The sequence below is a fragment of the Ctenopharyngodon idella genome, chromosome 1 (genome assembly GCF_019924925.1).
Source record: "Ctenopharyngodon idella isolate HZGC_01 chromosome 1, HZGC01, whole genome shotgun sequence".
NCBI classification, from domain to species: Eukaryota; Metazoa; Chordata; class Actinopteri; order Cypriniformes; family Xenocyprididae; genus Ctenopharyngodon; species Ctenopharyngodon idella.
The window spans coordinates 36580450-37026421 of NC_067220.1; the positions used below are offsets into that span (position 1 = coordinate 36580450).

The 445972-nt window shown below is 36.6% G+C and overlaps 7 protein-coding genes, 1 long non-coding RNA gene and 1 other non-coding gene across 21 annotated transcripts; 1 reads left to right on the plus strand and 8 right to left on the minus strand.

The window, feature by feature from the left end:
- Positions 1–52692: 52692 nt before the first annotated feature.
- Positions 52693–179694, minus strand: cfap58 (cilia and flagella associated protein 58). Its single transcript, XM_051894694.1, has 18 exons — positions 179537–179694; positions 177572–177832; positions 177278–177426; positions 176845–177001; positions 174324–174518; positions 173793–173930; positions 169701–169860; positions 161768–161850; positions 156700–156891; positions 146828–146989; positions 145759–145905; positions 111328–111468; positions 107341–107564; positions 93611–93722; positions 93410–93514; positions 77392–77511; positions 71416–71549; positions 52693–53017 (listed from the first exon to the last, which is right to left on the minus strand). The coding sequence occupies exons 1-18, from the start codon at positions 179543–179545 to the stop codon at positions 52876–52878; spliced, it is 2631 nt and encodes an 876-aa protein (XP_051750654.1). The 5' UTR covers positions 179546–179694; the 3' UTR covers positions 52693–52875.
- Positions 179695–182863: 3169 nt separating this feature from the next.
- On the plus strand, positions 182864–268281 carry neurl1aa (neuralized E3 ubiquitin protein ligase 1Aa). Of its 2 annotated transcripts, none has more exons than XM_051901848.1 (6): positions 182864–183384; positions 237592–237833; positions 240082–240403; positions 257007–257702; positions 263035–263184; positions 263487–268281. In XM_051901848.1, exons 1-6 carry the CDS (start codon positions 183303–183305, stop codon positions 263726–263728), a joined length of 1734 nt encoding a protein of 577 aa, XP_051757808.1. In that variant the 5' UTR covers positions 182864–183302; the 3' UTR covers positions 263729–268281. The 2 variants fall into 2 exon arrangements, with proteins under 2 accessions (XP_051757808.1, XP_051757819.1); XM_051901859.1 differs by lacking the exon at positions 182864–183384 and adding an exon at positions 222549–222815.
- Positions 268282–270129: 1848 nt separating this feature from the next.
- Positions 270130–394099, minus strand: sh3pxd2aa (SH3 and PX domains 2Aa). 10 transcript variants are annotated; one of them, XM_051893098.1, is made up of 16 exons: positions 393201–394096; positions 374047–374127; positions 348740–348815; positions 346905–346981; positions 344273–344364; positions 320551–320576; positions 306608–306655; positions 302226–302354; positions 289603–289716; positions 287580–287663; positions 281959–282076; positions 280549–280928; positions 280262–280276; positions 279368–279417; positions 279150–279269; positions 270130–278957 (listed from the first exon to the last, which is right to left on the minus strand). In XM_051893098.1, exons 1-16 carry the CDS (start codon positions 393270–393272, stop codon positions 277017–277019), a joined length of 3423 nt encoding a protein of 1140 aa, XP_051749058.1. In that variant the 5' UTR covers positions 393273–394096; the 3' UTR covers positions 270130–277016. The 10 variants fall into 10 exon arrangements, with proteins under 10 accessions (XP_051749058.1, XP_051752342.1, XP_051750726.1 ...); XM_051896382.1 differs by lacking the exon at positions 287580–287663 and having other exon boundaries at positions 393201–394099; XM_051894766.1 differs by lacking the exon at positions 306608–306655 and having other exon boundaries at positions 393201–394094.
- Positions 394100–394561: 462 nt separating this feature from the next.
- stn1 (STN1 subunit of CST complex) lies at positions 394562–402516 on the minus strand. Of its 2 annotated transcripts, XM_051901719.1 has the most exons (9): positions 402177–402515; positions 401805–401900; positions 401452–401529; positions 400488–400655; positions 400223–400343; positions 398029–398179; positions 397336–397461; positions 396251–396323; positions 394562–394845 (listed from the first exon to the last, which is right to left on the minus strand). In XM_051901719.1, the coding sequence occupies exons 1-9, from the start codon at positions 402310–402312 to the stop codon at positions 394688–394690; spliced, it is 1107 nt and encodes a 368-aa protein (XP_051757679.1). In that variant the 5' UTR covers positions 402313–402515; the 3' UTR covers positions 394562–394687. The 2 variants fall into 2 exon arrangements, with proteins under 2 accessions (XP_051757679.1, XP_051758501.1); XM_051902541.1 differs by lacking the exon at positions 396251–396323 and having other exon boundaries at positions 402177–402516.
- Positions 402517–403021: 505 nt separating this feature from the next.
- Positions 403022–403093, minus strand: trnae-cuc (transfer RNA glutamic acid (anticodon CUC)). The gene has a single exon. It is a non-coding gene; the product is annotated as a tRNA-Glu (tRNA).
- A 1414-nt stretch (positions 403094–404507) lies between these two features.
- Positions 404508–410400, minus strand: lrrc58a (leucine rich repeat containing 58a). Its single transcript, XM_051903832.1, has 4 exons — positions 409803–410400; positions 408098–408226; positions 407725–408002; positions 404508–405534 (listed from the first exon to the last, which is right to left on the minus strand). The coding sequence occupies exons 1-4, from the start codon at positions 410255–410257 to the stop codon at positions 405338–405340; spliced, it is 1059 nt and encodes a 352-aa protein (XP_051759792.1). The 5' UTR covers positions 410258–410400; the 3' UTR covers positions 404508–405337.
- Positions 410401–412067: 1667 nt separating this feature from the next.
- fstl1a (follistatin-like 1a) lies at positions 412068–427275 on the minus strand. Its single transcript, XM_051905023.1, has 11 exons — positions 427165–427275; positions 427020–427076; positions 418798–418899; positions 417513–417642; positions 417105–417137; positions 416665–416795; positions 416461–416582; positions 413211–413323; positions 412990–413100; positions 412754–412854; positions 412068–412549 (listed from the first exon to the last, which is right to left on the minus strand). The coding sequence occupies exons 1-11, from the start codon at positions 427165–427167 to the stop codon at positions 412508–412510; spliced, it is 945 nt and encodes a 314-aa protein (XP_051760983.1). The 5' UTR covers positions 427168–427275; the 3' UTR covers positions 412068–412507.
- Positions 427276–428207: 932 nt separating this feature from the next.
- On the minus strand, positions 428208–430180 carry LOC127513455 (uncharacterized). The gene is made up of 5 exons (XR_007930407.1): positions 430062–430180; positions 429869–429935; positions 429542–429672; positions 429392–429421; positions 428208–429281 (listed from the first exon to the last, which is right to left on the minus strand). It is a non-coding gene; the product is annotated as an uncharacterized LOC127513455 (long non-coding RNA).
- A 1969-nt stretch (positions 430181–432149) lies between these two features.
- Positions 432150–444694, minus strand: gja8b (gap junction protein alpha 8 paralog b). 2 transcript variants are annotated; one of them, XM_051909346.1, is made up of 3 exons: positions 443783–444694; positions 441541–441738; positions 432150–435913 (listed from the first exon to the last, which is right to left on the minus strand). In XM_051909346.1, exon 3 carries the CDS (start codon positions 435896–435898, stop codon positions 434720–434722), a length of 1179 nt encoding a protein of 392 aa, XP_051765306.1. In that variant the 5' UTR covers positions 435899–435913; positions 441541–441738; positions 443783–444694; the 3' UTR covers positions 432150–434719. The 2 variants fall into 2 exon arrangements, with proteins under 2 accessions (XP_051765306.1, XP_051765314.1); XM_051909354.1 differs by lacking the exon at positions 443783–444694 and having other exon boundaries at positions 441541–442183.
- Between the last annotated feature and the right edge of the window lie 1278 nt (positions 444695–445972).

Sequence of the window (445972 nt, forward strand, 5' to 3'; positions counted from 1 at the left end):
TGAACTCTTGAGGACTAATGAGTTGTTTGTTGAAACTGCACTTTTAGAACTGATAGGAGACTAGTTTCACATAGTTCTTTTTTTTTTTTTTTTTTTTAAAGTTAGTGGTTCTCAGTTGGCCAGTCACGAGTTATGACCCAAAACTGCATCACAGCTCCAGACAGCAGAGCAAAACATAAAGGCTCGGTTTAACAGACAGGGCTTAGATTAGTTTAATTAGGACATTTAAATAGATTTTATAAATGTGCCTTAGAAAATACATTACTGGTGTACATCTTGAGAAAAAAAAAAAAAAAAACATTTTTAAGATATGTCAGTGCAAGCTGCAAGCTTTCAGTTAAGACAGCTTAATCATGCATTTTAGTCTAGGACTACACTTAAAGGGTTAGGTCACCCAAAAATGAAAATTATGTAATTAATTAGTCACCCTCATGTCCTTCCACATCCGTAAGACCTTCGTTCATCTTCAGAACACAGATTAAGATATTTTTGATGAAATCCGAGGGGTATATGTGGAATATGAATAAAGTCGTTATTTTTGTTTTTGAAAAAGTATTCTCGTCATTTCATAAAATTAAGGTTGAATCACTGCAGTCACGTTGACTGTTTTAACAATGTCTTTAGTACCTTTCCGGACCTTGAAAGTGTTGATTATATTGCTGTCTATGGATAAGTCATATACCTCTCGGATTTAATTCAAAAATATCTTAATTTGTGTTCTGAAGATGAACGAAGGTCTTGCGGATGTGGAACGACATGAGGGTGAGTAATTAATGACAGAATTTTTATTTTTGGGTGCATTTACCCTAAAACTAAGTCTTTTTTGTGAAACTGGGCAAAAATGTATCTAATCTAACTTAGCAAAATAATAGGCTAATCAGTTTATAAAAGGAGGAAACATTTTCCATATCTTTTGTTGCCAAAGGCAATTTGTCCAATCAAACTATAGGGTTCTCTGGCACAAATTCATCCACTTGGTGCCAGTAGAATGTGGTAGATGACAACATGAACAGGTCACGTGTCGCACATCCTGATTTCACAACAACATTCCTCTCTGAAAATGTAGTTCTACCCCTACCCCTAAACCTAACCCTACCCATAACTGATCCCTAAAATCAGTGGGAAATGATAGGTGAATAACACTGATGTAGAAGCACCTAACGCTGGTTGTAAGCCCAAACTTGACATAAACAGTAAACTTGTCCCTCAAATCTGATTGGATGAATGTAATGCTGTTCCAGGATCAACATCTTTGTACTTGTGAAATCAGGTTCAGGAAATCAGGCGAGAAAAAAAAAAAAAAAAACACTTCTCATTGTTTGGTCAAAGACACTTTTGAAAAATAAACAAGTAAATAAATAGGCTAACACTAACATTAAGTTAACATTAAGCTCAACATTAACATTGAGCTTAAACACAACATTGAAAAAAAAAAAGGTTTGTTGTATTGCAACAGACTTTTCTATAATCATCAACTAAGTGATTTCCTAAAATGATCCTCAAAAAGAAATATTTCGACTCCCTCTGCAATAGTTTTCAAAAGAAGCACCATTTTATTTAATTGTAAAGAACACGCCTTTAAATCAATGTATATCTAAGCTCTGTTTGCCTGAGGGACACAGCTGGTGGGCTCCCTGGGGTTGCATTTCACCAGGGCCATTTTGAAAGCATTGGTATGTCAAAATGTATCTCCATCCAGTCAATGTAGCCTGAGGGAACAAAGCCTGATCGAGAGCTCTGATCAGAACACAGCTGGAGAAAAAGAATAACAAATTGGAGACTTTTCTTTCAAAAAAACCATCCTGGGTAAGAACAAGAGGGTAAGAATTACAGAAAGTAGTAAACAAGATCAAAATCAAAGCCTGACTCTGTGAAAAAAAGAGTTTTGAAGGAATTTCTGGAGAGAGAATAAAAGATTGCAACAAACGTAGCTTTGACATGTTGATGGTATGGATGTATTTAGCACTTCATTTTTCAAAAGTCAAGGAGAACACTCACAGTCGGCTGAAACTGGATAAGAAACTTGCAGACAAAGCTCTGATGACTTTCATTTGGGGATTACATATCATGCAGTTAAGATTTTACTTTCATAATAATACCTTACCTTGAGTAATATGTAAATAAATAAACATACTTAAGGGAAACTTATATGTTGTAATATTTTATTTATTTCCTTATGCTTACCAAGGCTGCATTTATTTGATAAAAAATACAGCAAATAAATTATTAAAATATTACTGCAATTGTAAATAACTGTTTTTAATGTACTTTAAATTGTAATTTATTCCTCTGATGGTTAAGCTGAATTTTCAGCGTCATTACTCCAGTCTTCAGTGTCACATGATCCTTCAGAAATCATTCTAATATGATGATTTGATGCTCAGGAAACATTTCTTATTATTAATGTTGAAAACACTTGTGCTTCTCAATATTTTTGTGGAAACAGTGATACATTGTTTTCAGGATTCTTTGGTGAATAGAAACATTTATTTAAAACAGAAATCATTTGTATAATTTATCACTTGTTTATCAATTGAATGCCTGCTGAATAAATAAATAAATAAAAACATAATATCATTACACATTGTTTTTAACATTCAACATTTCAATATTAAACTGATGACAAGTTTCTGAAGTCCAGTTATTGTCAAAATAAATCAGAGATTAAAAAAAAAAAAAAAAAAATACATAAATTGTTAAAGGTTTTTCCTTCATTCCAAGCCATTTTTGAAAACTTCACTTGTATAGAGCTGTTAGTTGAGCTGTCAATACAAATCTACAACTGCCCATTTGCTTGTTAATGGAATCGACAGCTCAATCAAGGCATTATTGGGCATTGCCAACCCAACCTTGACAGGGAACGTCTCTCATTTTCAGTTAAGTAGGCCTTAAATGGGGAAAGATTCTAAATGTTCAAATGTGCTTTACAAACACCCAGGCAGAAGTCTCTTTGCTCTAATCTTCGACCAGACGTCCTTCTAACACAATTCTAACTTTAACGATCGTAAAGTAAACCGTGTAACTGCCCTTAAATCAGCACTATAGGCTAACTCCTAACTACAGCTTTTACCCGAGCTTTCTTCCTCTGTTTGGAAAGTTATTCCATTACTTTGTGGATTTGGAGGATGCTTTCTACCCTCTGGCGAGGTTGTGTGGGTTGTTTGAGTCCCTGTCTTAATTTCCCTCTGCGTTTGAAAGAAGAGTTTCGTACTTGACGTATCTGACTCCACTGTGAGTATCTTCTGTTGGTTAGGAAATGCTGTTTTACTCACATTTGTTCTCGGAGGAAAAACAGAATATTAAATAAAAATTTTTTTAGACAATCTTTGGGGTGTCTGTAGGGCATGTTTCACTGAAAACCAAGTACACATTACTTAACTGAGAGAGTGAATCACTAGTTAGGCCTATTTACAAAATCCTTGAGGCTAAAATAAGATTATCTGACTGAATACTCCTTGATTTCATTGACAGGCAGGGTGTTGTCATATACATTAATAAACTTTTATTCTCTGAACACCCAAAAGAAGGTCACGATTTCCAGATTCTCAGAATCAGTAGCTCATGAATGAAATCCTGCAGATTTGCACTGAAAAGCCATTCTCATCAATGTCGCAGAGGTGTTTTGTCATTTTATTTAATGGCTTTGTTGTTGTTGTTGTTGTTGTTGTTTAAACAATGATTTCCCTTTCTAACCCTTGTGCCAGCGTTCACAAACACATATGTGGTCAGTTATAAACATCAGTGTAAGTAATAACAGTAATAGTCAATACAACTGCTATTCACACCTTTTTAGCGGCATGCTAGTTCTCATTAAAATCTCATAAAAATCTATCAAAATGACATTATGATTACACAGCAACATGGACAAGGGGAAAAAGCCAATGATTACTACATTATTTCTTGGTTTTGGCTAGATCCTTTGTCGTGTGACTCAGCATTGCTGTGTTGCTAACAGGCTTATTTGCTAGTAGCAAGCTGGGGAATACACATTCTGAAAAGGATATCCCCCAACATCCCCCTAGGGCCCTCTCGATGTAATGCGGAACTTATTTGATCAGCCTGTCTGAATCTGGATGAGCCATTCTGCAGTAGCATTTAGCTTCATGTGAAGCATTCCCTTAATACACAGAAATGGCGCTAAAATAGACCCGCAGAGGTGGAAAATAGCCCCCATTACACTTATGATGTGGAGCCAACCCAATTCACAGAACCCAAGATACACCTTGACGTCACTGATAACATTCTTGCAATCTGTTTTCAGAGAAAAGTTTGGTTTCAACTGAAAGGATGGCAAGCAAATTCAGCCTCGCACAATTAATTTTTAATTGAGCAGCGACCATATTTCAGTTTGCTAAAGGCCCTAACATGAATATTGAAAGCAATACTAGCATTGTACTACTGTAGTATTTCTCAAAAAGGCATTTTTATTATAAAATTATGTCATGCGTTTGAATGAGGTTGAGAAGATGTTCACATTCTAACCTAAATGTCATATACCAAATGTCAAACCATGTAATAATATTAAAAATTGTATCAGATGCTCTTTTGCTAATCTTTTATCTAGAATTCAGCCGGTTGACTGTAGCTATTTATATACTTAAAGGATTGGTTCACTTTAAAATGAAAATTACCCCAAGCTTTACTCACCCTCAAGTCATCCTAGGTGTATATGACTTTCTTCTTTCAGATGAACACAATCGGAGTTATATTAATAAATATCCTGACGCATCTGAGCTTCATAATGGCGGTGAACGGGACCAACGAGTATGAAGCTCAAGAAAGTGCATCCATCCATCATAAATGTGTACTCCACATGGCTCCAGGGGTTTAATAAAGTACTTCTAAAGTGAAGCGATGCATTTGTGTAAGTAAAATATCCATATTTAACAAGATATTAAGTAAAATATGTAGCTTTCGCCAGAATGCCTTCCGTTTTCAACTTAAGAAGAAAGTGTACCGCCTCTCACAGTTCAAAACGCTTAGGCGACGTTCTACGCCTTCCGTATTCAAATTATGAAACGTTAGTTACGCTTTTTCCGCAAGTTGAATACGGAAGGTGGTCTGGCGGAAGCTAGATATTTTACTTTATAACTTTATATCGCTTCACTTAAGAAGGCATTTATAAACCCCTGGAGCCGTGTGGAGTACATTTATGATGGATGGATGCCCTTTCTTGAGCTTCATACCCGTTGGTCCTGTTCACTGCCATTATTAAGCTTGGATGTGTCAGGATATTTATCAATATAACTCAGATTGTGTTCATCAGAAAGAAGAATTGGCATGAGTAAAGCTTTGGGTGATTTTCATTTTAAAGTGAACTAATCCTTTAACTGGCAAGTTTCAAATTCGTGTCACTGATTTTATTGAAAGTTCAAATTCTGGAAACATTAGCTATGCTTGCATCCACCTATTTTTATGCAAATTTTGGGATATCGCATAAAAAAATACTGCATGGAAACACCAAGATGTGCATAAATTCTAAAAATGTGCACAATGCTTTCAGCTGAGGTGGATAAATTTGGTTAAAAAAAAAAAAAAAAAAATGGAATTTGCCTCCACAGTGGATGTTATTGGACAGCTGAACTAACCAGCATCTCAAATGTTTTGGTCATTTTGAAATGTCTGAGCCAAAGTCTATCATCAGAATGATTTGGTATAATTATCTCTGAGAACTGTCTCACATAATTGCATTCCCTAACAACAGGCATCAGTGGCTTCCTCGATTGCAGAACTTCAATTTTTATCAAAAATAAGACAAAAATGATAATTATCTTTCTTGGATAAAATATACCTTAAACTCAATTAAACACATTATGTATTCATGGTCTCTGTGAACATATTTCAGTAAAAGTACATTTTGTTCAGCGTTTTATTTTTGCCTCATATTATTGAAAAATGACTTGCCGTCATTAGCATAACTTTACAGCACCATAAATCAAACTTATTGGCCTAAAACTAGAGCATCCCAGTCTATATTTTTCATCACAATGTGGAAGATACACGAAACAAAGTAACATCTAACAGGTGTCCGACAATATCCTCTACAATGGTAATTGCATATGGATGTCACTATAAAAAGCATCCACAGAAAACTTAACCATTAAAAATGGTTGATGACAACTGACTGGTAAAAGAAAGAATAACACTGTAAAAGGCATTCATGTCCATGAGCATCTGACCATCCTTGTCTCTAATTGCAGAAATATCAGAACTTGATTCATCATACTTCAATCACAGAGCCTTTCCTTGCCTTTCTCTATCACATAATAATGCCACCCAGTACTGTGCAAAATAAATGCAACTCTAGACGTCGAGAGGGAATGCTATTTGTCTTTCAATGCAATAAGCAAGGTAGCTATTTCCTCTGAGAGATCAACAATGCGCCTGCTATATTCAAGTGACTTTATTTTACTCTCAAGATCAGAGTCTCTTATTCTTTGTGATATAGAGAGATGGAACAAAATGCAATACAGTTCACCCTAATAAAGCACTTTGCAGTTTCCCATAATGCTTCTAGGCATTATGATCTCCATGCAGTTCTAAGTATTCATTGTCTTCTTGGAGAGCAAAGGAGTGTTAAACTTGTACCTAACAGTCTGGTGGATGTCATTAAGACATATAGGCCCTAGGTAGAAAAAAATGAGAAACTAATTGAAATGAAAGTTAAGATGGGCATAATCTCTGCCTGAACACTAGTGTGTAGTAGGATGGGTGATAGAAATATGTAATCAATCCTGGATTGAGATTTATGATGAGCAGGATAAAAGCTGTACCGCCTGACACTGAGGCTTTAGCACAAGCGTAAGTCTCTTATGTTCAAGTCATTAATAAAAGACATCAGCAAGTCAAGTGAGTCCTTAGAATCATCTCAGATTGTGTTACTGAATTTGTCCATTGCTACATGAAACTCAGTGATTTCTACTTAATTCACCAGTGACAGTGATTTTTGATCATGTGCCACTTAGAGGTGCAATAGATGATTCTCTACAGAAACGTTTTGTTATGCTGGTTAAAAGTCTCCTCATATCCCGATAGCAATCACTAAGTTAAGTGTTGTGCAGACAGAGCGAGAATGGCAGGCAAAACAGCAATAACCTAATTTTCCTTCTGAACCGACAACAAGTGGCACTGGCAAAGGATCTACAAAAAGAAAGACAGTTTTAGAAAAGGCTACGACGAAAAAATGTCTGGTTCAGAAAAGAGTTAAAACCAGAATTTACATCGGTATTGCTTTTCCACACTGGAGACAAATGTGGGAGTCAAAGAGTCTGAAAGATGATGCCATGGTTGCAGGTTTTGTTTTTTGTTTTTGGACAGCTAGGTACAGTATATGGTATGATTCTATTTTGATGTGTTACACATAATGTAGCTTATTTACGAATTAGCTCAACAACAGCAGCACTTAGCGTCTAATCGGAAACTATTTTTATGTTTTCAAAGTTACTCACTGTATACTGTAAAGTTTTCTCACCAGCGAATGACACATGATGTAATCCAATAACATTACATTGTCGCTTCTGGTCTATGCGCGTTCACATGTTTTGGAGGAGGCATGGCTTTGGATGGCGATTTGCAGGGAGAGGGGTATCGTACGCTTTCAATTCTAGCAGGCTAAAGTTAGCATTTCCCAGATCACCTGCTGCACCTTTAAGATGTGGTTATGAGTCTATCAGATGACCCCTACCCCCTTTGCAATACGGGGCACCAGTTAAGAAAACTATCAGAGCTGTTCGATAATTTTAAATTCATGTTAACTAGAGGGAGTCTGTCAACTGATTTATCTGAAAGATTTGTGACAGTCTGGCCAACTGGTAGAGTCTTTGATCATCAATACGAGGAATACACAGTTCAAAATTCATATTTATTAAAATTCATGAAATTTATTAACAATAGACATGCAAGAGTAAATACCACAATGATTAATAATGCTAATAATGCATATATACTGCTAAAAGATAATAAGCTAATAACCAAAAGGAAAAGACTGAATTAGATCATAGAAACAAATAAATGAAGTGAACACAGAATGGGTAAATGCAATGCTGTTGAATTGAATGTAGAATGGAAGAGAGTTGTATGGGAATGCTTCTTATGGGAAACCACCTAATGGCTCTGGTAAAATGATGATAAGTAATTGTAACAAACTGACCCCAAGTAACTCTTATATAAGCAGAGAAAACATATGTTGTAGGTATAAACTAATGCCAGGGTCTCTAGAAAGAGGTTTGGTAAGTTTATATTTACGTTCCACACAGTCGGGTTATCAGTCCAGCAGTTGAGGCTTCCACTGGCGATGGGGATAACGTGCAGAGGGAAGGGAGCAGAGTTGCGATCCAGTAGTCGTTGCCAAGCTGGGCTGGAGGATGCTGAACTTCAGTGAACTTTCTTAAAGGATGGATTGGGCAGCTGGGTCAGATGAAACTTCACAGCTTCCTTTGCAGGCTGGCAGCATTGCTGAGGAGCTGTGTATTACAGGCAATGTCTGCCAATGCAGAGGTCTTTGTGGACTGGGCTACGCTGCTGGGGGAGCCGTAGGGGTCAGACGAAGTCCCTCACTGCTGGGGCCCTTTTGCAGCTAGAGTGCAGCTGAAAGAAACATAAAAGGTTTTTCTTGCAAAAACTTGATCTTAACTGTCTTGTAGTCTCTTTCCTCATCAGGTCAGAAACTCAAGACGTGGTGTGTCTGTTAATGTCTCCGGGGGACATATTTATCCATTTCTGACGAGGAGGAGATTGAAATCTGGTGCCTTTCTGATCCTGGAGTGTGATTTGCCATTGGTGTCAGAAGTAGCCACGGTGTTGCGCACCCTAGTGTGGAACTCATTTACATAGCATAAAGTACAGTGTTAAAACAGTGTCTTTAATATTTTACCCAACCATTATTTCTCAATTAAAGGCATTGTATGGAGCAGACCAAACATGATAAGAAACGGCTAAGTCATCGTCCATGCATTTGTTTATCTGTTAATAGGTCTCTCCTGTTAACTGTTTTGTTAACAGTCAATAATCATTAACATAAACTGTGTTTTGCATGAAGATGAAGTAGATGTGTTTACTGTAAAACATTTCCAGCTTGTTAAACTTAGAAATGAAAGTTCACCTGCTGAATACAAATGACATTGTATTGCGTGAAGCTGCCTCCTTGTCATTTCTGACTTATAACAAAAAACAGAACAATGCCTTAAAGCTGCTGTGTGACAAGGTGTACAGCAAGTTTTTATAAGCTACTGAACCGTAAAAGCCAGCCTTTAAGGAGACAAAAGTGGATACAGGCAATAAGACGTGAAGCATCAGCAGGAAGAATGGGTAAATTTTGGGATCCTGACACTCAGTATGCCTCAGTAAGCCTACGTGTGCAGTAAACATTTTGTTAAGTCAAATATCCAAATGTCAGTTTTATATATTATATTTCCTGTCGCTGATTACGTTACCCTCCAGTGGGCATAGTCCTCATAGTAATATGACATGTCGCGCTCTGTCTCAATCGCCTGTATCCACGTTTTAGATGCGACATATTGAACGGTCCCTAAAAGAGTTCAATTGGTTCAACGCACCAAATGCGAGTAGAATCAGCGCTGAAACGTGTTACTCGCTCTGTAACTTTTTTATGAATGGTGGTGAGAATTTAATATAAAATTCACAACGGCTGTGATGTAGCCTAATTATATAAATAATAGTCTGACGCGATGCAGGCTTGCTGTAACAGTGCTGTTTTCATTTTCGATTCACTGAAAATGCTACTTTGTTTGTGACGTTTAAATTTGCATTTGGGAACATTCGTCATTAGAATCAATTCTGTTGTTGTTTACAAAGAGAAGTCTGTGTCACATGATTCTTCAGAAATGCTGATTTGCTGCTCAAGAAACATTCACTATTTATATTAACATTTTTGTGGAAACAATGATACAATTCAAACATTTGTGGTATGATTTAAAAAAGAGAAAAATTCATACTTTAATTCGTCATACATTAAAGTGATGAAAAGTGAGTGAAGAGTGAAGACATTTAAAATGTTACAAAATATTTCTGTTTAATAAATGCTTTATAAATGTAATATATTTGATAAATACATGTAATATAATTTCAAATAAATGCTGTTCATTTTTCACAACTTTCTATTTTTCAAAGCCATTTCCACATAAATATGAAGCAGCACAACTGTTTTCAACATTGATAATAATCAGAAATGTTTCTTGACCATCAAATCAAATTGTAATGATTTCTGAAGGATCATGTGACACTGAAGACTGGAGTAATGATTTGCAGTCAGCTTTGCATCACAGAAATAAATTACATTTTATAATATATTAAAATAGAAAACTTTTTTTTTTATTTGTAAGAATATTTCACAATGTTGCTGTTCTTACTGTATTTTTGATAAAAATAAATGCAGCCCTGGTGAGCAGAAGAGATTTATCTTAAAATCATTAATAATTGTTTCCAAACTTTTCGCAGGTACTTTAATAATAACAATTCTATTAATACATGTAATATATTATATATATTAATTATTATCATGATTATTAAATGCTGCTTTTTATTTTTACAGAACAATAGTATGTATTATTACAATATAAGACATATCTTTTAATGTGATAAAATAAAAAAAAATAAAAAAGAAGTGCCGGGGGCGTGGCTTGGGTGTGCGGTCAGATTTTCCTGCTTTTTTATCTCTAGCTGATCACATGCCTGATATATATATATATATATATGTGTGTGTGTGTGTGTGTGTGTGTGTATATGTATATATGTGTATGTGTGTGTGTGTATTTCCATCATAGGTTTGGTCTTAAATTTCATGTAAAGTGGTATTAAAAAGGTCTTAAAAAGTCTTAAATTTAACTTGTTCATATCTGTAGACACCCTGTTCCCTGGAAGAGGTGTCTGGCAGTTGTTTTAGCATCTTATCTGATGTTGCTGAACATTTGTTTATGTTCATTCACCAAGAATCCAATCACAGTGTGGCACATCTTCCACACCGACAGCTGGAATTATGTTCACCACAAAATTCAAATCAAGATACAAGGGTGTAAAGTTTTGGATTAAGTTTTGTGCCATAGATTATATATAAAAAACAGGTTATCATTAATTATGCTATTCAGATCTTTCAACAGAAATAAAACATCTAGCATATAATGAAATACTACTTTCTTTTTTTCCAAAATGCCATTTTTTCTTTAATACATGTTTTATCTGCACTCTTCATATGCCTCATGTTGAGAAAAAGGGGGGAAAAAAAGAAATGAAGAAAAAAAAAAAAAAACGAAGACTACTGATTTATCATATGTTATTGCATTTTTGTGTTAATAGCGTCACACCATATGACTCGGGATGCTTCAGAGGCACTTAGCGCATGGAAGTTTGTTTCCATCAGTGTTTAAATTACAGTGGCTGTTACTTTTTCATTCCTGAGATTTTAACTTAGAGAACCCCATTTGGCAGAGTGAATGTCAAGCTACTGCTTTTACTGTCTTATAAAAACAAGTACCAAACTGTCATCAGAACACATGATGTGCACCCGCGTTCACAAGCACTTAAAGGCAACTTCTTTATCGCTCTGAAAGAAATATTCATCATCGCAGCCTTTCATTCTTCATTTGTCTTAGTTTTACTTACAAGCACAAGCAAAAGAAAGGAGAGGGAGTGTTATTTTGCTATTTTGAATTATTTATTGCACGTTTTCCTTTGTCTCTGAGAGAGCGGCAATGACAGAGTGCTTCTTTTTGCTTAACAAGGAAAAGATGCTTCTTAAAAACCTGCCCTCTTCTCCATCCAAACACATCTACTGAAGCTAAAGGAATGCACAAACAACATTTATCAGACACCCCACAGCTTCCCCACCATCTTCATCCCCAAGGTCCCTAACAGATGCTTCAGGAAATAATACCAAAACTAAAACCAATCCAACTGTGCTACAGATGTCTTTTTCACAGCTTTCAAAAAGACAGCACTACCTAAACCCAGACAGCTCTGGAAGCTAAATCTCCCTTAATACAGTATGTGATACTCTATATACACAAGTCCACAAGCTTGCTGATCCAAAGTAGAAGAGCCTTGTAATATTTATGAGGTTTGTGACTAATGGCCCATTCACATCAAGAACGATAATTATAACGATAACTATATTAGCATCAACACCAGCGGACAATAAGTGCACGCTTATGCACATTTAAATGCTCTAGCTCTTTAAAGTCAAAGTGGAGAGGGTTCTGATTGGCTTTCAACGTTTTTATTGGTCATCGGCTGAAAAAAAATCATTCTGAAAGTGATTTAATCAATATTGTTTCTCTGTGTTGTTATCATTATAGCTGTGACGTGCACTTCCCTATTCTTAGAAGTAAGGTCCTTCACACTAATAGTGCGTTCAGTTTGTCCTTGGAAGTGGAAACGTCCTAGTTCCTAGTAGGAACTTTTAACTGGAACGACCCCTCAAGTGAGAGTTGTGACTGGAAATCTCAGAATCCTTCAAAATCCAATATGGCTGCTCAGGGCATCAACCATAGTGAAACTGTAGTGATGTATTGTTTGTTAGCACTTCTGTTTGTCTGTGTCTCAAACTCATGATGCTTGTTGACATTATACTTCTGCATTATCTGTGCAAAATACCACTTTTGTATGTGTTTTTATTCCAAAAGAGTAAGCTCAACAAAGGTTTACCTGGACGCGTCCATCTTAGTTTTCTGACCTGTGTACTAAAACGCAGTTAACTCGTCATTCCCAGCTACGACATCACTCCTCCGAGGTAAATGGAACGGAGCATAATGATAACTTGAGCCTTAAAATAACTATAATGATAACAAAGCCACTTTAAGGCAAGCTTCCAAGGTTCCACTTAATGAATTGACAGCCTATCGGCTAATCTTCAACATGTTTGACTTTAAACATTTGTTTTGGATTGATTTATTTTTAGAGTTTACACGGTAAAATGGCTGTTTTATAAGAGAAGTCACATACAATTTTGCAACAGGTAGTATTTAGTTTGCGCCACTACTGAATTTCTACGGTATCCGCAAAAAGAAATTGAATGTCACACAACTCTGACAGAATTTCAATGACGTCAAGGCATAATGTGATTCGTCATCAAGTCCCATCCATGTGGTCCAAGTTGGTATCTCCCAATAATAAGACATTAAAGTTGAGTGAATTTTGATTGGCTGTCAATGTTTTTACCGTTTATCAGCTCAAAAAAAAAAAAAAATTCTAAAAGTGAAATAATGATTATTAAAGGATTCAGCCAAAAAAAAGAAAATTATCCCATGATTTACTTAGCCTCAAGCCATCCTTGGTGTATCTTCTTTCAGACGAACATGATCGGAGATATATTTAAAAAAAACATACTGGCTCTTCCAAACTTTATAATGGTAGTGAAGGGGGGCGTGATTTTGAAGCCCAAAAAAAAAATACATCCATCCATCATAAAAATAATCCATACGGCTCCAGGGGGTTAATAAAGGCCTTCTGAAGTGAAACGATGGGTTTTTGCAAGAAACGTTTCCATATTTAAAACTTATATATAACTAGCTTCCAGCAGTCGACCGTACGCATACTGAGCAAGTCGACTTGCGCCACAAGAGTAATCCTCTGACGCGGTGTATGACGCAGGATGTAGGAGTAGCGTAAGCTTAGACACCTCTCATGGTTCAAACAAATTGGGCTGTGCAACAAACTCAAGCTCCTCTTCTCTTACATTTCGCTTTAAAATTTCTTCTTTTAGACTTCTAATTCATGACTGGTGTTTTGTTTTGCTCTATCCTCTGTGCTTCCACGTTGGTCATTACGTCATGCATCGGGTCAGGGGTTGCTCTTCCGTCGCAAATCATTGCGTACGGCCGTCTGTCGGAAGCTAGATATTATAGGTAATAAAGTTTTAAATATGGATATTTTCCTTATGAAACCCCATTGCTTTGCTTCAGAAGGCCTTTATTAACCCCCTTGAAGCCGTATGGATTATTTTTATGATGGATGGATGCATTTTTTGGGGCTTCAAAATTACGCCCCCCATTCGCTACCATTATAAAGCTTGGAAGAGCCAGGATATTTTTTAAATATATCTCCAATTGTGTTCGTCTGAAAGTCATATACACCTAGGATGGCTTGAGGGTAAGTAAATCATGGGATAATTTTAATTTTTGGGTGAACTATCCCTTTAAAGCTTTAGTGTCATTACAGTTATCGTCCTTGGTGTGAACGTGCTTTAAGAATATTCATGCATGACAAAATACATCATTACTTTTAGGTAGAAAGATTTAAACTGTGGTGTTACTAGCATAGCGTCCTGGGGTGGGCATTTTGGAGGGAGAAGAGAACCAGAATTGAGCATTTATGAAATTCACTGATATTCCAGCATAAATATTAATGTCACTGTATATGCAGGACTGCTTTGAATCTGAACTGTTTTCATTGACCTCTGCCTCATGCCTTAAATTATACTTTCATTTCCTGCTTATTTCAAGCAGAAACCTAATCAATGAAAACGGGTTTAGAAAAAATGTCCACATGTCTCTGAAACCATATATTCCCTCTGGCACTATTCAGATCTAGTGTTCTGGAATAAGTGGCGTGCCAAGTGCATTTGTAATTATTCAATCCCACCTTTGACACTATATATTTAATTCCAGTTTAAACATTCTAACAAGTAATTTGCTTAACCTTACAGTATTAGCTTACACTAAGTGACCAAGCTGACTTAACTGAGCAGTTGTTTGAGAAGACTTAATGTATGGTTACTTACAGCACTAGCACATCCTCAAGGTTTGCTTAATTTGATTCATTATAGTAACTTTCACATAAACAAACAAACACTGACACTGAAGATATAATAAACTGAGGAAATAAGCATTTCTTTTCTTATCTGTGATAGGCAATTCACTACTGTGGTATCAGGCTTCCTTTAAGCAATTCTCTGGTGTCTTTTAGCCTTTGTGACCATGTGGAGTCTCTATTTGTTATTTCCACGCCAAGTTCTAAGCTTTTGTCAGTGTGATAGATCCATTCGTGTTGTTTGGGGAAGTGTGGCACGTCTGAACCCAAGCTACTTTAAATTCATCACCGTTTTGACCAGCGGGAGAAATGCACTCAAATCATGTCTCAAGAATGCACTCTCAGCCACTCTAGGCATGTTTGCAGGGGAAAGGAATATCAGAAAAGTGCCTTAAACCTGTCTGCAAAGTAAGCTTACAATATTGAGGAAATTGTTTTTCCAGATCTGTGTTTGTCATGAAATTCTATCTTTATAGAAACAGCATCACAGATCATTCACTGAAAATACTGTTGTGTAATATGCATATGAATACAATTGATGTATTGGCAATGATGTAAATGTTACATAGGTATTTTATTTATAATACAATTAAAGGGTTAGTTCACCCAAAAATGAAATTTCTGTCGTTAATTACTCATTAGCTTCTGACTGAATACACAGCATTGTCATAACAAATTTCAAGGCCCAAAAAAGGTAGTAAGACATCATTAAAATAGTCCATGTGACTACAGTGGTTCAACCTTGATGTTATGAAGTGACGAGAACTTTTTGTGCGCACGACATTGCTGTGTAGTGAGGTCAGGAGCTCTCAGATTTCATTTAAAATATCTTAATTTTTGTTCCAAAGATGGACGAAGGTCTTATGGGTGTGGAACGACATGAGGGTGAGTAATTAATAACAGAATTTTCATTTTTGGGTCACTTTACAGATGACTTATTCATGCTCAAAGTAGAGAAGAAAACATGTATTAGAGCAACTTTATAAGTAGAATGCAGGAAGTATGTTGCCTTGAATGAAAAGAGATGCCATCAAGAGGAACTCAACAAATGCAGAGAAGAACAAATATGGCAGGCCTTTTCACGTTCCCAGTCTGGATGACCTCATTTGGAGAGGTCACTAATTTATCTTTAAATATAAATTAGTGAAGATGACAGTGACATCAGATGCTGCTTCATGACCACCTGAAGAGCTTCTCTGGCACCAGAACAATCGCTGATATTGCCTTGATTGAAAAACTTACTTTAACTTAGTTGTAGAATACTCATACTTCTAGAGAGACTAATTGTAATCAATAAATGGACTTCTATTTTTAGAACAAAGTCTGCCTCCGGGGCACTGATTAATGACGCTGAGCCAGAACAGAACATGGAGAAGTCTTCTGACCGATTGTAAGTATTTTAAAGTGGTTATAATTTAGGTCAGATTCTACTTACTTACCCTGAGGATAATAAAAATAAGGTAGAGTCAAGTTACACACTGTAAAACAATACTAACAGCTGCACAGATTGACAACAAAAAAGACAAGAATTTAACTCTAAACAAATATAAAGTCAAGCTATATTTACAGTAAGTCAAGATAAAATTACTTACAATAATTATAAATTTAATAAATTCAAAATTATGTGATTTTATGCTTGAAACAAGAAAAAATATCTGCCAATTAGATAAGAAAAATAAACGTATTATTTTTGGTTTTTTTTTTTTTTTTTTAACTTGTTTCAAACCAAGTGCTTTTATTTAGCTAAATTCAGGAACAAAACATTTATATTGCTTTCATTTTGCTAAGTTTAGATATTTATACAAGACAAAAATTCTGAGTTTAAAAAAAAAAACATCATTAAATTCCGAAGTATTGTTTTTTGTTAGTTCAGTATTTAATCTTAACTAATGTTAACAAACAAAATCGGTAACACTTAATAAAAAGTATACAGTATAATATATTAAGTAATTTGCAAACTACTGGTTTATAGTTAATTCATAGTTTATATAGTAGTTTCTGTTTTGTTAATACAGTATATTAATAGGCTATATACAAATAGTGAGTTCTTCATTCATTGTCACTGTAATTAACTAAAAGATTATTGTTTATTTAGCTCATAGACAATGTTTTTTATGCTTTGTTAACAGCTTATTAACCGCATAATTGATGTAGAATATTTTAAACCAGTAGTAAAAGAGTTGTTAATGGTTATTTTGAGTAAATAGTTCTCATTTAGATTATAAGCATAACCAATTCTTTAAAAAAAAAATGTAATAATATGTCAAAATTGACTGTCAGTATGTCAAATGTCAGTAAATATATGTGTATACAAAAACATACATACAAATACTCATGGAATCACATTGTTAAAATACATCAGTTAGTGTTAGGATACAAAACATTATCTAACTCTTTACATGTGATATTATTAAACAATAATTACAGTGAAAATGAATAATGAAGAACTTAATAGTACTGTACATAGGCTATTAATATATTAACAATGTAGAGACTACAGTATATAAACTATGAATTAACTATAAACTAATAGTTTGCAAATGATTTGTGAGTTTTATTACTGTATACTTATAAAGTGTTACCATGAAATCTTACCAAATAATCAAGTGCTTCTACTTGAAATGTCAATGGTATTAGAATTATACCTCAAATATCTCCATTATTCTTTGACTTCAACATTTATAATTTAATTATTAATAATTCAGAATGATCAAGTACAGAATTGTGGCTATGGAGAATACCCATAAGCCCCTGAATAATTTATATATTCTTAGTCAAAGCATGGGAATTTATGGGGATATTTGATAGATATTCTTAATGTTTGAGCTCTTCTGAGTAAAACCAATACTTATACTACCAAAAACAAATACTGACTAGTTAACTTATCTGCAGATAAATGATTAAGCTAGAGTACATTAGGTAAACAGGATAACAGAAGTCTATGGAGAAAGACATGCAATTCCTAACCTACTTAGCTGAGTATAATTGCATTAGTTAGCATCCTTTGCGTAAAATCAATCATGTTTCACAGTGCATTTTCCAGTGAATGTTCAGTTAAAATTAATTTCTACAAAAATACGTATTTACTGTGTTCGTGTTGGTCTAATAAATTACTGAATAATTGTGTAATTTAACTAAAAACAGCTAGTTTCATGACTGCCAATTAAATATGTCCCTTTATCCACAAAATAACAATGGCTGTTTCAGCACCTGGTAAATTACACATTTGAATCTTTACTTAACCGCAAACAGATTAAAAACAGAAGCTGAAAAACCTAATCGGGGAATAATAAACAGCATGACAATAATAAATGGAGGTTAATGGCTATATTTGTTGGCTAATGAGACTTTTTACAATCACTTAGAAATGGGCTTGTAAGGCAGCATAAGCTGTTCTTCTCTTCTTCTGCAGATATTTCACTCCAGAACTGTCTCCTTAAAAGAGATTCATTTTGACCAGCAGGCACAAAATTAGGCTGGAACTGTCCAAGGTGCTGGCCTTTCATCTGCAGTCCTCACCTCATCTGTCTCAAGACACCCAATTTAAAGAGAATAATTTGGAGGAAAAAATAGGATCATGGAGCACTTTTGTTAAGGTGAGTCTCTTCAGGCAGAAATTCTTAATTTGTAGCCAAAAAATGATGCAGTGAGATCAATTAGCATGTGGGAGTATGGGTCCATATAATGTAAAGAGCAGAATAGCCAGAATACAAAATAAACTACTATGAAAAAATGGTATCAACATGCTTTTAAATCTGCATTTGCTTGAGAAACATTTTTTTAATTTAATTTTAATATTTAAAATATGTAAAATGCACTGTGACCACAGCATTTTAAGAATTATACATATAAAAAACAAACACATTCACTCCTTGCATGATGCATCTTTTCTTATTAAGACTGGGGGGGGAGTGCAGATCCGAGACAAATTACTTAGACAAAATGCTGATCAAGGCATTATAGGACTTTGCATTGGATATAGCTGGAAGCACAGTGAAATACATCATTAACAAGTACAGAAAGTGAGGAACAACTATAAATCTGTCTGTAATCAAAAACTGGGTGTCAATGGCAGCCTATTACACCTCATCTGAAGTAGCTGAAGAATATCTTTAGACATTTAGAAGAGTGATTGTATAGTTTGGTGAAACCAAAACTGAACTTTGGGCTTTACTGGTGATCTTGGTGGTAATCGCATCAGGTTTGGGCATATTTCTTTGTAACGGAGTGGAAAACTCAAACACAGATGGTTAGAAACACAGATTCAGCTACTGTACAAAACAAGTACAGCAGAAGAGACCTGGAACAATTATAATCACTTTTTGTTTAAATGACACATAAAAAAAAAGTTTCATAAAGGTGACAACTATCCATTAATATTTAAAAAGGCTTTTAAAGAGATATAATTGTTACTTGATGTGGGCGTTTTGAGATACAGCAGAATTTGCATTAAATTTACTTTTATGATCAAATCTTTGCCAAGGTAAATATTTGAATGACTATTACCATTTGCATATGCAACTCACTACATTTTACAGTGCATCATTATTTCTAAGATGGCATATTTGTAAGAGTTATGAAGGAAAACTGCTAAAAAAAAAAAAAAAAGAGGTCTAAGGCATCTAAGGCTGCATTTACATGGCAGGTCTTGATGCCCAGTTAAAAGTGACCCACATCCAATATCTGCATTTACACTAGACACTTGGAGAAACAACCTAAAGTAGATATACTGATCCGGAAAAGCTTAGGCTGAAAAGGAAGTAAAAACAGTGTGATTTGCAATGGAAGCAGATTAAATGACAATACAAGGTCAGCATAATGGCTTGAGCCTTTGTCCTCCATTGCGTCATTGAAAAGAGTCATGTGATCACAGTTTGTGTCCACCTGACTTGATGTCATTCACCACTGACGCTTTTTCTATGACGTACGACTCACATTGCCAGGAGAATAGCCGATCTGTCCTCTTAAACAAAAGACGCAAATGCACGTATCTGATTCATATCAGATTTATTTCCACATATTAATGAGGCCTGCAACTGATCTGAGAATATCAGAATCCATGTGCCTTTTTCCTACTTCCTACTTCCTAAAATCAGAATTGGGTCACTTGAACCATGTAATGTAAATGCGGCCTAATATTCTCACATATAATCATGACTCTATGCCAGTGGTATTCAAATTGCGGACCTCCATCTGGTTCCGGTCCCCAGCTTGGTTCTTTCCAGACATGGGACGTAATTGCGCCATTTTACAATTTCTACAGTATAAAGTGAGCAGCGCGTCAAACTAACAGAGCGGTTCACACCACAAGCGCTCAGGGTCATTTACGGTAATGATCTGTAGGTGCTACATCCTCTAATATTAGTATCTAGAGCCAAATGCGCTTCATTCAAGCCCTTTCCGTTCCATGCACATTGACTCTCTCTCGCTAAAGACGCCACATTAAGAGCTGCAGAAATCGAGAATGCAACAAATACAATTATTACGGCTGCCCCAATGAAAATGTATAACTGTTCCAAAAAAGTATTGTCTGGACCTCTGCTGAGAAGGAAATATAGAGACTGGACCTTCAATTGAATATCCCTGCTCTACGCTGTAATACATCATAAAGTCAAAGAGTCAAAGAGATGGAGAACATGTTTTCCCGGCCCTAGATACAGGAAATGGTTACATGAAATTATTTACTTGTCAAACAATGTCAATGTTTATAGTGGCCTCTATTAAACAGAAACCATAGACCAGGGGTGTCAAACTGGAGGGCCAAAGCCTTAATTAAATGCACCTGATCCAGCTAAACAAGTCCTTTAGGCTTATTTGAAAACTGCAGTGTGTGTTGGAACAGTTGGAGTTAAACTCTTGGAGCCGAGTTTAACATCTCTGCCTCAGGGGCCGTTTACACAACACATAAACTTTTTATGCGTTTTGGACATTAATTTACACAACAACTGCGTTTTGGGGTCCTGAAAACGCAAACGGTCTATAGGCGCGTTTTTGCGGATCTGTGTGAACAGGGATCGTTTTAGCGAAGTTGTCATCTGTACGTGAAAAACACAAAGGAAAAACCTTTTAGTATATTGTTGTCGTGTAAACATACCCTTAGAGTCTTGAAAACCAGAGGAGTTTAAGCTATCACAAAGTATAATGTCTACACCAAAAATATTAAATAAAAAAAAAAAATAAAGAAAAATGATTGTCTCCTGACAAGTTTCCCAAACAGCGTCATTGGTCAGGCAAGCAGATAGTCATGCCTAGAAGTCTCATCATTGATTGGCCTGGTTGGAGAGCTTACTGGCAACAACCTACTAATGGCTTACTTATAGTTGTCTCTGCATATTAAGCTGTACTTTAAACATCGATAATAATTACACACTTCCACTTTAAAGTGCATTTAACTTTTTTAAATGGATTTGATAGCGCTCTAGAAAAGAGCAAACTATTACATAAGTAGCTGCATTTCCTGTTCTTTAGACATGGAACTTTTGACCTTTTTATTTCTTGGATATAATTAGGCTAACCTTTTGCATACTATATTTGGACCCCAACAGACTTATTAACTCCCCAGTATCGGACTGGAGACTTTCTCTCTCCTGCTCTCTCACAGATCTGGGCCGAGTAGCCAATCTCCCGTCCAGTCAAGGAATTCATTACAGGTCAAAACAACCTAGCGCTTTTTGAAGCAGTGCCCATTACTCTTTGCTAGACATTTTAGGAGGTCTTACTTGCATGAAAGAACACAACCGCTCTTGGGAATCTCGGCAGATCTAGGTCCAGTAGAGTGGGCTTTGCCCCTTTGAACCGCCGCCGAACCAGATTCCCTTACCCAATATTTCATGTTAACCACATAAATAGAAACAGTCAAACTGAACTGGGGTCCGGTGATAAATTCTCAAAGACCTACTTGTCTAAATCCAGTTGTTGGCACTTGGTCAGACGTAGGCGTTAAAACAAGACTTTACAAATATCTTTGTTTGATTCGAGAGCCAAATATGCTAATGGTTTGGGGCGTCTAAAAATAGACCATTCAACTTCAGTCTCTGCATATTCACAGTTTAGATACTGAATATAGAAGAGCACTTATTTTGCACTCGTTACATCTCTTAAGCTAAACAGCTTTTGACTGCCATTTATATTCTGACTCAGCTTGTTCCAATTGTTCACGAAAGGCTCTCTCAAAACAATGAAACCCAAAGCTAAAGTTAGCTAAGCAAACAAGCCAACCAACCAGTGAGACCTAATTTCTATTCTAATACGGGTAAGAGATTATCAAGGTCGCACAAGCTAAGCGAAAAGCTTCCTGCTCTCCCACACGCTGGCGTTTAACCATATGTAGTGAGTCATAGGTGTCCAATCTCACAGTACTCCGAAGCACAGCCCGTTTGTGTTGGTGTGCAGCCAGCCATTCTTGTTTTTTGATAACCCTTTCAAACGGATAGCGTCGTATTAATAGGCACCCAGCAGTGTGGCAGCTCTGGCGTTTATATATTTATATCTGCGCACAAAAGCAAGCCACCGTCTGTCCCTATTGATTTATAGCATTATGGGCAAAAATTGCTTTGTTTGAACCTTTTCTGACCTCATGGCCATTCTGTGATGCATCTTTAAACGCTCGCTTCCTCTGTTCACGACCTGCCGCTTATACGTTCCGCTGTCAAATCACAGTTGTTTAGCTTATCTCAACCCCTCTCCGGTAAGAGGGGCCCGTTTGGAAATAAACCGAGACTTTGTGGCTACAATAACACAAAAGAGTACACGACTGCAATGCTAATGCAGCGATAAGAGGGGATGTTCAGATTTACAGAGGAGGGACAGATGCTGAATTTGGATGTCCTTGCATATCAATGGAAATGCTGCGAGCGAAGCGTTTAAAATATGCCATAATGGCAGTCCTCCAATTAGGTATCAAGCCCAAAATCAATGGCACTGGATTGAGATAATTACAAAAAGTATGCAAATACCAACGCTATAGATCGAGGATCCTGTGGGAATCGGTCATCCTCGCCAGTCTGGATGGGAAACAGTCTGTGTTCATTATGATTAACCTTTTAGGGTCATTCCATGTTAAAAGCGCAGTCAGTTATGGCCTGTCTGATGTAAGGTAACAGGGCAGATGTACAACAACCTCCATTATCATTGAAAAGGCTGTTCTATATTTAAGCAGTAATGTATTTAAGCAGTAACAGCATAGCCATGAGGGCCTTATTGCTTTCATAAAAAGGATTGTGTGCGTGTGTGTGTGAGAGAGAGAGAGAGTGAGTGAATGATATATAATAAACTTATTCACCCAAAAACAAAAAATCTATTATTTACTCACTCTTATGTCATTCCAAAAATCTGTATGACTTTGTTTTGCCTATGAAAATATAGAGTGCAGGCCAAAACTCTGAGACCTCTAACAATATATTTATTTTGAAGTTATACTATAACGTCATATAATTTGATTGAAAAGTTTAGTATGTCCTTCTTTTGTTTTACTGTCAGCTGCATTCAAGCTGCACAAAGTCCACAACTGCAAAACTTCCATAAATTCCAAAGAGCAAGAACATCTGACATTTTGTACAAAGTATTTCACTTGATCAGATGTCACAGCTTACCTAAAAATATTGCATATTTTACATCTTAACTTATTCTTGTCTTAGTCAAATTCATATTATTATTAAATTTTCAGTGTGGTTTCAAATTTTTGGGTCCCACTACACTGTAGCTAGATGTTGTTTCACATCAAAGATGTTACTTTGTGTATTTTATCACATCTGGAATGTAATATTGAACAATCCGCATCCATGAGCTATAATCATATTAATTTAATTAACCATAATTCAAATACTCTTAAATCATTACCATTGATATAGGGGGTAAGTCATTAAGAATTAATTTTTTTCGCACTGATAACAGTTTAGCAACCAATTCATTAAAGCAATTATGCAAATCAGGTAACAGTGCAAACATTCCCATAAAATCTATGCTCTATGTAATCTCGATCCTCTAGAGTGTTAAGTTCTGGATGATGGCATAGACAACTATGATTTGGCATACTGTACTATGACTGTATGTAACTCCTCCTGTTCGAACCGCCCGCTCTAAGTGGGACTCGAACCCGGGTCCACGGGCATGGGAGGCGGGCACTCTAACAAGGAGGCTAAAGACCACAGTCTCTAGCATCAGTCGCTAGAGCGCCTCTTGATATCAGGGGAGTGAGATTTACACGCACAGCTCTTACCAGCCTACATCTGTTACACTCACCTCCCTAAACCTCACTCCCATCCAGGTCACGGCACCAATGTAACCCCTTCTGTTCGAACCGCCTGCTCTAAGTGGGACTCAAATCCGAGTCCACCGGCATGGGAGGCGGGCACTCTAACAATAAGGCTTAAGACCGTAGTCTGTAGCATCAGTCACTAGAGCGCCTCTTGAGATCAGGGGAGTGAGGTTTACACACACAGCTCTTACCAGCCTACGTCTGTTACATGTATTTGGATATATAACACATTTCATGATCAATAAAAAATATGCATATCACTTAAATAAAATTCCTTTCACCACCTGCTTTCCACGGATGGTAATAGCATTAACTGCACCAGGCAAAAGGGCTCTTTTACAAAGGAGTTCATGAATAAGGCTCAAACTATAAGTCCAATTTAAAGGAGGCGTGTTAGTGCTGAAGTGAAAAACTGTAAATATGGGTGGATAGTCAAAATGTAGGCTCATGCCAAAATTACTCTGTTAAATTGCACCAAAAACCCAGTTTTCAAAATGTTTATTATACATGTGGCATTTGTAATGCCAGGTGGAACGTAAAAGGACCATTATCATCTCCACAAACACGAGTGAAATGTCTTTTCAGGCGAGCCACTCAACCAGAGGAGGGAAATAATTTGACTTTGAATGTGGATGTGATTCAGCAGTGAGTCAGTAACATGCAAACACAAACCAAAGCTAATCCCCAGTTAGACCTATTTTAAGTGATATCTGTGAGAGACACAAGTCTCCTCCTTAATGATGTGGTTTTGAGCAGAAGAGGCCTTTGGAGTCATGCAACATACCAAAGAACCAACATCTGATCAGCGTTAATTTAGCCAATGAAATTGCTTGTGAAAATGTTCGTCGATGAAGGATTTCTTGATTGTCGACAAGGCGAAAAATATATTGATAAAAAACATACTGTTGAAGAACAGTAACAGTGCACTAACAATGTTTTAGAACAAGAGAAATATAGTAATAATTAACCTAATCCTATCATAGTACAATGTTCTATATTGGCATCAATGGTTCCATGAAGAAACTTTAACATCCATGGAACCTTTCCACTAAAGACACGAGTACATGAGTACATAAAAAAAAAAAAAAAAAATTACCACTTTATTTACAAAATATTTATCTCCAACACGCATTCACGAGAGCACCACGATGCATGCGTGTTGTGTTGATGCAAGAGCAGACAATGCTGCACGAACGCGCATCAATTATTGTTGTAAATAATGTATACACCATTTTTAAAATGTTACAGTTTGACACATTTTCAATATTTTTGTATTATCTTCTATTTCTGTTTTACTAAAACTGTCATTTCAGATAGAGTACCATCAACAAAAAGAATAACGACATGAGAAAGTATTGAACGTTCATCAAAAGACAAAAACTGTAAAATTTCTTGACTGAATGAAAAATGACTGTCAAAAATTAAAACAGCATCTGTTGCTATGCAGGCTGATCTTTGTTGGTTAAATAACATGATCATAGTTTCTCACATCTGTGATATCAAATACTCTGCAATATAGTTTATTTCATTTGTGATTTATGTGCAGTATGACTCTGAGAATGTTGTGACATTTGAAGCAGTGCATCTGTTGTAATTTCCTCCCTCACTCGGCAGCGTTTATAAGGGCCCAGCCCAGTAATTTAACCTCAGGAAGTTAACTTACGGGAGCTTAGAGAGGTGTTTTTAACTTCACTCACACAATCTTTTAATGCCTCTAAAATCACCTAGTGACTTCCTGTTAGCGGTCAGAGGAAGAGAAACACTCACCAACCACTGCAGCATAAACAACACAAATGTGCACCAAGCGTATGCTTTAAGAACTGCAGATTTATCTAGGTATTTGACAGATACTATAAATCTGCAGAACTGAACTCATTTATCTAAACATGCCAAAGAGGAAATGGACTGATACCGATCAGCAAGCATCAAGTGTAGTATTGCTTCGCTTACTAAGCCAAATAATTACCAAATGCCATGATGTTGTCAGCTTTTCTTTTCTTTTTTTTTTTCTTTTTTTTCTTTTTGCTTCAAACATCACACAGCATGATAATTTTTAATATTTATAGTAAGAAATTAAAATTAAATTAGTAAATGAATCAAAAAATTAAAATTAAAGCAATGTAAAAATATAATATAAAATAATATAATAAGGTCTCATTTGTTAACAATGAACTCAATATTTTAAGGCAACCAACTTACTTTTTTAAGTTAAACCAACAATTCTTTATTACAGTGTGCTAACACATTAAACCTTATTGTAAAGTGTTACCATAATGCTTATAATGCCAAGAAGTCAGATAAGAGTTAAAAAAAAAAAAAAATAGAAATTAGTAACTATCAGACAAAAAAAGGAAAATCAATTTAGAGGCGGACACTGATAAATGATTTTGATAAATCAAGCACATTAAGTCCAAGAAAAGGCATTAAGAAAGAAAGTATGCCAATTTTGAGCACCATATTGACTTTAAGCATTCATTATCTTTATGCAAATTGCATTATCTTTATGCAAATTTCAAGTTCTTAGTTTCAACTAGATTTACATTTGCTTTTACAGAAGAATACTTTTGTACAAGGCAGCAAAAGAACAGGTGTTAAAGTTTTGGCAAGCTTGTTTTAGATTATGGTTCTGCATAAATGAAATGCTGCATCTGAGCCTCAAACGCTGCTGTTGTCATGACAGTCAGTGTGCATTTTGTTTTCTGTCAGAGCTCAAAAATCAACAGCTTCTGTGCTGCCTGTGCAGAAGACCAGATCTATCACAGTTCAGTATGCAAACGAATGCAAGAAGGAAGGCCAATCACAAACTGAGTATGCAGATGTTATGGTTTTAAATGCCAAGTCAAAGGGAGACTTATCTTAAATTTCTTAAAAAAGCATGACGATTACCAAAACCAACACGGGCAGCATACCCAAGACTGAAGTTATTTACTGTTTTAAAGGAGCTTTATTATGTAGAATTCAGAAACCCTTGATATTAGCGACACCGGTGGTTGTTAAGAGAACTGCAGTAAGTAACTTTTTGCTAGTGCTTGTGCACACTAGTGATGGGAATCATTTCGGATCATTTTACTGAATTGGATCTTTGAGTCTCGTTCAGCAAAATGTAGGAATCATTTTTCAAGTCATTTCGTTCACTTCAGTAGAATGTAATTGAAATGCTACAGGTTAATTGGCAAATTCCCTGGCACATCAGCTTATGTAAATGCTGATCATGTTTAGAATAAAAAAATTATAATGCAGCCAAGGCCAAATTATGGGAAACAGAAATGATTAATGCTTAGCTGGGTCTTCAAGCTATGCAGTCTGTTCACCTCACCTCCTGATCCGAGTTGTTTGTTCCTTTGTCACATCAAATCCCCATAGGCTGAAGCTATACAGTCTGTACCGGAAACAGAAATGATTAGTTCACCTCCCGAGTCTTCGGGTCTGAGTGGTTCGTTCATCATGAGTTATGGAAAAGAACCATCATGACAGAAATTCACAAATTTATAAATTGTAAGAAATCTCACAGCAATTCGTACGTATTTTACAAGGCGGCTAATTCATAATTTCTTTTGTTAAATTGTACGTATTTTACGAGTTGCCAAATTCGTATGAATTCGTATGAATGACCTACCCCTAACCCCGCCCCTAAACCTACCCTTCACTGGGGTTTAGACAAATCATATGAATTCGTACGAGTGACATCGTATGAATTCATACAAATTAGCCACCTTGTAAAATACATACGAATTGGTCGTGAGATAGTGTTGGAAATTTTACACATCACGTAACTGTAAGAGTAAAAAAAAAACTAACTATGCGCTTGTTTGTAAGGAAGGTTGGGAATTAATTAAATTCTGTATCCAATATGGCCGTCTTGTCACGTGACAAAAGAACGAACAACTCGGACCCAAAAACTCGGGAGGTGAAATAATAATTTCTCATTGTTCCCGAGTCATATTAAAGATTAATTCAAAATGAACAAATCGTTCATGATCGACCCATCACAAAACGCACAAGAGACTGAACGTGATTCAATGCCTCTATAAACTCATGGCGAAGTTCTTTTTCGTTCAAGAAGTTAGAAATAAATACCTTTGCAGCGATATACTGTTAACGAACATCCCACCGGTGTCCACGCTGCTGACAGCAACGTTTAGATGTAAATAGAATATGTAAATATGTGCTGTGCGCTTTCCTCTCAATAACAAAACACAAAAAAAATGAAAGCAGTGAGAAAGCATATGATCATAGCGATATTGTTTGCACCAGCTCTACAATTCACCTGCATCATGTTGACAGATGAGGTGATTAAAATTACACTGTTATGATAGTTTGATTATAAAGCATATTCGAGACTATAGACTATATAGATGTGGCTATGTGAGACTATAGTTTGAATTAATCCATTTTCTTTGCATGACACATTGACATACAGTACAGAATGGCTCTTTCGGTATTATCCTGAACATTGTATAAGCATTTGTTTAATGTGTCATAAAACAGAAGCTCTCAGGAGTAAACATCACATCCATTTGATGTTACCGACAAAAAATGTCCCAAATCCTTCACATAAAAAAAAAATAATAAATAAAAAAAATCAGTCTTTCATAGACAACCTAAGGAGTCGGGGAAGGTCTCATTTTTTAAGTTTCGTTACAAGCTGTTCACAGATTTTCAATAATAATATAAAAAAATTAGTATGAAAGTGATTAGTATGAATATTCTTACATATAGCCCCTTTAAAGAGGACATTTCTTTAGTGTGTAATGTTGCTGTTTAAAGGGTAAGTTCACCCAAAAATGAAAGTTATGTCATTTATTACTCACCCTCATGTCATTCTACACCCGTAAGACCTTCGTTCATCTTCAGTGAGGCCTCCATTGCCAGCAATGACACTGAAGTGATGGGCGATTTCAAAACACTGCTTCATGAAGCTTCGAAGCTTTACGAATCTTTTGTTTCGAATCAGTGGTTCGGATCACATAAACGAAACCTTGTTTACTGAAATCACGTGATTTTGGCGCTCGGAACCACTGATTCGAAACAAAAGATTTGTTAAGCTTCGAAGCAGTGTTTTGAAATCACCCATCACTAGATATTGTTGAAAAGTCGTTATTTTGTTTTTTTGGCACACAAAAAGTATTCTTGTCGCTTTATAATATTAAGATTGAACCACTGTAGTCACATGAACTGTTTTAAATACGTCTTTAGTAGCTTTCTGGGCATTAAAAGTGTTAATTATCTTGCTGGCAATAGAGGTCTCACTGAGCCATCGAATTTTATCAAAAATATCTTAATTTGTGTTCTGAAGATGAACGAAGGTCTTATGGGTGTGGAACGACATGAGGGTGAGTAATTAATGATATTATTTTCATTTTTGGGTGAACTAACCCTTTAAGCATGAAAAAGTTCTGCAAAGTTACAAAGCACAAAGTCACTCCAAAGGGAGTCATTCTCTATATAACGGTTCTCTTCCCAGAATGAACACGTCATCAGAGCGTTACTATCAGACTGGGAAGAAAGGAGCAGCAACAATGTAAAATGTGTGGAAAAATAATATTTTTTTTTTGAATAGCATGAATACCTATTTTAGTAGACCTCAAAAACAAAATCAAGGTTTTATAAAAAGACATAATATGATCTCTTTAAACTTCAGTTCCTACAATGAATAAACATTGTGAATGGTATTTGGCGAAGTGCTTAGAGCTTTCAGCAAGGGTCATGAGTGACACCAATGCCACAATAAATATACAAAGAGCTACATTACCTACAACAAGTTTGAATGGAGTCTGTATAAAAGGTTCAAGCTGAATGCATTTTAAAAATGAGGGGAAGAAAGAGAAAATGATTATAATACAACAAACTGTGATAAACATGAAATGTCACTAACAAATGCTAGTGAGTAAGCAAGGTTGACTGTCACAATTAACATCACATTTAACACGTCATGTGTCCACAGCATGTTGACAAAGAGGAGATGAACATCAAGAACATATACGTTCAGGTCCATCTCAGAACCTTCAGTGTTGTCTTCACATAAAAAAAAAAAAAAAAAAAAAAAAAAAAACAGTGAGTCAATGGCTTCTGAAAAAGCCGTTTAGAAGCTAATTGAAACAATTTTCCTTTGCTGCAAGGGAGGCCAAATTGCATCTTCTTTGAACTGCAAGGCTGGGAAAAGGAAATTCTTTGAGTGAACTTAGTGCAATTGCTCAGAGACTGCGAGAGAAAAGGCAATTGTGAAAGCGACAGTTGTAAAGCAAATGGCCATTTCTCTGTCATTATTGTGCTGTACATTACACTTTCATCATATATAACACCATGCCTACTGCTGCCTTTTGCATATCTCAGATGAAACAAGAACAATAGCAACAACATAAAATAAATATTGAACTGCAAAGAGAAGTCATACAGTGACTCCATGTAGCTATGTAAAGTGATATTAGTGGAATTCAATTGGGGCACAGGGCATCACGTAGACAAGGTACACATCCCATTAACAATGCTGAAGGCTACTCAAAAGTTAATGGGGATACGAAGGTACTGACTGGACAGAGAACGAGGGAAGACATTTGCATTTAAATTGGAACAACTTCCAAAATCCTATCGACCCACAGGAGTCGAGTGGTGGAGAGGATGGAGTGATTGTAGAGACACCATCAATGTGAATCCACTCTGAGGCAGGAAAGAAAGACATTCATCCATAGATCCTCTCTGGAGAGCAACGGATATACTAAAGACTCAGAATTCATGTCCACTTGTGTACTACTTAAATTACACATTATTTCACCATCATGGCCCCGCTGTTGTCCCTATAGTCACAGACACTTATTATGCTATTTTTCTTGAGAATGATTTAGGTAATATTTTGAAAATTATGAGCTAACATTTATCATATATAAAAATAATACATAATATTCAAAATATTATTTGAAATATATTGACTGAAACAGTAAATATATTTTTGCTATAATAATTTGACTTCAAAATAAATGATAAAATATATTATATACAAAAGTTATAAAAAGCAAAATATTATATTAAATATTTGGGCTGGAACAGTAAATCAATTGAAAAACAGTATTGCATTGCTGTCCCTAGCAGACATCTAAAATCAAATTATGTTATAAAGATGTAATACTGATAAATATTTAAAAAATTCAAATTACTATCTATAATATTATATATAAAAACAATTTAATATAAAGTAACTGTATATTAAAATAATAAATAGGAAAAATCTGGACTGGGACAGTAAATTGTCTTTGAAAACCAGTAAAATATTTTGTAAAATAAAAAAAAAATAATATTTTTTTTTAATATTAAGAATTCAAATTATATTATAAAATGTACTATTGATATTTTATTGATAAATATAAATGAATAATTGTTAATTAAATAAATAAAATTATCAATATAAACAAAATATAGTACAATAAGTGCAATTTTTTTTTTTAATCTAAGTTTTGGAATTGAGAATACATTATTGATCTGTTGATTCTGATTTGTATACTTCTTTTTATTTATGATATTGTATTTGCAACTATATATATATATATATATATATATACATATATAAATATATATATATATATATATATATATAGTGAATAAGTCACGGCTGAAGGGCGTTGTCAGGCACGACACGAAGCAGAGCGCCTGCAACCCCTTCAGCCGTGACTCATTCACAATACAGCACCAGCCTCGAGTACCTTATTTCTTTTATAAAATGGTTACCACACAACACAAATATTAAAGACAGAAATATGTATCAATGCAACTTGCATGAAGTAAACTTTTTCTAAAAGCCTTCCTTCCGCCGGAAAAAATAGTCCCTGACCGTGAACAGCAACAGAAGTTACATTATTACGCCATTAGATGGCGGCAAAGACTGTCTTTATGAGTGTGTCAGTCAGTAGCAAAGACTTTTTTATTGAAAAGACTGAATTGTTTTGAAAACGAAACAAGACGCAACTGACAAATGCTTTGACTCGCACTGTCAGTCACGGGAAAACCCCTTAAAAGTTAAAAGGATAAGATGATACATCTGACATTTTAACAGATTTTTTATTATGAACATAGGACTGACCTGAAGGAAAATGCTAAATCTTAATGCAGGTAATAAACTCACTCACTCAACCTCTTTATCACAATACTCTTCTATATAATACAGTAAGCTTCAGGCCCCGTCCACACGGAGACGAGTTTAGCTGTATATGCAAAAATTTTGTATCGTATAGGCGTTTCGTCCAGACGGATCCAGCGTTTTCAGAAGGTGAAACCGCTATTTTTTGAAACCGGGTCCCAGAGTGGATAAATCTGAAAATGACAATAGCATACTACATGCTTGTGTTCTTGCTGCAGAAGCTACCGAGCCTAAAGCTTTATTAAAATAAAGCTTTATTTCTAAGCTTTACTAAAGTTTGTATACAGCACGCAAGGTTTATGCGCATGCTCCAAGTCTTATTCTTTGTTTTTAGTGTATCTCTATTGCAGAATTATAGCGCCACATACTGATCTGGCATGTATACTACATTGTTTTGAGTCGTTTTAGTGGTTTCATGAGTAAGCAGATATTTCTTGAGACGAGGAAAATATATAGATATATATATATAGATAGATTAATTTGTTTATTTGAACATACAGTGTTTGGGTTAATTATATATTTGGTGAGATATGTTCTCTTTATTTCATCTAAACTTTCTCTCTTGTGCATATCCTGTACCACGTAATCAGGTGATTGTCACATGACTAATTAATTACTGTTTAAAAGAACCTTGATTGTGTTTGTTGCTCACATCCTGATGAAGACTAATTAGCCGCAACGCGTCGGTGTGCGTTTACATGTCATCTGTTTTTAAATGCCTAAGCCATAATTAAATAAAGGCTTTTTATATTTTCCCTAAATACTTGAGTGCCTTGGATTGATATTTATTATGAGTTGAACTATCTCTATACCGTTTAGTTACCAACATTTTTCAAAATATTCATACAGGTTTGGAATGACTTGAGGGTGAGTAAATGATGACAGAATTTTCATTTTCCCTTTAATATTGGCTAACACTTTATTTTGATGCTCCCCAACAGACATTCTACTGACTATAAATACCTTTGCAACTACATGTCAACTTATTCTACTAACCCTAACAGTCTACTAATACTCTAATGAGAGTTAGAAAGTGAAAGTCCTGCCTCTTGCCACATATTGACCTTTTCTGGCCAGGCTTGGTGTCTTCCTCCTTGGAAAAGAATCCACTAGTTTGTCAAAATCTATCTGTCTGACAAGGTCTGATTCTATCGACATATACATAAAAAATGTGCATGGAGGCCCCTGGCAGTCCAAGGCCTCGGAGCACTAGCACCAATGGCCCCCAAAAATCCATCCCCTATTCTTCCTTCACCCTAGACAACTTTTTTTTTCTTTATTCAGCCTTCCTTCTTTCCTTTTTTATATCTGAAGTCTTCCAAGCCACTTTTTTCTCCCTCAAGTTGCTTTCATATCTAATTCACTGGAAGGCACAATCATATAGACCTGCAGATGGTGTGCTAAAGAGCAGCAGTGGTTTCTCTTATCTCTATCACTCCTGCAGTTTTGCAGGGACGCCCGTCGCCAATGAGACAGTCGGCCGCTTTGACCCAACTTTATCTTGCCCCCACTGGACCCTTCTCACCATAGCAGGCTGTTTGCTATTCTCTCTTGAAGGCAAATAGTGGCTTCCTGCTTAGAAATGGACAGAAATGCCGCAGAAGCCCGTCTGTATTGAAGGGCAGGCTGAGAGAACCAGATGATTTGATGTGTGAGATGTCCATTAGCATATGGTAATGAAGTGAGCTGCACTTATGACAGATTATTGTAATGTGGGGGAAAATACATTGCTGTGTACTGCTCTGGGACGTTAATCAGATTTAGATTAAAAGAATATTTCACACTCATGTCATTCAAAGCATTTGTTACTTTCTTATAGGACAAAAAGCATCAGCATCATTTACTTTCTATAGCATGTGGACAGTCCAGTTTTCTTTAGAAAGGTGCACCATTTCAAGGCAGGATGGATGCAGACAAACCGAGAGCAGAGTGACCCAGAGAAAAATAGACAAATAATTTCTCCGTTGCTGTCTGCTGATGCTTTTCTGTAAGTGCCTCCATCTCCATCTATCTGTCTATGGGCTGGTCAGCTTTCTCTCCTTCTTGTTTTCTGTCTCCCACTCTTTCAGTCCGGTCAAACCTGCTGAATGCCTGATGAGCCCTTACAGACAAAAGTCAGGCTCAATAAACACTGCGGACTGCACATTCAACAGACAGGATTATTGAATTACAGCAAACTTTAGGGTATATATATATGTAATTTTAATAGATGGAAAAAAGATGGAACTGCAACCATCTCACAGAGACGTCCAGTTTGCCCACGAAAATTAACACCTCGACAGGAGTGTCTTCTGATGAGAAGGGTTGAAGAAAATCAGCATGCAAGTTCACCGCAGTTATCTAAAGAAGTAGAAAGCCAAACTGGGTTGACTATTTCCTGTGACACAATACGGTGTACACTGCAGAGGAATGGCATGCATGGGTGCCGTCCACGAAAGAAGCCTCTCCTAAAGCCCAGGCACAAAAAAGCCCGCCTAGAGTTCGCCAGGGCCCATGCTGACAAAGAGGAAGACTACTGGGACTCTATACTCTGGAGTGATGAGACCAAGATAAATGTTTTTGGAACTGATGGCTTCAAAACTGTATGGCGTCGCAAAGGTGAGGAATACAAATAAAAATGTATGGTGCCTACAGTGAAACATGGTGTCCACATGGCATCTACGCTAATATTAGTCTTTCTGTTTATCCCGAGGTTCACCGTAGTCAACCGGATCCGGGCCGTATCCAGGTGAGACCAAGGACCTGCACCTTGACACGACCACAACGCAGCCCTGAAGTATCAGCAGAGATTGAGTCAACTAGATCATCCCCTGTGAAGGCCTCATCGACACGACAGCCACGACACAGTTCCTCAACAACCGTCCATACCGGCGTGATGAATACGATCCTCAATTGGATGGAACTGAAATAAATACTTTTAATGTTGCGATCCTATTGGACTTATGATAGCAACCTGAATTGTAACAAAGCACTGTTGGCCAGAGGAGAACTGGCACCCCGACTAAGCCTGGTTTCTCCCAAGGTTTTTTTCTCCATTTTAACACCAATTTGCCACTTGTCCGCCACCTGATGTCACCTGATGGAGTTTGGGTTCCTTGCCGCTGTCGCCTCTGGCTTGCTTAGTTGGGGACACTTGACTTGACATTTGATATTCAACAGTGCTTTGATCTGCCTGCATTGACACTATTCTTTAAGAGCTGCTGTGCAGCCAAACAATGTACCAGTTATCAATGTAAAGCTGCTTTGACACAATCTACATTGTAAAAAGCGCTATATAAATAAAGGTGACTTGACTTGACTTGACTCCTCATGTGGGGCTGCATGAGTGCTGCTGGTGTCAGGGGAGCTGCATTTCATTGATGGCATCATGAATTCACAGATGTACTGCTCTATACTGAAAGAGAAGATGCTACCATCACTCCGTGCCCTTGGTGGTCGTGCACTTTTCCAACATGACAATGATCCTAAACACACATCTAAGGCCACTGTTGGATTTCTGAAGAAGAACAGAGTGAAAGTGATTCAGTGGCTCCTGATCTGAACCCAATTGAACACCTAAGGGGAATTCTGAAGAGACAAGTTGAGCATCACTCTCCATCCAGCATCCAGTCTCTAAAAGAGGTCATTCTTGAAGAATGGAAAAAGATAGATGTTGCAAAATGTCGCCAACTTGTTCATTCCATGCCTAGAAGACTTGGTGCTGTCATTAAAAATCATGGAGGCCATACAAAGTACTAGATATAGTAGTTTTTGATGTGGGGTGTACTCATTTTTGCATCACCATAATTTGAGTAAAACTGAAAAATGTGTAATCTAAGTTATATTATTAACCTTACTTTCATGTTATAAGTTAAACAGATGTTATATTAAACTTCGTCTTGTCAACATTTTGGAAATTGTTTTTGTGTTCATTGAGATATTGTTTAAAATGTTACTTTTCAAAGGGGGTGTACTCATTTACACTGAGCACTGTATATATATATATATATATATATATATATATATAATCTTGTGCCCGTCACATGTCTCTTGTATGATCTATAACCAGGGATACATCTGATTGCTATTGACCCATACAGTATTTTATGTGTTCAAATGCAGCAGTCCTCTGGGGTCTAGTTTCAAATCACAAACATTTGACGTCAACACTTTTGGACAGATGTCATTTTCACTTGAGATAGGACATGACACTCCTGTCCAAAGAAACCAGTTTGGTCCAGCGCACCACAGCCTCAAAATTACATCTGGGAGGGAAATCATTACACAAGTAGATGGACGATCGAATCTTCCGGGGCCTTCTTCCCCTCCCAGAGTCCCAGTTGAAATTTGTTTATTTGTATTCTAATGGCCAGCCTGTCACATGCTATCTATGCTATTTCACTGGTTCCCATTTGTGTCTATCTGATGCCACTCAGTATTTAAACAGCATTAGAGGAGGTGCAGAAAACTCCCATGTGCTGGTGTTACGACCCTTCTGCTCACTACCACACACGACATAAGACCCGCTGATAGCTGACAGATGTGTGTACTGCTCTGATGCCCTTGTGGAGTTGTAATGAGGCACAATCTTTTTTTTCCCCTATCAAAATGGTCGTGATAGGATTTCATGAAGGAAGATATTCCTATGTAAATTACTGGAAAAGCCAGATGTCTCAGTAATGTTGCAACATGTTTTGCAATAGTGATAACATACAAACGAAAAGGCCATTGACATATCATTCAGTAACAAATTGTTCATGTACTAAATTCTGATTGGATGCACCACATTCTAAGCCGTTGTAAAATATCTGATATAGCATGAATTAAATTGCCTATGATTGGAAAACAGATCTGACTAATGAACTAGATTACCTGAACAAATAATGATCTGTTGTGATTTTATTCGTCAGGAATGCTCAAGTACCCTTCATCAGCATCAGCACTACACTCAGAGGGAAAAAAAAGGGACAAATGCTGTCACTGGGGAAGTACCCTTTCAGAACGTATTATCATGTGCCATTTAATTGCCATCAATAGGTAATATACAGTGCTGCTTCTGAAAAGCATTGTAATCCTATGTTGATCGTAGAGATCATTGGTGGCAATTGTTCTACGATCAAGTTAGGCTTACGATGATTTTGGGAAACTCAGCCCAAATAAATAAGGTACAAAAGTGTACCTTTTACAAAGGTACCACTCCAGCTACTGTACTTTTCTTTCTGAGAGTGTAGATATGTGTGCCTTTTAATACATTACATTATACTGGGTATCATTCAGCAGCATTATTATTCCAAAGGGTGAAAAACGACTTAAGGCGCTTCATCTCCCTATAATAAAACACTTGAGCTTGTTTGTCTATAATCACATGCTTTGACAATTCTGAGTGCAATCATAGGGAAAGCTAACCTTGAGAAAGCAGATTTAATAATAATTGAAATCCAGATGGAAGGCGTTTACCAAAGTAAAAAAGTAATTTGAAGCTCAACAATTGTGAAATATCACCCACAGGTCGATACACAGGTCGAATACAATACCCATCCATACAAATGAACATGCTCAGCTTATTTTGTTGTCTTTCTTTAAAAATAAAGAGAGAAAAGTCATATTAATTGTTACTAAATGTGTTACTTTAACCTCAAATTGTAGTTGTAATTAAGATGTACATTCTTAAAAACAAAATTAAGGTTCTTTAATGGCATTGATGGGGCCATGAAGAACCTGTAACATCCATGGAACAGTTCAATTGCACAAAAGGTTCTTTATAGTGGAAAAAGGTTCTTCAGATTATTAAAATGTTCTTCACACTAAGAAAAAATTGTTCTTTTAATAACTTTTCACTTCGGGGAACTGAAAACGCCTCACTATGGAAGCTTGTTTCCGCCACTAAATAAAAAAATTAAAAAAGGTAATTGCGACTTTTTATCTCAGAATTCTCACTTTTTTTTCTCAGATTTGTGAGATTTAAGCTCGTAATTGCAAGTTATAAAGTCAAAATTGTGAGTTATAAAGTCAGAATTGAGAGATATAAGTCAGAATCGCGAGATATAAAGTCAGAATTGAGTGATATAAAGTCAGAATTGCGAGATATAAAGTCAGAATTGCGCAAACAAGCTTTCATACCTCACTTTGAAAACCTCTAGTATAGGTTTAATAAGAGTGTAGGTTTAATAAAGTAAAAACAATAGCAAAATTCGGAATAGCATACTAACATTAGGCCTACGATTTCTGCTAGATCTATATAGGGGCTCCATACATTCCAAAGTCTTACTGTATTTTGCTGCATGTTATTTGCACCTGACACACTTCACCCCACAACTATCATTTTGGGAAAATGTATAATTTTTCAGAAAAATACCATATAGAAAATGTGCTTTTACAAGAATAAAAGTTTTAGCATCTTTTTTATTTTTCATGTGGTTCTCTCATTCACAGATGGTGTGATATCCAAATCTAGTCACGACAAAAACTATGCACAGTTTTCCAGATTAAGGGAGCGGCATAACTTATTCACAACACATCTTACCACATCTCACCATTCCCTGCAGTCTACTTTTTCAGTATTTTAATCCATTCAACAGATGATTTGCCCATTAAACCAGTACAGAAAATGCAAAACAAGGATTCCATTCCTGCTTATTACTTATTTAAATGAAAGTTAGTAGGGATACTTGTACTCGTACTCGTAAAAATACCCCCGATACCAAAGACCGATACCTCGCGTGACATAACTGACAGAATTTTCCGTGCACACAAACACCGGCGGCAGCAGCAGAAACAATGTCAGCCTCAGGTGTGTGGAAATACTTCAAAATTAATGATGACAACCCACACATTGCGAACTACATGCTTTCAATCACAATTCGTTATCGATTAGTGAAGGCGGGATAGGCGGAATATCGTGCTGAATGACACAGACCAGAAGCGCTCCCTCTCGCGCGCTCTCTTTTTCTTGCGCGCGATCAGTTCTCCTCGTGCCTGAATGGTCAAATGCACACATAGTTGTCAAAATGTCCATCGTGTGGAGTATCTCACGTAAATACAGTCGGATATGTGTAAGTATCCATGGATTCGGTCTTAAAGGGACCGGAGCCTATATTTGCCATTAATGTTAATAAAACAACAAAAGATGTTAAATAAATGTATACATGGTAAATAAACCTACTGTATCTGGAAAACAAGTTTATTTACTTTGTATCTCTATAGTATTTGTTGTATTGTTTGTAATTTGTTAACAACAATTATATATATTGGTATGCCCTTTGAAGGTTATTGGACACTGTGAAATTTTTGTTCTTTAAGTTTGTGACAAGCACATAAAAATTATTACTTTTTTCATTAGAGTAATAATAAAGAAGCTGTCCTACATTCATTAGTCTCACTGTGTTGTGCTAGGAAAACTGCCACATCACCAAAAAAAAAAAAAAAAAAAGGGAAAGGGAGAGAGAAATGAATAAATGTATAGGCATCTGTATCGGTATCTGTATCGGCGAGTACCAGAAAAAAAGTATCGGTACTCGTACTCTGTCCTTAAAAAATGGTATTGGTGCATCTCTAAAAGTTAGTTCTTAACACATTCTTCATGTTAAGAATTAACAGTAATATTCACAGAAGCACATTCTCCTATCAAAGAGAATACACTATGGAAGAAGCAGCATTATGCATTCGCTTGCAGTTATGGTGTGTGTGTGTGTGTGTGTGTGTGTGTGTGTGTGTGTGTGTGTGTGTGTGTGTGTGTGTGTGTGTGTGTGTGTGTGTGTGTTTGCATCTGGCCTCAAGTCAATCTGTGCATTGATTGCGGTTCTTGATGAGATGAGGTCTTTCGGGAGGTCTTTTAACTGGCTCACTGCTGTTTGCTCTATCATTGGTGCATGTTTGCATCCATGCATATATGCTTATTTACCACACCTATTCACTCTGTAACCACTCATCCTTTCTCTTCTCCCTCATTCCCTTGTTCCTCTCTCTCGCTTTCTCATTATCATTCCAGCCGCTCCACAGCAGGAGTAATTGGTCCGATCAAACTTTCTCCCAATAACGCAAACAGAATCATTACCCCTAATGAAGTGAACACTTAAAAAAAAAAAAAAAAAAGGCTAGAGAACGCTTTCCTCCGACTTCATTTTTGAGAAATAAAGTGCTCTTGATACAAATGCTGCGTTTTTCCTTCTGATGAGAACACAACTGGACTGAAGCTCCTAATCTGACGACTTTAGAGACACAGAACCTGCTGTGCTGAAATGTGTCTGAGTCAACCAGAGCCCTGCATGTCCCATAAATGCACACACACCTCCATTTGTACAATACACTGTCTGTGAGCACAGCTTGTTAACTTCACTTCACTGAGCACCCTGTAGAGACAGCATGAGAGGGTGGAAGGGAGAGAGAAAGAGAGAGAGAGAAAAGAATACAGCAGCAGCAGCAGCACCAGTTGCATTTAACGACCCTCTCAGCAGACAGAGGCAGCCAGCATGGGACAGTTCCATTTCACTGGCAGCTCATTGTCATTAGAATGCCTCTCTTCCACCATCATCCTAGGCCTGTTTTGTGCTCTTCTTTGATTCGGCTTTGCGAGCAGGTTCTATAAGCAGCGCAGTACAAAGGCTTCTTAAAGCTGCTGGAATAGTTAGGAGTTATCTATCAAAGTTTTCTTTGAAGGAAGTAGTCAAGTCTACAGCATCACAACGCTTACTGATTATCTATATGAGCAATATCACACGAGTAGCCGTGCGATATGGCTGTGTATTAACATGGCTGTGATTCAATCATAGCGTGCTGATATACAGCCATATCGCATGGCTACGTGTGTAATGTAACTTCAGTAATGTAACTTTCACTGAAGTCGCAATCACTAATGGACTCTTTCTCAATACCAAAAAATATGCCATGTTATTTATATAAAATAGTATTTATTGAACAATACTATTTAAATTAACAACAAATGCCATTATAACAGTGTAAGAAGTAAAATAGGAAATAAACACAAGCAAACAGTTCAGTCAAATGTACAAAAGCAGCGCTCTAGTTAGTACAGGATTTAATTTCAATGTAAATATAAAGTTATGAAACTTAATATAGCCCTTAATCCAAATCTATTAGCTCTGGAACAAGTAATAGATTAATAAGACCAAAGATTGCCTGTTTGATATACCCAAAACGAATTCTACCTCATGTTTAAACACTATCTACATAAGAGCCAGCAGCAAATTCCTGAAGGACTGGCCGAGATGAAGGTGTTCTCTGTGGGTACACGAGCGCTGAACGGTCGCTGATGGCCTTGCGTCTCCGAAAGCATCTAAACAAATTTACAAATAGGCCTCATGTTTACATATAAATCGCATTTCTGGGGTCTAAACAACTATATTTGCACCTAAAAACTCTTAAAAGTACATCCCGTTACAAAATAACAGTAGTATCTATAAAAAAATATGGTGGGTTTGCTCATCCACCATGACACTCTGTGAGAATGCTGACAGCGGAGTGATTCAAACAGTGAAGTGGTTTCCGTGGCAATATTGGAAAGACCTCTCAGCCAATCAGATTCGAGAACCAGAAAGAACTGTTGTATAAATATATATACAGTGCTGGGTAGATAACTTACAAATTGTAGTCCAAAATACATACAAAAATCATAGTTAGTAACGTAATCTATTACATTGCTTTTAGAATATTTTTGACCTAACTTGTTTATCATATATTGACTTGAATAGGATAATCTTGTACCATATTTATACAACAATACAAAGAGAAAGAAAATATATTCCATTCTTTGTTATCAACAACATGAAGTGCATTAAATATTACATTACATCAGGGTTTTCCAGACTGGGGTTTGTGATGGAATTCGCAAGTTTAATGAAAAGCTGATTAATTAAAAATTTAAAGTTAAAAATAATATTTTTTAAATAAAAACACTTACTAAAAAAGATAAAAATAAAACAATTCATAAAATTAAATATATAAAAATGCTTAAACAATATTATAGTTTAAAACAAATATAAATGCTGGGTTAAAAACAACCAAAGTTGGACTGAAAATGGACAGACCCAGCGGTTGGGTTAAATGTTTGCACAATGTGCATTTAACCCAACTATTGTTTAAAAATGACTACGGCTTAAAATGAACCCAAAAGAGGTTGGAAATTAAAAATCAGACGCATAATTACTAGAGGCAACAATAATAAACAAAAAGTGAACATGTATTAATAAGCAATTTAATAAATGTTTATTGTTTAATTATTATTTATTAAACATATTAATAAATGTTAATTTCCAACATACTTTGGGTTCATTTTAAGCAAGCAATGCAGTAATTTTTAAACAATAGTTGAGTTAAATAAAACTACCTAGCAGGTAGCAGTCCAGCACACAGTGATAGAAATATTTTACAATTTTTTGCTTTAGAACAGATTTCATACAATCCTACCACTAAGAGTTTTTAACGAGAGCCAAAACATCCTGCATCAACAGAAAAACAAATTACAGCAGCTGTCAATTGAATTCTACCCGACATGCGACAATCACCTTGGTGAACGGAAAAGCTGCACCAAAGTTTCACAGTGTGCTGTAAAACTGAGTGATTAGAGCAAGTTTTAAATGATGTTGTTCAAGCTGTGATCCTGAAACAAACAACAGAAAGAGAGAGACTTTCTCTAAAGTTCCTTTCTCATGAGTAAAGGTTTCTCTCTCAGCATCAAAGATAAACTATGTTTTGAATGCAAAGTGAATGGGGTTATAGACACTACAATGATTAGTTCCTTGGTCCTGTGACTTCTACTACACTGAGAAAGTACTAGAGTCAGTATATTCTGACAGCACTGCAGGTATAGAAGATAAATGTAGACATTGTAGAAAACCATGTACAGTAAATATCTTAATCATTCCTAAAGAGTAGGTGTACAGAAACATTGATTTATCACTAGATACTGTGCAGCTAAGATTGTCAAGACAAACTCTGGATGCTTTCCGAAAAGCTTAAAATCTAAAGGATATATAAGCCTTACCCTATCATTCGGAAGTTTGGGGTCAGTAGATTTAATTATTATTTTTATTCAACAAAGATGCATTAAATTGATCAAACAGTTCGTATGAACTTTCTATTCATCAAAGCATCCTGAGAAAAAGCATAATGGTTTACACAAAAATATTAAGTAGTACAACTGTTTTCAACACTGATAATAATCAGAAATGTTTCTTGAACAGCAAATCATCATATTATAATGATTTCTGAAGGATCATGTGACACTAAAGACTGGAGTAATGATGCTGAAAATTCAGCTTTGATCACAGGAATTAAATTCATTTTAAAATGTATTAAAATAGGAAACCAGTTGTATTGTATTGCAGTTGTATTATACAAATAAATGCAGCCTTGGTGAGCATAAGAGACTTCTTTCAAAAACATTTAAAAATTTTACAAACCCCAAATTTTTTTTGGAAGTGTATGGAGTTTAAAACTTGTACAGTAATAGCACAGCGAGGGATTCCAAATTTGAATACATGCACAGTTAGAAAAGGTTGAAAGACATAGTTGCTACAGGGCATTACTATTAGGTTGTTGCTAAGATGTTCTGGGTGGTTTCAGGGGTTTTCAGAAAATGTCAATGGAAATGGATTTTTGGGGGATTTTGATCTTTTGTTTTCTATGGGAGAAAGTGTATGGTGAAATTTTACCCATTTACAAGGTGAATGGATTGAACATTATTCAGAAATAGTCAAAAACAACTACAACAAGCGATGCCCTTCAGCACTTCATCAGGGTAAAAATAAGTGCTTCATAATCACTAGTCTAATCGGTTAAAACAAGACATGGCAATCCAAATTAGAACAGGTTGAAGGTCTATGCCAAATTTGGTGGAAGAGTTACAACTTCATTGAGATCTACATTATTTATACCAAATAACTTATCCATACTGTATGCTGCTAACATATTGTCCTAAGTCTCCAAATCCACAGCGACCTCACACTGAATGGTTGCCATCTTTTGATCTAAAAAGTAATATGCACCAAGGTTTTTGACTATGCCACAATTGACAGGATCTCTCCAGTGAAAAATGACATTTTTATCACAATACCAAAACACATAGTAGGAGCAAAAGCCTTCTTGTATATGGGTCCACAAGGTCAGAAAAGCATTCCTATCGGTGCTAAGCACTCGACATACCCTCCCAAGTCTAAACTAAAGACCTACCTGCTCAATCAAGCATGCAATGATCCATCATGCAGTGCCTTCATTCTCCTCTGCAGTCCTCTACATCTTTCCATAAGAGGTCTGAATAGCCATCTTTTGCACTGTAAATCTCTCTTTTGCAATTTTTGTAATCATTTGTTGTCAATGTTTACTGACTACCTTCAAATCTTCGTATACTTTCAGTAATTTGATTTGGACAAGGACAGGATAAGATTGTATAGGAACATATCGGAGCTACAGATTGAAAGATCAAAGCAATGGTGGGTTAAATGAATTCAAAACAATGGCGGGCCCCTGAGAAATTATAATGGAAAACGAACAAAAGATAGAGAGAAGACCACAAATATAATTCAACTCCCTAGAGAGAAGAGGATCATTATTCACAGAGCATACAAACAAACTAAAAATGGTGTCAAAGAGATAAAACATCCATTATAACGGGCACAGGGAAACTCAGCATCTATTAAAACTTGTCCTGTTCACCTCTATTTGTCTCAATATTATTGTGTAAAATGGTTTGCTATCATTTTAAAACTATTAGAGTGGACGTACTGTACTGACGGACTGTAAATATTAAGAATGTATGTTATAGACTAGAGTGTGTTTGTTTTAAGGGAAGGAGAGAGAAGGACAGCGAGAGAACACAAGTGGTTTTCCCATAGCAGACAATCAAAATGCCCCCAAAATCCAGTTCTATTGTCATTTCCTGACAACCCCCTAGCAATGCCCTAGAAACCACCAAGAACATCTTAGCAACTGCCTAGCAACCACTTAGAACATCTTTGCATCATATATATTTATTAGGGGTGTAACGGTACATGTGTTCATCCTGAATCATAAGGGTACAGATGTCACGCTTCAGTCAGACGACGAATATAGTCATTTAGTGTCCACAGCATGTTAGTTCACTAGAGAAATGAACTCTAGAGGGGAGCATTTCATTAAATATATGCACTATATTAGCATAAATATTCATTATATTTACTTTACCTGTTAGTAATGTCTTAATTATTTAATAAATGTTTAAATAAATTTGTCATTAAAACAAGTTGTGACAGAAACTGTGTAAATTATTATATTTAAAAAATGATTTGAAGTAAAAAAAATAATAATTTGAGTGCAATTTACTTTTTTTGAGTGTTGATGATTATATCTAAAAAATAAATTAGCAACTGAATTTAATAATTTGGGCTTTGTTGTTAATTGTAACAATTTAATATTAGTAATGTGCAAGAAAGGGCTCCCTGTATATAGTTTACAACATTTTCTGAGATAGATTTTTTTATCCTTAAGAAAATGTCCAATTTGTCCAATAAACCATTGTATAATAAAAAAGAAGCAAAAAGAAGCAAATTTATGCTTAGCTTTTAGTTTATAAAGTTGTAATTTTATGTTTCTCCCCCTGCTGTAATGACTTCAAAACCTACAGTAAGTACCGAACTGCCACGTTTGTGTTGTTGTTATTACATATGTTTTATATATGATCATGAAAATGTGGTACAATATGACAACTAAATCAAGTCATTGACTAAACGTCCTGTCTTGTCACAAGTAGTTAGGAAAAAGTAGGACTTAAGTTAGGAATTAAATGTTACAAATGGCTTTTACAAACACAAACACAGCGGTTTTGGGAGCAAACACTATGGGCCTCATTTATAAAGCGTGTGTACGCACAGATTTGATCTTAGAGTGTGCATACGCTTAAATCCACACCAACGCTTATATTTATAAAAACAGTCTTTGACGTGGAAAAGTGCTTAGCCTCACGTCAGGGTCTGAGCAGACGTACACACTTTTCCTGGTCAGATTACTGCAGGTTTTTGGAAATCTAAGCTATTCTTGCTGTTCGCCAAGAATTTGGACAATGACTGTTGATCTTTTATATGTAAATGACATTAATTAGGTGTCGTTTAAAACACGGAGAACTGAAAGCATTCAGCTGCGTGCAAGTTCAAGATTATTTGCGATTTATAGATTTCACATCTGAAAGAGAGGCGTACGCTCGTTTTGTGTGTACGTTCATTCTATGAATCATCTGAGAAATGATTGTAAGATCAAATTTAGGATGGTTTCTGCGCAACATTTTATAAATGAGGCCCAAAGTTTCTCGAGGGAATGCAAAAGTTTTGTGAGAGAACACAAAATCATTGACATTTTTTCCTCTCATATTTTTTCCATCAAGATGTTCCTTTAAGATTTCTTTATTTTTACTGCTTAAGGCACCATTTAGTGCGTTTTTGTTTTAAAACAGTGTTTTAACACTGGCATTTCCACGGCGTTTCAGAAACGATCTCCGTCTACACTACACGGCCGAAAAAACACATCACATGACCATTCATGGGGTCATGTACGCTCACTGGGCATGCGCGTACAAGTGTAAACAGTTGCCTCTTGTGCATGTAGGTAGCTGCAGTATTAAAAAAACGCAGAGTTTAACTGTACAATGGCTGCCAAAAATGACAACAAAGCCAGCAAATATTGCAGTTCAGTCTCCATGTTTTTGTTTACACGGTCGTCAAGGATACACAGAGCAAACGTCAGGGTTGATAGGTCTTCTCAACAAAACCTGCCCAATTGCTACTAGCCCAATCACATTTCAGGGGGGTACCCCAGTAAAAATTGTGTTCTGGGGGGTAAAATCCACGTTTCTGGTGGGGTTGCCTTGGTAAAATTTGCATTCCAGAGGCTAAATATCATGTAATTTGGGGTCACTTCAACCCGCGGACATGAAAAACAACCCGCGGCAACAGTGTTAAAGTAGCCCAGTTCCGTGGACTTGGCAACACTAGCAAACGTGGGCAGCCATGCCATCGTTTTCAAAAGTCTCCGTTTTGGTTCGTTTACACTGAAACACAACCCCAGCGTTTTCAAACTAAAACGGGGTCCGCAGATTTTCGAAAGTCCCCATTTTCGAGGTTCAAAAACGCCGGTGTAGTGTAAACAACAGGCGTAACTGTAGCAAAACTTATGCGTTTTAAAACGAAAACATACTAGTGTAAACGGGGGCTAAGAAACTGTCAAAAGTAATTCTGTATTTATAACATATATTTACGCATATCATAATAACCATTAAAACAACTCCAAATCCCTTTAGTAGTTAAAGTTCTGGGCTAGAAATCAAAGGTTGAAGGTTCAAAGCCAGCAAAGGCCGATTCTTCAGCTAGCCCGGCCTTGATCAAACCACTTAACCTCAGGCTACTCCAGGGGGATCGTCCTTGTCTCATAACATGACATTGCTGTATTGCGATGCTGCCTGGAAGAACATGAAGTGAGTTCCACTGGCCCCAGTTGTGTGGTGATAAATAATGAGTCTCAATTTTATTCCCCTGGGCTCCAGAGCGGCTTTAAGGTTCCTTTCTCTCCCGGCTATCCTACACATCACAAAGCCCAAAACAGATCTAGGCAAAACAGTCATAATGAAGCACAAAGAGATGAATGCTGCAATCGTCAGCCACTGATAGATGAAGGGCATTGAGCCTACTTTAGATGGCAGCCACTGTGCATTAACAAAATATAACATTTGATATAGACTTGGCAATAGCAGTAACTGTTTTATGGCACATCTAGTCTCTTTAAAAGGTTTCAACACTTCAAAAGCGATTCCGGCTTCAACTGAGAAGAAATTTCAAATCTTCCCTCAGTAAAAATGCTAATACATCACAACATTAAAATACATTTGAAGACAGCTATTTAGACTGAAGCACTCTATAATAATGCTTTTTAAGCCAAAAAACAGCAGGAATGAGAGAATTGGATGTTCTATGCTTTCCCTCCATCAACTTGCTTATGTTACATCAGTCATTAATAAACATCTACAATAAAAGCAGGATTAGTTTTATCTGATCTTTCAGTCATGCAATGCATATTAAAACCTGAAACTCTCAAATAACACACTTGACATTTCATACTGTTCAAATGACTCATCAGTCTGTAATCTCCAAGACAGAATTGAGCAGCCTGTCAACATTGGCTCTTTTTTCAAAACCTAGTGAGCTATTTATGTAGGCAGCCTTTTAAGGCTTCAAAGGTGCGCTTCCAAAACGAAGAAGGTTCAAAAGGTAGGCAGCATGATTGTGTTTCTTTCTGTAACAAAAGCTCAGGCAGAGTAATGTTAAAGAACCCAAGTGCAAGTGTTTGAAATGAACAGTACAAAGCAAAAAAAGTAAAAAAAAAAAAAAAAAAAATCAAACAACAAACAAGCAACCAGAATAACCCAAAGAATACACAATGATTCACCAAAGGGCCTACACTACAAGCACGTACTTGAACATGTAAGTACAACACTAGACAAAGAGCAGTGGTGACAAACAGGAGATGATAGATAGATAGATAGATAGATAGATAGATAGATAGATAGATAGATAGATAGATAGATGATAGATAGATAGATAGATAGATAGATAGATAGATAGATAGATAGATAGATAGATAGATAGATAGATAGATGGATGCAGAGAGAGGCAATATAGAGGCTACACACACACACGGAGGTCTGTATTACCTGGACACAGCTATCCTTTAGTATTCCCATTTGTCTCAACGGTAGATCTTCAACTAATAGATGCCATCTCTGACGCACATGGCATTCATGCTTCCATCTTTGTTCACAGGCACTCTGTTACTCCAGAAACATCATGTGACTAATTATTTTGGAGGAGGAAAATGACATCATGACAACGCTGATTGGCTGATGATACCACAGGAACATGAAAAGGCCTTCACTAGCATCAATTAAAAATCTATTTAATGCATCTAAGGATCCATAATGATATGGGTATGAGTAAAATGTCTACTTTGATATAATGAAATGCTGAAATTTATATGCTTGCAGAACAACTTATTTTGGCAGAACAGACCGCTACTTTTGAATGGCCAGCACAAAAACATGATTTTGGCAGCATAATGCTACAGTAGTTCACAGCATTTACCTGCAGCTGCTAAATGCCAATATTAAACTTCCAACCCTAAAGTGATGGTAGATATAAACATGAGCAAACAAGAAACAGGTGTAAACAAAGAGGACTAGGCCAGGAACGAAAGCTGCTTTCCAGTTCATTTTTTATGCCCTTCCCTCGCTAACTTCCCTCAGTCTCGTTGACTCGGATGTACGTCATTGCTTAAGTTGCACGAGTGCACACTACTGCTGGAAAGCATTGGGCTAAATTGGAACGTTCTAACTTGATCACTTGGAATCTGCTATGGAGTTAGTATTTACATTTTTTCCCCTTATGAAACTGTTTAATGCAGCATTCTATATGTATATAGGTGTGTTTGGGTTGTTTTAAATAATATTTATATATATATATCAGAGTTGTTTGTGGTGGGGTAAATTAAACGCGATACGCAGTGACGTCACAATCGTGTTGCATTGTGGTATATGCAGCTGCCTGAAGTGTACATATGAAGTAGACTCAAAATCGAGGGAGTGAGGCTCTGTCCATATAAACTTCCCTCATCCACCTCACGAAGTGGAACGCACTTCAAAATGGTGTGGCAGGGATTCCTCAGAGGGAAAGTGCTTAGGGCAGTTAGCGAGCGCATGTCTAAAAGTGGAGTGGAACGCAGCCAAGGTCACACAACAACACACTTTCAAAATAAGAGCATGCAGTAGAGAACATAAAACACTAGGAGAACTAGCGACCCCTACTGTCTGCTTCAGAAAGGCCTCTTAAGACATTATTAATAACATGCTTTAAAAAACAGTATGGTGGATAAAACTAGTGATGGTAGAAACAAAGCTTTTCGAAGCTTCGAATCAATTGAACCAACTGCTTTGCCAAATGATTTACTGTTTCGAAGCGTTTGAAACGCCACAAGCCAGTCAAAATAGTGTAAATGCAACAAAAACTCAGGCCAAACACGCATAAAACAGCTTTAAAAAACCCATTTCAAGTGTTTTATTGAAAGTATAATCTATCAAATACAATTAACTAATCATCTAATATCATTAAATATAAAAAGTCTGTGTAATATGTGTTCTATTATCAATTTTCAGGGCTTGTTTTGTTTGTTCTATGGATGGCTCAGCTAAACAGGCCAGTAAGAGACTATTAACTACTACTGTTCCTTTTAATTATACAAATGTCTCATTAAAATGTCTATAAGTGCATAAAATTGATCAGAGATCAGGTAAAAGCCATAGACACTTGTTCAAGGGTTCACCGCTGGGGGGCGAATCTCAGTGAATGCGCATGATTCATGGGTTCACAGAGATCGCCCCCAGTGGAGAACCACTGAAATTTCGAAATGATTCTATGACCAATGACCAATCAATAGATAAAACAAGGGGCTATGACGAAGACTATATAAATACTGAAATATATCAATAAAAATAATTCAGTTTAAATTAAAAAGGGTTGTTTATCCAAGATTTGTGTTTTTAAAGCTTAGCAACATGCTAATGCTAAACTTGATTGAAAACAAAAGCTGCGTCCAAAATCGCGTAGTGTTGAGTAGGTACTACATTTGAATTAAATTTTTTTATTTAAATTCACTTTTTAAACTTTTTAAACATGACTGTTTAAAAAGTACGTTCTATATAGTACGAATGTGTGTAGTATGAATGAATTCAGACGTACTACATCTGCCATGCTGTTACTGTCACATGACCTACCAGTCAGTTACGTAAGTCCATTCATAAATCCTCTCCCGTGGCCTCATGGGATAGTAAAGTTTCCATCGTATGCACACTTCAGAATCTTGCCGGAAGTAGTAGGTCTTACTATTAAGTAGTAAGTATTAGTAGTAATACTTTTCGCCTACTGTTTTTTCGAATACTATGAATTCGGACATACTACTCTGTTCGCGTACTGTTTTTCGCATACTATATAGTAGAGATGCACAGATATCATTTTTTAAGGACCGAGTACGAGTATCGATAGGCTACTTTTTTTCTAGTACTCGCCGATTTTTTATTTTTTAGGTGATGTTACAGTTTTCTAAGCACAATTTTCCACAGTTTTCCAAGCACAAGTGAGACTAATGAATGTAAGACAGCTTCTTTACTATTACACTAATGAAAAAAAGTAATAATTTTTATGTGCTTGTCACAAACTTAAAGATCAAAACACATATGACTTATATATGACACATATGACACATATCCTGTTTTCACCCAAATGTTTACGTCCACTTAAGCCATAACCGACTGTATTTACGTGAGATACTCCACACGATGGACAACTATGTGTGCATTTGACCATTCAGGCGCAAGGAGAACCGATCGCGCTCAAGAAAGAGAGAGAGAGAGAGCGCGCAAGAGAGAGCGCTTCTGGTCTGTGTCATTCAGCGCGATTCCGCCTATCTCGTCTTCACTAATCGATAACGAATTGTGATTGAAAGCATGCAGTTCGCATTGTGTGTGTGTTGTCATCATTAATTTGAAGTATTTCCACTCCCATGAGACATTGTTTCTGCTGCTGCCGCCGGTGTCTGTGTGCACGGAAAATCCTGTCTGTTACGTCACGTGAGGTATCGGTCTTTGGTATCGGGGGTATTTTTACGAGTACGAGTACAAGTACACGAGCATCCCTACTATATAGTAGAGAAGTGTTCGATTTCGGACGCAGAAGGATCCATCTGTTGTATCCTGTATTGCCTGGGAAACGAAGGACGCATTTCGAGGCCACATCTGAAGGAGCCTTTGAATACAGCCTTCAAAGGAAACAGATATATAATGTTTCTTCCCATCTCATATTTATCACCATGTCCCTTTTAGGGCTCTGTAGTATACCCAATATTTGTGTGCGCTGTGTATTTTTTACACCTATTACAACATACTGTCATTAGCTTAGCAACATGCTAATGATAAACTCAAAAACAAAACAAAAAAACAAAAAAACCACTATGTACCCAATATTTGTGTTCGCTGTGTATTTTTATGCTTATTAGAACATCCTGTCATTAGCTTACCAACATGCAACCTGCACATTATGTGAGGATGTGAAGAGTACTATTTAAATGATGCAAAGAGCTGCTGCTTATGCAGAGCGTTCCAAATCGGTTACTGAGGTTTCGTTTCAGTAAGAATGCTGCTTATGTAGGAAACTGACAGCAAGTCAGCTCACTAGGTTTTGGAATAGAGCCAATGTGGTTGTATGTCAAAAATGGCTTAGAAACAATTACAGTATCATAGACCCACCAGAATAAAATTCATTGCACATACTCACAAATCCACAAAAAGCCACATTCCTAAAAAAAAACATGTAACAGGGTGTTGAGGACAGCGACAAGTACTAAGTCATATTATACACAGCAGCCAACAGCACCTGCAAACTAGAAAACAAGAGAGCACTACATCTGAGAGCGACAGAGGACTAGAGAGACAAATAGAGATTGTGTGTGTGGATTTGTGCGAGTGTTTAATGCAGAATGAAACAGAAACTTTTCAGTGAAAATAACAGGCTTTATTTGATTCCAGACGTGAAAGAACTGACTTTAGCGCATTGCTTACAGCAGCTGACTGAGAAGCTGGCCAGCACCAATAGAGCTGAATAAATACAAGAAAATACGGTCTATCAAGAGGCGATGATGGGTGAAGAGGGTCCTCTGAGGATTCTGGTGGGCATCAGGACTGCTGTTCCAGGGCTTGAAGTGTCATCCTGTTGTGCTGCTTAAAACTGAAGCCCCCTCCAGTGAATCTGGGGCCGTCCGGACGCTGAGGCTGAATCACAGGCTGTCCAGCAGCGGCGAGACTTCGCTCCTTCTCCCTGCAGAGATGACAGAGAGCAAGACACACAGTTGGGGGTCATACAGGAAGTGTTCTTGAGTTCTGTCTGAATTTATCCATTTACACATGCATCAGATGGTCATCAGCGTCTCGCTCAGTTAGGGTCGCATTTTAACACTAGCTATGCATAGCTAAAATGTAAAACATTTATTTTGAAATAACATACATTTAGATAAATACGTAAGTAAATAAATAAGTATTTTTTTCAGTGCTTCAATGTTCGTTTTAAATCATGAATGAACCAATCAAAAGAAGCAAGCGGTGGAACAAGCATCCTGAGTGTAAAAGGCATTTACAGAAGCTGCTATAACATTAATGTCTTAATTATGGATAACTAGTGACAAGTTGTTAAAACGTGTCTCGAGACCTTGAGACGTTCCATTCCACTGCACTCCATCTAACTGCAGTTAAACGCAAGAAAGCATCCTGAGCGTACGACCCCTTAAAGTGCAGAAAGATGCACGGCTGGTTACGTTTTTATATTACGATCCCGCAGATAAACATCCACTGAGAGGTGAAGTAGCACACATCTAAACAAATCACAAATATATCAAGCAACACACACAAACTCACATTTAGGCACACTTTCTCTGTCCTTTTCTAGCTTACGCTCCTGTCTAACACCTACACACCAGACGAAAAGATCCACACACTCTTACTATTTCCCAGGAGAGAACATCTGTTACTATCCAGCTCACTTTCAACTGTGCTCCAGTGATCATGGATCTCTCGTTCAAATAACTGTTATTCCAGGACCTCTCAAACACACACACACACACACACACACGCAGAGAGAGAGAGAGAGACATCACTCAATTACTTTGTTTGTCCTATACCAAATGCCATCAATTAATATTCACTGACTGTGTAATGCAATTTCACAGTGGGGCCGATGAAGAAATTTGGCAACAAGCTTTAAACACGAGCAAACACACAGCTCGTCCAACATTTGGTAAACAAAAAGAGCAAAATGAATGTTGCGACTAAGATGAAATATGTTGATTCTTGGATGTGGCTCTCGACATCTGCGAACGAGCTTTGACTGAAACTCTGTGGTTGACAAGTAGTGTCATTGTCATCTGGAACAAACGGCTTCTGACAACCCGAGGATCGCCATGATGATTAACTACCCAGATCCCCGACCAGTATGAGGGAAGGGATTTGCTCTGTGAAGTCATTATGATATAAAAAATTCCAGGTTTTATTTGAATAAAACATTGCTCTGAATCATTCTGGCCCAATGAATTGCCATATATATATATATATATACTGTATATATAGAGAGAGAGAGAGAGAGAGAGAGACAAACTTTGCCTTTAAATGGTGTCTAATAGCAGTTTGTTGATAAAGAACTGGTTTTTATCTTGCTGAAACCCTGCTTTTATCGATGATCTTCATCTTTTACATTACAAGCAGACTTCTTGACAGATGCTTGAGCTCACACGTCTTCCTCGGTGTCAGAGCTGCACACTGACTCAACAATATTTCTAGTTCTGAGTGTGGCGTACTTGAACTAGTTGCTGATATCAGAGCGTCACAGCTGTGCAGCAGGTTAACCGTACGTGTCCACTGGTGCGGAGTCGAGCGTGCGTTTCCAATGCATTCTCTATTGGAGCTGACTCACGCAGGGGATTATGGGATCGACAGCGGGGAAAGAGGTGAGGATGTTAGAAAGTTGAGAAATGCTAGATGGTGGGTATCAGCCAATTGCTGTGAGATGAAGGCTGTGAATTCTGTCATAAGCATTTAAAAATCAGTCTGGAGTTTCTTGAGAGTTGAAAGCTTAAATCATATGGAAACAATATTGCACTATACCTGTTGGTAAGCTTTTTTGATAACACTTTTTTAAGTGTTTTAAGGTTCCAATTTTTTAACATAATTAAATATGAAAAAAATGAAAAATTCTAAAGCATGTCTTAATCATGGTTAATATTAATCTTAGCATTTACCAATACATTATTAAAATCAAAAGTTGAGCTAACATGAACTAACAACAGTTGTATCTTATTAATTAACATTAAGACAGATTTATATATTATTATTGCAATATTAACAGTCTAAGTGCCATTAACTAACAAGAAACTCTGATTAATGAATTATCAATCGTGCTTATTCGAATGCAGTAGTTCACTATTAGCTAATCAATAACTACTTTTTTTTCATACCTTCCAGAGAACTACTAAGAAATACTATATACAGGTTCATAATTAACATAAATAATGCATAATGTATACTTAATTCTAAAGTGAAGATAATGGCAACCCACTACTAATAACTCAATCCTTCAGAATGATTTACTAATTATTTGGATCAGTATTCTAAAGTGAAAAGCATGATAATTATCTAGTAATGACTGAAGTTATTGTAAGCCTTTGTGTCTTTGTAAGGTTTTCGATAGTTATGACTCAAGTGTTAAAATACATCCTTCATTTGGATCAGTATTCTAAAATGAAAAGCATGATAAGCTTTTGAGGTTTTTGTAAGGTTTTGGATAGTAATTCCTTACGATGGATTTGGTACCACTTGAGGCATTACTAGTGGGTTACCATGATCTTCACTTTAGAATACTAAATGTGTTATTACAGTCTTTCAGTGTTACATGATCCTTCAGAAATCATTCTAATATGCTGATTTGCTGTTCAAGAAACATTTATTATTATTATCAATGTTGAAGACAGTTGTGCTGCTTAATATTTGTGTGGAAATTGTCACATTTTTTCAGGATTCTTTGATGAAAAGAAAGTTTCAGAGAACAGCTTTTTTAATAGACATATTTTGTTAACATTATAAATGTCTCAACTGTCACTTTTGATGAATTTAATGCACCCTTGCTGAATAAAAGTATTAATTTCTTATATATATATATTTATTTATGAATTATTGACCTTACATTGAATTACATTAATGAAGCCGACTAAAGACAACCAAACTGCTGAACATTTCACAGAAAGTACCCTCAAACTGGCAGATCTTTGGCGTTTTGAGTGAATTTCTTGCATGGCTGTGAGTGGGGGGTATGAGCCAAGTGTTTTTCCAGTACAGGAGGAAACTGAGGAAGAACCACAGGTTCTCTTCTTGTCTTCTAAACCCTTGCCATTATCACCAGTGACAGAAAAGTTTCTAACTGTGCTTCCAAGGGTATGTTTCCCATTCAACAACATAACTCACTGCTTCACCACCATATGATGCAGAAGAAACTAACCAGCTACTCATAACTGTTTCCCAAAAACGCAGTAACTTTGTCGCACATCCGTCAATATAATGACGTCACACAAGTAGTGGAGTAATAACGTCTACTAATTAATATGTTCCAGATTTAATTAATGTTAGATTACTGCTGTATATAACAAACATGGCATCTGAAGACTATTTGCTATTTTTGTTCTCCGCTGTTTTGCTTTATTTCCAGATGTTTCATTCAAACAGGGGTTCAATCAAGATTTTGGTGGGAACCCTAAAATCTAGTGTTGATTAGTGATCCTTATTGCCAAAAAAGCTTAATGATTATTTGTGTGTTTTCTGACAGTATATACAAAGATAAGCTAAAAAATCTAATCAAATCTTAAGATATTCAAATATATATTCAACACATACAAAACAACATCTTATTTTTAAAGGTACAAGTGTGGTAAATTGGTCTACAGTATACAGGAAATTGAAAAGAACTGACACAAACAGCCAGTATTTTATCTGTTTTGAATAAAACACTGCTTTGAATCATTCTGGCCCAATTTAACACCTGTTTATTTGTTTATATTGGGGGGAAAAAAGGTATACTGCAGTGTTCCCACTCTCCCTGGTCTCTAATAACACGATGGCCCTCCATCAAATTACATTCATCTATTGTTTATTAAACGCATGATTAATTCATTGGCGCAAATAAATCAATCAGCATGTTTAGCAGAGCTGTAATAATAGTCTATGGAAGTTTAAAATCAGTGAGTTAGGAATCAGGACATGACCATATTATATGGAATTATGCAGAAAGCAGTTACATTACGTGCAGAGTTTATTCAATACGTCCCCATGCCGGCAGGAATAATAAAGGTGGAAGATATGATTATTTGCCTGTCTTTCAAATCAGTCAGCTCACTCCATCTGGCTGATTATACGTCCCCTCTACCACAGTAATTCAATTATGATCTATAGTTCCACGTAGGCAGGTGGAAAGAGAGAAACAGAGAATAAAGTAAAGAGAAGGAGGGAGGGAAGAATGGCCGCTCTAGAGATTATAAATCAATAACAGATGGTGATTTGTGTGTGGTTAGAATGTGAAGGTTTCATATCTTAAGGAGTACAGCAGTGAATATTCCCTCACACTTTTTACATTTCTTTTCATCAGAAGAATTATATCTTCTACCGAAAACTATTCTTTCTCCATACAGCTCAACCTGTTCATGCCCTTTCACTCACAATATTCTGTTAAATATTTAAAGACTATGAAAAGACAGGAGCACTTAAATTGTTAGCGCATATTATAGTCTTTTCACACCTACATTCAATGATTAATGAATTAATTAAAACATTTCTAAAATAGCTCTCAAAATTTTTGTTCTGCAGAAAAACACATTCCCCCGGTTTCACAAACAAGGCTTAAGCTAGTCCTAGACTAAGAGGTATTTGAGCTGTTTTAACTTAAAGCAACTTGCACTGATATATCTTAAAATATGTCAGTGCCATTGTTTTGCCTCAATATGCACACGAGTAATGTTTTTTTCTTGTGAACGTTTATAAAAAGGATTTAAATGCCTTCATTGAACTAAGGCCTTAGACTAAGCCCTGTCTGTGAAACCGGGCCATTAAATACTTTTAGAAACTGGTAATGCTGGTAATTTTGAGTCATCTAAAGACAAATCAACAGAACTTGTGTAGTTAGGATGGACTGAGTACCATTTATGCTACTGTATTTAACATTTATGCGTAAAAATAAATAATAAAAAAAGATTAACTTTAAATAAAATTAAATGAATACGCACTTCTTCAGTCGCACCATCCATATTTTTATGAAAGCATGTCAATTTAGAAATACTTTGTAACACTTAACTAATGTTAACAAATGGAACGTTATAGTAAACATAAACAAACAATGAAAAATACTTCTAAAGCATGTACACTCTAAAAAATGCTGGGTTAAATGTTTGCCCAACCTGCTGGGCAGTTTTATTTAACCCAACTATTGTTTAAAAATTACTATATGACTGGCTTAAAATGACCCTATAGGTCGTTTTCAAGCACCTTATTACGACCTATATTTACATTTTAAAGTCACGCGCCCTCTAGCTGGTGTAAAAATAATGACAATGTCGTGTTACGTCTGTCGTCATGAAATGATGTATGACCGTCATTACCAATCAAAATGCGTGTTCATTTAAATGCAACGTGTGGACTTTTTACACGGTCCCTTACCCGCCATTTGTCCTATTTCCATTTAGCAAAACTCAATTTTTTATTAACGACTACACTACCCCAATCCTACCCTTAGTGATTTATAGTGCATATACACTTTACGAGCACATGCATTCCCTGGGATCGAACCCACGATCACATGATCACATATTGTTTTATATTGCAATGCTCCACCAATTGAGCTATGTGAAACCCAAAACATGATGCGGATAAAAGGGTACAATGCATTAAAATGAAAGTGTCCTGTTGTTGATAGGGGTGCAACTTTAGTAAACACTCCTATGGGTCGTATTTCAGGGAAGTGACAAACGACCTATATGGGCGTATTGGTTGGAAGACATGTTGACCCAACAGGTTGGGCAAACATTTATCTAACTGCTGAGTCAAAACAACCCATTCGCTGGGTTTGTCCATTTTCAACCCAACTTGGGTTGTTTTTAACCTAACATTTTTTAGATTGTATATATTAATTTCAACATTTTACTAATATATTATTAAAATCAAAAGTTGTATATGTTAATATTTAATGTAATATTTAATGGATCTAAGCTAAAATGAACTAACAATGAACAATTGTATTTTTTTATTAACTAACTTAAAAAAATATATATATAAAAAAAAAAAAATACTATAACAAATGCATTGGTCATTGTTATTGTTAGTTATTGCATTAACTAGCATTAACTAATGGAAACTTATTACAGAGTGTTCCCAAATAGTTTAAACAATAGCAATCAGACTACAAGGTACCACCACTCAATTCCATTTTAATCACAATTCTGTGTGTGTTTTTCTGATAACACCGTTGACTTTGCTGGCTCTTTTGCTAAGACAATACAAACCTGTCATCAAGAAACTCTGCGAGCCTCCTCCCAAAACTCCTTCTCATAGCAAAGAAGCAACCACTCCTTTATCAAGGACGTGTCCTATTCTGTATGAGGTCAGAACAAGACCTCTCATACCTGAGAGCAATTACACAGCTCTCCACATAGCAGAGGGCTTCAATCCAGCAGACATCACAATGTGTGCCTACTTCAGGAGAGACATTTTAATATAGGTTATAGTTTTTCTGCCTCCAGAGGTCTACAACCTTCACATAGTCCAATGCGGGTGGCAGTTTAATGTAGTATAGAGAGTGTTCATGTGAGCAATCTAACCTTGCACATGATTAAGCTAGGCTCAAATAATTTTCTGGCATTTGAATCAAGTCTGCTACAATCCAACTTATTTTTTCTTCTCAACTAATTTCATGTCTTTGTGTGTGTCAATGTAAGAAAATCTCCCTTTACAAACAAAATATTTGAAACTGATCCCACTTTAAATGAACTTCACAGAGACGTCAAACAAACCTCTAAAGTCCAGGCAAACAGCCAAACAAATGATTCCTCTTTGAACATCATTGGGCACGTTTCCATCTACTATCAACTGAATACTAATGCAATCAATGTCAATGTCAGATAGACATTGAAAGCTGCCGTCTGTGGAAGGCAATTTCTCCACACTGCTCAACAGAGGATCATTTGCATTATGTTTTGGCACAAAAACACAGACTTAACTGGAGGTTGTTCTAGACAGACAAAAACCATCTCGCCATCTTTCACTTAATCTCACTCAGCTTATTTTCCCCTACATCTCTCCCATGAGACCATGATCTTTATTGTAATGGTGTAAAAGTGGCTACAGCCACATCCATGACTCAGCAAATCGCTAGAGCAGGGTTTAAATAAACTACTCCTTAACCACAAGACTTGGCTAAATACCAAGGTTCCCTCCCTAATTAAAGTGCAATATGCTGCTTTTCAATCTAGAGACAGTATAGTGTCTGTATGGTTAGATACAGTATGACTCACTTTAATGTCATAGGAGGACAGATTCCCCCAGCTGAGCCTGGTTCCTCTCAAGGTTTTCCCGTCCATTACCTAAACACCTTATGGATTTTTTCTTTATGACATTCGCCACAGTCACTGGAGGCTTTAGGACATTAAGGCATGGTTTTCTGCTTTCAAACAACATGGACTGTGAAAATGTGCTATACAAACACACATGAATTGACCTGACCTTAATGCTAGTCCAAAAAAAAAAAAAAAAAACCAATAAAGACCCAATCCTGCCACCCCAAATGACCGTAAACCTTTAGGAAATCTACAAACACAAAATGCTCATGCCTATGGAATGGCTTCATGAGTTTTATTATCTGTTTTGCCATTTTTCCTGAAAAAGAATGTTTGAGGACTACACTAGCAAAGATGACATCAACGCTAACAGATTACACCATCTCATGTGCCATGTAGAAAGAATAAAAAAAAAAATTAAAAAAAAGGCTGGTTAGCATAAGCCGCATTTCCACCGCAGGAACTTTGGTGTGGTATTCATGTGTTTCAACCGCAGGAACCAGGGTCTAAATGAAGTTCTGGGTAAAAAATTCCCCCTCTGAAAAGTACCTGCTCGTGAGGTAGCACTTTTTCAAAGTTCTGGAACTTTCCGAGGTGAGACTTGCGCGCTGAACACATTGATTGGTTTTGAGTTCATGCAGCATTTTGATTGGTTGACTCCTACTTTTGACAATTCTACTTGCAAGTGTCATTATAAAATTAACATTTTACCTAAATCAAGCTCAAATTGAGTTACATTATGTTTGACCAACAGTTTGAGGATCCAATGGGGTTATGAGGTTTAGTTACAAGCTCTTTTTAATATTTTTTTATTGGTTAGATATTGGCAAAACCCACAGATAGACATAAAGGATGACCAATAGTAATGATATATAAAAAAAAAAAATGATGATGATGAAATATAGATATACGAGGTTTCCGCCTGACAGCGTCGATATTTAAGCAATCAACATATTAAAATGCTAAGTTGATTTACACATGAACAGTCCTGTAACAATGTTGTCATGGCATTATTAAGAGACCTGCTTGCCTATCACTCTTTTTATAAATATAAAAAGAGATTTTTATAAACATGAAATTAAATATTTATGGCTGCTGACAGCTGAATTAATCACAGAAGTCCATCCAAAGAAGTCTAAAGAAATGACTATGTTAAAATTGTGAAATCAATGTGAAATCCAAAAAAGTAATAAAAAAGGCTCCAGTACAGAAACTAAACAAAAACAATGCACTTGCATACTGAAAACTAACAAAACTGTGGCAGCTTGAAGTTTTACAAGGAAGAAATTCTCATTCAAAACCTCTGACTTTGCTCTCAACCAAACCTCCACAAGATATTTCCAGTCAGTAAGCGCTCACTCAACTATGAGCCAAGAAGTTATTCCTGAAGGGGTGTATTTGCGTATTTGCTTATATGCACGCTGAGTGTTTCTGCACCTTGTCACGCTTGATCAACTCTCATTACTGCCTCTTGTTTGCATCACACCTCATAAACATGGCTACCGATGCCGCCCGTCTCACTCGCTACACAGAATGCAATAATCCACATGTCCTCATTTGCATGCAATTTATTGTGAACTTGTCAGCATTGTGGTTGCCTCCTGTCTATTCTCTCATTTCAAATGAAGGCATCAAGACACCATCGCTCATCACACGTCATCTGAAACAGAGAATTTACAAGCCAAGCCAGCTGTGATTACATTTCTCTTGGTTCCGTACAGCAAGAAAGGGGGGAAAAGTCTAAAAATGAATGATCTGATGACAGGCAGCATTAAAGACCCCGTCAGAAAGTTGAAGATGGTTAAAATGATTTGTTTGCTTTGCAGTGGTTAGCGAAATATTGATGGCTTGTAATAAAATGCTGTCTAGGGACATACAGCCATTAATTGACACTGCCAGTTTAGTTCTTCAAGTCAATTTTAGCACTTCTGTGCTCTAATTTAAAAGAAATCTTTTGGTATCATTATCTCACTGTCCCAAAACCCCAAAATACAAAACAAAAAAACATCATATAACATTTAGAACATCAAACAGTGCCATTAAAATATTCTTAATTGCTATCGATTTCTTGTTTTTGTAGTTCTGACATTTAGTTTAAACGGCCTTCGTTTCTATGTTAGAGAGAGGGGAAAAAAAGCATTGACTTTTTCAATGTGTGGTCTGTTAGGTTTTAATCAATCAATACATTGAAAAAATGCTTGAAGCTTATTACGCGCTTTCCCTAGGAGAGAGGAAGGAAGCAAACAGTGTTTATTTGCTTTGCTCTCAAACATGTTCTTTACGGTTCTATAAATGTAGTAAAAAATAACATTCGGTTGACTATTAATCCTGTGTGTGGTACCGCAGTTCAATAATGAAACTTATATGAAATGAAGGCTTAGTCACTCACTCCCCTTCTGAAAATGATTAGTTATTGCAATATTTCATTTGCACATAAATATCCAATCTAATGAGGAAAGGAAATCTGTGGTCTTCTCTGGGGGGGAAAAATTGATGGAAGTGTATGAAATAGTAGCACTAAACAGCATTATTCTAGTCTTCTATGTAGTTGTTGTTGTTGTTGTTTTTATTTAAAATTTATTTAATTTTTAGTAACTCAAATTCTGCTGTAAAGCAGCTGTAGCAAGATAATAGTTAGCTCTAGAGTTGTCAAAAGTACCGACTTCGTTACCTAGTCGGTACTGAAATTTTAAAAATGTGACGCTTTGAGCGCTGTTGAGTGGATTCGTAAACACCTCTGATTGGCCTTTGTGTTCACGGCTCATCAGATATGTCTGTGATTGGCTTCAATGATCAACGCTGTAAAAACGTTGTAAATAGTCATCAATGACACTCTTCAGTGAGTGCTTACACAGATACACACGGAAGCATTTGAAAGCGTCTATCGCATATCAGTCCGCTGATAGATGGCTGCTTTCAAACACTCCCGCTCCCGCTTTCAAATTCAAACACTTCCATGTCCTTTCAAACGCTGCTGTGCGTTGATCATTGTAACCAATCACAGACATATCTGATGAGCGCGTGAACACAATGGCCAATCAGATGTGTTTACGAATCTGCTCAACAGCGCTCAAAGCATCACATTTTTAAAATTTCAGTACTGAAAGGTACCGAAGTCGGTACTTTTGACAACTCTAGTTAGCTCAATTCAGTTCAGCCTTGACTCAATTCAGTTCAATAACTGTGTAAAGCATTCATTATGAAGTCCAATTCAGATATAAGCAGCTCTACTGAAGACAATAGTGTCGTTATTCAGCTTGAGTCAGTTCAATGTTGATTAAATTCTGTTCAATAACAGTGCTGATGTTGCAAACTTCATCAGTTTTGAAAAAAAAAAAAAAAAAAGATTCAGCTATAAGGCAGAAGACAATAGTGTCATTATTTAGCTCAATTCAGTTCAAGTTTTGTTCTCATCCGATAGTGTTAGTTCAGTCAAATCAATCATTTTGCTGAATATTAAGTGTCCCCAACTAAGCAAGCCAAAGGCGACAGTGGCAAGTTGACAGAAATGGAGAGAATAACCTTGGGAGAAACCAGGCTTTGTTGGGGGACTCTCCTCTGGACTACTGTAGATGACCTACATTGGTCCACTGTGAAGGCATCAATTTGATAAAGTGAAAAAGATGCCTGTACATCAGATGCTAAAACCTTATTCAAAATACAGACAAATGGATATCAGAACCAAAAAAAAAAAAAAAAACACCCAAGGATGCCATAAGAGTAGGTTTGTATATCATTCATGTCTGTGGGTTGCTAGATTAGTCCTGACATGGCACAAGCTCACCAAGCCTTCATGTTTACACTTTATGCACGAAGCCAAGATGTATAAAAAACACTACTATTGTGTGGTTAAAGCAGTTAATCCAAATGTCCTGAGTGAGCCAAAATGGCTTCCGGAGTTTTGGAGCAGATGGAGCCAGTTACCACACCTCAGTGGAGCTGAACCACACAAGCAGAGAGAACAGAAAGGGTTGGTCGAGATTAAGTTTTAAATGGTCTGTGAGCACATCTGAAAAGCGAAGGAGAGAAAATGAAAAAAAGAGGGAGACAAAAGAAATTTAATGGAAAACAATAGCATGAAGCATAAAAGCCTTTAAGTGAAAGATGGAGAATAAAACCCAACAGGACAAGAAAGAATACAGAGCAGTAAACACACTTGAACCTATCAAAACAAAAACATAGAAGATTTAACTTCTGCTCTATGCTGACAGATTATTTGATAGTGTGGAAAAGGCTGAGGAAACTATTTTTAATCTAAAATTAATTAGGAGAATTTCATTTGCTCTTGAAAGCAACCATGCAGTCATTAACATTAGGGGCAAAATTACACAGCGCCAGGCTTTTGATCAGCAAGAGACTGCTATTAGGAACAAAGGGAGTGCGATTCATTTACTTCATAATGCCAGTGTTGATTCTTTGAAATGTCATTCACAACATATGCTCTGGAGTTTAAATCTTTTTACATTCACCAAACTCCCCGAAACCTAAACATATAAATGTGTAAATGCATAATTCAGAGGAAATTGTTCCAATGCAACAGCATTGATGTCCTTATGGCATTGAACAGAACTTTACTCCACCACATACACTCAATAAAGGTTCCAAAAAAGGGGTTTTACCATAGAAGAACGATTTTTGGTTCCCCAAAGAACCTTTCAAAGAACCTTTAAGTGCAAAGAGCAATAGATGCTATTTACACTAAGTGACAATAGCAGCATTTTCTTAGCGATATGCTATTATACTAGGTGAACAAAGTGATACATTCATATTTACACCATTTAAAAATATCCATTCTTTGCAATAAGTGTAAATAGTAATTAGATGCTATCTATACTTTATATTGGCAGATATTATTTGGACCTCAGTATTTTTGTACATTAACAGGATGCAATAATATCAGAGTGTAAATTATTACATTTATTAAAATAACTTAATGGATGCTGCCTTATTGGGAGAATAAAAACCCTCCCTACACCTTCCCCTAACCCTACCCAATAAACACTTTTAATATTATTAAACACTCATTTGCAGTTTACTTCCACTTTTAGATCATTATTTCCATTTTTACTGAAAATAAACGTGAGCTCGGCAAAAGGCGGATTCGAACCTGCGTCAATCGCATCAAAAGCCAGGTCTGCGAGCCTTAAGGAGATGATACACGGGGCAACTTTTTGAGCAATGGTGCTGGGCAATGTTGCCATCAACGGGAAACCTGGTGAGACACAGGGCAACTAATTAGAGCAACAGACAGTTGGAAGCAACTAATCAGAGAGGAACAAATCTATTGCCAACCCAATAAATACTTTATTATAAACACTTGTTAGGCACTTTATTTCAACATTTCAAATATTTTCTTCTTTTTATTAAATATAAATGCCTTTCCGATCTGATTTGGGATAGGAAAAGTTTGGGAAAAGGCGGATTTGAACCCACGTCGACCGTGTTAAAAGCTACTTTCGTGTGCCATACGCCCTGCAGCATACGCCACTACAGATGTTAAAAAGAATGCTTCTTTTTAGTATTTAACTGAAAACATTTGATGGCTAAATGACAGCATACGCACATTAAATTGGACACCTGTTGGTATTTTAAGCATTCAATGAGGTAAATTCCCTGTTTTGGGTTGACACATGACAACTTACCAGTGTAAAAAGATATAAGTTCATGCTCCTTTTCTTCGCTCCACTGCCGCTGAGAGCCCGCCATCTTGTTTGAATTTTTTTCTGAAATCTCCAAGCTGATCACGTGATCAGCTGCTAGCAATCTGATTGGAGGATCTCAAAAAATTGCCCACAACCGATCTAAAGTATCCAGATAGGAATTTGTTGCTCATTCTCAATGTGAAAGTGCCCAAGTAACATTGCTCAAAAAGTTGCCCCGTGTATCATCACCTTTACTCACTACTGCTGTGCCACTGAAGAAGTTTAATTTAGGCATCTTTTTTAAAACTTGAGTGGCCCAACCAGGCATTGGTGGGTGGAGCTAGTGTAAATAGCGTTTTCCAACAAGGGACGCTATTTGCACTTATTGTAAATAGACACTTTTTTTTTTGGTGTAAAACCAAAGGACCATTTTTTATTCTAAAGAACGTTTTGTGCAATATAAATGGTTCAATGGATGCTAAAGGTTCTTCATGGAACCATCAATGCCAGAACCTTTATTTTTAAGAGTGTATACAAATATTCTATACACAGTCGGTTCTGAAGTCTTGAATTTGGGATTCAAAATACAATTTAAATGTAAATAAAAAGAAAGTTTTAAGATTCTGTCAAGTTTGAAAGTAATGTTATGATGTCAAAGGAAAAAGATATATTCAAGATTCTGCTCTATGTCTAGGTCACTACTAGTCAGATAAGTACATTTATACATGTCAGCTGAAGTGCTGCGCTGTTAAAGCAAAACGAGGACATACTGTACCAAATACTAAGAAAATCATGTTCATTTTTTAGTTTAACTCAGCACTCTGTTTTTATGCTGAAAATATTATTTGCTAGGTGGTAAATTTTTTCGCTAACAGTCTCAGGCTTTTGAACCCCACTCTATTAGGCTTATAATGGCAATAAACTGGTCAGTTACACTTGCACACCAAGGTCCTGCATTATTTAGTCAACCTTTTAACCATCTAAATCCATCCACTGACTCATTTTGACCCATCTAAATCTATTCATTGATGTTGCTATAATTGCTACTTTAAGCATGAAAGATTTTCTGCCCATTACGAATGTAGACAGGATGGGCTGCAACATATGCTAACCAGAAAGGTTAAAACAAGCTAGGCAAGCAGATTTCCACCCCCTTGATGCTGTGCATACGTGTTCCTCTAATTTCCTGCCTTATTTAAAAAAACTTGACCATCTCAGCCTCGTCCAATATGCTGAAAATGCAGGTCTGAAAAAAAGTGTTGCCAACCTACTCATTATTTAAAGTAGTTAAACTACAGTTGGGTTATTCTTGAAAAAAGTAGCTAGCTAAAAGATACTAACAAAAAGTAGATAAATACATTAAAGCTACAATCACTCCATAACACATTGTGCTGTGAAGTGCATACAGTGTTTTTAACTACAGTTTTTAACTAGTGACTTTGCTTAAACCTTAAAATCAATCAATCAATCAATCAAAAAAACAATCAATAACCACAAATAAATTTAGCCAAGATTCAGTTACATATCAAGGTGCTAGTCTTTCATAACAGAGTGGTTTCAATTCAGCTGTCTTGTCTCAGATGGACTGCAAATCACTTAGCGCTTTCCTTAAATATCTCTGTCCTTCAGCTAAATGCCTTCATCATTCTGCTGGTGTGAGGAAAACAAGACCTTCTCCATTACTTATGAGCAACTTGTTTTACTTGGTGTGAAAACACTGATGTGGGATTTGTGTAGAATTAAGCCATTGGTCTGAGCTCACGAGATGTCAGAGGGAAAAAAGGAAATCAATATACTGCCCATCAGCAAGGCTTAAGTGCAATGTTTAAACGTGCAGCCAGGAGAATTCAAAAGAGAGTAGGAAGTGATGTCTGCGGTTGGCCCAGACAAAAGGTTTAAAGCTGTATATGTTACAAACAAGACAAAAGATATGACTTTAGAAAAGGATTTTTGCAGCGTAGTCTACTTAGTAAATATTGTTAGACGCTTTTATGAGAAACAGATCCCAAGAAAATTATATTAACTATATGACACCTTGGTAAAACGGACATGGTAATCGCATTTCATTACCTTATATGAATGTTATATCTGATAAATATGCAAACAATTTTCCTGGATAGGATAGCAGGAGACTTCTGCAATATGAGCCAAATCTCATGGCAAGTTTATGAAGCCAAAAAGGTATCAGGTTTATTTTATTTCTAAAAACACAATCTAAGTCTTCTGTTTAGATTTCCCAGACCTCCTATTTTCTATTTCAAATAAATGCTGTTCTTTTGAACTTATATCACTGTTTTCACAAAAACTATGTTGATAATAATAAGAAAAGTTTTTTGAGCAGCAAATCAGCATATTAGAATGATTTCTGAAGGATCATGTGACTGAAGATTGGAGTAAGGATGCTAAAAATTCAGCTTTGCATCACAGAAATAAATTATATTTTAAAATATATTAAAATAGAAAACAGTTATTTTAAATTGTAATAATATTTCACAATATTACATTTTTACTGTATTTTGACCAAATAAATGCAGCCTGGGTGAGATTAAGAAACTTATTTTAAAAACATTAAAACATCTTTCCGACCCCAACATTTTTTTCAGTGGTAGTGTAGCTAGTTCTACTTCATTACTTTGATTAATAGACAGATCAAACACATTGAATAAATCTACTGTGAGGACTGATAGAACTTTTATCCAAGAAAAGTAAATCATTAAACTCAGCTTATATATCTCTATTAGAAATCAAGTCATTCTCTGGGATACAGTTATGAAATTGTAGACACCAGAGATGATGGATGCTATTTAATTTTTCTCTTATTAAGACACCACGAAAAGGCAAGCTAAGACTCCTACTGGCCCACCAACAAGTTGTTAAAACACAGTGCAACATTCTGCGATGAGACAAGAAGTAAGGCAGTTGTGCTTCTAAACCAGGTGGCAGATACTGGCCAATCAGATTCATGCAATCTGTATCTGTTGTCATGGATGTGTCAATCTAAACAGAGAAATGTCAGCTCACTGATTCTTGAGATAAGGGAATTATTAAACAAATATAACCAATGTTCTTAGGTAAATCAGACATGCTATCATGTAGCTCAGTTGATGTTTTAATATATATACACAATGAACTGAAAAAAAGAATAAGACATTTCTTTCAAAATTAACAAATACCTTCATCTGACAGTGTTAAATACTGACGGAGTTGACTGATGATGTTGACAAAGGTCCAGCTGGGGCCAAATATACAGTATATGTAAATAGAATCATGAAACAACATTAGAAGATTTCCCCATATGCAAAAAACATATTAAATCACATTATATAGACTTTTGAAAGCACTTCTCAACCATCAGACATAAAACCTGACGGAGTTGACACAATTGAATTTTTTTCCACCTTAACCACGTGTTGTACAGTGGAGCAATTTTGTTTTCTTTCTCAATTGTAGCTGCCTTAATAAACATATCAAAATGCCAAGATTTATCCCACAACTATTTACAGAAACTATTACACCGGGATGACGGAGTTGACATGTTAAAGCTGTGACTCCAGAGAACATTGTTTGTACAAAATATATATATAAAAAAATACATATATATAAAACTTCTAGGACTATGTGTCCTACTGTGAGGTCCACAATGAGCTGGAAATAGTAAGTGCTCCTCAGAATTAAAGAGACCATGACATTGCCTGATTTATTCACAATTATAGAAAATTCTGACGGAGTTGACGCAAAGTGAGGACACTTTGATAGGCTTTTTTTTTTTAAGGAAAATATAATTCAAGACTTACTTTTTGTATTGTTTGATACATTACAGATCTCTGGCTTTCAATTTAAATGTATATTATTGAATTTGTTGCATTTTTAAACACTTTGTTTGGCAATTTTACATTGTGACCTCATGCTGAGGACAGGTTAAATTACATCTATTTTCCAAGTAATAATACTAACAAAATTATTTAAAAATAAAAGCAATGACTGTCCTGAGTATTCAGATTTCCTTTAGATGTAACTTTTCAAGTATTTTTATTTTGATGAATTTATTTATTTTTTTTTAAATAAAGAGGGCTTTTAGTGTGAAGGACATGTTTTGTCGCTTATCTCAAGAATATGTTAGATGCGTCTCATTTCGAAAGCTGCATTCTCTTTAGGTCACAGTTTGTAGACTATCATAGACGCTGCCTCATTTCAGTAAAGTAACCGTTACATTCCAAAGTCATCAGGAAATTGCAACAATTTACACTTCACAAGGACCATAATTTTATTATGGTTACATACATCCTTGATGACGTATGTGGCCAACAAATGCAACGCAGCCGTCAAAATGAGACGCAGCTATCATGTCCTCTGTTATTTTGTTTGGTAACAGGCAAATTTCTCTTTATTATGCAATAATGAGATTTTCTGTTGTTTTTTTGTTTTAATTATGTCTGAGGCAGAAACGTGCATTTATTAATGAAATGTGCAGAACTAATTTGTGTTTAAATCAAAGTTCAATTCAATGGTCCATTTACAGAAGAATGGCTTTACAATGTCTATTCGTGTTTCACAAATAAGGCCCTATGTGTGTGTTCTGAAAGGATGTGTGTGTGCAGGAACTGAAAAAGTTCTGGATGTGACTGAGTAGTTGTGATAAGTGTGTATTTTGGTAAGCGAAGTGGTTAGCAGATTGCATACATACAAATCAATGTTCTCTCAAGCAAGTGCTTTAGAAAATAAGACTCTCCAGGTTAAAAAACAGACATGCTTCCAAAATAACACATGATTAGTCATAATTTCATTAGATCGAAGGCCAATAGCAGTGGAACTTGGCAGGATCCTACTAATCAACGTTTTTCTCTGAGTAAAACAGACCGGCTTTGCATCACTCTATAATTTTGGGTGTCACGATTTGCTCCCAAGAACACAGAGACAAAATGAGAGAAATCTTTCCAATTCACTGGCTCATTGATTTCTCTGCAGCTCCAAATGCCTTTTTCCTTTCTCGCCGTTATTTGAGGTATCATTTTCATCCGTGTCAGAGGCTGCCGTTCATGTCTGCTTGTTGGCAATACTGAAGGTCATTTTCTGTCAGGACCATGAAATATACGGATACACAGACACCACGCACATACAAACACTATGAGCGCTTCCTGCCGGTCTGACTTATAGCATGAATATAGTGTTACATTTTATGTTGATCTGGGATTAACGTCTTCCACCTGAATTCACATGCACACACACTCAAATACTGACACATGGCTATTTTTAAATGCTTAGTTTAGCCAAATATGAAAATTCTGTCATTATTTATTCATCCTCATTAATTGTTCCTGAAGCTTTAAAAAGTTGTTTTTCTGTGTCATACAGTCAACAAAGTCATACATGTTTAGAAGAACATGAGTAAATGTAAATGACAGGATTGTAATTTTTGGGTTAACTCCTTTCTTTCTCACCTGTACTCCTGGTCTTTCCGTTTCTGTGCGAGGTATTTTTTCTTGACTTCCTGGAGTTCATGTGCCAGACGTTCGATTTCATACTTATAGTCTTCTGACTGGGACTCGTGCATGTTGAGCTCAGCTGTTAGGGCCTGTGGAAGAAATAAAAAAGGTTAGAGATCAACTTAAAACATGTTCTGTACAGTAAAACTAATTTTGTTAGTGCAATCAAAAATCTGATTGGACAAGCTATATGTTTGAAACCATTAAAATATGTGCACGTCTGTGTAAATTCTCTAATAATGCACTTGGTTGCTGCAAACTTGCTTGGCAACCATAACCAGGTGAACTGCATGAAAAGTTCATTATTATATACAATGGTACAGTACAATTACTTTGTTGTACTGAAGTTAGTGTGGGCATAATTTAATTAAAAAAAAAAAAAAAAAAATTATATCTGGACAATGAGATTTTTTTAAAGAGAAAAACAGAATGAGAAATTAGTAGGGAAATGTGCTTAATTTAAGAAAAAATCTTGTAATGTGTTAAATGTACTTAAAATTAGGCTTTATTTTCATTAAGAAAAATAATTTCTTAGTTTAATTCAGAGGTAAAAAAAAAAAATGATAGAGCTTTAGTTGGCATCTGCAGATGGTATGGCGGATTTTATTTACCGACAGTGGTAGGAAGTATTGGAAGTATTCCTGGGCCTATTTAGTAATGTCATGTAAGAACATTAATCAATCATGCCCATGAGTGATGCAGTGTCGTCTGAGGGCCCGAAGACCACAGGCATCCAATAAAGGTCTTCGGCCTTGTCCCTTACGCACAGAGATTTCTCCAGTTTCTCTGAATCTTTTGATGATGTTATGCACTGTAGATGATGAGATTTGCAAAGCCTTTGCAATTTGACATTGAGGAACATTGTTTTCCACAATCTTTTTATGCACTCTTTCCCGAGCCTATGCCCATCTTTATTTCTGAGAGACTCTACCTCTCTAAGACATCCCTTTTAAGACCTGATATCAATTAACTTAATTAGTTGCTACATGTTCTCCCAGCTGAATCTTTTCAAAATTTCTTGCTTTTTCAGCCATTTGTTGCCCCCGTGCCAACTTTTTTGAGACCTGTAGCAGGCATCAAATTTGAAAAGAGCTCATTTAGTGGATAAAAGTGTAAAATTTCTCAGTTTAAACATTTGTTATGTTATCTATGTTTTATTGTGAATAAAATATTGGCTCATGTGATTTGAAAGTATTTTTATTGCCATTTTATTATTTTATTATTTATTGAACATTACTCTTATTTTAATTAAAGTATCATTTTATAAAAGCAATAAATTCCCACAGTGATTCACCATGATTAAGTGCTCCACATAATTCCTAACAACACCAGTTTTGGGTGTAAGGCATTACTAAGTCATTAATTACTGTCATTTTATTACTTTTCTCTTGAAAAAGTAAAGTAAGTGATTACTATTATTTTTTTCTATAATTTAATTATAGTTACTTCTGATGTAATTGCATTAAATACTGTATAAACTATAAAACAATCCTATATAAAACAATAGTGGATTTAACATTAAAATTTAACGTCTAAAGCCTTGTACACACTGGGGCGATTATCACGCGCACTTATCGCCAGCGTTTTTCGAGATGTTTTTCGACGCATCTTTGTGTTCATACTCAGGCGATGCTCCGAGTGAACGTGCAAATTCACTCCCTGACAGTATATGTCGCTTGTGCTTAGTGCAAGTGAATGGTAGTGCAAATAAACATATTTACATATATTTACATTATTTCTTGAAAAATACAGATATAAAATGGCATATATGGCATATACATGACATAAGGAGATGGTAGTCAAAAACAGTAGTGCAAATAAGTCACAATGACAGTAGTGCAAGTGAACGGTAGTGCAAATAAACATATTTATGAAATAGACATTCTCAACTATATTTCTTGAATGTAAAAAAAAACAATAAAAATACAGAAATAAAATAGCATATAATACACATCCATTGGTGTGGCCAAGAATCCATTGGTGTGTATGTTTTTAATGTCACCTTCTCCCTTTAAATATTTTGGTCAGTTCAAGAATAATTTATGCAATTTCATATTATTTATTTGAAAGAATTAAAAGAGCAGTTTCATGTCTAACCATGTATTGTTCAACTGGTTGAGGTTGATATGGGATTTGCAAAGTAATTAGTAGTAAGTAATGCAATACATTTTAGAGGGAGTAATTAGTACAGTAATCTAAGTACACCTTTGAAAATGTAATTAGTAGTAATTAATTACATTTAATATAATTGGGTAAGAGTAACTTACCCAAAACTGAACAACACCCCATAACCTTGATAAAACACTAAAAGTAGCTTATAACGTTTATATCCACTGCTTTGGTGCTTTCAGTTATGCTGCACACCATCTAAATATTGCAAAGCATCTAAGAGCCCATTCGTCAATTACTTTAAAATGTTTCCCAAAGCCGCGCTCACCCTTCAGTAGGCACCTCTTTTGCTATAAATGTGTCCTAGTTGTACAGTTGTGATCTATCACTGAGGATGTGTTCGGCTTAACACGCGGTCACCTCATCTCTCCCTCCAAGCAAGGAATGGAGTGATTTCCTCTGCGGCATCTCATTGATCTCTGTCAATCTTTGCACATATCAGTCAAGCTCTAATTGTCATTCATCCAATGTGCTTGAAACCACCCACATAGTGCAGGTGACCCAACAGCCCAGAGCTCAGTAATCAAAGGAACAGCGAGAAGAGAGATGCTAAAGAGAAGGAGGAAGATGGACAGAAAGTGAGAGAGGAAAGAGAGTAATAAATGAAGAAATCCTGTATGTGCTGGGCTGCAGAGCTGGTTTTGAATTGAACAATTTAGGAAGAATTTCGCATTCATAAAGTTTCTGTTCAATTAATTTTTTCGCTTTAAATATTTTCCATCCACAATATTGAATCAAAATAATTTGATAAAACAAAACACTTCAATAAATTAACTCCAGGTCTGCCTCGAATTAGCTTTTAGTTTTGTTTTCACTGTAAAAAATGATCATGATTTTAATGGTTAAAAAACTGTAAAAATGCTATGGTAAAAAAACTGTTAATTGGTTAACAAAAAGTTTCTGTACTATATACAGTGAATTACTGTACTAGATCTAACTGTACATTTAACGTAATATTACTGTAAAATATAGTTTTGGGAAGTGAAAAAGAACGTCATTATATAATTTACAGTGAAAAAACGTAAATCGACATTCCCAGAATTACCTGTGTCACACTTAACATTTGATGTATTTTCATTTAAATAACTGTTTCTTCTTGGTTTTTCTTAGTTTTTTCTAATCAGTTATGTTAATTAGGGTTTTATGTTGCATCTAACGTTGTCAAATTAATGTTTATTGCATTTTTTAATGTCATGTGTGTTACCATGATGGTGTTTAGTATTTGTGTGAATGACACGGTGTGCACCTTCCATACACCGATCAGGCATAACATTATGGCCACCTTCCTAATATTGTATTGGTCCACCTTTTGCGGCTAAAACAGCCCTGACCCATCGAAGTATGGACTCCACTAGACCACTGAAGGTGTGCTGTGGTATCTGACACCAAGATGTTAGCAGCAGATCCTTTAAATCCTGTAAGTTGCGAGGTGGGGCCTCCATGGATCGGACTTGTTTGTTCAGCACATCCCACAGATGCTCCATTGGATTGAGATCTGGGGAATTTGAAGGCCAAGTCAATACCTCAAACTCGTTGTTGTGCTCCTCAAACCATTCCTGAACCATTTTTGCTTTGTGGCAGGGCGCATTATCCTGCTGAAAGAGGCCACAGTCACCAGAGAATACCGTTTCCATAAAGGGTTTACATGGTCTGCAACAATGCTTAGGTATTTGGTATGTGTCAAAGTAACATCCACATGGATGGCAGGAACCAAGGTTTCCCAGCAGAACATTGCCCAAAGCATGACACTGCCTCCGCCGGCTTGCCTTCTTCCCATAGTGCATCCTGGTGCCACGTGTTCCCCATGTAAGTGACGCACACACACCCAGCTATCCACGTGATGTAAAAGAAAGCGTGATTCATCAGACGAGGCCACCTTCTTCCATTGCTCCGTGGTCCAGTTCTGATGCTCACGTGCCCACTGTTGGCGCTTTTGGCAGTGGAGAGGGGTCAGCATGGGCACCCTGACTGGTCTGCGGCTATGCAGCCCCATACACAACAAACTGCGATGCACTGTGTATTCTGACACCTTTCTGTCAGAACCAGCATAAACTTCTTGAGCAATTTGAGCTACAGTAGCTCGTCTGTTGGATTGGACCACACGGGCCAGCCTTCGCTCCCCACGAGCATCAATGAGCCTTGGCCGCCCATGACTCTGTCGCCGGTTCACCACTGTTCCTTCCTTGGACCACTTTTAAAAGATACTGACCACTGCAGAACGGGAACACCCCACAAGAGCTGCAATTTTGGAGATGCTTTGACCCAGTCTTCTAGCCATTTGGCCCTTATCAAACTCACTCAAATGCTTAAAATCTGTAAAACCTAAAATGTTGCTACCATGTTTTTTATGGTAAATTTCTAGCAACCTCAGCCGCCAGTTGTTTACTGTAAATTTAAACAATTTAAATTAAATTAAATTTAACGATTAATTTTTTTTTTTTTACAGTGTTGTTTTTTTTTCTGCAACAGCTGAAACATGTTTGATGGAAATTCAGATTCAGGTGGTGAACTGGGCCAAAATTTGCATTGTATAACCAACTTTCAAGCAAAAACTGCACTTCTGGCACACATAACACTTTTAATGAACAAAATACTTCATCAGCTGTGAGGTTTTCATAAAGCGTATAATAATATTCTGCCTCACATGGGTATTTTATAAAGACAAAACTCTGAAAACATTTTCCAAACAAGCATGGAGAGTCAAAAGACCGGTGTTAATTAATGTTAATTTCCTAAAGGGGGGCTGGAGCGGGAGGACATGCTTCAATCAAAACAAAGAATGGGATGATTTTTCTGTTTGGCTCATTAGTAAGGCTTCTGTTCTAATGTTAATTACGCTGAGCTTTGTTTATTTAAAGCTTTGCCAGTGATGCCTGCAGTGCGTAACTCATTTTAGGCTTGGCAATAAATTATCAGAAAGCCAAACCCCCCCATGCCTACCTTCGGGCCTTTATTTTTAAGTTCAAGGGCGCCAGAGAGTTTTATACTCCACACTGCAGATATTCTAATAGATCAACTCTGAATTTCTGCCGAGCTAGGGAGTTTTGAGTCTTTAACGTCTGTTACATCCATTTTTTAAAAGAATGGCGAATGTAACGGAGCACCATCTATTGTCTCGATTGCAGAGGATGGTTTGCCTCATTTTCAGATCCCAGGTCAGTTTCCTGGATCCTAATGTTAGCCATTATATGGCAAAAACCTGATCAAAACGCAGCTTAAAGATCAACGTATATCAAGGCCATATGGATATTATAAGGTCACCTAAGTCTCAGCAGAGGCTCATAACTTTTTAACTGCTTTCATCTCTGCTTCTTGCCTTTTTAATAGGACAGTACGAGGCAGCTTAAACCGAACTGACTCATTAAAAATGACATTACTGGTTGCTGTCTCCAGATGGACCTGAACTCTTAATTAAGTGGTGAAGTAACTAATTATTCATTTTGTGTGATGGTGAGAGGGAGAGGGAGAATAAGGAGATGAGGATGATGGGAGAGGAGTGAGAGGAGGAATGATTTATGTGAGAAAACCCTTTAGTGAGTGGGAAGGGAGATCCAGATAAAATGGGGAAAAAATATCCTAAATAAATTCATTTAATTAGAAAATTAACTTAATTTAATTTAAACAATAGCATTAAATTTAATTATAATTTGCTAAAATTACTTTTTTTATTATTATATTATTATACACTATTATTATGTTACTTTATCTCAGAGTAGAAGAAAGAATAGAAGAGACAAGAAAAGATGATATTTCTTAGAGGACCTTCAGTTGTTTGGTCTTCTCCCGGAGAGTTCGCTGATAAACCTGCAGTTTTTCTGCTGCCTCCGGACCGGGCTGCCGAGCAAGGATGTGTTTCAGCTCAACATAAAGTTTCTCTTTTTCCTGCAACCACAAAATGCACACACACCATATAGTTTAACACTAAGTAAAACAAATCAAATGCATTTTAAAGTGCCCCTATTATATTATAATATAGCTGTCCATGAATATAAAAGGACTTCAAAGTTTCAAATATCAAAATTATTGTCTCCCAAAAGAAAGAACCGATTCTGAACTCCCTGCAATGAGTTATCAGTAATTCCAGTCTTACTTCCTGCTCAAACCTACGTAGGTTTGTAAAATATTTGCAAAATGCCAGTCTATGGTCTTCATTGGCTGCCTGTGAACAATGTCTACTTTGACCCTCAAACACTGTAGTTGTAGCTGAGGCCTGGAAGTGTTTGGTTTGTGAGGTTGACATATCGAGAAAACACTGTTCTCTGCTCTGTAAAAGCAAATCCACTTTGCATGCACTTCCAATGGATGAGGACTCGGACTTGAATTGATACGATAAAACCGAAGCCATCATTACTGTTCATATCACTGTGTATACAAGTGCTGAGGAAGATCCAGAACTGAGATTCAGATATGGTAATGGCCATTTTGTTTCCGACATGCAGTGTAAGCGATAGACCAATCATAACAGACTGGACCATCTGAAAAATCAGAGCAGAGTAGGCTCTAAGAAAGGAGGAGTTTATAGAGACCGAATCCTTGATCGAACAGTTTCAGATGCAGCAATGTATATTATGAGAAAATTACAGTGTTTTTGACCTTGGATGCAAGTAAATCTATTGTAGGAGACCACCAAAACAAAATTAGGAACCATCAATATAGCAAAATAGGGGCACTTTAAATGTGAAGTACCGCCAAATTCATTTCATTTAAACAAATGGTACTTAACATTTTCACTGTTATTTAATTTTTTATACAAACAGTGAACAATTCCAGTGCTGTTCTTTTAAATATTCTAAATGAAACATATCCACTAAAACAATGTGAAAGTTCTTTGATAGATTAAAAGTCTATCACTAAATAGAAGCATTTTTTCCCCTTGAAAAGACTGAAAAAGATATTTGATAGTTCATTGTGAGTTCAGAGCATTATGGAGAAATCTCTTGTTTATCGTTAGTTATATGATCAAAAGCAATAAAGCTATTTTTCAGTGTCACATCACAGGAAAAAGATACAGCTGGATTCAGGGGACTGACAGCTAATTCATTTTGTAAGCTAGTCTTAATTATCCAAGCGTGTGGAGGGAAAAAAGATGTATAACTAAGACTCCATCGCAGCGCTGACCAAGTAATGACACACAACACAAACACACACACACATACAGATCATCAATGTTGCTAATTAGAGAGGCAATACAGACCAGTTTTAACTCATCAATGCCAATAAATGCAGCCTGTTTAATGTCTAAAATGATCACTAATATAAAGGCTCTGAATTTTCCATGGAATGATGTGCCACAGGAGAAATCATGAATTCAGGGGGTTTAGGGCGTCTGAAAGAAGATCGCTCATGATCAAAAGGACCAGCATTCAAAATGAAGACACACTCATGGCCTCAACAACCATTAAACAGTTCTTTGTCTCAAACACGTTACTCAGATGGACACACACACACACACACACACACACACACACACACACACACACACACACTATAGATTTATTGCAGAGCCGAAAGCTTAACACATTATTCCTCTGGAAGCTTCCAGCATTTTTCTCAAGATATTTTCTGTCCTTTTTCTTTTTGGCGTTTCTTCACAGCCACGGTGGCCGTCTCTTCATAATTTCATCAATAGTGAAGTGAGCGTGTGTGATAGAGAGCGAGTCAGTGAATGAATGATTTATGACTGAGAGGCGTCTGGACTTTAATACACTGACTTTTATAGGATCACAACAAGGCCGGGATCAAACCCAGTCTCAGACTCCACCTTTCACCAACTCTCTGTCTCACGCAAACATCTGAATTCATAGCGCTTTATCAAAGAATACATCACTTCAGCATCCGAAAACATTTTCATGGCCCTACGTGGGCTGAGCTTTGAAAATGCTAACGCAGTTACATGTGTGCTCGACAGAAATCCAACAACCTTTCTGTTTATTTCAGTCTCTCTCTTTCATTCTGCCTGTCTTACTATATTTATCATAAATATAACACCAAGAATGACAAACATTTTGGGGCTTTATTTCTCAGAGGAAATGTTTTATTGCTCTGAGGTTAGTCTTTCACATTGCCTCTTGCATACAGATCTTAAATGGATTGTTTCAGGCTCAACATAAGTTAAGCTCTTTTGAATTACTTTTCTCTGACTCTTGATCACAGACCTTCCTATCTGGGCAAATCTAAGCACAGTTTGTGACATTGTTGAGATCTCTTTCAAGCTTTATAAAAGACAAATGTTCAATTACTAGTCTGTCTGCTTCTCTAGAGAAAATAACTGGATTTCATTTACATATTTTAATGCTAATGTTTTTAATATTGCATTAAAAATGCAGGATAGAAACATCAAAATGCAAATAAAATTCCCCAAATGAACATAAAAACATACAAGCTATTTTAAAGTGGATTAACCTTTTATTTTCTATGAAGATACACTAACGTTTAAAAGTTTGTAAGATGTTTTTTTTTTAAGAAATTAATTCTTTTATTCAGCAAGGATGCATTAAATTCATCAAAAAATTACATTAAAGGCATTTGTAGTGTTACAAAAGGTTTCTATTTCGAATAAAGTGAAAATAGCAATATATTCTATTTACACTAAGTGACAATAGCAGCATTTTCTTAGCGATATGCTATTTACACTAGGTGAAAAAAGTGATAGATTCTATTTACACCTTGTAAAAGTATCAGTTCTTTGCAGTAAGAGTAAATAGTAATTAGATGCTATATATTGGCAGATACTATTTGTACCTCAATATTTTTGTACATTAACAGGATACAATAATATCATAGCGTGTAAATGATTATATTTATTAAAATTATTAAATGGATGCTGCCTTATTGGGAGAATGAAAACCCTCCTTACACCTTCCCCTAACCCTACCCAATAAACACTTTTTATTAAACACTTATTCGCAGTTTATTTCCACTTTTAGATCATTATTTTCTTTTCTTTTTTTAAATAAATGCGAGCTTGGCAAAAGGCGGATTCGAACCTGCGTCGATCGCGTTAAAAGTCAGGTCTGTGACCCTTACTCGCTACTGCTGCACAACTAAAGAAGTTGAATTTTGCACATCTTTTTTAAAACTTGAGTGGCGGTGCCTGAAATTCGTAGTACCCTGTGTTTTGCAAACACCTCTATTTTTAGACATTGGTAAAACGTATAGATCAAATGATCTAATCATTTGATTTGATCTGATAAAATCCAACGTCACCTGCTTCCACATAATGCTAGTTATTAAAATGTGCTTTTGCCTGCTGAATAAAAAAGCATCATCTATAAATACTATGATCTGATTTTCTCCATCCTCCCCGATTCAAAGGAAATGACAAAGAATAGCTGCCTCTCATCCAGTCACCACATCATGGGTCCATCAAATCGTCATCTCTCGATATTCTCACTCACTTTCTTTCTCTTTCACTCCATTTCCATCTCTCTCTCACCCAATCTCATTTTTAACAGCATGTCTACAGTCACCCTCTTACATAAGAAGTATTTTTACATATTGCTAACAAACAACATGGAACAAACAGGAAGTTGTTACTTAGCTTCATTCTGACTTCATTTCCTCTATATCAGACTGAATAATCAGAGAGGCCCATGTGACATGGAGAACACCTGAAGCTTCAGCGTGATCGGGACGATGAGCACAATTTAAAAGCAAACAGATGTTCTGTGTGTCACTCCATTCAGAGATGAAGGCATGCTGTGACTGACAGTGACGGGAACATGCGCTCAATTTTCACACCCCCGCAACAGTTTTCTCTGCCAAAGATTTCGGACGACAACTGCACGTTTACCGGCTTCCGACCTGTCGTGTGTTACGGCAGAGACATCCTCCTTTGACAGCTAAAGAAGATTTTGACAATCACAATGGTTTTATTTTGTTGTTGTTGCTGTCATGGCAAAAGTTTTGTCACAAAGGAGTGGAGGCAAGTCTTTGTGACTTTGAGTGGGTCTCAATTGGTGGGTCACAGGTCTGATAAGGTCAAAAAAAGCAAAAAAAAAAAAAAAACACTAAATCAAGTCTTAAAGTAATACATTTAACAAGATGCTAACACTTAAATGGGTTAAAAGTCAACATTATTTATATGGCAATCAAGAGAAGGCCACATACTATATGTGACTGACAATTCTGACTATACTATATCAATAAAACTTAAGTTTATTTCTCAGAATTCCGAGTTTTAAAGTCAGAATTGTGTGATATAAAGTCAAAATTGCATAATATAAAGTCAGAATCGTGATATATATAGTAGCAATTCTGACTTTTCTTTTAGCAATTTCAAGTTATCATGCAATTCTGACTTTATATCTCACAATTCTGACTTTTTTCTCAGAACTGCGATATAAACTCTCAATTGCAAGTTATGAACTCAGAATTGCATGATATAAACTTGCAATCACATCTTATAAAGTCAGAATTGCATGATATAAACTTGCAATCACATCTTATAAAGTCAGAATTGCATGATATAAACTTGCAATTCTGACTTTTTTTCTCAGAATTGTGAGTTTATATTTCGCAATTCTGACTTCATAACATGCAATTGCGAGTTATAGTCAGAATAGTGTATAGTCAGAATATCACACAATTCTGACTTTATATCACACAATTCTGACTTTATAACTCACAATTCTGACTTTATATCATGCAATTCTGACTTTATAACTCACAATTCTGAGTTTATATCACACAATTCTGACTTTATATCATGCAATTCTGACTTTATAACTCACAATTCTGACTTTATATCATGCAATTCTGACTTTATAACTCACAATTCTGACTTTATATCACACAATTCTGACTTTATATCATGCAATTCTGACTTTATAACTCACAATTCTGACTTTATATCACACAATTCTGACTTTATATCATGCAATTCTGACTTTATAACTCACAATTCTGACTTTATATCATGCAATTCTGACTTTATAACTCACAATTCTGACTTTATATCACACAATTCTGACTTTATATCATGCAATTCTGACTTTATAACTCACAATTCTGACTTTATATCACACAATTCTGACTTTATATCACGCAATTCTGACTTTATATCACACAATTCTGACTTTATAACTCACAATTCTGACTTTATATCACACAATTCTGACTTTATATCACGCAATTCTGACTTTATAACTCACAATTCTGACTTTATATCACACAATTCTGACTTTATATCATGCAATTCTGACTTTATATCACGCAATTCTGACTTTATATCACGCAATTCTGACTATATATCACACAATTCTGACTTTATATCACACAATTCTGACTTTATATCACGCAATTCTGACTATATATCACACAATTCTGACTTTATATCACACAATTCTGACTTTATATCACACAATTCTGACTTTATATCACGCAATTCTGACTTTATAACTCACAATTCTGACTTTATAACTCGCAATTCTGACTTTATATCAAGCAATTCTGACTTTATATCTCACATTTCTGACTTTTTTCTCAGAACTGCGATATAAACTCACAATTGCAAGTTATGAAGTCAGAATTGCATGATATAAACTCGCAATTCTGACTTTTTTTCTCAGAATTGTGAGTTTATATCTCGCAATTCTGACTTCATAACATGCAATTGCGAGTTATAGTCAGAATAGTGTATAGTCAGAATATCACACAATTCTGAGTTTATATCTCGCAATTCTGACTTTATAACTCACAATTCTGACTTTATAACACACAATTCTGACTTTATATCACACAATTCTGACTTTATATCACGAAATTCTGACTTTATAACTCACAATTCTGACTTTATATCACGCAATTCTGACTTTATATCATGCAATTCTGACTTTATAACTCACAATTCTGACTTTATATCACGCAATTCTGACTTTATATCATGCAATTCTGACTTTATAACTCACAATTCTGACTTTATATCACACAATTCTGACTTTATATCATGCAATTCTGACTTTATATCTCACAATTCTGACTTTTTTCTCAGAACTGCGATATAAACTCACAATTGCAAGTTATGAAGTCAGAATTGCATGATATAAACTCGCAATTCTGACTTTTTTTCTCAGAATTGTGAGTTTATATCTCGCAATTCTGACTTCATTACATGCAATTGCGAGTTATAGTCAGAATAGTGTATAGTCAGAATATCACACAATTCTGAGTTTATATCTCGCAATTCTGACTTTATAACTCACAATTCTTACTTTATAACACAATTCTGACTTTATAACTCACAATTCTGACTTTATATCACGCAATTCTGACTTTATAACTCACAATTCTGACTTTATAACACACAATTCTGACTTTATATCACACAATTCTGACTTTATATCACGAAATTCTGACTTTATAACTCACAATTCTGACTTTATATCACGCAATTCTGACTTTATATCATGCAATTCTGACTTTATAACTCACAATTCTGACTTTATATCACGCAATTCTGACTTTATATCATGCAATTCTGACTTTATAACTCACAATTCTGACTTTATATCACACAATTCTGACTTTATATCATGCAATTCTGACTTTATATCTCACAATTCTGACTTTATATCATGCGATTCTGACTTTATATCTCACAATTCTGACTTTATATCACACAATTCTGACTTTATATCATGCAATTCTGACTTTATAACTCACAATTCTGACTTTATATCACACAATTCAGACTTTATATCATGCAATTCTGACTTTATAACTCACAATTCTGACTTTATATCACACAATTCTGACTTTATATCATGCAATTCTGACTTTATATCACACAATTCTGACTTTATAACTCACAATTCTGACTTTATATCACACAATTCTGACTTTATATCACGCAATTCTGACTATATATCACACAATTCTGACTTTATATCACGCAATTCTGACTTTATATCATGCAATTCTGACTTTATATCACGCAATTCTGACTTTATAACTCACAATTCTGACTTTATATCACACAATTCTGACTTTATATCACGCAATTCTGACTTTATATCACGCAATTCTGACTTTATAACTCGCAATTCTGACTTTATATCAAGCAATTCTGACTTTATATCTCACATTTCTGACTTTTTTCTCAGAACTGCGATATAAACTCACAATTGCAAGTTATGAAGTCAGAATTGCATGATATAAACTCGCAATTCTGACTTTTTTTCTCAGAATTGTGAGTTTATATCTCGCAATTCTGACTTCATAACATGCAATTGCGAGTTATAGTCAGAATAGTGTATAGTCAGAATATCACACAATTCTGAGTTTATATCTCGCAATTCTGACTTTATAACTCACAATTCTTACTTTATAACACAATTCTGACTTTATAACTCACAATTCTGACTTTATATCACGCAATTCTGACTTTATAACTCACAATTCTGACTTTATAACACACAATTCTGACTTTATATCACACAATTCTGACTTTATATCACGAAATTCTGACTTTATAACTCACAATTCTGACTTTATATCACGCAATTCTGACTTTATATCATGCAATTCTGACTTTATAACTCACAATTCTGACTTTATATCACGCAATTCTGACTTTATATCATGCAATTCTGACTTTATAACTCACAATTCTGACTTTATATCACACAATTCTGACTTTATATCATGCAATTCTGACTTTATATCTCACAATTCTGACTTTTTTCTCAGAACTGCGATATAAACTCACAATTGCAAGTTATGAAGTCAGAATTGCATGATATAAACTCGCAATCATATCTTATAAAGTCAGAATTGCATGATATAAACTCGCAATTCTGACTTTTTTTCTCAGAATTGTGAGTTTATATCTCGCAATTCTGACTTCATAACATGCAATTGCGAGTTATAGTCAGAATAGTGTATAGTCAATATCACACAATTCTGAGTTTATATCTCGCAATTCTGACTTTATAACTCACAATTCTTACTTTATAACACAATTCTGACTTTATAACTCACAATTCTGACTTTATATCACGAAATTCTGACTTTATAACTCACAATTCTGACTTTATATCACGCAATTCTGACTTTATATCATGCAATTCTGACTTTATAACTCACAATTCTGACTTTATATCACGCAATTCTGACTTTATATCATGCAATTCTGACTTTATAACTCACAATTCTGACTTTATATCACACAATTCTGACTTTATATCATGCAATTCTGACTTTATATCTCACAATTCTGACTTTATATCACGAAATTCTGACTTTATTACTCACAATTCTGACTTTATTTCACACAATTCTGACTTTATATCATGCAATTCTGACTTTATAACTCACAATTCTGACTTTATATCACACAATTCTGACTTTATATCATGCAATTCTGACTTTATATCTCACAATTCTGACTTTATATCACGAAATTCTGACTTTATTACTCACAATTCTGACTTTATTTCACACAATTCTGACTTTATATCATGCAATTCTGACTTTATAACTCACAATTCTGACTTTATATCACGCAATTCTGACTTTATATCACACAATTCTGACTTTTTTCTCAGAACTGCGATATAAACTCACAATTGCAAGTTATGAAGTCAGAATTGCATGATATAAACTCGCAATCATATCTTATAAAGTCAGAATTGCATGATATAAACTCCCAATTCTGACTTTTTTTCTCAGAATTGTGCGTTTATATCTCGCAATTCTGACTTCATAACATGCAATTGCGAGTTATAGTCAGAATAGTGTATAGTCAGAATATCACACAATTCTGAGTTTATATCTCGCAATTCGGACTTTATATCACACAATTCTGACTTTTATAACTCACAATTCTGACTTTATAACTCACAATTCTGACTTTACAACTCACAATTCTGACTTTATATCACACAATTCTGACTTTATATCATGCAATTCTGACTTTATAACTCACAATTCTGACTTTATATCACGCAATTCTGACTTTATATCACACAATTCTGACTGTATGTCATGCAATTCTGACTTTATAACTCACAATTCTGACTTTATATCACACAATTCTGACTTTATATCACGCAATTCTGACTTTATATCACACAATTCTGACTTTATAACTCACAATTCTGACTTTATATCATGCAATTCTGACTTTATAACTCACAATTCTGACTTTATATCACGCAATTCTGACTTTATATCACACAATTCTGACTTTATGTCATGCAATTCTGACTTTATAACTCACAATTCTGACTTTATATCACACAATTCTGACTTTATATCACGCAATTCTGACTTTATATCACACAATTCTGACTTTATAACTCACAATTCTGACTTTATAACTCACAATTCTGACTTTATATCACGCAATTCTGACTTTATATCACGCAATTCTGACTTTATATCACACAATTCTGACTTTATAACTCACAATTCTGACTTTATATCACGCAATTCTGACTACGTTGGTCTAATTACATAAAATTTTGACACAATACCCATAAGTGTAATACTTCTGTACTTACTATACCCCCATGTCAACTGTCCTTGACTTTGAATAAAAATAATAACCTTGAAGAAACTAGCTCTTTATTATTTTTAAGGGATGCCCACTAAATACCAGACATTCTTGATGTAGTTCATAGGATTGTGCACCAAACAGGTTAGTCTGTTTAAGCAGCGCAAGAGTTTGAAGCTGGACTAAGGTGCTTGAAAGGCAGCGGCGTTAAAGGAAGTGCTCACGAAATGAGCTTTGGAAATTAGAGGTCATGACCTTGTTCTGAGTGCTGGACCTCCTGCAATACAAAATAACGCCTTCCTTTCTGTAGTACCCAAATGAAAAGTCAGAATTGCATGATATAAACTCCCAATTCTGACTTTTTTTCTCAGAATTGTGCGTTTATATCTCGCAATTCTGACTTCATAACATGCAATTGCGAGTTATAGTCAGAATAGTGTATAGTCAGAATATCACACAATTCTGAGTTTATATCTCGCAATTCGGACTTTATATCACACAATTCTGACTTTTATAACTCACAATTCTGACTTTATAACTCACAATTCTGACTTTACAACTCACAATTCTGACTTTATATCACACAATTCTGACTTTATATCATGCAATTCTGACTTTATAACTCACAATTCTGACTTTATATCACGCAATTCTGACTTTATATCACGCAATTCTGACTTTATATCGCACAATTCTGACTTTATAACTCACAATTCTGACTTTATATCATGCAATTCTGACTTTATATCACGCAATTCTGACTTTATATCACACAATTCTGACTTTATGTCATGCAATTCTGACTTTATAACTCACAATTCTGACTTTATATCACACAATTCTGACTTTATATCACGCAATTCTGACTTTATATCACACAATTCTGACTTTATAACTCACAATTCTGACTTTATAACTCACAATTCTGACTTTATATCACGCAATTCTGACTTTATATCACACAATTCTGACTTTATATCACGCAATTCTGACTTTATATCACACAATTCTGACTTTATAACTCACAATTCTGACTTTATATCACGCAATTCTGACTACGTTGGTCTAATTACATAAAATTTTGACACAATACCCATAAGTGTAATACTTCTGTACTTACTATACCCCCATGTCAACTGTCCTTGACTTTGAATAAAAATAATAACCTTGAAGAAACTAGCTCTTTATTATTTTTAAGGGATGCCCACTAAATACCAGACATTCTTGATGTAGTTCATAGGATTGTGCACCAAACAGGTTAGTCTGTTTAAGCAGCGCAAGAGTTCGAAGCTGGACTAAGGTGCTTGAAAGGCAGCGGCGTTAAAGGAAGTGCTCACGAAATGAGCTTTGGAAATTAGAGGTCATGACCTTGTTCTGAGTGCTGGACCTCCTGCAATACAAAATAACGCCTTCCTTTCTGTAGTACCCAAATGAAAGCTTCAGCTCAGAAAACTCAATCTAACTCTGCGGCACCTGATTCGAAAGTTTCGCTGACCTTACGACTCATATGATGTATATAGTGTTATATCACATTATCTGTAGGGCATAATAAACCCACTGTTGGGGTAAAAACAGCCCTTCCTGTTGTACCTCAGCTGTTAATACAGTGAATCATTGGGCCATATCTTGCAGCCACTATGCATGAACAAATAGCTGACCGCTAATCACCTGTCCAGATTTGCCTGCACGAATATTAACTGACATGATATGCTCTGTGCCTCTTTTATTATCGCACTGCCTCAATGCAAATAATGCGACAATTAGAGTCTGTATCTGTGTGAAAAACAGCGCCTGGTCTTTGTTTGCCGTAAAGTGGTGCATTGTGAATACTTCAAGATCTATAATGGGTATTATATTCAAAATGGAGCCTGTCTCGCATCCTTTTTAAATCACCACTGTCCTCAGTCTACAGAAGTGCAGCATTGTCTTGACTGCAATGGCTTTTTGCTATTGTGTCCTAAACGGTGCTATATTATACACGCTGTCACAATTTTCACTGCAAACAGCTACAAAACAATACAACAATGCCCTGCTGTCTAACGGCTGTGGTGGGGCTGTTTTAAAAGGCATCAAATGCAGCTCAAGAATCACACACAGCACTCAAGCTGATACACAGTGCTGTGCTGAGCGATTTCATAATTACACAATGAGTTATTGGGTTGTTGTTAGGCAGTCAGCTTTAACCTAATTAGCACTGAACCCCAATGTTCCCTCGTAGCTGCATGCATACACTTCCACGCAGACAATGTGTGCATAAAAAGCTTGAATCAGAGTTGATTTCAATTAGAGTCCATTGACAGAATGCAACTGAAGTTGTGAGAAATCGTGCTTAGAAATACGCAATGCTGATTAACTTATGCATCCTAAAAGTTGTTCATAGTGGCACCAAACAGAATTGAAAAAAATAATAATACAAAGATAATAAATACTTCAAAACATACAGAAGCACACAGAGACTAATACAACATATTAAAGACTTATCTTGCATGTATACTATATGACACAACAGGCATCTCTCAATTATCATTGATTTGCAATGAATAATGAATTGCATATATGAGCCATAAAAGCCTGATGTGTATGTGTATGAAATATGATACTCAACAAAAAACACATGCAAATTGAGGACAGAAGGCATAAAGTACAATGTGTACAACAGGTTTTTCAGCAAAATGGTCATATTGATAATTTATAGGCCCTAAAAATTTGTGAAATTAAATATCATACAGTAGGCTAATATATCCATAAACAGCAATTATACTTATTGTTCAACAGAATTTTAAAAATAATGTTTACTTTAAGTTATGAGAGAATAAACGTTTTACAAATTTGGCTAAAATGTTGCCAAACAAGCATTCTTTTTTCAATAAATTTATACACCCAAAGGGGTGATGTATCCTGGGGATACAAACATTAAAATCAAAAATAAAAGTCATGTTTAAAAAAATAAAAATAAAATAAAACAAAACATGAAATTGTATTATTTGTGTCCTATAGAAGATGCAAAATCGTCATAAATTAATTTTCTGATTTCTCTTTATGGTCTTGCCTTTTTAGGGTTAAAAAAAGAGAATAGTTATTTTAAATTGCAATAATATTTCACATATTTCACTGTTTTTACTGTATGTTTAAACAAATAAATGCATAAGAACTCCAAACTTTTGAATGGTGGTGTTATTTATCATGAAAAAACAAAACAAAACAAAACAAAAAAATCTTAACAAAACAATCTTGAAATCTTGAGTTATTTTCAGTTTACCCAGAAAACATAGGGTTTACCTGGCAATTTTCAGATTTTTTTCTCCCATTATAAAATTATATTGTAAGTAATAAAAACAATTTAAATTAAAACTGCAAATTGTATAAAACACTGAAAAAACAAAACAATTGGCAACAATGCAAAAAGCAAAGATGCGCTTCTTATTGTGTATCTTTATTGTATTAAATGAGACAACATGGCTCTAGTACAGACAGCCAAAATGGCCTTCCCGTTGAATTTAAGTGGTACATTGCTACAGTGCAAATATAGTGGGTTTTGAATTGAGTTTATAGGAAGAAAAAGTGAACACATGATTTGATATGATCTGATACCTAAAAAGCTTAGATTGTGAACCAGTCTGTTAAGCTTCATTTGATACAGACAGTGAAAGGAACCTTTTTAAACTGGCTGTCTGTCTGATGTTAATGGCATTTTGAAAGCCCATTTTATCATTTCCACTGCATCTGAGCTCAAGATCCGAAGTGAGAAAAAACTCTTAACACCATCAAACTGAACATTACAGTCCATGTCTACCCGTCTCGTAATGGTGAAAGTAAAGTGGACAGCTACTCCTAGAACATTTTGTCTATCTCTTTCAGACGAACTGAGAACTTTTCGTCTTATTTATTTCCTTTCTCAGTTCTATAACGTGTCTGATTAGTTGCTTTGGCGCCAACATTATAGTACTCAAACAAACCAACCCAATTAAAAATCCCACATACAAAAGCAAGAAAGCATAAAAAGTTACCCTAGTCGTGCCGACAGCACCTCTCTCCATCTCTCCATTCATAACCTAATCAGAGATTCCAAGTGCATTTATGTAAACAAATGTTGTTCCCTCAAGAAGCTCTACTTGAGCACCTGCTACATCTGAGCAATCACATTTGTTTCTAGTCTGAGCAATGAACAGCACGGATCACTTCATTACAGATAATGGAGGGCTCTCTGAATACTAGACACCATACACAAGGACAAAGAGAGGAAAATGACTGTGCTTCATGGTTCTAGACTGTAATGTAAGTACAGCTAAACATATAAATAATAGACTCTGCTTTTTATGTATTATTGAATTAAATGGAAGAAAGGTCACTGATGATGATCACATACATTAAAAAATGTGTCTCTCTCTCAGTTCACAGTACTTTAAATATGTGCGGCAGTCAAAATGACTCATTATCAGCCCAGACAGAATATGCAGACTTTTTCATATTTTTCTGAGCTAGTTTTGGGGGAAATCTGCAGAATTCCGTGAAATGGATTTTAATATGGTAAAAGTAGAGAGTGCTTTACTGTTATTTAGAGCTGAAAGCATAATAAAATTAGTCCAAATATGTAATAATGGAACAAGCAAGGCGCAGAGGAACTAATGGTGGACATTCTGATTATGTGGATATCTGTGGAGCTATCTGCTATCTGCAAAAGTCCTACAGGCACAGAAAAAAAAAAAAAAAAAAGTTAATAATAAAATACTTTTATAGTGGGAAAAAAAATTGTATTAACTTAGAAAAATGCCAGATAAACCCCATGTCTTCTAGGTAACTTGAGAATAACTCAAAGTTGATTTATCAAGATTCTTTTTCCATTATGATTACAATAAATAAGCGAAATACACTACCATTCAAAAGTTTGGGTTTGTAAGAAGGGTCGGTTTAATGTCTTTTTATTTGATCAAACATACAAAACAATAATATTGTGAAATATTATTATTATATAAGTGGGTCATTGACGAATAAGGTTTTTAAAAGTGTAAAAAAAAAACAACGGAGATATAATTAATTTTATATAAGTTTTATTAAGTGGAAGTTTTATTAAGTGTTAATGAGATTATGTGGTTTTTATAATCAATTAACACTGCTTTTGTCATTTTTTACAAGATGGACAAAATTTGTCACTAAAAAAGTCATTCGGTTTAACCAAAATTTTGGTTTTACCGAATGACACTTTTGGTTACACCAAATGACAATATTTTCAAACAATGCAAACAGGCTGATATCTAGCTAGCTAGCTAGCTAGAGGACAATCAAATATTTTATATTTAGTACAACTTTTTAAAATATTACAACATTTTCCACGTTTTATTGCGATTGTACCGAATGACCTGCATATGAGCAAGTGAAAACATGAATTTTTCAAATAGTTAGGAGAGAGTTAGTTGCTTTGCTTCATGACCATGTGGTCCTTTGCAGGTGTCTGAATGATGTCACATCCTGTCACATGATACTGACCGCATGACTCGATCCAAAATGGTCCCTTTATATTGGTTACTCCAAATGACATCAATGAAATTAATTTTTCTGGACATTCTTTCTCATAACAAAGCAATGACTTCTACACATAATTTTAATACCATTTTGCACTATGTTGATATATGATGTTATAAAATCATGCAGAATAAAAAAATATATATAATTTTAAGGTATATTAATCAGAAATGAAATGGCTGTATTGACCTTTGGACGGTTAAACCGAATGACCTTTGATGCTTCAAAATCTTTAAAATACCTTTATATGTAGCAAAATATAATTAAAACCTTCTGGATTCAATAGAAGATATCTAGTTGTACTACCTTACATACTTTGGATGACATATCTTTGTTTTTTATTATTATTAAGGCCTTTGGACAAAAAAAATGACCTGTCACATCATTGACCCACGTATGTATTATATATTATTATAAAAGAGTATAGCAAATGCTGATTAGATGCTCAAGAAACAATTCTTATTATAATCAATGTTGAAAACAGTTGTGCTGACTAATTTGTGGAAACTACAATTTTTTCAGAATTCTTTGATGAATAGAATGTTCAGCAGTGTTTATTTAAAATATTTTTATTGACTTTTGATTAATTCAATATATTCTTGATAAATGAAAGTATTAATTTCTTTAAAAAGAAATAAATTAATCTAACATATCAACTAATGGTGTGATTCTGAGATGGGACAATCTGTTTGTCTGAACAATGACAGGCGAGGCAGAAGGGGCACTATTGTTCTATGACTAGTACCATTGAGAGAATCTTTTTACCTGTAGCTGAAGCTCTTTCTCCACAACCTCCTGAGTCTTAGCTATCAGCCTCCGTTGCAGAGAATGAATCTTCTGTATCAATTCGAAGGTGCTTGGATCAGTTGACTAGACAGAAAGAGAAATTCTAAATAACAAAATCTGTTTTGGAAGACTTTATTGTTTATATGACTGTTTCGGCAACAAGCCAATGTAAGCTCATACCTCTAGTTTTCTCCAGCGGTGTACATTCAAGGGATTGTTGAGCTCATCTTCTAGAGCACGACATCTTGTCCTCTCTTTCTGCAGCTCCCTCTGCATATGTAACACTTCCTGTCTGCCATCAGAACAAAAGCACACCAGTAAAGTAACTCTGGCTCTGGTTTTCAGACCATAATAAAAGCAACAATAACCTACTAATTTATAGTCAGTCATTTAAAGTCCCTTGCGTTCTGGCAGGACGTAACAGCACTTTGAAAATGAATTTGCACGACAGGATCTAAAAGCCTGCACTTCACTTATTTACTTATGCATCACAACCGGCACAAACAGGGAAATGCAAACAAGAGGGTGAATGGGAGTGAGTGGGAGAAACAAATCTCTTGGATCTCATATCGACAGGTTATGGCTCACAACATAATCCTAGCTGACCTTTTCATCTCTGCACCAAGCTTGTTTGAAAAGACACTTGTCGACATTCATGCTTTTCAACAGACGTACAGGATACATTCTAGCATTCTGAGCTGCTTTATGGTTTATGTGCACATTCACTGTGTAATCTCACTGTTTTTTGGTTAAAGCTGACATGAAATGGAAGTTGCGGTAGTCTTTTTTCCCCCTTTAGTGACATATATCCGAGTGAAACGGCTCTTCAAACAAGAAAAAAAATGTAGTGTGGGACTTGATTTTGTCCATCAGGAATTGATTGGATTGTTGTCGCTTGCTATTTCTGTGATCTCGTGAGTGACAGGTAAAAAACAAAAGAATTATCCATTTCGATTTTGAGGTGACTTTGATAGTTATAAGATACATCAATTTTGTTTTCAAAACTAGTTTTTTATGTTTCGAAGAAAATCTGAGCAGTGTTTTCCCGTGCAAACTTCAAACATGTTGTGGAATGTAGCCAGGGCTTTGCTACGCAGTTGCTAAGATGTTTTGAGAGGTTGCTAAGTGGTTGCTTATAATATTCGTCTCAAGATATGGCATGGGTCCCTTCCTCAATACAAGATGACTCTATCATCTTTTTTTATCATCTGCCAGTAAAATATACGTCTGATCATGAAGAAAAGTAATAACAAACTTCACCTTAGCTGGTGCTACTATTAAAGTGAGTCAAGTGAAGTATGTGGCCAAGTATGGAGTCCCATACTCAGAATTTGTGCTCTGAATTTAACCCATCCAAGTGCACACACAGTAGTGAACACACACCCGCCGGTGAACACACACCCGGAGCATTGGGCAGCCATTTTTGCTGCAGCGCCCGGGGAGCGATTGCCTTGTTCAAAGACACCTAAGTTGTGGGTAATGATAGTGGAAGAGAGTGCTGTTCATTTACTCCCCCCACCTACATTTCCCGCCAGTACTGAGACTTGAACAAGCGAACTTTGGGTTGTTCATTGCATGAATTGCGCAAGGTGAATCTTGAATTTCACTAATGAAGGGGAATGTAAAGCATTAGCATCAACCAATGATCAACCAGTTCTCTAAAATAGCTCAGAGATGCATGTCATGAATCTTCATTTGGAAAGCATATATAGACAGAGCACAACACAGAGTTACAGTTTCTTATAATGGAAGAACAACAAGGAAACAATCAGGGTCAACAGCCGGAAAGAAGAGGAGGAGTAAGAATGTCTGGAAAAGTAGATAAGGCGAAGGACACAGGCACGTTTCTGATGAAACAAGGAGCACTACTGTGGACCATGTTCTCAATCATGACCTTACAATAGCTGAGATGGGTCAAAAGGTGCAGCCGAATGCGATATATAGAAGAAAAAGACAAGATTATATACACTGTATATATGTATACATGTAAATTGTACTGTAATTTTTTGACAGACCAACAGTAAAAGTCTTCTGCAATCAATATCCTATATACAGTAATGTGTCAATTTGTACTGTTAAAATTGATATATGCATGAAAATGCATGATTCGAGAAATGTACCAAAGTGAATGAGAAAAACTGTAAAACAAATCCAGCCACAGCCAGTGTGTTCACTGGGTGCTACAGTGATTCAACTCTGCAAATAAACAACTTGAAAGCTCCATCAGCAAACCTATTAGCACTAGTGGCTTGCCAGAGTCTGGGAAAACCAAATTACACTATTTCAGCCACAATAGAAAAGCCTCTTGAAATACATTGAAAATAAATAAATGACAAAATCATCTCTAAAGAGACACACACACACACACACACACACACACACACACACACACACAGACACACAAACATCTTCCTGGCAGAAAAAAATGGCAGAAAACTGAATGAAAGGGGGATAAAATAAGAAAGATTTGACAAAATGTAAGGTCATTCTATCTAATATTTTGTGATGTGTGTGTGTTCATGTGCCTTCATAATCTTTAAACAAAGTAACTTCCCCTCCCTTTTGCAGCGACATCTCTTCTCTGATGATGCGTTTACTGGCACGAGGGTGGGGCAACTTGTCACTCACATGACATCACAGCAATAGCAAACCAAAACCATTAAACCAATTCCCAATGGACAAAATCAAGCCCCACCCTACATTTTTTCTTGTTCGAGAAACCATTTCACTCGGATATATGTCACAATTGGGTAGAAAACTGTATTACAACCTTTGTTTCATGTCAAATTTAAAAACAAACACTATGTTCAAAAAAACAACCACTAAATAAAAAATAATATATATTTTTTTTTTGATGCTATAGCAACTTTAAATAAGAATATATATATATATATATATATATAAAACCACAAAATTCCTTTAAAGTTTCTTTAAGGTGTATGTATTCTAGGATCCTAGAGGTGACAGAGATTTAACCAAATGAGTGCTAACCCGAAATGATACAATACTCTAAACAGTCTGATACGATACTTTAAACAGTAGGTCCTAGAACTTTTTTCTCTGGAGCAATGGAGAGAGATGGATGATGATATCGCACAGCTCATTTACCTGAGTGCAATGCAGGTTGAGTTTATGAGGGTGTTAGCGATTAGCATCAGTAAGTCATTTCCTTTGGGGGGAAAAATACGCTATTACCAAAATCTTCAGTGTAGTGTCATTTGTCTAGCAATGCAAGTAAACTGGAGATGTTTGTGCAAATGTTGTTGTGCTATGAAGACAGAAAGATTGTTTCTAAATACATGGATTGATTTCTCAAGACCTAAAAGGTCTTTTTTTGTCATTGATGATTCAGACAAAATCAATGTTGTTTGTGTTAGCAATGATTGAGCGAGAAAAATTGCCATTGCCAGTTTGCTTGCTTGTCATCTTTAATGTTTATAACTGTCACAGTGACTCTATTAGGTTCCAAAACCTACTGAACTACCTACGGAGACAGTATTTTAAGGTGGCATAGATGTGCTCCTTACACAAAGCCCATTTTAGACTGTAAGAAACTTAATTTTGCTGTGCATGAACAAACAAGCTCAGTGAAAAAGTAAGTGCGAGATGACGGATGAGTTAACAGAAATGCTTATTATGTGTACATTTCATTAAACATTAAACTTTTTTACCTTAAATTTGTGGGCTATTTTTTAATACTTAACAACAATGTCAAATTCAATTATGAGTCGACTTGTCCACGTGGTGCGTGGATGTAGAGTGGAAGCTATTACATATCTTGTGTTCATATTTAGGGCCTGAGTCTTTAATAAGTGTCTTCACTGATTAAAACTGATGGCAAGGCAAATAAACAAGACTTCAGGTGCTTTGATGTGAAGCGGAATCCTCTTGTACACTTGTTGCATCATTTGTCAGACAATGATGTACACAGACAAAACACACACACCACTTTTCTAAAACAGTTCAATAAATAAGACATTAATATCAACTTACATTTTAAACACAATATTTCCAGTTTCATTGCCTGTTTTTGTTCCGCCAGTGAAAAAGTTCCAAACAAATCCACAAAAGAACCGCTAGGTGCCTTCGAGCACCACACACAGTCGGTGGTGTTTTGTTCATTAATGAATCAAGTTTTTGAATGAATCAGTTAAATGACTCACTCATAATAAGAGTCAATTGTTTCATTCCTGAATGAATCATCTTTATTGAATGAATCGGTTGACAGAATAATTCAAATGCTGCATCCCAATTTGCCTACTTATACTACGCCCTAAAAGTACTCTTTCTGTGAAGAAAAAGTACATACTTTTGAGTGTGTAGCAAGAGAGTAGATAAGCTTTGGGACATACTATCACGTCATTAAATTGTGCCTTTAACGAACGCTCTGTTGCATTGTTACACTCAGCTGTCACCATAAACTGGCCAGCTTGTCAATCATCTTGTCACAGTTAAAAACCTCCACATTTCATTTAATTTAATTTCCAACCTTATTGGAGAAAAAAGAATTGATCTGTCAGTCGTGAGTCTTTCATGTGGAGAACTCTCCTCATGTGTTTGCATAATAATGCATTTGAAAGTTAACGGCCTAACAGATCTTTATAAAAGTCCACATTGTTGTTGCAGATAAAATATAACATGGATAACATTAAATAAATATTTTTTATCAGGTTAAATATTGATTATTATTCACTCAAACCCCTTTATCTCTAAATTTCAACCGTCAGTCGCACACATCCGCCATGTTTGTATTTTTTAACACTTTTTACTCGTGTTTGTAGTTCTGAACCGAATCCTCCTTCAAAGCGCAATGCGTTTTGAGCAATATTAGAAATTACAGTGTGCACGGATCCACGCTTTGAAATAGTAGACCATCTGGGGACTTTTGCCATACTCTTACACACTTATTGTAATCTTACATACTATTTAGGATGGATAGTAGGGCTGGAACAATACATCGATTCTAGATCTATACAATGAATCTGGATCGATCCTGATATTTTCTCTCCTGAATCAGTTCTGAGCTTAGTTTTAACAGCAGATGGCGCTCTAGGCTAGTTTTTAACCACACACTCTCAAACGCTCACGAAGAAGACTGCTGGACAGCGCTCGTGCGTTCGCTGAGTCATGTTAGTGGTTAAATATACTTGCACCTCGGCTCAGAATGCTTTTATGATGCGAGATTTGTAATTCGCTTTAACCTTTTCAAACTTTATGAATGATTATTTTAGGTTTTAAGTGGTGTGTGTAAAGGAACCGGCAGCAGGCAGTGTACGAGCAGTGTTTCTAAAGCACGTATAGTAGTGCCATCTGCTGTTGAAAAACTAAGCTCAGAATCTATTCGAGACAGAATCGCGATACATCGGAAAAAATCAGAATCACTCCAGATTTTTCGTATCATGAATCGAGATTCGATGTATTGTCCTAGCCCTAATGGATAGTATGCACATTGGGACACAGGGAGTGATTAATTTTGTTACCGAATTAATTAGCATTTTTTAATGAATAATTTGAATAAATGATTCTGTGATTCATCCATTAAAGACAGTCGTATGTCGCCACCTACTGGCATACTGATGTATTGCTCAGAAAGGGTCACTGGAAATTCCCACTCATGCACAGATGGACCATCTGTCTGGACTGCGGAAACAAAATGTATACATATTTTAACGTACATAAATTCAGTCTAACATTTCTGTGTTACTAAGGCCAACTGAATCAAGAAAACTGCTTTTAATAAGGCCTATGCTGTATGTCCTTCAAAACAGAAATCTTTTATTGGAATGCAAATTGTAAGCCACAATTGCCAGCACTACTTCCAAACATTTATCAGGTGAGCAGGAGTACTTTTTCACGGATAACTGATCACTCTGCTCAAGACAGGTCTAATCCGACCCTGAAACACTAAGACTTTTTTTCATGTTGCACATTGATTACTCTAGTGCTTGATGTAAGTTTCTATCTGGGAAATCCAGCATTTCTGTAAGCCATCACCTTTTCCTGGAGCTTTAATATAATACTTTTAGTGGCACTCAGTTTGATCTGTTCTTAACAAAAGCTTCTTAGCATTGGGTGCATACAAATACATGGCATGTTTTTCTACACTCAAAGGATATACTACATATAAGAAAAAGAATAACATAAAATGTGACACAGTAATTACTGACATCAGTGCTCATATTAATCTTAGTCAATGGTCATTTTACTGCACCTTACAAAGAACAATAGAGCCCTGAAAGGATTTCCTGTCCAGATTGGGGAAAATAAAAGCAGCCTTTCCATTTGCTTGCCTTTTGCTGGCTTTGGCCTTAATTTATGCATTTTAATTGTGTTTTTGGCAAAGCTTTTGTTTTTCTGTTCTCACCATTCTCTCTTCTCAATTGTATTTTGCATAAATACATCACTGTCCACTAAAAGAAAGCAAGCCATCCATCTTTCACCGTCAACAAATTAATTCTGCTGTGACAAATAAATAACTGATTTAGAATGGAAAAAAGGAACCAACATGCTTTTTTTCAATATGGTTCTCTTAGTGTTTTAGTTTGTATTCCTTTCTAGGCATCTTTGCTGTTGTTTCAACTGAGATCTGCATGAAGACATGGAAGGCAGGAAAAGGAGTGGGTTGGGGTATATAGATTGATTTATTCAGGAAGGCAGGGTTGATATCAGGGACTTAAACTTTAATCAACACGCTTATAGAGTTCAGGACTCTCACCCACACACACATTTCCCCTGTGTTGCGGAACGAGTTCTTTCCAGTGGCACCACACACATATTTGCATGCAATAGCAGAAAAATGGTATAAAACAAAAGGCAATGATGTCAAGAACTGGCTGTGTTACTGTGTACAGGACAAATTGTCATCAGCACCATTAACATCAGCATCCTCCTACTAACTCACCAGTCACAAACATTAAAGCGTACTTTGTACACGCAAGTCGCACATGCACATTGAATTTGTTTTGCACTAATTAGTTGTTCCACAAGGTGGAAATGAAACGAAACGAAACTAAAGAGACGGAACAACAACAACAAAACACCGGAGACTGCAACAACTACAGTCACCTGCATTGACAAGCGTTTGTTTTGAGATAGCCGCAGCTTTAGTTTAAAAAAAATACAAAATTTATGTCGCTTATAACTTCTGAAGAAAAATAACGCAGACACTGGACAAAGATGAAACTTTCTAGAGTGCATGTGTCAACCGCCTGCGTTCATGCATGCTATCAAATAGAGTAAACTTTGAAAAGTACAATACGCTACCGTACGCACACAAAAAAAAAAAAAAAAAATACTTTGGGCTTAACAATCAAAACTTACGGACTGCAGCTTTAATATAACTCTGATTGTGTTCATCAGAAAGAAAAAAGTCTTGAGGGTGAGTAAAGCTTGGGCTAATTTTCTTTATAAAGTGAACTAATCCTTTAAACAGTGGAGGATGGTGGGAGTGTTTGGGAAACCTGTTTGGAAACAATTGGAAAGAGCTAATTTAGTGTGTGTTCACACTTGGCAGGTTTGGTTAGATTTGGTTAGTTTAAAATAAACTCTGTAGCAATTACTCTGTTAGTGCGGTTCATTTGAATAAGTGTGACAGCTGCCATCCAATCCCTGGTGTGCACCAAACAAGTGGACCGAGACCCACCTCTTTGGTGTGGTTCGACTGAAATATGGACACAATACTCAAGCCTGGTTCTTCTACTATGTACACATACACAACAAGCACTTTAGCCCAGCATTGTTTTGGATGTTCAGTAAGTTCTCTTGTAAAATATACGTCATAAAAGCTGTTTTTCTCTGTTTTGTATCTTTAGGTTCAGTGTTAAAAACGACTTGAGTGTAGACGCTAAGTGAACCAGGATTAAAATCATTTTCTTTTTCTGGAATACTTGATTTTGATAGGGCAAATGACAACTTTTTGGGAAAGTAATTCTGCAACAAGTTGGATAATCTGCAGTCAGCTGGTCATTACTGCAAAAAAAAAAAAATTCTGGATGATGCAAGACCCCTCTGCTTCAGTATTTATTTTGCAATAATGACTGGCTGACTGCATATTATGCCTTGCTTAGACTTTTTTTTTTTTTTTTTTAGCAAGATGGCATTTTTCTGTCCCTCATTTGAATCAGAGTTTTACCAGCTTTCACCTACCATGTGTAAAGACTGCTTGCATAAAGCCTCTCTTATCTACAGGATTGAATCTTTGGTTTGATCGAACAAAGCAGCCTATTATGGCATGTTACAAGTAAGGCTCAAGGTAGCTCAGCTAGCAGTTAGCCAATGCTTAAAGAACGTTTATTTAATGCTCATGAAATATTCATGCTGATCTGAATGGAAGCGGATTACTGGTAATTCGTCTGTTAGGATGCCACTCAGCAGCTTTTTAAGTTGCCATCTAATGCACCAGAGGATGAGAGGAAGACATGTCCTGTTCTGTATGCTTCACCTAGTACAACCAGATGTGGATAAAAGAAAGAGTAACCACACATAACCACACATCCATTTTTTTAAAAGCCCACGAAGTGAAATAATACCAATAGGCAATACCATTTTTCAATATTGGCACTTACATTGATTTATCTAAAAAATTAAACTTTTGTAGTTTTTCCACACTAATCACAGCAGAAGAACATTGTTGCCCGAGTCAGGTACCAAAATTTGCTAATAAATAAATAAAAAAATAAATATTATATTATATTATATTACTTTTTTAGCACCATGCCATGCAACCCTAGTGTGCAATGCAGAGTAAATGTACTTTATAATATAACAGAGTATGATCTAACGTACTTCAACACAGTTCACATTTGCCATGTTGCCACGTAATTTTCTCCTTTTTTAATTCATAGAAAATGACACATTTCAATGATATACTGGCTTCTGAACTAGAAATGTTCACGGTTAAAAGAGGAAATAGAGTAATAAAGGTAGAAAGGATGGAGGACAAGTGCTACTGGGCACTGGTGTGAGACAGATATGGAGGAAGAAAGAAAGAAAGAAAGAAAGAAAGAGAGCAGTTACAGAAATGTGCCTACAGCAGTACACATATAAAACAATGAGCTGTGATAGAGTCCAAGGCCTCTGTCCGGAAAATGTGCACCAGTGAGCTAAAATGTCAAAGGTAAGGTCTATCTGTAAGGTCTATCTGTAAGGTCCACACCCCACCCCCCACCTCTCTCGTTCTGTTTTTCTTTGTATTCCTGTCCATTTTTCAGAAAAGCAATTATATAATGTTCCTCTAATGCAATAAAAAACAGGGGGAATGGAGGGGAGGGGGAAAAGTTCGAGAGCAGTAGAACATGTACTAATGCTCGTGAAAGAGATGTTTTAATTGACGTGAAGTGCACGTAAGGTTAACCATGTGATTCAGGCAGAGTTAGCCAAACATAATTTATTTTGGAGTATGGGCTCTTTGAAATCATTTGAAATGGAAAGACCTCCTCATTACAGTAGACAAACACCCAACGCAACAATTTGCTTCAAATCTGGATCAAAGAAAAAACTCATACACACATAAACACCATCATTGGTCCGTTCTCTGTATTGTTCATTCCACTCTGTGATTTTAATCTTCTAATGAATATTCCAGGCAAAATTCAACAGAATTTAGTTCATTATAGCATAAATTATCATGGTCTCATTTACTGAAAAAAAATTAGTACCATGCAGTTCATGTAAGAACACAAGCACTGTCTGGGAAGCTACTTCCCAAGCTGCAATTTCTACTGCAGTCAATCTGCCCTGTCAAAAAAGTAGATAGTTACACCACAAACTATTAATACTTTTAACCCCGGGTTATCGTCACTCTAAACACCGCTTTTAACCCCCGGGTACAGGAGCGTTTCTCACTTGTAATTTAGAAGCGGGGTTAGCACCGCTTTTTACCTGGGGTTATGAAACCCTGCTCCGTTTTTTTGGACAACCAATCACGTACTCATATTTGCCTGCTTTGGGCAGTCACAGAAACACTGCGCATTAAATATAAACAGTAAATTTGGCATTTGAGAGGGAAAATGTCAAATGCTGACAGAAAACGTGACAATTTGAGTGAAGAACCTTTATAGTCCGAAATGTCCATTCAGTATAAACTTGATAGTACAGTCGGGAATACGAAGATGCACAATCCAAGAGCTATGTAAACAGGTTGCATGCTGAGTTCATCCAGTCAATCACACTGACACCGCAAATATGCAAATAAGAAGGTTAACCCAGGATTTAGGAATGTACAATGTGAAACATCAGCTTATGAATACCCAGGATTAATTGTTAACCCCGGGTAAATTAAGAGCAGTGTGAAACATGAAGCAAGATAACCCAGAATTTTTTTTTTTTTTTTTTTTTAAGTACCCCTCAGAGCAGCATGTGAGAAGTGCCGTACACAAGAAAAAGTGAGGGTACCCTCCAGATTAAAATATAGAAGTACCGGTGCCCAATTCCAGCATTGATGACACATGATGACCTGGTGGGTAGAGTGAAAAGTCTGAGCATGTATCTATGTTTGATTTAAAATTGCATACATTATCATTATGTACATGAGCCTTGATTGCAATCTCTTTTGAGAAGCAGAGTTCATTTGACTGTCATTATTAAGAAAATGGTTGCATTTACATTCCAATCATTCTCTCTCTCTACTGAGTGGATGTTGAGACGAGTAAGTTTCCTTGGTACATTTGAGTACAGTTCTTATGGACCAGAGGAATTTTCATCCATCTTTTATACAGCTTTGTGGTTCTGTATAGCACAATTTAATTGCTAAGTTGCACAGAGGCAGGGAATTATTTGTGACAGAATCACAAGCTTGCTGATAAGAGTTCAGGGGCCCATGACTTGACGAACTAACACAGCGGCATCAAGTCAAAACTGTCACCCTGGCACCTTCCGCTTCAGTAGGTGACAACAGCAGTACAGCAACTCTCCTTAGGTCACTCTACAGGAATAGATGAACTCCCATCTGAACTCTTTTTAATCTTTTTAGAGCTTCATTAATACAGACTATTCTGAAATGTTACATGAATCTCTTCCTGAATATCTCTCTATGAAGTGGAATTGATTCCTTTAACGCTACAAAGTAAACTCAGAAGTACACTATTGTATCATAAGTGTTTTTTGTTCCGTTATCCTGAGAAGCATGCATTTTGTAAGCTAACTGCTTGCAAATAGATCTAGCACTTTTATTTCTGCATTTTTGCAACCGCATGCTGACAATTACTGTTTTTTCGTTTGTTTGTTTTACTGTTTTTTTTTATAAAATAAATACAGCCTTGTTGAGCATAACCAACTTCTTTTCAAAAAATCGTAAGCAATCCTGAACAATTTTTGGAACTTTGTATTGTAGCACTTCTCATATTACTGGAAGAAACTCGGATGTTGTCGCATTCTTTATTTGTAAGTCGCTTTGGATGAAAGCGCCTGCTAAATGTATAAATGTAAACACAGAAGGATGTCAGTTCCTCATGAGACTTTCCTTTCATAGACTTGTCCCAGAAACCCTAAAGCCTAAAGGAAATATTTCTTCACACCAGGCACCGATATGCTACAGTCAGCGTCTTTGAGGGAACTACATTGCACTGATGACAGCAATAATGACTAAAATTTGCCACCTGTTTACCAGGGAGGCTTGTATATCTGCAGAGTTCTTGGCATCCAAACTCGGCATCAAGTCAACCCATCTGGCACAGCGGCTGCTGACTAGTCTCTCTGAAACCTTACCACCAGCTTACTGATTCTCACATATGTTTCAGAATATAGGAATAACATGTCTATGTTTTCCGTTAAGAGTTAAAGGTGCTACAGGGCATGGCTGGTTTGGAGAGAGATGTGACTGCTCACTTTTTAGCAGATAGATGCATTTAACATTTATAGTCTTTTTGAAGGGGGAAAAAAAGCTCTTTAAAATGAGACTGCCAATCCAACTGCAGCCGACTAGCAAGAAAATTATGGTTCATGGATGGGCTGATAAAAAAGAACTAGCCCTTCCGTTATCTCAGAGAAACACACAGTAGTTTCGTTCTTGAATGAATCCCCACTTTGAACTATTAATTTGAGTAAATGATTTGTGTGAATCATTTAAAATCACTCATTACGACAGTCACTTGTTTCATTCAATAGGCTTGTTCAAGATGCATCGGCAAAGTACAGCGAGAGCAATTGGAGATCATACGACTCCTTTCGCTTTTGAATCGCTCTTGCGGTACTTTGACGTCATACACCGCTCGGTCTGCGCAGCGCTAATGCATCTCAAACAAGTCTATTGATGAATTAGAGCTGTGAACGAATTGAGTGAATGATTCAATGACTCACTCATAAAAACAGTCGCTTATTTTATTCTTGAATAAATTAGTGTTGTGAACGAATCATTTAAGTGAATGATTCATTGGCTCATTCATAAATATAATACAATAATACAATATAATACATAATACAATTCACCCTTCGCTGGGAGTTTTATTGACAGGCAATATGACCAATCATAGCAATTTTGTCTGACAAACAAACCAGACAGGAGAGTTAGTAGATTAACATTGGTGGACTTGAACTTGAAAAATGGTGTATACTGACGTCTTTCCATGGTTGAAACAACATAACTTCTGATGTACATTCAAGTTTATGTCGTGCTAAGAAACACTAAGAAGAGATGATTGGTTTATGTGTCGCCTGAACTGAGGCACTACAGCGATCTGTCATGACACATTAAAGAGGCACAAAACAGTATTTATTGTTTGAATTTCCTTAAAGAAATGACAAAATTTGAAAGCTAAGACTTTGTTTCATACCAAATGTAACCTTCTCTGTCTTGTCTGTCGGTGAGTTGTCAGTGTCCTCTTTGCTCCGTGACGTATTTTTCACCGCGTAAGAACATGAAGTGTGGCGTGAGAGCGCCATGGCTTGTCGGACATAGCAAAAGTAACTAAGGGGGGCGGGTCTTTGCGAAGGATCAGTTGGTTTGTCCATGCTTGTCACATTTGAAAGAAGAAGAAAAAAGAAGAAGATGGAGAAGGTCTCTTTCAGTGTCTCTCTTATTCTCTGAAGAAAACATTTGGTTAAATTAATTGGAAATGCAAATGGAACCAGTGGAAATTTCTGTACAAAATTTAGGCTCACTGAATATTTAGCAACTTTGCAATGGCCTGAGAGATAGAAGAGAAACCGCATGTGATGTCATCACCACCTCACGTTACTAAAATAACCAGCAGAGGGTTAGTAAAGCCTTCTATTATAGATCTGACTTTAGATGTGAGACCTGCCAGTGCTTTACACAGTGAGCAGTTGCTGCCTCCTTTTTACTCAGCCAAGAACTCCATTAAAAGTGATGTTTATCGCATGTCTTTTGTGACAAAAAAGTGACTGTTATTGAGAGTGGTGAATTGTGGCTTTTGAAAATATCAATAAACTGCTCACTGGGACGATACTGACAAGAGAATTATCTGACAAGCCCCCAGTTAGTTTCATCTCTCTGTGCCGTATGTACCTTTGATTGAGGCATAATCGTTATGTCATTATACCTCTAAAGAGTACATGAGTATTGCAGAAAAGCAATCAAACACTTGTGTCTATAATGTTTTAGAGTGTTAGATGTAAAAATTATTGACTATAGCTTTTGAATGCAGTACATCTGTGCCATCAAAGTATGACCGTGAATCATAAAATGGTTCAAAAGTGCATCAAGTGTTTCACTTATTCAATATTATGCCAGATTACTTGCCATACTGCAGTCTACATGAACCGTTAACAGCTTTCACACAAACCAAGTGAATCGATCTCTGACGTCAAACATGCTTTAGTGTGAAATCGCCCTAAGCCAAGTCTTAGTGTGCCAGTGCAACGTGAAACAGAAACATATGTCCATATGTCCATATGTGGACAAATACATTGAAAAGAAATGACATACTGTAGAAACTACACCCCCCTGTAGTTACCTGAGGTCCTCCACATTTGAGACGGTCTTGTTGAGGACGGTCTTTTCTCGTTTTTGCTTCTTGATCTCTAGCTTCAGGAGTCTGATATCCTCCACTCTTTCGTTGTAATGAAGATCACCCTTGTTCATGATGGACTGTTGAATTCTGATCTTTTCGTATAGTAGTTTCAGCGCATCGTTTCTCTTCACCAACTGCGTCCCCAGGAGGTCACGCTCACTTATCACCTTGATAACAAAGACATAAATGCATGTACAATAAATAAATAAATGGAGATAAAAGGCAACATACTAAAAAATTAGTAGTAGTCATGTAGTCAATACCAAAACCAGTAATACTTCACTATCTTGTCAGTTCATTAATATATTGATTAAATATAAAAACTGATATTATTACATTCCTTTTATTTTAGTATCAACTTGGTACCAAAGTTCTGGAACTTTTTGACACCTCTACACTCTTAAAAATAAAGTTTCCAAAAGGAGGTTTTCGCAGTGATGTTATAGAAGGACCATTTGGGGTTCCCCAAAGAAACTTTTAGTGATCAGTTCTTAAAAGAACCATTTTTTTCTTAGTGTAAAGAACATTTTAATAACATTTGTTCACTATAAAGACTCTAAAGTTGACTTTAAAGAACCTTTTGTGGAATGAAAAGGTTCCATGGATGTTAAAGGCATAGATATGTATCCATAGATGCTACATTCGACCGCTCCAGACACGTCGGCGTGCCCATCACCTTGGAACGGTCAACGTGTCATCACTCACAGTAAGAATCATTGAGCAGCTTCTGGTTGTGAAACCGGCGAGATTTATATTCCTGAAGAAATGGTATAACCACTTACAGTTGATAATGTGTTGGTTTGAGTTTTTATATGTATTAACTCAATATTATGTTTTTAAACTATGATAACCTTTTAATGTAGTGTTAGCTAATGCCTTCGTCTTGTTGTATTGTGTTAGTGTAGCAAAATCATCTCAGCAGTTTATTGATATTTTCAAAAGCCACAATTCACCACTCTCAATAACAGTCACTTTTTTGCCACAAAAGACATGTGATAAACATCACTTTTAATGGAGTTCTTGGCTGAGTCTATTGCAGATATACACTATATTGCCAAAAGTTTTGGGACACCTGCCTTTACGTGCACATGAACTTTAATGACATCCCATTTTTAATCCGTAGGGTTTAATATGGAGTTGGCCCTCCCTTTGCAGCTATAACATCTTCAAATCTTCTGGAAAGGCTTTCCACAAAGTTTAGGAGTGTGTTTATAGGAATTTTTGACCATTCTTCTAGAAGCGCATTTGTGAGGTCAGGCAGTGATGTTGGCGAGAAGGCCTGGCTCGCAGTCTCCGCTCTAATTCATCCCAGAGGTGTTCTATCAGGTTGAAGTCAGGACTCTGTGCAGGCCAGTCAAGTTTCTTCACACCAAACTCGCTCATCCATGTCTTTATGGACCTTGCTTTGTGCACTGGTGTGCAGTCATGTTGGAACAGGAAGGGGCCATCCCCAAACTGTTCCCACAAAGTTGGGAGCATGAAAGTATGAAGCATGAAGAGTTCCTTTCACTGGAACTAAGGGGCCAAGCCCAACCCCTGAAAAACAACCCCACACCATAACCCCACCCCCTCCACCAAACTTTACACTTGGCACAATGCAGTCAGGCAAGTACTGTTCTCCTGGCAACAGCCAAACCCAGACTCGTCCATTGAATTGCCAGACAGAGAAGCGTGATTTGTCACTCCAGAGAACACGTCTCCACTGCTCTAGAGTCCAGTGGCGACGTGCTTTACACCAATGCATCCAACGCTTTGCATTGCACTTAGTGATGTAAGGCTTGGATGCAGCTGCTCGGCCATAGAAACCCATTCAATGAAGCTCTCTATGCACTGTTCTTGAGCTAATCTGAAGGCCACACAAAGTTTGGAGGTCTGTAGCTATTGACTCTGCAGAAAGTTGGCAACTTCTGCGCATTGTGCGCCTCAGCATGCGCTGACTCCGCTCTGTGATTTTACGTGGCCTAACACTTTTCGTGGCTGAGTTGCTGTTGTTCCCAATTGCTTCCACTTTGTTATGATACCACTAACAGTTGACTGTGGAATATTTAGTAGTGAGGAAATTTCACAAATGGACTTATTGCACAGGTGGCAACCTATCACAGTACCATGCTTGAATTTACTGAGCTCCTGAGAGCGACCAATTCTTTCACAAATGTTTGCAGAAGCAGTCTGCATGCCTAGGTGCTAGACTGTATACACCTGTGGTCATGGAAGTGATTGGAACACCTGAATTCAATGATTTGGAGGGGTGTCCCAATACTTTTGGCAATATAGTGTAGATAATCATACATGCATCTAACTATGGTTGCAGATGCTCAGTCAATTTGCTCTGTTCACGGACCGGCTTTGACCGTTCCAAAATGGTGGATGGCTTACATATATATATATATATATATATATATATATATATATATGGATAAAGGTTCTTCATATAACCATACATGGCAATAAAGAATCTTTATTTAGAGTGTACAAGCATCTGTGAGAAAACTATTAGAAGTACTTTCACCTCTGACTGAGGTAAGATGATATATTATAGAAAAAAAGGCAAGCCAGTGTTTATGTGTTCTCTGCAAAGATTTGATGACTCAGCAGGGCTGGATAAGGATAATAGCCAAAAACTTCATGCAACATAACAAATGTGTTGACGGTTTGGGAAAATGTCTTATAAAGAAGTTTTAGAGTCTTTTACTTGTAGGCGTTTGTTTCCTCAGTGGTTTTAATAAAAAGACAGGGAGAAAATGTATGGAAGGCCATGTGCAATAAATAAATGTAACATTCCCTCATCTAAATAAATTATGTGTTACTGTACACACCATATATACTGAAAGGATATTATTAAAATGGCATATTGACTTTCTTTCTGAACTTTCACCAAGCTACACTGTATGGATACAATTCTGCATGCCAAATGCAGAACAGCTATATGTATCTTGAATGATGTACATCATTCAATTTGGTTTAGAGAGATCAGGGATGTACAAACGATGAAGCTTTATGAATATGAGTATGAATAGCCAGAGGAATGTGAAAACTGGTGTCAGCAGAGGCAATTTGGACAGATTGCCCTTTGAATTAGCTAACCTTTACTAAAGAACCAATGTCAGCAATGTACAGCAGCAGATATTAACATTACATTCACTTTATGATCTTTATAGTGGCCCAATTGACTTACTGTACCAAAGAAGGAATACTGTATAAAAAAAAAAAAAAAAAAATGATGTTACGGATTGTGTTAAAATGTATTTATGAATACATTTTTTTTTTTTTTCAACTAATATTCAAGGGATAATTCACTGAATGCATTTATCTGACAGCCTAAAGTAATCTAAGGGCAAACTCTGAAACTCTTCTGACTTTGATACATAAATATAAGGTATTAATATTTTAAAACATCATTCTGCTTCACTGCTTTAAAAAAAATAAATAAATAATAAAAGATTGTGCCGAAATACTTTTTTTTTCTTTAAGGTATTTCAGCTTTTCAGTGAGGCTTTTTAATGGCTTTTTTATGGCTTAGACATTTTAAACTTGAAGCCCCTAAAGAATATAAGAATGAATTTTTAAACTGAAAATATGTTCATCAAAAGATGCATAAGAGCATCACATCAGTGCCTGCTATTTGAATTTTTTGTCTGGTCAGCTGGTTAATCAGGTTCGACTGCTGACTTACTGAGATCAGAGACTCTAAATGTTTCAAAACGCCAAGACCAATTTAGGCTTCCCCAGTGAGTCAATTTTCTCTTGCTATTTTAAAGAGAGGTTGACCCAGGTCCCGCTGGACATTCTCAGAAGTGAGACTCCAGATCTAATGACTTTTGAGTGAACCTAGATTACTCTCTTTCATCCTTAGCGTAAACATTCTAGTGAAGAAGAAACACAAGGACACGCAGACACAAGGACTCACAGAAACCTTCCACCTGTCTGTACCTGATCGAGCTCTCTTTTCTGCCGGATCCTCTCAGCATCAGCCTCTGTTATGATCTTCAGCAGCTTGCATTCCTCTGCCTCCTGTTTCTCAATGAACTGTTTTGTCTCTTGAGCCTGTTGCCTCATCTTCTGTAGCTCAACCTGTAGGAACAAGGTGATCGGTGCAAAAGAGAACAGAATAAAAGTTAAAAACAAAACTGGGGAATTATCTTTCTATTAACTAGTGTTCATTTGTATACACATTTTTATTTATTTTTTTATTTTTTTATCATGCAATAATCACAAATTTTAGCCCATTTAAATTTATTTCAACAATTATTTAAAAATTCATTTTAGCCAACAAAAACATTTTGGTTGACTTCAATGTGCAAAGTCCTTTTTTTCTTTTTTAAATATAATTAAAATCAGTTCATTATAATTATGCATATATTTTGGTCTCATATTGATTATTGTTGACAAAGTCAAAAAAACATTTGGGAATTAAAATTTTTAGTAACTATAAGTAGTCTCAGCCTCAGATGTCACGCCCATGGACCGTTGGCTGAACATCACAAAACTGGAAACACTTTTTTGTAGAACAGTTTTTGAATTCTACCGGATTTCTGGGAGACGTGTGTGTCGCATTCTTTAACCCCCTCATGGAAGAAGAAACCATCATGTTTACAACTATGACAATTAGTGCTTATCAGGATCAACTAAATGCTGGATTTTCAAAAGTATGTGAAGTACAGCATGTGTAGTTCACAGCATAGTCATAGACATGACGCAGACCTAACTGTGATTGGTTGCTTTACATGTCAGTCAGATGGTCTCTGGATGGTCCTTAGCCAATGGAAGCTATCACTTTAGTTTACGGTCCAATTCTCACTACTAACTAGTTGCTTATTAACATACATATTACTAGGATACTGGCTGCTTATTAGTACTTATAAAGCACATATTAATTATTCTGCATGATCATATTCTACATCCCTTATTCCTACCTAATACCTAAACTTAAAGGGTTAGTTTACCCAAAAATGAAAATAATGTCATTTATTACTCACCCTCATGTCGTTCTACACCTGTAAGAAATTTCATTCATCTTCGAAACACGAATTAAAATATTTTGATTAAATCCGATGGCTCAGTGAGGCCTTTATAGACAGCAATGCCAGTGAAAATCTCAAGATCCATAAAGGCACTAAAAACATATTTAAAACAGTTCATGTGAGTTCAGTGGTTCTACTTTAATATTATAAAGCGACGAGAATACTTTCTGGGCACCAAAAAAACAAAATAACGACTTTTCAACAATATAACGATGGGCCGATTTCAAAACACTGCTTCGGAGCACCAATGTCACGTGATTTCAGCAGTTTAGCCGTTTGATAGAAGATCCGAATCACTGATTTGATTCGTAAAGCTCCGAAGCAGTGTTTTGAAATCAGCCCACACTAATTTGTGTCCTGAAGATGAACGAAGGTCTTATGGGTGTAGACGACATGAGGGTGAGTAATAAATTACATTATTTTCATTTTTGGGTGAACTAACCCTTTAACAACTAACTTACTAACTATTAATAAGCAGTAATTAGGAGTTTATTGAGGCAAAAGTCATAGCTAATAGTTAATAGTAAGAATTAGACCCTAATCTAGAGTGTGACCGAAGCTACTTTGGAGTCCAGACCTTCTGTTGTCAGTCTTAAAGTATTAGTAGACTGTCGGCTTAATATCTGCTAACACTTTATTTTGATGCTCCCGCAACAGACATTCTATGCAACTACATGTCAACATGATCTACTAACACTAACCCTTACCTAACAGTCTACTGCACTAACACTCTAATGAGTTAGTTGAAATTTAGGTTCAAATTAATGAACGTTAGTTTACATGCAGTTGTAGTCTAAAGTGGACTATCAAAATAAAGTGTAAGCAAATTTTCAGCAGTAATTTTGTTGACATATTTAAAGACCCCCTGTGGTGAAAATTAAGTTTTTAATGTTGTTTATATATCTGTGGTGTTTTTAATATGCTTTATCAGTCAACACCATTGCTGAGTATTTTCTCCTTAAAACTGAAGTGAAAAAAAGACAGTCTCAAACTCGCGGTTTGAAATCGCTGGTGTTTGTGACATCACAAAGTACCTTGTAACCAATCATGTCAATGTGCTGGCGGGCTTTAGCATATCATTAACACCAAACTAGCAGAGGAGTCTCGAGAGAAGCCAGGTTATCCCGATATATTTTTCTGTTGATATGAAAAATCATGTAGATTTAGCAAGATGGCGTTTGTATGATGTATATTACGATGTTATGATGAACTATATGCCTTTTTCCACTGACGCTCTGAGTTGTTCAAAGTGTTTGTAAGGATACTGATTGTTAGAAGGCAGCTGTCCAACTCTGAGGTGGCGAACGGAAACAGGGTTTGTGTAACATTAGCAACATATTATTAGCTGTTTGATAACATAGTCAAGCAAAAGGCTAATCATAATAAATCGAGCATTCTGCGTTAGTTCAGGCAGGCCTCGTAGTCAAGCTCTGCTATCAGCTCATTCGCAAATTCCAACCCCACCCATATCAGTTGATCCGATTCCTATGGACTCAATTGGCAACTCTCAAATAGGGCGCATTACTTAAAGGGATAGTTCACCGAAAAATGAAAATTCTATCATCATTTACTAACCCTCAGGTTCTTCCAAACCTGAATAAATTTCTTTGTTCTGTTGAACATAAAGGAATATATTTTGAAAAATGTGGGAAACTGAACAATTCTGGGGCACCATTGACTTCCATAGTATTTTTTTTTCCTACTATGGAAGTCAATGGTGCCCCAAAGCGGCCTGGTTACAAACTTCCTTCAAAATATCTTCCTTCGTGTTCAGCAGAACATAGACATTTATACAGGTTTGGAACAACGTGAGAGCGAGTGAATGATGACAGAATTTTCATTTTTCGGTGAACTATCCCTTTAAATGCAGCTTCCGTCTGTCTGCTTACTTGGATGCTTCCAATCAAGATAAGTGAAACGGTCTTTTTATGCTATGTCACTATCATTTTTGTGTGGTCTTCTTTATCAGTTCATTATGAAATAACAATACACAAGGTTTAATTCACGTGTCAGTGAACAGTCTGTTTAATACTACATATAAGAAGCTAGCCAATATGAGATTTGCATTTATTCAGAGACGAGCTTTGCTAAACTCTATAAGGGAAAGACGTTTTTCGCTTTGTATTCGCATATCAAACGAAGCTACAGCAATCATAGATTTTGTACAGCAGAATGTATAACAAATTCAGACTGCATATTAGCAAATATCACCAGCAATAGATCGCTAGCAGATTTTGCAGTTAAGTAGATGCTGTGTTTGCTTATTATTTGCACCTTAAGATAAATGCAAACAATGTATTCATCTATTTACATAGGAAGTATGCAAGCAGCTGCATTTCAGCGAATATATCTGGGCATATACTATTTCATGACTATGGGATGACAGTCATTTATGATAATGTAGGATTCATCAGCATATTGGTAGACTTCACTGCTGTCACGTAAAAATTATATATTATATATTGCTAATGCACATTAAGTCAAGTCACCTTTATTTATATAGAGCTTTTTACCATGCAGATTGTGTCAAAACAGTGTTAACAGGAAAACATTAGCTACACAGCAGCTCTAGAATAAATTCATGTCATTTAAGTAAGTTCAGGTCCAGCTAAGTAAGTTCACTATGTTGAAAGCTTTGAGTTAAGAAGCATTTTTCGGCATTTTTGATGAAAGCCTCAAACGCTTCAGAAAGCCTTGGTTCCCATCACTAATTTTAAAAGCTTATTGATGCAGCTGCACTTCCTTAGACTGCTCGGGCTAAGATTGAGTGGAGGGGTCTTTGCACGCTCTCGCTGCCATATGTAATTCATGAAATAAAGTGTTCATACTGCTGTGAGGACCGACAGTCAGTTGCACGCTGCTGGGTTTTGGAAGTGACACCTAGTGTACATATACGTGCACTGTTAGACCTTGCCAGGCTTTTTTACAGTAAAATACTGGCAACACTGTAAACTACAGTAAGTTACTGTAAAGATAACCATTCACTAAATTAAAACTCGAGTTACCTCATTTCATTTGCAGAAACAGACTGTCTTTAATTGTCTGACTGCCATTTAAATTTATAAATTAATATTTATATAATGGTAATAATGTGAGCATAATATTATTTTAAACTTATTTCATTAGAGTTCACTAGAAATATTTTAAATAAAGAGATTATCACTGAAACAGCAACTACACAGTCACTATCTGTTAAATAAAGCAACAAACAGCATATCATCAACAGCTCTTGATCTTCTCCTGAACTTAAGCACAAGCTCTATTCTTCAGCACTATGGTGACCCACAAGACTCATCAGTGTTGCCAGTATATAACTGTTTTTTTAACTTACAGTTTGTTACTATTAAAATATATTTTCTGGGTGTGTCTTTTTATCTTACACCTTTAACCCTTTCAACCCCACAGGAACATCCTCTAGTGTCGACACTGCAGTGAGATAATTAAGTGAATGTGTAAGTGATGATCAAGCATTAATGATGAACACCTGCTGTTAACAAGCAGAATCACTAAAGAGAAGAGGAACAACAAGAACAAAAAAAAAAGAGATGAGCAGAAACACAAGAACTACAACTGTCTTAAAGCCATTACACATTATTACACGTATTACTAACCAGTTTTACTTTATTTCTACAGAAGATCTTATTGAGAATTAACAGAAGTTTAACAGAAGTTGATGTTTAATTGAAAATGTTTGGTTTGATGTCACCATTAAGGAGATCAGCGTTTACTTTAGTTGAGATCTTGACCCTTGACCTTTTAACATCAGTTTCTTGGCTGTTTTAACTGTTTTTACAAACCACATTTGTTATGGCAGAAATGAATGTAGAGGGGGAAAAAAAAATGGTCATTGAGTGCTGATAGTTATTTATTGATGAAAATGTGTAGTTATTGATGAAAATGTGTAACTATAGTCTCTTGATTCACTGTGTTTAATTCCTTGTGTTACATTATTAACAGACTAAAGTTTTACATTACCACCACTGTGAAACCACAGCAAGAGTTCAAACAACAATCCATTACAATGAAGAACTTTTTTAAACACCATGCACACAAAAAAAAAAAAAAAAAAAAAAAAAAAACAGCTGCAGCAACATGTAGACACACACAGATATCAAAAATCAGCACATCAATCTCAACAATGGTGGCAATAAAAAGGACCATTCAGCTGCATAATTTATTCATGCTACAGTGCATGCTGGGAGTTTTGTACTATGCTGGCACCCAGCATGCATTACGACATTTAAATTTTTAAATGTCACCATTGTTGAGATTCATATGCTGATTGTTGATGTCTTATGCACTACATAACTTCAATATTCTTCTAAATAACTAAAACATTGCTGGATCTCATGCTTTTAAATCACTGACATAGTATAAATATAAAATACCTATGAAATCAAAGATTAAACACAGAAAGAGATCAGTGAATTAGACAAGTCCAAGATGATTACAGCATCACAACAGCCAAAAACACCAGATCAACTTTCTGTTGGCTTTTTCTTGCCATAACAAACGTTTTATAATCACTCAGTTACAGCAGCCAAAGAAAACTAATGATAAAGAGTCAAGAGCCCAACTAAAGTAAACACTGGTCACCACGATGGTGACTACAAACTTTACAACTACAAGCTCTACAAACTTTTTCTGCTTATCTTCTCTTTTTTCTGTTCTTGTTTCTCTGTCCTTCAGTGATTCTGCTTCAGGTGTTCATCAGTGTCTGAATTCACTCTCTTTTCATTCACTCTGTCAAGTGGACTAAATTAGTGAACTAATTTAGCGAACAGTGAATGAGGGTATATGGTGTGATTTGGAACACAGCCTCTGAGTGTCGACTTTGAGCGATGTTAACTCAGTATATTCCTGTAGGCTATTTCTCAAAAATGACAAATATTACCCAGAATGCATTGTTTCCTAGAGTATATTTCTGTTTTAATGGAAAATGGTTTGTTACTGTCAGAATTTGGTCATATTTTTACAGCAAGGTTTAACAGTGTGGGATTCACTATCAAAATGCATGGATTGACATAACATTGCAAGGGACAGAGATATGCCAAGTACTAATGCATTAATGTTAACTCGGACTAATAGTATAATAGAATATTAGTTTCAGAAGCTGTTGCTTGCTCAATTGTATCTGCATTAGAGCACCCTAACTAAATTCTGGAAAACTTCTGGGTTCCAGAACGGGGCTTGGCATTCCTGTCTAAACCTTTTCTTTTAATCTACGAATCATCAAACAAGCCTTATTTGTTTTAGAAGGGTGTTTACTTTTTTGCATAGATGTAGGAGTAAAATACAAGCATATAACAGTAGTGCTACGTATCAAGTTTATACAGCAGCAGCAAGCCATTTACGTAAAATTACTGCAACAGCATAGTGGACATGAGAGGATGTTCAGTAATGGGCTCTCTCATGTATAGACATTTACTGGGGCTCATTTACCCATGTGTTTTGGGCTTGTTTCAGCTGAATGTGTGTTAGACGCATGCTATCATCTGCTGTCCAAATGACCTCACATTTACAAATAGGAGTATAGAGGGTTTTGTTGTGATTTTGTGTTTTAATGGTCAGTGGTTTGCTAGTGTATGGCAATGAGCTGCTATCTGTGCCTGCTAACACTTTGTCAACCGCTCTGTTGTAATTGAATCCTATTGGAATAGCTGTATTCTGTGGGGTAACACTAGTCTAGAAACATTTTTCTTTGAGGAAACCGTTCATATCATTAATAAGCGACTCTCTTTAGTCCTGATTACAAACAGATTTGAAGTTGCCTTATTGGTTCAGTCATGATTAAATTCGTATTTCAAACTGCTCACATTCAATGCTTAAACAACCAAATTGCTGATTCTCTTCACGGTTTGAATTTCAGAAATTCCACCTTCTGTGTCCAGAGGCACTAGACTAGATATGACCCTTCAATATTATTTGCACTCTGCAACTCACTACATACGTAGTCATCTAGCCAAATCTACATTTAAAAAATGTACGTCTGCTTGGTCTCACTTCAGTTCTTCTGTGCCACCTTCTCCATAGCTGTACTGCCTTCAACCAAAAGTATGGTCACTGGCATCCAATTCTATCTGCGCTGCCTGGATTCATCCACCATCAGCGTACTAGAAAACCCATCTATTTGTTTCCTGCTAACGGGCTTTAAAAAAAAAAAAAAACCTCATGTCAATGATCAGCTTTTCCCTTTTGCTCACTGTTTTCTCAGAGGTGGTGAGTTTTCCACATGCACAGATTCTTTTAATCTGTCACATGACCTCACAATTTCTGATGTATTAATTTATTCGCACCACTTCATCATATTTCAGCACTCTAAAACTGATAGGAACAAGAAAGGTATAGTCGTTTTTATCTCTGAATCTAACTCTGCTTTTATCCTCTGTCATCTATGTTGGGCTACCTGGGGAGCCGCCCACAAGCTGGTCAGCAGGACACACTATTTCCCACGTAGGAGGGAAAGCCCATGTCCAGGGCCTCCCATATTGAATATCTATTTTTATCGTTAGCTCTAACTACATTTCTCATACTAGCTTCACATAACTTGATTTGTTCTTTTACAATTAAATTGTTGCATTGGCTTCCTAAAATGCTCATCTGGATCCTTTGCTGACTCTTCGACTTGGCAGGAAGAGCCAGGGAGGATTGCCTGGTGTGGTCTGTTTGGGGGGGATTTTGTGCTTCTCTCCCAGTTAAAAAATGGGAGGTTGTCCCCAGAAGCTGTTGCTGTTCCTGGTCTTTCATGGAGCTCATGAAAAGGACCTGGAATTTAGAACAGAGCCATACTGCCAAATGTAACTTCAGCAAAATATGCCAATAAAAAATGGACTAAAAAGTGGTAATTAGTAATTTTATGACTTAAGTGGTCCTGCCTGAATTACCATTATGTGTCCGATGTTGTAAAGAGCGATACCATTGTGCAGCATTTACCTCAGTAAGTTAAGTGAGTTCATCTATGAGTGGAAGCGAGGCTAATTTGCATATTCATTTATCTGCATATACTAAATGAGGCAAAGGTGTAAGCTATTTTAAGGCATGAAGAAAGTTCTTTCACAGGAAAAAACGTTTAAATATGTAATTTTGGTAAAAGGGATAAAATTATTGACTGCAGGGGGACTTTAACACTGCTATTAATATCCTTCTTAAAATTTAAAATTCAAATGCGCTTTACTGACATGATAAACATATTTACATTGACAAATCATTAGTAAACATTACACATACACGCACAATAGATGATCTTTGTAGTGGTTTGCATAAGGAGGATCGAATATGTCCCTGATTTATGTGTAGAGTGTGAGGTTCAAAAATACAATTGTGTTTCCTTCTCATTTTGTGTGCAGTTGGAGCACAGTATGTCCTCCTTCAGCAGCGAGGTCTGTCTGTGTCTGGCTTCTTTTGTGTCTGTTTGCTGAGTCTGTAAACATTCAGGAGTTTAAGTTCAGGGTTGGTCACAGTAGTCAGGTATGCTGACAATAGTTCATGGTATTTTCTATTACAATGTCCCTCCTTTTGTTGTAATTTCCTCCTGGAGTACAAAAGAAAACACAAAATAAAAATGGACTCTAATTACTCTACTAATAATTGCCCCTGGTTTTATTATGTGCAATTCATCAGTGCATGTTATTCTAGAGAAAACAATGTTTGTTTTTATAGTCATTCATCAAAATGTAATCATTTTCTCTGCCTCTTAAAAAGCTTTTGTTTTTTGCTGATGTATCCAAGGCAAAGCAGGCAGGGGAATAACTTTAACCAGTAATATTAAAGCCTTCACTCGTTCTTTTATTTTTTTCTCACCCTATAGTATTTCCTGATGAATACAATATTATGAACAAATTGTATCAGCTTTAAGTAGTTTTTGTTTAGTTTCATTATAATCTAATTTTGCTTGATAAAGTTTTTGTCCTGAGATCTTGGTTTGGTTTGGTTTGATAATTAATTAATAATTTTTTTTTTTTTTTTTTTTTTTTGAGAATATGTAGCTCTATCTCAGGTTGGTATGAGGCCATTTTAGAGGCCACAGCCATAATTGTATCCTTCAAGAGGCCATATTATGTCCTTTTACAAAGTCTTGATTTTGTTTTTGTGGTCTACTAAAATTCTAGTAGTGGCAAAGCGATGGTATGCAAGGGGTGCTTGTACACCCGAAATCCCATCATTTGCGAGTGTACAGCTCTTCATAGTGGTTATAAATATTATAAATATTAATATATGGCATATATAAAGATTATGCATGCAATAAGGTGAGCTACATGACTTCTCCTCCACTTTCTCTCACGCACAAATTCATAAGCCTACCTTTTAGAAGCGTGTATAAGGCTTTAAAACTTGTTATTCATCACCAGCAGTAAAGGTCGTCATCTTTTGTATTCATGTCTGGATAGTTTTATTCGTTTTGACATTTTTGTATGTACATAATGATGTTTTACATGTAGGCCGATGCCGCTCTAAGAGTGAGGTGTGTGGCACTACTAAGTTAATTTACATTTAGAATAACTACTGGGGTGGTAACTTGTTGATATAAGTGCAATATTTCCAAACGAATGTCCAAAAAAATAAATCAAATATTAAATCTCTCTCTTGGCACCCTGACTGTGCTGCCACCCTAGGCGGCTACCTAGTTTGCCTATAGGCCCGCGCATGCCCTGCTTGGGTGGGAATTATTTAAATGAAGAATAGTGTGACGTGTACATTCCTGGAAGAAAACTAAGCAATTCAGGTGTTTTAGGGAGTTCAGAAACAGTGCGCACTGATATAGATAATAACTCCCTTTGGAGTGATTTTGTGCTTTGTAACTTTTTCACCTTTTTCATGCTCAAATAGCAACATTACACACTAAAGAAAGTTAAAAATGTAAAAAAGGGTATTATCTGGTGTTCTATGCTGCATTCTTGCAGAATTCTGCCTGTGTTTTTGTCCCATTTAGTATATTCTTCTTTGTGTGCAGACTTCACATGAAGAGAGAGCAATATGCTCTATTACAGATTCAGTTAATTTAGTCTGATTCTGATTGGGATGTCAGTTTTGATATTCCTTTTGTTGGCAAACAAGGCTCTTTGTGCCTTTTCCCTCATGTCATTCAACGAATGATGTTTCAACCAAGTTCAATGTAGGTTTGTGCATGATTGACAAGATAACGGCATATCAGAAATCAATAATTTAAAGGGGACATCGGATGCAAAATTCACTTTTACATGGTGTTTGGACATAAATGTGTGTTGGCAGTGTGTCTGCACAACCACCCTATAATGATAAAAATCCACCCAGTGCTTTTTTTTTAATCCCCACAAATCATAAGCACTTTGTCATATCAAGCCGTTCACAGATTCTTGGCAAAGTAAAGTAAATTTGCACAGGCCCCTCCCAAGACTCTTGACAGACACTGCCATTTTAGCATAGACCCGCCCTGAGTGAGCTGTAAACAGTTGCCATTGTTTCGACGCCGCGCAGGTGTAGACAAGAATGTCTCCAAAGCAACTGAAGCGTTTTGTTATTGGATATAAGAATGAACATAGCAGTCGTCCTTTACTCTTGGCGGATCTACCTATATGCGTTTATGTCTGCGCTAAAAAGTTTGTTTTGCTAAAAAGTTCCTGAAGGATGAATCAGTACCTCCAGAAGACGTGAGTAACGTTATAGGTTTTTTTTATGAATCTTTGCAAATTGCCTTTCTTAATAATGTGCTAGTTAGCAAGTTCCACGACGAATGCGGCTAAAGTTAATACTTTTTACAGAAAATTTACTGTATTTTTTATACAGTATTTTTTGTTTTCTTAAATTACAAACAAATGTATGTAAAATTACAAAAATAATAAGTAATTAAACAGTAACAAAACAGTTAAATGATCAAACGGTCATATGAATGGCAGCCAAAAAAGAAAAAGAAAAAACGTAAAATTAAAGTAAAATACCCTAATTTAATAAACTGAAAAACACTGTTATTTTACAGGTAATTTCTGAATTATTACAAATTAAATATCTTCACTTTAAAAAATATCATTAAAAAAACATCAATGACTGGCAGCAGCGGCTGCCAAACAAAAAACATTAAAGTAAAATATCCTAATTTAAATAAAGTGCAAAAAACTTTAACATAAATTTTCTTTAAATGTTAAAAAACACTTATTTTACAGGTATTTCCTGATTTAATTCAAATGTCTGGCAGCAACAGAACATTAAACTCTAACAGATCTCTAAAGGTCTCTGCATCTTCAATTATCACAAACCAGACTTTATTTATTTCATCCTAAACTTCTTAATGAGAATTAACAAAGATTTAGATGCTGATGTCTTATTGAAAAAAAAAAAAAAGTTTGATGTCACCATTATGGAGGAGAGCGTTTGCTTTAGTTGGGCTCTTGACCCTTGACTTTTTCACATTAGTTTTTCTCTGACTGCTTTAATTGTGTGTTTCTAATGCATGTTTGTTATAACAAAAAAAATGCAGGAAAAACTCTGATCAGATGATTTTGGTTGCTTATTGAATCAAATTTTCTCAAAGTATCTTAACTGTTAATTTCATATTATTTACTATAACCTTGTGATTTCTGATTTTTAAGTCAATACGCAGAAAATGTTTACAGGCTTTTTTTTTTTTTTTTTCTTTTTTTTTTTTTTTTAGAGCAGAGACATCAATAATTAACATATGAATCTCAACAATTGTGACTTTAGTAGCTTGTTTTGTGACGTTCAGAGTTGATCTGAATTTTTTTTTTTTTTACTGTCACCATCATTGAGATTCATACGCTGATTCTTGATGTCTGTGTGAGTCTACATGACCTTGATAAAGCATTTTCTGTATGATGATTTAATAAAACTGTTTATAGTGTCACAGCACTGCAATAGCTTTGGCATGTGAAATTACAGCAAATATTAAACAATTTAGTCAGAGACCACATTCTGACATATCAGACCATTTTATGATAGCTATATCACCAATTAAAAAGTGACCAACATCATCTGATCAGAATTTCTCTTGCCTTTTTTTTTTTTTTTTTTTGTTATAACAAACATGTATCAAAAACACAAAGCAGCCAGAAAATTACTAATGTTAAAGAGTAAAGGGTCAAGTTCAACTAAAGTAAGTGCTGACCACCAGAATGGTGACTTCAAACTTTATTATTTTATTCAATAAAACATCAACATCTAAACCTCTGTTAATAGGAACTTTAGTATGAAATAAATACAGTCTGGACTGTAATAAGTGAAGATGCAGAGATCTTGAGATATCTGTTAGTGTTTAATGTTCTGTTGGGATTTAAAGAGTTTCTGTATCGTGTATTTTGTGGGTCACCATTGTGCTGAAGAGTAGAGCCTGTGCTTCAGTCCAGGATGAGCCAGAAAACGTTGGTGTTGTGCTGCATGTTGGTTTATTTCAGAGGCAGTGACATACAGTTACATTAATTCATTTATGTGTGCTATTTCTGATTAAATGCAAGAGATTCATATGTTACAGTGAATGTGTTTTGTTAGTAATTATTCAGGATATACCTATAAAAGAACAGTGTTTTTTTTTTTTTTTTTTCTGTAAAAGTGTTTTGCACTTTATTTAAATTAGGATATTATACATTTATTTTACAGACTTTGTTTGGGAGCTGTTGCTGAAAGTCATTTGACCGTTTTTTTGTTTTTTTTAAGATTATGTTTTGCAGTGAAGGTGCTTTATTGTAATAATTCAGGGGAAAATGAATATCTTGAAGAAATTATTAAAAAGTGTAATAAAATGAATAAACAAGTAGTCAAAAAACTACTTAAATTATTTGCATATTATTGGCACTGCATGACTCTTGGATTCAATGCACTCTGACTTTAAGAAGCAGGAGGCCTGTAATTTAAATTAGCTTTACAGTTATTTCATTTAGACTTAAGCATGTTTTCATGTACGGTTTTAAATGGCTTATTAAAATGACTAAATTAATATTAATGACATAATAGATGCTGACAGATTAGGCAGATGCCTTTTTTTCTTGCCAGTTCATATTCACGAGACATAACCTGCTGTGTTTACACTGATAACTCGACAAGACAAGTATTTTGACCTAGAAGATAGGATGTATGTCAGTCAGAAGTTGTGCAAGAGCTTAAAATGTTGCAGTGAGTTTTCCTTGGTGGGAGAATGTAGTATTCCATAAAGACATCTGACTTCAAAATCAATCTCTGTCTCTCACCCCTCTTTGACACGTATTTGGTCGCCTGCGGCAAATGCAGTGGGGTAAACATATAGGTTTGCCAAGAAGGTAGAAAACAGATCCAAAAAAAGTGGATGGGAAAGATAAAAAAAGAGACAGAGGGAGGATAGGCGTGAGTGCTTTACACTTCATTTGATACCAGTCTTAACCTTTATCCCCTGAGAGAGAGGAGGAGAAAGCAAGAAAGGCAGAGTCAGGCTGTAGGAGCAGCAGGCTGGTTCTCTTAAAGACCAAAGATCCTGTTCAACACCCAGCTCAGGTGCACTCCAAAAGCCCACGTCCCAAACACTACATAGGCTCATGTTGATATGCACAGTGAGTGCTGAAAGTTGCTTTTAAAATTATTTTTTTTTGCATATCTGCCTCTTTTTCTGAGTTTATTTAGCATTTATTTGACCAAAAATACAGTAAAAGTTTTCAAACTAACATTTTCTTGAAATACAGTAAAATTAACATTAAAACTGTCTTGGATACTTTTTTCATGCTTTCCCCATTTCTATTGGCTACGTTTAGCCCTGTATTTACATTGTTTTACCCAGAAATAAATTTTTACCTAAAGATATTATCATCCATTATGAAAAAAAAAAAAAAAAAAAAACTAAACAAATAAGTAATCATAATATATATATTGTGTCTGAAATTTTCACCACAATTTTTTTCAAAAGTGTACTTGGTAATCAAGGAGCCTGAGATGAAATATTTGATATGAGGTTTAAAAATAAAAGGAAGTTTAAAAAAAAAAAAAAAAATGTTTTTGTGCATCAATCAAGCTGTAATTTTGTAAAAAAAAAAAAAAAAAAAGTATGGAAATGTCTTTTCATTGTGTGCTTTTAGAATACATAAAATGCTAGCTATTAATAAGCCATAGCATAATAAGGTCACTGTGATTGACTCCTGGAACAACATTTCTGTCCGAAAATTTAGTCCTAACCATATCCCTACCCCTAAACCTAACCCTACCCATAACTTATCCCTAAAATCAGTGGGAAATGATAGATGAATAACACTGATGTAGAAGCACCTAACCCTGGTTGTAAGCCTAAACTTGACATAAACTCTAAACTTGTCTGCGGCGAGAAGCAAACGGGGCAAAGAGCCATGGGAACGGAGCAAGGCCAGTGGCGTGAGTGTTAATGAACATCACCTGCGTGCCATACCGGTCTTGAGGAGCTCTGGAAGCATAAAAGGAGGAGTGGCGACCGTGAAGGATGAGAGAGGACCAGGCCTGAGATATTTATGTTGTTGTTTAGTTTCGTTTATGCAGCAGTCATCCGTGAGGGGATGCCGCTTTACTTTAGTTTTGTTGTTTATGTTTCTTTTATTATTAAAGTTATGTTCATTGTTTGCCGGTTCCCGCCTCCTTCTTCCCTGGGCCTTTAAATTTCTTACATTGTCCCTCAAATCTGATTGGTTGATTGGAATGTTGTTCCAGGATCAACAAAGATGTTGATCCAAAAACATGTTGCACTTGTTGAAATCACGTTTAGCATAATACATCATTGGAGACTTTCAGGAAAAATGCCAGACTTCAACTGTGAGCCATGTATGTTCACTGTTGGATATTGCTGGCAGACAAATTAAATAAGTGTTTTAAGAGACTTCAGAGGGCATTTTCTTATTCTGGAGCATTGATGAAGGGTTCTGACAGCATAAAAATAGGACAACAGTGTGCATATAAGATGGCAAGACCTTTGACTTGGTCTAAAATCTGGCTTGTTAACATTGAACCGAGACCAGCTGCAAGAGGTCCTTTTAAAGGTCGTTCACCACAGCTACCATTTACCATGAAACGCAGATGAAATTTCAAAAAGCGGAGCACATCGTTTAGAACCCGGCTGCATTCTTTACACATCATCACATCCTTTTTACGACATTAAATTCTGAAACTTTCTCCCCTCCTCTCTCGGTTCAGTGCTAAACATTTGCAGACAGTGTCTGGAGCATGTAATAAGATTTCTCCGAGATCGATGTCGCCTCTCGGCATGCATAACAACCAGCTGGACGGGGCTGGTGCTGAGAGCAACCTCTCCCCTCATTACCCCCTGCCGTAGCCTCTCGTGATGAGAAAGTGCAGCCCATTCATTAACATGCTAATCAATTCTTATGAAGTGGCCTAATTGTTTTTTCATGGGGTGAGGGTTAGCCAGTAGACAGTCTCCGTGATGGCCAGCTTCAAAGAACACGAGCTTCTTTCTTGGTACATTTGTCAAGGCTTGAGGTAATAAACAACAACAGGAAGAGCTGAAAGGTCAATGTCTTGGCACAATAGACTTGGTGTGTGGAGACAAGAGACCAGCAGGACAAAAGGGCATTGCTTCCTATGAAGCCATCTGTAAGGGACCCCATCTTATAAAGACTTGAAAATGCCCTTTAAAGGGATAGTTCACCAAAACATGAAAATTCGTCATCATTACTCACCCTCATGTTGTTCCAAACCTGTATGACTTTCTTTCTTCTGCAGAATACAAAAGGCGATATTTTGAAGAATGCTGAGGGAACGCAGAAGATAGAAAAAAAGTCATACAGGTTTGGAATGAAATAAGAATGAGTAATGATGACGAAATATTAATTTTGGGGTGAATTATCCTTTTAAATGGCATTTCCAAGTGTTTATAAGATGGATTAAATAATTTTTGGGTAAACTACCATGTTAGGGCTGCACGATTAATCGGATGATCAGAAAAAAAAAAACATTGAAATCGCGCTTAAACGTAAAGCTGCGATTATTTTTTTATGCGCAGCTTGTCAATGAACTATGGCTCCAAATGCTGAAAGCATGAAAGCAGAATCTGAAAGCACTGTGAATTATGTTTAATCAATCAAAACGTTTCAATCTTCTGTTTATTCCGGGTCCATGTATCTTTTGGTCATTCGTTTTCTGATTTAATATTGAAATCGTAAAATGAAAAAACGGCACCTTTTTCGTTTTTCATTTTTTTCAAACAAAACGAAAAACAAGATTTCGGCTTGATTTTTCGTTTTTCGTTCAGGGGTGGAAAATAAATAAACAACTTGAGTATTTGATCTCTGCATGTGGGCGGGAATGAAACACCCCTTTCCGCTGATTGGTCAACCAAATATTAAACGGTGCCGTCATCAGTTCTTCCCCAGTTCAGCGTAGCAGAATAATAGTCCTTCACTGCGATGGATTCTTAACGCGTTTATTGCAACTAACAGTTACATTTAATCTCTTTCTCATCAAACAGCCAGACTAACGAATGGCTTGAGACACAAATTGAGGCAGAGCCTAGACAAGGCTTTCTTCTGTGTGTCCATAAATTTGGCAACTTGCACGTGTTTATCTCAGAAATATTATCATTATACTAGTTTAGCTCAGATATAATAATTTACTAAGCACCTGCACTCACAACTACCTAATAGCCAACACCTTTGGAACATTGTCTGTTTTATTATTGCTGACCACCTATCAAAATCTGTGTGGCAACGCTGCACGACTTACGGGACAGACAGAGATATAGTGAAGCCCAGACCAGTATCAATTTAAGTCATCATACACAGGTGTCATAACTTTTTTAAGGCAATACTCTGAGATTTGGACAATAGAGGAACTTGAAATAATATGACAAATATGAAAAGAAATGACATCGTATCGTAGTTAATGTTCACAGCACATCTATTATAGTCACATTATGACTTTTATTCATACAACAGATGGATATCATAATGCCGTTATCTCACAGAATGGTTGTTTCAGTGATTGACTTTAGTGAAATATGAATTTGACATAATGATTTAAGGTGAACTTGTTTGAGTTATATGAATAAAACCCTGAAACAACACTAAACAATAAACCAGAGATGAAGGGTTTTCATATTTAATGCCATCTACCAGTGTCAGAAATTAACTTTCCCATATGGGAAAAATGATTGTCAGGGGTATTTTTTTTTTTACCTTTATATAGAATTTCTTTCCTAATCTTATTAAATATGTGTGCTATCTATAATCTTAAATTCTTAAATTTACTCAAATAAATTAGAATAATATGACATATAGGCTGTTATCAATCAGTATCATCCAACTGCATGATGCTTTTAGATGTAGCTACTTACAGTAAATACATTTACACATTAATTACAACTGTATAATATAATGAGATTAATATTTTAAACAACATTTTTATTCAGAAATATGAAATGACAAAATGAAATGATACTTGGATTATGAAAGTAATATCGCCACTAGGTGGCGGTAAGTCATTGTGTTAACGAAGGAGTCATTTATTCATTTGTCGATTCGTTCAAAACACTGATTCATTCAGGAATGAAATCAAGAGGTTGTCTATATTAATTGGTCATTGAATCATCTATATTAATGGGTTGTTCAAAGACTCATTCATTCAGGAATGAAACAACTCTGTTGCCTTACTGCGAGTCAGTCACACAACGGTTCTGTGACTTTATTTGCTTTTGAAGTTTAGTTGGCAGAGAAAATAACCGTTCTGTATGCCATCAGTTAGCCGGCCAATACTTAATATTAATTAAATAATCTCAGCGTATTGCTTAAAACAAAAGTTATGACATCTGTGTATGATGACTTAAATTGATACTGGTCTGGGCTTCACTATCATATCTCTGTGCTGTGCCATGAGTCGCGCAGCATTGCCACACAGATTTTGATAGGTGGTCAGCAATAATAAAACAGGCAGTGTGCCAAAAGTGTTGGCTATTAGGTAGTTGTGAGTGCAGGTGCTAAGTAAATTGTTATTTCTGAGATAAACTAGTATAATGATAATAATATTTCTGAGCTAAACATGCGTAAGTTGCCGAATTTATGGACACACAGAAAAAAGCCTCTAGGCTCTGCTTCGATATGGTAGCCTATGTGTCAAGTCATTCGTTAGTCTGGCTGTTTGATGAGAAAGAGATAGAGATTAAGATTAAATGTAAATTTAAAAGAGATTATATGTAGTTGCAATTAACGTTGCAATCCATCGCAGTGAAGGACTATTATTATGCTGCGCTGAACTGCGGAAGAACTGATGACAGCACCGTTTAATGTTTGGTTGACCAATCAGAGGAAAGGGGTGTTTCATTCCCGCCCACATGCAGAGATCAAATATTCAAGTTGTTTATTCATTTTCTACCCCTGAACGAAAAACGAAAAATCAAGCCGAATTCTTGTTTTTTGTTTTGTTTGAAAAAAATGAAAAACGAAAAAGGTGCCGTTTTTTCATTTTCCGATTTCAATATTAAATCAAAAAACGAATGACCAAAAGATACACGGACCATTCCGCTACAGTGACAGTATGGGATTTTCTGGAATGACGTGTGTTCTACTTAGGCAGCAGGGCATATTTGCAGTTTCTGCGCGAGAGCGCCCTCAGGCTTTCAGATGGAGAAGCATTTACTACTGATCACAGAGCCGTACAGCTCTGACAAGCTGCGCATAAAATAATCGCAGCCTTTGCCAAATCGCGTGCGATAAATCGTGCAGCCCTATATCATGTTATAATTACACTGGAAAAAAAAGGTGTAGGATTTACTTATCAAACATTTTCACAAATAATTACAAAGAAACACCAAGTAACGCAGTGAATTAAACCTGAAATTTTGAAGTAGAAAGACTGAAATAGTATTGGAGTAAAACACACTCCAATAATCTGTTTTTTGTTCTATATATATCATATTAATTTGCTTTAGTCCTTTTTTCTACTTAATTTCAGTCTAGGAAAACCATTTTAGTTCCAGGTAATGAAAAATAACCAAAATGTGTATCAAATAAACAGTTGAAACTTTAACCAAATTTGAAAGCATAAAAAAAAAAAAAAAAAAAAAAAAACATTTATAAACATTTAAACATGTATCAAGTATTCAATACACATTCATTTTCTCTGATTTCAGAATGATTTCAAAGCAGATACTTTAGAGCCCAGCTCTAAACCGCATGCATTTTGTGGAAGAACATTTTGTTGTTATTGTTGTGCTTCAGCACTGAGTGACTGTGTGGATAAATATGGTCATCCTATTGCTCATAAAACATTCACTACTAGGCTGAAGAGATATAACCAGTTTAAATGGAAGCAGACTAGCTGAAGATGTTACTGTAGCTATACCCATTAATAGACACGGTATTTCCTTTAAAACAAATTCTAAACCCTTCACAACAGATAATGCTTTACATATGGCAAAATGAGCTACATATGGCAATTTATCTGTTTATCTTATCAAAAAAAAAAAAAAAAAACTACCTTACTAAAAATCTCATCTCCATGTCGTTTTTACAACATTTCAAATCCCTCAGTTCTCGCCATCTCTGAAAAGCCAAACCAATGTTGATTCTGGTTTTATTACGAGCTCTTTCACTTTCTCTTTTTGCCAGCAGACTCTCCTCTGTTTGGCTTTTTTTTTTTTTTTACAGGAGATTCTCGGAGGTTCAAGATTTTGCTCGTTGTGACAATTAACCTATGCCACTCCCACACTGTACATGTGCCAAAGTAGCCGTTGCAACTTTTCTCTATGACAAGACGTACACAATTTTCAGTGAAAACCATTTTAAACTATGTTAAAATATAAATACTTATAATAGGCTTAACACAGTGAACTCATTATTTAAATTTTGTTCATTTTAAACAAAAAAATTGCATAGTGTACCTTTACAAAGAACTACCATCAACTACCGTCAACCTGCCATTTTATATGACTTCAGCGATGTTGAAAGTATATGCTAAGTTCACAAATAAAGACAAAGATTAACTTCATTGGTGAATGAATACACCTGTCTCTCCAAGGCCATTACATTTTGTGGGTAACATAAACACTTTCCTACACTTTACATGAAATCATTACTGGTGTAGCAATGACCCCCATTCCCTGCAAGGGTTATGCCTTGACATTGACGCATCTTGACAGGATTAGCGGAAATGGGGAGGTAAAATGTGAAGCAGAGAATGAGTGCTATGACAGCTGCTCCATGGAATTGTAATGAACCCAGGTTTGTCACCAATTACCAAAAGGTGATATTGACTTTCTGTCATAGGCGTAATATTGCTGACAATTGTTAGATATGTGGGTTGGCTGACAAAGTGTATCTGACAAATTAATACCAAAGGTGACAATGACGGAGGTGCAAATCACATTTTTTACCAGTCAGCCTGATGAAGTGAAAGAAGCGTGGCCAAAGAGTTGTGTGTAACGCAAAACACTCAGATGTGTTCCAAGCATGTCTTCCGAGTTTTTTTTTCCATCATGAGTTCCTTGACATGCCAACGGTGAGGTTCCATGTTACGTTAAAGAGAAGCATTCTCACTATAGTGATTTCAAACTTTTGACCCTACAATATGTATATATTTCTGTCATGACAACTCTCTGGCATGATTATTGCTGCTGCAGAACAAGTACAGGACTTGCTACTGGCAATACAAACACGACACACTGCTGTGAGCAAGTAACTCATGCTGCTGCTATACAAAGCATAGATTAATTACCAGTAGCAGATCTATACAGGTAGAGGAGGTGGAGGGTTTGCAAATGTTGGCCAAGTATTTGAAAGTTGAGCAGCAAGCAAACCAATCAGCTGTGCTCTATAGGGAACAATATGTTTGCAAGCAGATTGAGTTAATCAGCCTGTGCCATCTAGAGTTTCATGAGAGAACTTTGTCTGTTCATTCCAGACTTTCTTAGTAAGTCTTTCTTGTTTTCAAGGGGATAGTTCACACAAAAATGGAGCTTCACATATTTATTCAGTATGATTCAGTATGGTATATCAAATTTGTGTAGAGATTATCTATACATTTCTGATTTTATGTTCCACAGAACTGTCCCTTAAATAACAACATATATTTAAGCTGGCATATAGACTTATTTGTGCAAAACCTGATGATCCATATCCTCCAGCATGATTTGAGAATGTTCCAAAGAGCATCTTGTGCTTCAGTGGAAAGCAAGAAAAACTGACCTTTTGTACAAAGGAGATCACATGATCAATGTCACAAATTTGCTTAGTGAGGCAAGGTTTTGCTTAGATATTTACTTAAAAATTCCCCCTAATTCTAGTTGTAAATCTAGTTCAAGTTCATTTCCAGGTTCAAATAAAAATAAAACTTAGATTTTCAATGTTTTTTTTGTTTTGTTTTTTCAGAATTTTCTCAGAATTATATATCAAATTCCAGTCGTGAGAACTTCAATCAGTCAATCACAAAATCTGCCCCAAACTTGTCAAACAGAACATTTCCTTACTTTCCATGTCCTCCTTCACAATTCATTATGGACACAAACCCAAGACTAACCAAGAGACATCCCGTGAGAATAATAAATGAGATATATTAAGGTTTTATGAGAAAATGGGCAAATGGCATGTTCTCCTGCCTCCTTCCATCTGCATGTGGCCGAGAACTTTATTGAATAATGAATCTCTCACATTCTATGGCCTTCCATCTGAAGCCAGGGGAAAATGACACATCAATAAATAGCATCATGAAGTAAAGACTAAAAATAGAAATGACTCTTAACGATATGCTAAAAGGCTTCCAACCACTTAAAGCTCAATTATATATTCCTCAAAGCATAGAGGGTGAAACAGACTGGTGACACTTGAAAAATGAAACATATGACTTCCTATGTTAGTACTGTTTTGAAACTGTAGCATCCCAAACTACTCACAAAGTAGATAAATTACAGTAAAGCTACTCTTTAGAAAGTAGACTCAGATAAAGAAAGTTTGCTAACTGCACAGTGGGTAATACGTTTATTTTATTTATTGATTAGATCATTTATATTTATTATTATATTTATATAAATAATATTTACAATCAGAGTGGTATTTATCTGGCAAAGCAAAGGTCATTTTAATTAAGATGACAGCATTCAACTTTTTGTACCGAATACATTTACATTTAACTGAATACAGCTAATAAACTGAAATACACTGCCTTTCAAAAGTTTCTAATTTGCAAATTAGGTGCTTAAGAAACATTTATATATATATGTGGAAACTGATACTTTTTTTTCAGGACTCTTTGATGAACAGAAAGTTCAAAAGAACAGCATTTATTTGAAATAGAAACTTATTATATATGTCTTTACTGTGACTTTTGATCAATTGATGCATCCTTGCTGAATAAAAGTATTCATTTGTTTTGAACAAAAGTGTATGTGTATGTACAACAGCATTTAGTTAAATATTTGTAAAATATTGCATGGACTTCTACACAGGACCTCAATTTAAAGGTCCAGTGTGTAATATTTAGGAGGATCTATTGACAGAAATGCAATATAATATGCATAACTATGTTTTAGTGGTGTATAAAGACCTTACATAATGAACCATTATGTTTGTATTACATTAGAATGAGCCCTATCTATCTACATACACCGCGGGTCCCCAATTACATGTTAAATTACATGTTAAGTCAAGTCAATTACATGTTAAGTCGCCATTTTCGGCAGCATGTTTCTACAGTAGCCCTAAATGGACAAACTGCTCTACAGAGCGCTTTTTTTTTCTTCTTTATTGGTGTTTTTAGAGGAAGTTTGCATCGTCACTACGTTGAATACACACGAAGAAAAAGAAAAAGTAGTAGTTGTAGTAGTATAAGTAGTCTGGTTTATTAGAGTAAGTAGTTGTCTGTTCTTTGTTAGAAGTAAGAAGAAAGCTCATTGCTTGACTGCCTACTCTCTGATGTCTCAGACGATGACATCTTTGTCCTGTGTCGGCCACTGTAGCTTCTCTATGTGATTCGAAAGGGAGGGGTGAGCGGTTGCAATTTGCAACCTCACCGCTAGATGCCCCTAAAATTTACACACTGCACCTTTAATTGAATTAGTGGATCAGTTCGTTCGGATGGTTTATGTAAATCAGCTTAAAAGTGTACCACTAGACAATATGGACAGTTGAGAAGTTTTAACATTATACCACAATACAGCATGATTTTGGAAAAGCTAAAGACTATTAAAAATATATTTAGGGCAGTATTTGTAGTTAGTAATAGCACACGTTCTAGCTCCAAAAATGCTTGCAAGGTTTGTGAATGCAAAGCGTGTTTTCATTCAGATGTTCTGGATCTGTCTTCCTCTTGTTAAAGAGGGAAATGGATGATGGCTTTGACTTGAGAAGTGGTGGGAAACAGGAAGGAGAAGGCAGAAGAACCAGAGAAGAAAGTAGAGGTAAATTGCAGCTCTGGGGCACCTGTATGCTTTAGAGTACAAAAGGCAAAGGGTGAGACACTGGCTCACAAAAACCAAGAAAACAAATGAATGAAGGTGAAAGAAAGGAAATGCCAGAGAGGGTTACATAAGCCTGCAGTGAACTCCCTATCAATTTAAAGTTTTCTGCATCATGTCCCTGCGGCACCTCAAAACATGAAAGATTGCCTTTGTTCGTCATTTCTCTCTCTCGTTCTTTCTCTCTAGTTGTTTGTCGATCTTCTTTGCTCCGATTTCCTTTCCCATCAGTCTATTTATGTTTCTTTTGCACTTTATTTGTAAAGTGATGCCTGAAAAAATTATACTTGGATTACAGGAAAAATAAGTAAGGTTTTCATGTAACACTATTCACATGGCAACATGACATATTATTATGCAGTGATTGAGCAGTTACACCAATTAGAAGAGGCAATTACATGAAAAGTGGTAATTGTGCATTTACTTCTTTTCATTTTAGTTTTTTTTTTTTCTTGGTAGACCCTAATGTTTCTAGATCTCATTCAAAACGGCACTGCTAATGTTGTGTAAGCAATACTAAAACTGGGCCAAACTTCATAACACCTGTTGTCCTCACACATTAAAGGATTAGTTCACTTCAGAATTAAAATTTCTTGATAATTTACTCACCCCCATGTCATCCAAGATGTTTATGTCTTTTTCTTTCCTCAGTCAAAAAGAAATCATGGTTTATGAGGAAAACATTCCAAGATTTTTCTCCATATAGTGGACTTCAATGGCTACCAGTGAGATGAAGGTCCAAATTTCAGCTTCATTGCAGCTTCAAAGGGCTCTACACGATCCCAGCCTAGGAATAAGGGTCTTATCTAGCAAAGCGATCTGTCATTTTCTTAATAAAAATAAAAATGTATATACTTTTTAACCACAAATGCTCATCTTGCACTAGCTCTGCAATGTGCCATGCATTACGTAATCACATTGAAAAGGTCACACGTGACGTAGGCGGAAGTACCGAGCAAGTGTTTACAAAGTCTAACGGCCTTTAAAAAAAAAGTAAAACAATGATGTTGGACGATTTTGAAGTTGGAGGAGAAAATGAGTTTTTCGCCCTACCATGGTACATCCGCCTACGTCACGCGTGACCGTTCCAATGTGATTACGTAATGCGTAGCGCATCGCAAAGCTAGTGCAAGATGAGCATTTGTGGTTGAAAAGTACATAAATTTTTATTTTTTTAGAAAATGACAGATCGTTTCACTAGATAAGACCCTTATTACTTGTCTGAGATCATGTAGAGCCCTTTGAAGCTGCATTGAAACTGCAATTTGGACCTTCAATGGAGAAAAATCCTGGAATGCTTTCCTCAAAAACTTTAATTTCTTTTCGACTAAAGAAAGAAAGACATAAACATCTTGGATGACATGGAAGTGAGTAAATTATCAGGAAAGTTTAAGTTCTGAAGTGAACTAATCCTTTAAGTTAAACTCTGAACATCAAAATTTCTACATTCTGAATGGAAACAAGGGGCAGGGTAGTGAATCACGTCTCGGGTCGCTAAAGACCTGAGGTATGCATTTAAGGATTAAAAAAAAAACGTACCAACCCCAAACTTTGAACGTATACCATATTTCCTATTAAGAGTTTGAAAGTTAATTTCCACTGCAGGATGTACACATCTTTATGACTCAGTCTTCATGATGATGAATTAACTCCCTGCGTGGAAGGGTTGAATGTTTACCAAAGAATTTTATTTGAAATTCTTGTCCTCTGGAAGTAATTGCAAGTGCTCTTCTGTTCCTGATGATGACTGGTCTTTTTCTACTGTTCTCTATGGCTTTCCTTCATTAGTACAGGAATCTAAACAGGGGGAGCGCTGAGCTCAGCTCCAACATGCCTCTTACTTTGATTAGCAAGGGTGAAGCATGCTCTCTAAAGATTACGTTGATGTCTACCATGAGAGTGTCAGCATCGAGTTCACAGACTTTACTTTTCTTTGTAAAGTTTCCCAACATTTCAGTTTCAGTGCATCTTTTGGTCTTCTATTTCCCTTTCTCATCCATTGGGCGTCTTGCCTTTTCACTTCATGGTTCAAAGGAGAGGTGAACATCACAGCCATCATGCTTCCTGATAACCAGTCGGGGCGCCAGACAGCACCTCCTGTGGCATGCTGGGTAAGCTGCTCAAGTTGGGTAGCTGCCCACTAGCCCTTGAGACCCTTTTTCTTTTATTAAAGGGTTAGTTCACCCAAAAATGAAAATTCTGTCAATAAATTACTCACCCTCATGTTGTTCAAAACCTGTAAGACATTCGTTCATCTTCTGAACACAAATGAAGATCTTTTTGATGAATTATGAGAGCATTCTGTCCCTCAATTGACAGCTACGCAACTACCACTTTCAAGCCCCAGAAGGGTAATAAGAGCATCATAAAAGTAATCCATGTGACCCATGTGGTTTAACCTCAATTTCAGGAAGGGACACAAGTGCTTTGTTTGTACAAAAAATGCAAATTAATTTGTGTTCTGAAGATGAACAAAGGTTTTACAGGTTTGGAACGATATGAGGGTGAGTAATTAATGACAGATTTTTCACTTTTTGGTGAACCAACCCTTTAATAAATCTTTCTGTCTAGTTCCTTACAAATGCACAGACCATAATTCGCCCAAAATGAGCTTTTGAGGATCTTCAACAGTCAGATACCAGAAGAGAATATTCAAGAGCATTTGACTATATGCTTCCCAAGACAGTGTTTGGATTAATCAAAAAAGACTGTCAGTTATCCTTGGATCTATTTAGTTCTGAGACAGCTCGTAAGTCTGTGATCTGCAACTCAAAATTTTCCACCCTTTTCATCCAGAACTCCACAACCCTCCACCCCATGTGTGGAGGAACCTTCCAGTCAGAAGCCATCTGTTCAGACCACTGGACCACACTCCTCTGAAACAATCTGTTCAGGCTGATGGACCGATTCCACTATGCTCCAGATATTAACATAGAATGGGATCCAAAAGCCAGCGATTTTATGTTGGCTTCTTTGTTTAATATTTTTCAAAACCATTAACTTTCCATGTGTAACACTAATGCATGACCCAAAAAAACCTACATGAATGCATAAAATGGCTCAAAATGGATCGGATTCAGTGGTCTACAAAGTAAAGGCATCTTTTTTTGTGTGTGTATTTTTATCATCATTTAGAGCAGTGCATCTTAAACCAGTCTTGGAGACCCCCCACCACTGCACATTTTGGATGTCTTTCCTCATGAGTTGAACCAGGTGTGTTAGATGAGGGGAGACATACAAAATGTGCAGTGGTGGGTCCCAGGACTGGTTTAAGAAGCACTGCTCTAAATGACAATCATAATATCAATCAAACTAAAGACAACTATAACCAATGTGTGTTTATTTAAGACATTTTAATTTGCTGGCAGATAATTGACTTTGATCTTTGAACACTGGGCCAATACAAAAAAAAAAAAAACCCTTATTGAAAATTACTACAGTAAATAGTTTAAGTATTAAATATTATTATGGACGAAACTAATCACCGAAAAATACTATGGTGAGTCAAAGTTTCATAGGAAATGCATTTGGAATATTTTGAGCCCCTTAAAGGCCCACTGAAGTGTCTTGGAACACGCAGCATTATTCAATGTGTTGACGTAATTTCAACTGAAACAGGAAGACAGGGCGATATATCGAACAGCCCCGTCCCTTTTTTAAAATAGCCAGTAGCATTTTGTTTATATCACAGCTCGGCCAGAGCCGCTGAAAGCTTTGGTTTCCTTCTAATCTCTAACTGTTTCTCCTCCTAATCTCCTCTATATCGCTTTAAAAGACAGCATTCTGTGCAGAATTCAAATGTGTCCGAACGCCGACTCGCGCATATGATCCGCTCTGTGCTTTCATGTCTCTGGACCAAAGCAGACTGTTCTCACGCTGCAGCGGTTCACGTGACAAACAGACTTCATTCGCTTCAATGGAAAGCATATTTACACTGTCTGAATCGTTCCCTATCCCCTATATAGTGCACCATGAGCCATTCACCATGTAGGGTGACCACCCGTCCCGCTTTGCATTGTACCGCACAGCATTTTCACCCCTTGTCCCGCATGTCGCATATTGAGAAAAAGTCCTGCATTTTCATCAGTCTGTTGGTTTTTAATTATCATATTAAGAAAACGTGCATGCGTTCTTTTGCCTTTTTAAGAAAGCATTTTATTTATTCTTTTTGCGGCGTAGTTTTTCACCTATACTTAACAGCGCTTCGTCAGAAGTAGCATCCCGCCTTACACATATACAACAGCCATTTTTTAAATCCTATCCAATGGTTGAAAAGAAAGGAGTAAACACAGTCACTAGTAGGTTGTGACGGATATCAATCAAAATGTGGAGCGGTGATTCGTTCCATGTGTTCCCTGTCAGAAAACAAACAGATAATTCGGTAAATTAAAATTTAAAAAAAAAAAAGACTGGGCTAGGACATATACCTGGGTGAGGCCGATAGAAGGAGATACCAAATGAGTGTTTTGCAGTTTATGTAAAAGCAGCTTTTCTATTTCACATGGAGGAAAATATGACGTTAGGCATCACAGCACATGCGAATCACACTCTCCATTCGTTTTAACCAAAAAAATTGCAACGTTCAGACACGACTTTCTTCTCACGTTAATAGTTCATTTAATGCAGGTTCTGTGGCGTTATTATAATGAAAAATGTCAAGATTGCATTATTGTAACACGAAAGTGCATCAAATGCACAAACAGGAATCTCTCCGCTCACAGGCGAATTCCCTTCTTGCACAAAACTGGACGTGCACGCTCTCGCTCAGATATTACATCTGCATGCTCAAACTTTGTGCCAAGTTTGCCAACAAATGTAAATCAGTATTTACGTAGCGTAAAAGTTTTAAATGTATCTGTCTCATGTGTCCCGCAAAATCACATCTACTGTCCTGCAACAGATCAATAGCCAGGTGGTCACCCTATCACCATGTAGAAATTAGTAAATGTGTGAACATACGACCGATTTCAGCCGCATCTTCAGCTTCTGTTCGTAGTGTAGGAGGGGGCGGGACTTCAGATTCTAGAGAGCATTTGATTGGACAGAAGGTTTGATGAGAAGCTGAAATGCGCAGTGATGTCATGAAAACCTGTGATCCATTTTAGCGGAAGTGAGAGACTGTAAGTTTTGAATGTTTATTTCTCCTGAATGAAAATTTTTCATTGTTTTGGAACACACCAGCTTATTCATAACCTTAACACCATGTCTACACTAGATGCGACTTTTATCGCGTCGCGCCGCACTTGGACTTGGACTACGGCGCCGCATCCAGTGTAGACAATTTCACTGATTATAATGGGTTCTACTATCTTTTGACGTGTCACGCCACTCGCGTCCAGTGTAGACACGGTGTAAGGCTAACATATTAATACCAAAAGCTAAAAAACTCAAATTTTGATTTCAGGGGGATTTAAATGATAAAAGGATAAAATTATCAATAGTCAAAGATAAACTTGGTTAATTCATAAATAGTTTGAAAGCTGCACGATTTAATGAGATATCCAAACATTTTTAAAAGATTAGAAAACTCTGCAATTGTGTGAAATTGTCATACAAACTTTTTTATATAAAAAATTATATATATATATTTTCATGTCATTTCAGTATTTAAACCTAAACTTTCCAGGTTTAAGACTAGAAAACATGAAGCAAAATCACTACAGGAAATGAACAAAGTGGATCAAAATGACCTGTGATTCAAAATGATTCAATGGTCTACAAATAAAAGGCTTTTTGTTGTTGTTGTTGTTGTTGTTGTTTGTTTGTTTTTAAATGTTGCAATAATGTTATTTGTTCACTTCCCATTCAATATAAGTAATTAAATCCATAACTAATTTGTGTTTATGTAAGTAATTATAATTTGCTCAGAAATAATTTAGCTATAATCTTTGCAAACAGGGTCATCACAACAAATAAAATAAAATAAAATAAAATAAGAGAATCCTCTAAATAGATTGACTCTTTAACAAATATAACAATTAAATATTATTATGGACAAAACTAAACACCAACAAATATAATGGTGAGTCAAAGTTTAATAGGAAATGCATATGGATTATTTTGACCCCTTTAACTAACACCGTCTCTACACCGGACGCGAGCGGCGCGACGCATCAAAAGACAATAGAAACCATTATACTCAGTGATTTTGTCTACGCTGCATGCGGCGCGACGTGACCCAACGCAACACAACCAATTCCCCGTTCCATTTCTAACGTAGTCTAAGTGCTTTGCAACGGTCAGTTTGTCACGTTCAGTGTAGACAGCTTTTAGCTGTTGCGGCGCGGCGCGGCGCGATGCAACGTGATAAAAGTCGCGTCTGGTGTAGACATGGTGTAAGACTTGGGACAGTCATAATACAAAAACGTTATTTTTCCTGAACCTGTAACAACAATATGATTAACATTTCTGATGCTTACATACTGAGGAATACATGGAATATCAAAAAGTTTTATTATTTTAATGAGAAATATTCCATAAATCACATCAGGTCAGTCGTTCAACCATATAGGACTGCTGGTCAACCATTCAGTCAGGCTTTCTCTCTCTTTGTTTTTCCTTTCTCTGACTAACCTCCCATCCGACCACACCCATCACTCTATATCTCAGAACAAGGTCATGTATAATTTACAACTCCAATAACCACCAAAAACCATTGCATATTCATTAAGTCTTTCATGTCAGATGTTGAATTTGAAAGTGCGTAGAGTCAAAGCCCTCTCTGAACTCAGATTTCTGTCATAAAATATGAAGTGATCTTTTGTGTTTTCTTTTATTTCTTTCATTTTTTGTGCCATCCTATTTGATATTCCAATATTATCCTTTGTGAGGGTGATATTGAAAGCTTGTGACAGGAGGAAGAAGAGACGTGCCATTGTATTTGATAAGCACAACGATCTGGAAAGTAATAATGAAAGGATTATGAAAAATATCACCTCAAAGATGAATGCAAGGTTACTTTCTAATGCTGTCTGGTCATGTCAAGCACTGCAAATGAGCACCTATGAAGACAGTGACCAGTCTGCGTATACAAAAAAAAAAAAAACCTTCTGCCTTAATAATCAAACTTCCAGCAAAAGAAGTAAAAGTGAATGATGGTTATAAATAAATAAAAATATATATTTCTTGGAAGAGTTTAGCATGGTATTGGATATGACAATGTTAATGTATTTGGTCTTGGCAGAACAGATCTGCTACGCTGCTGCTATTATTATTTCTACTGCTGCTACAGAGCAAGTAAAGTGTGGAAATTAAACCCGCCAGTAGGTGGCAGCGAATCACTGTTAATGAGTGAGTCATTGAGATTCAACCGATTCATTCAAACGGCTGATTCATTCAGGAAGTGTTGCTCAAGAGACGCAAAACAATGCTGTGGACTTTGTTTGGAACTATTTTTGTTGGTGAAATAGAGCGAAACAGGATTTGGTGTCTAAAATGTAAGTCACTTGATATTAAGTTCTTGTTCATTAAACTGTACGCTGTATAAAATCAATATCACATTTCTAATCATGCTGATATTTGGAGAAAAACGGTGCTCTTTGTGTAATACTGGTTAACAATATTAAATGATATAAATATAAAAGATATACAGGGGCATTTTTGCCCCTTATCTTGAATTCTGGGGTATTCTAACCCTGTAAAGCCCACTGTTGCAGAATTACAACATCACTTTCAACAATTTAAAAAAAAAGGCCTGCAAATGTTTTTTTTTTTTTTCTCAAGACCACATTTACATAGTTAATGGGTTCTACTGTTTGTCCTCACAATGCTATTGGATAGAAGAAGTGTTTATAGGTCCGGTCATCTGGCCATGAACTCACTCTACCTGCAAACTTCGCGTTGAGCTCATCTCCTTTTTTTGCATGACTGGATTTGTCAAGATTCAAGTAAGTAAAATTCCTTACATATTTTTTTTGTGTGTTTATTACAATGTCTAGAACACATACATATTTAGTTATTTTGGAAAACATTAATCAAATTTGATTTAGAGATTGTTAAGTCCATGTTGTAATTCTACAACGTTGGGCCAGAGTGGTAGTCAAAATAGCCTGTGCTCCTTACACATTACATAAGGACACTGCACTTCTCACACGGTCACAAATTGAAATTTAAACTGTTAGATGATTCATTGTAACTAAGTTCTAAATGTGCTTTTCTGTTAAATTTGTACTTAGTTTAGCTTAGACCATAATTAAATACAGGAATAAATTGTATGTGGTATTTGAAACTCCATCATCTAGAGCAGTATCTGAAACTCCCTGTATCTTTGTAGTTTTTTGTTTGTTTTTTAACTTCTAAATGATCCTGAGATTTTTTATGAGTGTTGCCCAAGTAGCAGTTTATAGCATTAGGAGATAGAAAAACCGGCTCTGAATGTTCTGGACTTTTTGGGGGGGATGCCTGTTGCATTGTTTAGGGACAGGTGTGAATGGTCTTGAATATGAACCTGTAAGTGCTCTGGGGGGATGCATATGTTTTTTTAGTATGAAAAGTAGAGAGCATAATAGGCCAGCCACACAGTATTGTTTGAATGTAGTAGTGGAATTTTGATTAGCATTTGCATTGAAATTATAATACTTTGATGGATAATAGTTAGATCTCTACCCTCGACACATGGTCTACCACCCTGTCTATTCTTTCAGTTTATCTACTACAATATAAGACCCATATGTATTATTCACAAAACTATTTTTTTATTTTTTCCATTTCAGAATGCCAAGATGTCATCTGACCACCCCCCACTGGATGTACGCAACGACATGATTGCACATTTCCCAGTAAAGATGAAGAGAGGACCCTGCAGACACTGCAATAATGGATACACAAACACACTGTGTAGCAAGTGCAATGTTCGCCTGTGCTTCTCAGATGAAAAGAATTGTCTTAGGGACTATCACTGTAAAACACAGACTTCATTTAAACCACAGTGAAAGTGATAGAAGAAAAAGTTTTATAAATACAAATGTTTTCAATATTTTTATTAATAAATGCTTATTCATAAAAAAATATGATTGTTGTGTGATTATTACTCATGATATATACTGTTATGGGGCTAAGTAAGCAATCAACCCTGCAAATGAATGCTTAAATGCTCTGTATATCTGTTCAGACAAAGTGAGTACAAATACAGAAATTCTGCTTAACTAGGCCCAACGTTGCAATATTACAACATTTCCCTAAAAAATTACTAAAATGTAAAAAATTTGAAAAAGAGGTCAAAAAAAATTTTGCTCATTTTTTTCTATATTTGGGTTTTACAGGGCTAAAGGCATTTTAATAGACTAAATCACGCAGTGAAAGCGTACACTCTAAATATGCACGCGCACTAGTCTAGACTATGTCACGTAGTGCATGCGTGCACTCAATGTGTGTGTTTTTGTTTGGTTTTTGTAAAGTGAGGGACATACTCGATAATTTCAGATCATTAAATCAACAATTACGATATCATAGATCGCACACCCTACAGCACTGGCCCGATCGGGCAAGTGACCGTTCCGTCTACTGTCCCAAGCGTCGTTGACGCTGGCCCCCGGTCATCGGGCAGTCCTTATTGTCGAGCCCTGGAGGGTTTCAGAGGAACTTTGAAAGCGCGCTGCAAACTGCTACAGCAAACACTGACCAACTATTTAAATGTTGAGCAGCAAGGTCATTATCTGCAGATGCAACAACAGGAACCAATCAGCTTGTGCCAAGTAGTTAACAATGTAATTGTCAGCAGGTTGCGTTAAGGACCTATCAGCCTGCACCATCTAGAATTTCATGACAGAACTTGGTATTTAAGCAATGCCACACAAAAGCGCTGTTGTTAACGCATTTCAGGTAATACATTCAACTTTATATAAAGCTCTAGGCAATAATATAGTTACATTTTGTGATGAAATAAAAAAAAAAAAATCAGGAAATTGAGAAAATAAACAAGAATTTAATGTAAATTAAAAACATTTTTACCAGATTTTTGCCAGTTGCTTTTCCAGTTATTTTGTCTGGTTTTGCGATGCCGATGAAAAATAGTTCCAAACAAAGTCACTATAGAACCACCTCTGAGGAACGTAGTTTTTAGTTCCTGAATGAATCAACATTTTTTGAACAAAGCAGTTCAGTGAGTCAATGAATCACTCATGAAAACAGTCTATTGCTGCCACCTACTGGCATAACAATGTAATGCACTACCTGCCAGTCTGTAAGGAAATACAAACAAGGAGAGTGATTCAACTAGTGAAAAGTCCCAGTGCTGTTGGGTCATATATCAATCTTTGTACCAGAACTAACTGTTGTATAAATATAAAAAAAATACCTTAAAGCTGCAGTACATAACTTTTTTCAAAATTTACAAAATTTAAATACCGAGCGAGTACATCATGAATCCATTTTCCAAACCACGTTTTTGTCTTATCCTGAATCACTACGGTACACCTATAATAAGTGTTTATGTTCGGACTATTTTAGACCGGTCAGGTCGCCACCACTGCGGAGTTGTCCAGTACCTGCGTGACTCATCAGACATAAACAGAGAGAAGTAGCTCTGGCTACAATATTCTTCCGCAAGACGCATGTAGTTTTGTTTATTAACTGCTAGAGTAGCAAAAGTTATGGACTGCAGCTTTAATATATATATTTAAAAATTATTTAAACCAAATATCACTCTATAGAAATACTGACGATAAAATTTGGTCAATATAAAATATAAAATTATTAACAGTCAAAGAATCTCTAAAAATACCCAAAATGAACTCAATGAACAATGGTTAATTTTTAAATTGTTGGAATGCTACACAATTTAATGAGTTATCTGAATATTTTTAAGTGACAAAAAAGCTACATTTGACTTGTGTGAAATTGTGGTATGAACATTTTTTTTGTGATAATTTTATACTTTAATATCATTTAATTATTTAAGCATAATAATGTTAGACCTGCAGGTATACAGAAGAAAGAGGGTGAGACATGGTAGTTGAGGATGAAACGAGTTACCTTGAGATTTTCCCTCTCTCTCTCTATGCGCTGGATCTCCTGCCGCTCCTTGTCTAAAGCCACCTCTTTTATGGTGATATCATCTTTCAGCTGTTCAAATTCGAGGTTCATGTTCTTCACCTTGCGTTTCATCTCAGCATTCATATCCTAGAAGTGAACGCAGGGAGGCGTGTGAGAGACAGACACAAAGACAGCCGGCCAGGCAGGTAGACAAGCACCATAGTACAATCACACTCAAAACGCACAAGCGCACACATTCACAGGAGAAAACAAAGTGAGAGAGCAGTAATGGGTCATCAAGGAAAAGCTGACAACAAAGGACAGTCATTGGTAGACATGAAAAATATATCTTTGAGAAGTCTTAAACTTAAATTTTCTCACTGCAGTTTTCAAGGCTTCTCTCATTTGTCTTTTAAAGACCAGTGCAGTGGCAGTGACAGTAAAGGTTTTTACATAAAAAAAAAAAATATTTCAAATAAATGTTTTTTTTTTTGTTGTTTGTTTGTTTTTTTTTTTACATTTTGATAATGAATGGGCAAATAGCTGGTTTCATGCCTGATATTTTCATTTTTCATTTAAACTTCTACATAGGCCAGAAATGTTATTTTTATTTAATGCTACTCCTTTAAATAACTTGCTCAATATGTCTCTTCAAACTGTTGCTCTGAATGAGAAAACTGACCCCACTATAGAGCTCCTTGTGGCAATGCTGAGAATGCAACTTGTGTTGCATTATGAATTGCATTCTGACAAATTTTGGAGCGAATCAATGCATGAAAATGATTTTTGCGTAGCTAGAAGCATTTGCATTCATGTACTTTTGTAGAGTTTCAGGCCTAAGTCCACACAGCAGGGAGGTTACCTGCTATTTCACACTTAGTACATATGGGTTGGATTCCCGGACAAAGATTAATGTTCACGCCAACTTCACACAAGCTTCCATGGGGTGTATTTCACAAATAAGTCATCCCATGGATCTACTGGCCTCTATGTCTGCTCTCATGTTCACGGGGAGCAGATCTATAACATGAAGGTCTACGTACACACACACACACACATACACACTTACCTTGGCCTCGATCAGGTTCTTGCTGAAGAGGTCCCTCTCTGTCCTGACATCCTCATAGACAGACTGTTTGTGCTTCAGTTTTGTTTCAGCTTCTGCGATTTTCTTCTTATACTCATATATCTGCATCTCCTTCAGTTTAATGTCCTCCATATTCTCAAGAACCTGTAGAGACAGACAGGGACAGTGGGTTTAAATCAGCAAGACCACAGCTGTAGCTGTCTGTAGCTTTGGTAAGTTGTCTCACTGTTTGTTGTCTATATAGGCAGCTACCTTCTAAGCATCCTATCTCAAGATTGGTACAATGCTAAGTCACATGCACACACATTTACGTAGTTATATTTCACTCTCACAGACTTGACTAATGCTTTTTTCCGAGTCAAAAAGATTGAGAACCATTGATTTAGACTGAATGCCTTGAATGTAAATTCGGTCAATGTATTTTGAGACTGCCTTATTCGTGAAGGATAAGTGTGATGCCCCCATGGATTTTGTACAAAACAGGGTATAATGTAAAGCAACATCATTTTGTTGCCTGCTGTTTTCTACAGCCTTTCTGCCAAAATTTTGGAACCGACTTTATGTTATTCATTGAGAGGTTATGCAACCTTGCACTGATGCAAATTCAGACTCAGGATTGCCTTTACCCTTTTCTCCACCTTGTCAGGTTTTGATTTGCTTTCTTTAACTCGATACATCAGGAAAACTTTAGAGAACCAAACAAACAACGTGCCTTTATTGAATTTCACTGCAGTTTGAAAAGTTGCCAATCCATGTTAACCTTTTCACTTGTGCATTTAGCAAAGCACAAAAATTCACAGTTTCAGTGGAGTTCAGTGGAGTGAGCACATGCTTTATGGATGCAAGGGATTTTTACACTAAATTGAATGCAGAATGTGTCCAAGGCTATGCCAATCAAATTCACATGCTATTATCATGGTTAAATACCTCCTGTAGAGACAATTGGTCAACAGCCTTCAGACATGTATGCCAAACAAGTAGGGATAAAAAATAGTGCACGTGTCAAGCGAAACAACAGGCTGCAAATACTAAACCCTTCTGCAAATAGTGTGTATAAAATCAACTAAAGCATCAGAAAATAATGCCAGTCATTTCCTGTAAATTCAACAACTCAAAATTCATAGTCTGCTCCAGGGCCTTATAAATCAACTTGTGAACACCATAGAGTTTCTCCATCATCTCCTCAATAAATCTAGCTAAATTCACTGATCTGAACCTGGCAAAAGTCACTTTTTTATCCCCTTAAATGTCGTTCTATAGGACAACACATAATAAACTGCATCAGCTTTGTCCAGTGGGTGATTATGTGGAGCACCGCAGTGCACAGAGGCACCAATTATGTCAGATATCAAACAATCTAACCTAGAAAAAGTTAAGATGGAAATTGCATTCCAGGGGCCGAATTCACAAAATATTCTTAAGAATAAATTTCTTCTTAAATGCTTTTTACTTCTTATTTAAGAATAATATTATTAATATTTTGTGTTCCAAAAAACCAGTGGTGGACAGTAACGAAGTATTTTTACTTCATTACTGTACTTGAGTACATTTTTCAAGTATCTGTTCTTTTACATTGGGAAACTTTTACGTTTACTTCAGTACATTCCAAAACATAATATTGTACTTTTTTACTCCACTACATTTCCTAAAAACATTTGTTCTTTGTTATTTTGAAGAAATCCACTCAGAGACGTGATGGCAGTGTCCGATTCGAATGAGCAGATTCTTTTCATTTAACCTGTTAAATCGGGTTGCAAATCGCACTGAACATTCATTTGTGAATTGGCCGGATCCGACTGCATCTGTTCTCGAGTCAACAACTCACTGATTCAAATGCTCCAGTCAGAGCGAGTCTCCAGTTAACAATCCACTTGACAGAACTCTCTGTCACAAGTCAGTCATGACAAAAATAGTGTGTATTCTAATTATGGTTATTATGGTTTTTTTTGTGCAGGCAGCACAAAAAGAGACTCTTTAAGGTCTTTTTCCATCTGATTGATTAGCAAATCTTCTGTAAGAACCGTCATGCAATCAAACAATAACAAAGCTTGTCATTTTCTTCTTAAGCAAAAAAAGAGATGCTCTTAAGTATGGAAGCATGTTTCTACGGAGCCCTGCACATGAAATGCAGTCACAGTCACAATTCTGACTTTTTTTCCTCACATTGCAAGTTTTTATCATGCAATTCTGACTTTATATCTCGCAATTCTGACTTTTTTTCTCAGAATTGTTTATATCTTGCAATTCTGACTTTATAACATGCAATTGTGAGTTATAAAGTCAGAATTGTGAGATATAAACTCGCAATTCTGAGAAAAAAAAAAAACATCAATCTTTTTTCCCATTATAACAGGCAATTGTGAGTTTATATCTCACAATTCTGACTTTATAACTCGCAATTCTGAATTTATATCATGCAATTCTGACTTGATAACTCGCAATTCTGACTTTATATCTTGCAATTCTGAGAAAAAAAGGCAGAATTGTGAGATATAAACTCACAATTGCGAGAAAAAAAGTCAGGATTGTGAGAGAAAAAGTCGCAATTACTTTTTCTGTTTTTTATTTCATGGCGGAAACAAGCTTCCATACTTAAGATAATATTTGAGAACTTATTAAGATTGTTTCAAGAATTGCACTTAGGAACATTCTGAGGAAGTTGAATGTTGTTAAAATTTTGTATCACCCAGCCCCAGTACCATCGTTGCATACATGTCTGCTAGTACATGAAAGTGTGTGTCTTCTTCTATAGAAAAAGGATTTCAGAATAAATTCCAGATTCTATGTGATCAACGCCTTCACCTCATTACGCAGCTTCACTTTAGTGCTCACATAATGTTTGCAAATGATATTTTCCATGTATAGATATAAAGGAGAACATACATGCTCTCATTATTTAAAGGTCCACCAATAAAATACAGGCACATTTCTATCAGTCTTATTATTCAGGAGTAAAGGACGATCACCCTTAATGGTTTTCTATAAATAACATGCCTCTAATGATGGTGGAACATTGGTGAAATGTAATGAGACAGTCTGGAGGAGGTTTGTGCTGGCCTTATAAAAATTACAAACTGGATATCTACAGATAAAAATGAAAATTAAATCTGTAAGCCACTAAAGCAAGTTAACAGCTGTTTTCAACTGTGTAATACAATGCTGGTGTGTGAAGGAGGCAACAGATAATGGTGTAAATAAATGTTTAATATCACTCTTCTGTGCCAAGATAACACATTTCAACTCGCATACTTCCTGCACCAGCTGAAGGGGAATGCTAACAAATAGCTTTCTTCAGGCATTACAGACCTACTTGTTTGAACCATATTACTTATTTTAAATCAGGAGAATTTTTATTCTCTGCAAAGAACTACAGTGTGGAGTCAGATCTCAGGAGGCAATCTCAAAACCATTAGCTAAGAGCTTTTCAACACACGGCCTTACTAATGCTTATGGCTGAACATTTTTTACCTGGAATTAGATTATTAACTTTTCCAAAAGAAAAAAAATCAGTCTGAAAGAAAGCAAATGTTAGCAATGCTGAATACATGAAAGCGATGTTGGGTGTCTTAAATAGCCTCTGGTTCCTAGGAAACTGTGAAAGCTGTTCCAAAATAAACACCTTCTGCAGTGCAACCTTCATGTATCTAAAAACTGAAGGTGACTGCTTGCGTGTTTAAGACAGTATAACGTGAGTAAAGGCAGAATATATAGATAGAAACAGCATGTGTGCTTCACTGTACACTGTACATCCAGTATGTATATCCTCAGTTGGGGCTTAATACACAATTAGCATTCTGAAATATAATCGATTTGATTGCACTGACACTATCAAATGAGAACAAAACTTGAACTGAATTGAGCTGATTAATGACACTTCTGTAGAGTTGCTTAATAGCTGCATCGAATTTGTTTCGGAACTGATGAACTTTGCAACATCAACACAGAACTGAATCAACATTTAACTAAACTGAATAGCGGTACTATTGTCTCCTGTAGAGCTGCTTTATAGCTGCTTTAATTGAACTGAATTGGGGGGGGGGGAGTGGAAGTGTTGAAAGGTATGTTTCATAATTGATGAACATATGATGAAACATATAAATGAAACATTTATAATGTAAATAATTATAAACTATAAGAAATATACTACATATTTCTCTATGTATGTGTGTAATATACTGTTAAATCATTTAATATATTGATCATTCATATATAGGGAAATATATTTTCCTTTCGTAAGGGTTATTGAACTAAATTGAATCAACATTGAACTAACTTGAGCTGAATAATGATATGATTATCTTCTGTAGAGCTGTTTTAATGCTGCATCATTTTTTTCATAATTGATGAACTTTACAACATTAACAATGTCACTGAACTGAATTGAATCAGCATTGAACTAAATTGAGCTGGATAACAACACTATTGTCTTCTGTAGAGCTGCTGAACTCATTTCATAATTGTTGAACTTTGCAACATTGACACTTATTGAACTAAATTGAATAAACACTGAACTGACCTGAGCTGAATAATGATACTTTTATCTTCTGTTGAGCTGCTTTATAGCTGCATTGAATTTGTTTCATAATTGATGAACTTTGTAACATCAATACTGTCACTGAACTGAATTGAATCAACATTGAACTAAATTGAGCTGAATAACAACACTATTGACTTCTGTAGAGGTGCAGAAATTGAAGTATTTTCATAATTGGTGAATTTTGTTTATTTCTATGAAGCTGCTTTTAAACAATATGTATTATATAAAGCACTATACAAATAAATGTGAGTTGACTCGATATGTAAATGTATATACAGTGTATGTGTGTGCAGGCGGAGTACTAACGTCTCGGTTACAAAGATAACCCTCCTTCCCAGAAGGAGGGAACGGAGACGTACGTCTCACAGACAGGTCTGTCCGAGGTACGTCGAATGTGACCGACTGAATGGAACGAGGGTTAGACGTTAGTACTCCGCCTGCACACACATACACTGTATAAACATTTACATATATATATATATATATAGTAAGAAACACTGTTAAATTTTGCAAAATCCTGGCAATATTTTATGGTGTAGATCTTCGAAGGCACTTGATGCACCTAGTTTACACAGAAACAGGAACACTATTATATGGAATATATTATATCTAGTCTTATCTGTCTGAGACAGAAAGAGAGTTAGAGGATGTGCCTGGAGCTGAATGTAAACCTGAATCCTGCTGTTCATGGTGCAGTGCACTTACCCAACATAAAACCTGAGAAAACAAATGTCAGGGCAAATGCCAGGATGCTAGAGGGTGTGTCAACACCAAAAAAGACTGATTTTTCATAGACAGATTTTTTAGCACAAAGGTATTTAATGACCACATCACATCATAGTCTGTAATTATAATTAACACCACCGCTTTTCCAACTTGAAAAAAAAAAAAAAAAAATCAGCAGATAGTTTTAATCATAAGAACATTTCATTTAAAAAGAATAACTTGTTAGCAGCAGAAACATTTTGAACAGCAAATTAAATGTCTTGTTATGTGGCACTATTTGGCCAATCAATCAATCTTCTTAAAATGCCTCTTTCTTCATCTAATGCATTTCTACAAGTACAGTTCTAATTAAATGAAAGACTAAGAATAGCAGCTGACACATTAACCAAACTGTAATTTTGTCATGTTATAAGATCACTTATAAAAGGTCATGCCAAGATAATGAAGCGGACTGCAGTGTCGATTTACAGGAATAGTTCACACTAAAATAATAATTCTGTCATCATTTACTCAACCTGATGTAGTTCCAAACCTGTATGACTTTCTTTCTTCTATAGAACACAAAAAGAGTTCAGCAGAATGTTCACACTGGTCTTTTCCGTAAATTGACAGCATATAGTAATTATGTTAATCATAAAAGGTTCGGTAGGGTTCTTGACTGAATTTTAAAGAATCTTTTATGCCAAAACGTAACAAGAAATGTCTTAAATGATTGCATAATTCTTTCATGTTTAATGGGTTATTTTATTTTTTTCTAGTGATAACTAAAAGTTTCAACATATAGGAAAACTCTCACTTATTTAAAAATAAAAAAGACATTAAATTACCATTGTAACCAGTAGGTGGCTACCATTTCCACTGCCTAATATATATTTTCAATCATTTTGCTTTTGAATTAGACATTATGAATGATAATGCTGCCCTCAAATGTTAATCTGGAGCCTCGGAAACTTAAAATAAAACTGCACATTGTAATTTCTGTAAGTTAAGTCTATTTATTACCAAGGCATTTGTCAGTAATGCAGTCAGAATGGGGGGAAATGGGAATAATTGCACTAAATTTTCTGCTTGTGCTCCTAAAATTTTCAGTAAGGGGCTACAGTGCTCCTAGTAAAAAAAAAGTTAGTCTGGAGCCCTGGGAGTGAATCCCCTAAACTATCGTTCTAATCGTTTTAACTAAAATACCGTCGACAGAGGCGTCGTGTTTTGCTTCTGAGGCTGCTTTGCAGAGTGCGCACTTGAAATGTTGCCTTGTCTGCTTATTATAAGCATTTTTGGGCATGTTGTTTGAGCTTTACTCATTGAAGTGATCCAGAGTTAATAAAGTAGAGAGGTGCAGGTCACCATATTTTGGTCTTGTTTTCAATATAAAGCATTTGGATTCATCTCGTTTTATTATGGACTTATTGGCAACACAAATGAGGCAAGACTTGTAACTCTTTCCCTGTCATTTTCTTTCGCACACATACAGAAGAGAGACACATCTCTGATGTGCATTCAAATACGCAATTAACAACTAGCTGTTCAGTTCGGTTCTGTACACACTGCGTAGAAATTTTGTAAATGCATTTGTCACTACCTGCATTTTTTGGGAGTTAATTCAATTCTGTCATGACAACTGTTGGAGTGTTTGGCATGGTAATGGATATGTTGATATGTTTTGTCTTGGCGAAATAGATCTACTATGGTGCTGCTGCTGTTGCTGCAGAGCAAGTACGGGACATGCTACTGCCATTACATACAAGACACACTGCTGAGCAAGTAAGCAATGTAGTATACATGAATTACCTATAGCAGATCTATACAGGTGGAGCTGGGGAAGGTGGAGGGTTTCTGAAAGCACGCTGCAAACTGCTACAGCAAACGCTGGCCAAGTATTTGAAAGTTGAGCAGCAAACTCATTGGCTACTGATAGAGCAGGAACCAATCAGCTGTACCCTATAGAGAATGATTTGGTTGCAAGAAGATTAAGGACGCCATCTAGAGTTTCATGACAGAACTTTGTATCTGTAGAATGCAGTTGTCACTAAATTACTGAACTGTGTGTGTACAGAACAGGATTTTACACTCTAAATGTTGAACTACCAAATTTAGCTGCAGTGTGTACATGGCCTATATGAAGCACCTGACATAACCCTTTAAGATTCTATATAGAACCTTTTCTTCTAAAAGTGTACAGTAAATGATAACAGAATTACATTTTTGGGTATTTGTTCCTTTAAGAAATGAAACTTTATTGATGGCCATATAAGTAAAAACAGGTTGAAGATCAGTCCTAATTAGAACTGTTCTCTAATTATCTTATTCACTGCACTCTTGACTCAACTTGATATTAGCCCATTATAAACAAGTTTGCTCATAAGTACCTAAACGTCACTGCCTTGAAGTGTGTAGAGAGCAGCACACATGCATATGCACTGTTGCGATAGCAACAGTATTATAAAGTCATCAGTAAGACGACTCGCACAAGCACACTGAAGTGCTACAGCATGAAAAAATGCCTTCAGGGATTACAAGAGAAAAACAAGAGACTCTCAACTCTCAACAACTCTTAGAAAGTAAAACATCATAAGAAAAAGAAATGTGGAGGGATTTAGATGTTTTCCACTCTTAGGCCTGAAACATATTCTATGCAAGTATGAATGTAAACACTTTAAGCTATGCAGGGTAGATTTCATGCGTCATGTTTTGAAATGGGTTCAAATTCAATTCACATCTCAGTGCAATTACGTGTTGCATTTTCGTTACTGCCACAAGAGACACTATGGCTTCTACAGTTGATGTTCTATTTCCATAGTTTTAGAGACTCTTGCTGAGTAAGTAAAAGCTAGGTAAACTATCAAAATGTTTATAGCTAGCTACCTGTTTACATCTAATAGCACAGACATTTGAAGGTTACTCCATTCCTCCCTTGAGGTTTAAAAGTACTGTATGTATGTACTGTGCAGTGCACTGGTGAAGTATTTCCGTCTACATATTTACATAGAGAGTGTTTCTGGCCTTTTTAAACAGTTTTGATGATAGGCTTTCAGTTGAAAGGGGCTTTCACTCTGAAAACAAATTTTTTTTTTCATTCCTATGCAGCATTCAATCCCCATTGTATGGATAAAATATTAAATTCACCAACATTTTTTAATGTAGAAATCATATAGTGCACTATAAAAATTATTTTTCGAAGTTGTAAATAAAATAAAGACTATTGGAGTATGTTTTACAAAAAATACTATTTCAGTTTTAACAGGTAATGATTTTGTACTTTTTTTTTGCTGTGTTCTCAATTTCACTTTCTATCCTCTTTTGTAAAATCCTAACTAACAAAAGCCATCTTTAATTGTGTTATTCTTCAGGAAGTGACATCATGTTTGATTATTGAGTGGTTTGTCTCACTTAAAGGGATAGTTCATCCTAAAATGAAAATTAAGTCCTCAATTACTCACCCTGGTGTTGTTCTAATGCCATATGCCCTTTAAGATAAAAAAAGATTGACAAAAATGCGACATGAAATACAATCCATGTAACTTCTTCTCTGAGGTGAATATATCCGTTGTGTTTATCCTTACAAGAAGTTATCGGGTTCACATCTGTCAACTGTCATTCTGACCATCATCAGACAAACAGAGTTACGGTCCGGTGATATTTGATTCAGTAAAGAAAGTACACAGATACTTTTCTGGGGGGATTTCTAGGCGTTGTTTTTCATGCTGCGTTTTTATTAATCTCAATTTCTCTGTTTTTTTCTGTGCGAGATGGTGTGAACTGCAGCGCTAATACAGTCTCATGAACACGCACGCCATGCAGAGAAGACCAATGGCCAAGGTCAAGAATTTTGTTAAATAATACATTCAATTTCAGTATGTTTTTCACTAAACCCAATCATACACCCCAAGAACACATGGAATACAGCACATGTCGCACAGGATTATCCTGTGATACTTTTGCATCTTTTTTAAAAAAGTTTGATGCTGGTCACTATTTACTGCCATTATATGGACGAGCATGAGCTCGGACATTTTTTAAAAATTCTCCTTTTGTGGTCCATAAAAGAAAGAAGGGCATATAGCATTAGAACACCAGGGTGAGTAATTTATGACTTAATTTTCATTTTATGGTGAACTATCCCTTTAAAATCATTCCATTATATTTTGATTAAAAAATAACATCCAAATTTTGAAATATGGTTAAAGATTTATCAAAATTAACTTCAAGTTGACATTCTCAATCCCTCAATGAGCAATGGCTAAATCAGGGTGCACGATGTGCAATTTCGGCCACAATTTGGCAAATTTTTTGCAAATCCTAAATGATTCCTCTGATCCTAGGCCAAAATCTTTAGTCTTTGATTACTAGTTTGACAAGTTCGCTGACAGCCAATTAATGACAATTGTGATCAAATTTTACCTCCAATGAAATTCTGCCAGTGTCAGAGGTTTGAGGTACAGTAACAGTCCTGTAATGTGACTTCTACTACGATGACCATTAAATAAAAAAACAATAGGAGCGCAGAACCTGATGACAAAATTAGTGCGACAACAACAAACCACCACTTGCTCCACACACATCGCGCGTGTGTGTGTGTGAGAACATGCTATACCTTCTTGGTGAGCTCGCTGGCCTCATTTATGTAGCGATCCCTCTCTTTCTCCAGCTGGTAAATGATCTTTCGCTGTTTCTGGGCTTCATCCCTGTAGTTTAAAATCTCCTGTTCCAGAGTCTTCTTTGACTGTTCCTGTAGCTTAACAATGGTCTGCTGTTTGTCTGTTTCATTCGCCGCCTTGATCATATTCTGGGAAAATACACACATACAGATGTAAGAGGTTACACAAAAGATCACTTTGTAAATATACTTAGCAAGAGTGACTCAAGATTTTCAGAAAATAGACGTAAAAACCGAGCTTGAGAATAGGATGATATTTCTCTGTGATGTTTTACTGTTCAATAGATCAAAGAAAGCGATTCTCCAAGGTAAGCTGATATCAAAAGCTATGTTTGTATGCCACAGTGTGTGCATTTGTGAGACAGAGTGTCTCCTGTGCAATTAAATATGAATATCCTGTTATTTTCATACGCACAATAGCAATGCAATATTCAGCACATCAGCAGAAACATCATGCACCTTCTCTTGTTTTTTGAAATCCATCTGTGCATCATAACAGCGTGGGGAAGCTATGAGAACTATGAAACTGCAGAACTGCTTAGAAAATTAGCACTGAGGATGCAAAAAATAAACCTCAAAGACTCGTCTAAAAGATAACCTGGTATTAAGATTTGTTTCAGGTGATCCAAAGCACATCCAAAACGCAGGCCCGGCTTCATGTGATGATCTCATGCCCCCCTCCCCCTCCCAACAAAGCCTGCCGAGAGAACGCGATCTCATGCGAGAGAGACATCCTCCCACTGAATGTGATTTCAGCTTGCTTTTGTTTTTGGGGTCTACTAGAATAGGTTTTCATGCTTGAATTTTCAAAAACACATTATTTTTCACATAATTGACATTGTTGCAGCACCTCTTTTCCTAGTTTATCAGTAACGCTCTGTTCATTTCCTCTCTATTCAGTATCTATGACCCCCCTCCTTCTGAAAAGCTCAATGTGCTCTGATTGGTCAGCTGGACCAGTGTGTTGTGATTGGTCAACTGCTTGAAGCGTGTTTCGGAAATGTCACACCCCTTACCATAACCGCAAATTTTAACTCACTACTAACGTGACTCAACCAGGCTTCGTCCCCTTTTTTTTACGTATAAATTATTTAAATGAGGAATATTGTGACGTGTTCATTCTCAGAGGAAAACTCGACTACAATTGACCCTTCGCCGGGAGTTTGATTGACAAGCGATCTAACCAATCATAACACCAAATCAGCCATTTTGTCCGATAAAGCAGTCAGGAGTTAGAAGGTTAACCTCGGTGGACTTGAACTTGAAAAATGGTGTGTACTGATGTCTTTCCGTGTTTGAAACAACATTCCTTTTCATGTTCATTCATGTTTATTTGATGCTATAAATTAACTAGTAGGAAGAGATGATCGGTTCACGAGTGACACATCAAAGAGCCACAAAACGTTTTTTATTGTTTGAATTTCTTATAAAATTACACAGTTTGAAAGCTGGGACTTTGTTTAATATCATAAGTAACCTGCTCTGTCTTGTCTGTCGACGTGTTGTCAGTGTCCTCTTTGCTCAAGCAACAGTAACTAAGGGGGGCGGGTCTTTGCGAAGGGTCAATTGAGGCATTTCAGGGAGTTCAGAAACAGTGCACACTTATATAGAGAATAACTCCCTCTGGAGTGACTTTGTGCTTTGTAATTTTAAAATTAAAAACAGTATATATTAAAATTCAACTGACAGGCCTAGAAAAACGTTGTTTTGTCAGTTACAGTTCTTTTCAATTGCTAACATACTTTTGTCCAATCTGTAGTCACATTTTCAAAACTCTAAACACAATTAGCAAAAAATGCAGTCAATTAACACATTTCTAAAATTTCTTTTCATACAAGCTTACCCCTTATCAAAATTATGGATCTTTCTCATTTTATTTACAAATGCTTAAACACGGCATGTCAGAAATGAAGATCTAATGTTCCAATCTTTAAATATAGTATAAAACCTCTACTTTTGCAACAACAGCAGCTCAAAAGTACTGAAAAAATATATAAAACAAATACTGAAACAATTGATAAGCATTTTTTAAGTAGCAGATCACTGAAATATTGAGAAATAGCAGATTCCAATCTCAGTTGGAGGCATAGTCAGGTGTTGAAGTTCTTTTCATTACGTGGACATACAGTAAAATAGGACTCTGAATTGGTTTTGTTCAGTGTGGATGCAGAACAACACAGAGTAGCAGAGAGAGAGAGAAAAGAGAGGAATAGATGAAGGAGAAGAGGAGTAGTTGGATCAGGACAAGGGAGAAGAAGAGGTATGGGAGAGGAGTAAGAATGTGTGCTGGATTGTACATCTCTGTTTTTTCCCCTTACTCATGTGGAACCTATGAAAGCTTATTTCTGCCATGCATAGAAAATAAAAAAGTAAAAAACATTTTTTTTTCTCAATTCCTAGTTTATATTTCACAATTCTGAGAAAAAAAGCCAGAGTTGTGAGATGTAAACTCACATTTGCGAGAAAAAAATTAGAATTGTGAGATAAAAAGTCACAATTACCTTTTATACTTTTTGCCATGTGTACATTATAAAGTTTCAGGAGTGACAACCACATTTAAATGCGGGAGTGAATCTCCTAAATTATCGTTATACCAAACACTCAAAACTGCTATAACGTTCCGGCGTCTGGCATGTTTGGTATCCGTTATTGTGACCGAAGTAATATTACAGTGACAAAACACTCGTTATTTTCAGCAATTTAACTAAAGCACAGTCAACGGAGGCGTCGTGTTTTGTTTATGTTTGTGCAGACTGTTTCATACAGAGCGCTCTTTCTATGTTGCCATGAGCACTCATTATAAGCGTTTTTGGGCTTGTTTACAGTTTTTTACAATCGCTAGGACACATTTCTCAATACTTAGGTCACTTTTTCAAAACTCTTCACACAGTTCTCCTTACCAACTTTCATCTTAGCACAGAGGTTAACTTCACATTCAAAATGCACTAATGCATCTACCAAAACACTTCATACATGACTCAAATCAACTCATTCTTCCAGAACACTAGCAAAGGTTTTCACCGAGCAAACACACTTTGTCAGTCATAAAACATCGACCTAAAAACACTAACATCAGTTAGCATTATACAATGTTTTCTTTTTTTAAATTTCTTTACAAAACAAGAATGACACTCTCTACTGCTTATAATTCACTGCAGTGTATGTTACATGGTCCATGTTTACATTACAGCACAAAATTATTCCTAAGGTTCCCCTTTTGAATTGATGGTAATGAAATTGAAAGACTAATGCTTGTGTAGGTATTCAGTTTCATCTAATTGTTTTGATAGTATTTGATTTTTTAAATTCAGAATATATTTCATAACTATATTACTGTAGAAATGTAGCAAATTTCTTTCTTATTCAGTTTTGTATTATGTTATTGTTTTGAACTTAAGTTTACAGTTTTGAAAACAGTATGTAAGCATGTGCAAATTGGTGTGTAGGTATACAGAGGTTTTGTCGAAGTGAGAAAAGAATTCATGTAATTTAAAAGATATAGTTATTGAATGCATTTTGTGCCAAAGCAATGACAAATGATCCACAGTTTAGCCCACATAGATTTCTGTTTTGCTCAGTTTTGAAAAAGTGACCCAAGTATTGAGAAATGTGTCCTAGCGATTGTAAAAAACTGTAAACTCGGCTCATATAACAATCGGGTTTATGGAGTTATTAAAGTGAGCAGACATGGGTCGCGATATTTTGGTCTTATTTTCAGCATAAAGCATTTGGACTTATTTCGGTTTATTATGGGCTTGTGTTTGATGGCTGATTTTTTTTTTCTAGCAAGATCTGGCAACACAAATGAGTCAAGGCTCGTGCTGAGACACATCTCAGATACATGTTAAAAACGTCATTAACAACTAGTTGTTCTCAGTTCGGTTCTGTACACACTGCATTGAATTTCTGTAAATGAAGTTGTCACTACCTGTATTTTTTGGGAGTAAATTCGGTTGTAGAATGTGGTTGTCACTCCTGTATTTTACTGAACAGTGTGTACAGAAAGGGATTAAGCACTAAAAGGTGAACTGGCAACCGAATTTAGCTGCAGTGTGTACGTGGTGTTTTATTCTGTGGCGGAAAAAAAAGCTTCCATAATAACCAAAGGCCATGTATGCTGGATTTGTTGTTGATCAATGGCAGCAGTTCCATGTTATCATTTCAGTAAAAGCTTCATGTAAAGCATTTACTTCAACGATTCCACTACAACTGTTCCAAATATGCAGAATATGTGGTCTGAGAGTAGGGCACTAACTATGAAGGGGACACCATCCCACCCTCTATGGGGGCACTAACACCACACACCCACCCCCAGAAAGAGATTTCAATGGAGGTGGCAACTGAAGTTCTGCATAGGGGACCCATTTGACCAGTAGCTGCCCTGAGCAATTCTGTTACTTTCTTCTTCTTTTTTTCTACTGTACATTTATAATGTAATGACTTATTCACTTTTAGATAGTATGTTGCTATGTTGCCAAGAATGCACAAATTTAACGCTCAACCAAAAATGTAGAACGGCTTACATGCACTGCAGTGAAAGGAAACTGAATTATAAAAACAATGGATTTTATATTTTCTGCAGGCAGAACTGAAACATGACAAGTAGTGCAGTTTTCATAATGCCATCAACTGTTAGTATTTTGAGTCATTGCGCAATTATTGACTATTTTTCATGTTGGACAGAAAACTAGTGCTACTTTTTTGACAGAACGACTCGATTTTGAATCAGGTTTGCTGTGTTTTTATAGAGTTTTTAGTCTTTTGAAATGTAGAGTTTGTATTTATTTAACAAAATCTGGTTTTGGGCAGAAATTTATCCAGTTGGCTAATTGTGTGATATAGGTGTGTTGCTGCGTTAAGAGTTTAGAAAAAGTACTTTAAGTATTGGTAAAATTGTAACAAAAATATATATATATATTTTCCTTACAGGTGGATTCATTACGTTTTAATATTGTTGTGAGGTCATTTTGCTAGAAGTAAATTAGAAACACATGTCCACACACACCTTATTCAGGATGGCCTTCTCCCGCACCAGTTCATCTATAGCCTTCTTGTCCATTTCCATCTGATTTTTTGAGGCCTCCATTTCTAAGAAAAACAGAAAAAAGGCACTTATTATTATTTCATTTTTTTTAGTTCTTCTTTCAAAGCCAGCGGGATATAGCGCTAATTGTTACTTTTCTTTTTGAAAGGCTTTTCGCTAATAGGGTTGTTTTCAGAAGCACTTTCCACAGTCTGTGAAGGACCAACGTAAAATAATTACACAATTCAAAAAGCCCATTATACGGCTGCAGGCAGAAGGAGGCAGAAAAGAGAACTGGGACATGCAAAGACAGAAAAAAAGAAAGATTGAGAATGAGCGAAACGGGAGAATGGAACGGTGCCGTGTCTCGGCCGTCAGTGAGCAGGCTTGCATGAGTGGACGATGTAGGGCTGCGCTGTCATGTGAAATGGCCATTCCATGTTCTATCCTCGGATGACCCCGCCTCCTCCGCTCTTCGGACAGCCAGCTCACTGACCCCGCTGTCACAGCCCATCTCATCAATCACCCAGCTAACCCTGATTAAGATGACAACATCCATCACCGTGGAAACCCCGATTAAGATGACAACAGGGCTATGGCTCCATCCATCAAGCGTCAAACACCCTCCATCCAAACCGTCCAATCAGAGCCTGGAGACTTTCACTAATATGAGGATTTCTTTATAAATTACTGGCTTGATGACAAGTCTGATCATTTGTCAAACTGCCCAGATGGGATCAAGGACACTACGATAAATTAAGCGCACATTTTGTTTTTGTCGCTCCATGAAACTTCCACTCATACTTTTTCTCCTCCATTTGGAGATGTTCTGTAATTTCAAAAAGAATGTATAGTAACACTTTATTTTAGGGTCTTTTAACTAGTTGCTTAATAGCATGCATATTAATAGAACATTGGCTATTTATTTGTACTTATCAAGCACATATTGATGCCTTATTCTGCATGACCTTATTCTACATTCTTAATCCGACCCAATACCTAAACTTAACAACTACCTTACTAACTATTAATAAGCAGTAAATTAGGAGTTTACTGAGGGAAAAGTCATAGTTAATAGTTTATATGTGTTCCCTATACTAAAGTGTTACCGAACATATGATACAGTATGTTAGATATATTACAATATGTTCTGATAGGATCACAGGGGAAAAATACTAAATGCAAATATCAAAAAACAACTAATCATTCAATAGCTAAAGCAAAGGAGAAATTCTACTGTATTTTGGTACAAATTCATCTCATTTGTTAAAACGGGTGGATAACAACATCATCAGGTCGCATAAAATAAAAAATAAAATAAAAAAAAAACTATGCAAATTAAATAAAAATAAAGCACAGATTATGTCAGTGGTTCGGAGCGTGTATCAAACTGCCAAAGTCACATGATTTCAGTAAACTGGGGGGCGTGACTTTGGCAGTTCGATACACTCTCCGAACCGCTGATTCGAAACAAAAGATTTGTAAAGTTTCGAAGCTTCATGAAGCAGTGTTTTGAAATCACCCATCACTAGATATTGTTGAATAAAGTTGTTAATTGTTTTTTTTGGCGCACAAAAAGTATTCTCGTCACTTCATAACATTAAGGTTGAACCACTGTAGTCACATGAACTGTTTTAAATATGTCTTTAGTAGCTTTCTGGGCATTGAAAGTGTTCATTATCTTGCTGGCAATGGAGGTCTCACTAAGCCATCGGATTTTATCAAAAATATCTTAATTTGTGTTCCGAAGATGAACGAAGGTCTTACGGGTGTGGACCGACATGAGGGTGAGTAATTAATGACAGAATTTTCACCCTTTAAAATGTTCTGTCAGGGGCTTCATATATAGAACCTTTTACGAGTTCTCATCATAGGATCATTTTATGGATTTAGTTTTAAATAATTTATTTTGTTTTAATCCCTCTTTCATTTTGATTAAATTTTATGAATTAAACAGCTTGTAAACATACTTTATCACTAGAAAAAAAATTAAATAAACATGAAAGTTTTATGAAATTAAGACATTTTTCCTTATATATAGAACCTTTTTGGCATAAAGAGTTCTGTAAAACTAAGTCAAGAACCCTAGGGTTCTGTATGGAAACCCACTGAATCTTTTTATTTTCTAAGAATGATAATAAAAAATAATCTGGTACTGTGTTGAATCACCACTTGGTGTCCAATATAAAATCTGAGTGTGTACAGTGGTTTTAGAGTACAAGAAACAGTTTCTAGCCGGAGAACATTAAGAAACAGCCACACAACTTTCATTGAATGTTCACATTCACATAATCATGTTATAGGCATATACATTTACATCTTACAATAGTCAACAATTATTTCAAAGAAGTACAAAGAATTGCATAAGGCGGGTCTTTTGTGTTCCAATTGTTCAACTCTCAATCTACTGAGACAAAGCTCTCTGGATTACAGGTTAGATGGTCAATAATTGATGAGACTGATGCAATTGTCCAGCTACATTGGCTCTAGAGTATCTCTGAGCAGTGCAGCCTGTATGATGGAAGGTAAGACTGAGGTTAAGCACCAACACTGTGCTCAGCTTGTCTGCACAGATCTCATCACTTAGCCAATGTGATCCAAAGTGACTAACTTTACATGGACAGTCCTCCTAGAGCAACTGTGCTCAATGGTGACAGCTCAACCTGCAGCCTTCTGGTTACCAGACCAGATCTTTACCACTATATCTACCCCATGAGACACTTGGAGCTGAAACCATTAGGATCCACTGCCTTTCCTGCATAGTGTCTCCTGAGAAATCTATCTGCACATGCTCAGCTGGGATGGACAGACTGTGAGTATCATCAGAGTAATGGATGCTGGTTTTGGCTAGAGGTCATAGTGTCTGGAAGAAGAAGGATGAGGTGAGCAGGTGTGGAGGGAAGAAGCAAGAGATGGAAGACCAAAGGACTCTGGGTCTAATCTGTTAAATCTGAGTCCATTTCAGATATTAACACACAATCCTGCCTCAAAATGGACTCTCAGTAGACAGAATGCTTACACTGGATATTGTTTAAACATAGCACATGGATCTCTTTCATAGTAATTCTCAAATGGTTTTGCTTCACAGCCCAGATATTACACTGGACACCAAGCGATAACCCAACACACTTCCAAAATTATTTATCTGATAAAAGTAACAATAATGTCCATAAATAACTAAAATTGAAATGGATTAAAATGTGGAAACACTGAAATGGATTAATATTACTATGAACTATATTAAAATAAAACAAAATAAAATAAAATAGCTGATATTTAGCCTAAAGTAACACACTTTAGACTAAATATTGTATCAGTGTTTTTAAAGGATTAGTTCACTTTCAAATGAAAATTAGCCTAAGCTTTACTCACCCTCAATCCATCCTAGGTGTATATGACTTTCTTCTCTTTGATGAACATAATCTGAGATATTTTAATAAATATCCTGATGCATCCGAGCTTTATAAAGTGAATTTGAAAGTGAATTAATCCTTTAAGTGATACATTTGCCTTTTGATGTAAGCAACAAAAGATATGGTAAGCCTTTTCTCACTATTAATTGATAGTAGATAGACCTATTTATTTTGCTGCCCTATGCACAATTATATGGTTAGTTGAATTTTATTATCTGCATCATTTCGTCCCTCCTATACACAATGCTTTTAGAACAGACCTTCGACCCATTTTTGTGTCGCAACCCACTGATTTACAACATGATCCCCCATGATCCTGTAAACACTGGTTTTGAACCTTGATAGTTAATGTCATTTTGTTCCATTAATTTCCCCTTTTTATTGTTTCTTTATATTACCCCTTACAAAGCACAAATAAACAGTCCATTTTACGCCTCCAGATAAGCAGTCTGAGCTCTGAACATGAATCAGATACAGAGACTGGGGTCACTTTATCACCCCGGAGTCCAATGCCACCATGTTTCCTTTCCCTTACTACTCTGGAACTGTGGTGCGCACACACCTGAGGCCTCTAGGGGTGCGCAAGGAAATATTTGTAATGGCAGAAAATTTAGCTATAAATTTACAGGTTTGACATGAGCTCATATGTCGCACATGCCAATGTTTTATTGACAAATAAAGGTTTACATTGCAAGCATTAAACATAATGCAAGCATTTTTAATGTCATGAATTCAATTTCCATTAAAATAGGTGTCTTAAAATATTCCACCTTTCTAAACAGCACAAAAGAGTCAGAGGAAATGGCCACACTTTTTTTTAGCCAACCAGGGGTGCATTTCACGTACAACGATGTAACTCGCTGCTTAACTATCATAGTACGATGTAACATTGAAGAAATCAACTAGCTAGTCACAACTGTTTCCCGAAAACATATTGTCGCAAATTTGTCGTTCAACCACGCTGATTAATGATATCATGCAGTGGTGGAGTAATAACTCCTTTTAATGAATCTGTTTGAGATCGAATTAAAGGGATAGTTCACCCAAAAATGAAAATTTGATGTTTATCTGCTCGTTTTTCGTTTCGTGTCTTAGGACATCAATGTGTCGTCACAAGCCACAGGGTTTAATTTGGATTTGTCTGTGCATGTTTTTTTTTTACTCTCATAGATTTTGTTACCATTGCCATGCATTATATGACTGACAGACAGCAACGGTTGGAGTTAAAAATCATCATTTGTGTTCTACTGAAGAAACAAAGTCACCTACATCTTGGATGCCCTGGGGGTAAGAAGATAAACATCAAATTTTCATTTTTGGGTGAACTATCCCTTTAAGGCCAGATTTTTTGCTATAAATGACGGACATGGGATCTGAGGACTAATTCTCATTTTTCTCATTTATTTTGCGTTATTTCCAGATTCAATCATAGGCTCCTTCTTACATACAAGAGCACGTCCATACGCACTCTTCAAAAAGGGTGCTTTAAATCTCTTGACAAACTAAAAGACGTAAATGACATTTGCATTCGAAATAAATGATATAGATTGTACTGCCTGCTCAAGATAGGGATTCATTAAGCCCACATTTCATGCAAACAAGAATCTATGCTTCTAACCACAGATCGAGAGCTGTCGTTCCAACCACACCAACTTTGCAATGCTGTTTGTGAATGTTCATCGAAACTATGGTTTGGGGAAAAACTGACTCTATGAACTATGCTGATAACGAGGGAACTTGCGACCATAGTTGGCTAACAATGCTTTTGGGAAATGCACCCCAGAAACACTCTTTCCCAGTCAATCATTTTGTGACTTTGTGATTGCTAATATCGCTGGAGTGAGATATTAATGTGGAGTGGATATCTTTTGGAGTGAGGGCATGAGATTGGCTCAGCCTGGCAGAATTTAGCAAAACCCTCAAGACATTGCCTCAGCAGCAAATATTGCTAATTTTATTAAATACCTGTGCCTATTTTCAGGATTAGCATGAGAGGTAATTAGGAGCCTGAATATCACAACGCTTGCAAATATACAGTTTATTCATGGCAGACACCCAAATGAGATCTAATGATAATTAGACTTGATTTAAAAATAAAACTGTAAATTATTCGCAATTTCTCTGAAGTTTGCACTATCACACAGACCTTTCCTTCGCATCGGAAATGTGTAAATATTCTCTGAAACAGAAAGCTGCACGTTTTTAACAATGTGATTTTTGTTGTACTGTGCAGATTACAGTCTTGATTTCCATTGCATCATTTTACTTTTTTGGTAACAAACTAATTTGTACCATGCTGCTGGTCATCTTTATTTTTCCAACTTGGTAATGTAATATAGTTTTATTTTGTGCAAACTTATTTGTTCAAGTAAAGGTTGCCACCCTAATTGGGATCGTTATTGCTTTATGTGCCAGATAAATACTTTAATTTAATACTTAAAAAAACATCATCTGATAGTTAAATATTTAAAAAAATAAATTGCCCATTAAAACAGCTTTGATGTATTTAGCCGTAAACAAATTTTTCAAAAAGTTTGACTGTATTCTTCTAAATAATGAGAAGCTTCTGGCTGGTAAACAACATGTTAGGTCGCCATCAGCTCAATGGGGAGCTAACGAGAGAGAGAGAAAATCCATATTGGGGACTGATTAAATCAGAAAAAAAGATACAAGAGAGATACAACTGACGCAAGTATCATTTTCTTTCCAAAAACCTGCAATATGTATTAAAATAGTATAGGAAGAACCAAAGAAGGACAGTATATGCCAGTGGAAATGAAAATCAGAGAACTTGAGAGGAAAGTAAAGAGGTCAAATGAAAAAATAAATAAATAAATGAAAATGAAATTAGATGTATTCATTGTTTGAATGTAATTACTCTCAGCACTATCTTCCTTCAAAACTAATTACCTGTGTTTAGAAAGAGAAAGAGAACAAAGACAGGAAGATGAGGTGTTTTGAAAGGGTGGGAAATAGAGAAGTCTTCCCTGAAGTCTTCTTGATAATGTTAGTCAAGGTTTCTTTCTCTGAAAACAACATAATTTAGTTTTACTTGTCCATTTCTTAACCTCTTTGTCCAGGCCAAAATATATAGTAGTACACGGAAAAAAGGAAAAAGAAATGTGTAGGATTTCCTTTGAAACAATTTTCACTCACTAATTGCTTTCAACTTTTATTTATTTATATAGCACATTTGAAAACAACTTTGTTGCCCAAAGTGCTTCACAATTTAATAAAAAAAAAGATTATATAAAATAACATATACCATGCCTGCACACACACATGCATAAATTAATTAAATGAAACACTGTAACGCACCAAAATAAAAACTGTCCAATAAGATCAGTTTAGAAAGAAACGTTTCCAGTACTCAAGGTTCCCTTACTTCAAAAGCTGAGTTAAAAAGATGCGTTTTCAGCTGAGACCTAAAAACCTCGATAGATGAGTCTGACGAATATAAAGAGGAAAACTGTTCTGAAGTAGAAAGTACTGAAATAGTACTCCAACAATCTTTTTTTTATTTACAACTTCAAAAAAATCATCTTTTACAAAAGGCCTGTTCACACCAAGAACGATAACTATAAAGATAACTATAACAATAAATATATTATTGCACACACCAGTGGACGATATGGTTCTGTTTATTCTAAGCGTGCGCTGCTTTTTGTTGTTTTGTGCTTTTAATGCTCAAGTGAATTCTGATTGGCTTTCAATGTTTCTATTGTTCATCAGCTGGAAAAAAATCATTCTGAAAATGATTCCAACTATATAATTTCTCTGTGCCATTATCATTATAGTTGTGGTGTGGACTGGACTAATGAGAGTTATATTAGCGTCCACACCAGCAGACAATATCGTTCTGTTTATTCTAAGCGCGCGCTGAAGTTATGTTGTCTAGCCTTTAGATGCTGGAGCTCTGAATGGCTGTCAATTTCAGCTAATCATTCTTAAAGTGATACCGTTTCTCTGTACCATCGTCGTTATAGTTGTGGAGTGGACGCTGTTATTGTTTTGCATTTAGAAATTTTTTTAGAACTATCATTATAGTTATCGTCCTTGGTGTGAATGGGTCTTAAAGGTCATTCCACCGCGCTACTTTTCCATTGTTTTTCAACATGCGCTAGATGGACGTCTTTAACCATTGCGCTCACGTCTCACGTCTTTTGCAGTGTGTCTCTAAACCTTGAGCTTTTTCTCTTTCTAAACCGCTATTTTCATGGTCAAGTGGAATGCGTGTATAATTTATGGTTTTGTCTTACTTTTGTGAACCTTTCCCTCACAGAATCAGCAGATGTCGCAGTTGGAAAGATATTGGTTTGTCAATGGCAGAGTTCTGCTTTTATTTCATGTAATATTTGCCTGGCTAAAAACTGCGAAATAAAAAGATTACAGATTTGGAATCCGGATGGGTTTTTGATTCGCCATGCAAGGTGTTTAATATCCAACACACAAATAATACCATATATACGTGTGTGTGTGTGTGTGTGTGTGTGTGTTCTTGCCTCTCTCCAGTCCAATGATCTGATTCCGGAGTGTTTCTCTTTGGTTCTCCACCTCCACTTTCTGCTCCTGCATCTGTCTGAGTCTCCTCTGCACCCCCTCTTTCATTTTTGTAAGTTTAGCGATCTCCTGTTTCAGCTGGGTTACTTCCTCTTCTTTCATCTGAACCACACAAGACAAGAACCATTAGTGTGAGTCTCTGTGTGTATACATGTGAAGCCCAAACTAACCAAAAAAACTTGTAACTTTAGGGGTACAACAGCTTGTCACTGGTATAGTACCCTTAAACGGGCAATTTTGTACCTTTATAAAAGGTACTTTTATATTTATAAAAGTTCATAGAAGCTCCTTAAGGGTACACATTATTACTATAGGTACTAAAATGCAGCTTTTTAGAAGTTGATAAGGTACAAAGATGTCCTTTTATGGGTACTTCCCCAGTGATAAGCTGCTGTAACCCCTAAAGGTACATTTTTTTTTACAATACACATTTTTTCAGTACTACTGTTTAAAAGTTTGGGGGTGTTTTTTTTTTTTTTTTTTTTTTTAAGAAGTCTTCTATATGTTCACCAAGGCTGCATTGATTTGATCAAAAATACAGTAAAAACAGTAATGTTGTAAAATATTATTACAATTTAAAATAACTATTTTCTACTTGTATATTTTAAAATGTGATGGCAAAGCTGAATTTTCAGTATCATTACTCCAGTCTTAAGTGAAAACAGTTGTGCTGCTTAATATTTTTGTGGAAACTATGATAAATTTTTTTGGGATGATTTAATAAATGGAAAGTTCAAAAGAATAGCATTTTTTATTGTATCAATGTAAAAATTCTTTACTGTCACTTTTGATCAATTTAATGCATCTGTTCTGAATAAGAGTATTATTTATAAACAAATTAAAACTTTAAAAAAAAAAAACTTTTGAATGGTACTAGTGTAAATTAAAAGCATAATTTTTACATGCCATTTAAAACTCGGGTTTGCTTGGAGTGGGCATTGTGGGAGCTTATGTGATTATATCATCACTGTGAATTTAATTACCTGATTAACTGACTAATATAAATGCCAATAAATAAATAAGCAAAATGCTAATTGCTGGAGAATAAGCTGGACACATATTAGGAGCAAGAGTGATCCAGGGTGCTGAATCTGTGCCCCCTTGTGGCGACCATGAGGTTTGCAATCATTACTCATTTACTCTGACTCACAGGGAGAGCTGGGAGTGCCAGCACTACAGAAAGGTTGCAATAAAATAGAATAGGGAAATTTGGTTTGTGGACTTGTTGTGCAGATTGACTTTGTCTCTCTCTAGAGTGCTGCAGGAAATAAAGGCAGAAAAAAGCCTTGCATGTTCAATCAGTCTTTGTGAAACAGAATTTTAGCTTTTTGTTCCCTTATTGGTCAACAATACCCCACGACAAAAGACATGCCCATATTAAACAGAATTCCTAATACAGCTTCAGCATATCCTGCAGAGAGGTGCATTCGACCCAACAATCTCCCACCAGACTCAAGCCACCATAATACAAGCCAGAACAAAGAGAATACAGGGCATTTCATTAAATGTAACATTTGCTATATTAACCCCCACTGTGACTCTGTTGGAAGCCTGACGGAAGTTTCGAGCAGGAAAGATCCATCACTAGTCTGACGGGAGAGGAAGAGGAATAGAAACCTTCATCCTCTAGAGCTCTAATTATATAAGAACAAGACAATTTTGTCAGATTCAAAGAGGGCAGCTTCATAAATCTGTGTGTGTGTGTGTGTGTGTGTGTGTGTGTGTGTGTGTGTGTGTGTGTGTGTGTCTACAGTGTGATGCCTAAATTGATTGCCAATTACCATATGCATCAGTGTAAAACAGAGATTTGTTCATTGTTCTCGTGGAATGTGGTGAAGTACTGTAGGTATTTGTGCAGACAAAACTGTCCTCAGACTTTAGCTAAATCTATTAAAATCTCAATTTGGGGACATCTGTGGTGTCCGCAAATGTAACAAGCTAAATTTACACTGTGTTCCAAATGATTATGCAAGTGACATATCAGTAGGATTTCAGTACAATAAACATTCAGATTATAATATAATTAGTTTTTCAAAGACAGAGTTTGTTTGTTTTATTCATCATATAAACTATAATCAACGGTTTCCTGCAATGGCCATATGTGCGTTCACGAGAGAGTCGAGTTCGGGCGGAAGGCTGACCTCTGACCCGACATTCAATTCAATTCAATTCAATTCACATTTATTCGTATACATATCGTTTCAAAGCAGCTTTACAGGTAATGCATGTCAACATTACAATTTAGAGTAATCTGTTATCAGAGGGGACTGTGTCCAAATTATGTAATTTCAGAGATGTACATATAAAAAATATGCAGAAACAATGAGCTCATTAAAGTAATTAAATACGTGTTAAAAATGATTAGGATATATAGCAATATTTAGAATGGTGCATGTTGATCCAGAGTTTGTGTCATCTGAAGTCCTCGCAGAGGTTGGGGTCATCTGACATATGACGTAGGACGTAGTTCCTCTTCTTTTATATTGAAATACTCCAAAAATTCTCTCTAAAACTTCCCATTTTAGACTTATAATTCGTGACCGGCGTTTTGGTTTGCTCTATCCTCTGTGCTTCCGCATTCATCAGTTCTAACCTAAGCTTCGTCTCCTCGTCTACGTCATACGTCGGGTCAGAGGTCACCCTTCCGTCTGAACTCAACTCTCTCGTGAACGCGCGTACAGTATTTATTGCTTTAATTGCCTTTTTGCAGCAGCAGCAGCAGAAACAGCATGGGATAGTGCATTGTCCTGCATGAAAATCCTTTAATTTCAGTAGGTACTATCCTTCTTTTTATACCATAGCAGAAAATGGTCAGTTATGAACTCCACATTTCTTACAGGAGTCATTTTGACACCCTCAGAGACCCTAAAGGGACCTTCCATCTCACTTCCCAGTATTCCAGCCCAAATCATCACCCGCCACCTCCTTGCTAATGTCACAGTCTGGAAAGGAGTGGCCATTTTCCAATCCAGAAGGAGGAGGAAAATGGCGAATAAAGCAAGAGAAGCTGTTATACCTTTTATTTTACGTTATTTTACCGTGCACTTGCATAAACACCGCATCCATAGGGGCTGCCATTGTTGTTTCGCGGGCTATGTGACGTCAGAGAGCAGAACTGGGAGTACAACGATCTAGTACGAGTTCACGGGTGGGAAGTCACGGGTTTGACTGCCGTTCCAGTGCACTTTCACAGGTAGAAGGTTGGAAAAACACAGGTTACGGGTTGCCTGGAACGTGGCATAAGCTTGCAACTTTACACACAACTGCCAGCCTGTATGGAGAGGTTCTTGAGACTCCAGATTCACCATCGGCTTCAAATACCAGTTTGCTGCTCAAAAGTGGCTTTTTTATAGCTTTTTTTAATACAATTAATTTGTTTCACAGGAATGTTCCTTCATTTGTTTGACAGAAACTTGCTCACAAATCTTTTGACAGTTCGATAATCTCTATTCCGTTTTTGCAAAATATTAGTTGTTTTCATGCCTTTTGCAAGACATTGCACCATTTCATGCTTTTCATCTTCAGAAAGATCTTTCTTTCGCCCCATATTGCATGAGAACTGTGACTGTGGAGCAACCTCTTTAAGCAGGTTTTCCATTTACCTAAGAAGACCTGGCAAACTACTTAACAAACCTGTCTGACATTGATACCAGTTATCTAAAAAGATATGAGAAATAAAACAAACACTTTCTTTGAAAATCCTACTGTCACTTGCATAATACTTTGGAACACAGTGTATACACATAATTATTAAAATCTAAAATTACCTACATTATCGGGAACCAGTCAATGATCTCCACTAGAAAACTAAATAAGTAATAATTCTGTGCTAAATAATTCCATAATGAAAATCTGCAAAAAAAAAAAACACACACACATTCTGGGGCATCTTTATTTGGAAAACAAATTAACTAACTGATATTATATACAAAGTTTAGAAAATTGTAGTATTTATAATTCCCTTTTATTAGAACAACCGAATAATATGTCCTCATTTAGATACTGTAGCTTATTAAAGAAGTGCGTGTATGTACCTTCAGGTCTGAGGCTCGCTGTTGGTTCTGTTGGGAGAGTTGCTCTAGGCTGATGGAGTTTTGTTCATTATCCTGCTGGAGTTTAGTGTTGCGATGTTGGAGTTGTTCCATTTCTTTACTCGTTTTCTCATTTATAATCTGTCAGCAAGAACACAAATTACTTTCAATGGTCATAGGCACAAGTTCTGTATGTGTGTATGTATTTGCTTCCAACTTAGCTATTCTGTGGAACAATATTGTTAAAAAATATCTTCAGATATCAGCTAAATCTGATAACCTTCCATTTACATGTTCTCATATGGAAATAATGTTCATTAAGCTTTGTTTGTTTGTTTGTTTTTACAAAAAAAAAAAAAAAAATGAAATATAGAAACTTTTAGCTTTTTTTTTTTTTTTTTTTTTACAAAGTTATTTTTTAACACAGAAAGTTTTCTTTTAGGGTTATGGTCGTAAACTAAGATCATCCTACCACTGACTCGTTCATGATAACTGTGGGTGTCACTCTCCACCCACTAGATCAGAATCTCTTACTTTGTGCTCCTGGAGCTGTTGTTCCAGTTTCTGCTGATCATCTTGCAGACGCTGGCTCTGCTGAGTCAGTGATTTAATCTCTGATTGTTTGGACTCCAGGTCAGTTTGAAGCTGCTTCACTTCCTTTTCCAACTTCTCTTTCCTCCTGGTCTCCCGTTGAACCTCATTCTGACGCACCTGGATGTCCTGCTGGAGCTGTAAAAGAGAGACAGTTTTGTTCAGAGACAGTGTCTGTCTGTCTGTCTATCTGTCAGTCTATCTGTCTAGAAGATCTATCTATCTATCTATCTATCTATCTATCTATCAGTCTATCTATCTGACTGTCTATCTATCTAACAGTCTATCTATCAGTCTGTCTGTCTAGATCAATCTGTCTAGATCTATCTATCAATTTGTCTGTGTCTGTCTGTCAGTCAATCTGTGTAGATCAATCTATCGATCGATCGATTTGTCTGTCTGTCAGTCTGTCTGTCTGTCTATCTATCTATCAATTTGTCTGTCTATCTATCTATCGATTTGTCTGTCTGTCAGTCAGTCAGTCAGTCAGTCAGTCTGTCTGTCTGTCTGTCTGTCTGTCTATCTATCTATCTATCTATCGATCAATCGATTTGTCTGTCTGTCTGTCTGTCTGTCTATCTATCTATTGATTTATCTGTATATCTGTCTGTTTGTCTGTCTATCTGTCTATCTCTATCAATCAATCATCTATCTATCTATCTATCTATCTATCTATCTATCTATCTGTCTGTCTGTCGGTCTATCTGTCAGTCAGTCTGTCTATCTATCTAACACACAGACATATATATGATTAGCATCAGCCAGTAGTTAAAAGCCACATTCACACTGTCAGTTTTTGGGATTGACAACCGCATTTACTTACAGGTGTGAGTCTTGAAATGTCTCGTTCACACAGCAACTTACAGTAGCGTCTGAAACACTGTCTGTATGAACGTGTAGTGAGAGTCAAGCCTGTATTCTCTTACTAGTAACCATAACGACAGTGGCCAACGTAATATTAAAGATGGCGACGTCCATAAAACTGAAAAGTCTCATCACTTTTGACATGACAAGAGACTAATTGAACAGCAAATTCATCCATCAAAACTTTATTAACCAACAGCAGCATGTAAACACGCGCTAGCCGGAGTCTTAACTGTTGCACACGCGTGTCACGTCATTTTTGCGAGTGACTGGATCTAACATCTTCAGATGACACACGGCTCACATTTCTGCTTAGTAAGTTACTTAATATTCCAAGAATGCGGTTGTGAGTCCTGAAAGGTGTGAGTTCTGTTATAGAATGCGGTTGTACGTAAATAACCGTACTGCGTGTGAACGTAAGCGTATTAAGGACTTAAATACAGAACTGACAACTGTATTCTGCTGCTGTGTGAATGTGACCAAAGTGTTGCAAATGAGTATTATTTTCAAATCTTCCAACCTTTAAATTTTGGAGGCAATTTTGGATGGAATACATTTAGAGTTTAAAGTGGTTTGTCAGGCCAATTATTGATTTTCTTACTGTGTTACACACAGTAAACAATTTAAGCTAGTGTTGCCAGGGAGGTGACAGAAGAATCAAAGAATCAAATTTACAAATTTACAGTTTAAAGTTCAAGTGTCACATTCACATGCTTTATGTTCCATTTCTCACAACATATGAAGATTCAAGAGTAGAACCAAAGACTATAGAATAACACAAGACACGTATTGTTTTGAACGAGAGAAAGTGTAACGCTCAATATGGCGGAATAAGTCCCGCCTTCAAAATAAGAGCCAGTCGCCAACCTGTAAAGTCATCGCGTCACTGCAGCGGCCTTTAGAAGCACCGGTTTCTATAGAAACAGTCAGACGCGCGCCTCCGAAATGAGGCACAAGAGACGCGCATTTAGGTCTGCGCATGCGCATTAGCTTGATCCAGCCTAAATACTGTTTTTTTGTCATGATTTGAGCGTTTGGAAAAAACATTTATGAGACAGTTGTTGTCAGATTTCATTGGTGATTTAAAATATGAAATTTAATCGAAAGCTTGGCAAACAGCTTTGGAGAATTTGATGTTTCCCCATTCAAAGAGATAGGAGCTGCATGATGCCCAGGATGCCCGAGAGGCGTTTCAAAGATGGCCGCTGAGTGAAATGACTTGTCTTAAAGGGACTTTGGTAGAACTGCTAGAAATCCGCATAATTTTAAAGAGTAACAATCACCAGGCACCATATTTCAAATATTGATTTGCTGACACAGCTAGATATTTGAGACAGAAATGCTTTCATTTATTCCTAAAACATTTTAATGGCCTTAAAATGAGAAAAACAGTAGTAAAGCACTGCTGATGTTGATGTCAGTTATGAAAAGAGCCAATTATATGTTTGAATAATTGTTTTTGTATGCATGTGTGTGTTTTTCTTTTACTATATATAATATAATTCTAATAAAATGCCATGGCAGTTACTGTACTCTGCACACTCACATAATGTTATCAAAAGATGCAGTGGCGTCATATACAAAGCTTTTTATGTAATACCTGAGCAATCATGTCCATGGCTTTGTTCTTCTCAGCCTCTATCTCCTGCTGAGCCTCAGTGGCTTTAGTGAGGTTCTCCCGGAGTGTCACCACCTCTGACAGCAGCTTGTCTCTCTGATTGGTCAGCTCCTCTTTGATCTTTAACAAATCACCCATGCTAGGCACATTCAAAAAGATTTATGAACAAGCTTTGTTCTCCATCCCCACCAGAACACCTCAACAAGGTTATAGTTTATCTGAAGGCCATCACACAGAATATACCATGGCACAGAGTTAAGAATAAAAATAAATATTAGAAGAAGAATTGTGTCAGGCATACAAAAAGGCTATCTGTAAGATAAAAGCATGTATGATACTTAACTGCCTCTATTCTACCAGAATCAAAAGGAGAACTGAGAATAGTCTGAATGTACAGTTGTATAATATTGTTTACCTGTATTCTTGGCCCTCAAAGACTTCAGCTCCTTTTTCAACAAGATTGTTGAGATTGGTTATTTCCTCCTTTAGTTTCTGGATAGTTTCTTTTGCCTGCAACTCCTTTTCATGTGAAGCTTCAACCATTTTCCAGGCCTTGTCAATTTCCTAATCAACAGTAAAATGCACAGATAACAGCTCTAAAATAAGTCTTATGTTATGAGGAAATCATTCAGAGTTCATCATGTCTAAGTTTGAAGATGCAATAAACACAACATCCATTTTAGAGTGCCATAATTTCCGGCTAATGTACCATTTTTAGGGTGCTGATTGTGGCTTGATCTTCATCAGCTAGTTTCGAGGCTGTGGATAATTTGACAGAGTTGGACACTATCTCTGCGTTCAGCTCCCTGCATTTGGCCATCAGTCTCTTTTCATTCATGTGGGACTTCTGCAGAGCTTTGGCGACCTTCTCATATTCCACACGAAACTTCTCGAATTTTTCATCTCCTGATAACTCATTTAAAACCTCCTGGGTGTCTATGTCCATGGTTTCCAAAGTGCTGTCCTCAGCCTGAAAATGTATTCAAAAGCATAAGTGTGACATCATAAGATGCTGTCTGATAACTTAAAACCTGTGCTGACAGTGTACTGTAAATAAGTGAGTCTGAGCCTTGCAGATTTGTAACAATTTGCAAGTCTACTTTAGCACTGCTGATGAGAACAAAGAGCCGGCAACAGGTGTTGGTTTTAAAGGGTTAGTTCACCCAAAAATGAAATTTCTGTCATTAATTACTCACCCTCATGTCGTTCCACACCCGTATGTCCTTCGTTCATCTTCAGAACACAAATTAAGATATTTTTGATAAAATCCGATGGCTCAGTGAGGCCTGTATTGCCAGCAAGATAATTAACACTTTCAAATGCCCAGAAAGCTACTAAAGACATATTTAAAATTCAACCTTAATGTTTTGAAGTGACAAGAATACTTTTTGTGTGCCAAAAAACAAAATAACAACTTTATTCAACAATATCTAGCGATGGGGTGATTTCAAAACACTGCTTCACGAAGCTTCGAAGCTTTACAAATCTTTTGTTTTGAATCAGTGGTTCAAAGCGTGTATCAAACTGCCAAAGTCACGTGAACCATTGAAATTTCGAAACGTTTCGAAACACTTATGATGTAACGAAGCCTCGTTTACTGAAATCACGTGACTTTGGCAGTTTGATACACGCTCTGAACCACTGATTCAAAACAAAAGATTTGTAAAGCTTCGAAGCTTCAGTGTTTTGAAATCGCCCATCACTAGATATTGTTGAATAAAGTCATTGTTTGCTGTTTTTTTGGCAAACAAAAAGTATTCTCGTCACTTCATAACATTAAGTTTGAACCACTGTAGTCACATGAACTGTTTTAAATACGTCTTTAGTACCTTTATGGGCATTTGAAAGCGTTAATTATCTTGCTGTCAATGGAGGCCTCACTGAGCCATCAGATTTTATCAAAAATATCTTAATTCGTGATCCGAAGATGAACGAAGGTCTTACGGGTGTGGAACAACATGAGGGTGAGTAATTAATGATAGAATTTTCATTTTTGGGTGAACTAACCCTTTAATACAGATGTTGGAGTGTTTGCAGGCTTCATGGAGAAAACAGAAAAAAAATGAAAAGAATCATACACTGAAGCATTGTCTAATCCATCTAAATATAGGCTATTATATTCTGCTGTAAAAAAATGTAATGGTTTTATGTTATTAATAGGGCAAAGAGTGAATGCAGTTAAAGTGAGACATTTTCAGATAATTTGCCATTTGTGTTCTTTTAAATAGCATTTCAAATCAAGAAATCTTAAGTGCATCTGTGTTCACTAAGCATAAACCACACTGTTAATGTTTTAAACGTTGACAAACCTACAAAATGTACTTAAAAACATCTTATCAAACTGGAAAAGGCTTATAAAAATGAGGTTTAATAAAACTGACCAAGTAAATGCTTTTGTGTTTATTATCTTGTATTAAATATTATTATATTTATCGTATATTGCAGCTATTTTCATCTAGCATAGACTGAAGCCTAATTTAAAAAAGTTAACATCACTTAACAACTCGCAACACGGACATGCTTCAGGATATAGTGTAGTGCATTACATATGAAAGATATTTCTTTGAGCCCACAGCTAGAATTCAGTGTTTGAGATGCTAATAGCTAATAACTTAGATCTATTAGTCTTTAATATTTCACTCCACACTAAAGCAAAAGTTTCAGTTTAACATACCTCCTCCATTGCGGTCGTTTGTCCGTCCCCTCTAAAAACCCTCAAAATGTTGTTGTTTTGTGTTTAATAAACTGTTAAACGCGTACTGTGCGTGTTTTGCTTCCACAACACTCACGACTGTTTTTTGGTCGCCGGGGATACGCGTCCTCGTTGCCTGGCAGCCGCGACCCACTGAGCACTTCGCTGTTCAACTCTTGTAGGGATTGTAACGGGACATAGCGCTCTAAATACGGCAAAATATTATAGAGAGAATATTTTACAGACATAAGACACCTGAAATTAACAATAATGAGTAAAACTTGCAATGTCCATCAAAGTTTTTTGCTGCTTTGTTTATGTGTTGTTCTTTACACTAGGTGGCAGCTTCACACAGTGCAATCTATGTCCTGTAATAAGTAGCATGGAAAAATGAAGTGTTTTTAAACTGTCAGTATCACCGATTTCATTTAAATATATGTACAGCATAGGGTGAGTTCAGAAAAAAATGGGACAAAGGAGTTTCGTGACCAATTGCCCTGTAAAAATGAAGATGGCAATTGTCATTAATAATTGCTACAAGGGTAGTGCCATTCTGAAAATGTTTTAATTTATCTGACATCATAGTGGATCATCAAACTTCAACATCTAACAGAATAGAAATCACCGACTTAAAACTTTTATGGTGGTTTTTAAAGGATGGTTGACAAGGTACATTATGTAAGGATATGCTGTAAGTAGGCTACTAGCTGTAAGGTAAAGGTGGACACTTTTTAAAACTGTTCTGATAGATTATGGTCATTAATCATCAAACTTTTATGAGCTAACATGAACCATGTCATTTAATAGTTAAAGCCTCAACATTTAGTGATTACTGATTGTACAGTACAGAGATGAGGATACATGTATGGTGTGTTTGTTAGCTTTCTGTGTTGCTTTAACATGTTTTATAGCTGCATTTTGCTGGACATTTATGGTCATTAGCTGAAGCTTGACCAAGCTGGTTATAGGGCTGGTAGACCACCTTAGAACAGTAACAAACCATCTACTTAATGTTGTAGAAGTAGATGAGATAGAAGTAGGCCTAGATCTACTTAATGTACTTTCATGAAAAACCAGCTTAACCACCAATCAAAAACATGATTGTTTTTTTTTGTTTGTTTGTTTGTTTTTTTAAGGATTGACATGTCTACTTAAAGGGATAGTTCACCCAAAAATGAAAATTATCCCATGATTTACTCACCCTCAAGCCATCCTAGGTGTATATGACTCTTTTCTTTCAGACGAACACAATCGGAGATATATTTAAAAATATCCTTAGTCCTCCAAGGTTTATAATGGTTGTAAATGGGGGCCCAAATTCTGAAGACAAAAAAATCCATCCATAAAAAAAATGAATCCATATGACTCCAGGGGGTAATAAAGGCCTTCTGAAGTGAATTGATGCATTTGTGTAAGACAAGTATCCTTATTTAAAACTTTATAAAGTAAAATGATGAACTTCCGGCGTGACAGCCATATGCATTCGAAGTACGTCCAATAAGCGTTAACTTCCGTGACGTAGTACAAAATGCCATGACGTTCTACACTACACCATGCCGTACAATGCATAGTACATCATGTCATTATTTTATAAAGTTTTAAATATGGATATTTTTCTTACAAAAATGCATCAATTCACTTCAGAAGGCCTTTATTAACCCCCTGGAGTCGTATGGATTCATTTCTTTTATGGATGGATGCATTTTTTTTTTTTTTTTTTTTTTTTGTCTTCAGAATTTGGGCCCCCATTCACAACCATTATAAACCTTGGAGGACTAAGGATATTTTTAAATATATCTCTGATTGTGTTCGTGTGAAAGAAGATAGACATATACACCTAGGATGGCTTGAGGGTGAGTAAATCATGGGATAATTTTCATTTTTGGGTGAACCCTTTAAGTTTAACTTGAAGTAAATATGTTTTATATATAATTAAAACCACTGTCTCAAAAAAACAAACACACAAGTCAACGCCGTTCCTGTGTTTAAAAGTCATTCCTCTGGTTTCACAGACAAGGCTTAAGCTAGTCCTAGCCTATAATGCATGTTTGAGCTGTTGTAACTGAAAGTAACTTGCACTGACAGATCTTAAAATATGTCAGTGCCAGTGTTTTGTCTTAAGATGCACACCAGTAATGTTTTTTTTTTCTAGTGAACGTTTATGAAAGCTACTTAAATGCCCTAATTGAACTAAGGCCTAATCCCGGTTTAGGTTAAGCCCTGTCTATGAAACCGGGCCATTGTCACATAAAATAATATTTAATACCATTTTGACACATTTACATTGAGGTGGGTTTACAAAAAAAGGGTTGAGGATAAAACTTGATCAGTGCAGCATCACAAACAAAAACTATCCCACTTCACCCTATATATAACAGTGACATGTTTGGCATTCAGGCCCAGATCTTATCAATCCTGAAACAAATCCTTTATGAGTCATCGCAAATCTGCACATGTACTCAGATAAGCAACATGCTGATTACATAATTTGGCAATGTTATATTAATCTTTTTATAATTGCACTTCACTGTCCATAGCCATGCTGAATTACGTCAGATGACACAATGAGAGGTGTGGAAGTTCCTAGAGATCAGTTGAGTCATGTGTCTAGTCCAAATGTATTTTCTGGGATACTCAAGTTTATGTCCTTATATGGAAGACAATTTGTCATTTAAAATATTATTATATTATATTATATTATATTATATTATATTATATTATATTATATAAATTCCAAATATTACCAAATAAAATATAATTATTTTATTAATAAAAAAAACTAATATAATAATATTTCCAAATTAGAATATATGCAAAAAAAAGTATTTTTTATTAATAATAATTTATTATATACCTTATAATAGTATGTATATTTATATATTTGGTTGGTTCATATAATCAAGTGCAAATTTACTGAATAATAATAGAACACTAATAGAACGCAAATTCCATGTTGACGTTCCATGAATACTTGAAAACAATAGCTTGAAAAAGAACACTATTAAATGTGTAACTATTACGATGTTTTGGCTGTTCCCTGTTCTGGATATCTCTTGGATGTTATGTTCTTATTTTCGTGAAGTATAATGTTGAGTCACTGACGCCAATAAGTTACACATTGTCATGACTTCGTGCGTCGACACCTGAGCTATTAAAGTCTGATCTTGCAGCAAATAATGTTCATACACATTTTTGATTGGTTGGCTTCCCTATACTGTGTGTAAGAAAGCATCCAGTAGTAGCCAAATTGTATAGGTGAGTGGATTACATAATTATGAGGACACATTATCCCGATGGTTGAGGCAGTGTATTTGATCTAATCTAAAGTAGAAGCAGAGGCGACAGATGCGCGTTAAATCCCCGATGGAGGGAAAATTCACCAAAGCAGGATGACAAAACAAATATCTGAGGGAAGAAAAGTTAGCAAATCAAATCGTTTTTGAGCTGACCTACATAAAATATCCAATTTATTTCCATTTCGTTCATTGCAAACCTCTCTGTGTGGCTTGTGCGTTCTCCCGAAGCGCAAACGCGCGTCTTTCCACCTGCAGCTTGGGCGCGTTTGGGCAGCTGATGTGTTTTTCAATGACAGTTCATCGAGCAGAGAAAAACTTGTGGATCTGTAGTCGGTTCACACCCGACTTGTCACGGACATAATAGCGACAACAAACCAAGAGAAGGACGATAAGAGTGAGTTATTAAAGCCTGACGCTCAAAGTGCAACATCTGGAGATCAGCAGCAGCAGTCATGGGCAACAGTGTGTCCGGAATCAAAGCACTGCACAGGGGACAGCAGAACAGGTTTCAAAGACTTCCAAACTCACACAAAGGTTAGTATTTCTATTCTATTCTATTCTATTCTAGTTGGATTTCAACTTGAACTGGTAGATATTTTTTGGAATATTAGCTGCTTCAAGTCAGCTATTAGCCGGTTGACCAGTTACCATGTTCCAAAAAAAATCTTGACCACCTTGATGATCTACTACTTGTTCACGGCTAATATTTGATATGCATTGTCAAAATGAGGAAAACGTTCTTAGAACAATGTTCTTGGAGTGTATTTATGGTGTTGCTTTTACTTGAGTGTTGTCATAACATTGAGAGAAAATGTTTTGAGAATATTTTCAGAACATCCTTAAGATGTAATTTGTACATGATGAATGTTAACATTAACCTTCATGGAATATTACAAATAAACGTTAAAAGAATGTCATATTGTGAGTAAAAATAGGTTAGGAGAATGTTAAACTAACTTTCAAGAATTCACACTTATAAATAATCACATAGAGTGAAAAGAGTATGCGTATTTGTGGTGCTGTCCGAGCTCGGAATTTGGCCCGAGCCCAGAGTACTCCCCCCGTATCCCTGGCTGGGATAGGAACCAGCCGAGAGTGAGGAGTCAGGGTGATGGAGGGATGCTATGTATGTATGTATATATATATATATATATATATATATATATATATATATATATATATATATATGCCTCCTCTCATGCTGATTGGGTAGGTCATTTAAACGTGTTCCTCCCGAACTTTGTTAATAAAACATCATTTATCTTAACCTTTTATCATTATCTTAATGCTATAATCATGACAAGAAAACTGGACTTCAGCATTTTAGACCTAGTCCACACGTACACTGAGTTTTATAAACAGAGTTTTCCTCCTTCGTTTTAAAAAAAAATCACGCCCACATGAAAATGCAAAAATATGCTATAAAGCATGCCAAACCAACAGGTGGCGATATAACCCTAACCATAAAGCCATGTTGGCCAATCAAAAGCCTGGAAAAATGGTTATTACTGATTCCGGTGTTGCTGAATTTCGACCCCCTGCCAAATTATTACCCCCCTCGATGAAGTCGCTACCTGATTAGTTAATCTTAACCCCACCCCTAACCCCTCCCCCACACCTACTCCTAAACCTACCAGTACTAGGGGGGTAATAATCTGGCAGGGGGTCGAAATTTGGCACAACACCAGTTCCGACGTCACAAGCCAACATCCCCGGCTTCACCATTTACACGACAACACTGTAACCGGAGTTTTCAAAAAAGTTCGGTTTCAGTGACTGGATATTACGTTTGCGTGTGGACGAACGGCCATGCCGCATAGAAAAAGCTGCGATTTCTAAAATACCATGTTTGTGTGGACAGGGCCTTAGAAACATTGCAAATCACTGTTGCCACAATGTTTTTAAAACATAAATGTGTTAGCTGGATAGCAACTGTGCCAAATTTATGCAAATTTAAGATATTTTTGATAAAATCCAAATTTATGTCCAACAATCCTTTAACAGATTTGAATTATAGAAATGTGTTATGCGTATGCCAGGTTAAAGAGATGTGTTTTTAGTCTAGATTTCAGTCAACATCCAGCTTTTCACGAGAGAAGACATTTTCTTTTCTTTTTCTGTCAATTCTAAAGTTAAACATTCTGCACCATTAAAGCAATTTGTTTTGTTTGTGAATTATGCTGATTTTGATGATTCTCATGGTAACTGTTGAATTCATGTGAGTGCTGAAGGACAGCGCTTCTTTTCTTGTATACTCTAATAAGATTCTTACACTTGTGCCACATTCATCAGTTTCTAATGGGTGAAACTGTACAGTGTCCATGTTACTCATCATGGTAAACAATACTGTGATTAATCATTACAGTCATAATAATAACAATACGCAATTATGAGCAGCTCTGCAAAATAATTAAACACTAAGGACATCATGTTCAATAACATTACTCAGCATTTACTTATGTAAATACCTCTGTACTGTGTGTATGATCACTGTACTGTACAGTGTGACACAAGTTTTAAATTATGAGACCAATTCAAGAGTCCGAGTTATTAGGATGGCCCATTTTTTCTGTGCCGAAATTTCAACTATAGGTCAAGTTCACTAGGTGAAAAGTTTAATGGTCTCACTTTCTCTGACTGAATGTCCTTCAGAAACATTATTTTATGTAAGCCAACACTTTGCCAGCTCTTGAACTCCTCTCCAACTCCTAGTGGTGCTGCGTAGGAAGTTTGCAGCGACGGAGGTAATTTTGGAGATTCTGTTCTGTTTCAAAGCTCTTCTGATTCATGCATAACAGAGCATCTGATTATGAAGATTATGCCAGTGCGGATATAATTGCGCCCCTCATTAGCAAAAAAAGCCATTATATTCAAATAAAGACATGCTAAAGGGGGCTTTAATTATCTGTGTCATTGACAAGGCACGATGGTGCATTTACAGATTGCACTGAAGGGCCAGCAACAACAATCAAAGGGTAATACAAACGATTTGTAAATTTAATGATTTGTAATTGATATAAAATGAGCATGAGATCACATAAGCCGTTTCTCTCTCTCCATCTCTCTCTTCAAATGACTTTCTTTTCTTCAACATTACAGGAAAGCGCAAAGAAAATGCAATTTTTTCCAGAGGTTATTTGCACGCAGATTACACAAGAGGTGAATCAAAATGCTTTTTCCACCAGGAAACCGTCCTTTTTACGTGTATATTGGGAAACAAACGCATTATTAAACTGCCAAAGTAAATAGCGAGGTCATTTGCGGACAAATTTCCTGATGAAGTGTTTGCATGCGTGTGCTCTTGTGATGAATTGTAACGAGAGGCAGAAGGGACAGTGGAACCCATTATACTGTCAGACGAGATCTCCTTGACAACAGGACATAGCATGTAAACCGTTACCATGGTGATTGTCCCTCAGTGTTATAAGATAACAGGAGGAAGGTTAGGTTTATATACAGTATGTGTATCTTTGTGCCACTTGTTTTGCACCAGAAATGTAGTGTGCAAGATTATAGGTTGGAACCTAATTGTTACTTCGAACAGTGAGATGAAACCTGCGATGTTTAATTTTGTCTTGTAATGGCATGGAAACATCCCCACCTCCTTTTTATTCCACTCTGGTTCAATTTCCTTTTCTCTAAAGGAGAGATGTAACACTTCAAGCTAGTTTGTTTCTCATCATAAATGATTAGGATAAAATGTTTCGTTTCCATTGCAATTGGCCCCACTGACATCAGCGACATCAAGACTGAGAAACTCTATTTCTGGCCAAATGACTCACAGCAACATGTTGCGCTTATAATGAATTGGATGTAATTTGTTCTAAATGTGTTTCTGAATATGAAATATATCTGCAGAAGCACACAACAGTGAGATATGAGATGATTCATGATTTTATGAAGGGAGGGGATGTGAAAACATGAGCACAGTAACCAGTCCAGAAAAGATGAGCCTTGAGGGAGAAGGGGAGGGGTGTGGGTGGGTGGGTGTGTGCGTGCGCATCTGTGCTCATGTCATACATGGCTGTATGTTTTTGTCTATTCGTGATTACATACACATGCTTATTTAGACTCAGATGTGCGGGTGGGAGGACACATCTAAAATCATAGGCCAAGCACCCACAGAAAAATACAAGATATTCTCCATTCATTTTATCCAATCAAAAAACCGATTGAGATTCGGGAACTTCTCTGATTGGTGGATATCACATCGGGTCCCGGCAGGTCATAAATACACACAATTCTACCGTTAAATTTAGCATTACAACTCAAAAGGTTGTACTTTCTTTTTGCACAATGATAAATTGCATTTTACGTAATTAACTCCAGGGGAAGGCTAAGGAGATGCAATTCCCCTTTAAAAACGCATAAATTTCCTTGTAACAAAGTACCTCAGAGATGACGTGTTTTTGTAGGCCAACCCGGAAGTTAGCGGCGCACGGGTTCCCTCGATCGAAAGCCTATGCATTTTTCCCATAGACTTTTGGAAAATCGCAAAAAAATAAGCTCTGTGTTTAACAAAGGGTTATGACACTTAGATGTTTAGTCTATCAAGATAATCTTTACAAGTTAACACATCATTTATACATTTTGAAGCCTAAATAAAGCCGTCAGATATAAAAAGCTAACAGTAGGCTATAAATGGTCTACAGCACACCATGGTCACGGATCAACTCACCACCACCAAGCTTCCTCAAACTTTATTTAGAAAACAGCTTTATTTAAAAACATGCTCGCTGATTATGATCTGCCCTGTGTATGAATACTCACCCACTTTTTTATGAGAAATGCTGTCCAAATGTCTTGATTGTCATGATGATGTCTAAAGTCCCCGCCAAAGGAAGTAGTCCCTTTTAGCAACTTGTTAGCAACCGCCATTTTTAAGACACAATAAAGGTTTAAAAAAAAACCATTAAAAAAATGTGTTCGAAATCGCCCCCTATACCCTCATTCACTATTCCCTACATTACTCCACTAATATAGTCCACTTGAAGGAGTGAATGAAACGAGGGAGTGAATTCGGACACTGAGTGCACCGGAAGGGCTGCCGATCCCGCATAGTTTGTGCTTGCTATTTAATAATCATTTGAAATGTAGCAAACTGGCAGCCCCTGTAGTAATGAATATTTATGTTAAACTCTGCCATGAAAACTAGCATGTACAAACCTTAATTAAATAATTTAATGATCAATTAAAAAGGAAATTATACCTGTATGATATTATACTGGACCAGCGCGGTTTGGAAAATAAATAGATGATTGATTCAGCTGCGAGACGCGGGAATTCATTCAGCACACGACTCTCACTGTGCATTATGGGTATTCTCTAGCCGTTGAGCGTGCATCGGTTGTACACTCGTTATTGCAGTGCATTGTGGGATTGAATGAGTGCACCGTCCACTATGGTTTCGGACACCACTACAAATGGTTGTCCCCTCAAATAGTGCCCTATTTAAGGGTATAGGGGGCGATTTCGGACACAGCCATAGACTTAAGGGCGATGGAACCGGAAGTCCTAAAATGCTAACTCACTTCCGGGTTTTGCATACAAAAACATGTCATCTCTGAGATACTCTATAGTTTCAATTTACATGTCGCTGCACAGCCTACACATCCCAGCATAAATGCTCCGTTCACAAACCACTGTTAATTTTAACATAAAAGCAAGCATACTGTAATGCGTGATTTGGCATAGCAGAAAGCATGCAAAGAGCGCTGAAAGGCTCATCTTCAGGGGTGCACATAAGTGGTGCGCAGGTGCGCATGCGTGGTAAAAGTAAACGATACGCACCAGAAAACATGGAGGGAAGCGTTTTTGAGTACCAACATTTTTGGGGACTGGCTCACAGGGACACGTTTACTTACTGGAGTAGGATTTTTCTACAACTCTGGTAAGATAGCAATCATGATGATAAGTGTGTTCTTTAATTATTAGGGGTGCAACGGATCGCAGTAATCCGTGATCCGTATTGACTCTGTTGTTTCCCTGACAACGTACATGACAAGCTGCTGCTTTTTCGGCTTTTGCCTTGATACGCAACATGACCGCGGACACTGCCTACTAGTGGTCTGCATGCACGTCGACGCGGACAACAACGCAGAAGTATGCATAAAAACAGACGCATATCCTACGGCGCAGAGGCTCCGGCGTAGGTCCGACGCAGAAGTATAAATCAGTCTTAAGGTCCAACGGTTCGGCACGCAAGTGATTCGCGGATTAACTGCTAAGTTTAACTATCATAGAGTGAAAGTTTATCATTTGGACGTGTTCTGTCTCGCCAATTAACACATTCAAACGATTTTAAAAGCGGAAGAAGAGGTGAAAAATCGGGACTCGTGAGTTGTTATCTGTGCCACACCCAAAGCGCGCGCACGCACACAGAGAGAGTCAGAGTCAGACAGGGCAATTGATTCCTCTTTCGCGTTTACTTTTGCTTGAACGGACACATACACACAAAATTATGTCAAAATACCTGTCTCGGGACTCGGAAAGTATTTTCTCGGTTATGTCATTAGGGAACAGTTGAGAAAGAAACCGGATATGTGTCAGTACTGTATATTCAGTCCGTGCATGCGTTCCGTCTTAAAGTGACAGCACCTTAATATTCTTGCTGTTGTCTGTGTCATTAATGTTAATTAAATAATTAAAAAACAACAACAACAACAACAAAACATCATTATCATCATCTACCATGTTCGAGAGAAAAGAAGATAGTGAGGAGAGCAAAGTGTGATTACCAAGCAACATCTCCAGGTGCTCCCTTGAGAAACAGACCAAAAAAGTTATGGTCGCCCCTGCTCATCTTAGTTCATCGCAATTTGTTCTAGCTCTAATTCTGCAATAATAAAAGTGTAACCCATATAGTCTGTTTTGGTTTTGCTTTCACTGTGTTCTGTTCCTGTTTGCCTGCCTGAGTTTCTAGTTAGTTTCTCTGGCTGTTAATTAGTTTCAACACACCTGTTTCTGTTCACCTTGATTACGTTTCCTATGTATTTAATGCCGCATTCCAGGCAACCCGTGTTTTTCAAAACTTCTACCCGTGAAAATGCACTGGAATGGCAGTCAAACCCGTGAATTCCCACCCGTGAACTCGTACTAGATTGATGTACTCCCAGTTCCACACTCTGGCGGCACATAGCCCGCGAAACAACAATGGCAGCCCCTACGGATGCGGTGGTACATGGTGAGAAATAGATTTTAGGACAATATAACATTGCAATCAAATTAATAATAATATAATAATGATAAATAATACACACACGATTATGTATTACAATGTTAAGAACCTTTGGCGATAGAAATGATTGTAAATGAGCATAAGCCCCTTACGGTCCGCCATGCTGGTTTGTTTACATCTAGCTACCACAATTCCTTGAGCTCAGGCAGTTTGGCATGACTTGCCTGGAATGCTACAAAGTCGTGAGTCGTGTTTTGAAATCGTGATTTACGGGCTCAAAAACCTGCCTGGAACGCAGCATAAGTTTCATTCTTTTTCTTTTGTCCGGTATAGTCTAAGTTAAAGTGGTTGTGTTGTTTATTCTCCTGCAATCTACTGAGTGTTCCTTGTTTATTTTATTAAAGACTATTTTGTTCTCTATCTCTGCACAATCTCTATCTCTCTATCTATCTCTATCTCTGCACAATCTTTATCTCTTTATCTCTGGGCAGTCATGGCCTAATGGTTAGAGTCGGACTTGTAACCAGAAGGTCATGGGTTCGAGTCTCAGTATCGGCAGGAAATGTAGGTGGGGGGAGTGAATGAACAGCACTCTCTTCCACTATCGTTACCCACAACTCAGGTGTCCTTGAGCAAAGCACCTAAACCCCAATCACTCCCCGGGCACCGCAGCAAAAATGCAGTGTTCACTGCTGTGTGTGTGCACTTGGATGGTTGAAATGCAGGGCACAAATTCTAAGTATGGGATAAAATGATAAATCATATTTCATACTGACATTTTAAGAAACCTAGAAAACAATATATATTTCTTAAAAAATAGAAAAATATTAAAAAATTTGGGGAAAATGCTGTTTTGCTCTATGGGTTAATTTGTTAATCAAATATACAAATTCTTTAATTCCATACAATTTATAATTGTGAAAGACATCTCAACCAGGCACAATGCGATAAATCTTCCATTCTAGTTCCATTCCATTCTCTCTTCCATTCTAATCAGCCACTAATGTGAACAGCAACAGGCAACATGACATTTTGTTGATCACTTGGTTTCTACTGTATCTGACCTCGAACTCCACTCATGCTGGCAAAGCTCGCTCCTTACATGCCGCATCCATGCATCATGTAATTCAAATCAAAGCTTGAAAGGCAGAAGGAGGCCATCAGGGAGAATATGATACAGATTGCTTTTTCAACATGCTACAGTTTACAAGCCCACACAACAATTTGCATAGAGGACACACACACTCACATACAGACACAAACCAAACCATATATAAAATGTAAAGCTATTCACAGCTAGATGAAGTTTCCCTTTGGGAACAACAGTTTAGTTCCGGTACATTTGAAGTCACTATTTAACATGGCGGGACCAAAGAGAGAGAGAGAGTGAGAGAGAGAGAAAATCACAGTAATCTGCTGTGAACTGAATGAATAATGGCTCACGGCTCATTTCTGACAGCTGCCTGATATGCCTCAGACAAATTAAAAAGGTCAGACTCACAGAGAGTTGTTAATAGCTCGAAGGCTTTTTGTGGTTTATTAAGCATTGAAAAGGTGCACAAAATTGCCTGTTATGTGAAATGAACTCCTGTGCAAGGCAATTTAACTGATCTGAACTCTGAAAGCATGGTTCAATACAGAGTCTCTCAAAGGGAAAGTTCAACCCAAAATAAAAATTCTGTCATCATTTACTTTTTATTTTGGAGAATGCCGGGGTCCGAACAACACTGGACCCTACTGACTTTCATTGTATGGACAATAAGAAAGAAAGAAGATAAACTCTATTGATACAAGGTGTTAAAGAATTAGTTCACTTCAGAATTCACATTTCCTGATAATTTACTCACCCCCATGTCATCCAAGATGTTCATGTCTTTCTTTTTCTTCAGTCGAAAAGTAATTAAAGTTTTTGAGGAAAACATTACAGGATTTTTCTCCATAAAGTGGACTTCAACGGCTACCAATGGGTTGAAGGTCCAAATTGAAGTTTAAATGCAGCTTCAAAGGGCTCTACACGATCCCAGACGAGGATAAAGGGTTTTTATCTAGCGTAACAATCTGTCATTTTCTAAAAAAAAAATAAAAATGTATATACTTTTTAACCACAAATGCTCATCTTGCACTAGCTCTGCAATGCGCCACACATTATGTAATTATGTTGGAAAGGTCACGTGTGACGTAGGCAGAAGTACCGTGGTAGGGTGAAAAACAACTTCTCATTTTCTCCTCCAACTTCAGAAAAGTTCTTTTTTTTTTGTAAAGGTGGTTTGACTTAGTTTTTGCACATTCACTTTGTAGACACTGGATCGGTACTTCCGCCTACATCACGTGTGACCTTTCCAACGTGATTATGTAATGCGTGGCACATCGCAGAGCAATGCAAGACGAGCATTTGTGGTTAAAAAGTATATAAATTTTCGCTATAAGACCCTTATTCCTCGTTGAAGCTGCACTGAAACTGTAGTTTGGACCTTCTACCCGTTGGTAGCTGTTGAAGTCCACTATATGAAGAAAACTGTTTTCCTCAAATACCTTAAATTTAGATTTAAACTGTGAAGTTATTCAGACCCCTAACACTAAGTATGAGCAATATGCTAATAGCTAAGTATGCTGATTGCGATGCATGCCTTAGCAAGCACCATTATTGAAGGATGAACCTTTTTTGTGTGTTCTATTGCTCTCTTGTGTACATGGTCCGAGTTGTTTAGTTACAGAATAACTCTGCAGGTATTCTTGAATAAAGTTCTCATCGAAGAACAAGGTGTTTTTTGTCCAAAAGAAAACAGCTCTCAGATCTATTGGCAGCTCAGGACTATTAATCAGCAGACCTGATTGTGGAGACGAAGGCCGTTGATGGGAACATTTAACGTTTCCATGAGCTGAAATCTTGCAACACACATGGCTAACCTGAATTTGACTTTGTCCAAAATGCCCTCATCCAGGTTTCTCAACTGTAAGCAGGAAAATTTCAACTCACCCCCAGTTTGACCCTCTCCTAGATTTTCTCATTAAGGAAATTATGTTTGTTTAGTGATTGCACAGCATTGCAGACACCAATTGTTTTAACATTTAAAGTGTTGAAACTGAGACTGGAATGCTGTGATCTATGTCTGGCCCGCAGTGATTTCTCTTTCAAGGCCGTGTTTGATATACGGCGCTTAAAGGTGCACCCTGTAATTTTGGAAATATGCCATTGGCGTGGATGCTGCACCATGCAAAGGGAAAAAAAATCTTTCACTTTTCTTCATAATTTACATATGACAACAAATCTGCTATCTTTTGGTATAAGAAATATGTGCTAAAAGTACAATTAATTGATTAGGTCATAACTAAGTCATAATTTTGTATTCATTACAAGAAGTATTAAATATTATCAGCATTGGTATTATATTTTGCCCCCAAGAAGTTTTTTTTTTTCTGTTTTTGTTTTTTTGTAAAACTTAATTAAAAAAATTTAAAATAAATAAATGAATGTAAAAAATAAAAAAATAATTAAACATGTAGATCAAAAATAAATAATAATTATTAAATATTATGAATTATTAAATTTTAAATATTACCAGCATCAGTATTATATTTTGCCCCCAAGAAGTAGTTTTAAAATTTTTAAAATGTAATTAAAACATTAAAAATAAATAAAAATTAAATAAATATAAAAATAATTAAACATAAATATAGATAAAAAATAAATAATTAAAATAAAAAATATGAATGAATGAATGATTGAATCAATCAATCATTTTAGCATCACTGCTATTACAGTTTTAGTTAAAACTTTGAATTAGATTTTATTTATCATTATTATTTTATTTAGTTAAAGTTTTAGTAATACTGTTGATGCTGACGTAAAAAAAAAAAAAAAAAAAAATCCACTAGCTGAAATAAAAATGTTTCATTTTCATATATTATTATTATTTCAGTTAATGTTTATTTATTTTAATGGTTTTAGTTTTAATTAATGATAATAACCCTGCTACTGCATCTCAAATACGAGCACACATCAATTATTTAAAATATTTAGTGTGTTACAATCATTTTAAACACATTTATCAAAAGAAAGTATTTATTTTCATGTAAAATTGTGGGGAAAAGAGGGAGAAAAAGAACAAAAATCATGGTCAAGTCTAATAATACCACATCAATAAAAGTTAGCCTGAAAGACGCTGTAGAGGTTAAATGTCCACAATGTGCACTAGGTTTTCATTGTATATTTCTGTCCATAAAGCTATTACGCAACACAGTTCACTCCCCATTTCTCTTGCCATTACCTCATAGAAAACCAGAATGAGAACAAAAATAGGCCTCTGTTTCACATCTAGAGGTATAAAAGCTCTGAGGTTACTGCAGCACACTGAAAGACACATAAACGTGTTTAAAAAAGAGCCTTAGAACAGGATCAGTCATCTGATTAAGCCTTTCCATTTAATATTACATAAACAGAGTTGGAGCAGTGAGTCAGGACATACATCTTGAGACAATTATTATATTCGTGAAGTTCATCATCAGATGACACGCCCACAGTCCATGTTTGTGTTTATAAAGTGCCTGTATTGAGACATGATTTCATATTCATGAAACAAGAGCACAGAAAATGTTCATATATTCATTCATATGTAAATTTGCAATTAATTCAGTAGGATAAAACATGTAGAATTGTATAGATAGATTTGTTGTGGACAGGACCTTACATGTATAAGTAGAAGGTGCAGCTACACAAGACTATACTGTGCTTAGGAGTATGAATCCTAGGCATACAAACGTGCGATTTGTTCTTTGACAGATGATTGATTGATTCTTTGTGATCTCTCAAGATAAGAAGTACTGTAGTGTATATAATGTACACACCACATAACTGCACACATGCTGAAACATACATTCACATACATGCACACACACACACAACATGTTGGATGTGTCTCTTTGGGTACGCATTGTGATTGTTATGGGTGTGGCTCTATTAAATTGTCAGTTAAACTTATCTTAGCTTGTGTAAAAGAAAAACACCCTCTAAAGACATCTGGTCTTGTGACCATGTCAGTTAAAGATGACCCGACTTTCCCATAATAAAACGGAACTGAACATCACGTGCTGCTCACGGAAACAGTACAATAGTCCTGTATTTACTTTCGTTTTATCAACAGTCAGTTTTATTTGTATAGGACTTTGCACAATGCATATAGTTTTAAGCCAGATTGTCCCCAGTGATTAAGCTAAAGGTCACAGTTATGGTCTGAAATTGTATTTATACAGCTTATTGTATTTATAATGACTTTATGGACTAACATAAATTTTGAGTTTCAGTTCCAGATATAATACATTAAGACAAATATTATGGACATTAAAACCTTCCCAAATTTATACTGTGACACTAATAGCCATAAGGTGAGGTGATTCTCGAAGCAATGCCTTTTCTATGTGGTCTTTGGGAAAACTACTGTAGCGTGCAAAGAAATAATTTTCCTTGGGACAGAGGCGGCCTTTGCAATTCGGAGGCCCGTTTTAAAGAATGACAGACAAAAACATTGTATGCATTGCGACTGCGATTACTTATATTTAAAAATGTTATCTCCTATTTCAGTCTTATTAGTCTATTAATAAAAGCATTGTATCTCTTTAACCAGAACTATTGTTACAATCACGATCACAATCAAAATTAGGCTAAAATGAAATAATACTAAAAATGCCAGAAGGTGGCGGCAAATTGTTGTCTTAACGAGTGAGTCATTGACTCATTTAGTCAAACGATTCTTTCAAAATGGCTGATTCATTCAGGGACAAAGTAAATGAGAGACTTTGTCTGAAATCGAATGCTATATAGCCTAAAGGCAGAAACACACCAAGCCGACGCCGACGAACTAGTGGCGACGAAACTTCAGCCGACGGCGCAGAACACACTGAGAAAACTCAGTCAGCCGACAAACAAAAACTGCCCAACGGCCAACCGTCGGCTTGGTGTGTTCCTGCCTTTATAGGTACTACATACATTTGGTTTCAAACTTACTTCATGGCTGTTAAAAAAAAGTATGTTCTATATAGTATGCATGTGTGTAGTATGAATGAAATTTGGACGTACTGCATCCGCCATGTTGTCATTGTCATGTGACATAGAGCATCAGTTGTGTGGCCTTGTGGGATAGTAAAGTGTCTATCAAATGCGCACTTCGGAACCTTGCCGAAAGTAGTAGGTCATCCAGGTACTTTTTACCTACTGTTTTATGAATAGACGTGCCGATATTCGGTAATACGATATATCATGATAATGAAAATGCACAATATTGTTATCGTGGGCACTTCAAAATACCGTGAATAATTATTTATTACGAATTATTCAAATTTTTATAATATAATTTAAGAATACTTTCCCCATCAACCGTATAAAATGCACAACACCGCTGTCTGCTGCGTTAAAAGGGATGCGCACTCAGATGTAAACAAATCCAACGTGCACGAGAAGCACATGGCGGAACGAGTGAAGGAGACACGCTGAATGAAAGTACACGTTCACTCTCTGACAGCAGAGGGCGCTGATGGAACCGCAGAAATGAAGCGGTTACCCTGGAAACCCCGTAAACAAATCAACTGCGCTACTGAACAGTATCTAAAATGTTTCAAATAGACATTTTGTTTTTTTGTATTCGCAATGTTGTTCATCACAGCACCAAATACTTAATACCAAAGACTATAGAATAACACTAGACGTGTCACTCGTATTGTCATGACTCGAGCGTTTAGAAACAAAATTTATGAGACAGTTGTTGTCAGATTTCATTGGTGATTTCAAATACGAAATTTACTCGAAAGCTTGGCAAACAGTTTTGGAGAATTTGATGTTTCCCCATTCAAAGAGATAGGAGCTGCACTTGAATGCCTGAGAGGCGTTTCAAAGATGGCCACCGGGTGAAATGACTTGTCCTAAAGGGACTGTAATACGTAAAGACTTAAAAGGCTATTTATTTTCAAACTTAAATTTTTACATTTTAATCTGGACTACAACATGCTAGAATGATTGAAAATGTTCTGATTATATATTATTGTTCAGTAACACTTAAGACATAAGTCTTCATTAGTTAACATGTTATTTCATTATTACCAAACTGACAATGAAAAATACTTGTAAAGCATTTATTAATCCTAGTTAATGTTAATTTCTTAGTTAAAGTTTAATAACATTACTAAAAAGTTGTAACTATTATTTAATGGACCTGAGCTAAAACTAACAATGATCAGTTGTATTTTTTAACTAACATTAACAGAAAATAATACATTCTTAATCTTAGTTCATGCATTAACTAACGTTAAATAATGAGACCTTATTTTTATTTTTTGTATTGTGTAATTGTATTTAAATGAGTTCTTTTTGTTATAAGAAAAAGAGTTCTTAAACCTTTTATATGACAACACTTTTTTTGCATCTTATTTCAATACCGTGATAATACCGTATACCGTGATAAAAGCTTTAGCAATTATCGCAACATGAAAATTTTATACCGTCACATGCCTATTTATGAATACTATTAATTCGGACATACTACTTGGCTCACATACTGTTTTTTCCTTATATAATATGGAAGTATATTCGGATGCAGCAACAATCTTCATGAGTGAGTCATCGAGTCAATTCATTGAAAAACACGATTTATTCCATAAGGAAACATCACTGTGTTGCTCGGAGACATGGAGTGGTTCTACTGTGGATTTGTTTGGAGCTATTTTCGTTGGCAAAACAGAGCGAAAACAGACAATATTGACAATAAATGTAAGTCACCTAATATTAACTTCTTGTTTGTTGAACTGTTGTATAAAATCAAGATCACATTTTTCAAACGTGCTGATATTCGGGAAAACAGAACTCTTACTTGTGTGGTATTGTTTATAAATAATAAAAACAAGAACTTATACAGACTTTTTTTTGCACCGTATCTGATTTTGGGGGCATTTATATTAATTTTGGTGGCATTTTTTCCCTAAGCCACCATTAAATTCTGACCCTGGTGTGTGGATGGCATGATGGCGGGGGGCAGGGCTCTTTTTCGAGCACAAGTGGAGGCCTCTTCCGTTGCAAGGTCCGTTTCAAATGAAATGCGTGAAACATAGCAAAGGGCGATACTGCCTTGGGAAAGCATAACCCATTGACTCATGTCTTGCATACTGACCCTTGTGCAGTGCCAGTTCTCTTTTCACAGAAGAGCACTTTAAATAAATTTCATTCTGCAAAATGATTTTAGATTTAGAATATAAATAGTGGGTTTTCAAACATAGGTTGTTGGAAAAAGAAAGTTATCTCAGAGCAGAACAAAGTCATTCATGTCATATATTATTTATGTGAGTGCTGTGAGCAAACCGACATGAACAATGTACATCTAGACATTTTACAATATAACTAGATAACATGTAGATAAATTGAAAGAAGAACAAGAGAAGGACTGAGGGAGAAAGAGAGACAAAAATGCATTCTTGACCCAAACTGACTACTAAACAAAATAAAATGCTGATGTTATTTCACAGTCATTTGACTGGATGCCTGAGTGTGCAGTATGCCAAAACATACAATGCAAGTACACAAATGTAAATGCTTCTAGCTATACAAGCTTTATTTAACGGTTTAATGAATTCTGAAATGTGTCAGAATGCAACGCAAATACATGTTAGCATTGCTGCAAGAGGAACTATAGTGGGTATTTCTGGTCTTCTTATCTTTTTCAGGTCAATTACTGCCATTGTGGCACAACATTTTGAAGAGATTGCATTAACAAAGAGCTTTATACAAATGCAAAAAAAAAAAAATTCTTTCCTCCGCATTAACCCTTTCTACCAAGATAGATAGATAGATAGATAGTTACACTCACCCCCCTAAACATCACTCCCATCCAGGTCACGGCACCAATGTAACTCCTCTGGTTCAACTCGCCCCGCTCCGTTACACACACATAAATACATGCACAATAATGTGGGTTACATGTATATTAATGTTTCTGGCCTTAAACAGTTATTTATTGCAGATTCAAGATCAAAGATTCACCAGACAAAACCTTGTTTCTTCATCCAACACAAGCATATGAAAGAGAACCAGGAGAATAAGCCTTACAAATTCAAAACGGCTGGACGGCTAAGTGTAACAAGCTAACATGTTTTATATTCTAGGTATTAGCGCATTAGAAGTAGACAGTGGCTGTACACAACAAGAGATACAACAAACAGTAAGCTAGAAAGGTGAAACATCTTGATCCCCAGTTTTGCTGGACCAAACTTTATGTTTTGAAATCTATAATTAGCTATACAGAGACAGAATGATCATTGTTCATTCCTTTGAGCCTGAGTCCAGACAGATGATACATGAGTTTATATTTGTGAAGCCGTGGCTATGAGTAACAGTGGGAACTGACTCAACTGAGGAACCTGACAAAATGATTAAAGAGCCCTTAAAAAACAGCACTGATCCGACCCCCTGGCTGGAACAAGCTCTTTCAGAAGCCAAAAAATAGCTTTGTCTGTTTGTAAAGAAGAATAGCTCACAACCAAACTGCCGTGCTTAAGTAAGTTTAATCAAAAATGTAGATGCTCATGATGATATTTTTGTAGTAGATGTTCTCTCTTTTCACAAACGGAGCTGGACTTCAGGTCTTAAAGAGTTAGTTCACCCCAAAAGGAATTACTCACCCTCATGTCGTTCCACACCCGTAAGACCTTCGTTCATCTTCGAAACACAAATTAAGATATTTTTGATAAAATCCAATGGCTCAGTGAGCACTCAAAAAAAAAAGATTTTTTTGATGCTGTTCACTTTATTTAAACAACTTATTTTGATTCAGCACCATTGTATTAGGTTTCTGGTTAAAATTGAATTGCTTCATGTTAAATTGACTTGAAACAATTACTTTTTGACTTAACTTGATGTTTTCATATTAAAATAACATGTTTCAATCAAGTAAACTCAACCAGGACTCAATCAAACAGGACTTTCACTTCCCATCCTGCTTTGCAAAGGGGCTGATCTGGGAGAGTAAATGTTGAAATAAAGTGTTATTTTAAGCAGTTTTTAGCAACATGAGAAAATGGAGAGACTTTTTAATGTTTACCGTTCTATTATGTTGGTATTTAAAAGTTTCTGTTATGTTAATAGTTTTGGGGTTAGCATTATGGTGAAGTGTAGAACATGTGGTTGGGTTGAGGACCTGCTAACAACAATTAAAGTTGTTTTATAAATCAACTATTTTGGGCATGCCATAGATGGAATAAAACCATCTTCTGGCTAACACCTAACAATAAGAGTCTTTACAGAGTCAAGATTTTGTAAAAGTTGCACATCCACTAAATAAACGAATCAATTAAACTGGATTACTTGTTTTAATTTCTGTTTGATATTAATTTTAGGATAATGAAACTTAATGGTTTTGGACAAAATTAAGAATGTTAACCTGATATAATAAATTTAAGTTAACTGAAATAAATAATGTTATTTAAATGCAACATAAACAAATTACGTGGAACCTGTTGACATAAAAAAATTAAGTAATCCAACGCCAGCATTGCCAGCAAGATCATTTCCTTTTTCAATGCCCAGAAAGCTACTAAAGACACATTTAAAACAGTTTATGTGACTACAGTGGTTCAACCTTAATGTTATGAAGTGACGAGAATACTTTTTGTGCGCCAAAAAAAACAAAATAGCAACTTTATTCAACAATATCTAGTGATGGGCGATTTCAAAACACTGCTTCATGAATCTTTCCGAATCTTTTGTTTCGAATCAGTATTGTTGAGACATTTTCAAAATATATTCTTTTGTGTTTCACAGAGAAAGAGATGCAAATGGTTTGAAACGTAAATGATGGCAGAATTTTCATTTTTGGATGAACTATGCCTTAAAATCGCTTCACTATACTGGATGTGTATTTTCATAGTTAAGTAAGACCAGACTTGGAGCTTGCCTGTTGTTGAGCGTTTCTCGCCAAGTTTCTCTTTAGAGTTGAAAGGGATTCTCTGTAAGTTGGGGGATTTGTCTACATTTTAATGCATTTCAGAGCTTTATAAGCCATGCAAGATCAGTCAGGCGTTCGGCCCCCTGCTGCAACTCCCTGTTGGGGTTTCCCCCACCACGTCACAGGTGGAGTCCAAACAGACCAAGAACCAGATGCAGAAACAAATGATTTTTTTCCCTCCTAGACCACACTGGCTTTCCTGCAATGAAAAATCACTTTGTCAGATTTGGAACCGTTCTTTTCATGCATATTTACACAAAGAATGTTGAAAAAAGGCTGCACAGCAAACACTGCTCGTTGACACTAACAGGGCACAATAAATCACTGTTTCAGTGCTTTAGAGTTAAAGTACACTGTGTCCACAGACCCAATGAGATATAACAACAAGCAATTGAAATCTCTTCCATATAACTATACTGTTTAAAAGTAATAATATGTTTTGCTTGGTTGTGCCTGTCAGTATTTTTTTTCTAGAGTAATGCAGCACTTTTTATGAATATGGTACACAAACATAAAATTAACCAAGCTTGTATCCCATCCCCTCAAATTGGTGCTTTTAGTCTATCCAACTTCAGAGGTCTGTATTATTTTATCACAAATTACTATATTACCATGAATTGCTTTTGTTCCGCTTTGGATAAAAGCATGTGCTAAATGTAACTGTATATTGAATTTAAATCATACAACAATGACACACATATTCAGTTCACTGTTGTAAAAATAAAATCTTTCAACATTTCTTAAAAAAAATATTTTTAATTTAGAAAATTACAAAATGACATACAGGGTTTTAAACTATTAGTTTTTGCTTAATTATTTAATGATTGATATAAATACTAATAAATAATATAATACATTTTATAAAATGGTTAGTTCCTGTCCTTGATTCTGATTGGTCAATAGCTGTGTTTTATTCAAGATAAAACACGGCTATGACTGCTTCACCCAACGGTTCTGTGTATCACTACACAACACCCTTAGCAACCACTCTTCGCAATGTAAACTGTACATTCTCAATTGATGTTGTTCATTGAAGTTTACCGTATTATGTAAAAGAGTATTGTGAGAAAGAGATGGAGTGAGCGATTTAGCATTTTCCTTCAGGTCAGTCCTATGTTCATAAAATCTGTTTAAATGTCCGATGTATTATCTCATCCTTTTAACAGTTAAGGGGTTTTCCCATGACTGACAGTGCTAGTCAAAGCATTTGTCAGTTGTGTCTTGTTCTGTGTTCACAACAATTCAGTCTTTTCAATGTAAAAGTCTTCACTACTGACTGACATTGTTGCATTGATACATATTTTTTGGCTTTAATATTTGTATTCGACCATATACTGTATAATATTTAGTTTGATCTCATGAGATTGACAATCAATATGTTCAGAAGGTTATGCACTTCCTTTCACTGACCATTTGTTGAAAAAAGGGGGGGAAAAACTCATTTCAGGCCCTTTTTGTTCCTTATTCATGGAAAGTCCCATGCAATTCATATTCAAATGTTATTTTGAAGATAAACAGGACTGCATTGTTTGTTGTGTAGGTGGTTCTTGGCCACAATGACACTATTTGTTGTGTCTATATGTTGCAGAACTGAAAAGCATGCTGCAGATTTTAAGCCTTTAGTAATATAACTGCCATGTTGTGGGACATTATCCAAAGAACCAGCATTTTCTCTTTTCATCCTCATCTCTGTCTTTATCCACCTCCACATCCCGGCCCTTGGGCCTAGACTGCTCTGTGTGGGCCCTGGCATGTGTGCTTGTGTTTTGACCTATAGATGCCGTGTTGACATATCGCTCAGTACTGGATGCTGTAGATGTATAAGCTGATAAAAATACAAGCGTTTGGGCTGCGGAGCTCAGGTCCTGTGGTATTACACAATCAGAGCACTGGCCGTGTACTGTGATATTTGAATATCAGAGATTTTATCACCAGAGGCATTTTAAATGGTGTTTTTGCTGAAGTATTCTTCAAGGTAAAACTATATAAAAGAGAAGCTATAGCGTTACACAACTAATTCCCATAAGCCAGTGCTGTATGTAAGCTTTGCCTTCACAGTAAGTTTAACATCATATACAACCACACACTGATGCTGTTCTAAAATCTATGAGCTGCCTATGGAAACAGTATTTTTAAGACATAATAATTATAAATATATTATAATTTGTATTATTATGAGAATTTAATTTTTTTAGTTTATGATCTCTTCAAAATAATGTTTCCATTCCCTAGTAAAAAAACATATACCAAAATTTATTTAAAATACATTTATTTCATACTAAGTATACTTCTAATTCATTAACATATTTATTGACACATCACTTATGACTTACTGATATAAAATTATATTTAAACTTTATATATTATTCATTGCACAATGCACATTTCTTAATATTATGCCAAAAAGTGTTTTAAAATCACTATTAATAAGGATTGTATGCACTTTAGCACAATCAAATATACTTAAGTATATGTCTAGTTGGACCTCAGCACTACTTTCACACAATTAAAGTGCATTAAGTACAAAATTAATTGTTCCATTCTAGCAGACTTTAAGTATACCAGTTTAGTATACCACACATACAATTGCAGGGTATTTTTATTTAGCACATAAATATGTAAATGTATTTGTAGTATACTTAGCACAAAATAAATGTATTTCAAATAATAATAATTTGAAATGTTTTAATATAATAATAATTTTAGTATATTTTTTCACTAGGGTAGGCAGCTATACAACAGTTAAATGTTGTATAACTTATAAAAAAGTTGAAAATTGGTTAACTTATTATAATAAATTAAAGTAATATAAAAACTAGTGCTGTCAAATCGATTAATCACATCTAACATAAAAGTTTGTATACATCTGACACAAACTTTTATGTCAGATGTGATTAATCGCAATTATATATATATATATATATATATATATATATATATATTAGGGCTGTCAATAGATTATTTTTTTTTTTAATCGCGATTAATCGCACACTTATCGTGAAATTAAGCATACACCATTTATCTTGTTTAACACGTCCATTTTGCCATCATTGCCTATATCCAGCAAAGTAAACCATCAGATTGAAGTGTGATTTTCACAAAACTGTATTTTTCAGCTTTTTTTTAAAAAAAATCAACAATGCTTTACAGGTTTTTCAACTAACAATAGTTTTCAGGTACAGAAATTGAACAAAGTAATCACATATAAAATAAATGCATATAAACTTCTTTGAATAATTAAATAAAGATGAAACATTAAGTTACAAAATCTATTCAGTCAAGAGTGATTTCTTCCTGTTTTATCTTTTGATGAACATTAAAAAAAGAGAGCAGGAATATTAGACTGCTGTCCCTTTAAGAAATAATTCAAAGATCCAGTACACTGATACTGATACACATGCTTGTCTGTCTCGTTTTTCTCTTAAGACATAACCTAAGTAGGTTAGTACTATGTTTGTTAGGATACTCGCTAAGATGGGCATGTTGACATATTTTTTGTGTGAATTTGTCCGTTTAGGTGCAAGAGAATTTGCGCGCTGTGACCCGGCTCTCCTTGAGCGCGCTTCGGATGAGCGCACACACACATCTCCTCACAGAGTGCGCGAGTTCTCTTTCGCGATGAGTGTTTAAATTGGCATGGTTTAAATGAGTTTAGTTTAAACAAAGATAGCAACGTGAGATGTTAAGGTCTCACATGCGCTCCCGCGCTATCGACACCCGGATGATGACGGCGTAAATGACTGGTCATAGAGCTTTCGGCACGTCATTGAACATTTGTTTACAGTGACTGTTTTGTCCATGTTCTTTTGATAATCGCTGTTGTAATGTATTGGGAAACCAGAATGCATATCCATCGACTGAAACATACATTAGCCGAATCCATCTGTCTGTTTTGCACGTTGTTTTCAACAAACCATATTATAGATGCGTCGTCAGATTTGGGATGAACCGCGGTACAACATGGACTTTTAAGATCATCTAACTGTGTGACGTAAATTACGTTATGACGCAATTTCACATGCTTCAGTAATTTTTTTTGCATTAAATGCGTTAAATTATTTTAACACGTTAAGGCTTTTGAATTAATCACATGCGTTAACTCGTTAACGTTGACAGCATATATATATATATATATATATATATACATACAAACTTTTATGTCAGATGTGATTAATCGTGATTAATCGATTTGACAGCACCTAGTAAAAACATGTTCTCATGCCTTATTGATCATATCATTTTTTACAGTGAAGAGGTTTTTAAAAAAAAAAGACAAATAGCTATTAAAAAAAAATAATGATAACAGTAAGATTTATTATTATTAATATTAAGATCAGACTGTAAAATAAAAATTCTCAAAATAATAATAATAATAATGGCAATAACAATAATAAATATTATCATAATTTATTTTAATAGCCATTTGTCCATTCATCTCTCTGTGATCTTTATCCACTCTCAATCCCCTTCTCTCAGTTTCCCTTAGAACCCAGGAGGAAACCAGACCACCCTTACCCATCCCTGCTTCACCTTTACCATTTACACTCTCCTTTCATTCTCCACATCCTCTCCCTCCCTCCCTCTCTCTCTCTGTCTCTCTCTCTGATAGGATAATCTGACGAGTGAGTGTCAACCCATGTGAGTACGGGATTACACTTTTATTTGCAGAGTTTTTATCCCGCTTGCCATCTGTCAGAGGTACACACGAGAGAAACAGAAAGCGGCTTTGACTTTCAGAGTCCATTTCTAACCACTCCACAAATTATTACCTCACTTTTTGCCCTCATGTGGGCTCAGTCATAAAAGTAAAGCTTCAAAAATAGCAATAATAGTATTATTCATATAGCAGCCCATATCACAATACAACAATATCTAATAATAATAATAAACTACTATTACCATAATTACCATATAATAACATAATAACCCATATAATATATAGCTTATTATTATGTACCCACATATTTAACTACTATTACCATAATATTAATAATAATTATTATTATTAATATAGGTTGTCTGAGTATCATGAATGTTAGAGTATGTCTACATGGACTACATTTTTCAAATTCAAACGAGCAAATAAAATCTAGTTTTCCATGATATGTCCCCTTCAGAGCTCAGCTAGAGGTCAACACTTCACCCTTCAGGATCCGTCTTGTCCTTCATCGCCTCCAATTAACAGCACTGCCTGCAATCTGATCCTGGAGCCCTACGGGTGACTCCTACTGTCAGCTTATCACCTCCCCAGCCTCGTCTGGTTCAGTTCCTACAGCGCTCCAAAGTGTCTTCCAGGCAAAAGCTATTAGATCCCAATATTCCCCTCGGTAAGGGAGATTTATCCCTTGATAATTAAGTCTACTGATGCACGTCATGTCTGTGGTTGCTACAGGTCCTGGTGTTTAATGTAATGAGAATGCCCCCTTAGGTGTGAACTGAAGACCTAGAGAATTTTCTCAGAGCGGAAAAGAATATGATACCTGACACATGACATGTAGAAAGGCATGGGCAGGTGCCAACACAAACACTCATAAACATGTATATATAGTCATACAAACTTGTACATTAATTCTTGTAAAGATCTTCTATAGACTTTGGGTATGTTTACAAGACAACGATGTACTAAAAACGGAAACATTATTCTCTTGGGGTTTTTTTTTGCGTACAGACAACAATGTTGTCAAAACCATCCCCGTTCACACAGATCCACGAAAGCGACTAAAAACGCTGTATTATAGACCTTATTTACCAGAGAAACAAGCGCGCTGCCATCTTTAGAATATTGTCTTTGAACTTCCGTTTTTGCGGTAGCTCTGTATATTTCTATGGCATCGCTGTTGAAGAATAATTAGCTGGTGAAGTGGATTTACCTGTTGTAGAGTTAATGAAAGTTATCATGAGCATTGTTATGTTTAAAGCAGATGTCTTAACAAATGTCAGTAGACCAGGAAGATTTTAAAATGAGCAGTTCTTTTATAAATACATAAGATCGCTGTGGAAATACAAGCCGGAAGTCAAAAGACAACGAGCGCAGCGCTGAAAAGGGGCGGGGCTACATAAGGTCTATAAAACGGATAGTTTCGGTCCTTGATTCTGATTGGTTGAGCCGCGTTCGAAGCCGTTGTAAAATTCCCGAAAGCTTACTGTATTATGAAAGTATTATGAGAAAGAGATCGAGTGAGCGAGTTTATTACCTCCGCTGGGATCTTGTCCTTTTAACATTTATTGGGTTTTCCTGCTGACATCGACAGTGCTAGTCAAAGCATTTGTCATTTGCGTCTTCACACAAGTTTCAATTTAAAAGTCTTTGCGACTGAGTGCCTCGCTCATAAAGATAATCTTTGCCGCCATCTAATGGCGTAATAATGTAACTTCTGTTGCTGTTCACGGTCAGGGACTATTTTTTCCAGCGGAAGGAAGCCTCTTAATGATTTTACTTCATGAAAGTTGCATTGATACATATTTTTTGGTTTTAATATTTGTATTGTGTGGTAACCGTTTTATAAAAGCCCCGATAATTTATAACAGCTAAGGGGGTTTCTCCCATATTACATGTTCTTTGTTTACATTAGTTTAAAGTTACTGTTAGTTTTAATGCAAAATAATGTAATTAACTTGATAAATTATAGGCTACATCGTTAAAAAGATCTAAGCGAATTATAATTACTAACCCCTTATAATATGTCCTAATCAGGCACATGTCCAGTGACAAGCAATTAGTTTGTCCAAAAGGAAAATGCTGTGCAACTCAACACAAAAATTCAGAAAATACAGTTATGAGGAGCAGGATGTGGGCGGGGCTACCAAACAAAAAGCAGAATTACATGGAAGAGCTTGTTGCTTATAAGTCAAATCCTATACCTTTCTGCATTATTCAAGCTTTTAATTAAGACACCCAACTTGACCCGCTGAGGTTTTACTATATTTGTGAGGACATATTTGCCTCTCGAAACTATAACCAAACACTCTCATCATCAAACACATACACATACAAACACAGCAAACTAACCAAAACAGAACAAATAAACCAAATCAGATTTGTAGCTTTTGTGGTCCACTTAAAACGTTCTGTGTCCGTTTCAGTACATATCTGTCCTCAGAAAACCTACAATCCTTGATTTAAAAAAAATCTCAGAATATAAATGTTTTGACTCTTTGTCCTTTCAACAACTCTGAGAGTAAAAACACTCACCTTAAACAGAGTCTTTTCAGGCCAGAACTGTGACCGACTCAATCGATATTGAGTTATGAGAGCAGCATTTGGCACATGTTTAATATAGACTGTCAGGCCCTGACCATATTTTTAAATATGTAACAGTTTTCTTGTATGCACATGGTCTTGAGGGAATCTGGGGTTTGTGATCAAATCTGTTGTGGTGTGTAAGTTCGACAGTTGAGCTTCTTCCACCGTGGTTTACAGCCAGAGTTCAGTGACGGATTGGCCCAAATGTAATCCTGAAGCCACAGAGTGTATTAGAGCTAATACTTGTGGCTTCACCTCATTGGACATGCTTTAGCACCGACTCACAGTCAGATATAAGTCAAACGCTCAAATCTGCTTGACGCCAGAGAGATTTTAAAGAGAAGCAGACTTTCTTTGTTTACTTCTTTCAGCTCTCTTTGTATGCTTCAGTCACTAGTACACAAAGATAGTGATATGCATTAAAGCCTATGTTTGTGCTAAATGTCCATGGCTATGAATGTTTCGTTGATGGTTGTTCAATGTTTAACTATTTTAGAGTAAAGTGAGGTCCAAAGTTGAAAAGTTTAAAGAAATTAATACATTTATTCAGCAAGAATGCATTGAACTATTTCTACCTGATTTAACACATGAAAGTTACTTTTGTTGGTATAAATTAATGTATTGATTCAGTGATGTTAAAAATATTTTTAACTTGAATAGGTTGTTTGCACATGACGTTATTGCTGCACGCGAAATGCGGCTGGAGGGCAAGCAGCGATTTTTCTGTATGGGAATCCTATCACAAACTCAAAATTCCTATGTTTTGCGTCGTTTATGGTTGCTCAAATCTATCAAACCGAGAAACCACAATAAGCTTTTATCGTTTACGTAACTTATATAGTTTTTTTTTTTTTAACTTTAAAAGTTGTCACCTTTTATAGCGTTTGCGTCTGCCGATACTGAAATGAATATGGATACCTGCTTACCTTTTTTTTTTTTTGGTTAAATATTCACATTCTTCATGGTATCGTTTGCAGGGAAGAGAAGATATTTTATCCCATTGCATGATCATTTGGTGTTTTCACTTCAGTTTTGTAGAATTCCGTTCACAGTGTTGATCTGGTTACCGTGGAAACAGTGTCACGCGCTGCTGCTTCAGCCATCATATGGTAGAAAATATCCAAATAAATAACAAGCTGACAGAAGTCGATCCATTTCTTTGTTGGAAGGGTGTAAATGTAACTGTAGTTTTAATGTTTTCTTTGTAAATATTCACTTTCCATATGACCACGGAGGAGAATAGGATGGGCATTCAGCGGACAGACACCCTTTTTTTTAGTCTATGACAGACACCGACACTATTTATTTATTTATTTATTTTTTGTATTTATTTTAACAAATGACAACCAAAATCAAACCCATAGAAGCTTGTGAACAGTTTTGAAGTGGCTGCGTATAAGTTATACGCATTCACAAGCCGATTGAGAGTCATACTCGCAAATGTAATGTTAATTATTAAACCAAACAAAATACAACACTTTCAAAAACACTCAGCTATGTGATTATTTTATTGAGTGATAGGGAGTGGGTTCAATCAGTGGCATTATTAGATTTGCTATACGGCGTCTCCCCGTCACCACCTCAACCTGCTTCCCTCGGTGTTTTTACACGTAGAAAAGGCGAAAATTGTACTACACCGTCCAGTTTTTCCCCTGAACGATGATGTGAGCTCATGTTGCAATTCTCGATTCAGCATAAATGACCTAAATGGCGACATTTTTCACAATCACGACAGAAAATCAAAAATACTGCCCTTAACGTCCCTAGCAGAAGACAGCGCGATATAAACAAACTCAGACCTGTACGAGGCGTGACGGCAGCTTCACATTCTCTATATCTACCTCCTCAGCGGCAGTCAAGTCTTTCAATTCAGTAGAAAAATCGCTCCTTTTCATAACATAAGGTTCACGTCCAAAATATGTTGTGATTTTCTGTTTATACCTTTCTAAACCAGCACAGTACGGACTTTTCTCCATCTCTTCCATTCTAATTTTCACTGCTTGGCCTCCACGTTAATTTCGCGCGTCACCAGAACCACGTGATTGCAAACAACCTATTGAAACGAGTTAATTTAGAAGTTTACTTTTTTTTCTCAGTGTAACAGTAAAGACTTTTACTTTTTTGTTTCAAATAAATGCTGTTCTTTTGAACTTTCAATTCATCAAAGAATCCTTAAAAATGTATCATGGTTTGCACAAAAATATTAAGCTGCACAACTTTTTTTCCAGCATTTATAAAAATAAATGTTTCTTGAGCAGCAAATCAGCATATTAGATTGACTGAAGGATCATGTGACACTGAAGACTGGAGTAACGATGCTGAAAATTCAGCTTTGATCACAGGAATGAATTGCGTTTTAAAATATATTAAAATATAAAACAGTTATTTTAAATTGTAATATTTTACAGTATTACTATTTTTACTGTATTGTTTATCAAATAAATATAGACTTAGTGAGCATAAGAAACTTCTTTCAAAAACATTTAAAAATATTATTGACACCAAACCTTTGAATTGTTTTGGATGCTTCAGTTATTCACATTGCTACCTTTGACTGCTGATCTCAGGTTGGACCTGAGCACTGTGTTCAAGCCAAAAACCCTTAAAGGAATAGTTCACCCAAAAATGAAAATTATCCCATGACTTACTCACCCTCAAGCCATCCTAGGTGTATATGACTATCTTCTTTCAGACAAACACAATCAGAGATATATTTAAAAATATCCTTGCTCCTTGGGGCAAAAAAAAAAAGCATCCATCCATCATAAAAGTAATCCATATGACTACAGGGGATTAATAAAGGCCTTCTGAAGCGAAGCAATGAGTTTTTGGAAGAAAAATATCCAAATTTAAAACTTTATTAACTATAATAACTAGCTTCCAGGCAGATGACCGTACGCATCAATTTGTGGCGGAAGAGTAACCTCTGACCCGACGCATGACGTAATGACGAACGTGGAAGCACAGAGGATAGAGCAAAACAAAACACTGGTCACGAATTAGAAGTCTAAAACAAGAATTTTCAAAGAGAAATGTCAGGAGGATTTTAATAAAAGAGAAGAGGAGCTTGAGTTTGTTGCCCAGTTTGTTGTTATGATACTCCTATCCTACATCACGTCAGGCGTTTACTCATTTGGCGCAAGTTGACTTGTGCAGTATACATACGGTCGTCTGCTGGAAGCTAGTTATTTGAATTTATAAAGTTTTAAATATGGATATTTTTCTTACAAAAACGCATCGCCTCGCTTGAGAAGGCCTTTATTAACCCACTGGATGGATGAATTTTTTAGGCTTCAAATTCTGGCCCCCCATTCACTATCATTATAAAGCTTTGAAGAGCCAGGATATTTTTAAATATGTCTCCAATTGTGTTCGTCTAAAAGAAGAGAGTCATATACACCTAGGATGGTTTTAGGGTGAGTAAATCATGGGATCATTTTCATTTTGGGTGAACTATCCCTTTAACTAAAAACCTGACACATGTGCAGCCCAGTAAGCTGATACAACATCCGTGTGGTTTGATGCGAGATAAGGCCACTATAACTGCATTGTAAAATTCAAAGTGAAAACTTTGCATGATTTTGTGTTGCACTATAATGCTAACCACACAAACTGAAAACAATGACAAATGGTGCTAAAATCAGAAGACTGCTACATAAAAACTAAAATATAAATGTGCTCATCTTGGTTATCTGGTCTTATCAGATAATTACAAAAACCAAAATGATCAACACAGCCCATGACTGATGAAGAATCAAACTGAACACAACACAATGTATGAAAATATGGAACAGCTGGAGTGGATTAACACACATAATGAATAATAAACAGCTTGTAATGATCAGATCAGTCATTTCCACGATACTCATGACTTCTGCAAGTAATACCATATGGACCACAGGATGTAGGGCTTGAGATAATTGGCTACTAGACCAAAAAATGTCTATCTATCTATCTATCTATCTATCTATATCTAATCATCTTTTCAGCAAAAATTTATTATGATCTATGCTTCACAAGTTCTTATTTAATAATATTGAACCCTCCTCCTCTAGAATGTCTTACTTTTAAGTCTCAGACAACTATAAAGCTCCTCATAATCCTTCTCTCTCTCTCTCTCTCTCTCTCTCTCTCTCTCTCTCTCTCTCTCTCTCTGTGTGTGTGTGTGTGTGTGTGTGTGTGTGTGTGTGTGTGTGTATTATTAAACCTCAATGACAGATCCTTTTACCACTTGACTTTCATCTCCTCTCATTGGTTCACTATGAGCTCACAACTCTCTCTTTTTATATTAAATCCAATGAGCCCAACCCTCCACCCAGGATGTACTCTGATATAATAAGACATTATGTATGAAATTAATGAACACACTAAAGAGAGTTTAAAGCAAGGGTGTTCAGCAGGGGGTCCACAAATTATTGCGTCAGACTTTTTCTTAGATCTTTTGTGAACAAAAACAAAACAATATGCTTTAAGCTAAAAATGCAAAATTAAATTCAGAAATTAAATAATAAATCGCCTTTTTATATGAAGATATTCATAGGCATGACTCAAAAAAACTGTTACCATGATATTACCACGCTTTTTTGACACGTAGGCCAACATTTCATGGTAGTAATACCATGACATATGAATATTAATCATTCATATTTTTATTGCCATCAGATCCCGTGGTTTCACCACAGTCATTTTTGCAATGGGAGGGAGCACAATATTGAGCTGTTTACTTCTCTGTCTCCCTGCACATGTCTGTAATAATGAGCGCATCTAATGTTTCTTTGTAATATTTTGCACATGGTATGCTGCTGTACAAGAGATCTGTATTTGAATGGTCTTTTTGTTTAGAGACTTTATGAGTGTGTGTGTGTGTGTGTGTGCACACGCGTGCGTGTCTATAGACCCTCCTCGGCTTCTTTCTGCAGCTGCCTCCATATTTAGTTACTGCAGTGACTCAGTAGAAAAGAGAGAATCATCTTTGCTACTCTTGCCGTATTGGATGTACTTCATTTACACCTATTACTATGGTTTTTATACACAATACAATTATTTTTTTGGTACCATTGCAACACCATGATGATAATACCAAGGTATTCTTAGATGTACAGACAATGTGCATACAAGATGACAACAGTGTAAAATCCAAGATTGGATCTGGTCCAGTTCTGGCAGATGATTTCAAAAAAACGCAGTGATCAACACAGCCCATGAAATCCCATGTTGGATTTAATCTGGCTAACCAGCTAACAAGTGCCCTCTAAATTTGGGAGACCAGCTAAGACCAGCAAATCATCTTAGTCTGTATACCAGTCACAAGCTGAATCAGCTTACCAAGCCTTTATAATGGCTGACTAAAACTGATTTACGTCAAAAGTAAATGTTCAACATACATCAACATTCATTTTAAATGCATGTACAGAATACAACCGTTCACATTTTATGCTGTTGAATATGTGTACACTCACAGTATTTCTTTATCACAGACACGTGAGATTTGAACCCTGTGCAACCATGATCTCTTGTTGTCGTGGAAACCTCCACTACTCTGCAGCTGCTGCAGAACAGCAGATGATGGCAGTAAAAACAAGAGCGTTCACACACACTCTCAAACTCACACACACCTTTGGGGGACAGGGAGTGTTTACTTGATACACACCGGCTTACACTGCACCATGACACTAGCAGCAATGTCTGTCCTTGATCAATAATATCAAGCTAAATTTGGCTCTGGCCTGCAGTTTTCTCATCTACCACCAAACAACAAGGAGGAGATACTCCGCTGGAGGCAACGTCATGTGACCAAAAGTGTCATTCGAGAGTGTATGATTCACTCGACTTTATACAATATCAAAATAAACATTTTGAATGCACATAATGGAAGCATATGCAGTCTCAAAGTCCAACACATCACCCAAACTGGACATTTAATTTATTTAACATCAGCAACTAAAGAACACTGAGTGTCAGACCCTGCCAAGCAATAGTGAGACTGATTAGTGTTTATCCATATGTCAGGAAAAGTCCTCCGTATGGTCAACGTAAACGCCAGCAGTTGCTGACAGATGCAAAATGGCGTTCCAGCGGTGAATATAGGGAGAAAAAGGCAAACAAAGGTGCTTATGTAATCAGATCTATTATGAAGAAATATTGAGGGAGATACAGTTGTATCCATGGCTGAGTTTCAATGAAACACGTATACATAAGTCCTAAAGATTTTGTAAGTAACCATACAAACCATGTGATGTACAGTGTGCAATAAAATCTAATGAATAGAGGTAAAATAAGTGATGTGTAATGTATAGTCAGCTATTGCAAGCTAAAACGTTTTTATCACTCTTAAGGGCTTCTTTGGGGGTTCTTTTTAGCAGTCATTATACAAAAATATTGACCAATTAGAATCAAGTATTTCAGAGCAGGGTTTTCAAACAAACAAACAAAAAAACAAAAAAAGAGAGAGAGAGAAAAGTGAGAGAAGTACTTCAAGTTTGTCAAAGTTAACATAATAGGACATTTTTAATATGCTAAATGTATTTGATACTATTACATTTTCATTTTACATTCTAAAGACTGGTTGGAAATCATGAGATTAATAATTGTATTTTATTGATATTCCCTAGTTCCAAACAGTAAGAAAAATATATATATATATATATATATATATAATTTTTTTTTTTTTTCAATGCTTTTGAAAGAAGCCTCTTATGCTCACCAAGGTAATATTGTGATATATTAGTATCATGAAATATTACTACAGTTTAAACTAATTGTTTTCTATTTTAATAAATTATAAAATGTAATTTATTTCTGTGATCAAAGCTGAATTTTCAGCATCATTACTCCAGTCTTCAGTGTCACATGATCCTTCAGAAATCATTCTAATATGATGATTTGCTGCTCAAGAAACATTTCTTATTATTATTATCCATGTTGAAAACAATTTTGTGGAAACAATTGATACCATACAAGCATTTGTGTTAATATTAAAAAAAAAGAGAGCGAGAGAGAGAAATGCACCCTTGGTGAGCATAAGAGACTTCTTTCAAAAACATACAAAAATTGTAATTTTCAAACTTTTTTCAGCTTAATGCAAAATACATATTCTACAGATAATATTTTAATAATATGCATTGAATTTAGCACAGTAAAAATCTAAAAATAATTACATAATTTTGGAAACAATTCTCACATGTGTATTGTTTAATTCTGTTAGTTCATTTGTGTTTTGGTTTGGTTTTGGTCTGTTCCTGTTTCCTGTGTTCCCTGTCATTGTTAGTTGACCTAGTTTCCTAGGGTGTGTCTCAATTAGCTCGCTTGCTCCCAAGCTCGTGAATCAGTATATCATGACGTGTACACGAATTCGGGCACTGGTAAGGACAGTAAAGGACGTTGGTTCACTACACATTGGGACACTTGACTCTATTTCCGGCAACGTGACAACATCCTCATTGTACAACATCACCACTGGTATTTATGAACAAAAGCAGAGCTGATATCTTTCTGACATTACTTGTAATGTTATTTTAAAGTACATTATGATAAATTCTTTGCTTGTTACATATACGTGCAACATTTCAGCCGTAAGTAAATTATAAATGTTAGCTAAATTATGTTCATTACCTGTCTAGCGATGTTCGTTTATGCTGAAATATAATAATATAATGGTTTGTATTTTTAAAAACATCTATTGCGCGTCATTTGTAGTGAGGCGGCTCACGTGATTTAAGTTTCGCGCTTCAGAACTTCCGTTAAGGAAGCATAGTGAGCATCGATGCCTGGTTTTCACAGTGCATTGTGGGGCTTTTTAGGGAGCGAACGTTTCAGTGCCCTGGAAGGATTCGCGATTGAGACAGCCCTTAAAATGGCTGACTCCCTGATCAGTGCCCTGACTACTGAACTAGGGAGCTCCCGTCAATGTTAAGTTGGTTGCGTTTATCCTGTGCTGCTGTGTTCCTCCAGTTCTCCTGCATTTGTTATTGTGAAAAAGAAACGACTGCCAGTGTTGAGATAACGCATTACAAGTAACTTGAGTTAAGTAATCAGATTACTTTTTCAAGTAACTAGTAAAGTAGCACATTACTTTTTTGATTTACAACAGAATATCTAAGTTACTTTTTCACATTTATTGACTGACAGCTCTCCTGTCCCCATGTTCAGAGAAATAAAGTTCAGAGGTGTTGAGTGCGCTGTGTGAACATGATGGTTATTGTAGTTAGACTAAATGTGAACATGCATTTACTCATCTCACTTGCACGAAAACATTCAATATTCCTCACAATGAATAAAAACAGAGTGAAATGCAATCTCAGAATTTTACGCAAACCTGTAATAATTAACTATATTAAATTACACAAATATACTTTATGTATTTAATCTCACTTTATTAACCAGTGTCTTTGCTGCTGACCTTCAATGATCTAATTTAACCATACTAATAAGCAAAAATTACTTTAGATTAGATTTAGAAATAAGAGTGTTGAACTTCCTTCTCCTGTATCCTATTCTTCTTTAATCCAGAATGGCAGCACAGCTGAAAGGTTCGTTTGAGCTGCGCCCTCTACTGTACAGACGTAAATATGCTTTTCCTTCAGCCTGAGGCTTATTCATTTCACTTTTCGTGTGAAAGGGCCTTAACATTAGCCAAAAATAGAACTTTTTGTTGTTATTAAAAAACAAACAAGCAAGCCCAGTCTAGGTGAGAAAACGTAATGCAAAAGTATTATTTGTTACTTTTCATAAAAAGTAACAAAGTAACGTAATATTGTAATGCATTACATTTAAAAGTAACTTTCCCCAACACTGACAGCTGCTGCATTAGATCCTGCCTCTCTACTCTCCTTGCTGTGACCTCCCGTGACAACAACATGCTGTCTTTTTAATAAGGCACTTACAGTAATTTTTTTCCTTCACACATTACAGAGGAGTTAAAAATATATTAGTTGCCTAAGTATTTTCCTTGTTCCTTGTAAGTTCCTTGGCATCAAAACAAACCCTTTGCCAGAGAACTGTGCAATGAGCCTACAGGTTTTTGTTGTATAATAAATGGCCATTTATCTTAAGTTAAACAATTAATTAACTAACTGACAATGCATTATAAAACTTGTGACATTATAATAATTCATGGTTGTGACCGTGTGCAGGATTAATGTAATTATGAGGTCTAATTATAAAATGTTAATTGAAGTATTTTGACATAGGATAAGAAACATAATGGATTGCTCTATTAGCAGAGCCTCTCCAAAGCATTTTATCTATCTGAGTGTATTATGTAAGAGAATATGTGTCTAGAATTAAAGGAGAGGGGGGCAACCTCGTGATAACCTAATGCAGAATGCACAAACACAATACACACAGAGATACAGCCTCAGCAAACTCCTCTGTGACTGCAGGATTGATGATGTATCTGCAAAGGAACATTCCCACTTTGGGATCTGAATCCTAAAGGTCAGCATAATTGGCCTTGGCTGTCTCCCCAGCACTCAAATGCAGACTGGGGTTCAGCTGCAGTGCCTGTCAAGTCATCCATAAGTGCTGTTCCAGCATCGGCTGTCTGTTGGTTCTAATGAGGATAGTATTTCATGGACACTTTGTCAGCCTCCAATTACAATGTGCTTCCAATCATTTCAAGTTTCAGAGTTTAGCCATTTTTATAGATACATAAAGCACTTACCATAAATTTGTTTACCCAGAGTATAGTGAGAATTGTAGAAAGCCATTTGCTCTTTGCAGTGGTGCCACATAGCTGAACAGCTTACCATTTCCTGTTAATGTCATCTGATCAATTTATGCTATATCTAATACTACATAATTTATATATATATATAAGCTAATATAGTGCATATATTTAATGAAATGCTCCCCTCTAGAGTTCATTTCTCTAGTGAACTAACATGCTGTGGACACTGAATGACTTGCCTGAGGTAAATGTAATGCTACGAGATATTATTCTCAAGCTATTTTATTGATGTCTTTCCATGGTTAAAACACTGGTTGAGAGATTACATGAATATCTAGATCGTCTGTTCTTCTTCTTCTGTGCTTTTTCCTGTTGTGGCGGTTAGCATTACCGCTTACGCCCCCTTCTGGATTGGAGTGTGGATCGCCTGTGACTGTATGCGTTGTCTGACTGCATGAACCAAACAGTGACGTTCGTACCATACTGTTCGGGATGAATACATGTACCGTTACACCCCTAATATATTTGTATTTATATTTTAATCATGACAACTCTCGGAACAGTATTAAACAGAATGTTATTGATAAGAATGGAATGAGCTTTGTCTTGGCTGACTAGATCTGCTACCTGCCGCGGCTACTAGTGAAAGCTACTGCCGAAACGTTCACATAAATACAGTGAATAGGACATGGGCTGCTGCATGCTACAAGGAAAGTAGGGAAAACTTTCCTTGCAGCAGATCTAAGCAGGTGGTGCTGGGGAAGGTGGAGGGCTATGAATATTCCCATGGAGCACTGCACTGAGATGAGCTGGTTTGGGATGGAAATACATAGATAGAACAAACAGATCAATTGGCCAAAGCAGTCAGCTTTATAAGAACCGATCAGCTGCTCGGACGAGTTTCATGACCGAACTATGAATATATTAGTGTCTTTCCTACAGAATACAAAATGACTCCAACAGTTACTAAAACAACTTAATGGCAAACATGCACTGTCATAATTCTCAGAAGGAGGGCTTTGTAAGAGCACCATTAATTTCTGTTTGTCATGTATTGTAAAGGATATCGATTCATCATTCATGCAGTGCTAATGAAAGCCGTATGACAATACCCTGTTCCTGAACACAAAAGTAGCACAAGCTCTTGTGCATTTCGGGCATGGGCTCCCAAAAATGTGTGCACCATGTGTGAGCAAGAGTGCACCAATCAGCCCATCGTTGTGGAGTAAGCGATGATTTCATTTTGATCAAAGTGGTGGTGTTCTGGAGCGAAGGCCTGTGGTTTGTTATGGTTCCCTTCAAAATTCCAATTGTTAAAAAGGGGGACAGCAAAAAAAGTAAATATTATTGCTAACGTGATTTTAGTGGATAATGTTTTCCACGTAATCAGAGAGGCAATAGTGAGAATGAGTTTAATTGAGTTTATATCCTCCCAGCCCTTTTTTGATCACATTTATTTATTAACTTGAAACAGTGAAACTCTCAGGCTATTTGTTTATTAACTGATTTATATAACCAAATGAAAATTCTACCATGTCAATTCTAAAGTGTTATGAATTAACTCTTCCCTGAACTGTATCAGAAATAATACTGGCTGAAGAAGCATTTCTTAAAGTAGATGAGGTTAAAATCTGGGTTAGGACTACTTGTTCCCAAATCAGTGGAGTGACAGTAAGCAGATTGACCTGAGATGACATTAGCAGGGCATAATTCTTAAGAGTCAAAGAAGAGAGAGAACAACATTCACAGAAAGCCAGGAAATATGCTGCTTCCTATAGAGTTCTGGGGTTTTTAATTCAGTCATTCTGCTGAGATGTAAAATGGGTTGGCCATATGGACTTTTTGTTTGGCATTTACTGTATCTCAAAGACATGACAAAAAAGGGATTGTAAACATCATTTTCCATAACCTTATTTCTTTAGCTATTATTTTGTGGCTGTTCTCAAAAAAAAAAAAAAAAAATCTTTTGTCAATTCCTCTTTACTTCAAATTGAAAGTCGTACTTCCTCTTGAGATATTGTTTTTGATCAACCACATCAGGGAAGTGTGCATATCCTCCTGACACCCAAAAGCACAGTTTTATTTACTACAGGTGCTGGTCATATAATTAGAATATCATCAAAAAGTTGATTTATTTCACTAATTCCATTCAAAAAAGTGAAACTTGTATATTATATTAATTCATTACACACAGACTGATATATTTCAAATGTTTATTTCTTTTAATTTTGATGATTATAACTGACAACTAAGGAAAATCCCAAATTCAGTATCTCAGAAAATTTAAATATTGTAAAAAGGTTCAATATTGAAGACACCTGGTGCCACACCCTAATGAGCTAATTAACTCACAACACCTGCAAAGGCCTTTAAATGGTCTCTCAGTCTAGTTCTGTAGGCTACACAATCATGGGGAAGACTGCTGACTTGACAGTTGTCCAAAAGACGACCATTGACACCTTGCACAAGGAGGGCAAGACACAAAAGGTCATTGCAAAAGAGTCTGGCTGTTCACAGAGCTCTGTGTCCAAGCACATTAATAGAGAGGCGAAGGGAAGGAAAAGATGTGGTAGAAAAAAGTGTACAAGCAATAGGGATAACCGCACCCTGGAGAGGATTGTGAAACAAAACCCATTCAAAAATGTGGGGGACATTCACAAAGAGTGGACTGCAGCTGGAGTCAGTGCTTCAAGAACCACTACGCACAGACGTATGCAAGACATGGGTTTCAACTGTCGCATTCCTTGTGTCAAGCCACTCTTGAACAACAGACAGCGTCAGAAGCGTCTCGCCTGGACTAAGGACAAAAAGGACTGGACTGCTGCTGACTGGTCCAAAGTTATGTTCTCTGATGAAAGTAAATTTTGCATTTCCTTTGGAAATCAGGGTCCCAGAGTCTGGAGGAAAAGAGGAGAGGCACACAATCCACGTTGCTTGAGGTCCAGTGTAATGTTTCCACAGTCAGTGATGGTTTGGGGTGCCATGTCATCTGCTGGTGTTGGTCCACTGTGTTTTATGAGGTCCAAGGTCAACGCAGCCATATACCAGGAAGTTTTAGAGCACTTCATGCTTCCTGCTGCTGACCAACTTCATGGAGATGCAGATCTCATTTTCCAACAGGACTTGGCACCTGCACACAGTGCCAAAGCTACCAGTACCTGGTTTAAGAACCATGGTATCCCTGTTCTTAATTGGCCAGCAAACTCACCTGACCTTAACCCCATAGAAAATCTATGGGGTATTGTGAAGAGGAAGATGCGATATGCCAGACCCAACAATGCAGAAGAGCTGAAGGCCACTATCAGAGCAACCTGGGCTCTTATAACACCTGAGCAGTGCCACAGACTGATCGACTCCATGCCACGCCGCATTGCTGCAGTAATTCAGGCAAAAGGAGCCCCAACTAAGTATTGAGTGCTGTACATGCTCATACTTTTCATGTTCATACTTTTCAGTTGGCCAAGATTTCTAAAAATCCTTTTTTTGCATTGGTCTTAAGTAATGTTCTAATTTTCTGAGATACTGAATTTGGGATTTTCCTTAGTTGTCAGTTATAATCATCAAAATGAAAAAAAATAAACATTTGAAATATATCAGTCTGTGTGTAATGAATGAATATAATATACAAGTTACACTTTTTGAATGGAATTAGTGAAATAAATCAACTTTCAGATGACATTCTAATTATATGACCAGCACCTGTATAGTGGACATTTTTGTTAAATATCTGAGAACACACTTTCTTGCAAACAAATATATATATATATATATATATATATATATATATATATATATATACAATGCTAGTTAGTGAAACTGTAATAACTTTATCAGTAAACTCACCATTGCACATTTGACAGCCTCTTCTCCCTTTGAACTTTGACCTTGAAAAATAAATATGACATGAAATATACATTTAAAAATGTTGTCCCTGAATCCCTATATTACTAACTTACTAATTACTTTAGTTTTGCTTTTTGCACACTTGTTAGACATTGCAGTATGCGTAATATGGTAAAACTAAATAAATAAATAAATATTCTTGAATTTCAATACTAACGCTTCATTAGATTCAAGGACTTTCAATTCCAAACAGTAGATATTTTACTTTCTAAGTCCCATATCAGTCTCAACCAGCTGAACAATACAAAGACAGGCATGAATCTGTTCTTTTAATTCTTTCAAATAAATATAAAATAGTATAAATTATTCTTGAACTGACCAAAGTATTTAAAGGGAGAAGTTTACATTAAAAACATATATTATAACATTAAACGTCAAATTTTGTTAAATGTTGTTAAATCCACTATTGCTTTATATAGAATTAAATTACATTAGAAGTAATCCCTTACATTAGAAGTGTAATAGCTTATATTACTTTTTGAATGGAAAAGTAATTAAAAACAGTATTAGTAATGCATTAAGCACAAAAATGTAAATTAATACATGAATTGTATAATGTATAAGTGGCATCTGGCAGTTTTAAATAATTGCTAGAAAAATGTGCAAAACAATATACTTCCAATTAGGAAAATATTGGGTTATAGAATGGGTGTTAGGTTATATACCTTTTACATTGCGTTTCTTGAATATTTGATATCTCTGCGTGGGTCTGTAGTGGAGGGGAGTGACATCCAGTGAAGCGCTTTTAGACTCCGCCTTCTATGTAAATGAGTCAGTGTGGCGCTGGTGTCCGCGCGCTCAGTCAATGAGCACCGAGACAGGAGGAGTGTCCGACTGTTTACATCTCGTTTCGGGGGCCGAGAGAGATCTTCCTCCAGCATGATATCGGTGTGGAATTATCGCACTCTCAACCTTTGAGAAATAAACGCGGCCAGCGCAAAACAGTGACCCGGCGTTGAGTCATGGGAGGCCAGATAACCCGAAACGCCTTGTACGGTGAGAAATTGCGTTAAGGATCTACATACAACCGCTGAATGATGTTCCTTCTGTTTGCCTGCTGATGAAGGGTCCTGCACGCGCTGCTTCAGCTGTATTGTAAAGAATAGATAGATTTAGGATGGAAAACGTCTGCCTGTAAATATTACATACATATTGGAATACTTGCAACATAAAACATATTCGAGCACAAGTCATACACTTAATGTAGAGAGTATTTGTATAGGTTTCTGGAGATTTTGCGCTCACTGGAACGAATATACAAGCGCGTCTCCGCGTCCAGGCGCTCATGTCAGTGAACGCGCTTTCGACATCAGACGTGTTTCCCCCATAGCAGCTTGAAAGCGTGAGAAAGGAAAGGGAATTTGTGGGGATTCCCTCTGTTGTTGGAAATAAGAAGGATTTAGTGCGGGTTTTCCACAACGTTTCATTTTATTAGGTGATTTATAAGCCTGTGGAGCAGCTGGCTCAAAAGAGAACCAAATAAATCAATAAATCAGTTGATTGGTTTTGCATAAAATGCATGGTTAATGGTTACTCAGTGTAGATATTCTGACTGATATTCTCTGAAATTCATGTTTGGGCTGTTGTGCTGCTACAGTATGGGTTTTGGCAAGCCGTTCTAACATGTATTTCTTGCCTTGCAATTTGTAGCATCTGTTTTTTTATGTGAGTGCTTGATAGATAGATAGATAGATCTTTACTAGCTAGCTCTATAGAGAGATAGATATAGCGAGATAGATTGATTCAATATGGTTTAAATGTCACAAGTTGATCTGGTACAGGATGTTTTCCGTTGGCCTGCAGGGTGAATGGGTGAATAATCTTCCTTGTTGGATGTGTGACTGTAACTGAAACAGACATGAGCAGTTGGTTTATGTAAATCTCTCTGTCTTACTCTCGCTCTCAGTGCAACTGATTGGCCTGGAGTTAATCTGAACCCTTGGTGGATCTGACCCACTTGATCATTAATTCTAATTAAAGCACTATATCACATCCAATTAGATAAACAGGGACTGGAGATATAACAGTCTAGTATATGTAGTAGCACCTGGTGTTAGTAGAAAGTGCACTCGAAATGTACTGAGTAAACTCCTGAGGAAATTTCTGAATTAAAATAAGTAAATAATTAAATAAATCACATCACAAAACCACAATGAGCAATATGAGTGCAATAGTGTACATTTTAAAACAAATAAGTCAGCTCTGAAATGAAAACATTGAGACAAAAGTACTGAAAAAACATAAGACAGACATTTGGTTTGGGCCTTGAACTTGAACTTTAGATTTATTTTTGGAGAGTATTAAGAAGACAAAAGGAAATGATGGGAAGAAGAGGTGGGTACAGGATTGGGAAATGACGCAAGCCAAACTCAAGCTTCATTTTTGCTTAATTTATTAGAGCACAGGCACTATTGCAAAGTCCCTTAAGGCAAGTTATTTCGCTTGGCAGCCATCTTTGAAACACCTCTTGGACAGCTATTTCAGTCATGTATCTCTTTGAATGGGGAAACATCAAATTCTCCAAAGCTGTTCACGAAGGTTACCAAATGCTCAAATCATGACAAAAAAAAAAAAAAAAGGTAAAAAGGGACTAGAGATATAACAGTCTAGTATGTGTAGCACCTGGTGTTAGTAGAAAGTGCATTTGTTTGAAAGCAATCCCCTGAGGAAATTTCTGAATTAAAATAAGTAAATAGGCTAATTAAATAAATCATATCGCAAAACCACAATGAGCAATATGAGTGCAACATTTAAAAACAAAGCAGTCAGCACCTAGAGCACATGACCTAGACCAAAGTCCCTTAAGGCAAGTCATTTCGCTCGGCGGCCATTGAAATGCCTCTCGGGCAGCTAATTCAGTCATGCAAGTACAGCATCTTTTTTGGGAATGGGGAAACATCAAATTCTTCAAAGCTGTTCACCAAGATTATGATTAAACTTCTTATTTGAAATCGCCCATTAAATCTGACAATAACTGTCTCAAAAATTGTTTCTAAACACTCAAACTGCATTTTTCAAGCTGGACCAGCCAATGCACAGGTGCAGTCCTGAGCACTCGTCTCAAAACCGGAGCTTGTAAAGGAAGCTGCAGTGATGCAATGACTTTACCAATTGGCGATTTGCTCTTTTATTTAGAAGGTGCGACATATTCTGTCATATTGTGCATTGCACTTTCTCCCATTCATAGTAATATGAGTGCACTGTCTTTGACTAGGCTTCAACTATGTTTTTAGTGTATCTTTATAAAAAAAAATGTTTAGTCATAACTTTCTGGTTTCTCTTTCCAGTTCCCATTTCAGGGTTTGTTTTTCACTTCTTGCAGCAGGCTGACAGTAGGCCTAGATATAAATTGCTTATCCGGGTACACACACATCTTTCACCTCAGATGCAGTAGATTGCAGTGCTTTAACTTATCTTTGTATGAAACCAGAAACCATCCAGAACTTAGAACAAGATTGTCTGGTTTGTAGTATTTGAGCTGGATAGAGACACTTAATGTATGTTTGTGTGTGTGTTTAAGACCGCATGTTGGGTGTTTCTCATGCACCTCTGGAACACATTCTGGCCCCCGAGGCAGGAAAGAGATGAATAATAAGTAGTATTTTTTTTATAAAGGCTGTTAAAAATGGAACATTACGACAGTTGTTCCAGATATTTCCCACTGTCACTAAAATAAAAACTCCTAACTCTCCACATTAAACTGTTACATACAGTTGCAAGAAAAAGTATGTGAACCACTTGCAGGATTTGTGAAAATGTGAAAAATTAAAACTTTTTGAAATTGAAGATCAAGGTAAATTGTACTTAATTTGTCTTCTGGGAAACATGTAAGTATCTTCTGTTGCTTCCGAAGGGCAGTACTATATTAAAAAAACTGATATTTAAATGAAATAAGAAGAATTTGTGCTTCATCCTGTTCAAAAGTTTTCACCCCCTGACTCTTAATGCATTGTGTTTCCTTCTGGAGCATCAGTGAATGTTTGAACCTTTTTTATTAGTTGTGTTTGAGTCCCTCAGTTGTCCTCAGTGTGAAAAGATGGATCTCAAAATCATTCAGTCACTGTTGTAAAGGGTTCAAATATGCAAAAAATCCTTGAAAACTGAAGAATCTGCAGGACCTGGAGGATTTTTCTGAAGAACAGAGCTCAGTTTAACTGCTCAGGACAAACAAGGGACTCATGAACAACCATCATAAAACAAAAAAACAGTCGTAGATCATCCAGGTAACCACACACAGTATTAAGAATCAATGGTTCACAAACTTTTGAACTGGGTCATTTTAATAAATTCAGCTATTTTTTTGTCTTGTTAATTATATGTACACATCTTTTATGTAAAATATCTTACTCAGGACAGTACTAATTAAAAAAATAACATGCATTTTGTATGATCTCTCTTATTTTGTTCAAATTATTCACATTTTCACAGATTCTGCAAGTGGTTCACATACTTTTTCTTGCAACTGTATATGAGTGCATATGGAATGTTACATGCAAATTGTCAGTGTACTTGCATGCAAATTCTCTGATCTATTCCGTTTGTTCCGTTATTTGATTTGCATATGGTTACATAATTCATTTTGTGCAATAAATGGCACTATCAAACAGTGCAATTCATCGCTGTAAATAAGAATGGTTGGTTTAACTTAAAAAAGTAAGTTACTTGGTTGCCTTAATTTTGAGTTCATTAAAATTAAAAATTTGAGTTAGTACAATGAAGGCGATTGGTTTAATAAACAGAAACTCAAAATATTATGTTATCTGAACCATATTAATTATCTAAGTTGATTTGACAAAAGAAAAAATGTTGCGATAACAAATCATGAAAATAATGTTTTACAGTGTAGGGATGCAACAATATAAAAATCATAGCTGGTACTGATAACTGATAAATTCTATTATATTAATAATATTAAAATATATAATACTCATATTGAAATTCTATTCTATTTTGTCTAAAAAAATAAAGCATTAAAAATAAAAAAAAGTGTCATCACATCATTATAATGCACAATAGGGATGTAATGATATATCGCAGTGCAAATATGTTACGATATGTATCATAGAGTGGTGGCGATACTTTTACGATATGACGGCAGTCTAATCCTATTGGTTGAGCTGCCAACGTGACCTACTCTGCAACAGCGTCGAGTGTGCTTGAATTTGCTTGAACTGAACATTAGTAGGGCAACATGAGTTCAGCCGAAACTGAAATTGAAAATGCCCCATCTTCTTATAAGTCCGACGACTGGCAGCTTTTTGGTTTTCCAGTCATGCGACAGGACGATGGTTAAAAAAAAAAAAAAAACACTTGTCAAAGTTATATTATAGTCACGGCACATGTTATTACCACGGAGTGGGAAATGAAAGGTTTCATGCTTCAGACGATCACACACTGGAACTAACATAGCAGAAGTTTTAAAAGCGGCTATATAAGAGTGGGAGCTTGAAAAAACTCCTCATCATACTGCTGTTGTTACTGACAACGCACGCAACATGGAGGTGGCAGTGAGAGAAGCCAGGTTGTCACCGCATATTAAGTGTTTCGTGCACACATTGAATCTCAAGAAGGTTTAAATGTTTCTCATGTCAGTCGCTTGCTTGGTCGCGTGAGAAAAGTCATGGCTTTATTTCACCGCAGTGCCACAGCAACAGCTGTGCGCACGGAAAAGCAAAAGATGCTTGCGATGCTTGAAGTTCTGTCTTAGGGTTCTTAATTCTAAGTTCATGTTAAATTTAACCTTTTTTTTCAGTGACAGACAGACCTATTTAGTTGTTAATTTGAATACATAAGGTTTTTATTAAACCTTGAAATATGATCTTGTATGTACAACAAAGAAAGTTATTGAAATTTGTTAATGTTTTTTAAATAAATCTGTTATTTGAATTTCAGTTTAATTTCTAATATTGTGTTCAAAATATCGTGATACATATTGTATCGTGAACCCAGTATCGAGATATGTACCATATCGTGACCTGAGCATATCCTTACACCCCTAATTCACAATATAAAAAAATGCATATTCATTTTGAGATTTTCTAAATGCTACATTTGATATTGTTATTAAATTGGTGTCTGTAAAGATTCACTTTACGCGAGCATTAGGTTATGGCATAATGTAAAATCTAAATGTAAAAATAGGATAAATGACATGTACAATCTAAAAATCCAACACTAGCCAATAATGGCCAAAAATCATAATTATGTAAACTTATCCAAACCAGATGGTGGCACAAATAAGAACAGACTAGGGGTGCGTTTGGTCGCCCAACTAGGTCGCAAGTTTTATTGAACTCCATTAATAACGACAGAACTTGCGACCACAGTTGCTTTTGGGAAACACACCCCAGTATGGTACTGATATTTCGTGCATCCCCAATTCTTATTCATCAGTGCTGTTATTTGCTGCTAATTTGTTTATAACAGCACGGAAAGTATTATAATTACTGAATCAATTACCACTGTGTTATTTTTTTGAATCCACAGTAAGACAGCCATGCACACAAACAACATGAGGAAACTGTTAGCACTGGAGATTGTTTGGAGTGGAATTTTTAATGGGGCATGTTGGGATTGATTATCAGTGATTGGTTGACACGCAGACAAGGAGTCAATGCGTTGTGGTGACAGATTATTGTAAGGCAAACAGAGGAAGCGCTCTTATCTACAATCCCTGCTGTGGTTACATTGCTCAGTTCGCGTGTTGTGTCAGAAACATATGTCTGCAGGTCAGGTGCTGATGCTGCTAAGTAACCGTCTGCTGCACCTCTGCAGAGCACAACATCCTTGATGAGTCACTTAATCCCCGCTCTCACCGCAGGAATTAAATGACACCACCACACACTGGTGTTTGTGTATACGGATCAGATCACCTAAGAGCCAGCCAGCCATGGAAGAAGATCAGCGCTTAATATGTTCACTCATTCATGATACTTTACTTTATTACAGGACAAGATAGTTGCTAATTGACTTCAGGACAAAATTACAAACATGGACATGCACACCCCAGGAACAAAAATATAATAAAATAAAAGAGTGGACACTTATGTAACCAAAACTGCCAATAATTGTGCTTAATCATACAAATAATGTCACTAAAAATGGGCTAAAATAACCATTTTTCATATTATACATTATAATTATAATGATGTTATGCCTAAATTCACTTTAAACACTTTTATTTTAGTATTATAATTTAGTTTATTTTCGATTTTGGCTTTCAACAATTATGAAAACAATATAATCGATGTAAACCAGTTATGCTGCCGCTGCCTCATTCTGCTCAGCACACCATCCAATTCCTTCATCTTAAAGCCCGGAACACACCAAGCCGAGGGTCGGCCATTGTTGTTCAGCTACTGCCATCTGCTGGTACGGAAAGGCATTTTATCTTACACAGGCACAGACGTGCTACTTGGCCGTTGGCTGTCGAGCATCGGTTTGGTGTGTCAGGGCAACTTTGGACCCAGACGCTGCCGACGTGAGCCAACCCCGCAGTCTGCTTTCGTCGCCACTGACATTGCCTTGGTGTGTTCCGGGCTTAAGCTAAACTTAATGGCCTAAACGGTCAAATACACAAAAAATGTCGAAATGCCATTTTGCCGTGTTTCCTCGTAAACACAGCTGGTTATGTCTTAAATGAATGTAAACAGTTGAGAAAGAAAACATGTCTAACAGTAGACATGCAGCTCTTAAAGTGACAGCAGCCTAATAAATCTGCTGCCGTCATTAATGTTAATCAAACAACAAATGACAAACATAAAATCACTCACTGCTCTTGAATGATTTACTTTTAATAAGGATTACTCAATATTTAATGTATACAGCAGTGTTATTTTACATTTGATTACTTTATTCAATTTCTGTTGTTTATTACTTATCTGAATACCACTGTTAGTACATTTTCCTGAAAAACCTGTTTATTTAATTTTTATTTTGGTTCTGTTGTGTTTATTTGTTGGTTTTGTTTGTAATTAGTTTATTTGTTCTTATTGTATTGCTGACTGTTTACTTGTTTTCTGTAACTGTTTTGAGTACCTCTTACAATAGTTAACCTAGTATTAGTTTTTGCTGAAGTGTAGATAATTGAAGACTTTGATCATATCTCCCAAAAATAATTGTATAAGTAAGCAATAAGGTACGAGAGGCTGTGCTGTATTGTGAATAAGTCACTGCTAAAGGGGTTGCAGGCATTCCGCTTCGCGTCATGCCTAACAACAACCTTCAGCCGTGACTTATTCACAATACAGCACTAGCCTCGAGTACCTTATTACTTTTATAAAATGGTTACTACGCAATACAAATATTAAAGCCAAAAATATGTATCAATGCAACTTTCATGAAGTAAACTTTCCCTAAAAGCCTTCCTTCCATCGGAAAAAATAGTCCCTGACCGTGAACAGCAACAGAACTTACATTATTACGCCATTAGATGCTGGCAAAGACTGTCTTTATGAGTGTGTCAGTCAGTAGCAAAGACTTTTACATTTAAAAGACTGAATTGTTGTGAACACGGAACAAGACACAACTGACAAATGCTTTGACTAGCGCTGTCAGTCACGGGAAAACCCCTTAACTGTTAAAAGGACAAGATGATACATTGGACAGATTTAAACAGATTTTTTATTATGAACATAGGACTGACCTGAAGGAAAATGCTAAATCTGAATGCAGGTAATAAACTTGCTCACTCTATCTCTTTCTCACAATACTCTTCTACATAATACAGTAAGCTTCAATGAACAACATCAATTGAGAACATACAGTTTACGTTGCTAAGAGTGGTTGCTAAGGGTGTTGTGTAGGGATGCACAGAACCGTTGGGTGAAGCGGTCATAGCCGTTTTTTATCGTGAATAAAACACAGCTATTGACCAATCAGAATGAAGGACAGGAACTAAACGTTTTATATATATATATATATATATATATATACACACACACACACACACACACACACACACACACTTGTATATATAAACTGAACAAGTAGAGCAAGTACAAGTTCTCTCTACTTGTTAAATGTTAGGCTAAAACATTGTTGGTAATGTTCAGAGCTGTTGTTTGAATGTGAAATAAATAAACAGACAGTGATGCATTCTTCTAGTGTTGATGCTTGATACTAAGTGACAGCGTGTGTGTTCTGATTGATGTGTGTGACGACACTTGAGCGAGGGCTTTGTATAAACCAGAGGCCAGAGGGTGTGTGCTCAGCCAGGTGAAACTCCCTCTGTTATTCTCGTTGTTTTTGACCAGAATAACTATTAGCATATGAATCTTTAGCCAAGCCTGCTGCCATGGTGACTGACGTGTTGTGGTCACATGACACTGGCTTCTCTCACCTCAGATGGATTTGCAGTGTATAGTTGCCAAGTACATCTCTTCTTAAGATGCCAATTTCAGTTGATCTCTGTACTTTTATCTAAACATGCAAATCTTCTCTTTTGCTATTGCTTTTTTGTTTACAGCATTTGCAATACAGCCATGTTTTTTTCTTCTTCCGGATAATCATTTACGCGAGTTAATGAAATTTAACACTTTAATGATTCAGGAAACACAGATTCTCAAGTAGATTATTTACATTCTGGTGTCTGATACCTAAAAACAACTTTACTAATGAAGTTACATTAAGGATCAGAACACATGTACTTACAGTAGCACAGTTAATGCGATTACAAACAGAGCAAATTAAAAGCTAATACCTAGAGAATAGACTCAGAAACAAGGACAATGCTTGACATAATCAAACATAAAATACATTGATGACAATTATTTAACTGTAAGGATTTTAATTCAGATTTAACATTCCGAAAATATATTTAAGAAACATTTCCACTTAAATACAAATTATGAATTTAAAGTGTTTCTAAAATGTACTCAAACTTAGTGTTTCCCAGTTGTGAACCTTTACAATGCTAAAAATGTATTCACTCTAGCAAATGATTGAGCAAATAATGATATCATTTGCATATGACCTGACTTGGCTTGTTGAGCCAGCAGCTTTCCCAGAGCATTATTTTACAAGTTGTGTCCCAAATGACACACTATGTACATATACGCTATGTATTCAACCGTGCATTTTATAAGATTATATTGTAATTCAACATCGGAGCCCCTCCCCCTCCGCTATGTAGCTGTGACAGATGAGTGCATAAAGTGTCCAATGTCACACACTTTGTTTTTTCGGTTATTTAAGTGCATCATCCAGGTATTTAAAGTGTACTTTTCTATTTGGAATGTTCAGTGGAAACACACTACTTACATCATTTATACTACAAAACGGCATAGTGCATAAGTACCCAAATTGGGACGCGCCCACTGTCTTTTGTAGCTGTTGCACAGATGAAACAGAACAGATATTGTACTGTCTGTATGTCGAGTATATTTGGCTGGAGACTTTTCCTCCTTGTGATATATATAATAAAATACTCTCAAGTGCTTCTTTGCGAGTCACTTTGGATCAAACTTTCTGTAAATTCAGCAAACGAAACTGCGAAACGTCAGCCTCGGGATGTTCTGTTGTGAAAACAGCTCTTGAGTGTTGCTGGCCAAGCAGGGTTTTTTTTTTTTTTTTTTACATTGAGTGTACGAGAGTCTGTGATGTGAGGTGTTTACACATAACATGACATTCTCTTACCTACAGTCAGACATCTGAACCTGCCCTGAGCATGTCTGCATGGTAATGAGGATGTAATGGGGATAAAGATAGCAGCTACCTGACAACCTTATTACACACAGCGAATTTAAACCTGACCTTAGCACCTGGAGATCCTCTTTAATGTAAGTTTTTTTTTTTTTTTTTAAATAAAAAGGAACACTATTTATTCACTATTTGCATAAGTGTGCTTTACTAAGCCTCTTTCCCAATTTAGAAATGATCTAAAAAGATCCATATACTGGCTTCACATAAAATTGCAGTACGAACATATACACTACAGGTTAAAAGTTTGGAATTATTAAAAGAAGTTTGAAAGAAGTCACTTATGCTCAACATGGCTGTATTTATTTGATCAAAACTAGGGCATCATGCAGCATCATGCAGCTCCTATCTCTTTGAATGGGGAAACATCAAATTCTCCAAAGCTGTTTGCCAAGCTTTCGATTAAATTTCATATTTGAAATCACCAATGAAATCTGACAACAACTGTCTCATAAATTTTTTTTTCCAAACGCTCAAATCATGACAAAAAAAAACAGTATTTAGGCTGGTTCAAGCTAATGCGCATGCGCAGACCTAAATGCGCGTCTCTTGTGCCTCATTTCGGAGGCGCGCGTCTGACTGTTTCTATAGAAACCGGTGCTTCTAACGGCTGCTGCAGTGACGCGATGACTTTACAGGTCGGCGATTGGCTCTTATTTTGAAGGCGCTTCTCCCATTCAAAACAATACGAGTGACATGTCTTGTGTTATTATATAGTCTTTGCATAAACCCATTATAATAAATGTCACATTTAATTCTGTTTTTAATATAGTGTGTTGTATAGTGTAAAGTAATATAGTGATATTTCTATCTCTGTCAGTATCAGCTTTCAGCTCTTGAATGAGAGCTTTCAGTTCATTTTACCCCCACTAAGTTTATTTTGTGCATGCATTTTTACAATAAGTGAAAAAATTCCTAGTAAAAACATTTGATATCAATATTTTTTATTGATTTGGTTGATCCTTGCTATAGACCTTGTAAGCCAGAGAAACAAGTGTGCAGCCATCTTTAGAAATTTGTGTTTGAACGTTTTTCTATGGCATCGCTGTTGAACAGTAATTAACTGAAGTGGATTTACATATTGTAGAGTTAAAGAGGTCATATAATGCCACTTTTACAAGATAAATAAAATAAGTCTCTGATGTCCCCAGTGTGTGTGTATGTGAAGTAGGGTTTAGGGTTAGTGATGTCACCAACCCGGGAAGAAGCTTGTTGTAGTCCCTACCAGCCGTTTGTTGCAGTCCTTAAACAGAGAATTCTTTAAAAGAAAATATCTCCCTTTGCTTTGAACTTTGAGCGTCCTAACTTTGCAGATGTTGTTTATGCTCTAACAGCAACATTAGACACTAACTAAAGTTAAAAATGTGAAATCATAATAAACCAAACCTTTTAACAAAAGTTATCATGAGCATTGTAATGTTTGAAGAGGAATGAGCGGTTCATCATTCATAAATCCGTAACTTCTTACCTTCATGCTGTATAACAACAAGCACAGCGCTGAAAAGTGGCGGGGCTAGATAAGGTCTATACAACATCAGTATCACATTTACACCTGCGTGTCTTAATTATTAAGACAAACACGTTACTGACAGGATCAAAAACAGGCAATCAGACGGAATTTGAGCGTCCGGTGGGTCTCACTCTTCGCACTCATGGGGCAAGCATGATCATATACTGTAGTGTAGCAGTAACCAAAGGATGTGGGGAAACATTAGCATTGCTACTTCAGGAAGGGAAAAAAGTGGATGCTGTGTTAATTGTGTTATATATATTTGTAATGTGTTAAACAGAAAATATTAATCACAGGAATGAACACATTATTTTTGACATCCCTAGATAATTCAAATGCTCAAGTGTGTTGATTCAGACCCCCCCAGGCTATTCTTTATGGAATAAACTTATGTAAGAAACATCTGTCCATTGGTTACCTTAAAAAAGAATGTGGTTACCATAGAAATAACAGAATTATGATGCATTCGGTAGCCCAGGGTGGAATCTGATTTCTTGTATGTTGGCTATGTCACTGGCTTCTATTACTTACAAAGCGTGTTTGTGTTCCTGCATGTCCGGTGCTGTTACATTTTATGACTTAAGTGCATCTTATATAATAAAATTTAGAACGACAACAGAAATGTATTAAAGTCAATGCGAACTGCTGTTCACAACCCATTTTTAACAGAGAAAAATGTGTTGTGGCACTTGATTTAATCAAAAAAACATCTGTGTTACGTTACAGAATGGAGCCAGACTTGATAAATCAATACCTATACCCTTTTCTTTGGAATAATTTGCAGCAATGAATAATTCATAATAAGACTAGGAACGTCATTAAGAAAGACAATAGGGCCAATTTTGATTTCGTGTTTATTTAAATTAAATTATAATTGAGTTATTTGGAATAATGGACCTCAGTTGTTGACTGAATATTTAACGTCACGCCTTAACTTGTTCTGATATACAAAGTGTCTTCCACGTCAAACTCAGTTTAGTCCCAAAGCGGGACATTTTGAAAGACATTTTGCAAATTAAACCTTGAGAGATTTTACACTGATCTGGAACCAACTTTCGACGTCCATAAAGATGAAACACACTGAACTCAGCTCAGCAGAAAACAGAAAGCTCTCGCATGGCAGCGTTGCTAAGGAACATGAGCTGCTACTTAACCTCCATTTTCTGTCTGACAGCTGCAGCTCTTGTGTTTGCTAATGTATTCATTTCAGTGTGCTCAGACTATGAGTGTTTTACACAATGTCCGTCTGCAAACAGACCTGCCTACACACACACACTTACACACACATGTATGTAACGTACCAAGGCTGAAAAGGCATTTGAAGCAATTAACGCTTTTATAATGTAATATTTTATCATATGATGGTTTCACATAGGCTATTTACATGGATCTGGGGTTGCCAGATATAGACAAAAATGTCTAGTCTTTATTCTCTTCTTGTGACCAGTGTAGCCTTATCTGCATTGCTCAGGAAACATGTCATTGCCCACTATCAGTTTCTACATGGGAGCCACAAAAGCTGAGAGGACTGGTGTCATCACTGGATGCTCCTCCAACTGGGCCATTACGGACCTGTGAGGGTGTGTTATCTTGTTAAAGGAGCCCCTTGCCAACTCGGTGAATGTTGGACATGAATGAATGTAGATAGGATAGCCATAGAGCTGGAACCTCTCATGGATGTCTCTAAATGTGATATTGTGCCAACTGAACGCATTGCAAATCATTACTGTGTCTCTGCTAAAATGGATAATCACCTTCTGTGAAAATCAAAACATCAGAATTCATTACTCTGTACATTCTTTAGGCCACGTCTGCATCTAGTCCAATGGTAATGTTAGAAGTTGGACTTGGGTAGTCTGGCAGCTAAAAAAAACAAAAAACACACACAAAGTAACTAGAGCTGCAAGATTAATCGTTAAAAGATTGCGAGCTCCATTCAAATACCCACACTATCTTATTCCTAAATGACAACAATTTGGCTATAAACCTTTAACAAGTACGATCACAATGAACATTCACATCTGCATTGGTGCTGTCACTGACCCAAAGTATGAAACAGTTTCACAACCAGTCTTTTCAACTACAAAGTGTCATTATTTCTGTGTTACAGTAATTCAAATTATCATAGAAGTACTGGGATAAAAGTTTATAAATCGGATTTAAACACTGATGCCTACAGCAGTGATCAAAATAGAGTAAATCACCTTTTGAATATAACTTGATGCTTCAAATAAAGATTGTATCAATTACATCATTACACCAGTAGGAGGCGACAAGTGACTGTTAAAAAATGTATTGTCATTGAATAATTCTTTCAAAAGATTCGTTAAAAAACACTGATTCATCCAGTGAAGTCAATAAATCATTTATTCATACTTATTTATAATAGATAATTCAAATTAATGAAATATTTTTAATTTTGACAGAACCACTAGTAAATTACTACTAAATTTCTGAAAAATATCCGGAAAGTTTCCAGGATTTTGGGAATTTTTTTTAGGAAATTTTGAAAAGTTTCTCGAAATTTACCAGAAATTTACCAGAAATTTACTGCCCCTTTGCATCCCTATTCTTAATTTATCATGAATCGTGCAGCTCTAAATGTAACTAGAAAAGACAGACTTAGTTGTTAACCTTGCCTAGAAGAAAAGTGTGTTGAAGGATAGGTAGATAGATAGACAGACAGACAGACAGACAGATAGATAGATAGATAGATAGATAGATAGATAGATAAATATCTACTAGTTTAGCTAGAAGGCCTAGTTTAAAACAACTGCATTTTCAGGTATAACATGTTGAGAGATAAGGGTGCGTTAGGGTGGAAACCTCTATTGTTTTAGCAAATGAGTGTATAATTAAAAAAAACGTTCATCTTGCTTGTGCGTTGTTCATCATTCCTGTTGTATATGTTTACTGAGTGTAAGACTCAAATTAGCATGCCTGCGTTTCCTGCACCTCTATTCAGGAGTGGAGCTTCACAAAAAAAAAAAAAAACCTTTGAGTTGTAAGCTTGTAAGTGAGAAAAAGACTGCACATGTGAAAGGCTGTTATGAACTAATACAGTGACAATAATCAGTCAACTCAATTTTCCATTACGTGACTACAAGCAAAGACAAATTTGCTGTGCAACATACTGTCCAATTCGTAAACAAATTGCAGTAATTAAATGCTGTAGGAAACGCTGTAGCATTTTATGCTTCAGTACTGAAATTGTACAGTTCAGTGTGGCCTGTTGGGAAAAGCGAATCAGATTTATCTACAAAGATAAAAATCACTTTCACCAATGAAAATGCTGTACACAAATGCTGCGTGAAATGGGGTCAGACAAATCTCACCATGCAAGGCCTGATGCTGTTTTATGCGGTTCATTGATTTGAAAGTAAAGGCCAGGCTTTAGTCATATTGAGCTGGGGGTCTAAACATGATTACGGCTGAGAGAAGACTTATTTTCACACCATTATGTGTTTTTATATTGTATACATATTAATTAAAAAGATCATTGCAGTATTTTATCATATTGACAGAACATGGTTTATAAATCATCTTTTTTTTTCTCTCTTCTAGACTCTCTGGGTGGACCGTTCCCCTCAACAGCTCACCGATGCCACCACAAACCGAAGCGCTGTTTACCCTTGCATCCGTGCGGAGGTGTCCCTGTGAGCCCCCTTCTCTTCCACCCCAACGCTAAAGGGTCTCAGATAGTCATGGATCTAGCACAGAGGAGCGTTAAACGGCAGGCCAGCTTCTGCAATGCAATCACCTTCAGCAACCGGCCCATTGCTCTTTATGAGCAGGTCCGCTTAAAGGTACGAACAAGGATAGGCATAGATGAGTCTGGGGGGATGGTGGGTCCGGAATACTCAAGTGGACGACACACATAGGCGCATGTGAACACTTCCGAGTGTCTGCTACAGCAAAGACGCCGCTGATGTAACATACTCATCTGTCTTTTTTAAAAAGGTGCAGGGTATAGTTTTTTCAGTGTTAAAATACATAACCCATAACTTGTAACCCATCTTAACATGCAGATTTGTAGGCTGATTTCATTTCACTCTTGTTTGAACCAACAGGAGGATGTTAAGCCTAAAGTATACTTCGTTTTTGAATGCACAACCTTTCAAAGTATACTCCATTTGATAGTGTGCAAGTCTCATTCTTGTCCAGTGTCTGTATTTCTCTCCAGAAGTTACAACTTACGAGCGATAAAAATGTCTTTGTACTCATTTAAACTAGAGTTGTGTGCATCTCTTAATCGCACACAAGCACTCATAAACGCTGATGCCAAAATTTATTCATAATTTGCAATTATAAATAACTTTATAATTTGCAATTGTGAGTTTATATCTCACAGTTCTAAGAAAAGAAGTCAATTGCGAGATCAAAAAAAAACGTACTCTCTTACTCTCTGCCTTTCTTGGTTTATCCCTCTATAGTTACTGTACTTTAAAAGTACCCCTCTAAAGAAGTTGCACAAGTTCCCTCTTCCCATGTCAATGCAGTAACAATCCAAGATAAACACTCCTAGCCCAGATTATGGCTCCCAATCTAGTCTAACCAGTTATTCTATCAACATACACAGATGGTTTTGTGTGTAAACTCACTCATTAGTCAAGTTCTCAATACTGGTATTCTCAGTAGCATAGGGCCGCTGTGACATAAGTCATCGTGTTCTTGAAATGTTTGTAGTGCTCATTCCTGGAGTTACTGTAAATCAAATAAAACAGAGCTTCTCTAGTCCAAACACACCACAGGACTGCTTCATACATCCCCTGAATTGTCCCCTACGCTGAACCATTTATGACCATCACAAAACATGCCCCCTGTTTGGCCTTCAGCACTGCTACAAAAGGAAATACTACATCATACTTTGATGGAATTAAATTGAAAATAATCACATGTACATGTTTTAATAGGGTGGTTGATTATGATTTCACTTTTTTAAACTTTATTTTATGTGTAATGTTGTTTTCTTTGTAATGTATAGTGTGTGTAATGTAATCTTTTCCACAAAAGATTAACATGACGGCACATGCTAGTCGATGAGTTGAATCAACTCCACAGCAACTACATAAATTTATCCACTAACCATTCAGAAACGTCCAGATGCATTCTAAAAGTTGTAACTCCTTCCTGTGTCTCAATCAGTGTCCCGTGTCAGTAAGGCTGAACACCATTACTGACTATTGTCATTTCGGCTGCGTGAGATTCTCCAGCTTTGTTGTTGTTGAGCAACCGAAACACAAGCTGTTAAAGCTCCGCCTTCTTCTGGAAAGAGGGTCGGGAGCAGCAGCTCATTTGCATTTAAAGGGACACACACAAAAAAGGCAAATGGGGCAAATTTGTCAAGCTATAATAAATGATCTGTGGGGTATTTTGAGCTGAAACTTCACAGACACATTCTGGGGACACCAGAGACTAATATTACATCTTGTAAAAGGGGCATTATAGGTCCCCTTTAAAAAAAGAATTGGAAACTTTTCAGCCCACAGAAAAGAAAAAAAGAAATGTAAATTAATATCTCAGTTGTTTCTCTGAGACAGAAATGAGATTAAATGGAGAGTGAATTAAGAATTTTTGTGTTTGGGAAACTAAATTATTTTTTGGTGCAGCTAGTGGCACACAGCACCTTTTAACCTAGTTCCTAAGTAGCTTCTGCATAAAGTGTGCCCCATATGTTATATATAGTGTATTACAAAAAGAAATCAAAACAAATTCTAAACATTGTCAGAAAAAAATGTGCAAAAATTAAAGGGACAACTCTACATTATCTACCCCAATTAGGTGCATATTAGTACCTAATTGGGGTATTTTTAATTGTATTAGTATAGAGTTGTAATATGTATGCTAAGGTACTACTATGAACCTTTTAGGGGCAAATAAGGTTACAAAGATTCCCCTTTGAGGGTACTTCCTCAGTTACAAGCTGCTGTATGCCTAAAGGTACAATCTTTGCACATTTTTCTGAGAATTAACATTTCTATGCTATGCAGTGACTCGTGAAGAACACTGACATATGTCGTAATGATAACAAATAAATTTTTTTCATGTCTTCAGATAACTAAAAAGCAGTGCTGCTGGAGTGGCGCTCTCCGCCTGGGCTTCACTTCTAAAGACCCGTCTCGAATCAACCCCGACAGTCTGCCCAAATATGCCTGCCCTGACCTGGTATCCCAGAGCGGCTTCTGGGCTAAGGCCCTGCCAGAAGAGTTTGCAAACGAAGGAAACCTCATTTCCTTCTGGGTGGATAAGAAAGGGAGAGTATTTTACCGCATCAACGATTCCAGCCCCATGCTGTTCTTCAGCGGCGTTCGGACCACAGAGCCACTGTGGGCCCTCATAGATGTCTACGGTCTGACCAGAGGAGTGCAACTGCTGGGTGAGAAAAATAACTGTCTGCATAGTTTATGGACAGGTATAAAATTTCTGCTCCAACAGAGTGTAAAACGAAACACTGTACAGCAATGATCTGTGACTATGTTGATTTCTAAATTTGAAAAACTCAATGTGCATCATAAATTATCATATTCTATTCAATAATTTACGTAAGATTGGTTTTTACCGAGAAATTTGTTCTGCTAGTGTGGCTGTGAGTGAATCCCAGTGTCGGGTATACGAACGTTTGAAGAATGGTGAAAATTAGACATTGAACTTTGTGTGCATTATTATAGATGCAAACGCTTATGTTTTGCCTTTACATGAACAAACGATTTCCTCCAGTTTCCTCCCAAATTCTTGTCATTCTTGTCAAGGCACTTTGTCTATGAAAACCTGTTAATCAAGCAATCACACATTCAGCATGCATGTGTCAGGCTGTTGCCTGGCTCCTCCCTATGCAAAGCATTCTGCTTGAGTTAAAGGATTAGTTCACTTTAAAATGAAAATTAGCCCAAGCTCCATCCTAGGTGTATATGACTTTCTTCTTTCTGATGAATACAATCAGAGTTATATTAATACTTATCCTGACACATCCAAGCTTTATAATGACAGTGAATGGGACCAACGAGTATGAAGCTCAAGAAACTGCATCCATCCAAAGCAAAACGTACTCCACACGGCTCCGGGGGGTTAATAAAGGCCTTCTGAAGTGAAGCGATGCATTTGTGTAAGAAAAATATTCATTTTTAACAAGTTATAAAGTAAAATATCTAGCTTCCGCCAGACCGCCTTCGTATTCAACTTACGAAAAAAGCGTACTTGACGTCACACCAGTTATGGAAATAATGATTTTTCCTATGTAATGATATGCTAATAGTTATAAAGTTGTCTTGAGAACTTTAGAATTTTTTTTATTTACAGTTTATGTAAGTGTGTGATCAAGAATAGCTCTTGATCTAAACACGCAGTAAATCAAAGAGCTTAAACTTGAAGGCAGCGGTCTAGATGTATTGCTGTATATAATCACAGTCAACATTGTCATGAGCAGAACATACCATACGCCACGCTTTGATGTACCGCTGTGAGTACGGGTGTTTGTGCTCGAAGTGGGGGTTTGGCGGTAAGAGGCGAGACATTCACATCTCACACGCATACATGCAGCATGCTTTAATGCTGTCGTCCCCCAGGGTTAATTATAGAACCAGGTCACATACACCAGAGATAGCTCCATTTATCCTAATTGAGCACTGTGGCAATTGACGGCAGCCTCTCTGTCTGCTATCTGTCCACGGTGTGGGATGTGTTTTGTTACGTGTGCGAGTAACTTTATCTGTACCTTTGCCTCACGAAAGACAGCGCTGACATGCACTTCTGAACCTATGTTCTTCGACGGTCTACTGCCACGCTGAAACCAAAGAATGTGTGTGTGTATACTGTACATGTAAGCCTGTTTCACATTGCATGCAAAAGAAGCATGTATTTTTTTTCGCCGCCTATATTAGCAGGCAACAGCCTTGTCCATGTAAGCAGCACGGTGTAAGCATAGGTGTAAGATTTGGCACTGAAAGTGACCTAAAGTGCTCAGCGTAAATGAGTACACCCCCTTTGAAAAGTAACATTTTAAATAATATCTCAATGAACACAAAAACAATTTCCAAAATGTTGACAAGACTAAGTTTTATATAACATCTGTTTAACTTATAACATGAAAGTAAGGTTAATAACATAACTTGGAGAACAAAATTTTCAGTTTTATTTAAATTAGGGTGATGCAAAAATGAGTACACCCCACTGAAAGTCTCTGGAGCAAAGCTAAATTTTAGACTACAGATGTCTAATTTAACAAGAATTCAACCACAGGTGAGTCTAATTATTCATTACACAGATGTCCAGCAGACAGTGGACTATAAAAGGGTGTTAAAACCCCTTCCCATTTCATGCTGTCAGCAATGGCACCACATGGAAGAGAAATGTCACAAGACCTGAGAAAGAAAATAATTTCTTTACACCAGAAAGGTGAAGGCTACAAGAAGATCAGCAAAGCTTTACTTCTCAGTCAGAATACTGTAGCAAAAGTGGTACAAAAATTAAAAAAAGATAGAACTGCAACCATCTCACAGACACGTCCAGGTCGTCCACGGAAGTTAACACCTCGACAGGAGCGTCTTCTGATGAGAAGGGTTGAAGAAAATCGGCACGCAAGTTCACTGCAGTTATCTAAAGAAGTAGAAAGCCAAACTGGGTTGACTATTTCCCGTGACACAATACGGCGTACACTGCAGAGGAATGGCATGCATGGGTGCCGTCAACAAAAGAAGCCTCTCCTAAAGCCCAGGCACAAAAAAGCCTCGCCTAGAGTTTGCCAGGGCCCATGCTGACAAAGATGAAGACTACTGGGACTCTATACTCTGGTGTGATGAGATCAAGAAAAATGTTCTTTGGAACTGATGGCTTCAAAACTGTATGGCGTCGCAAAGATGAGGAATACAAAGAAAAATGCATGGTCCTCATGTGGGGCTGCATGAGTGCTGCTGGTGTCGGGGAGCTGCATTTCATTGATGGCATCATGAATTCACAGATGTACTGATCTATACTGAAAGAGAAGATGCTACCATCACTCCGTGCTCTTGGTCGTCGTGCACTTTTCCAACATGACAATGATCCTAAACACACATCTAAGGCCACTGTTGGATTTCTGAAGAAGAACAGAGTGAAAGTGATTCAGTGGCTCCTGATCTGAACCCAATCGAACACCTAAGGGGAATTCTGAAGAGACAAGTTGAGCATCACTCTCCATCCAGCATCCAGTCTCTAAAAGAGGTCATTCTTGAAGAATGGAAAAAGATAGATGTTGCAAAATGTCGCCAACTTGTTCATTCCATGGCTAGAAGACTTGGTGCTGTCATTAAAAATCATGGAGGCCATACAAAGTACTAGATGTAGTAGTTTTTTTGTGGGGTTTACTCATTTTTGCATCACCATAATTTGAGTAAAACTGAAAAATGTGAAATAATATAACTTAGATTAACCTTACTTTCATGTTATAAGTTAAACAGATGTTATATTAAAGTTAGTCTTGTCAACATTTTGGAAATTGTTTTTGTGTTCATTGAGATATTGTTTAAAATGTTACTTTTCAAAGGGGGTGTACTCATTTACGCTGAGCACTGTATATCAAGACCGTTTTTTGCAACACAGACTATGAACAAACATAAAAAAGAGAACTACTCATCTGACATTTGAAACGTGTGCGTATATCCACTCTCTTCACCTCAGCAGTACATCACATTTTCTCTTCCCAGAAGGGTTTGTAAGTGTGTGTAGAGCCTGCAGAGAAAGATCAAAAGAGCTCTTCCTGTATTTCCATCAAACGTTGCTCCTGGAGTGCTGATGCAAGAACTGAAACAATCACATTTGAGTCTCAGTTTCCTGTGGGCTGAATGTAATGCCCTTATTTACAGGACGCAGGAAGGAAGAACTTGTGACAGTACACAAAGCCTGAATCAAAAATTGGCCCTATTTAGTATTTACTTTCTTAAAACACTTGCTTGGTGTTATTGTGAACCACTGGTGCTTGCTCGCTCAATCAATCAATCAATCAACCAATCAATCAATCAATCAATCAATCAATCAATCAATCAATCAATCGAGATTTAGCCTTTGATTTAGGTTACTTTTGTTTGTAATGGTGCCTTTCTAAATAATTTCATTCTGGTTGACATTAATGTAATGAAGGTTTGGTCAATAATAATGACAAAGAAATAACAATAAATTATTAGCAAATCACCAAAAAAAAATGCATTACCATTGTAATGCTCTTGAGGGTGAACTTGCTTCCACTTGCTTGAACTTTAGCTTCCACTTCCCAGTTAAAAAGCTTTAAAAGTGGCTGCCGGCAGCTGTTTCAGAAGGGGGTAGTCCTCCACAATAGAGTTGTCAAAATGAAATTTTAAAAATGTAACGCTTTGAGCGCTGTTGAGTGGATTCGTAAACACCTCTGATTGGCCATTGTGCTCACGCGCTCATCACATATGTCTGAGATTGGCTTAAATGATCAACGCTTCAAAAACGTTGTAAATAGTCATCAATGACGCTCTTCACCGAGTGCAAACTCAAAATCGGGTCTAGCTTCATTTTGGTCTAAAACACCCACTTTTCTCGATGGATGAATTTCCCAACCTACATTTTTTTTTTCTCTCACTTAGAAGTGTTGCATTTCAGAAGAAAAAACAGGTTGTGAATGTAGTTTCATGTTAACCTTAAAGAAATGTTTTTCTGTTTTTTTTGCTCGATAAATACAGCTTTGATTGGGAATGTAATAACCATTTGTAAACCATTTACAGAATGGGGGTTTAAGATTAATTTGAACGTTCTATGGCCCATTTGTACAGATGCCATAAATTCTTTCTTGTAATTTCAGCCGTTCTTATCTTCTGTTTTGAGTGCCTCGGGCCTAAATACATGAAGAAATTTTCTCATGCACCTGTGGCTTTGAAAAACACACACATATACAGATGATTACACTGCACACAATAACAAACACACACACACACCTACTCTTCAGATACAGCTTTCCCTAAGGATTGAGATCCTTTCAGGTACCTGTCCAACTGAATAACATGCCTATTATGCTGGTGTATATAAGCAAAAGTACATCATGGCCTGAAGTTGATGCTACAGTTACCACACATGCATTTGAGGACAGTGTCCAAGTTGACATTTAATAAATCCACCATTTTTACTTGCCTCTTTACAAATTGAGACCAGAATTATTGGTGATTTACTTAAGTTTTTGCAGTCATATTTTTTAAGTAAATTTCACATGTATGGAATTGAGTAAAATCTACTTAACCTACTTAATCTACTTAAATCTACTTATGTAATAAGTAAATTTAGCTTGGCCAGTTAGAGTTTGAGTAATTTCTACTAACTCATTTGAAGTTTACTTTGCAATACTCTGTTTAAAGTACATTTTACTCTCTCTTTGTTTGTAAAATTTACTCAGTGTAGCACTGAATTAAGCCATGCTTTTAAAGTGTATGGTTTACTTAATTTTTTTTTTAGATTTTGTGTTATACTTTGTAAGACATATCTACACAATATAGGTAAGGAGGTACTCAACCAAACACAGAGTCTGCAATACACGGTACACACAATACACAATAACGGTAACAATCATAGTTTTTGAGTATGAATGAGTCATTTCAAGTGGAAAATTAACTCCATATGTCACAAAACAAGTTACTAAACCTAACAACCAAAGCAACAATAAAACAGTGTAAATACAACTAGAAAACAGTGAAAATGCATCCTTATTAATTATTCATGCCCCAGTGCATGATGGGAACACCAGTATCAGAAAGTTGAGTAAGTTTTACTTCATTTTATAACTTTGAAACTTACTCAAAGAATCATTGTAAACATTAACAAACAATTCCAAGTAAAATATACCAAGTTCAAGCTTTAATTTCTACAACCTTAAATTGAGTACTAATATAGAATTTACTTTTTCTTATACTTTTTAATGTAGAAATTACATTTGTTTTTCTCTGCATTTACTTCACCATAGAATCATTTTTATCAGTGATGGTTAAAATACTTTCTAGCCTGACATCGCAACATTGGCTCAACCAATGGTGTGCATTTGGGGGTGTGACTATCTGTGTAACCAACCAATTACAGGTTGTTTAGGAAACCTTTTTGAAAACATTATTTTTGCAGTTCCATTTTGTGACACTAGTGGTGCAGAAATGACACGCTTTACCTTTAAGAGAAGACTTTTGCAGTCACTTTAAAATAGGCAGTGTCACTGATATACTGTATCCTTGCTTCTGAAAGGTGTTAAAATTCTCCCTGTCACTAATAAAACTCTTGACAGTGAAAAATATAGCTATGAGCAGTAAATCATCCTCCTGCACATAAATACTCATTCCTCCCTTAGAGGCAACCACTCACACACTGTGATCTCCTGTCTGTTCAACTTCCTTTTCTCCTGTAATATCCGCTCCTCAACACTCCTAATCGCCCCTACAGCTAGGTGGTGATACCATGACAGTTGTACGGGCTTCTTTCTAGGATGTGATTAAAGTCTTGCTGGACCTTGAACCTTGCTAGTGTGGTGTAGTTTTCAGGGTTCCAGAATATAATAGTAAAATTAAATCATCCCCTGTGGCATTTGGAAATGCAATGAGGCTGGAATGTTGTTTAATAAATAACCCAGCCCTCAGCTCCCCTCTCCTGAAATACGCTGCCAGGCTAAATGCGGCAAAAGCTGGTAAACCATCTTATTGGGATGCACCAATTCACCCCCCAAAAATCATATAGTGGCACAAACTTTTGCACTAAATACAATTTACCAGTTTGCAGGCCAGAATTTGGAATTAGACTTGAAATGACAGGAGTAATTTACTAAATTGCAATTTACAAAATAAATAAATAAAATAAAATACAATGCAGGTAATCCATTCTGGGAAAGTGTTCTTCCACTCTTGTATGCAAAACTTAATTTATTAAATATGATTAAATATATAAACTAAATGCAAATTTCAGTGTATATCTATCCATCTATATAAACCTTCAAACTTCAAGGCTTTTAAACTTTTAAACTATAACTAAACAAGGCTTAGTCAAAGCAACATTCGAAGTTTGAAGCTTTGTTTTTCAATGCAAAAAAAAAAATAGTTACATCAATTTCTGCATCCTGTGTACTACCTCAATTAAAATTCTAGAATTGAATTGAAAATTTAAAGCCCTGAAGCACTGACAACATAACCTGCACCTAAACCAGACTGCAGGTGGTTTGAGACTAGGATGCCAATTTATTACTGATGATAACTATACTTCATGAACTTGAAACCCTGATGGATTTGGATGGAAACTTGAAACCCTGATGGAAACTACTGAACATTTCATAGACGTGACTAACAAGACTAAAATCGGAGAAGACCAGCGTAAGTCTGGTACAGAAGCCATATATATTGAACATTTTACAGAATAAATTCTGTCATTAATTACCCACCCTCATGTCGACTTTCATTTATCTTCTGAACACGAATGAAGATATTTTTAATAAAATCTGAGTCAGTTCTGTACTCTCCATTGACAGTCTACGCAACTACCACTTTGACGCTTCAAAAAGTTCATAAAGAGATCGTAAAACTAATCCATATGAATTGAGCGCTTTAGTCCAAATTTTCTTTGATCGCTTTATTTGATATAACAGGTTGAATTTAGGCTTCTATTCATATATATACATTGATCAGCGAACATAAACAGAAGCTCAGCCGTACTTGCTTTAATGCATGAGAACAAACTTCATTGGTTCTTGCGGAAGCTCAAATGTGCTGCATAACACACGTGAATGAACCTCATTGGTTCCCGCACGTCAAACGAAAATGCCTGGGCTTCAGTTTACCATAACTAATGTGTGCGTTGATGGATGTTAATGTGAATAAAAGCTTAAGTTCAATCTGTTCATCATATAAAGCGACTGAGTCTCTTCAGAAAATTTGGACTAAACAGCTCAATTTATATGGATTAGTTTTACGATCTCTATATGAACTTTTTGAAGCGTCAAAGTGGTAGTTGCATAGCTGTCTATGGAGGAACAAATCTCTCAGATTTCATTAAAAATATTTCATTTGTGTTCCAAAAATGAAGGAGAGTCTTACGGGTTTGGATCAACATGAGGGTGAGTAATTAATGACAGAATTTTCATTTTTGGGTGAACTAAACCTTTAACTTAAAAGCTTTGTGTTCCCAGTGTACAAGCAATCTAGCGAAAGGAAATACTCTCTATCTGCACATCCAGAGCAGCTCCTGGTGGGATTTCAAATAGCTTGTCAAACATCTGGACTATGTAGCAAGAGCATATTGTCTGGTTTCCCTAGCATTAAAGAGGCTAAACTGGACCTGTGTGGTGCTAAATGCAATTTACCTTCAAGAAAAGTTAACTACAATCTTAATCTCTCAAATTCTAGGAAATGTATTAATAAATACATCATAATACCTAAAATTGAATTTAATTAAAGTGAAATGAGATTCCCCATTTTCCTTCATTAAAAAACACTCCTCTAGGAAAGCATTCTGGGTAATTAGAAGCAAAATTAGTGAGAATGAGTTAAAGACCAATTTTGATTGACATGCAAGTTTGACTTGGCTACGGTCAGTCATTCCAGGCTAAATATCCCTAATTGAAAGTCCCATGCTGTAAGCATAATCCTCCAAAAATAATATCTTAAATTTGGACTATTTACACAATTCGGCCAGAAAGAGTGAATTAGTGAGACTGATGGGTTGTTTCTGCACTAGCTCACATAATGGGTATTAACAGTAGTAATTGCATTTGTTTAGCTGGCCGACTGCATTTGGGAGGAACAAATTAAAGAAATTAGAACAACAGATGTTGTATCATTTGGCTATTTGACAGTATTTTATGTTTTGAGTACAAGGAGTGGAAAAAAAAATGAAGAAGTGCTTGTCAAGGGGTCAGATTCTGTTTTTAAGAGCTCGCACCAACACAGGAAGTTCTGGGAAGAGTGCTCAAGGTGGCGGGAAAGTGTAGCGTGACCCATCCCAAAACAGAACACCTTCCTTTTCCTGCCTTTAAGTGTCTTTATATCCCTTCTCCTAACTTAGAACTCCCCTTTTCCTTCATTTTCCTCATACCAAGGCCTTGGGACATCCAAACATGGACAGTGCTGCTGAGATAAGGTGTGGCTGTCTTATATATAGGCAGAGCACTTCAGGGCCTCTTTGAGGGAGTTATGGGCAAACATCAGTTTATAGACTGCTAGATAAACATCCACATATTTAGGGCTACACAGACCTTCTCATATTTCCTGGGTCAGAGTCCTGGTGCAAAATTTCAGTATGCCTTCAATTTGCTGGATTAAATTAATCATGGTGGTACAACCTTGGACTGTTAATATTGTTACTGTAAGGGGGTGGGAGGGGGACAAATAATTGAGCAAAATGTGTAAAATAGTAAAATAATGACTTCATAATCCACAGCGTAGTCTTATTTACTTTTTGTGGATTGAAGTGGTTAGTGTGATTTTTCAGCCTCAGGCGAGGGGCTGAAAAAGTGGGATTTGTAATATAGCTGACAAAAAAGAAAGTTGTTCCAGAAGCAAAGCATTTTTAAGAAAGACTACTAAGACAAAATTTGTATTTTTTTAGAATAAACTGACCATTCGATTGTTTACAATAAGATCAGGAACGTGTATTAGAAAAGTAAAATGGGATAACATGGTGACTTCAGTCGTGACTTGAGGCAAGAAAACCATGATTGGCCTGACTAAAAATTGGATATGAGCCACATGGAGTTTTTTTTTTTTTTTTGGCTTTCTGAGAGTATTTGGCTATATATATGTGTTTCGGAGAGAGAAAGTGAGAAATGACCTCAGGGAAGGAGGTTTGTGACCCAGAGATCATTTGTCAATGGGTCCACGTGTTGCCTGTGTGGCCATTATTCCAAACAAAGAGACCCAACAGCCAAGCGTGGCATAGAGCCAACACACTGTACTGAAACCTCTCCTGTCTCCCCCTACTGTTTCCCCTCAAACACACACACACACACTTACAAGTACCATATGCACCAGCATCACACTGCCCTGCGGGCCCCACGCTCTCTTCCCACGTCCAGGTTTTTGTTCACGTTGAATGTCTAAAAAACTGGGATACAATCACAAGCTTTGTGAGACAGAACTAAAAATTTCCTTTCATTAAAATGAGAAAATGACACAGGCCTACACACGAAAAAAAGATACAGCTACTTGTATAGTAATAGATAAAGCACCAAATAAATGAGAATGAAAAATCAATAAGAACCTTATACAGTGCCTCAAAGTAAAATGAAAGCAAAGAAAGTGCACTTCCATTTTTGGTTGTTTCTTTCCCATCCAGGCTCTTTCTGACTGAACCAAGAGCTGCTTTTGTTTATCAAAAACCTCATCTGCTTATTTTCCACTGCCTTTTGTGTTTAGCCCAACAGGTGCTGGAGCCTGGTGCTAAATAATAATAAAAAAAAGCACCTTAGACAAAAAAAGACAATCAAAATGGGTATTTGCTTTTGGTCAGCGCAGCTGCGTCCCATCGCTAAAGTAACACAAGCCTGGATTCATGTCTTTTTTTATCTAGAGAGATTTATATTTTCAAAGAGATTACAAGCTGGTCTCAGCCAGTCAAATTGCAGAATAGCCGGGGTTTGTGTGAAAGCTGCCAATAAGACAAAGGAAATGTGGAGATTGGCAGCCAAGCAGGTGCAGGGTAATTAGAGGGGCAGCAGCTGCCACCGGTCACAGACATCTTGGCACAAACACTCTCTTGTCTTTGCCCCTCCCTTGCTTTTTCCATCCCCTTTCCTTTAAAGTCCCCCTGTAGTCAATAATTTTATCCCTTAAAACTCATCTTTGATCACCAAAATGACATATTTAAATGTTTTTTCCTGTGGGAAAAAAAAATCTTCATGCCTTAAAATAGCTTGAATGTAACTCTGCACCCTTGCTTCATTTAGTATAAGTGGATCTATGAATATGCTAATTAGCCCCGCCTCCACTCACTCGCACGAGCTCAGAGATCCACTCAGTCAACTTGCTGAGGTAAACGCTGCAAATTGTGTTGTTTTTTTTTTACAATGTTGGATACATAATGGTAATTAATATGATTAGCCTTTTGCTTAACTATGTTATCAAACAGCTAATAATGTGCTGCTAATGTTGCACGACTCCCTTACTTCAGAACGTAATAGTTAATGATATGCTAAAGCCCACCGGTACGTTGACGTGGTTGGTTACAAGGTAGTTTGTGACATCAGAAACACCCGCGATTTCAAACCGTGTTTTTGAAATTGTCTTTAGATCACCTCAGGTTTAAAGAGAAAATACTCTGCAATGGTGTTGACTTATGAATTTGCACATGGTTTGTCTTAAAGCATATTAAAAAATTTGCACATGGTTTGTCTTAAAGCATATTAAAAACAGCACATAGATAAACAACATTAAAAAATTAATTTTCACCACTTTAAGCTTCCCAGTCAGAGCATGCACAAACCCTGGAGTTGATGTCTGTGCTTCCTTGGAGTGGCCAGCAAGTTCATTTAGTAATTAGTGCTCACTTGTTCGCTTAAATGGAGAATATCACATGGAAACTGTAAGCAAGCTTCAGGCGTTCTAACGCATCCTTTTGAAGAGTCTGTTGATGAATGTTCAGAGCAGACAGATTTAAGCCAATTTTATCAGATGTCCTGTCATGACTGACAAAGACAATTTGTGTCTCATCTATATAAAAACCACATTGACAACTAGAGTCAAGAACTCAGCGTCCTATGTTATGTGCTTCTGCAAACTGCCATGATTTGATGCTCATAGACTGTGTTCACAGAAACAAAATGAAAACATTATATTATCAAATGAATATTAAATATTAATATTAAATATATTAAAAACTTGAAACCCTTACAACTCGCCTCGACTGGATTAAACAGGCCATTAGATGGCAATAACACTAGAATATTTTGAGTAATTTCACTGCGTTAAATATTTTTGAATGACACCAGCTAGCACAGTAAATTTGGCAGTCATAAAATACTAAAACTACAATACTACTACAACAGAACACTAAAAATAAACTAAACCTAACAATGATATAGTGAAAACTAATATTGAACTGAAAACTGTCATTTTGAAAATAAAAGAAAAAATCAAAACCATAAAAAAACCCTGTATGATCGTCATCTTTAATATTTACCTTAGTCACTATGTTTGCAGGCGTTTTTCACTGCTATCATGAGAAAAAAAAACAAAAAGGCGCTTGACTTTAGTTATTCAATAATCCAGACAGTAATCAAACCGCTACTGTGAGCAAGACAATTCAAGTGCCATGTTAGGAAATATGATTATCAATCCCAAACACTGACTGTGTGAATCTAGCCATTGTCACTGTAAATATGATTATATCAATGCATTTCTGTGTGAAAGTGTCTGTTTTGCACATCTGTTATCAGTCAGAATCCTGAGACAGATCCCATTATAGTACTGTATAATCCCACTAAGATTGAGAACAGCTATGGGGAAAAAAGATAGAAACATGAAGAGACAGGGATGAGATAGCGAGAGAGAGGCAGGGATGAACAACATAAAAATAGCTGGATAACATCCATCCAAAACTATTCAATACAATTTTTGCTCAAAAAAGGGGTCAAACTCATTGCTTGTATATATCTCTGTCCACTTCTTCTCCCCCCCTCTTATTTGATTTGTCCAGAAAGAAGAGTCAAGTCTGTTCAAACTAGATTTTAGGTTTGCGTCAGTACCTCCAGGTCTAGGGAGGTCGGCCACTGAAGCTTGGGTTAATCCTATTTACAGCATGGCTTTACTCAAATGAACCTGATCTAAGAGACACACTCCAGCCGGACCCCCTGTGGTGATGTCATTATCCGGTTCTCTGCCCAATCCAACTGGGTGGGTTCAGATGTGTGTGGATTTTAACTGTGCATTTAAAGTGCTAGTTCATCCAGAAATTAAATTCTGCCATCATTTACTCACCCTCATGTCAGTCCAAACCCCTATGAATCTGAGAACAACCATTTTTATTTTATTTTAATTTTTTTTCTAAAGAAAGACCAGGATTTCATAAAATGAAACCTGACACACTGTAAACAATTATTTTCATGATTTGTTATCACAAATCTTTTTTCTTTTGTGAAATCAACTTAGATAATTAACGTGGTTCAGATAACATAATATTTTGAGTTTCTGTTGATTAAACCAATCACCTTCATTGTATTAACTCAAATTTGTAATTTCAATGAACTCAAAATTTTAAGGCAACCAGGTAACTAACTTTTTTTAAGTTAAACCAACAATTATTATTTATTTTTTTACGGTGCAGGGGTTTTGAAGCTTACTGATGGATAAAAAGGCACCAAAAAGTGGTTTATCAGTCATTAATGCCAATTCCTTTATGTGGCAAGTTTGAATATGTGCAATTGAGAATAAGATTTGAGAGCTACGGCAGAGGGCAAAGAGCTTGACAGCACCTGATTACCATATACTTTTGCTAAATGAGAAAGAGCAGCTTGAACATTCTTCAAAAGCATTTTTCTGGAGAAAGGAATCATATAGGCTTGTATCAACAGAGGCGAGTAAATAATTTTCATTTTAGTTATTGGGTAAATTATTCTTTTACTCAAATGAGGCAAGGAAGATATATATATATAAAAAATCATTTGTTTTACCACCAGAATATTTGAGTGGAATTTGATACTGCTCTTATTTTAATGATGTCTTTATTATCTCCAGTGATTTTTTTTTTTTCTTCTTTCCCATAAATGACTTTAAAGTTTAAACTGATCCTCATCTTGCCTTTAAAAAAATTTGTTACAGTTAGTGCCCCTGGGCCATCCCCATGCTCTCCTTAGGAGTGTTTAATATTTCACTAATTAGCACAGACTACTACAGACTACTACACAATCAATAAGGAAAATTAAGTCATAATCAAAAACTATGTACTATGTACAGATTAATTTATCTCAGAGCAATGTAATATTTGAGAGTCATTGGAGAGCCAATTATGGGATTCAGAGAGCTGCTAAATGGAAAACTTATTTTCGTAAATATCCAAGTCAGACATTGCGATCATAAATAGGAAGATCAGAAAATGGAGGAAATACTTTACAAAAAATAGGACATATGCGTTAACATTAATGTTATAAATAACATAAAAGGACAATGAACACTAACCAACATAAGGAACACAAGTAAAACTGAACCTTAAATCGTTACCAATGGAGATCTTGCTTTTTGCTTTTTGAGCCTTGCTCAGCCTACACCCACGTCCAAACTATTGTAGTTCATTATAATGTATTTCATTTAACCCTCTTTTATTTACTTACCCTATCTGAACTACACAAGGATTTAAATTATTTTATGATACTGCAATCATTTTTCCCCCAAAGTCATGTTAATAAAGCTTTGTTGACTCTTATTCTGAAAGATATAGAAAGAAAAGCAATTGTATCACAGATATTGCTTCATTCTGTTTGTACAGTAGCCTTGCGTATTAGGAAATAATATTAGTCTTGACCTGTTAGCCTTGCATATTAGGGATTAAGCTTTAAGTAAACCACTATCCATCTTTCATCCTGATGGAAATGAGTTACGTCCTTATAGAGCTAAATATAGAGGGTTGAAGAACCGTTTTCTTGATCTGCCTCTTTTGCTTTTGTTTGCTGAGCCACACACACACACACACACACACACACACACACACACACACACTGTAACTGGGGTCTAAGAGGGTTTATCTGAGACGAGAGCTAATCAACAGTCTCTGTGGGTCAATGTCGATATATAGAGGCAGACACAGGAAGAGAAATACAGGCAGAAGGAGTGAGAGACCCTCTGGAGGCAAGGCCTCTCACTTTCTTTTTATCCTCCTCTATAACACTACTTGACCTCCACCTTCTTTTCATCTTGAAGTCGCTTCCTTCTCTGTTTAACCATATGTTTCACCAGCAATGCTGTGAGGATGTCATTTTTTCACAATACACTTTGTAAACAAATATTACACAGGGTAGAATAACATAACATTATGAAACTATTTAAATATGTAAAATATTTTTATATGGTTATGGGGGGGAAAAAAAGCTAATTTCTGATGCTGATGTATAAGCTATACATTCGAAATACATTTCACTGAGTAGGTTAAATAATGTTCTCCCTCTCTTAAAGAAAGTTAACAATGGTATGGAGAAACGGCTAATTTTAACAAGCTAATTAGCACTGGCAGCCAATTTTAGTGCTAATATTTTTGTCTGGGGTCTGACTGTCTTCGAATGCACAGATGAGGTCTAAATACAGAGCACACTCCAGTGGGGCTATCTGTTACAAAAGGAGGCATGACAGTCTTCAGCTTGTTTGAGTGCTGAGCTATGATAAGCTAAGCTAGCCTGCTTCTAAACTACTGTAATATGCTATTTTAGGCTACTAGGAATGGGGGATTTAATTTAGTGTACGCATAGCATGTTGCTAGCGCAGCATTTCATTCATATTTCGTGCTATTTTAGGCAGGCGGGTGAGGAGCAGTGGGTATGTTGTGATTGCTGTACTATGCTAGCCTACTATTACATTACTATAAAGTTCTATTCCTGGTAGCTGGTAAAGTAACTGGTATAAATGGTAAAGAATGTAAAGAGACACTCCCTGGCAGCCATTTTGGAAACAACTTTAGCTCTTTTGTAAAATAGTAATACACTGCATGTATGCTAACTGTCCAGAGATGTGAAAAGTAACTAGGACTCAAGTTAGATTTTTTGTATGCTTGTATTAGCCTGTGCAGCATGTATTTTTTGGTAATAGTTGAAAAGCCAAAAGAAAAAAAACAAAAGCCTGAAGTGGCCTAGCTGGTCTCCCAGCCTGGTCAAGCTGGTGTTCAACTGGTTGTCCAGCTGTTCTCCCAGTCTGATTAGTTGACAAATGCCTGAAAACCCTCTAAAGAGCTTTTCACACTTGAAATAGTTAACCCTTGGTCATTCTAAACCCTGGGTAAATGGAATCCTGCGTTATCTTTATTAACGTTTCACACTGCTGTACCCGGGGTTAACAGTTAAGCCTTGGTATTCATAAGCTGCCGTTTCACATTGTACATTCCTAAACCCTGGGTTAAAATCCTTATTTGCATATTTGTGGTGTCAGTGTTACTGAGTGGACAAACGCAGCACATGACCTGTTTACATAAAGGCTCTAGCATCGCACATCCTCATTGCTGACTGTAATATCAAGTTTTTTTCTATAAACTATAAAGGTATTGCATTTTCCATCGCCATTTGACATTTTTCCTATCATACGCAGAAACGACTGTTTATATACATTGTGCGGTGTTTCCATGACTGCCCAAAGCACACGATTGGTTGTCGGTTGCTAAGCATCTAGTTGTAACATTCTAACACTGCTTTGTTTCACACTTGTACAAGTTTGGCACTGCAATGCGGAGTTAGCACAAAAATGGTGCTGACCCTGCTCCAGACCAGGGTTTCATAACCCTGGGTAAAAAGTGGTCTAAATTACAAGTGTGAAACATTCCTTTACCCGGGGTTAAAAGTGGTTTTTAGAGCGACGATAACCCGGGGTTAAGCGCAGTGTGAAAAGCCCTTAAAACTCAAGCTTGCTTCTCAAGCAAGGGACTGTGGCCCACTAGGGGGCCTCAGCAAACAGCCAGGGGGGCCCCAATAAGTCTTAATGTTATTTAAATTTAGTTATATTAACAATCTTATCTGTAAAACACTAAAAAAAGAGATGTATGACAACAAACTTACATTACATTTTTGAATTTATTTATTTTTATTACAACAGAGGTACCAGAGGGACATATATGTTTAGATAGGAGGGCCTTGAAATATTGTCTTAGAATCTTGCCTTGGGCTGGATTAATTTTCTTTTTATTAATTGGTCTTTTTTTCAGGAGGGTATAGGACTGTGATATCAGCCAGGCTGATTTATTGCCCAATGTTTGTTGATTATCTATAGGTTCAGCTATTGAATAAAGCCATACTGTATAAAACAAATAGCTAATCTGACAAACTGTATCTCACCTCTGTCCCACAGACAGTGAAGTCGTCCCTCCAGACCTTCTCCGCCCACGATCCTTCACCACAGTACGTGGATCCACCTCTTTACGACGTGAAGTAGACACCTCCCGCCTGTCTGTCAGTCTTTGCGATCTTAACCTTCAACAAGATGATGCCAGGCTTCGACTCCCTCCCGCTCCTGTTGCCTGTCCCATTCCTCAAAATTCCATGAACTCCCAGCAGTCATCACTGCTTCCTCACACCTTGGAATGTGATCTACGCTTCCACCAGCTCCGAGGTGCCCACATCAAAACCCTTAATGAACAGACCGTGGCACGATCCGAACACAACCGTGACGAACGCACGCTAGTCTTCACGGATCGCCCGCTGCGAATTGGCGAAACCATCTTCATCAAAGTCATTAAGTCCAGCCCTGCTCGATCTGGGTCTCTTTCATACGGTGTGACATCATGTGACCCAGCAGTCCTTCGCCCGAGTGACCTTCCTTACAATCCTGAAGCACTGGTTGACCGTAAGGAATTCTGGGCGGTGTGCAGGGTGCCTACTGCTTTGCAGAGTGGTGATATACTGGGCTTCCTGGTCACACAGGAAGGGGAAGTAATTCTGAGTCATAATGGCACCAATGTGGGGATGCAGGTGTGTGTGGACAACTCACGACCACTCTGGATGTTCTTTGGACTGCATGGTGCTGTCACACAGCTGAGGATTCTAGGTAAGCATACAAGATCTATTACAATGCATTGCATTATCTAGATGTGTTAGTCCGACTTCCACAAAACAAACTAGTATGATTTCATTTGGATTAAAGCTTTTACATGAAAATTTCAAAAGAATTACCCATTTAGTCCAACTGAAATTGGTGTTTAAAATGCGAATACAAACTCAATTCAGGTGTGGAATGCCATTTTTCACAAATCGATTACTTTTGGGTAATATCAAGTCCTGTCCTTCTATATTTAGCAAAACAAACATTGCATGAAGCATCAAGACCAACTGTAAAATGATCAATTTTAGATATTTTTTTACAAAATTTTAGGCAAAATAGTTAATACAATCAATATTTTTATGCTTTAATTGCTTGTCACGTTTGAGCAAAAGGTGGCGCTTTCACCAAATTGATGTGTTATTGTCAGTGTAGCACAGAGTTTGGTGTCAATATGCAAAACCATTGCAGAGTTACAGCTTTGGATCTTTTTTTTTTTTTTTTGGATCTCTTTTACAATTAAAATGACGGCCATGTTTTTCAAGGTACACCAGTGTCATAATGGACTATGATAGCAACTGAGACAAAGACACTGAATGTCAATTTTGAAGTCAATCAGACCAACAGTACTGTAGTAAGAGCCAATTTCATGTTTTGTTTAATTATAGCACCACCAAGTGGCGCAGTCCCACCGCTTTTTTTTTGTGTCAAATTTGTTGAAAATATCTAATTTCATTTGCGAGTTATAGACGCTATTGACCCAGATCTGAAATGACCCAGATCTGACTTTGATTGTATTTTTTTACCACTTACATTCAAAATTTTGACATTTCACCTCAAGTATTTAGTCTTTTCATACGGTGGTTTTGTCTCGATCGGAATAACGGTTTCGAAGATATTCACGAGAGTTTTTTAAATGCTAAACCACAATGTCAGACAAACCATAATGCAAAATGTAGCATGTTTGGTATCATTGGACTCTGCAAGGATTCAGGAATCTAAGGAGATGACTCCCATGAAAATACATCAACCACATCGCATGTAATTTATTAATTTTTTTTACCTCTAGGGGGCACTGGCCCAAAACTTACTTCTGGGCATAGTGCCAATGACCCATACTAATTTTTGTAACAAAACACTAATGAGTTCATAAAATACAGCATTTTACTTAAAATTCAAAACGGGTGATGCCCAAAATGGGAAAATCAGATATCATTCGACTTGGCATGTTGCCCCAAATCTAACGAAGCGTTTATGATTTTTGGGCAAACCCTTCAGAAGTTATAAGCAAAAATAGATATTTTACATATCTCCTGACCAGTAGGTGGTGATGTGCCGAAATGCTGCACGTCGCCTCGTCATGCTTGTGATGACATGTACCAAGACTTGCTAAAGCGTTGCAGAGATAAAGCCTTGCATCCATTTTCGTCTAATTCGTTTGCATGTTTTTTGAGAATTGTCAAGTTTATCAAAAAGCTTTATATATCTTATCGCCAGCTTGGTCTGAAGATGTTCTAAGCCAATTTTGGTGAAAATTGGACGAACCGTCAAAATGGCAGGAATGTTCAATTGACTTGAGCCAAGGAATCAGAGAAAAAAATAATTTTGTTTCTTGCCCTTACAGTTTAAAAGTTATTAGCATAAATGCGACTGCAAATTTGGACAGTTGGTTGCGCTAGAGCGATTGAGTTAGAGACTCCAAAATTGCTGGAGTTAATGTTCAGACTGTCCTCTATCTGTGTGCCAAATTTCATAACTTTCCTGCAAGCAGTTCTATGGGCTTCCATAGACTTCAAGAGCAGAAGAAGAAGAATAGGAACACTAACGATTACAATAAGAAAAATAAGAATGTCAACGGATACAATAGGTGCCTAGTATGCACCATCAGGGCTTGGCCCATAATAATCTTTGCTCTTTAATTCTTTAAAGCACTATAATATATGTAATTAAAGAACTTTATAAAACTGTGCTGTTGCTATTGTAGGTATCGACATATTAGTTTTAATTTTATTTCAGATTTGTTAATTTGATTTGTATCACTTCATTTTTATTGATAAATACACAATTCAGAAGCACTCCAGTAACCTTTCAGAACACCAGACAGTGCTCCAGGTCTCACCCACACACCTGTGACTGACACAGACACACTCTCAGTAAAGTTTGAACTAAACAAAGTACTGTATATGCACATAGACAGCTAAAGACAGGAAGTATTACAGGAGTATGTGTGGGAGGGGTATGACCCCCGTTAGCTTTGTATGCACTCTCCAAGATGTCTGTGTCGCTGGAAGCACATTGCCCTCCCTCTCCATGCTGCACCAACGCACTCACCCCATCTCATTAGCATGCGGTGAAGAAAAGAAAATGAGAAAGTGAAGAGGAGAGTGGGCGATTCACACTTCATTTGAGAGCATTCATTTGAGAACATTTCTCTCGTTTACATCTCTTCTCTCCATTTCGCATTCCAATTTCCCCTCTTAGCATAATGTTTTTGTTCTTTCAAGATTCAAGGTTCAAAACGTCATTGTCATAAAAATTTAGTTGTTAGAAAATTGTTTCATTGTGCTTATTCAACAGTAATGGCAGCAGGAATATAGAATAAAAGACATGAAATATGAGGAAATCTGAAAGAAAACCAGAGCTTGCAAGACTGCAAAAGAATAGTTTTATGTAATCTTAGGTTTTAGGTTCTGTGTAAATATTAATCCATATAGCATTGGTAATCTGCAAATAGATAATCATTTTGATTCGCAAAATGCCATCAATTAGTAACTGTAATTGGAAAAAAAAAAAAAACACACAGCAGAAGGATACTAGAGATTTGAAAGTAGCAACTGCTGTGTTCCCATAGACAACGGTTATCATAAAACTATGCTAAGGGTTAGTTCACCCAAAAATGAAAATTCTGTCATTAATTACTCACCCTCATGTCGTTCCACACCCATAAGACTTTTGTTCATCTTCGGAACACAAATTAAGATATTTTTGTTAAAATCCGATGACTCAGTGAGGCCTCCATTGCCAGCAAGATAATTAACACTTTCAGATGCCCAGAAAGGTACTAAACACGTATTTAAAACAGTTCATGTGACTACAGTGGTTCAACCTTAATGTTATGAAGCAACGAGAATACTTTTTGTGCACCAAAAAACAAAAACAAAATAATGACTTTATTTAACAATATCTAGTGATGGGCTATTTCAAAACACTGCTTCATGAAGCTTTGAAGCTTTACGAATCTTTTGTTTCGAATCAGTGGTTCGGAGCGTGAATCAAACTGCCAAAGTCACGTGAACTGTTAAAATTTCGAAACATTTATAACGTAACAAAACCTTGTTTACTGAAATCACGTGACTTTGGCAGTTTGATACATATATGAAATATACTTGTTCTGAAATCAGTGTGAATGTGTGAACATGAAAAAAAAAGTGACATGTAATAAAGGTCCGTTCATTTTTCTCTACCAAACAACTTCTATACTGAATGCAGTGCACTGCCCCCAGTTATTTAAGTTCGAGACTCCTAATGTAGGACATATGTGAAGACATATGCAGCTCACACCTTTACTTAAGCATAAACTGATTTGACAGATGAACGATGTGACTGTTTATACCATGCAAGCTGGTTTAGTCAGTACCTCTTTGGTATTCAAAATATAGAAAAGACTTTCTGCCATGTTGACACATAGTGCTCATTTTACACATGGCAAAGGGTTTTAAAGAGGGCTGACTTTCTCTAATAGGTTTTTTGAAGTCTCTCCCTCTATGGGTGGAGGTTAGAGAGACTCAGCTGTTCTTGTGTCTCTGTTAATCTAGTAGAGATGCTCTTGAAGAGGCCAGTTGCTGAGGTATGGTGAAGGGGATTTATGATGCGTCTATGTGTGGAATGACAGGAAGGTGGAATGGCATGTCAAGCTCACAAAGGATCATGCTCAGTGGACCCCATCCCATATATAACCCCTCACCCTGACTCCATCTTAATAGAGGATCACACTGTGGGACCTGCACACTGTATGCAAACATTCGAGCAAAGAAAACACACATGTATACATCACACCACTGACGGACCTAAGACAGAGCCTTGGGGAATCCCACCAACTCCTAATATTATTAGTACTATTATACTGTCATAGATCTCATCCAGAGTAAATGCACACCACACACACACAGATATATAGACTAACCTCAGAGAGAGTGCATTCATGGGTTTTAGGTCAGCTTAGTTTTAGTTCAGCCAATTCTCCCTCTTATATACACACATATATATCAGAAGATCCAGCATACTAGAAATGAGATCAGTTCAATTGAATTCAGTCTAAGCTCTACAGACTACATTAAAATGCCCTGAAATCTTACCATGGCCATTATTAGGGATGGAAATTGAGTCTGGTTCAGATTCAGATTCCAATGTATGACTTTTTAAATGATTCTTTTAACAATTCTATTAGAACAGACCACCAACCCTCCAATAATTGGTCAAATACACCATATATACTCTAAAACAATCCTTATCAGCAGATTTTAATGTTTCTTCATATTAAAGTACCATTTAATACAAAAACCAATATGTATCATTTGTTATATGAACAACCAATCAGTAAATAGGCTGATTTTATTTGCGGTTCAGTGAATAAGTCAATAACTGCTCCAAATGATTCGGTCAGTGAGAGAATTACTGTTCTATTCTATTCAAGCTGTATAGATTAGGTCTGCTAGTTAAAATGCTGGCCAATGCGAGGTGGCTTCCCCGTTTTGGTCGCCTGGGTGTCGGATCTGTTAACGAATCTCAGGCCAGCATGGTCTTTAAAGGTGTCAGATTCAGATTCCGTCCTGAGCTCCAGCAGCCAGAACAATGTACTGAGACTAGAACAAACACCCCCAATAACATCTACAAATACAGCACCTGTGCAGTATTACAGTATGTAATATGTAGTTCTGTGAAGAGGGTGACACCGTTTCAATAACAGCTTACTTGATAAGTTTCTGATATAGGCTACAGCTTAGTGTCTCATATGGTTTGCACCCAAAAAAAAGTGTGTTGTATATCACACAGAAAATAAAAATAAAAAAAAATAAATTTTTCAATCTCCAATCCAATTGGTTTTACACACTATCTGGAAGTCAGAAAGCACAGGTCTGCAGGTACAAAATCGTGTTTAAAAGTACAGGGTTGCGACAATTACGGCTTCAGGGGAAGATCTAATGAGTGAAGTGTGGAATGTTTGTGCCATGAAAATCATAAAATAAATTTTTCTTGTGTGCAGAATCCATTGTTTGTTGAACTAAAAGGAATCATACTAAAAAGTCTGTCACCTGCTTATATCTACTATGTTCATATTCAGGCTCCACTTTCTTGGGTGATGCTCGTGACCCGTCCAGTCCCAGCTCGCCCTCCGCCTCGCCCCTCTCACCCTCAGGCCTGTGTGGTGGAAGCCCAGAGCCCAGCTTAAATGAACGCGGCTGTCCTGCTGCTTTCTGCAGTTCCACTGAAGGTCTGCTTGTTTTTCCAGAAACAAAAAATTTTATTTCCCAGAAATAAAAATGTACAAAATTGTTAATTCTAAATATTATGATAAAAAATTGCATTGTATTTTGGACTGTTTCACACACAATGCTTTCTTATAGCTTCAGAAGACTTGGATTATAGTGCACAATTCATATAGACCAATTTTATGGCTCAGTTGCACCTTTTTTTGGCTTGAAAGCTTCATGTGAACTAATTGCCTGGAGCAACTACTTCAATTATAAATGTATAAATGGTAATCACTTACTTTCCTGTCTTTCTCTGTCACAGGAACGACACCCAACTCACCCGTCAGTCTCCCCAAATCCCCCACTTTCCCATCTGCCTCAGGCTCATGGCCAGATGAGTGCTCTATTTGCTATGAAAACACAGTGGACACCGTCATCTACGCCTGTGGACACATGTGTCTCTGCTACACCTGCGGCCTCCGCCTCAAAAAGATGGCCAACGCTAGCTGTCCTATCTGTAGGAGAGCTATCAAAGACATTATAAAGACCTACCGGAGCACTTAGGGGGGCCCACTTACCCCCCAAACCCCATGTCACATAAGGGCCATTAAGGATCTCTAATAGATCTCTGTTTCAAGAGAGGGTTGGTGTCACAGTTCAGGGACTTTCTCTGGCACTGCATGGGTCTCCGTTCCCATGGCGATGACTTTTGAACCCTTGAACCTTCAAGGCTCAGGCATCCATTCGCAAAGGTCTTTTGTATTTCATGCTCAAGTCTCTGTTGCTATGGTAACCAGTGATGTTGCTGATCCTCAGGAGCATCTGGCTTTTCAACCGATGTAAGACAAAAGTCATAGACAGTATCTCATTGATTTCAGGACATTTCAGGTGATACAGGAGATATTCAAGGTTGCACATCTCCCATTTCTTTTACCCTCTCTGTGAGCCATAATAGACCGCAGTAATCTCATTCATAGCATCGCTGAATATCCTTAAAAGCTGGAATCATATTCAATAGAGTGTTACAGTCTCTTATTTTTTTCTTTTGCTGTCCTCAGAGCTAGTCAGACCAGCTAAGGCACTTTCACTGATGAAATTCATACAAAAATGTCTCAGTGTTTCACAATTTTTGTCTGTGCTGGGCTGAGACAGAGATAGGAATACAGATATAAAGGTACAGTGCTTTTTTTTTCATACCTCACCATTTCATGCTAGTTGTATAACCGACAGCTTGTCCTTATTATGTACTCTGAAGTGAGCTGATCTGGAGGTCTTTGTGCATTGATGACTATTTGATCATGTGTTTCGTAATGTAATCTGAAGCTTTGGTAGGTAGCAGGTAAAATCAGCTAATGGTCTGCTATAATTTTGCTTATGCGTGTGTTCAACAAGCAGGACGTCGTGGTGGAGTTACAGAGAAATAATTTGTTATAACAATACACAGGAATGATTAACCAATGAGTCATGTGGCAGATTGTTATATAACAACTCATTTCTGGACAAAAGAAGACTAATATTGGATATTTCAATTCATCCAACGGTGCTGGATGTAATTGTAATGTAATTGCCACAGAGAAGTGCGGTTTAAATAGAGCACCTCACCTCACGACCCTAAAACATGTTGACCTAATCAGACGTTGATTTACTGTGAACTTGTTCTTGACTGTCGATCCGAACACGCAAGCTTTGGGTTTTCTGCAAAAGCAATTGCAATGTTGCCATGGAGAGCAAAATCTAGGAAGAAGGAAAACAGCCTTGAGGCATTAACCATTGAAAGAGTCATTTGTGGTCAGAGGATATTTGATTTGCACAGTTAATCCATATTTCTCCCATCCTCCCACAGCCGACAGTTTCTGTAGGCTAAAAATGGTGTGTATGGGGATAATAGTGAGCGCAGGCCACTGATGAAATAACAAATTGATTAAAATAGAATATGTTAGGAAAACCATAAGGCTGGCTCAACTTGCCCCCCAAAGCAAAGCCACATTGATGTTAAAAGTAACATTTGACAGCAGACTTCTCTTTTGGACGAATATGTTCTTGAGGTTATTGAAGGATAATTATATAGAAAGTCCTGCTGCTGTAAGATATAGTTGACTAGGTATGTTCTAGGAAACAGGAGGACATCTAGGGTTGTCACTGAGAGGTGAATTTTATCTCACTCTGAACCTGATATCCTGATATCTGAAGAACCTCTATCCTTAAGGGTGAACCGCATAGATGAAAGTCACGAAAGCTGTTAAGAACGTGTCTGTGTCATATATCGCCCCAATTGTCATGAAAATGTTATACTGCAAAAATATATTAATTCTTATAATAGGCTTGTTTTCTTTATGCAAAACTTCTTAACTCTTTCCCCGCCAGCGTTTTTTTTTTTTTTTTTATGCTAGCCAACGCCAGCGTTTTTGATCGTTTTCACAAAAATTCATACAACAAAATATTCTGGGGACCATGAAATATCTAAACATGCAATATATCAAAAGAAAGAAAAAAGTTTTATTCTAGCTTCATGCATTATTTTTATCAATGCTTGAATGTGGGTAAGTTTCATAAAAAAGCAACATTTTAAACAAAAAGCTGAGAAAATTGCAAAAATTGTTTTGATCTGGAGATTCTCTACTCTTTCAGAAGATAATGTAATAGCACCCCCTACTGTATAACAGTAAAAATACAGAAAGCCGGAAAATTCCGTTAATGGCGGGGAAAAAGTTAATGATCCTGAACAATTTAGAAATGTGGGATGACCATGTTTTTATGAGATTGGGAAGGTTAGATATCTTATTCTGTCAGCAAACAGCAGTTTCGATTTTTGGTTTTAGATCTCCTATGAACGTCACTTATCCCATGATCCACATTAAATTCTGGAACAGACTCACCCCTGGTTTCACAGACAAGGCTTAAGCCTAGTCCTAGACTAAAATGCATGTTTGAGCTGTTTTAACTGAAAGCAACTTGCACTGGCATATCTTATAATATGTCAGTGCCATTGTTTTGTCTCAAGATGCACACCAGTAATGTTTTTTCTAAGGCATGTTTATAAAAGATACTTAAATGTCCCAATTAAACTAAGGCCTAATCCTGGTTTAATCTAAGCCCTGTCTGTGGAACCAGGCCTCATGCAGTGCTTTTAAGAAATCCAGATCACATTTTGCAATGGCAAATAAGCAAATGAGGACACAATAACGTGCATTTGTGTGTACGTGTGGATGTTAAAGCAGCTCAAGAGAAATATCAGTGAACTACAGTGGACTGCAGGTTAATATTGTTCATAACTAGCCAGTTAGCTTGTGTAAAGCAATCGTGATGACTGGCGCTTAAATTCATGCTGCTATTAGTATTAGCCAGCTCTCCTCCAGGCAATGCTAACTCCGTGTCGAGAAAATACCCTGTCACTCTTGACTCTCTTAAAGAGTTTTACTCTATTGTTTGAAGTGGTGATTCACTTTTGAATGTTAATTTATGTTAATTAGAGGAACCTTTTAGAATAGCTGTATCTGAGGTGTTGCTATAGCGCATTGTTTTTATTATTTTATTTTTCTCTTTTTGAATTATTGGACCGAAATTTATGATTGTATAGTTTGCTTGTCAATCCTCTGTGGTTTATACAGCAATGTATTTCTTGAATTTTGTGCTGGCTTTCTTGTATTCAAGCTATACTGAACAGTACACAAATCAGGGGCTTAGCAGTAAACAATCACAACCAACTTTTTGTTGGGAACGCAGGATAAACTAAAGATTATGTACACTCCCTTTGATATCAGGAGTTTTTTGATTTTATTGGCAATACATTTTGTTCTGAGGTGTCTATTTATGGTGAAATTTTACTGGTCTGAACTTGATTAAAGTTCTGAAAATGTCCTGGAGGCCTAATATTTCTGTTGAGATCTTTTGTTAAGATTTTTGGAAAACTTGAGCAAATTGACTGAAGTTTTTATTTAAAAAAAAAAAAAAAAAAAAAAAAAAAAAAACCTGGCACTTTTTCTGTAAATTTCTGACACTTTTTAAGATCATCAATATTCCCCCAAATTTATTTTTCCCTAGTTTTATATTTATCTAATGATGTCTTTTGCACAGTTTAGGGTGTAATATAAGGGCAATCTTTGTGTTTCTGTCACTTTATAAAATTTGATTGTAGGTTTTTTTTTTTTTTTTTGGACATCATCTTTATGTTGATATTTGGACAAAATGAAGCTAATCCTGTTTGAACAAGTGTACTAATCTTACCCCACATTTCTATCATTTAATGCTTGTATGAAATCGAATAGGATATTTATTTTCCATTCGCGCTACTCACACCTTGTTTTTCTGAGGATCTACAGAGGGACATACAGTCCTTACAGACGTGCTACCATTGGATTTGATTTCGATTTTTGTCGACCCTGTAATGTACTTTATTTACCGCGTGTAGAGTATGATGTGTTGAATCTGATGTGTGTTGCAGATTCTGTGGTAAATGTCATTTACCTTATTTAGCTTTCCTCTTTTGGAATTATTTTTAAATGAAAGAAAGATAGATATAATGAAAACAGCCATATTTGCACATTGGCCAATAATTCTGTTTCAGAAAAAAAAAAAAAAAGTATTTGATGTTTTGTGAAGTAACCACAAATGGGATCAGGGATTGCATAAATTATCACCCCAACCTTAAATAATACTGATCAAATCTGAATATTTTTTCAATAGTGACGATGACAGAAGACTTTTTTTTTTATCTTATTATATACGTTTAAAAAAAAAAAAAAAAAAAAAGATCAGAATTGCTTTTCTTTGTCCTATATTGTTGTGTCCTGTTCGGCATTTATGACCAGTGTGTTTCGTTCACTCATTACCCATTGGTGAACAGTGGGACCAAACTAATATTGATTCAAAAAAAGTACGATTCCCTATTCCCAGGGTTTATTCAAGGGCTGTGTTAAATGAATCATTGATTCATAGAGTCAATGAGGTTAGTAGTGATTTAGTCAAAAATGGCTCGGCTTATTGTGGCATTCAATTTTTGACTCAAACCCATGTTCAGATTTTTTTTTCTTCTTCTTAATGTTTGTGATCAGTTTATGAAGCTTTGTTTTGTCTGAGTCAAAGATGACTGTGTCAATAAACTTTGCAGATGCATTTCAGCAAGTGGTGTGTCTATTCTGTGCCCTTAGTTCAAATATATGTTAAAACATAATTAATTATTTATGACACTGTTGATTAATTGACCTTCAAGTGCATATCATTTTAGACCTCTATAATACAAAACAATGTCAAATGCTTCAACTGGACTTCCTATAAAGTGATTACTAACTCACAGGATCTGACCAAGAATCAATTCAAAATTAAGTCTGGAAATATACAGTATGAAACATGATGGCAACCTGACCCTGGATTAGACGTTAAAGGTGGATTGTAACAGGAGGCCTACTTGATATGCCTGAGATCAGAGGTGTGCCGATGAAAGGTTTCTTTGATGATTTTCTCTAAAGCTGAGAGGAGGAGGAGGACGGAGATCTCCCCTCATGGTTAAGGGTACATGTTTCTGAGACCCACTGTGAACACACTCATTTCCATCTGGATTTAGTCATTTGACAAGATGGTTCAAGCCTGCTTAAGGCTGCCACCTAATGGACAAAAATACGTGTATCCTGCTCCATTTTCCTAATAAAACCTATTATGCTTCCTGTGACGGTTATGACAGCGTTTACAAACAATTAGAAATAATTTCACTTTTCACATATCTTCAAATATTACAACTCTATGGTCCAGCATAAAGCCTAAAAAGACAACTGGGAATTTTTCTCAAAAGCTGCACAGAACATTTGTGCTTAACCAGTCCTTCTGTTATGGCACCTACAGCTTTACCTCATAAGCACAATCTTAAAATTGTGTATACTGGTCAAATATTTATTCTTATACTAAAATCATTATGTTTCAAGGAATAAATCAACTGAAAGGAAAATTGTCATTACTTACCGTCAAGGCAATACCTGAAGAATAGCCAAGTTACATCCATAGTTGTTTAGTGATAAAGATAAACTCTGTTTGATACCGTTGACGGTATCAAATTTTCTTCCCGCCCGTGTATATTCAAAATAGACGCTTATATATTGCGCCAACGATCTGTTCCCTCACACGCGAAAACCAATTAGGTTTTACGTCTATTACGTCGAATCTGACGCAATGCGTTTTGCGCTAATGGAACACCCGCTGTACTGTACTGCCTACTAATTGAAACAAGTCATTAACTGGAAGTCTTATTAAAATAAATTTATGTATTTGACAGAGGCTTTTATCCAAAGCAAAACACTGCATTCAAGGTACACATTTATAGGGTAAATATCAGTTCTTGCTTTCCTTGGGAATCGACCCCAAGACTATGACATTGCTAGCGCAAATTCATCTATCAACCGGGATATAATATTCTACATACTAAGCTGTGTTGCAGTCAAATGATACTACTGTATATGCATTTATGGAGGTAGGTTACTGTGCACAGTATTTACATGTACTTGTATTTACATTTATTCATTTGATAATCAATAAACATATTGTAGCACGCTAGCACTAGCCGAGCATAAACTTTAAACAGTATTAACAATTGTCACGTAACCTTTTATGTATGTGAGTGGTGTGTATTTATCATCTTAGAAATGTTTTTTAATTACATTTTATTCAAACATCTTTGTCAATGTTTAAAATGACTATAAATAGGCTACTTCCACACTGAAAATGGAAGGTAGAGCATTGTGAATTTGCATTATGGGTTATTGTTCTCCACACAGTGTTAATTGTATAGGCCTACATTTTTCCAAAATCATTTGGGTAGTCCACGGCATGCATACAGAATATTTGCAAATTTAAAGTATGCATACTATATGCAGAAATATTATAGTTAGTATGCTATTCCAATGACCGAATTTTCTTTTCCTTTCTGAATGAATGTGCTCTGCTAAAAGTAGACCAAAGCATGACAGTGGAAAAAAAAGAACAAGGAGGATACATTTTATTGTGTTTTCCATTAGGACAATGCAAGATACAATGTAAACATAAAAAGGTACAAAAACAAAACGTAAAGTAAAAATCACAAAACAAAAATGCTGAAAATTAAAAGCTGAAGCTGTAGACCTTTAGATCCTTAAAAGAAATGCATACAAAATGTAGATTTGGCTGAGCGCTGAATAATATCAATGCAAGGCTTTCTCTCATTATGTCCAAGGGAACACTTTTTAATCTTATGAGGGTTTGCAAATATCCATCCAAACATTCCTTACATCCAATGGTCTGTAACAGAGAAACAATGTGGCGTCTCATTTAGGCATCTTCACTTCCTATCTGAGAATTTCAACTTTGCTTGAAGAATCACTTGAAGTCAGAGTACTTTGATTACAAAGACTGCCCAAGAATCTGCTGTACATGTAAGATAATATGTAGAAGATGTAAAATAAAAACCCTTGCACACAGACATCAGTCTGTTAAGTGGGTGCATGATGAAAGCAATCAATCAAATTAACTTTCAGAGAAGTGACGCTCATCAAAACACTCTTTTAAGCGAGACATTACCGGCCTCACATGCTGTTTCTTTTTTCTTTTTTTTTTACATTTTTTTTTTTTTTTTGTGACTGTTAATTAAGAGGAGAGGAATGCTAATTAGTGCAGACAGCCAAGCAGAGACAGAGACAGAAAACAGCAAGAGATTAGACTGCCGCAGCATGTTCCCTCTCTGCACTTGTTCGCATCAAAATGAACACAAACGCCTTGTCGCCTCAGACCAAACACTGATGCATCTGATCGTAAATGCAAATTAATGCAGGAAAAAATTAAAAACCTACCAAACTCCCATTAAACACTTCATACATCACAGTGCACACACATACGGCTCTCTCCATCCTAATTTATGCCTAATATAGGCCTACTTCCTTATTATCCAGTTTAGGTCACATGAAATGTTAGTCGGATTACTGACAATTCTGACATATTTAACTAATTACTTGGTACTTCCCACACTTTTTATCCAATGAATTTCGATTCGCAATTACTAAATCAATTAATCGATTAATTCTTGCCGATCAAAATTAAATAATTTTGAGCTGAGCACAACTACAAAAAAAAAAAAAAATCATCCATGACTTTTTCGGGCAATGAAACTCAATTTGAATGCCCTGTAAATAACATCCCGATCATGTACATTCTTACAACTTTTGTTTAACACCAACACGACATATAGACGCCTCAGTAAATCCAGCCGTTCGCTGACGCAGGAAGCTCAAATGATTCCTCTTGATGATGTTAATACATCTCGACATGCTGTGAACCATTAGAGACATGATCAATCTATCTCGGCATCTGATCCAAACCCCCAGGCAGCTCGACATCCACAATCAGTGTGACATTTGTATTCACGGCGCTTTTCCCAAGCATCTGTAATTAACAGAGCTCTCGGGTAATATGATTTCACAGCGCGAATGTAGCCTACTCCTGATGCCGCGGCTGGAGACGAGGAGTCCTGTTCTTTTACAGCAACATTCTGTCAGCAACTTTTTAATTGTTATAAAGAGGCTTGCAGCAGCAGCAGCGAGCTGTGGTGGATATTCGTTCGCAAGTTTCTGAACCTCAGCATGCATATCTAAGTCATGTTTTGAAAAACAATGGCCTCAAACACAAAGCTGCTCACTTGAATTAAGTTGCAGTCAGTTTTCCAACAGAAATAACTAGTGTGTTTCTAGAACACAGCGCCTCACTAGCTATTATGACAACGCAGTGCCACTGTGACACCATAATGAGCTGCTCTAAGCTCTCTGAAGTGCTAATTATCGTAAAAAGCCTTGGTTTTCTTTCCACAGCGAACACTTCTTCAAATCCATTAGAACTGTTTAATCGCGCCTAACCTTACCTGACTGGAATCCCTTCTAACCAAACATCATTAACAAACATTCTCTCTATTCACCTTCTCTTTCCACCATTTAAAAACTCCTGTACACAAACCATCGCAGAATACACCACACAAACACACAAAAAATTTACCAACAATCTTTTCTTAAAATAACAATTGTCTCTTCCGATTGAGGAAGTTCCAGGTTCAATACAAAGTGTTGTATACTTTGAATTTGTGTGCAAACCAACACACTTTCATTGCAATTCGTAGCTATTTTATGTTTTGGCGAATTGGTACAATCTCATTCGTACATTTTTTGTATCTGGTTAGGCCCCCACTGATAGTTAGGTTTAAGCCCAAAGTATACTTCAGCCGTCCGAAAGACGTAATTTTCATCATCAGGAGAGTCCATGGACGAGGTGTGCGGATGTTGCAGCGCAATTTTTGAGAGCGCGCGGATGGTCCGCGTACAACAGCGCATGTCCGAGTTACTTGAGCGCTTGAAAACAGCAGTCCACTAGATAGTGCTCACGCGCCAAACGCATCTTTCTGCGCTCACGGCCAAAGGAATATAATTTGAAAGTCTTGCTCGCTCAACTGTGCGCGAGACGGAGAGGAACGCGGAAAATGAAGTATACCCGGGCCTTTAGGGGTAGATGTTAATGCTTACTTTTTTCTAGATATCGCAAGTTATTCATGGACCTTTGAATTCATAAAGTACGAATTCATGCTTATTTCTAAACAACTTAAGGCCCGGGTATGCTTAGTTTTCCAGGTATGCTCCTCCTCACACACAGTTGAGTGCATGAGCCTTTCAAGGTATGCTCCTTTGGCATCGAGAGCGGAAAGACACGTTCGGCACGTGATCTAGTGGACTTTATTTTCAAGCCACTCGCACATGCACTGTTGTACGCACACAATCCCTGCAGACACAAAAATTGAGCAGTGCACGTACGTCCGCGGACCCTCCTGGTGAAGAAAATTACGTCACGAGGTCAGCGCACAGACCATAGCGGAACGCAGACGGCTGAAGTATACTATGGGTTTTACATTTTACATTTCGCCACCTCATAAAATAGTTATGTTTTTTCATGAGATGGTGTTGGTGCAAACAATTTTCATCTGTTTTTACTAAATTATTTTTGACAGCATTTCACAGAACCTGGAACATTCCTGTAAATATATGCCATATATTCTCCCATATAAACGGAAAGAAAAGAAAACACAACACAACATGAAGCAAGAAACTATAGCAAACCTCTATTTGAGAGGGTCTGTTTGAATAGGAATAGTGAAGATATTTCAACTCTCATAAAATTGTTCTCTTGACCAGAAACTCCAAGACAGTCATCTATAACTCTCCTCATTTTTAACTAAAGCAAAATTCGTTAAGACTCTCAGTACATGCGTTCCAATGCGTAAAAGGCGCAGATATTCATGAATTCAGACAGGAGGGTAAGCAAATATATGCAGTCCATGTTATTTTAAGGTGTGGAAAATTAGACCTGGATTTCCAGAATAAAATTGCAGTTGTTAGTAGGCTAAACAAAATTTAAAAAGAAAACTGATAACGATACAGTATGAAAGTCCTTGCTGTCGATGATTGGGATTTAGGATAGAGAAGTCGTGTTTGCCATGGTAACGGTGCAATGTAGGGGCGGATGTCAAAGAGACATGTCGAGGAGTTGGCAGTGTGTGGTGCGGCGCGGCGCTCATATAGCTGCTGATGGTTTTGCCCCACCATCTCAGATTTGTGATTCGACAGGCTGAACTGACAAGTGCCTCGGAGAATAAGATATGCCCATGCTTCCCTATTATTTCCATACTAATTCACCATGGGTGTGAGAGGTCGCTAAACCCCTTAAAGCAAGATACGGTTCAGTAGGTAAAAAGTGTGAATGCAGAAATCAAGTCATGTTTGGCCGATAGACTGAAGGTGTCCATCTATGAGGGGATTTTAACATTCAGCATAACATATTTGAACACATATTGAGCGGCATGATATGCTCATTTTGACTTGGAGGAAGAAAACAAACAAAAAAAAAACAAACTATGGGACAAAACCAGGCATTATTTGACATAAAATTGTCAAAATGACAAGTAAAAACAAAGATTTTTTTCAAAACGGTTCTTAACTAATGAGATGCCTGTTTTTGTATTGCACATTTCCTCATTCCATCTGAGTAATGTCAAAAGTGAACAGGAGAAAGAAGAAAAAAAAAAAAATAGCAAAACACAACATTGTTCCTGAAAAACGCATTGAAAAATTAAATAAATAAAGAACACATAAAACAAAGCTAGCAGATACACAAGTAATATGAGATAAGAACTAGTTTGACACTTAACAGTTCCCTTGTAAAATGTATAGGCGCAAATGAAGAAAAAGCATAGTGTTAATGGAGCTTAGCAACATCCATCACAAGCGCTGCGCTGCAGTGAGTCGACACATTTCTATAATGCCATCGTCAAAAGGAGAGTTGCAATTGAGAGTGGCTTAATTAATGGCTTCATTTTCAAATTTAAAAGTTAAAATAAAAAAATCACTCAAATTAGAACTTTAAAATTCCATTATTGCTGTGTTTTTAAGATAACATTTAAATGAAACACTCAAATCAAATTTGGTCCAGTCACAATTTGGGATCCACATATACTATATAACTATAGAGCCCTGCTGTTTTTAATTATAAAATTTATGTCAGTTGTCATTTGATCATTCCTATTTTAATGCTGGCTTTTAATTAGAAGGATTGATTGATTGATTATCATTTAGATTTTTTATATGGTCGATTTTTTTTTTCTTTTTCTTTTTTTTTTTTTTCTGAGAGTGATATGATGATAATAAAATAAGATTAAATGATTTTTTTTGCTTAAATAATCTGGCATTATATGTGGCTCAATAACGAGAAAGGAAGTGTCCATAGTTGCTAAAGGTGCAGCTACCAGCATGGTTGAAAATGCATTCCTGATTTTTTTAATAATAATAATAGCAATAATGAGGAAAAACATGTTCACACAATGTGAAAAATGTTCACATGAATTAAAAAACAATTACTTCCAATTTCAAGAGTACTTATGTACACCTACATAAGAGACAAAAATAATCTTGGTAGGAAAAAAAAGCTTAGAATATAGCAGTAGCCAATTACTAAAACTACCAAGAGAATCAAGTTTTGTAAGTGTCAAATGACAATAAAATGGCATCTTTGCAAGACAGAAGTATTTTTAAAAAACTATTAAAAATGAAAAATACAACAAAAATGTTGTTAAATAAATTATATGCTGATGAAGTACACTGCATCTTTAAACTAATGCATTCAAGAAAAAGTTCAAATGCATTGATTCACAACAAATGAACGACTTCATTCATCATTATTGTCCATGTGTGATCACACAACAACCAACAAACAAACAAACAAGACAAAATAAACAACTTTCTGCTTAATAGAATATAACTGCAATCTAGCAGGTAATTAATGTTTTAACTGTTTAACACTAAAATACTGTCCAGCAGAAAAATAAATCAAAGTAGCGCGAAACCCAATTAAGAGCTCACACTATTCATTAGAAAAATATTTCAGCAGTCTTGAACATCAGCCGTTTGATGCTGTTGTTAATGAGTATTATTCGATTGAATAAGGGAGAAGTAATCATTCTGAGCTTAGACATTTAAAAAAGAAGAGAGAGATTGGACTATGGACTAATAGATACATTTTGTGAATCTATTTGTCGACAGAAAATGAAACACTTTTCTGAAATGATAGAAGTTTAAACTGCTTATTGTGTAACTTCAGATTCAATACTGCCCAGCAATATCATAACGTAGAAATTAACCTTGCATATTAACGTGCTTTTCTTTGGGTTAAAAAAAAAATCAAGTGCTTCCAGATATAACAATTAAATATACTTTGTTCTCAGTTCTGAAACCTCGTTTAGGTTTTGTCGAATACACTGTATTTGTACCCATACAAATAAATACTAACTCTAAAACAAAATGTGTAAGTAATTCTTCTTTGGTGTGATCACATTTTGGGCTCAATGTTATGTTACTACTTCCCTGGGATAAAATGCTGAACAAAACATAGATTTTCCAGTCCTGATTTCATGACTTATCACTGCAAAAGCAGCAGATTTAGCACACACAGAGCAGCAATATCTAAAGTCCTGTCCTCTGAAGCTGTCTACCCTCCTAACATGACCAGATGCACTTTGTAAACTAAACTTGGGTTTAAACCCAATGAAGAGGTGGGCATGAGGCGAGCTATGCATGTAGCTTTCACAGACTGTTTTCCTTTAACATGTTTTATTTATTTTGGCCTGTGAATATTTAAAGAATGGGGAAGACGAAAGAGATTGATAGTCATTATTTACGACAACTGATCAGGACAGGAAGTGACTCAGTGAATGTTTTGATGTGTTAGGATGTTACAAGAAAGCAGAAATACATCTCTAAGGAAGATATAAAAACATCAACACAAAACAATTTCTAAAAAAAGTGATACGTTTTTAAAAAAACGACAATCAAAGTTATGCTGTGTTTTTTTGAACGCACTCAATGCTAAGATAAAATTTGATGTTGTTAGTTTTTCTGTTCAAGACATTTTAACAGAAATTTCTTGTTTTTGAGTTCTCAAGATTGAATCTGCACGTTTTGTTATGCACCTATGCTGAAATTATCTTTCTCTCTTTTTAGCGTTGTAACAAAAATAAGTTCGTTGCTTTCTGTACTTGTAGGCCTATGGCACTAAGTTGAAGTTTGGTATTTTCATTGTTTCACTGGTATTTGACCAATTCCTCTTAACATTCAGTGAAAGATGTACGAAGGCACCCATTTGGCATAAAGTTACGGCAGGTATTTTGCTAAACATTCACCTGCATTACTCTAGTTTTAATGTAAACTCCTTTCTAAAAGGCTCTGTTCCTCCCGTTTCAAACCAAAAGTCCTCCAGTTTGTCTTTTTACATTTTGATTACAATTGTGCATGTTTAAAACATTTTTGGGGAATTACTTTTTTCTCTCCAAATAGTTAGACGGTACCCAGCCTTTGCGTCCCTGTAAGCCGTCGAGAACCTGGCAGTACCACCATCCATTTGGATTCTTCTCCAAAACTTCAAGACTAGTGCCTTCTGAGAAACCCATGGTCTCTTCATCGCCACGGTAATCAGCAATAGATACGTAAACCTCTCGAAGGTTGTTGTGAATGAGGTGTGTCTTCTCGATGGGCTTGGGTCTTACTGTAGAGATTGGAATTCCATTTCTCTGGGCAATCAAGGGGCTTGAACTTCCAACAGGTGCTGTAATGGTGGTCCCAGCCCTCACCCGCACGTCAGTCGCTGGCTGCGGTCGAACGGCAGTAAAGGAGGAGTTTCGCCTTACGCCTGTGGACCTCAAGTGGTCGCCAGCACCCAGTGATTCATTTCTCCTCAAAGACCCTGAATGGATGTTGGTGTCCTTCAGAGGCTGTGGGGGAGACACAAACACTGACTGTGGTCGCACTGCTGCCTGACGGACACCGTTCCGCATTCGTACGCCTGAACCGTTCAGCATTGCATTTGGTTTGCTAAATCCCCCTGGTGGTTTGGATGGGATTGGTGGGCTAGGGTTGCTCATACTCCTCAGGTTCTGCTGGTTGAGGTTGTTAAGGGCCTGAACACGCTGCTCGTTTTTCTCGAGGCTGTTGGACTTGTTGGTGCTACTGAGATCAACAAGAGGGCCATCACGGGATTCTTGAACACCAACGTCATGGGTATGCTTGACTGGCTCCAAGTAGAAAGTAGGTGCCCAACCCTCATCATTGCCCCAACGGACATACCACCATCCACTTTCCTGCTTCTCCAGCACCTCAACCTCCACACCAGCTGGGAAGCTGACCTCTGACTCTTGGGCTCGTTCGTAGGCATCTGTGGTCCTGTAGAGCACACTTTCATGGTCGGATTCCCCACCTCGGCTACCTTTGGAATAGATGCTGGAGAGATCGGAGGTACTTCTTGAGGAGTTGGAATCCTCAGAGGACACAACTGAAGCAGTCTCAGAATCTTCACCACGTGCTGCACGGACCGCTCCTTGCCGAAGACTTCCGGTGGGCCGAAGCTGGCGGCGTAGGCTACTGATGTCCATTCTTTCTGGGCTTTGTGGCTCTGACTTTGTAAGCAGTGGTTTGGGTCGCACCACTGGTTTGGGCCTGGCTAAAGGACTCTGACCAATCCGGATCTCCACATCTTTACGCATGACAGGCTCTCTTTTTGGATTGCGTCCTGATTCGTCTGACGATGACTTGGGGCTGTGTCTCTCAGCACGACCAAGAGAGTGGCTCCGGCTTAGATCTGGTGTTACTTTCCGGAGGGGCTTCCCTCCTCCAGAAGAGGATCCGAAAGGTTTGCGACCCAATGTGAGACTCCTTGGGGTATCTGAATCGCAACCACTGGCAAAGTCATCAGAGGAAAACCTAAACCCTTCATTTTCATAAATCACTTCCTCCCTATTGACATCCTCCAATGAGTTTCTTTTCCTCAAGGGGGAGGTCATCACTTTTAGTAAAGGCGACGCTTTGCCAGCCTGTGCGATCCTTTCGGCAGCTGCTGGATTGCTTTTAATTTCAAACTTACGGGGCTCTGGTTTTGGGGAATTATTTGTTTTTTGTTTTGGAGGATTACTGTCCAGATCGGAGTCAAAACCAATGGCAGGAACATCATATTCTGGCTCCTCATAGACACGCTGAGTGGGGGATTCTGGGGCTTTGGAGGCGGAGCCACATAGAGAAGGTGATTCCTCAGAATCCTGTTTTTTGACTGGTGGAGCAGGGGGTGGAACTTTGGGGCGGGTAAGTGTACTGGTTCGCCGGCTCAGGTTGGGCTTCTTGCGTTTATCAATGTAGGAGCATGGTGCCCAGCCTTCCATATCCCCGATCTGGACATACCACCAACCACCAGAGTTCTTCTCTATGACCTGAAGACCACATGTTTACATGTTTACATAATACAATAACATATATTTATTATACAGTGCGATCCAAACTTATGTTAAGTTTTAAACTAATAAATCCCATTGTCTTAAGTCTTTAATATTTTAATTAGTCAAATGATATTTTGTTTTTGAAAATTAAAATATATCAGATATATTACAATATATCAGCCTTACGTCAGCCTTTTGTCCTCCACGGAAGCTGATGCCATCTGAGATACTGGATTGAAACTCTGCTATGGTGTAGTACTCCGCTTCCACAGTAGGGGCCTCTGGAGGTTTGGGCAACTGGAATGCCTTGAGTTTTGGAGAAAAAGACGTTATTGTCTACTAAATAAATGCTGCTCTCTACAAATTTAATTTGATAATAAATGATTTTGGTCCAATTAACTTACCAGATTTGCATCTCTTCGAGGAGGAGGTTTCTGTCTGAGGTTTGGAGATCCTGCCAGTTGAAAACAAAACCATTACCATAGTTTAATCAAATTTAGGACTTTAAATTAGGAGAATTCCCAATTTGTCTGTCACCAACAAATTTTTAGCATTTTTAACAAAAAAGTCAAATTGGAACCAAACTGGATTACAGTGCCATCACTAACCCTCATTATGACAGAGAAGTTCAGAGATGTGTTTCAACACACTCAAGCATGCATTCACAACAAGCATGTTTTAAGAAAAAAATATCAGAAGGGAATCTTGTAGTGTGAGAAATGTGATGACCTGGGTATGACTGATTAAGCAGTGAGAGCAATGATATAGCCAATGAGAAACCGAGAAAATCGAAAAGCTTAAAAAGAACATTACATTTTTAACCATTGTCTCACTTTAAATGTCATGTTTCATCTTTTTTGTTTTTAGATTTATTAGCAAAAAGTATTATACATACAACTTAAACTGCGGTCAAATCAGGCTACATTGTGGCAGTTATCTGAATAGAATCAGTCACTTTGCAAGTTTTAACCAAGACCAGGAATTTTGGGGATCATATGCTGTCTGTTAAGGACCTGTTAAGTTGAAATAATAGTGTGTGCATTTCAGCATCCACAACAAAACAGATTTACGAGAATGAATGTCATGTAATGTGAGCAGTACAGCACTATGGGATTGTTTCAGTTGTATAGTGTGCATTTGGCATTAGACAAATAAGTATGCACAAGAACAAACAAAAAGCAAACAGCTGTTGACAGGCTGAATGTTGAGCAACAGAGACAGTGAATGTGTCACTATCAAGGTACACAACACTCGGACAAAATGTTAGAAAACATCTGTTTACCACAAAGAAATGTTACCTATGGCATCAAATCCTATGTGCAAAAATAACAGGAACATAAACATATTTATTATATCAAATATGGCTATATAATTATAAAATTACATAGAAAAATATAATAAATATGAAATATATAGCTATATACATTTTTAAGTAAAATATGAATTTAATTATAATTGCTTCCGCAAGGTGTAGCTACTTGTTTTGGATTAAATTAAATAAATTCTCTAATATATCTAACTTTTCTATTCTGTTCTGAACATGTGAATTATGTATATACATATCATAACCGAACCGTTTACTCACCTATCTCAACCCTGTGTGGTGCCACCCGGGCTATGGCAGGTGACCCTGGCTCTCCCCTGCTCTTGCTCTCCTGTAGGGCGGCGCTAGATCCAGAGTTCATTCCCAAACCAGTGACCACTGTGGGTGCCACTCCAGCCTCTGGGGCATATGGGATAGGTAAACTAATTTCACTTTTGGAAATGTGGCGCTCAGGGGTGGTGGCCTCTCCGTCAGTTTGAATGTCCTTCTCGCTTACAGCCTTCTTGTTGAGGAGGTTACTGATCTCCATTATGTTTCCGATGATCTCCACAGGGCCAGTCAGAGTCTTCTTCCTTGGGGAAAGGTCATCTTTCAGTTTCTTCAGGTATGAGGCTGGGGCCCAGCCCTCCTTACCCTGATACCTGCAACACATTAGTAGCAGTTTTACACATCTTTCAAAAAATGTTTGCAATGTACACATGCAAAACTAAATAAATGAATGAATACATGGATTGATTCATTTTAGAACTCCATGCATTAACCATTCTCCTACTGACCACTAGAGGTCAGCATAATGTTTTAAGTGAGATGGAAGTCCTAACACTCTATGGACACATATCTTTCCTGATGTAAAACTGCTGTAATTCTATTTATTCTTAATATGCAGAAGAATATACAAGTAAGCCACTTCATATAATATATATATATATATATATACACACACTAATTATATCACATTATATGTACATGTACAGCCCCAATCCCAAAAGGGTTGAGAGGGTGACTGTCACCCACAAAACAGATGCCAGGATAGTAGGACTCATTTTTCTTTTAAGCGCAGCAAAACGTTGAAATTTGAACAGCGAGTGCCATTATCAGCAACACAAAAAACTTAAGTCATCACAACACTGTCAAGTCAAATTTATTTGCACAGCACTCTACATACTGTTTCAAAGCTTTTACATAAAATCATGATGTTAATATTTATAATATCTTAATATCTTCATGCCTTTAGCAGATTAGAGCTGGGCGGTAATATAGTTTATATTTCGCAACAATTGAGATATGCTATAAGTCAACAGTATATACTGCCTACATGAGCGTACTGTATGATAAAGTTAGATATATTTACATATCTAATTTTATTTATAGAGCTGTGGGGTATATATATTTACATTTTGTCACAAAATCAGGTGCACAATATATCCAACTTTTAATATATATAATCAAGCAGCTGAGATTTGCTATATAGAGTATTACATATTGATTAATACAGTAATAACATAGTAAACTCTAGTAGTGCAGATGTTTCTGAAGACCCCAAATTTATTCAGCAATATCATATTGCAATGAAGAAATAAAATATCATCAGCAAATATTCCCAAATAATAATAAAAAAAGCAAATATTTCCATAATATACCACCTTAAAGTCTGTGGTCCAGATTGATTACCTGATGTACCACCATCCCTCCAGGTTCTTCTGGATGACCTCCACGGTTACTCCTTTCTCGAACCCGATCTCATCCTTTCCCTGACTGGAATACGGCTGGACAGTGACATATTTCTCCTCTAAAAAAATACAGATAAGGTAAAAAGAATGAGAAAGGATTTCTTTGTTATTTCTGTCCTGTACTTGGGCCTTTGCGCCTTTTCTGCGGTGAAAGGAGGTTGACAAATGATTCAACTGCTAACTTATAAACTTACAAATTTTAGGACTTTCTGTGAGAAAACAGAAGCAAAACCACAAAGTTTGCAGTAAGACCGATCCAAAACTCACCCTTCACCACAGGCACAATAACACAATCATCTCTCAATCCGTCAATAATAACATTAACGAAACTCCAGGAGACAGTGGGCCTGCTGTAACCAGAGCAATACAACCCTAAGACACAATAATTATGGTCAGCCTCTTCACTCCGGCTCTTGTCTTTTTCCACATGAAATACCTAGTAGGGTCAGTCATATACAAACATGTCCAGGTCATGCCAAGTCAAAAGAAATTATATATTGCAAGTCTTTGAAGCCTTTTAGGACCATTAAGAGTTTCTGAACCGTGACATATTGACAATTTCCCCCAAAATAGAATCACTATAATGCATCAGGACATTTATCAGCATATATTAAAGATAGGACACATACTACCATGATGTTTAAATAATATATTATTTTACACATTACAGTAAAGAGAATGAGACTGTTTTGCATAATGATAATAAGAATAAGGGAAGAACATGCTTAATTCTCATAAAAAATAATGAAAAAAAGAAGAAGAAAAAAGTAATAATCCCAAAACTAGACATCATTTTCTTCAAGCAAGATAGAAGACTTATTTTTTCTTTTCTTTTTATCTTGTGCTAAAATATGTCCTGGATATGTTCATGACAGGTTTTGTGAGATTCACCCAGTAAGACAAATAACTGATCACAGCCAGTTTTATTCCCACCGTTTTGCATCAAAAACTCCTGACATCTTATAAAGCATTTCTCTTCCCTAAAGACACACATAAAACATAATTCACTATTGTCTACATATAACACAACTATGTTTAACATCTACATATCAAACTCTGAAACTCGTTCCCTTTGCGACGGAGCTTACAGTCTGCTCAGAGCAATGCTATAAATTTCAATTTAGTGAAACAAAAATAGAGCTGATAAAAGACATATTAATAATGTGAGAAGTGTTGAAAAAGAAAAACAACAAAAAGAGAGATGAATATCCTTATATCTATTTTTTCTAAGCAGTGAATAACACAGTCTGCCAGCAACAGATGACATGAGGTCAGGGCAGTTAGTCACTCTCTTTCACAACGTCTTTATCAACACTTAAAGCTTTCCCGGGAGCAGACTGGCTGGGAAATCTGTTAAGTGAACATATGACAGAGAAGAAACTACCCTGTGCTGATCTCATTCTGAACTTCTGACCTAAAACCAACACTAAACTTTTTACAAAATGTAACAGAACTGATTGCAGGCATTCTGCTAAATATCTCCTTTTGAGTTCCACAGATGAAAGTCATAGTGTGGACACATAACAACTAACAGGAGTGAGAGATGTGAGGGTAAAAATGAAAGAGCTAAAAAAAAAAACACACACAAAAAAAGAAATGCCTCAAAAACACATTTTCCAACAGTCAGCAGTATTTTCATGGAGGACTGTTCTGGATGGTGGAAAAAGTCAGGTCGGTCCAGAACACATTACTTGAGTTTTGCATGCACTTGTGGAGGCGTGTGCCAACAGAGGCATTTTCTCCCTCAGCCTCCGTGACCTAAAAACCACTGCGATACGAAATGAGAGAGAGATTGTGGGTACACAGATCATTCTTGCTGTCATATTGACCTTCCTGAAACTTGCTTGCTTTAACATTTCATATAAGTCGCACGGGGTCCGGCAGGCGCTGTCTGAACCTGAGCTGCTCCCGCTGCTGATTTCTGCAGTTTCTGACATGCTTGAAGGAATACTTAATCCAAAAAATGAAAAAAGTTCATTTACTCATCCTTACGTCATTCCGAACCCTTTACAACTTTTTTTTATACAACAGAAAAGAAGTATAGAGAAATGCTGATTAAAAGTGAATGGTGAGCATCTGTTGTCAATCTCCAAAAATGAGAAAAAAATGGACCATGCAAGTTGTGCTATATTCTAGGTATAAAGAAGACATATGACACTTAAATAACTTAAATTTAAGTTTATTTACTTAAAGGGTTTGTTCACCCAAAAATGAAAATTCTGTCATTAATTACTCACCCTCATGTTTTTCTACACCCGTAAGACCTTCGTTCATCTTCGGAACACAATTAAGATATTTTTGATAAAATCCAATGGCTCAGTGAGGCCTGCATTGCCAGCAAGACAATCAACACTTCAACCTTAATGTTATGAAGCGACGAGAATACTTTTTGTGCACCAAAAAAAACAAAATAACAACTTTATTCAACAATATCTAGTGATGGGCGATTTCAAAACACTGCTTCATGAAGCTTCAAAGCTTTACCAATCTTTTGTTTCGAATCAATGGTTCGGAGCGTGTATCAAAATGCCAAAGTCACGCCCCCCAGTAGTGAACCATTGAAATTTCAAAACGCTTATGATGTAATGAAACCTCGTTTACTGAAATCACGTGACTTTGGCAGCTTGATACACGCTCCGAACCATTGATTTGAAACAAAAGATTCGTAAAGGTTCAAAGCTTCATGAAGCAGTGTTTTGAAATCGTCCATCACTAGATATTGTTGAATTAAGTCTTTTTTTTTTTTTTTGGTGCACAAAAAGTATTCTCGTTGCTTCATAACATTAAGTTTGAACCACTGTAGTCACATGAACTGTTTAAATACGTCTTTAGTAGCTTTCTGGGCATCTGAAAGTGTTTATTATCTTGCTGGCAATGCAGGCCTCACTGAGCCATTGGATTTTATCAAAAATATCTTAATTTGTGTTCCAAAGATAAACAAAGGTCTTACGGATGTTGAACGACATGAGGGTGAGTAATTAATGACAGAATTTTCATTTTTGGGTGAACTAACCCTTTAAAACATATTCAACATCAAGACACTTATGCTGCTTTTATGGTGTTTTTTGTTATTTTTGGACCTTCACTCTATGGAAAAAAGCAGCATGAACATACTGCCTAACATCTCCTTTTGTGGTATAAAAAAAGAAGAATGGTACTTAAATAAATACTGGTTTGGGGCATGAGGGTGAGTAAATGATCATCAATATCATCAATAAATGATGATACGTTCTCAAAAGTTCCATCATGAATCAAATGCACTTTGTAAGAACTTGGTTGTAAATGAGGATCCAAGGGCTCTTAGTCCTGTATTTCAGTACGAGTTTTGAAACCATTACGTTGCAAAAGACATTCTTTGTATCCAAGATCATTAATGTATTTCAAGCAACCACTCTGAAGCCATCACTACCTCTGACCTGTTTTGAAGGTTGCAACTTGTGTTTATGGAGAAACGTTCCCTCTGAAACTCCTGGCTGTTCTTTGTCTCTGGATCAACCGTGGTGCTCTCTGACTCATTAGTATGTGTACAGTAAAAAAAAATAACAGGATTAAATGCAGTCACACACAGCGAGCCAATGACCTACTTCCACACTTTCCACTGCGAGTTTCCAACAACTTCTCCAATGATGCAGAGCAAAGTAAGGGAAAAATAATGAGGGGAAAGGCAGCTACAGAGTTACTGTAACAGTGTCACATCCAATCTAAAACCAGAAATTTTATCCCAATCTGCATAAGCCACTTTCAGAAGAAAAGAGAAAAACAATTTGACCATGGTAACCATAGTTTTGCCTAAAATACCACAGTTATTAGTGGTGGTTGCTGGAGGACTTGAAGATTTGAAGAGATTTGTTAACATAACTCATTCCATAAACATAAGACCTCATATCTTAGGAGCCTCAGTAGACATTCCTAGTCCCAGTCCTAGTCAGGGTGATATTCATCCACTTGCCAATGCAGCATGGAAAAGCTCTTATGCTCCCACCAATTCCAGATCCAGCATGCTCTACTTCAGGGATGGGCAACTACGGTCCTGGAGAGTTTAGCTCCAACCCTAATCAAACACATGAACAAGCCAATCAATGTCTTCAGGATTACTAGAAAGCTACAGGCAGGTGAGTTTTCATCAGGGTTGGAGCTACACTCTGCAGGACCTGAAGCTGCCCATCCCTGCTCTACTTAAAGCCATGTGCATGGTGTTCATCACATGTTAGCACACTCTAAGAGTAGACAAATGGAAAACTGTGGGAATTACAACCGTGGAGGTCTAATCCTTATGACTCAACATGAAACGGCAGATCTCCAAGGAGACTCATTACCATACAAACATACATTTCCACCAAAGGTCTAGACATTAGTCCTTATTTGATGATGTTTAGATTTTAACACTGGGATTTTGAAAGGTCAAACCTCATGTGTGATTCAGCTCATTCTCTACCTCAAATAGTGTTAGAGTTTAGCCAACTTGTCAATAATGTAGCCAAACTGCAAGATCTGACCGCTGAATTCCAGAATTATGTTTTTTTTATCTTCTGTGGAACACCAAAAAAGATTTTTGAAGTATGTTTTTTCCATACAATGGTAGTAAATGGGGGACTAAAATAACATCGCCCCCCCCCCATTGGCTTTCATTGTATGGTAAAAAAAAAAAAAAAAAAAATACACAAAGACATTTCTTATAGTAGTTCCATAGAAGAAAGACTATCATTCAGGTTTGGAATGACATGAGGGTGAGTAGAGACACCGTTACCGATTTTTCATTTTTTGGGTGAACTATCCCTAAACCAGGGGTGTCCAATCCTGCTCCTGGAGGGCCACTGTCTTGCAGAGTTTAGCTCGTACGTAAAAACACCTGAACCAGCTAATCAAGGTCTTCAGACTCACTAGAAACTTCCAGGCAAGCATGTTGGAACTGGTTGGAGCTAAACTCTGCAGGACGTTGGTCCTCCAGGAGTATGATTGGACACACCTACTTTAAACTGTGTTAACCTGCAAGAGTTACTTGGTTAGTAGGCTCTAAGAGAAAAGTAGAAAAATGAAGCTGGCTGACCAGCAGCTTTTGGTCCACCAGCTAGACCAGAACCAAATCAGTATTTACCACCATAAACCAGTCTGAGCTCTTATGATCAAAACTCTGAACTCTAATACCATTTATGAGATTTCAAGCACATACTGTAGATATCAGACTACAATATTTCAGAATTATTATGTGCTCCGAAACCAAAGTTTATCCTGAGAAACTTCATTTTCTTCATCTGCAAATAAACTTAATTATCTCATTTTGAATTCATACACATATACACAAATAGAGACATAAAGCAAGCAAAGTATAATAAAGATTTTATGATGGAGCGCAGATGAAACAGACCACCCAGCATGCTTTGGGAGCCAGATCCAGAAGTTGTGAGAGTTTAGGTTTCTAAAGAGTGTGTTTGTGTGCGTATTTAATCTAATCATTGCGTAAACCTGCACAAACACACAATCGCACCATTGCGATTGGTCACACACGTGACTGCTTTCATGTGATCAGTCTATGCAGGCATGCGTGATTGCATGTGTGTTCACCTCGGCTCTGTTGGCGGTTGACTATTCCCCCTAGTGTCCATCTCCGGTCGAGCCTCTTCAGATGAGCCTTACGTCTCTTAGTAACTGATACGGGTGAATGAGGATAGCAGAAAGAAAACAGAGACATGACAAACTCAACATAAACAACTCAGGAGGAACACTGGTATTAGTGTAATAAAGACACATTATTACATGAAAGAAAAAAGCTTTGTGATTGGTTAGGAGGTTTCTTGGCTTGAACGATGATGGCAAGCAATGGAGTATTTGGATTAATACATGTGTTATTGGATTTTAGTGGCGCACATAAAGTGCTTACACTTTTTATTGTGTTAGAGAATGGAAAATTCATGTATTTTACAGAGGTTTTACCACTCATCATCTCCATACATTCAAAAGGAAAAAAAGTGTCAAACTAAAGAAAGAGTAGATGGCTAGTTCAAATAAAGTTCAGTCTGAAAAAAGCAGCAACATCCATAAATGAAGCCATTGTGGCCATAAGGAAAGGTAAATTACCCCTCGGGATCAATAAATTGTGTTCATGTGTAGGGATGTATCGATCTATTCAAGAGAAAGATAGCAGTGAATGCTTTATCTCCAGCCTGACCACTCCTAATCTTACACTTTGAGGCTTTTAGTGGCATACATTTCAAGATGCAGCTAAAAATGTGGTTCGCTAAGACAGAAAACTGAACCCAGGAAATGCTGATGGCAGCAGATGTTCAGAGTTTGGAAAGACGGTACAGGAGGATTAGAAAGGAACAAATTTATAATGAGACTACATGTTTTTTGTTTTGTTTGTTTTTTTATGTTTCTTTCATTGCAGTGAGAAAACAGATGGGTGTTTCTTCAACTGTGGGCAATTTACATTCCAGGAGATGACAGGAAATGAAAATCTTATTTTATTTTGCAAATACATCTTATTGTGAATGATTCATCCATGTATTTTTTTGACCTTGTAATGTTTAATCAAAGTATCGATCTTCTGAGACAGAAAATGACAAACTTCTCTCTGGTAATGTATACCAGATTTCTTAAAACACAGTCCCTCCACAAACAACTGCAAGCTCGCATTCATTTTTGAGTGCAATGTCCACATCTCAAAATCTTTTCAACATCTGATGGAAAGAACCAAGTCCCCACCCTACATTTCTGTTTTGCTTTTTCAATAATCTGTTACACTTGGATGTGTCACAATACAGAAGTAAAGATCTGTTGCTACTTTAAAACAAACAGATTTCCACTTTGTCTGTTTGTTATATGAAGACTAAAATCTTTATCACTTTTATTTGTCACTTTTCAAATGTGTATTTTCTTGTCCCAGAGAGTCAGTCTTAAAATCAAAAATCCACCATAAAAATACAAATTACTTTGTCATTACAATCAAGCTAAATATCACTTCTAAACAGACCATTTTTATTGTGAGTCACTTCCAATCAAGCCATAATTTGGTTGAATTATGCAAAAAATTCTAGCAATGACAGATGTCTGCCATTTTATTCTGAAATGTTTCAACCACATAATGCTAATAAACACAGTATGTAACTTGTAAGATGTGGTGGAAATGACACAGCGGTGGGAATCTTCATTAAATAAATAAATATAATTTAATATAATCTAAATGTTTTAAAAAGTCCACAGGGCCAAAAGTGCCCATAGTTGAGGAAACACCCAGATTCAGTGTGGTGTGTAGTTATGACACGCTATAAAGTACAACCAAATGTACTAGTGCAATCTTTTAGAGAAGTCATTTATTATGATAGCAACTCTTTCATGATGGAGGACAGAGAGCCAGTTCTTTCCATCATTTCTCCTTGTCCAATTGATGGTCTCTCACAGTCCTTAAGCCCTCACTCTTTTTCTCAAACAAGCAGAAGATTCTCAAAGAAAATTTGGTATACAGACTTTATAAAATGGATATGTACGGCCCTGGGTGGTGATTGGTTAATGAATGCGAAACAGATCACCTTATACTGGTGTTTGTACATGTGAAAGTAGGAGAGAGAGTGTAATTGGTGTGTCCTACCTTCTCCAGATCTAGATGTTCCCAGGTCCAGATCATCTCTGGTGCCGCTCTGTGAGTCCAGGTACGTGGCAGGAACCCAGCCCTGTTCTTCAGCTGTGCTGACAAACCACCAGCCTACAAAAACATCCGTAAGACATTATTTTTCATCTAATATAGTGCTTGAGCTCATGAATAAATTATCCTGTTTTCACCACCTGGACAAAAAGTTACTATATTTAGGGAAAGGTGATGCATCTGTGCTTTGCGAACAAACATTAATGCACAAACATTTGGATTTCACCAATCTGATGGGATGCAATGTTTTGGTTTCCACCATACTCACAAACACACTCTCTCTGGTGTTATTTAGTTTCAGGCAATGTGTTTATGAATTCAGTACACTTCCTGTTTATCATTTGGGATCAATTAGACCTCACACTGTCATATATATCATTGAGGGTGAACATTATTGTGTTTGTTTGCACAATCTAACACGAGGAGGGTTGGACGTGTCTGACATGCTCCTAACTTGATGACATGTTTTATGCGCTATTATGTGTGTTCTTGGCCAAAATAACCTCATCAATTAAATGTAAGTCTTTCAGCTCCTCCTTCATGTGTCTGAATAAGTGCTGAATTTGTTAAATGTAGTGTCAGGATTATGATTTGTTTTTGAAATATGGGGGGGGGGGGGGGGGGGGGGGGGGGGGGTTTACATTTCCACAATAACTCAAAGATGATTCTGAGCAGCTTTAAAAACAAAGAAGCAAGAAAAGACGGACCAAGAAAAAGAGTGATACACCAAGAGACTCATACAACCTTGATGAAAAAGTCATTTGAGTAAATCAAACTGTGCAAAACTACAATTCAAGGTTACGGAATTAAAACCATATATTTGGCATACTCGCATGAAAATGCAAAGCTAACATAAGTAAATGCCAGTGAATGAAAATTTAAAACCCTTCTCCAGCTGAAACACAGATCCTTCTGAGTGAGCCTGTTGCCAAGGTAACCGAGCATTGCTGGAAAGCTGTTCATAACAGTGTGATGTCATCAGTCAGCAGTAATCTAGCTCTGACATCATAATGACACAGAAGCAAGTCTTTTGACAGGGCGCTAAGTGATCAACAGCAAATGTTCTAAACCAACTCGGGCCAATAATGATGTCAAATACTGTACGCTTTACATTTATTCAATCACATCACACATGTGCAAAAACACTTAGACATATACACTACCATTCAAAAGTCTGAGGTCAGTAAGATTGTTTCGCTTAGACTGAAATTAATACTTTTATTCAGCAAGGATGAGTGACCAAAGTGACAGTAAAGACATTTCTGACATTTTATGATTTACCAAAAAAATATCAAGCCGCACAACTGTTGTCAACATTGATAATAATAATAATAAATGTTTCTTGAGCATCAAATCATCATATTAGAATGATTTCTGAAGGACATTTGACCCTGAAGACTGAAGTAATGATGCTGAAAATTCAGCTGTGCCATTACAGTTACATTTTAAAATATATTAAAAGAGAAAAAGTTATTTTAAATTGTAAAATCAGTATTAGTTTTTGATCAAATAAATGCAGCCTTGGTGAACATAAGAGATTCAAAAGAGACTGACTCCAAACATCTGAACGATAGCATATTTTAACATTTGCGGTTGCATACTAGACCCTTCAAGACCAAGGCTAGACCCCATATTCAGTTCATCATCTGAAACAGAGACAATTTACTGCATCTTTCTTTTCAAACCCTACTTTGTACAGTGGCTTTGTTGCCATTTACAGTCATGGAATTCTTGTAAATCCTTTGCGATGGTGAAGATGCCGCACCGACCTGCGGTGGACATAATTATCATCTTCAGTATGTTGGAAATAGAAGACTGTGGTCTTTTCTGAGGCCATAAACCAAGATCCATATCCAGACCAAAACTTCAGGTTTTGAGACCCAGACCCAGACCATGTTTATGTGGTCTCAAGACCACAAGATAGACTTCAACTCTAGAATTAACATAATACTAAAAACAAAAGTACATCCAAATTTTGTGGGTGGGGTGGGGGGTTAGTGGGTACATTTATTCAGCAAAAACTCAAAAATCAAAGAATCCTGTGGCCAGTTGCATTAACATAGCCGCTAATTTTTGTTTTAAGAACTAGTCTAACCAACTATTTAGACCAATTAGTTAGGCTAATCAGTTCTATTTTTCAGATTCAAATTAGACAAATTTACCTTTTTATGTAACTAACTCACGGTTTCCAATATTAAGCAGTACATCTGTTTTCGACATAAATGTTTCTTGAGCAGTAAATCAGCATATTAGAATGCTTTCTGAAGGATCAGAATGTGAAAATTCTCTATATTTTTACTGTATTTTTAATCAAATGAATGCAGCCTTGGTAAGCATAATAGACTTCTTTTAAAAACATTAAAAAATCTTACCGACCCCAAACATTTGGATGGTAATGTTCACTTTAAACCCAAATAAACACTGGCTCTCATACTAAATGCTCAGTAATGGCTATGCCAGTAGTTGGAAGACATGCACTGAGAGACGGAAACAAACACAGAGATCAGAAAACTAGTGCTACATCTGAGTCAGTGTGCCAACAAAATCACAACAGTGCTTACATACAGAAATCATAAGATTCATTTGAGTCAAATAGACCACACTGACACAGCAAATCTCTCTCACAAACGCATACACACAAGTAGTATGAAACTGCTAATGAATTTGTGAGAGAGCTTAGAGCAGGTTGTGGCCACCCTGCCTGACTGACCCTCTTTGAATGAGATACTGTCTCCCTGTTTGTGCACACCAGGAACCGTCTACGGCAAGCACAGAGGGTCGATTCAATCAAAATGCAAAATGGCAAGGGTCTTGCGCAGTTTAGCCATCACAAAGATGCTTTTCATTGGAATAGCTGGGTGTTTGTTTATCTATTTTCGTGTATATATAGGTGTGTGTCATCACAGCCTTCAGTACAACATTTGAGGTGCACTCAGTCATTTATCCCACATTAAAAGCTTTACACATTAACAAAATGAATAGTACTTTTAGGATATCTGTAAAATTTCTTAAGTAAAAGAAATGATGATGTATGATGTATAACAAAAATACAATTTTGTATACCCACATGAAGACTCTAGTCTTATCAGTTGCCTAATAAAAGCTGTTTTATTTTACATGGGGTGGGTGGCCTCAGGGAGGCAGCCATGTTGGAATCACATGACAAGCCAAATACTACTCACTTCATCTCAGTAATCACCATCTTATTGGACATTTTCTGAATAATTCAATCGCGGCTGACAGCGAATAGCATATTTCTAAAGTTACACTGGTAACCGAAAACCTTTCTGTGATGTTGCATCCGCACCAATAAGTGTCAGTATACGTCCAAGACAACATAAACCAAATTACTGAGTGCACCTTTAAAGACATAATTTCACACCTTCAGAGGAGACATTTAAGAGCATTTCAAATACTGGACCTCCAATGTAGCAATAATGAATATGAACAGTCAGAAAATGGTGTTAACTGACTCAGCTCCTCTAATCTGAGTTCAGCTAAAATCACTTGAAAGCTCAGATTGATACTATGTGTAATGCCTGCCAAGTTTCAAAGCTAAACTTTTGCTTGACAGAGCAGAAACAAATTCTTTCACCAAAACAAAAGACACACAGACAGCTCCAGACAGAAAACAGGAATGCTTTTTTGATTCTGAAACGATGTACTCCTCTGCAGTTCAGGACGTTACGATCCTCTCACACGAAAACAGGCAACAGAAGTCTTTCTGCTGAGATACAGGTGGGCTTGCTCTTCAAAGCAAAAGATCTAGGCCTTTCTGAGAAAGATGGTGTTTCTGCATAACAGGCTAATAAATCTTAGACTGCGTATCTGCTTCTAAGAAATGTTTTTTCTGAAAGCTGCATGTGTGTGCCATGAACTTCTGTTCTGATACACATGGTAGGGGAGTAGGTCATGTAAGCTTGTTTATGTATGTGTTTACACAGTAAGATACGATTAGGTTTTGATGTTTAATACTTTCTCCTATTCTAGTTTAATGTGCAGACACTATCAAAACATTGCTTGTTTGAGCAATTCAACATGTCAACTTCTGGCTCAACCAGTGGTGTGAGTCTTGGATTACCTGTTTGGTTGAAGAATTGAAGGCCAGCTAATAAGTTTATTCCAAGAATGCAGCTGTGATCTGAACTCAAAAACTTTTAGGTACTTTATTTCATATTTTATCTCATTATTTTCCTGTGAATAATGAGATAAAATATGAAATAAAGTGCCTAAAAGTTTCTGAGTGCAGAGCACAGCTGTATTCCTGGAATAACCAAATAGATTTACGCACCAAACGACTCTGTGGAACCAATTAATAAGTTTAAAAACAATCACTATTTTTTGCAATTCCCTTTGCTGCCACTAGTAGAAATAGCAAACATCACCATTCACAAATGAATGAAAAAAGAAACAAAAGCATGGAAGGAGGAAAGAACAGATAAACAATGAATGAGAGGATGAAAGAAAGAATGCACGGAAAAAGGAATGGATGAGAGAACAACAAACGAAAAAAGCATGAAAGAACAAACAAAAAAAGTATGAATGAATGAGCAGAAGAAAAACAGGCAAAAACCCCAAACAAATGGAAAAAATAATGAGCTAAAGATTAAAAAAAAAGGCAAAAACAAAAGATGAAATAATACATGAATGGACTAGAGAACTGATGAATGAACAGACAAACTAAAAATAGACAAAAGAAAGAACAAAGAAACACAAATGCAGAAAGAAAGAAAGATTCTTTTGTTTAACTTTAAGATTGAAAGTCTTTCAATAAAGACAGCAGCATATAATATTTAATAACAGTTATTTTAAGCACTAAATGCCTGAAAACGAAGGTCTGATTGTGATGTCATAATGCTCATGGGCAGATTCGTAACCACTAACATCTCCAACATTAAGATTAAAGATCAATCAATATGGGTTTCAGACATTTTGGCCCCCCAATATTGAATATTTGGTCATATTCTGCTGAATGACACTTTTAGATTTGAGCTCATGTGATACTATTTTGATGCTCAGCAGTGATGATCCAAAAATATAGTTGAATTAAACTGAAATGAATAAGAGGAAAGAAAAGGCAAGAACCGAGAATGGCTGAACAAAACAGACAATGAGTAAAGAGAGAGAGAGCAGATGTTTGGCCTAAACTTCAAAGCTGAAGTTTTCACCACACATTCCCCTCCATCCAAAGAAGAAAAAAACATCAAGACAGGCAAAAATAAAAGTGCCTTTCACTTTCTTATTTTGGGGCAGAAGTAGCAAAACAGAAATAAAAACATGAAAGAGTTACAAGCAATGTATGAAAACAAATTATATCATAGATTATGAAATTCTGAGAACTTAAAGTGAATGTTGTTCTATACACTGTAAACCCTAATACTCAGAATAATTCATTGGTTTGAGTAGAGCCAACTCAAATTAAACAAATTAGTTCAATCAGATCAACTTTATTTAGTAGTATTTAGAACTTTCTTTTTCTTTTGGGTTCACAAAACTGACACATTTTAAGTAATCTGAATTGTTTCATTGTTTTGAGTTTTATGAACTTGTTTCTTTTAATTTAGACAAACTTAAATTTAGCTGAAACTGTGCTGGGATTTTTTTTTTTTTTAATTTTATGTAACTGATTACCTCAAATTTTTTGAGTTCTGCCAACTTATTAGGGTTTACAGTGTACAGATGGGTTACAGTGGAATGAGAGAGAAAGAGAGAGAGAAAGCAGAAGGCTTAAAATAGGTCCAGAAGTGAAGAAAGAAACTGAACATGTTGCTTTTATTAAGTTCACACTTTGGCCAATTCTTGACAGAACTGAAGTTAAAAAAAAAAAAAAAAAAATCACTTGTTCACTTTTAACTATATGCCAGCCAGCCCTATCTTTTAAAAAACAAACAAATATTCTCTACAAAATGATTCAATTTACAACTACTATCTATCCATATAACTGCTTTCAATAAAATGTCATATGTGATTATTACTAATCTAACAGAGCTCAGACTGATATTACTGGAAGGATATTTCAGCTGACGTTCTCCAAACTCCAGGCCAGTGGAAAGTCTGGCCTACATTCGGTCACACTCAAGTTCTTTCCTGAAAAGCTGGAGTATCAGGTTTTGGGCTTAGGACCAAAATGGGTTTTGTGTAATCTGACAAAGCCAATGCAGTGGAGGGGGCTCTCTTTGGTCTGAACATCAAAGGTTGATGATGCCGGTCGCTCATGCACACTGATCTAAGATCACTGTTGTGGTTTTTATTTCAAGAGCTCCAGTGGTTGAGATTTGTTCAGGAACAGCTGGTCTTAGATCAGCATGAACATGTTTTTTTATTTCCTGCACTTGTTTTCCTGGACCGGTTCATAAAAAAAAGACAGAGTGATGTCTTCAAGGAAACTGGCTACCAATCAGAATCGTAATCGGTGAGAAAACGATGGAGACCTTCAGAAACAAACAATATGAATCAAAAACACACATGCCTAACCAAAACTATAACTGAAAGAGAAGCACAACATTTGAATATGAGTGAATACAGGTTTGGAACGACTAAAGGAGGAGTAACTGATGACAGAATTTTGTTTTTTGTTTATGTAAACATAAAAAAAAAAAGGAAAGAAAGCTACAGTACACTCTTAGAAAAAAGTTTAATGGGGTTCTATATAGAACGATAAGGTTCTTGGTTCAATTTCAAAGAACCTTTATGCCAAAAAGGTTCTACATAAGGAGAAATGTCTTAAATGATTGCATAATACTTTCATGTTTAACAGGTTGTTTCCATTTTTTCTAGTGACAATATGTTTTGTAGGAAGTATGCTGAATGTAGGAGAAGTAATAGCTGACCCAAAAATGAAAACTTTGCCAACATTTAGTCTCCCTCATGTCATTCCAAACCTGTATGACTTTCTTTTTTTCCTGCAGAACACTAAAGATGATGTTTTGGACCCCATTGACTTTCATTTTATGGACAAAAACAGTTCTTCAGAATACCTTCTTTTGTGTTCGACAGAAGTCATGCAGGTTTGAGGGTGTGTAAATGATGACCATTTTTATTTTTAGTTGAACCATCCCTTTAAGGTTGAAAGGCTGGATACTGATTGATTTTCCCTGCTACATATTACAGAAAGAAATAAATGTATTGATCAGTTGATTTTCAAAATGGTTAAAGCCATGACAGTTATTTCAGCTTTGAGGTCTTCTTACTATCAAGACTATTATTTCAATGACCTTAATTGATTAAACAATAGAGACCCCTGAGAGGTGTAGCACCAGGCTTATAAAGATCTTTTCAGAGCTCCATGCAAATAAATGTTTGAACCCTTTGGTCGAGGTTCAGCGTGGCTCTCCACGGACCGGATCTCCAACAGGAGCGAAGCCAAGACAAACCAGTCTACCCGAGACCGTGAGCAGCTCTCTATTGATTCTGCTTCAGTAAGCGGGGGTTACTGGCTGAATGAATGGACCCAGGGGAGAGAGAGGCGAGAGGATGGGAGGGAACCTCACAATATTGATGGCACAGAGCAATTTTTATAGTAGAGCAATTTTTATAGTAGAGCATTGTTCAGGAAGCACAGCAGCCCTGTGAAAAAACCAAAAGCGCCAAAAGTTTTAAATACGCTCAGATACTTAATGGAATAATGAATGTTTCTTTAGAATAATCACTAATAAAATACTAAAATTAAGAATTTTAGGCACTAAATGTAAAACATTTTCATGTTTTTGAAAGGTTATGCTTACCAAGGCTGCATTTATTTGATCAAAAATACAAATCAAATTTAAAATAACTGTTTTCTATTTTAACACATTTTAAAATGTAATTTATTCCTGTGATGCCAAAGCTGAATGTTCAGCATCATTATTACAGTCTTCAGCGTCACATGAATCTTCAGAAATCATTCTAATATGCTGATTTGATGATCAAGAAACATTTCTTGTTTATTATCCATTTTGAAAACAGTTGTGCTGCTAAATATTTTTTGTGATTTTTTCTCATGATTTTTTGATGGATATAAAATTCAAAAGAACAACATTTATTTAAAATGGAAACTTTTGTAACATTATAAATGTCTTTACTGTCACTTTTGATCAATGTAATGCTTGCTTGCTGAATAAAAGTATTAAATATTCTTTAAAAAAAGTCATACTGACTTTTTACAATAAAAAAATAGTAGTTTACTAATAAATTTTGGTGACAATTTTGGAACCATTGGTCAAAATTAGCATCTAATATAAACATTTAAAACAATATTAGCATCTAATATTATATATATATATATATATATATATATATATATATTATATATAAAAGGGAAGTATATATATATTCTTTTTTAGTTCACCAAAATATAGTTCACTAAAAATGGAAATTATGTAATTTCAAACCCAGATATGTCCAGTCTCTGTTTTATAGTATAAAAAGTGGATGACAATTTACAGTAGCTTAAAAAAGAACAATAGTGTAAAAATTGAAAATATGAATTGTATGTTTTATTCCAATTCTTCTAAACAATAGGTTTGTGTGGAAAACACACTAAAATGTTGGCAGTTATTTTCTGACAACATATTTAAATGTCAAAGATGTGGTGTGCCAGGTTTAACATCAGCAAACAGCAAATGCCATTGACCTCCAACTTTCTCCATAAATAACCCTCAAATTTATTTAGAGGCTTTGCTAAAAAAAATAAATAAAAAAAAATAAAAAAAAGGCTTTTTACGTAGAAGAGTATAGCAAAGAATAATGACAAAAACAGCACACTGACCTATAAACTCTTGATTGCTTTGACTGCGTTATCTATATTGCAGACATTTAAAAAAAACTACTGAATGCTCTCTGCTGGTATTGGTTTGGGATGCGTGACACTATAACCACTCTGTAAGAATCGTAGGCCCTGCAAGATCCATTAGCTTATAATGAAACTAAGGACAAGGGGGATTTTTCCATCGTTCCCTCTCCATGACCTAGAGGGAAGCCAGAGCAGCCCGACTTCTGCCAATCGCTTCTTATAAACGCAGTTTCAGCCACATTAAAAAGTTGGTTTGAATGATATCCAATGTTAATAAATATACTGCCTCTGACAGATACACTAGGCTAGTCATTTAATATTGTAGTACAAAATATGGAAGTCTGCTGAAGAGATCGGATTTTGGAGGATGGGCTTCTAGTGCTGTGATGTCAAGCTGCTGCAGCTCATCTTCAATTTCAATAAATACTTTGAACATTTGAGGAATTCTGGAGTCAGCGAAGGACAGACAGTTCACTCCAGGGGTAGGTCTAGGCTGATTTAAAGGAACAGTTGACTCAAAAATAACAATTCCGCCATCATTTTTTCACTTTCGTAACAGTTAAACATGTATGACCTGCTTTCTTTGGGGTGAGCCATTTCTTTAAACGATTCTGTCACTGTGTTTAGATTCTATTCTCTTCTCCCATTCAGACATTTTCTGCTTTTGTTTCTCAAGTATCTCTGCATGGTTCATCTCTTCCCAGGCCATGTGAAGTTGTCACACTTTGCCTGCACTGTAAAACAGCTGGAGTTTAACTGTGGCTAAGGAAGCCAAGGGTTTCTTACTCAAGGACAACCATATCCTGAGCAAGACTCTTACGCCTGGAGTTTCTCTGAATCTTTTGTGATTAAATTACTTGTCCTATTGTGAGAATCAATGAGTACAATTCATTGTACCTAAAACTCTGTACTCGGCTTGAATAAACCAGTAATCTACAGTAAAAAGAAAGGCATAGAGCAAAGTGTCGTTGACACCAAGAATGATAACTATCACGATAACTACAAGGTTTTAAAAAGAGAATAGTGGAATCCTTGAAATCACTTTTGTAGTTTTCCTCTAGACATTCTGAAAAGATTTTTTTGGATGTAATCATGGCACTCTCTTGCTCTAAAATATATTAAGCGATAATTTAAAGCAGCGTTCATTTTCTAAATCAAGGGGCTGGGGCGCACTCGGGGGGCCTCAGCAAACTTCCAGGGCGGCCCTAATAAGTCTTACAATTATTTAAATGTAGTTACATTAACATAATTAAAATACTTAAAGTGCTTTTTCAAACATTACCTTTCATGCATTGTGTAATATAGTTGTTTGTGAATGTAAAAGTCTGCAAAGTTTTAAAGGCGACCTATAATGCCCCTTTTACAATATGTAATATAAGTCTCTGGTGTCCCCAGAATGTGTCTGTGAAGTTTCAGCTCAAAATACCCCACGGATCATTTATCGTGTGAGCAAAAACACACTGTTTTTGTGTGTGTCCCTTTAAATGCAAATGAGCTGCTGCTCCTGGACCTCTTTCCAGAAGAGGGCGGAGCTTTAACAGCTTGTGCTTCGGTTGCTCAACAACAACAAAGCTGGAGAATCTCATGCAGCCAAAATGATGATTGTCAGTAACAGTGTTCAGCCTTACATTGTTCAAACCGGAGTCAGACACTGATGGAGAGTCTCAGGAAGAAGTTACAACTTTTAGAATGCATCTGGACGTTTCTGAACGGTTAGTGGATAAATTTATGTAGTTGCTGTGGAGTTGATTCAACTCATCGACTAGCATATGCCGTCATGTTAATCTTGACCCTCGTTTGACCCTCGTTTGTGAAGCAGTACAGCGTAAAATGACCTTATGTTAACAACACTCTACTACAACAACTCTTCCTCTTTTTTAAAGCAGCCCAACATGGCCTCACCCCTTTGTTGCTGGTTCCTGGGGGCAGGGTTTATGTAAATTAGTCTAGACTAGTTTAGACAAAGGATTATGTTTGAAAACAGGAGGTCAGGATCTCTTTGAGTGCACAATGGTCTTACTCAGTGAGTTCAAATGAATGGGTTTACTTGCATCATCTTGATGATTCCTGACAACTCCTCCTGATCCTTCCCACTGATTTAAAGGATTAGTTCACTTTCAAATAAAATTTTCCTGATAATTTACTTACCCCCATGCCATACAAGATGTCCATGTCCTTCTTTCTTCAGTCGAAAAGAAATTAAGGTTTTTGATGAAACAAATGTTCGCCTTCCAAGTGCTTCCGCCAAAACCGTACTTTCGTATTCTTCAAAAAGCTTTCGCTGTATGTCCTACACCTTCCCTATTCAACTTATGGAAAAAAAATGTAACTGGCGCTGCGTTTGTTCCGTAAGTAGAATAGGGAAGGCATAGGACATACAGCGTAAGCTTTTTGAAGAATACGAAAGTACGGTTTTGGCGGAAGCACTTGGAAGGCGATCATTTGTTTATATAAAGCATATACATTTACATTTTTTTGAAAAATGACCGATCGTTTCGCTAGATAAGACCCTTATTCCTCGTCTGGTATCGTTTAAAGCCCTTTGAAGCTGCACTGAAACTGTAATTTTGACCTTCAACCATTTGGAGGCCATTGAAGTCCACTATAAGGAGAATAATCCTGGAATGTTTTCATCAAAAACCTTCATTTCTTTTCGACTGAAGAAAGAAAGACATGAACATCTTGGATGACATGGGGGTGAGTAAATTATCAGTAAAATTTTATTTGAAAGTGAACTAATCCTTTAAAGGAAAAGAAAAAATGATTACTCACAAACTTTTTTTTCTTTCAACAGAAGAATGCTAGTTCTTGAGAGCCTGTTGTTTATAATTACTAACTCTCTGGATGTGCAAACAAGTGTTTGGCAAACATGACTAGAGACAAAGTGGAAGAGATAGTGTTCAACCTCTAATGTACAAGGCTATGAGATATGCTGGCAGGAAAAGTTTGCACTAAGTTTAAACATTTACAGCATTAGCAAGAACATTAATCTGGGAAAACAGAAACCAAAGGGGGAAAAAAAACAACACTCAAGGCTCTCTTTCTTCCCATTGTTGTTGTCATTCTACATGAACTCTAACGGTGTGACCCTGATCCATTAGCACATCTTTCAACCCTACAAACTTCTCATGACTATCTCATGGACATTCCAGATCAATCTGGCCTCCATCCCAGAGACCTGGAGGGGGTTCAGGCCGACCAACCGCCAAGAAAAGTGGCCATACGATACCTCCAGGTGGGGCCAAGAGCCAGACTGTAGATTTACAGGGAGAGGGGAATGTCAGAAGAGGAAACCAGGGGATCTTAAGGACAAAGACTAAAGGAGGAGTTCTACATCAAAGAGGAAGAGTGTATCAGAAAAGACAAGAAGGATAAAACAGACCTTAACATTTTGATCGTGAGCATATGAAAGCATTCACGTTTGCAGGCAACCCTGCGTGTTTGTGGTTTATGTATACACAAGCATTTGCCCATAAATACCACATGGTAAGCCAATTAGCTTTTGTGTGTGTGTGTGTGTGTATGTGTGTGTGTGTATAAAGGACAGAGCGATAACTATAAAGATAACTATAATTCTATTAGCATCCAAACCAATGCATGATATCGTTCTGTTTATTATAAGCATGCCGTCTGCCGCTTTAAGTGCTTGCACTCTTTAAAGTCTGGTAGATTCTGTTTGGCTGTCAATGTTTTTATTGTTCATCAGCTGGAAAAAGCTGGACTCTGCTATTCTATTAAATTTAGAACGATTTTTAAAACTATTATTATCCTTGGTGTAAACAGGCCTTAAGGTACTCACCACTTTCACTCTTCTCGATCACGTCCACCGTCTCTCCAGCCTTCAGACTGATCTCCGAGTTCTCCTGCCGCTCGTAGTTGGCCACCACCACGTACTGCTCCAGCACCATGGGCTCACTGCTGTCCAGTCCTGCCGGCGAGGGGAAGAAACAGGCTGTCAGCCACCGTCCCGCCATCCCTGCACCTCCCCCGCCAACCCTGCCCTGCCAGCGACCTCCGGCTTGACCCCTGTACACTGCCATCCGCTCTCCACAGCCTAACGCAACTCAAACTCCTGCTGACTGTGCATGCTCCACAACGACGGGCCATTTAGACGAACCTTCGCCCTCGCTGGACGCGCATTTGAATGGGAGGAAAGAACGATTACGAAAAAGTAAGGCGAGGTAAATTTCCTTCAGGGATTCGAGAGCTCGGTAGGGACTTTGTGATGCTGGGTCTCCATAATACAGTGAAGGTTTTCGGGAGGAAACAGGGAGGGATGTTAGGAAGGGAAAAGAGACTGGGAGAGAGCTGTTTATGGTAGGGGACGTGACTCGCGAGTGGAGGAATAGAAAGTTTTTCTTCAACAGATGAGCAAGATCAGGCCTCCCTCCCTCCCTCCTGCCCTCCCTTTCTCGTTTTTCACTCTAATTCTCTCTCTTTCTCCGTCACTCCTCCCATCTGGCTGAAATGGGGAGAGAGAAAAAAAACGCCAATCAGGGTAGACTGCTCTCCAAGCCTTAAATAGAAACATATGAGTGGGCCGAGTAAAGAGAGAGAAGCTGTGTTTATGTGAAACGCAAGAAGAAAGCATTTCAGCTGGGGTTAAGCCACACTCTCTTTCTCTATCCTTCTCTCTTTCTTTTGTATTTCCTCTGACAATCTCTTTTACCTGTTCTTATTCATCAATGACTTAAAGGGATATTTCAGCCAAAAATTAAAATGCTGTAATTATTTAGTCAGCCTTATGTTGTCCTAAACCTGTATGACTTCCTTCCAGTGGCCCTATCACATGATCATATGTGCAAATCAGTAGAATGGAGAAGTAGAATTTTCACAGTACTAAAGCATAAATTACATCCTACATACACTACTGTTCAAATCCCTATTTCAAATAATTTCTGTTTGAATTTTCTATTTATAATAGAATCCTAAAAAATATGTATCATGGTATTAGAATGATTTCTGAAGGATCATGTGACAGTGAAGACTGGAGTAATGATGCTGAAAATTCAGCTTTGATATCATACAATAAATTAAATTTTAAAATATATTAAAACAGAAAACAGTTATTTTAAATTGTAATAATATTTCACAATATTACTGTTTTCACTGTAAGACTTATTTTATTTTTAAAAAATGTACTGGCCCCCAAACTTTTCAGTGGTAGTGTATTTTTTTTAATTGAATATCCTGTTTAACTCAGAAAAACATGACAGCAATAAAATGGGCTGAAAATGCTGTTTCATGTTTTAAAACTAAAATATCTAAAGTATAACACATCAAACGTTTCTGGCTTATGCATTCCAAAACTTTCTGCATATAGTTACTTAAACTTCAAATGATGAATTTGTACTTCTAAGAAGTAGTTTCTTCTGTAGTTTCTTTGTGCTTGAACTTCAAACACTGTGTGGTTGCTTCTGCCTGTTTTTCTCATGGTGTTGTCTTCTGGACACAAGAGGCTTTTAATAGGAAATTGTTAAAATATTCTTTAAAACATAAAATGTGCAATGCGTCTTTTTTTCCTTTAAAGGCCAAAGAGGTGGCGGGTGTTTTTGTTGTACCACTTTTTACACGTACTCAAAGTGTTATTAGCTGTAACACTAGTATAAATACATTTCTTTAGGACCACAGCAATGACATGGATTGTCCAATGCATGTAATACCATGGTATATGAATATGGCGATCATTCCGTACCATGGTAGTGACATAGTATTATTTTGTACAAGCAATAATTTGTTCATGCAGTCTTGGTGGATAAAGGATGGTCATTAATTCAGGGTGTATTAATAAATTCTTCCCAATTAATATTATTTAAAGGGTTAGTTCACCCAAAAATGAAAATTCTGTCATTAATTACTCACCCTCATGTCGTTCCACACCCATGAGACCTTCTTTCATCTTCAGAACACAAATTAAGATATTTTTGATAAAATCCGATGGCTCAGTGAGGAATGCATTGCCAGCAAGATAATTAACACTTTCAGATGCCCAGAAAGGTACTAAAGACGTATTATAACAGTTCATGTGAGTACAGTGGTTCAAACTTAATGTTATGAAGTGACGAGAATACTTTTTGTGCACCAAAAACAAAATAATGACTTTATTAAACAATATCTAGTGATGCTTCATGAAGCTTCAAAGCTTTACAAATCTTTTGTTTCGAATCAGTGGTCAGAGCGTGTATCAAACTGCCAAAGTCACGCCACCCAGTGGTGAACCATTGAAATTTCAAAACACTTATGACGTAACGAAGCCTCATTTACTGAAATCACGTGAGTTTGGCAGTTTGATACGTGCTCCGAACCACTGATTCAAACAAAAGATTCATAAAGCTTCGAAGCTTCATGAAGCGGTGTTTTGAAATCGCCCATCATTAGATATTGTTGAATAAAGTCGTTTTAGTTTTTTGTTACACAAAAAGTATTGTTGCTGCTGGCAAAGGCCTCACTGAGCCATCGGATTTTATGAAAAATATCTTAATTTGTGTTCCAAAGATGAACGAAGGTTTTACGGGTGTGGAACGACATGAGGGTGAGTAGTTAATGATATAATTTTCATTTTTGGGTGAACTAACCCTTTAAGTTGGATTGGACTGGTTAAATGAATTGGTTTTGAACCAAACAAATCTAGCATAAAATCAGGTCTTGTATTCATAGTCAGTGTCAAGCTGTCATGATGCCAAAAGCCTGTGTGTATTGCTAGTGCAATGTGTTTTAACACTCATAAGCTTTTAAATCAGGATTACTAGGGAATCCTTTGAGTTCAGTTGCTCAGTGCTGTTGATGCTGTGGGAGAGAAGAGAGAGAGCAGTGCAGGAGTTCTGTATCTTGTCACTAACATCATCAGTACGGAACAAGCTAATTAGCGCTGCCTCACACTTCATGGCGCCATGTCATGCTAACATGACAACATACTGCATTGCCCAACCGAATACTTGCGGGCGGCTGTGCCGAAGTCAACTGTGAAATATATTTCTGACAATTGTGCCAATGGCAGATATATTTCACTTCCATCTGACAGTCACCACAACACCACAAAGAACACAGTGCTAATTCCAAACTTTCCATTAGCATCCGTTTACTGTTACTCTAACCCCTAAAAGAAAATCCAACATAAACCGGTAGCTATGTTTTGGAGTATGATAACTGGTTTCTTGCTGGTCTAAACTGAACATTATATGGTTATTAGATGATAGACAATATTGGACTAGCAAAAAACAAGCTATATTAGCTCAAAATGGTTAAGCTGGGTTGACCAGCTAAAAAAAAACAAACAGATTTGACTAGCTAATGACTACCTGGGACACGTTAGAAAAACACTATTCTTAAGCTGGATTTTGACATGTTGATGTTTTTAGAAAGGACTTCAACAAGCAAATGCTATGTGTTATATAATCAGTGCGTTTTCTTAATTTTGCAGTAAATTGACCAATTATGTAGGGTGTGTGTGATGATCATGGTGAAAACACTCTCCACATGGGCTATAGCTCTGTGAGCATCAGCATTTATTTCTGAAAACAGAGTGCATTCTTTTATGAAATGTTTATTTGCAGGCCGTCGTCTGTAAGACTTCCCAGGAGAACGCTGAGAGGAGACCACAAGCTCTCATGTCATGTTTTACATCCTCCGTTTTCTCACTGAATGTCTTCTTCTGCACTGCTAGTCTTACAACACCTATTCTAAATATTTCGTCTTCTAGCATAAACTTTATAAGCCACATGTAAATCCACAGACCAAGAATGAGATCTTGCTCTTAAAAATAAAGGGTTTTACGTCCTGATGTTTTAGGAGAACATTTCAATCTTTTATGCCTCTTTAGCCAGTTAAATTCCCATAAAGCCATACCCATACACACACTAATTGCCTATTGAATGGACTTCTCTCTTATTAGAAGTTATCATTATATTAAATTCTAAATCTGCATCAGACTCACTGTTATATTGAAATTAAAATCATGTATTATGTTGCTATTCCTAACAAGGTAACCAGACAAATCTTGATTCATGGCGTTTTATTTCTTTGCCAAAATTTTGACTCACATTTGGCGCTTGACGGGTGTTAATTTTGGACTCTGGGAAAGAGCTGTTTTAGGAACCATTCTTGTAAAAACTGGAAAAATGACCACATTGAAGAGTTTCAAAAGGAAAAGTGACAGTGCATGCGCACATATAAAGCATTTACCTGAGGCCTCAGACTTGGTTGGACTGTCCTGAAGGCCATACATCCAAACTGAGGGCAGCGGGAAAGAGAGGAAAGGTAAAAGAGAGAGGAGAAAAGGTGCACAAATGTTAGTCAGAACAGAGTGGAAAAAGACACAACAGTTAGAACTGCATGTTTTACTCAAAGCTTCAAAATCCAGCCAAAAGTAACCATTTTTATAACTCACTTCCTCCAAATCTGTTCATAGGCCCTTAGCATTAGCTTTTAGATTAGAGTTATTCCTATGATGGGAAACTTTAAATAATTTAATTTATGTAAGCAATAAGGTACGAGAGGCTGTGCTGTATCGTGAAAAAGTCATGGCTGAAGGGCGTTGTTAGGTACGACGCGAAGCGGAGCGCCTGCAGCCCCTTCAGCCGTAACTTATTCACGATACAGTACTAGCCTTGAGTACCTTATTGCTTTTATAAAACGGTTACCACACAATACAAATATTAAAGCCAAAAATATGTAACAATGCAACTTTCATGAAGTAAACTCTTACTAAAAGCCTTCCTTCCGCCGGAAAAAATAGTCCCTGACCGTGAACAACAACAGAAGTTACATTATTACGCCATTAGATGGCAGCAAAGACTGTCTTTATGAGTGTGTCAGTCAGTAGCGAAGACTTTTACATTGAAAAGACTGAATTGTTGTGAACACGGAACAAGACGCAACTGACAAATGCTTTGACTAGCGCTGTCAGTCACGGGAAAACCCCTTAACTGTTAAAAGGACAAGATAATACATTGGACATTTAAACAGATGTTTTATTAGGAACATGGGACTGACCTGAAGGAAAATGCTAAATATGAATGCAGGTAATAAACTTATTCACTCGATCTCTTTCTCACAACACTCATCTACATAATACAGTAAGCTTCAATGAACAATATCAATTGAGTACAAACAGTTTACGTTGCTAAGAGTGATTGCTAAGGGTGTTGTGTAGTATATATAAGATATATATATATAAAAAAATATAAAAAATTCTATACTTCATAGAAAATGAAGCCTATTTTTAGGACCATTGAATTTTGTGGCAAGGTTATTTTCATCAAGCATTTTTATTAACTTTTTTATTATTTATTTTTGTTTTTATTTCCATCCACATTTTCACTGTTGCAATGTGAACAAATTTCAAGCTCATTACTGTAACACAGCAATGAGTATCAGGCTGTCAATGATTTTTTTTTTTTACTGCAATTTAGTGCAACAAATACCATTATATGTCACTTGAATGCATATTTTGTTCATTACAAATAGGCATCATTTTCTTTATGCAAAAAAAAAAAAAATTTCGAGGTCATATCCCGCTGCCTAACACATCTCAGCATCTTCTTAACTGGATTTGCCAAAAAAACCCATACTGTATAAATGGCAAATAGTGCAGTGAACACACAGCTTAACAGAGTTATTAAGCAAGGCGCCATCTGGTTACAATACCCATAAAGCATCACATGATGTGGAAAACAATGTGACTGTGTGTGTGTGCTCTGACAAATCTATTGCCTGAAAAGCAAGTATGTCTGAGTTTAAGGGTGTGAGGTCACAGCAGAGTTTCCTAATATCTCCTCTGTTATCACACACACACAGACCAACCTCCATCAGGAAATTAAATGTCACACGTCACTATCGGTAAAAAATATGAGAAGGCACCGGGGGAGACGTCTCGGCTGACAGGAACAATTACTTTGTTTTTATAACTTATTTCTTTTCAACACTTCAATGGATGCCCCGCAAAGGCCCTTGCATGCATGACACCAAAAAAATGAGGTGTAATTTAACCTGTGTAAACAATGAATGCACTCAAAACTGGCAGAATTCAAGACGTAGGTACTCGCCGTTGCCTTTTTACCCCACAGGACGAACCTCGCCCAATATCCCTCCACCCTTCCGTTCCATTCAACACCTCCGTCTCCTAATCCATTCATTCCTGACATTTCTTTCCTCCTACATTCTATTTGATTAACACAACAAATAAAAATGTAAAATTTGATCCATGCAGTTGTTAGCCTTTCATACACATATGGATTGTTTCCCACCCAAACCCTGATCTGAACGCTGAAAAATGGTATCAGCTTAACAGGCGAACTGGTGAATCACTCACAAAAAATGTCAAACAAATGCCATGGAAATATATTTTTCCCCTTTTGGCTTCAAAGAAGCACTAATAACTTCCAAAACTGTATCAGATCTAGGTGAAAAATCTTCTTCTATGTTAAATAAACATCAATGCGGCATCAATGTTGTTGGAAAAAATGAAAAAAAAAAAAAAAAAAAAAAAATACTATAGTTTTCAAATAATTGCAAAACTATAATTTCGTAAGGGTGTCAAAAGTACTAGTACATTAGGGGATTTCACACCAGAGGAACCTTTTAAAAATTCTTAGAACCAATGGTGGAAATACCCACTTTTTGGTGTGTTCGTACCGCAGGAACTGGGAATGATTTTAGTTTTAGGAATGGCCCTTTTTGTTGGGGGGGGGACCAGAGTAGGGTCTAAACCAGCACTACAGGAAGTGTACGCTGATTGGCCGAACGAACGCGAAACACCCGCACACACCATAGCCTATATATTTAATCTACTAGCTAACTCTATGAAAATGAATAACAGTGATATATGGACATCTCAACCATTAAGCTAAGGAGAAAATCCAATGTGGCTTTGAGGGAACCAAGTGAAACATGACTATGTATTTCTGCTCAGCTAGCGACATTGTTGCATCAACCACACGACAAACGCTAATCCTTTTTCATATATTATAATATTAAGGTAGAATCACTGTAGTCACATGAACTGTTTTAAATATGTCTTTAATACCTTTCTGGATCTTGAGAGGTTCGGTGACATTGCTGGCAATAGAGGCCTCACTGAGCCATCGGATTTCATCAAAAATGTCTTAATTTGTGTTCTAAAGATGAACGAAGGCCTTATGAGTGTAGAACGACATGAGGGCGAGTAATTAATGACAGAATTTTCATTTTTGGGTGAACTAACCATTTAACTAAACAATATTAATGAAAAAGGGAGAAAATAAATCACTCATGCTCTTAATTTATTTATGCTCTTCATTTCTGACTGATCACTTTAAAATAATTATTTGGAAAAACTTTTTTTACTTAATACGAACATATGTTACATTCCATAGTATTTTGTTTAATACTTATACAATATACAATGATATATTAACTTTAAAAATTAAATATAAGAGTTGTTTTAATAGCATATTAGATGCTATTGAATATTGCTTTGGTATTGAAATTGGTGTTGAATATTGAATTTTGTCATGAAAATCCTTCCTACTTCCCAGCTCAGGGTTGATCTTGAGATCTGAAAAAACTTCATGGAGTTTGAATTAAACTGACTCAAGTGCCTTGGAGGTCAAATCATTAACAAATGCTCCACACCCCTGTGAACAGATCCGCCCCTTTAGTGAAGCTCTTCACATCTGACAGATATTAACTATCCACCTCTCTGACCCTTCCTTCACACAGAAACACTGAAACACTCACTGTTATGAATGTATTCTCAATCTCTCACACTCCCACCAATGACAAATAGACACACACAGCATCACTCACAGACACACACTAGCGATTAAGCTCAGGTCACTACTGGTAGAACCGAGGGAACGTCTGTTTTGGTTTCTCTCACTGTAATTTACGTCTCTTTCCTGACCCCAAATGGTCGACCTCCCTCCATTACAGGAAACATATATGTCTTTCTTACTTTTGTGTGGAAGGAACTGTGTTTCACCCATGCTATAGTATTACAATAAACATGTCTGAAGAAAAATACAAAACTTGTGCATTATGGACATCCTTGAAAGAGTCTTCAATCTGTGTGGTTTTAGACATCTCTTGGCATGAGCATTCCCTACAGCACACTGGAGATATTTTGGGCGCTAAAGATGGTTATGTTGATTAGAATATTTTGAAATGATCCAGTTGTTGGCTATGAAAGCTCAGCATGTATAACTGCAAAATCAAGAAAATATCAACAAACTAAAATCAAACCATATGCTGTCCAAATGTGTTTTGGCAGAGAGGTCACATGAGAGAGAAAAGACTGCACACTTCAAAAAACAAAACACATGCTAAACAACACAAATCTATATATATATATATATACACAGTCAAACTAAAAATTATTCAGACACTAGATATCATTTTTTATATTTTTTTACTAGTGGGTGCAGGACACTATAGTTCATTTATGTAAATGAGGATAGCAAAATAAAGTAAACTGTGACATATTATACCCAAAAATTCTTCATACAGTGGACTACCAGTAAAACTGATAAAAATTTGGAACCAAAAATTATTCAGACACTTTGACCTGACCATGTTTTGCTCAAGTGTTATCTGACATAATTAAGATCTTTTTTTTTTCTGACACAGTTTAACTCTGAGATCTTGTCATATTTTATTACCATTTTTTTAAACTATAGTGAATAAACTGTATTAATGAATGATTCAAGGTGTCTGAATAAATTTTGGTTTGACTGTATATATACACACACACACACACACACACACACACACACATAATGCCAACCAACACCTTCATGCCACTGAAAATTCAGCTTTTCTATCATTTATAATTTTCACAGTAACACACAATTCTATCATTTTTACAATAATTCCATTAATTTCTAAAAACAAACCAACTCCATCAAACAGCCAAACATGCCTAGAACAAATTTAAATGAAACATCCTGTCATTTTCCAGTAGCTAACATCTCTAAGTGGTCAATCTACATTCATTAAACATCATTAACAAGGACTTTTTAACCATAAAACCACACTGACCTATTTAAGCCCATTCCTTTCAATAGAAGTAGAACAGACAAACATACACCGCACATACATACGCAAGCACGGCCTTTCCTCACAAACTAAAACTATCCCTCCTCCCCTAAAACTCCCATCTGTTCCGCACGCCTCTCTCTCGTTCTCTCTCCGTATGGCCCCTCCACTCCTCCACAGAGCCCTGAGTCTTGTGTAAACAAGCTTAGCTAGTCCGACGTCACACTGAACCCACTCTGCCACGTAAACCAGGGCCTGACTGACTGACCCCATTCCAGCAGAACCCCACAATCCAGCCTCCGTTTTTCCTTCTCCACATCTGACTCTCACACGAGGAGCAGAATGTGGGGAACGACAAGTAATGCGTGTCCTTTCCTCACAGTGGAAGAAGTGCCCATAAGGGAAGACATCTGAACAATCTAAGAGGAGTGTGTGTAAAAACATCCTGGTACCTGCATGGGGTGCTGTAACCTAGTGGTTAAAGCTCAACCCAAAAGTTCAAATTCACAAAGTTATGATCTGTGAACTATCACAACTGGGTCTTTAAGATATTTAACCTTAGGCTAACCTCCAGGGGGATTGGATTAATAAACTATAAGATTCTTTGAACAAAAGTTGCAGCTAAATGACAAATGGGCAGAAAAACTATCGCAACCCTATTATATAAGAGACACTATCATTCTGAGTAAAAGAAGACTTGTGTTAAGCAACGTGTAAAGAAAAAAAAAAATATTTAAAAAAAAATTATAAAATAAATTTCTCAGTTTTGATGATCATCTCTTCCTCTTTACTATTAGTTATAGCCAGGGCTTGACATTAACTTTTTAGCTCACCAGCCACTGTGGCTAGCTTCCAAAGTTACTAGCCACTCAGCATTTTCACTGGCCACAATTTTTACATTGATATCATGGGGAAAAACTATAGATATTTTTCATATTATCTCATAATTTGACAGCAGATATATTAGGCTGCTGTCACTTTAAGACCTGACACACGGATCCATTATGCTGTTACACATGCGTTTTCTTTCTGAACTGTTTAAATTTACTTAAAACTGACTGTGTTTACGTGAATACTCACCAAGACCGCATTTTGACATTATTTTGTGTATATTTGACTGTTTAAGCGCAATAAGCAGTGAAAAAGAACTTAATTCAGTACTGAGAGGCGGTTTTATGTGAGTGCGTCTTGGGTGTGAGCACAAAATCTGCGGGAATGAGTAAAATTATGTACAATACATGTAATCCCATGCTGAAATTTAAGCTCTGTAACACCAACAATATTCATCCAGAGCAAATGAAACGAGTGAGTCAACTCGCTGTTGGAGAGATGAGAGAGCGAGAAAGTGCAGCTGGTATCTATTGTGTGGAAAATGAGCATTTCAGATCGATATGTATTGAAAATCGATATTTTTGACAACATTACTTTGCACTTACTTTATTATTTTAAATGCCTTTTTAAAAATTACAACTGAAAAATGTATATAGTATACATAAAATTCAACCCGCCAAAGTGGTTAGTAGGAGTGACTGTGTTACACGCCACTGCTGAAATCCACCCGCATTTGGTGGGTTGGCGGGTGTTAATGTCAAGCCCTGGTTATAACACAAAAACATGAATGAACATCAGAGAGTATGTTGAAAGATACAGTCCAACTTAGTGAAATATACTGTATCATCTCTCATGTAATCACCAAATCAGTGTTTCAACCGCAGAAGAATATAAATAAAAATTTTAGGTAAGTCATAAGCACATACTTTTAAAGGAAAAAAAGAAGAGCATATCACTAAAGTCATTAAAAAATATATATTGTTAAATACACTATATTTCATATATCGTTATATTTTTACTTAATCTGTTATTGGTGTCTTAATTATCTAATGTATGTTCAAATAAATTCTATTTCTGTCAAGTTTTTTTTATGACAGTCCCCATTTAAATGACTATATCTTAACAATGGTTTGAAACACAATAAAACTCAATCAAAATGTCAAAATGACTGAAAATGTTGGAGCAGGTCACATATAAATTTTCTCTATCATGAGCCTTGAAAGATAGATCAGACGGTTTTGGTGCACTTTACCTAATCCTCAGGGTTTTGAACTTCTGAACAGGTGGTTTGTGTCTTCAGGCTGACATAAGAGCAGTTCTGAGAGGACAGTCTTCTAGCAGCATCAGGCAAAACTGATCCCTATTTGGGGCTTAAGTGTCTTAAACCCATCTGCTTGTCAAGATGGTCTGTCCCTACGGTAAACGGGACTAACAGGCCAAACTGAGCTCTTTAGGGTCTTAAAGAGTTATGTAACTCTTGATACTTTTTCTCAAATGTTGATGTGCTAAGTAAGGGGACTAAAAATCTTACAAAAAAACAGATAACAGATAATACTACCATAAAGTAGAAAGCATAAAAAAGTTTACAAAAAAAAAATTGCAAACCAAATAAAAAAAAAATGGACAAAAATCATCTTACAAAACACACAAACGCACACAAACAAGAAGAACATCATTAAAAAGCACCAACAAAAACCATCAATGAAGTCCTAAATTAAGAAGCATTAACAAAGCCTCAACAAAATCTGACAAAAAAAGGTTCTACTACTTATACATACAGGGTTCAGTTGGGTCTGTGATGTTTATTTATGTAAAGTCCCACAGCTATAGCGTAATGCTATTGAATTATGCTCTGTGTGAGTGATTACATTGTAATCATATACTGTTAAAGGGCACCTCAGTGGGAAACAAGGCCCCTGTCTTCCTGCCACCATAAAGCAATGAAAGTTTACTTGCGACCTCTCTCTTTAAACTGTTTACCTAAGCCTACAAGGAAACCCTTCTTTAGTTTGTTAGTCTCTCTAGCAATATCAAAGTTTGCCTCATGATACACATCATTTCAGCTTGATTATATGCATTTGTCATCAATTCTGTAAAAGCAAATGCTTAGATGTCTTCCTGCACAGGCCCCATTTCCATTGCAAGGAGAAGATATGCTTTACTTGCACTTTCATAAAGCATAAGCAGACTGTCACTACTTAAGAAATGAGGTACATACAGTCAATGAGAGCCATGCTATATTGTGAATACAGCCATTAATATATACAAATGAATAGAGGGTAAATATATATGCGAACTGTTATCGCGATTTCAAAATAAAAGACCCTCCCAAACCCTCGCTCTGAGTTTGCATGTCCACACATTCTTGTTCAAGAAATCATAGTGGCTGTACCATTTCTATCATAAATAAGCGGCCAAATATTGCAGATTAAGTTAACATTTGAATTAAATGTTGTTTGGCCAATATTAAACAAGGATTTGATCTGCTGTAAAGTGTAACAACACTAGGCCATTGTCGCCCTCTGCAGGCATTTGTTATAATAGGTAATGTATATAAGTTGATTATTTATATTATGTATTTTATATTATGTATTTGAACAGTGTTGTTCTTTAAAACCATATGATTACTTGCTTTTGATACTTTATTTGAACCAAAAATTATTGCCTCATTGTTATTATATATGTATTTTAAGTCATTTTAAAGCTATTGTTTGCTTAGATCAGTGGTTCCCAAACTTTTTAGCGTGGAGTACCCCCTGAAGGGATTACCATCCTTCTGCGTACCCCCTCTCTTCCACTTAGACTGCAGTCACACCTTTACCATTAAGGGACAATATTTGCCCCCCTAAACTGATTTTCCAGTGCTTATTTTTATCTAACTTTATAAAATAAATAATGTTTTAAATAAAAATGTTCAATAGAGAAATATGCTATGATGGTAAAACTAAGTAAAACGTTTAAATATTAAACTAAAACCGCCAGTAAGTCACTGTTTTTATGAGTGAGTCATCGAGTCATTCATTCAGTAACGAAGCAAGTGGCTGTAAATGAATCATTGACTCTCACGATTCGTTCAAAGCCGCAGAATTGTTCGCTAAACACAGACGTGTTGTAGTTCTGCTGTGGTTTTCATTAGAACTATTATTTCATTGCAAAATAGAGTAAATACTGACAGTACTGTGTTTAAAAGTGAAAGTTTGAGTCTTAAATCGAAAATTAATCCACTATCTGTGTCTATTTGTTCTTTATGCAAGTAAGTGCTAAATCCCCACTTTTACAAAGGTGCATTGTCGAGAACGGCAGTAATTTAGCGCGATTTAAGGCAGCAGACTGCACGCAATCTATCATATTAGCTGCTTGTGTGGATACAGTAATTTTTGACTGCAAATGATGAGGTAATTTGATTAAATATACTGGATTTACGGCATTTTGGCAGTTAGAAAAACATGCTCGTTTTTAATATTATTTTAAGGTAGAATTAAATGAACTACTCAGCATTTTGTTCACGTACCCCCTTTTGTCACCTCACGTACCCCAGTTTGGGAACCACTGGCTTAGATCTATTTTTATTACCATAAAAAAAATCTGATTACTCGATTAATTGTCAAAATAATCGACCGATTACTTGATTACGAAAATAATCGTTAGTGACAGCCCTAGCGATATTGCTTTTATATAATAATTCAATAAACAGGAAGTTAATATTGAGCAACTTACATACAATATTGCCAGTTACATTGTTCTTTTGAGTACTGTGAATTTGGACAGACATACCTCTTTTGTCACATATTGTCCCTAATTATTAAATAGGGAAGTATGCGATTTCAGATGCAGCCATTCACTTGTTTTGCTCCTAAAAGAATCAGCGATTTGACTGAATGAGTTGAACGAGTTAGTTTAATGACTCCGTGAAGGACAGTTACTTGTAGCCGCCTATTGACGTAATAATGTATCCTGCAGAAAGTCACTGAAAATCCCCCTCCACTAATGCATCAGACTGGAGGACCAGTACTAAATATAAATATAAATGGATCTGAATTGATGAGAAAAGCTTTAAAGAAGTAATGTTTTCATAATCAATCATTGCCCATCTGTAATGAAAACAATGCTTCTCAACACAATGTGGGAGCTCTGGTGGACGGGACTGCCAGGGGATGTACAAAGCCCACGCCTGGAACAAGTTTGTTTTTGATAATGACACTTCCCAGCTGCAGTTTCCACCTGCTAAACCCTCAGAGATAATTAATTAGGTTGGAACCAAAGGGCCAGACGTTCAAACTGACAGAAAGATGGGGACAAATTGAAACCACAGATCTCTAAACATAAAACTAAATTACAAATTTCCAAACATACAAAATACATACTTGAATAATTAGTATAACATCTTCAGGATGTTATTCACATGTAGCTAATGATTACTGATGTCTGACAGATACACATCCAGTGGTCATCTTAAAAACAGAATGGAAAAGAGGATGATGTTGATGCGAATTCCAGTGATCCAAAAGTCTAATGAAAAGTGGTTACATATGATTTATTGTCAAATGAGATGTGGAGAGGAAAAAAAAAAAAAAGCAACAGCTGGAATTGCTTATTACATCACTTCAGCTGCTGATCAAATTTTAAGCCAAATGTTAGTAATTGTCAAATATTGTGAGAGCAAATAAATGTGAATTAACAAACAGACAGCAAACAGATAATAAACGGAAAGACAAATATTTGAAAAAGACACTGCAGACCTTATAAATAATGCAAACGGGTCAAAATAATTGTACGTTTCTTAAGAATAACTATTTAGTCTAAAAAATCAACACCTACAAGTGGATGTTTGTCTGGATTAGGTTTTGCTTAGAATAAAATGATCCGACCTGAAAAGCTGAAATCACCATACCCAGGGATGTCTTTATGTCTTAAAATAATGTCTTAAAGGCACAGTATGTAAGTTTCACCACTAGAGGTCACTTATTCAAAACAATAACAAAGGCGTAGCTTATGACGCCGTGAATGAGCGTGGAATCAGGGAGTTGTCGTCTTCACCTCCACAGACGATGGAAAGCAATCTGACAGGACACAGGCAGAAATCATGTTCATGGATGAGCTAATGTAGTAAAGTTTTGTTAACGTTACTGTGGCTTGAAGCAGGCAGGGCCGAGAGCCGTGGGAGCGGAACGCTAATGAGAGACACCTGCGCGGCACACCGGTCTCGAGTCCCATGAAAGCACTCTGAAGATTTTAATTATGCTTAAATGCCGCAGTCGGCCATTGCCACTCCTTTCATTTTGTTGTTGGTTTATTTTAAGGTTTAAGTTACGTTTAACGTTTGTCGGTTCCCGCCTCATTCTACAGTGAACAGCTGCGTTTGATCACTTAAATTTACATTATTTCATCCTAATGAGACAGCCACAATGCTGTTAAAATTAAGAACAGTGTAACAACTGTTAAAATTGTGCAGCACTGTTTTACTTGGTCAAAACAATCATACTAAAATACATTTGAGTGTGCTGAAAGTTATGTTAATGTTACTCTACTTGTCGCACATTGCAGTAACCTATACTAGATTGATATTAGAATATCATGTTAATAAAAGTTGGATGACTTGTGTTGCTAAATGGCATGTAATTAATTTTAAATTATATTGTATGGCGGAGAAAATGCTCTATTACTACAAACAAAGCTCTTCTGCTATGTTAGCCAATTGATAGAATAGCATGGTCTCTGAGACATGGTACAAACTCGTGATGAATCAAGAAAACAAGAAATTCAAACAGTAAGACTGTGTTGAGCTATATCAATGTTTCGTTTTCTGTCATCTGTCGGTATGATATTACGGACAAAATGTCCCCACAAAGATGGCAATATTTGAAAGTTTTGAAAATTCACAAACCTTAATATCAGGGCCGGCCCGTGGCATAGGCGACATAGGCAGTTGCCTAGGGCGCACAAAACTTTTTTTTTCTCAGAAGAGCGCCCTCTTGTGACCATTGTGGGCTCCTACACCCATATATTAAGCAAATACTGACAATTAAGAATTTTAGTACTGATCGATCATCGAACTGAATAAAATAATGTTAGAATAAAATTCAATTGACATCAATGAGAAATCATAAGATTTGACAACATGTCATGTTGGACTAATTTAAACACTTTCTGTGTCATGACGTAATTATAATACATCATCATAATGCATTAATTATGCATGGCGCACGCAGTTAAAATAGTTTTGCCATTTATGTGCTCTGAAAGTATCATTTCTAAAAAATGAGTGAAAAAAAGAAAATGATCAGGGGCACAAGGCAGAAAGCGAAGAAAAAAAGAGCAATATAGAGGTAAGAATCACAAGTTAATCACTGTATTAGCCCGTGATGTTTATGCAGTATTTTAAAATAGCCTTTTTAGAACATTTTAACTGGCAACACTGACACTGTGGAACGTTTTTGCTTGAGTTAACTGCTTATTTCATTTTACTTTATTTTCTTTAAAATAAATGTAAGCTTCTGTAATGTTGTTTTAATTTCAGTTACATTACTGCTTGCTTTTAATTCACCAAAAAGTGCACTAAATGTTTGTTGCCTTCAGGCGTGTTCAGTTTTGAAACTGTTCTGTAATTCTGAAAGTATAGTTTTTTGCACTTTTTTGTCGATTTGCACTTTAATTTCTAATTTAATTTTTGTGTTATTCTTCAGGTGACTAAGTCAAATTTGTTTATTATAACAATTTATTTACTACTTATTTATTTTAACACTTATCAGTATGTTATGTTATGTTATAGTAAAGTTTTGAAAAATCTGCATTTTCTGATTTTTTCAATGGTGGGGGGGCACCAACAGTGCACCAACAGAGCCTGGGCCAGCCCTGCTTAATTTTGTAACTCCTTAAAATCCGGTCAAACATCATCTATAAACCTAAACTTGTCTCTAGAAGGCCTACTTTCCCTCATCACAAATGTACTGAAATGACCACAGTATAAGGCCATAACTCTGCCCTCCTTCTCAAAAATGACTAGAAATGACACTAGGCTGAACTGCATGCATGTGATTGTACATGTGCAGTTTACCTTCCAAACACATTCAGCTCTGAACATCAGTATCACATGAGTACTTTATTTTTTTCTCAAAACATGGGTTTAGGTGCTGCAACACAGAACCTGTGGAACATTTTATGTTAAAACCTTTCTTCTGTGTCAGTTTAATGTACATGAGATTTGAAAATGAAACTACTGATGTTCAAGATTCAAGGTTGAACCTTAAAAACAACTTTTTTCTAATTGAAATTATAGATACATATGGAAGCTTGTCAGAATTGTGAGATAAAAAGTTGCAAATGACTTTTAATTTTTTTAATCCGTAGCGGAAACAAGCTTCCATAGATACATGCTAAAAGGACAGAAAATAAAATTACATCTGGACTTATTTTAATACATCAAAACAAAAACTAAATCCAAATGGTGAATTTCAAATATTGTCAGAGCAAATGAATTTGTGTGTGCAAGCGGAAACCAAACATCAAAAACGGAAAATGTTTCTAAGGGATGTGTGTGGGAGAGACAACACGAACTCCAACGCACACTTCAATCCAAATGACATTAGTGTTCAACAGTGTGCGTGAGTGTGTGTGTGTGTGTGTGTGTGTGTGTGTGTGTGTGTGTGTGTGTGTGTGTCTGTGTGTGTGGATATGCATCCCAACTGCAGAACGGCTGTTCACTTACAAAACACACACACCCTAGCATGCTATGCAAAGGAAACTTGGTTTAATCCTTGTCATAAATCAGATCACTGTGCCTTAATATTATAATAACAGTCCGAAAAATAAGTATATATTATATATAAATATATATATATATATATATACACACACACACACACACACACACACACTCAGAAAAATACAATAAAATAAAATAAAAAAAATAGCACCAACTGCTAAGGTTACATGCTTTTTCTGTGCCTTCAGCTGGACAACTTGGCTGATACCACTTTGGCAACAGCGTGAAGTACAAATGCACATACTTTCATGTGGCTTTCCTCCAAAGTCCTGCCAGTTATTTCAAAACCTTTTACAGCTGACACTCCCAGAGCTTCACAAACCTCTGAGTCATGTCCAATTCTCTAAAGAAACTCGTTCGAAACCCTTTCCCTACCCTGAGCTGAGTGCAAAACAGCAAGTCATTCAATGCCGCAATAGCAGAGAGGGCATGCAGAGTTAGTGAGAGGGGCTGACTGGGTACTTAAACCCGGCAACAGGTTTAACACTGAGAGGAGAGGTAAATAAAAAGGCTGTCTTACCTGACTTGCGTTTGGATCCATAATCCCTGTAAAAAAAGCAACAGCAGAGTGACATAGTAAGTCACAGTGAGACAATGTCCTGCAGCAGACAGCTGTCACACACACACATGCACACACACATACACACACACTAGAGATGAAGTGAGAGCAAGACGTGTGCCAGGGCAGGGAGCAAGTCTGTGTTAAGATCGAAGGGGCCAGCTGCTATCGCCTCAACATCTGATCATGTGACCCAAACAGAACCATGGCTCTTTCTCTATCCCCCCCCCATCCTACAGCTCTGGGATAAAGAGGGCGGATCTCTTAACACGCCCTGATTAATAGATCAGAATGACACCCGGCCCATGTATGACGCCTATCCATCAGTGAAAAATCATGTTAAACTGTGACGAGGAATGAGATCTATTTATGGAAAATGAAGCCAATGTGGCAAACAATAAAATTTAGGAAATGTGCAGACGCATACAGTACAGTTACATCCTGACAGACACACACAAATTGGAAAGATGAATTATGAGACAGAAGTACAAATACAATAACTATATTTTTATATTTTCTAAAGAAGGGAGTGGTACTTGCAAACCTCTGCACCATAATGTTAGAGTTGGCCTGAGCATTTCATATAGGCAGTTTCTAAGTGGTTGCTCTCTCTATATTGTGGTTGTGTGCCAACGGTTAATAGCATCACTAATAACATCTATTCAATTCCACACCCATAAGACCTTCGTACATCTTCAGAACACAAACTAAGATATTTTTGTTAAAATCCAATGGCTCAGTGATGCCTCCATTGCTAGCAAGACAATTAACACTTTCAGTGCTCAGAAAGCTACTAAAGACGTATTTAAAACAGTTCATGTGACTACAGTGGTTCAACCTTAATGTTATGAAGCAACGAAAATACTTTTTGTGCGCCAAAAAAAACCCCAAAATAATGACTTTATTCAACAATATCTATTCAAAACGATTCAAAACACTGCTTCATGAAGCTTTGAAGCTTTATGAATCTTTTGTTTTGAATCAGTGGTTCAGAGCATGTATCAAACTGCCAAAGTCACGCCCCCCAGTGGTGAACCATTGAAAGTTTGATACACGCTCCGAACCACTGATTTGAAACAAAAGTTTTTGTAAAGCTTCGAAGCTTCATGAAGCAGTGTATTGAAATCGCCCATCACTAGATATTGTTTAATAAAGTCGTTATTTTGTTTTTTTGGCGCACAAAAAATATTCTTGTCGCTTCATAACATTAAGGTTAAACCACTGTAGTCACATGAACTGTTTTAAATATGTCTTTAGTAGCTTTCTGGGCATTGAAAGTGTTAATTATCTTACTGTCAATGGAGGCCTCACTGAGCCATCGGATTTTATCAAAAATATCTTAATTTGTGTTCCGAAGATGAACAAAGGTCTTACGGGTTTGGAACGACATGAGGGTGAGCAATTAATGACAGAATTTTCATTTTTGGGTGAACTAACCATTTAACAAGTTAAAATAATTTCACACAAATAAATTAATGAAGCACGGGAAATTGCATCAAAAATGTAATTTATGTCACGCAGTTAGATGATTTTGGAAGTCAGGAGTTTATCACACTGAGCATCTACAGTGGCGCAAGCAGCTGTAACCCTGGTAGGCAGAAAGTTCTATTCTAACCAGATTCTGCTTCTCTGTTTGTGATTAGATGATTTTAAGCCGATAAACTCCAGGAAAGTTTTCAGTCCAATGAATTAGTAAGCAAAATCATTCAAACAATCAGTCAGAGATGGTAAAGAGAATAGAGACTCACGTTGTGTTTTCAGTGAATTTTTCATTCCAGTGTGTGCTTCACTTTAAAACATGAGCTCTGTCATATTCTATGATTTCTGAAGAGCGCAAACATCCCACCGCTGTATGGCCAGATGATACGAAAACTACATTCCTTGGCTGAATAAAGCAAACCAGCATCTCGCTAATAATGTTTTGATGGATGAGGATTGCAACCAAGGTAAAGATGATTGCGGTGACATCCAGGAGTCATATGTTTTGATTTGTCATGTGAATGATGCTGTGTTTAGTAATTCTGAATGGATCCGTGGTCAGGTCAAAGCGGTTGGTTTGGGGCAGGCTTTCTCATTCCAGAGTTCAGCTTTACCCTAATCAAACACACCTGAACCAGCTAATTAAGCTTCTTGGGATTACTAGAAAGTAGAGTTGTCAAAAGTACCGACTTCGGTACCACGTCGGTACTGAAATTCTAAAAATGTGATGCTTTGAGCGCTGTTGAGTGGATTCGTAAACACCTCTGATTGGCCATTGTGTTCACACGCTCATCAGATATATGACTGGCTTCAATGATCAACGCTTCAAAAACGTCGTAAATAGTCATCAAAGATGCTCTTCACCGAATGCTTACACAGATACACACGGGAGCGCTTGAAAGCAGCCATCTATCGTGGACCAGTCATCTGATAGACGCCTGCTTTCAAACGCTCCCACTTTCAAAACGCTTTAAAATTCAAACGCTTCCGTGTAATTTCAAATTCTCCTGTGCGTTGATCATTGTAGCCAAATCATAGACATATCCGATGAGCGCGTCAACACAATGGCCAATCAGAGGTGTTTACGTATCCGCTCAACAGCACTCAAAGCGTCACATTTTTAAAATTTCAGTACCGACTGGTACCAAAGTCAACACTTTTGACAACTCTACTAGAATGCTACAGGCAGGTGAGTTTGATCAAGGTTAGAGCAAAACTCTGCAGGACAGTGGCCCTCAAAGTCCAGGGTTTTTTCTGGTTCCGTTCGGTATTGCAACTTGACTTGTCTAAACTGTAAACAAGTGCTGTTGCACTGTAGACATACTGTACACTGTGAATTCTGAAAAGTTTTATTCTGTAATGATTTTTTTTTTCATGGTGTGCATACATTTATGAATTATATGGACTAAAATGGCAATTATGAAGTTTGGTACATAATACAAACCATACTGTTAGTGGAAGTGGCTGATTTGACTAGTTGGATTTGAATAGATAGAATAGAGTTTTTTTACATGACATACATATTATGAAAATATGCCAAACTGTCTCTCTGATCACATTCATGCACATGCACACATTCATGGCTGGTATTTCCCTAAAAACCCCCTTAAGGACATTTGCTCTTATATCTACATTCCCCCCATCTAGTCCAAAATATGACAAGCTCTCCATCCTCTCATCTGTTTCTGCATCTCTTTCTTTTCATCCTTCTCTCGCTCAATCTCCTCCTTTGTGGCTCCCGTGGGAGAATGAATACTCTCTTTTTCAGATCAGCAGTATGAGGTCACTGCAAACCTTCTAGAATGAACTCCTTTGTAGCCGAATAGAGGCAGGACACTGTCCTAAATCAGAGTGATCTGCTATCTGTCTCGCATAAAAGGAAACTGCCACAATTAAGACGGATATAGGACATGACATTTATGAATATGTTCGAAACGAACAGTAGGAAAATTCCCAGTTTTAAGAGACTAAAGCATGCCAATATCTGTATTAAATATCATACTCAGTCTTAAACTTAAACGACTACCCTCCAATATATATATATATATATATATAAAAGTTTAGTTTCTGCAATTAACTCAGCATAAACTGCATAATAACATGAAAACACTGATGCAGCGTTTCATCACATATAACCAAAAACTAAAGTTTCAGGAAATGCACATCAAGCTTCATTTTAAAATATTGTTTTGCCATGGCAAAAATTCAGTAAACAGTCTCTGCCAAACCTCTTCTGACCAGTTGTTAACCTCTTAGGGCATATCTCAAAGTAAATACTTCACATTTATCGCTTGAGACCATTTAGCAGAGAAAGTGTTATTGGAAGTGACAGTTCACAGTTCCCTGCACTGGGCTGTCTGCAGGTAATATACGGCATCACTTGGGTCGCCACAAAGTTTTAGACAAAAAAACTACAGTTCTCAGCTTTATAACTCCCGGAGTCACTATTAAATGAAAGGCAGCGTATGATGACGGGTGAGGAAAGGCAGGAAATGGTAGATTGTGCTTATTGGGCACTGTTTGGTTCATTTGCTCTACCTGACCATATAAGTATTATATGTATTATTAAACGAGTGATGCATCACATTCTGTGGCTTCCTCTGTCATGTGACTTGGTGATATCTTCATACAGTCATCTCTGGCATTTGCTGTGGTATATTTAAATAACGGGCCTGTTCTGTGTTTGTCAAACTGATGGTGACCACCAGCACAGACACCAGTAAAGTCTGTGAATCATACAATGACTTTCGTAATATTTTGTTTTTAAACTTAAGTTAAAGGTCAATTTTGGTGTGAAATCTAATAACGCAACAATATCTAATAACGTTCTTAAAAATAAATTTTGTTTATTGGCATCTATGGTTCCATGAAGAACCTTGAATGTTAAAGTTTCTTCATCGTGAAGCCATAGAAGAACCATTTTGAGTTCTTTAAAGAACCTTTCAGTGAACAGTTCTTAAAAGAACCATAAACTAAATAATCTTTTTTTTTCACTATAAAGAACCTTTTGTGCAATGGAAAGTGCCATGGATGTCAAGGTGATGATACACAGGTCAACTTTTTGAGCAATGTTGCCGAGCGATGTTGCTTGCGCACTTTCCCCTTGAGAATGGGCAACAAATTTTGATCTAAAGTATCCAGATAGAAATTTGTTGCCCATTTCAATGGGAAAGTGCCTTTAAAGGTTGTTCATGGAAGCATAGATGCCAATAAAGAACCTTAATTTTTAAGAACAGTATTAAATATCATACTTTCCATTGCGCATGCTTTATAGTTAAAGGTTCTTCAGATCATTAAAATATTCTTCACACTAAAGCCGCGGTCACACTAGTGTAAACATGTAAAATTTCTTTGGATGCTGTAACGGTCGTGATATGACGTCACGGTCTACTGCATCTTTATTATAAACATGAATTCAACACATAACTTAAAGTAATACATTCAAAATGTAAAAATATAGAACCTACTCGACTTTACTGGCAAAATATCATTCTTTTAATTCATCCAAGAGGTCATGCCATGATGAATCAATCTACTGGTCGCACGTCTTCACGTGATGCGAATTCACAGGTCAGAGTTCACCAAACTTGAACTTTGGAACGCAGCGAAATGCAAAATATTTTGCACGAGCTCGCATTCCGGTCTGATGCATTCGCATGCGTTTGAATGGAAGTCTATGGAACGAAAAGTGCAGTGTGACCGCACCTTAAGAAATAAAATGGTTCTTTTAAGAACAGTTCACTGAAAGGTTTTTGGGGAGCCCAACATGGTTCTTCTATAGCATTGCTGCAAAAAACCTTTTTGTAATAAAAAGAAAAAGTCTTCCCAAGCATTTGCTTTCTTCCCTTGGGGACTTCAGACCATAAACAGGTCGACAAATACACAATCACATACATTCACAGGGTACCTTGAGTTGCAAAGAAAAGAACGTTTATGAAGAATTGCGAGGCATCGACTTCATGCAGTGACGTTTTATGACTGTCAGAGAAGTGTGCTGGTTCTATAGCTCTGGAATACTCCTGTCCCAGAGAGTCCTAAACTGCAGGAACGCCATGCTTGCCTCAATTAGAAAAATTAAGCACAATATTTTTAAGACATTATAAAGAAAGAGCCCTTTACAGGGTAAGTGGAATAAAACCAGAACACTGATGATAAAAACGAACAAACAAATGTGCCAGTACTGGGCTTGGAGAAGTGCACTGCATCAGTGTGAATAAGAAATGATTAGAATATCAGACTAAAGTAAAGGAATTTGAAAATAAAGTTCAGTAAAACACATATGGAAGTAGAGTAGAGACTAACAGTACTGTTTGCTGGACAGATACACTAGTATTTTTTAGAATGTTGCTATATGGTTGCTAGGGTATTTGTAGGATGTTACTAGAGTGTTCTGAATGGTTTTTTAATGGTTGCTAGGATAAAAAAACTCTTTTCTATGACATCTCCCTCACTGTGCATTTACAGGAGTGCTGGAGATTAAAGGTGGGAATTAGATTGAGGAAAAACTCTGAAAGACAAAGAAAGCAACAGTGAGGTGTGTGTACTGGCCTGAGCATCTGCAAGGCATTAGAAGCGCTGAGGGGAGGACAGTCTCATGAGGTGAGATCAGGATGGGGAGGAGGACACGAGGTGTGGAGAGGAGGGAAACATTAGCCAATGACCTCTGACTCTCCATTCTTACACAGTACTGGAAGGAAGGAAGGAAGGAAGGAATGAAGGAAAAGGTAGCTAGGGTGCTTTAGGTGGATGGTTGGATGGATGGATGGTTTCTATGCAGATTCTAAAGTGTTGTGAGTGGGTTTAACATGTTGCTATGCAGTTGCTAGGGTGTTGCTATGTGATCAGTAAGGTGTTCTGAGTGTTTTTAGTGCATTGCTATGCGGTTGGTAGAGTGTTTTGGGTGGTTTCTAATTTTATGGATGGTAGGATTCTATAATGCAATATGGTTGCTGTAGGACATTACTCCCCAGATGAGTAATGTACTTAAAGGGCTCTATTTTCGTGCACTAATTTTGTACTTAATATACTAAAAATTCATCTTTAGTACTTCTTAAGACAATCTTAAAAACATCTAAGTGTACTCAACTGTGCTATTTTGAGACACCATGAAATATGAACAAAAATGTGCTTTTAATATACTATCTCTGTATTTAAAAAATATATTTAGTTACCACTTGTAGTACACTATGGGTTCAAATGTACTATAAGTAGTATCTAAATACATTTTTTAAATACAGAGATAGTATATTAAAAGCACATTTAAGTTCATATTTCATGGTGTCTCAAAATAGCACAGTTGAGTACACTTAGATGTTCTTAAGATTATCTTAAGAAGTACTAAAGATGAATTTTTAGTATATTAAGTACAAAATGAGTGCACGAAAATAGAGCACTTTAATACATTATAGAAATGTACTTTTTTTCACCTGGGTCTGTGGTTGCCAGAGTGTTTCTATGCACCCTCTAAAATGTTGTGAGCGGTTTTAGCCTAAATTAAATCTGTTCATCATATAAAGTGATCAAGTCTCTTCAGAAAATTTGGACTAAACCGCTCAATTCTTATGGGTTAGTTTTAGGATCTCTTTATGAACCTTTTGAAGCATCAAACTGGCAGTTGCGTAGATGCCTATGGAGGGTACAGAAATGGCTGATTTTATTAAAAAGATCTTAATTTGTGTTTCGAAGATGAATGAAAGTCTTACGGGTTTGGAATGACATGAGGGTGAGTAATTAATGTCAGAATTTTCATTTTTGGGTGAACCAAAAAATACCAAGAAATGCCAAGCAGAGTTTCATAACTAGAGCCTCTGGCTGCTCCCTCTGTTTTCTGTTATTGTGCTGTTTCTGCGTCAGTGTGGACGGGAAACTGGACCATGTGTTACAACACAAGACTTTTGAGCTACAAACAGATGCAACACTTAATGAAATAAAACCTTCATGATGCATGTTTACACAGAGCACAGGAGTAAAAAAAGAGATCCTCCCTCACACTCCAGATCTCCAGAAATGGAACTTCACACTGTCTGTTCCTGAACTTCCTTAAAGGTTCAATAATGTTTAGATTTGGTGATTGGAGAAGCCTTGAAAGATGTCTGAAATCTGCTATTCATGAAACCATTCTGCATTTGTTCGGGAGATGGAAAAACATTGAGGAAACAGTGTTTGCTCCACAACGTCCACCTGGTCCAAACTGACTCATGTTTGTTGGCCGTTGCACGACCATGCCGAGCAATAGGCTAACGGTTCCTAACAGTAAACCCATCCTATTTAGGAATTAGTCTGAAAGATGATTCAACAGAGCACAGTTTTTTTTGTTTTGTTTTTCAGAACTTGGGGGCTGTAACGGTTTTGGGGCCATTTCGCCATGTTTTTGATTTTGTTCTGCAAGTTTTGGCATTGACTTCCATTGAATCGATAATGGGAACCGATTTGATTACTAACATTCTTTAAAATACCTTATTTTATGTTCCACAAAAGAAAGCCATAAAGGTTTGAAACAAAATGAGGGTGAGTAAATAAGTTAAAGGATTAGTTCACTTCAGAATTCAAATTTCCTGATAATTTACTCACCCCCATGTCATCCAAGATGCTTTCTTCAGTCAAAAATAAATTATGGTTTTTGAGGAAAACATTCCAGGATTTTTGTCCATATAGTGGACTTCAACGGACTGCAAATGGTTGAAGGTCAAAATTACAGTTTCAATGCAGCTTCAAAGGGCTCTACAAAGTTTGAAATAAATTGTCATATACGATATGCTAGTGCAAGTATATAACAATTAGTTCAAACTTTGACCTGTGGAGGGCAGTAATACACTCAGCAGCGTCTACACTGCCGGAATTCTAATAGAGAAGAAGAAGAGAGCTAGTTCAAGACAAGCATTTATGGTTAAAACATATATAATTTTTAATTTTTTTTAGAAAATGGGTTAGTCGTTTCACTAGACAAGACCCTTATTCCTCAGTTGGGATCGCGTAAAGCCCTTTGAAGCTGCATTGAAACTGTAATTTTGACCTTCAACCATTTGGAGTCCGTTGAAGTCCACTATATGGAGACAAATCCTGGAATGTTTTCATCAAAAACCATAATTTCTTTTTGACTGAAGAAAGAAAGACATAAACATCTTGGATGAGATGGGGGTGAGTAAATTATCAGGAATTTTTTATTTGAAAGTGAACTAATCCTTTAACACTTGCTTGTTACTTCTGCCTACGTCATGTGTGACCTTTTCAACATGATTACATAATGCGTGGCGCATTTACAGAGCTAGAGCAAGATGAGCATTTGTGGTTAAACAGTATATGATTTTTTTTTTTTTTTTTATTTTAGAAAATGACAGATCATTTCACTAGACAAGACCCTTATTCCTCGGCTGGGACTGTGTAGATCCCTTTGAAGCTGCATTGAAACTGCAATTTGGACCTTCAACCCACTGGTAGCCGTTGAAGTCCACTATATGGAGAAAAATCCTGGAATGTTTTCATCAAAAACTTTAATTTCTTTTCGACTGAAGAAAGAAAGACGTAAACATCTTGGATGACATGGGGGTGAGTAAATTATCGGGAAATTTTAATTCTGAAGTGAACTAATCCTTTAATTTTCATTTTCGGGTGGACTATCCCTTTAAGGGCTAGTGCATGTTCTTGTGGTTCCATCAGCCAATCAGCACTGTCATGATGTCATTTTCCTTCCATGTTCAACATCAATTTGCTCCATGAACGTTCCCTCGCCTAAAAGGACCCCAACAGATGCGCCACATGAAACAGGCCTTTAACTTTGAACTAAATCCCAATTATTTTTGGCTATCCTTTGTACTTACTCTGTCTTTTCTCTGTCTGTCTCATTGTCTGTCTCTTTCCTTGACTGATCATCTTATCAGGCCCTTAAGCAACACCACTTTAGATAATTAACTAGTTTTATCCTGCATTAACCCCCTGAAGAGCCACACAATAATCAGTCACTGTGACCAGTGACCACCTGGGTCTGCACCTAAACCAACCAATCATGACAGACTCGCCACTGAATGAGTCTTTCATTTCATACTAAATACCTTAAAGGGATAGTACACCCAAAAATGAAAATCCTGTCATCATTTACTCACCGTCAAGTTGTTCTAAACCTGCATGAAATTCTTTCTTCTGCTGAACACAAAGGAAGATATTTTGAAGAATGTTGATAATCAAACAGTTACTGGTCCCCAATGACTTACATTAGAAAAAAAAAAAAAAAAACTATGGAAGTCAACAGGGGCCAGAAACTGTTTACTTACCGACACTCAGAAGAAGAAAGAATGTAATACAGGTTTGGAACAACCTGACGGTGAGTAACTGATGGCAGAATTTTCATTTTTTGGTGAACTATCCCTTTAAAGATCTGATGATGACATGCCCACACCTTTCTATCTATTACATATGTCTTTCATATATTAAATTAAACCTTTAAATTGTGGTACAGTACATTACAAACCACATAACATTTACATATGCACTATTGTTTAAAGGTTTGGTGTCAGTAAGATTTAATTTTTATTATTTTTGAAAGATATTAATACTTTAGTTCAGCAAGGATGCATTAAATTGATCAACAACAAAGTATCAACAATTATAATGTGACAAAAGTTTTCTATTTCAAATAAATACTGTTTTTTTTTTTTTTCTATTCATCAAAGAATCCTGAAAAAATCCTGTTTCAACAAAAATATTAAGCAGTACAACATTAAATAAACTGAAACTTTATTTGAATTGAAAATATGGAAATAAACTGAAAGTAATAGATTCTGATGGATTTTCACCCCCGCTTCCAGACTGTGTATGTTGAGTGTATTTATTTCCAGTACTGCGATCAGATGTCACTTGTTTCTCTAAGGGGTTTAAGTCAGATCCCCCCCACCCCATTTAATTACGCAGAAAGACTATAGGATAACCAGGTCAGGATTTACAGCACTCCATGTGGGAATACACAGTCTACCAGCAACCATCCATCATACCAGCTAATAAAAAAATGTTCCCCATGTACACAGTCGGCAAACAGAGAGAGAGAGACAGTGAGAGGGACTGCTCAACATCAGATGGTCTAAAATAGCAAACGTGCGTTTGTGGCGGAAACACTGCTCTGATCATTGCCATCTGTCTCAGAACTGATGTAAGTGTAAGGCTTGGAATAATGGAGAGACAAGGAAATACTGAGGGATTTAGAATGGCAATGGTAATTTTGCCTTTAAAATGTCCATTTATTGTGCAATTATGTTATAAAGTAGGTTCCATGACATCTCAATTCTGATTGTACCAGATAGCAGCTTTTGTGTGGCACTCTATTTTAAACTTAATGGTAATGGCCTGAGCGCATGCTGCAGTGTTCAAAGATCTCCTGGGATTCCAGTCGCTTGTCTATGAGTTCTGGATATGTAAAGAATTCTGTCCGAGTGGAAAAAATGTGTCTGACAGGAAAAGCAACCCGCCAGAATGCATTTAAATGTGTGTGTGTGTGTGTGTGTCTGTGTGTGTGTGTGTGTGTTTGTGTGTGTGTGTGTTTGTGTGTGTGTGACAGAGAGAAACTAATACACAGCAGAAGACTGTCAGTTTTGACTATAAACTAAGCTACTAATGCATATATAACGAATAATAATTATTACAGTGCAATTTAAATTCATCGCTGTATTTATCAACATAGAAATGTGTAACTTCTATTTTTTAGCATGCAGTGTCCAAAATTAACACTCAACAAGTCCCAAAATGCAAATGAACAATGACAGAAAGTTAGAATTACTGGTTCCTAAAAATTCCTACAAATAAATATATAAATAAATAAAATTAAAAGGTAAAATATTTTTTTTAAAACAGTAATAAAACAATAGATAAGAACAACAGGCTGACCCCAGCAGATGTTTTCAGGGTGACAGTGACCTCTAGTGGTCATGATAGTTGCCAATTTGATTATGTCAGGGCAGGTTTTTTTATATGCTCACATTTAACATATAAAGTGTATATATATATATAATGCAGTTTTTTTTTCTACATTTCTGCATTTCTGGTAAACTAAAAATGTCCATAAAATAATTACATGACATTTGTGTGTATAGAAATAATCTGATTTAAAGAATTAAATCAGAATAAAATTTTTTATATATATATATATATATATATATATATATTTAATATATGTAATTTAATTGACTTCTTACTAATTCTGATTTAATTTAATATATATAATTTTTTAGTGTATATAAAAATTGCAGGCAAAATATTTCACAAAAGATTTGAATGGTACTGTTCAAAATACAAAGAAAATGTATTTGGACACTTTGTGGTTGTCAAATGTTAGTGTAACAAAAAAGTTTCTCTGAGGGGTCAGATCCCGTCAGATTAAGATTAGGTCAGATTTTTTTGAAAAATAAAATAAATAAAAAATAAATAAATACATGACATTTGTGTATACAGAAATAATCTGATTTAAAGAATTAAATCCGAATAAAAGCGGAACAGTTTTTCTTTTACAAAAAAGTTATAAAAGTGATCCAGAATTAGCATTAAATGTTCAATTAAATCCACCAAATTAACAAATAATGTCATTGGGGTTTAGGCTGCAATTTGCACGTCTTCCAGCAGATGGCTCTAACAGCGTACCTCCACAAGATATCTACATCAACTGGAAAACTGAAGTCAATGTCTTTTTCTGTGGCACTTTGATATATACATGAGTATATGATTTTCCTTTCTTTTTTGCGTGTTAAAACTATTAGATATATTATATATAGATGAACTGTTATCTAACGCCAAATTAGTTACTTCATTTCTGACACAAATACTTTAAGTATAGAACTTTTTCCTCAATTTTAGGCTGTATCTGGAACACAGAAAGTCCCAGTATTCACAGTCCAATGTAGTGCAGCAGGAACTATGAATCAGGGGGCTTATTTTGAGTTTTCAAAGAGCATCTTTGTCCATTTTTGTCAGATGGATGGAGCTCTTTCCCTCCAGCTGTGTTAACGGAGGGGTTTCTCTGTCAACAGTGCCCTACATTGTCCCTGAGAACAGCCATGCAGCACACACACTACAAGTCTTAATGGCACAAACTGTGGAAGTTAGAAAACAAACAACACAACAAATAGGAGGCCATGAACACATTGGAAGGGAGATGATATTGTGATTGCCAGTTAAACATTTGGAATCACACCAGTGTGAATCAGGGGCGCCGATTGTGTATTGCTGCCTGGAAAATGCTAAAGAATTCATTTCAACAAAAATGAGTGAAGTATAGGTACTATAAGCCTACATTAAAGGGACAGTTCACCCAAAAAATGAAAATTTGATGTTTATCTGCTTACCCCCGGGGCATCCAAGATGTAGGTGACTTTGTTTCTTCAGTAGAACACAAATGATGATTTTTAACTCCAATCGTTGCGGTCTGTCAGTCATATAATGCTTGTCAACGGTAAATCCATCTATAAGAGTCAAAAAAACATGCACAGACAAATCCAAATTAAACCCTGCGGCTCGTGATGACACATTGATGTCCTAAGACACGAAACGATCGGTTTGTGCGAGAAACTGAACAGTATTTATATCATTTTTCACCTCTAATACACCACTATGTCCAACTGCCTTGCGCATCCGGTTGGTGAGGTCTAAAAACGCGTTCTGATGACGGAAGTGATGTCTCGCGCCTATACTTCAATGAGTGTGAGACATCACTTCCGTTGTCAGAGCGCGGTCAGACCTCACCAACCGGATGCACAAGGCAGTTGGACATAGTGGTGTATTAGAGGTGAAAAATGATATAAATACTGTTTCTCGCACAAACCGATTGTTTCGTGTCTTAGGACATCAATGTGTCGTCACGAGCCGCAGGGTTTAATTTGGATTTGTCTGTGCGTGTTTTTTTGACTCTTATAGATGGAGTTACCGTTGACAAGCATTATACGACTGACAGACCGCAACGGTTGGAGTTAAAAATCATCATTTGTGTTCTACTGAAGAAACAAAGTCACCTACATCTTGGATGCCCTGGGGATAAGCAGATCAACATAAAATTTTCATTTTTGGGTGAACTATCCCTTTAACTTGTTCATGCAACATGCAACTGTAGCCAATCAGCAGTGAGGGGCGTGTCCACTCATGATAGGGAGGAGGAGAGTGAGCATGAGAGAGATTTGAAGACTGTAGAAAGAGAGATGTCTGAGAGACATTACAAAAGAGAAAGGGTCAGAGGAATATTACTGGAAAAAGAATGGCTATGATCAGGCAAGAGTTTTAGGACCCACGTTAATATTAGAAAAGCTTTCCAGCACAGGAGAGACCGAAGCGCAAGGCCTGAAAACAGACGCCAAGGTTGCGCTGTTTCTGCTCCATATGTAAGTAACATTGGTTTTGCTGTGTTTCACGTAACCAAGAAATGCTGTTGTTGTTATAATGTTAGCTATAGTAACAGAACAGTTTTGAGTGTCGTCATTTGTCAACAGCTGCTGTGCTGCTGGCAACTAACTACGACTACAACTATATAATCTTGTGTACTGTATGTTCATTTTTTGTTCTTGCCGTTTGCTCGTCAACTTCGCTTTATTTTCTGTGAAGCATTATTTTGTTTAGCTTCAGCTATGATAAAGAGACATCCACTCTTGCGTGGCATGTTCATGCATTCTGGGGGTGGAGCAATGAATTGGGGGTGGAGCAATGGGCAGAGGGGTGTGTTTGTTTGGGTTGGTTACAAATATCAACAGTGTTTCTCAGATATTGCTTACTGCACCTTTAACTGGACAAGTGCAAGCAAGGCATTCTTTTTATTTCTTTTTATGTGTTTCAAAAAAGAAGGTAATATGGCCTTAAAACAACATTTGATGAGTAAATAATTACTGAAATGTATTTTTTGTGTGAACTAGAGGTCGACCGATTGATCGGCCGGCCGATATATTGGGCCGATTTTTGGCATTTTTTTAATTAATCGGCATCGGCCGATTGTGCTGCAAATTCGGCCGATTGATAGGCAGGCGCGATTGCCATTCCACTGGCATAAAGGACCAGTTATACTTCATTTTTCACGTTCCGCTGCATCTCGCGCACAGTTGAGCATGCGAGCCTTTCAAAGTATACTCTGAGCGCGTAAAAAACGGATTTAGTTTTAGCTCTCAAGTCACTCACACATGCCCTGTTGTACACACGGATCATCCTGCACGCGGACGGGGTGTGCAAGCCTTTAACCAGCTGTAGTTCAGGCTACAAGTAGGCGCTGGTACCAAAACCTGGTAATGAGCCCAGCGGTTAAATTATTATACAAGCCTGCGTTGTATAGATAAACTCTGACGTTATCAATTCTGTTTCTGTACGTTACTGGAGAATTTCTCTCCTTCTGAGGCTGCGTGTGAGACAGAGCAACTCACACTCTGCAGCCGTGCCCTGTTGACACACAGCTTCAACTAATGATGGCAGGGGGAAAACAGACCGTTTTGAAAGAGTAATTACGTTGTAGCCTACTAGAATTAATGCCGACCATGTTTATCATAAGTGCAACAAGTCATTTGCATGTGAAAGTAGAAACATGCGCAATTCAGACGAAACTTCTGGCTCAAACGTGCATATTAACTTTCCTCATTAAATGTGTCTGTGGGTCCGACACAGCCTCCACAACATCATCACTCGTGGCCAGTGCACTCTATGCAGTTATGAGCAGCAGTCTGTGTAAAATGGGTGAACTCTTATTTTTGTTATCACTTAGATTATGGCTATTTGACTTACAGTATAGAAGCATGCTTCAGAATAGTTTTGAGGAGATGCTTAAAAAATTGAGCCATGTATTATTAGTACTATGAATTAGGCTACTGCTAAGTTAATTTGACAGTCTAGATTTTTGATTACCTGTTTTGTTATTATCTGTTATTTTTGGTGCACTGATTGGAGAGGGTTGTGTTGTTTAATAAATGTTTAATTTAAGCAATTTTCTGTATAACGTCTTTTTACTTAACTGTTAGATTTTATGAGATGAAGGGGGAAAAAAAGAAAATCGGCCAAACATATTGCCCAAAAAAGTGGCATCAAATATCGGCCATTGGCTGCCCTGATTTCTAAATATCGGCATCGGCCAGAGAAAACCCATATCGTTCGACCTCTAGTGTGAACTGTCCCAGAGACAGAAGAGGTAAATAAACTCCAAGCGGATGAAAGCCATCTCTGCTAAAGACTGTGATTTATGGCAGTGTTTTATGGTTTTTAAACCATCTGCTCAGAGGTTTCCACTGTGAATTTTACAGATTTTTAAATAATTATATTGTGTAACATGGACTTCACCAATTTGTGAGATCTTCATTTTACCTTAACTGAGTAATTTCTTGCTTTTTTTGTGGTATCATTAGGTAAGAGTTAACTATTTTGTTGTTGTTGTTGTTTTTATTCACTCATATATCAGCAGCTGCATATTATCTGCAGTGCCAGGTTATTGTCAAAGCTATGTGATGATTTTTTTTTAATTGGCTGATGCTGCTGGTTAATGTTTAAAGGTAGCGAATTCTGACAAACTCTGTTGATATTTGAAATCACCAAACAAACACGGCCCTACCCAAAAGCATGACACACCTATCTTGATAGCTCCGCCTCCAAATTCAGGAACACGCTATGCAGCACAGGCACCTCCCCTCTCATGAGTGTATACGCCCCTTACTGCTGATTGGCTACAAGTGTGTTTTGGTGCTCGGTTTGATTCACTTTCAACAGTGTATCTCAGAAATCGCTTACTGCACCTTTAATTGCAGTTTTGTCTTTCTCTTTTTTGCTGTTCTACACTTAATTGAATTTATATTGTCATGTGATATTGTTAGACTGGATGACGTCATCTGAACCTTACCATACCTTGACTTTTAGTGAATTGACACCATGGTGTGAACATTACGAAATCTGATCATAAATCAGTATTTGCTGAAAGTGGCCAAGCTCTCAAGATCAAGAGTGCTCACACGTGTTTTCCTCAGGGGAGTTTATTTCCCGGTGGAAATCTTCAGTGCATCAATTATTCATATCCATCTAAAAACAGAAACACTAGCAGCACACTTACACGGCACAAATGCATCTCAAATTTCACCTTCACTTCAGCCGTCCTCACGACAGACCACATTCATCCAATCCATTATTCCACATCATTCAATGAACTCCATGACTCCAGATCCCTCCTAAAATGAAAGTCTAGGTAATGTTACAAAATGACCATCTGCTTCAAGCGATAATAGTTTTGCAACATGAGTTTAACAGTTCATAGAGGCGAAAGCGATCAAATTTAAAAAGCTAGCTTGATCCAAACATCTGGTTGTTGAAAGGAATAGTTTATACAGAAATGAAAATTCAGGATTTATTCACCCTCTTTCAGTGAAGAAAGCTGCACAGCTCCAAAATGACAAGAAAATCACTATAAAATAAGTGAATACTGACAAATTTCAGTCATTTCATCATACGAAGCTACCGCATGGCTTCAGAAGATTTGAAATACAGTGCATTAGTCATACTTTTATATTATTTTTACTGTCCCTTTAATGCACTACACTGATTTATATATATATATATATATTTTTTTTTTTTGAAATGTAGAGAATCAATACATACTGTACAGAAAGAAACAAAGAAACATTCATTTGTGTGGCCAATTAGATCTACTGCTAGACACACAAATTTAGTGTGTGAGTTACAGTCCAAACTAAAGTCAAACACATAGAGGCTGATCACTGATAGGATGCACACTCACAGGCACACTCTAAAAAATCAGGGTCCCTGTTTCATGTTGATTTACTAACTGCAGGTCTCCAATTGATTCATCCTGTATATCTGAGACTGAGAGACGTACTCATCCAGCTTAGCCTGATACAAATCCACCTATCACATACAGCACACGGTAGGGCACTGTCTGTACACCACACACACACACACACACACACATAAACATGGAGTTTACATTTCTAGCAACTAAAGTGCCATAACAAATCCACCTGCAGAGGTGAGTGACATTAGGCTGTTTAGCTATTAGCAGCAATGTGTCTGTTCTAATAGAGCTCTGACAATTAACACTTGGATATTTGAATAACACATCACAGCAACATGAGAGACCAGACAGTCAGTTTCCGAAAACCTCAGGTGCATAACCTGCTAAAACGAATAAAGAGGAACACTCTCAAAACTGATGACAGGAACAGACGCAATTTAGTGCAGAAACAAATAGATCATTCATATTGGTTCATTCATTATGAGTTAATAAAAATAAAAAATCCACAGAATAAAAAATAAAAAAGGTAATTGCAACTTTTTATCTCCCAATTCTTACTTCTTACCTATGAATTTTAAGATTATATCACTCAATTCTGACTTTTTTCTCAGAACTGTGAGATATAAAATCACAATTACCTTTTTTATTTGTTATTTGTAGCAAAAACAAGCTTCCATAAAATAATACTTTTATTTAGGACGGACACATTAAATTGATCAAAAGTGACAGTAAAGATATTTATAATGTTATTAAAGATTTTTATTTCAAATGAATGCTGTTCTTTTTAAACGTTCTATTTATCAAAGTGTCATGAAGAAAACAAAAACAAAAATATTAAGCAGCACAACTGTTTTTAACTCTTTCACCACTAGTGTGAAAAATCTGTACTTTTACTTCACTACGCTGGGCTTCGCAGTCAAAGCGGCATTACGTTGTGAAAGTGCGGACTCAGAGGAAGACCGCAAGGGTTTAGGGTGCCATTTGGGACAGGGCCTTGATCAAACAAGTTGGCAAAGCTGTCTAAATTGGTTCGTGAAACAGTTTGAATGATTTGTTCAGTTCCCTGCACGCACTGAATCGTCTGAAGCGGTTTCTCACTCTCTGATGAATGAAGTGGATGAAGTGGCAGTCGACCTACAGTCAATTAAAAGCCAATCTGCAAATGCGTTCTATTGTTTGCCAGCGATGAAGATCTTTATTAGTTGAACTGCATATGCTGTCTGTGAACAATTCCACAGGTATCATTTGCATTCGATTTCAATTCATACAGCCCTACATTTTACAACCAAACAGATAATTAAGCCACGATAACAAAGTATGTAGCATTTCTGTACCGTTTTTTTTTTTTTTTTTGGACATATATCTTAATTTATATATTAAATAAGCTACCATTGTATGAAATAAACACCCACCGTCCCGTGGTAATTTAGGTAGCCATGGCGGCGCCGGCGACCTGTTCGTCTTGAAAATTAACACCTTTGCGTAGACACAGTTAACCAGTTTACACACGCCTGCAGAAATATACATTTGATTACATTTTGGAGAACAAACGAAAGAATATCCGTCAATGTGCATTTGATCATTGTTTGTGTTCAGATGTTCAGCGGTTATGAGCACGAGCACATGTAAAGAGTTTTCTCTCTTTCTTTCAAATGTAGCTGTATACGTTATACAAAGCAAAGACATGCAATGATATTTGGGCTACAGATGCCAGAAATAATGCTTGTCTCTTCTGTGTTTATTGCAAAGATATCTAATTATGATAATAATAATTTAAATATCTAATATCTAAATAATAACATGCTATTGTATTGTTGTATACATACATACATACATGCATGCATACTGTACACACACACACACACATATATACACACACACACATATATATATATATATATATATATTTATTTATTTATTTATTTATTTTTACTTTGAGTAAATATTTCTATAAGTACTTGTACTTTGACTTGAGTTTATACTCTACCCACCTCTGGGCCCCCAGAATATTTTGTTGTATGAATATCTGAACATACAATATATTAAAAGAAGGAAAAGAGCCTCTACTTTAAAAAAATAAACAACTGAATATGGGCAGGTTTCATTTAAAAAAAAAAAAAAAGCCAAAAATCCGAGAAAATCGCATTTTTGTCAAACATTACGTCCGGATCAAATCGTGTCCATCAACACCCCCAAAGCTTGTACAGTCCTGTACCTCTTTGTGGATTCAACATTTCTTTCGGTAACATTAGGCAGCTCTGATTTATATGCTGTTTAATGTTTGATGATCGCTTTAGTTTACATGTGCATAAGCAATGCTTTTATCATTTGTTTCTGCTTCTTCTTCACCCGTGTTTTGATCCAGAGATTCTGTACGGTTTCAAAAGATGTGTAATAGCGCCAATGAAAATGTGGATTGCCGGAAAATTTTGTCAATGGCAAGGAAGCATTGTGTCATAAATGATGGAAAATTCTGTCAATGGCAAATGTTTCTTGAGCAGCAAATCAGCATAGTAGAATGATTTTTGAAGGATCATGTGATACTGAAGACTGCTGAAAATTCAGCTTCAGTATATTTTAAATGTAAGTCCTTGACTATAGCATCCTGTATGGTATGTTTGTCACGTATACAAGGACACCTTCACTACACACACACACACACACACACACACACACAAACAAACAAACACAAGCACACACACACTCATATTTTACTGTCATGGACTTTGACCGTTATAATATAAAGAACTGTCCACAGACACGAGCAGCAACATAAAATCATGTGAGTGTTCAAGGTTGCACTGTTATGACAGACAAAATTAAGTTGTTGTTGTTTTTTTTGTTTTTTTTTCTGGAGAGCTACAGCATGATTGTAAAGAGTGAGCAGTGTGTGTGTGTGTGTGTGTGTGTGTGTGTGTGTGTGTGTGTGTGTGTGTGTGTGTGTGTGTGCATGTTAGTGTACGTGCGTGGTTGTGTATAGCTACTGCAGCATATGATGAATGTGTTTTGAACATGAAAATAGATTGCCTACTTCATATCACCAGGGAGAAATTCAGACAGAGGGAAAAAAAGCAAGGAATTTGAAAGAAGTATGTGACGGACAGTTCCGAGTACATAAACAGTGCACGAGAAACAGAAAAGAAAAATATAAAGACACGAGGATGAAAGTAAAACGCTTATAGGCTCATGTTCAATTTTTTTTGTTCCACTACTACAGAAAACAAGGCTGCCTACATGAGATTACAAAAACAATACGACAGTAAAACGTGCATTCAGTAAGTATTCACTCATTAAAAAAGTAATTTGTACTAATATGTTGTATGTTTATGCTGCCTTTTATTATTTTAAAATAAATGAATGAAAATAAATAAATAATCGAAAATATGTATAATTTACTACTTATTATATATGTACACTACTGTTCAAAAGTTTATAGTCCATAAGATTTAATGTTTTTGAAAGAAATCTCTCGTTCACCAAGGCTGCATTTATTTGATCAAAATACAGTAAAAACAGTAATGTGAAATATTTTTACAATTTAAAATAACTGTTTTCTATGGAAGCTTGATTCCACCATGGAATAAAATAGTATAAAAAAAAAAAATAAAAAAAAAAAAAAAAGGAAATTGTGACATTTGTTTAGATTATAACTTTTTTTTTTCCTCAGAATTCAGTCTTTGTTTTTGAGATATAAACTCATAAAAAGTTGTGAGATAAAAAGTTGTAATTACCCTTTTTACATGTTGGAAATAAGCTTCCATTCAATCCTATTATGATCAGTGTTCAGCTGCTTAATATTTCAGTGGAAAACATGATACATTTAAAAGACTGGCATTTATTGGAAATAGATTATGTCTTTACTGTGACTTTTGATTAATTTAATATGTCCTTGCTGAATAAAACTATTAATTTCTTTTTTTTTTTTTTTTTTTAATCTTACTGACCCCAAACTTTTGAATGTTAGTGTATATAGCAAATGAATTATTCCTAACATGGGTTTTTCCTTCCCTATTCTTTTTTTTTAGGCTAATTCTTTTGGCTCAAATTTTCACGGGAGCTAATTATGGACCAGCCTGGGGAAAGACGTTCACACACTCACTCACAGAGGACTGCACATATCCACATCAGTGTTAATGAAACAATACCATCACTGTGATTAAAAGGTGTCGGGATGGGAGTTACTTAAAGCTGGAGAATGAAGAAAATCTCTGTTTTTTTTTTGTGTTTTTTTTCTCTTTCACACATAGAAGCACATTTGCACCTCTCTGGAAACACACACAGATTCTCTTACAGTGAAGTGACATTCTTGAGTGCCAAATTGTGAACATTTTTACAGAGCTAATCAAAGAAAAGTATGTAAATACAGCAGGAGGCTCAAAAATTTACACAACACCATGCAGAGTGTGTGGGAGTGTGAGAAATCATGCAAGTCTGTATGTGAGTGTCTATTTTTTTTTAGCACAGTATGCAGCATGTATACGGTGTACAGCAAATTTTCTGAATGTACAGCTGATTCAAACAACCAGAGGGCATTGTATGGAATACTGTATCCCACAATGCAATCCACTCATTTCCAGAGCCACAATTAATAAAATAGTACTTTTTTTAAAGGGGTGGTTCATTGTGATTTCACTTTTTTAACTTTAGTTAGTGTGTAATGTTGCTGCTTGAGCATAACAGTATCTGCAAAGTTACAGCACTTAAAGTTCAATGCAAACGGAGATATTTTCTTTTAAAGAATTCTCTGTTTAAAGGATTAGTTCACTTTTAAATAAACTTTTGCTGATAATTTACTCACCCCCATGTCATCCAAGATGTCCATGTCTTTCTTTCTTTAGTCGAAAAGAAATTAAGGTTTTTGATGAAAACATTCCAGGATTTTTCTCCATATAATGGACTTCAATGGACACCAAACGGTTCAAGTTCCAAATGACAGTTTCAGTGCAGCTTCAAAGGGCTTTAAACGATACCAGACGAAGAATAAGGGTCTTATCTAGCAAAACGATCGGTCATTTTCGAAAAAAATACAACTGTATATTCTTTATATAAACAAACGTTCGCCTTCTAAGTGCCTCCGCCAAAACCGCATTTCTGTATTCTCCAAAAAGCTTACGCTGTATGTCCTACGCCTACCCTATTCAACTTACGGAAAAAAATTTAACTGGCGCTGCGTTTATTCCGTAAGTAGAATAGGGAAGGCGTAGGACATACAGCGTAAGCTTTTTGGAGAATACGGAAATGCGGTTTTGGCGGAAGCACTTAGAAGGCGAACGTTTGTTTATATAAAGCATATACATTTACATTTTTTTCGAAAATAACCGATCGTTTCGCTAGATAAGACCCTTATTCCTCGTCTGGTATCGTTTAAAGCCCTTTGAAGCTGCACTGAAAGTCTAATTTTGTCCTTCAACCGTTTGGAGGCCATTTAAGTCCATTATAAGGAGAATAATCCTGGAATGTTTTCGTCAAAAACCTTCATTTCTTGCCGACTGCAGAAAGAAAGACATGAACATCTTGGATGATATGGGGGTGAGTAAATTATCAGGAAAAGTTTATTTAAAAGTGGATTAATCCTTTAAGGACTACAACAAACGCCTGGTTGGGACTACAACAAGCCTCTTCCCGGGTTGGTGACATCACTAACCCTAAAATTTACATAAACCCCGCCCCCGAGAACACGCAACAAAGGGGGTGAGGCCATGTTACTGCATTACAGTACATAACACAAATGTAATAGCATGTCATAAAAGCAAGATGACAAAATGATAAGTTATAACCATAATTAATCTAAACTATACCTGTTTTATCTTCATGCAGCATGTATTCTCTGGCTCTGTAGGATCTTACAACAGTTCCCACACCAGCGATTTATAGATTATCATGACAGAATATGCTAATCAATAACTTTAAGATAACGTTAGTTAACTCCACATCAGCTACATAAATTCATCAACTAACTGTTCAGAAATGTCCTGTTGCATTCTACATGTTGTCACTTCTTCTTGAGTCTCTCCATCATTGTCCGACTCCGTTTTGAACATAAAAGGCTGAACAGTTTCTGACATTTTCAGTAAGTCTGCCTGAGTTAATCGGCGCTGCTAACACAAGCTCCTGAAACTCCGCCTCCTTTTGAGAGCAGCAGCTCATTTGCATTTAAAGGGACACACTCAAAAACGGACCGTTTTTGCTCACCCTCAAAAAGTGACAAATTTAATATGCTATAAAAAATGATCTGTAGGGTATTTTGAGCTAAAACTTCACATTCACACTCTGGGGACATCAGAGACTTATTTTACATCTTGTACAAGTGGTATTATACCACCCCTTTAAAAATAGTATTCAGTATACGGTGTAATGCAGTGTGCATTACGCACTACGCAGCACGATACTTCATTCATATTTGCCTTCATTTAGGTTTCTCTATTGTGGGAGAACATGCAGACATTGGTTTGTGAAGGTCTGCGTGACACTCACTCTACTGGAGGGTTGATATCATCTGGTTTGGTCTCGAAGAAGCGAAGAACTTCCTCACTCTGCGAGATCTGGGGAGGAAGCCGGACCAGCGCCTGACAGACAAACAGGACATGAAACTGGACAATCAGAATCAAAACATCAAGACAACCACCCAGAAACACAGCAGACTAATGTATCCACACTATACCAAATGTTAGTTCCTTTGAAATGTCCATAAGGGTCAGATATCCAAGATGATGAAAAGGAAAAATCTTTTTAATTCGGCAAATGAAAACATCACCATAGACATTATTAGTCAAGTCATATTCAAGTCATTTTCTGTATGAATTGCATTTTTAAGGTTATAAATAGACCTGTACACACACTCACACACTCTCACACACACACACACACACACAAAATAAACCTCAAGGAGTCTGATCAGATTTTTTTTTTTACTAAAACAACACTATAAAGAAAGAAAGAAAACACTACTTGATTTTAGTTCAAAATACGTGAATGGGATTCTAAAGATGCCATTTTGCTTCAACAAACGTTTGTCTAACAAATTCATTCTGTGTTCCAACTGCTTTCAAAGCTCTCAAACATGAAAATTAGTGAAAGAACAGAGGAAAAAATAAAAAGGAAAGAGAGAGAGACAACTCCTCTGAAGAATCCCTGGAGTAAAAGTTGTTATTTATTTATCTTTGAAAAACACAATGCAATTAAATGGAGATGCTTTGTCTAATTAAAGCTTTCAGGAAATATCTGGTAAACATCCCACGTTTAAGCCCTTCAAAGACACATCCCTCTCTCTTTCTCTCTCTCATGGAAGGATGTTGATGGTTTCTACACTGAAAGGACAGAGGAAATCTGGAGGAAGTTAGTTATCTAAATGTCATATAAACAACTGTCACATAATTAAAGGTTGATTTAAATAAATGGTAAACTAGGGCTGACAATTTAGTCCTTTAATTCAGTGTGATTAAAAAATTGAAATAAAATAAAAGTAAAGCCATGTCCCCTGAACCGTACATACAGTAAACTCCGTAAGCAATTGTACAACCAATTCCTAGCAATTGAGGTTTGAAGTGCCACCATCACCATTTTTTGCAAATTAACATTATTCAGTCTTTACAAATATAAAGTCTTTAATTAGTGGCATTTCTAATTAAATATTTACATATGCCACTAACTAGAAATGATTAATTTTATTACATGTTTTAATCGATTAAAATTATAGATGGGCATCTGAAGGACACATTCACATTAAGATTAATTCTATGTTCTAAACTATTTTTAGAAGTGTCTTTTTAATGTCCTTTGTGTGGATGTCATGGAGATTGTTGCCACAACAGCAGTCCTTCCAAGACATCCCATAATGCTGCCTATCTCACTATCTCAGTTCAGTTTAACAGCTGCTCTCCACTTGAGTGTGTGTGTGTGTTTGTTTACATCCACTGTGTGTGTGCGTGGATTGTTTAAAAAAGTGGGCTCTGCTCCATCAGGAAGGAGGGGGAAGGAAAAGAAGAGAGACAAGACGCTTGAGGGGGAAGAAAAAGAGAGGGAGAAACAGAGAGGAGGAAGAAACAAGTCGTTAAAATCCCTCAAACTAATTTTAAGGGTGTTATTAAGTAACCTATAGCTATTGGCAAAGTAAACATGACAGTGAAAACCAATAAGTACAAGAGTGTCTGTTTGGTGTAATAGGCTATATACTTGTGTAACCGAATGTGAAGTGTGTGTCAAAGACTTTAACAGACTCATTTTTATTTGTGTTGACTCAGTTTCATTTGTTCATTTGTTGTTCAGCACATTAGCATAATCATATTTCATCAAGATGGCAGATATTCTCTGATAATGAGGCAAATTCACTCTCAAAACCTGATGTGGTGAACATTCATAAAGCGCAATGCCATTTTCCTTTGTTTAGAGTGAAATTTGTGCTTTGCAGGGATTTGACAACACTCTTTAAGGCTTGAAACCCACTAGAAGAAGTCAAAACAAAAGGCTGGTAAGTCTTGAATATTCTAAATAGTTTCAATACTATATATTTTTTATAAAACGTTAGATGTATTTTATTATACAAGTTGGTCAGTGTATGCATATTAGTAAGCCATTCCAACTGCTTTTAAAAGAAAATTAAAAGAACTGAATAACAAAAATTGATTTACATTGTATGCCATTAATAATGTTTTTCTTTTTTTTGTTTTTTTTTGCGCAAACTCATAGTAAACACATATCCCTCCAGCTGTTAAATAACGTAATTTAACTTTAAATAAAAATATTTATCCTTTTTAAATGAATTTTTAATGATTTATTTTAGGTAATTCTTCTTTGAACAGCAGAAGGAATGCAATCCAAAGAATATCAGTAAGAACAAAAATGGGCTTCATACTGAACCCTGAGGAACGCCAATGCCATAACTACACTCATGATGTTCTCAACACACACACAACACTTCCCCATGACAACATGTGACACACAGGGTGTGTTTATCAAAGAAAAATGCCTATATAGGACCTCTCAGTGTTTCATGGTTTTCTAAATAAAGTAACACAGCCTACACATATTGGATAAGACAATAAAAGAGGACAAAACACAAAAGCACTGACAAAGAGGAAGGAAGGAAGGAAAGAAAAGAGAGACTTACTCTGCAATAGTCGTCAATAAAGCGTAGTCTTTTCATGGCCACGTCTCTCACATGACTTCGTCGGAATAGGATTTTGCCTTGAAAAAAAAAGGTTGAATCAAATATGTGGTCTACTTCACAAAATAATGTAAGCTTAATGAAAAAGGCAAATGAGGGCTCAACAATCAGCATGTGTTTTTATCATGTTTTAAAGATTAAAAAATGTTGCTCATTTAAATATGCCACCAAAGTTAAATGATCTAGCTTACAGAAATAGCTGAGGATTTGTTGAAATTGGAAGAATGACTTGAATGATAGTTTGGAAAGATGTTAGAATGCATTGAAAATTATACACAAATCTGTTGCATTGTATTTCATTGCTTTCCAGAAAATGTGTTTGTAATTATATATTATAATTATAATTTTATTCTACTGCTTTTTGAAAATATAATTAAAAAAATAGAAAAAAAATTAAATGTTACATAAAATATGATATAAAAGGATATACATACAAATATACACATATATGCGACTTACGCTATCATATTTGTGACCGAGCCAGTGACAATGTTGGCAGGGCAAGTAAATATCTGAAGCACTGGCCCAATTGGAAAAAAAAATCTTTATTGTTGAGTCCTGCTCAATGTTGTAAGCAAAATCCAGCGCATTTTAGAATTGTTCAGAAATATGAGCAGCTACTGAAGAGAGATGCCATGTGTTCTTCTTGAGATCTGGAACATCTTAATCAGATTCAGACATTTGGAGGAGATAAGAGCACCAAACTCCAGCTGTCATGCTCTCCTGTCTCAAGCTGTTTGTGCTCAAGTAAAAACTAAGAGATACTCAGCAGTGTGTAGAATATACAAAATATATGAGACCTTTATAAAGCAACTGTAGATTCACCTTCATCTGTTCATTCTCATGTTCTATTATTACTGTATGTGATCCTACTTCCTCAAAAAAAAAAAAAAAAAGGAAAAAAAAAAAGGTAAAGACCTGATGATTTCAAAACAGCCATGTTGTGGTTTTAGTCTAACTTGGAGGGCATCTAAAACCCGCCAAGTTTTTTAAAATATGAACCATTAACTTCAAGGAAAATGGACCTAAAATATTGAGGATTGCAAATATTTCATTATAGAAGTTTATAGAAGGCTTGATATATATCCTAATGTATAATATATTAATACGCCTTTCAATAAAAGAAAATCAATACAAAATTCTTCATAGTGCATAGATATAATGTGTGTATAGATAGAAATCTGATCGGTCCCTCTTTACTGTCCCTGTGGAGTCCAATAATCAGACTGGAATTAAATGGAGCCAGTGCATAGATTTAATGATTTGACACTTGACACCCTAATATTCCCTTACAACGGCTGTAAATGGTTTTATAATCCACTTAATATTATAGTAATCCAACCAATTACACTGCATTCCAGTAAACAATCCAATGGAGCCAGTGATAATCTGAGTTAGTGTGTTCGTACTGAAGGATGTGAGAACAAACAGAGAGAAGAATCAGAGGGACTGCTGGGAGACACTAAATGTCCAGGAAATAGAGCAGTCGCATCAGCAAGCCAGGAAAACGTGTCTCAATCTCTCTGTGTCTCTGTCTCGCTCTCCTCATTTTCTTCTTATTGATGGCTCTTGTTCTCAGGGAACGGTGCTGCTCATCTCAGTGACTCGTGTGCCTGTTTCCTGCATGTGTGTGTAAGTCAAGACGGGAAGCACGACCCTGTCCCAGCATAACCATGAATTATTATGGACAGATCTGCTGACACTATGTATTTGCAGGTCTGTGTGTTTGTGTGTGTGCAGAGGAGAGGATGGAGAGGACAAATTCCTCCCAAAATCACCTGGAAGAAAAGGGATAATCCGTTTTTTGGGATCTTTCTGCCCTCCCTCGATTGGGAACTTGTCGAGAATCTGCATCTGTGGGGAGACGCAAGAAAAACAACATGTAAACGACAAGCTAGATGATAACAGACACCACCAACTCATAATAATACTATCAACAGTACAAAAAAGCACTGCTTATATTCATAAAATTTACTAAAAAAAATGAAATGAAAAATGCCACATGGAGACTTTTTTTTACAATGATGCAAATTAATCATTGAATCAGAGTTCAGAAATGATTCACTGACAATTTAAAATGATTCACAAAAATTAAATGCAACTTAATACACAAAGATTTCAAAAGGGTTTTTTTTCCCGCAGCAATGCTATAGATGAACCATTTATGACAACGCTATTTAAGGCCTGAAACCCACTAGAAGAAGACAAAAGGCAGAGAATGTTCTAAATAGTTTTAATACAATATTTTTTGTAAAATGTTAGATGTATTGTGGTAAGTGTGTGCATATTAGTAAGCCATTCCAACTGCTTTTAAAAGAAAATTAAAAGAACTTAATTTCCAAAGTTGACCTAAAACACATTGTATGCCCTACAAAATCCCTCCAGCTGGTAAATAATGTTATTTTACTTTAAATTAAAGTATTTATCCTTTTTGAATGAATTTTGAATTATTTATTTGGGGTAATTCTTCTTTGAACATCAGAAGGTATGCAGTCCAAAGAATATCAGTAAGAACGAAAATGGGCTTCATACTGAACCCTGAGGAACGCCAATGCCATAACCACACTCATAATAATGTTTTCTTAACATCATGTACTGAAATAATTCACAAAAATGAAATGCAACATGAAATGCAAGTACATTCTTAAAAATAAAGGTTTCAAAAGGGTTTTTTTTTTTTTGCAGTCATGCCATAGATAAACCATTTATGGTTCCCCAATGTACTTTTCAGTGAACAGTTCTTAAAAGAACCACTTTTTTTTCTTAGTTTGTAGACTTTAATAACCTGTGGAACCTTTTCCCACTATAATCTTTTGTGGAAAGGAAAGGTTCAATGGATGTTAAAGGTTCTTCATGGAACCGTCAATGCCATTAAAGAACATTTATTTTTAAGAGTTAAAGTGTTTTGATTTGGTCTAATAGGAAAAACTCACATATGCCTTTCTATGCATAATGAAAAAATTCATGATCTTTGTTTAAAATTCCGAGCTTATGTTTCCTGAAAACGCAATCATTTTGTTCATTTCATTTCCCGTCACTTTCCACATTTCCACATTGTTTTTTGGGGATTTAAAGTACAAACAGCTGCAGATTATTTCTAAGAATCCCACAAACAAATGTAAATCTCAGTTCTAAGAATTGAAAACAACTACTGGAAACCATCAACCGAAGCTGGAATATTTATCATGAGCTGCTCCCATGCAAATCTGACCCTGTAAGAGCTTTCACTGGAAACTCCCAATGGGCTGTGCTCATTAGCAAGAAACATTTGCAAGAACTGAGAGATTGAGTAAAGTTTATAAGTTGCCGTTGTGGGAACCAAATTGCTGATCGTTACAAAGAACAAAAAGATTAGGAAAAGATTACAAGGTTAAAGAAACTCTAAATAAAAATGGGTAATAATAATGTCATTCAACATAAAAATAAAAAGCATGTTAACAAAGGCAGAGCTGCAGAATATATCATGACCAAAAATAAAAAGATTCAGTGCAATGCTGGTTCAAATCCAGACTTTTCCTGAGCCCACTTGTTTCCTGTGAATAGAATCTTTGGAGTCTTAAAATTTTCAATTTTTAGATATAGACTATCAGTAGTGTTCAGTACAACATGCAATTCACAAATGAATTAATCAGTTGGTACAGTTCTTATTAATGAGTCAATTGACCAATTGGTGAATCAGAATGAATTGAACACATGAGTCACTGGTCTGTATCACAGACATAATTAGTCAGACAACTCACTTACTCACTGAATCGGTTTGGATTACTCACTCACTCACTGAACCGAAGGTTAAGATGTCTGATTCGAAATTACCCAAGAAATATACTGTTGTGTGTACTTTTGAAACTTTAAATCTTAAAAATGCGCGTTTGTAAGCTAAGCAAATTTTCTGTCAAATTAGTCAACTCACCAGTCAACTCAAAAACAAACTGCTGCAGGAAAAATGGATTGAATCTTCAAAAAACAGAATCTTCAGATTTCTTAAATTTAGAATCTTTAGTTCTAAAAAAAATTGGGCAAATAGGAAAAAAAGCTAAAGGAAATAGAGTTTGGAGGCTCTATTTCTCTTTGCTATCTTTCTAATAGGCTTTTAATGTCTTTCCCACGAGGCCTGTCAGAATGTATATTCTCCAGGTACAACAAGGTCAGACTGTGCAGCCAGGACACACCAGATGTGCAGTGTCTCTCTCTGTTTCTCACTGCTGGTCTTGCTGAAATATCTCCCCAAAACCCTCTTGGTCATGCTTTAGCATGAATCCATGGCAGTGAGTAATTGAAATCTGAGTCTGAATCTGTAATTGAGGGCACACAAGCATCAAACACGCATGCAGCTAACCCCTATGTTTATATATGTGGGATCACTGGTGCACACTGATAGGGTTGTGAGGATCTGGGTCAGATGGCATGAAGAATTGGAGGCTAAAAACGAATCACGTCTCACAGATGTCAAACATCTTGCACTTATGTTTTCCCAAAACCCTGAACTTATAATAATGATAATATCACAATTTTTGTGTTTTTTACAGATTATCTGAGTCACTATCTGCCAAAGAGCTTTCTATTCATCAAAAACAAAACAAAAATCCTGAAAAAAAAAAATATCACAGTTTTGACAAAAATGTTATACAGCAAAAAAAAGAAAAAAAGAAAAAGAAGAAATGTTTCTTGAGCAGCAAATCATCATATTAGAATGATTTCTGAAGGATCATGTGACACTGAAGACTGGAGTAATGATGCTGAAAATTCAGCTTTGATCACAGGAATAAATTAAATGTATTAAAATTTAAAAAATAAAATAAAAAAAAAGTTATTTTAAATTGTAATAATATTTCACAACATTACTGTTTTTACTGTATTTTTGATCAAATAAATGCAGCCTTAGAGAGCACAAGAGACTTCTTTCAAAAATATTAATGATTCCAAACTTTTCATCGGCAGTGTATAATGTTTACAATGTTTATCAGGGGTTTGTACACAAACATGACTCTTAGAACATGATGTTTTCCAGATTATACGCTTTTTGACCCTGTTGACACCTAGTATTGAACACTCTGTTTGAGAGCAAATTCAAGATTATGCATATTTACACCATATACACAAATAGTGGCCTAAGTGGAATGATCAGTGTCTAACCAGAGAGAAATAAATAAATAAAATAACTTGTTAGAACTCTGGAGGTTTTGGAGGAGGAAAACAAGACATTCACTGCTCTGTGTGCAGAGAAAAGCAGAAGAGGAAAAAAGATAATGCAAGGGGACAGAAAATCAAGATACAGAGATAAAGAGGAGGAATGTACAAGGAAAGACATAATGAGAAATGGAAAAAGAAAATAAGATAAGCACAATAAATAAAATGACAGCGAACAGAAGAGGTTGAAGAGGCTGGGAGAGAAGAGGAAACATAAAAATGTGAGAGAAACATGAAGATGTGAGTGAGAACAGACAGAACAAGGAGAAGTTGCTGTATTTCCCAATCACTGAGGCACCTGGAAGACTTCCTGAGTCTCCATAGCAACAGGGGGCGGGGAGAGAGGAGAACGAGCCAGTGATTGGGTGATGGCGTGCGTGGAAGAGAATGGATATAAAGAATGGACACACACATACACACACATATATATCTATACCATACAACATACCATCAACTTTTCAGATAGAGGGTTTGCGTTCAGTCTTCTGTAGTGTCACATCAGAAGCCTTTATCAGCTCACATGAGTTCTGCTGACTGAGCATGTGTGGAACATGTCCATTCCCATATTACTTCTTGTGAAATTTTAGGAACACACAGCATTATTCCAAATTACTTTGAGGCTGAATCTCACACAAAAAAAGGTAATATTTCACCCCAAAGAAAAAAAGTGCAATATATACACAAAAACAATAACAATAATAATAATTTTGTTTTTATTTTGGGGTGAAATATGACTTGAAACATTTCTATTCTACTATCCAACATGAGAGTGATTGTAACTCCAGCAAATTCACAGCTACAATGTTTTGGGTGGTTGCCAGGGTGTTGCTATGCAGTTGCTGCATTGATAGATAAATAAAAAATATAATTTTGCTTTTATTTTTGTGGTCAAATATGACTTTTCTAGAGAGAGAGAGTCAGAAATCACTTATGAATTGATATGCTTAAAAAGTCACATCACAGAGCTGCACCATGGGGCCTTACATCAAATGCAGCTCCATGAGGTCTCCTATTCGATATGAGAGTGATTGTAACTCCAGCAAAGTCAGAGATAAGTGTGTGAACCACATAAACCTCATGATTAGTCCTTTCAAGGAGCTGCACCAGGGGGCCTCCTGGTAAAACATAGCCAAAGAGTTTGAGGATATTGCAGGAGAGTGAGCCCTGTCATGCAGCTCCATCAATGGGCTTATTCAAGTTAAAACTTCTATGCATGTTTCATGACACTTTTAACAGTGATCCCTGCTATAGAGCTAAACACAGGGGCTGCTCTGCAGTATTAAATGGGTTAGATTCTACACCTTCATAGCATTTCTCCCTTAAGTCTAATGTTGTTTAAGGCTTCTTACACCAAACATAGAAAGAAAATAACTTTTCTCGCATCTGTCTTGCTCCTTTCATACATCTGCACACGTCCCATGACCCAAATAATGGCAGTGGTCATGTGACTCATTGCTAATGCTTGCTGATTGGGCTCATGTTGCATGATGTCATAAACAACCAATTACACCGAGTTCAGTTTGTACAAACACTGACTTATTCTAAGTACAAGATGTCAGCTTCAAAGAAAAACTGTTTTCGAGGAGAACTGTGAAGTATTTAAAATGAGTCAAACAGTCTCCAAAATTACTTGCTGAGTGAGTTTCGGCAGGGTGACAGAGTGACATGAAAAACTCTCACACGGCATAATCCACCTGGAACCATACAAAGTATGCTCTGAGTCTGAACATTTACTCAATAAGCTGCATTTGCATAGAGAATTACAAAAATAAACTTTCATGTTCTGTGAAGAAAATATAAGTGGTGCTTGCCTGTTCAAAATTCAACACTATGATGCTAGGGTGTTTTGGATGGATGCCAGGGTGTTTCTATGCAGTTGATAGGGGTCTCAGTACTTGCTAGGGTGTTGTTTGCTAAATAAATAAATACCAAACATGATAATAATAATTAATATTATTATTATTATTACTATTATTTAGCAACACCAAAATAATCACACAGTGCAGTTTAATAATACCAATATTATATTATTAATATTATTAAATAAATACCAACAGCAATATAATAATATTAATAATAATAATAATAATAATACCTTTGGCTGCTATTGTCACGTGTGGCTGTAATGATTGCATGACGCAAGAAAATTCAATAGTCTTTACTTGGAAACACGCAGGAGAATACAGGAATCAAACTCAAGGAACACTACCACACAAACATAAACGAGACTGAACAATGAACAGAAGAAACTAAGGGATTAAATACACACAGACTGATTAACAGAATTAAGAATAGGTGTGTAATATAATAAATTACCATGGAAATTAACTAGCAAACAGAACTCAGGCAAACCAGAACATGGCAAAGAATACAAACAAAACCAAAAAAAAGACCAAAACAGAGCTAGAACGGAACAGAAACTCCCCACTCCTGGAAGGTGCATCCTCGCGCTGTAACAAGTCAAACTGAGAAGGAAGGGAGGGAGGGGGCTTTGGAGGAGGACAAGGGGCAGGAGTAGATGATGCCGTGGGGACCCAGAGCACAGCCAGGATGAAGCCCAACGGTGGAGTTAAGGGAGGGAGGATCCATGGTAGAGACTTGGCAGGCTGAACCAAGACTGAGACAGAGCTGATGGAGGTGGAGACCCCGGTGGAGCCGATGACCCCGGACAACACCATAGGTCCTGGAAGCCAAGGCGAAGACGTGGTGACGAGTGATCAAGGTGTGCCAGGGTTTCAGAGGACTGAGGACCATGGCAGAGCCAGAGGAAAGGCAGAGCCCAACAGAGCCGAAGGGGTGGAGGGAAGAAAGCACAGCTAAAGGCCAGGACGTCTGTGGCGCAGGAAGAGTGATGACTGACCAAGGAGTAGCCGAAGGAATGAGGGAGGCTGGTGAAGCTGTGAGGATGAAGGCCCCAGGTGGGGCCGAGGGAGGAAGAAGCCAAGGCAGAGCCGACTGGTCGACGGGCCGAGGTGGAATGACAAGCTCAGCGGCCTGAGGCGGAGACAGGGGATTCTCGTACAAAGGTGGAGCTGGAGACTGGAAGACCTTAAGAGGATCCGAGTTGCTGGTTGGAGCCAACTGAGGAGGAGCTGAGGGACTGAAGAGAGCTAGTGGAGGCGAGGCCGAAGGATTGCCTGTCTTTGGTAGAGGAGGTGGGAGAGGGACGCTGGGTGGGATCACTGGAGATGCAGGAGACTTGGAGCTGGCCAGGACCAGCAGAGATGAAGGAGAATTGGAGCTGGGCGGGACCAGCGGGGACAGGGAGACTACAGGGAATGACCTCTTCCAAATCCTCAAAATATTTCGCAGAGGCCAGGTACAGCTGCAGGAGTATGGGCAGGGCTCCACTCCCCGCCCTCGAACTCAACTAGTATGTCCACCTCGACGGACGTTGGTGCCAGCTGATGCACCTGGTCAGACTCTCTGTGGGGCTCGGGCTCCGGGGCGATGTTAAGCTCAGGCGTTGGCACTGGCATTATGGCAGGTACAGGCTCCGTGTCTGCGGGGGGCTTTAACATAGGCTCCGTGCAGAGTGTAGGAGGCGGCTGGCTAGGCTCTGGGTCCGGAGTGGGGCTGTTGATATCCTCCTCAGCAGGGCAGATGGTGAATGCCGATCTGTTGTTTACCAGCACCCACTCCACAAATGCGGCAAAATTCCCCAAAGGACCATCACCGGGCAGGCATGCCTTGGATCTGGATGGTGTAGTAAAAAAAATGCACAGCGAGCAATCTGGGTAGTGGGTGAGGCAAGCCAGGTCTAAGAAGTCCCCTTTACACTGCTCCTGCTCTAAACAGAGCAACTGGACAGCTGGTTAGTCCATTTTTTTAAAATCCTTTCTGGGGGTCAGTCTTCTGTCACGAATAAAATCAAAACCAAAACAGACCAAAACAGAACTAGAACGTAGATAGGCTTAGATAGCTTGATCACTCATTCAGTGTAATGTGATTTTTCACCAATATTTATAAAATAAGCAAGTCTGGTTGCTTAGAAAGGTAAAGGTAATTGCATTTGAGGTACCAAGCATGATGGGTTACACACTGAATATTATTACTTATGATTAGGGGTTTGTGCAAATCCCTGACTTCAAGTATATAAGCAATAGTAATGCCTTAGTGAGCAGCACTAATAATCAAAGGTTCCCTGTTTGGGTACAGAGAAATAAACCCTCTGGCTTTGGCGCTTCAGCCGGCTTTTATAAACTGCTTTCAAGCTGATCTAAGATCAGCTCTTCCCCATCCAAAACACTAGAGTGCCTGTCTTAAATCAAGGTAAAAGGCGACTGGTAGCCAAAGGGTGAGAGTAGTTACACTGATCCAAGAACGCAATAAATCCCCTGATTACAGCATTACGGGCAGCTTTATTGATTCCATTTGAGTAAACAGTGTGAGATGGAGTAAAGTGAAAGAGAAAAAGAGAAGGTTGAGAGAGAGAGAGAGAGAGAGAGAGAGAGAGAGAGAGAGAGAAAGCTGTTTTCCTTGAATTATTCTGTTGGCTCGAGCTCTGATTGACAGAACACACATGGATACAATTGCACACAATCACAAAAGCACCTCCACTACACACATGAACACACACACATTTGTGGAACCTAATAGGGAATGTGACTCACTCCAGGCCTGCACACACACATACACAGGTTACTAATGGATAGCGTGAATCAAGTCCGGACATGCATTAGTGAGCACAGTATCAGGTTTCAGGAGACATATGTGCACTTGGACTGACAACACACTTACACATATACACACTCTATATATATACACAGATCAGGGATCTTTCTGGTGGGAAGCGAATCTAAAGGTTGTTCTGTGATGTTGAATGAGCAGCAGCCTAGCATTAAGACAGACTACTGACTACTACAAGAAAAGAGCAAGTAAAATTTGCGACAGACCCCATGAAATCAAAAATTTGTGGGCTTTGTAGCCTTTCGTCCATTTGTGTTCCCTTTGAGGTTATATATGCTAGTGTACTCTATGTAGTGACAAAATTCACTTTTAGCAGACAGACGCATCTAAAATGTCAGTCCTTATCTGGCATGAAATCGGACCAAAAACCTGGGCTACATACACTACTGTCCAAAAGTTTAAGGTTGGTAAGATTTTTTAATGTTTTTTTTTTTTTTTTTTTGGAAAGATGTCTCTTATGCTCACCAAGGCTGCAAATATTCTATCAAAAAACAGTAATATTGTGAAATATTATTACAATTTAACATAGCTATTTGAATATATTTTAAAATGTAATTTATTCCTGTGATGGCAAAGCTTAATTTTCAGCATCATTACTCCAGTCTTCAGTGTCACATGATCCTTCAGAAATCATTCTAATTTGTTCCTCAAGAAACATTGCTTATTATTATCAATGTTGAAAACACAGCTTAATATTTTTGTGGAATCTGTGATACAGGATTCTTAGATGAATAATTTATTTGAAATAGAATTTTTTTGCAACATTATAATTGTCTTTACTGTCACTGTCGATCAATTTAATGCATACTAGCTGAATAAAAGCATTTTAAAGAAATATAAAATCTTACTAACCCCAAACTTTTGAATGGCAATATAGATTTTTGTCCAATCAGATGCTCTAGAATGAAAATGTCCCTCCCCCTGATATCAATTAACGATTTCTGTGTGATTTTAACAAATTTCTGTAATTTTTTTCCAATATTATTCTTATTAACATAAATTTATGCTAAAACATGAAAGCATCAATTTACGTAAGAATGATTTTACAATTTACACAGAAATTCATCCTGCTCATGTTTCATAAATGGCGCTCAATATGTTGATGAAACTGAAAAATTTTACTCTAACCAAACGCACCAAGATTAATCACAACAGTTGTCAGTTGCTTGGTTACCATTTCTATTATGCTGCATTGGCTATGACTTTATGTCATGTAGCATTTTGAAACAGTCTGAAATCTTTTGTAAGTCATGCTGAACAAATTGTTCTTCCATTCCTCACAGCCTCCAATTATAGGAATAGCCCAGTTCTGTCATCATTACACACCCTCATGTAATTCCAAACAAAAAGGTGTCTTTAAATGCACTTTTCCATTAAATATGGAATGTATTCCGACTAACTAAGCTCTATTGCAGGGATCAAACCCAAACTTTTGGTTACCAGCCTTGATCTTTTTTGCACCACCCCAAATTGCAACTTAGAGCTGAGGTCAGTCTGAAATTGTAACCTCAACCAAGACAAAGAGGGAATCCAATGCCCTTGATGTGACCCTAAGCCTGACCCCGAAGACCAGACGAGGCGGAGCTGCAAAATTCTGTGGGTTGTGCAATGACAGATTGTCAGATGTTCTATGTGTCATCAGAGACGCTTGATGCAACATAAGGTTCCATTTTAAAATTAATCACACACTGACACACACATTCCCAAACATGTCACATATTCCTCACCTGTCTCTTGTTACAATGGGCGGATGTGCCTGAATTCCACCCACGCACACACATACACACATATTCTACCAAGATCTGAGACTAAAGAGAAGGAGCAAGCGAGCACTTTGGCGTACACATGAGTAACTGTGGGTGTCCACACTGATTATTTCAGCAGTATATGTAGGGCAGCCAGCAGCAGGGATGAAGACTTTTGGCAGTCTTGTCTGCCCACACCCAGATTTAGCCCCTGTTCTCCTCACTCTCTCCATATGAGGAGCCAGAACAGGCTTGAACCCCGACGACAGCGCCGCACTGACCTCAGATCAGTAATACAGCGCTGGTCCAGATACGGTTGTGAAGACACAATCAGGACACACTGTACTCTTATTGACTTTGGTACAGTGACAGCACTGCAGACGGCTACTACTCACTAGTTTACCAGACAGGTAAAAGGAACTGTGTTGAGTTGGATGAATATGGTTTGTATTCGGTAAAGAAACAGGAGATTGGCAAATGTCTTGGCAAAGAGTGGTTGCACATTCCGGTGTCACAATAAAAATATTTGAGAGTTCTATGCACCCTGTTATTGACAGAGGTGTAAAAAGTATCTCAAACCCATATTTGAGTAAAAGTACAGATACATTAAAAACAAAAAAAAACTTTATTACAAGTTACAAGTCCCCCATTCCAATATGACTTGAGTAGAAGTCTTAGAGTATCTGATTTTAACAGTATTTAAGTTTTTTAATCGTACTGAATGTATGTTCAAAGATGCACTAGTCCTCAACACCTAAGAGACATACCAGTGAAAAACTGTGACTTTATATCTCCCAATTTTTACTTTAGGCCTATATCTTACAATAGGGCTGCATGATTAATCAAAATAAAACTGAAATAGCAATAATTGCTTAGTGCAGTTATCAAATCACAAAAACTGTGATTTAACTACATAAATATATTAATTTCAGAGTGAAGTGTGTCATTGTGTTCTTACACGTGAGCAGCTCATTATCCGGCGGTGTATGCAGCATCTCTGAGTGGTAGTAGTAAATGTAGTAAATGTGGGAGAAGTAAATGTGTCGTATTACGACTTTGCTGTAATTCCAACTTTACATTCTCACAATATGACTTTAAATCTCGCAATTGTGACTTTGTTTTTCGCAATAGCAACTTTACCTCATAATTGCGACTATATCTCATTATGTGACTTTATATCACGCAATTTGACTTTAAATTTTGCAACTGCAACTATGTGAGATATAAAGTCACAGTAACGAGAAACAATGTGACTTTATATCTCGCAATATGACTTTATATATAGCAATATCACTTAAATCTTGCAATTGCGATTTTGTTTCTTTTAAATGCGACTATATATCACAATGCGACTTTATATCGCGATTTGACTATACTGTATCTCGGAGTATGACTTTAAATCTTGCAATTGTGATTTTGTGTCTCGTAAATGTGACTATGTCTTGCAATATTTATATATATCTTGCAATTGTGACGTTATATTTCACAATATGACTTTAAATCTCGCAATTGTGACTTTGTTTCTCGTAATTCACTCTTGCAATATCACTTTAAATTTCACAGTTCTCATAACTGCGGCTTTATATCTCATAATGTGACTTTATATCTCGCAATATGACTATATCTTGCAATTTGACTTTAAATTTTGCGATTGCAATTATGTGATACATGAAGTAGCAATTACGAGAAACAATGTGACTTTATCTCTTAAAATTAAAATTAAAATTTTGTCATAATCTACTCACCCTCATCTTGTTCCAAACCTGTACGAGTTTCTTTCTTATGTTAAACACAAAAGAAGATATTTTAAAGAATGACGGTATCCATTGACTTCCATAGTAATTTTTTCCTACTATAGAAGTCAATGGCTACCGTCAACTGTTCGATTACCAACATTCTTTAAAATTTTTCATTTTTGGGTGAGCTATCCCTTTAAATCTTGCAATTGAGATTTTCTTTCCCGTAAAACACGGCTTTATATATCATAACTTGACTATATCTTGCAATATTACTATAAATCTTGCAACTGTGACTTTGTTTCTCGTAATAGCAACTTTACCTCACAATCTTGCAATGTCATTTTAAATTTAACAGTTCTCATAATTGCAACTTTATATCTCATAATGTGACTTTAAATTTTGCAATTGCAACTTTGTGAAATCTAAAGACACATTTACGAGAAAACTATATGACTTTATATCTCACAATATGACTTTAACTCTCACAAATCATATAATTCTAAATATTGTGGTTTTATCTCACAATGTGATTTTATGTCGAAATGCAACTTTACACCTCCAAATTGTTACTGTATATCTTACAATGTGACTTTAGATCTAACAATTATGATTTTATGTCACTTTATATCTTATTTTAAAGTTTTTCTCATAATTACCTTTTCTACATAATTTACCTTTTTTACTCTGAGATTAACATGATTCTCTACATCCGTTTAATTCAAGGAACAGAAAGAAGATGAAAAAATGACAACAAATTTACAACAGTTTTGGTGCACGAAACCTTGAGTAACATTTTAAGTTAAAAAATAAAATGATACAAAAGTAACAGTAGGCAGTGGACCTTGAAAGAGACTCACAGAAAAAGAAGCTCAGATCATGCTTTGTTGAATGTCTACTACAGCAAGTGAGAGAAAGAGAGAGAGAACATGTGTGTGTATATATATATATCGGTGTGTGCCAAGGGACTTCCCCTGGGACAGTGGCAGTGCCCAAAGTAAGTGTGTGGTTCTGTGTAAGTGTGACTGCATATGTGTGCGTGTGTGTGTGTGTGTGTGTGTGTGTGTGTGTGTGTGTGTCTACTGTAACCAGGTGCAAAGAAAACCCCAGCAAATCTGGGTCACCCAAGAAAACCAACACTTCACATACCCTGGACATATAAACGCGACCTGATCTCATTCCTGCCAACGACATAATTACATATTCCACATCTGTACATCACAATGGCTACATACATACAGAAACAGTGCTTCAAAGTCAGACACAATTATTATTCTAAGCCTCTCTGAATAATTTCCATGTTTTGTGCCAACTAGGCTAACTTCGGCACAGGGGATCAAACGGAGGGACGTGCCCATCCCAGCGACAGCGTGTGTGTAAATTGTACACTGAAAACTCCAGAGGGAAGAGTTTAAACAAACAGAGTCCTCCCTTTCATAGAAAGACTTCCACAACTAACTTGGTTTAAAGCTGGCTTCCCGTGCACACCCTTCCTTTTGGGGTTTTGTGTGAGAGTTTGGCCGAATTTTAGACCAAAGAGAAATTCATTTATTTATATTGAGCGACCTTATTCACAAGATTTATGCCACACAACTTAAACAACTTTATCAAGTGACTAAAACATTCAGTAACAGTGTGTGGTAGGTAACAAGGAGTCAGTAAATATGTCCCAACATTTGCACAATGTTTCATGTCAAAACACCTAGTGAGCTACCTAGACAACATTTTAAAGTCACCATGAAATCAAAATTTATTTTTTTGTATGTAATATAAATGATTTATCCATTCACATATTTTTTTCAATTCACGTGTCCTCGTAATCTTCAATCAAAATATCTTCCCCTCCCTCTTGCAGCGACATCCCTTCTCTTCTCTGATGGTGTTTACTGGCAAGAGAGCGGGGCACATGGGATCGACCAATAGCAAACAAAAACCACCCAATCAATTCACCATGGACAAAACCAGTCCCGTTCTATACTTTTTCTTGTTTAGGAAGCCATTTTACTTGGATATACGTCACAATAGGAAAGAAAAGACCATTGCAACTTCCTTTTGATGCCAATTTTAAGACATAATACGGTCCAAACACAAAAGCTGTTCCAATAATTAAGCCAGCAACCTGCTTTCAAAAATTCCTCATTTTGGCCAAATTTTAAGACAACATTACATGTATTCTTTGCAGAGAAGACAATAATCAGAGTGAGAAAAAAAATCAAGAAATGTTAATTATACTTATATTTCAATAAACAGAGAAGTATCAATAAAATAGCTTTAAAATAGACTATTTAACTCAATATTTTTCATGGTATTTTTATGCTTATTGTAAGACTGATGCTGGACTGTCTGGACCAAGAGAGGGCTACTCTTTGAGAAAACAAAGGAAAATAACATTTGAACTCTCTCTTGCAAAATTAGCATCCCCATTCGAGACGCAATCACACCGAGTCAATCACACCTCAGCATTGCCTTAATCTACATTTCCTTTCCTTCACCCCCTTTCCCCCCATCTCTTCTCTCTACATGCAGAGATGACCTGAAATTCACCCAAAATCTATATGGTTTAATGTGAACAGTTATCATACAACACTATACATGTTTGGTATTATTTGAAATGTCTAAGTGTGACTGGTACAAAGGTCTAGAAGGTAATAAAGGTTTTAAGATTTTAGAGATATTTTGCTCTCTGTAATGGGTGTGTCCACCTTCACAGGGTCTTTCATGCAAATGGCTTTCTATACCCAAAGGGTGTAAACTACTCAGTCTAGGACCCTGATTAATGCAAATTCCCATTGTTAGCACATGTTTCCATTTGAAAGAAGTTTCTGTCTTGGTCTGAGTATTTAAAGAGATGTTGCAGGAGGCTCAGGGCGCGATTCTGTAATCAGATCAGCCTACATTGCTGAGCGTCCAGGACACTCAGCAATGTGTATTTTTCTAATGTCAGGTATGCATCTCTTTACTCTTTTTTCTGAGCATTTGATGTTTTGTATTGATCATCTTTGAAATGATTATGTAACTGGCATGATACATTTACCTGACTAATAAATTGTTACATTTGGCTTTATTCTGACTTACTCTGAAATTATTGACTACAGTAGATTACGATGCATCCGTTGTTACCGCAAATCTATGACCAGGGTTAAGTACATACTAAATGTTGGATTGTATGGAGCATAGGGCACATCTGGCGAGATTCTAGATTTCTGACTAACTGCTTGACTTTAACTAAGTTGTTATGCAATCGTATTCACTATATGGGGCTAGACAAAGTTGTGCTGGTCATAACCTCTGGTCATTGCCTCTGCTTTAATTAAGTTGTTATATTGTTATATTATTAACTATATGGGGCCAGATAAATTACTATCGAGGGCGACATTACCTCATAGTACTGGTCATAACCCCTGATTATTGTCGGACCTTTAACTAATTTGTTATATAGGCGATTGTATGGGGCTACATGGGTACCTTTTAACAATAGCGAGCATGGGCAGCATTGTTAAATTGCTTTAGCCATAACCTCTGGTTATTGATCAGACTGGCGAGTTTGTGATCGTGGGCCCGCATAACAGCTGGTGCGAGGACCCTGTGCGACTCTGAGAACTGAATGAACGAGTACAATAAGAGTAAAGAGTTAAATAGAATAATCAAATGTCTAGATAAATTATCATATAAACAGTCAATAATCAATTGGCATTCTAACCTAAATTCGAGGTCATAATAAAATGGAGTCAGATAATAGTTTTCATTGGAATTAAACTACTTTGCCACACTAAAAAGACCGAACGTGCAAGAAACCTTCCCCGTCCTGTGGGAAACCGCTGTTGGGCCGATTGGGCAGGCCTTACATTATTACAGTTAACAAAAATAGTTAGCATAGCAACATGCTAACTTCAGAGTCAATTGGAATGAATACATTTTAGGGGGCATGGAGGCAAAGCACCTGGGTGACGACCTTAAACAAAGCATGCAAATGAATTATACAGTTATACCAAGAATAGCTCTGGAAATTTCTGGAATTTCACCAGCCCTAATCCAATCATCATACCTATACAGCTTCATTATCATAGAGATAATGGCCTCTACTTCAAACAATAGGATAGGTGTACCGTGAGCCATTAAATACAAAAGGTGATAGCCTCAGTTACCAGGCTCATTTGAGAAGGTATAGTGTGGTACATTATGCATATGCAAATAGTACTGACTAATCAGATTAATCTAATCAGGTTATTTAGGCACGCCCAATCTTAATTTATGGGTGCAAATGTGCGCAAACTCAGTGGTTATTAGACTGTTCATCAGCAGATTATGGGTAATAACAAAGGCTGTGTATGAATATCGTGTCTAATTTTTAATGTATCAAGTTCTGTCAAAATGCTGGTTATTGAGTCCACTACAAATTTTCCTATCAGGGACAATATTTCATTTCATTTCATAATGGTTAGATAATAGATATATCTAATATTTACAAATAAAAAACACGCAGTCGGATTCCTCTCTGTGATATAATTTTCTATTTTACGTCACATTAAACATGTTTCCTGCATGTCGGTTACTCCATATTTACTTACTAATAATAATAATTTAAACTGTTTCACTAAGAAGTATTGTAGCATAATCCTTTATTATAATTTCTTTAAAAGATTAAAGAAATAATAATTAAGATTACGCTACCCTACTTATGAGAAAAGACAAGTCATCTGAGTCACCGTCTGCATAAATTAATTTACATCATTGACCTTTACATTACACAATGACTACCTGACAAATTATTGCATGTAATGTAGTCACTCACTGCAGCTTGTGTTAGTTCTTACATATATAATCTCAGTTGTCTCCAATCTGTTCCAAAACAGCTTAGATGTTGTCTATGGTGCCACTGCTGAATGGATAGGAAATGATTTACTATTTTTATTCTAATAGCTTATAGGCTGGTTTCAGTCGTATACTAGCTCAAAGCTTGTTTGTGCGGCAGTACAGACTCAAAGTCTATGAAAACATCAAAAGACATCAGAGAGGTGGTCAAAAGCCCAGAGTCTGGCAACAACACAGAGAAACGCACAATAAACCCACATTCAGACATGTGAGTACACACACAAACATGACCACAGCCACAACAGCAAACACATCAAAAGAGTCCCACTTCATTACTAGATCCATCACAACACTGGCACACAAGTCCAGATCACACATCCTGTTACACAAAACTTTACATTCAAAGCTTAGCTTTGGAAGCTCTCCAAATAGGTTTCATTTAAGCATTCAGCTTTGTCTCAGATGTTTCAATAGGAAAAATAACAAGTGAAACAAATGAAAAAAATGCTGATCTTAGTTGATTTCACAACTTAGTCAAGCTGGTCTGTTGGCAAGAATTACAGACTTTCTCCAGCTGGTCAAGCTGAAAGACACCAGCTTAAACAAGGCTGACTTGAGCGCTTTTGTTTTTAGTCCACATAATTTAGTTATGGAAGAATTTAATGACAAATATATAAATAATATATAGATATATAATATATAAATAAAATTAAACAAAATAATTAAATCAAATAAAAAATAAAATAATAACATTAAACAATAATAATAATATTTATAATAAAATACTTTTTTTAGAAATAAAATGATATAATTTTAAATAATAATATATGACAATAAAAAATAAAAAGATACTTATTAATAAGATTCCTTCAAAAACAATAAAAAATAAAATAAAATAAAAATAGCATGAAGTCCAGATAATTTAGTTATAGAAATTAAATAAATTTAGTTACTTAATAAAAAAGGTTTGAATTCATATTGTAATGATAAAGATTTTGTGTGTGTGTCTCTCTCTGGTTGGTTCCGAAACCCAAACATAAAATAGAGAGTTAAATAAAGAAATAACTACAGTAGGATGGAAACCTCCTTCTAAATGGACTGGACTATGAAACACTAAATTTAGTCTCTCTTGCTTTTCTTGCTTGCACAACTCTGGCCTCAGATCAGGAGCCAAGGGCAACTTCTCTCTTCACCACAGGCTCAAAACCCTCCATTGTCCCTTTGAGCACAAGGCCAGTGTGTCTCTGAAGTGTAGGTGTCGGTCTCCTGACTACAACTCGACCTTGCTCATGAAACAAGCCTTTATCCAGCTTCAACAATCAAGCTCCTTCTTCCCACACTGACATCAGTACAGTAGGCAGAGTGGAGCGTCCCTGAACGCCCCAAAGTGCTGAGGCCTTGAGTTACTTCAGCCATCGGTGCCATTGGCGTGCCTGCAATGCCTTGTGGTCTAGACACCCATTTTGGACTTTCGGGCCGGGCTGCACTGCCTACGCATTCCCAAATCTAGATTGAATGACCCTCCATTTTCCAGAGCACGAACTGGGGGAGATCATCCAGATGGGTTCATGTTCTGAATCATTCAGAGGTCCAAAGGGTGGTAAGAAAAACAGAGCAGGCGAAGATTACAACAAAAAGTTCAGCTGCACATATCTATAATCTAGACTAAATATCAATGATATTTTACAGACCTGTGAATATAGGGAAGTGGAAAAGGCATCCATTATCAGCACTATATTTGGGATAGTGTTGTACAGTGGTTGTAGATGTAAACTGTCTAAACATTTGCAGTATGCCTAAAACATTTTCAAATATAATGTTGAATGAATACAGTTTCTCACTTTGAAAAAAAAAGAGAAACAAAAATTCATTAAATCAGTATCAGTATCAGTACTGGCAATACTGGCCTTGATAGCAATGGTGCCTTTAAAAATGATTTAAAATATATAATTAAAATTAAATAAAAAAATAAGATAGTACTTGTTAAACAGAAGACTAAATATTGTTTGTATATAAACAATATGATAAAATAAAAAAGATGTACTTGTTAAAAAGATGCCTTTAAAAATATAAAATAAAAAAATATTTTTTAAAAAACAATAAAATTAAAATAAGATAGTACTTGTTAAAAAGATGCCTCTAAAATATTATTTAAAATATATAATTAAAATAAATGATTATTACTGGCATTGATAGTACTTGTTAAAATATATAAATAAAATTAAAATTAAATAAAATTAAAAAATAAAACTAAAATACGACTTGTTAAATAGAAGACTTTAAAATATTGTTTAAAATGTATACATAATAAGATCAAATAAAATAAAGTGAAATAAAATTAAAAAAAATATATATATAATAAAATAAAATAACACAAATAAAATAAAATAAGATAATACCTGTTAAAAAATATGTCTCTAAAATATTATTTAAAATATACAATTTAAATAAAATTAAAAAATAAAACAATAAAACAAAATATGTAGAAGGATTTAATGGTCAAAAAGATATTGGTGTAGATGATGCCACAACAAATTCCAGTTGGGCACCTATAGCTCAAAAACTATCCCCATATCCACAAATTCATACAGGGTTGGAACAACTTGAGGGTGAGTAAATGATGAGAGAATTTTCATTTTTTTGTGAAATATCCCTTTAAAGAGCATCATTGTGTGGGCTGCTAAGCTGGTTGAGATGGGGATAAGGACAATAATACACCTGACAAAATATCATAGTCAAGACATCTGCTTTGCATTTTCCTCTCATCTAAGCTGACTCTGTCAGCTGCACCCAGCCTAATCTGTCCAAGACCAAACCAAGACCAGCTGACTGCAGGATTTAACACGCATTGACTAAGAGGCTCTTGATGTTGTGCATAGGAACTGTTCATTCGTTTGACGGCTGCATTTCCTTAAAAACCTGAAAACCCTTGGATTTCTTTCTTCTGCTGAACACAAAGAATGTCAGTAACCAAACAGCTGATGGGCCCATTGACTTCCATAGTATGGAAAAAAAATACTATGGAAGTAAATGGGGACCATCAACTGTTTTACGAATTTACAAAACAGACTAGTTAGCGGGTTGTCTGTATGACTAGTCAAATAGTTGCTTGTTATGTTTTAGAGAAGTCACTTATATAACCAAGGTTGCATTTATTTGATCAAAAATATAATAGAACAGTAATATTGTGAGATATTATTACAATTTAAAATAACAGTTTTCTGTTTTAATATATTTAAAATGTAATTTATTCCTGTGATGCAAAGCTGAATTTTCAGCATCATTACTCCAGTCTTCAGTCACATGATTATTCAGAAATCATTCTAATACTGATTTGGTGCTCAAGAAACATTTCTTATTGTTGAAAACAGTTGTCACAAGTTTGACTCAACAATTGACTAGCCAGCTGCTGAATGACTAATCAAAAGCATCCTGACTCATCCCTAATGCTGTCAGATCAGCAGTTTGTTATCCTTCTCCTAGTTTCTTGGCAATTTGTTACCATTCATTGTATTACACTTCTCTTTACATTTCTTCTTCCTAAAACAAAAATAGGTTAAGAAAAGAACACAAATTTACAGTGAGTGTGAGAAATTCAGGATGAATCACCTCATGCATAATGCAGGTGTCAGGACTCTGCAGTGCTGTACGATAAGATGAAGACCTGAGCATAGTACAGCACTGGAGCACTGCCAGTGTACTTGACAATGAGACACACCCACCTCCTCTAAGGAGTATGAGAGGAGTAACCTACGCAGCAGAGGTCACCTCTTAACATTCTGCTCACAATACTTCATTCTGTACCTGCATATCCTTATGGAATAGAGAATCCACTGTAACCAGTCTCCAAGCTTTGAGACAGATGCAAGCATCCATTTACTTAACATCATAAAATTGCTTCTAGTTCACAGTTTAAAATGGTGTGTTTTTACTCTGAGTTAGCTATACATAAGCTCTGTGGGTGGCTGTTCCGCAGAGACCAAAGAGGACAAAATAGACCTGAAACTTCAAACAAGAACCTAGAAGTACAAACAATACAGGCTTCCTGATGTACATCCAAGAATATACACCCACCCCTTATGAAAACTGACCATATTGCTTGCATAATAACCATAGTTTCACTGTGGCAAAACCATCATCACAATTTTTAGATCACTGTAGCTATGGTTTCTACAAAACCGTTTTTGCTCCACATAGACCTACAATTCACTACAGTTTTCAGCTCAAGTAAACACTATTTGCATTAAATCACCAACAACATTTTTTCTCCTTGTACAATACTATGATATGACCTCAAAACTCTTTTACCGCAATGGATTTTCAAACGTTGTTAGTTTCACTCAAACCATCCTTATTCACATTACTTAAAAAAACTCATGTATCTACATGAACTTAATTTATCTGAGTTGTTTCTACTAAAAATGAGTATTGTCAGATTTACTTAATAAGTGTTTGTTCAGTCAACTTAACATTGCTGAGTGAAACACACAAATTAATGTTGACATAACTAACTGGACAGTGGATCCTTAGTTCCCAGCATGGAATTGCATTGGGAGAGTAAATTTAGGGATTAAAGTGTTGTTTTATGTGTTTTTCAGTAAGATGTTGTTAGTTTATGTTAGTGTTTAATGTTCAGTTATGTTGGACATTTAGAGGAGTTTCTGTAATGTTTTTGAATTTTGTGGTTACCATTACGTAGAAGAGTGGCACCTGTGTTTAGGCTGTACGCACTCATATACGCATTAAATAATAATATTAAATTGAGTTTGTTCAACAAGTTTTTTTTTTTTTTTGAGTGCATTTTGTAGAGAAAATCGTTAATTTAATAAGGTAAAATAAGTCAATAAATGTGTTCACCTTACTTAATAAACTTCAATAAATGTAACATTATTAAGTAAACTGCACATATATATTATGTAACAGTGACAAATTCAAATGATTTGTATTTACTCAAAATAATTTTGTCAACTTCACTTGAACTTCTTTTGTTCATACAACTTGTAATTGTTATTAGTACAAATTACTCAATATAGTTGCGTGGAACCACTTGACGCTGCTTTTTTAAGTAAATCCAACAATTCATTTTTTTGAGTGAACATAGTAAACTTGCTCGGTAGCTCACCTGGTACAGTGTTGCAGTTGTGATGCAAAGCGCTGAGGTACGAGGTATGAAAAATGAGTCATGATAAAAGAGCAAAAGCATTTTTATCTCACGTCTGCTTTTGTTAACACTATCGGTTAGGTTGAGGGACGGGTTTAGAGCAGGTGGAACGTTATTTTCAAACGCGATAGAGCATTAACCTTTTAGCGCTAGTCATAATTTCCGAACTGCCGCAAAACGTACAACAACCATTTTAATAAAATGTTGCCATATACATTCATCTGTTTTGGATACTCATTGAAATCACTGAACATTTCACTTTGAAAGTATCGCAAAAAGTGCAAGAAGCAACGTTTTATCCTTTTGCAGCAATGTCACCACAGACTCGTTTTTTTCCCAGTGCGTTATAAAAGAAATAATGTTGCTAAAGTAGTAAAACCATAAAGAATAATTCTTTCCAAACATTCACCATAGTTCCTGCAGTTATATTACTACAGTAAAAGCATTATTATTGGGCCCTCTCTTTTAAACAGCTTTCAGAATCTTTTTGTGCTTTTTTTTTCTTTTTAATTCTTTGAATACAGTGGTAGCAAATACCAAGCCTAACCACAGTTTTACTGCATAGTAGGCTATTACATTGTAAACTATAGTTACCATGGTAAATGTTTGTAAGAGATAATTAAAGGATGTTCCAGAATATGATGGCCTTTAAGGCCAAACTTGCAGACATCTCACATTTGGGTCTGCACATGTGTTTGGATAACTAAAGACCTCAGCTCAGCTAACAAAAAATTAGCGGAATGAAAGCGCAGGACCTTATTCTTGGCCAGCATGAATGATTTTATTTTAAATGAACTGTGGAGCATTAGAGAATGGTTAAATAATGTGTATGGGAAGCTTTTAAGCACAGTTCACTTGTTTAGCTTGGAGTTCAACTACATTTCTATACACGCAATGCTAATGCTAACCAACAGTGCACTGGCAGTAACACTGAAAGATAATGAGTTCTTAAATTGATGACTGCATTAATACAGAACAAAACCATCCATAGGCACATTTAAGAAATGTTTATTGCTCCCTGATTCAGCTGTGGTTCAGATGAACGCAGAAAAGTGCTGAATGTGTTAAATAGTATTCATAATATTACCATTAATAATAGCACAGCTATATAGATGTAAACTTTAATAGTCCACATGTCTATGGGGAAAATAAGCCCTCTTAAAACATTTTTCACACTCACAATTAATATACACTATTGTTCAATTGTGGGTTTTTAATGTTTTAAAGAGTCACCAAGGCAGATCAAAAACACAGTAAAACAGTAATATTGTGAAATATAGTTACAATTAAAAGTTACTGCTTTCTATTTGAATATATTTTAAAATGTAATTTAAAATATTCCTGTGATGCAAAGCTGAATTTTCAGCATCATTACTCTAGTCTTCAGTGTCACATGATCATTCAGAAATCATTCTAATATGCTGATTAACATTTCTTCTTATTATCAATGTTGAAAACAGTTGTACTGCTTAATATTTTTGTGGAAACCGTGATACATTTTTTAGCATTCTTTGATGAATAGAACTATTGAAAGAACAGCATTTATTTTAAATAGAAATCTTTTGCAACATTATTACATTTGATTAATTTAATGCATCCTTGCTGAATAACAGTATAAATTTCTTTCAAAATCTTACTGACCCCAAACTTTTGAGCAGTAGCGTACTATTTAAAACCAAACTTGAACGTACTAAGCACCAACTACAAAACTACTAAAGCCATTAAGCACAGCCGGGTGCATTATTTATACATTCTTAGAATGATCTGAAACATCTGCTGACACCTCATAAAAGGCACATCCCTCTTCCTAATGTTTGTTATTGTTCCTGTCGTCTATCCCATGGAGAGGCAGGAACTCAAGAGGAGGGAAGTGATTGACTGGGTTATTTGCCCTTTCAGCTTATCAATGGAGGCTTTGACTTCATCCCTCTGCCTTGTACATAACATGGCCGCCATTAGCTCCTGTGTTAAACACTGGAGTCTTTCAGACATAACACTAACCACTAATAACTTCAACAGACTGTAGATATGTAGAAGAGCCCAGGGGGAGCCCAGAATACCATGGTACGGTGATGGTATCAGATGTTAATGCATGCTGATGTATATCATAGTACCAAATCATAGTCTTTTTTATATACCATGGTATATATGGTACTTTAAAGAATAAAATAGTATTAAAATGTTGTTTCAGTTTCCATGACTTTTCAAGATTTTATTTATTTTTATTTTTTTATTTATCTATTTTTGCAGGGATTGTAACCACAAAGATGAATTTTAAGCTGATAAAATACAAAAATTTAAAACATTTTAAAAAACTTTTTATAGTTTTGTTGATTTCCATGACTTTTTCAAGCCTGGACAACACAATTTTAAAATGACCTGAAAATTCCAGGTTTTTTATGACTAGGAAACCCTGCAAATAAAGTGGCATCACTCTGTTGCCTTGTAAAAAAACAAGGTGTTCCCATGATACATATTCAAAAATATAGCACTACAATGGTTTATGTTAAAAAACGTATTACTATAGTACATTATCAAAAAATGGTATGATGTACACTACTGTTCAAAAGCTCAGTAAGTTTTTTATATAATATTTTAATACTTTTATTCAGCAAAGGACACATAAAAATGTATTAAAGCGACAGTAAAGACAGAAAAGATAGTTACAAAAGATTTCTTTTTCAAATAAATAGTGTTCTTTTGAATTTTCTATTCATCAAAGATTACTGAAAAAAAAATGTATCATGGTTTCCACAAAAATTAAGCAACTGTTTTCAACATTTAAAATAATCAGAAATGTTTCTTGAGCAGCAAAATAGCATATTGCACACTGAAGATTTGAGTAATGATTCTGAGAATTCAGCTTTGCCATCAAAGAAATAAATTATATTTTAAAATATATTAAAATGAAAAAGAATATTTTAAATTCTAATAATACTTCACAATATTACTGTTTTTACTGTATTTGTGATCATATAAATGCATATTTTTTACTGAAAAATTTTACCGACCCCAAACTTTTGAACAATAATGTATATAAAAAAACAGCGACACATTCCCATTGTACATTTTCAAAAACATGCCGATAATATGATACTTTTTAGCACTTTTTGTTAGTGCTAGACACAAAAAAATACACATATCCACTACTGTACCAATTGTACAGACATGAGACATGCTTACACTGCAACTAAATGTGCACAGTCATCCTAACCCTATTCACGTCCTCACACACATGACCTTTCTTCCCAGACTTTACAGAGGGGCCTGCTGCACCTGAAGGGTTGGGTGTGAACGCTGTCTTTCCTCCATTCTGCTTCCAAAGCAAATACTGTTATTGGCGGAGGTGGTCTTGAGAGCTCTGTTGCAGAGTTAGACTTTAATTTGTAAAATACACTCATAAATGTCATTCAGCGTAACCCCTTGGCTGTGGCCTATAACACATGCTACATTAAACAGCAGTAGACTCATATCACATTCTTTCTTATTATTATTAATAATTCTCCTCTACCACGCCACTGCTTTGGGAATACAAAATACACTGTTATTAATGTTAACGCTAATAAAGCACATTTAAATGTAAGAAAGATGGAGAAATAGGCATGCAAATGTAGCACTGGCTTGCATAAGACCAACGTTAAAAAGACATTAAACTCAGTGTTGAGGTGAAACCTGAAAAAATAATATAAAATCAAAATAAGTTAGACAAAGAGAGAGAGAGAGAGTTTGCAACTGTTAAACTTAAGTAAGCCTACCTGAAGGTCAAAGAATTTACTGTATCTTCTGTAGATGACGTGGGATGTGGAGTCAGAGTATGTGACATTGATGAGATACACCTGAAAAGAGAAAAAGACAAGAAGACAATTAGGCTCTGTACAATTTAATCTACAGTTTAGTTGTGCATTTCAATATAAAGGGAAGTTTACACCAAACTATAATGATAACTCTAAAATTCTAATAACTGTTCTAATTTTATGAGAATGGGGAAGTCCACACCACAACAATAACGATATCGGCACAGTGAAACGGTATCACTGGAATCACTTTTAGAACGACAGAGATGGTCTTATTATTGGGAGATACGAGGGTCTGTGTGGCTCTACCATTGGAGAAAGTGTAACGGCCAACTTGAATCACGTGTGCTTTGATAACCAATCGCATTACAGCCTTGACGTCACTGAATTTTGTTCATAGTTGTACAACAGTCAATCACTGTTTGTGGATGCCATAAAAAATGAATGAGAAGTGCTGTCAACTGAATCATAGGCCTGTCGTGCAATGGTCCATGACTTCTACAGCAAAACACCATTTTTATTTTGGTGTAAACTCTAAAAATAGATCAATCCAAAAAACGAATGTTTAAGAGCAAACATGTTAAAGATTAGCCTATAGTCTGAAGATTCATTAAAAGATAAGCCGTTCTCCCACAAAAGCAGTTTATTCTGCTTAGTGAAGCCTCTCCTCCATTGACATCCAAAAACGGCCTCTGGTCTCCTTCCAGTTAGCAGGTGTTATGTTTTTGTTTTTTTGTTTTGCTTACCTTCAAGGCTTGCCTTAATGGGATAGTTCACCCAAAAATGAAAATTATCCCATGATTTACTCACCATCAAGCCATCCTAGGTGTATATGACTATCTTCTTTCAGACGAACACAATCAGAGATATATTTAAAAATATCCTAGCGCTTCCAAGCTTTATAATGGCAGTGAATGGGGGGCCAGACTTTGAAGCACAAAAAAATGCATCCATCCATCATTAAAATAATCCATACGGCTCCAGAGGGGTTTATAAAGGCCTTCTGAAGAAAAGCGATGGGATTTTGTAAGAAAAATATCCATATTTAAAACATTATAAATTAAAATAACTAGCTTCCGCTAGACGACCGTACACATACTATCGACTTGCGCCAAATGAGTAATCCCTGATGTGATGTATGATGTAGGATGTAGGAGTATCGTAAGCTTAGACGCCTCTCGCAGTTCAAACAAATAGGGCTGGGCAACAAACTCAAGATCCTCTTATCTTATATCGAAATCCTCCATTTGTCTTTAAAATTTCTCATTTTAGACTTCAAATTCATGACCGGTGTTTTGTTTTGCTCTGCCCTATCCTCTGCGCTTCCGCATAGTTGATAAAGTTTTAAATATGGATATTTTTCTTACAAAAATCCAGTGCTTCACTTCAGAAGGCCTTTATTAACCCCCTGGAGCCATATGGATTACTTTTATGATGGATGGATGCATTTTTTTGGGCTTCAAAATCTCGAGCCCCATTCACTACCATTATAAAGCTTGGAAGAGCCAGGATATTTTTAAAATATATCTCTTTGTCTGAAAGAAAATCGTCATATACACCTAGAATGGCTTGAGGGTGAGTGAATCTGGGATAATTTTCATTTTTGGGTAAACTAACCCTTCAGAGTGGCTCTGAGAGCAATCTTTTCCAGCTGATGAATGATGAAAACATTGACAGCAAATCAGAATCCATTCTGCTTTAAAAAACACAAGCATTCAAAGTGGCAGTCAACAAAACTGAAGCACGTGCTTATAATAAACAGGATGTTACCGTGTATTGGTGTGGATGCTAATGTAGTTATCGTTTTATCATTCTTGGTGTGAACGGGTCTTAACCAGTATGTGCACTCAAAGTCTTCTAGCTACACAAGTCGTTACGTTCGGTTCTGAAATGTGTCAGAAAGTGCAATAATAACACAAATTTACTTATTATTATCATAATTTATTGTTGTTTTGTTTTATTGCAACATTCTAACCTGCCATTCCTTGGGCAAAACATATTTAAGTGGGTTAAAACTCAAAGAGTGAGATATATAATGACACCACAGCATTGAGCAGTCAGTGGAAACGCCACTGTACAGTCAGGGACAAGTATTTCCTGCACATATACAATACCTAACAAATCCAGCTCTATTGTCCTGCAAGATAAATAAAGATCAGAAGTGTAGTTCTTCACAAGGCCACCAACAGACAATATGACATCATGCAGAAACCGAGCACTCGGTGGAAACAGAGATGAGGGGAACTCCTGTTTGCAGGAATTTCCCCCTGGACGGGATAATTGCAAGGTGCCTCTGCCTTGCACCGACTCAGCAGAGGATAGGACAGCTTCCTCTGTCCTTTAAACACAGGACATATGTGATCCATCTTTCATGACACACTGAACACAGTGTACATCTAAGTGTTTAATATTACAGACCACATTTCAGCATAATATTCTTGTGTAAAAGCACACAGGAACTGATCAGAAAAATATTTTGACCACAGCTCTCTAGCATCAAGCCTTTGAGTAATTGTCCTACCAATTGTGGGCTGCAGGACAGTGTGTTGACATCCTCTCTCCAGGGTCTAAACACAGTAACGTCAAGCCTGTTCAAGGTCCTCTCCGCTGTGAGCAGCATGTCTGAGCTGATTTTTGAAAGCTGTATTTGTGACACTTGGGATTTAACAGCTTTGAAATTTTGCTGTGATCTCCAGTGATCTCCAGTCAACTGGCCAGCATTCTGTATATAGCAGTATATATAGTCTTTGAATGTAATCTGTATGTGCATTAAATGGCTTGTTTTGACCCTAGATGTGCAAGAGACAATACATCAGCAAGCATTGCCACATTTTTGCTCAGCATTGCATAGTATTGCATGTCTTTTTACCATACCACGAAAATACCAGTTACTACAGTTATTAATGATTTCTGCTCAAGCATCATTACTGCTTATACTTTTTTTCAGAATTTTCAAAAGCAAGTGGGGCTTGTTGAGATTGAGAGGAGGTGTGCTATTACTTTAATAAAGAATCGGATTTCCACCTGACAGATAATAAAATGGGCAAAAATGGAACCAGACATTAAAAGAGCGACCCAATCATTGACAGGCGCCAGTAAGTAACTACCTAGCAACCACCCAGAACACCCTAGAAGCACACTAACAACACAGTGGCACAGAGTTTTGCACCTAGCAATGATTCAGAATAGGTCTTATTGGCCAAGTGTGCTTTAAATTTTTTTTTTTTTGTGCCATTGGGAATTGCAGTACTTCATACAAGATACAGAATTAATAAATATACAGATATACACTAACACAGTTTACACAATTTACACAATTATATGTACAAAGCACTAGCAACACGTTAACAACCTTAACATTGAAACAAACATGCTAGCAACTCTACAATTGTGGCAGTGAGTTTTGCACCTAGCAAAGTGCTAGCAATCACCCAGTAACCACAAAGCAACACGCTAACAATGTTAACATTGTGGCCTTGAGTTTTACACCTAGCAAAGCACTAGCAATCACCCAGCAAAACACCCAACATCCACACTACAGCAACACGCTAACAATGTTATCATTGTGGCCTTGAGTTTTACACCTAGTAAAGCAACAGCAAAACACCCAACATCCACACAGCAACACGCTAACAATGTTAACATTATGGCCTTGAGTTTTACCCCTAGCAAAGCACTAGCAATCACCCAGCAAAACACCCACGCTGCATCCAAAATCAAATACTTCTCTACTATATAGTATGTGAAAAACAGTAGGCGAAAAGTACCCGGATGGCCTACTACTTCTGCCGAGATTCTGAAGTGAGCATTCGTTGGACACTTTACTATCCCATGAGGCCATGGGAGAGGATTTATTAATGGCAGTGAAGCAACACAACTGACGCTGGTAGGTGACAGTAACAACATGGCGGATTTAGTACGTCTGAATAGAATAGAAAGTCATTTCAAATGGTAGCAGATACCGCAATTTAGCGCAATTGAGTCTGGGCTCAATTATTAGACAAGCAGATATAGTCGATTGTGTATCAAAGATTACATCATGAACCATAAAGTGGGAAGCGAGTCAAGCGACATCAGCTTTTCTGTGAGTAATAAAATATGACTGCCATCATCTGAAACAGTCAGATGTTTGTGGCAGAGCTACAGAGACAGATAGAGGAGGCTGTGAGACAGACGGCTTACATGCCTGTGAGGATTTGCATTGTGCCAGGTTAAAGTGCCTCCTCTGTTAGTTGAATGCTGGGAATCGGCCTTGACTAAACCACCTCACGCTGTTTCCCACAGTGTGTGTGCAGCTATCCAAACAGATACATGCTTATCACACACCGCGTGCCTGGAAAAGTGTGTGAATGTGTGAGAGAGAGTGCATGAGAAGGAGGAAACTAAGGGAGAATCTGCCATATCTGTTAGGAGAATGCAAGAACTGCTGTGTGTTTGCTGCTCAATATGTGCCTGCCTGTCACCGTAGAAGAGAAAACACTCAATCTGCCCTGATTTGATGTTTTCAGCACATGTAGATTATATTAAACCATACTACTCTGTTATATTACTTAGATGTACATTTTGCTTCTGTAAATATGTCTAATCCCTCTTCATTTTTTTCCCCTCTCTTTTCTAGTTTATATACTTACATACATTAGTAATTCATTTTGCACTACATGCTTAATACTTTTATATATTATTATTACTATTATTCTTCTTTTTTTCTGTTAATACATATATGCACTATTTAAAAGCAGCCCAACTGCAATTGCTTTGGCAATACAAATGTATAGTTTTTGTCATGCCAATAAAGCACACTTGAATTGAATTAAATTGAGTGCATGAGAGCCTTTCTTTGAAAGCATGTGCTAAAAAGATACTCCATGTATGTGTGTGTGTGTGTGTGTGTGTGTGTGTGTGTGTGTGTGTGTGTGTGTGTGTCCGGGTGTTTGCCTACAGGAGTTATTTAAAGACCTCTGACCGGACTGGCATGTATGGTTGCTGATTCTGCCCTTCCTTGCTCAACTGTAATTTGTAATTTCACCACAGAGAGCCTCACTCATGTCTGTGTGTGTGTGTGTAAGATGCAAACTCATCAAATCTCTGTCTTGATTGGCTGATGGGGCCATCCTCATGGCAACCACAGTGGAAAACAGGACTGCTGAAGGCCCACGCCCAAAATATCAAGCGCAACTTCTCTGTCCCAGAGAGCAAAAATAGCACTGAAACAGAACCGACTAAGCCAACAGGACATCCACCACAAGTAAAATTTCGATGTAAAATTGTTCACAATCTTTCTGACCTTTGCATATTCTAAAATGGAAAATGTCTGAAGGCCTTTAACCGAACAATGCTAATAAAACATTGCAAGAGCTTTTCTATCCTGTCCATTGCACTGACTCTGTCCCAGCCGCCTGCCCATCCAGGTGTGCATGGGGTCTCTGCATGTGAGTTTGTGGCAGCAGGATTTTAACAGATAAGCACCACTCATATTTTCCACAGAAAATGTAATGAAGTGTGTAGCTTTTCATTTCTTAAACAACCATGTATTAAGATGTATCATGGTCATATTCCAGGATGTGGAAGATTCATCAGGCTCAAATTGTGAAAGAATTGTTGGGAGGGAGAATGAAGAATCATATTCACACATGAATTGGTACTGACCTTAACCTCAGTGTAAGTTTTTGGGATGTGCTGGAGTAGACTTTACAGAGTGCTCACCTCTTGCATTGTCAATACAAGATCTTGACCAAAAAATGATGCACCTCTCAATGGAAATAAATGTTGTGATGTTATTTCCATCAAGAGGTGCATCAATTTTTGGTTCAACTTTCTTTAGTGAGTAATGTTGCTGTTTAAGCATGAAAAAGGTCTGCAAAGTTACAAAGCACAAAGTCACTCCAGAGGGAGTTATTCTCTATATCAGTGCACACTGTTTCTGAAACTCCCTGAATCGCCTCGATTGTAGTCTTGAGTTTTCTTCTGGGAACAAACACGCCACAATATCCCTCATTTAAATAATTCCTGCCCAAGGCATACGCAAAAAAGGCCTGGTTGAGTCGCGTTAGTAGTTTGTTAAAAATCATGGTTATGGTAAGTCCACATGTCATTTTAGCAAGAAACTATTCTTCTAACCACATCTCTAAAGCTGTAGTTCCAACCATGTAAGTTTGCGACGCTGTTTGCAAATGTTCATTGGAACTATGGTTTTGTGAAACGCCAAACTGGAACTTGCAACCATAGCTGGCTAACAACGCTTTTGAGAAAGTGTTACTGACAAACTGGGAAGAGAGGTGTTACAACAATGTAAAATATGTGAAAAAATAACGTTCAAGCATGAAAACCTATTCTAGTAGAACCCAAAAACAAAATCAAGAATTTGTGAAAGTGCATAATATGGCCTCTTTAAAATAAATTGTCTTTCCAAATTCCTAAAATCAAAAACTAACTGTTCCATTAACTACATTTATCATCATAACTTTTCTCATTCTACTCAAAGGGAAGAAAAAAATCTCTTTAATATCTCAGTTGTTTCATTCAGACAGAAATTGTAAAGCCAGGGCCATTTCTAAGCATCTCACAGTGTATTTAAAGTCAAAGTTAATTTGTAATCAAACATTTCACACCATATTCTCTCAAAACCAAATTATCTGAGCCATGCTATCCACACTAAACCTTTTTTTTCATTAAACCTTTTACTGTATATAAATAGTTGTTTCATTTATATCTATTCTATTTATTAATTTTACTGTAGAAAACACATATAAAAACAAAATAATAAATATATAATAAATAATGAGAGCTGCATGAAGTCTCTAGAGTTATGAAAGATAATCCTCTGCTCTCTTTGTTAAAAATGGTGCTAAAAAAGAGCCTTTCGCCTGTAAAATCCTATTCTCCAACACTGGATTTGATTGTATCCATTGATGTTGTTGAAAAGAATGCAACAAAGGGCCCTGATTTCAAGTGTTCTTGAAAACTCTTAGACAGAAAGGAACAGACTTAACACAATGGAGACCTCCCTCTCCTAAATAATTATCCGTTGACAGAGTCAGGGAACAAGATTAAGACAAAAGCAGCTTGATTCCTGGAGGCCACAAAGAAACTCAATATATGTATATGAGCAAAAGATCAACCATTTAGTCTACATTCTATCTCATCATTTGAGAGAAGAAACCCCTCATTCTGTTTCCAATGAGATGCAGAGATGCCACACAAAAGCCCTCTTCAAGCAATTCAATACCTACAGAATCAACAATAATCTTCAAAGTATGGCAGCAAACAAAGCACATCATCCACTGATTAAAAACTTCAGCTAAACTTTCAAAGGTTTGGCCGTACACATTTTATACTGCTCATAAATAAATAAATGTCAGCCCAAACACTCTGATCACATGAACAGGAAGTGTCTTGGAAGATAAAACTCTGCATTTCATCAAAAACCAAAGCTTTCCTTATAATCATGCACTGAATTAATGTCAGTAGACTTTAGCAAAACCAACCAAAGAACATATTTCAAAATAACAAATGTTTGCAGCTTTTTGAATAGACAGGGAAAAGTAAAGGCAGAGAAACTTACTGAAAAGCAGTCGTCTTGTCTTCAGATTTGTCTTAAAGAAAAGGATGAGGAGTGTTTAAGCTTCAAGTCTTGGTGGGGCTTAAAAGTACAGGCCTCACCGCTGAAGTCAACCCCGCCTAAAGAGACTATTTCAAGAGACACATAAAAGACTATCCATCTACCATATTTCCAACCATAGTGTATTCATAGCCACAAAATGGCATTTCATTCAGCTGGTTGAAGAGTTAAAATTTATGATGCTGAGCAAGTAGTTTAAGATCTTTATAAGGATAGTTCACCCAAAAATGAAAATTCTGTCATTAATAACTCACCCTAATGTTGTCCCACACCCATTAGACTTTTGTTCATCTTCAGAACACAAATTAAGATCTTTTTGATGAAATCTGAGAGCTTTCTGACCCTCCATTGACAGCTACACGACTACCACTTTGACGCATCAAAAAGTTCATAAAGCGACTGTAAAACTAATCCATATGAATTTAGTGGTTTTATTCCAAATTTTCTGAACAGACTTGATTGCTTTATATGATGAACAGATTTAATTTAGGCTTTTATTCACATATAAACATTCATCAAAACACACATCAGATGTGGTAAACGGAAGCTCATGCATGTTTGCTTGACGTGCGAGAACCAATGAGGTTCATTCTCGTGTTTCACAGCGCATTTGAGCTTCACCAAGAACCAATGAGTTTTGTTCTTGTGTGTTAAAGCAAGTATGGTTGAGCTTCTGTTTATGTTCGCTGATCAATGTTTATATGTGAATAAAAGCCTAAATTCAATCTGTTATATCAAATAAAGCGATCAAGTCTCTTCAGAAAATTTGGACTAAACCGCTTGATTCATATGGATTGGTTTACAATCTCTTTATGAATTGTTTTAAGCATCAAAGTGGTAGTTGTGTAGACTGTCAATGGAGGGACAGAAATCTCTCAGATTTCATTAAAAAGATCTTCATTTGTGTTCCGAAGATGAACGAAAGTCTTACAGGTTTGGAACGACATGAGGGTGAGAATTTTCATTTTTTGATGAACTCACCCTTTTAGACTTTTGTCCAGACATGAAATGAACGTATGCTCAGGGGTAAAGTTAGCATTTTAGAAGTAGTAGATCTCTAAAATCAGATGAGGAGCCAGTTCTCATATCAACACAAGCCTGATTGAAAAATTCATTGGTGCGCATTAAAAAAATCTGTCAAATATATATTGGATAAAAATCAATTCCACCCAACAATTTGAAATCACATTACAAAGTAAAATGGGTTGAGAATGCTGTTTCATGTTCTTTGTGTACTCAAATAAATTTACACTATCAAAATGGATTAGATTAACCGCCAAACTGCCCATCAATTAATTTTTGGTGAAAGGTGGTGAAACGTTCCAGATAATTTTATTTAAATTTAACCCTTCTGTATGCTACAAATTTCCAGTATACTTCTAATTTCCTAAAAAATGTATTGTTGAAACCTGTGGCATCAGACGCATATTTAGAGAAAAAAAAGTATTCTGAATTCAAAACTATAGCAGGAATATACATTGTCCCAAACAACAACACTGACCCAAACTAAGACCCCCAAACTGAAAGACTAATAAGTACTCTAAATGCATTCCTATCACAGCAACTTTGGCAATAGCTCTAGCTCTAGGTCTCAAGAGGCGAGCGTTTACTGCACTGTTTAAGCTGCGTAACTGCAGCCTGGTCCACTGGTAATGGGATTCTGGAAAGGGAATTTCCCCTAGGAAGTGATAATCTTGTAAATCATTAATTAAATGTAGATCAAGGCAGAGAGTGCAAAAGATGAAAGGTATAGTTTTCTGAATGTCTTCACTGAGCATTGTGATCAACAATGATCCAAAGAACATAAACCCATTTGACACTCATTCTCTGACTACTTCCTTTGCATTTGTTGTGGTCATTTCCAGTTTGCCAGGGCCACTGGTCACCCCTCTTCACCTTTTTCACCCCAATACCCATGTACAAAGCACATTCCAGCTTCCGGAAAAGGATGCTGTACAGGAAGTGGAACTTGAGTGGACCATGTTTCCTGAAGAAGTGCAGATGAAAAAGTGTCAACTCAGCGTACACATCAACCTTTCAGCATCACCACTTTTGGCCTTTCAGAGCACCCAGAGACAAGACACCTCTTCTAAAATTCAAAAATGTGCTGCAACATTAGCATATGACCATGTACTTTTACACATAAACAATGCTATTTTGATGTTTAGAAACTTGGCCAACCCAAAAGGAGAAAGTATGAATGATAATGTTTTATCTAAACACCAGAGTGACCAGAACTGACAATCTGAAAAGGAAAATGCATGACTGTGTTGGGTGTAGCAACTTCCTCTCTGCCCCTCCAGAACAAGTCTGATCAAGTCTGATCTGAAGTGATTGTTTTGTGATCCTGTCAAAATTAAATGTACGAAGCCCCACACATGACATGCAGACAAAAATATATTATCATGGCCATGAATTAAGAAGTCACTTTCAGTTAAACCGTGGTTACGTTGAACTATAATTCATTCCTACGTTTTAGTCAACTGTGGCCACATTGAACTAATTCGTTTCTAAGTTTTAGTAAATCATGGCCGCGTTGAACTAATTCATTTCTAGGTTTTAGTAAATAATGGCCGCGCTGAACTAATTCGTTTCTACGTTTTAGTAAATCATGGCTGTGTTGAACTAATTCGAGTTATTTTAGTAAATCATGGCTATGTTGAACTAATTTGTTTCTAGGTTTTAGTAAATCATGGCCATGTTGAACTAATTCGTTTCTACGTTTTAGTAAATCATGGCCGCGTTGAACTAATTCGTTTCTACGTTTTAGTAAATCATGGCCGCGTTGAACTAATTTGATTAATTTTAGTAAATCATGGCCACGTTGAACTAATTCGTTTCTGCGTTTTAGCAAATCATGGCTACGTTGAACTAATTTGTTTCTTCGTTTTAGTAAATCATGGCTTTCTTGAACTAATTTGTTTTCTACGTTTTAGTAAATCATGGCCACGTTGAACTAATTCGTTTCTGCGTTTTAGTAAATCATGGCTACGTTGAACTAAATCGTTTCTACGTTTTAGTAAATCATGGCCACGCTGAACTAATTCATTTCTTCATTTTAGTAAATCATGGCCACGTTGAACTAATTCGTTTCTTCGTTTTAGTAAATCATGGCCACGTTGAACTAATTCATTTCTTCGTTTTAGTAAATCATGGCCACGTTGAACTAATTCATTTCTTCGTTTTAGTAAATCATGGCCACGTTGAACTAATTCGTTTCTACGTTTTAGTAAATCATGGCCACGTTGAACTAATTCGTTTCTACGTTTTAGTAAATCATGGCCACGTTGAACTAATTCGTTTCTACGTTTTAGTAAATCATGGCCACGTTGAACTAATTCGTTTCTTCGTTTTAGTAAATCATGGCCACGTTGAACTAATTCGTTTCTGAGTTTTAGTAAATCATGGCCACGTTGAACTAATTCGTTTCTACGTTTTAGTAAATCATGGCCACGCTGAACTAATTTGTTTCTTCGTTTTAGTAAATCATGGCTACGTTGAACTAATTTGTTTCTTCGTTTTAGTAAAACATGGCCACGTTGAACTAATTCGTTTCTACGTTTTAGTAAATCATGGCCACGTTGAACTAATTCGTTTCTTCGTTTTAGTAAATCATGGCTACGTTGAACTAATTCGTTTCTTCGTTTTAGTAAATCATGGCTACGTTGGACTAATTCGTTTCTTCGTTTTAGTAAACCATGGCTACGTTGAACTAATACGTTTCTGCGTTTTAGTAAATCATGGCCACGCTGAACTAATTCGTTTCTTCATTTTAGTAAATCATGGCTATGTTGAACTAATTCGTTTCTTCGTTTTAGTAAATCACGGCTACGTTGAACTAATTTGTTTCTTCGTTTTAGTAAATCATGGCTACGCTGAACTAATTCGTTTCTTTGTTTTAGTAAATCATGGCCACGCTGAACTAATTCGTTTCTACATTTTAGTAAATCATGGCAACATTTTTTTGATTTAACAAATTATTACAACGTCATGGCCACGATTTAGCAAAACAAGAAAATAAATTGTCGTGTGCAAGATTTAATTAAAATGAGGGAACTAATCAGTTGAACTAATTCGTTTCTTCGCTTTAGTAAATCATGGCCACGCTGAACTAATTTGTTTCTTTGTAGTAAATCTTAGCTACGCTGAACTAATTCGTTGGGAACTAATTGTTAATTTGTGGCCACAATATACTTTTTTCCCACATGTCATGTGCAGGGCTCTGTAGAAATGGAAACAAATGGGTGCAAAGAGGCTGTTATAAAAGGATGGGGCAAATTGCTAGCATTTAAAAAACAATGTTTAATGATTCTTTAATATAGTGTGTGTTTATTGTAAAAGCAGAAAATGTTTATTATCCACTGATGAGGATGTTGGTAAATTTAGGAACTGTAACAAACCGATAATCTGAAAACAGTCAAATATCTTCCACTGAATTCTGATTATTTTTATTGGAAGTCAGACACTTAAACTGGGAGCGAATAGTCAGCCGCCTCCGCATGATCTTGTGTGTCTACTGAATGTTGTAACTGGTGATGTGTAGACAAAACTGTGAGAGAAGGAACATTTTACTGCTATTTTTCGGCTCCATTACACCTACGTGGCCTTTCAAACCCTCTCAACAATCTCATCTTTCATCATAGAGCCCTTCGAGAGAGGCAGACCCAGTGTCCCAGGCAATAAAAAGCTAAACAAAACATCATAAACAAACACATCATTAGTTCACGAAATTCAAGTTTCAGCTGTTGAACTCAGAAACCACAGAAAACCATTAGAATGTATCAAATGCACTGGAAAATATAATACAATTCTGATAAAGTATCCCAGGAAACCCCTTGGCAGGATAATTTCTCCTTATGGGTGACGCCATCATTAGTTACTGTGAGAGAGAAAGCCATTTCCCATGAAGGCTGCTCTACTATGGCAGGGCCTTCACTTCCTGCCCACACATGTTGTCACCAGCAGCTCTGGCATCATTTGTTCTCTATGATGTAATCAAGCTGCACTGAAAGCAATAGCATTTGCTTCGCAACTGGCGGCGGGCAGACAGTAACTCTGCAGAAAGGAGCAATGAGCTTTAGTGTTCCAAGATGTCATGTTGGACAAGGAACAAGCGAAGAGGAGGGGAAATGAAAACGTGGAAATTAAAGACAGACAGGATGCAGCAGGAGTCATTTATCAGTCCATCAATGTATGTGAGCGCTGGTGGTATAGGATGTGTGGGATATGGAGGGAGGGAGGGAGGGAGGGAGGGAGGGAGGGGGTCTAGTTTAAAGGGATAGTTCACCCAAAAACTAAAAATCTGGGTTACTGAGGCACTTGCAATGAATCTAAATTGGACCAATCTGTAAAAAATAGAAAACAGTGGTTTTAAACTGTAACAACAACATTCCTGTTTTTACTGTATATTTGATCAAATAAAAGCAGCCTTGGTGAGAAGAGACGTCTTTTAAAAACATTTTAAAAAACCACAAACTTTTAACGCTAGTTTGTATGCAACTTTACGACTTCATTGCCATGACAATGTAACGCCTACATCCTTAAAACAACCGTAAAAACCAAGAGAACTGACTTTACAGCTCAAATAATACACAAGTTTTAACAGAAGAACTAAGGCAAGTGCGTTAATAAAATCATAGGTTCACGTGTCTTCTTTAAAAATCCTCCACAAATTGGCCCAATTTAATTCCATTATAAGTTACCTCTCCTCTTGCTTTTTTAAAGAAAATAAGGGGTGAGTCCATTTGTTTTTGTTGATGTGGTAATCAACATTTTGCATTCTAGTATTAACACCCAGAATATTATTTCACTCTATTTGTATCACCAAACTATTATATGACTTGGAAAAAAACACAAGTCGTATGGACAACTTTTCTTGTACTTTTGTGTCAGCTTGGTCACCATATGCTTCTGTTGTATGGAAAATAGCAGCATGATCATTCTTCAAAACCTCTACTTTTGTGTTCCACTGAAAAAAGAAAATCAAAAAATGTTTGGAATGACATCAGGGTGAGTAAATGAATTTTCATTTTGAGGTGAGCAATTATCCCATAATTTACTCACCCTCAAGCCAACACAATCAGAGTTATATTAAATATGGCTCTTCCCAGCTTTGTAATGGCACTGAATAGAGCCTGAGTTTTTGAACCTCCGAAAACCACATCCATCCATCATAAAAGTAATCCATACAACTCCAGTGGGTTAATAAAGGCCTTCTGAAGCGAAGCGATGGGTTTTTGCAAGAAAAATATCCATATTTAAAACTTTATAAACTAGAATCACTGGCTTCTGGCAACGGCCGCACGCATGTTCACAAGAGAGTCGAGTTCCAGTGGAAAGGTGACCTCTAGGGGTAAAAGAAAATATCGATACAAGTGAATATCGCGATATTATGTTTGCCGATACTGTATCAATTCTCAAAAACACTGTATCGATATTTATTTATTTGTTTGTTTGTTTGTTTACATCCAAATTTCATGGCTTTGTGTTCGGTTTAAACCTGGCTGCTAGATGGTAGTGTTACTGTGATGCAGAGATGCGCAAGAGTGCATCACTAGCGTTAGCATTAGCAAACTCAGCTCACAAGATGATAGCGTTACTCCGGCTCCTGCCACGGTGTGCAGAGCTGAAGTGTGGACTCATTTAGGCTGGCACTATAAAGAAATCACTAAGGAGGCCGACAAGCGTCATGTTGTTTGCAAAATAGGCCATGTTAAAATCCAATACTTGGGAAACGCATTGAATCTGAGAGCTCACTTCACATCCCGATGCCATCCGCGCTGCTGAGAGTGGCATTTCGATAGAATAGGTAAATATGTACTGCATGCTTTCATCTCACTAACAAAATAAACACACAACAAAAATGACAACAGTGGCATTCAAGGCTGTGCTGTATTGTGAATAAGTCATGGCCGAAGGGCGTTGTTAGGCACGACGTGAAGCGGAGTACCTGCAACCTTTTCAGCCGTGACTTATTCACGATACAGCACCAGCCTTGAGTACCTTACTGCTTTTATAAAATGGTTACCACACAATACAAATATTAAAGCCAAAAAATATATGTATCAATGCAACTTTCATGAAGTAAAATCACTAGAAGCCTTCCTTCCGCCAGAAAAAATAGTCCCTGACCGTGAACAGCAACAGAAGTTACATTATTACGCTATTAGATGGCAGGAAAAAACTGTCTTTATGAGTGTGTCAGTCAGTAGCGAAGACTTTTACATTGAAAAGACTGAACTGTTGTGAACACGGAACAAGACACAACTGACAAATGCTTTGACTAGCGCTGTCAGTCATGGGAAAACCCCTTAACTGTTAAAAGGACAAGACAATACATCAGACATTTAAACAGATGTTTTATTATGAACATAGGACTGACCTGAAGGAAAATGCTAAATCTGAATGCAAGTAATAAACTCACTCACTCGATCTCTTTCTCACAATACTCTTCTACATAATACAGTAAGCTTCAATGAACAATATCAATTGAGAACAAACAGTTTACATTGCTAAGAGTGGTTGCTAAGGGTGTTGTGTAGTGATACACTGAACCTTTGGGTGAAGCGGTCATAGCCGTGTTTTATCGTGAATAAAACACAGCTATTGACCAATCAGAATCAAGGACAGGAACTAACTGTTTTATAATATTTAATATAACTCTGATTGTGTTCATCAGAAAGAAGAAAGTCATATACACATGGGATGGCTTGAGGCTGAGTAAATTATGGGATAATTTTCATTTTTGGGTGAACTATTCCTTTAAAGACCCATGAAATTTAAATCAAAGTTTTGTCGCTTTTAGTTTGCATTAGCTTTTAGGCTAGCTATATGCTGGAGTATACTCCTACAAGTTGACAAAACAAACTTTTAGCAGATTTACCTACTTAAAATGCAAAAAAATTTCCCTTCGTAGAATGGCTTGAGGATGAGTAAATTATGGGATAATTTCATTTTTGGATGAACTATTCCTTTAAACCATATATAGAGAGAGAGAGAGAGAAACAAATAAAGCCACATAACAATCATGGCTTCAGTCCTTTTTGTGCTGAATAAAAGTGATTTAATAGCCATTTTACAGGGCAGACAATCATGATTCATGACATGATGTGGCCTATGACAAGGTTTTAACAGATGGAAACAGCTAAGGAAATGTGTCACATACAAAAGCTGACAAGACAGCAGATTGTCTGGGGAGAGCCTCAAGGCGGCTCCATGTACCGTTCACACACACAAACACATTTGAGACATGTGGGGCTCTGTTGGGGACCAGTGCTCACTAATGAAGTGAGTGTGTGAGAAAACATGTCTCACACACACACGATTCCCACAAAGACATAATAGAACCAATTCTGTCCACCTTCGGAGGAGTGTTTCAGTGCTCACTTCCTGTCTGGAAGCATGAAATTTTCCATCGTATGATCCCCTATTTTTACTTAGTCCTACTTTAAATTCTCAGCTGACTAATGATGACAAACCTGCACTCCTTTTCCGAAGCGGTTGTGAGTACACTCTTTATCATCCTACCGATGCACGTAAAACGTGTCCCAGATCGAAGTGCAGAAAGAACGTTGTCTTGAGTATGAAGGAAAAGAGTTTTTTTGCACTTTGTCTAAATACAGCCAAGCTTCCATTCAAAGAGAGGAAGTCAGACTGCTTCTGGGGATTTAAAACAAGGGCATTTGGGTTCACATTTCCCCTGCTCCTTTTCTCTATCTCTCTCTCAAGAGGAAAGCATACCCAGCTGTTTGACAAACATTACTAATGAGAATGAAAAACTGCCTTTCTTTTTTTACTCTCTTTCCAGAGTATGTAAAAGCCTGTGGGATATAGGGCCATGCACATTCTGAAGTCTCGCTCTCCCAGGAGAGAACGCAGTGAATCTATAGCAAAGCAAATGACTCCAGTGAGCGTTATGGGGGAGGATGTTGCACTAATACTGATCTGAGAACAGTTCTGTAGCTCTCAGTGGTTAGGAGATAGAGACAATGGGCCCATGTTGAACAAGCTCTTCAAAACAAAAAGCCACAACCACTGATGAATGTCAAGGGCTGATTTTGCTGTTAAAATGTACCGTTGTTAAAAAGGACAGCATATTTGGTTCACTGGCTACTGTTTAAAGGATTAGTTCACTTTCAGATGAAAATTACCCCAAGCTTCACTCACCCTCAAGCCATCCTACGTGTATATGACTTTTTTCTTTCTGATGAACACAATCGGAGTTATATTAATAAATATCCTGACGCATCCGAGCTTTATAATAGCAGTGAATGGGACCAATGAGTATGAGCTGAAGAAAGTGCTTCCATGCACATCCATCCATCATAAACATATTCCACACGGCTCCGGGGCGTTAATAAAGGCCTTCTGAAGTGAAGAGATGCATTCGTGTGGAAAAAAAAATATCCATATTTAACAAGTTTTGAAGTAAAATATCTAGCTTCCGCCAGACCGCCTTCTGTATTCAACTTAAACATAAAAAAATGGAACTGGCATCGCGTCAGTTTAGCTTTTTCCGTAAGTTGAATAGGGAAGGCGTAGGACCTAGCATAAGCTTTTTGAACTGCAAAAGTTTTACACTTTCTTCATAAGTTGAATACGGAATGAGAAAGCTAGATATTTTACCTCATAACTTGTTAAATATGGATTTTTTTTACACAAACGCATCGCTTCGCTTCAGAAGGCCTTTATTAACAACCTGGAGGCGTGTGGAGAACGTTTATGATGGATGGATGTGGATGGAAGCACTTTCTTCAGCTCATTCTCGTGAACCCTGTTCACTGCCATTATAAAGCTCGGATGCGTCAGGATATTTATTAATAGAAAGAAGAAAGTCATATACACCTAGGATGGCTTGAGGGTGAGTAAAGCTTGGGCTAATTTTCATTTGAAAGTGAACTAATCCTTTAAATGGGGTTTCTCTGATTTTATGACAAGTCAAACTTATATTTGTAGCTTAAAAAATTCTGTGGAAAGCTGAACTCTTTTTTTAATTCGTAATAAAAAAATATTTTCGGTATTTTTGGAAATCTTTTAATTTGGTAATTTTGGTAATCTCCACAAGTTCAAAATGTGTTATCTTAATTTATACCTGGAAACAAACATGCTTGAGTATTTTGGGAAAAAATATGAAAAATGAAGAAGATTTTGCACTAAATAGGTCACTAATAAAAATAAGCTTATTGGTAACATTAACCACATGAACTCTTTGTACAGTACGTCAGATATATTTGCTTCCACTGAAGATCAAGATGATCTTTGGATCATTTTAAAATCATGCTGGAGAACATGATCTTCAGGTTTTACACACATTTGTGGAGTTACACTTGTCATACAGAAAAAACAAATTCTCAAACTCAACTTTTAAAATCAATTTGAACTTTAATTGCACTAATTTGTAATGAAAAACCTGAACTCTGGAATGGGGCATGGCTTTATATTAGATGGGAAAAATGTCCCAAATTCAGCCTATATTATTTATGTATAACTAGTTTGGAGAATCTATATCATGGTCTAGCATATGCTTGCAAGAAGTGGTATCATAAATATTTAAAACAAACCCCAGAGTCCATATTTTGCAGGAAATACATAAGCTTGTACTCCAGCCATATATGGGCACTTCTTCAAGCCACTAAACCCCCAAATCTGTCATTGAAGTTGTGGCATAAATTGCTTGTAAAGGGAGTGTGACAGAAAGTTTAATCACCAGCTGATCAAAACACGCACGTCATTGATCACTTCCTCAGAATCATTAGTGAGATGCATAAATATTATTCATAACATAGAGTTTTGGGACATTTTACCAACACTTCTTGATGTTAACGAGTTCATTTAGCATAAAGGAGTTAGAAACAATATTTTTCTGACCATTTTCACAAAGAATTATTATCAGATTATTGTTATTGTCCTGGTCATGCAACTGCCTGTTACCTGCAGAGATGTGCTTTATTTCATTTGAATGTTAATACTCTAAAATGAATATCGTGGTGTATCCAAATCAAAAGTCATTAATGTTTTAATAATTTTATAACAGGTATGCCTTGTCTCTAAAATATATAAATGTAGACAAGAAATAAAAATCTAATTCATTTGCCAAATGAAGTGAATGTAATTGATTAGTGAATATCGTGGTGTATCCAAATCAAAAGTCATTAATGTTTTAAGAATTTTATAACAGGTATGCCTTGTCTCTAAAATATATAAATGTAGACAAGAAATAAAAATCTAATTCATTTGCCAAATGAAGTGAATGTAATTGATTAGTGAGTCCAAGTGTTCAATCTGAGGTCATTCTTCTCTTTTATTTATTTATTTGTTGTTTCTTTATCTCTGTAACCCCATTCACCTATGTACTACCAGACTTTTTAAGAGGACAAAATATAATCGTGTTCGTGTTTATAATGTTGCAGAAATGTTCTTTGTCATTATCCAGATGCGTCTTTCTGTATCTCAGCATCAGGTTCGAGAAGGACGCAAGGTGAATAGGTAGCCAACTCACGTAATGTTTGGACGGATTCCTCCTCTTCTCCACATCCACCACTTTTACATCCAAAACTGTCCGAAACTGCATTGTGAAAACAGAGGCTTCAGAAGCGCCGTTAGTAATCAGATAGCGAATAAATGGACAGTCACGAAGACGTTTGCACGAATAATATCGCCGTTCTTCTTCACAATGAAAGCAAACGAGTGTTGCCCCCCGGCCCGTCAGTTTAATCAGTCCGTTTACTCCCCCTTGACGTGATGTAGATATGAAGATCGAGTAATAAATGATGCAAAACTTATATCCGTCTGCAGGAAACCAACATGCTCGTATCCATTTCTCTCATAGCGCAGAGCGGATTTTCGAACCGCCGCGTTCCAGCTCAATTCGAATCGAGACACCTTCTACAGTGTCATTCTGGAATCCGGATCGGCGCGTCTTCTTTGTGTGGACTACAGTAGTGTCGCTGAAGTCTGGGGGTTCTCCTCAAACGTGAGCGGCGCGCGTCATAAAGGCCGGGGCGCATTCACCGCCAAGTCCATTCGGCAGGAAGCGCGCGCACACACTGGGATATTTGGGCAATGGGGCTGGGCTTCTTGACAAGGGCTCTGTTGCAGTTTAAGAGCCTCTACAGGGGGAAAACGAGTGTTGTGTTATTATTGTATTCCTTCGTAAAAGAGACAATGGCTGGATTTTACAGAGAATGCATTGTTTGTTCCTTTGATTCAGTTTGTTTAAAGGCCAACTGTGAGAGAAAATAATGGAAGAGAGTATCTGTAACAAAACCATGTCATAAGCTAGATATTAACAATCATTTGATGAACGTTACAACAATAAATCACAAGGTCTGTTGCATATCTATTCCATAATCCAAGGACAGTGTGAGACGTGATTTCCGTTACTCATACTGCCAATGAGCATAAATAGACCTGAACGCGCACAGATACAGATGTGCTCACGGACAGTGACGTATCTATTTGCTCACAGTGACACCCTAAGGCCATTGAGTGTAACTACAGTTTTAAACGAGCCATTTGGCTCCAAAATAAAAAATTCGGTCATCACTTACTCACCCTCATTATCATATTGTACGAAAACTGTACGACATTCATCCTTAGAGCACAAAATGTTATTTTCTTTGAAGAATATCCAGGCCACTCTTTTTTATATAATTAAAGTGAATGGGAACTAGGTCTGTCGAGCTCCAATTTTTAAAAGTGCCAGAACAGTAAAAATATTCAGAAGATCACAAATGTTTATGTTAGCCTATTAAAGAGGCAATTTCTGTATTAAGACAATGCTGAAGAAAATATATCTGTATACTTTTCTTATGCTGAACCATAAAAAGCAACAGGTAAAGCAAACAAAGAGCCATTAGATAACTTTAATGATTTATATCAAAAAGGGTTCTGTAACAGATAACATTCTGTCTTCATGATTGCTTTAAACACTTTGCTCATATTTTTATGAATGTATTTAACAAAAAAAAAAAAAAAAAAATGATGCTACAAAACAATATAGTGGGCTTCTGTTGTGCTTATTATGTCACTATTACATTCTAAGAATGTCAGAGCAACTTCCAGCACCTCTCGACTCAGATTTTGGCTGTAGCGCTGCCTCACGCTGGACAAAATATGCAGGACATGGCATCCTTTCTCAGCATCTGCAAAAAAAGCAACATATGAGGAGGGTCCTCTACTCATGTATTTGGATCAGGTTTTATTTTGAAATAATGGCCAGCCACCTGCCTGTATATATTATCCCACTCATTACACAGTTAATTATAAAATAAAATAAAAAAAATAATAAAGCATATATATATATATATATCCCGTTTGTGAACAATTTGTGAAGCCATTGGTTCTTAATACTGTGTGTGGTTACCATGGGTCGCTTGTTTGTTAAACTGCCCAATGTTTTTCAAAAAAATCCACCAGATCCTGCAGATTCTTCAGTTTTCCAGCATCTTTTGCATATTTGAACCCTTTACAGAAGTGACTGTATGATTTTGAGATCCATCTTTTCACACTGAGGACAACTGAGGGACTCAAACACAAGTATTAAAAAAAGGTTCAAATATTCACTGATGCTCCAGAAGGAAACACAATGCCGGGGGATGAAAACAGGATGAAGATGTCCAAATTTTTCTTATTTGTTAAGTAATTCTTTCAATTTTTTTCATTTAGTACTGCCCTATGGAAGCAACAGAAGACACTTGCATGTTTCCCAGAAGACAAATTAAGTACAATTTACCTTGATCTTCAAATTCAAAAGGTTTTCACCAACTGGCTCTAATGCATCGTGTTTCCTTCTGGAGCATCAGTGAATGTTTGAACCTTTTTTATTAGTTGTGTTTGAGTCCCTCAATCCTCCTCAGTGTGAAAAGATAGATCTGAGAATCATACAGTCACTGCTGGAAAGGGTTCAAATATGCAAAAGACGCTGGAAAACTGAAGAATCTGAAGGACCTGGAGGATTTTTCTGAAGAACATCTTTTCAAAACAAACAAGGGACTCATGAACAACCATCACAAAACAAACAAACAGTCGTAGATCATCCAGGTAACCACACAGTATAAAGAATCAAAGGTTCACAAACTTTTGAACGGGGTAATTTTAATAAATTCAGCTATCTTTTTGTCTTGTGGATTATATGTAAACATCCTTTATGCAAAATATCTTACTCAGGACAGTACTAAATAAAAAATAACATGCATTTTGTATTATCTCTCTTATTTTGTTAAAATTATCCACATTTTCACAGATTCTGCAAGTGGTTCACATACTTTTTCTTGCAACTGTGTGTATATATATATATATATATATATATATATATATATATATATATATATATATATATATATATATATATATATATATATTACGGATTCAAATTGAAACCTTTATGTAAAATAAAAAAAAAGACAGATTGCCTGAGACAACCATCAACTACATAGTTACATGCACATTAAACAAAATAATCTGACCTGAAAATGCAGTGCCTGACCAATCAAAATGAAGAATTGTGTAATAATTTTTTTGCATACTAGTATGCAAAAAAAACCTCACATTTTTCCCTTTTCGTATCCTCTCGTAAAACATTCTTGATCGCTGTGTGAAGATCTTTGTCTTGTTCTGTTACCTAAAGCAGCCAAGGTAATGAAAATATAATTACATTTTAAAGTAGTTTTAGAAGTTATATTTATGGTTAAACCACATTAAAGTGCCCCTATTATGCTATTTTTGTTTTGGAGGTCTCCTACAATAGGTTTACATGCATCCAGGGTCAAAAAACACTTTAATTTTATCATAATATATATTGCAGCATCTGAAACTGTTCAATCAAGGATTCGGTCTCTCTAAACTCCTCCTTTCCGAGAGCCTACTCTGCTCTGATTGACCAGATGGCCCAGTCTGTTGTGATTGGTCTATCGCTTTCAGTGCATGTCAGAAACAAAACGCCCATTATCATATCTGAACTTCAGCTCCAGCAGCTTCCTCAGCATTTGTATACATAGTGATATGAACACTTACGATGGCTTCGGTTTTATCGTATCAATTCGAGCCCTTTGGAAGTGCAGGCAAAGTGGATTTGCTTTCACAGCGCAGAAAACAGTGTCTTCCCGACATGCCGACAACACAAACCAAACTCTTCCAGGCCTCAGCTACAACTACAGTGTTTGAGGGTCAAAGTAGACGTTGTTCGCAGGCAGCCAATGAAGACCATAGACTGGCATTATGCAAATCTGTTACAAACCTACGTAGGTTTGAGCAGGTTGTAAGGCTGGAATTACTGACGACTCGTTTCAGGCAGTTCAGAATCAGTTCTTTCTTTTGGGAGACAATAACTCCATTTATCATGCACTTTGAGCTTTGAAACTTTGCAGACCTTTTACATTCACAAACAGCTATATTATTCACTGCATGAAAGGTAACATCTGAAAAATCATAATAGAGGCACATTTAATATTATCCTCTTTTAAAATCCTAGAGGTACAAACCCTATTCAGACCTATAATATGTAGAAAGCATGTGTAGGAAGCGAATATTAGACATTATCCCTGTAATTTTGTTAAGAGCCTCCTGAGGTAACATTAACCACTGCTGCTCTCTCTCATACTGACTAAGAGGTGTCTGTATTAGTGTGCACATACATTGTAGACTTCATCCTGGGTCCGTATTTTGCGAAATATTTGTCCCTCGTCCTGGAGGATGCTCAGGGTCTCTTTCAAGAGTTTTCGAATTTGCGTAGCAAATGACGTTCTGGGCTGATCTGACTCCTTTAGACAAAAAACAAATAAATGATGAGTCACCAAAACAATGAATCACATTTCTGTGATGCACCATTCAAAATTACCATTTCAGTTACTTTTAACAACTAAAGATTCTTAAATGAAATGCATACTTCATGTATGTTCTCATTTGATTACAAACGAATACATCGATAGGCTTCTAATTAGCATACTTCTTTCTCATCACCATATGCTGCTGTCCTTGAATCTCCAGACTAGCAGCATCTCATAAAAGTGTTACAGACGATCACTCCCTCCTGCCATCAAACAGCACAACACATCCTCCCTGCCGTGCCCACAAGTTATTCCTGGCTCTTATATCCTGTTGTACTCCAGCCAAGAGTAGTGACATTGAACAAGGACAGTTTACTTTGGTAGATTTCTGCATTCATCTTTTGCATATATATATATGATATTAAGTGTTTAATTTTTTCAGCTTTATTGGGACAGAACAGTGAAAGAGAGGATCTATCTATCTATCTATCTATCTATCATATCTATCTATCAATATCTCTTTCTTTCGAGTGTAATGGAAGTCAAGGTCAGGCCCAGTACCTGTTCTGCTGAAGAACTTTGGATCAGTGGATGTAAGAGGAACTCGACATCATAAGGACGAAACCTGGCCACCTCTTTCTCTAAGATGAACTCCTTAAGGGTGAGAACTGACCGAGACAGCAAATAGTGGAAATGTGATGAACCACCTGCTCTGTAAATAAAATTTAAGAACACAGAAAGCAATGTGTTTTAAAGTACATTTAAATTTTGAGGTCTGAATCAAGACATTAAACTTCTGTTGCTTTTGTTCCCAGACTTGGAACAAAAAAATGCAAGCATATATCACTAGCCACTCAGCATTTTCACTGGCCACAATTTTGACATCGATACCTTGGGGAAAAATTATATATATTTTTTTAATATTATCATAATTTGGCAGCAGGTATATTAGGCTGATATCACTTTAAGACCTGACGCACAGATCCATTTTACTGTTACACATGCGTTTTCTCTCTTAACTGTTTACATTCACTTAAAACATAACTGACTGTGTTTACATGAATACTCACCAAGACCAGCACTGAGACATTATTTTGTGTATATTTGAATGTTTAAGCACAATAAGCAGGGAAAAAGAACTCAATTTAGTACTGAGAGGTGGCTTTATGTGTGCGCACTTTGAGTGTGAGCACAAAATCTGTGGGAATGAGCAAAATTATGCGCAACCCCCACCGAAATTCAAGCCCTTGAACACTAACAATATTCATCCAGAGCAAACTGCACGCTACTGCTGAAATCCACCCGCATTTGGAGGGTTGGCAGGTGTTAATGTCAAGCCCTGTATATATTATTATTATTATATATTTACACTATATTGCCAAAAGTATTGGGACATCCCTCCAAATCATTGAATTCAGGTGTTCCAATCACTTCCATGACCACCGGTGTATAAAATCAAGCACCTAGGCATGCAGACTGCTTCTACAAACATTTGTGAAAGAATGGGTCGCTCTCAGGAGCTCAGTGAATTCAAGCGTGGTGCCGTGATAGGTTGCCACCTGTGCAATAAGTCCATTCCTGAAATTTCCTCGCTACTAAATATTCCACGGTTAACTGTTAGTGGTATCATAACAAAGTGGAAGCAATTGGGAACAACAGCAACTCAGCCATGAAGTGGTAGGCCACGTAAAATCACAGAGCGGGGTCAGCGCATGCTGATGCGCACAGTTCGCAGAAGTCGGCAACTTTCTGCAGAGTCAATAGCTACAGACCTCCAAACTTCATGTGGCCGTCAGATTAGCTTAAGAACAGTGCGTAGAGAGCTTCATGGAATGGGTTTCCATGGCGGAGCAGCTGCATCCAAGCCTTACATCACCAAGTGCAATGCAAAGCGTCGGATGCATTGGTGTAAAGCACGTCGCCACTGGACTCTAGAGCAGTGGAGACGTGTTCTCTGGAGTGACGAATCACTGTCTGGAAATTCGATGGACGAGTCTGGGTTTGGCGGTTGCCAGGACAACGGTACTTGCCTGACTGCATTGTGCCAAGTGTAAAGTTTGGTGGAGGGGGGATTATAGTGTGGGGTTGTTTTTCAGGGGTTGGGCTTGGCCCCTGAGTTCCAGTGAAAGAAACTCTTAATGCTTCAGCATACCAAGACATTTTGGACAATTTCATGCTCCCAACTTTGTGGGAACAGTTTGGGGATGGCCCCTTCCTATTCCAACATGACTGCGCACCAGTACACAAAGCAAGGTCCATAAAGACATGGATGAGCGAGTTTGGTGTGAAGGAACTTGACTGGCCTGCACAGAGTCCTGACCTCAACCCGATAGAACACCTTTGGGATGAATTAGAGCGGAGACTGCGAGCCAGGCCTTCTCGCCAACATCACTGCCTGACCTCACAAATGCGCTTGTAGAAGAATGGTCAAAAATTCCTATAAACACACTCCTAAACCTTGTGGAAAGCCTTCCCAGAAGAGTTGAAGCTGTTATAGCTGCAAAGGGAGGGCCAACTCCATATTAAACCCTACGGATTAAGAATGGGATGTCATTAAAGTTCATGTGCACGTAAAGGCAGGCGTCCCAAAACTTTTGGCAATATAGTGTATATCATGCATATATCTCACATAAAAATGCATGCATTTTTTTCCCTGTAATACTATAAGGTTAATGTCCCTGCAGGTGTAAGATGTAAATTAAGTCATGTAACATAACAGATGCAAATGAGACCTCCATCATTCTGTGTGACTCACTCTGTGGCGCCCAGGTCATCACTCGGCATCTGGAACGGCTGATCATAGCACTTTCTGTACAGCTGAGGCATTTCCAGCATATGTGAGATCTGCACTGCCATCACGGGGTCATTGACTTTATCTACTCACACACACACACACACAAAACAACTACAGAGTGATGATTACAGTAACATAGCCATGAATGTGTTCTGCAAACAAGCTCACTCTAACCGATTAAACAAACATATTATGTGTCATCTAAATCCTTGAACATTTCACTCACAGAAGGAGATGGCCATGATCTCCCTCGCATCCCTGGAGGTTTTGACAGTCCCTCGTACCCTCAGCAGGTCTCCGATCTCCAGCACGGTGCTCTTCCTTTCAGCCTCCTTCAGTCGTTTGAGTTCATCTTCAATGTTAAAGCCTCTGGAGGATCCGCTAGGATCTCTGTCTATTGACATTATCACTGGATTAGTACTCCTACTAGATTAATATCCATTACACATCAGATGTTCTACAACATCTACAGCGGGTTTGCTTCAAATTATTTTTAAAAGTAATTTTAAAGAGATTGTACTAAGAAAGAGCAGTAGTGAAAACATTATTTTCACTATAGGAATTTACATAATTTCGAGGCTTTTAAATCACAATTATAAAATTGTTTGATACATTACTGTTCAAAAGTTTGGGGTCAACAAATTTTTAAAAATAAATTAATACTTTTATTCAGGAAGAATGCAATTGATCAAAAATGACAGTAACACTTATTTTTTAAAACTTTCTATTCAAAGAATACTGAAAAAATTATGATATCCACAAAAACATTAAGCAGCAATGTTGTTTAATATTTAATAAAACAGCAATGTTTTCAACATTGACAATAATAAGAAATACTTCTTGATCATCAAATAATCATTGGAATGATTTCTGAAGGATCATGTGACACTGAAGACTGGAGTAATGATGCTGAAAATTCAGCTTTAACATCACAGGAATAAATTATATTTTAAAATATATTCACATTATTTACATTGTAATAATATTTCAGAATATTACTATTTTTACTGTATTTTTATCAAATAAATGCTTCGGCAAGCATAAGAGACTTTAAAAATCTTACTAACCCCAAATTTGTGAACAGTAGCATAGATTCAAAATACATATTTCTGTAATTGTACTCAATTGGTGTGAATTTTTATTGTCTTAATGTTACTAATGTAGGGTCACAGACAATTTTTGCAACTTACATTTAGTTGGTTCTCCTTGATCCTTCCATTTCTCATCTTTCCAACAAAGACAATTTATGACACCAGTACTATCATCCACTATGTGTTAAAGGAGAACAGACACGCAATAGTAAGACCAGGTGCAACATGTGCCCGTTTTTGAGGGCAATATTGGCTCACTTGGTTCCCAAAGCAAGGTAAGACATGACCAAAGGAAAAAATACTAGTCAAGTGGTAAAGTTTATAAAGGAACCAAGAAAATTTGAAACAGAACTGTATTATGCAAAATACAGCTCAATAAAAGGCTAAAATAAAAAGTTGATGTTTCTATGACATCAAAAAAAGTAGTCTGCAGAAATAATGTTTTTCCAGACCTCCATAACAGTAGAAATCGTCTCTCTCCCGCTTGTAAACAACCGTTCCCAGTACATCCACCTGGAAGAGTGGGTGATTCTTGTAGAAATAAACTCCTACAAGACATCATGTGTCAAATCTGGGAGCTTTTTTGGTAACAGTAAAAATACAGGTCCATCTTATCTATGCATTATCTATCTTCTCTATTTTAAAAACAGCAGCTATCAACAAGTAGCTGACAAATATCCTAATGTGAACACTTTCCTACTTATGCAAAACATTATGTTGCGGTACAACAAAGTTTATGTACAAAGTTAGTTTAGTTAGTTAGAGATACATCCAATAAACAAAAATCAAAGGGGCCAATGGTTAACTGTTTTATTTTACGTTACCAGGTACTTGTCTGGACTCTTTCATCTGAAGGATGTCAGTAATGTAGAGTCTGGAATAGGCGGAGAACACGGGGTCCAGACCCCACAGCATAGACGGCGGCTCATCGGCATCAGCACCTCCGGGATTCACCGCCATCACACATCGCTGACAACACAAAGTTAAGCACCGAACAATAAAATACCGCGAAACACAACAGGGAATCTCCGTGCTTCTGACGTGATCTTGGTTAAACTTGTTTTACTTGATGATACGGCAATAGAAACTAAGAAACGCTACGGTCTGTTTAACCCACGGTGTCATGTTTGTGTTTTTCCGCTTTTTGCGCAGTTGACTCACTGCGCACATTGGAAGGAACTACGCTTTGCTCATGAATATTAATTTGCTTACGTGACTGGACGCTCAAGGAAGATTAGCAAGCAAATTTGTCAGAGCCATTCTCCAAGAACACATACAAATACATATAAACAAATAATGTACATGTTTTACATTGTTTCATATTATAGATATTTAAGGCCCATATAGAGTATAATTATAATAGTATAAAAAATTGTTTTAGATGAAAAAAGATTGTTAGATTACAGATGCTTTATCCTTTATTTCTAATTGTCAATCTCCTTCAATTCATAGAAACAAAATGATTATCAAGGCTCGCGTATGGTTTAGCCAGGAGGGGGCGCCATGCATCTAGTGAAAGCAGATCTCGGTGAAAGAGCTCCAAAGTTTATGACAGAAAAGTCACATACAGTGAGGTTTACGCATCTCCTACAACATAGTATGTTGCATTGAATTTTCAGAAGAGAGGCAGATCTTGTCTCTAAGTTTAGTATTGTAAGGAAAACATTTGTTCCCTGACCGGGAATCGAACCCGGGCCGCGGCGGTGAGAGCGCCGAATCCTAACCACTAGACCACCAGGGAGCGCTGGGCAACACTGCGCTCGTGCGTGCTTTGAGCTACTCAAACGGAATGATGTTTTTGAATGTTAGATATTTCTGACACATATCTTTATATAAAAATGCTCTCAAAGAATGAATACTTAAATACTTGCATAAAGTATGACAATCACCTCGACCAAAAAGTTTGATCATTGTCCAAAATGTCATGTAAGACCTTCGTTCATCTTTGGAACACAAATTAAGATATTTTTGATGAAATCCAATTGCTCAGTGAGACCTGCAATCCTCTCTCAAGATCCATAAAGGTACTAAAAACATATTTAAATCAGTTCATGTGTGTACAGTGGTTCCACCTTAATATTCTAAAGCGACGAGAATATTTTTGTGCACCAAAAGTTATTTTGTTTTTTTGTTGCTATATAGTATTAAGGTAGAACCACTGTACTCACATGAACTGATTTAAATATGTTTTTAGTCCCTTTATGGATCTTGAGAGAGGAAGTACCATTGCTGGCGATGTAGGCCTCACTGAGCCATCAGATTTCATCAAAAATATCTTAATTTGTGTTCCGAAGATGAATGAAGGTCTTAGGGGTGTAGAACGACATGAGGGTGAGTAATTAATGACATTATTTTCATTTTTGGGTGAACTAACCCTTTGTGTTCTAAAGATGAATGAAGGTCTTACAGGTGTGGAACAACGTGAGGGTGAGTAATTAATGAAAGAAATTTCATTTTTGGGTGAACTAACCCTTTAACTGGAGCACTAGTACATTAGACTCTGGTCTTGTGAAACACTGTAAAGTAAGATTACAATGTCGGGTTATTTTTCCTCTTTACCATCCACATGAGTCTTGAAATATGGGCTAGAGATCTTTCCTTCTGAAAAGCTTGCTGGTCTTGGCTAGTTGTCTCCCAAGCTAGTGCCCAAATCCTCCTTTAACAGACCAGTTTGACCAATCCAGGGAACCAGAGAAGCCCTTTTTTTTTTTTTTTTTTTTTTTTTTTTTTAACAGCATTATATACTTAATCCTTTTCTTGATTTAAATCTAAACCTGTTTATGTGCACTAAAATGTCCTGAGTCAGACCTGTGAAGTACTGCTGACTCATCCTACCTTTCAGATTCTTTTGTAAAACTGTCCTATTATTCCAGAGAGTTGTCGCAATCTGTGTCATGTCACTGTAAGATCGTAAACAGTGATAGAAGACTGATATTTGCAATAAGAGTTATAGCCGCATCTGGTGCTAGAAGAGTGCATTGAAATTGGCCATAAATGCAGCTGTCAGATATTGATGTGAACTCACTGACCCAAACCCTCAGACAAAGCCATCCACATTGTGCAATACTGTTAAAATTATCATCACTGTATGATCTAATAAGTCGGACTGACTGAGAAAACTAGTGCTGATGAGAAACACACACACAGCAGATAAGTTATCATTAAGGTGTATAGTATCTATGTTTTATTGTTATTAGTACCATTATGAGCTCTTTTAGAGACAGTAAACACTACTGCTTAATACTGATCTGAAACCTTGTCGCTATAGCCAAACTTCTGACAATAAGACAAAATACAAAAAAAAAAAAAAAAAAGTGTTCTTTAGCATGTAACTATTTTAAGGTTGTCATGGACGATAGCTTTACATACATTCTCGAACTGTGTGAAGTAGCCATCATAGTCCATAACCTGACCTTTGGACAGAAGAGTTAGGGAAGATTAACAGTCAATACAAAGAAAAGGTCAAAGAGTAACTGTTCACGTATTGATCACATTTTCCAGAAGTGCAAAGCAGTCCATTTGTTCTCTATTTAGCAGTAGGTTTTGTCTATGTCAAGCTGACCCACTTGAAATACTGTTTTAGGCAAGATGCAAACGTTTTCAGATGCATTATGAGCAATGTTCTAAGAAGGAACAGTTCACAATTTTCATTCCTTACCCTCATGTAAAGTTTTCTTTTGGTCTCCATGGAACATAAACAGTTAATTCTCCATAAAAACCATCATAAAAGAACTGTAAAAGTCATCCATTTGATTATATACATTATCAAAAGTCTTCTGAAGTCAACCAAATAATATGACAGAAACCTAATAACTTTGATTTACAGTTCAAACCTTCCTCTTTTAATCACTGTTTAACTACTAAATAGTGAGTGCTTTTTTGTTGAGTCACTAAACTGAGTGTTTTTGTATAGGTCTACAAAACATGAAATTAATCATTTAATGTAAGTCCTGTGACAGGTATCTGTCCCTGTTGGAGGTTTGTCCTATCCCAGCAGTACCCTTTGGAGTCTGTCTGCGGGGACGCTGTTCTCCTCCTCTCCTGACTCTGCGTCGCTCTGTGGGTTTGAGCTGCAGGGAGAGGAACACTGCGGGGAACAGAGGTAATGCATGAGCGGCAGGCGGTACTTCCCACAGAAATCCACAAACTTGATGTGCCTCACACATGAGTCGAAGTAAACACCTGAAGGGCATGATGTGGAGAAGTGTCAAGAGGTGGACAAATATTCAAAATGTCAAAGACAAAGATAAATATCTGCTTTTTGTCAACTTATAAAGTAATAATAGCATTATTATTTTGGCATAATACTGATTATCACAAAAAAGAATCTGTCCTTTTCTTTAAAAAAGCAAAAATTTGTCAATGGGGCAAATCTGTAAATGTTAAAATTCTCAGTTTCAATCACAAATCAGTTTAGTCACAGTTTAGTCAACTCTTTTCCTGCCAGCACTCTTTTAAAAAAGTTGCCAGCCACTACCAGCATTTTTGGTAATTTTTTTTTTTTTATCTGAACATGCAATTTATCAAAAGAAAACTTTTATTCTAGCTTCATGCATTCTTTTTTTTTTTATCAACAATTGAATGTTAAGTTTCATAAAAAAGCAACATTTCGAACAAAAAGCTGAGAAAAGCAATGCTTTTATCGATTGTGCTTGCACTTTGATCCGGAGATTCTCAGAAGACGCATAATAGCACCCCCTTCCGTATAACAGTGAAAACACAGAAAGCCAGAAAGCCATATTCACATGCAAACAAGAAAAAAAAAAGTGCGTACGCAAAATGTCTGCGCATTTGTACGTATATGAGACATTTTCCATGCGAACACCAGAAAGTTGAGTCTGCACAAAAAAATTGTCATGTACACATGAAAGTTTCACGTAAAACACTGAAATGTTTCACGTGAGCATGCAGAGGTTTCTAACTTTGTCTCGTTCGCATGCAAAAGTCAGATTGTTATTTTTGCAAAGATCCCATTTGCAGTGTCATATAATCTTTTCTTTGTAAAGTTATATCAACTTTTACAATTTTGTCACCAGTGTTGGGCTAAAGTTACTTTTAAAGGTAATGCATTACAATATTCCGTTACTCCCTAAAACAGTAACTGTGTTACTTACTTTTTATGGAAAGTAATGCGTTACATTACTTTTCTGTTATTTTTTCTCATCTGGGCTGGGCTGTTTGTTTGTTTTTGGCAAATGTAATGGCTCTTTCACACCAAAAATGAAATGAATAAGCCTCAGGCTGAAGAAAATGCAAATTCACACCTGTACAGTAGGGGGCGCAGCTCAAACAAACAAGCCTTTCAGCTGTGCTGCCATTCTGGATTGAAGAAGAATAGGACGCAGGAGAAGTAAATAAGGCCCTGTCTCAAATGGCACACTTCTATGCACTTTTGGTCTTGTGGACTTACAATGGCTGCCGCGTGCACGTGTCTGTCCACGAGACCAGAGGGTGTCCCATTTGTCAATTTTAGGCTTCAGAAGGGTGCTCGCGAGCGCCCCCTTTGCGGCCGATATGTGCCCTCGATGCGCACTTTTGCTGAGCCCGCACTGGTGCTTCTTCCCGACAGTCAAAGCGACGTTACATCACGAAAGTGTGGACTCGTAGGAAGGCCGTGAGTGTTTAGGGTGCCATTTGGGACAGGGCCTAAGTAAATGCCTGCTCACATTTAGTATAGAACTAGTCTAGAATAACCAATCATGTTCACACAGCGAACGCAACACCTCTGCACTTACTCACGATTTCTCACAACATGGGCAATAAATTAGAAAACAAAGTAACTTGCTTTACTTATTTGAAAAAGTAATTTATGTATTTTGTTGTAAATTTAAAAGAAATGCGTTACTTTATAAGTTACTTGAAAAAAGTAATTAACTCGCATTACTTGTAATGTGTTACCCCCAACACTGTTTGTCACCATGAAAACACAAAAGACAATACAAGTTAACACGACAGTAAAAATAATTTTAAGTTAAACTGCCTGACAGCTCAAACACAAGTGTTAACAGAGCAATAGGTGTAAGTGCATTTTTAAAATTAGCACAATTGAGCACATTTTTTAGCTCAAAAATTGTCCCATTCACTTCCATTGTAAGTGCCCCACTGTAATGTTGATTTTTGCTTTTTTTTTTTTTTTTTTAAAGAAAATAAGGGACAAGTTATGTTTAATGTTGAAATAATTAAATAATGTTTTTGTACTAATCAAAATTCTGTCAATTGAGTTTAACAGGTACTGAACCCAGAATATTCCTTTAATTAATGCATCATATTGTTTAAAGCAGTGTTATCCTTGCAAGATTTAGATTCGATAAGACCGTTTTCCTAAATAAGTCACTTTTTCACTGATTATACAGTCTTATTGTGCTCCCCTACCTGCACACTTTGGATTTGGACATTCGCTAGCCAGGTTTAAATAATGGATCAGATTGGATGGTAGGTCACACGAGCGGAACGGAAGGTTCTGGGACTTGATCGTGCGCCCTGCTAGCTCCATCAGGGATGGAGGGTCGTAGGTCATGTCCTTGATGAAGCGCACAACAAGAGGATTTCCACGGAGACTGAGCTCCTGCAAATGGATGAGGCTGAGGATCTCACGAGGAAGGAAGGTCAGCAGGTTGTTGTGGAGACTGAGAGAGAGCAGGGAGTGTAGTCTGCAACGAGAGAAATCAGATGATAACATTAAAAACCACCTCACTGCTTTGACTTTACAACATACAGTAAGAGTATAAGTAGCAAAAGATCTCACTTGTTGAGCTGGGGTGGTATGCTTTGGATGCGATTGTCACACAGAACCAGGTATCTCAGACTGGTGAGGTTAGCCAACTCAGGTGGGATGGAGGAGATGAGGTTCCCTCCCAAATACAGCATCTCTAGACTGTAGCAGAGGTCAAAAGTTAAAGACCCATGAAATTAAAAAAAAAGTTTTGTAGCTTTTAGTTTGTGTTAGCTTTGAGTCTAGCTATATGCTAGCATTTACTCCTGGGTCATTGACGAATAATGTTTTGAAGTTTCATTAAGTGTTAACAATGAGATTATGTGGTTTTTATAATCAATTAACACTGCTTTTGTCATTTTTTTTACAAGATGGACAAAATTTGTCACCAAAAAAGTAATTTAGTTTAACCAAAATTACGGTTCTACGTTATTTTCAAACAGTGCTAACAGGCTGATATCTAGCTAGCTAGCAAAAGGACAATCAAACATTTTATATTTAGTACAAGTTTTTAAAATATTACAACATTTTTCATGTTTTATAGCAGTTGTACCGAATGACCTGATGTTTCGGGACATGCGTATGAGCAAGTGAAAAAATTTTCAAATAGTTAACAGAAAGTTAGTTAATTTGCTTCATGACCATGTGGTCCTTTGCAGGTGCCTGAATTATGTCACATGATATTGACCACATGACTTGATCCAAAATGGTCCCTTTATATTACTCCAAATGACATCAATGAAATTCATTTTTCTGGACATTCTTTCTCATAACAAAGCAATGACTTCTACACATAATTTTAATAACATTTTGCACTATGTTGATATATGATGTTATAGAATCATGCCAGAATAAAAAATATATACATTACATTTTAAGATATTTTAATCACAAATGAAATGGCTGTATTAGCCTTTGGACGGTTAAACCGAATGACCTTTTGCCACTTAAACATTTTTAAAATACCTTTATATGTAGCAAAATATAAATAAGACCTTTTGGATTCAATAAAAGAGATCTAGTTGTACTGCCTTACATACTTTGGATGTCATATCTTTGTTTTTTAATATTATTATGGCCTTTGGACAAAAAAAATGACCCGTCACTTCATTGACCCTCTACAAGTTGACAAAACAGACTTTTATCAGATTTACAAACTTAAAATGCTCAGTCTTTCTCTTCTTGGAAAATTGCCCCAAAATCACTGTATTGTAGAGGTGATCACAATGAGGACAAAACCATTTACAAAGGAAAAACAGTGTCCCACCAATAGGAGGAAGATCAAAGTTCATCGAAATACAGAGAAGTAAAAAATTTAGCAATGTCATGATGAAACGGGAATCTAATTTTAGCTTTCTAGGTTTGAATGACAGGAGAGATCATTAACTTCAGAGTAAACAGTCTGTTATGTCATGTTTAATTATTTGTCTAAGAGTACTTAACTTAAGTTCTTTCATTCTATTGGTTAGTTTTTACCTGAAACCAGCAACAGTCCATGGTTTTGATCGGGTCAGACCTGAGTCTGTCTGCTCAACAGCCCTCAACAGATAGATAGAGTATAAAGTTTCTCAATCTCTCTCTCTCTCTCTCTCTCTCATTATTATCTCTTATTATTATAGGGTCGTCGTCTTAAAGGGCAGTTCCCAGGTCAGCTGTGGACTGAGAGCCATTTCCCACACAGAACACTGCTCTAATCAGCTGCTTAGTTTGCCCTTAAGCAGAAGAAACAAACTCATACCTGGTCAGGTTCTCTATTTCTGAAGGGATGTTCTTCAATCTGTTTCCTCCAAGTGACAGGGACTGTAGTGTGGTCATTTTTAGAAACTGCGTGGGAATATCCTCAAACCTGTTTCCACTCATATTCAGAGTTTCTACCTGCATGCTTCCAAACTCCTTAGGGAACGATGACTCATTCAGAAGATTGTTCTTTGCTACAAACGTCTTTAGTTTTGTTAGTCGCATAAAGTCATCTGGTATGACCGTGAGCGCATTATTGCTCATATCCAGATATTCCAGGTTGGATAGAAAACAAACGGAAGGTGGAAGAAGTAATAAACGATTGTAAGTGAGATGCAGCTGCTGGATTTGATTTCTTTTACTTTCCGTGAGATGATCCAAGTTCAAGTCTTCCAGATTCATACGTGATAATTGTAAAACAGCACACTTGTCGTCCATGCTTGGGAAACGAGCCATATGGATTATTTAATAAAGGAAAATAACAATATAGGAATAAAATAAAGTATCACACTTTTAATGGTGGAGAAATCTAAAAAAAAAAATATATATATATATATATATATCGCTTCGAGTTATAATCCATACACTTATTACACTTAAAGTGTCCGAGGTGCGCGCTCCTGTCCTAAGACTAGTGGTTTTATCTGTACTAGAATGCGCGTGTCACGCCTCCTGCAGTCAGTGGTTGGTCATCCACACATGATGCACTGCAAGTTTGCTCCGTCTCATAAGTCAAAATTATGCAACCCTCACGTTTAGTTTGAGTGCCTGGTTTACATAAAAACCTGTTGGCAATCAGTAGATCTGCTTTTATTAAAGATTAGTGATTGCATTAAATGCATAAAGCATAAAGCTATTGTCCACATGTAGATGGTGAGACAATGAAAAGGTATTTGACTTTGAGGGACAGTACTCTTTTTATTGGCATGAGCATGCCAGGGCTTACTGTAGTCATAACAGTTCCTGTAGTTATATTGATATATTTATATATACGTATTTATGGGAGAGTGGGGTAAGATGAGCCAGCGGGTTGACCCCTTACACTTTCATTGGTAAGCTGGGTAGTTTTTTGCAAAATGGCAGCTATGGGGCAAAGTGAGAAAAATGCTGTGAGGTAAATTGATTTAGCGGTTCAGCTTACCCCATATGGCACTGAAGGTTATGTGGTACTACTCATTTGTCCTGCATAGTTACATACTGTATTAATGACGGACCATTATTCTAAAGTTTTACCAGTTTATTTGATAGGGACAGTGTTCAAGTGCACTAAATCCTTCTCTGATTAGAACCACAAAATGCTTTGCACCAGATTATAATCATATATATTTTTCACTTATAGTCCCTAATGGCCTAACATGTTCGACATTGCAGAAAAGCTACCAAGAATCTTTTGAATAAAATGTTTATTAGTTTCAGTGACATTTATTATTATTCAAATTCAGTTTTTATTTAGTTTTATTCAACAAACTCTGTTTAGTCTGTTTTTGAGAAGAACACATTTTTTTTCAAAATGCAAACAATGAAATATATTGAAATTTAAACTTCCTTTGGATGGTTTTATATGTTGTTTAAGTTAATCTTAAGAAAAGAAATGTGAATATTTGTAAAAGGAAAACTGATTATTCAATTAGTTTTTAAAAAGGTAAATTATCTTTAAAATTTCACATGGGTTTGATTCAGATACAGTTAGATTGTCAGTTTACACCCAGATGGTGCAACTTACCCTTAACTGGGGGCAAATTGAGCCACAGAAACACTTTTTTATTTTTTTATTAGGAAGCCATGTTTTTCAAACCCTTTGTCAGTGATGTATTCCGATCATTTAAATTGATAGGAAACATCCTGAAATGCTTTCAGGATACTTTCATTGTATGTCTGCCTCATTTTCCCTTATCTTGTGGACCACTTAAGTAAAAAATGGCTCATCTTACCCCACTCTCCCCTATGTAGTTATATTCGTCAATATATACGTCACAATCAGACATGCCCATTCGGCAGCTGTGATGCCTGATTACTAGATTAAATTTGGCCCTTTTTTTTTAAAGACTATTGCTTTATAGTTTTATTGATTGATTGCCCGTTAAGGTTAATAAATAACAGATCAAATAGAAAACAATATGATTTAGAGAAGTTTGAGATGATTTATAAACATGCTAAAAAATGATCTTAAACCAGCCTAAGCTGGTCTCAGCCAGTTTAAAATGGTCTCCCAGCCTGCTCAGATGAAAAATGGCCAAAACAACAAGTAAACAGACCAGATGTTGCATAGTTTGTGTCAGCACTTTATTAATGCAAAGTCATCACAAAATAATAGGCATTTATGCTGACATTGTCCAAAAACCTTGAAAGGCAATGGAAATTCTACACTGTACATGAGATATTTGGGGGGGTTAAGATGTTTATGAATGAACAGTTTAAGATGAACTATGAACCTCCTGCCTAGAAACATCAAAAGTACACTGAATGTGTACATTACAAAAGGTTTGCAGTAATTTAACACTACAAGTACAAATCATACATACTCTCTTATATTATCCCCAAACAAATAAAAAAAGACTATAACAAATAATAAAACAGAACACACCTTTGACTTCAATAATTAATATAATAAACTAAATAAAATTATGAAACTTTCTCTTTCCATTCAAACACAGGTTGACTGAAGTTGAAATTGGACAATGTTCATTATTCCTCTTGAACTGCTCCTCAAACCTCTTTAGTTGCCAATTTCATCTTCTCCACAGTTTCCTATGGGGGCAAAACAATTCCAAAGTCACACATTTTATTTGCTTTAGGTCCATAATGGCCCAGTCAAATACAACAGACAGGTAAAAACAGTACAGAAAAATGCACATGCCATCACACTTAATCAATAGTGCCTTCTTAGAAGAACATTATGTAATTTGTCAACACTTGAAAGCTCAAGTTTACAGCATTATACTCTGTACCAACCTGATGTTTATTGAGTTCAGCCACTCGCTGAGTCCACTCCTCTTCCGTCATCTCCTGATTATTTCCCTCCATTTCCTCAAGAGCAGGTAACTTATTTGTACCTGTAGAGAGAGAGAGAAGACAGAAAGTCAGACCACATTCCACAGAAAAATGTAATTTTATCCAGCTTTGCTGTCCATATCCCAGCCTTTGCAGAAAAAACAACAGCAATATCTCAGGTCAGAGTTTTGGCTCACCATCACAAATAACAGCGGTGCAAACCCAGTTCCCGCAGGCACAAACGCAGCTGTTACATTCCACCTGAGTCTCAGCACCATCCTCGTACGTCTCATCCTCTAAGGCGCACTCTGAAAACATGCAACAGCACTCAACACACAGGCTATATGTTCATACATAGGTCTGTTTATATATTATACTGTGCGGTATATGCCAGGGAAAGTGGGCTGAGTGGTCTTACTCCTCTCTGGAGGGTTGAATCCAGGCCTGAGGCAGTTGAGAAACTCATCAAAGCTCAGTTTCCAGTCAGCATTCTCATCAGACAGCTCGATGAGGGCATCCACACACAGACTCCTGTAGAACACACCACTGTTTTTAATATTTTATTGCATCCATTTTATTGCAGTTACCCATTAAGAAAAAAGTCTCAGCACTACTTCAGTTTCTCATTGGCCCTGCTTACAGCTGGTATTAAGATGCGTTTTGTTCAGATCACAGGTAGCCGACGATAAATTCAGGTGTAAACAGGGTGTAAAACATTTTGAGCTTGTCCACTTTCGACCACTTCCAGAGGTAGTTGAAAACGCTTTCGAACCGGATTGCTTTCATAGTGTAAATGCTTATGTGGTTGAATGTGTTCGAACAGCCACTAAAGTCCGCCTACTGACCTAATGCGTAAACATTATGGGAAGCGTGCTAGCTAGATGAGATTTAAACTTTGTAGACTGAAGACCCAAGTTTGGTTTGAAGACAAGAAACATACCAAGCACAATGTTCTCTCACCATTCCTGATTTCCAACACGCACTCAAAGCGTTCGGCGTAAATATGTAAACAATCCGACCCTCTCCATTGACTTTGTATTGCGTGAAGCTGCCTCTTTGTCATTTCTGTCATGTCTAAAAGCTGCTATGTGACAGGGTGTACAGCAAACAAGCTAAAAAAAGCAAGCATTTAAGGACACAAAAGTGGACACAGGCAATACACCCACTAGAGAGGAACATAATCTGCGACAAGACATTCATTATTTTTAACCATGTTGAAAGATTATTTCACCACCCTATGTGAACCTGCACACAAAGGCATAGTGAGTGTCAGGATGCCACAATTTACCCATTCTTCCTGCTGATGCTTCACATCTTATTGCCTGTATCCACTTTTCTCTCCTTAAAGGCTGGTTTTTACGGTTCGGTAGCTTATAAAAACTTAGTTCTGGGTTTTTTAGCTTGTTTGCTGTACATCCTGTCACACAGCAGCTTTTGGGCATTGATTTGTCTTTTGTTAGAAGCAAGAAATGACAAGCAATACAAAGTCAATGGAGAGGGTTGGATTGTTTCTATTTTTCATAGTGATCTTCCATGTTAAAATGTGTTACAGTTTGGACTGTAATGGACTATGTAATTAAAGGGTTAGTTCACCCAAAAATGTTACTGTCGTAACACTTTCAGTGCTCAGAAAGCTACTAAAGACATATTTAAAACAGTTCATGTGACTACAGTGGTTCAACCTTAATGTTATGAAGCAACGAAAATACTTTTTGTGCGCCAAAAAAACAAAATAACGACTTTATTAAATAATATCTAGTGATGGGCGATTTCAAAACACTGCTTCATGAAGCTTCGAAGCTTTATGAATCTTTTGTTTCGATTCAGTGGTTCGGAGCGCTTATAAAACTGCCAAAGTCACGCCCCCCAGTGGTGAACCATTGAAATTTCGAAACACTTATGACATAACGAAGCCTCGTTTACTGAAATCACGTGATTTTGGCAGTTTGATACACGCTCCGAACCACTGATTCGAAACAAAAGATTTGTAAAGCTTCATGAAGCAGTGTTTGAAATCGCCCATCACTAGATATTGTTGAATAAAGTCGTAATTTTGTTTTTTGACGCACAAAAAGTATTCTCGTCGCTTCATAACATTAAGGTTGAACCACTGTAGTCACATGAACTGTTTTAAATACGTCTTTAGTAGCTTTCTGGGCATTGAAAGTGTTAATTATCTTGCTGTCAATGCAGGCCTCACTGAGCCATCGGATTTTATCAAAAATATCTTAATTTGTGTTCTGAAGATGAACGAAGGTCTTACGGTGTGGAACGACATGAGGGTGAGTAGTTAATGACAGAATTTTTGGGTGAACTAACCCTTTAATGTGTAAAATAGCCAAGCATATATTTTAAGCAATTCTGCATTTGTAATACAATCTGCATACGTGCATACATTGGCCATTGGCCAACCTCATCTCTAGATATCAGTATCGGCATTGACCTTCCAAAGAACTCGTTTCGTATACTCAATTTTGCGCCTGTTCCTATTGGCCAAAATGTTAAAAATGTAATACAATTTAAATGCTAAATGCACAAAATAAATACAGCTGTATATAAAGCCAAAATCTTGTTTTGTCTTGTCTTATTGTGTGAGCATACTGAAAGACTTGCTTTGCGCAGCTGTCAGAGGACAGTGGGGTCATAATCATTACGTTTTATAGACTAGCCCAGAGATATATCAGAGAGATTTTCAGAATCTTCAGAAAGACATTATCAGAAATGGCTGTAAAGAGTATTGACACAGATAGTGATAAAGATGGATAAAGACAGTATTCATGTTAATAAAACTCACAACTGTCTTCAAAATGTCTCTATCTGATTTGTGCAGGTCAAATGATAAAAAACATGACTGTGTGTCATACTGAGATGGAGATAAACTAACAAGGACAATAGGACATTATAAACATGTTAGAGTATGTCAGTATGACATCTATTATGAATGTTATGTCTGAATGCATGAGAGAATCCTTTAAAGATGCAATGTTAAACTAAACTAACATGATGGTGCACTTTATCCACTGTAAAAGCCATTTACCTCAAAAGAAATATGCTTAAAATTATCTACATGCACATGAAACTTAATGACAAGCCAAATACAAGTCACTTCATTTTGGTTACCAATTTAGTAAAGATATAGGCTACACATAAAACTTTATATTTGTGTCATCTCACATAAGGAATGTAATGAAGCGAATTAATGGGGATTGTTGCATTCAGTATATGACACTTTGGGTTTAGTAAGATTTTAAGAAATTAATACTTTTATTCAGCAAGGACACTGACACTGATCAGTAGTGACAGTAAAGACATTTTTAATGTTACAAAAGATTTCTCTTTCACATAAATACTGCTCTTTTTAACTATAAAATAATAAGAATGATTTCTGAACACTGAAGACTGGAGTAATGATGCTGAAAATTCAGCTTTGCCTCACAGGAATAAATTACATTTGAAAATATATTAAAGTAGAAAACAGTTATTTTAAATTGGAATGATATTTAACAATATTGCTGTTTTTACTGTATTTTTGATCAAATAAATCCAGCCTTTTTGAACAAGAGACTTTCAAAAACATCTTATCGACCCCAGCTTCTGAACAGCAGTGTGCAATATTGCACTTTATAAAAAAAGAGACTTTGTTATGAATATGGGGGTGTGTGTGTGACCTGAGCAGGCGGTTGTTCTCCTCCTCAGCGTAAGGAGAGGTGATATTTATTGCAGTCTCATTATGCTGAATGAACTTCAGGAATTCTGTTGAATCCAGCTGAGCGTCTCCATTATCATAGTTCTGAGTAACAAAAAAGACAGACATGCATATATGAAGGCATATGCTTTGCATTCAATGAATCAATATGTTTAAACACACAGACCTGGAAATATTTGAGCAGGACATCTGAGAAGTTGGATCCTTTAGAAAACCAGCCATCAGGCTCCACCTCAGACTGCAACCATTGAATCACATGACTCCTCAACTCATTGCGGTCCGTAAGGTAACAAACAACTAAATAATAAAACACAACATTACAATTATACATCTGAAAACTAAAATAATTCATGCCCTTTCTGAACATATTTAGCAGCATCTTAGACCCTTGAATAGTTAATGATTAAAATGAAAATATGATCATGTGATTTTAATCACCATCTACTTTTGATCATTTTAGGTCCTATTTCTCATACTCATGCTCATTATTTAAGCCTGAGTATTGGACATTGGATGGTGGTCTCTAACAATAAAAAGGCATAATTCCACATTTTTAATGAAATGTTTAATGATAATCAATTCTCAAACAGACGTGTGTTTACTCACTTGGGCTGTTGGTGATCTTTTCCTTTTTTTTCTCTAAATAAGAAGACACAGAAATCAGGTCAGTGACGTTCATCGACAGCTGAAAACAGGAGCTGCTTTTTGTGCGAAGTTCTTAAAATGTCTTTCATATTTATGTATTCAAATGTGGAAAATTGTGGTGACATGTCTGAGAGGAAATGGCTGCTATTATTTAAATAGCACCCAAAACTAGGTTACAGTGAGATTTCGTGTAACAACATCCGCATGCACATCTACAGTTTTGTGGTGAAGCATCTACACACACTAGTCATTGAAACGGAAAGGTCCGTAATCTTTATGGTAACATTCCATTAATGCATCATGCTATGTAAACACTATGAACTATAAACATAAATGTTGAATGGAAAACACACCCACATACACACTTACCTTCACAATGTCCATGATGGGCCACCTGCACTTTGAGTCCAGTGAGACAGGCATCACGATGCAGCTCACAGTGATTACGGTACGTCTTCCCATTACTGCCGCAGACTGGACGCTTATGGGGTTTACATTGCTAATCAAAACACACACATTAAAATAAATGTACATTCATGATATCTATGTCGTTTATGTCAGTGGTTCTTGACTCAAAAAATGGGTCACATGTCTGTTATGATAGGACAGGAGGTAAAAAAAACAGTGCTAAATGCAAATAATAATATGCCTATCAACCATATACTGCATATTTGGATAGCAAAATCAACTTTTAAAATTGAGGTGAAAACATTTCAGTGTTTTGTAGTTTATGTAAAAGGCTGTGTCCAATTTAAAGTGCTCTTTATTTCATGACCAATTTAGAGCCTAGTTTAATCACGTAAAACATCTTCCCCTGGTTTCACAGACAAGGCTAAAGCTAGTCCCAGATTAAAATGCATGTTTGAGCTGTTTTAACTGAAAGAAACTTGTACTGACATACCTTAAAATATATCAGTGCCATTGTTTTGTCTCAAGATGCACACAATAAATGTTTTTCTCTAGGGTATGTTTATGAAAGGTACTTAAATGTTCTAACTGAACTAAGGCCTAATCCTGGCTTAATCTAAGCCCTGTCTGTGAAACCGGGCCCTAGTCTGTTTATAAAACATTTCAGAGAACCATAAAGAGTGGCTACTTTTAATTGATTTTTCCCTGCAAGTTAACATAATTGCATAAATTACACTATATAGAAGAGAGAAAGGAGATTTTTTATTGAGGGAAGGGCAGTGGTAACTTAAGGAGCCTTTGAACTCCTATGGGCTCCTTTGGTATGGTATCCTTATGTTTTTTGGGCTAGTTTTTTGACTAATTTTAACTGGGCAATGGACTGTTTTAAGCAGTCAACATGATTTTGGCAAGTAAGAAATGTTCCTGTCTGAAAACATAGTGCTAACCCTAAACATAACTTTTCCTAAAATCTGAGGGAAATGTTAGATGAATAACACTGCTGTAGAAGCACCTATTTTTAAGCCTAAACTTGACATAAGCTCTAAATTTGTCCCTCAAATCTAGTTGGGTTGATTGGAACGTTTTTCCAGGATCAACAAAGATGTTGATAAAGGGAAAATGTTGTGAAATCACGTTCACCGTTTTGGGCAGATCTGGCAACCCTGATGAGAAAGGTAGCATGTGTTTGAGTGGGTATTTTCAGGGTCGCGGTGAATGTGTGGCTGAATACACATCTCTGACTCACCTCTACGCACAGACAGGTTGGTTCTCCTTTCTCTGTGATAGCGCATTCTCTTCCAGCTCCACAGAACACATTCGCACAAACTTTACTTTTACTCCTCACCTCCTGCACACAACACACAAAAATTAAAGAAATGTGTGTATTTACTCCAAACAGGACTTTGGCTCCAACTAGTGGGGAAGAAGGGGAAACGCTTCAAAAATGAGTTATAATAATATACGTTTATGCTGAAGGACATATAGTTTTAGTAGCCTACTCTTTAGTAACACTTAAGTTAGTCCTAATATTAAACACCAAACCCTAAATACTAATCCCCTTTTTATCGCACATGCAGGTTTTAGACTTAACCACAAGATGGCAGCGTATACTTCATATCTTGTACTCTTGTCCTGTTTTCACCTAAATAAACAGAACTCGCTCACTCACTCCCCACAGACATTGCTGCCCTTTTATTGTGCGGTGTGATTGGTGCAGACTGAAGTGAAAGCCGTACTGACACAACTCCAGATGGGTGCCAGACCTGTTGACCTTTGCCATCTAATAAAGAGGGTGAGTAACAAAGAGTCTGCCCATGACAATACACCAGCGCATGCTGTCACTCACTCAAACACATATTAACATAAAAGAAGCACCTCATGTCTGCAAGACAGATGGCGCACACACTCCCACACACATACAAACCATCTCTGCAACATCTGTGAATGCTATATATTAAAACAATTAAAAAAGGTAATTGCGACTTATCTCAAAGTTCTGACTTTTTTTTCTTGCAATTGCGAGTTTATCTCTCACAATTCGGAATTGCAAGATATAAAGTCAGAATGGTGAGATAAAAAAGTATGAAAATATGTTCCAAAATATGTTTGTTTCATTTTTAAGCACCAGATCTTTTTAACTTGTACCAATTCGCAGTCTTTCACCTCTGTCAATTAGGTTAGTTAGTTAGTTAGTTAGTTAGGTAGTTAGTGCAACCAAATAAGACCAAAAATGGAACACTGGTAATATCCTTGACAATATAATAGGCTATAATATAATATAATATAATATAATATAATATAATATGTAAGCAATAAGCGGAGCGCCAGCAACCCATTCAGCCGTGACTTATTCACGATACAGCACTAGCCTCAAGTACCTTATTGCTTTTATAAAACGGTTACCACACAATACAAATATTAAAGCCAAAAATATGTATCAATGCAACTTAAACGAAGTAAACTGTCACTAAAAGCCTTCCTTCCTCCGGAAAAAATAGTCCCGGACCGTGAACAGCAACAGAAGTTACATTATTACGTCTTTATGAGTGTGTCACCTGAAGGAAAATGCTAATCTGAATGCAGGTAATAAACTCGCTCACTCGATCTCTTTCTCATAATACTCTTCTAGTTCTACATAATACAGTAAGTTTCAATGAACAATATTAGCTGAGAACAAACAGTTTACGTTGCTAAGAGTGGTTGCTGTGGGTGTTGTGTAGTGGTACACAGAACTGTTGGGTGAAGAAGTCATAGCCGTGTTTTATTGCCACAACTATATATATAGCAGAAGTATGCAAGTGCATACTTGCTGGCTCAATTCAGACTGCATCAGAATGTACAGGAAGATGCCGTAATAGTTGGATAAATGTTAACATGCAACCTTAGGACATCTGTCCATTTCTCAATGTCCTGTGACCCTTAACTCTGACCTTTAACATCTCACTGGGAAGATTGTGGAAGACAATAGGATGGTATTGGAATTTGGAAGTGAGGCTTATGTAGGGTGGAGCAGCCTAATGTGAGCTGACAGATGCTTTTCTTGCTTTTTATCTCACAAGTGGGAATGTGTACACGTGCAATGAATATTTCATATAAAATGTGCAATGAGTGGCAATAATAACATTTCATTTGGGGAATGCGTCAGAGTTTTCCGGTGGTTAGTGTGTGCGTGTGTGTATGCGTATGTAAATATGTTTACCAGTGATGACTCAGAGTTTACAGTTAACAGACCAAAGTTAACCATATACCTCACAAGATACAAGTTTTTTGACTGGGTCTGATTTAAGATATTTCAATGGCTCTTATATATGGCTCTTTTAAAATATAGAAAGCAGCTTATTCAATTCATCTTCTATCTAACTTTTTTACGCTATGCCTATAATAAGTGTTTATATTCGGACTATTTTAGACCAAGCGAGATGTCAACCACTGTGGAGTAGCCCAGTACCTGTGTGACTCGTCATGTACATAAACAGAGAGAAGTAGTTCTAGCTACAATGTTCTTCAAGATGCATGCAGTTTTGTAAATAAACTGAAACTAAAAAATTGTAAAAAAAATTGAACTGACCCCAACTGTAGTGTATTACATTTGTTTAAGGTACAATCAAACTGATTTAGTATATCAGTACAGTCAGTGTTCCGTTTCCCCCACTGCTATGAATGAGGAAATGAAAGTTAAACATATTAATATTAGCAAAAATGCAAAGAGAGAGAGAGAGAGAGAGAGAGCGCCGAGATACTGAGGAATTCACACCCTAACAGATGGTGCCTTGAGTCCAGACACCAGAAGAGTCACAGATTCCACCGCAGATTAAACAGAACATTAACACCAATGAAATGAGCTGAACGGAAACTCCTTTCACACACACATACAACCACCAACAGGCTGTATAGAAGACACACAAACACCAGGCTTTGACCTAAAACTAGAGGGCAGACAGCACATTCCTCACATTCCAGAGTGTGTCAGCTGAGATGGTCTGATGAGATCAGAGCAGACAGACTCTGTAAGATGACACCACAGCATTAGTGAACTATAAACTCACGGTCCTAACCATGAAATAAACCCTATTGCCTGTTCTCATTCTGGCTTTTGTTTTGATGCAGTCTGTGCCTGTTTTACACACACAATCCGTATGCACTGCAGTACCTGCCCGCGTCAGAGAATTCACACTGGACACACATGCGATCTGGCAATGCGTTGCAGAAGCAGTGCAGATTCAACAGTGCAGCCATCATTTATTTTTGCTGTGCTGCCAGAATCAAAGTGATGGGTCATTGTTTGTTCATGGTCAAAATTAATACGGAATGACACAAACATGTTGTAATTTCACCTTAAAGGCACAATGTGTAATATTTTTGGATTAAAATATCCAAAAACCACTAGAACAATGTTATATATTTTGTTGACTTGTGTACTTACATTATCCCAAATGTTTCCAAGAATGTTTAAATCCAGAGAAATAAGCAATTTTAACCAGGACACACATCGTGTCTGTGCGTCGCCTATCAATCACATCACCCGCGTTACCCTAGGTTTCCGGTTTTATTTTGTTGAAACCATGGAAACGCCAAAAACGCTTTAATATATTATATGTTTTATTAGACAAGGGAACAACTGTTTGGATACATTTATAGATAGAAAACTAATCATTGTTATATAGCTCAACACGTTTAGTCTTATTGTTTGAATCTCGATTTCTTGATTATATTAATATGGATCTAGCTTAGGTGCGCAACAAGTATCTCATAGCAGTCACCGAGCGAACGCGCAGAGTAACGTTATAACAATTTTCAACACACTCAAATGTATCTAATATGATAAAACAGCGCTGCTTTACCCCACATACGCTTGACTGGAAGAAGCGGAAGCGGCGACTGTGGCATAATAAAAGTTCCGCTGCTCTCGAGCCCTGTGTCGCGCTCATCTCTCATTAGCAATCGCTCCAGGGGTTCAGCTCCTACAGCAACGTTAATAATCTCATCCATGATCATGATTTCTGCCCGAGTCCCATCGGATTCTTTTCCCCTGGCTGTGAGGTGAAGACGACATCTCCCATGATTCCGTGCTTAATCTCGGCATCATCAAGCTTTGCCTTTGTTTTGAATAGGCGACCTCTAGTGGCAAAAATGTTACATATTGTGCCTTTAAATGCATATAATTAAAGTCTACTATTTCACAGTCAAAATATGATTTTCTGTCCTGGGTAAAGCCAGGAAAACTACACCTTACCTCACATTTTGAAAAGGCAATGCAATGGATGGCACTGATTTCATCATGGAGGTGGGAAAAGAGTTTAGTATGGCCCACAAGATTTCTTGTATAAAGATTTTAAAGTGCCCCTATTATGCTTTTTCAGATATTACTTTTCATGCAGTGTGTAATACCAGCCTATGGTCTTCGTCTTCCAAAGGATGAGGACTCGTGCTTGAAATAATGCAGTAAAAATGTCGGAATACTTGATTCTGATTGGTCAATCGCACCATCCAGCGGTATGTTATTCCTCGATAACAACCACTGAAAACTGATAACACAGGCACATCCGGTTAGCTGTCACTGAAGTCAGCGCTTTACACGTTTTTTCCTCGTGGAAGTAAGTTTTGCGTCTGGTGAGCTAATAAAATATTAAAACCCAAAACTAGATTTTACATAGTTTACTGTACCGGCTGGATGTACATTATCCCTTACCTATCAAATGCTGAGGAAGCCTCCAGAGCTGAAATTCAGATATAATGGGCGTTTTGTTTCCGACACACGCTGTAAGTGATAGACCAATCACAACATACTGGGCCATCTGACCAATCAGTGCAAAGTAGGCTCTCAGAAAGTTTAGAGAGACTGGATCCTTTATTAAACCATTTCAGACAGAAAAGCACAATGAGCCCATGCTGCTTCGGCACCGCATACGGATCATGTGTGAAACGGGCGTCAGACACACCAACCTTGCCTTGTATGGATGATCTTAACACGTGTTTCACATTCATTAACACCCATAAGGGAACCACAGAGAAAAAACCACTACTACAAAAACACAAACATCTGCTTATCCACATTTTAACCACTTAAACCAATTTGATAACCCAGGCATGAAACAACACAAATATGCATCAAAGACAAGATGCAAGACAAAATTTGGTCACTTCGTCAATGGTAGAAGTTTTTTAGGCCTTATGCTAAATATTCTGAATTGCGTGCTATGTCTCTACTTTGCAACACTGCAATAATGTTTCATTGCAACAATCTTCAGTAAGTGCTAAAACACAATCTAACAGTGTTTGATCCTGTGTGTTTGCAGCAGAATCTGCAGCATTTGTAAGAAACATTGTCAAATGTGTCAAAACCCAGCGCTGACAAATATAAAAATGGCACTTAAAAAAAGAAAAAGACAGACAGAAAAAAAAGAAGCAATTTAGTCTGTTCTCAATTCATAAACACATTTTTGAAAACCTGAGTTATACTACTAAATCATTCAGGCTAAATCTCAGGGCTTTGGTATATCGATAAATCCATATTTCTATTCTCTCAGACTTCCATACATATTGATCATTATTACTGCAATATTAGTAAAGTCTTACTTTCTAGTTCTGCTGAGCACTTAAACACATGTCTAAAGTCCTACTTTCTAGTTCTGCTGAGCACTTAAACACATGTCTACAGTCATCAAGTCAACAGTAAACAAAGAGAGTGTTGAAGAAAGGTTCATAGATGGGACCAGATTGTCTTATGTTTTATAAACAACCAAATAACTTGCAAAACCCTCTCAGAAGACCTTAGCCACCCGCCTAGCAATCACCTTTTGCACAGGCACCACTGGTTGAATTCTCTACTGAAAGAAATGTCGCTCTTTATTTATACTCACAGGCCACCATCCAGACGCCCATTAGATTAGTACCCTGCAGTAGCAGAATGCAAATGATCTGATATAACACTGTGTTATCTATAGTTGCTGTATTTTTGAGCAAAGCATTTAAGCCCCCCTCTGCCTCAGGGGGCCTAGATCACATACTTTTGTCTGCCTGGATGTTTGTCCATATGGTCACATGCTAGTATAAATGTGTTTATTATGTTAGAGGAACTGGCAAATGAAATATAGGCTATTAAACGTCTGTGCATACATGGTGAGTTCAAGTAAATTACGCCACTTTTTGACATTGACATGACTGTCAAAAGTGTCCCAATTTACTTGAATTTACCTTACCTTTAGCATGATGACATAAACATGCTCCTCCCTAGTCTAGTCCCTAGTCACGCCCACGGACCGCTAGCTGAACGTCTGATGCATATGATACACTTAACTAGAAACACTTTAGGATTTTCGAAGTCGTCATCTGGTTGGTTGAACTCAACATGATGTCCGGGAGATGTGTGTGTTACGTTCTTTAAAGGGTTAGTTCACCCAAAAATGAAAATTGTCATTAATTACTCACCCTCGTTCTACACCCGTAAGACCTTCGTTCATCTTTGGAACACAAATTAAGATATTTTGGCTCAGCGAGGCCTCTATTGCCAGCAGACGTATTTAAAACAGTTCATGTGAATACAGTGGTTCAACCTTAATGTTATGAAGCGACGAGAATACTTTTTGTGCGGCAAAAAAACAAAATAACGACTTTATTCCACAATATCTAGTGAAGGGCGATTTCAAAACACTGCTTCATGAAGCTTCGAAGCTTTACGAATCTTTTGTTTCGAATCAGCGGTTCAGAGCGTGTATCAAACTGCCCCCAAGTCACGCCCCCCAGTGGTGAACCACTGAAATTTCGAAACACTTATGACGTAACAAAGCCTCGTTTACTGAAATCAAGTGACTTTGGCAGTTTGATGGAAGAAGAAGAAGGACGTGAAAGAAGAAAGCCGTTGTGATTACAACTGTGACAATGAGCACTTACCAGGATCAGCTAAATGCTGGATTTTCAAAAGTATGTGAAGTTCGCGGCTCCATTGTTGCAGTAAACTTGCACAATGTTCTTGAATGAATAATCTACTAGATGCACGCCAGTCTGTTACTGTAGGGACATCAACTTTACATTTTCCCTAAACATGACGCAGAACAAAACGAACTGTGATTGGTTGTGTTACATGTCAGTCAAACGTCCTCTTGGGCAGTCCTTGGCCAATGAAAGCTGCTGCCGTCAATCTGAAGGTCTGGCTACGTGAGACTATAGCTCCAGTGTAATTGGGCTACTTTAACACCGTTGCTGCGGGTTGTTTTTCATGTCCGAGGGTTGAAGCAATCCCAAATAATATATTTAGCTGCTGGAATACGAATTTTATCAGGGGAACCCTGGCAAAAACGTGGATTTTACCTCTCGGAACGCGCCGGGGGACCCCTCTGAAATGCAATTGGGCTAGTTTTGGGTAGCAATTGGGCAACCCTGACTAGCTCCTCCCTAACTTTTGTTAAACCTGCATAGTGGAAACAATAGGTCTAATCGAGTTTGATGCAACAATGGAAAATCTGTAAAGATGGAAAAGTGTATAAATCATACACTACAATTCAAAAGCTTGGGGTTTTTGAAAGAAAACATTTCAAAAATCTTACAGGCACCCAACTTTCCAAAAGATCATTCTGTTCCAGATGGTACCTGTGAAGTCATCTCTAAAAATATACCCTCCACACAACTATTCTTACTAAACTCTAGAGCTCCGGTGTGTGAGAACTGTTGTTTGGTTCCTAATGAAAAGGCACAAGGTCATTCGTCCTGATGATGTGCAGATGTTACAGGCCTCTAGGCGCCCACATGAAAAGACCAGCACATCTGCCATGTCTAACTATGTCAACACTGCACAAGACCAGAGGACTGATCACATGCCAGAGCTTCAAATGTAATAGTTACGCGCACACACGTGTTTGTGACAGACAGAATGGCTGTGCCTTTGCATCTGTGTGAAGTAATAGTGTTAAAATGCCCTTATCCCACCCAGGTGGTAACGTCTGCTGTTGTTTTGCTTTCCATTACTCCACAGACCAATTACTTTGCTTTTACCTGCCAAGACAAACAGCAGCTGTTCATGCCCAGACAACTTTAGCTTACATCTGACGCCCTCGCTGCTGGGTTAAAAGTCAGAAAAAAAGGTGCTTCAGGGCTTCTGAAGTTACAGTAACTTCAAACTATCACAGTGAGAAAACAATAGAAAGTAGAAAAACATTAAAAAGCACTGGCCATTTTTTAAAGACATTTCCTTTATCCCTAAAACACAGCACAATGCAATGCCCTTACAAAATAAAATTTAAAAAAAGGTTCAATGGGGTTCTGTCTGTCTGAAATGATTAGACAAAAAAAACAAAACAAAACAAAAAAAATTTTATCCTCTGATGGATTTATGGCTGTAGTTATTTGCAGTTATTCATGTTGACAATATCCAAAGATAGAAAATATACAAAAGTGCTCTGTTCAACTCTTAAAGTCACCTTTTCTTCTATTAGAAAATGTTGTCCAAAGAATTCAGGAAGCTTTCTGTCTTACCTCTGCGTAACAGCAGACAACGAAGAGGACAATGAATGGAGAAAGTATCCTAATAATCTGCGGAAAGTCACAAAAATATAAGAACAAATATATCAGATGTATCATTACACATATAAGGTCTGATTCATAAAGCTTGAAGACTTACCATTATCAGCAGATGAGAGGACAAAAGGAGAGATGAGAGGAGCTGCTGCACGGACAGAGTAAGAACTGAAGGACAACATTACAGACTTCTGGAGAGATCCAGTGATTCACCCTCCCCCAGACCCCCACCCCCAAACACACACACACACACACACACACACACACATAGTGTTTGTTTCACTATATTAGTGAGGACATTGTATAGACTTCTATTGATTTTTATATCAGGTTAATGATATTTTCTATGGCCTAACTAACCCAACCCCTAAATATTACCCTCACTGAAACATGCAAAACACTAGATTTAAATAAAAACATGTTTTGGCAGATTTATAAGCCTTTTTAACTAGCGAGGACCAGTAAAATGTCCTCACTAGTCTGTTGTCATAATATTTCACTATGTAAGTATGGACATTTGGCCCTCACAAGTATAGCCTTACCTGTACACACACATACACATACACGCACTGGGTTTTCATGTTTTATGGGGACTTTCCATAGACATGATGCCTTGTATACTGTACAAACTACATATTCTATCCCCAATCCCAAACCTACCCATTACAGAAAACTTTCTGCATTTTTACATTTAAAAAAAAAACATCATTCTGTATGATTTATAAGCTGTTTTCCTCATGGGGACAAAAACATAATGTCCCCTTCAGGTCAAAAGTTACTAGTATCACTATCTTTGTGGGGACATTTGGTCAACACATACACACACACCATTCTTAAGAGTCAGTACAACTTTATTGGCATGATTTATATGGATTACAACTGCCAAACTATTTCAGTAAACAGGTCAATACAATAGAAATAGAATTTGCATATACATGTGGGTAACTTTATAATTCATTAAAAGTTACATTTAAAATTCAGAATTTAAACTAATAAATTAATGTTTAAAGGAACACTCAACTTTTTTTTGAAAATAGGCTCATTTTCCAACTCCCCTAGAGTTAAACAGTTGAGTTTTACCGTTTTCGAATCCATTCAGCCGATCTCCGGGTCTGGCGGTATCACTTTTAGCATAGCTTAGCATAGTTCATTGAATCTGATTAGACCGTTAGCATCTCGTTAAAAAATGACCAAAGAGTTTCAATATTTTTCCTATTTAAAACTTGACTCTTCTGTAGTTACATCGTGTACTAAGACCGACGGAAAATGAAAAGTTGTGATTTTAACGAGATGCTAACGGTCTAATCAGATTCAAAGAACTATGCTAAGCTATGCTAAAAGTGGTACCGCCAGACCCAGAGATCGGCTGAATGGATTCGAAAACGGTAAAATTCAACTGTTTAACTCTACTGGAGTTGGAAAATGAGCCTATTTTCAAAAAAAGTGGAGTGTTATTTTAAGGATTAAAAATTCCTATATTATGCTAATCATGCTTAATTATGCAAATGTTTTGCCTTTATAATAAAAAATGTAACTTTCTGCTAGAGGTCTTATAATTGTGGAAGAAATGTATATTTGAATATACACAAACTTCTTCAATCTGTCCAGTAATCATGCTGTTCTATACATGTATGACTTTCTTTTCTCTCTGAAACACAAATGAAGATATTTAATGTTGGTAACCAAACATTTTAGGTGACTATTGACTTCCATTGTATGGACAAAAAAACAGACATTTCTCAAAATATCTTCTTTTATGTTCCACAGAAGAAAAAGTCAAATAGGTTTGGAACGACATGGAGTAAATGATGACAGAATCATCATTTTTGGGGTGAACCTTTTATATATTTATAAAATTATATATATATATATATATATATATATATATATATATATATATACATATATGTAACTGCATCCATTACTGATTTAATGCAACAGCGCCTTCTGCTGGATTATCATGACAAGTGAAAACAAAACAATACTGATTTTTATTTCAGCAGATTTTATAATAATTGTCTGCATTGCATGTTAGAAAAAAAAAGTCTTTTGCTAGTGCTTGCACTTATAACTGCATTAAGACATATCTACCATTTCGTATGTCTCTAAATTAATGGGTTTCTTCGGCGGTGAGGAATCCCTAAACCACTCATAGTAAACTGAGTTTACCCTCTCTTTGTAACTTTTATGATTTTGTCTTTTCTTCGTCTTTTCAGAGACCTGAAAATAAAGGCAAAGCACAATTGAATAACCTTTTTGCAAATATAGATACTAAATAGAGGGTTGAGGTTTGACAGCAGCACAGAGGTGTGAGTTCTCAAAATTCATACCTCATTTAAAGAGACATCTGCGTTTGCGACCTTTTAGAAAGAGACAATAACCAATTAATAATCAGTCTCCCTGTTTGTCTATATATAAATGCATTGCTGTCCTTTGCATTTGCCACAGTTATGTGAATATAATATATAAAAATATTTTACCTCATCTCGAGTTTTCAATAAAAATAAGCAGATAATGAATACCAGAAGAAAAACAAAACACCAAAGCACAGTCAACACGACCACTGTTGAAATGCTGGCTAGTTTCGACCAACTGTGAGACTGCGCAGGACCTACAAAAAATAAAATAATAATAATAATAATAATAATTTAGACATATTTTAATGTCTGCTCTGTATTTTTAAAGCCACTATTACTTTTCCTCTTGAAGCTAGATTTTATTCCATGTTGTTCATAACAGCACTGAAGACTTCTAATTTCAAAATTAAAGTTTCACTTTAGTTCAAAGTAATCACAGTCTCAACTCACCTGTACTATTAGAGGAAAGATTGGAACCCATTGTTATCCACTCATCTGCTGAATTCAAGATGGCATACTACAAAGTAGTATTAGAGTAGTATTATAGATTGGTGAGAATACTTCTGCTCTGGTGTTTCCTCTTATAAAACTAGATAAAATCTTCTCTGTGATTAAATCAATGAAGACGGACAGTAAAACTCACCCTCTGATATCGACTAGTTGATAAGCCTTGCAGCTGCAGCGCGAGTCTGTTTGTTATGCCGCATTGTGGTGGCCTATTCTCACATTTCCTACCAGCAGCCTCACACAGGAAATGCTCTTCAAATTTTCACACCTTCAGAATTCACTGTAGAAAAACGTAATTATAAATAAAACAAGAAGCAAAACTAAAACAATACTAAAACAAAAAAACTAAGTAGCCTAATACCACATGGCTTTGCTGTTCTAGTGTTACAAAAGTATTTATTTACTTTTATAGTTGCAGTGAGCATTGAAGTCTAACGATGTTCAAGTTCAGGAAAGAAGGATGTGGGACCGGCAAACGGTCAACGTAAAACTTTAATCACAAAATAAACAAACAACAAAACGAAAGCAAAGCAGCAGCCCCTCATGGACGACTGCCGCATATAAACAGGCCTGGTCCTCTCTAGTCTTCGTCACTCCTCCTTCTGTCCTTCCGGAGCTCCTCCATGGGACTCGAGACCAGTATGCGTTCAAGTCACGTTGGAAATATCATATTTATGAGCTGAACGCACATGAACGCCACCAAAAAGTCATAAACATGAGTGGGTAGCTCGGGATTATCTTTAAGCCCCAGGAGTTGGGAGCATGTCAGTGAAAAGAATAGGCCTACCACAATATTTACAGGTACTTATGCTGCCTTCACGCGCTCTCAGAATTATCGTAAATATGAGTTTCCTAGGTAAAAATTGCACATGAACTCCCTCCCATTTCGTAATCACGACTTCAGAAGTGGGAATTATCAAATTGCCCATAGCACATGAAGGCAGCCAGCAGTGACCTTTATTAGGCTTTTTTATTTACAACAAAATAAGCTAATTGCCAGCACAAAATATAATTGTAGTATAACAATATAATATGTAACTATAAAGCCTTTTAAATTAATTAAAAACATAAAAAAGCAAAACACACCTGATGCACATTCTTTATTCCTAATTTCAACAAGTGGAGTTTAAAAATCTTGGTGTATTTTTGTGTAGTTAATTAATAGAAGGTACACCGCCATCTTGCTCCAACGAAAGTGACTTGAACGCACCTGACGTCGTAAACACAACTTCCCAGCTCCTACTTACGATCTTTCCAGGAGGACTTGAACGCAACATCATTAAACTTGCGCCACCGCACTCTTATTAATTAATCAGATACTGTATAGTTTTCACATGTCCAAAACAACATCTTTACCCTTTCAAACCTTAGCCTATTTGCCGATATTTCTTTTTTGTTCTCATACTGTTTTATAACGGAATTAAAATAGTTCACCAAATGACCACAAGAGAGCAGCAGACGTGTTCTGAGTCTCGACTGGAGCTTACAAAAGGGACTGTGGAAGTACCATGGTGCAATTATGTATCAGGAGGTAGTACTCTGAATTATTATCATATTCATGCAGTTTGGATGCTTTAAATAGTAGTTTGTTTCTGATGGTTTTAAGTACTTTTATCCTTGTTGATTTGCATGTAAAACGTAATTAACAATAACTTTGAAGGCAAAAAGATACCCATGAAGTAAGCTAAATCTAATGAAAGCTCCCTTCTGGAGATGTTCTCAGCTGGGGAAAAAATAAATCAATGTAATCTATAAATAAAAAATGGAAATATTTATATATCTGTATATTATAGATTACATATGAAAATTCAATGCAAAAAAAGTAATTTAAAAATTACTTTATTCATGTTTACTCTATAATCCATAATAATCATATATGCATGTATATGTATGTATGTATATATATATATATATATATATATATATATATATATATGTATGTGTGTGTGTGTGTGTGTGTGTATACACATATATATATATAGAGAGAGAGAGAGGTGTGTGTTATGTATGCATGTATATATATATATATACATATATATGTATGTGTGTTTAATATTATTAATAGATTGTATATATGAATATTCTACTAAATAAAAATCATATCCACTTAGAGTTAAATGTGTGTGTGAGAGAGATCTCTATATGTCAACTTGTTTGTGTTGAGGGTGTGAATTATAACACTGTGATATTAATAAATACTGGCAGACAGTCTTGTTGACCACACATGACCTTTTATTGGCTATATCCACAGGTTTCAACTGACAATCATTTCTGCAGTAAAGGACTACAAATTAGTAAAAAACAAAAGTGTTTTGTTTTTTCAAGAAATCATAAATGATGTGTAAAAGAGAAAAAAAAAAAGGCCAGAAGGCCTTGAAGTTACTTATCAGAACAATTTGCCATTGAAAACCACAGTTAAGTACCAATAATCAATCAGATTTACTCTCATATCCTGAAATCTGATATGTTCTTTTATGATTTGGCAAACTGTTGATCACTGTCTGCTCAAACTCTGTGACTACAGTGAAATGTAGAACCAGTCCTCTGCCGTAACCCTTGTGCTGGTGTGCATCACTGGGGCTGTTTCGATTTGAATTTTGCAGATATTGAAAGCAAGCTTGTCTAGGAAGTAATCTCATGCTCTTATCTTATCAGTAACAACCCTCACCGTTTCATTGTTGTTTCCACAAACCAGCTCTCAGAAAAAAAGACAGTGAAGAACTGTTTATCAGAGACACAAAACAGAGGAGACAAACCCTTTAATGACTGCTGTTAAACATCTGCTTTGTGAATAAACAGTGCCATCCTTCACATTAGTACAGTAACTAGGAGGCAAAATGATAACCGTTCCTCTGTTTGTCAGGGTTGTCTTACTTCTGCCATTTTTATTTGACCTACTTTATGACCTTTGCTGTTTACGTGTGAAATTTACAGTCTGCCCAAGCATCTTGTGTTTTAGCCATTAAATAATGGTCAGTGTGATTTTGCCAAGTAAGACGTTCCTGGGTCAACATATTTTGTTGATCCTGGAACAGCATTCCTGTCCGAAAATGTAGTCCTAACCATATCCCTACCCTTAAACCTAACCCTACCCATAGCTTATCCCTAAAATCAGAGGGAAATTATAGGTAAATAACACTAAGCACCTAACCCTGGTTGTAAGCCTAAACTTGACATAAACTGTAAACTTGTCCCTCAAATCTGATTGGTTGATTGAAATGTTGATCCAGGAACATGTACTTGGCGAAATCACCTTCACATACAATATATAGCCACTAAAAAGTACAGAAAATTTGCCTTTCGATTCTAGTTCCAGTCACTTCTTTGGGTTCTGGAAAAGTTTATCTTCTCTTCATGGCAACAACATAAAATGAAACAATTTTACATTCGAAACCAAATTAATATGAAACCATTAGCAGGGTAGAGGAGAAAAGAAATGAAAAAAATGCAGGTAGTTTTAACTCTTTTGACATACCTGTTATCATAAACACTCATTTGACGTGAAATGAAGATTTTTTTATAAGTTTCGGTAAATTATGTGTTATGACTTTGGTAGAACTGTGGATGTTTTACAAACAAAGGGACAATTTAATTGGCCAGGAGTAATAATTACAATAAATAATAAATCATTGGAAGCTGAAACTCTTACATGACATTTTTTTCTTCTATATATCATACTAAATTCTAAGGCATAGTTTAAAACAAAAGACATGTCTCTGCTACAAATGGTAAGTCAATAAAGGGGCGAAATGCTTCTGTTCTTGCCCATTAATATATTTTGAATTTAAATGAAGCATCATGGAGGGCAAAAGTGTGAAAATGTTGTTCCCAACAACATCAAGTATGTCAGACTGCCTGTGGTGACATGTCATGTAATGTTGTTTTATTGTCTCTTGTTGAACAATACTTTGTGCTGATTGGGCATGATCTTTATCATCATCATCATGGCTGCATGCGCAGAGAGACTAGAAAGAATGTGGCCTACAATCTTTTCTATGGCTAATGCAATTATTATTACAGTTATTGCTAGAGACACTCTAACCTATTATGGTTTATGAAATCAAGAGACTCCTAATGTAAGTTACTGAAACGAGAAACAAGGTATTATGTTTAACGTTTATCAGCGGTGGTCTTTCTTTTAAATAAATAGTCTATATTTTGCTAGTATGCCATGATGAACGACTGTGCAACGAAACTATCAGCATGTTTCACCTCACACATACACCTATCCATTACAGTACCATTCACATACAAATCAAAATAAGATTGATTATTTATCATCATGTGTGGTTGAAATCGTTGAGGTGAAAAGGATGATGCCCTGACAGTTTTTCTTATCAGAATAATAACAAAATATCACATACAACATTCAGCTAATGGCTAATCCAAAAATGTAAACATCAGAATCTCACCTTCGATAAGTAAAATTCTGGATAGAAAATGTTACTTTTAAAAAACAGCACGTTTTTGCTAAATAAGTTCCCCCAACTCCTCCCGACGTAGATCTAGCTGCTGCAGATCTCTAACTTTGGTTTGTTAACTGTTTGATATAAACAGTACAAAAAATACTGCTGTATAAAAAAATGAATCAAGCTCTCAAGTTTCCTCATGAAAATTGCACAGCATTATTTTTTTTTTCAATTGTTTTCTTCCTCAAAATTACAAGCTGGTATTATAAATGTCGTCGCAGTTGCCTAAAGGCACCTCTTTCATTCTCTCACTCGTTGTTACTTTCTACGCTTTTCCCAAAACTACAATTTATACTGCTGCTCTTCCAATCCAGTTCTATATTATTTATACCGTCAAATCATCTGACCTTGCCCGACTGCTGGCCTTGCTCAGGCTGCTGAGCGGTCGCGTGTCTTCTATCGTCTCGCTGGCTTCCACGTCGGCTTCGACGGCCATCTCGTCCTCATCTTCATCCCTTCGTAGAACTCCCGCCGCTACACTCGGTCCTATCACGGTCGTCTGGGCGTAGGAGGGCAGCGTTTCATCGTACACCTTAGACACGTCTTTTTTAGGTGTGGTCGGCTCGTCCAATTTCTCCTCAAATGGCTCGTACGGAGCCGGCAGCCGGCCAGCCTCCATCCCCCCTACCTCAGTCAGGGGGAAGAAGTGCGACGTGGCTCTGTCCTCCTCTAGCAACTTGTAGCCTTTGGCTTTCTGGATGGAGGAGGCTGCTATGGAAGGCAAGGCCTTCTCGGCTGCCCCTGGTCCCTCGACTTGCGGCCGCACCGGTTTACGGAACACACAGTGGATCTTTTTCAAGCCTAAATGGCTGATTTCCACAAAGTTGAGGAAAAGCGAGACACAGGCCACGGCTAACATGAAGATGATGAAAACGGTTTTCTCTGTAGGTCTTGAGACGAAGCAGTCAACCGTGTTTGGGCACGGCCAACGGCTGCACTTGTACAGCGGCAGAATTCGGAAGCCATACAAGTAGTACTGGCCCACCACGAAGCCTACCTCAAAGAGAGTCTTGAAGATAATGTGGCAGATATAGGTCCTCAAGAGAGTGCCCTCTAGACGAAACTTCTTGCTGCCCTTTGTGCTCGTCTCTTTGGCCGTACGGACGCTTCCCTGATCGGGCGCGAGCGGCAGCCTCTCCTCGTTCATCTCTTGCTGCCTGTTGAGCTCAGCCTCCTCCCGTTCCTTGCGCTTCTCCTCCATGTGTACATGGTGGACAGCATGGCCCACGTACACCAAAGAGGGTGTGGAAACAAAGATGATCTGGAGTACCCACAGGCGAATGTGCGAGATGGGGAATGCCTCGTCGTAGCAAACGTTCTCGCAACCCGGCTGCTGCGTGTTGCACACGTAATCCGATTGCTCGTCGCCCCACACGAACTCCGCGGCTGTGCCCAAGATGAGGATTCGAAAGATGAAGAGGACCGTGAGCCACACCCTACCGATTACCGTCGAATGCTCATTTACTTCCTCGAGGATGTTGCCCAAGAAACTCCAGTCACCCATGGTTGACTGTCAGCACTGCGGAACAAACAAAAGAGATGTTTGAAAGCAGGCAGAGATGCGAAAATGTTTTTGTACTGAAATTTGGGAAACTACAACTCAAGTTACACTTCATGATTTTAGATTGTCCCAAAACAATGTACTGTTGTAAAGGTCATTTCGTTTATGATAGAATTTGTTTACAGCATCAGTACCATCTGATAATTATCTAGAGTTTGAAAGATAATCAAATCAAACAATGACACTGTACATGTTTCCACCCCAGTCTAGCAAAACAAGCCAAACAAGTCACAAAACAACGCTAAAAAAAAGGAGTCAAAATTCTCTACAACTGAATCAAATGCATAGCTTTATGTTCTATATAGAACAAACCGCAATATAGGTAAACAGTATAAAATGGGCAACTTGCCACAGTAAGAGCTCCAGAGTATGTGTGTTCCCCCTTCTCTTGGCACACTGTGGTGTGAAGTGAACTTTTTGCTCTCTGGTTCCCACCTATGGCCTCCAATCCTTGTCGCCCGAGTGAGCAGAAGTGAATGAATCCAGTCTGATGGTTGGTTTTTAGTTTGCTGCAATATTTAAGCTGGGAGCCAGACAGCCTTTATTCAGAGGGCGACGCATGGTGACGCGTAACACAATAGGATTCACAAACACAAATGGGAATGTATGTGACACTGGCATTGGGAAAACGGCAATTTTAAAAGTGTAAACTTGACATGGTGCTAATTAAAACATGATTATTAGTTTCACTACACTGTCACTTGAGTTTGAACTAGCAGTGTTATCATTCATCTATCTTTGGTCACAGTTCTCAGAAACATTTCTTTAACTTACAGGAAGTGAGCACTGACGTGATAAGGTGGGCTTTTCATAAAAGAAAACCATCATTTGTTCACATGTACATTTTTACTCCAAAATGCACCAGGCTAATGTTATGCTAAATGCTAAAACCATCAGAGAAAGTGGTCTCATTGTTATTTTTTGAAGGCTATAATAGCTTAAAAGCTAGCAACAGGCTAGTTTGTAAAAATAGCAACAAACTATTATATGGTTCTTTAAACTTCACTTTTTCAAAATACCAACCCCAATCCCAAGCAAACATTTAAATGTTCCTTTTTATAGGGTGAATTCAGGGTGATTGAGACACTTTTTGCCATTTAGATCACTGGGAAAAAGTGTCCCAATCAACCTGAATTCACCCTATATATTTAGAGTTTATGATATCTGGTTGATTGGGACACTTTTTCCCAGTCATCTAAATGGCAAAAAGTGTCTCAATCAACCAGATATCATAAACTCTAAATATATAGGGTGAATTCAGGTTGATTGGGACACTTTTTCCCAGTCATCTAAATGGCAAAAAGTGTCTCAATCAACCTGCATTCACCCTATATATTTAGAGTTTATGATATCTGGTTGATAACACTACTAGTGATATCAAACTTAATCAAGAGAAATTAGTCTTATTTGTATTTATTTATTCATTTGTATTTCATGTGACATCATAACGCATCAGGGCATGACTAAAAAACACCATGTTATCATGAAATTGATGATAGTTCCCTATGGTAAACTGGTGCCAGATTTATTTTTTGCATTACAAGTCATGAAAGGGGGCATGCATTTGGATTTAAAACAAAATGTAAATATATAACTTTTAAAACAGTAGGTCAAGCAAAGTTTTACACATGCTTCTTGACTCAAATGTATCAAGTCTAATTAGTCAGAACCACAACCAATAATCCCTCTCTAAACAATGCTTTAGCTCGTGTGGGCCATTTTTTATCCAACTGGAATGTGCTCTTGAAATGACATCATGGACTAAGCATTGCCATTGGCTGATACTAAAGAATGATGTTCAGTGGGTGGGTGGTTATGTGAATGTTTGGAGGGCGGAGGCAGGGCATTTGCATGTATGCAAAATTGTTTTCATATTAAACACTACTAAGTCCTCTTGAATGAATCCCAAGTAGGTGTTAAAACATCTATTGCTATTATACAAGTCTAACAGGATAACCCCAATGACCCTGTTCCATTTACTAAAGATAGAATGCACTAAAAATACCCCTCAACTATAATTTTAACAAAAGAAAATAACTGAATCAACAGTGAAGGATCTGAGATTAGGACTGAGATGCTTCAGTGACTGGATTGATCGCACCGTATTATACAAGTACATGGGAATTTTCCCGATTTCTGCTATTACTTAAGACCATCTCAAGCCTTAGCTGGTTTAAGCTGGTCGACAATCTAGTCTCCCAGTCTGACAAGTGCCCCAAACCCCTCTAAAACCAGTAAAAACAAGGCTCGGAGAAAAGCCGAGACCAGCAGGTTTTAAGCATCTACTGACCAGTTTGGCAACTGATGTAGCCTGACAATAAATAAACCATGTATTCTATCCTTACCTTTGCAAGGCTCACCTAGTACATGTCTAAAGTCAACTCTTACATGGGGTTTTCAAACAGAGCCCTACACAAGTAGCTCAACACCATCTGCACAGAGTACACAAAAAGTTGGAGCAGACAGTCCTCATGTTAGCTTGAACCTGGAGCCTTCATTTAAAGGTGCTACTTGTTGATATTGCTGGCGCTGGCAGCCTAAGCCAACAGCAGAGTGGTGAATGGGTGTTGGGATTTCAAACAAAGGCATGATGTCATTATGAAGTCCGCTGTGTCTATTAAACGTGCGCATTGAGGCATGATCCCAGATTGTGCGAATGAAGCAGGCCCCAGGCTATGGCTAAGCATTGGACCATCCCTCAAACAAAGTTATCTTACAGGGATCTGCCTACATGCTGTTACACCACGTTTCCTGCTCCTGAGGGACAATTTAGCTGACTGCCATAAAACTAAGTAGGATACAGTGAAAGGGTAGCATTAGCATATAGGTAGCAGTAGGGGAAAAAGTAGGGGGAAACACATACTGTATGCTCTCAATCTCAGTACACAAAAACTGTACGAATCTGTTGGATAACTAAGGCAAAATGAGTGCGACAGTGTAGGTGTACCTAAAATGATTGAGTCTTTATCTCACTTGGAATTTGTTAAGTTCTGAATTACTAAAAAAGTATTGCTTTTCCAGCCATAGTCCTACAGCCATGTTTTATCTAAGAACCCACTTGCTGAAATGCTGGTCTACACATGTTTTTGTTGGTCTAGCTCAGGGGTGTTCAAACCTGCTCCAGGAGGGCCACTGTCCTGCAGAGTTTAGCTCCAACCATAATTAAATGCCTGAACCAGCTAATCAAGCTATTCAGACTCACTAGAAACTTTCAGGCAAGTGTCTTGGAACAGATTGGTGCTAAAGTGTGCAGGACGTTGGCCTGCCAGAAACAGGATTGGACACCCCTGGTCTAGCTGGTGGACTTACAAACCACTTACATCATCTTTTAATTACTGGTGGTTGACCAAGGAAGTCGTGCTAGTTAAGTTAGTTTGGAAAATCAGTTCACTTCATCCCATTTTGGAAGGCAACATCCAAAACACAACTTATATTGGCCTTTCCAGCTGGACTACACATTTGTACAGAATAGATGTACCTCATGGGGTTATTTAATGTCTTTGTGAGAAATATTAACTCAATCTACTAGATTTAGTTTAAAAGTAGGTTTGATTTCTAAATATTGCTCCAGACTCAGAGAACTCCTGCATGGTTTGACAGTGGTGCCTATCCTCTTGTTCTTCTGTGGTAATCCCCATTAATCCCTATTCCAGCGCCAGCCATTTGATGGATCCAATGTGTGTCTCTCTTCTCTGTTCTTTGTGCATACCAGAGATACCAGCTACAATAAGGAGGATTTACCTGATTCAGTTCACTTCCATTCCACGTGGGAGACTGAAGAGTGAATGAAGCCATATTACATTAAATTTTAGAATTATTTCATCATATCTCTGTGTGCCACTTTCTAGAGCAGCAGAACTGCTTGGAATACAATGGAGAACACTCTTGGCGTATCTTAACTGCTGGGTTTGGTTGACCCATTGTTAGAGCTGACAAACTTCCAGTTAATAAAGATTAGCTCTTTATGGAAATCTAATATTGGGCCTTCACTGGGACATTGTCCAATCTTTCTTGGTTTCTGGATAATAAAATCCTAAACATCCATAAGTGTGGCTAAATGATAACCTCCAAGACCCGGAATGTACCGGAAGACAAGGTGTCCACATACATAGCATTAGGGTTTAAAATAGTTATTTTCCTGGAAGTATTGTAACAAACATCTATCTAACCACACCCTTACCAAGAGTCCAAGCTTTCCATGGCCTTTAATGCACCACCTATGATACTGAATTGGCAGGAGAAAGGGTGGAGAAAAGGTGATCAATTGTTCTGTCCAATCTCAAAGGAAATGGATATGAGACTTCCTGTGTGTGTACACGTTGGTTAGGGTACAGCAAGAGGAAAGAAAGGCCTATGGCAATACAATAGAAAGACGGAAGGTAGAGTGGTCACAAGTCACAAAGAGACGCTAAAAGAAAAGTAAAGAACATGGAATGTCAAATGAGGTTAAAAAGGGGGAAATCGTCAATTCAAACCAGAGTTCATTGAGGTTTTGTGTCCATTTTTTTTTTTTTTTTGTTCATACATCACTTAAAGGGATAGTTCACCCAAAAATGAAAATTATCCCAGATTTACTCACCCTCAAGCCATCCTAGGTGTATATGACTATCTTCTTTCAGACGAACACAATAGGAGATATATTTAAAAATATCCTTAGTCCTCCAAGGTTTATAATGGTAGTGAATGGGGGCCCGCATTTTGAACAACAACAAAAAATGCATTAATCCATAATAAAAGTAATCCATATGGCTCCAGTGGGTTAATTAAGGCCTTTTGAAGCAAAGCGAGGCATTTTTGTAAGAAAAATATTCATATTTAAAACTATTTAAACTCAAATAACTAGTTTCCGGTGGACAACCGTACGCATACTGTGCAACTCGACTTGCGCCAAATGAGTAACCCGTGACATGATGTATGACGTAGGATGTAGGATTATCATAAGCTTACAAAATCGCATCGCTTTGCTTCAAAAGGCCTTTATTAATCCACTTGAGCTGTATGGATTACTTTGATTATGGATGGATGCATTTTTTTTTTTTGTTCAAAATGCAGGCCCCCATTCACAACCATTATAAACCTTGGAGGACTAAGGATATTTTTAAATATATCTCCGACTGTGTTCATCTGAAAGAAGATAGTCATATACACCTAGGATGGCTTGAGGATCAGTAAATCATGGGATAATTTTCATTTTTTGGGTGAACTAACCTTTTAAAGTCAATATGAAATGAAAATTCACTGTATCTGTTTTCGAAATGCCTGTTCTGATCTTATTGTGAGAAATTGATGCATATTTCATTATTTAAAAAAAAAAAGACCTGATAATTCTTAAATTAAGCGTCATAACTTGACCTTCAAGTGAAACGACAGACTTCTCTCTAGTGACATATGCCAGACTTCCATCATTTGGTCAATGAAACCAAAGGTCAATAAAATGTTAATGCATGGCTCAAATTCTACATCTAATGTAAATGTACATTAGCTTTGAAGAATCCAAGATTGTGCTGAGTCTTCGAAAATGATTCTAGTTAATTTTGAAATCTACATATGAAGAACAAGACACCGAGTATAGGAACTCTACTAACCAAAGAAATGCATGCAACAGTCATTGGTGTGTAGGAACGTCTGCTGTCTGGCTCTTTCTCTCAGCCAGGATTCTGTCAGGGTGTAGTCAGACAGTCTTCTAACACCAGGTCGTAGAAGGGTCCACTCTCTCTCAGGTGATAACCCTGATGCACAGGGTGTCTTTATCACTTACTAGCGTTCTGCAGTTTTGCAGCTCCCTATAAAAAGAGATAGAGGTGATTTTATGCATCATGATTAGTTTCACACTCCCATGTATCATATGTGCAAAAAAAAAAAAAAAAAAAAAAAGGCACACAGACAATTAAACAATATTTTGATGGTCCCCTTTAGACATTCTGTTACCTATGTTGCACATACATGTCAACTAACTCTCATTAGAGTATTGGTTGAGTATGACTGTTAGGGTTAGTAGAATAAGTTGACATGCATAACTTGTAGTCAGTATAATATCTGTTGGGGAGCATCAAAATAAAGTGTAAGCAAATATTATGTAAACAGTCTACTAATACTCTAATGAGAGGTAGTTAACATGTATGTGCAAAGTTTCTTATGGTCAACAGGATGTCTAATGCGGACATCAAAGTAAAGTGTTACCCATATTTTTACCACAAGTTCCTGTCCTAGCTGCCATTTTCATTTATGTTTTAGGCGACCACAAAGACATGAGATCCGTTTTTATTTTTCCATGCAAGAAAAATTTGACTAAACTATTCACACATGCAAGAAAAATAGCTCAGTTGTGAGAAAAGCTCTAGTATCATTTGTTCGCAGATGTCCGCACGATTTTTTTTAAACCTCTGCCCCCATAATCTTAAAGCTGAATGTCAGATCTGAAAGGAGTCCAAGGTATCAGCACAACCATTGTGATGAATACAAATTTCGATAAAGATTTTTGCTGAGTGTGAAAAGCCGCCATCTTTTCTCCATTGTTTCCAAAGGGTGAACAAGAAAATAAGCTTTCACACCAGAACACAAGAGGAGACGGAGACAGACACCAAGAGGTTGTTCTGCTTGTTTTGTCTATTTAGAAAAAAGCCAGCAAAATCACTTTAAACGCTGCAAATGTTTTGTTTGGCTTTTGAGAATGTTTGCAGAGGCCTTTTGCGTAATAATCCGCTCAGCTGTTAGGACAACAATAAAGGTCAATATGAGTGACAGAAGCATAAAAGCAATAAATAAAGGAAAAGTTTGTCTTTTCATGCGTGATCATCAGGTGGATTAACGCTGTCTAGGTGGGTAAAATGTGAGGGGTCAGGGCAGGTCACCATCCTTACAATGGTCCATGCAATGATTTCCAATGGTTGAAATACATCTGATATTACTATTTACCACTTAAAGTGCCATTGTCTTCTTAAAGAATTAGTTCACTTCAGAATCAAATTTCCTGATAATTTACTCACTCCCATGTCATCCAAGGTGTTTATGTCTTTCTTTCTTCAGTCGAAAAAGAAATTAAGGTTTTTGAGGTAAACATTCCAGGATTTTTCTCCATATAGTGGACTTTACTGGGATACAACAGGTTGAAGGTCCAAATTGCAGTTTCGGTGCAGCTTCAAAGGGCTCTACACGATCCCAGAGGAGAAATAAGGGTCTTGTCTACACGACGTAGGCGGAAGTACCGAGCAAGTGTTTACAAAGTGAACGTGCAAAGACTAAGTTAAACAGTAAAACAACAATGTCGGACGATTTTGAAGTTGGAGGAGAAAATGAGATGGCGTTTTTCTCCCTACCGCGGTACTTCCGCCTACATCATGCGTGACCTTTCCAACATGATTATGTAATGCGTGGCGCATCGCAGAGCTAGTGCAAGATGAGCATTTGTGGTTAAAAAGTATATACATTTTTGTATATACACGATTGTTTCGCTAGATAAGACCTTATTCCTCGTCTGGGATCGTGTAGAGCCCTTTGAAGCTGCATTTAAACTGCAATTTGAACCTTCCACCCATTGGTAGCCATTGAAGTCCACTATATGGAGAAAGATCCTGGAATGTTTTCCTCAAAAAACATAATTTCTTTGAGAAAAACAGGAGGAAAGACATAAACATCTTGGATGACATGGGGGTGAGTAAATTATCAGGAAATTTTAATTCTGAAGTGAACTAACCCTTTAAAAAAAAAAAAAAAGTTTAATGAATACATGTAGGTATGAGCAGAGCTGAGAAAAACCACAGTTGACCTTTAGCTGTTTGAGCAATATACAGCCTTGGTCCATATTATCATTTATACCCCTTCACTGACCTTGTTTCAGACTTAGGTGTGGTGTGGTTTGGGCACATGGACGATTCTCTTCACACGATCCTGTGGCCGGGCTAAATGAAGAGAAAGGCATTTTATCACTGTCCATATGACCAGGGCTGATGAGAGAGTGCCGTGAGTCACAGCGGTGTTGATGACAACTTCAAGTGCCACAGTCACACTTTACCTTGAGTGATTCATGCAAACACAGCAGCTCTGTTAAGGGAACACAAGCAACATTGGTTTGTATTATAGGATGTGTTTATTAAGGCAAGCCTCACTCTTACTATTGCTCATATTAAGGCCAGTTCACACTGCACTGTCAGATGCATTCTAACGCCGACAGTCACCAGATTACAGTACGTCACTTCTCAGACATTTAAACTCCGATTCAGCATGTTTCAATCTGTGAAAATAAGCTCCGACAGATGCCAACAGACTCAGACTGTGGTAACACACTGATCCAACAAAACTTGATGAAGTTTTTGTTGCTGTCTGTCAGTGCAGTGTGAATTGGCATTTACAATTAGAGATTAAAACCTTTTTGGCCATTAAAGGGTTAGTTCACCCAAAAATGAAAACTATTCTGGCTCTTCCAAGCTTTATAATGGGAGTGAATGGTACCTTAGATTTTGAAGCCCAAAAAAGTGCATCCATCCATCATAAAAGTAATCCATACAGCTCCATGGGGTTAATAAAGGCCTTCTGAAGTGAAGTGATGAGTTTTTGTAAGAAAAATATCCATATTTATAACTTTATAAACTATAATCACTGGCTTCCGGTAACGGCTGTATGCAAGTTGAATTCCAGTGGAAGAGTGACCTCTGTAACTCCGATTGTGTTTGGCAAAAAGAGAAGAAAGTCGTATACATCTAGGATGGCTTGAGGGTGAGTAAATTATGGGATAATTTTAAATTTTAGGTGAACTAAACCTTTAAGAAACGACCTAGAAACAACCTAGAAATAACTTGAACCACAGTGGCAACCAGTGTTGGGGGTAATGCATTAGAAGTAACTTGAGTTACGTAATCAGATTACTTTTAGTTAAGTAACGCATTACGTTTTCAATTTACAACAAAATATCTAAGTTACTTTTTCACATTTATTGACTGACAGCTCTCCTGTCCCCATGTTGAAAGAAATAAAGTTCAGAGGTGTTGTGTGCGCTGTGTGAACATGATGGTTATTATAGTTCTAGACTAAATGTGAACATGCATTTACTCATCTCACTTGCACGAAAACATTTAGTATTCCTCAAAATGAATATGAGTGAATGAGTGAAATGCAATCTTATAATTTTACGCAAATGTAATAATTAAATATATTAAATTACACAAATATATTTGATGTATTTAATCTCACTTTATTAACCAATGTCTTTGCTGCTGACCTTCAATGATCCAATTCAGCTGTACTAATGGGCAAAATTACTTTAGATTAGATATAGAAATGAGTGTTAAAAAATTCCTTCTCTTGTATCCTATTCTTCTTTAATCCAGAATGGCAGCACAGCTGAAAGGTTTGTTCAAGCTGTGCTCTCTACTGTACAGGCGTAAATATGCATTTCCTTCAGCCTGAGGCTTATTCATTTCACTTTTGGTGTGAAAGGGCCTTAACATTTGCCAAAATATAACTTTTTTGTTGTTATTAAAAAAACAAACAAGCAAGCCCTGCCCAGGTGAGAAAAATTAACGCACAAGTAACGTAACACATTACTTTTCAGTAACTAAGTAACGCAATTAGTTACTTTTTAGGGAGTAACGCAATATTGTAATGCATTACTTTTAAAAGTAACTTTCTCCAACACTGGTGGCAACAACCAAGAACACTCTAGCGACTGCACAGCAATGCTCTGGCAACCACCCACAATGCCATAGCAGCATGGCCCACAATTTTTGCAAGAACAAGCACATTACATTCTTTATAATACTTTTCTGGTTCTTATACTAATTAATGTTTTATTGATCAGAGATCACAATCCTGAGACTGATGACACTAGATTTCACTGTGAGCATCAGAAACACAAACTAAACTCGACTGATGCAACAGTGGCCCAAAGCTAGCCTGGTCACATGGTGGGTCTCTTCAATGTCCCATTGCCAATACCATGTCTGAGGAAGCGTCATGTGCCTACATCACTCATATAAAAGTGAAGGATTATAAAAGAGATGTTTGTTGTCGAGCTGGTAGTGT

Bases quoted from the DNA above. Each gene is read 5' to 3' on its own strand.
- lrrc58a (XM_051903832.1), bottom strand. From the start codon at position 410,257: ATGGCTCGTTTCCCAAGCATGGACGACAAGTGTGCTGTTTTACAATTA. The intron at 408,227-409,802 runs GTATGAGTTTGT...CCTCTGCTACAG, and splicing joins GAAATAGAGAACCTGACCAG to TCTAGAGATGCTGTATTTGG. The intron at 405,535-407,724 runs GTAGGGGAGCAC...CATGCCCTTCAG, and splicing joins TCCAAATCCAAAGTGTGCAG to GTGTTTACTTCGACTCATGT.
- gja8b (XM_051909346.1), bottom strand. From the start codon at position 435,898: ATGGGTGACTGGAGTTTCTTGGGCAACATCCTCGAGGAAGTAAATGAG.
- neurl1aa (XM_051901848.1), top strand. From the start codon at position 183,303: ATGGGCAACAGTGTGTCCGGAATCAAAGCACTGCACAGGGGACAGCAG. The intron at 257,703-263,034 runs GTAAGCATACAA...GTTCATATTCAG, and splicing joins CACACAGCTGAGGATTCTAG to GCTCCACTTTCTTGGGTGAT. The intron at 263,185-263,486 runs GTCTGCTTGTTT...TCTCTGTCACAG, and splicing joins TTTCTGCAGTTCCACTGAAG to GAACGACACCCAACTCACCC.
- sh3pxd2aa (XM_051893098.1), bottom strand. From the start codon at position 393,272: ATGCAGTTTCGGACAGTTTTGGATGTAAAAGTGGTGGATGTGGAGAAG. The intron at 344,365-346,904 runs GTAAGTCTCTCT...TTTGTCTGTCAG, and splicing joins TTATTGACGACTATTGCAGA to GCGCTGGTCCGGCTTCCTCC. The intron at 302,355-306,607 runs GTAAATGCTTTA...CCTCGCCGGCAG, and splicing joins AACCAAGTCTGAGGCCTCAG to GACTGGACAGCAGTGAGCCC.
- stn1 (XM_051901719.1), bottom strand. From the start codon at position 402,312: ATGGCGGTGAATCCCGGAGGTGCTGATGCCGATGAGCCGCCGTCTATG. The intron at 400,656-401,451 runs GTAAGTTGCAAA...TAATGTCAATAG, and splicing joins TCAAGGAGAACCAACTAAAT to ACAGAGATCCTAGCGGATCC. The intron at 400,344-400,487 runs GTGAGTGAAATG...GTGTGTGAGTAG, and splicing joins GATCATGGCCATCTCCTTCT to ATAAAGTCAATGACCCCGTG.
- cfap58 (XM_051894694.1), bottom strand. The intron at 177,002-177,277 runs GTAAACAATATT...GAATGTGCCTAG, and splicing joins TTTGAGGGCCAAGAATACAG to CATGGGTGATTTGTTAAAGA. The intron at 156,892-161,767 runs GTGTGTGTGGAC...GTATTTTCCCAG, and splicing joins AGAAGGCCATCCTGAATAAG to AATATGATCAAGGCGGCGAA.
- fstl1a (XM_051905023.1), bottom strand. The intron at 418,900-427,019 runs GTAAGACAGAAA...TGTTGTGTGCAG, and splicing joins TTGTCTGCTGTTACGCAGAG to GAGGTGAGGAGTAAAAGTAA. The intron at 413,324-416,460 runs GTCACACACACA...TGTGTTCTACAG, and splicing joins GAGAACAACCGCCTGCTCAG to GAGTCTGTGTGTGGATGCCC.